This window comes from Vulpes vulpes, chromosome 10 (assembly GCF_048418805.1).
Source record: "Vulpes vulpes isolate BD-2025 chromosome 10, VulVul3, whole genome shotgun sequence".
Classification (NCBI taxonomy): domain Eukaryota; kingdom Metazoa; phylum Chordata; class Mammalia; order Carnivora; family Canidae; genus Vulpes; species Vulpes vulpes.
This window is the reverse complement of record NC_132789.1, coordinates 41,175,072-41,710,545: the sequence shown is the minus strand read 5'-3', so window position 1 is coordinate 41,710,545 and position 535,474 is coordinate 41,175,072. Positions and strand designations below refer to the sequence as shown.

The 535,474-nt window shown below is 44.7% G+C and overlaps 6 protein-coding genes, 1 long non-coding RNA gene, 2 other non-coding genes and 1 pseudogene across 49 annotated transcripts; 5 read left to right on the top strand and 5 right to left on the bottom strand.

Moving 5' to 3' along the window:
- Nucleotides 1-34,123: 34,123 nt before the first annotated feature.
- Nucleotides 34,124-44,568, top strand: AKIRIN1 (akirin 1). Its single transcript, XM_072723773.1, has 5 exons — nucleotides 34,124-34,481; nucleotides 38,346-38,486; nucleotides 40,565-40,699; nucleotides 42,333-42,404; nucleotides 43,057-44,568. Exons 1-5 carry the CDS (start codon nucleotides 34,262-34,264, stop codon nucleotides 43,065-43,067), a joined length of 579 nt encoding a protein of 192 aa, XP_072579874.1. The 5' UTR covers nucleotides 34,124-34,261; the 3' UTR covers nucleotides 43,068-44,568.
- Nucleotides 44,569-56,245: 11,677 nt separating this feature from the next.
- NDUFS5 (NADH:ubiquinone oxidoreductase subunit S5) lies at nucleotides 56,246-62,451 on the top strand. The gene is made up of 3 exons (XM_025991707.2): nucleotides 56,246-56,394; nucleotides 58,205-58,422; nucleotides 62,225-62,451. The coding sequence occupies exons 2-3, from the start codon at nucleotides 58,207-58,209 to the stop codon at nucleotides 62,327-62,329; spliced, it is 321 nt and encodes a 106-aa protein (XP_025847492.1). The 5' UTR covers nucleotides 56,246-56,394; nucleotides 58,205-58,206; the 3' UTR covers nucleotides 62,330-62,451.
- Nucleotides 62,452-94,303: 31,852 nt separating this feature from the next.
- On the top strand, nucleotides 94,304-431,925 carry MACF1 (microtubule actin crosslinking factor 1). Of its 28 annotated transcripts, none has more exons than XM_072723761.1 (102): nucleotides 94,304-94,341; nucleotides 97,408-97,679; nucleotides 222,285-222,346; nucleotides 235,279-235,368; nucleotides 239,485-239,562; nucleotides 243,263-243,355; nucleotides 265,971-266,137; nucleotides 267,145-267,257; nucleotides 267,362-267,468; nucleotides 267,881-268,000; nucleotides 268,152-268,247; nucleotides 268,889-269,016; nucleotides 269,100-269,193; nucleotides 269,411-269,565; nucleotides 270,587-270,863; nucleotides 272,018-272,146; nucleotides 272,970-273,047; nucleotides 273,660-273,821; nucleotides 275,622-275,726; nucleotides 276,604-276,699; nucleotides 277,782-277,907; nucleotides 280,414-280,566; nucleotides 282,392-282,546; nucleotides 284,285-284,411; nucleotides 284,954-285,137; nucleotides 285,567-285,736; nucleotides 289,431-289,609; nucleotides 290,248-290,386; nucleotides 291,061-291,254; nucleotides 292,248-292,410; nucleotides 293,364-293,447; nucleotides 296,507-296,614; nucleotides 296,817-296,915; nucleotides 298,512-298,664; nucleotides 299,177-299,265; nucleotides 302,054-302,189; nucleotides 305,812-311,265; nucleotides 311,789-311,938; nucleotides 313,768-313,983; nucleotides 314,071-314,220; nucleotides 317,023-317,256; nucleotides 319,721-319,870; nucleotides 321,105-321,338; nucleotides 322,837-323,040; nucleotides 324,530-325,048; nucleotides 325,835-326,011; nucleotides 326,269-326,392; nucleotides 327,200-327,408; nucleotides 327,786-328,103; nucleotides 331,332-331,498; nucleotides 332,983-333,139; nucleotides 335,188-335,305; nucleotides 339,120-339,182; nucleotides 339,844-340,085; nucleotides 341,003-341,132; nucleotides 341,792-341,991; nucleotides 345,608-346,103; nucleotides 346,761-348,232; nucleotides 377,662-377,823; nucleotides 378,015-378,185; nucleotides 378,845-379,011; nucleotides 381,737-381,896; nucleotides 382,265-382,591; nucleotides 383,565-383,649; nucleotides 384,178-384,419; nucleotides 385,503-385,709; nucleotides 387,082-387,201; nucleotides 387,636-387,743; nucleotides 388,943-389,161; nucleotides 390,065-390,268; nucleotides 391,954-392,185; nucleotides 393,126-393,352; nucleotides 394,826-394,948; nucleotides 395,035-395,136; nucleotides 395,770-395,871; nucleotides 395,962-396,135; nucleotides 396,227-396,382; nucleotides 396,527-396,724; nucleotides 397,282-397,410; nucleotides 398,105-398,278; nucleotides 401,477-401,632; nucleotides 401,741-401,947; nucleotides 402,081-402,200; nucleotides 402,605-402,774; nucleotides 403,870-404,029; nucleotides 404,839-405,033; nucleotides 405,376-405,504; nucleotides 406,372-406,515; nucleotides 407,021-407,209; nucleotides 409,798-409,918; nucleotides 410,617-410,780; nucleotides 411,291-411,302; nucleotides 412,108-412,270; nucleotides 413,958-414,112; nucleotides 414,962-415,036; nucleotides 416,218-416,235; nucleotides 419,130-419,247; nucleotides 420,049-420,117; nucleotides 426,217-426,428; nucleotides 426,936-427,046; nucleotides 429,500-429,629; nucleotides 430,461-431,925. In XM_072723761.1, the coding sequence occupies exons 2-102, from the start codon at nucleotides 97,460-97,462 to the stop codon at nucleotides 430,715-430,717; spliced, it is 22,677 nt and encodes a 7,558-aa protein (XP_072579862.1). In that variant the 5' UTR covers nucleotides 94,304-94,341; nucleotides 97,408-97,459; the 3' UTR covers nucleotides 430,718-431,925. The 28 variants fall into 28 exon arrangements, with proteins under 28 accessions (XP_072579862.1, XP_072579860.1, XP_072579861.1 ...); XM_072723759.1 differs by lacking the exon at nucleotides 94,304-94,341 and adding an exon at nucleotides 94,625-94,845; XM_072723760.1 differs by lacking the exon at nucleotides 94,304-94,341 and adding an exon at nucleotides 95,310-95,355.
- On the bottom strand, nucleotides 167,580-167,686 carry LOC112915090 (U6 spliceosomal RNA). The gene has a single exon (XR_003233989.1). It is a non-coding gene; the product is annotated as a U6 spliceosomal RNA (small nuclear RNA).
- Nucleotides 431,926-436,174: 4,249 nt separating the features above from the next.
- Nucleotides 436,175-470,982, top strand: LOC140594183 (bone morphogenetic protein 8B). The gene is made up of 7 exons (XM_072723738.1): nucleotides 436,175-436,601; nucleotides 450,583-450,772; nucleotides 451,200-451,348; nucleotides 458,353-458,547; nucleotides 459,343-459,422; nucleotides 459,899-460,009; nucleotides 468,408-470,982. Exons 1-7 carry the CDS (start codon nucleotides 436,268-436,270, stop codon nucleotides 468,555-468,557), a joined length of 1,209 nt encoding a protein of 402 aa, XP_072579839.1. The 5' UTR covers nucleotides 436,175-436,267; the 3' UTR covers nucleotides 468,558-470,982.
- LOC140594313 (succinyl-CoA:3-ketoacid coenzyme A transferase 2, mitochondrial-like) lies at nucleotides 453,592-454,415 on the top strand (annotated as a pseudogene).
- Nucleotides 470,831-479,594, bottom strand: LOC112908214 (peptidyl-prolyl cis-trans isomerase E-like). Of its 4 annotated transcripts, none has more exons than XM_072723739.1 (5): nucleotides 479,112-479,594; nucleotides 478,144-478,179; nucleotides 472,604-472,730; nucleotides 472,407-472,458; nucleotides 470,831-470,938 (listed from the first exon to the last, which is right to left on the bottom strand). In XM_072723739.1, the coding sequence occupies exons 1-4, from the start codon at nucleotides 479,189-479,191 to the stop codon at nucleotides 472,426-472,428; spliced, it is 276 nt and encodes a 91-aa protein (XP_072579840.1). In that variant the 5' UTR covers nucleotides 479,192-479,594; the 3' UTR covers nucleotides 470,831-470,938; nucleotides 472,407-472,425. The 4 variants fall into 4 exon arrangements, with proteins under 4 accessions (XP_072579840.1, XP_025839452.1, XP_072579841.1 ...); XM_025983667.2 differs by having other exon boundaries at nucleotides 472,407-472,454; XM_072723740.1 differs by lacking the exon at nucleotides 478,144-478,179 and having other exon boundaries at nucleotides 472,407-472,454.
- A 1,309-nt stretch (nucleotides 479,595-480,903) lies between these two features.
- Nucleotides 480,904-489,157, bottom strand: LOC140594184 (uncharacterized). Of its 2 annotated transcripts, XR_011994766.1 has the most exons (7): nucleotides 488,835-489,157; nucleotides 488,040-488,176; nucleotides 487,754-487,919; nucleotides 487,534-487,630; nucleotides 483,451-483,508; nucleotides 481,856-481,953; nucleotides 481,539-481,677 (listed from the first exon to the last, which is right to left on the bottom strand). It is a non-coding gene; the product is annotated as an uncharacterized lncRNA (long non-coding RNA). The 2 variants fall into 2 exon arrangements; XR_011994765.1 differs by lacking the exons at nucleotides 481,539-481,677; nucleotides 487,534-487,630 and adding an exon at nucleotides 480,904-481,236 and having other exon boundaries at nucleotides 488,835-489,145.
- A 2,052-nt stretch (nucleotides 489,158-491,209) lies between these two features.
- Nucleotides 491,210-505,838, bottom strand: PABPC4 (poly(A) binding protein cytoplasmic 4). Of its 10 annotated transcripts, none has more exons than XM_025983685.2 (16): nucleotides 505,042-505,838; nucleotides 502,094-502,287; nucleotides 501,239-501,354; nucleotides 499,823-499,962; nucleotides 499,379-499,473; nucleotides 498,583-498,720; nucleotides 497,917-498,012; nucleotides 495,521-495,793; nucleotides 495,084-495,171; nucleotides 494,835-494,954; nucleotides 494,253-494,339; nucleotides 494,032-494,159; nucleotides 493,012-493,105; nucleotides 492,768-492,898; nucleotides 492,406-492,508; nucleotides 491,210-491,516 (listed from the first exon to the last, which is right to left on the bottom strand). In XM_025983685.2, the coding sequence occupies exons 1-15, from the start codon at nucleotides 505,232-505,234 to the stop codon at nucleotides 492,419-492,421; spliced, it is 1,983 nt and encodes a 660-aa protein (XP_025839470.1). In that variant the 5' UTR covers nucleotides 505,235-505,838; the 3' UTR covers nucleotides 491,210-491,516; nucleotides 492,406-492,418. The 10 variants fall into 10 exon arrangements, with proteins under 10 accessions (XP_025839470.1, XP_025839471.1, XP_025839473.1 ...); XM_025983686.2 differs by having other exon boundaries at nucleotides 492,449-492,508; nucleotides 505,042-505,822; XM_025983688.2 differs by having other exon boundaries at nucleotides 494,883-494,954; nucleotides 505,042-505,807.
- On the bottom strand, nucleotides 497,530-497,664 carry LOC112908275 (small nucleolar RNA SNORA55). Its single transcript, XR_003232885.1, has one exon. It is a non-coding gene; the product is annotated as a small nucleolar RNA SNORA55 (small nucleolar RNA).
- Nucleotides 505,839-535,474: the final 29,636 nt, after the last annotated feature.

Below are 535,474 nucleotides of genomic sequence, written 5' to 3'. Positions count from 1 at the left end.
TGGGAGCTACAGAGAGTTCCTTGGATGGAGATGCAAAGTAAACTAACCTTCCTGCACTGTGAGCCTACCACATGGCGGGGGGCAGTCTTTCCCTCACATACAACTCTTCACTTCTGACACTTCTGGTCACCAAATGTGTGGAGGTTTATACCCATCAAGCAATCACATTCTCTGTGATATGATCAGCCGGGTGTCGTACACCTTAACTCAAATATGACGCTGCCTATGTGGAGATAGCATGGGATCCCACAGATTAAGGGCTCAGTCCCACGAGACTGTCACCCACTTGAGATGCCCATCGCCAGTAGTAAGTACCCAGGTTACCCACAACAGCTCTCTGCCATGGCTAAGACGTTCCCACATCCCTCTCCTCTGGTTTGATTGATTTAGTAGAGTGGCTCACTCAGGGAAATATCATTACTAGGTTAGTTAAGGGTATGATAAAGGATACAAATCAATACCCAGATGAAGAGATACATTGGGTAAAGTCTGGGAGAGTCTTGAGCACAGGAGCTCTGTACCCATGGAAACAGAAGGGTTGCGTTACCCTCCCAATTCATGGATGGTTTACAGACCTGGATGTTCTCTGAACCCCATACTATTGGGATTTTATGGAGGCTTCCTCACATAGGCATGATCAATTACCAACTCCATTTCTAATCCCTTCCCCTCTCTGAAGATATAGGAAGGGCCAGGGCTGAAAATTCCAAGCTTCAGATAGAGGCTTGGTCTTTCTGATGACCAGCTCCACCCAGGAGACACACAGAAGCCCACCCAGAGCCACCTCAGTAGAACAAAAGATGCTTCTAGTGCTCTTATCCCTTAGGAATTTACAAGGGTTTTAGGAGCTCTGTGCCAGGAACTTGGGAGAGCCCAGTATATATTTTTTACTATTTCACACACATCCTAACACCTACCACAAAGTATTTAAATTATCGGCGTATGTGTCTTTCTCTTGCCCCTCTAAAGGGCATGCCCTGAGATTATGAATTCTTCAAGAGCAGTAACCTACTGTGTCATCTTTGTATCCCTGTGATGATGCCAAAATTTGCACAGAAGTATGAAACAGTAAGTGTTTATTGAACTTTTGAACTCAGAAGCAGCAATTCCCACCTTTAGCAGGTGAAGGCTCCCTCAGCCACCAGCAGGTGTCAGGACATATCTCTGTAGCTTCGGGCCACCAAGCTTCTTATCTGGATTGTGATCCATAGTGGGTAGTACAACTACTGATGAGTCCCCAGAGGTGTGCAGTCTGTGGCATAGCTCGAGGCACCGGAGTGTCAGGCCACTCAACAGGAAGCAATATAATCTAGGCTGCATAAACCTACTCATTATATTTTTCCCAATTCCCTGGAATATGTTTCCCAAATGCTGAAATCTCTCCTGAAATGTGCTAAACTGCAAATGTGAGTATCCCAATAAAGTAGCTTTCCTTCTGGGATTTAGCATTATATGTCTAAAATATGTAAAATATGAATTTTTGAAAAGGTATTCCGTTTATGAAAAAAGACGTAGTAACCATTCGTAGAAAGCCCAGTACAGCAGAACCCAAAAAATAGATAAAATGTAAAAATATATATATATATATTTTTAGTGCATGACTAACTTTGGCTGATATCTAAGAGATCCCTAGGAGGAAACAGGAGGAAACTAAGGCTATATGGACAAATCTATTTAAAGAAGACATACCTCCAAATTAAGAAAGTAGGAAAGGTTGGGGTTTTTATTATTGAAATATAATTGACATATAATATTATATAAGTTTAAAGTATATAAAAGTTTTTCTTAAGTTTTTTTTAAAGATTTTGTTTTTACATAATTCTACACTCAACATGGGGCTCGAACTCACAACTTCTTTTTTTTTTTTTTTTTTTTTAATTTATGATAGTCACAGAGAGAGGGGCAGAGACACAGGCAGAGGGAGAAGCAGGCTCCATGCACCGGGAGCCTGATGTGGGATTCGATCTGGGGTCTCCAGGATCACGCCCTGGGCCAAAGGCAGGCGCTAAACCGCTGCGCCACCCAGGGATCCCTCGAACTCACAACTTCAAGATCAAGAGTCACATACATGCTCCACGAACTGAGCCAGCCCAGCGCCTCCACAAGATTTTTGTTAAAGCGTGTAAAAACACATGGTCAAACTAAGCAAAAGAAAGTTGATACAGCAGTATCACAGAAAATAGAATTTAAGTTAACAAAGTTATCAGAGATAAAAGAGGGTTACTATGAGTTGAAAAGAGCTTTGAGGTGGCTGGCTGGCTCAGTGGATAGGACATAGGACTCTTGATCTTGCGGTTGTAAGTTCAAGTCCCATGCTGGGTGTGAAGCTTATTTAAAATGAAAAAAATAATAAAATATACTTTTTTTAAAGATTTTATTTATTTATTCATGAGAGATGGAGAGGCAGAGACACAGGCAGAGGGAGAAGCAGGCTCCATGCAGGGAGCCCAATGTGGGACTCGATCCTGGAACTCTAGGATCAAGTCCTAAGCCGACGGCAGGTGCTCAACCACTGAGCCACCCAGGGGTCCCTACATATATTTTTTAAAAGAGCTTTGGTTTACCAGGAATCTACTATGATTCTAAATGTATGATTGATAGATGGATGCCTACATACATAGAAACACATACAAAAAAGCATTTTTTGGGGATCCCTGAGTGGCTCGGCAGTTTAGCACCTGCCTTCGGCCCAGGGCGTGATCCTAGAGTCCCGGGATCAAGTCCCACATCAGGGTCCCTGCATGGAGCCTGCTTCTCCCTCTGCCTGTGTCTCTCTCTGCATCTCTCTCTCTCTCTGTCTCTCATGAATAAATAAAATCTTTAAAAAAAAAAAAAGCATTTTTTAGGGGCACCTGGGTGGCTCAGTTGGTTAAGCCTCCGACTCTTGGCTTCAGCTCAGGTCATGATCTCAGGGTTGTGGGATCGGCCCTGCAATGGGCTCGGAGCTCCCTGAGGAATCTGCTTGAAGATTCTCTCCCTCTGCCCCTTCTCAACCCCCTCAAATGAATACATAAATCTATTTTTCAAAAGCTTTTTTATTGGGATCTCTCTTTTTTTAAAGATTTTTAAAGATTAAAATCTTTTTTAAAATATTTTAAAATTTATTTATTTGAGAGAGAGTGAGAGAGAGAGCTCATAAGTAGGGGGGAGGGGTTGAAGGAGAAGCAGATTCCCCGCTGAGCAAGGACAAGGGGCTTAGTCCAGGGGTTCCATCCAGAAGCTCAGTTCACAGAGGCTGGATTCTGGGACTCCAGGATCATGACCCGAACCAAAGGCAGATACTTAACCGACTGAGCCACCCAGGTGTCCTTATAAGGATCTTATAAAAGTAAAACCTAATATAGCATAGAGAATATAGTCAATGGCATTGTAATAGCGTGTGGCGGCAGATGGTAAGGATACTTGTAGTGAGCACAGCATAAGGAATAAACACAGCATAACCAATAAACTTGTCAAATCACTATGTAACTAGTGTAACATTGAAACTAATATAACAAAAAATAAATATAAAATAAAAAAGAAACTAATATAACATTGTGTCAACTCCACTTTAAAATATTTTTAACTTTTTTTAAAGTAAATAAATAATGTGTCATATTTTGTGTCGTATACATTTGAAATGTCCTAATCTTTTTTTTTTTGAAATGTCCTAATCTGATAGCACGAGTGGATCCATTTGTCACTTATTGCCATACTTCTGTCAATGCAAAGTGAGTTCCTTAAACTGAAAATCTTGCAGCAAAAGTCCTACCCAAGAGAGAGAATTAGTCTTCTTCTTTTTTTTTTTTTTTTTTTTGAAGATTTCATTTATTTATTCATGAGAGACCCAGAGAGAGAGAGGTAGAGACACAGGCAGAGGGAGAAGTAGGCTCCCTGCCATCCTGGAACCTGGCATCATGACCTGAGCCAAAGGCAGACGCTCAACCACTGAGCCACCCAGGTGCCTGGAGAACCATCAGAATTCCAAATTGCAAGCAACAAAAACCAACTCTGGGTCTTTTAAAGCAGAAAAGCAATTTATTTGAAGAAGATTCAGTAGCTAGTAGAATTAAGAGAGGGCTGAGGAGAAGAATCCCATTCTGGGTTACGCAACGAAAGCAGCCGAAATCAAGTTCTAGGACAGATCTGGTGGTAAGGACACCACTGCTGTTGCTGCGGAGCTCTGGACACGCAGCTGGGCTAAGTACTGGCTGGCCACCACCCCTATGGCCACTGCCTGTCCAGGAAACAATCTTCCTGAAGCCAGTTTCTCCAGCTAGCTTCGAGGTGGGGGTACGTGACCGGCACAGCACCATCCACGTGCCAAGGGATGTGGCAACGGGAACACCTAGCACTTTTACCTTTTGTAGAGGATGATAGGCCCTATATCTCAGATTCATAACCTGAAATAATTTCCTAAATGCAGGACAGGAGTTCCAATGCCAAGTCCCCAAAGGAAATGTAAAATGTCCACTATATACCCACTTCAAGACCACCCCTGCCAGGGAATTAAGATCAATTTAAGAATTAAGTTAATGAAATTAAGACTTCTGAATTAAACTAAGGATTAAAATCAACTTTGGACTGGTTCTAGTTCCCCCACAGAGCCTGCTGCCAATAAAGCTCACAAATTGTCATGACCTGTACTTAGAGCCAGTGATTGAATGAGGGTCTATTTAAGTCAGGTACATATTATCGCCAAGAAAATTGTTACTTCTTCCTCATGGGAAAATTAGGAAATTAGGAAGCCACTGTCCCAACTATTGGCTCCAAGAACGCACCCCTTTAGACACGATCTGGGAGAAAAGAAACCAGTGTCAGAGCTGTTGGTTCCAGAACCATGACATCCTAAATGCTCACATGCTGCCTCATTTCTCCCAGAGAGAAATTCAGTTTCAGATTCAAGCCCCGTCCCATGTATCTGACTGGGGAACTTAAAACGCATCCGGAGACTAAGCTCCAAGAAGATCTTGGAAGTGTAGTTTTAACTTCCTAGCCTCTGCAGTGTAGGCAGGCTGGATAGTGAGGCTTGGTGCAAATGCCAAGCATGCTATCCACCCCCCTGGCCTCAGATTACTATCCCTTCCCTTTTATTCAAACTCTGAATGCTTTTTTTTTTTTTTTTTTTTTTTTAGATTTTATTTATTTATTCATGAGACACAGAGAGAGAGAGAGGCAGAGACATAGGCAGAGGGAGAAGCAGGCAGGGAGCCCAATGCAGGACTAGATCCCAGGACCCTGGGATCATGTCCTGAGCCAAAGGCAGGTACTCAACTGCTGAGCCACCCAGGAGTCCCTGAATGCTTTTTTAAAAAATTATTTTAAAAAATAAAAAATAATCTTTAATAGGTAATTCATTTGCATGGTAAAAAAAAAAAATCAAACACCATCACCAGTAGACAATGAAAAGCAAATCCCGGGCAGCCCGGGTGGCTCAGTGGTTTAGCACCCCCTTCAGCCCAGGGCCTGATCCTGGAGACCCAGGGCCTGATCCTGGAGACCCAGGATCAAGTCCCACATTGGGCTCCCTGCATGGAGCCTGCTTCTCCCTCTGCCTGTGTCTGTGTCTCTCATAAATAAATAAATAAAATCTTTTTAAAAAGAAAGAAAGAAAAGAGAAAAGCAAGTCTCTTACCTGCCTTTATCTTCCAAATCTCACCCTCCCTTTCCTCCCAAGAATCATTGATTTTCACCAGCTTCCTGTTTATCATTCCAATGATAATCCGTGTGTCTGTGCCTGTATAACCCTCCCTTTTTGTTTCACATACTTGGGGCAGAAAGTGCACACTGTTTTTCTCCAGTCTACTTTAAACTTCATTTTTTAAGTGAAACATACTTGACACATAATGGCTTTATTAGTTTCAAGTGTACAATATAGTGATTCAACTTGTATAGTTATGGGATGTTTCCCACAATAAGTATAGTTACCTCCTGTTGCCATGCACAACTATTACACTGTTATTGATTACATTCCCTATGCCATACTTCATATCCCTGTGACTTACTTATTTCATACCTGGAAGTTTGTACCTCTTTATCCCCTTTATCTACTTCCTCCAACCTTCCCCCACTCTGGTAACCACCAGTTTCTTCTCTGTATTTATGAGTCTATTTCTGTTTTGTTTTGTTTGTGTGTGTGTGTGTGTGTGTGTGTGTGTTCATTTGCTTTGTTCTTTTAGTTTCCACATGTAGGTGAAATCATATGGTGTTTGTCTTTGACTTATTTTCTTTAGCAACATACCCTCTAGGGCCTTCTGTGTTCTCACAAGCGGCAAGATTTCATTATTTTTTATAGCTGAGTAATATTCCATTGTATCTATATATATGTCCCATCTTCTTTACCCATTCATCTGTGGATGGACGCTTGAGTTGCTTGCCTATCTGGGCCATTGTAAATGATGCTGTCATATATATATAGGGATATATATATCTTTTCGAATTAGTGATTTTGTTTTCTTTGGGTAAATACCCAATAGTCGAGTTGCTGGATTATATGGCACTTCTTTTTTTTTAATATTCTATTTATTTATTCATGAGAGACACACAGAGAGAGGCAGAGACACAGGCAGAGGGAGAAGCAGGCTCCATGCAGGGATCCCGACATGGGACTGGATCCCGGGTCTCCAGGATCACACCCTGGGCCGAAGGCAGTACTAAACCGCTGAGCCACCCGGGCTGCCCTGTATGGTATTTCTATATTTAATTTTTTGAGGAACCTCCATACTGTTCTCTATAGTACCTGCACCAGTTTGCATTCCCACCCACAGTGCATGAAGCTTTCTTTTTCTTTTTCTAATACTTATTTCTCCTCCAGTCTACTTTTAATAGCTGGTGAGAGAAAAAAGTCCTGGGGAACCCAACACCAGATAAGGATAGTCTGATGACAATGAGAACCCCATTTCTTTTTCACACAGATTTTGTTTTTAAAAAAATCTTTCTTTTGGGGAGCCTGGTTGGCTCAGTTGGTTGAGCATCTAACTCTTGATTTCCGCTCATGTCATGATCTCAGGGTCTCGGGGTGGAGTCCCACATCAGGCTCGGCACCTCAGCATGGAGTCTGCTTGAGATTCTCTGCCTCTCCCTCTGCCTCTCCCCCTGCTAGAACATTCTCTCTCTCTAAAATAAATAATAAATAAATAAATAAATAAATAAATAAATAAAATCTTTTAAAAAATCTTTCTTTTGTTTATTTCTTATAAAATATTGCAAAATATTTAAATGCCACAAAAATAAAAATAGTAAAAACTGAAAGTCTCCCTAAAGAGGGAATTTCCAAAAAATAATTAATGTAAATAGTTTGCATATCTATGTGTCTATCTCTATCTATCTGTCCCTGTGTGCATATATGTATATAGTGTCTATAGCTTTGAATTCCTTCCTCTACGTTTTTCCAAGCTCTTCATTGGCCAGCATGTTGGGTCTGAATTTGCCTCACAGTTCTATTAGCTATTAAGGCCACAGTTACTGCCTTTCTTTCTTTCTTTCTTTTTTTTTTTTTTTTTAAGACTTGATTGATTCGGGCAGCCCGGTGGCGCAGCGGTTTAGCGCCGCCTGCAGCCTGGGGTTTGATCCTGGGGACCTTGGATCGAGTCCCACGTCGGGCTCCCTGCATGGAGCCTGCTTCTCCCTCTGCCTGTGCCCCTGCCTCTCTCTCTCTCTCTCTCTCTCTCTCTCTCTGTGTCTCTATGAATAAATAAATAAAATCATTAAAAAAAAAAAGATTTGATTGATTCATTGGTTGACTGATTTGAGAGAGAGATAGAGAAAGGGAGAGAGGGAGGAGCAGAGGGAGAAAGTCAAGCAGGCTCCATCCTGAGTACAGAGCCCATGGTGGGGCTCCATCCCAGGATCCTGAGATCATGATCTCTGCTGAAAACAAAAGTCAGATGCTCGACCCATTGAGCCACCCAGATGCCCATACAGTTATTGCCTTAATTAATCCCCTAAATCTTGTATCTCTACTGAAACTCCTCAAAGCAAACAAAGAAGTCTGATCAAACTGTGTACTTGCTTCTTCTTGGTGGTAGACTCTTGAAATTCAAGCTCCTAGATTTCCTCTTGGATTCTGCCAAAATTCTCTAAGCAATTTCTGCAATTTACTCTGCCTATATTCTTTAAGGCAGCATAATCTTGTTTTCAGACTCCCTGTAGACTCCTCTCTCCTGATCATAGACATGTGGTCTTCCAGGGAAACAGGATGAGAGTATAACGCAAGACAGGTTAGTCAATGTTTTCCCTAAGATTTTTCAAAGCAAATTTGGGAGGAAAATGCTCTTTTCCTTTCTGGAGGAAAAAAAAATGTGACCATGTGAGTCTGGAATGGCTGGCAGGCACAGATCTACTACCTTCATGGTGAAGTCAGATTTATCTTCCATAGCAATTTTATCATGTATTAATAAAATTTTCTGACAGCTTGTTGATATACAATTGACATAACAAAGCCCACTCCATTTTTTAAATATTTTATTTATTTGTTTGAGAGAGAGAGAGAGAGCACAAGCAGGGGGAGCAGCAGGAGAGGAAGAAGCAGACTCCCCACTAAGCAGGGACCCAACAACAATGTGGGGCTCTATCCCAGGACCCTAGGATCGTGACCTGAGTTGAAGGCAGCCGCTTAACCAGCTGACCAGCCAGGCTCTCCTAATTTTTTGTTTTGTTTTGTTTTAATGTAAGCTCTACGCCCAACATGAGGCTTAAACTTACAGCCCTGAGGTACATGGTCTACTGTTTGAACCAGCTGGGAAACCCCAGTCAAATTATTCATTATACAACAAGTAATATTCACTTTTTTTTCCATACTCAAAGGTTCTGGGGATTAGGAAATGGGTATCTTTGGGGGGCATTATTTAGCCTACCACCTAGGTTAATAATGGGACATGCCTTGTAGGGCTGTTGTAAGGATTAACTGCATTAATTCACATAAAACTTGTACATACATAGCTCTCAATTAATATTGACTGTTGTCTTTATTATTATTTATTTCTGTAATATACTTTATTGTTTTTCTAGCCATCTCATACCTTCTTATTTTGAGGAGTGGTTCCATTTGTTGGTCTCAGTGGGAGAGAGAAGAGTAACTTGTGTTATAAAAATATGCGGGAAGACAAGTATTCACCTTCCCTATCCCCTACCATTATAGGTCATGGGCAATAGCCAAGGTTTGGCCAATAGATGCTCATGCCTGGGACAATGGAGTCTTGTAAAGACTCAATTTGAGATTTTTTTTTTTAAGATTTTATTTATTTATTCAGGAGAGACACAGAGGCAGAGACACAGGCGGAGGGAGAAGAAGGCTCCCTGCGGGGAGCCTGATATGGGACTCGATCCCAGGACCACAGGACCAGGACATGAGCCGAAGGCAGACACTCAACCACTGAGCCACCCAGGTGCCCTTAATTTGAGATTATTAAAGACTGCAGCAATGATGTCAAGATTCTGGAAGCAACCAATGTCCAGTGGTGAGAGAAATGGTCAATGCTGTCCAGCCTTTTTAAAGCTAGACTATTGGCTTTCTGTTCCCTTTCCCAGGCTGCTTCTCCAGTTTTCCCTTCTTATCTATAAGCTATATAATATCCTTCTGATAAATTCATTTTCTTCCTAAGTTAGCCATTTTTGGCACCTACTGTTGCAATGGACAACCCTGATTAATATCTAGTGGAATTCTCGCGTTCTGCTGTTTGTGACAATTAACCACGGTTATTAGACTTCCTGACAATACACCCTGTGAAGGTAAGACACTGAAGATTTGACTAGAACAATTTCATGAAGTCAAAAAATGTAAGAGATCATTGATTATTTTACCTACAGCAAGACAAGGAAAATTTTGGTTTACATTTCCCAGATCAGAGCAATTTTTTTTTCTAAAGATTTATGTATTCATGAGAGACACACGGAGAGAGGCAGAGACACAGGCAGAGGGAGAAGCAGGCAGGGAGCCTGATGTGGGACTCGATCCCCAGAGTCTGGGATCACGGCCTGAGCGAAGGCAGACTCTCAACTGCTGAGCCACCCAGGCGTCCCCCCAACTATTTTTTTTTTTAAAAGAGATCAGAGCAAATTTTAAAATTCAGAATCATCATGAAACGTGGCAGGAAAACCTTCTGCTTGTATCCAGCACTCTGGAACTGTTCAACACCTGGTTCAAAAACATACTAATTTTTCAAAAAGATTTTATTTATTTATTTTTGTTTGTTTGACAGAGAGAGGACAAGCAGTGGGAGCTCTACACCTAACGGGAGAAGTAGGCTTCCTGCTGAGCAGGGAGCCCCAGCAACATTGTAGGGCTCAATTCCAGGATCCTGGGATTATGATTCAAGCTGAAGGCATACACTTAACCAACTGAGCCAACCAGGCACCCCCAAAACATACTAATTTTTAACAAGTGCTCCAAACACATCTGGATACCCACATGCAAAAAAATGAAGTTGGACCTCTAGTTCACACTATCCACAAAAATGAACTCAAAATAGATCATAGACTTAAGTATAAGAACTAAAATTATAAAACTCCTTGAAGAAAAATAGGAGTAAAATCTTTGTGACCTCGGGGTAAGCAGTGATTTCCTAGATGTGATATCAAAAGTACAACTGACAAAAGAAAAAAAACAGGTAAGTTGGGCTACCTCAAAATTTAAGTGTTTGTGTTGTACACAATACCACCAAAAAAGCAAAATGAGAGAAAATCTTTTTTTTTTTTTAAGATTTTATTTATTTATTCATGAAACAGAGAGAGAGGCAGAGACACGGGCATAGGGAGAAGCAGGGAGCCCGATACGGGACTCAATCCTGAGTCCCCAGGATCACGCCCTGGGCCAAAGGCGACACTAAACCGCTGAGCCACCAGGCTGTCCGAGAGAAAATACTTATAAAAGGGGAAGAAAATATTTGCAAAATCACATATCTGATAAGGGACTTGTCCAGAATACATAAAGAACTCTTAGAACTCAATAATTAAAAAGACTTAAAGCGGGCAGCCCTGGTGGCACAGCAGTTTAGCACTGCCTGCAGCCCAGGGCGTGATCCTGGAGACCTGGGATCGAAGAGTCCCACATTGGGCTCCCTGCATGGAGCCTGCTCCTCCCTCTGCCTGTGTCTCTGCCTCTCTCTCTCGCTCTGTGTCTCTCATGAATAAATAAAATAAAATCTTTAAAAAATACAAAAATAAAAAGACATAAAGCTCAATCAAAAGTTGAGCAAATAATTTGAATGGGTATTTCTCCCAAGAATATACACAAATGACCGATAAGCACATGAAAATATGTTCAACATCATGCATCATTGGTCATTAGAGAAATACAAATCAAAACCACAATGACATACCCACATGATGTTATCCTGACCTCTAGGGAGGGAAAAGAGGAAAGGACATGGGAAGGACATTGAGTTCAATCAATGATTGGTGGTCAACCAATGGCCCATGATTTAATCAATCGTGCTTATATAACAAAGCTCCAGGAAAAACTCTGGACTCTGAAGCTTGGTAGAGCTTCCTGGCTAGCAAACATTGATATGCCAGGAGCTGATATGCCCTGATTTTGCAGGTAGAGGGCATGGAAACTCTGCATTTGAGGCCCTCCCAACTTCTGTGGCTCTTTGGCTCGTCCCGACTGGTATTATCTATGATAAAACTATAATTGTAAGTATAGAACTTTCCTGAATTATGTGAGTCATTCTACCAAAATTTCAAACCAGATGGGGGTGTGGGAACCCTCAACTTTGTAGCCAGTTGGCATAAGTGGGAGTGGCCTGGGGATGGCTGAAGTTTGGGTGGCTTCTGAAGTCAAGGAAGTTTTGTTGCGGATCATGCCTTTTAATTGTGAGTTTGTGCTAACTCCTGGTGGTCAGCCCCAGAGTTTGATTCTAGTGCACTAGTCGGTGTCAGAGTATCACCTTATACGGCACAAGATGTAACTAAATTAAGGTTATCTGAGCCACCTGGATTAGCCAGGTGAACCCTAAATTCAATCACATGTATCCTTGTAAGAGGGAGGCAGAGGGAGATTTGCCACAGGCAGAAGAAAAAAAGGGAACGTGGCCAGAGAAGCAGAGAGTAGGATGATGTAGCCACAGCTGAGAAATACTGGCAAACACCAGCAGCTGGACGAGGCGATGAACAGATTCTATCCTGGGGTATTTGGAAAGAGAAGAGCCCAGCCAATATCTTGATTCCGGATTTTGGCCCAATGAAACTGATTTTAGACATCTGACCTCTAGATTTATGTGAAAGTGAATTCCTGTTGTCTTAAGCCACCAAGTTTGTGGCAATTCGTTACAAAAGCCATAGGAAGCCAGTGTATCTCACATACAGATAGAGTTGAGGCCTAGTGGGGCACGTGGGTGGCTAAGTCGGTTAGGTGTCTGCCTTGGGCTCAGGTCATGATCCCGGAGCTCCCTGTTCAGCGTGGGGTCTGCTTCTCTCTCTCCCTCTGCCCCTCCCAGGCCTACTCCTGCTCACTTGCTCACTCTCAAATAAATAAATAAAACCTTTTTTTTTTTAATTTTATTTATTCATGAGATGCAGAGAGAGAGAGAGAGAGAGAGAGAGGCAGAGGGAGAAGCAGGCTCCATGCAGGGAGCCTGACATGGGACTTGATCCCAGGTCTCCAGGATCAGGCCCTGGGCCGAAGGCAGGCACTTAACCACTGAACCACCCAGGGATCCCTAAGTAAAACCTTTAAAAAAAAAAATTTGAGACCTAGAAATTTGCCCCAAATCCTGCAACAAGGACAAATTCACATGCAGGCTATCTGGCTCCACAGCATATACTCCCAGTCGGTAGGCTGTCCTGCAACCAAAAGGAAGAAGGTTCTCACCGGTCACCACCTTGCTGTGGTTGCCACATTCACTTCTTCACAATTCCGGAGGTCTGCTCCTTGCCACCCCCCTCCTGGTGTTGGTGCCTTCATCTTTTAGGCCAAAGGAAACAAAAGCATCCCCAACTTACCACAGGAAATAGGAATTTGGTGTTCAGAACCACAGATAAGAGGCACAAGAACAGGGGCACCCGGTGGCTCAGTCAGCTGAGTGTCCAACTCTTGATATCAGCTCAGGTCTTGATTTCACGGTCATGAGTTCAAGTCCCGTATTGGGCTTCACACTGGGCATGGAGCCTACTTAAAAAAAAAAAAAAAAAAGGCACATGAAAGCATCCTGGGCTGTATATTCAGGCTTTGTGCAACTGAACCCTGGCTCTTTGCCATTTAGAATACTGTGCCAGCTCTAGTGCACAGACCCAACTCCAGGGGTCACCCCCTCCCCCCCCCCCCCCATCCACAGGAGGCCATCTATTGCTTCCTACCCGAGTTGCTCCTCCATTCTCTGGACACAGTTCATCTCGGTCCTTGCCCCTGCTACTTCCTGCTGCTTCTACTGATGGCTCCTGTCCCTGTTCTCCTTCTGTTTCCTGCTTGGTTTCTTCTTTATTCTAGATGCTGCTGCTACCTTATTGTGAGCTTTTTCCTTCTGTGTCCCGACTACCGTTTCATGCATAGTCAGATGCCCAGAAAAGGGAAATGGTGAGGTTGGTCAAGGACTATCTGATCTAGTGTCCTTATTGGTCAGAGCTCTTTCCAGGTCACTTTATAATGATTCAATATATTTACTATATTTATAATGATTCTTGATTTTTGGCCCAGTGAAGCTGATTTCTGACATCTGACTTCTTAATATTCACTATATTCAAAAACAATTATGTAATGGTTTTTAATTTTTAAGTGTTGATATTTGCAATATGCTGGAAATCCTATCTGCAATACTCAGCTTAGAACTAAAAAATTTATTATTTTTTTAAAGACGTTATTTCTTTATTTGAGAGAGAGAGACAGAGAGAGCACAAGCAGGGTTAGGGGCAGATGGATAGAGACAAGCAGACTCCCCGCTGAGCGCAGAGCCTTGATCCCAGAACCCTGAGATCACAACCTAATCCAAAGCCAGACACTTAACTGACTGAGCTACACAGGCACCCAAGAATGAAAAAATTTAAATAACAACTAAATCTTATGCACAAGAGCACACACAATTTTTCAAAATTGTTTTAGAGGATATGTAAGCAAAACATGGTGGTTCAATGCCCAGGTTCCTTATTGGAGTCTCACAGCAAATGATGGGAAGAAAGTTCGTGGGTTGAAAAATAAAGGCAAGGTAGCTGAGTACAAGTGCCCCCATCGAAAGATACTTTCTGACTTTGTTTATTTATTTATTTATTTATTTATTTATTTATTTATTTATATTTATTTATTTATTTATATTTATTTATTTTTTTTACTTTCTGACTTTAGTAACAGGAGCTGCACTTAGCACTGGAGATGCATTCTCTCAGCTAATTCTGGTAATTCGCCTGTGATTAGGTTCATTTCACAGGTGAGCAAGACGGGTTCACAGAGATTGTGACGGGCCTAGGCTTCCACACGGAGGGCAATAACTGGGCTCGGATTTGAACCCATGTCTCCCCAGTCCCCAGATCTGTGTGGGTTTTTTTTTTCTTTCTTTTAGTTTATTTTTTTTTTTTCCAGATCTGTGTTTTAGCCACCTCATTCTGCTATTTGCCAGAGAGAAGAGGCCTCTGCTACATCTCAGCTCTACAAGCAGCAGCCAGCGGCAAGGGTAGGCAGAGCCACCCAGCAGAGAGGAGACTCGGGGTCAGCCTAGAGAGGGATGGCAAGGAGACCCAAAGCATTGCTGATACAGGCTCTGCATCTCAGCGAAGAAGCCGGGATGTCCTCTGGTGCTCTAAGAAAAGTCACTACTCATGTCACATTGTGAGTTAGGAAGGGTGGCCTCTGCTGTCCTCCTGTCTTGGGGGGTGGGAGCAAACAGTTGCTACCAGATGATTAATCCCTCTTTGTTCCACGCTCCTTTGACACTCGTGGTATTTAGCTGTATCTCTTTTTTCTCCCTGTTATTTGTCCCCCTCTACCAACTTTCTATTTACTTCCCCTCAGAAATAACCCAATACAGAGGCTAAGCTCATGGTCTCTGAACCCAAACTTTTTGGATCCTGGTCCTACTCTTTACTAGATGTGCGATCTTCAAGGAATTACATAAATTCTCCATATCTTGATTTCCTTCTTAAAATCCTACCATGTAAATTTGCATACTTCCGATCCATTCTTTTTAATAGCTGCATTAAAGGTACCATGCTTTCTTCAACCTCTGCTTGAATGATGAATATGCACTTTAATCTCAGTTGTTTGGCAACTGTGAACAATGGGGCAATAAATATCCTTGTAGATAGAGTCCTGTGCTTTTCTTTTATAGGATGTCTACCCAGAAGTGAGATTTGTAGATAAAAAGGTATGTTTTTATTTTTAATAGGTGTTGCTGGAGTGCTTTCCATAAGGCTATACCAGGAGCGCCTGGTACTCCAGGATTGTGCCCTGGGCCAAAGGCAGGCGCTAAACCGCTGAGCCACCCAGGGATCCCCTAAATCTTTATTTTAAAATACATAAATGTTAACCCTCTTTTCACTCTGTTGCATGTCCCCCCCCCCCCAAATTTTTGCATGATTCATTGAAAAGTCGTTATTTAGGGACACCTGGGTGGCTCAGTGGTTGAGCATCTGCCTTTGGCTCAGGGTGCGACCATGGAGTCCCAGGATTGAGTCCCACATCAGGCTCTCTGCGTGGAGCCTGCTTCTCCCTCTGCCTGTGTCTCTGCCTCTCTCTCTCTCTCTGTCTCTCATGAATAAATAAATAAAATATTTTTAAAAATAAAATAAAAGGCTTTATTTAGGGACAGCTGGGTGGCTCGGTGATTGAGTGTCTGCCTTTGGCTCAGGTCCTGATCCCGGGGTCCTGGGATGCAGTCCCACATCAGGCTCTTTGCAAGGAGCCTGCTTCTCCCTCTGCTTATGTCTTTGCCTGTGTCTCTCATGAATAAATAAATATAATATTTTTTTTTAAAAAAAAGCTTTATTTAGGAGCAACCCTCTCAGGTCCCCTCCTTCTTTGGGAGCTTTGTACTATCACTCAATAAAACTTACTAGTGCTTAATAAACTTTGTTTTGCTGCCCACCAAAAAAAAAAAAAAAAAAAAAAAAAAAGACATCATTTAGTCAAGTTGTTACTACCTTTTTTTTAAAGTAGGCTCTATACCCAACATGGGGCTTGAACTCATGACCAGAGATCAAGAGTTGCATGATTTGCACACTGAAACAGCCTGGCATCTCCTACCTTTCTTTTCTAACAGCTGAGTTTGCTGCCTTGGTCTACCTCATACCTAGATTGTACATATGGTCTCTTGTATTTTCTTTCTTTTTAAAAAATATATACAGGGCAGCCTGGGTGGCTCAACGGTATAGTGCTGTCTTCAGCCCGGGGTGTGGTCCTGGAGACCTGGGATCAAGTCCCACATCGGGCTTCCTGCATGGAGCCTGCTTCTCCCTCTGCCTGTGTCTCTGCCTCTCTCTCTCTCTGCGTGTCTCTCATGAATAAATAAAATCTTTAAAAAATAAAAAATATAAATAAATAAATAAATAAATAAATAAATAAATAAATAATACAGAAAAGGGGTGCCTACATGGCTCCGTTGGTTAAGCGTCTGACAATGGATTTCAGCTCAGGTCATGATCTCAGGGTGGTGAGATTGACCCCTGCATTGGGCTCCACACTGGGCATGGGGCCTGCTTAAGATTCTCTGTCTCTTTCTCCCTCTTTAAAAGAAATTCAAAAATAAAATATGTGCAAAGTTAAAATAGTTGCTTTTTAAAAAATGTTTTTCTCTTTAAATTATGTGACATATCCAAATTTTACTAAAATGTTTTGAGCATCTGCACTGTATACAGGTACTTTGCCAGGGAAGATATCTTTTTTTTCTGTTTTATTGATGTATGTGGTTGGCAAAAAAAATTTTGTATATTTAGGTTATACAACACAATTTTTAAAATGTATAAGATGAGGGGCACCTGGGTGGCTTAGTTAAGCATCTAACTCTTGACTTCAGTTCAGGTCATGATCTCAGGGTCCTGAGATTGAGCTTGTGCTCAGCAGGGAGTCTGGGTCAGATTCTCCCTCTGCCTCTGCCCCTCCCTCCACTTGTGCTTGTGCCCTCTCTCTCAAAATAAACAAATAAAATCTTTTTTTAAAAAAGTGATGGTATATGTATAGATTTTGAAATGAGTATCACCAAAGTAATTACCACACCCATCACTTCAAGAGAACCTGGGTGGCTCAGTGGGTTAAGCCTAGGTCATGATCTCTGAGTCCTGGGATGGAGCCCTGCATGGGGCTCCCTGATGGCTGGGGAGTCTGCTTCTCCCTCTCCTTCCTCCTGCTTGTGCACTTGTGTGCACTCACTTGCTCTCTCTCACTCACTGTCTCTGAAATAAATAATAAATAAAATCTTTAAGAAAAAATTTAAGAAACACATCCATCACTTTACATAGTCACCATTGTATGTAGTGAGAACACTTAAAATCTACTCTTTTAGTAAACTTCAAGTATATTAACGATAATCACCACGTTGCAATACATTAGATCCCCTCCTACAATTTCTTCTAAGGTTTTCATGTTTATTTTTTACATTTTACATGTAATTGTAAATATTTAAGCCATATATTGACATTGTGTAAGATAGGGGTCAAATTATTTTCTTCCAGGGACCCTTGGGTGGCTCAGTCGGTTAGGCCTCCAACTCTTGATTTCAAATTGAGGTCATGATCTCAGGGTCGTGAGACTGAGCCCCATGTCGGGCTGTGCACTGGATTTGGAGCCTTCTTGGGGTTCTCTCTCTCCCTCTTCTTGTTCCTCCCCACATGTAGTCTGTCTCTCTTAAAAAAAATTCCTTTCCGGCAGCCCCGGTGGCACAGCGGTTTAGCACCACCTGCAGCCCAGGGTGTGATCCTAGAGACCTGGGATTGAGTCCCACGTCAGGCTGCCTGCATGGAGCCTGCTTCTCCCTCTGCCTGTGTCTCTGCCCCCCACCCCGAATAAATCAATAAATCTTTTTTTAAAAAATTCCTTTCTTCCATATACAGAACCTGTTCAACAGCATCTTTTACTAAAGAAACCATGTTTTCCCTCTGTGACAAATGATACCATTGTCACATGCTGAACTGTCTAATACACTAAGATCTACTTTTAGATTTTTCTATTATTTTCCACTGAACTAGTCCTATGCCAACATTATGTTACTTTGATTACGGCAGTTTTATGAATATTCTGACATCTGGTTAAGCAAGTGGCCCCCCCCTTCACTATACTTAATTTTATGTTTTCTTTGGTTATTGTAAGGCATACATTCTTCCATGTGGATTTAAGATTATTTTACCAATACAATCCAACGTATTTCAAAAAAACCTGCCTGTCGGAATTTTAACTAGAATTTCATTAAATATAAATAATTTTAAAATATTTTTTGTTTTTATATTTATTTATTTATTATTATTTTTTTGTTTTTATAACATTGTTACCCCAGAACAAATAACTTCCTTTTTGTCTAGGTCCAATTTTATGTTGTTCAATAAGATTTCACTATGTTCTTCGTATATGGCCCGTGATTTTATTCAACTTATTCATCTCTTTTTTGTTGTTCTTCAACTTATTTTAAGTGTTTTTTTCATTATGACAAAACACAAACATGAAATTTACCACCTTAACTGATATAACAGCATATATTAATTATACTGGAATTTCAAAAATCAAACATTAAGAAACAAAAATTGTCACCTTAACCATTTTTTTGAGTTTATTTATTTTTGTAATCTCTTCTTTATTTACTTTTGTAATCTCCCCACATGGGGCTCAAACTTATGACCTTGAGATCAAGAGTCACACACCCAGCCTCAACTTCACCATTTTTAAGTGCGTGGTTCAATGTCATTAAGTTCACCTACAGGGCTGTGCAGCCATCACCACCATCCACTCCATAACATTTTCATCTTCCAAAACTGAAACTCTATACCTATTAAACAATAACTCCCCAATCTCTCCTCCCCTCCACCTCTGGCAACCACCTTTATACATACTGTGTTTATGACCTTGACTATTCTAAGTACCTCACAAAAGTGGACTTATACAGTATTTGTCTTTCTATGACTGGCTTATTTCACTTAGCGTAATATCCTCAAAGTTCATCCATGTTGTAACATATTGTAGAAATTCCTTCCTTTTCTAAAAAAATTTTTTTCTTGAATTTTTTATTTTTTACTTTTTAAGAATTTCCTTGCTTTTTAAGGCTGAAAATATCTCACTGCTTGTATATACCACATTTGGCTTATCCATTCATTGGTCAGTGGACACTTGAGTTGCTTCCATGTTTTGGCTATTGTGAATAATGCTGCTAAAAAGATGGGTGTATAAATATCTCTGCAAGACTCTGTTTTTGGGGTGCCTGAGTGGCTCACTCACTTGTGTCTGCTTTCAGCTCAGGTCATTCACAGGGTTCTGGGATTGAGCCCCGCGAGTCGGGCTCCCTGCTCAGTGGGGAGCCTACTTCCCCTCTCTTGTTCTCCTTGTTTGTACTCTCTCTCCCATTATTTCTCTCTGTCAAACAAATGAATAAAATCTTAAAAAAAAAAAAAAAAGACCCTGTTTTCAACTCTTTGAATATACTCAAAAGTGGAATTGCTGGATCATATGGTAATTCCATGTTTAACTTTGTGACAACTACCATACTATTTTCTTCAGTGGCTACCTTATTTTACATTATTATCAACAGCACACAAGAGTTCCAACTTCTCTACATCCTTGCCAACATTTGATATTTTCTATTTTTCTTATTAGCTGTCCTAATGGGTGTGAGGTGGTATCCCTTATAGTTTTGATTTGCATTTCCTTAATGATTAATGATGTTGAGCATCTTTTCATGTGATTATTGGCCATTCATATATCTTTTTTGGAGAAATGTCTATGCCAATCATTTGTCTATTTTTTAAAAATATTTTATTTATGTATTTGAAAGAGAGAGAGAGCATGAGTGGAAAAGAGGGGCAGAGGGAGAAGGAGAAGCAGGCACTCTGCTGAGCAGGGAGCCTGACTCAGGGCTCAATCCCAGGACTCTGGGATCATGACCAGAGTCGAAGACAGATGCCCAACCAAATGAGCCACAGATGCTGTCCCTTTGCCCATTTTTGAATCAGGTTTTTTGTTCTTGTTGAGTTTTAGAAATTCTCTATGCATTCTGGATATTAATCTCTTATCAGATGTATGATTTGCAAATATTTTCTCCCCTTTTGTGAGTTGCTTTTTTACTCTGTGGATATTGTTTTTTGATGTGCAAACTTTTAAAATTTTCACGTAGTTCTTTTCTTTTGTTATCAGTGCCTTTGGTGTCATATCTAAGAAGTCATTGCCAAATCCAAGGTTATGAAGTTTTTGTTCTATATTTTCTTCTAAGAATTTTATTATTTTATGTCTTACATTTAGGTCATGAATCCATTTTGAGTTAATTTTTATAAATGGTGTTAGGTAAAGTCCCACTCTTTAGTATCCATATGCTAAAAGTGAGCATATGGATACCCACTTTTCCCAGTACCATTTGATGAAAAGATTATTCTTGCGGGACACCTGGGTAGCTCAGCAGTTGAGTGTCTGTCTGCCTTTGGCTCAGGGCATGTTCGCCGAGTCCCAGGATCAAGTGCCACATCAGGCTTCCTGCATAGAGCCTGCTTCTCCCTCTGCCTGTGTCTCTGCCTCTCTGTGTGTCTCTCATGAATAAATAAATAAAATATTTTTTAAAAAAGATTATTCTTTCCTTCTTGAATGGTCTTGGAACCCTTTTCAAAAATCATTTTTTTTAAATAAATTTTATTCATTTATTCATGAGAGACACAGAGACATAGGCAGAGGGAGAGCTTTATGCCAATACCATACTGATCTGATTACTGTAACTTTGTAGGAATATAAGTAATGCAGTAATATAAGTAGAAGTATAAGTCTTCCAGTTTTGTTCTTTTTTAAAAAAGATTTATTTATTTATTTTCAGGAGAGAGAGAGAGAGAGAGAATGAAAGCATGAGTGGGAGGGGCAGAGAGAGAGACAGAAACCCAAGCTGATTCCATGCCAAACATAGAGCCCAACACAGGGCTCAGTCCCACAACCCAGAGTTCACAACCTGAGCCCAGACAAAGAATTGGATGCTCAAAAACTGCACCATCAGGAGCCCTTGTTCTTTTAAAGATTGTTTTGTGTTTTTTTCTTAAGATTTTATTTATTTATTCATGAGAGACACAGAGAGAAAGGCAGAGACACAGGCAGAGGGAGAAGCAGGCTCCCTGCAGGGAGCCCGATGTGGGAGTCAATCCCAGGTCTCTAGGATCACGCCCTGGGCCAAAAGCAGTGCTAAACCGCTGAGCCACCCAGGCTGCCCTGTTTTGGTTTTTGGAGTCCCCTTAGAGTCCATCTGAATTTTAGGATGGGTGTTTCTTTTTTTGTTTTTTTAAGATTTTATTTATTTATTTATTTATTTATTTATTTATTTATTTGAGACACACAGAGAGAGGCAGAAACATAGGCAGAAGGAGAAGCAGGGAGCCTGCTGCAGGACTCAACCCCAGGGTCCCGGGATCATGACCTGAGCCAAAAGCAGATGCTCAACCACTGACCTATCCAGGTGCCTTTAGGATGGGTTTTTCTATCTCAGCCAAAGAATGTTATTGGGATTTTGATAGAATTACATTTAAATTGTAGATTGTTTTGGGGTAGTATTGGTATTTTAACAATATTAGGTCTTCCAGTTTATGAACATGGAACATGTTTCCATGTATTTATGTCTTCCTTAATTTCTTTCAGCAATGTTTTGTGTAATTTGCATTGCACAAATCTTTCACCTCTTTGATTAATTCCTACTATTTTTAAAAAGATTTTAAAGAAGAAATATTTATTTATTTGAGAGAGAGAATTCAGGTGTGGGGGGGAGGGACAGAGGGAAAGAGAGAGAGAGACTCTCAAGCAGATTCCGCATTGAACTTGGAGCTCAACATTGGGCTCAATCTCATGACCCTGAGATCATGACCTGAGCCAAAATCAAGAGTGGGGCACTTAACTAACTGAGTCACCAGGTGCCCCAATCCCTAATTATTTTATTTTTCAATGCTATGTAAATGGAATTGTTTTTGTAATTTCCTTTTCAGAAACTTCACTGTCCATGTATAAATGATTTTGTGTGTTGACTTTGTATCCTGCTATTTAGCTAAATTCATTTATTTGTTCTAACATCTTTTTTTGTAGGGTCTTTAGGTTGTTCTACATATAAGATCATATCATCAGCAAACAGAAATAATTTTATCTCTTCTTTTTCATTTTGAATGCCTTTCATTTAATTTATTTTTCTTATCTAATTGTGTTGGCTAGAACTTCTGGTACTATGTTGAACAGAGGTGGTAAAAGTGAGCATCCTTGCCTGATGCTTGATCTTGGAGGAAAAAAAATTTTTTTAAAGATTTTATTTATTTATCCATGAGAGACACAGAGAGAGAGAGGCAGAGACAGAAGCAGGCTCCCTGCTGGGAGCCCAATATGGGACTCCATCTGGTGACCCTGATCATGCCCTGAGCCAAAAGCAGAGGCTCAACCACTGAGCCACCCAGGCATCCCATGAAAGAAAAATTTTATTCTTCTACTATTGGGTATGACATTTGCTGTGGGTTTGTCATATGTTCTTTTTAATATGTTGAAGTAATTTCCTTCTAATTTTGTTGAGTGTTGTTATCAGGAAAGGATGCTGAATTTTGTCAATGCTCTTCCTGCATCATTTGAGATGGTCATTTGGGTTTTTTGTTTCATTTTTTTGCTGTGGTGTATTACATTAACCAATTTTCATATGTTGAACCACCCTTGCATTCCACTTGCTCATGGGTCCTTTTAATATGCTGCTGAATTCTGTTTGCTAGTGTTTCGCTGAGAATTTTTGCATCAATGTTCCTAAAAGATTTGGTGTGTTCCTAGATATTTTATAATGCTGAGAATAAAATTTTTCTTTCTTTCTTTTTTTTAAAAGATTTTATTGGGCAGCCTGGGGGGCTCAGCGGTTTAGCGCAGCCTTTGGCCCAGGGCATGATCCTGGAGACCGGGGATCGAGTCCCACGTCAGGCTCCCTGCATGGAGCCGGCTGCTCCCTCTGCCTGTGTCTCTGCCTCTGCCTCTCTCTCTCTCTCTCTCTCTCTCTCTCTCTGTGTGTCTCATGAATAAATAAATAAAATATTTGAACATCTTTAAGAAAAAGATTTTATTTATTTATTCATGAGAGACACAGAGAGAGAGAGAGGCAGAGACATGGGCAGAGGGAGAAGCAGGATCCCTGCAGAGAGCCTGATGTGGGACTCCATCCTAGGACTCTGGGATCAAACCCTGAGCCAAAGGCAGACACTCAACTGCTGAGCCACCCAGGTGTCCCAAGAAAAAATTTTTTCCATTTTCATTTGTAGTTGTTCACCTTCTTTTTTAAAAGATTTTATTTTCAAGTGATATCTACATACAACGTGGGGCTTGAACCCACAACCCTGACATCCAGAGTTACGCTCTACCCAACTGAGACAGCCAGGTTCCCCATGCAGCTGTTTACCTTAAGTACAGAAAAAAATTACTGCTTTTTAAAAAATTATTTTTTGGGGGGATCCCTGGGTGGCGTAGCAGTTTGGCCCCTGCCTTTGGCCCAGGGCGCGATCCTGGATACCCGGGATCGAGTCCCACGTCGGGCTCCCGGTGCATGGAGCCTGCTTCTCCCTCTGCCTGTGTCTCTGCCTCTCTCTCTCTCTCTCTCTCTCTGTGACTATCATAAATAAATAAAAATTTAAAAAATTATTTTTATTTTAGAGAGAGATAACAAGAGCAAGCACAAGCAAGAGCAAAGGGCAGAGGGAGAGGGGGGAGAATCTTAAGACTCCATGCTTAGCATGAAACCCAATGTGGGACTTGATCTCATGACCCTGAAATCATGACTGAGCCAAAATCAAGAGTTGGACACCCCCACACTATTGTGTTTTTAAAAAATATTTACCTTGGGGTGCCTATGTGACTCAGTCGGTTGAATGTCCAGCTCTTGATTTTGGCTCTGGTCATGATCTCAGGGATGTGAGCTCAAGCCCTAGGTCAGTCTCTGTGCTGACAGCGGAGCCTGCTTGGGATTTTCTCTTTGTCTGCTCCTCCCCTCACTACACCACCCCCACTCATACTTACTTTCTGTCTCTCCAAAAATAAAATAGGGACTCCTGGGTGGCTCAGTGGTTGAGCATCTGCCTGTGGCACAGGTCGTGACCCTAGGGTCCTGGGATTGGGTCCTGTGTTGGGCTCCCTGCAGGAAGCCTGCTTCTCTCTCTGCCTATGTCTCTCCCTCTCTCTCTCTGTCTCTCATGAATAAATAAAATCTTAAAAAATAATAAATTAAATTAAAATTTAAAAATATATTTATATTGTAGCCACCTGCCTTATCAAATTTTCTTAATTCTAGTAGTTTTTTTGTCATTTTTGATATCAGCACAATTAGTATTTCATCTTTTTTAATGTTTATACAATGTCTTATCTTGTTTTAATCCCTATGATAGTAACTCCAAGGTAATATTTAATAACATTGGTCTTTGTGGTCGTCTCTGTCTAGTTTTAATCAAAATAGTTTGAGAATTTCACCATTTGGAATGCTACTATCTATTGGTTAAACAGTATTTTTCATGTTTAAGTAATTTCTGTCCATTTCTTAATGTTAAATATTTTTTCTTTTCATTATTTATTTTCATTAATGTGGTTCTTACGTATTTTAGAGAACTTGAATTTGCCTGTGCCCTTAAATGACAGGGCAAGCTTGCTTTTGGCATATGATTAGAGAAAACTGTACATTCTTATTAAGAATGGCTATTGAATTTTATTAAGATCCTTTTCAGCATCTACTGATATGATCTTAAGGCTTTTCTTCTTTGATTCATGAAGTTTATAAATTATATTTCCTGATATTCTAATTGCCCTTATATGTTTGAAATAACCCAGTTAGGTCACAGTGTGTTACTTTTGTGTATTGAATTTACCTTGCAAATATTTTATTTGGAATTTTTGCCTCTATTCATTAAAGGTGAGCAATAGTTCTTTTGGAACTATCTTTCTTTTTTTTTTTTTCTTTTGGAACTATCTTTATCAGACTTTGGTTTTAAAATTATGTCAGCTTCATAAAATGCATTGAGGAGTTTCCTAAATTTTGGTTGGACTAGTAGGTGAAATACCAGTGGAATCATGTGTACTTAAAAGGTTTGATAAAACTGAATTGGAAAACCATCAGGTTCTGATTCTTTTATTTTTTTGTATTTTTATTTTTTTAAAGTAATCATTCTACTCAATGTGGGGCTCACACTCACTCCTTTGAGATCAAGAGTTGCATGCTGTGCCGACTGAGCTAGCCAGGTGTCCCTGATCTTTTTATTAAATGGTAGATTTTTTAATTACCTTTCAAATCTCTTTTGTGATGAATGGTATATTATAGTTTTCCTATTTTTAAAGCTAATATGTCTAATTTATAATTTAATTAGAAATTAACTATTTCTGTTAACTTTTCAAATGTTTTGCCATCAGTTGCAAGTAGTATTCTAAATTTTTCATCTCTTCTGTATGTATGATTGTCTTCTCATTCCTAATATTTTGACTTTCTTTTCCTTAGTGAAACTTTCAAGTTTACTGGTTTTAAACAAAAAAGCTTTCACTTTATTCATCCTTTTTACTAGTTTTTGTTTTATATTATCTGAGCTTTTCTATCAATAATTTCTTCCTATTTTATTTTAGTTTATTTGTTTTTCCAATTTCTTAGGATGAATTTTAAGCTCATGTATTCTTTTTAGTATTTCATTTACTTTCTTTTTTCTTTTTTAGATTTTATTTATTTATTTGAGATAGAGAGTGAGAGAGAGAGAGAGAGCTCTCGAGCAGTGGGAAAGGGAAGAGGGAGAAGGAGACACCTAACTGACTGAGCCATCCAGGCACCCAGTATTTCATTTTCAATATTAAAGGCACCAAGGCTATAAAATTTTCTCTGACTACAAAAGGAAGTGTTTGCTGTATATAGGTTTTAATAAAATGTTCTTTTTTTGTATTGATTTCTAGTTTACAATTTCAATTTTTATTTCCTCTTTGATTTCCATGTTATCTAGGAATATGCTTATTAATTTCCAGGCATCCAAAGATTTTCCTATCACCTTTTTTTCTAATTAATTAATTTTTAAAAGATTTTATTTATTTATTCATTAAATACATGCAGAGAGAGAGAGAGTCAGGGACACAGGCAGAGGGAGAAGCAGGCTCCATCCTGGGAGCCCGATGTGGGACTCAATCCCAGTTCTCCAGGATCAGGCCCTGGGCTGAAGGCAGCACTAAACCACTGAGCCACCTGGGCTGCCCTTAATTAAATTTTTAAAAGTAATCTCTACACCCAATGTTGGGCTCTAACTCATGACCCCAAGATTAAGAGTTGGACATTCTATTGACTGAGCCAGTCAGGCACTCCCTCTATCACCTTTTTATTATGTATTTCTAATTTCGTTGGATTATAATTAAAGTGTGTTCTATAAACTTGATTTTGAAAAAAATGCATTAATGTTTTCTTTTTTTTTAAAATTTTATTTTATTTATTTATGATAGGCACACAGTGAGAGAGAGAGAGAGGCAGAGACACAGGCAGAGGGAGAAGCAGGCTCCATGCACCGGGAGCCTGACGTGGGATTCGATCCCAAGTCTCCAGGATCACGCCCTGGGCCAAAGGCAGGCACCAAACCGCTGCGCCACCCAGGGATCCCTCATTAATGTTTTCTTTGTGACACAAGTAAATGGTCTAATTTTGTAAATGATTCATGTGCATATAAAAAAAGGATATTCTCCATTCAATGGATATTAGGATCCATAAATCACTATTAAATCAAATTTGTTTAGGGGCGCCTGGGTGTCTCAGTCGGTCAAGCATCTGACTTTGGCTCTGGTCATGATTTCAGGCTCCTGGAATCAAGTCCTATGTTGGGCTCCCTGCTCAGTGGGGAGTCTACTTGTCCCTCTGACCCTCCCCCCACTTAAGCTCTTTCTCTCTCAAATAAATAAAATCTTTTTAAAAAATCAAAATTGTTTATTCAATTATTCAGTTCCTTTATGTTCTTGTCTATTATTCATACTATATCTGTTTATTTTCAATATGGTTGTATTTCTATCAAGTTCTCTTTGCCTTTCTAATAGTTTTTTTTTTTTTAAGGTGGGCTCTATGCCCAACATGGGCTTTGAACTCATGACCCAGAGACCAAGACCTGCATGCTCTACCAACTGAGCCAGCTACTCACCCTCTAGTAGTTTGTGCTTTATATAATTAGCTGCCATGTTGTTTAGTTTATAATTACTAAAAATTCTTAAATTATGGTTTTTATTGTTATATCACATTATCCCACTGAATGCTTTTTCTTTAGACTCCTCCTGATATTAACATTGCTGCTTCTGCCTTCCCCTTACTTAGCATTTGCTGGATTTGTCTCCCCCATTCCTTATTTTCATCTTTTATTACTGCATTTTTCTTTTCAAGATTTATTTATTTATTTGAGAGGGAGAAAAACAAAGAAAGTGTGCATGGAGGGGGTGGTGAGGAGCAGAGGGAGAGGGAGACTCTCCAGCAGACTCCACCTTGAGCACAGAGCCCTACTCAGGCCCCATCTCATGACCCTGAGATCACCACCTGAGCTGAAACCACAAGTCAGCTGCTTAATCAACCCTGCACCCAGGGGCCCCTATATCACTGCATTTTGTTTTCTTTCTTTATTTTTTAAGATTTTATTTATTTATTCATGAAAGACACAGAGAGAGAGGCAGAGACACAGGCAGAGGGAGAAGCAGGCTCCCCACGGGGAGCCCGATGTGGGACTTGATCCCAGGACCTCAGGATAACAATCTGAGCCCAAAGCAGACGCTCAACCGCTGAGCCCCCCTGGCACCCCTGTCACTGCATTTTTAAATCTGATTCTTACATGCAGTACAGAGTTGGGTGCATTTTTAACTCAATCCGACAATCTTTCAGTGGAAGTTCTGTTTATTTACAATTATGGCAATTGATACCACTCAGTTCTGTCAATTGATATTATATTTTTTATTTATTTTACTTTGCTGATTCCTCTGGTTTTATCAAATTACCATGTTACCCCTTTTTCCTTTTCTTGTTAATCTTTGAGTTCTGTCATACTTTCCCACTGTATTTATGATTTCTTTTCCTTTCCCTAAGTTTATTATTGAACACAAATTTTTCTACTGTCATATAAAAAAATACCAACTATTTGCCTTTCTTCCCTCAACTCTTCCATCTCTTCCACTAACTTAAGATGTGATATTTTAGAATACTTTTACTTTCCCATTCTCCACTCACATGAAACCTTTGGATGGATTTTACCACTTCTCTTCTGACTCCCCCCAATTCCTGGGTCTTGCTCAGATAATTTGATACTCTTTGTTTCAGGCTACTAGAATTTTCTGGGGTGGTTGGCTGGTTCAGTTGGTAGAGCATGTAACTCTTTATTTTGGGAGTTTGAGCCCCACCTTGAGTGTGGAGATTACTTAAAAATTTTAACAATTAAAAGAAAAAGAGGGATGCCTGGGTGGTTCAGTGGTTGAGCGTCTGCCTTTGGCTCAGGTCATGATCCTGGAGTCCTGGGATTGGGTCCCATATCGGGCTCCCCACAGGGACCCTGCTTCTCCCTCTGCCTGTGTCTGCCTCTCTCTGTGTCTCTCATATATAAATAAAATCTAAAAAAAAATAAAAAAGAAAAAGAAAAAGAACTCCCTTTGCAGTATGTTTCTTCAATCTCAAGATTTTTTTAGCCTAAAAGAAAAAAAAATTTTTTAGCCTTTATATTATATAGTTGCCAATCGTTTATTAATATCTAATGGATAAATATTATATCTTTCCAGGTAGTCTATTAGTATCCAATGTTTAGACTATTCAAAAATTAATATATATATATATATATATATATATATATACACACATTGAGAAAAATGGCTAAGAGGCTAAGAAGGGTGCCTAGCTGGCTTTGTCTGTGGAGCATGCAATGCTTGATCTTGGGGTTATAAGTTTGAGCCTCATGGTACATATAGAGATTACTTAAAATTAAAACGTTTTGGGTGCCTGGGTGGTATAATTGGTTGAGGGTCTTCCTTCAGCTCAGGTCCTGCCCCAGGGTCCCTGGGCTTCCTTCTCAGTGGGGAGCTTGCTTCTCCCTCTCCCTCTGCCGCTTCCCCTTCTTGTGCTTGCTGTCTCCCTCTCTCTCCCTGTGAATAAATAAAATCTTAAAAATAAAATAAATTTTAAAATGGCTAAGAATTCCTAGCCTAGACCATCCCAGCTGCCTCTACTATAACTTCAATTACCATTTCTACACTAATGACTCTAGGTTTTTCTCCAGCCAGACTTGTGAATTCCAGACCCATTTTTTTTTTTTAAAGATTTAATTTATTTATTCATAGAGACACACACAGAGAGAGAGAGGCAGAGACACAGGCAGAAGGAGAAGCAGGCTCCATGCAGGGAGCCAGATGTGGGACTTGATCCCGGGTCTCCAGGATCACACCCCCGGCTGCAGGCGGTGCTAAACCGCTGCACCACAGGGGCTGCCAGACCCACAGATTTACACACACACTCCCCACTTGAGAATCTCACATGACCCTTTAAAGGGACCTCTAACTCAACATCTACAAAACTATGCATATCTTTCTCCCCAGTCTGATCCTTACCTGATAAAAATGTTCTGGGACAATGACACTGGGAAAAAGGCATATCTGAGTTCTTAATCTCTCCCACCTCCAGGCCTAATCTTCACCAAATTCTGTTCATTTTATCTTTTGTTTTTTTAAACTTTATTATTTTTTAAAGTTAACATCTTTTTTAGTAACCTCTACACCCAACCTGGTACTTGAACTCACATTCCCAAGATCGAGTCACATGCTCTTCTGACTGAGCCAGCCAGGCGCCTCTGTCCACTTTATCTTCCAAACTTTGCTCATGTCAGTCTGCTTCTCTCCATAGCTTGGAGATCATTGGTGACTTTACCTGTTTTAGTGGAATGGGAGGGGCAGAAATTAGACTGATGTGGGTTAATGCTTGGTGAGTAGGAAGCATGTAGAGGAGACAGCAAATATAGACTCCTTTGAAAACTGAAGGCAAAAAAAAAAAAAAAAAGAAAAGAAAAGAAAAGAAAAAGAAAACTGTAGGCAAAGAATCCGGGAAGATTCTCGAAGATGATATCCTTCTTTCTTTTCACTCCCATCCCCATCTTTTTAGCCCTGCCATGCCCCTGGGTCAGAGAACTGCTGGTACCAGGAAACAGAGCCTGAGACTGACTTCGGAGCTTTCACAGGATGAACTAGTGTAGAAACACCCGCAGGTGGGGATATGAAAGAACTGTGTGTGCCAGGAGGTGGGAGGTTCCTTGTAATTGTATAAAACTAATACTACAAGGTATGCATCTGGACAGATCTAATAACCTCTACTGATCTTCATCCACCCCAGCTCTCCTCCAACCAGTTCTCAATACAGCAGCTAGGATTCTTTTCAAATGTAAATATAATCACACTTCAGCTCTTTCGTTCCTCTTTTTTTTTTTTTTTTTAAGATTTTATTTATTTATTCATGAGAGACACAGAGAAAGAGAGAAAGGTAGAGACACAGGTAGAGAGAGAAGCAGGCTCCATGCAAGGAGCCAGACTTGGGACTCAATCCCCTCAATCCTTCAGGATCACACCCTGGTGGAGCTAAAACACTGAGCCACCCAGGGATCCCCTTGTTCCCACCTTAACCCCTGAAGTGGTTTCTCACTATCCTTAAGAAAGAGTGGCTCAGTTGGTTCAGCATTGACTCTTGATTTTAACTCAGGTCATGATCTCAGGGTCTTGAGATCAAGCTCTGTATTGGGCGCTCTGCTGGGTGTGGAGCCTGTTTCGGATTCTCCCTATGTCCTGCCCGCGAGCTCCTGGATATGTGCTCTCTCTCTCTCTAAAAAAAAAAAAAAAAAAAGAAAAGAAAAGAAAAAAGATTCTCTTAAGAAAAAAAAGAAAGATAAAGGTAAAAAAGTTCTTGGCAGCCAACAGGGGACTAAGTCATCAGGCTCTTACCTTTCTCATCAGTTTTTTCTCTCCTGACTCTGCATTTGTGCTTTGTACCACAGCCACTTGAGACTTCCTTTGATTCTTCAAACACATTGTGGTCTTTTTTTTTTTTTTTTTATAACAAATACTGGATGCTGTCCCCTCAGATTGAGATGTTCCCAACCTGTCTTTGCTCAGTTAACACCGAACTCAAATGTCACTTCTTCAGGAGGTCTTCACTGCTCTCCAAGATCAGTTAAGATGTCTGTTGTACTCTCTCATCATCTTCTGCCCTTTTCCATACAGTCCTTGTCACAGTTTGTGATTATATATTTGTTGTTGTGATGATTTGATTAATGTCTGCCATCTCTAACACACTGGAAGCTCTAGGAGGACGGGGACCATATCTCTCTTCATACCATAGTAGCTTCAACCGTGATAGCAGAGTGCCTGGTAGTGAGTAATGTATGTATATGTGTGTGCGTGTGTCTGACTGGTCAACTGTCTGGATATGCAAAGCAATGCACACCTTTACTGTGGTAATCCCATAAGGAGACACCACACAGAGTGGTGTGCAGCCTATCTGCTTCCCTCAAGGATATCTCACTGGTTGGGCCACTGTCAACTGCAACTTATAATATAGGATATATCACCTACTTGTTTGGTTTCTGAATCATCTGAATCCACTCTCATTCAGCAATGTGGACTATCAACTTTCAGGGACAGAAAGAACAACCTCAAAATAATTACCATTTATTCATTCAACCAATATTTATCCTATGCCTACCCCCACTGTAGTCAAGCATTGTGCTGGGATGGGGAAACACAGATGAATGAAGACTGGTTATTATTCTCAAGGAACTTAAAGTTTTGATGCACAAATATGTAAACAAATTATAACTTCCTGTTTTAAAACACTATTACAAGGCACACTCAAAGTTTTAAAGGGTCATAGAGGAGAGACTGATTATCAAAGCACTTAGCAAAACCCTAGCTAGAAAAAAAAGCTGTTAATGATGACCCAGGGGACACACTTTTCAAACATTCTAAGCTCTAACTTTGGACCACTTTAGACCACAGAAACAATTTACACATTAGACAAGCCCCTTAAAAAAATCACTAGGTTGCTTTTATGTTCTTGGCTTTTATTGGGCATAACAAGACTTATCTATATGGATTTTGCTTTTGCATTTGTTGTTCAAATCTTCATTGCTTTGTTACATCCTTCACTGGTTCCTTTTTTTTTTTTTAAGATTTTATTTATTTATTCATGAGAGAGAGAGAGAGAGAGAGGCAGAGGCATAGGCAGAGGGAGAAGCAGGCTCCATGCACGGAGCCTGATGTGAGGACTCCATCCCAGGACTCCAGGATCACACCCTGAGCGAAAGGCAGGCACTGAACCGCTGAGCCACCCAGGTGTCTGCATTCACTGGTTCCTAATAAAGTCATGTGAGCAACTACCTTTAGAATTAGAATTTTTAGCTATGAAAAAAAAAAAAGTATGGTCTGTCTCCTCTGTTGCAGTAATTCCTTTTAGATGTCACATACGATGTTTCCATTTTTGCCCTGGCAGCCAGGAAGCTCAGAACTGTTTCAGATTCAGTCACAAGTATATTTAACTTTAGGGTAATTGTGATCTCTTCTTTAGTTTGGCTCTAATATTCTATTTCTAGTTTTCTAGCCCATCATAAACCTTCCTTATGTCCTTGTGAAAAAGAAACAGAACAAAATAAACTCGACGTCTGGTATGTTCAGTCATTTTTGAGTTGTTTCTGCTACTTGTCAAAGATAAATACAAAAAAAAAAAAGAAAGAAAGAAAAGAAAAGAAAAGAAAAGAAAAGAAAAGAAAAGAAAAGAAAAAAACGACCTGTGTTTGGATCTTTAGAAGAGCTGGAGAAACTGGGGGAGATCCAGACAAGAGCAATAGAAAAAGGATAAAGAATGGGACTGAGGTAGTATGACCACATTTTTCAACTCAACTGTTGGGGTACTTTGGCCTGGCATATGGCATATTAGAACAAAGTATCCGAAACTTGAACTGTACTGGGAAACCCCAGAGCTACGTCGAAGCCAACAGATCCCAGGAGAAATGGCCATTATTCAACGTATATGAGCAGTTGTAGAAAGGTTTTAACCTTCTTTGGAACCCAGATTCCTTGGTGATCATTTGAAAGCATTTGACCTGCTTCCCAGGAATCTACAGAGTGGATCCCTCCTGTTATCTATGCCTCTTTCCAGAATTTATCAAAAAAGCATTCCTTTCTTCCTTCCTTCCTTCCTTCCTTCCTTCCTTCCTTCCTTCCTTCCTTCCTTCCTTCCTTCCTTCCTTCCTTCCCTTTTTTTGAAAAAGCATTTCACAGCTGTCACGGCTGCGAAGAATTCTCATAGACCCGAGGATGCACTGAGCTGCCAGGTCGGATGCGGAGACTGGCAAATCGGTTGCCAGCTTAAGTTCTTAACACTCTGACACCATTCCAGGATGATTTAAGCCGGGTGTGTGTGTGTGTAACTATTTTGAAGAGCAGACCCCTTTGATGAGCTGCCGGAGATCTGGACCATCCGTCCCCAGATGCACCCTCACAATTCTGCACGCAGTTCCACGCGCTTGGGGGACCCCCCCTTAAAGTCCATCCTCAGATCTCAGGTTCTGCTTAAGCGCAGACTTCCGCGGACTCGGGAAGGCCCAGGAAGACCTTCAGGAACGCCCCTCTCTTCCACCTCGGGGACGAGAGCGGCCTAGATAGAAGGAGCCTTAACGGACCCCAAGCCACGACCCCGCGCCCGCGCCCACGCCTGCGCCCTCGTCAGCCGGGCCTCTCGGGGCGCCCCCCTCCCCCACGCCCCTGCCGCGCAGGTGCGAGGCACGCGGGGGCCACCCCGGCGCGGCGGCAAGAGGAGCGTGGGGCACGCGGGGCGGCGGGGGTGGGGGAAGATGGGACCCCGGTAGGGGCGGAGGCGGGGGTGGGGGCCTTCCCGCGGTTGCTTGGCGACCGAGCTCTCCGCCCAGACCGTTCCAATTCCTCAGCGGGGGCGGGGGAGGCACCGCGGGCCGGAGCGCGGCTGCCGGGCTGCCCAGCGCGGGCCTCTTCCGGCTTCTCCCCCTCCGCCGGGCGGTGGTCGGGGCCCGTGACGTCACAGGGGCGGGGCCAGCGCGGCTGCCGGGTGCTGGCGGCGCCATTGGAGCCGGCTTGGCTCGCGAGCCCCGCTGAGGAGCCGGAGGTTGGGCCGCGGCTGCCTCCGCGTCTGCTCCTGGTCCCCGGCCCGGCGGCGGCATGGCGTGCGGGGCGACGTTGAAGCGGCCCATGGAGTTCGAGGCGGCGCTGCTGAGCCCCGGTTCCCCGAAGCGGCGGCGCTGCGCCCCCCTGCCGGGCCCCACTCCGGGCCTCAGGCCCCCGGACGCCGAGCCGCCGCCGCTGCTCCAGACGCAGCCCCCGCCGCCGGCTCTGCCGCAGCCCGCCCCGCCCGGCAGCGAGCGGCGCCTTCCGACCCCGGGTAACCTGCGCTGCGGGCTTGGCAGGAAGCCAGGCACGGGCATGGGGGTGGGGTGGGTGGGGGTGGGGTGGCTCTGGGCGCCGGGCTCCTTCACCCACAGACCCCTTCTCTAGCGCCGAGAAACGGGAACTGGGGTGCGCCGGGCCTGGTCGCTTCCGGGGATGGAAGACATCCGGGGGGCGGGGGGGCGGCCCAGTGTCGGTTTTCCGTCTTCCCGGAGCTGTGGAGACCCGCGGGGCGGGCAGCGAGGGCGAGCTGGGAGCACCCCTGGGCGCTCGGGGCCCCTGCTGCCTCCGCGGCCCGGGCCTGCACGGGGCCGCCCGGCAGACCCAGTGGGCCGTGCAAAATGGGATTCTACTCACGAACCCGGCCTGCAGGGTGGGGGCTGGCGGCGGCGGCGTCCTGGGAAGGGGCCTGAGCGCGAGCCCATCGCCGATCGCCGTTCGGCGGCGCGGCCGCGAGACCCGATTTCCCCGAGTCTTGAGGGACCGCAGGCCGTCGCAGAAGTCCCCTCTCAATCTATTTCCAAGGGGCTGGCTGGCGTTCTTTTTTTTATTGTATGGCTATTGTCTTGGCACCATATATGGCTCGGAACGGGCAGGTCGTTAGCCAGAATGTATTTGAGAATCCTTCCAACAGACGCACACATTCCGGAAGCAGGAATTCAGCTCTTGGTCGCAGGGACGCTTTCAAGAAGGATCACACACGTTGGTCGAGGAAAGGGGAGAGCTAGTGTGACTGCAAAGTTAGGGCGGAACTCCCCCCCCCCCCCCCCCCATTGTGCAGGAACGGAGGGGGAAAGTGCCGCAGCGTTCATAGGTGGCGGGTTTTAAAGGGCTTCTGGAAATGGGGGAGGGTCCTCAAAAAGGGGCCTCTGCCAAGTTGTTACATTTCTTTGTGTTTTTCTGTTGCTTCAGCCTGAGGATTGCCTCAAAATCGTTCTTTCCTCAACCCTTTTCCAGTTACCTGTGTCTCGGGTTTATTCTCCTTTTTTCCTCTGCATATCCATAATGCAGGTTTCTGGCCCTCCTCCTCTCCAAGGGAGATTCCTGCAGTTGCCAGCCAAGCTCCCCCAGACACTGAATCTTTGTCATGTTCACCTCTTCTTTTATCCTGGCCTTCAAAGGATTTATCGGCTATGACCATATGTCTTACTTTAGTCTTTTGCACATTTTTCCCCCCAGCTATGCTTTTGCTGCTCTTTTTTCTCCAGATCCACCTGGGTGTGCTTGTTATCCTTGCCTTCTTCCATCATGATGTTTTCCCCTTGTATTTGCTAATCCAAATACAGTCATTTCTAAGCAAGTCTTCCATCCATTACCTGACTTAACCCTTCCTCACAAGGAACTCTGTTCTACTTTAAATTCCCCGACCACCACTTGATGTTGCAAAGCCTTATGTACTGAATGAGATGTTTGCAGCGTTTTTTTTTTTGTTTGTTTGTTTGTTTTTCTGTAAAGAGCTCTTGAAAAGCAGGGGTCAGGGGCGCTGAGGTGGCCCAGTCGGTTAAGCATCCAGGTCTTGATCCCATGGTCCTGGGTTCAAGCCCCACATTGGGCTCCACACCAAGCAAGGAGCCTACCTAGAAAAAAGAAAAGAGAAGCAGGGAACAAAAATACCCACTTGAAGCAATAATTTTTCTTCTGTTCCTACAGATTCCAAGGATAGTCATCATAATCTTTCTGGATCTCTTCTGCAAAATAGAATTAATACTTGTCCTATCTATCTTGATGGACTTTATGCATATGTTTTGTTTCTTTAGGACTACCCTGTAGACTAATTCTGTTGTAGTTCACATTACAGCAAATGTGTAATAAATGATTGTTGAATGTATTTGGAACCCTCAGTATTGTGGAGTGCAGAAACGGGAATTGCTGTTTTTTTAATCTTAAATTTTATTTTTTGCATAGATCATGCAAACTACTTTCTTGGTTGACAGCTACATTTTAAGCAGAGGAAAACTGCTTGAGCAAAGGCCCGAAAACCCACAAAATTAACGAAGGATAATGTAATATAACTGGGCTGTAGTGGGAGGTAGAACTGGAAACAATTTAGGGCCAAAACTTGGAAGGCATGGAATGCCATGTTGAAGAGTTTGGATTTTGGTTTGTAACAGCTAGGGACCATTGTAGAATTTTGAGGATAGGCTTAGTCTGATATAACCCAGAAGTACAATCCCAAGTAATCATCTGCTGTTAAAAAGAAATTTGTGCTGCTTCTTTTTTTTTTTTTTTTATAAGTGGCCTTCTTGGAGAGAGAAATTAAATCTACTTCCTTATTTTTCTCCTGAGCATGCCATACTTAGATTATTGGGCTTGCTAGTCCTTTAACTAGCCTTAAAGTTCTATCTTTCCATTTGTTCACTTCACCATACAGGAGGCAGTTAGAGGTTTATCAAAGACCTTCTGTTCTCATGAGCATTGTCCTCATACTTGTCCTTTCTTGTTTCAAGTCTTTGCAGTTCCTGACATCCTTGTATTGAATCTGGCAAGTAGATGCTTGGAGAATACTACATTTTAAAGATGAAGCAAAGACTTCATAAATTCAGGGATCTTAAAATATGAACTTCCTAGCATTTTTAAGGAAAGGCTTTGCTAATCCTACATTGTTGGTGTGTTTAGGCTGAATATTAGCAGATTTAGTTATGTGTGGAGATACTTTTGAGTTTGTGTCGATTCCTGGGCTGTATGTACTGTCCCTTGTTTTCAAAACTTAACATTTTTAGGGGATCCCTGGGTGGCTCAGCGGTTTAGCACCTGCCTTTGGCCCAGGATGCGATCTTGGAGTCCCGGGATCGAGTCCCACGTCAGGCTTCCGGCATGGAGCCTGCTTCTCCCTCCTCCTGTGTCTCTGCCTCTCTCTCTCTCTCTCTTTTTCTCTCTTTCCCTCTATCATAAAAAAAAAAAAAAAAAAAACCTTAACATTTTTATTGAAGAAGTAGGCTAAAGATCCTGAATGACTTTCCAAGGTCATAGGAGGAAGCAAAATGGCATTATTTACAGTTAAAGCCATTTAAAAAAAAAAAGATATGTATACTATGGCAAAGTATACATTAAAATAATGTGAGTGGGGTGGCGATATGATTTTCTGGGTTTTGTTTTTGATAAAGGAGGCTTTATTATCTGGAAAGTGGATACATACTCTACCACAAAAATGAAAACCTTGAAAACCACATCCTTTCAGACTCTGTGTTGTCTCTAGGAATGTACTTGAGAGTGAATTTGTGTGTCCTGGACTCCCTTCAATAGCGTTAGCAAATTTGGTTTATGATTACTTTGACTCAGAGAAGTAATCTGAGTCCTATCAAGTATAGCCTCTCGGCAGGATCAGAAAGTTCTTTTCTATGCCCTGATCATCAGTTCCAGGAAATAAATCTCCAGTCTCCCCATGGTCAGTGTCCAGGAGGTGACCATATCGTGATTTCTGCTGTCCTCTACCCTAAAGATCTTGAGTCCCAAATGGAACAAGACCTTTATTTTTAGAAAGCCTCGGGTGGTCAGAAAATTACCCCAATACACTAGTTTGTGCAATTGTGCAGCTTAACATAGATCAAAAATAGCTTCCTATTAGGTGAAGGATGTGTTTTTTGTTTTGCTGTAAATTGTGCTAATGAAGGCCAGATACACGGTTTGCTTTAGGATTGTCACAGCAAAACAAGCACGGGGAATTATCTGGAGGGTTTATGCTAAAATAGCTGCTCTTTCATGTATTGTTGAAATAGTAGTAAGGGCACACTGGGGTTTATAGGAGGAGTGCTTTACTCAGTGTAAGCATTTTTCTTGCTAATATTAATAACATGGGGGATGGGACAAGTTTGAAGACATGACACAAGTGAATGCTCAAATGTGTTTCTTTTTTTATTAGAACAAATCTTTCAGAACATAAAACAAGAATATAGTCGTTATCAGAGGTGGAGACATTTAGAAGTTGTTCTTAATCAGAGTGAAGCTTGTACTTCAGAAAGTCAGCCTCATTCCTCAGCACTCACAGCACCTAGTTCTCCAGGTAAGCAAGCATTAGTGTGGACAGACCAACCATTCAAGAGTTTCTAAATGGTACACTTGTTGTGAAGAACCCTGGGTGTTGTATGTAAGTGATGAGTCACTAAATTCTATGCTTGAAACTAATATTATACTGTACGTTACCTAACTGGAATTTAAATAAAAATTTGAAAAGGTTTCTGAATGGTTCTTAAAATGATGGTTTCCTGATCCAGAATGGATTTCATCTAAAGTAATAAAATAGGTAAAATATACACATTGTATTACTATTCATAAATACTTTTGGAACCATAGAGTCATGAAGTTGGGAAAAATTTTGATTGGCTTTGATTTGGCTTTGATTTGGCTTCCATGCACCCAGTATAGAAGTACCCTCTGTAACTAATATCTTAGCCATTAGATTAGCCACTTGTGGCTATTTAATTAAAATTTAGTAAAATTTAACATTTAGTTTCGTGGATGCAGTAGCCAAATTTCAAGTGCTTGGTAGCCACATGTAGTTCTTGTATTAGCACAGCTATGGGACAGTTCTATCATTGCCCACATTTGTGTGACAGCAGTGCTCTGTAACATTGACAGGTGGTCAGAGAGGATGTGCTCAAAAATAGAATCTCAGGGTTGGAGAGAATCTTCATGGTCACATAGTTCAGCCACCAGTCTTGCCTGCCATATCCCTGCAAATAGTCAAGAGGCCAGTGCACAAACATCTCCATTGGTGGAGAACTCTGTCCTTTATCAGTAAAGAACTTTATTTCCTCACAAAATATTCTACTTTTTAATAGTTCTGAGAGTTAAAAATTATCTTGATTAAAAATTATTGCCTTACAGAACACAGATTGTGTTGGCCAGGAGCTAGGGAGAGAAGAGAATGGGGGAAAACTGCTAAATAGTAAGGGGTGTTACTTTGGAGTGGTGGAAGTATTTTGAAATTAGATAAATGTGGTGGTACAAAATTGTGAGTATACTAAATTATACTGAATTGTTCACTTTAAAATGATTCATTTTATATGAATTTCACCTCAAATAATTAAAAATTTTTGTGACTCAAAGGTCTTGGCTCTAGGAATAGCACCCTTTAATTGTTCTTGTGTGTTCATGAGTGATAGACCTTTTAGTGGTAATAGTTAGCAAGTCTCTCCTTAATATTCTTTTTTTTTCTCCTTAATATTCTTTTGAGATTTTAGTATTAGAATTTTGAAGTAATAGAATATGATACGGGTACAAAGAAACAATACAATGATGATTGGGTAGGGATTCCTGGGTGGCGCAGCGGTTGGCGCCTGCCTTTGGCCCAGAGCGCAATCCTGGAGACCCGGGATCGAATCCCACGTCAGGCTCCCGGTGCGTGGAACCTGCTTCTCCCTCTGCCTGTGTCTCTGCCTCTCTCTCTATCTGTGTGTGACTGTCATAAAAAAAAAAAAAAAAAAAAAAAAAAAATGATGACTGGGTAGAACTAAGAAGAAGAAGAAAAGATGGCCAGGCCCTAACCTAGAATTAAATCAGAATGTGTATCATGTTTTTTGAATTCTACAGATAATTATGATGCACCTCAGTTAAACATAGGTTTACATAATCACCAAGGATTTGGGTAATTCTCTAAATCTACTTTCTCTAATCCAGAGTAGAGGCTTTATTTACTTTTTGTTCTTGTTCTTTACCAAATGACTATTGAGTATGGGCTCACATTGTTATGGCATCAGAACTGTTTTTCTGTATGCAGTTCAGCTAGCACACCTGGATACACATTGTTTCTACTTCTCAATTTACCTTTTGACCTGACTTTGTAAAATTAATGGCAGAAGTTCAGAGAATTTTGTGAAATATTCCTTGTAGAGTTGTGAAAAATGCTATTCTTCTGAGTTTTTGTATCCTAGGACTGTTTGCATAAAGTTATTAACTCTGAACCTTAGAACTATAATGTATTATTTAAACTGAATTTGTCTTGGGGTGTGTGGTTGGCTCAGTAGGTAGAAACATGTGATTCTTAATCTCGGGGTTGTGAGTTTGAGTCCCACATTGGGTGTGGAGATTACTTAAAATCTTTAAAAAACAAACAAACAACTAGATTTGTCTTTTGGCCAGGTTCCTCCTGGATGAAGAAGGACCAGCCCACCTTTACCCTCCGACAAGTTGGAATAATATGTGAGCGTCTCTTAAAAGACTATGAAGATAAAATTCGGGAGGAGTATGAGCAAATCCTCAATACCAAACTAGCAGGTAGGCTGAGGCAATAGCTGTGCCATTGATAATAGGGTTTGGTAGATAATAAGGTTCAGTCAGATGGTGACTTAGAAAAAGAGGAGGACTTCATGCAAGAAGGTTTAATGAGTTGTGAATAATAAGTTACTCTCTGGTGATTTTTTTTTTTTAATTTTTATTTATTTATGATAGTCACATAGAGAGAGAGAGAGGCAGAGACACAGGCAGAAGGAGAAGCAGGCTCCATGCACCAGAAGCCCGACGTGGGATTCGATCCCGGATCTCCAGGATCGCGCCCTGGGCCAAAGGCAGGCGCCAAACCGCTGCGCCACCCAGGGATCCCTCTCTGGTGATTCTAAACATTTTATTTATACATTATATGGAAGGATTTTTCATTTACATTTCTGAAACCAGATAAACCAAGCTTTTCTTCTGAGACTTTTCCATACGAATGAACTGCAGTGAGCAGTTAATTTGGGCTAACGAGTATATTCAACATGATCAGACTTCCTGACGGTAGTCACTTTTTGGATGTACGAAGTCCAGCATTCTGTGATTTGGAGATCATTAGTTTGGAAAGCATAGCTCAGGTTGGAACAAAGGGAGTTGACACAAGTAGAGCCTTTTGTGAAAGGAAGAGACCTGGACAGGAATAGAAAGTAGTACCCATTTAGTGAAAGTAGATAATGTTGTGATGAGAGAGAGGGGTTTTAGGCAACAACTTCCTGCAACAGTATTTTCTAATCTGGTGATCCATACCACATGATTCCTCAAATTGATAGAAAGTCTGTTCTAAATTGAGAACTATGGGCAGCCCCAGTGGTGCAGGGGTTTAGCGCTGCCTGCAGCCCGGGGCATGATCCTGGAGACCCTGGATCTCTGTGTGGAGCCTGCTTCTCCCTCTGCCTGTGTCTCTGCCTCTCTCTCTCTCTCTCTCTCTCTCTCTGTGTCTCTCTCATGAATAAATAAAATCTTAAAAAAAAAATAAATTGAGAACTATTGGTTTAACAACAGTTAAATGGGTTTCTTTATAGTCGAACTTCTTTGATCCTTTAATATACTAATAGTGGGTATTAAAACAAGAAGCTCCAGTATACCATTTCCTCTATCCTGGCTCCACCCCAAAGTTGTTCTCTTGGCTCTAAGTCACTTCTCTGTTCATGGATGTCAGACTACCTTATATCTTTTGTACTGAGTTTCCCTTTAGAAGTTAGTTCTGTGGAACTGTTTATAATTAGGGAGTATGAAATTTTCTCCACTTTCTAGCCATCCCACTTCTTTTACTCAGTGTGTCTGTTGAGATTTATATAGCAAGGATAGCAATGCAGAAAAGATCTTCAAGCTTTTATGTCCTATAGAGTTCCTAAAATTTGTTGGCTTGTAGTACTGAGCAAGTCAACCCTTAGTAGGGGATGAAATAACAGCAGGGCGAGATTAGGAAAATATAATATTATAGATCAGTGACCAATCTAGGAGCCAGGGATTTGGCTCTGGGATCTAAGAGGAAGTAACAGATCTCAGAGCGGCTGTTATAAGGAGGGTCTGAGAGTGGATCATTTAAACTGGAAAACTAGATGTGATCCTGACACTTGATTCTTGAAAAACCAGGGGAGAATTCTGGGGATAGTATATACTGTCTTTACCCTTACAGAACAATATGAATCTTTTGTGAAATTCACACATGATCAGATTATGCGACGATATGGGACAAGGCCAACAAGCTGTAAGTATTGCCAAGTTTTTCTTTGAATTTTCCAACTTCCAAGAGCAAGATGTTGACACTGAATACTTTGTCTCCTGAGAGCAAAAAACCCCTGTGAAGTAATGTTAGTAATAGCTAACATTAAAAAAAAAAAAGCATGCCCAGCATCGTGCTAAGCCTTTTAAATCCTCATGAAATTTATTTAATCTATAATAACCCTTTGAGGGAGGAAGTATTGTTGGACCCATTTTACAGGTAAGGATAGTGCTTAAGGAGGTTAAATAATTTGTCCAGCTCATAAAGCTAGTGGTTCAGCCAGGACTGAAACCTAAATAGTTTGACTGCAGTACCAGTTTGTTACGTGGCTTTTCCTCCAGGAAAGTAGTTTCAATTATTTACGAAAGTTAATTCCTTAGGGTAGGTTATCAAGTGTGTGGTCAGATTTCTTAATTCTAGACATCTTGGAACTACCAGTTACTCAAAGCATAAAATAATAAATAGCTGTTTATCTAAACTGAAGTGGAGTCAAGTTTCTTAAATTCTGGGAAACCTAAGACATTTTAAGTGTTGACTTATATTCTCCACATTTATCACATTTCCCATTGGTTAATATTTTTAAAAAGCATGGCACTGTATTTTTAGTAAACTCTTATTTTTTTTTCTTAATTTATAGACGTGTCCTGAAGCTTTCTTGCATATCTGGGTACCAGGTTTGACCTCAAGAGATGGCTGCTGTACACTTTTTGCAACTGGTTTGATATCACATTTCAGCTCCAACTTTGCATCCTGAGAACACTTAAACGTTTCTGCAGGTCCATTTTATACAACTTGAAAGACCTTAAAACTTTCTGGTTGCCACAAGCATATCTTTCTTTTCTGCTCATCCAATAAACAGCTGTGCCCTACTGTGATAGATTTTCCAAACAAAAATACCTGGAGCAGCAGTTTAGTAAAATATGCCCTCAGTGGCACTTAACAAATGGAGTTTCCCCAAGCACAGTTCTGTAAGAAGTGTGTGTGAGAGTGTGTGTATATGTGTGTGTGTGTATTTTAAGTTATTATTTGTATTGTGCAAATTTTTTTGATCTTGGGGATTCTGGCTGTGAATTTGATGCACGACAATTATGGTTAAAAACATTCGCTTGGTCTACAGAAGATCATTAATGTTTTGTGACCATATAAGTTGTAACGGTGGATTGTTTTATGTGTAGGTATTATTGTTAAATACAGGGACTGTTTCCAGGCACAGAATATGAATCATAAGTTAGGATGGACATTAGATGTGATTATGATGACATAGCAAAGGTCTGTGGTCCTAGGTCTACAAATGCGTGGTGAGGAATTAGGACAAACTGGAGACGGGCCGTTTGACAGATGGACTGCCTAGCCGTGTTGAAAAATACTTTGACTCCAAGCCTTAAAATACCCACGTGGAGTCTGTGCTCACCTCATTCACACAGAGAGCTCCCTGGACACTGAACCTCTAAAAAGAAAAAGTCTGCCCTGGAGCAGGAGCATCAGGGTTTGCTTGGGAGCACAACATAGGTGAGCAAGGGGCGGGGACAGCCCCTGGTGGCACTGCTACTTGTGAGGAGCCACTTCGCCTTTGTATCGGTTATTAAAAACAGAATTTGGATCCTTTGGTCAGGCTCCCCCAAATTCTTTTTAAAAAGTGACCATGTTCAACTGCTTGAGCTTTGTTTTGGCAACCCCCTGCCCAAAGTTGCTTACAGACTGTTCTTCACCTTGTTTCCAAGGCTGTGGAACAGAAAGTAGCCTCTGTTTTGAGGAGGTGGAAGTTTAAGTATACATTTATTTTTTACTGTGACTTGTTCAGGACCACATTTTACAAAATGCCTTGTTTCCTTTATTGTTTCTGGAAAGGAAAGTTCTATTAAAATTGTTTTAGTTTGAATATAGAATAGTTTTATTAATTAGGGCTTATTTTGAAAAATTCTGAGTTTAATTCAAATGTATGCCAGTACCTTCCAAAGTAAGGTAATATTCAGAGACAGTTCTGATCAGATGGCTTAGAGAAATTTTGGGATATTCATATTCGAAGATTCCTTATTAATGAATGTCTTTGACTTAAATCTAACCAAAAACTGCAACATTATTCTTTGTACATTTTCATTATATAGTGTTAACAAGCTTAGTTGCAAACAAATAAAATACTTAAGCTATTTGTTTACCTTGCCTTCTTAATACTGTGATAATGTTTATTTATTCAAATAATTTATGTGAGGCTGCTATAACCATTTCCCTAGCAAAACATTACACTTAAGATTTATAGACTTTAAAAAGCCCATCAGTGATCTTTAAATAATTAAAGAATTGTTTTACTTCATATTTGAAGGGCAGATTGTTTCATCTCTTCTTTTTCCAGGGTAGTCCCTTGTTCCTGGAAGGAGCAGCATAGCAGTGGCTGTCATGGGAGTGGCCTTAGAGTGAGATAGGCACACCAAAACAAGGGAAGGGCAGCTGTGGGGGCCATCATGAGTCATGAAGGATGGATCAGGAATGGGCAATGCTGTACTGACATCTTGTTACAGAATAGAATCAGTGTGATGTGGGGCAGGTGTCAGCCCCATTCTTACTAAATGGCTTCTGGCTGGGAGGTAGAGTAGGTTTCTATAAGGAAAATTATAGACACTCACTGCACCTGGTGGTGTTAGGCTATTACGATATGGTTGCCCTTTGGGGCCATAAAGTAAGACCACACCACCAGTGGCTGGGTTTTGGAATCTCCTCAAAAGGGACTAGAGATGTTTGTTTAGTGTTTTATCTAGAGAAGAGACCGTTCTTAGGACAGATAATAGGGACCTGTAATGTAGGCCTTAGACTAGCAAAAGGAGTTTTTCCCTGGACCTTGATTCCTAGAGCTTGAACTTAGGGGCATTCCCGGGGTAGGGAAGTGCCTTTGTCCCATGGAGGTAGGTCAATGCTCAGGGAAGAAGTCAACCTACAGAGACCTATAAGGATAGGCCAGGACCTGGGGTCTTAGAACAGCCACATCTACTGACCTAGTTAAAATTTTTTTGTTTTAATAATATTTGTTTGTTATCCTCTTTTGGTAAAATCTTAAGCTTAAGGAGAATAAAAGGAGTGGGTGTTCAAGCTTAGGTCAGAGGTAGATGAAGTTCCTGAGGCAGATAATTGTTAAGAGCTCCCCAAGGAGAAGAACATCTGGGAATACAAGAATTTGAGCCAACCTCTCACACGTGGTGAATCTTCTCTGCCTGCCAGGGAGGTTGGGTTGGCTGCGTAGTAGTTAAAGGAACGGCCTTTGGATGTGTGTAGCCCTAGAGTTTAGTTTGCTACGTGAGCCTTGCCAAGCTACTGAAACTTGTGAGCCATAGTTTTCTTGTCTGTAAAATGAGGGTTAATTGTATGTACATCACTGGGTTTTGTTTTCAAATGCGAGATTAAGTTCAATAGCCCATGTAAAGAAAGCACAGCCTGGGACACGAGATATGCATTTGACACTGTTACATGGGGGGGGGGGGGGGGGGGGTTCTTTACAGTGGTCTTCATTAGATCTGAAAGCCAAACATTCCTTTCTGCAGCAGCAGTTCTCAACTTTCCAGTCTGAATAGCCCTTTGTTAACATCAGAATCTCACATCCTCTAATTAGAATTTGTACTTTTCAAGTGTTTGACTAAGAAAACAATAAAAGATGAATGACCGATGAATTCAGTAATGCCTTTCGGTGAATCTGTATTTTGTTATTCACCCTAGCAGGGGTCAGAAACTAAGGCCTGGTTTTGATTTTTTTTTTTTTAATTTTTATTTATTTATGATAGTCACACAGAGAGAGAGAGAGGCAGAGACACAGGCAGAGGGAGAAGCAGGCTCCATGCACCGGGAGCCTGACGTGGGATTCGATCCCGGGTCTCCAGGATTGCGCCCTGGGCCAAAGGCAGGCGCCAAACCGCTGCGCCACCCAGGGATCCCTAAGGCCTGGTTTTGTAAATAAAGTTATATTCAAACACTGCCACACCTGTTTGCTTGCATCTGTGGCTGCTTTCACAGTCTGCAGCTCCAGAAAGGTAGTATGGGCCACGGAATTGAAGATAACTGGCCCTTCGCACAAAAGTTTGTGAGCCCTTGGCACTGTAGCATTGATACACATTTGAAAAACTCACAGGCAAACTTGGTGCATCATGGATTGGTGGACAAGCACCTTTAATTTGTCATTTCTGGGGGAGTTACACATCAGGTTGTGGCATGATTAAAAAAAAAAAATCCTGTGCTTAGAAATGAAAACTGACTGATTGTCAAAGTGAGTATCTTACAGAAAAATCCAATGAAGTTTTCAAAGCAAGGATTCTCAAGGATGGGGATAGGAAACCTGCTTGGGCAGGGGGAGGGGGTGATTAGTATGAGTTTTATTTTTGGCAAATTTATTTTGAAATTTTAGATACAAAAGTGGGTGTTAAGAATTTTATGTTATTAGAAGATCGGTTTTTTTGTTTTGTTTTTTGTTTTTTGAAGATCGTTTGTTAAGTATTACTCTTTAAGGAACAGTGATTTCAGTGCTGCTGGGGTGATTATTTCCTTGAAAATGGCCTCAGAGGTGCTATAATCCACAGCTAAACTGGACCTTGAATAATTTTGATACCTTAAGGAAGAAGCAAGTTTACCTACGGAAAAATCTCCACCTACTTACCCCAAATGATAGCTTGAAAAAGCACTTCATTATGAAGATTACCTAAATTTGCCTAAAATTTAAGCACCTGAAGTCTGGGTCTCTACTGATTGTTGCTTATAGTGTCTTGTCTCTTTATGTGCCAGGTTACTGTGAGCTGGATACTATATTTGAGCAATTGTAGGAATAAACAGGACAAGGATGAGGCATCTACCCTTAGAAAGAATTCTGGTTTCCTGTGCTGAAGATGCTACTACACCTTAGCTCAGATTGAAGGCTGGAGGTACTCTAGATCTAGATGGCACACAACCAGGTCCATGTGAAAACTGGTTTACTTGTGTTTCACTTTTATCTTGAAAGTGTAATACTTTGGAATCTCAGCTTAAAGAGTTTGTGATGGGGGTTTCCACCTTCAGCTGGCTTTAGATTTTGATTTTTGTCCCGCTCAGTCTGTGAGACTTCTGGAAAATGCACTGCAGGCATCCAGGGACTTCCAGACTGGCAAATAAATGCCTTAACAATGCAGCTTTCAGTTTGAGGTTCTCTGGGTTCTCAAACTTTGGCTCAGTAATTCCTTATCCTTTTTATGCTTTTAAGAAAAATAATTTTTCAACTGCTTTTTAGTTGACCTTAGTAATAGGCTGATCCACACTTCCCCATGCTCTATTTCTAGAAGTTCAAATCCTATGTGTTTTTGGTCTCATCAGAGCTTTGGTGAAGATGCTTAACCTGGCTTGGTACCCAACATGCCTTCATGTTAGTGGGAGACAAGTAGGGAAAGATATGTTTATATTGGATTTGAGTATTTTCCCAATCATTCGGCAAATGTTACTTGTGTCTTCTGAGTTCTTTATTGTGGAGGGCAGGTATTTGAGTTTTTAAAGCCTGACAAGCTTGTTTTATTTTTTAAAGATTTATTATTTTAGAGAGAGCGGGGGTGGCGGGCAAAGGGAGACAAGCTCTAGCCGACTCCCCAAGCAGCATGGAGCACAACACAGGGCTGGATCTCATGACCCTGAGATCATGAATCAGGCTGGAATCAAGAGTCAGAGGCTTAACCAACTTAGCCACCCAAGCGTCCCTAGCCTGAAAAATTTTGTAAGTAGCCCTAGTCTGTCTTACACCCTCAGTACCTGACTTGGAACTAACATACATAAATAAATATACTTAGGCATTGGGATCTTGACCCCTGAGATGGGGGCTCAGTCTAGTGAGGAACACAAACAGGTGAGGTAAAAGTTGCTGAGTGGTTGTGTGAATGGTACAGATAATGGTCTAAGGAACAGATGGTACTTAGTGGTGTTCCAGGAAGTTTTCATTTGGGGAGGCAGAGTTGGAGCAAAGTTTCAAAAGGATGAATAAGGTTCAGGCAAAAGTAGGAATTGGCAAGGCATCTGGGTGGCTCGGCGGGGTAAGTGTCTGCCTTCTTCTGCTCAGGTCATGATCCCAGGGTCCTGGGATGGAGCCCTGAGTTGGGAACCCTGCTCAGCAGGGAATCTGTTTCTCCCTCCCTCAGCCCTTTCCCCTGCTCATGCTTGCTTTCTCTCAAAAATCTTTAAAAAAAAAAAAAGGAATTGGGGCTTGAAATGAGCAAAGGCAGGGAGGTGGAAAGTCATGGTGGTGTGTAGGGAGGACATTCTTGTTTAGCCAGAGTAGGAAATCTTGTAGATCCTGGGAAAGAGAGCCTGAAGCTAGGTAGCAGAGGCTAGATAATGAAGGGTTTTGGCTACTAGGCATTTAGCTATTAATCTGTGGGAATCTGGAGACTTTTGGGGAAACGAATTCAGGGGTAAATACAAGAGAGAAGGAAATACCACACCATAGAACAGATTGACCAGTTAAAGAGCCTCTTTTTTGGCTCATCAGAGATAACCAAGGCCTGTACGTTGGGAAGGATGATTAAACATGGCTCTGGCTTTGCCTAGCTAAGAAGATGCTTGAAGGATCTCTGGTCTCCTTTTCCCTCTTCACACAGACACACTTTGAAAGATCCTTTTTGTTTTGGCTTGTCTTTGCCCTTCACTTAATTAATCTAGCCCAGTTCCGCTGCTGCTGCTGCTGCTGCTGCTTAGTTTTATTTGCATAGATTCTCTTTACCTGCTCTTAAAAGCACTGGTTAGTTCTTGAATGAATTACTGATTTTCCTCAAACTGTCCTCACCGCCAACTCTGTGTCATTTTTAATGGTGCTCTTGCTGTTCCTCTGCGTGGAATTAAAGCTCTTCTCACTTGACAACTGTCTGCTCAAGTGGCTCTTTGTCCTTCTCCCTTGCTCTCCCTGCTCCCTCCCTAACAGGTAAGAGTTAACCTGTTCATCTGATACATATTAATTGAGCACCTACTGTTTGCCAAGTACTGTTCTAAACACTAGCAGTGGATCACTGAGCTGGACAAAGTTCTTGCTCATATACTTCAATTCTTATGAGGCAAGACAGGCAATCTAGCAAAACAAGTTAATCCAAGATTTAAAGGTGTTTAAAGAAAATAAAATGGTAATGAGAGTAACTAGATGCCTAAATTGGACTGTAAGGAAGACCTTTCTGAGGCATACTCTTACGCAGTTCCTTGTCTTGATATAAAGTTATATAATGCATTTATGTGTCTACATCACTCTTCCACTATACTGAGCAATTAGTAGCACCTTGAGCTATTCTCTATTTTTTTTAAGATTTTTTTTAAAGGTATTTTTTATTTATTTATGATAGTCACAGAGAGAGAGAGAGAGAGAGAGAGAGAGAGAGGCAGAGACATAGGCAGAGGGAGAAGCAGGCTCCATGCACCGGGAGCCCGATGTGGGATTCAATCCCGGGTCTCCAGGATCGCGCCCTGGGCCAAAGGCAGGCGCCAAACCGCTGCACCACCCAGGGATACTCTGGTTTCTCTTCAGATCGAATAAATCTTTCGCCTTTTTTTAAGATTTAAAAAAAACGTAGGGACGCCTACCTGGGTGGTTCAGTGGTTGAGTGTCTGTCTACCTTTGCCTCAGGGCATGATCCCGGGGGTCCTGGGATTGAGTCCCACATCAGGCTCCCCGCGGGGAGCTTGCCTACCCTCTGCCTATGTTTTTGCCTCTCTCTGTATGTCTCTCATGAATAAGTAAAATCTTTAAAATAAAACTTTAAAGTCTCTACACTTAACGTGGGGCTCAAACTCACAACCCTCAGCTGAAGAGTCCATGATCCGTCCACTGAGAAAGCCAGGCCCCCCTCTATTCTTGCCTCTTAAATGAGTAACTAAATGAATTATGTGGTTACTCCCTTTTTCCCCCTCAGTGCACTACCTGAAACTCTTTTCCCTTAACTCTCAGATCAAATTATTTTTTTAGATTATTTACTTATTTATAATAGCACAAGCAGGGGGAGTGGCAGGGAGAGGGAGAAGCAGGCTCCCCACTGAGCAAGGAGCTTGATCCCAGGACCTGGGGATCATGACCTGAACCAAAGGCAGATGCCCCACCCTCTGAGCCACACAGGTGGCCCTCAGATCTGATAATTTTAACCTTCTGCAGGTTGTCTCTCTGCAGCCAGGGTTAAGAGAACTGCACTCCTTATCCTAGAAAAACTCAGTCTGTGGGCAGAAATATGAAAAACCTTGCTCTGGTAAGTGATCTGTGCATCTGGATAGAGAGATGAGGGTGTTTCCTGGGGAAGGCTACACAGCTGCCCTGGCAGATTCCCTGCAGGTAGTTTAATCACCTGACCTGTTCTCAGAAAGGCTGACTCACTAACACAGCTGTATTGGTCTATAAAACCAGACTCCACTGTGTTATTTTTTTCAATTTTAGGTAGGTTCTGTGCCCAACGTGGGGCCTGACCTCATGACCCTGAGATGGAGTTCCATGCCCTACTGAGCCAGCCAGGCACCCCTCCAGTGTGTTAATTTGAGTGCAGCAGCCTACCCCATTGGCTTTAACAGTGTGTTTTTGTCATATAATCATACCACTTGGGAAGCCTTATTAAAGTCAGAACGAGGGGAGTTAATAATAGGGATGGAATGTTTACCAACATCAGATTACCCCTGCCACGGTGAAGCAGGCACAGCCTTCCCACCTCAGTTATGCTTCTTTAGTTCCTGATCCTTCTGCATCTTCAACTTGGTATCTCCTCCACCCCAGTCAGCATTCTTTAAATGATCACTGTAGGGATCCCTGGGTGGCTCAGCGGTTTAGCCCCTGCCTTCACCCAGGGCGTGATCCTGGGGTCCTAGGATCAAGCCTGCTTCTCCCTCTGCCTGTGTCTCTGCCTCTGTAGGATTCTCATGAATAAATAAAATCCTTAAAAAAAAAATGATCACTGTAGTCTCCAGTATATTCCAAGCATTAGTGCTTTTTTTTTTTTTTTTTTTTAGTTTATTTTTTACAGTCCTCTACATCCAACATGGGCTGGAACTCAGGGGCCCCATGCTCCACGACGGAGCCAGCCAGGTGCCTTGGCCTTAGTCTCCATTACTTTAGGATCACTTTGCTTACTGGCTTTTTTTGGTATTCATCCTGTAGCTGGAGGCTTGAGGGGTGAATCTTCCCTGGATATGTTAGGGCCCTCAGGCCACCCACAGGTGTGCTCAGGTCTGCAGCAGTGGCAGCAGACGCAGGTCTGAAGCTCCCCTGTGCGAAGCCATCTGGGTGGGCCTACCGGTCAGAAGAGTTAAGGCTTTTCTCAGGATACAGCTGAGTCAGGTGTGTAAAGAGGAGGGCACCCTGGAGGTCAAGGACGGAAGTCCCCCGTGGGGAGACCGGCGGGGTCCTCTGCGAGGCCTGTGGCCACAGTCTGCGGTCACCGGGCCGTCCCCGCGCAGGACCTGGGGGCCGGGCACTGCCGCCGCACAGCCGCAGTCCACTCGGTCTCCGCGCCTCGCTTCCCAGACACCGCGTGGCAGCGCCGCCTCGCTTCTGCGTATTAAGTTCTTCCAGGTCCTTGTAAAAACCACACTTCCCCGAGGCGGAGAATCCGCCAGAGAATTTGCCAGAAAGGCAAATGTTAGGGAAACGAAGGGCGTGGGAGGGCCGCGGCCTCCGCCACCCAAGGTCGGGGGGCACGTCACCTGTCACGTGAAGCGCAAACGTCCGAACGGGAGCGCGTGCTCACCATAGCGACGGCGCAGACTCAGTTCTGGAGTGGGAATTCTGGGAGTTGTAGTTTTCCAGGATTCGCAGTAGAGGAGGACCCGCCCCCGACATCCTTATGCACCGTGTGGACACGGGGGTGTCTGCGCTGTCAAGTGGAGGGGGCCGGCGTGTCAACAGTTAACAGCATCTATAACAGAAGGCTACAGGGCTGGCGGGACTTCAAGAAAGGCCTAGGAGGGGATCCCTGGATGGCTCAGTGGTTTGGCGCCTGCCTTTGGCCCAGGGCGCGATCCTGGGGTCACAGAATCGAGTCCCACGTCGGGCTCCCGGCATGGAGCCTGCTTCTCCCTCCTCCTGTGTCTCTGCCTCTCTGTATATATACATAGATATATATCTATATCTATCATGAATAAATAAATAAATCTTTTTATAAAATCAGTTAAAAAAAAAAAAAAAAAGGTCTAGGAAAATGCCTGAGGAATTTTGGGAAGCTTTCACCAGAAAACGCTCCATAAATGGTCTGCACAGATTAGGTATCCGCCCGGGAGACAGTAGGAAGGTGGCAGCGGGCAGGCTGGGACCATTCCAGGCAGAAGCAGCTGCTCCTATAAAGTTTGAAAGAGCAGTTCTAGATGGCTGAGAACACATGGAGGCTGAGTAAGCAATTATATCCAAAGATTTAGAAATGGGAAGAAATCAGATCATGAGGAGTCTTGAATGCCAAACCCAAGAATTTGAACCTTTTCTTAAATACGCTGATACACAACCCTAGCAGTATGAATCACCCACTCCTTTGTGTCGTCCCTTGTTTTGTTCATTTTTCTGTTTTATCGCTTGCTCCGGCTTTTTGTGTCTTACTCTCAAGAGCTCAACAAGGGCCATGGCACATAAGAGCTCAGGAAGTGTTTTGGGTTCTTTTAGTTTGCTTTTTTAGGAAGTGTTTTTTTTTTTTTTTTTTTTTTTTTTTATTTACTTATTCATGAGAGAGAGAGAGAGAGAGAGAGAGAGAGAGAGAGGCAGAGACACAGGCAGAGGGAGAAGCAGGCTCCATGCTGGGAGCCCGACATGGACTCTATCCCGGGGCTCCAGGATCAGGCCTTGGGCTGAAGGCGGCGCTAAACCACTGAGCCACCGGGACTGCCCCAGGAAGTGTATTTTTGAATGATCAGTTTTGAGTTTTAGAAAAGCAACTGGCAGCAATAGAGTAAGAAGGAAGGAAAGCTGGATATAAAAAGCCATCAAAGGAAATTGCTTTCCCTACCTTCAGATTCCATCCTCTATCCAAAGTTTAAAATCTGGCTCATCAACATCCATTTCCAATGTGGGTTTTGTTAGGCCAGCAGTTAAAAAAAATATTAGTTACCCTGCTTTTTAAAAGTGGTAGGTTTCACATTTAAACAATAACAAAAGATTTCTGGCTTTTCTTGAAGAACTTGGAAGATTTGACAATTTGGGGGCCCTGATCTCCATAGCTGTAGGATGGAACTGAATAGCTGCTGCCACCTTCAGACAGGGCATACCCCCTGTACTTTGTCACATGCCACACCACTCCTTCCATCAGTCAAACTGAGGCCAAATACCAATTACTATTTATTATGGTGCTTGTTTTTATTTCCTCATAGTGAACGGTTTGGCCTTGGAGACATTTGAGTCATCCATCTTTGTACTGATCTATCCTGCCTGGTACCTGAGGAGTGATACAATTAAATCAGTATTTTAGAAACATTACTCAGTGAAAAACAGGTTGAAGTGAGGAGCTGCGGAGGCAGAAAGAAAAAATAAATAAATTAGAAACCTGTTAAAGGGATATATGAGAGAACTTGGCCAGTAATTAAAAGATTGGAGGGGCAGCCCCGGTGGCTTAGCGGTTTAGCGCCGCCTTCAGGCCAGGGCCTGATCCTGGAGACCCGGGACCGAGTCCCACGTCAGGCTCCCTGCATGGAGCCCGCTTCTCACTCTGCCTCTCTGTCTCTCTCTGTGTCTCTCATGAATAAATAAATAAAATATTAAAAAAAAAAAAAAGATTGGATGATGGGCAGCCTGGGTGGCTCATTGGTTTAGTGTCGCCTTCAGTCCAGGGCCTGATCCTGGAGTCCTAAGATCTGCCTCTCTCTGTCTCTCTCATGAATAAATTAAATCTTAAAAAAAAAAAAAGATTGGATGAAAGATGAAGGCAAAATACAACATTCCTGCCTGAATGACTGGGAAGATGATATTACCAATTTAAACAAGAAAGTGGAAGATGCGGAAAAGGTTGGCAATCATTATCTTGCTACCCCTATTTTACAGGCAAGGGCCATTAATTACTAATTCTATAATCTTCCAGTATTCTGTGTGACATGCATTAAGTGTTTAGGAAATTCTATCTGAATTGAAACTGATCTCAGTTGGGAGGTTTCTGACGGGCTGCAGGGAACAGCGGGAGAATTAGAATGTTTAAAAGAAACCAGTTAAGTTGTGGGATCTTAGGAATTCTCTCCAGGGTGGGTGATCCTAGGGCTTGGAGGCAGTTCACCCGTTCTGGGGAAAAAATTACGCAAAAGTCCTGAAGCAGAGCAAGAATTTGACCATAGAAATGTTGATGGGGTGGAAACAATGTCACTCCAGGGGAAAGGGGAGAAAAATCAGAGACTGGCTGGCAGGACTTTTCCAAGAATACAATGGAACAGCAAACTTTTGGGTGGAGGATTAAGCAGAGGATTTTGGACAATGAGGCTTGGAAGGCCTGACTTCTCTAAACGTTTCTGACAGCACACCTCCCCCCTCCCCCCGCCCCATTATTTTGGTTTTTTTAAAGATTTATTTGACAGAGCGCCAGAGGGAGCAACAACAAGCAGGGCAGGAGGCAGAGGGAGAAGCAGGCCCCCCACGGAGTAGGAAGCCCAATGCCTGGCTCGGGATCAGGACCTGAGCTGAAGGCAGACGCTTAACTAACTGAGCCACCCAGGCGCCCCAGAGAACACATCTTTTATTTTTATTTAAATTTCTTATTTACTTATTTATGAGAGACACAGACACAGGCAGAGGGAGAAGCAGGCTCCATGCAGGGAGCTCGACGTGGGACTCGATCCCAAGTCTCCAGAATCACGCCCTGGGCTGAAGGCGGCGCTAAACCGCTGAGCCACCAGGGCTGCCCATAGAATACATCTTTTAAAGGACAATAAACTTTCAGTCCAAACCCCAAGTTAAGTATTATTTTCTATAAGTTACTTATAGGTACAACTGCAGTAATATTAACATACTTTGTAAACATTTACACCAAAAAATAGACATTAAAGGGACATGTGGCTGCCTCAGTCAGGGGAGCATTGCGACTCTTGATCTCTAGGTCTTGAGTTCGAGTCCCATGTTGGGTGCAGAATTTTTACTTAATAAAAAATTGTTTTTAAAATATAAAGTTAAAAAGATTAGACTAAAAATACAAGTATTTGAGTACTTTGTTCCCTCACATCCAGTGTATACCGCATACGCCACTTCCAAGGCCCTGCTGTAGCCAAGGGGAGCCCCCAGGATGTCCTGATGACTCTCTCGAATCTTCAAATTCTAGAAGCTGAGGGCAGCCCGGGGGGCTCCAACCGCCTTCGGCCCAGGGCATGACCCTGGAGACCTGGGATCGAATCCCACGTCGGGCTCCCTGCAGGGAGCCTGCCTCTCTCTGTGTGTTCTCATGAATAAATAAAATCTTAAAAAAAAAAAAAAAAAAAAACAAAAACAACCTAGAAGCTGAGATATGCAGAGAACTGATTGCCTTGGAGAGCTTTCCACGTGCCAGGAACCTCCTCGGGGTTTCACACTTAAGTCATTTAACCCCCAAAGTAATGCGACGCTGTAGGTACCTACGACGGGAGAACGGAGGCCCTCTGCGGTTAAGACGCTCTGTCAGGTCGCACGGAGGTGGCGCAGCCCGAGTGTCACGCCCCCAGCGGAGGTCCACGGCCCAGGACCCCCACGGGCCGACGCGGAGGTGGTGAAGGCACCACTTTTTCTCTCCGTGGCCTGAGCCAAGCCCCTCACCAAGCCGAGCCGCCGTGACAGCGAGGGGCACAAGGCAAAGAGGCAGCAGGAACCCCATCGAGGCCCCCAACGCAACCGTCAGCTCATCACGAATCGGTTCCAGCTCAGCCGCGCAGGCGCAGACCGAAGGGCTTGGTTTCTATGGTTTCCGGGCGCGACGGCGGGCTTCGCTGTCGCGCTGCAAGCGTCGCGCTGTTGGGCGTCCTTTGCGGCAGGCCTCGGCGCCGCTCGTAGAGCCTGCGGGAGCGGCGGCCGGCGAGACGACAAGGGCACCGCGGCGCGACGGTAGGTCGGGGCTGCGTGTGTCCGCGGGCGGCGTAGCCTGCGGAGCTCCGCTCTGAGATTCCTTTAACGAGTTTCTTCTAGCTTCCCCGGGTGTCCGTTCTTCCAGGCCCGAGCTCTGAGCAGGGTTCCTGCGCTCCCGGGCCCCTGCGTCACTGAAGCCTGGAGCGCGCGCCTCCCTCGGCTCCTTCTGCCGGACTCATGCTTCGGCCTTCTGTTTCTTTTTTCTTTCTTTATTATTTTTTTATTTTTTGGCCTTCTGTTTTTTAATCTGAGGTCCACCCACCTCATCCTGGCTTCCGAGGCCCGGAGTGGTTGCGGCCCCGCCCGCTTCCGGCTTCTCCCGGTCTTGATCCCGGCATGCACTCTGCTCCCCGGCTACGTCTAGGTGCTCGGTGCCCCCACCCCCGCCCCCGAACCCGGGACCTCCGGCTGGAGCTTGCTGCCCACCGACCTTCCCTTGGCAGGCTCAGCCCGTCCGTCCGTCTGTCTGTCTGTCTTTATTTAGTTAGTTATTTTATTTTTTTTATTTTTTATTTTTTCCAGCCCGTCTTTAAAAGGCATTTTAAGCCTCCTGCGCCGAGTTGGTGCTTACCCTTTCGAGCTCTTACCCTCTTTTTTTTTTTTTTTAAGATTTTATTTATTTATTCATTAGAGATACACAGAGAGAGAGGCAGAGACACAGGCCGAGGGAGAAGCAGGCTCCATGCAAGGAGCCCGATGTGGGACTTAATCCCAGGTCTCCAGGATCACACCCTGGCTGCAGGCGGAGCTAAACCGCTGAGCCACCCGGGCTGCCCGAGCTCTTACCCTCTTGTCTGTTGGGTCCCCAGTTCCTTGTGTGTCTGTCTCCATTTCTAGTGCTTAACGTTGAAGCTGCTGCTTCCCCTCCCCCTACACACACACACACACACACACACACACACACACACACCATTCCAGTGCCTGTTATTATTCAGTAAACGAAGGAATCTGTAGAAAATATAAAAATTAAGTTCACGTGTAAATCTGCCCACTCGTACATGACTTTATTGACCTTTTTATTGTGCTTTCCGGTCTTCTTTTGCAATTTTTCTTTGACACTGGAGACCCTTTTTCTCATTTAATATTAAAGTGTACATCTGTATTATCTGTTTTTCCTAACGTCCAACGTATTCTCCTAGGCAGGTACCAGATTTAACTATCCGTATCCCTATTTTTGCACACTTAAGTTGTTTGAGATTCTTTTGGGGGGGGTCTCCCTCCCCCATCCCCAACAATTACTGAGCCCCTACCTCGTCCCTACCCTCGCAGCACTCATTGTTCAATAAGGGAGACATTCGGGTTAATAAACCATTACAGAGGCATGCAGAGTACTCCTGTGGGAAGTTGAGATGCTGTGTGAACACAGGACGGACACCAGATTTAGGATGACATCGCAGAGGTGTCATCTGAGTTCATATGGATAGAGAAGTGTAAAGAAATGTTTTTGTGTTTGTTTTTTTCTTTTCAGTTACTTCTTCAGATCTATGTCAAAGAATTGGAATTACTGAGTCAAAACATAAACACTGACTTTTTATTAAGATGACCTTATAAAAAAAATGACCTTATCAGTACAGACAATTTGGGGGGGGTTGCTAAAAACAAATATTGTTCATCTACCATAAACTGGAGGTACCTGTGAAATGAAAAAAATTAATGAGAATATATTGGGAGAATAGCATAAAATATCTTTCTAGAGGGATACTTTTAATTGACGATCCCATTTTTCTTAGGAATTTCTCATTTGGTTGCACTTTTATGGCATTATTTCTTTTTCTATCTTCCATTTCAGCCATGCCTTTCTTTGATGTGCAGAAAAGGCTGGGCCTAAACTTAGATCATTGGATGACAATCCAAAGTGCCGAACAGCCTCACAAGATTCCAAGTCGATGCCATGCTTTTGAAAAAGAATGGATAGAATGTGCGCATGGAATCGGTGCTACCCGTGCAGAGAAAGAGTGCAAGATAGAATTTGATGATTTCGTAGAATGTCTGCTTCGGCAGAAAACGGTGAGGAGTGATGGATACGGGAGCTGAATTATTTCCTTGCTTCACTGGGGCTGCTTTTAAGTGTTTTTAGTTGGTCATTGGCAATGGCTTGCTCAGTGCAAATTGGCCAAACGTTGGTAGTGAAACACTTTCTCTACATAGGTAGCATGTCAAGGAAGTTAAGTGCCTTCGGATCTGAGGAGGGTCTCTTATTCCTCAGTGTTCCTCCTCATCTTCTGACCGATTTTCCTTGGCGTTGTGCCCTGCTACTGCCACCGGAGTAGAAATTGCATGTGTGTGCATTCCCGTTTTTGCAGTAGGCTAAAGGCAGAAGTTACCAACCAGCTTTGGATGTTTGTCTTTGAACATTTCTGAGTGAAAGTGTTTCAAATTCATTGAACCCTCATTTGAGAAGAGATTAAAACCCTGCATACTTTTACACTGAACTTGATATAACAATCTGGGTTAATTTCTACTCTGGGGAAGATAGAGGTGTTAATGAGATTGCTTTAGGAGAGCCTGACGAAAGAGGCAGGGGAAAAAGGATATTAATAGCATAATATCTACCTCTTTAAGAGTTGAATGAGTTACATAACATATAGGGCTCTATTCTCCCTTAGAGATGAAATCTTTGGGTATGGGCTGTTATTCTGCCTATTTCTCTGCTCCAGATATAACAAATAGAAATGTTTTCTTTTTTTTAAGATTTTATTTATTGATTTGAGATAGAGTGAGAGCGAGAAAGCACAAGCAAGGGGGCACAGGGAGTAGGATAAGCAAGCTCCCCACTGAGCAGGATGCCCAGTGTGGAGTTTGATCTCAGGATCCGGGGATCCTGACCTGAGCCGAAGGCAGATGCCTAATCACCTGGGCCACCCAAGTGACCCTAGAAATGTTTTTATTCCTTCCAACTCCTTGGAGTTCAAGAAGGCAATTTAGATTTTAGTTAAATTTATCACAGTTATTTGTATCAAAAATTTTTAATTCCTTATCTTTTAACATCTGCTATTGGCATTTGGGTAAAGTGAAGCCAGACTTGGAAGGAATTAGGGGATATGATCTATACAGGAATATCAGTTATTAAGTGGGTGATATATTAGTATTACTGAGGGACATTGAGTGGGTCATGGTTAGCCACCTACCAGCATTTAGTTCACAGTAGGGTCCCAGCTTCTCTTCCTGTGGACCCTAGTTACTCATTGCTCAGATTAAGACTACTCTTCATGGAAAATTTACACCAAAGGGAGGCAGTGTGGTGAGGTGGAAAGAACATTGGATTGGGAGTTAGCAGGGCTGATTTTGTTGTTGTTCTTTTAAGATTTTATTTTAAAATAATCTGCACCCAACATGGGGCTTGAACCCACAATCTGGAGATCAAGAGCCACACACTCCACCAACTGAGCCAGCCAGGTGCCTCTGGGAGAGCTGGGTTTTGTTTTGTTTAAAGATTTTATTTATTCATTCGTGACAGACACAGAGAGAGAGAGAGGGGCACAGGCAGAGGGAGGAGCAGGCTCCATGCAGGAAGCCTAACCTGGGACTCCATCCCAGGTATCCAGGATCATACCCTGGGCTGAAGGCGGTGCTAAACTGCTGAGCCACCCGGGTTGCCTGAGAGCTGGGTTTTGACAATGGTTCTGCCACCACTGGCTTTGTGACTTTGGGCAACTCACTTCCTTTTTTTTTTTTTCTCACTTCCTTTTTTTGTCTCGATTTCTTTACCTGGAGATACTAAAGAGTTGCTCTCAGATCACTTCCTCAGCCTGTGAATTTGTAAATAGGTCCATTACTGTTTTAGGGGTCACCCTGAATGACCAGATACTAAGCCCTAGGCGAAGAAGCTAGTGAATCAGGGAATTAGAATTAAGCACTGTTCTAAGTTCATAGCTTGTAATAGTGGATTTATTTCACACAATAACCCTGGGAGATGCTTTACTGGAATTTTTCCACTATGCAATTAAAAACTTGGAGCAAGACAAAAAAAAATCAAGGCCATTGCCTGAGGTCATATTGTAGTGAGCAGGGGAACTGGGACTTGAACCTGACCATACTACCATCTTCAGAGCCTGTGCTTCTGTCTACAATGCTAAGAGGTGATTTGTTAGACCTCAGAGAAAGGTTTGACATTATGTGTTAGTGATAGCTCAATCATGACTAGTCCTGTGTTGGAGATTATTTTTTGGGGGGAGAGATTCTTTAATAGAGAAATGTTTAAGGATGCAATATTTTACGTTACCTATAATGAAATTTTAAAAATGTGATCTTTTAAAAATGGCTAACGTTCATACCATTATTTAGGACACCTAGAGTTTTTTCTTCTGAAGTTATATCCTGACTGATTATTTAAGGTTAATGGAATCTTTAACTAAATATACTAACTCTTCGTGTCTTTGTGAAAACTAAATCACCAGAAAAGTTTATTGAAGCACCTATTATGTCAGGAGCTATTGTAGAAGCTAGGAATATACAGTAAGAAAACTGCAAAAAAAAAAAAACCCTGCCCTAATAGAGCTTATGTTTGGGTAAAAGGGTGTCAAAATTAACAAGTTTTTTAAAAAAGTGTTCTGTGTTGATAAGTGCAGCAGGGAAGATAAAGATAGAAAGCATGCATGTAGGAGCTGAATGGATGCTCTTTTTTAAAAAATATTTATTTATTCATTTATTTATTTATTTTTATTTATTGGAGACAGAGAGAGAGGCAGAGACACAGGCAGAGGGGGAAGCAAGCTCCATGCAGGGAGCCCGATGTGGGACTCAATCCCGGGTCTCCAGGATCAGGCCCTGGGCTGAAGGCAGCGCCAAACCATGGAGCCACCCGGGCTGTCCTGGATGCTCTTTTAAATAGGGTTGTTGGAGAAGAGCTCAGCAACAAGGAGACGTTTGAGCAGAGACTTAAAGTGGGCCATATGGATTCGAGGGAAGAATGTTCTGGTTAGAGGAAGGAGCAAGTGCAAAGGTCCCTGCAGTGAAGCAGAGAGAATGAGAGAAAGTATTAAGACATACATAGAATCAGAAGGAAAAATAGGACATGAAGTCAGAGGTAGGCCTAGTAAGTTGTCGTAAGGAAGGATTCAGCTTTTTTTCTCGGTAAAATGGGAAGGCGTTGGGCTTTGGGCAGAGGAATAATGCAGTTAGGATGAGGGTGTGTTTTTTTTTTTTCTGTGTTGCAGAATCCCGGTGAATGACAGCTTTCCTGCAGTCTTGTATGGTGTGGCTTTTGTTAGGCACCAGCCAGTGTCCTACCTGAGAGACAGAAGCAGAGCTCAGGGCCCAGTACTGACCAGTAGCCAAGCACATATCAGGGCTTGGTTTCTGTGGTAAAGAGAACGTCATGTAAAAAAAAAAAAGAGAGAGAGAGAGAGAGCGTCATGTTAGCTCTTTCTTCCTTCTTCATACCCAGTGATCAGTCACCGGCAGCAGTGCCAACTTTACACGGAGAGGTCAGGATGTATCAGCCGTGAGATGATCTCATCTTTTAATATTTTAGATACTAGATTATTAAAGACAAGTGTGCACAGGTATGCCTCTTAAAGGTTTTTGATCTATGTTTTGTTCATGTTTATGCAAACACCTGTAATCCTGTATATAACAGGAATGTTCTAGTTACTATTTTTGAAGGAGATATTATTATACATACTAGGAATTTATTAAGAGCTTGGGAAGTGATTTCAAGTTACTTTTTTAAAGGAGGATTTCATCTCAGGCCGTCTAGGATGGAAAGCTTCCATAGTTTAAAAATGAAACCAGTTTTCGTTCTGTTTCTCTAGCCCTCCAGTTTCTGGTTCATCTTTTCCCTAGTTTAAATACTTCTCTCCTTTGACAGATGAAGCGTCTGAGTGACATCAGGAGGCAGCGGGATAAGCTAATAAAGGAAGGGAAGTACACACCTCCACCTCACCACTTGGGCAAGGAGGATCCCAGGCCCTGAGCAGAGCTGCTGCTGATGGCTGGACGCTGGTTTTCATGTTCTCTCCTCCCCGCCCCGGAAAGTTCATTTACTGAAAACTTCTGTGAAAAGTGTCTAAAAATAAAGGATTGCTCTATCCTGTTTATCCTCTTTTCTCTTGGATCATACTTCTCTATAATGAGATTGCAACCTATTTTTTAAATTTGGAAAAATGGCTTTACCAATGCCTTAAAAATTAGCATGTAGGTAATAATAAGCAGCATTTAATGACATTTACTATATATAAAGTACTTTAAACATGTTAAGTCATTTAAGAAGTTGCAGTTTCTTTACTGCTTTCATTCTGGTTTATTTTCCATAAAATATAGACTTGGGCTGGGAGGGAGAGGCAGTAGAGAGAGTGGTTGTGTTTACTGTAAAGTCTGTGAACATTAAGGCTAAGAAAATGGCAAGTTCAGATAGCTTAATTTTGTTTTTATTTCATTTAATTAATTTTCAGATAATTTTGAAGAAACAATACATTGGTTCATGCTATCTTACATGTGGCATATTAGTACTTCTCTTGACATATTTAGAAATGGTGGGGGGGGATTGTTGTTTTAAGATTATATTTACTTTTTGGGAAGAGAACACAAGTGGTGGGGCAGAGGGGCGGGACAAGCAGACTCACTACCAAGCAGGGCCCAATCCCAGGTGCCCCTAGATTTGTTTGTTTTTAAGATTTTATTTGACAGCACAAGCAGGAGGAGCGGCAGGGAGAGGGTGAAGCAGGCTCCCCAATGAGCAAGGAGCCCAATTCAGAGCTCGATCCCAGGACCCAGGAATTATGACCTGAGCCGAAGGCAGATGCTTAACTGACTGAGCCTACCTAGGCGCTCCTAGAAATGGTTTTTAAAAGAAATAGGGAAATAGGGAAGAAGGGAGGTTTGAACCGTAAAAATTAATATGTGTTGAGAATAGAATTAAAATCTCCGATATCTTTTAGAATTTTCCTAACTTTTATTTTGGTAAAATACACATAACACAAAGTTTACCATCTTAACCACTTTTTTTTTCATCTTAACCCCTTCTAAGTATACAGTTCATTGATACTAAATATATTCACATTGTACAACCATCACCACCATCCATCCGTATGGAGAACACTTTTCATCTTGCAAAACTGAAGCTCTTTAGTTCCACCTACTACTCCTCCTTTCCCCACGGCCCCTGTCAACCACTATTCTGCTTTCTTGGATTTTGGTTATTCTGCTTCACATACTATTTGTCTTTTTGTGGCTGGTTTATTTCATTTAGCATACTATTTTCAGGGGTCACCATGTAGCATATTGCAGAATATCTTTCCTTTTGAAGTCTGAATAATATTCCATTGTGTGTATACCACATTTTGTTTACCTGTTTATCCGTTGGTGGACATGTCAGTTGCTTCCATGTTTTAGCTTTTGTGAGGAATGCTGCTGTGAATATGGGTGTACAGATAATCTCTTTTAAGACCCTGTTTTCTGTTGGTTTTAATATATACCCAGGAGTGGAATTGCTAGATTATAAGGTAATTACATTTTTAATAGTTGGAGGAACTACCATACTATTGTCCATAGTGGCTGCATCATTTTTTACATTCCCACCAACAGCACACAAGTGTTCTAGTCTCTCCATATCTTCGTCAACACTTGTTATTTTCTGGGGGTGGGGGCGGGGGGGGTTGTTAGTAGCTATCTAGTAGATAAGAGGTGGTATCTCACTGTAGGTTTTTTAAATTTTTATTTAATTATTTGAGAGAGAGATAGCACATGGTAGGCGGGGAGCAGAAAGAGAAGCAGACTCCCCACCGAGCAGGAAGCCCAACTCATGGCTCCAGGACCTTGGGATCATGACCTGAGCCAAAGGCAGATGCTTAACTGAGCCACCCAGACGCCCTCTCATTGTAGTTTTGATTTTGCATTTCTGTAGTGATTAGCAATGCTGAATCTTTTCATGTGCTTATTGGTCATTTCTGTATCTTCTTTGGATAAATATTCAGGTCTTTTGCCCATTTTTTAATTGAGTTATTTTTTTGTTGCTGAGTTTTTGGAGTTCTCTTATATTTGGGATATTGATTATCAGATACATGATTTGCAAATATTTTCATTTTGGAAGTTGTCTTTTTACTCTGCCGATGATGTCTTTTGATGCACCAAATTTTAAATATTTCATCAAATCCAATTTGTTTTTCTTGCCTTTGATGTCCTATCCAAGTAATCATTTCAAATCCAGCATTGTGAAACTTTTCCCCTGTATTTTCTTTTAAATTTTATAGTTTCAGGTCCTGGATCCATTTTGAGTTTTTGTATATCTTGTTACATAAATAAAGGTCTGACTTCATTCTTTTGCATGTAGATATCCAGATTTTCCAGCATTTGTTGACTCTTTTCCTTGGTGAGTGGTCTTGAAACCCTTCTCAGAAGGCATTTGGTTATGTGTGCAAGGGTTTATTTCTGGATTCAGATCAGTACTGTCCATATATCTGTCTTTCTGCCGCTTCCACACAGTTGTGATTACTGTAGCCTTAATATGTTTTAAAATCAGGAAGTGGGGGTCTTCCAGTTTTGTTATTGTTTTTCAGGATTGTTTTGGCTCCTCAGGGTCCCTTGAGATTCTGTATGAATTGTAGGATGGGTTTTTCTTTTTTGCAAAAAATACTGGGATTTTGATAGGAATTGTATTAAATCTGTAGCTTGCTTTGGGTAATATTGACAGCAACAATAAATCTTTGAATCTATGAGCGTAGGATGTCTTTCTGTGTATTTAGGTCTTTCTTAGTTTCTTTCAGCTGTGTTATGTAATTTTCATTGTACAAGTCTTTTACCTCCTGGTAAAGTTAATTCCTAAATTTGGTGAGTTTTGTTTAATACATGCAGCTGCCAACTTAAAAAATTTTAGGGCAGCCCGGGTGGCTCAGCGGTTTAGCGCCTGCCTTCGGCCCAGGGCGTGATCCTGGAGACCTGGGATTGAGTCCCACATTGGGCTCCCTGCATGGATCCTGCTTCTCCCTCTCCCTGTGTCTCTGCCCCCCCCCCCCCCCCATGAATAAATAAATAAGATAAAAAATAAAATTAAATATTTTTAAGTTTATTTATATCTTAGTAATCTCTACACCTAAAGTGGGTTTTGAACTAATACCCTGGAGATCAAGAGTCGCATGCTCTACCAATTGAACCAGCCAGGTACCCCTGGGTTATATTTTTTGTTTTTGTTTTTAATGCTACTTTAAGTGGAATTGGTATTGTGATTTCCTTTTTGTATTGTTCATTATTAGTTTTGCAGCATTTTGAGTTAAAAATACCAGCTAAGGGGCAGCCCGGGTGGCTCCACGGTTTAGCGCTGCCTTCAGCCCAGAACATGATCCTGGAGACCCGGAATCAAGTGTCACATCGGGCTCCCCACATGGAGCCTGCTTCTCCCTCTGCCTGTGTCTCTGCCTCTCCCTGTGTGTGTGTCTCATGAATAAATAAATAAAATCTTAAAAAAAAAATACCAGCTGAATATAAGAGTCTCCTCAAAAGAGAAAGTAACATTGCAGTCTCAAAATTGGAAGGAAGGGATTTGGCACTTGAGCAAGATCCTGCTTATTCTTTGTTATAGGGCAAATCTTTATCCAAGCAGCATTTTGTTAAACTACTCACTAAAAAAATAATAAACAAACAAACAAACAAACAAACAAACTACTCACTAATCAGTCACAATGGAGAAACAAGCTGGAGACCTTCTAGCAAAGTCCCATGCGGTGCGTGTCCTATGTCAGATTGTTTCACTGTGCTCTGTGCTCATGAGCTTTTTTGAAATTTTTAAGTCCAAAGTGGGATTCCCATGTATATATAATTTTGGAAAATCAGAGACGTCAAATGGAAATGCTGGAGAGTAAAGCACAATATTAATCAAGGCTTAAAGTAGGTACATGCCCTTTCATTCAAGATCTCTTTTCATTCCTGAGCTCTTGGTTGTAGAATGAGAGGAGACCAAATTCCATTCGATTGTATTTACCTGAAGGTAAAAAAAGAGTGACAGAGAACACTTAATTCTGTTTGTTGGAAAGCATTGCCTTCACGTCTTTACAGAATATCAAAAGCCTTCATTTCTATCAGATACCCACAAATAGCTCTGGAACGAGCAACCTTGTCTTTTGCCTCTGTATGTTTAGTCAATTCTTTCCCTGTATTGCTTTTTTGAGAACTTTAATTTTTTTTTTTAATGGACTTGAAAGCAAGGAGCCAGCTCCAAGACCCCCGTTCTTTAAGCAGTTTGAATAAGAACAAATAGGACTGTATGATTTCTTTTTTTAATTAAGATTTTATTTATTAGCAAGCATGAGGGTGGGGAGGGATAGAGGGAGATAGACAAGCCGACTCCCTGCTGAGGGGGGAGGCTGGATGCAGGGTTCAACCCCAGGACCCTGAGATCATGACCTGAGTCAAAGACTGGTGCGTAAGTGGTCAAGCCACCGAGCTGCCCCAAGACTGTTGGCCAACTCTGTTGGGTTTGGGAGGAAGGAGGGATAAAGCTGTTAGGTTCTTTGCAATTGATGATTAAACAGGACAAGTTACTTTCTCTAAACACCGTTATTTGTTGCCCTTAAGTCTCTTCTTTCCCTACACTCTGTTAAATGGGACTCATAACCCCTTTGGCCTGTGCTTTTTGACCCTGACTGTTGAACTCCGTACACAAGGGAAAACACTGAGAGCTTTGGTGACTATGTTTTTTAATTTTTTTGAATAGGTAATTGATGTGGTTCAAAATTCAAAAGGTATAAAAGATAATGAAAAATCTTCCCTGGGGACACCTGGGTGGCTCTGCACTTGAGTGTCTGCCTTTGGCTCAGGTTGTGATCCCGGGGTCCTGGGATCAAGTCCCACATCAGGGTCCCTGCAAGGAGCCTGCTTCTCTCTCTGCCTGTGTCTCTGCCTCTCTGTGTGTCTCTCATGAATAAATAATTAAAATCTTAAAAAAAAAAAGGGGGGGGGATCCCTGGGTGGCTTAGTGGTTTGGCGCCTGCCTTTGGCCCACGGCACAATCCTGGGGTCCCGGAATGGAGTCCCGCGTCGGGCTCCCGGCATGGAGCCTGCTTCTCCCTCTGCCTGTGTCTCTGCCTCTCTCTCTATCATGAATGAATAAATAAATCTTTAAAAAAAAAAAAAAACCTTCCCCAGACATACAGTACCCCTACCCAGAGGCAACCATATTTTGAGTATCCTAGAGATACTCTGTGCCTGTACACATACACTCGTTTCCTTTGCCCTTTTTAAAACAAATGGTACCATATTATGCACATAATTTCCACATTTTACTTTTTTTTTTTTAATTTTTATTTATTTATGATAGTCACAGAGAGAGAGAGAGAGAGAGAGAGAGGCAGAGACATAGGCAGAGGGAGAAGCAGGCTCCATGCACCGGGAGCCTGATGTGGGATTCGATCCCGGGTCTCCAGGATCGCGCCCTGGGCCAAAGGCAAGCGCCAAACCACTGCGCCACCCAGGGATCCCCACATTTTACTTTCTTAACTGTACTTTCAGTAATCTTCCAAATCAAGCACATGGCCCAATTGGAGCCAATGAATGAAGCTTGCTTGGAATTATAGAAAGGAATGATGTTTCCTCTGGATTTAGTGCAGGGGAGGTTTAAGTGCTATAGGTGCTGTAGAAATGTTTTATTCTTGATTAAGCAACCATGTTACTAACAAATATAAATGTATATATTGAACAGATGAAGGGTGCCTGGGTCGCTCAGCTGTTGAGCCTCTGCCTTCAGCTCAGGGCGTGATCCCGGAGTCCTGGGATCAAGTCCCACATCAGGCTTCCTGCATGGAGCCTGCTTCTCTCTCTGCCTCTATCCATGCCCCTCTTTCTCTGTCTCTCATGGATGAATAAATAAAATCCTAAAAAAAAAAAAAAAAAAAGATGAAGAGGAACAGCCAATTAGAAAAACTGGTAACAAGAGCTTCCACATCAAGTCTTTTATAAAATTTGCCCTGCCCTTGGACTTTGAAGTTCTATGAGCCAATAAATTTCCTTTTCCCTAAACCAATGCCAGTTGGATTTTTGTCACTTGCAATTAAAAAAAGGCCCCACCAAAGGTACCAAGTACATCAAAGTTGCCTCATTTTACATCTTAGGAAACAGGCTTAGAAGAGTGAAGTAACTTAGCTGGTATCAAACATCTAAGTGTTAAAAGTAGGATTTGAGTCTAAAACTAGACTTCCACCTCTAAATAACCTTGATAGTCTTTTGCTAATATGATAAGAAAAATCTGGACAAAATAATTAATAGTTTTCCATGGTGCTAATAAAAAATGGTATATGCAGGAAATCTTGAACTGAACTTCAGAAAAATATCTAGGTAACAAAATTGATCAGCTTCCCATCTCAGGGCAGGGGTTGGGCTCCAGTCATGGGGTAGGCCTGTAGGGAGATACTGCAGGGTTAAGAGGAAATCAGCTGGGTCTGAGATGACTGTTGGGAAGGGGAAGACAGGTGGGAATCTAGAAGAACCTCCTAAGTGCCTGGTTCGACAATTCTGCTTTCACTCCTGCTGCTTTCCCCTGCATGTAAACACTGCACATTCTTGGGGGTGATTACGTTCTGGGACCAACCATGTCAGAGTTGGCTCCAAAGGTGAACCAAGAATATCTAGAAGTGCAGCCAACTCAGATTCTTCCGAGTTCAAATTCTGACAAGATCAAAAAGACAACATCTAGGAAAGTTTGGGGTTGGGTTAATCACAGATGAAATCAATTTAATTGAGCCACAATTCAGTCCTAATGCTACTCTAAGATGAATCTGAAGGATGAGTCCCTCTGATGGTTAGAGAACAGTTTCTACAAAACAAGTGTTTTATTTATTCTTATTCTGTTTATTTTTTATTTTTTAAAAGATTTTATGTATTCATGAGAGAGAGAGAGGCAGAGACACAGGCAGAGGGAGAAGCAGGCTCTATGCAGGGAGCCTGATGTGTGACCCAATCCCGGACCCCAGGATCACACCCCGAGCCCAAATCAGGAGCTAAACTGCTGAGCCACCCAGGGTTCCCCCTGTTTATTTATTTTTTATTGTTTCTTATACTTTCTTCCTTCTTTTTTTAAAAAAGATTTTATTTATTCATAAGAGACACAAAGAGAAAGGCAGAGACATAAGCAGAGGGAAAAGCAAGCTCCCTAGTGGGAGCCCGATGCGAGACTCGATCCCAGGACCCCAGGATCACGAACAGAGCTGAAGGCAGACACTCAACCACTGAGCCATTCAGGCTCTACTTTATTCTTTTATATACTGTATCTGAAATACGCTATCAAATTGTAAGACATGCAAATTAAGCGAGTGTGATCTGTAATCAAGGAGAAAAAGTCACAGAACTATTATAAATAAATTTTACAGGGTGCCAAGGTGGTTGGGTCTGTTGGGTGTCTGCTTTTGGCTCAGGTCATGATCCCAGTGTCCTGGGATTGACCCTCGCATCAGGCTCCCTGCTTGATGGGCAGCTTACTTCTCCCTCTCTACCGCATGTGCACTCTCATGCTCTCTTCCTCTCAAATAAATAATTTAAAATAAAGTTTTATTATTATAAACAAATGAATATTATAGAACTGAAAAATATAATGAAGTAAATGCATTGAATGGACTTAGCAGATTGGATGCTATAAAAGAAAGAATCAGTGGATGTGAATACAGATCAGTAAAAACTAAAGCATAAAGAGAAGTATCAGTTACCCATGTAATAATATGAAGCAGTCTACATATATTTGGAGTTTCAAAAGGGCAGGAGAGAATACTGCCTATGACATTCGAAAACAATCTAAAAATGTAATTAAGAGAACAATTCCACTTAACAATAGTATTGAAAAGAATAAAACACTCAGGAATAAATTTCGCAAAAGTGTAAAACTTTTAAAACTTCAAAACATTAGTGAACGAAAAGAAAGAAAATCTATAAAATGGAAAGACATCATGTTCATGGATCAGAAGATACTATTGTGAGAATGGCAATACTCCCCGATTGATCTACAAATTTAACATAATCCCTGTCAGAATTCCAGCTAGTTTCTTTGTAGAAATTGACAAACTGATCTTAAAATTCATATGGAATTATAAGGAAGGGGATCCCTGGGTGGCTCAGCGGTTTAGCACCTGGCTTCGGCCCAGGGTGTGATCCTGGAGACCTGGGATCAAGTCCCGCATCGGGCTCCCTGCATGGAGCCTGCTTCTCCCTCTGCCTGTGTCTCTGCCTTTCTCTCTCTCTCTGTCTCTCATGAATAAATAAATAAAATCTAAAAAAAAAAAAAAAAAAAAAAAAAAAAGGAATTATAAGGAAGCCAGAATAGCCAAAGCAGCCATGAAAAGGAAAAACAAAGAGGAAGGCTCTCACCTACTAGTTTCAAAATTACTACAAAGCAATAGTAATAAACATAGTGCAATACTGGCATAAAGGTAAACCTATAGATAAGTGGAACAGAATTGAGAGTCCAGAAATAAACCCATATATCTATTGGTCAATTGATTTTTGACAATTTCTGACATTGGATAAAATTACATTTCCACAAGTCCAAGGAGATCAGCCAGTAATATGACTATTTGAAAGAATAAAATCAACACACTTGAGAAGATAATAACAGAAGCCAGAGTCTCTACTACTTTTATTATTATTTTTTCTACTACTTTTATCACTCACAATATTCAACATATGGGAGACCTGTATACTGTAAGCAGGAAATATGGCCCACAGTAAAGGGAAAAAGCAGTCAACAGAAACAGACCCGAAGATGATTCAGAACTTCAGTTACCAGACAAGGACTTAAAAGCACCTGTTAAAAATATGTTCATGGGGCACCTGGATGGTGCAGTGGGGTAAGGGGCTGACTCTTGATTTTAGCTCAGATCATGATCCATGATCATGAGCTCCATGTTCAGCAGGGAGTCTGCTTTAGATTCTCTCCTCTCTGTCTCCTTCAGCCCCTCTCCCTCTTTCTCTCTCTGTCTCTCTCAAGTGAATAAATCTTAAAAAATATATATGTTCATGTATATAATACATGAAGAGGTAGGGAATCTTAGAAGAGAAATGAAAACATGGAAGAAAGCAAATGAAATTTTAGAACTGAAAATTATCATATCTAAAATGAAAAATGTGGGCAGCCTGGGTGACTCAGTGGTTTAGCGCCGCCTTCAGCCCAGGGCGTGATCCTGGAGACCCGGGATCAAGTCCCACGTCATGCTACCTGCATGGAGCCTGCTTCTCCCTCTGCCTGTGTCTGTGCCTCTCTCTCTATATGTCTCTCATGAATAAATAAATAAAATCTTACAAAATAATAATAAAATAAAATGAAAAATGCACTAGGGGTGCCTGGGTGGTTCATTTGGTTGAGCAACTGACTCTTGATTTCAGCTCAGTCACCATCTCAGGATCATGAGATCAAGCTGTGTGATGGGGTTCTGTGCTCAGTATGGAATCTGCTTGAGGTTGTCTCCCTCTCCTCTGCCCCTCCCCCTCTTCTTTCTCAATGGATAAATTTTTTAACTCTTTAGTATATGTGCTGCTGAAGTGAGCACTTTTTAAAATATTTTTAAAAATAAAATGAAAACTTCACTAGATGGGCTTAACAACAAACCAGAGACACAAGGAGAAAGGTTCAGTGACACTGAAGATCAGTCAAAGAGGTTTAATACAGAGAAAGAGCAAAAAAAAGCCAATAGAAGGAATTTCAAAAGTGGGTTACATGAAAGAAGTCAGACACAGGAGACTATATATACGGATTTCAGGAACAAAGTAATCACTGGTAATAGAAAACAAGGCAGTAATTGCCTAAGAGGGGCAATTGGATGGGGCTGGAATGGGAGAGGACATGAGAACTTTTGAGGGTGGCAGAAAGGTTCTTTATCTTGATTGTAGTGGTGATTACATGGATGTACACAGTCATCAGAACTTATAAAACTATACACTTAAGAGCTATGTATTTTGCTGTATGTACAGGATTAACCTAAAATAAGGCAAGAAAACAGTAACAGGAGCAAGAAAACCCAGGTGAAATAGATAGGAAACAAGTAGCAAAGTGGTGTATTTAAACCCCACCAAAAAGTTAAAAAATAAATAAATAAAAATAAACCCCACCAGATTAATACTTAAGAAATGGTACATATATGAGTAAATGTAAAAGGTAGCTTTTCTACTTCTCTTAATATCTTTGAAAACTATAAAATGATGAGAAAAATTAAAGATAACTGTGGTAGGCTGCTTCTAAATGACTCCCAGTGATCACCATCCCCTGATACTCATGTCCTATGTAATCCCCATTTATGGTGTGTAAGACTTTCTTCTAACGGATAGAATATGTTAAAAGTGAAAGGATGTCACTTCTGAGATTAGGTTACAAAAGACTTATTTCCACCTTGCTGGCTCGCTCGCTCCCTCACTCACTCTCCTCATGAAGAAGCAGGATGCCTTGGACTTTGACCCCTACCCCCATCACCCACCCAACAGCAGCGAGGTAACCCCTCATCCAGGCAGAGGAGGATTTTGGAGATGAGAAAACTGATGAGAAATGTCCTTTAAAACCTATATGTGAGGGAACCCTGGGTGGCGCAGCGGTTCGGCCCGTGCCTTTGGCCCAGGGCGCGATCCTGGAGACCCGGGATCGAATCCCACATCAGGCTCCCGGTGCATGGAGCCTGCTTCTCCCTCCGCCTGTGTCTCTGGCTCTCTCTCTCTCTCTCTCTCTCTGTGACTATCATAAATAAATAAAAAAATTAAAAAAAAAAAAAAACCTATATGTGAGGTCCTATGCCACCCTAGCATGACCCAAAGGTCAAAATGAATATCATTTGTATGGCAAACATTTGGGAATTGAATTGCAGTGTGGAATAGTATGCAGGTTTTCAGATGGGTCTCTGGTAGCACACAAAGGAAGCAGACCGGAATAGCACTGCAAGCACTCTGACAACTAAATTGTCTTTGGAATGACAGCTCTCAAAACTAAGCCAGCACCTGGTCACTAAACTAGTGTGACTGCTAGCTAAAAAAGATTTAAGTAGGATCCAGAGTCTCATAGCCTAATACCCAAAATGTCCAGGTTTCAATAGAAAATCATTCATCATGCCAAGAACTAGGGACTTGAATGAGAAAACAGAACCAACAGATGCCAACACAAAGATAATTCAGATGTTGGCATTGTCTGACAAAGATTTTAAAGCAGTCATCACAAAAATACTTCAGCGAGCAATTACAATCTTGAAACCAAAATCTCAGCAAGTAGAAAAATATATAAAAGAACCAATCTGAAATTATTGAGCTGAAAAGTCACTGGATGGGCTCAGTATCCCAATGACAGAAGAATCAGTGACTTTGCCAGTAGTACAGTTCTAGAAGAAAATGTAAGAGAGTGTATATATGATCTTAGGTTGGCAGAGATACCTCACAAAGAACACAGGAGCTACTAACCATTAAGAAACATTGATAAATTGGGCAGCCCAGGTGGCTCTCAGACACACACACACACACAGAGAGAGAGAGAGAGGCAGAGACACAGGCAGAGGGAGAAGCAGGCTCCATGCAGGGAGCCCGATGTGGAACTTGATCCTGGGACTCCGGGATCATGCCCTGAGCCGAAGGCACACGCTCAACTGCTGAGCCACCCAGGCATCCTCCAATTTTTTTTTAATGGCAAAAGACTTGAATACATATTTCCAAAAGGAAGATGTATTCCTTCCCTCCCCTCCCTTCCCCTCCCCTCCCCTCCCTTCTCCTCTCCTCTCCTCTCCTCTCCTCTCCTCTCCTCTCCTCTCCTCTCCTCTCCTCTCCTCTTCTTTTCTTTCCTCTCTAGAGAGCATGTGTGGGCATGAGGGGAAGGGCAGAGGAAGAGCATCTTCAAGCAGACTCCCCAGTGAGCATGGAGCCCGACCATGGGCCTCAATCTCATGATCCATGAGATCAGGACCTGAGCTTAAGCCAACAGTCAGACACTCGCTGACTGAGCCATGCAGGTGCTCCTATTTTGCAGTTTCTTAAAGTTAAATATACATTGATCACATATGATCAAGAAGTTTCACTCTGAGATGTTTTCTCAAGATAAGTGAAAATGCACATTTAATCCAGGTTGTATTGAATGTTCATAGCAACTTTATTCACAATAAAAAAATAACCAAATGGCCATCAGTATAATAAACAAATTGTGGCATATCCATATAATGAAATACTTCCCAGCAATAACAATGAATAAACTAGAAACATGCAAGCACTTGGACAAAACCTAAAGTCTTTATGTTGAGTGAGAGAAGCCAGACACTGTACAGTGTATGATTCCACTTACACAAAATTCTGAAAAAAACAAATGGAACCCGTATATAGAGGGCAGATCAGTGGTTGTGGGGAGGGAAGTGGGATGCGGGCTGACTGGGAACCAGCACAAGAAAACCTTTTGGGGTAATGGGATGGTCCATATTTTGATGGTGGTGATAAGTCACATGAGTGTTTCCAAACTAGAACTATACACTTTAAAATGTGTGCATTTTATGTATAAATTTTACCTCCATTAAGAAAAAAAAGTTCTGGTTTATTTAACTCCAAAGCTCACATTCTTGAAAGATATTGAATCTACATCCATCTCTGTATTCTCTGGTCAGAGCATTACGATTTATCAATGAAAAGAAAAAGTAAAAAAAAGAAAAAAAAAGAAAAGAAAAAGTAAATTCTGTGGAGGGGCTTACATTTTAACTATAATTCAAGGCACAATAAGATAAATACAACTGGAGGGAAACTTTAAAAGACTGAAGAGGAGCTTGTTTCTGGATTATCTCCGACTGAGCTCTATCACCTGTGTAAGTCACTAAGCCTATCTGGGTCACTGTTTCCTGAAATGAAGATTAGACCAGTTCTGTTTTCTTCCAGGGCTCAAGTTCACTGATCCATGAACTTCCGACTAATTTAGTGCAGGTTGCGGCGAGATCTTGGAAGGTGGGGCAGGATTTCCACTAGCAAACTTGTGAGCATGGCAGTGCAGGTAGTGTTACGTGGGCAAAGGTGTGATAGTTGGAAAGCACTGCCCTGCTCAGGGAAGAGAAAGTGCCCCATCTTCAGAGTGAAGGTTGGGGATGTGTTGGGTAGTCGAGGGGGGGAAACCTGAAAAGGTAGGTGAGGCCAGACTGGGGCCATGACTGCCAGGCTAGGAATCTCACCCAGCAGTACAGGATTCCAGAAGCATCTGGGAAAGAGGGGACAGCAGAAGGAAAGCAACTAGGCTCTGAATCTACTCCTTCCCTACATGTCTGTCCCTTTCCTTGGTGCTTATGTGCAGTAAAAAAGGTCCCAGACCCTAAAGATGTCGCAGTCTTACTCAGCATCGCTGCTGTATTTGACCTACCTCCTAAATATTCTCCTAGGTCACGTGAAGGAGGACTCGAGACCGAAGCTATGAAAAGGAATTTAGAACAGCTTTTCATAGTGTGTGCTGTGCAACGGTACTTCTTTTTTTAAGATTTCATTTTTTTATTCATGAGAGACACAGAGAAGCAGAGACACAGGCAGAGGGGGAAGCAGGCTCCCTGCAGGGAGCCCGAGGTGGGACTCCATCTCAGGACCCCGGGATCATGCCCTGGGCCGCAGGCAGCGGCTCAACCACTGAGTCACCCAAGTGCCCCTGCAACAGTACTGTATGAGATGGCAGTATGAACTCTTTGGGGCGGTTGGAAAAGGTCAGTACAATTCAGTAAAGCTGAGTAAACCAGTTGTTGTTGTTGTTGTTGTTGTTGTTGGTTATTTTTAACTGCAAAACTTAGAACTTTTACTATGCTAATAGAATGTGTGAATCAGGGGATCCCTGGGTGGCTCAGTGGTTTAGCGTGCCTGCCTTCAGCCCAGGGCATGACCCTGGAGATCCGGGATCGAGTCCCACATCAGGTCCCTGCATGGAGCCTGGTTTTCCCTCTGTCTGTGTCTCTGCCTCTCTCTCTGTCTTTCATGAATAAATAAAATCTTAAAAAAAAAAAAAAAAAAGAATGTGTGAATCACCAAGGAAACGATAGACTATGCAATGTTACCAACTGTGTTTGGTGCAAGAACCCACTTCGGATGAAGCATCGCATGGCCCTAGTGTCCTACGGTACCCAGTTTGGAAAATGAAGGATTAGAACTTTCTTATCCGGAAGGATAGAGAAGAAACTGGAACTGGACAACCGACTTTCATTTACCGGACATTATTTTTATTCAAGGCGTGACATTAGATGTGAGACCAAGTACAAGATCCTGTGTTGGGCCTTGAGGAAGAGTCCAGGATGAGAGAACATGGTCCCTACCGTCTTGGAGCTCACAGCACAGTGAGAGAGCAAATATGGATACAAGTCGTTCAGTGTAGAAAGTACTTGCTCAGTTCCATGGCGTATATGCTCTTTTTCTTTTCTTTTCTTTCTTTTTTTTTTTTAAGAATTTATTTATTTGAGAGAGAGAGAGAGAGTGAGAGTGCGCTCAAGCTGGGAGGAGAAGATCGAGAATCAGGCTCCCCGTGAGTAGGGTGCCCGGTGCAGGGCTCAATCCCTGGATCCTGGGACCACACATGAGCTGAAAGCAGAAGCTTAACTGGCTGAGCCACCCAGGCGCCCTGCCACAAGGCATATGCATATCTTGTGTGAGCCCGGGGAGGGGAGGAGGCCTTGCTGGCATGGCAGTAGACGTTGTGGGGTCAGGGCACTGGGATGCCACTGTGTCACTCATGTTGACCCTCGAAGAACTAATAGGATTTAGACATGGAGATGCTCCACACATGCCAGAGGGTACTCGAGCTAAAGCCTCGAGGTATTTCAGAGCAACCATGCTCAGAATCCCTGGGTTCAAGCCATGGTTTTCCAGCAGAAGGGGAGAAGGGATCATCAGGTGGTCCAGTGTCTCCTGAAGCAGAGGTCCTCATCGTGAAATAGCTTCGGTGGAGTGTTCTGGTGCAACCAAGGAATGTTTAAGAACCACAGGGCCCAAATGTGGAGTAGCCAATGGGGAGCAAAGAGAGACCTGACAGAATAGATGAGATTGATGCGGGAAACAAGGACAGAAGAAAAATTATTAAATTGCCTTACTGGGCAGCCTGGGTGGCTCAATGGTTTAGCACCACCTTCGGCCCAGGGCCTGATCCTGGAGACCCGGGATCGAGTCCCACGTCGGGCTCCCCGCATGGAGCCTGCTTCTCCCTCTGCCTGGGTCTCTGCCTCTCTCTGTCTCTCCTGAATAAATAAATAAAATCTTAAAAAAAAAAAACAAAAAATAAATAAATTGCCTTACTGTCTAGAGCCCAGTGACAAAGCCTTGAACCAGGCAGCGTGACGTTCCTCTAGAGACTCCACCGCCTCTGTGTTAATCCTTTGCTAAGGCCACAAGGCAGTCTTAGCCCGACCCCCAGGAGCTGTGAGTCTACTTTAATATATGAAAGTTCCGGGATCCCTGGGTGGCGCAGCGGTTTGGCGCCTGCCTTTGGCCCAGGGCGCGATCCTGGAGATCCAGGATCGAATCCCACATCAGGCTCCCGGTGCACGGAGCCTGCTTCTTCCTCCGCCTGTGTCTCTGCCTCTCTCTCTCTCTGTGACTATCATAAATAAAAAATATATATATATATATGAGATATATATATATATATATATATATATATATATATATATATGAAAGTTCCCTTGGAAACTTCCTTTGTCTCTACCCCGCAAGACACCTGTTGGCGATCATCCCCCAAGCATACGACCCACCGAAGTACATCTGAAGGGTCCTGGGGAAGGTTTTATTAGACAGTGATAAGTGACCCTGTACCAACAATAACGAGGCCCTCAAGGTCCTCAGAGACTTACCCTGTTCCTAACCCCCTCCCAGCTCGAAAGTATGTAAGGGGCCACTCCTCATGACCCCGGTGCAGCTCTTTCTGCCCACAGGTTGTGTCTCTGTGCTTTGATAAAACCACCTTTTTGCACCAAAGACGTCTCAAGAATTATTTCTGGGCTGTTGGCTTCCAACCCTCACGTCCTTCCTACATCAAGATGAGCCATGAACATGAGTGCAGGAGTTTAGTGACACCACCGGGGAGCCCCAGTAGGCTCAGGAGCAAAGGAGTGACATGACCGAAGCTTCAGGGGACTGACCAGGTAGCCTCTGGGAGGGCAAGGAAGGCTAGAGCTCTGTTTCTAGGAGGCACGTGTTGGCCCTCCATCTCTGGCTTGGAGGAAGCAGGGGGAGTCGTGGCGACTGCGGAAGAGCACTGACCTGGCCTAGAGTGGGGGTGAGCACGCAGAGGAGGGGACAGGGGGAGGCACGCCTGCAGGTAAAGCCCCTGCACCCCATGCGAGGGTGGCCCTGAGGTCCCTGCCTGGCATCCGTCCCACTGTCCATCCCAGGCACCTGCAGGACTCACTTGATTCCAGTGACCATTCAGAGCGACAGTGGCACCTGTCATGTGCAGGCCATAAAGACAGGAGCGGAAATGACGCAGGCCGTGGGTACTTATTATTAATCTACATAAAATTTAGAGGTGCCTGTCTGCCAGCCCTGGCTGGGCGGCCTGGGCTTTTTCTCCTCCTCCTCCTCTCGCTCATTATTACATGGCCAGCCCTCCTGAAAGGTCTCTTTGAGTTGAGTTTCCTCCCCGGTGGCACCAGTGCTTTTGCTTCCCGATGGCACAGAGGGCTGGGCCTGTGGCTCTGGCCAAGGAGAGTGATGCTGTCCCCGGCCGAACACATCCTTGTTGGCAACCCGGGTGGTTTCACCTTTGATCTCCCAAAGACTGACCACGTCAGGGAACCAGGGCTCCTCAGGGAGCTCATGCCCGCCGTCAGTTGTTGGGTTTTGCTTTTTTTTTTTTTTTTAATTTTTTAAAAAGATTTACTTATTTATTTATTTATTATAGACAGAAAGAGAGAGAGAGGCAGAGACACAGGAGGAGGGAGAAGCCGGCTCCATGCAGGGAGCCCGATGTGGGACTCGATCCCGGGACCCCAGGATCACACCCTGGGCCAAAGGCAGGTCCTAAACCGCTGAGCCACCCAGGGGTTTTGCTTTGTCCAAACAGAGCAAAGAGGTTGTTGCTCCTCATTTCCCGGCTCTGCCGGAAGCAGTGGTGGCTGTTCCTGCACACCGATGGCCCCTGACGTGATGCTCTGGGGACAAGGATGCGTGAGCATGCAGGCACAGATCAGCGGCTCCCTCTTGGTTTTTCTCTCTCAGGAAGAAGCCAAGTGCACTGGATTGAAGAGAGTAAGCGGCTCATGAGGCCTCGCGTCTCCGAAAGAGTCAGTGAAATCAACAATTTGAAAAATCTCTTCCCTGAGCCCGATTCTGCCCCCCAGCTGCGCTGATAAGTTTGGACACTGACATCACAGACCAGGCAAACAGAACCACTTGTTTGAATCTGTGATGAGAAATGGATCGTTTCTAGGCCTTTCCTTGGGCCCGCTGACACTCCCGGGGTCATCAGTCTGGCTGGAGCTCTTCCAACACAACATTCTTTGCCGTTTGAGAACACAAAGCTGCCTCCCCTCGGGGCTTTACTCTGCAGCCACCAAGAATCCAAGACTTTTGCTGACCTACGTGTTCCTGTGGCCCAACTGGCTCACTGGGTCGCGCTTCCGCAAGGATGGGCTGGGAGCTCAGCCTGGGTCAGGTCATGATTAGGAGCTGTCAAGAGGAGGCATGAGCTAGCTGTTTCCTGAGATGAGAGAGGAGAATTTCTTTTCTTTTTCTTTCTGTTTTTTTCTAAATTAATTATTATTATTATTATTTTATTTTTTTACTGTAACTGCTTAGAACAGTCTGTGCTAGAGCAGAGGGTTTTGTTTTGTGCTGGGAGAGAGAGAACATTTCCACGATGATAAAGCAGCATCCTTTAAGAATCCCCCCGGGATCCCCGGGTGGCTCAGCGGTTGGGCGCCCACCTTCAGCCCAGGGCGAGATCCTGGGATCCGGGATCGGGTCCCACATGGGGCTCCCTGCGTGGAGCCTGCTTCTCCCTCTGCCTTTCTGCTTCTCTCTCTCTCTGTGTGTGTGTGTCTCTCATGAATGAATAAATAAAACCTTAAAAAAAAAAAGATCCCGCCAGTGGCTCGTTTTCTGGTGTCCCATCCAGTCTCTGTTGTGGCCAACACTTCTTGGAGATCAAACACAAGTTCTTATACGGAGGCAGCGAGTTCACTCCTACTGCTACTGTAAAGTGAGAACCAACGATACAACCCTTTCATAGGTATAAATACATTCCCTGGGAGAGGGCAGGCCCTGTGGCAAAGTCATCACGGCCACCCACTCGGCAGTGATGTCCAGCTCCAGCCAGTTGTTACCAAGCAGAAGTGCAGGCCAAGATGACTTGTCTTCCAGTGGTTCGTGAGAAACCAGAAGCCTACTTTTTTTTTTTTTAAGATTTTATTTATTTATTCATAGAGACAGAGAGACAGACAGAGAGAGAGAGAGAGAGAGGCAGAGGGAAAAGCAGGCTCCATGCAGGGAGCCCGACGTGGGACTCGATCTTGGATCTCCAGGTTCAGGGCCTGGGCTGAAGGTGGTGCTAAAGCACTGAGCCACCCAGGCTGCCCAGAAGTCTACATTTTTATGAGAAATGTGTGATCTCTAAATGTTGGTCTTTTTTTTTTTTTTAAGATTTTATTTATTTATTCAGAGAGACACAGAGAGAGAGAGGCAGAGACACAGCAGAGGGAGAAGCAGGCTCCGTGCAGGGAGCCTGACGTGGGACTCGATCCCGGGTCTCCAGGATCACACCCCAGGCTGCAGGCGGCGCTAAACCGCTGTGCCACGGGGGCTGCCCTAAATGTTGGTCTTAATTTTATTAAAGGATGTCGAACAACTTCCACTTCTGGAACGATGGAACAGACATACTTTTCCCTATTCCTCCTGCAAAGTCTAGCGAAACAGCCGGGATTAGGTTAAGGATCTTGAGATACAATCATCCTGGATTATTTCACTGGGCCCTAAACCCAACCACACGTGTCCTGGTAAGAGATAGAAGAGAAGACACAGACTTACTGGTGAAGGCCATGTGAAGATGGAGATGGACACTGGGCTTATGCAGCCACAAGCCAGGGAATGGGGGAAGCCGGAAGACACTGGAAGACGCAAGGGAGGACCCTCCTTTCAAGTTTTAGGATTGTGAGCATGGCCCTGCTGACACCCGGTTTTAGGACTTAGAGCCTCCAGGTAGGAGAGGATAAATTTCTGTCATTAGAAGCCACCACCAAGCTCTTGATAATTTATTATCACAGCACAAGGAAATAAATATACCAGGGCATACTGTGCATCCCTGAGAGGGACCAAACCCGATACGGCAACAGCTTAGATGAATCTCAAGCTGAGTGAAAAAAAAGCCATCTCAAAAGGTCACACGCTGTATAATTCCATTTAATGTAACATTACTGAAAAAACAAAATTGTAGAGATGGAAGGACGCCTGGGTGGCTCAGTGGTTGAGCGTCTCTGCCTTTGGCCCAGGGCGTGACCCTGGGGTCCCAGGATTGAGTCCTGCATCGGGCTCCCTGCCTGGAGCCTGCTCCTCCCTCTGCCTGTGTCTCTGCCTCGCTCTCCCTGTGTCTTGTAAATAAATAAATAAATAAAATCTTTAAACAAACGAATAACACAATTGTAGAGATGGAAAAGAGGTTGCTAGCTGCCAGAGGTTAGGGATGGTGGGGCGGGGGGAGCATGACTGCAAACGGGCCACACCAGGGAGATCTCTGTGATGATGGAACACACTGTATCTTGATTGTGGCGGTGGTTACATGAATCTAAAAGTGACAAAATGACACAGCTGTCGGGGGGCCTGGGTGGGTCAGTCGGTTAAGCGTCTGACTTGTGGTTTCTGCTCAGATCGTGATCTCAGGGGTCATCAGATCACGCCCCGCATGGGGCTCCGCACCGAGAGGGAGTCTGCTTGAGATGGTCTCCCTCTGCCCCTGCCCCCCCTCGCGTGCACACCCCCGCTCTCAAATAAATAAATCCATCTTTTAAAAAAATGACAAAGAGGGATCCCTGGGTGGCGCAGCGGTTTGGTGCCTGCCTTTGGCCCAGGGCACGATCCTGGAGACCCGGGATCGAATCCCATATCAGGCTCCCGGTGCATGGAGCCTGCTTCTTCCTCCGCCTGTGTCTCTGCCTCCCTCCCTCCCTCCCTCTCTCTCACATGAATAAATAAATAAAAATAAAATCCTTTAAAAAATAAGGAAATGAGAGGCAGACCATGAAAAAGTTATATATTAATAATAAAATGCAGGGGTGCCTGGATGGCTCCATCAGTTAAGCCACCAACCCTTAGTTTTGGCTCAGGTCATGATCTCAGGGTCATGAGATTGAGCCACAAGTTGGGCTCTGTGCTCAGTGCAGAGTCTGCTTGAGATTCTCTTTCCCTTTCCCTCTGCCCCCGCCCCCCATCTCCCTCTCTCTCTAAAAACTAAATAAATAAATCTTTGGGGCACTTGAGTGGCTCAGTCAGTTGAGAATCAGAACTTTGGGTTTTGGCTCAGGTCACGATCTTGGGGTCATGAGATCACACTGGAGTTGGGCTCCGTGCTCAGCAGGGAGCCTGCCTGAGGAGTTCTCTCCCACTGCCCCACCTCCTCCCCCTCTCAAATGAATGAATAAATCTTTAAAAATAAAATGCAAGGCATCTGGGTGCCTGGCTGGCTTGATCGGTGGAGCAAGCAACTCTTGATCTCAGGGTGGTGAGTCTGAGTTCTGTGTTGGGTGTAGAGATTACTTAAAAATAAAATCTTTAGGGGATCCCTGGGTGGCTCAGTGGTTTGGCACCTACCTTTGACCCAGGGCGTGATCCCGGGGTCCCGGCATTGAGCCCCACGTTGGGCTCCCTGCATGGAGCCTGCTTCTCCCTCTGCCTGTGTCTCTGCCTCTCTCTCTCTCTGTGTCTCTCATGAATAAATAAATAGATCTTTTAAAAAAATGAAATTATATAAATATATATGAATTTAAGGAAAACCCTGGAAGTACATAATAGCACTAATTGCTTTTCTGAGATTAGAGACAGATTTTTATTTTTATTTTTTTAAGGTTTAAGGTTTAAGATCACAGTAGACGCCCAACCGCTGAGCCACCCAGGTTCCCCTATAGTAGGTTTTTAAGAAAAGCCCTCTTAGATCCATGAAAACATACGAATTCTCACTCCTCTTAAGAGCAGTGTGAGTAAGGAGGGCATGTGATCCAACAGCGCTGGGTGCTTCACGCAACTGATGAATTACTACGCCCTGCATCTGAGACTAATAATGTATGATATGTTGGCTAATTGAATCTAAATTAAAAAAAGAGCAGCGCGAGCTGACACGGCACTGACATTTCATTTTTCACCTGTCAGACTATCAAGGATAAAACATTTCAGTGATATTGTTTTGGCCGGAACGCAATAAGCAGATCTCAGACACTTCTGGAAGGAGTTTACATGGCTGCAACCTCAGGGGTGGGCAGCTTGAAATATCTATGAAAATTATAAGTACACACACCTTTCGACTCAGGGATTTCACCTCTAGAAATCCGTATTTCAGGTATGACATATGCATGAGCCTTGACACTTCCACCGTCCTGCAGCATTGTTTGTAATGACAAAAGATTCGAAATCACCTAAAAGCCCCTCATTATGGTGCCAGTGAAATTAATGTTAATACATCCATATAGTGAAATTACACACAGTCGTTTATAAAGAATACAGCAGCTTTTAAAAAATATATTTTTAAAAAAAAAATATATATTTTATTTATTCATTCATGAGAGATACAGAGAAAAGGGCAGAGACACAGGCAGAGGGAGAAGCAGGCTTCCTGCGGGGAGCCTGATGCAGGACTTGAACCCAGGACCCTGGGATCACGACCTGAGCCAAAGGCAGATGTTCAACCACTGAGCCACCCAGTGTCCTGAATAAAGCAGCTTTTTATGTGCTTTCCTCTGAATTGATTCTTGTGGCTAAGAAATGCAACGTCTCGATCAGTTTAGGCTGAATTTACAAGATCCCACTGAGTGGGTCGGGGAGTCCCGGACCTGTGACTTTCCTGTAACCAAGCTGCACCTTGGCCAGTTCCAGGCCCTTGCTCCCTGCTTTGCACTGCTTTGTACTCTTGCCTGATTTCATTTCTGGGTGGGTTTTAACCAGCCCTCTCAGCGGCTAGAGTTCATTCATTCATTCATTCATTCAGTAAATACTTATTGCACATTTTTTTAAAAAGATTTTATTTATTTGTTCATGAGAGACGCACAGAGAGAGAGGCAGAGACACAGGCCGAGGGAGATGCAGGCTCCCCGCGGGGAGCCTGATGGGGGACTTCATCCCAGGACTCCGGGATCACACCGCAAGCCATAGGCAGATGCTCAACCCTGAGCCACCCAGGCGTCCCTTGCACATTATTTTCCGCCCGATACTGTTCTGGGGGCCGGGCTGGGCTGGGCTGGAGCTGGGGGAGATGCAGCAGGGAGCGAACAGGCACTAGTCGTCGCCTTCATAGAACTTACATTCTCTGGCTCTCCTGGAACCAGTCTCCCCGTAGTTGAGCCCCGGTCTCGGCTGCTGTCGTCCGCAGCCCATCGCCCAAATGGGAACAGATCTGCAAAGCGTCAGCGCTGACACCTGACAGTGTGGCACCGAAGAACGAGGCCAGTTTTTAGAGCTCACTGACTTAGGACAAATCTTTTTTTTTTTTTTTTAAGATTTTATTTATTTATTCATAGACACAGAGAGAGAGAGGCAGAGGGAGAAGCAGGCTCCATGCAGGGAGCCCGATGCGGGACTCGATCCCGAGTCTCCAGGATCACACCCCAGGCTGCAGGTGGTGCTAAACCGCTGCACCACCGGGGCTGCCCCCCCCCCTTTTTTAAAGATTTTATTTAGGACAAATCTTCCCTCCGGCGCTGTACTGGCTACGAGACCTCGCTGAAGATGCTTCTCCATCCTGAGCCCCAGTTTCCTCATCTGTAAAATGGGATGCTGGCATCACATGGCTTGTAGCCTGGTAAGGACCGATGCACTGTTACCCAGGAAGCAAGGAGCAGAAGCGTCAACACGGAGGGGTTTGCACGTGGCACATGTGTGAGTTTCGGGTGTCAGAGCCCGGAGGCTCGTGCTCTGCTGGGGAGGTAGGTAGACTGAGGCAGCATCCAGGAGCTGGGGCAAGAGAATGGAAGAGAGGGGGCGCCCGGGTGGTTCAGAGGTTGAGCATCTGCCTTTGGCTCAGGGCGTGACCCCGGGGTCCTGGGATCGAGTCCCACGTCAGGCTCCCTGCAGGGATCCTGCTTCTCGCTCTGCCTGTGTCTCTGCCTCTGTGTCTCTCATGAATGAATAAATAAAATCTGAAAGAAAGAAGAAAGAAAGAAAGAAAGAAAGAAAGAAAGAAAGAAAGAAAGAAAGAAAGAAAGAAAGAAGAAAGAAAAAGAAAAAAGAAAAAATAGATAAATAAAAGAGAATGGAAGAGAGTAAAGGACAGGAGGCACTGAGCAGCGGTCCCTAGCCAGAGCACAGGAGCTCAGGGCAGAAGTGGCAGGTGGTGGCAGCCCTGCCAGGGTCCTCTCTGGTCCGGGGGTCTGTGAGGGACGAGCAAAGGGAAGAAAGGGCAGCAGGACAGAGGTGGCCTGCGGGTCCTGCGGTGCAGGGGGCAAAGGCACAGACGCCCGGGAAGGCTGGGGCCCAGGCAGCTGAGGCAGCCAAGGCAGCTGCCACCAAGTCCCCAGACCTACCGACACCCCCGTGGCCTCCCCCAGTACAGCAGGCCCCCCTGCCCTTCGGGAGACCCACACCCTCCGGGACCGTCCTCCCCAGCCTCTCCCTCTCTACTCCTCCTTTCACATCGGTTTTCAGGCCTGCCCAAATCTTTCCCTGCTTAAACCCAAGTGAACAAACTCCAGGTTGTTTAGGTGACACCCCTCCCCCGCCCCAGCATTTCTCCTTCCCTTCACGGCCGACTCTCCATCTGCTTTCTTTCTTTCTTTCTTTCTTTCTTTTTTAAGATTTTATTTATTTATTCATGAGAGACACAGAGAAGAGAGAGAGGCAGAGACACAGGCAGAGGGAGAAGCAGGCTCCATTGGGACTTGATCCTGGGACCCCAAGATCAGGCCTGGGGCTGAAGGCAGCGCTAAACCACTGAGCCACCCGGGCTGCCCTCCATCTCCTTTTCAGCTCTCTCTGGCCTGGGCCCTACCCTCTGCCTGGCCCTACCCTTGGCCTGGGCCCTACACTCGGCCTGGCCCCTACCCTCTGCCTGGCCCTACCCTCAGCCTGGGCCCTACCCTTTGCCTGGCCCCTACTCTCAGCCTGGCCCTACCCTCGGCCTGGGCCCTACTCTTGGAGGCCCACGGAGCATGTTCACGCCCACCCCCGGCAACAGGGGAAGACGTGCTGTGCATCGTGGTACAGGCCCTCTTTGTCTCTGGGCCTCTGGTCTGCAAGTGGGAAACTGGAGAGAGAGAGAACGAGCTGGCTTTCCTGTGCAGCAGAAGCGGGATCCAAGGCCCCACGCTGCTTCCCCTATAATTAGAAACAGTATAATGATAAGGAACATGTGCCCTGCATTTCATGTCACAAAGGGACCGCACATGTTCCCTGCTCAGAGCACTTCAGTGGTTTCCTGATCCCACTTAGAATAATTCCAGACTGCTTGGGCCCGGGTCCCCTGGGTCTAGCTCCCACCAGCCTCATCAGCATCCCGCCCACTCACCCTCGCTCCTTCCCATGCCTGCTGGCTCTCCTCAAACACACGAACTTATTCCTGCCTCAGCACTCTTGCACTTGCTGCTTCCTTTGCCTGAAACGTTCCTCCCCATCACCCAATTTGGAAACGACCAGCCACATGTGGCTGCTCCAAATTGAGACGTGCTATGACTGTAAAACGCACATGGGATTTTTGAGGACCTAGTTCACAAAAAAAGATGTTTAGGGGCGCCTGGGTGGCTCAGATGCTTAAGCATCTGCCTTCGGCTCAGGGATCACAACCTGATCCAAAGGCAGACGCTCAACCACTGAGCCACCCAGGCGCCGAGAAATCAGGAAGTTATGCTTGGCACCTCTTCCCCCCCGCCCCACTCTGCATTTAATTCATCCTTTTTTTTTTTTTTTTTTTAAATAATTTTTATTTATTTATGATAGGCACACAGTGAGAGAGAGAGAGAGGCAGAGACACAGGCAGAGGGAGAAGCAGGCTGCGGGAGCCCGACGTGGGACTCGATCCCGGTCTCCAGGATCGCGCCCTGGGCCAAAGGCAGGCGCCAAACCGCTGCGCCACCCAGGGATCCCCATTTAATTCATCCTTAAGTCCTGTTGCAGCCCTTCCCTTTTTAAGTAAACCCTACCCCCAATGTGGGGCTCAAGTTCATGACCCCAAGATCAAGAATCCGATGCTCTGAGCCAGCCACACACCCCTGTTGATGTACTTTTATTTATTTATTTATTTTCTAAAGATTTTATTTTAAGGTAATCTCTACACCCAACGTGGGGTTCGAACTCACAACCTCAAGATCAAGACTCACACGCTCCAGTGACTGAGCCAGCCAGGTGTGCCTATTGATGCCCTTTTAAAGGTCTTTGTTTGGGTGGCTCAGTTGGTTAAATGTCTGTCTTCGGCTCAGGTCATGATTCTGGGGTGCTGGGATAGAGTCCCACGTTGGGCTTTCTGCTCAGCAGGGAGTCTGCTTCTCCCTCTACCCCTCCTCCCTGCTCATGCTCTCTCTCTAGTAAATAAATAAAATCTTTATATACATATATTTTAAAAAACGGTCTTTGATTCTATGCAATTCTCTCCATCTTCACTATTGTCACTCTTGTCTAGTCTTGTCAGGACAAGTTTAAAATGTCTTTTCATTGGCACCCGTCAGTAGCTTTCTCACACTCAATTTACAAGTTTTCTTCTAGTCTATTCTCCTCCTAGCACCCAGAAATTTTTTTAAAACACCTATTGGACTAAGTCCCTGCCCTGTTGGAAATGTTAGAATGGCTATCATCAAAAAAAAAAAAAAAGAGAGAGAGAGAGAGAGAGAGAGAGAGAGATAACAAGTGTTGGTGTGGATGTGGAGAAAAGGAAAACTTTGTGCACTGTTGGTGATGATGTAAATGGGTGCAGCCACTGTGGATAAAAGTATAGAGGTTTCTTAAAATATTAAAAATAGAATTACCATATGATGCAGCAATCCCACTTCTGGATATATATCCAACAGAAATGAAAACAGAATCTCAGGGTGCCTGGGTGGCTCAGCCAGTTAAGTGTCTGCCTTTGGCTCAGGTCATGATCTTAGCAGGGAGCCTGCTTCACCCTCTACCCCTACTTGTGCTCTCTGTCAGATAAAGAAAATCTTAAAAAAAAAAGAAGAAGAAGAAAGAGAACAGAATCTCAAAGAGGTTCACTGCACATTATTCACAGTAGCCAAGATATGGAAATAACCTAAGTGTCCACCAACAGATAAATGGATAAAGAAGATGTGGTATATATGTGCAACAGAATATTATTCAGCCATGAGGAAGAAGGAAGTCCTGCCATTTGAACAACATGGATGGATCTTGAGGGCATTTTGTTAAGTGAAACAAGACAGAGAAAGACCAAGACTGCATGGTATCATTTATATATGGAATTAAAAAAAAAAAAGTCAAAGTTACAGAAACAGAGTGGAAGAGTGGTTGCCAGGGGCTGGAGGGTAGGAGATACAAGGGGAAAAAAAAAGTGTACAAACTTTCAGCTCTAAGATGAATAAGATCTGAAAAGCTAATGTAATATATGGTGACTATATTTTTTAAAAATATTTTTTATTTATTTATTCATGAGAGAGAGAGAGAGGCAGAGACACAGGCAGAGGGAGAAGCAGGCTCCATGCAGGGAGCCCGATGTGGAACTCCATCCTGGGTCTCCAGGATCACGCCCTGAGCCAAAGGCAGGCACCAAACTGCTGAGCCACTCAGGGATCCCATATATGGTGACTATAGTTGATAAATTATATTATATACTGAAATTTACTAAGAGTAGAACTTAAATGTTCTCACCCGCCCCCCAAAATTGTGTGTTTGTGTGTGTGATGATGGATGTATTAATTCACTAGATGGAGGGAATTTTTCCACGTGGATGTGATAACCAAATCATCGTGATGTACACTTTAAATATCTTACAATTTTATTGTCAATTATACCTTAATAAAGCTAAAAAAAAAAAAAAAAAAAAACCACCCAAACAACTCAACCCTCCAATTACTTCACATGGAACTTGAGAGAATCTAAAATCCAATATTCTCTATAATTTCTCCTAACTACTTCTCAAGCCTTATTTTGGGACAACTGACCCCCTAGTGCTCTTCATACCAATTATTCTGAACTTCTTTCAATTTCTTGAGCATTAGATACTCTCCCTCCACTTCAGGTCTTTGTACATACTGATCCATACTGATCTCTCTGCTGGTAAGTCTCTTCCTCTGCTGTTCTCACTTCAATGATCCACTCAGTCAAGCTCATTCATTCAGCAAGTGTCTATGCAAGCTACCATGTGCCAGGCACTGTAGGGATACAGCAGTGAACAGCACAGACAGCCTCCTCACTCTCCTAGAGCATGCTGGTGGGGGGACAGAAGAGAAACAGGTAGGACGCCTGGGTGGCTCAGTGGTTGAACATCTGCCTTTGGCTCAGGGCGTGATCCTGGGATCCTGGGATCAGGTCCCACATCAACCTCCCCGCAGGGAGCCTCTCCCTCTGCCTATGTCTCTGCCTCTCTGTGTGTCTCTCATGAATAAATAAATAAAATCTTAAAAAACAAAAGAAAGAAAGAAGTAAACAAATAGGCAAGATAATGACAAAGTGATAACTGTTACAAAGTAAATAAAAATGTTTAACGGAGGTGGTTACTTTAGATGGGTAGTCAAAAAAGGCCTTTTTTAGAGGGTGAATTTTTTTCTAAATATTTTATTTATTCATGAGAGACGCACAGAGAGAGGCAGAGACACAGGCAGAGGGAGAAGCAGGCTTCCTGAGAAGAACCCGATGTGGGACTCGATCCTAGGGCCCTGGGATCATGACCTGAGCTGAAGGCAGACTCTCAATTACTGAGGCACCCAGGTGTCCCTTTGAGGGTGTATTTTAAGCTGAGTCCTGGACAATGAAAAGGACACCAAGTATGCAACATTTTAGTTTTTTTTTTTTAATTTTATTTTAAGTAGGCCTACTCCATGCCCCACATGGGTCTTGAACTCATGACCCCAAGATCAAGAGTCCCTTGTTCTACCCACTGAGCCAGCCAGGTGCCCCAATCATGTAACATTTTAGAGAAGGGAATTCCAGGCAGCTAAGACAGCTTGGCAAAGCCCTAAAATGAGAATGAGATTAGCTTGTTAGAGCAACAGGAAGAAGGTCCGATATGTTGGAATCCAGTGAGCCAGGGGTCTTGAGATGAGGTCTAAGCCAGGACCAGATCATTATGGATCTTTATAAGGAGTTTATATTTTATTCTAAGTGCAGGTTGGAACTGCACTGTGGGGGGTGACATGACATGATTTATGGTTAAAAAGGCTCACTCTAGGCTGCTTCAAGGATTGAAGTGGGTGGGAGCAAGAGTGGAAACTGGAAAATCATTCAGAAGGCGAGTGCAGTTGTCCAGTGAATGACAGATGAAGGTGGTCACGGAGGGAGGAAGTGGATGCGTTCAGCATACATTCTGGAGGTGGCTTGTCAGCTTTTCCTGATGTGGAAGACAATGAGAGAAAAATCAATGGAAACTCCTAGATCTTTGACTTGAGTATGTATGTAGGTAGTGGGGCCATTTTTCTGCGATGGCAGAGATGGGGAGGAGCAGTGTTGCGGCTGGTAGGGGCGGATATCAAGAGCTCCATATGGGACACTGTGAGCTTGAGATATCCAGGGTGGGGGGATGTCAAGGAGGCAGTTGGATATGAATCTGGGGCTGGGAGGAGATACAGATGGGATACAAATGTGGATGTCATCAGTGTCTGGTTGTGAGGAATCACCTCGTGAATGGTGGGAGGGAATGTTCTAGGCAGAGCTTAGAAATCTTCATAGTCCCTCCTAGTTTGGGGATCCTGTGCTCTTTCCTCTGGATAGCTTTACTTCACACCTTCCATTGGACACCTGTCTGATTCCAAAGGGTCCAGAGGAATCGGCTGGGATAAAGGGTAATAGTGGAAGAAAAAGCCAGTAGGGAAGATGTAGATAGGCGACCCGAAGAGTTTCCATTTAAGCAAAGACCTAGAAAGACAAAGATGGAAGTTCTGGTAAGATTATCCGGCTTCAAGTTTCCAGGAAGTGTCCCTGTGGTGTGCTTCATCCCAGGGTACCCCGTACTTGCCCCATCTCCACACCATCAGCTGAAGCATAATTGCCCTTTTGCTTGTCTGTCCCCCCACCCAGACTGTGAGCAGCATGAGAACAGGGGCTATGCCTGTGTGATTTGGTTCTGAACCAGCAGCACAGCACAAAGCTGGGTGCTTGGCACTGATTCCATGCTTAATTAGTATTTGCTGAATGGATAGATTTGAGAGTGAGTGTCATTCTCCTGATGTGGCTGCAAAGCTAGGGGCCTGAGCCACAGTCTGAGGCCAAGTTCAGGACTCCAAATAGTCCTAGGGAATAAGTTGTTTTGGTGCCCCTCCAAGGAGAGAACTCTGCCCAGGTGTCTGGGTGTGGGGTTCCCTACTTCCAAGGCCACCGATTTCTGTGGGGGGATTAGCAGAGGCCTTCAGTTGGCGAAATGGGGGACAGTCGAGGGAGCACTTCCCAGCCCCAGAGGACATTGTAGAAGGGAAATATTCCTAAGTGCCCCTTCTACCATCCTGCAAATCCTCAAGGACAAAGACCTGATCAGATTCCCTTCCGTGTTCCCAACACGTCGCAGAACTGTCCCCAGCACATAGTATTCCTCAATAAAAGATTGCTGAAATGAATCGAAGCCTAGTAGCCCAAGGTTACTGGCCAGCTGCCAGCTGCAGAAAGCTTGGCAAATCTTACCAGCAGCTCAATCCCAGGGTAGCACTGTTGGAGCTAGAGCCCCAGGGAGACACAGCTGAATGTCCTAGGTCCTAAGTCCGGAAGCCTCTGGAAGCTCCACCTTCTCACAGCCCACAGCATGAATAATTCAGGGCAGGATTGGTGGTCAGTTTTGGGAAGGACAATGAGGTTGAGAAGAGGCAAAGCTTCCGATGCTCTCCAGTCAGAGAGGCCGGGACTGCAGGCTTCCCGGGTGGTTAGACGGCCCTGCCTCACGAGCTCTCTGCAGCTGGGCCTGTCTGTGTAGCCCCAAGCTGCAGGTCCCAGCAGACACTCAGAGTCATACCCAGCCACCGGCACTTTGGCTACATCTTCCGCTTGGCACCCATGGTTCCCCTCTCACCCCAGAAGGGTTTTTGCACTTCTGCTTCTGCCTCAGGGTTTCTCGGCCCATCCCCACAGGAACTCTGGAACTGGGCTGCAGAATTCTCCAGGGCTGAGGCCTCTGCAGGGTCCTGGGGAGAGATGTCCCAAATGGGAGCCTGCACCACCGGCCCAGCTATGCTATAGGTTACCTTTGGGGACCTCCTGACCTTTCTCTGGAAGCCTCAAAGGTACCTGTGGTCCAACGGTAAAGAACCTTTGGCTGAATCAGAGGACTTTGGTTCTTTGCCTTGGCTTCAGACAGTAGAGAGCAGTGGTTACAGCGTGAGATTTTGGAGACAGGCCTGGGCTCTAACCCAACCCCAACACAGCTTGCTTTGTGGGCACCAGCAAGTCATTTAACCTCTCAAAGTCTCTGTTTCCTTATCCTGAAATGAGAATAAAAATACCTACACGCAGCATACTGGGGAGGATTTAACAAGATCATATACACAAAATGCTTGGGGCATTGCCTAGCACTTAGTAGAAACTTGGTACTGGTGGTTCCTTTCCTTTATTTAACATAAGAATGCATGCAAACAGAGATCTAGAAGGTTTCAGTGGGTGGAAATCCCCCCTTCCCATCCCCACTGTCCCTTCTCGAGATCAGAGCCTCACTACCCTTTGCTGGGACTATTGTAAGAGTCTTCGGCATAATCATCCATGCCCATCTTGTGCCTGTCCTTGGGTCACTGTCATTCTGCTTTCCTTCCTTCCTTGGCTGCTCATAACCATTTGATTTAGACCAAAATTTCTTGGCTTGAAGTTGAAGGGCCTGTACATTGATCCCACCCACATTTTCCTAACCTTTACAGTGAAAAAGAACCCAGGATGTGGAGTCTGAGGACACGGATTCCAGTCCTGAATTGGCTACTTTCTTCCTAGATGACTGAGTGAATTATCTAGTCTCAGCTTTTCTACATCCAGAAATTAAAGATCATCATACTGCCTTGAGGGGGGGCAGTGTGATTTCTATCCTCTATCTTTACTGTTATGTCAGTGGAGTCCATGGGCAGGGACCAGGTGCATCTTGCTTATCACTGTATTCTTAGCATGGAGCCCAGGGCCTGGCACATGCTAGATGGTCACACATATTTGTTGAAAGAATGAATGAACAGGATCGTGAGGACTGGCTACGGCATGACCTGGGGAAAGCACCTTGCTGGTCCTTGCTGGTCCTTGCATGGTCCCCCCGGGGGCACACCCAAATTGTAGTGTCGCTATTGGGATTACTAGTGGAGTGACTTGGGGCAGGTGCCCTCCCGTCTCCGAAGATAGTCACTTATCTGTACCCTGACGGCACTGAAGGCATTTCTTATTTTCTGTATTACTAGGCGCGGAGCATGCAGAAGCAGCTCAATAAATGTTTTCTCAGTAGATGAATGAAGCCTCTTCCGGGGCTCTGAACGGGGCTGGTGCTCCCGGGGCCTGGATCCCCTCTGCCCTTTACCCCGCGGGGAAGATGGGGCCTCCTCCCGGGCCCTCCTACGTGCAGATCCAGGAGCCCAGCGGGGGTGCGCACGGCTTGGGCACTCTCCGGGAGCGGGAGCGGAGGCCCAGGAGCAGGGAGAGAATGTGGGTTTGGGGAAAGCGGGCGAAGGCGGGGCGGGCAGGGGAAGGGGCCCATCGAGCACCGGGTCCGGGCTGAGAGGCAGCCGGGCAGCCTGGGACGGCGACCGGGGGCCGGCGGTGAGGAGCTTCACGCGGGCGGCGGGCGGCGGGCGGGCCGGGGTCAGCGAGCGGCCGCGGGGCCCCGGGTGCAGGGGCGCGGGAGCAGCGGGGGAGGAGTTGGCCCGGGGACCTCGCGGCCGCACCCCAGGCGTTGCGGCGGGAGGGAGCCGGGCCGCGGCCGGGCAGGAGCGCGCGGGGAGCGCAGGCGGCGGCCGCGGGTGGGGTGCGGGGCGGGGCAGGGGGAGCGCGCGGCGGGGGGCGGGGGGCGGGGGGCGGGGGGCGGCGTCGGCGCCGGGGGTGGGGGAGCGGGTTGGGCGGCTGCGCCGGCTCCGCTTCAGCCGCTGCCGCTAGGGCGCGGGGGGCGGGGGGCTCGGCGCCGCGAGCTCGGCCATTGTGGGAGCCGCTCCCCTCGGCTCCGCCGCGCTCCAGCCCCGGGCGCGCCCCGCCGCCTTCGCCTTGGCGCTGCCGCCGGCCGCGTCCCCGGCTCCGGCTCCGGCTCCGGCTCCGGCTCCGGCTCCCGGGGTAAGGCGCGGCCGCGGGCGGGCGGGCTGACAGCGCGGGCATCGCGGCCGCCGGGCCTCGCACCTGCAGCCCCCGGGCCCGGGCGGGGGCGCCGAGCGCGCGGGGGCGCGGGGAAGTGGGCCAGCGGGAGGCGGCTCTCCGGGAGGAGGGGAGCCGAGCCCTCGGGGCCGGGCCCGGCAGCTGCGGGCGGGGCCGGGGGGCCGCGGAGGGCGCTGCCCGCCCGGGTCCCCGCCGCCGGCCCCCGCGGTCGCGCATCCGCAGGGCGCGGCCCCGCTCTTTGTCAGCCGCGCGCGGCGGGCACGCGGACCCACCCGGGCTCGGGCTCCGGCTCGGGCTCGGGGCGCGCCCCTCCCCCGCGGCGGCGGCGGGCGGCGGGCGGGGGCGGGGGCGGGGGCGGGGGCGGCGGCGGCGGCGGGCGAGGGGCCCGTCGGCCTCGGGGGCGGGGCGGCCGCGGGCGCCGGCGGCGACTCGGGAGCCCGAGGGCCGGGAGGGCGCCCGGAGGTCACGCAGGTGCGGGCGGGGCGCGCGGGGCGGGGAGGGACGGTCGCGGGGAGCGGGACCGGGACGCGCCGGCCTTTGTAGTAAATGGGCGTCTCGGGCAGGGACGCGGTTCGGGCGTGAAGCAGGTGGCCCGGGAGGAGGGGCGTTTTCCGGGCGGGGCCGACGCCGGGGGAGGAAGCGCGGCCCGAACCTCCCCCGACCCGGCGGTACGAGGTGGGGGGGCGGGGCGCGGGGGGCGGGCGGGGGCGCGCGCTGGGATGAAAGGCGAGGCTGCGCCCGCCCGGGGACCTTTCCCCTGCCTTCTGTGGCCGGTCCCGGCTGACGTTCCCTGGGAACAGGGCCCCGCAGGCTCCTGGCACAGGAGGTGCTCTGGCGGCCCGTTGGGTCTGCTCCAGGCTGCTCGGAGGCTTCCCGCAACCGTTTGATGTTTCTTTTGTTATCTCTTCACATTCTGTGCTTCTGGTGGGAATCTGCCCATGGCCCGGGAGCCTGTCCCTGGCTCTTGCTGCCTCCAGGCCGAGGTTCCCAGGTTCGGGGAGGAGCTGTGCCCAGAGAGCCATGGGGTCCAGGCATTTGGGCCACCCCAGGGTCTCCGCGCAGCCCTGTGTGCAGGCATTCCCCCTACGGAGAGTCGGCAGTCTGCTGCCCACCTGGCCCCCAGAGCCGGAGTGAGAGCTGGTTAGCTGAGCAGGATTTGGGGCCTGCAGGGAGGCTGGCAGATGAAGGCATGCACCATCCAGGCTCCGGTGAGGTCAGCGGGGTGGTGGGCCACGTGTAGCAGATGGTTCTGGGAAGTGAGCTGGGCCTGGCGGAGGACCGGCTGCCCAGTCTGGCTGGTGGTGGAGTCCAGCAGGCCCCAGAGTGGTTGTGTTTTCATTCAGATCTCTCCACTAGCCGAACGGACTTTCTGTACCACCCTCCCCACCCGGTGCTGTGCCACTTATTTCCACAACAGCCCCTGGAATAAGCAAATGAACCTTTTATCTCGTGCCTATTGTGTGCCCTGTGTGGGGCCAGCCAGTTTTGTATCTGCATTTCACTATGTTCTTGAGAAATCGTCGCAGGTGAGATATTAGGTCCATGTTGCAGATGAGGAAACAGAGTCCCAGAGAGGCAAATGACTTGCCCCAGAGCACACCAGTTGTAAAGTGGCCAGACCAGAGTTTATACGCGGGCTGGTCTACTTGGAGCACTTTTCCTAATAGACTGGCTGGAGATGGAATGGGAGAAATGTAAAATTTCTGTCTATTCTAGCTCATGCTTTGTTTCGTGCCTGATAGATCGTGTTTTGGCTTTTTGAAGATACTTCCCATCTGCTGCCCCATTATATCCTTACAGCATTCCTGGGAGGTGGGTCGCACAGGAATATAATAGATGCTGTTTATTAAGTACTTATTGGACACTGCGCACTGTTCAGCGCTTTCCCGGCAGGATCTCATTCGTACCTTGCATACAACCCTGTGAGGTGAAGATGCTGAGGCTCAGAGTTCAAATGGCTTCCCCAGGGGAGAACTTGAATCCATGTCCTCCAATTTGTGGGACTTGAAAGCTTCAAATGTAGCAACTAACAAGAATAGTGGTTACTAGTAATAGGAGCTTTCACAGAGCATTTGCAGCTTTATTTATTTTAAAGATTTTATCTATTTTGAGAGAGTCAGGGTGGAGGGGGAGGGGCACAGGGAGAGGGAGAGAGAACCTCCAGCAGATTTTCTGCTGAGTGCAGAGCCCAATTGGGGGGGGGGGGGCGGCAAGACACCACAACCCTGGGATCATGACCTGAGCCAAAACCAAGAGTCAATGAACTGCACCACTTAGGCGCCCTCAGAGTTTTCAGATTTATAAACACCTTCTCGTAGGTTGCCTCATGGTATTTCTCTTAAGCACCGTGAATTGGTTTTGCTGTGTATTCTCATCACCCCATTTCCCAGATGAAGAAACTGAGATTCAGAGAGGTGAAGAGGTCAAGCCAGTGGCAGAACTAGGACTAGCACCTGCTTCCCAAGTCCCTGTGTACCTTATGCGACCCCTTCGTCGGTTCACCTGCACTCCTCTCTCCTACAGATCACCTGTCCCTGGGCTCCCAGGCCTTCCCACCGCAGCTCCTGCCTGGGCGATGTCTTCCTCCGACGAAGAAACGCTCAGCGAGCGGTCCTGCCGGAGTGAGCGGTCCTGCCGGAGCGAGCGATCGTACAGGAGCGAGAGGTCAGGGAGCCTGTCCCCATGTCCCCCAGGGGACACCTTACCCTGGAACCTGCCGCTACATGAGCAGAAAAAGCGGAAGAGCCAGGACTCGGTGCTGGACCCTGCTGAGCGGGCTGTGGTCAGAGTTGCTGGTAAGAGAGGCCCGAGTGAGTGGTGGTGGGAGGCGAGGGGACAGTGGGCCAGTGTCCCCCAGCTGGGGGCCAGTAGTGGAGGGGTCCTGCTGGTGGCGGGGGGGCTCTGACAAGCCAGCTGGAATACAGTTTGGTATTATTACTATTGGAAAGATGATGGAATAACGTTAAGGGAAAGCCAGAGGGAGTAGCATCTGCTACTCGTCATCCCTGTGAGCTAGCAGGGGACCTGTTTCCATTTTTGCACCTTCTCTGTCTTGCCCTCACGCCATTGCCTTCATGGCTTACATGCCATTCTTGAATCTGACTTTTTTCGCTTACTCTTATATCCAAACGATTTTCCACATTACACCTTAGGCTTTCGAATTACCATTTATAAAGGCTGTGTTAACATTTCAGGATTTTAAAAATCCTACTCATTTCCTAGTGCCCTCCCCTTTTCTTTTCATCATAATAGATGGTGCTGCAGAGAACATCTTGATGATTAATAACACTTGACTTCTGTCGAGTTATTTCCTTGGAATAGGTCCTTGGAGAGGGCAGTTTCAGTCGCATAGCTTTCTGAAAATGTGGTGCGCGCTTACCCTTCCTGCTGTCGAGGCCTGGGGTCGCCCACTCCCGTGGGAGATGCCCGCTTCGGCTTTGCCAGTGGTTCGGAGTGCGGCCTAGGCAGTCAGAGGTGCTGGAGGGAGGCCCTGCCCTCGAATGGCTCTTGTCCTGTGTGAGAGCCTCTTTCCTCGGCTCAGGCTGCTTCCCCTTGCAGAGCTGCCTTGAGGAGGAGATGAGATGCATAGGTCAAGCTCTCAGCGGAGGGCGGTGTTGCGAAGCGCTCTGCGGCTTCCTCGGAGGCCTTCCAGAGCCGCCTGGGTGGGTTGTGCTCAGCGTCCCCGCAGCCTCCGGGCCAGAGTGCAGGGGCAAAGCCAGACAAAGCAGTGCCAGCAGCTTCGTTCGGTGACATCACCGGCTTTCATTCCATCACCAAGGCCTGTCCTGCTCCCTCTTTTGAGTCTCTCGACCCCCTGCTCGCCTCTGCTTTGCCGCTTTGCACCTGGACCCTCCAGCCTGCCTCTGGCACTTCTCCTCCTCCAGTCTCGCCCCACCTCCATGCGACTCATAAGAGTATTTTGCTCCAAAATGCGAACCTGATCCTGTTTTTACTCAGTGCTTGTAAACCTTCTTTGGCTCTTCCTTGCCTGTGGAATGGGGCCCCTGGAATCAGGCCCCTCCTGAGCTTCACCTTCTGTTATCTCTGCCTCTAAGCACCTTGCCATTCTGAGCTGTACCTTGAACCCCAGAGGTGTGCGGCTTGCAGGCTCAGACCTCCGTGCTTTAGCTTTCTTCTGTGCAAGGCACTGGGAAAGTACCTCCTCGTCTGCCCCCCGGCCCCCCAGGGGTACGCAGAGCTCCCTCCTCTGCCCTCGCTCTGCTCCCATGTTCATACTTTTCCCTCCCCTGCGTTCCCTTGTAGAGCATGGCACTTACCTCCTCAGGGAACCTGTCCCTCCCTCAGGACTGTCAGCAAGGCCTGACTGCCTCTTGCTTATGGTTTTGCCCCCAGCTACTTGCATGGGGCCTTGTGCATGTTGGAGATCAACCAGCCCTGAATGACTGAATGAATGCAGGGAGCGTTTAGAGGAGAATAGGTGACAGATTGTGCTCCAGGGACAGGCAGTGGGCTGGAGTGGAGTGCTAGGTAGGGAGAGGGTTATGTGGACTCAGGTCAGGATGGAGGGGTTTTAGTCACTTTCCAAGGAGGAGACCTGGAAGGCAGGTTGGAGACCTTGCACTCCTGTGAGTGATAGGAAGCTCTCGGACAAAGGTCTTCAGTCCTTCTCAAGACCTTTGGGCCTGTCACCTTAGCGAGTCCATGGAGTTTCACAGCTGTCTGTAGGATGCTGGAAGGGCTTTGCTTGTCTCCAGCCTGGAGGGGCCCCGACCAAGGGGTCTCAGGACCCACAAAGCTCTCGTTCTCCTGAAGGCAGCCTCCTCCTCCCTCCTTATGCCCTCTCGTCCCATCTGCCACCACATGTCCACACCTATAGGTCCCTTTGTGATGATTTCCCCTTCCATTCTGCTCTCAGGGGTCCCACAGGATGATTTGCCTACCGTTTAACATTCCCAATCTAGACCAGAAGTGGAGTGGACTTGAGGGGGCTTCAGACCCAGGCAGAGTGCCTAAAGATGCTGCTGGGTCAACCAAGCAGAGGGTTGGCGGGCGCTGGGTTGTGTTTCCAGCATCCATGCTGATCTTCTGCACCTCCTGATGCTGCCAAATGACAGTCTTGAGGAGGGGGCTGGGCCGGTGAGGCTGAAAATGTGGAGACTGTCATAGTTAAAAATAACTTGTGTGCTGCAGTTAGGCGTGTTTCGTTAGCAGGAGAGGAGCGAGGCAGCAGAGAAGAGGCGGGACTGCTGTTTCAAGGCCTGGCTGAAATCTCGCTGTGATTTTGGAATGTGGCGGGGGCTCTTCCAGGGTTATTTAAAAGGCAGCCCGACTTCTGCAGGGACTGCTTCCTGTGAGGTGCAGGAAGGGCACGCCTGGGAGCCCCCCGGGTGCTCTGAGGCTCTCTGAGGCTCTCTGAAGTTACAGCTCTCATGCTGGGAGGAAGTGAAGTCAGTCTTGCACTGGAAGCCAGCGGTGGCCCATGCAGTTTTCTCCTCCTAGGGGTCTGGGTGGGAAGCCATGAGGCAGTGTCTGAATCAGTCTCACCAAACACAGAGTCCTCCCTCCTTTCCTGGCCCCATTCAGTGTCCTGGGCTTCAGAGGCCTGATGGGGGCCCCTGCTGGCCACACGTGTCACACTGGAGAGGCCTGTGAGGGCTGAGAAATCTGCTGATCTTATTCTACAAAGTCAAAACAGGTCCTCGGGGTTCCACACAGGCCGAAACCCAATTCTTCCCATCCGCATCTTTCCCGCCTGTTTCTCTCTCTTCTTTGCCATCCCTATTCTCAACTCCTTAAGCCTGGCCACTTTCAGGAACAATAGTCCATTAGCAAGAAAGCCTGTTTCTGTGGATCAGTGTTTTGGTTTGCATAGGATTTCCTTAGCTGAGTTAGGGAGGATGCGTGTTAGGATCTGAGCCCTCCCCCCCCCCAAAAAAAAAAAAAGGATCTGAGGCTCAGAGGATTTGGACACCTGGCCTGCAGTCAGACCCAGGTAGCTACAGATCCTCTGACTCTGGGAAACACCGCTACTGCCATTTCCTTAGGCAACGTGTGGCAACTAGGCTAAGCCGAATCTTCTGCAGGTGATAATAATAAAAAGATGAGTTGGTGGTCTCCAGACTCACCTGAGAGCCCTTCTGGTCACTTCTAGGAGAGGCCTCAAGGTCCGGGCCTATAAAAAGGCAGAGACAAAGATCTCCGAAACTTTGCCTCTTTGAAGACCTCTGGCTCTCTGTTGTGGGTGAACAGCAATCGTGATACCCTTCCTCGTCGTTGGGGGGCAACAAGGAATGGGAGGGACTGGGGAAGGTATTCTAGCAAGAGCACAAGCCCACAGGAGAGGACAGAAGGGGCTTGTGGGGAGCACCCCTCCCTGGTGGGGGGCGACTATGGGTGCAGGGCAGTGTCACACCGTCTCGCACTGTACGATTCTAGGGGGCGCCATTCATGCTTTTCATCATTGTGGATTTGTATATTTATTATGACAAGTTTCCTGCAGATGGCGGTAAAGTGTCTGGGAGAAGGGGCTGGGCTGGGTGCGGGAGGAATTCACCGTCCACTTATCAGTCCACTTATCAGTCGGGTATTCATCTCTCTAACATCACAGCATCAGGGCCCTCCCTGTTCTTGGCATTCACATGCCAAGATGGCTGAGGATGTGGTCCCTTCTTCACGGAGCTCCGTGTGGTTGAAAGGATAGTGGGGAAAAAATAATTACATTCCTGTGTACGCTGTGAAAGAGAGAAGCATGGGACCCAGGGCATCCACTGGACTTGTTCCTGGGGGCCCACCAGCAGGTACTGGTGAAATCATCATCCCCAACATCTCCTCCCATGTGGCCTCCCCCAGGAAGCCTTCCCTGATCCCTCCACTCAGATAGCAATTGTATCTCCCCCCAGCCCTTGTTTCAGTTGACCTCATATTAAAGTTCATTGTTGGGGGATCCCTGGGTGGCTCAGCGGTTTGGCACCTGCCTTTGGCCCAGGGTGCGATTCTGGAGTCCCGGGATGGAGTCCCGCGTCGGGCTCCCGGCATGGAGCCTGCTTCTCCCTCTGCCTGTCTCTCTGCCTCTCTCTCTCTCTCTATGCCTATCATGAATAAATAAATACAATCTTTAAAAAAAAAAAAAGTTCTTTGTTTCTGCCACCAGAACTGGAGTTGGCTATAGTCAGGAGTACCATCTTACCCTTCCTGGTGTTGCCCCAAGATCTCACTCTGAGATCTTTAGATTCTTCTGTGATTCTTCTAGAATCCAGAAGCCCAGTGAGGGCCACAAAATGCATGCAGCTCCAGTGCTGGTGTCTGCCCCACTTTCAGAGCCTTCGCTCAGCTGCTGGAAGCTCTCAAGGGCTTACCTTTGGGGAGACAGCCTTTGAGAGCACATGCCTGGTCAGAGGAAGGTGCCTGCTTCTCTGCACCCATGCGTCTGGGATGGAAGCTCTGAGAAGGCGCCTGTTTGTTCATTCATTGGTTCGTTCAGTAAAAAAATGGATTTAGCCCCATCTAGGTGCCAGGCACTGTGGAGAGACGAGTTGGCCTGGAGTCAGAAAACTTGGCAAATGACTTCGGTGCTTAGAGCCTCAGTTTCCTTATCTGTAAAAGGGAGATGATGGTATCTGCTTTGAGTGATCATTGAATGAAAGTCGGAACGTGTTAGACAAACATGGGTTAAAATGCCCGTTACTGCATGTAACGTGTCATTCCTTGTACCTTCTCTGGGCCACTAGAAGAGGCAATGGAGTCTCTAGGAATGTGAGCAAGGAGGGGCTCCAGGCCTCTTAGTTCTGTCCCTTTCTTTTGTTCCCACTAGGGTTTTGTCAGAGGGCAGATGGAGATGGTTTTTTTATTTCTGGCCAAGCCACGGTGAGAAGAAGGGAATGCAGGCGGGAAAGGGAGCCCTAAAAACCGTTCCACTAGGAACCCTTACTCCAGAGCCACCAGCCTTGCTCGCCCCAGGCTCTTTGAACGTTGCACCTAAAGAGGCTCCTCTTCCTTCCTAGCTTCTCTACTTCTTCCTGGCAGTATCCTCAGAAGTTCCTGCTCCTGTCCTAGAGCTTGGTTTCAATAGCAGGAGAGATGATCAGGAGAGTCCCCTGAAAGTGGGACAGAATGAATTGTAGCTACACACGCCCAGCTCAGCCCCAGCTCTTTGAAAGTGAATCTGGGTCACAGTAGCTGCAGGGGTGGAAAGTGACCACGTGGGCAGAATTTTTGTGCAGGCAGCAGAAAAGACAGCCCGGCTGTCTTTTCTCTGAGGCTCAGGGTCTTTGGGGGACCCCAGCTGGTGAAGGAAGGTGGTTGCCACATTGCAAGGTGTGGGCTTTGTGCTGTTGGTTTCCCATCATGCTTTTCTCGTGACTTCCCAGGTGACATGGAGACAGGTTTAGAATGGCAGTCTGACTCATGCCTTTCTGTTCTGGAGCTGCCACAGACTGGGGTTAGGAATGCGGAAGAAGGACTGGCTCATGTGGGGGCTGCGGAAGGCTGTCATTTCTCAGTCCCACGGGGTTTGAGATGACATGCCACCAGAGGAGCTGACCGTGCAGCAGCGTCTAGGACTGTGCTTATCTTTTGCTCCGGCAGGTTTCCCCTGGGGAAGGTCTGTGAACATATCTGGGGGTGAGTGTTAATAACCCACCATCACCAACGTGCTCTCCCCAGTTTGGCCAGTTGCTGCGGCTAGGGCCTGCCGTGATTTGGCCCCGGGTCTGCCTGTTGCCACCTGTCAGGTAGAAGTAGGCCAGCTTCCCGGCTCTGCCTTGGCGCTCCTGCAGGAGCAGCCTGGTGCACCTGGCTGCAATCTCTGCTTGGACTTAGGATGCTGCCGCAGAGAAGGGCTGGAAGCCCCTGTAACTCGAAACCTGATGACGAGTGGAAGTTTGTGTCCTTAGCCGTGTCCCAACCCTACCCAAGAAAATCCTTGCCTTGTATCCAGGGGAAGGTTCAGCCTGGAGCCCCAGTGGGTGTGTCCCTGGCCAGGCCTTTCCCTCTGTATTCTCTCCTTACTCATTTCCTCCTCCCGTGCTCACTCTCCCATTCATTCACTCAAGGGCATGGGCTTTGGGAGCCAGCCAGAGTCCCAGTTCCAGTTCCATCACTTGCCAGTTGGGTGAGCCTGGGAAGTTACTAACCTCACGGAGCCTCACTTTCTCACAGTTAAAATGGGGGAGGGAGAGTGCCACCACAGAGTCTCGAGGGGTGGATTAAATGAGATAGTGGGAGTGAGGTGCTTGGCCCGATGCCTGCTTTGTAATCAGCGCTAGATACGCATTAACTATTCTCATGCATATCATACACTTGTTCACTAATTCATGAATGCGTCGATTCATTCCTTTGCTTATTCATTGATCACTCTTCCTCGTTTACCACATATTTCCAGAGCTGCTTTCTGCTAGGCACCGACTGGGCTTCAGAACCCAGCTTCCTCCCTTGCAAGGCAGCCAGCATGCAGCCTCTAGCTGTGCATATCATCGCAAGCCAGAGTTATCTGGAAGTTCTGAGAGGGAAGGCCTTCCTCCGACTTCTGCCCCTGCTGATAGCTTAGTGCTGTGATAACATTTGATCTGGGACTTGGAAAAGGAATAGGACTTAGCCAGGACAACGTGAAGAGAAAGGGCACGTCCCTGTTGTTTCTTTCTATTCCGGCTCTCCTCTCTTTGGCCTCAGTAGAAAGGAAGGAAGGGAAATGAAGAGAGAATAGCCAGTAGGAGTTGGGAATTAAAGAATTCAGAGGGTGATTTGGGGATTTGAACTCTGGACTCAGTCCAGGAGCTCCTGAGAACTGATGCCAGCTGGGATCCCCCTAGGAAATAATAGTTGTAAGAGCTACTGCGTATTGAGGCCTAGATGTGCGCCAGGCATTTTACATATATCATTCGATCCTCCCAGAACCCTGGGAACTAGTTGCTGTTCTCCCTGTTTTATAGAAGAGAGAGGCTACAGAACTTGTCTGAGGTTGTGCGGTAAGCAGGGAGTGGAGCTGGGATTCAGCATTGCTGAAATGTGTATGGCACGCCCTGGTACACCACACGTGCCGTGTGTCCTTTGGAGTTCATGGCCGTGGTTCAGGCTGGCCTGCCTCCAGACTCCCTGCGTTCTTCAGAAACAGTTCAAACTTATGCTAAAGCTGTGGGAATAGTATAATGAACCCCCATCACCCAGATTCAAGAATGATCGATTTATGGCCAATCTTATTTCATTCACGCACCTCACTCCTGCCTCCCCAGACACAGAGATGGAAGTTCTAGGAATCACATACTCTCACCTCCTATAGTAAATATAGTGATTTATCTGCTCAGTAGCCTTATCTGAGCCGGAATCGTCCCACTCCATCCATTTCCCAGAGGCATCAGCAGAATCCCAGAGGATTCTGACCTCCCAGGGCCAGGGTCTTAGGGGTAGTGTGTCCCTTCCAGAGTTGCTTCTCTGCTCCTCTGTCCCTTCCAGCTGGAGGTTCATGCCCTACTCCTAGAACATACACAGTTAGGCGAAAGCATACCTGGCTCTCTGTTTGGAAATTTGATTTTTGTGGATGGTGTCTGTCTGTTTTGCCTAAAACCCTTCAAGCCTACGGACCCTGGGTTTGAATCAGGACTCTGCTGGTGTAATTAAGGAAGGACCCTGACAGTGGATTTCGAGGATTCATCAGTCTTAAGAGACTGAACTTGAGATGTGATAGGACTGAAGTCTTTAAAATCATAAAGGGGAGGAATTCTGGTCTCGTGAGAGGGGCCTGTGCCCCCCAGACTGCCCTGATGCTGGCGAGCTGTTCCATGTGAGCAGCCACCACCCTTTAGGGCCTCTCTGGGATATATGCTCACTTTCCAGGCTGCCCATCACTGGCCCGTTAGAGGTAGTATTGTGTGGGGAGATGTGCTGTCAAATGGAGGCACTGGCCACAGCTCCTAATTTGGGGAACCTCCTAATCCCCCCCCCCCCCAAAGTGCAGAGTGCCTACAGCCCTGTTTCATAGGAACCAGAGGCCCTACGCAGGATGAGCGGGAAGGAAGGTTGGGTGTGGTTGATCAAGTGTGGCTCCCATTCCTGTTTCCTTCAAGAGAGAAAATAAAATAGTCATAGTCCCAGAAAGCCCGGGAGACAGCAGAGGGACCAATAGTTTTTCTAGCTACTGTTGACACGTCCTGAATGCCAGGGTTGTGCTTAGCAGCTCATGTGCTTTATTTGACCTCATCGTTAAAACAACTTTAGGAGGCAGATGTGCTGCAGTAGTTGGAACCAGAAACCCGGAGAGTCCCGGAACTTGGTCAAGGTCTCCTAGCCAGGAAGGGGCCAGGCCGGGGATGGCACTAGCTCTGCCTCGGGCCGCCCACTGCCTCCCCCATTACAAGGAAGGGTAGTTTAATAATAGCTAACATCTGCGCAGCGCTTCAAGGTTCACAGAGTGCCTTAACTCCCATTATGTCCACGGAGCCTGGGGAAGCCCCAGGCGGGGGAGGCATTCCACGCCCCTTCGGGACAGCTGCCTATCAGAGGTCCAGCTTCCCCCAGGAAGGACTGGAAATTCTTTGGCATTGGCTCCGGCAAGCCAGGGGAGAAGGCCTGGGGAGAGGCTGAGGTGGAGAGACTTGGCCAGTTGCTATGGTAACCCAGATGGCTGAGTAACCATTTTGAGGGTTGCTATGGTGACGGGCCGCCTGTGGCAGGGATCTTGTCTTCCTGGGTGGCTGGCACCATCCAGACCTCTGAAATGAGTGACGTTGCACCTTCTGAACAGAAGAGGGCAGCAGGATGGTGGGCATAGGCTTCCCACCCCAGAGCTGAGTAGGGGAACTGGAGGGAAAGCTTAGTTGGGTTTTGGCTGGTGATGGAAAGGCTGGTGGGGCTGGGCCTGGAGGCAGGTGTCCTGAGACTAGAACTGGGCAATTTTCTTCCAAGATCTACCTGAAGGATAGGGCATGGGGCAGCTCCTTCGCTGTCTACTTACTACTGGGGAATGCAGAGAAGGCACAGGGGACAGCTTACCCCTGCAAGGAAGAACTGCACGTGTGCGCACACACGCGCACACACTTGCTACTAGCAGAGAATTTATTTATACAGCATCCATCAACACATGTAAAATAATGCAGTAGGAGCCAAGCTGAAGAAGTGCTGGGAGTAAACCTTTTAGAGGTTGGATGAGAGCACTAGCCGAAAGAGAAATACTTTTCCACTTTCCTCTTTCTTCTCTGCACCTGAAGCCCTTGGCCACAGAGTGGACACTGAATTGGATTCTCATTGTCTTGAATCACAGCTCCAGCCCACATCCCCCACCCGCGGATGTCTTCAACTGAGGCATCTATGTCTTCCGCAAATATTTCTGCAACGTCTACTAGGTGCAAAGCACTGTGTTGGGTCCTATGATGGGGAGGATGAAAGAGGTGTGTCTACCTCAAGGAACTTCTGAACCAGGACATTAAGGAGGCAGCGATGCAGACACCCACAATGCATGTGGCCGGAGCCCTAGGAATGAGAGAGAGAAAATGTGGCTGGGGTTTTGAGAAGAGTCTCTTCTACCTAGGTTGATTAAAAATGACTCTGTGTCGTTTTGGGTGAGCTTTTGAGATGGGTGGGATTTCATTAGGTGACGTTGAGGAGTGGGGGACATTCCAGGCAAAGGCTCAGAGCTTGATTATAGGGGAAGACGCTGCACACTAGGGGATCTTGGGAGATTGGCTCCTAAAGGAAAGTAGATGTCAAAATATGGAGGACTTTGAATGCCAGGCACAGGTGAGGGATACTGTGAGAGACAAGCATATTCTCTTCTTAAATACTCTAGGGCAGCCCTGGTGGCTCAGCGGTTTAGCGCCGCCTTCAGCCCAGGGCGTGATCCTGGAGACTCGGATCGAGTCCCATATCGGGCTCCCTGCATGGAGCCTGCTTCTCCCTCTGCCTATGTCTCTGCCTCTCTTTCTCTCCTCTCTGTGCTTCTCATAAATAAATTCTTTCAAAAAATTTAAAAAAAGTACTCTAGCCTTCTAGCTAGTCAGAAGCCACAGGCAGCTGAGTGTTTTAGGATCATCTGGTTTGCTCATTCATCCGCTTAATCAAAATTTTATTGATTTATTTAAAGGTTTTATTTATTTTTTAAAAGATTTTATTTATTGATTGATGAGAGACACAGAGAGAGAAAGAGGCAGAGACACAGGCAGAGGGAGAAGCAGGCTCCATGCAGAGAGTCCGATGCGGGACTCAATCCTGGGTCTCCAGGATCACGCCCCTGGCTGAAGGTGGTGCTAAACCTCTGAGCCACCAGGGCTGCCCTAGAGATTTTATTTATTTATTCATGAGACACACACACACACACACACACACACACACACACACACACAGAGGTAGAGAGACAGGCAGAGGGAGAAGCAGGCTCCATGCAGGGAGCCCGACATGGGACTCGATCCCGGGTCTCCAGGATCATGCCCTGGGCTGAAGGCAAGCACTAAACTGCTGAGCCACCCGGGGTGCCCTTAGTCAAAATTTTAAAGATTTTATTTGAGAGAGAGAGAGAGAGAGAAACAGGGGGAGGGGTAGTAGGAGAGGGAGAAGCAGACTCCCTGCTGAGCAGGGAGTCTATGTGGCACTGGATCCCAGGACCCTGGGGTCATGACCTGAGCCCAAGGCAGCCGCTTAACCAACTGAGCCACCTAGGCACCCTTAATCAAAATTTTAAACAAATATTTAACCGAATGCCCTGCACACTTGCCAGGTCATTTGCTAGGTGCAGGTCCTGTGGTGAAGGAGGCAGACAACAGCCCCAGTCCTCAGGGAGCTATTGGTTTAGTAAGGATGAAAGCCATGGAACTGATAGCTTCAAGTGTGATGGATATTACCAAGGGGAGTAGAGGGGGAGGGAGGATCTACTAATCCTGGAGATCAAGGCAGGCTTCTCTGCAGGAGTTTCAGCAGAGGTGTGAGTAGGGATGAGCCAGACCCAAAGGGGAGCGCAGTGAAGGGTTACAGCCCGGGAGAACAGGTGGGAAGGCAGGAGGCGAGAGAGAGCACAGATTTGAGAGGCTGAAAGAAGTTGAAAGTGGCTGGACCTTAGGGAGGGGCACTTGAGGCGTCAGTAGGGGAGGACACCAAGGAAAAATGAGGCTTTATTTACGCGTATTACCCTCTGCCCCCACTAGATGTCCTCCTGAGTACATCCTGCCTCCTTGGCTTCCCCATTGCAGCCTCCTTAGAAATGCAACAGCAGTCTTGCCTTGAGAAGCAAAAGGAAAATCATAGCCCAAAAGGAGAAAGCCTCAGAGCTGTCCTGATTGTGTGGTCTGGCTATAAATTTAGACCATTGCTTGGAAAAACCCAGAAACCTCCCCTTCATAGTCTTCCTTCTTCCCATCCCCCCACCCTCCGGCAGCTGCTTTGTTTCCTCTATCCTTATAAAATTTTCTCTGTATAAAACAGAAATATCAGCCAAACATGTGGACTTCCCCTTTTCCATTCATTAGAAGAATTCATTACTTCAAAATCTCATGGGAGCATTTAAATGCAAATCTTGTCAAGAAAGCTACTTGAGTCTGAGAAGCCCTCCAGCCACAACCCAAACCAGAACTTTCCTCCTTGATTACCATGTTTCTTAATAGGAATCTCAACCTTTTGCCCTCCCCCCCCCAAGCCCCCCAAGCCTTCAACAAAGTCTGATTCCCAGAACAGATTCTCTTTCCCTTGGTGCCCTTGTCTTGCTTTACTTTTGGCAAGCCTCGGTCACAGTTCTTGAGGAACCTGCTTACAAAGTGGCATACGTAGCAATTCCAGGAGGGGATGCAGGGACTTTTCTATTTACTGTAATGAAAACGAGGCAGATGTCTGGTGGTGAGGGTGGAGGTGTGTATGTGTGTATTTGTGTCTGGGCCTTCTTAGCCCTACTGGGATAAAATAATATAGGAAATGCAGATGACTCAGCACGGAGACAGTCAAGGTCCCCAGAGTTAGCATTTCTATATTCTCTGCTGCTTACAAAAAATGTGCTTATGCCATCAATCTTCAACTCCTTCCCCCCTGCATTTTTTTCCACTATGTCTTTTATTTGTAAAATAATAAACCTCAAGCTTTATTCTTCTTAAATTGAGCTCACAAGCAGCTGACACCAAAATGTGGTGGACTAGCTTTTTTTCCGAAGCACAAAGGATTAAACTGGAAGGAAAAGAGCCTTTGTCCAAAGACCCTCTCTGTCTGCCCTCTTTTAGGCCCTTTCCTATATGATTTCCACACCTAGAACTTGGGCAGGCCTGCAGAACTTGATGGATGATGGGAGATATGATTAAGGATTTGCTCACCCTGATTTTTTGATCATGGTAGGATGGAAACAACCAGTGCATGCCTATTAGTGAAAAACATCATTTCTTCTTATCATTACTGTGCTGAGCATTGAACAAGCGCTTGGCTTGGCACTACTCAGTAGTCTATGAAGAGGCGGGCAGGCCTTGCCCCAGGGGGAAGAAGCTCCTCTTTAAAAATCTTGAGAAGAGGAACTGAAATGGAAACCCAAATCCCAATTTTGCCTGCTCAGTGTCCCATGAACTCTTTTTTTTTTTTTTTTAACTTGCTAATACGCTGCTATTGTGAGATCAGCCAGCTTAACTTTTTTTAACCACATCCACTGAAAAAAAATCAAGTGAACAGACTTGATGAGGCCTCTGGAGGATCGTGACCGGGTGAGGGAAAAGGGGGGGGCAAAAAGATCACCCACATTTACCTGAGCTGTCCCTTCCCAGCCCGGGGCCCCAGTGCGGGTCTGTGCACCGTGAAGGGACACAGGGATGAGTGAATGGAGGGTCAGATGATCCTGGGAACTCCCTTCTCTCCACGGTCCCAAGTAAATCCCCACCCATATTCCCCAGTTTCCTCCCCTCACTTTCCTTTGCCCTGACAGACAATCCTGGGCTTCCTTTTATTCCTCCCTGACCCGTTCGGGCTCCAGGATCCTTTCCTTTGTTCCAGGTCCTAACAGGTCCCCACGGTCCCCCTCGCCGGCCGAAGTGTGTCCGTCCGGAGGGCTGTCCCAGCGCCACGACCCCGCGGGGTCTGCGGCCTCCCCTCCCCCCACCCCCACCCCCCCGGCGCCCGGGATCCCGTTTCCGCCCCTCCCCCCGGTCGTCTCTCGGCCTCCGGCTCCTCATCCTTGGCCTGGTTTACTTCGCGGTGCTCGGCGTGCCCTCCCGTCTCAAGTTCAGTGTCTTCCGTTTCTGGAAGAGCCTTTGTCTCGGGGCTGCGCTGTGGCCCCCCCGCCGTCCGCGGCCGCCCGGGGTCTCGTCCCGGGTCTCGCCCGGCGCTCTCCGGGCCGTCGGCTGCCGCCCTTGCCCGGCGGGGCTCTGGGCCTCCTCCCGCGGCGGCGCAGGCCCGCTCGGCTCCTCCAGCGGCGTGGGGGGGGCTCCCTCCTTTGTCCCGGGGGCGGGTGCAGGTCAGCGCCGCGGGGTGCCCGCCCGCCCTGGGGCGTCGGCCGGGGTCCCCCCCGCCCCGCGGCCCGCCCAGCCCTGCCCTCGCACGCGCGCCCCGCCCCCCGCCCCCGCCGCCCGCAGCCCGCCGGGACCCGCGTGGGCCGCCCGGGCGGCGGGAGAGGGGCGGGAGCGGGCCGGGCCGGGCGCTCCTGACAGGAGGAGCCGCCGCCGCCGCCGCCGCCGCCGCCGGGGCGGGCCGAGGGAGGAGCGGAGCGAGGGGTGGGGAGGCGGAAACGCGAGCCGGGACCGGCGGAGCGCGAGCGGCCGGGTGCGGGCGGGCTGAGGAGCGGAGCGTCACTGCCAGGCCGGGCGAGGCGGGCGGACCGCCGACAGCAGGGCCGCCGCCGCCGAGCCGCACAAAGGGCCGACGCTGGGGCCGCCTCAGCCGCCGCCTCAGCCGCCGCCTCAGCCTCAGCGCGCGGGCCCGCAGCCGGCGCCCTCCGAGGCCCGCGGAGAGCGCGGCGCGGGCGGCCATGGCCGGGTACGTGCCGGGTCAGCAGCCGGCCAACCGCAGCCAGGAGAAGGAGTTCGTGCAGGCGTACGAGGATGTGCTGGAGCGCTACAAAGGTGCGGCGGGGCCGGGGCTCCGGGCCGGGGCTCGCGGGGCGGGGGCGGGGGCGGCCGGGCTCGGGCTCGGGCTCCGGCTCGGGCTCGCCCCGGACCTGCTCTGGCGCGGGCCGCCTTGTTTGCGGAGTGGAGATAAGCCGGCGGAGACGGCGCTCTCCCCGGCGCTGGCCACACTGGCCGCCTCATTATGTGAGGGGCGCGAGCCCGGCGCTGCTGCGGGAGCCCCGGCGCGGCGGGGAGTTGCCGGGAGGAGGAGGAGGAGTCGCGCGCCTGGAGCCTCCTCGTCCGCCCCGGGCGCCCGGCTCCCCTCGCCCCCCTTTGTCTCCCCGGGTCTCCGCGCCGTCGCGGGGCGCCCGGGGTCCCGTGAGCGGGCGCCTCTGCGGGAGAGGCCTGCTGGCTTCGCGCCGGTGAGGCGGGGGGGGCGGGGGGGGGCCGGGAGGCTCGCGGGGGTTGCAGCCGCGCGCGTCCGCGAGAAAGTTTTGACAGGCGGAGGGGCTGCGGCCTGCGGCGCCCCCGCGTGTCCCCGGCGCCCGACGTGCCCTGCGCGCGCGCTGGGGGCGCCCCCCGCCCCCCACCCCGCTCTGGTCTCGAACGTCCAGCGCCGGGCTTTTGCTTTGTGTGGCAGTCATGCCGTCCGGACCGGGCGACGTCCCCCGGCGACTCCACGGGCAGCCCTGTGACTGGGCCTCCAGCTGCTCTTCCTCGGGAGGCGAAACTTCGGCCCTTCCGACCGAGCCCTGCGTGCTTGTTTACGACCCAGTGAAGGGAAACTAATGCAGGAGCTGTAAAACGCTCCCTCTTTTTCTTCTCTTGTGGCACTAGAGCGCTGCCCCGGAATGCCGCAGAAAAGGGGGAGAGAGAGATGAAAGGCTAAAAGGGGACCTGCTGAGGAGGTCCGCTTGTTCCCTTCTGCACCAGCTCCTGTAAGCCGTCCAGGTTTCCCTGCCCGCAGCAAGTGTTCTTGTCACCGCCCCCCCACCCCCTCCCCGCCGCGGTCTTTCTTTTAAGAAATGTGGTTCGTTTCAGAGCACAAAGAGGTTGTACTGTGCTGCTGTGAACTTCTTTGAAAACCTGCTGCTAAGGAGTGGTTGGTTCCCTCAAGGTCCCTTGCGGGCTTCTGAGCAACTCTGCACTCTTTAGAGGGAGGGTACTCTGGGCCTGTCTTGGGCTGTGACAGCTTCAAAAACTAGCAGAATTATAACACAAGTTAGGTGAAGAAATCTCAGCGCCTCACTGGATCGTGTTGCTGGTGGCCTCCAGCTGAAAGGAAGTTGGATTCCTAGCAAATGAAACGCGGAAAAAGGGGGGGGGGGGCGTAGGGCTGGCTCAGGGGAGGCCTCCTGTGCTCAGCCCCTCTTTCGCTGGCTCACTTAGTTTGGTTTCCTCTGAAAGACTTTGATCAGGTGTATAGGAATTTGATCCTTTCCAGGCACAGATCTCTTTCTTGAGGGGAGGAATGAGTGGAAAATGGTTGGCCAGAATAAATCAGGTTGAGCTGTTCTTGAGTTGCTGTGCAGGCTGCTCTAGGATAGGTGCAGAAGAATTTCTCTTTCCTCCACTGCATCAGTCTTACGGAAGTCAGGGTGGATTAGCATCCAGGCCTTTGTTACTTCGCTGTATGGAATTCTTGCATTTTTCCAGACTTAGAAATCCCCTGACTGCCTTTATAGGAGAACTCTTTGCCTAAGCTGGGATCAAGAGAGAGACCAGGGGTGTAGCTTGTGAGAACAAAGACAGGAATTAGTTTTGGAGAGACTTGGGGAAATAGATATTGATGACGTTCGGATGCTAGGTCTCATTGGTAGGCCACCAGATTACTTGGATCTTTCTCTCTCCGCTGCTGTTGATTTGTAGTCACCTCGTTCTACAAATGAAACAGGATTTTTGTATTCAGAAGGAGAGCTAAAGTTTTCAGCTGAATCAGCTGTCCCTGGAAAGGGGCAGAGGCTAGAAGGGAAGTGATGCATTTGCATTGTGAAGGGTGTAGAACAGTATGTATTGCAGCTGTATTAGGAATGGTTGTCAGGCATGGATTTTCCATAATTGTGCCTGGCAACCATTTCCCTGTGTGTTGGTAGTGAGCATGGTTTTGGCAGGATTAGATGATTCAGCATGGACATAAACACTCTCTCATTTCCTAAATATCCCAAAGGCTTTTTCAGAGCCTGACCTTCCAGCAAACAGGAGGTATTAGATGATAACTTTCTATCCTAATATTTCAGAGTGGATAGCAACCAGTAGAGCCAGACCACGTTTTTATTCTTTTAATCCTCCAACAAACAATTATTAAATAGCTATTACAAGTAGCACAGTGTTAGGCACTGGAGATGCTAGAATAATGAATGAGATCTGGTTCCTGCCCTTGGTTATTCACATCTAGCAAAGGAAAAGGCATACCCGAACAAGTAATTATGATACTGTACGTGCTAGAACAGAGGTTATGTATAAAGGTATGTATAAAGAGATATGTATGAAGGAATGCTGTGGAAGCAAGAGGAAGGATGAGTATTTCCATTTGGGGTTCATTAGGAGATTTGACAAAGGAGGTGACCCTTGAGTGGGCCTTTGGGATGAATGGAATTTTAGTCAGGTGGAGGTGGATGAGGAAGAGAGAAGACAGAAATAAATACCACATGCAAAGGTTTGAAGGTAAAAGTGAATGGAAGGGTTTGAGGAACAGAATGTGAGTAGTTGGATATGACTAAAGGGCCAGAGTTTTTTGGGAGCAGATGATCCTGTAGAGGACCCGGAGTCCAACTTACGGCTTTGTTCCACGGGCAGCTGGGGCGTCATTGAAAGTTTAAAAAGAAGCAACAACGACTATGTCAATTTTATTAATTCATCATAGAGGACATACCTGTCCTTTATCATGGCATAGTTGGAATATTTACATTGCTGTCTGGGGCACCCTTTTCCCTGTACCAGAGTGATTATGAAGCTAGTAATCAGATGGTTTGCTTGGTATACATAGAAACAAAAGAGACGTGCATTGTTTTCAGGAATATTTCACCCAGATGATTCTGGCCAGTTGCAAAGTTTTCCTTTCAGTAGATTAAAGTCCTTGAGAACACCAAAGCAAACTGGGTCAGAGAGGCAGGAGAACCCGGATCTGATTCTTTTCCTGGGGTAGGCACAAACTCCACGGAAGTAGCAAGGCACACACAGGCATAGTTTTAGGTTTTAGAGAAGAAGTGTAAAAGGAAATACAATCTGGGCTCCTGGTAGTGGGTTAAGCAGAAGGGTAATGTGTAAGTTGGTTTGTGTGGAATTAGACTTTGGTTTTTCACAAAGCCCTGAAGACTAAAGGGTCTTTACATTCCAGGCTCACCTAGGAGTGAAAAACATTCACATTTCAACGTTGGTAACATGAATTATCTGGTACTTAAAAACCAGAGAGTTCTCACTAGGTGCCATGGGTTATGTGAACCTAGTTAGGACCGATTTTTGTTTATTGTATCACGAAAATAATTTAAAGAACTTACTGTGCAGAGAAGAGTGAAGAGTCTGCATATTACTTAACATTCAAAACTAGCAAGGCAACACAATATAGTAGAGATGAGGTTTTGGATTTCTTTAGTCTTGTGCTCCAGTCCTAGTTGTGCCATTTAACATCTCCTTTGGGTTAAAATGGGGATGGTAATACAAACTCCTTGGGATTCATGAGAACCCAACCCAAAAGAGCTACTGGCACATATTACGCCACTCATGTTTAGAAAGACTTCTATGTAGATAATACTTTATTTTTTACAAGGTAGTTTCATATTTATTATCTTATTTGATCTTTATACTATTTTGTAAGGAAGGTAATATATACATGGATAAAATTTAGGCATAGAGACTTAAATTATTGTCCAAGAGCCAAGATCCCAGATTTCTATATGAAGTTTTCACATTGTATCACAGGAAGAAGTTTTAAAATCAGAGCAGTAGGGCAGCCCGGGTGGCTCAGGGGTTTAGCGCTGCCTTCAGCCCAGGGTGTGGTCCTGGAGGCCCCGGGATCGAGTCCCACGTCGGGCTCCCTGCAGGGAGCCTGCTTCTCCCTCTGCCTGTGTCTGTGCCTCTCTCTCTCTCTCTCTCTCTCTCTGTGATGCTCATGAATAAATAAGTTAAATCTTAAAAAAATAAATAAAATCAGAGCAGTAACTTGGGTTAAACTAGATGATTGTGAAAATACCTTAATTGTTAATATCATTGTTAGTTTTTAGCCTCTGAACTATACTCCCAACCCTTATGTGGCATACATTTCCAGATCTCTGAACTGTGGAAAATTTCTTTTCCTTTCCTTTTAGTATGGTATGTAAATTGTTTTGATATTTAAATCTTTTTTTTTTTTTTTTTTTAATAGGCCCCACAGTGAGCCTGGAGCCCAAATTGGGGCTTGAACTCATGATCCTGAGACCAAGACCTGAGTGGAGATCAAGAGTCAGACTCTTAACCTGATTGAGCCACCCAGGTGCCACCCACCCCCCTCATATTTTTTTTAAAGTAATCTCTATACCCAAGGTGGGGCTCAAACTCAGGACCCTGAGATCAAGAGTCATGTGCTCCATCAGTTGAGCCAGCAAAGCACCTCCACTTTGAAATTTTTATGCAAAAAACAATGTAATTCAGGGCAGCGCGGGTGGCTCAGCGGTTTGGCACCGCCTTTGGCCCGGGGCCTGATTCTGGAGTCCCAGGATTGAGTTCCGCGTCGGCCTCCCTGCGTGGAGCCTGCTTCTGCCTCTGCCTGTGTCTCTATGCTCTGTCTCTCTTCCTGTCTCTCGTGAATAAATAAATAAAATCTTTAAAAAACAACAACAACAACAACAATGTAATGCAAAGTGATAAGGTTTTGTTAGCACAGTGGTTAGAAAATATAGGCTGAGGCTTTAGTATTGTTTAACTAGGTGACTTTCTGAAGCAACCTCTTGGTTAAATGTAAACTCAGTTTTTAAGTTTTTTTTAGAACACAGCCCTTGGATTGGAGTGGATTGCTTCTAGACAGAACAATAGAATAATTGCTGCTTCTGGACATGAACAGTGTTAATTCAGAAAATGAGTCAAGTCTGTCTTCTGGGAAATCACAAACTTTGGCCACATTCATACTGTTGAAATCATAAAATGTGTGCATGTGCTAACAGTGCTTATGGGAGCTGCTGCTTTCATCTTGGGCTTGCTTGGCAAGTGACATAATACACGCCAGGGAAATGCATCAGTTGAGGCCTTATTATCCTGGTATTTCTCAGTGCCAATTTCAGGTTTTAGAGATGATGGTAGAAAGAAAGCTGTTTAGATTGCACATTCTAAGATCAAAGGTCACAAGTAAACAATGGGTTGCAAAATGAACTTGTAGCATTTTCCTCAGTGGTCTGGAAAAACACCTAGGCCCTCTTTTTACTAAATAAGGTTGGCCATTTTACCTTCTGATAATTATATGTTGAGCCATGTTGTGATGAGGTTATATGGTATGCTAAAGCCTGCTTTTGCTCTTCATGGCTTTTTGTTTTTTTAAGATTTTATTTATCCATTTATTTTAAAGAGAGAGAACTCACCAGAGGAGGGAGGAGGGAGAGGGAGAAGGAGAGTATCCCAAGCAGACTACAGCTACATGCATAGTGTGGAGCCCATCATGGGGCTGGATCCCATAACCCTGAGGTCATGACCTGAGCTGAAATCAAGGGTCAGCCGCTCAACTGACTAAACCATCCAGGCACCCGACTCTTCATGGTTTTGATTGGAGTTTAAACTTCTGTTGTCTTGCTTCTACCAGGGGCATTTGCTTATTTCTGGCCTGGAGGATCCCTTTCAGGCCTGTTGGCTTGGTGCATAGTATCTAAGAATGTTTACTTCCACTTTTTTGGGATTACTACTTTTTTCCCTAAGGTTTGTTTGTTTATTTATTTATGAGAGAGAGAGAGAGAGAGAGAGAGAGAATGAATGAGTGGGATGGCCAGAGGGAGAAGGAAAGAAAAAATTTCCAGCAGATTCCACGCTGAGCATGGAGCCCAGCTTGGGGGCTTGATCTCATGATCCTGACTGGGATCATGACCTGAGCTGAAACCAAGAGTTGGATGCTCAATCAGGTGCCCCATTTTTGGTTACTTATTGTTTTTCCTTCCAGAACTTCTTAGTTCCTGGAATAAATTACAGTGAATCACTGATTCTTTGTCTCCAGCTTTTAGGGCCTTCCATTATTTGACTTATTCTGTATACCTAATTGTATCAACTGTTACTGTCCCACACAGTTCTCTGCTGCATTTGGGCAGGTCTCAGTATTCCTTCCCCTTAGGTCTTTACATCTGCTCCTGTGCCTTTATGTTTTCTCTTCCTGGAATACCCTCTGTCTTTCTGATTATTCAAATCTTATCTCTTTTTAAAAAAATTAAAACTAAGCATGGGACTTGTGTATTCCATGCAGCTTTCTCACCTTACTCTTTCAGAAATTAACCTCTCTTTCCTTATTCTTTTTTTCTTTAAAGATTTTATTTATATGCGAGAGAGAACAAGTAGGGAGGAGGGGCAGAGGGAGAGAGAGAGAAGCAGACTCCCCACTGAGTAGGGACCCTGACGCAGGGCTTGATCCCAGGAACCAGAGATCATGGTTTGAGCCAAAGGCAGATGCTTAACCGACTGAGCCACCCAGGCACTCTTCTCCTTCCTTATTCTTACAGTGTCTACCTGACAGTCTCTTACCTCTCTTCTGTTTTGTATTATTTTTGCATTGTCTTATGTCTGTTAGAATTGTTTCCCTAATGAAGTTTTATGTGCTTACAGCATAGGGACTTTTTATACTTTTGTATGTGGTTGATTGGCAGGGAGTTTCTTTCAAGAGGGAAGAGGCAATCATATGAGCACTTTCAAGTTGTATTTTAAAATAATTTTCGGGACACCTGGGTGGCTCAGCGGTTAAGCATCTGCCTTTGGCTCCAGGGCATGATCCTGGAGTCCCGGGATGGAGTCCCACATGGGGCTCCCTGCATGGAGCCTGCTTCTTCCTCTGCCTGTGTCTCTGCCTTGCTCTCTCTCTCTCTGTGTGTCTCTCATGAATAAGTAAATAAAATCTTTAATAAAAAACTAAGATGATTTTCTTCTCAAATTATAAAAGTAATATATGTTTAATGTGGAAAATTGTAAAAAAAAGTACAGGAAAGTATATAGAGTTTTAGATAATACACTTTCCTTAGTTGTGTATGTGTATAAGGAGAGAGTGAAGAGGCAGCCCGACCAGCAGATAGATGTGCTCTGCCCTGGGGCAGAATGCAATGGTCAAGGATAGGCCCTTTTTGGACATCTGGAGATCTGATGCCCTCAGCTCGCTCTGCTTCCATAAATCTATGCAACAGTGTTACGTCTATTCTCATTGGGCACAAGCATTTGTTTTTCTCTGTTCAGAATTTGCTTTCTTCTGCAAAAACCATGTGTCAGTCATCTAGGATGTGCCAGTGTTTGGGAATGATTTGGATTGTTGCCTAGGACAAGTTAATTAACTGGTCAGTCAGTATCTTTCTTTTGGGCAAGGGTTTTGCCAGCTGTACTACTGGATTCCCTCTTACCATAGCGAATTTCAATTGTGAAGTTTGTTCAGAAAGGTAAACACAATTCCTTTGTGTTGGTGAAAAGAACTTGAGCGTGCTTGAAGTGTCTTGGAGCGCAGATGGTTTCAACCCGCAGGAGCATGTTGGATTGAGACATATAGGAAAGGGTTTTTTTTTTGGCTCTCCTTTTTAGTCAACAACAGTAAATAAGCTCACATTGTACACTGCATATGCTAGTATATATAAACAGTGTGTTGGGGAAAGTGATAGTGGGGAGTTGGGGGGGGGCACTGAAAAAACATTAGAAGAGTGATATGAGGATTAGGGGTGGAGGGAGAGAAGATCCTGAATGTTAATATGAGGAACCATTAGGAAATGGACAGGATTAATGTGGCGGCTGTATAAATGATGGATGAAAGTGGAGCTTTAGTCTCTAGGAGGCCACTGTTGTAATTGTATCACGAGGTTAGATTAAAGGATTTTAAAGAGGAGAGGTGTATATTTGAGAGACATTTTGGGCAGGTACAGGGGCTTTAGATACTAACATTGATAACTCTTTTTGTAGAAGATTTACTCTTGAGAAAAAGAATGAACTACCCCTTATGTCAGGGCTGTTGCCCTGCTTTGTTGTAAAACAAAGCCCTGTTTCTTCTTGTATAAAAATCTTCTTTTAAAGATTTTACTCCATTCTGAACTTGTTAGATAGAGCTGGGCATTTGGACCTGTGACTCAAAGTTGTGTTTTTGAGTCTTATTTTTTATTTTATTTTTTTAATTTTTTAAAAAATATTTTATTTAAAAAATATTTTATTTATTCATGAGAGAGAGAGAGAGAGGCAGAGATACAAGCAGAGGGAGAAGTACGCTTCCTGCAAGGAGCCCGATATGGGACTCGATCCCAGATCCCGGGACTACCCCTGAGCTGAAGGCAGATGCCTAACCACTGAGCCACCTAGGTGTCCCATGAGTCTTATTTTTTAAAGGTTTATGTATTTATTTGAGAGAGAGAGAGAGAGAGAGAGAGTATGTGTGTGTGACTGAGGGGAGGGAGGGAAGGAGAGAGGGAGGGGGAGAGAGAGACAGAGAGAGAGAGAGAGAAAAAAAATCCTCAAGCAGATTCCCCGCTGAGTGTGGAGTCCTCTTGGGCCTTGATCCCATGACCCTGAGAACATGACCTGAGCTGAAATCAAGAGTGGGATGCTTAACTGACTGAGCTACCCAGGCACCCTTGAGCTTCTCATTTGAATTAACAATGTTGAGTGCCCCAGAACACCTAATTCTACTCATTCTCTGGACAGCCTTCATTGTATGTTTCTAGGAATACCTTCCAAGAATTGCCTAAGAAATCCTCTGAAATCCCTTCTAAAATCTGCAGTTATATCTTGAATGGCTAATCTCCTAGGGTGTCAGGGGGCTTGGAGGATCCGTTGATTCATTTAATAAACATTTATCGAATGTGTTCTCTGAACCAGGCAGTAGGCAAAGTGCTCAAGTAACAAAGATACTGTCCTTGCATCTCTATGATCTTACGGTTTAATGGGGAAAACATATTGGTACTGACAGTTACAATCCATTGTAGGGAGTGCTTTCATAGAGATAGATGCTGGTGCTGTGGAAGTGGAGTAGCCATTACGGCCAGGGTGGAAAAGGGTCAGGGAAGGCATCCAGGAGGGAATGACTGACCTGTCACCTAAAGATTTGGGATTTTGGGCCAAAAGTTCAGGTAAAGGGCATTCAGGGAAGCATGAACAGAAGCAAGTGGATGAGAGCTTGAGGAGAGAAAATAAGGGGTATTAATAAGGTCAGAATGTAGGATGTGAGGGAAGGAGAAGTGGATGGGTTTACAGTGTTGAGCGGCTTTATGTGTCATACTGGACTTGATCCTATGGGCTTTTGGGTGCCGTTGAAGGATTTGGGGCAGGGAAGAAAGACTATGATTGGATTTATGTTTTAGAAATATTTTCCCCCTGGCAGCACTGTGAAGAAGGATTGCAGAGGGGCAAGACGAGTGACAGATCAGTTAGGAGGCCGTTACAATAATTTAGGCAGGGAGTGATTAGAGTTTTAGTTTGTGGAAATACTAATACAGCCAAGTGGGCAAATCAAGAAACCAGGTTAAGGGGTAAAGTCCACGTGTTTTTGATGACTAATTGAATGCGGGTATGAGAGGAGAGGGAAGCACCTAGGATGACTTGCAGGTTTCTGGCTGGGGGTTCTGTGTGGGTGGGTGATGGTATCATTAACTAAAAGAGAGGGAATGTAAGAGGAGGAAGGTTATTTGTGGTGGCTTAGTGGCAGTGCTGGTGCAGGGGAAGATACTGAGTTATTTTGGTTGTATTGAAGTCAAGGTTTCTTTGGGATGCTGGGCAGAGGTGTCCAGCAGGTAGGTGGCTGTATAGAGTATGGCCCTCAGGAGAGCTATGGATGAGGCACTTGTTAGCTTTTGGAACCACAGGGGTGGATACAAAGAGATTGCTGGGAGTGTGTGTACCGGAAGAAGTTTGAGACAGAAACTGGGGAACTCCAAGGGGAGAGGGGTGGTTTGGGAGCAGAGGATCCCCTGAAGGAAACTGTCCACCAAAAGGGAGTGCCTAAAGATGTAGGAGGGAGAGAAGCGAGTTCAAGAAGGAGGCTGTATTGCACAGTGTCAGATTATGAAGAGGTCAAGCAAGATAAGAACTTGAGGCTCTAGAATATAAAGATCACCTCGACTGGAGTATTTCTAGTGGAGTTTTGGGAAGTGCAGTCCTGAAGGCAGTGGGTTGGGAAATGAATAAGTGCAGAGGTGGAGTCAGTGAGTTTTGAAACCTGGACTTAGAAGACACAGAGGGGAGGAAGGCATTTGAAAGAGGGGGATGTTGGGTGGAGGGAGTTTTGTTTATTTTTTTTTTTAAGATTTTATATATTCATGAGAGACACACACAGAGAGAGAGAGAGGCAGAGACACAGGCAGAGGGAGAAGCAGGCTCCATGCAGGGAGTCCAATGCGGGACTGATCCTGGGTCTCCAAGACCACACCCTGGGCTGAACGCCGTGCTAAACCTCTGAGCCACTGGCCTGCCCGAGTTTTGTTTATTTTGTAACGTAGGAGAGATGTAAACATGTTTAAGTGCTGTTTGCTGGGCAGCCCGGTTGGCTCAGTGGTTTAGCGCCGCCTTCAGCCCAGGGCCTGATCCTGGAGACCCAGGATCGAGTCCTACGTCAGGCTCCCTGCATGCAGCCTTCTTCTCTCTGCCTGTCTCTACCTCTGTGTGTGTGTGTGTGTCTCTCATGAATAAATAAATAAAATATTTAAAAAAAATGCTGTTTGGAAAGAGTCAGTAGAGAAAGATCTATAATAAAATTCCAGGGAGAGAATAATCCATGGGAGAATGGGTTCTGGAGTAAGAAGAGGAATGTGTCTGATGAAAAAGATTAGAAGGAAGGCAAGAATGTAGGTGGTTGGCTACAGGTGTAGGAACTTGAGGGAATTTTTCCTGATGGCTTTTACTCTGTCTTTGAAGTGGGGGGTGAAGTTATCTGCTAAGTGTAGGGGCTCTGTGTGTGTGCACGCACATGTATCTGCACTTGCATGCATGTGCACATTCTTTCTAGTTGCAGAGGGAAGTGACCCGGGTATAGATAGACAGACTGCAGGATTGATCCGGGATCAGTTTTCCTGCATAGGTTTTTTTTTTTTTTTTTTTAAGATTTTATTTATTTATTCATCAGAGACACAGAGAAAGGCAGAGACACAGGCAGAGGGAGAAGCAGGCTTCCTGCAGGGAGCCCGACATGGGACCCAATCTCTGGATTCCAGGATCATGCCCTGGGCCGAAGGCAGACGTTCAACCGCTGAGCCACCCAGGCATCCCTCCAGCATAGGTTTGATGGAAGAATAAGTGGTACTTGTGGAATTAAGAATCCTTCCCCCCCAAAATGTAACATCTGCTTGATTATTCATTGCATTGCTCTCTGGCTAGCTTGTGTTTTGTTCCCCCAGCAAAATTGTAAACTCTTTCAGGGGAGGAACCAAATATGTAACTTTTGCATTCCTTTCTATCATTTAGTAAAATGTAGGGCAGAAATTGTTTCTACTTTTTTTTTTTTTTAAAGATTTTATTTATTCATGAGAGATACACAGAGAGAAGCAGAGACACAGGCAGGGGGAGAAGCAGGTTCCCTCCAGGGAGCCCAATGGGGGACCCCATCCTAGGACCCTAGGACCAAGACCTGAGCCAAAGGCAGACGCTCAGCCACTGAGCCACCCAGGTGCCCCCATTCTTACATATTTTATTTCATCTGGCATTTGTGGCCAGGGGCATCTTGACTCTTGACATAGAACCTTTTCTCACCTGTGGTCTTTAATCCTCATCTTACTATCTGATATGGAGAGTGCCAGACTCATTGGTGAGAGAAGGGAGCTCCATGCTAGGCTTGGGCATAAATCTCACAGGCTAGCTTCACTTACTCTCCCAGAATAGTTGAACTTAGAAACATTTGTGCTTTCCATGAAGGCCGCGGGATTAGTATTCCCTAGTCTATTTGGGCTGGACTTGTGAAGACCAGGGTTCTTTGTAAGACTAGACAGAGTGGCTATTGTCTCCACAATATGCAGCCTCCTCCTTGTTTATTTTGGCAGGCAGGCAGTAAACGTGATGTATTTGTTCTCATGACTCAGAGTCCTCCCTGCCTTACCTTGACAGGTTCAGTATAATCACTACCTTTCAGATGGCGATAGTGTCCAACAGCGTTTATCTGACCTTTATATCTGAAAAGAGTATTGGTTACCCTTTCCTTTGTCCTCTGCTTGCTTGGGTCCTTCCCCTTTAGTCTAGGAAGGAGGATGTTTCCTAGTGTGTTAGGTTCAGCTCAGAAGTGGCTGAGGTCTTCTCCCTTTTGGCATACAGTCCATCCTTTGGTTGTTAACTGGCATGCTCCCCACAGGGTAGCTTGTTTTCTCCTCCTTGTTTTGTAAATTTGGACTGGGTATTGGATAAACTTGACATGAGTCACTCCAGGGAGTGGAAGGTGTGTCTCCACTAATTTGGAGAATCTTTGATCTTGTTTCAGTCTCTGGTTTGGCTTATCAGGTACAATTTCTGTGTCCTGCAAGGGGTGTGTGTGTACACTTGCGTCACCTGCCTCTGGTTTCATATATTGCAGTGAGCGGCCTACTCCAGGGGATGCTACTCTGCATGTGTGGATTCCCTCTACTGTCCTTGTCATCGCTGGCAGCAAAAATGCCTCTAAGAGCCTTTTTGAATGTAGTAGAGTGTCTAGCACTGAATAAATAGAGTTCATAAACCCTCTGTTCTGTAGTTTACAGTATACAATAAACATTGCAAATGACACAAGACAATAAGGAATGTGTAAGTAGTTTCATAAATAATGGAAGGCCACTCCTCCTTCAGCTATCATTTTCACACTAGAAGATATCCCAAAAAGAGACCTAATCCTGAGGGAAATGGGACCAACGGAGACAAGGTCATCTTCTGTTCTGACTCGGATGGCAGGGGAGCTGCCCTCCGTGGCTCCTTGGTACCAGGCACTTTTTCTATAATGTCCTTTCTTGTCATGCAGGACTTTATTGCTCTGTTATCTTTCTCTACAGCTAGAACAGGATCCTAACAGGGCCCTCACTCTCTAGTGACTGAAGTGGTAGGCAGGAGAACATCCAGAAGACTTGGGCCCTCTGCTACAATTATCTTTGTGTTATGAGAAAGTTCACCCCAGACTTACCTGCAAACACCCTCGTGCTCACAAATGAGCCATGAGCCCTGGGGTCAGGGTTGGGTTTGAAAGAAGCTGGTCTGGCTTGGTGTGGGACACCTCTGCAGGGCAAGAATGTAGGACCCATCCCAGCCTCTGTTGGCTAGTTTCCCAAATGGAAAACTGAGACCAGAGTGGTTTAGTTGAGGTTTTTGAGGTTCTAACATCTCTCAGAGGACTGGCTCATTGTTTTTATTATTGTTATTGTTAATTCATATAATAACAGTATTCATATAATACTGCCTTTAAAAAAAGGATTTATTTATCTTGGCGGGGGCGGGGGGAGAAAGAGCGAGGGAGCATGTGCACCTGCTGGGGGGTTGTGCAGAGGGAGAGAAGCATACTGTGCTTAGTGTGGAGCTGGTCACGGGACTCGATCCCATGACCTGGAGATCATTACCTGAGCTGAAATCAAGAATTGGATGCTCAACTGCCGGAGCCACCCAGGCGCCCCAATACTGCCTTTTTAAGGAAGAATGGGGAACTCTCCGGGGCTGCAATTTCCCTCCACCCTCATTGTGGGAGAGAGGGAGCATTAGATTTTCATCTCTTAGGCTTCCTCTCTGATCATCCTTCGGGTAGCTTTTGGGAAGGGGTGAGGGGGTGGAGGCCCCAGCATAAATATGTTGTTGAGGAGGGATAAGAGGCAGTATCCAAATAGCTGTAGCGCAGGTGTATGTTAGCAAGAGAAGATAGGTGTGGGGGCAGGATTCAGGGGGCTGGTAAAGGCAGAAAATATTTGGTGCCATCATTAGTTGCTTCTCTTTGCCTTTGCCTACATATGTTGTCTCAGAACAGAGCCAGAACTCCTGCATGATTTTGCTCTTCCTCCTCCTCCTTTTCTTGATTCTCTTTTTCTGACTTGTAAAGATGAATAACACCTTCAATAATAGACTTGTGAGAAAATGCAAAGTTAAATGAAAGTCTCAGTAAATTGAAAAGCTAAGTGGTGATTTGATTCTGGTCTTTAAGTAAAACAAGTATTTTTCTTTCAAATCGTCATAAACCAAAACTACCTGGTAGCTTTTCTTATTGTGTTTTTTGTTACTTAACTGTTTGTGTATATTTGTCCGAACTCCCCAACCTTATTGTTATCTTGTTGAAAGGATAGGTTATATTGAATGAGAAGCATGTCATGAATTGAACCACTTGGCAAATGGTGGTAGTTGTTCTAATTTTTCGTATTTCCAGCAACTTCAAGCACCCTTCACGATGGGTTTTTCCGTGTGATTGTCCTACAGACATCTCAAACTTGCTGTGTCCAAAATGGGTGCCATCCTTGCCTCCAGACCTGCTTCTTCTCCAGTGTCCCCCATCTCCATGAATGCCTTCCCCACCCATCCATTCGTTCCTGCCAGAGACCTGGGCTTTTTTTTTTTTTTTTAAAGATTTTATTTATTCATGAGAGACAGAGAGGAGAGGCAGAGACACAGGCAGAAGGAGAAGCAGGCTCCATGCAGAGAGCCTGACATGGGACTTGATCCCGGGACTCCGGAATCACACCCTGGGCCAAAGGCATATGCTCAGCAGCTGAGCCACCCAGGCATCCTGAGACCTGGGCTTTGTGCATTCCTTCTCTCTCTCCCCTGTGCTGTCCAGGCAGCCAATCTTTTAGCAGGTCCTGTGGATTCATCTCTCTCTCTCTCCTCTGTCACCTCCTACAGCCTCATTGCTAAGGCCTGAGCTCAGGGCCTTATTACTGCTGTGATTCCTCCTAACAGCTTAACTCTACTTCCCCATCAATCTTTCTTTCACACTTCTACCAGAAAAACCCCACCAAACTTCAGAAGTATAAAACTGATCATGGGGATCCCTGGGTGGCTCAGCGGTTTCGCGTCTGCTTTTGGCCCAGGGCGTGATCCTGGAGTCCTGGGATCAAGTCCCGCGTTGGGCTCCCAGCGTGGGGCCTGCTTCTCCCTCTGCCTGTGTCTCTGCCTCTCTCTCTCTTTCTCTCTCTATCATAAATAAATAAAAAATAAATCTTAAAAAAAATAAAACTGATCGTGCCTGGTGGTGCGAGTAAGAGAAGATAGGTGTGGGGTAGTATTAAGGGGGCTAATATAGACAACATATTTTTGCTCTCATGGAGCTGCTTTCCTTTGCCTTTTGTCACATATATATATTGTCTAAGCAGACTTGGATCCCCTGCATTCATTTCTTCTCTTCCTTCTCCTTTTCTTGGGTACCTTTCATATTCTGATTTGTAAAGATGTATTCTGCTTGAAACCCCTACAAGAAAGACCAAGACTTAGCAAAAAGTTAAATCCCTGCTTGCTTCTGTAACTTCATTTTCCTTGCATTTTTCACTGTGTCAGGAAGAAGCTCTGTTCAGTTGCCTTAGCCTGCCAGGCTGGAGAATGTCCCTGTGTGTCTGTGTTTTCCCCCTTGCCTGAAATTCCTCTTTCACCTGTTAACTTTACCTGCTGGTAAATTCGACTTTACCCTTTTTTTTTTTTTTTAAAGATTTTATTTATTTATTCATGAGAAACACACACACACACACACACACACAGAGAAAGAGAGAGAGAGAGAGAGAGAGGCAGAGAGACAGGCAGAGGGAGAAGCAGGCTCCATGCATGCACGGAGCCCGACATGGGACTCGATCCCGGGTCTCCAGGATCACGCCCTGGGCTGAAGGAGGCGTAAACCACTGAGCCACCCGGGCTGCCCTCGACTTTACCCTTAAACACAATTCAGACATTTGTTTTTGGGAAGCCTTTCTTTACCCTTTCTTCCCATGTGGTTAATCTCTCTCCTCCCTGCTGTAGTCCTCTGATAATGCATATCACAGTGGATTGTGGTTTGGTTGGTCTTACGATTATCTCCTCTACACACTTTAAGCTCTGGTCCTGAGCCTTAGCACAGAGCCTGGCATATAGAGGTTCTGGAGAAGTGTTTGGTGAGTGAAGACTCTGCACAGATTTTTTACAAATGTTCACTGCATGAAATCAGCCTAAATAATAAATAAGAGGCTATCGCACTGGTTACTAGTAGAAAACATTCCAGGTATTCCTGTTATTGGGGTAATAATAATAATATAATTGATGATAATAATAATAATAATATTAGATTGTGAGAATGGCATGCCAGTTTTGCTCTGGAGGAATTTCAAGAAGGAAATAGAGCGGTCTCCTGGATGGTTTAATTCTTCATTTGGGGGATGCCTGGGTGGCTCAGCTGTTGTGTGGCTGCCTTCGGCTCAGGGTGTGATCCCAGGATCTGGGATTGAGTCCCATGTTGGGTTCCCTGTGTGGAGCCTGCTGCTCCCTCTTCCTGCGTCTCTGCCTCTCTATGTCTCTCATGAATAAATAAATCTTTTTAAAAAATAATTCTTCACTTTATAGAGATAGAAAACTGAGCCAGTTGCTCTTCTGAGGACCCTTTTAGATCCCTGGCTCTCTGTCTTCTGAATGTGTGGCCAGCTTACGTATAGGGTACAGTATGAGATGCTTCTGTGCTGAGTGCTTTGTGTATGCTAAATATATAATCTATCCCTTTGAAGAGTTGAAGGCCAGTGTGTTACAGTGGATGGAGAATTCCACCCTGCAGAATATAATACCGTTCCTTTACATGATCTTCCAAGTTCCGTCTCCTGAAGTTTTAGAACTACGTATGCCCCTAACCTCTATTTCTCAAACTCCCTTTCCCTTTTGGAATGTTACAATTCTACTTCACCTTACTCCCAGAACTCCTCCTTACCATCTAACATATTCTTTTTTTTTTTTTTTCATCTAACATATTCTACTTTATTGTCTGAGTCTTCCTCTCTACTAGAATGCAGCCTCCTTTTGCAAGTAGAGATTTTTATTTGCTTATTAACTCTTGTATTCCCAGCACCCAGAAGAATGTCTGGCATGTAGTAGATAATCAAGAAATATTTGTTGAGTGAATGAACTGGAAATGATCCACTCAGCTCACCCTTCTTATTCCTTGTAGGGGAATGAAATGAGGCATGGAAAGAGTCAATAACTGGGTCAAGGTTATATAACTAGTTAGTGCTAACCCCAGATCTCACTAGGTGAGTTGTGTTTTTTTTTTTCATGAAATCATGCTTAATCATAGTTCCTTCATGTGATTTGATACTGATGTGCATTATGGACTTAACTGTATATCCCTATGACCAGAGTTCGAGGAACAAACTAATATGGACCAAGCCCTTCCTAAATGCTAGGTGCTTGATCTCATTTAATCATCACAAATAACATCTTACGATGGTCCAAAAACATTGGAAGATTTTACAGATGAGGAAACTAGAGCTTTAGGAACCGAAATAACTTCCCCGAGGGTCACATACCTAGTAAGTGACTGAACTGGGTTTTGAACTCTGGCCTGATAAACTCCACTTGGCAACAGGCCCTTTTACCTTAAGGTGTTAAAAGTTTTTTGGATTTGTGGTCTGAGTTGCTTTAAGGTTTTCAAGTCAGACTACTCTTGAAAATGGTCGGATTTGAACCGCTCAAGTAGAATTGCAGAAGACAACCCCATGTAATAGTGAGGTTTGTGGTATAGGAAGGAGTCTGTAGGGGTCTTGAGTAAAACCCCCACGACAGTCCCATGTTGTGGGTAGTGCTAAATACCTCTACTCAGTTATATCACATATAATTCAAGTTCAGGCTTCCTTTTTAACTCAGGCATCCAGAACCACTATAGGAAGATGGTTATGTCACACTCTTGTGCAGTGCAGCCACTTCTGAATGTGTTTGGTAGTGCTCTTATGCCCCCAGAGCACAAACACAGTACCTAAAATGTAGGACAGGTAAAGCATGAGAGGAGTGAACCCAATTGAAACTAGCTGTTTCTGTGGTAAGTAGGCAGACCGTAATTACCTGTGTTGCTCAGAGACCTGATCTGAGAGTGGGGGTGGGAAGAGGTCACACCCATTCTTTGGAGAAATGATGGGAGTAAATAACTCTTAGTTTCCATTTTACTCCAGAAGTGTTCGCTCACCATTCAGTGACAGTGGTGGGTGTGGACTTTTGAGTTAGCACCTTGTCACCCCAATCTTCTAAGCATAAGGTTAACATTTTCCCTCCCCATTGGAAAGGTCCCCTTGGAAACACAGCCATTCATTTTTATCTCCCTGTTAGCTTCCTCTCAGGTAGCTTTGTGTAGCTTGCCTTAGGAAGAAGAGTAGGGACTGAGAGCCCATAGGGGAAAGGAAGGGATTGCCAAGGTGGCAGAGAAACAAAAGACTTAATTAGGAGGCTTCTCTGTCCTTTGGGCCTTGGGTCCTTTCATGAGCTGATTGCTGAGATGGTGGAGACCCTGGAGAAGGAGAGGTTGTAATGGGTTGCAGAATAGTGTGGCGCTGGGTGGTGATGTGAGGACCATGATGTGAAGACTCTTAATTCTGTAGGGCTGTTGGGAAAAGTAAATGAAATATTGGTGCATTTTGCAATTGATAGTGCCTTAGATTTAATGAAATTTAGTAAAGTCTGTAACATACCAGATACTGAGCCTGGCACAAAATAAAAAATAAATGTTATAACTAATAATTAAGTTAGGCAAATTTGCAGGAGTAAAGAGCCTCTCTTTTCTCTCTTACTGAGTGTATTTGCAATTTTATGAAGTATGGTCAGTGTGTGTATATTCTCTGGTGTTTTGCTTAGCATTATGTAATAATAATAGTTGCAGCAGCAGCAGTTAACAAATGCAGCTCTTATTAATGTGCCAGGCATTATTTTAAGTACTATAAAGTACTTATAAATTCATTCAGTCCATGTGAGTTATGTATTATCATCTTTATTTGCAGATCAGGAAACAGAACAGAGAGGTTGAGTTGCCCAAGATCACACAGCCAGTAAATTGCAGAGCTAAGATGTGAATTGAGGCAGTCTGATTCTAGCATCCATGCTCTCTATTTTCATGTACTGCTACTGTAATCAAATTTATGTGGTGTAATGGAAATCAGAAGACTTGGAGGTTGGTTACCTGACTCTGCCACTAGCTTCTTTGTGACCTTTTTCAAGTCACTTTGCTTCTCTGGGCCCATTTCTGTACTGTAAAAATGGGAGAATTAGGATTTATAAGGTCTCTTCATTGATTCATTTAGCACATAGTTATTAAAATAGAAAGTTTGGAAGAAAATCATATCTAGGGAATTGGTTCAAAAGTACTTGTTCAAGCAGGTTGGTATATTTAAGAACAGGGGGTTTGAATCTTGGCTCATCTACTATGATGTTGGGCAATTTAACCTTTCAGACATCAATTTCTTCATTAGTAATGGGGAGAATAGTCCATACCTTGCAGGGATTGTGAAGTTCGAATAAGATAATGTAGGTCAGCACCTAGCATATGTGAGGCACACAGTGGGTAATCAATATACGTGAGTTCTCTTTCCTTCTTTCTGTTCATCCAAGGATGACTAGGGAAGCAGATATACCAGATTCAAACAAAGTAAGAGTCTCTTGGTCCTAATGTACTTTTTTCCATAATGATATTCTCACTGTTGGGAGATGAGAAATAGTAGAGAAAGAAGTGTACATATAGCCAGGTCCTGTCATTTTTACAATAACCCACATTTTTATTTTTTATTTATTTTTTATTTTATTTTATTTTATTTTTTGATTTTTTAAAAAAAGATTTATTTATTTATTTGAGAGAGCACGAGCACACACATGTGAGCAGGGGCAGAGGGAGAGGGAGAAGGAGAGAAGTAGACTCCTGGCTAAGTGAGGAGTCTGACTCAGGGTCGATCTCATGACCCTGAGATCATGACCTAAGCCGAAAAATCGAGATGCTGCACCAACTGAGCCACCCAAGTGCCCCACACACGTTTTGATTTTAATTTAATATTCCTTTAAAAATATATAGTTTATAATAGGATAAATACTAATTTTAAAATATATACTAATTTTATGGGGCTGCCATGACAAGGTATCACAAACTGGGTGGCTTAAACAACAGAAATGTATTGTCTTACAGTTCTGGAGGCCAGCAGTCTGATATCAAGGTGTCAGCAGGGTTAATTCCTTCTGAGGACTTTGAGGAAGAATCTGTTCAGTCCTCTCTCCTAGATTCTGGTAGCTTCAGAAGTTCCTTAGCTAGTAGATGCCATTTTCTCTCTCTGCTTTCATGTCATTTGTATTTCTCTGTGTCCAAATTTCCCCTTTTCTAAGAACACCTGTCTGATACTGGGTTGGAGTCCGTCCTAATGACCTCATTTGAGCTTGATCATTTGTAAAGGCCCTATTTCCAGATAAAGTCACATTCACAGGTACTGGGGATTAGGACTTCAACATCTCTTTGGGGGACACAATTCAACCTATAACAGAAGGTTTAGCCACTTTCTAACCTAGAGAGAGGAGCATATATGAAATTAGCTTTTGCGGGTCTCTTAAGACTTATTACTAAGATTCTATCAGTAGAGACACAGGAAGAACTCAGGTTTAACCCTGCTCCTGCTAATTCTGCTCTCAGGTTTTGGCTGCATTTAAGAAAGAGCTGAATTGGACCTGGCTTTTTAGCTTCAATGGGTGATGTTTCACTTTTATGAGCTGAATGGATTAATAATAGTAATAGCAATAATAATAAGTGGCCCAGTTGGTTAAGTGTCTGCCTTGGCTCAGGTCATGAGCTCAGGGTCCTGGGATCAAGCCTCATGTCTGGCTCCCTGCTCAGCGGAGTGTCTGCTTCTCCCTCTCCTTCTGTTCTTCCTTCCCGCAAGGCCCCCACTCCTGCTCCGCTTGTGCTCTCTCTCTCAAATAAATAAATCTTAAAAAAAGAAATAATAGTAATGATAATCGTTCCCATTAGTTGAGTTTTTACTGTGTGCCGGGGGCTGTGTTAAGCACTTTATATACATTAGCCCGTTTAATTTGCAAAACGGCCCCATGAAGTAGATATTACTATTGTTTTTTTTACAGAAGGGGAAAGTGGGGCTCAGCCAGTGAAATAACTTGCCCAAGGTAACACCTAGAAAACGATAGAGCAGGCATTTAAATCTAGCTCTTTGGGGACTACAGAGCTCCAGCTCTTAACCAGATCTTACACTTTGTCTTCATTTCCTTGAATAGAACTGTCTGGCCCCAGTCTCCTTCTTTTCTCTAAAAACTCCTGGTTCTGGAAGCATGCCTACTGAAGGGGTCAGGAAAGTGACCTTTACTTGCATTCTTGTGAGTCTTATTGTTTGCGAGGGGAAGGGGGAGTGTGACTTCAGCTTGCACTTTTTACCTAGTAGTTTAAGACTTGTCCAGGGGCCCTGGGCAGGTGAGCAGCCTTGGGAGTTACTTTAAAACAAATACCATCCGAAGACAAACACAATTTGACTATGTTTATCGAACTCTGTATTATTAGTACAGAATTACACGTGCTCATTGTAACACATTTAAGCAGTACAAAGGAAAAAGCAAAAGTTCTATTTTCTCATCTTGCTCTCTGCTTTGTCCCACTGGTTGGGGTAACCAGTGTTCAAGGTTTAGTCCATATTCTCCTGGCTTTTCCCTGACCAGGCTTATTCTGGAACTGCTGCCTGCTTTTTCTCTTTTGTATTGCTCACGTCTCTTGTCTCACAGCCTTACCTCTTATATATGTTTATTGTCATAAATCTGGCTTACTTTTGGGCCTCTGTTTGGTACTTAGGATTTATGCCATGGCCAGAGCCAACCCCTCTTCCAAAGAGCCTTTCCCCATCTCTCCCAGTGAAATCTACTTCTTTGTGGAGCTCAGCTCCAGTCCTGTCTTTCTCATTAATCTTTTGTAAACCATGCTAACCTGAGTTTGCTCATTCTGCTTCTGAACTCCTAGCACAAACTTAAGACTGTTTATTTGCCTGTTGACAGTGTAATGCTGTGTATCGTCACTGGTATTTTATTATTTGCATTTTAACTTCTCACATATTTGCCCAATTAGATGTGCTCCTGGGCTCACAGATTATGATTTGTTCTTTCTGTTCCTCATTTTGCCTTGCACAGTGCCCTGCATTTAGCAAGTATTCACCAAATGTTGATGCGATTAGATTTTCTTAATACTTAACACCCTTTTAAAGATTGGGTGCTCAGAGCCGGATGGCTGAGGGAACACTTAACTGATGACATCATCTTGCCTGCCTCTCAGGATGGGGCGTGTGCCACCGAGAGGAGTGACCAGGAGTGTCAGCAGATGAAATACTTGTGCAACAGGTTCTATTTCCTCCTCTAATGAATGGGATTAAGACTCCATAGTGGGGAAAAGAGATAGTAAGTGTAGGTAGGAGGAGGGCTGACAAGGGGATGAAAGGGAGGATGCTACATCGTTAGACAGGGATGTGGCTTTATTAAAAATATAAATAAAAGGATGGTGTAATGCAGAGAGAAACTTCTTGGAACCAGTAGGCTGATTAGACAAACCAGCTTCTCTGGTGCAAACCAGTTATTAATTGCCATTTATTTTCTTTGCAATAAAACTGTACCACCCAGCTACTTGCTTTCTCATTAGGATGAGTCTGGAGAAAGGGCTTACTTTAGGATTAGGAAATCCAAGAGAGATGCAGGGTAGTCAGAGCAGGTTAAGAGATAGCAATATTCCTTTCTCTTATTTGTCCTATCAGCCCTATACTTTACTGGTTGCCAAGATCCCTTTGCATTTGCTAGTAGGGTTTGCTACTGGAGTGGTGAAAGCCCTCTTGTTTCCACCCCTACCACTTCCTTTAGCCCCATCTTGTTTTCCTCCTTCACTTGATGCCCTCCTACCACACATGCTAGATTAGTCCTTTCCCATCTCTGAGGCCCAGGTGTGCAGGGGACTACCCTGCCATGAGCTGTCTAGACCTCAAATGTAATTTGTCTATCCTCTACTCTTCTGCCTTCTCCAAATAGTAGGAAGGTAGAGAAAAGGAAATGGAATGTGATTGTATGAAGTCTGGTTTAGAGGGCAGAATGTTTTGATTGCTGGGTTTAGGGCTTGTGGGGTCTCCTAATATGAAGATCTACTCTCTCTCCTGTTAATGGAAAGGCTTCACTCCATTCTTCCTTCTTTTATTCTGAGTAATGTGGACCCAGAGACAGATTTATATTGAAGGGTTGCTACTGTCCCCAAATGGGAAAAGATCACTCTTTGACTTGACTTTTTTTTTCCTGTTATAGAATATAGCATTATCATAAGATAAAAATTAATGATTTTGGACAGACTATGACTATAGGCAAGACACTAATACATTTGTAATGATTGAGCTTTGGGATTTTTTTTTTAAAGATTTTATTTATGTATTCATGAGATGCACTTTTCCTTCTGTCCAGCAGCAAAAAAGAAGAAGTTTGTGGAGATGTGCTTTTAGTTGGCATTTGAGAGACAGGCAGAGAAATAGGCAGAGGGAGAAGCAGGCTCCATGCAGGGAGCCCGATGTGGGATTCGATCCCGGGACTCCAGGATCACACCCTGAGCTGAAGTCAGATGCTTAACCGCTGAGCTGCCCAGGTGTCCCATAGTTTTGGGTTTTAAAAACATCATTTTAAAGTACATTGTTTTAGGTTAGATGCCACCCTGCTTTCTTTGGGGTGATTTAGCTGCAGACTAATCTAGAGGGAATAACAATGCTAAATGACTTTGTACATCAATGAACATTGTGATGTTACTTGAGACTTGGTGGGGAGAGTTTTGGTCCACGGGAATAATGTGGGCTGTGGTGTCTACTTCTTTCTCTCCCTTCAGATAAAATCCTCCCACGTGTCCCATTCTCTGGCTCTGGGAGGGATGGATGAGGTGGTGGGGGGAGATTTAATACACTCATCACATTGTTCAGGTCCTTTCCTGGGTGCGGTTCTGCAGAACTTCCTCCAAGAGCTGACTCAAGAATTCTCTTCCATTGTGATGGTGTTCTTGTTTTTACATGTTGTACCAATTTATAGCTTTGGCATCTCGGGTGGCATCATTTGGAGGTGTTAAGTTGGGAATGAGGAAAGTAGAAGTATTTTCAGAAGTTTCTTGAGAGAAAGGTAAAGGTTCCTTTCAGTGGCACTCCAAGTCCCCCTAGATGCTATGGCTCGAGAGCTAAAGAAATAAAAGCATATACTCTTCTTTTTTGTTGTTACCAATTCCTCTGAATAAGTTACTTGTTTTTCTGTCCTCTGTGAAACTGAGTATCTTGAAAGCTGGGATGGAGTCTTACTCATCTTTGTGTCCCTAGTGTTTAACACAGTGCCCAACTTGAAGTGCTTATAAATGTATGTTGATTTGGATAGTGGAGGGAAGCTTTAAATGCATTGACTACAGGCAGATGCATGCCTGGCATATTGAGTTGGGAGACATTAGTAGAGAGTGGAGATGGATAAAGGAAAGAATTTTTGTGGATAGGACACAGTTGCCTAAGAATTTCTTGAGAAATACGTGTTTTGCAGTTTTTCTTATGTGAGAAAGCATTTAGAAGTTGTGTTAGTTCATCTGACTAGCTGATGACCTTGAGCAAGGCTTCTAGTCACTGTGACCTTTGTAGCAGGGACTATAAAGATACCTACTTGCCTTTGCCTCTCAAGGGAGGGATTCAGCAAAGGGAGGGGCCCAGGATGAGATTGGGAGTGGGGAAAGAAAGCTTTGAGCCCCTTCTGGCCAGGCACGGTAGAAATACAAAGTTGTTATGATTATTGCTGTTGGCAAACAAGAAAGTCTCAGCCTCTTGTCTGGTGTGTATCAACCTCAGATTGAGTGGGTGCAGACTTGTATGTTGGGGTCACCTGTGGCTGTTGGCAAATGCCCCTGTGGTTTCTCAGAGTCCTGTGCAAGCATTACTTTCTGGCTCTTTTCCTTCTGTCCAGCAGCAAAAAAGAGGAAGTTTGTGGAGATGTGCTTTTAGTTGGCATTTGAGCATGAAGTGCCTTCATTTTCCACATATAACTAGTAAATATCTAAACTGGTAAAGGTCTATATAAGAAGATAGGCCAGGTTGGACATTCTTACCTAGGGTGTGACTGAAGCCTGAAGGGAGCTAGGCTTTGCACAACCTCCTGCCTTGAGAAGGGAGCAGTTGCTTCCCTGAGAAGACACTTGGATCCTGATCAGCTGATTTCCTGTCTCTACAGGGATGTGATTCCTCCCCCTTCCTTTTGGAAGAATGGATATTTTCTCATTTCCTGTTTGATAGCGTATTTTCTGAGTACCAGGAGACACTGGCTGACTATAAATCAGTTGGGGGGTGGGGTGGGAGGGTGGCTGCTTTTGTTTTCAGCAGAGTGGCTTTTGTTTGAGGAATTCAGAGCATATACACGAACCCAAGCTTCCTTGGGGGAGATACATACCTTAAAAGGGTTTGTTTTGAACCCCTTTCCCACCTGACCTGTAGTGGTGGAGCCTCATCTCTCACTTGGCTCAGAAAAGCTTGGTCCCTCATGCAGACCTCGCTATAGATTCCACTCTCTTCACATCCCCTGGTTAGCCCTTTTGGTGCCTGGGTCTACCGGGGAGCCACTGTTAGCCTCTGGTGGAAGTGACTCCACCCTTGGAGTGGAAGCTGGCAGGATGTGCCTCTGAGTCCTGACTGTCACGGGCTGGCCGGGGCTCTGGCTCTCCAGATTTCCTGTCATCTGTCCTTAGGAGCCGACCCTCTAGCTTCCTTTCTGGCCTGGTGGGAGCTGGTTGTTAACAAGCAGCGCCACCTGTGGACCCGCACAGCAGTTTCTGTGTTCCTAAGTGAGAGCTGCCCGTAGGTCCAGACAGGCTTGTTCCTGATCCATCTGGAGTGAGAGCAGAGTACTAGAAGAGAAGACTGGGGATGAAGGCATCACGATCTGCTTTGCTTGTAGTGGAGCTCTGCTTAGTGTTGGGGGAGCTGGAGTTCAATTTGCAACATACTAATTTCTTAGATTTCTTTTTCTTTCTTTCTTTCTTTTTTTTTTTTTGGACCTTGGAGAAGTCCTTAGAAATTCTTACAAAATAGGGGATCCCTGGGTGGCGCAGCGGTTTGGTGCCTGCCTTTGGCCCAGGGCGCGATCCTGGAGACCCGGGATCGAATCCCACGTCGGGCTCCGGGTGCATGGAGTCTGCTTCTCCCTCTGCCTGTATCTCTGCCTTGTCTCTGCCTCTCTCTCTCTGTATGACTATCATAAATAAATAATAAAAAAAAAAAAATTAAAAAAAAAAAAAGAAATTCTTACAAAATAGGACATTGCTTGGTAGGTTATAAGAAATGTCATTTTTAGGTTCTGTGGTAACACAAACAGCTTTTTCTAGTTTACCAGGGTTTTACATGGCTGGGTAATTGGTACGTTTAAAGTTCTTGGAGATCATTGGAGGTAGAACAGCCTTATAAATAGAATAAGCAAGCATGTGCCTAACTTTTAACAGTAAATTCTTCCTTTTGTTGTGGACCGTGTGCCCTTTCTCCTTGCTCCAGGGACTTTCTGGTTTGGGACTATTTTACAGTATCAGATAAATTTCTCCTTTAGGGTGGAAAGCAGCATCTTTCAGTGGAAGGGTAGTGTAGGTGTTAGAATTGTGGTTCTGCTCCATACTAGCTCTGTGACCTTGGTCAGTCACTTAACTGCTCTGAGCTGTGCCTTTTCTATTTAATTAGCAGATGTTGATGATAGTAACTACTTGCAGGGTTTTTGCAAAGGTTAAATGAATGCATATGAAGCTCATTGGTTGGTACATAGTGGGCATGTATTTGGAATTTTTAGTAGAGTCATGATAACAATGATTTTTAAAATAGTGGTAAAATGTACATAACATAAAATTTACCTCTTTAACCATTTTTTAAATAGATGTATCTATTTGAGAGAGAGAGTGGGGAGGGTGGCAGAGAGAGATGGGGAGGGAGTCCCAACTGGACTCGATGCTAAGCACAGAGCCGGACTCGGGGCTCCATCCCATGACCCTGAGATCATGACCTGAGCCAAAACCAAGAGTCAGTCGCCTAACAGAGTGAGCCACCCAGGTGGCCCCTCTTTAACCGTTTTTAAGTGTACAGTTCAGTGGCATTAAGTACGTTCACACTGTTGTGCAGCCATTACTACCATCCATCTCCAGGACTTTGTCTTCCGAACTTAAATTCTATACCCTTTAAACAGTAACTCCTCATTCCCCCTACCCTCCAGCCCCTGGCAACCATCCTTCTACTTTCTGTCTGTATGAATTTGAATACTCTAGGTACTTCATATAAGTGGAATTGTATATTATTTGTCCTCTTGTGACTGACTTATTTCAGTTAGCATAATATCTTCAAGGTTCATCTATATTATAGTCTCAGAATTTTATTCCTTTTTTTAAAAAAAGATTTTATTTATTTATGCATGAGAGACATAGAGAGAGGCAGAGACACAGAGGGAGAAGCAGCTTCACGCAGGGAGCCCAACATGGGACTCAATCCCAGGTCCCCAGGATCCCACCCTGGGCTGAAGGTGGTGCTAAACTACTGAGCCACCGGGGCTGCCCAATTTTATTCCTTTTTAAGGCTGAATAATCCTTTGTACATACCACATTTTGTTCATTCATTCATCCATTGATGGACATTTGAGTTGCTAGCAATGTGATTATTTTTAATATTAATATTGTTGGGGGGCATCTGGGCATATGCCTTCAGCTCAGGTCATGATCTCCAGCTCCTGGGATTGATTCCCAATCCTGGGATTTATACCTGTGTTGGGCTCCCTACTCAGCAGGGAGTCTGCTTCTCCCTCTCCCTTTGCCCCTCCCCCTGCTCCTGTGTGTGCATGCTCTTGCTCTTTCTCTCTCTCCCTTTCAAATAAATAAAATCTCAAAAAAAAAAAAATATTGTTGGATTGATTCTCTACAGTTAGAAGTCCAAAGCTGGGGGGAAGAGGATGAAGTGAAGGAAGATAATCATTGTTTTTGTGTTGACTTCATCTCTCTGGGTTTTGGTTACAGGACCTATTTTTTTTTATTTTTTATTTTTTATTTTTTAAATTTTTTTTTAAATTTTTATTTATTTATGATAGAGAGAGAGAGAGAGGCAGAGACACAGGCGGAGGGAGAAGTAGGCTCCACGCACCGGGAGCCTGATGTGGGATTCGATCCCGGGTCTCCAGGATCACGCCCTGGGCCAAAGGCAGGCGCCAAACCGCTGTGCCACCCAGGGATCCCTACAGGACCTATTTTGATAGGAGTCTGATGGATGATGGAACCCCATTTTGATAGGGGCTTGACATGATGGACCCACTGGAGCCCGTACGGAGGGTCCAAGCATGGTAGAAACCCAGGGGGGAAAGTTCCTAGTCTAATTTTTCCCAAGGATAGAGTACTTTGTAGCGCCTGTGACTTACCAGCCTTGCCTGCCTCCCTCCTTCCTCTGCTCTTATTATGAATGCTATTCTTGCTGTTGGAACATATCTTAGACTTAGTTTGCATTGTTGTTGTTTTTAAAGATTTTCTTTTTAAGTAATCTCTATACCCAACTTGGGGCTTGAACTTACAACCAAGATCAAGAGTCACATTTTCTTTCTTTTTTTTTTTTTTTAAGATTTTTATTTATTTATTAGAGACAGAGAGAGAGAGAGGCAGAGACTCAGGCAGAGGGAGAAGCAGGCTCCATGCAGGGAGCCTGATGTGGGACTTGATCCTGGGTCTCCAGGATCATGCCCTGGGCTGAAGGCGGCGCTAAACCACTAAGCCAACAGGGCTGCCCAAGAGTCACATGTTCTACCCACTGAGCCAGCCAGGCACCCGAGACTCTTAGTTTGTCTTACACAGGTCAGGGGCTGAGAGGAATTGCTGTACCACGGGTGTGATGAGCTCAATGAATGACTAGCCGTATCCAGCCTGGCTTGCCAGGGTGCAGGTTACAGGATATACACACATGTATGTGGGTACACAAGTATATATGCACATGACTATCCACACACATACTGTTCTTGACAGTTGATACAGCATGGAAGCTACATGTTCTCCTCTGGCGTCCCCTCAACCCAGCCCACCACCAGAATATACACATTGGCAACAGGGGGTTCCCAGGATGATGGGAGAGATTTTCTAGGGGATCGAGGCATAAAAAACCATAGCAGGAAGGTCTTGATAGTTTGGACAGGCACTTGAGGTTTCTAACAAAATTCTGAAGAGTGTTTGCGCCATACCAGGCCTGGGTTAGACCTCTACAAGTCCAAGAGCCCAGGCTTCTGTATCCTGTGCTTATGCTGAACGCAGGGGATGGAGGTTGAGGTTGAGAGGGAGAGGCAGCCCCCTCTAAACTCCTGGATAGCTATAATGTGTACTCTTCTGTTTGCTTATAGGGTAACGTGTGGTTCCTAATGATTTGTCTCCAGTCCTCTCTCTATGTGTAAGAGGACTGGAGTGTCATTGGGGTTTTTTGCTGGGTTGTATCATGGATACAGGGAAACATCCCCCTCCCAAGTTGGCCTACCTTCATATTTCCTGCTTTCCAACCTCCAGTGCCTAGAGACCAGTTATCTTTCAAAAGCTATTCAGGGTGATTTTATGTTGTCCACATAATATATTAATTCTGTATTAAGTTAATAAAGATTACATTTAGTGTTAGTATGGTTGTATAAACATACCTGACTAAGGAATTACATTTGTGCTTTGTGAAGGCCACTACAGGAGAGGATCTAAAAATGAATATACAAAAATAATCTGTTTTAGAGAAACATAGGTTAAATACAAAGGACAGTAGGGGGCACTTGTATGACAGTGGAGTAGACATGCCCAAGACTCCAGTTTGATTTTTGAGCTTTAACATGTTTCTTGGAAAGTTCATGTTTTTCCCTTATGCAGTTTTCTTTTTTTTTCCTTATGCAGTTTTCTTTATGCAAAACTGACAGTTGGATTTTAAACATAAAAATATTTGGCATATTCAACAAGGTCTGTTTGCTCTGTCGACTAAAAATGGACTTTCTTCAAATTTGTTAAATTTGGGACGCCCGGGTGGTTTGGCGTCCGCCTTCAGCCTAGGGTGTGATCCTGGAAACCCGGGATTGAGTCCCACATCAGGCTCCCTGCATGGAGCCTGCTTCTCCCTCTGCCTGTGTCTCTGCCTCTCTCTCTCTATCTCTCATTAATAAATAAAATCTTTTTTTTAAAGATTTTATTTATTATTTATTCATGATAGACATATATATATATATATATATATATAGAGAGAGAGAGAGAGAGAGAGAGAGAGAGAGAGGCAGAGACACAGGCAGAAGGAGAAGCAGGCTCCATGCAGGGAGCCCGACGTGGGACTCGATCCCGGGACTCCAGGATTGCGCCCTGGGCCAAAGGCAGGCGCCAAACCGCTGAGCCACCCAGGGATCCCCAATAAATGAAATCTTAAAAAAATTTTTTTGTTAAATTTATTTTCTTACTTTCAGGTGCTCTTTGGCAAGCCGAAATTACCAGATTAAACATTATTTCATTTAACAATATCAACATAAAAATCTTTAAAAATTTGTCTGAAACAATCTATTAGAAGCTTCAATTTCTGTTGTCGGCACATTCTTACTACTCTGTTAGTCACTCAAGGATCTTATTCAAATAGTTTCTTGTACAAAAACAAAGAGTGATAACAAAGAAAAAAACGAATGTACTTCATATTGTGTGTGCCTAGAGGTACCAACAAACACTTGAAAAATGCCTAAGAGGTTTGAACCCTTTCCACTTGCATTTTGTAGCTGATGTTAAACTAACATAGCTTTCTCTTATTTGAATAATATTGTCAAAAGGTTCTAAAGGCCAAAACAATTAGTTGTGAGCGATCCCTCTCCCGAATTCCCTGTGAGCAACTTTGATGAGGAATAACAGTATCATTTTCAAATTGGCCTGTGCACAAACTGCATAATTATAGGTATTCCGTTTTCCATACATACGATATAGTTGGCTCTTAACCCATGAAAATGGAGGAGGGCATGCTGAATACTTTAGACTCACAGATAAATCCTAAAACTAATTTTAACCAACTGTTCTATCATTACTGCTACTGGAATTACCAAAGATGTTTATAGGGGGAACAAATGAACAGATTTTCCCCGCCTTTGTTTATTCTTTACCTACTTTTTAAATGTTCTCACTCATTATTCTTTACGTTACAGCAAAATGAACTAGTGCCCTTCCTATATGTGCCCTGTGTTTTCCTGTTTTGTGCCTTTGCTTAGGCTGTTTCCTCTGCCTGGATTTTATTTTCAGTTCTACATCTTATTTGTCCTTCCACATCCATCTCAAGCATCACTGGTTTTGGTGCAACATTTTCCTAATCCCTTCAGGTAGAAGTCCTATCATCTTTCTGACCTTACATAATATTATTGAAAGAAATTCACTTAACAGGAATAGTAATCACAACTGACAACTGACATTCCTACGACCTTTTACAAAATGCTATTCATGCATATTAGCTCTTTTGAGCTTCGTGTACAGTTTTTGCCTTCTGCTTTACAGCTGAGGAAACTGAGGCTCAGGGAGGCTAAGTGACTTACCTGGGGTCACACACAGCTGGAACTGAATATAAATCTTATGACCTCAAACCCCATGTTCTTTCTACCAAACAATGCTATCTTATGATTCTTATCTTTTGCTTCTGTGTGTTACGGTTATTTATCTGGCGCACTACTTTGTGCTGTTCTTGTTCTCTGTGACCCTTATATCCCATAGCACAGAGTATTGTGTATAATAAGCCCATAGCACAGAGTATTGCATATAATAAGCCATCAGTAAACATTTGAAAGGCTGATAAGTCAGGGAGATGTAAGTGAATACATTTATGTAGCACAGATGCATAATGCATATTTGTAGGATTTAATTGTAAAATGGATCAAAGACCTTAGTATAAGCACTTATATGACATTTACTAAGTGCCAGATACTTTTATAAATATTTTGCATGATATTAACTCAGTTAATTCTCTCAACAACTACATGAGATAGGTACTGTTTCATTTGCATTTTATACTCGATGTAACTGAGCGACAGGAGAGCTAAGTGACTTGCCCAAGGCCATACAGTTAAGAAGCAGAGAGTTGGGTTTCATGCTGACAGGTGTTCCAGCCCCAGAATCCCCCTGCACTCCTAATTGTTATGCCATTATCAGTTGTTAAGAATATTTTTACACTATTCCTTATGAACTCCTCTCTGTCTCAGGTGTGGCACAACTAGAAAAAGCAGAAGCAGCGTAGTTTGTGAATGTAATGTAGAGCAGTGGTTCCATCAGAATCACCTGGAGGGCTTGTTCAAACAGACTGCTGGGCCCCACGCCCCAGTTTCTGATTTCAGTAAGTCTGGGGTGAGGCTTGAGAATTTCTAACATGTTCCCAGGAGATGCTGCTGCTGCTGCTGGTCTGGGACTACTTGCATAGAGTATGAGTTAAGAGCATGGACTCTGGAGCTAAGCTACTAGGGTTTGAATCTCAGCCCTGCCATTTACTGTGAGCCTGGGCAAGTTCTTAAGCCTTTCTGTGTTTCAGTCCTCATCTAGAAAGTGATCATATTGTTAGCACCTACATCATAGAATTCTTACGGAGATTGAATGAAATGATACATGATGGTTATTGGCTCACAATAAATATGCAGTGTTAACTACAGTAATGGTAGTAAGAGTTTACAGTCTAGTTACAAAGACTAGACTCGAATAAATAATAAAAAATAGTGTGAGATTAGATTAGTTCAAGTAGTTCTTTTTTTTAAAAATGATTTTATTTATTTATTCATGACAGACACACAGAGAGAGGCAGAGACACAGGCAGAGGGAGAAGCAGACTCCATGCAGGAAGCCTTACGTGGGACTTGATGCTGGGTCTCCAGGATCACACCTGGGGCTGAAGGCAGGCGCTAAACCACTGGGCCACCGGGGCTGCCCAGTTCATGTGGTTCTGACCCTAAAGTCCTTTAGAGATGAAGTATGTGTATGTTGGGGGTGGGAGAAGCAGTGAGGGGTCAGGAGGAGGAGAGGTACATGAGATGAGATAATAGAAAGTTCTATAATCAAAATTTGGAAAGATCGGGGTTATCAGTGGTTTTGGTTTTAAAACCAGAGAATTGAAGGAATTGAGAGAGAAAAAGGAAGCAGGAAAGAAGAGAGAAAGAGGGGGAAGAGAAGGGGATGGGGGACGAGTGAGAGATGCTGGCACTATGTTTACCAGAGATAACCCAACTCCTTTTCTCATTACTCTTTCATAGCACTGGTAGCTGGGCTGATGGTGACTTTCCTGGCAGTTTGCTCTTTGTGGGGAACAATGGTTAAGGAAGTGGTGTGCTACTGGCTTCTGAAGCTGGGCTCTGCGGCCTTGATCCTCCACAGCTGATTCACATACTTTTGATTCTTGCTGAGAAAGGCAGTTGTTAGGTTTGGAAGTTTTCAGATTCCAGAGCCAGCTGGACAGCTAACCCTCTGGTAGCTATTTCCCAAACTACCAGCCCTTTGTCGCCTCATTTCCCTGGGCCCCTTCTTTTTGACTTTGAAGCAGTATCCTATATTTAGTAAGCTAGCCAGTTAGAGCTTTGAGGGGGATGTCTCTCCCACCTTAGAATTCTGGCTGGATGGAGTATTTGGACCCAGGAACATGATGTGTCCTGTTAAAAAAACTTTAACCTCATCTTCATCATCAGCCACGTTCAAAGGTCAGCGTACAGTGCTAAGAATGTACCTCTAGCTCATGGGCAAGGAGCAGTGTTTATTTTTGGGTGTCCTGAATAAAATATTTGGTAAAGGAGTGGGGAGAAGTTCAGATAGCTCCATTTATGGTTGAGCAATGCTTGGCATTCTACAGAAGGGACCATATGGACGGTGGGGAAGAGTTTAGCATTCTGATTGTTCACCTCTTGCTCCCTCCATTCAGGGACGATTAGGGACACCTCATTAACCATTGGAGTGGGACAAGTATTTCTTGGATTCACATGAACCTCAGCCCCGCGTCTCGGGCATCTTCTGCTCTCCCAGCCTGCTGAATCACCACGTAGGAATGGCAGGAGCCAGGTTGCTGCCCGGAACACCTGGAGCGCTCTCCGCGTGATGCACTGTTGACTGCTCTTGGTCTCCTAGACACAGCTTGGGCCTCTCCAGGCCTGTTGGAGTGATAGGCTGGGTCTTAGCCGCGCCCCCCCCCCCCCCCCCCAGCTTGTTCCACAAGGCGCTGACCTACTTTTCAGAGACAATTAAGTGTCTGTGAGCAAAAGAAGGCGGTGACCCAAGTGAAGGTGAACCAGAGCTGCATTAAACAAACATTTGCAGTTACTTTTTTTGTCTCACACAGCAGGGTCCATCTCAGTACAAATGGAACGGGCCAGCCAGGCTGATGTGGGGGCCAAATTCCAGATGCTTATCCAGATAACCACCCTCGAAATCTCAATCCATCCATCAGTGAGCTTTAATATAAGAAATCACCTTCTGTGATCATTGACCCCTTTGTCTTTGGGTGAGAGGAGAAGGTTTGGAAGGAAGCTGGGGCTCTTAGAGTGAATCAGCGTTGTAAGCCAGCAGCTTTTTTGGTGGCAATGTCCTGGCTCACCCTCTGAGAGGATTCGAGTCTTTTTTTTCTAGGCTGGGCTAAGAGGCTGCATGGGAGCCTAGACGTTTAGGAAAGGAGTGAGTAGCTTGTGTAGGTTTTCCTGTCCTGTGAGACAAGGGTTAGATTCAGGCTTTACAGTGAGAGGGTGTGAACTCTTTCCCACTTCAGTCCTAGATGTCACCTACCTTGTTTAGCAAAGCCCAGTCAGTCCTGCCTCTCTGTTGAATATGCTTACGCCTGTTATCCTTTAGCACTGGAAGGATCTGGTGCCCTGAGAAGGGCTGTGACTCCTGTCCTATATCTGCCGGCTCCAGGACCCTGGGGGATTTACTAAGTCAGCAATTAGGCAGTTTCTTCAACTTTTATTTTTAGCAACTCCACACACGTGACAACTTCCATAATCTCCCAGTCAATAGAAAGAAGTTATTGATAATGCACCCAGAGATCCAGATCAGATCTTCAAGTACAGGAAAGAAGAAGTTTAGGAGGACTCAGTCCTGCTATTCTCTTGTTGGAACTCTGCCTGATAGCCTTTGAGATGAAAGCCTGTCTGAAGATCTGGGTTACATCTCAGAGCATGGGTCAGAAGTCAGCATGGCATCAATGTGGATTGTGTGAATGGCTAAATTTCTAGGGGAAGAGGATTTGAGGTGACCTGAAATTGCTCCCCTCCTCCTAGACGTCCCAGAGTCTGGTCACAAGCTTCTGTTCCTTTATGCCCCTGAAACCTGGTCTCTCAGCCTCTGAATGGTGTCATTCCTTCCCCACCTCTATCCTATATGACAACACCTGTCCTGGCATTCCAAGTCTCTGGCTGCCACACCTTACTTTCCATTCCCCAAAGCTGGACCCAGGTTCATTTTCGCCATTGAGCTACCGAGTTCTGCTGCATAGCATTGTGCTGACTGAGCCTTTATAGATTTATAAGCTCCAGCCGCAGTTTGACTCTGAGCCCGGCCCTGAAGTCTTTTTCTTCTCTCCTGGCTGACTCCTGCTCATTGCCCCTATAGCAGCTATCCCAAACTTTCCCATCTCCTCAGACTTGCTGCTCCACCCCTACCTGGTAACTCTCAATAAGTCCTGCAGCCTTGCACTCACCATGGCTCTGCCTCTCAGCGCACCTGTGATCTTCCTGTCCTCACTGTGTACAACCTGGGTCAGAGGCAGGTCTCTGGGCATGCACATGGTTTGTATTCCCAGTCTCTCCCCACCTAGTGACTTTTTTTTTTTAGTAACTCTTTATAAATATGTTTAGATTTCCTCCATCCTAGGACAGAAATTCTTTTAAGCTGGTCTCTTCTTTGTTGTCTTTTTCTGCCCCCCTCCCCCTTTTAAACCACTAGTCATCTTGACCCCTGTAGCCTGGCTGTGGTGACCACCATCCCAAGTGAAGCTGCCATCACTTGTAGTAACCTACTTGCAAAGTTTTCCCGAATCTCCTTCATTTCTCATGCTCTTTGACCTTGTCACAGCATTTGACCCTCTTTGGATCTCTTTTCCCTCCCACTCTGCCCTCTTCCTGGATGAGTTTACCTAGTTTGGTGATTTCATTTATGAATGTTGTCTATGTGTATGGTGATGACTCTCACAGCAAAATCTCTAAGGACTTTTCCCTGGATTCCAACCTTGTATTTCCAAGTAGCTATGGTCCTTTTCCACTTCAGAGTTTGCAGAAATTCTCTATAATATATCTGAAACCAAGCTCATCATCATCCCCCTTCTTCTCCTGCCCAGCCAAACCCACTTCTCTTCTAGTGTCCCCCATCTCCGATACCAGTATCACTCTCTGCCTATTTGTCCAAGCTAGGAACTTTGGATTTATTTTTTGTTGTCTTAATTCTCCATATCTGATTGAACACTGAGTTCTGTTTGTTCTAGTTCAGAAACATCTCAACATCCATCCTTTCTCATCCATCCATCCTGGCAGGACCCACTGCCCTGTTTTAGATCCTCATCATCGTTGGCTTACTGCCAGTGACTTTTGCAGGGTCCACAGTCATTGAACACCTAAAATTTTTTTCGATACATTTTACAAAAGTACTCTCCATGGAAGTTGTACCACATGGTTGAGTTTTACATTATATCTCTTGTTGAAAATTCCAATGCTCACTGCTTTCTATTCCTTCAGAGGGTGAAGTTCAGATCTCTTAGAAGGGATATGATTCTCAGTTTTATCCCATATTTATGCACTTTCCTATACTTTGGATGTTCTTTTTACTCCATCTGCTCACAAATTCCTTTCCTATTGTAAAGCAATCTTTCATGGCAGCTCAAAACTAACTAGCTGTTGATGATGTTCCAGATTATTTCCCCTTGCCCCAACCAGGAAAAATGGAATTTATCACCTCATCTGAGTTCTCATGGTACTTTATACATCCCTTTGTAATAGTACTTATCTTTATAGTTATCTGTTGAATCGTCTGGCTCCTTTACACCCTGAGTTTAATGAGGGCAGACTATACCTTTTTCATCCTTGTTTCTTTGGTGCCATGCGCTTGATCGAGTTGTTGAGTCATGTGTACAGAGTCTGTTGTCTCCACATTTTGGAAGTCTGAAAGAGCAAAGATGCTGGTGGGTATTAGTTGTGGTAGGATCTCCTGTCCTCTTTTTATTTCACAAAGTATATGTGTTTACTATGTGGAATTATAAAATAATGAAAACTGTAAAACTAGAGTCACCTAGGGGTGCTTGGCTGGTCAGTCGGTAGAGCATGGGACTCTACAATCTCAAAATCTACAATTTACAATCTCAGGGTTGTAAATTTGAGTCCCTTGTTGGGTGTAGAGATTAATTAAAAATAATTTTTAAAAAAAGATTTATCAGAGAGAGAGAGAGAGAGAGAGAGAGAGAGCATGAACAGAGGGAGAGGGAGAAGCAGATCCCCACTGAGCAGGGAGCCTGATGTGGGACTCCATCCCCAGACACTGGGATCATGACCTGAGATGAAGGCAAATGGCCAACTGACTGAGCCCTCTAGGCTCCCCTTAAAAATAAAATCTTAAAAAAAAGTTGAAGTCACCTAAAATCCCATCACTTGGATAACCACTATAAACATTTTGCTGTATTTTCTTTCAGATATTTCTTCTATGAATATATATACATGTAAATATATATTTTGCAAAATTATACTATTCCTTGTTTTCTTTATGGTAAAAGTCAGTGTCAAGAAATACGTACCCAGGGCAGCCCCGGTGGCGCAGCGGTTTAGCGCCGCCTGCAGCCCAGGGCCTGATCCTAGAGACCTAGGATTGAGTCCCACGTCAGGCTCCTGCATGGAGCCTGCTTCTCCCTCCTCCAGTGTCTCTGCCTCTCTCTCTCTCTCTCTCTCTCTCTCTATGTCTATCATAAATAAATAAATATATCTTAAAAAAATACGTACCCATATGATAATCTATTTTTTTAAATTTTTATTTATTTATTTATGATAGTCACAGAGAGAGAGAGAGAGAGGCAGAGACACAGGCAGAGGGAGAAGCAGGCTCCATGCACCGGGAGACCGATGTGGGATTCGATCCCGGGTCTCCAGGATCGCGCCCTGGGCCAAAGGCAGGCGCCAAACAGCTGCGCCACCCAGGGATCCCCCCATATGATAATCTATACTGTTGTCAATATTCCGTTGCATGGGCATTGCCCTCCGAATAAGTTGTACCATGTAGTTGAGTTTTTACACTTCCTTGAGATTTTTTCCCCTGTGGTTGTTTTTTTTATTGTTATTGGAGGTTTTACGTATTAGAATGATTTAATTAAGGCTGTGTTTTAGGAAGACTGATTTTGCACCATATGCAACATGGATTGGCCTCCCTTCTTTGGAGGCCATTTTAGCAATTCTGGTGTGATATTACTAGGATTAGGTGGGAGAAGTGACTGTTGCGTAAAGGAGATGATGGGGGGTGGGGGGCGGGGAGAACTGATAAGGACTTGATAGTGGGCCAGCTAGGTAAAGGGTGCCATTGCCTGAAGTGGGAAACTAAAAGGAGGTATCAATTTGGGGAAGGAAGCTGTGGATTCCTTTTTAAAAACTTGGGTTCTAGCTGTTGTGGCACGCTCAGATGGAAATGGCCCGCAGGCAATTGGCATGGCACAACAGCCGTCGGGAGAGGCAGGGCTCAGTCATCTCATCCTGATACTTAAACCCCTCCATAATAACCTTTCCAGCATCCTCTTCCAGCTGCCTCCTCAGATCTAAGCCAGACAAGACTGTCTTCCTGTAGGGCCTCCCCTCATTGTGTCTGTCTTGTGGAATCTTACCCATTGTTTGCGACCCACCTCAGAGTCCTCCAGGAAACCTTTGATCACCCACACTGGAAATTAGTTCCTCATTTCTTAAATGCTAATGGTCATTTTTTCCCCTTGTATCTTTTATATTGTATCTTAACATCCCATTTGTACATGTGCATTATTTTCTTCCAAAAGATTAGAAGCTCCTCGATGTTGAGGACTGTGTCATATACTCCATTTTATCTTCCACATTATTGCTGGCACATAAGTATGCAAAAATAGTTGGTGATTTATGGAGTAAATAGAACCCACTTTAATGTATTATTAATGAATTGGATTATTGTTCCCTACCTAACACCTAATAAAGTGCTAACACTATTTTATGTGCATTTTCCTACTTATTTTTCTTAAATAGGCAGATATGGGAAGTGAAGTGGAAAACAAGAGGTGTGAAATGTTTCCCCTTTCACAGCCATGTTCTTTGTTTCCTCCAAGATTCTTAAGTGTGGTATATATCCTTGCCCGCTAGCTTCCAACCCCCTCCGGTCTCCCAAAATTGCAGTTGCCAAGGTCATTAATCACCTCCTAATTGCCAAATCCAATGGGAATTTTCCAGCCCTGATCTCATGTGACCTTCTCATGTATTTGACTATGAAACACTCCGTCCTCCTTGAAAGGTTCTCCTTCCCTAACTTACTGTGACCATATCCTCTCCTGATTTCCTCCTTCATTTACAGATTTATCTTCTTTTAAATAAAGGTGCTTTCTAGGGTTTTGTCTTTGTCCCTGTATATCATTTTCTTGAGTGATCTTACTCATACCCTTAGATTCAACTGCTGGGTCAGAGCTCTCTCCTGAGCTGCGTGCATTGATCTCTGGGTATTGGGGGTATTGGAGGATTTCTTTTACATACCTTGCAGGCACCTTTTACTCAGCTCATTCCACACTGAACCCTTCATCTTCACCCTGGCAAGCCTGCTTCTTTCTCTCCTATCTGTCTTCTACCCAGTCACATTGAGTGAGATACTTGGGGAATCATTTGAGAATCTTCTCTCATTTGGTCCATCAGCTTACATCCACCCTACCTCAAATATGGCAGTGCTCAAATGCTGTATAATTCGACTGCGGATCACACATCCCTTCCTTTCTTTGCATCCCCAATGCTACTTTTTTGTTATGATTCTATTATTTCTCAGTATATAACTGGGATAGTGTTCTAACTGGTTCCCCTCCATTCTGTCTTGCTCCCCTTCCTTGCACAGCTGCTAGAATACACTTTCTGAAATTAAAATCTAATTATAAAAAAAGTCACCCCTAAGCATAAATGCTTTCAGTGACTTCCAAAGACTTCATTGTCTTCAGAGTGAAATATGGTTTCTTTAGCATGGCATGCCAAGCTTTCATGTCCTGCCATCATTCTTCCAGGGAACAGAGTACCCTACACTGTAGCCATGTCAAACTATTTTAAGTTCCTTTACTGCATTGTGTTCTCTTGTGTTTTCTACTTTGCTTTTTCCCTCCACAGCACTCCTGCCCCCATCAATCCAGTTCTTTCTGGCCCTGAAGGCGCAGTAGCACCTCCTTTGGAAAGCCTTCCCAAGGCTTCCATGTGCTGCTTTGCTTTTGTGCACGTTTACCAGCGTCGGCTGCACTGTATTGCATGTTGGTACACTTGGCTTGTCTCACTTTTGAGAGAAGAGGCTCTGAGCTCCTCACCTCCATCCTTGCTGCTATACAAATTTGGCACAGGGCAGGCTTGTTGGATGTATGAATGATTTAGTGAGGAGGTATGTGGTCAGTGGCAGTGCTGGCATTAGGATTTAGAATCTCTGGTTCTTGGCTTATAGGCTTTTCATTTACTTTTTGACTAGGTTGTTCATATAATGGACTATTTAAAAAGGTGCGAAAAGATGTACAGTAAACTCTTTCTTCCACTCCAGCCAACCTTTCCCCCTCCTTGAAGACCATGAATATTATCAGTTTTTTGTGCCTTTCAGAGATGATACACACACTTATTTATTCAACAAATAACTGTTGAGCATGCACTACGTGCCAGGTCCTAAGCTAGGCTCTGGGGATGAATAGTGAAGAAAGCAGATAAAAATCCTTGACTTTCTGGAACCTAATTTTTTTTAAAAGATTTTATTTATTTATTTGAGAAAGAGAGCAAGAGAGAGAGCGCAAGCATGAACAGGGAGAGGAGTAGACTCCTCACTGAGCAGGGATCCTGATGTGGGAGTCTGGGATCGTCACCCGAGCCGAAGGCAGATGCTTAACCCACTGAGCCATCCAGGCACCCCTGGAACCTAAATTCTATATATTTTTATTCCCTCCTTTGTAAAAAAAAAAAAAAAAAGAGAGAGAGAGAGAGGATAACATAAACTCTGTTTGACCTTACTTTGTTTTACTTACTGTATCTTGAAGATTAATCCATTTTAGCTCATAAAGACCTCTTTCTTTTCCTGCTTATTATTCCATTATATGGATATACTATCATTTATTTAGCCGGTTCCCTACTGATGGATGATCTTTTGTTATTATAAAATGCTGCAAAATGCTGCAAAAACCTGTTGTGTATTTGTCATTTTGCATGTGTATATAGGACATATATAAGTGTGCAGTTGCTGGGTAGTTTGATCCATGACTTTAATTTTCTTATTATGAATATTTCAAGCATGTAGACAAGTATAGAAAACACTATAGCAGATACATATGTACCCACTACTCCTTAAACAGTTGTTGACACCCTTACTGAGGGTCTGTCTGCCTATTAGCACCTTTTTAGCATCGTGATGTTGTCCCACTGAATATTATCTCAGACTTAAGATACTAAGTTTCTTAGAACTCATACCCTGCCATCCTGGAGTCATCACTATACAGTCTATCTTGGACTGTTTTTTGTTTGTTTGTTTGTTTGTTTTGTTTTTGGTAATGTAACCTCATTTTTAGGAAAAGAAAGCTTCGAAGGAAAATTCCATTATGCTATTTTTAGTGTCTAGCATCTGAGTTTCAAAAATGTTTATTTTGCCTCCTTCCTCTGCTCAAAAGCAACACAGGCCACTCCTGTTGTCTTGGAGACTTGTTTTAGTTGCTGTGGAGGAGCTCAGGTGAATTGAGCTGGTAAGCACTCCCTCTCCCCACTCTGGGTTTGTCAGAATAACTAAATGTGGTTCTCTTTAGTGGGCGCCTTTATCTGATATGGAGGTGCAGCTGCATCCTCTGAGTCCTGATGGGTTTAGTGAGAGAAGCTCTTCTGGAGCAAGAGGAAGCTGTTGATCTCTATTACACATGGATGCCTGTAGCTGTGTCAGGGTGCTTTTGTTGAAATAAATGTCCTTCCCTCCCATCTCTCTGCTGGAGGTCCATAACCTTGTTCCAGTAGTAGGTGACTCTGGTCTCTGGCCTTTTTCTTAGGTCCCCAGAATGCCCAAGGAAGCTTTTAGGTTATGATGTTATAAACATAGCAGGGAACTTTAGTCTCAGGTAGAACTAGAATCAGAGATCATGGCAGGTACAGATTGACCTTAAGGGCAGGTATTTTTGCCTTCCCTCCCAATTTTCACCTTATTTGGTCTTGAAGTATTATAAAACCAATGTAGGGAGGAGAGAACTCCTAGGTTTCACCCATTTTTCCATGGACCATACAGTCAGAAAGAAAAGGATCAAGGAGAGAGGACTGATTTGAGAGCACGTGGCCTAAAACACAAGGCCTTTTAAAGCTTATTGCCAGGCCCCAGAGCATAAATCTGGTCCACACAAATTTGCTTTCCAAGCCTGGGGTGAGCACAGAGTGGGCACAGCTCCTTGGACCTTTGCTGCCAGGCCCACGCTTAGTTCCCTTTAAAGCCTCCCTTGGTCTTGCCATTTCAGTTCTGTCCTTCTAAGCATGAAGTCTGACTTGCTTTGTCTTCTATTCCTCAGCCCTGCAGAGGCAACTCTGGCCCTGGGGACAACTCTTTTCTTCAGATGGCAAACTTATTTTCTCTCTAGCAGACCAGAAGGACGAGGTGTAATTCAACCCCTTTCTCCATCAGACACTGCTGCCAGGGAGAGACAATGGAGAAAGTGATCTTTGTTGCTCCCTGAATAGGACCATGAACCTGGCACCTGCTTTTGTTACTGGCTTCTTAAGTCACTGGAGACATTTTTGCTGTCTTCCTGGGTCAGCAGCTGCTTTGGAGTAACAGTAGCAACTGGCCTCAAAGAAAATGGATGTATTTATATGAGGAGAGTTACCTTTCATGTCCCTAAACCTCTTGTTAGGGCTAGTCTAAGGAGTGAGCAGTTGGAAGTCAGCTGTGCCTTCTGTTGAACCACCTATGACCCTCACCTTCTCTGAATCTGAACAGATTGATTCCTTTTTTGTCCTGTTCTGTATCTCGTTAGACTGAGTTCTATGTTCCCAGTACCTAGGTTAGTGCCTCGTGTGTGCGGAGTATGCAACAAATGTATGCATGGGTAAAGTCCTTAAACTGGCTCTCTAGGTTTAGCTTACCACACCCTGACATGGGGGTGCCTGGGGGAGAAGGTCTTTTATTTTTGTTTTATTTTTTAAAGATTATATTTTTATAGAGAGAGAGGGGGCTGAGGGAGAAGGAGAAGCTGGCTGAGCAGGGAGCTCGACTTTGGGCTCAATCCCAAGACTCTGACCTGAGCTGAAGGCAGATGCTCAACTGACTGAGCCACTGGGGGCCCCAGGACCTTTGTTTTTTGAGGAAAGATTGCTTCAAAGGAATTATGGAAATTATTGATTTGTAGTAGGGTTTGGGGGGACTGTGTGAACTCCCACGCTGGATCTTTTCTCTCTTCATCAGCCTAGAACTTTCTCCTCAATTGTAATGCTCAACTGGCAGACTTGTCCTCCTATTTTAGGGTTTATATCCTGGGCCTGACTCAGGCCTTCATTCCACCTAGGTTCTGGTGTCCCTGAGCCCACTCAGGGGCAGGACAGGTATTCCTTTTTAACTGTCATCCTGTCATTGTAGAGTGGGGAGCCCTGAGGACTACATCTATGCCCTGTCGTCTGCATTTCCTCGTCTGTCTGCATTCAATCAAGTTCCACATCACTCGGAGGTGTCTGTGCCTTTGTATGGGCTGTTGGAGACAGCAGGGCTTTCTCCCTCTGTCAGCAGCTGGCCAGAGGGTGCCTATTGGACTGCCAGATCCTGAGCCTTTCACATTGTTCTGGAACATAGGGGAGCATCTCTCCTACCCCCTGAGCTTTCACCTCACCGTTCGTCATGTGGGACCTATGAAGATGAAAGATGAACAGCCCCAAAGCATAGAGAGGTATTGGGCTACAGTGCTTTGAAATGCTCTAATTTTGAGGAAAGGTCCCTAGTCTGCAAGAATACAATTGGAGTGGAGACTGCCGTCCTCCTCTACTCTTTCCCCAAAAGCCTTAAGTCTTACGAAGCCTTCACTTCATTCATAATTCCAAACATCCTTGTTTTTGTTTAATTTTTATCTGATAAAATGTCATTAAACAATTTCAATGGTGAAACACACAGAGGAAATGACAAACTAGCATGTGTTGTCTTTTAAATGCACTTAGTTCGAGTGGCTATTTTAAAAGTCAGTTTTTCCTGCCGTTAGATTACTGTTGTCTGGGCTGCTTTGCTCCTTCAGGTGGGAGGAGTCTCTGAATAGGATGTTATGGTGGCGTTAAAGCAAGAGGACCCAGCTCTGCCCTGGCTAATTGATCTTTCTTTTACATTCTTATATTCATATTGCGCTATTAATTGCTTCCAGATCATGACACAGAACGGATCTTAGAGATCTGTGGTTCATTGACCCCCCTCCACTTGTAAACAGAAGTTTGTATGTAGGTGAGTTATGTGCCTTTTTCTAGGGAAAGTATCCTTGGTTTTCGTCAGATTGTCATTGGAGTTTGTACCTAAAAAGAAAAGAGTAACTAACATTTTATAGGAATTTGGGGGCTCCTGCTCACATAGCTAATTTGTGGTAAAGTTGGATCTTGATATAGACTCTGGAATCCAGGTATTTTGATTCTGCAACACAAATTCTTTGCACTGTACTCTATTATTCATTCTCTTCCTGGAGTAATAAGTGGAATAATGCCAGGAAACAGACACACATGATCTGAACTGATGTTTAATGTTTGCCTTTCTCTGTCCACAGCCTTATTTTACAGATAAGGAATCCAAGGACCTGGTCTTTTGGCCTAGGTGACATCAAAGATACAGTGATTCTTACAGTAATAGGTCATAGAATCTGTTTATTTATTTATTTTTTACTGTTTTCCACTGTCTAACTTATGGTCTTCAAGCAGAAGTCCTTTTTAACCATTGAATCTTGCCTATGAAATTGTTCTTTTGAAAAAAGGAAACATGTATTGTGTCCCCCTTGACTCCTGTAAATACTCAGGTCTGCACACAGTGGTTGGCTACCTTGTTAGCACTGACTAGTAGCATCAGAAGGCACAAAACCTTGGGTTGGATATTTTTATTATTTAAAAATGTTCCCCTCTCTATTATCTTAGCAGCTGTTAGTATTACTTAGCCTGATCTTTTCAAGTGGGCACAGTCTCTTTTTTGTTTTCACAGTGCTACTTATACAGTTTCTTCACTTGCATTCAACCTGCATAATTAGGAGTTTTTGTGGAACATTATGTTGGACATGCTGTGAGTTCTACCCGAATCACTGAATGGCAGCCTGCATGGCAGGTTGCTTGGAAAACCTTCAGGACTGGGAGAGGGGTGTCTCTCTTATGAGGAGTTGTTCTGTAGAGTCTGATTCGGTTGGTTGCCTGTGGGTTTCTAGGATTCCAAGGCTTTTATGGTAAGATGAGCCAGAGCACCAGAGTACAGTTCTTAGGCAGATTGCTTAGCTTATTTTCTCATATACAATTTAAAATGTACAGACACCTGGGTGGCTCAGTGGTTGGGTGCCTCCCTTCAGCCCAGGGCATGACCCTGGAGTCCCAGGATTGAGTCCTACATCGGGCTCCCTGCATGGAGCCTGCTTCTCCCTCTGCCTGTGTCTCTGCCTCTCTGTGTCTCTCATGAATAAATAAATAAAATCTTTAAAAAATAATAAAAATAAAATGTACAATTATCTTTATAAAGATATTTTGTTTTATTTATTTTTAAAAAATACTTTATTAGAGAGAGAGTGAGAGAGTGAGGGAGAGAGAGCACAGGCTTAGGGGAGTGGCAGAGGGAGGGGGAGAAGCAGGCTCCCCGGCAAGCATGGAACCCAATGCAGGGCTCAGTCCCAGGACCCTGAGACCATGACCCAAGCTGAAGACATACCCTTAACTGACTAAGCCACCCAGGCACCCTTTATAAAGACATTTTAGAAGATAAGTATAATGATGCAGATGAACTACTTTTTATTTTTATTCTTTTACTTTTTTTTTAAAAAAAGGATTATTAGAAAGAGCACACATGTTAGTGTGTGCAAGTAGAGAGGGATAGGGAGAGGGAGAGAATCTTAAGCAGACTCCCCATTTAGCATGTAGCCCACGTGGGGCTCGATCTCATGACCCTGAGATCAAGACCTGAGCAGAAATTAAGAGGCAGCTGCTGAACTGCCTGAGCCATCCAGGCACCCTGCAGATGGACCACTTTGAGTTTCTTACAATGAGATGCTGTAGAAAATTCAGAGGTTTTTTTTCCTCCTCTTATTATATAAGCTGTGTAGCTTATCGTATGAGCCTATGATTATTGGACAGGGGTCATTTTTTTGAGGCTAATGGAGTAGGAGGAAATTTTCAGTACCTTCTAATATCATTAAAGCAAACCAAAGAGATGCCTGGGTGGCTCAGTGGTGGAGCGTCTGCCTTTGGCTCAGGTCATGATCCTGGGGTCCTGGGAAAGTGTCCCGCATCGGGCTCCCTGCATGGAGCCTGCTTCTCCCTCTGCCTCTGTCTCTGCCTCTCTCTCTGTGTCTTTCATAAATAAATAAAATCTGAAAAAAAAAATAAAGCAAACCAGAAACAAGTCAGCTGAGTAGAATAGTGCCCTGGAGGGGGAAACATGAGGGGGTGTCAGAACTGCATTTTCCCCCTAGTTATCTATAGAGAAGGCCCTGCCTCCCAGAATTGTGCGTTTAGCACTTAGGGAATGGGCTTCACAGTTTCTGCTTCTGCCTTGGACTGTGTTGATCAGCAGTGTCTCGCCTGTGTGTGGCTGTGTTCCATTCTGTCAACAGGCCTGCTGTAAGCAGAGCGCAGCTTCGGTTTTTTATTTTGTAAAACCTGCTCCGTTGCTGTGTGATATTTGCCCAAGAGCTTCCGTTGTAGTGACATTCTTGTGGTGAGTGTGGCCCTTTAAAGGTTTCGTTCTCAAATGTTAGATGAACCCCTAACTGGTGTCTTGAAAAACATTAAAGCCCCTGTCCCTAGAGTTTACACCAGAGGAGCGGTAATCCCAGTGGAGCCTGGGCTGGAGTCTAGAGAGAAGGTGGCAGATGAGGTGACAGATGATAGGCAGGGGCCCGTTGTGGTCTCCTGCCTCATTTTCACACAAAGGAGGGGCTGTCCCGTCCTGGGGAGGTATTTCCGCTTGCTGCGACAAATGAGGGAGCGCAGAGGCTGTCATGAAATTAGGCTTCTCTGGTGACGTCACTTGTAAATGTGGTCAAAGTCCAGTTCTTGGGGGCTAGGAGGCTAGAAGGCGGTGGTGGAGATCAGCCGATTGGAACGCTCTCACTTCTCAGCTGTCACTGTGCCATGCTGCCTACTTCTAGCCACTGAACCAACACAGCTGGGCAGGGGCATGAATGCCTACAAGTACCAGAAGTTCCTGGAGGGACTCAACAACCTTAGAGGTATGATGGGGCTTCTGGCTCCCTGCTTTTACCCTGGCTGAATTCGCCAGCACTTCTGTGTTGGTGTCATGTGGGGGTCTTTACTTTCCATCAGTTGCCGAGGGGCTCGGAAAGAGCCCTCTTACTCCCAGCCGGCCATATGTTTGGGTGTGTTTAGGCAATGACATAGCAGGGCTAACATTGTAAATGTGATTGTGAGTGAGTGGGAGGGGATCCTCTCAGCTGCTTCAACAGCAGTCTGTTCTCTTGCTTGAATGAGCAGTGAAGACATGTGTCCTGCTCTCCTGAGTGGAGGAGAGCTCAGGGCACTCCTGGGGCAGTGTGGGTGGAGGGCTTTTGCCAATTGGGTGCTGCAGCCTCACCTAGGTGTAGCTTTTTCTTGGGCTAGGTTTTTCAGTGCCAGTGTCTACAGTGAGTCAGAGTCCCACCTGGAGAGAACAGGGAATCGGGAGTGGTTGGGGGGTGGAGGAAGGAGGAATGCAGGTGGACAGGCCAGGAAAGCCATATAAAGGGTACATCAGTGACTTTAAAGGAGGTAACTTTTTAATAAAATAGTATTAAAGGGAATAGTGTCTGCTTTACATTGTTGGCTAACTGTTCACTGAACACAGATGATAAAAATGCAGACCTCTTTGGCTCTTAAGGAGAAAGGTGAATGACATCTTGCTTCTGATTTTCTAATTAATAGGTGGTTTTATTTCCATCTGCTTAGAAAGGTGCCCGAGCCCTCCCTCTTTCATCAGCAGTCTGGATTCTGGATCCAGAGCAACCATGGTGGGGGTAGGGGCAGAGAGAGTAGGGGAGATAGAGAAAGGAACAGAGTAAGTGGGTTTCTTCAGGGAGGAGAGAATGGGGGTACTCGTTGGATTCCCATCCTGCCAGGATTTGTTGGTGTTTTCCTTTCTTCCATTATCGAAGAACTGTTTCCAAGAGAGTGTCTACATGGAGAACTTTGTATGCTCTAAAGGGATATGCAACTCTGAGTACTGTTCTAGTAATTTCTACCTTCTCATCCCTTTTGTCTCCCATCACACCACATAAATATATTTTTTTCCCAGGACTCCTGGCTCCCATTTACATTTGGGGCTCTGTAAGCTCATTGGGCATCAGGCAGGTCTTAGCAAGAATGAGTCACAGTAACTTGTTTCCCTGTCAAAGTAAGTTTTGAGAGGGCAGAAGGAGGCTGGACTTCTTCATCCAGACTCATGGGGGAGAGGTATAGATGTGGGACAGAACCAGTGGAGCTTCTCAGCAGCTCTTCCAGTTCTTGGGCTTTGTTGGGGCCTGGGTGAAGGGAGATACAGGAATGTAGCCTTGTGCCATAGAAGAGCCCCCTTTTCACTTGACGGGATGAGCACTGGGTGTTATTCTGTATGTTGGCAAATTGAACACCAATAAAAAATAAATTTATTATTAAAAAAAAAGAAGAGCCCCCTTTTCTTGCCTTATTTCCTGTCTTAGAGGGATCCTTCTATATTTCTGGGCATGATGCCCACCCAGCAGCAGGAGCCCTTTCCCTCCTCTGTTTACAAAACTCATGGAAGGATTATCAGGCTTAATTAGCTTGCATGTTCCTTCAGTAGAAGAAGAGGTTTAGAGTAGGAAGCCCAGGCCTCTCCTTAGACACTGAGCTCCTTAGTATAGATTTATTCTCTATTATCCTTGGCACCATCCTTCTGATAAAAGGCCAGAGCTTCCTGAAGATGGGCAGGTGGTGGATGGAAACTACAGATTTACTTATCTATAGAGTTGGAGAATATAACTTTTCTTTTTGGTTCTTCTTTGTGTCAGGGGTTTAGATGAACAGTTAAACCACATGAGGATGGCCGTGGCCCAAGTGAATCCAGTTTAGCAGTGACCTAAGTAGATTACTGAGGCTCTCAAGAGACCACACCACACATAATCCTGTCCTCTGCTACGTGTGCTTCAGGACCAAGTGCAGATATGACTGGTAGGGGCACTTCTTGTATTCCTCCCATAAAACATGCATGGAGGAAGGAGTCCTTTTTCACTTCCTAAGTGGGGGGGGGGGGTCACCTTGGTCCCCGGTTTCTTCTAACTCTTCTGACTTCCTCAGTGGGGCCAATGGAACAAATAGGTCTTGAATTGATCTTTGCAGGGGTATAGCGGTTAGAAATTGCACCCTAGCAAGGGTTATTTCTGCTTTTGAAAGGGGTTATAGTAAAACCAGCTTGGCAATCATTTATTTTCTTAACCTACCTATAAAGTTTTTCGCTCCCTCCCTCCTTTGCTGTCTTTTCTGGGAAGGAGTGAGTAACAGTGCTAGGAATGAACCAGTAACAGACGAGGTACACCTCTCACGGGGGTGTGTCCTGTGTGGGGCTGAAATCAGAGAAGAAAAAAGACCACAGTTGCAGGGGGAGCTCACACTCTACTCTTCCCACCCCAGATACTGGGGTTATTTTGATTCTACACTTACTGCTGTGGGCATTAAACAGGAGGATACATATACTATATACTGCTTGGTGTCTGGAATGTTGCCAGAGTTCACCAGATGTTAGTTCTATCTCTTCTCTCCCCTGTCCCTCCCAGAGACTTTGAATCATGGTGAGTTCTCGTTATTGCTTTAGTCCAGGATGAGCTGGGTCAAGCCACACTCTAGCTGGGGAGTTGTAGCTCTAGTCCCCCATCCACATGGTTGGCTCCAGGTCTTACTTGATCTCACTGTAGGACAGTTATGATGGTTGAGAGGGGAAGATAATAGCAGTAGTGATAATAGTAATGAAAGGAAGCACTCAGCAAATGTTAGTTGGGAACAAGGTCCTGTTCTAAGCACTTTACATGTATTAATCCACATAGCTCTTTAAATACTCCCATGACATAGGTAGTTTACTTTGGAAAACCCAAGGCTTGGCTGGTCTGAGAACATCTGTCCTGCTAAGGATTTCCAAGATGGCTATCTTGTGTTGCTGTCCTGTGCTGGGGACCATGTGCTGTGTAGGAGAATACCCACAACTGCCCATGTTGGAGCACCTTATTCCCTGTGGGAGAGCAGAGTATGGTGCTTTGAAGTGAAGACGAGATCTTTTTTTTCCTCTTTCCCTACACTAGCCTCTTTGAGCTGTGTCCTGTTTCCTAATCCTATCTTCATTTGTATCCACTGTGTAATAGTTTTTACAGCATAAAATGTGTAAGATACAGCAGTCTATCTTGTTCATTCACCCAGAGAAAGCATCTGATTTAATCTTCCTTCTTTTCCAGAACCTGAATCTTTTTCAGGTGGGAGAGGTACCTGGAAAGAGGGCACATAGCTGTTTTGGTTTGGTCTTTATAATAATTTCTGGAATGTTGTCATTGGCCCCCAACCCTGGGCGGCCAGGCAGACGTTTAGATACAAACCAGTGCCTTTGTCAGACTGTCCTGTGGGCCGAGTGTCACCCTCTGTGTCCTCTGATTATAGTGATTAACTACTTCCCTTTTCCTTTTCACCTGTACCTTTGTGATTCCAGAGGAGCTGATAGAAGGAGGTCCTGGGCTCCCCTTTTTGTTTAGTTGCTTACTTTGCTTTTCTTGACATGGTTCAGCTTATAGCCATTCTTCCCATCTAGCATTGAAGGGAGCCCCGTGGGAGAACAGAGACATTGTAGAAGTCCTTAAAGTTCTGGCCCCCAATTTCCTGTGACTCTTTGGTGCTCTGATACCAGTATTGGAATACAGTGTATCCTATTGCTGAGGCTTCTGGGCTTTAATTTCTACTTCTCAGGCCTGTCAAAACCCATAGTCTTTGAGCGATTTCTGCCCAGATGGACCTCTCCTGTGGGTATAACAGGTTCAAATATTGGCCCAAGTCCTGCTCTTTGACAGAGTCCAGGCCTGTGCTGTGGATTGGTAATTGGGGATTAATTAGGGAGGCAGAGAGGTAGTTGAAGTTGAATGATGAGAAAGTGGTTCTCTAGTCTTTGCTAAAAAAAATTTTGTTAAGTCTGTGAGATAATGACTGATTTTTAAAAACCAGTATACTGGGCAGCCCCAGTGGAGCAGCGGTTTAGTGCCACCTGTGGCTCGGGGTGTGATCTTGGAGACCCGGGATCCAGTCCCACGTCAGGCTCCCAGCATGGAGCCCACTTCTCCCTCTGCCTGTGTCTCTGACTCTCTCTCTCTCTGTCTCTCTCTCTCATTCTGTGTATCTCTATGAATAAATAAATTTAAAAAACCTTAAAAAAAAAAACAACCAGTATACCCACACACTTTCATCTTTCTCTTCCTTTGTATATACTGTCCTGGTGCCTTTGCCTGAAATACCATTGTCCTTCTTTCTGTCACTCTCTCTCTGGATTTTATTTATTGTTTTTTTTGTTAGAGAACTGGAGGAACAGAGAGAGGGACAAGCAGACCCCACGCTGAGCGCTGAACCCGATGGGAACTTGATCCCAGGACCCCAGGATCATGACCGTAGCTGAAACCAAGAAGCGGAGGTTTAACCACCCCTAGGCGTCCTGTCCTTCTCTTTATAAACCAAACTTCCACTCACCTTTCAGTGCTCAACCCAACCTCGCTTTCTCCCATAGTTTCCTTTTCTTTCCTTGCTGCCTCTCTCTTTCAATGAAGAGATAGAATTTTGCATTTTGAGATAGAATTCTCTTTTCTTTGTCTGTGTTGCCATAGCACTTTCAATGTACTTATTTTAGAGCATGCTTATATTTATAGATATTAACTAGTTATATTATTAAATATGTTATAGTTATGTGTTAATTATTAAACATTTGTTTTTCCTCCTAGTCTTTATTTCTTGGGCAAGTTTGCTGTAACTTCTGTAAACCTCAATATGCTCACCTGTAAATGGGGATGATAATACAATTTATCTCACAAAATGTTGTGAGGATTAAATGCAATAGTACGAGTCACATCTGGCACAGAGTTAAAGGGAAGTCTAACAGTTGCTAAAGGTGGGAACTATGACTCCCTTCTTGCATCTGTAACTGCCCAGCACATGTTAAGCATAAAAAACATTGGAAGAATTGAACTAAACTCATGTATATGTCCGTCAGTAGTCACCATAGGGGGTTCTAAAAAAGCCACCCTGACATTGGTGCCTGTTGCATATTCATAAAACCCTTGTGGTTTTTCTTTTCACCAACAGACTTAATGACTTCCATGGGAAACTATAGTCATTTTATTGTCCTACTTAATTTTTGGTCAGAAAATGGTACTATCTGAGACAGACTGTTTTGAAACATTGAATCCAATCTCAAAGAATAAAAATGGACTGCTCTTGAAAACATTGGGAAGATGGTATTACTAGTCTGCAGGCAGTTCCACATGAGGAGTTCCTGGTATGTTTTGGGCAATGGCAACATTGAACAAGTGAACAAAGTGATGACTGACAAGGTGCACACCCAGTTTGGGTTCTTAATGCTGAGGTGTTTTTAAGTCACCTTTCTTGTTATCTTTCTTATAGCTTTACTTTGGACATCCTCTTAGTTGGCCAGCCTGGAAGACTGTCCTTTATTGCCATGTCTGGGCAAGCAGGAGAAGTCCTTAAACCCCGACACTTACCCTTCAGAGATTGGCCTTTTTGGGGGGGATTTTTTCCCTCTTCAATGCAGCTAATAAAGAATCTTAGAAAAAAAAAACTTAGATTTTTTTCCCTCTGCCATTAAATAGATGCATAATTTTAGCCTTGCAGAAAGCATAGAAAAGTAAAACCCCCAAATCACGAAAATCCTACAATTCACAGATTACTGTGTTCATATCTTATTGTTTCCATTTAATCTTTTTATACCTTTATATATATAACTTTGTGCTTTCATATATTTGTTAATTATTATGATGTAGTTCTCTGTCCCGCTGTTTATTATTTTGTGAGCATTTTTGATACCTTTATCCATTTGTCTACAACATTTCTTCTTTTTTTAAAGATTTTATTCATTTATTTGAGAGAGAGAGAGAGCACAAGTTGGGGGGGAGAGGGAGAAGTAGGGAGCCCAGTGCGGGACCAAGATCATGTCCTGAGCTGAAGGCAGACACTCAACCAACTGAGCCACCCAGGTGCTCCTGTCTACAACATTTCTTAACAGCTTTATGGGATTTCCTCAAATGGAAGGATCATTTACTTAACATTTCCCAAAAAAAAAAAAAAAAAAAAAAAAAAAAAAAAAAAAAAAAAAAAACATTTCCCAGTTGTGGGGCATGTACATTTCTGCAGTTTGCTGATCAACAATTTTAATTTTTTTCTGCTAGGATATGATAATATCCTCATAGATAAAGTTTTCTGTGTGTTTCTGATTATCTTTTTAGGATAGAGCTCTAGAAGTGGAATTACTGGTCTTAAAATATATAATTTAAAGCTCTGGGTGTTGAATTTTAACTTTATTGCACTTTTAAAAGCTGCTGAAGTTACCTGTAACCCTTTGAATACCCCTCTGATAGCTCTGGGTCCTTTAACCTCTGAGGATAGCTGTGTCTTCAGGCTTAGTGACCAGCTGTTTCAGATATTTTACCATGCAGTTAATTGCACCATGGGACAGGTGCCAAGTGTCTCTTTCACTTAGTCAGCAGCTCACACATGTCATCATTTCACCACTGCATTGTTTTATTCTGAAACTTTATTTCTAGCAACTCCAGGCATTTAAATGGCTTCATTGATCCTCCCAACCCTAGTACCTTTTCCACTTGTACACAGATCCATCAGTGTTGGTCAGCAAACTGCAGTACCATGAATGACCTAATCATTGCTGTAAAGAGATTCTGCACTGGAACCCCAGATTGGTCTGAGGTTGAGATTCTCTTTTTTCTTGCTGTTACTGAGCTAGAGTTTAGCTAGTACATCAGGCCAGCTTAACCTGATAAAATTGGTTGACAAACTACTGTCATTCTCCTTGCTTGTGGTAGGTGACTGCCTCTGGAAGAAATGGAGCTGATCCTGTGTTTATTTTTATTTATTTATTTATTTAAAAATATTTTATTTATTTATTTGACAGTGAGAGAAGGCACACAAACAGAGGGAGCAGGAGTGGGAGAAGCAGGCTCCCTGCTAAGCAGGGACTTGGGACTTGGGACTCCATCATAGGAGGCAGATGCTTAACCGTCTAAGCCACCCAGGCACCCCAGTGCTGTGTTTAAAATCAACATATTGCAGTGAAGTGCAGATTGGCTTCTGTTACTTGGGACTGACAGCCTTAGGGTAGAATCATAGACTTGATGAGAGTACAGTTTTGTTGCTGACTTGGAGTTGACATCCTGGAGCCGACATTGTGGGTTTTCTAGCTGATGATACACTGGGGTGTTTGGAAATTAGCTTGAGGACTGAGAGAAGGAAGGCAGATGTGTGCGACTTTGTGTGCAGGTGGGGGGGGAGGTCAATAAAATTGCCTGTCTCTACAGTAGCCTGGATAGTGGAAAATGGCTTGAGTCACCCACAGGATTGCATCCTTCGCAGTGAGAATTGTCTGCTCCTCCCATTCCCAAGGCCCTTAAGCAAACCTATCACAATGGGGTGATTCTCTGTAGCCAAGGAATTTGGGAATCTGCATGTTTCTGGGGTGAGGCCTGTCAACATCTTTTATAGCACTAGGCACCTATTTAAACCTTTGATAAATCCTGTAGTTTTTAGATGCATGGCAGTTTTTGTACTGTTAAAGTATATCTCTTCCTTAATTGTGTGTGTGCACTGCATGTGTATTTAGCTTTTTAAAAAAAATATTTTAATACTTTTAAGTAATCTGTATATCCAGTTTGGGGTTCAGACTCACAACCCGGAGATGAAGAGTTGTATGCTCCACTGACTGCCAGGCAGATGCCCCTATATTTAGCTTTTTTTTTTTTTTTTAAGATTTTATTTATTTATTCATGATAGACACACACAGAGAGAGAGAGAGGCAGAGACACAGGCAGAGGGAGAAGCAGGCTCTGTGCAGGGAGCCTGACCTGGGACTCGATCCCGGGTCTCCAGAATCATGCCCTGGGCCGAAGGCAGGCGCTAAACCACTGAGCCACCCAGGGATCCTATATTTAGCTTTAAAAATAATTTTTATTTTTATGTGAGTATAGTTGACACATAATGTTACATTAGTCTCAGGTGTACAATTTAGTGATTTGACAGATTTACACATTATGCTGTGTTTACCACAAGTACAGCTACCATCAAAAATATGATCGCTGCTTTACGAATTTGCGAGTCATCCTTGTGCAGAGCTCATGCTAATTTTCTCTGTGTTGTTCTGATTTTAGTATATGTGCTGCCCAAGTGAGCACCTTAATTGTATTTTTTTAAGGCTTACTGTATGTCACTGGCCTGGAGAGGGTTATCAATACAAGTTCACATTGGGTTTGCCTTCTATTGCCACTGGTTTTTAAAAGTAATTAATTAATTAATATTTTATTTATTTATTCATGAGAGACACAGAGAGAGGCAGAGACATAGGCAGAGGGAGAAGCAGGTTCCCTGCGGGGAGCCTGCTGACTGGATCCCAGGACTCCCGGGTCATGCCCTGAGCCAAAGCAGATGCTCAACCACTGAGCCACCCAGGCGTCCCTATTGCCACTGGTTTTAAATGCATGGAGAATATGGGGTTCGATGGCGTTATGATTAGTATTCTGGACTTTTCAAACGTGTGGGGTAGTTCTGTGTTTTTTGTTACAACAGGAGATGAGCGTTACCCTATGCCTCTGTCTCAGTGACCCTATATGCTAACAAAGTATAAATTATTATTTTTCTCCCATCCTTGGTTTTGTGGAGTTTTTTTTTAGAGTAGATATCAGTATTGAAAGGTTACGACTGGGCAGCCTGGGTGGCTCAGGGGTTTAGTTAGCACTGCCTTCAGCCTAGGGCATGATCCTGGGGACTCCGGATCGAGTCCCATGTCAGGCTCCCTGCATGGAGCCTGCTTCTGTCTCTGCCTGTGTCTCTGCCTCTCTCGCTCTGTGTTTCTCATGAGTAAATAAATAAAATCTTAAAAAAAGAAAAAGAAAAAAAGATAGGTTACGACCATTCTGCCACAGTTTCTTTTGGCTACTTTTCTGGAGAAACACCAGGCTGGTAGCCCTAATCATATATATTTTACATTACAACAACTATGAGGATGGTCTCTCTGAATGAATACCAGTTGCTAAACAGCATGTTTTGCTCATTGTGGAGTGGTAGGAACCTTTTAGACTTCTTGGTTTGATATATCTTGAAATCCTTTGATTTGGAAGATCACTTTTTATAATTTGTTATCAACTAACTAGTTTGCTCCCTGATAATGTGCCATGCTTCCTGTCTCTTTCTCTAGGAGTCCCCATCTTTTCCCTCCCTTCCTTCCTTCCTTCCTTCCTTCCTTCCTTCCTTCCTTCCTTCCTTCCTTCCTTCCTTCTCTAAAGATTTTATTTAAGTAGTCTCTACACCCAGTGTGGGGCTTGAACTCACAACCCCAAGATGAAGAGTTGCCTGCTTCACTGACTGAACCAGCCAGGGGTCTCCCCCACTTCCTTCCTTTCATTGAGAACCTTCGGTATGCCAGACCCTGTACAAGCCACTGAGGGCTTGCCAGTCCTATGCATAGTCTAGTGGGGATATAGTTACCTATCTGCCTGTCAGGTGCTACCTGTAGAGATATGAACAAAGTGCTGTGAGAGCAGAGGTGAAGTGATTACTAGGGGCAGCACAGTGGGTGATGGGGAAGACTTGACAGTGGAATTGGCATTTGAGCTGAACCTTGAGATTAGCAAGGTAATAGTTTAGCAGTTTGTCAGTTCAGAAGGGAGAAGTAATATTCTGGAAAGACAACAGATGTGCAGAGGAATAGACTCATGGATGTTTCTGTTTCCTCTGGGGAAGAATGAGAAGTGTTATAAATTAGAAATCTGGGGAGAATGGGCAGTTGTTTAGGGTGAGAGATGAGGCTGGAATGGAAAGTTGAGCCTGTGTTCATAAAGGGCTAAGGAATAACATAGGCAGAAGAAGGCTCTAGATATTTTCAAGGCAGAGAAATGATATAAACAATCCAGAGCTTTTTGAGAGAAGTATAACAATGGCAGCAGTGTGACAGGTCATTTATAGGAAAGTAGGGTTGTAGCTGAAGTGGAGCTGTACGTACCTGATTTTAGTTTGTCTAGGATGAGAGAAGAGAGCAGGCACATGAAATTCTTCTAAAAGCAAGTTTGGTTTTAGAAGCAAACATCAGATATTGAACTATAGTTTGAGTGGAGATCCACTTCTCCCACAGCTCAAGTTGAACCTGTTGCACAACAGTCTGTGTTTGGGTCGGTATTTCCTGGGATTGGTCAGGCGCTGCACTTCACGATGAGGCCCATGGAGTATCCTGGAGACCAGCAGCCCCAGGTGCCTGCCAGTGAGAAGAGGGAGAGAAGAAGCCCATTTAGTTCTAGGTTGGGCTTCTGGTTCTTTGAAATTCTCTGTGCTGTACTACCTGGCCCATCTTTACAGAGATCGACTTGAAGTGTGGACTTCCTTCTGTGTTGGGAGGAGTGTTGGCATTTGACACTGTTGATGACTTCGCTGCCTATTTTTTTTTTTTGATTTATTTTTTAAGATTTATTTATTTATTTATGATAGACACACAGAGAGAGAAAGTGGCAGAGACACAGGCAGAGGGAGAAGCAGGCTCCACGCCGGGAGCCCGACGCAGGACTCCATCCCAGAACTCCAGGATCACATCCCCGGCCAAAGGCAGGCGCCAAACTGCTGAGCCACCTAGGGATCCCCTTTGCTGCCTATTTAAAACGTTCTCTTCTGTTATTTTCAATGAGGGCATTTCTTCGTTTTCCTTTACCCAGACTGCTGTTTGTGTGCTGGGTCTTTTCTTTTTTCTAACACTGTACCTCTGGCAGTTTCCTAAGGGATGAGGCAATGTGGTGAAGTTGGAGGAACATGGGCTTTGGATCTAGGCTAGTTTGGGTTAAAATCCAAGTTTCTACATTTACCAGCTGCGTGACTTGGGGCAGGTTACTCACTTTCTCTGCGCTTTCATTTTCTCATCTGTAAAATGGGGATAATAATATGTCCCACATGAAATGATGAGGATTAAATGGAGTGGCTTATGTAAAACTCCCAAAACAGTGCTGACACATAAACACACGATACAGACATACCTGGTATTATTATGCTGCTCCTGACCTCTTTTTTCTTTTAGCCAGTTCTTTTGACGTCTGCTTTACTTTGAAATTGCAAACTTCCCCTTCTGTCTGTCTTAAAAATTTCCCAGTGTTTTCAGGTGTTACTGTTTTTTATTGTGATACAAAAACATAAAGTACCAAATCTACCCTCTTAGCAAATTTTACATATACAGCACAGTATTGTTAGCTGTGTGCACATTTTTTGTATAGCAGATCTCTAGAACTTTTTCATCTTGCGTGACTGAAACTCTATACTGGTTGAACAGCAACTCCCCCCACTGGCAACCACCACTTTACTTTCTGCTTCCATGAGTTTAATTGCTTTAAATACCTCATATAAGTGGAATCATGCAGTCTCAGCCCTTTTATGTCTAACTTATTTCACTTAGTCTAACGTCCTCAGGTTCACCTATGTTGTAGCACATGACAGGATTTCCTTTCTTAAAGGCTGAATAATATTCCATTGTATGTATAAAAAACCCTCAATTTTTTGGTCTATTTTTCAGCTGCCTGCAGGACATCTATACTTGGATATCGCCTCTAGCTCATTGTTTTCAAAACCAAGCCTAGGCTTGGCTTTTCTCCTTGATTCCCCATTTTTGACAGTTGTGTTCACATTCTTCCAGTGTCTGAGATCAGAAACCCTGGAGACATCTTTGGCTTCTCTCCCTTCATCAACCCCCATTTTTAGTCTGTCATCAAGTCCTTTTGTTTCTTCAGAATTTCTCTTAAATTTGCCTTTTCCCCCCCACTTCGTTTGCCATGACTCTGGTCCAGTCACTCATTACCTTATGCCTGAATCACTACCACCGCCTCATATTTTGTTTCCTGTGCTTTCTGTTACCAAAAGTAGGACAGACCCTATTTAAAAAGTAATTTAAAATTATTTTTTAAATTATTTTTAAAAAGTCTAAGTAATCTCTACACCCAACATGGAGTTCGAGCCCATGACCCCAGGATCAAGAATCACACACCCCTCCGACCAAGCCAGCCGGATGCCCCATGACAGACTGTTGTGTTCTGACCCCCTCCAACTCTTCCAGGCTCATCTCATGTAATATCCTAGAACACACTTCCCAGCAGCAAACAGACTCATCTCCTCCTAGTACCTCGAAATGCCCCATTTACTCTTTCCTGTTGCTGTGTCTTCGGCAGTTCTCTTTACCCGGGACACCTTGTTCTTTATACTTCACTGAAACCTATCCATCCCTTCCATCCTCATTTCAGGCCTTTCTTCTCCCTGTGGACTTCTCAGATTATCATTGTTCACACTGATGTATCACTTTCCTACACGGTAGTTTTGTCTTCCTGTCAAAATTGTATGCTTTTTGAGAGGACCATTCTGTAGATATTCTAGCTCTGTGAATTCTCATGGTACTTAGTCCAAACCTAGCCAGGTTTAAGTGCTCATTGCTGAATGCTTACAAGGCATGGTGACCAAAGGCGAATCATTCATTCCTTCATTTGACAAATAGGTATGAGCATCCACTGTGTGTGCTGTGCTGGGCACTGGGATCTAGCAATAAACTGCTAGATCTCCAGTGAGGAGACTAGTTATCTTGTACACAAGTACACAGAATATTGGTTGGTGGAGTGGATTTGAGGAAACCAGGTCAGGCTCTAAGTGAGGACAAATGACAAGACTTGTAAAATAGGCATAAATGAAACAATAATTTATTTAGTATCCCCAGATGTTGATTTATTCTGAGTATTAAGGATATACCAGAGAATAGGGGCAAGTCTCTTCCCTTTTAAATAGCTTATGTTCTAACATTTAAAGGCATTTTAAAAATGAACACTTAATGTTGAGGGAAACCCATCTATAGGAAGTCAGCAGTGAAGGAGTTAATATGCTTGTAGGGCTCTGGGCTTTGTTGAAACAGATGGTTTCTCTGCCCTAGGGAGTGTTTTTAAGGGGGATTAGAGGACTGGGCTGTGGAGGGCCTGAGACCTCTCTCCCTCACCCTGTAACACACACACCTGCTGTTCTGGTGCCTGGTGAGCAATGTAACTTGTCCCCCACTTGGTCCGTACTTATTTGCAGGCTTGCAAGTGTGACTTTGGGGCTGGCTGTATGCTCCTGGCTTTCTTATTTTCCTTTCTCAATTTTTATTTATTGTCCAGTATCGGTGAAGTCCCATTTTATTTTAACAGATGTTGGGACTTGTCTGTGTTCCTCTAGTTCATGTCTCCTTTTATACATAATTGTAATCCTGGCCTATATATGTGTTGTTGATGTGGGTTTTTAGTTGTTGTTTTTTTCCAATCCAAGTTTTGCTTTGTTTTGTTTTTGTGATAAAATACCATTAAAATTACCATTGTAACTATTAAAACAATTTTTTTTCTATTTATTCATTTGAGAGAGAGAATGAGCAAGAGCAGAAATGGGAGGAGTGGGGAAAGGCAGAGAAGCATACTCTGAGCAGAGAGCCTGACCCAGGGCTCTATCTCAGGACCCTGGATAATGATCTGAGCTGAAGGCAGATGCCTAACTGACTAAGCTACCCAGGCACCCCTTATTGTAACTGTTTTAAAATGTACAGTTCAGGGGTGCCTGGGTGGCTCAGTCAGCTAAGCGTCTGACTCTTGATCTCAGCTCAGGCCTCCATCTCACAGTCTTGGGAAAGAAAAGAAAGAAAGAGTACATTTCATAGACATTACATAGGTCTGCAGTGTTGTGCATTAGGACTGTCTAGCCTCCAGAACCTTTTCATGACTCCAAATGGAAACCCTGTACCCATTAAGCAGTCACTCCCCACCTCCTCCCCTCCCTCAGTCCCTGGCAACCACTGATCTGCTTTCTGACTTGCCTATTCTGGATCTTTCATATAAATGTGGCATTCTGTGTCTGGCTTTTTTTCACTTAACATATACATATATATTTTTATGCCTTTTCCTGGTAACATTGTAAAGATTTTTTTTTTAAGTATTTCCCTATAGTCATTATAAGTTAAGTTATAAAGTTGATAATGGCCTCACTTAGCCATCTCTTAATTGTTGAATGCTTGAATTGTCTCCCAAGTTGTTGCTGTATAAAAACTGCTGCAAGGGACATCTCCCTGACTATGCCCTGCCATCTTTGAGAGGACTCTGTGTTGCACCCCAGCTGCAGAGGAACCATTGTCCTTGATTAGGATAGTGTGGCCTGTTATCCAACTCTGTGGGAGAACAGTCAAGTAATGAATTTTATATTGAAGGGAGCATTATACTTTGTAACGGAAGAGCTTGATCACCACCAAGGAATGGCAGGGAAAAGAAAGATTTTTTTTTTCTTCCTATTGTCTAGAATTCTCTGACACTGTCTCCACCCTCTTGGGTGTAGGAAGGAACTGATTATAGCAGTTATAGCAGTTGAAGATGAAATGTTTTATTCATTTATTCATTCAACAAAAATTTGTGTGCCTGCTATATGCCAGACTTTTGAAACTTGCCAGTGGGTTGAGCCTAGCTGAGAGGACCTTTTACTCTACCTGCCTTTGATACTGCATGGAAGCAAAATGAGGACCTGCTTCCTGGGTAATCAAGAGGATTCAGAATCGTAAACCACATGGGTCCTTATTACCTCGTGGTTTAACACCTCAAGGATTGGTGGATTATAGATAGAAGAAAACACCTTAATTTAGGCTGTTCATTCCCGGGATTTCAAAGCCAGGTTGAAACTCCTCATACCTGGCTACTCTTGTTTCCCGCTGTGACAGAGACTCAGCTGCTAGGAGGTATGCCATTTGTGCCTGTGTCTTCATAGCGGTTTTGTTCATAATATCATGAGTAAGGTAACAAGGGGAGGGTGCTGTTGAGGGTATAAAGGCTTTAGATACTTTTATTATCATAATGCTACCGTGCTCATGCTGTGGATGCAAGTTGGAAGTATTACAGACTCAGAGTTTAGCCCAGATATATCTGGAGTCAATGCTGCTAGGACCTTCCTGTCTTCTGGCGGACAGTCTCCCCTCCTTTTTTTTCCTTATCAACCTATTTTTAAAAATAGTGTTAATTTCTCTCTTCCCTGCTGGGCAAATAATGACCACTTAAGGCCATTCAGAGCCACACTATGCCTCTAAAACCCAGTGCTGAGTGGAGAAAACACTTGAAACAATCACCAGATCTTCACAGTTTACTTAAGAAAGTGCTAAAACTCTGCACTGTTGATTTGGGGTGAGAAGCATGGAGGCTAGTGAGAGCACCCGGAGTTAGGCCTCATCTCTGCCTGCTTCCACTACTACTTGTTGGTTTCCTTACACTGTCAGAATTTGACCTTTACGTGTCTGTATCTTCAGATGTATTTTTCTGCCTCGTGTACTCGGAAAACTGTGGAACACTCCTCTCTCAGGAAGGGGGTAGGGGAGAGAGGGCTTAGACCATCAGGAGTAGTAGGATCTCTGCTCTGGTCTCTCCCTGGACCCTGGAGTTAACTGAATCGGCCTAGAGTTAACTGAATCGGCCTGGAGTTACTGAGGGGCCGTGTGTTTGTGTTTCAGTGGGCTGGCTTTACTGACCGAGACACAAAAGCCTAGAGCACAAGCCATTCCCACAAGCCTAACATTTTCATATTTCTTTCTCTGCCAAAGAATCTTTGGTTAGGGTTAAGAATAACTAGTCTGTCTGTGGAAATACCAAGGCCTTTTGTTTGCCAGAAGAAAAGGGCTTTTGATGAAGGCCTTCTTCTCATTTTTTTCCTTTCCTTAAGCTGCTGTGGGAAGACTTCAGAGCCTGTGAAGGTACTGTGTTTGAGGGGCTTGGGGGAAGGAACCATAGCTAAATATAACTAGGAGAGGCTTAATCAGGTTTTACCATCCATTTTGCAGAGCTGGAAAAAAAAGGAAACAACAAAATTTGTCCAATTTTTGGTGATTGCTTTTGCTAGCCTTTCTTTCATCCTGTCTTTTCGGAAATGCATCTAAAATAGTAGTTCCCCAAGGACCTACACTGCTGATGACCCTTGAATCGCATGTTGTCACTTGGTGTGACTACAGGCAAGTTACTTCACCTTCCTCTTTAAGCCAGAATTTCTCAGCTATTACAGAAGATTATAATGGTGCCATTTTTATAGAATGGTAATGTGAATTGAGCAAGATAATTTTGTTAAAAAGTACTTAGAATAGTACCTGGCACAAAGTAAGTGTTCAGGAAATATTGACTGCTAGTTCTGTAAATATTGCTGTTACTGCCTGTTTACTATAAATGCTGGGTTTAGCTTTATTTTCCTGATTTCAAATATTGCTTTCTAATGGTGTCAGGCTTTTGTTCTTTTAGAGTGAAAAAGAGATAGACCTTCCCATTGGGCATGATCTTTTTATCAATCATAGGCAAAGGGAAAGATTTATTCTCTCTGTGGATACATCTTGGAGGTTCAGTGTCTCCATAGTTGTATATCAGCAAGGATTCCATTTCATTTTGGGGAACTTTTATTAGTACTGTTTGGCAAAAACAGTTCTTATTTGTGGAGTGGGTGTGGGTCATGACTGTAGGAGGTCATCTGCTTTCTTGGTCTTTGTCTGAGGGTAGTGAGATTTCTTGTGCTCTAGGAGAGCCTGAACTGAGCTATAGAGAAGGAGCCCTTGGTCTTCCAAATACACAGTAGTGAGAGAAGCAGGAAAAGGAAATTCAGTAAGGAAGGGGTCATCCGCAGGGCTGGTCTGGCCCTAGTGACTCTAGCACCAGGTCTGGGGAGTGTCATTAATGGTGCCTCTGAGCAAGTGCCCTGTCACTGCATCTCCCTGGCCATTGATAAGAGACCTGCTGAACCACCTGCCCCAAGCAAGCCTCTGGGCTGTTTCATGCACTTGCCACCTCCTTTCCCAAGTTGCTGGGGCTCAGGAGTGACACACAAATATAAGTCAGTTTTTTCTTTCTTGGCCTTCTCTGTATTGTCTTTAGCTTTTGAAGGATTTCCATGTCTCTCCTGTCTTCCCCTCAAGGCCAAGTCTCATCTTACATCTTGTAGGAGGCTAGATCCTAAAGTCAGCCATAAAATGAAAATCCCAAATAATCAAAATTATCTTGGGAAAATACCTTAAGTGACCCATAAATCAAAGTGTATATTGGGCAGCTTGGGTGGCTCAGCGGTTTAGTGCCGCCTTCAGCCCGGGGCCTGATCCTAGAGACCCAGGATCAAGTCCCACGACAGGCTCCCTGCATGGAGCCTGCTTCTCCCTCTGCCTGTGTCTTTGCCTCCCTCCCTCCCTCCGTCCCTCCCTCTGTCTCTCTCCGTGTGTGTCTCTCATGAATGAATGAATGAATGAATGAATGAATGAATAAATAAATAAATAAAAAATAAAAGCCCCCCAAAACAAACAAAGAAACCCAAAGTGTATAAACACGGCTTTGTATGTATACCAGGACAGAGTTAGAACACCATATGAAGTAGTTGGTTTGTAAGTAGGGGGCATTTCATATGAAAAAATAAGTATTCTCAAGCACTAGGATCATATTCAGTATTCTAGGTGCCCTCAGTGTGAGAGGCACATGGGAACCGAGACTTGCTGACGTCTCAGATCCCCATTCTCTCTCACATTCACCCTGGTGCATAACCTTACCTTGGTGTCAGACGTTGCTGAGTGGAGGCATGAGCAGACCTCTGTGTGTGTTTAAGTTATTTCTCTCTCTGGTCAAGTCTCTACAGTTAAATGTAAGTGCGTTGTGGTTCTACATTTGCGTTTTGGTTCCATCTTTTTTTGCTTTCTGTTTTTCTTATTTCTTCTGTTTTTTTATGTCCTTATTTTCTTCTCCTAAACCCATTTTATAGCTCTCAGCAATTTTTCTCTTATCCAGAATACTGATTCATATGTTTGCCTTTTGCATTTCTTAATTATTTTCAGTGTTCAGGATTCTTTAAACAGGGCTAGGAGAGAGCAAATGGCTGGGGGTCGGGGGACACCTCTAAGAGTCTTCATTTAAATTCTGTAGTCACAAATTCCACTTTCTTCCTCTTGGGGGCCTCCACTAACTTATGATTCTTATCCCTTGCATAGAAAGCCTTTTCTTTCCTTCATTTTCTTCCTTTTTAAGGCTATTTTTCTGTAGGAAATTCCTGCTTAGGTTAGGCCTTTTAGAACTGAATTCTTGTTTTACCTACTAGGCATCACTGGTTTAGCTCTAGAGGTTTAGTTGGTTCTGGGATCAACCCCAAATTTATATATCATAAAAAAATAGATGAGGAAGACCCACCCAGAGAGGTCAAAGGACACTTTGCTCAAGTCACAGAGCTGGTTATTGACAAGATGAAACCATGACCCGGTTTCTCTGAATCACATTGCTTGCCGTCGAAGTCTTGGAGAGGAGCAGTCCTTTGAAAGACCCTTTAACTGTTTTTACCTCCAGCCTTTTGGGGACTTATGACTTTGTTTAATTTTATTTTGGTTCCTTCCCTTGACAAGAATGCCAGACAGTGTGAACTTCAAGAGGGTTAAAATGAGTTCTGTTTCAAAGACGTATTTGAGAATTATGTGGCATCTTTTGAGATAGGCTAGAAACTTGGAGCTGTGGGAAACCTGGATGGCTCAACGGTTGAGCGTCTGCCTTTGGCTCAGGGTATGATCATTGAGTCCCACGTCGGGTTTCCTGCATGGAGCCTGCTTTTGCCTGTGTCTCTGCCTCTCTCTCTCTTTCTGTGTCTCTCATGAATAAATAAAATCTTAAAAAGGAAAAAAAGAAACTTGGAGCTATGTTACGATTTCCAGGACTGGGAGTTACTGTCATTGGCCTAGAGATTTGAGGGCAGGGAGATTGATGACCATAGTAGAGGACGACGAGAGTTTGTATATGGCACCACTTGGAACCTCAAAGGATAGTTGAAGTCAACAAACATTTGTTGAATTTCATTCTTTGCAAGGTATAGAACTAGGTGTTGAATATACAAGCATAGTCATGGCTTTCAGGGGGCTCAGACAGTCCCCTGGTTCAACTTGAGGAAAGATGGTAGTGTGTATATTTGGAGAGATACTTCAGCAAGGATGTAATTTCTTTTGTCCTGATTTGGTCACAGAACTGGAGAAGATGCAGTTTCTGTTCATTTGGACCTTGGAAAAATCCTAAAACACAAGGCACTGAATGCTAGGTTGGTCTCAAATAGGTTGAAGTGGGGTTTCCCTAGGGTCTCAAGGGTATTTACTCAGTGAAAAGGTCAGTTGGGGAAGAATGGAGTTCTTTATACCCCTTTTTTTTTCTTTTCTTCCTAATGTTCTTCCTTCTGGGAATTACTGCTGATAAGCAGTGAAGTTAGGTAAGTTCTCATTCTTAAAATTTTTTTAAATGTTTCTTTTGAGAATTGAGGGGCTATCAGAAATAAGTAACTGATAAAAAAAATTTGTGGGGATGCCTGGGTAGCTCAGTGGTTAAGCATCTGCCTTTGGCTCAGGGTGTGATCTCGGGGTCCTGGGATCAAGCCCCACAACAGGCTCCCTGCATGGAACCTGCTTCTCCCTCTGCATGTGTCTCTGCCTCTCTCGCTATGTCTCTCATGAATAAATAAATAAAATCTTAAAAAAAAAAAAAAGATTTGTGAAAGATAGTCCCTGCTATATGTAAATCAAACAGTTATCAGGCATAGGGGAAGTCTATGTAGTCAGTACTTTCAGACATAGAGGCAGAAGGAGCTTATGGATGGGAGGGCCCTGCAGTTGTTCTGGTCGCCTAGAACGAAAAACAGAAAAAAAAAAATAATAAAAATAAAAATAATTTTTTTTTGGGGGGGGGAACAACTTAGAACCTTCCAATAAAACAAAAACTTCAACAACCATGATTGACCTGTAGAGCCTCACAGGGTTTCTTATATGGGACTTTTCTAGATTGATAGCTAATGTACAAAGGACTATACCAGGCCCTGCTATCATCATTTTGCTGTGCAAGGAGGGTACATCAGAGAAGGGTCCAGAAACCAGTCCACATGCCATTCATAACATTTTTTTAAGGATTATTTATTTATTTATTCATAGAGACACACACACAGAGAGAGAGAGGCAGAGACACAGACAGAAGGAGAAGCAGGCTCTATGCAGAGAGCCTGACATGGGACTCTATCCTGGGTCTCCAGGATCACGCCCTGGGCTGCAGGCGGCACTAAACTGCTGCACCACCGGGCTGTCCTATTCATAACATTTTTATTGCTGAGGGGGGATGGTGGTAGTGGTGGTGGTGGTAGGAACATTTGTGTGTGTAGAGCAAGGAAGGACTGCAAATCAACCCCATGCCCAGTTTATTTGTTTGTTTCTTTTTTTAAGATTTTATTTATTCATGAGAGACACACAGAGAGAGGCAGAGACACAGGCAGAGGGTGAAATAGTTTTCCCATGGGGAGCCTGATGCAGAAGCAGACGCTCAACCACTGAGCCACCCAGATGTCCCCCATGACCAGTTTCTAACTGGCGTTGGTGATAATAACCTTTCAGAGAATCTGCTCGGTAAGGTGACTTTGTGGAAGCCTCTCAGTTTTGCTCTGAGCCCTGTTTACTTTGCTATCTTTACCAGCAGCTGTAGTGAATGGGAGAGTCTTGGCCTTCTCAAGTGCCCTTAGGCTGTTCCCAGTGACCCTCAAGTCTTAAGAATCATTTGGGTGAGAATAATGCTGAAATCCTGTAGCTATTTGGCTCAGAAGAAAAGCTGCACTGCCATGGTGATAAAGCTCCTAGTTGAATAAGGAAAATGCCAATTTCCAAGAATCTGGGTGGTAGTAATTTTAATCAAGTTGAGAAATGGGATCACTGAGAAGGGGATTTCCGCAGTATCTAGGCTGTCGGGGAAACAGTTATTCCCCACTGTCTTCTATTTACAAATTTCGGGAGAGGAACATGAGGCCTCAAGGCTGTGTCCCTATCTTCAGTATGACAAGCAGTCCACAGAGGCCTGCCAGTATTCTGCATTATAGTTACACTGTAGTTTTTCCTTTTAAAAATACATTATATACTGAACATAATCTTACTGCCTCTCACTTGCTGCATATGCATTAACATACTTCTTGAAAACTGCAAATACAAGAAATATAAAAATTCATACTTTATAAGCCCTGGCTTTTAGGGAAGCCAACTTGGAAGTTCCCTTGTTTTTTTTGTTTTTTGTTTTTTTTTTTCCCCAATCCAGCTCCTTGGGAGGGATGGTAAGAATGTCTCTCTCTTTTCCTCTCTTTGTTTCACCCAAATGGGACAAATTGTTACTGGATTCAACAACATTCTTTCCCAAATGATTCTTCAGGCATGAGGGTCATTGAAATTTATTTTTAAATTCATCATCTTGGGTTGAAGGAAAGCAGTTGTCTTTACTGAATTCCCTTGTGGGCTTTCAGCTGCCCAGACACCCCCACATCTTTACTAGGCACATTCCAGCAGTCTTGAAGCCCTGGCCCTGAGGAGTGAAATTCTGGTCTGGCGTCTCACTCCTGGAATCCTATCCTGAGCCGTAGCCATGCGTGGATTAGGTGTCAGATCGAAAAGCTGAAGGAACAGGTGGCCTGTGAGCTTAATATAAAACTTCCGGCTTGGAAAAGTGGTTTTGGAACCTCATGCTTACTGAAAGTTTCCTTCTGCTTTCTTGTTAGCTTTAGCCCTCTTTTGATGGTCTCCTTAGCTCCCTCCAGAGTATTCTAGAAGCATGCTGGAAGCCATCAGAATATAAGTAGTTAAACTGCAGTGAACTTGGAGAATAATTAAACAGTGATTAAGTGATAGTTTAACTTCTGTTTACAGAGAAGAAATGGAAATCATCAGTAAAACAAAGTTTGTAGTTTTGACTGAAATCATCTTATCTTTCTTGGCCAAGGCTGCCTGCACTTTTTCAGTTTCATTTTTAGCTACAAGGTGAACTCCCCACACACTTTACTGATGCCCATTTTTGTTTTTGGTTGTGTTTCTCTTTGTCCCTGTCCTCAGCCCCCTTTCTTCCCACCGTCACCTCTGCTTCTCTCTCCCTCTTTCATGCTGCTTTATTGGTCTCAGAAAGCCAGGTCCACTCAGCACAGAGTGGGACTTGGCTGCTCCTCTGTGTCTTCTGTTCCTTGGAGGCCTTGGGATGAAGCAGGATAGGAGATTTGGAATATTTGGAAAACCACTGGACAGGTGGAAGAATCACCAGATAAAGAATTATAGGTACCTGGGTTTGAATCCCAGCTCCGCTGCTTATTAGCTGTATGATCTTAGACAAGTTACTTAATCTCTGCAAGTCTCAGTTTCCTCTTCTGTAAAATGGGGGTGATAATTCCTACTTGAAAGAGTAGGATTTAGAGAGGATTAGAGTTGTGCATGTAAAGATCATTGCCAGGCACACCCAAGAGGCATTTAATTATGTTTGAAAGCAGGAGCTTTGCTGAGTGATAGAAGAGGTCAGGGTTGATGGTAGCTAGTGGGCTGCCGTTGGTTAGCTTTTTGCCTACTTAACTACATAATGTTAATTGTATAGTTCACATATTATTACATAAAGTTATACTATTCCTTGCCTTTATTTACTTTAGTAAGTATAGTGGCGACCCAAAGGAGGGCTAAGTGGGCCTTTAGTGTCCCCTTGTCGCCATTCCCTCCCACTCCTGTCATCATCTCCCCTTACCCCATCCACTCTAAATAAATATAAGTGCAAATTGATTGTTATATAAATACAGCATTAGGAGTTCCTATGATCGTGTTCCCTCTTCCAACCCAATTGCTACATACAAGTCTGTTTTATTAAAAATGTCTGGTTCCTTACTGTGGTACTGATGCAAAGACTTATTTCTCCCAGAAATGATTTGTCGCCGATTTATATAAAAGAAGATGTAAAATAATTTCTGAACATTTTATTTTGTCTTATTTGAGGCATTTGTAGTAGAGAAATGGGTCATGGTTATTCTACCCTTTGTGCTTTACTAAAGTGGAATGAGCCAAGGCCAGTGGGTCCTCGCAGATCACGGGGCCTTTGCTATTCCTCTCAGCCCTAGTTAAGCTTTGCTGAGTCTCTAGGTCTTAGCAGCTGTTTTGGAAACTTGATTAAAAAGCATAATGTGTTGGCAATATGAAAGATACTTTGTGGCTTTTTAATTAGTATCTTTTAGCATATTGTTTCTTTTGAGGGGGACTTAATATCGAGTATCTCCAGGGTGATCAGTATTTTTTTTTTGAGATTTTATTTATTTATTTATTTATTTATTTATTTATTTATTTATTTATTTATTTATTTATTTGAGGGTCTGGGGAGCAACAGAGGGAAAGGGGCAAGCAGAGCCCAGTGTGAGGCCTGATCTTAAAACCCTGAGATCAGGACCTGAGCTAAAATCAAGAGTTGGATGCTTAACAGCCTGAGGCACTCAGGCTCCCCAGTGTGCTAAGTATTTGATAGAGCATACGGAAATTTAAATATTTATGTCTCAAAGTATCAGAAAACAGTGGCTCAGATTGCATCTTACCTTATATATTCATGACTGTAAAAATTAATATTGTTAAGATGACAGTACCCTCCAGTTGATCTACAGATTCAATGTGGTCCCCACTACAATCGCGGCCTTTTTTTTTTTTAACCTTTTGTTGCAGAAATTGACAAGTTGACCCTAAAATTCATATGGAAATGCAAGGGATCTATAGTAGTCAAAATAATCTTGAAAAGGAAGACTCACATTCCCAATTTGAAAACTTATTAACAAGCTACAGCAATCAAGACAGTGTGGTTCTAGCATAAGAATAGATATGTAGGGCAGCCCTGGTGGCTCAGTGGTTTAGGGCCTGATCCTGGAGATTTGGGATAGAGTCCCGCATCGGGCTCCCTGCATGGAGTCTGCTTCTCCCTCTGCCTGTGTCTCTGCCTCTCTCTCTGTGTCTAATAAGTAAATAAAATCTTAAAAAAAAAAAAAGAATAAATATGTAGATTGATGGAATAGAATTGAAAGTCCAAAATTAAACCCCTGCATTTATGATCAAATGATTTTTTAAAAGATTTTATTTATTTATTCATGAGAGACAGAGAGAGGTGGAGATATAGAGATATAGAGAGGAAGAAGCAGGCTCCCCACGGAGAGCCCGATGTGGGACTCGATCTCAGGACCCCAGGAGCACACCCTGAGCCAAAGGCAGACGCTTAACCACTGAGCCACCCAGGCGTCCCTGATCAAATAATTTTTGACAAAGATACCAAGACAATTCGATGTAGAAGGGATGATCTTTTCAACAAATTATACTGGGGAACAACCAGATATCCAGATGCAAAAGAATGAAGTTAGACTCCTACCTGACACTATATGCAAAAGTTCAAAATGACTCACAGACCTATGTGTAAGAGCTAAAACTCTTAGAATATTTAGGAATAAATTTTGGCGACCTTGGATTAAGCAATGATTTCTTGAATATGACACCAAACGCATAAGCAACAAAAGAAAAAATAGGTAAATTGAACTTGATCAAAATTAAAAACTTTAGTGCTTCAAAGGACACTATTTAAAAAGTGAAGAAACACACCACAGAATGGGAGAAAATATTTATAAGTCATATATTTAATAAGAGACTTAAATGAATCTTTATATTTTAAATATAATAGTAAAAAGACAACTCAGTCAAAAATGGGCAAAAGGTTTGAATAGGCATTTTTCCAGAGAGGATACACAAATGACCAATAAGCACATGAAGAGATGCTCAACATCATTAGTCATTAAGAAAATGCAAATCAAAATCATTATGAGAATACCTTTTCATACCTACTAGAATGGCTACTGTAATAGGAAAGATATGGTGAGGATGTGGAGAAATTGGGACCATTATGCCTTGCTATTGGGAATGTAAAATGGTGCAGCTGCTTCAGAAAATAACTTAGTGGTTCCTTAAAAAGTTAAGGAGACCCAGCAATTCCACTAAGCATATATCTAAGAGAAACAAATATGTATGTCCACATAAAACTTGTACACAATTGCTCATAGCAGCACTATCCATAATAGCTCAGAAGTGGAGACAACCCAAATATCTGTCAACTGATGAGGGGATAAACAAAATGTGTCATATCCATACAATGGAATATTATTCAGCAGTTGAAAGGAATGAAGTACTAATTGATGCTAAGATGGATCAGATTAAAAAACATGCTAAGTGAAAGAAGGCTGTTAAAAAAGACCACATATGGTATGATTCCATTGTACACAATAGGCAAGTCCACAGAGACAATAAGTAGATTAGTGGTTGCTGGGGCTAGGAGAGGGTGGAATGGGACATGACTGCTAATGGATATAGGGTTTCTTTGGGGGCGGGTAATGAAATGTTCTAAGATTACATAGTGTTGATGGTGAATATATTAACATCTATTGGATTGTTCACTTGAAAAGGGTGAATTGTTTGGTGTGTGAACTAAATTCAATAAAACTGTTATAAAAAATTGAGGGTGATTTTGTATGTGTAAATAGCATTTTGTTGATTTGTGCTTGTCCCCTTCTTGCCACTGTGAATCTTAAATAGAGCATCACTGTCTTGAGCACTGGGCAGGTTACCATTGCCCTCAAAGCCTCAAGATGAGAAATTAAGGTTTGTGATCACTTCGATCACTTTGTGCAGGAGAAAAGTTGACGACAGGCACACTGTTTGAGTAACGAAACCTTTTAAGGGGAATGCCCTGAGGTTGAGTTGAAGGCGTTTCGAGTTTGTTTTTTTTGTTTTGTTTTGTTTTTTGTTTTTTTGGCGTTTCGAGTTTTAAGTGTGACTCTGTCCTTCCCGAGTTCTTATTTATTTTCCCAACTTCATCCACACACACCACATAGATAGTTTACGTTTTGGATCGCAGGCCTCGTTCCAGCTCCACCAAGAACCTCACTTTCATTTCTTATACTTTTCCTCCAGGCTTTTGATCTTGGTCTGAACAGGCTTTCCTTGGAGGTATAGAGACAGCAGCTGGAGGAGCCACTGGGGGGCGCCCTGCCCTCAGAGGACGGAAAAAAAGGAATAACTTGCCAGGAAGATGCTTAGGCCTGTGTCGGCAGGAAGAGATGACTCATTTTTCATCAAAGGCATTTCAAAGAAAATATAATGACAGGATGATGTCAGAGGAGCAGGTGGAGACAGGAACCTTGATTGAGGCTGGAGGGAGGGGTTGAATAGAACGGTTGCCTGGGCAGTCAGAACGATGGACTGGCAGAGATCACAAGAAACATCACCTGTTTTGTAGTTCCTTTCTCATGAGCTTTGGTGTGGGCAGTGCTGTTCATGTGCCTTTAGAGCATGTGGTCAAGTCTCTGCCTGTCTTGGGTGTACTGTGTTCATATCTGGATGAGACATCTCATGACACGCAGTGTGCTGTGTTCCTGCACCCTGTACATTAACTCTATGGCTGGCAGGGTCTGTGTCTTGGAATTGAACCGCACATGCTCATGGCAGCTGGAAGTGTGGCATTTCCCTTGATATATTAGATACAGGAACTTGCCTAGATATCAGAAGGTCAAATCTCAGGGACTTTACTTTATTGCCAAAAGTACTCTGGTTCCCTCCAGTGTTTTTGTTTTGTTTTGTTTCGTTTTTTCAGTTCCTTTCAGTGTTTGGCAAGAGCTGGATCCTTGCTCTAACCTCAGATAAATTTCTTTTTCCCCCCCTTTGAATTAGAGGCCCTTTGTAATGTGTATGGATAAAGCTGATAAATGGGGAAACCTTACAGTCAGGAAAAAGGATAGTAAGTTTTGGTATCCCTTCATATTTCAAATCACTAAAGTTGGTTAGGTATTCAGGCTTCCATTTGTTTTATTTTATTAATTAACTAATTTATTTTTAGTAATCTCTCCACCCAACATGGGGCTTGAACTCATGACCCCTAAGATCAAGAGTCACATGTTTCACATACCCTTGCAACCCCTGCTGAGAGAACCAAACACCCCCAGGCTTCCATTTATATTAAGATTGGAAGAGAGTGCTGCTGGTCACTATTATTCTTTAACACTTTCCAGAGTCTTTCTGATTCTTCTGTTGGATTATGGGCTAATTTGATGGCTTCACTGAATTCCTCCCCCCCAATATTTTCTTTTTCTTTTTGTTCTAATTTATGGTAAAGATCCTCAATGATATCTTTCAACTCTTTCTTGCAATGGTTTATTTTTGCTATTGTATTTTTATTTCTAAGCATGTAAGAGATTTTCTGAGTATTCTTTTATAATACTACTTGTTCTTGTTTTATGGCAATGTTGCCTTTTAGTGCTGAGGATATTAGTTACAGTGCCCCCAACCCCCTCGATGTTTTCCTTTGCTTCCAACATTGTCTCTGTTTCAAGCTCCTTTTGTTCATTTTAGTCTGTTTTTCATGTTCGAGACTCTTAAAATGTCCACTTTTCTTGGTGATCTTCATAATATAAGACTTAACCCTTTAAAAAGCTGAATGGAAGCCCAAAAAGCTGATCAGTGGTGTACTCTTAACAATAACCATGTAGGGGAAGGTCTTTTTCTCCAGAGGGGAATTGGCTAGTTTGCTACTGGGGCCTCGTAGTCCCAGAACTCTAGGGTTGCCAGTCAGGTTAGGAGTCCCGGTGGAAAGGCTTGTTCATTATGTCAAATTTCACTTGATCCCCCTATTTTTAGTGAGGCACACTTCTGACCTCATGTGGGCCTGAAGACTTCAACCGGTCTTGTTTGCACCCTCACCCTGCAGCTTCCTTCTGCTCCCCTCAAGCCTTCAGAGGCCCGCAGTACATCCAGTTCCCCAGCCTTTCTGGAGCCCTGCAGCACAGATTACCTGGTTTCTTACTGTTCCCCACTCTTCACAGGCACTTAGCAGAAAGAGTAAGCTGAAATTGAAGTTAGTGACCATTGATCTGTCCACTCTGCTATTTTTCAAACTTTTGTTGATGTTTTTTGTTCTCCTTTTCTGTGGGTTTCTGCCATTTTTATTCCTTCACTGTCATTTTCCTGAGGTCTCAAAGAATGAACATAAATATTCATGTTAAGTCTGCCACCTATAACCTGAAGTTGGCAGAAATGAATCTTCCCAACTTCTCACTTGTTCACTCTCTCCCAAATACACAAACCCTGTACTCTAGCTTTGCTTATATTTTCTTGTTTCTGTTTTCTTGCTCAGGCCATCTTTCCTCCTGGAATGTCTGTTCTTCTCATTTCAGACTGTTGACATCCTACGCATTCTCTTAGAGCAAGTTTATGTACCTCAATACATGGAAGCCTTTTTTAAAAAACATTTCTCCTACTGGAAATGACCATCCCATTGACTGAACTTCTAGATTTCTTGTGCACCAAATTCTTGTGGTCTTACCACCCTCATGACACAGCATACTGCCTTATGCTATAATTATTTATACACATACCACTTCCCCAGTTAGATTGTAAGGTTTTAAAGTGTATTGTAAGACTGCTTTGTAATTTGTTGTTGTTGTTGTCATGGGTAACAACATAGAACCTAGGCAACTAAATATTTCACAAAACCACAGTAGTTTAGGGCTAGAAAAGAATATAGAGCTCTAGAATGTCAGCTCATTTTATGAATGAATAAACAGATCCAGTGTGATTAAGTGATCCTACAGTCATATGATAAACTAGGAACAGAACTGGAACTGTCACCTCCTTCTCTAGTTCTTGAACTGCTAAATGTAGTGATAAAATCTGATATGTGCTTAATCAAATATTCTCATTAATCCAGGATTAACCAAAGGGCACTTTATGTTTCATTCTTCTTGAACATTTTTGTACATAATCTTTTTGGTCTTAGTAATTAGGAAATTTTGTCATAGGTAATTTTTTTTCTTCTTTTCTTTCTTTCTTTGTTTTGTTTTTTCGATAAATTAGGCTCTTCATTTATAGGTTTAATAAAAAAACTGAGCTGGCTAATAGTTTTATTCCAAAGTATCAGGGACCCATGGATTATAGGTAAGAGAAAAACACAAGCAACTGTACTGAAAGTGCCCTGATTACAAGGAAATCTTCAAAAATCAGTGATATTATGCATTTGGGGTGATTCTTTTTCATTTACCAGTAGAGTGCAGACCCAATTTGGATGAGTTCTAGTTAATTGGAGTTTTGCTGTTTGGTAATTCATAAGGATTATTGCTTCAAAGTTATCTTTAAGTTATGTTGAAAATTATCTAGCTCTTGACAGGCATTTCCAGAATGTTTCACAGATAAACTTCAGAGATTTAAATGCTCCGGGAATATCTACTGGGGAAAGTTAAACTAGGACTATTGGGTATTGGGACGCCTGGGTGGCTCAGCCAATGAGCGATGAGCTGAGCTAAGAGCGTCTGCCTTGGCTTAGGGTGTGATCCGGGATCTGGGGATTGAGTCCCGCATTGGGCTCCCTGTGGGGAGCCTGCTTCTCCCTCTGTCTGTGTCTCTGTCTCTCTCTCTGTGACTCTGAATAGTAAATAAAATCTTAGAAAGAAAAAACTATGATGACTATTGTCTGTTTAGGGTTTGTTGAATATCAGCTGTGCCAGTCACTGATTAATCAAAAACGTAATACCATCCTTTTCCTCATCACCCTCCTTTCGGAACTTGAGGGTAGATGGGCAGGTATTTATACCTTTCTTTGAGATTCAGTTTTCATTAGGGTTTTGCCTTACAAATGAGGCTGATGATTGTAGACAGTCTGTGGTGATGAACCATAACCATAACCATAACCACAACCTCTAGGCTAGATTGGGCTCTGCCTAATATCCACGACTTTTGGTTTTATCCAAAATAGAATCTGTTGTTCTCAGATTTGAGAGAGTAAGGGTTTATTGTTCTCATTGGTGTTTCTGCCTTTGACCGTTTCCGCATTGCCACCTGGCTGCCGTTAGAGGGAATTCACTGTAGCTTTGAGTCCCTGCAGAGGGCTGAGAGGAACTATCCCTGTCTCCAGGATGGAGTGTGTGTTCTCTTCCCTTAAAACTGTTACCCATATTTCCTTTTATGACTTGTTAAGTCAGAGGCAGCTGGGAGGATGCATTGGGGAAACATTACTCACTGGGCACACCATAGTGGCCCTGACTGCTGGTAGGGAGTCTGGGCTGAGCTGAGAGTGAGTCAGTTTTGGAAATGGAAAAATGTAGGGTAGTGGGGGGTAGGGATTGTATGCCAGTGACTGCTTCTTCACTGCCTGTTCTTTCCTCTATTTAAGAACTCATCACATGGGGTGCCTGGGTGGCTCATTCGTTTAAGCGCCTGCCTCTTGCTCAAGTTATGACCCGAGATCCTGGGATTGAGCCTCACGTAGGGCACCATGTTCAGCGGAGAGCCTACTTCTACCTTTCCCTCTGCCTACTGCTCCCCCTTTCCCCCTGCTTGTTCTCTCACTCTGTGTGTCAAATAAATAAAATCTTTAAAAAAAAATCTCACAAAGCTCTGAATACTGGGGATCCAGCTGGCGCAGCCAGTAAGCCAACCAACTTTGAGGTGAGAATATTTTCATGGAAGGAGTGAACTGACTGGACCTAGCATCTCTGCGTTTTATGTCGTGTGTGTGGGTTTTGAAGCAAGCTTGAGCTTGTGTAATGAAAATGCTATGTGTGTGAATTTCACACACATAGAATAAAAGCAGTCACAGAATCTCTTGGTTTTGGTTATAAAATTCAGTCTTCTGTGTCCATCTTTGTCCAGTAGGGGTCACTGGGGGTTTAAGCTCTAAATGAGAGAAGCTACCACTAATCTTATGATAGACCAATCAGATTTCTCATCTTTAAAAAAAAAAAAAAGATTCCTTGTCTTTATTGGCCCCTTTGTATATTGAGCACTTTTTTTATTTTTTATTTATTTATTTTTTTAATTAATTTTTATTGGTGTTCAATTTACCAACATACAGAAAAACACCCAGTGCTCATCCCGTCAAGTGTCCACCTCAGTGCCCGTCACCCATTCCCCTCCAACACCCGCCCTCCTCCCCTTCCACCACCCCTAGTTCGTTTCCCCGAGTTTGGAGTCTTTATGTTCTGTCTCCCTTCCTGATATTTCCCAACATTTCTTCTCCCTTCCTTTATATTCCCTTTCACTATTATTTATATTCCCCAAATGAATGAGAACATACACTGTTTGTCCTTCTCCGATTGACTTATTTCACTCAGCATAATACCCTCCAGTTCCATCCACGTTGAAGCAAATGGTGGGTATTTGTCGTTTCTTTTTTTTTTTTTTAATTAATTTTTATTGGTGTTCAATTTACCAACATACAGAAAAACACCCAGTGCTCATCCCGTCAAGTGTCCACCTCAGTGCCCGTCACCCATTCCCCTCCAACACCCGCCCTCCTCCCCTTCCACCACCCCTAGTTCGTTTCCCCAAATGAATGAGAACATACACTTATTCATATTCCCCAAATGAATGAGAACATACACTGTTTGTCCTTCTCCGATTGACTTATTTCACTCATCATAATACCCTCCAGTTCCATCCACGTTGAAGCAAATGGTGGGTATTTGTCGTTTCTAATTGCTGAGTAATATTCCATTGTATACATAAACCACATCTTCTTTATCCATTCATCTTTCGATGAGCACTTTTTTTAAATATTAGAGCAGAAATAAAAAATGTGGACTTTTTTTTTTTTTAAGATTTTATTTATTTATTCATGAGAGACACAGAGAAAGAGAGAGGCAGAGACACAGGCAGAGGGAGAAGCAGGCTCCATGCAGGGAGCCCCATGTGGTACTACATCCCGACACTCCGGGGACTCCAGGATCACGCCCTGGACTGAAGGCGGTGCTAAACTGCTGAGCCACCCAGGCATCCTAAAAATGTGAACTTGTATTAAGAATTTTGTGGATCCAATGACAACTGGATCTAAGAGATTTCCAGGGGCAATCCCAAGCTATAAAGAAAGAAATGGATGCCTATGGGGGGCCCTCTGTTAGGAATAGTCTCTGGTAATATTTGTAGTCAAAGAGTGCAAGGTAAAGCAATTTTTTTTTTATAAAGCTGTAACTACTTGAAGATTCCACGATGGAAAGGAACTGAAAGGGATATGAAATATTCTTTTAATTTTTTCAATTCCAGTACAGTTAGCATACAGTATTATATCAGTGTCAGGTGTACACCGATCATTTTAAGATGTCTAATTTTGAACATGAAAATAATACAAATTTGCAAAATTAGAAAAATAAAAAATCCAATAAAAAGAAAGAAAAATATCTATCTATTGAGTATTTGAAGAACAGATTATTTCAAGCACTAGGTGAAGCAAGAAACCAAGACTGAGGTGGAATTGGTTTTATAAATAAGACTGGAAGAGACTTTTCAAAAAAAATCAAAGGAGACCAGGGAAGAAAACTGTTTATTAAGCATCTGGTGTGTACCTACCTACAACCCTGAGAAACGGGTACATTTATACACATTGTACACTTTAGGAAACTGAAGTTCAGTTTAGAAGATCAGGCCTGGTGATCTGATTCTCCTGAGAGAGAGAAGGCCTGGTGTTAGAATTCTCCTGAGAAAAACCAAAATGATTCTTGTGTTGTGGATTAGGGTTCAGAGCAGGCTCTGGGGGTCCGCAGGTATAAAACTGACAAATCTTTGTCTTCAGGTGTTAAGTTTTCCCTCTTTATCATTTAGGACTACTGCTAGGATCTAGAAAACAATCTCGCAGAGATCTAAAATTAGCTGTTTGTGTGCAAAGCTTGGTTTCCATGGATAAGTAGTTTAAGTTGGTCTCACTTACCTACCTCTTATCATCGTTGCCTGGACTCTTCTTCTGAGTCTTGAATATAACTAGCAATTATCATTCTCAAGCCTGCCTGTTTACCTTATTCTAATTGTTGAGGTCCTCACCCTTTGTCAGCCACATGCCCATTCTGCCCTCTTGCGTTCCAAGGTGTTTCCGAGAAACTAAAGTGGATCACATATTTCTTAGCCAGACCACACTAAAAGATGTTTGCCATTGAAACCATTTTTATTTGGGAAAGCATTTTAAAAATGTGTTTAGGCTGGATAGGAGTCAGATGCTAACTCTCCATCATGAATTCACTTGGAATGAGGGATATTTCTGGATAAAAATAACAATCCTTAGCAAAATTCAAGAGCAATCTCCATGGACAGAGCTTCTTTCCCTTGAATTGTCTCCATTTATTTAAGATACTGGCTACCAGAGTTTCCTGGAAAAAACTCAATAGCTAGATCTCATTATTACTTTGTGGGGGGAAATAATCAGATTCTTGAAGAGAGATTATTTACAATAATAATATGGATTTTAATATGCACTAAATATTTTTGTCCTTTCCCTTTTTGAAGCAATGCCATTGAAACCTTATTTGATTTATTCATTGAGTTGGCAGCTTAGAGCTGTTAAATACCACACATTTTACGTTGACTTACCTCTTAGCATTGGCCACTGAAGTTGTCTCGATACCCTGCTGGGGTATAAAAGCTTGAGTAGAGTAACAATAACAATAGCTAACATTAATGAGATAATTTTTAATGCTTTAAAAAAAAGTCAATAGTGAATGCTATCTGGTGGGCCAGATAGTGCATGTGTTTTCTCCCTTTATCCCCACTGTAACACCACGAAGAGGTGATTTTATTATTCCCATTTTACAGATGAAGAAACTGAGAATGAAAAAGATTAAGTAATTCACTCAAAGACACACAGCTAGAAACTGTGAAGTCAGAATTTGAATCTAGGTTTCTAACAGAATGTGTTAAGTTGAGAACTCTGGGCAGAGAAAGAGGCACTTGGGTTCTAAGAATGGGTTTTCTAGGGGCGCCTGGCTGGCTTGGTCATTCGAGCATGTGCCTCTTGACCTGTTGTAAGTTTCAGTCCCACATCAGCTGTAGACATTACTTAAAATAAAAATCTTTAAAAATGGTGATCCACTGTCTTCTGTCCTCCGTTTTTAAAAAAGATTTATTTATTTGAGAGAGAGAGAGAGAGAGAGAGAGTGAGAGGGGCAGACGAGGAGAGAATGAATCTCAAGCACAGAGCTGGATGATGTTTGAACCCCGACCCACAACGTGGAGACCCACAACCTAGAGATCACGACCTCCCCAAAACAAGAGTCAGATGTTCAATTGACTGCATCCCCTGGGTGCCCTTTCTGTTCTCCATTTAAAAAATAAAATACAGAGTGTTCTAGATGTTCTTGTGAAATTGCTGGATCAGTAAATCAATTTTTTGCCAGCTTTAAGAAAAAGCAAAATTTCTACTGTGTTCTTGGAGTCATTTTTTCCCTAAAACTCCCAAGTGGATTTAGAATTCTGGTGTTAAAAGTGGTTCAGCTTCTTTGTTAGTGTGTTTTATCTGCTGGGTCATCTAGAGGAGAATAGTGAGTTATTCCTGCTGTAAGATGGATAGTTTTCCAGGCATTTGCTCTCTCTAGTATGTTTTTGCAGTCAAAATAGATGCATTCCCAAGAAATACTTATATTTTGTGACTCTTCATGGTTTATGGGACCTTGTTTAGTTCTTTTCAGTATGTTCCACCCTTATACCCTTGGCTCTCACAGTGCTCTTTTGGACTCTTCTTGTTCATTAATTAATTAATTCACTCATTACACAAATAGTTGTTTAGGGATGAGATTTCATATAGGAGAGCAGAATTCATCTAGCTTCAAAAACTTGAGTGAGAGAGTAAAAATAAGCACACAAATAAAGTATAGTATAATCTCAAGAGAGGGAGACGTTTACTTCTAACTGGGATGGAGGGAGTCACCAGGGAAAATTCTGTGGAATTGGTTTTAAGCTGGTCCATACAAATGGGATTTTGACTTGAGGGAATGAGAAGGAAATACATTCTAGAGTAAATGAGGAAAATATTGTAAAGCCGGAGATTTTTGGATTTAATTTGCTGACAGTGGGGAATTGAAAGTTTTAGAATAAAATTACAAATGGATATTTAGTAAGCATTTAAGATGTACTGGTCATTATGCATGTGTCAGGGAAATTAAACTCACAGTGAATGTGGACAGGATTGGCATGTTGGAGACTGGGATTAGGCAAATTAGAGAGATTATCAATTTATTAAGGTTTTGTGCAGTCTGCACAGTATTCAGAGGTCTTTGTGGTCAGATGTGGTTTGTATACTGCTCCTCCAAATAATAAGAATAGCCAATAATTATTTAGCACAGGTTGTTTGCCAGGCATTATCTAAGCACCATAAATATATTAACTCATTTAATACTCACTACAGCTCTATGAGATGGTTATTATTAGTAGTGTCATTTTACGGATGAGGAAATTGAGGCTGTATGAGGTTAATTAAATAATTTGCCCAAAAGTGCTAATGTGACATAAACATAGTAAAGTCTGGATTTGAACTTAGGTGATGTGACTTCAGACTGAGCTTGTAATTACCATGCTACTATAAAGCTCATGGAATCTAGGTTACTGAGCAAGAAATTTGGGAGAGTTTTCTAACATTACTATTTTCAGGGACACTCGGGTATGTAGAATATTCTTTGTAGGTATTCCTGGGCCTTTGTGTATTGATTGTTGTCAAAATCCCACATTGCTAGACATTAGAGCCAGGAGTCACAGTGTTTCCTGATTAGCTCCTGTGAAACACAAGTCCTTCTGCCTACTGGACTCATGGAAGGAGACAGATGACCAGAGCTCAGGGCCAGGCTTTGATGCCTGGATCCTGCCATTTTCAGCAGCCTGGGGTTTCCAGTGCTATTAGTCATATGCTAGTCTCTGAATTTTTTTTTTTTTTTTTTTTTAAGGAGAGAGAGAGAGAGAGAAGGTGTGTGCTTCTGCAAGTGGAGGCGGTTGGGAGGTAGAGGGAGAAGGAGAGAGAGAACTTTTAAGTAGGCTCCACAACCCTGAGATCATGACCTGAGCTGAAATCAGGAGTTGGATGTTTAACCAACTGAGACACCCAGGCACCCCCAGTCTCTACCAAATTTTTAATCTGAGGTATATTTGTTGTTTGAAAAATGCCTCCTCTTTGTAAGCATTGTTTTCCCAGATTTCAGTCTTAGAGTTTTAGTCCATATCTGCTCAAGAGGCTTGTCCACAAGCTTTTTTTTTAAAAAAAAATTTTTTTTTTTTTTATTTACTTATGATAGTCACAGAGAGAGAGAGAGAGAGAGGCAGAGACACAGGCGGAGGGAGAAGCAGGCTCCATGCACCGGGAGCCTGATGTGGGACTCGATCCTGGGTCTCCAGGATCGCGCCCTGGGCCAAAGGCAGGCGCCAAACCGCTGCGCCACCCAGGGATCCCTCCACAAGCTTTTTAAATTTTATTTTATTTTATTTATTTATTCATGAGAGACAGAGAGAGGGGCAGAGACACAGGCAGAGGGGGAACCTGGCTCCATGCAGGGAGCCTGACGTGGGACTTGATCTCAGGTCTCCAGGATCATGCACTGGGCTGAAAGCGGCACTAAACCGCTGAGCCACCCAGGCTGCCCTGTCCACAAGCTTTTTGAGATCAGGTATAACTCCATGGCAGTGTGAGTAACAGTTGTGGCGCCCCTTTTCACAGGCTTCCTTTCATCTCAGTTGCAAATGTTAGTGATTCTGAGGTGTTGCCTTGTTTTGAGATTTCTTGTGAGTAATGGTTGTGGGTGACCATCCTAAATTCTCATGAGTGAAGTAACCCTAAAGAGAGGCAGATCTAAAATCTTAATGAAGTTTAGAGTCTTGCTTTTTACAGGGCTTCCTTGTTGGTTTGGGGCCCTGCCTAATGGCTGTATGGAAGGGATATCCTGGGGGGTGCTAAATATGACTTTAAATGGCTCATTCTTTGTATAATAAATGATCTCTAAAAAAACCCCGAGTCACTCCCTCCTGCCAGCCTCTAACCACTTCCTATAAATGACAGCACACAGATCCATTTTAGTTTTGTTAAGTGAAAAATTCATTTTGTTTTCACAAAGGCAGTCCTTTCTCCCTCTAGACAAATGTACATACACACAAAGGCTGGAAACATGTAGAAAAATGGTGTATCCAAGGTATAGGGTGCCATCTTATGAAGAGCAAATGGCTTTGGATACCTTTCATTGTCTTCTCTAATAATAACAGTAGGTTCAGAATGTGTCTTGACATTCGAGTGCTTTGGATTTTTTATCTAGGTATTTTTGAATGGCACAAGCATGATATGTGATTTTCTAATTAAGATAGTTTTGCAATGGCTTCTGGTAGTAGAATAAGGTAGAGAAATGGCTTTTACTTTAGGAAATGAAAACATGGTAAAGATATTTATAAGACTGCAGAAAGACAGTTGTACAATGGTGATATAGGCAGCACTAGCACTGTGCTGTTCTATGTTGAAGTTCTTTCCTTAGAGCCGGGTGGGGCTGTGTACAAAGCCTTGTAAAGAGGAAGTATCCCAGACATATACATATCTAAGTTTAAGTTGATGTACTTAGTTTGCCAGAACATTTTAGTAAAGGAAGACAGTGTGATAAAATACATTGATTTAAAATCAGGCAGATAAAAGTTCAGATGTCAGTTCATCTTCTTACTTTGTGACTTTGGGCAAAATAACTTGACTTTTCTGAGCCCCAGTTTCTCTTTAAAAAATATTTTTTATTTATAATAAAACTTTAAAAATTTGAGTGTAGGTGACAAAATGTTGTGAGCCCCAAGTTCTTGATTTATAAAATATCCCCATTTATAATAATAATGTATAATATAACATTAATGCTAATAATATTGTCAGAGTTGAATGAAGTAACAGATGTGAAAGTGTTTTCTAGTTGCCACTCAATACATGTTAGCATATCATAGTATTAGTATAGTATATTATTATAAATGCCCTTCCAAGCAAGTACTTCTTCTTTGGCTATCAAAGCTCCGGGGCTTCTCCACAGCAAGGCGTGGGTCATTATCATCATCTTTGTGTCCACCGTGTCTAGCTTTATGCTCTGTGTTTTTAAATTGAATGAACAAAATGTTCTGTTTTGCAAGAGAGCCCTGCTCCAGAGGGAGCTCTGGTTTAGTCTCCCCTGGATTCCACTATCCATTTTCCTTCTGTTGCACTTATTCTTTTCAGCAAACACTAATACATTTCACATGTCAAGAAAAGTTCTCTTGACCCTACATCCCTCTCTTTGCTTTTGTTTTACAGCAAAGTTCTTGAGTATTTTTCACTTCATTCTCTCTTTTTTACATTTAACTTTTAAAAATTATATTTGAGGTATAATTGACACATTATATTAGTTTCAGGTGTACAACATAATACTTTGATATTTGCATATCTTGCAAAATGATTACTACAGTAAGTCTGGTTACCATCTGTCACCTTGTATAGATACCAAAAAGCTTTTTCCCCCCTTGTGATGAGCACTTTTAAGATACACTCTCTTCACAGCTTTCACATATGCAATCTATTAAAAAATTTTTAACTGTAGTCGCCATGCTGTTCGTCATAGCCCTATAAATCCCATTCTCTCATGAATCACTCCAGTCAGGTCTTTTCTGGCATCAAAACTCCCCTTATTAAAGTCACTAGCAACCTCCACATCCCTAAATTCAGTGGTCCGTTCTTTTTTTTTTTTTTTTTTTAAGATTTTATTTATTCATGAGAGACACACAAAGAGAGAGAGAGAGAGAGGCAGAGACAGAGACACAGGCAGAGGGAGAAGCAAGCTCCATCCAGGGAGCCCGATGTGGGACTTGATCCTGGGACTCAGGGTCACGCCCTGAGTCAAAGGCAGAAGCTAAACCACTGAGCCATCCAGGCGTCCCTCAGTGGTCCATTCTTGATCTTCATCATGACACATTAAGAGCTTTGGCAATGATTAATTACTACTTTCTTTTTTAAGATTTTATTTTTAGGTAATCTCTACACTCTACATGGACCTCAAACCTACAACCTTTAGCTCAAGAGTCACACACTCCCCCAACAGAGCTAGCCAGGTGCCCCTAATTACTTCTTCTTAAAACACTTCCTTCCCCTGGCTTCTGGGGCATCATGATTTTTTGGTTTTCCTAATCCACTGGTTTCTCTTTTGATGGTTCTTCCTCTTCCCTATCTAATGTTGTAGGGTTTTCCACACTTAGTCCATGAACTTCATCTCCTCTCTCTCTCTTCACTCCCCAAGTGATCTCACCTGATTTTCTGGCTTTAAAACTCATCCTGGGTCTCTCCTGGAACTCTAGATTCAGATATTCAGTTGCATATTCAAAGTTCTACTGGTATGTCTACTAGCATTTCAAATCTGCTATATCCAAAAGAGAATTTCTGCCTCCTCCTCAAAAAACCAAAAAACCAAAACAAAACAAAAACAACTACAACCACCAGTGAAGCCCAAACCCTTTGCTTCTCCAACGGTCTTTCCCATCTCAGGCAGTAGCAGTTCTGTTCATTCAGTTTCTCAGGCCTTAACTCTTAGTGCCAAGGCTCTGTCCATGGCTCTGTCCTCACCCCACATCCAGTCTATGAGCAAATTCTGATGACTCTTCCTTTATAATTTATCCAGAATATGACCACATCTTGCCAGCTCTAACACCACACTCTGGTCCCAGCTATTGTTTCTCAGCCACCAGTTTTCACTTACATTGTTGTAATGGCATTTTAACTAGTGGCCCTGCTCCCATTCTTGCCTCTTAATAGTCTCTTCTCAGTTTAGCAGCAAGGGGGGTTCTTTTTAAAATCGTGTCACACACTCACACAAAACTTTCCAAAGGTTTCCTACTTCATTTAGAATAAAAGCCAGAGTCTTTACAAGTGGCCTATACAGATGTAGGTGATCTGATAATCTCTCTTGCTTCATCTCTTGACATTCTCCCCTTTTCTCTGTGGGCTCCAATCAATATAGTTTTCCCCATGTTCCTTGAACACACCAAATCTACTTTTGCCCTTTGCACTTGCTTCTTAAAAAATTTGGCTCATCTTTTCTCTAGATAGCCATATGATTGGTTTGCTCATATTCTTTAGGTCTCTGCTTAAATGCCATCTTATTAGAGAAGCCTTCCCTGAACATCTTATATATAAAATGGGAAACTTGACCCTACTGACACTCCCTTCTCCTCTTCATCTCTTTTGGTGTTCTCCATTATATTTGTCTGACAAACTGTATATGTGCTTGTTTGTGTTTACTTTCCATCTTCTTCTACTCATATATAAGCCTCATGAAAGCAAGGTCTTTGTTTTGTTCACTACTACATTCCCAGTATCTAGAACAGAGCCTGAAACAGAGTAAACAGTAAATATTGGATAAATGAGATATGGGTTCGCACAAAATTATAGATGATCTGGATGCCAGATTAAAATATATTGCATTTGTTCACCTATCAAGGGCCCTTTATTATCCCTTTGTTTAATAGATTATTCAAATCTAAAACACTTCCTCTTTTATTTATTTTTCTTATAGCTCTAAACAAATAAAGGAATGAACCACCTGAGTGGCTCAGTTGCTTAAGTGTCTGACTTTTTTTTTAAATAATAAATTTATTTTTTATTGGTGTTCAATTTACCAACATACAGAATAACACCCAATGCTCATCCTGTCAAGTGCCCCCCTCAGTGCCCGTCACCCATTCACCCCCACCCCCCGAGCGTCTGACTCTTGATTTCAATTCAGGTCATGATCTTAGGGTTGTGAGATGGAGCCCCATGTCCAGCTCTGCACTAGGCATTGAGCCCCCCTGCCTAAGATTCTTTCTCTCTCCCTATTCCCCCCAAATAAATAAGGGTAACTTTATGGATATTAAAACAATTTGTGTTTTTAAGGCTTTTTTTGTGAGAGAATACAGCATATTTACATACCATAGTATAAAAGGCACCATAGGAATAAATAAAGAACTAGTTTGTTAGTAGGAGAAGCTATAACTCTTCCCCGAGGGAAAGGTGTCACAGAGGATGTTAGATGTGCTCCTTGCTATTGGGTCTTCTCTGTTATGTTTTGTATCCACACTTCATTTTATAAAAAATCTCTTCAGAGAAAAGTAGATGACAAGAGGAACAGTGGTACAAGGAGGCCTTTGCATATTCAACTTAGGCTGTGTGAACTTCTTTCCAGGTTTTCAGTGTGTTAGGTTTATTGAAGTATATTTTATGTACAACTAAAGTCACCATTTTGGGTGTACAATACAGTGGATTTTGACAAATGCATACAGTTTAAGGAATCATTACCACAAAAAGTTCCCTTGTGTTTTTTGTAGTTTGTTCCTTCCCTCACCCCCAGGCCTTGGCAACCAGTTACCTGCTTTCTGTCCTATGTATAGTTTTGCTTTTCTAGAATGTCACGTGGATGGAACCATACAGTATGTAGCCTTTTGTGTTTGGCTTCTTCCATGTAGCACAGTGCTCTTGAGAGTCATCCAGGCTGTGGTAGCCGTAGGTTGTTCCTTTTTTATTGCCATGTTGTAGTCCATTGTATGGACGCCCTGTGATTTGTTTATTAGTCCACCAGTTCATGGATTTTGGGCTGTTTCCAGATTTTCATTATTTTGAATAAAGCTGCTCTTAGTTTACATACAGGTTTTTCTGTGAACACAATGTTTTCACTTTTCTTGGGTAAATCCTAGGAGTGATATCGCCCGATCATTTGGTATGTGTATGCATCACTCTATAAGAAATTGCCAAACCAGAGCAGTTGTGCCGATTGACACCCTCACCAGCACTGTATGAAAGTTCCAGTTGCTTCATATCCTTGCCAAGACTTGATATAATCGATCTTTTTAATTTTAGTCCTTCTAGTAGGTATGTGGTGGTAAAGTGTTTTCAGTTGCTGCTACAGCCTCCGTATCAGGTTTTCATTTGTCAGCAGGCCTTAGTTTTGTGGAAGGCATTGTTTTCTACTGTCATTGAGCAGCTATTCCCCGTATCCCCTTGGGCAGCTAGTGGTGGATTTTCCAACTCTGAAAACACTGGTTTTTTTTGTCCTCCTCGTTCATCTTCATCACGCCGTGATGTCAGATCTATCTCCTGGAGCTTGCTGTGTATGTGATGCTCTGGCGCCTCTCCTCCTCCTCCTAGGCCGTGGGTGTGGAAGGGTTGGCCCGACTGGCCAGGGTACTACATGGACACTTGAAATACGTCCTTGTGTACTTTTAACTCCTCCCCACAAGTGATTGCCCAGTAATTCTGTGACTTTTTTCTTTTGGCTTCATCCTGAAGCCTGGCGTTCCAGCCTGGCGGGGAATGGAAAGTTAAGAGTGTGACGTCCTCTGACACCCCCCCTTCTTATAGATGGGTCTGAGGTTTGTTTGTTTAAGCTGGACAGAGGATGCCAAAGATAGAAATTTGAGTCAGCCCAGCACTAGCTTAGGCGCTCCTTTTCACTCTCCTGGTTCCTCCTTCCCCTCCCCCCTCTGGCCAGTTGTTTCCTGGGCTTTGTCTGAGAAACACTGTGCGGTGTCAGCCCCATCTAGGGCTGCCCTTCAGTCAGGGGCGAGATGGAGGAGAAGCCGCCAGGAAGTTTCTGACAACACTGTGCTGGGGGCCGCCGCCTCTGTGCTGACAGTTCGGGACAGGACAGCAGTAACCTCAGGAGAAAGGCATTCGGAGGCCTGCGCCGCAGAGCTGTGGGCTTGTGGCTCAACTCAGGGGAGGAGGAAAGCGGGCCTGGAAATGCCGCTCTTAGATTCATCTTATTTGCCATCAACCATCTTTATTTTGACTCACATTCTTGGGATTGCCGGTGTCCTGTACTGGAAGAGATGTGCCAGAGGCAGAGCAGGTAATGTGTGAACCCAGTTATTCTTTAAATCTACTGGGGGGGCGTTTGAGGGTGGGCTAAATGACGAGGGCTTCCCAGTGGCTATCCTTAAAGGGCCAGTACCTCTTCTCAGCTGGGGTGCTGTGAGACTTTATGCGTGTTTGGACCTACTGAGGAAACTGGGCCACCCTGGGACTAGTTTGAGACCTGGACTCTTCCCTGGTCTGTGCAGCTGTCTGCTGGAGGGTGCTGGTTTGATGAGGTGATGTCTGGACTCCAAGCTGAGGGAAGTGGCAACTGTGCTGACTTGGGTCCTTCCTCAGAGAGTCAAGCTCTTCCTTTCCCTACTTTCTCACAATCTCAAAGTGGCTTCTGGATCTCTGTCTTTAACCAAACACATACAGTGATTCTATCATCCTTTTAGGTAGAGATAGGACAAAACTTGTGGGATTAGAGAAGTTTCTGGATTTGGTGTATTTTCAGATAAGTAAAGACAGAGGAGGAAAGGCCAGTGAGAGGAAGGGGTGAGTGGTGTCCCCCCTACCAAGGTGCCTCTGTTCTCTTTGGTAGATTAAAATTGTTCCTTTCCCTTCAGGCAGCAGTAGAGTTTACTTGTTTATCTAAGTCATCCTGTTCTATGCAATGAAGTTAACTATTCTTTTCCCCAGGGAGTCAGGCCCTGATTTAAAAAAAAAAAAAAGCAGACCCTTCTTTCTCCTCGTATTTGGTATTAATTACATTATATGCCTTTGATTTCTAAAAGCCCAGTGCAGGAATCAGCCTCATGTTTAGCTAATTCTGAATCTCCATGGTTGAGGACTAATAAAGACTGGCTTCTCCTGGAGTCCACCCTCTAATCACAGTGCCTTCAGGACTGTCCTTGTGATCTGCCTACTACCTTCAAACCAAAGTATTCAGATACTTGTTCCTTTGTGTCTTACAAGTTAAGATGGAGATTTGATGACTTATTACTTCGCTTTCTATTAAAAGTTCATGAATGCTTGACAGAATTAGAATTAGATTCAGTCATTCCTCAGTGTCCTTTCCAGTAAGTCCCAGAAAAGCTTTTGACTAAATATTCAGATCCCAGCATGTGTCTATATCAGCAAAAACAGACATTTAGAAATATGTTTAGCTTGTGTGGTGATGTGTTTAAGGAGATAGCCCAAAGTGACTTTCCTGAAATGTAAGCCTGTACTGGATCTTAGAAAGAAAGGAGCAGACAGGCATGAATTATTTGGCCCTATATACTATTTCATATGCAATGAGAAAGTAATTGCCATCTAGAAGGAGCCTGCTCCTTTCCTTTCCCTGTGCACGGTAGTAATGACATTTTTAAACCACTAATTGATTAATATTTTAAAAGTTTATCTTCAGTATAGGATTTTCTATGATACTTAGGAGTCAGAGCCCTATCTTTCAAGTGCTTTCTTTTTTATGTTTTAGAAAATGTATTTTGTAAACATCCATAAAATGCATTGAAATAAAAAGAAAAATAAATTGTAAAAGTTTTTTATTTTTGTGAAACAACTTTGGTTCTAGTACCTAATAGTTGGGAAGGTGCCGCGTTCATTTATCTGTAAAACTGGAGCAGGGGTTTTATAATTGGAGATTACAGATACCAGAACTTCTGTAGAAGTGTTTAAGAGATTCTGTACCCAGATAAATTAAAATAAATTAAGATTTATTTTAATTTCAATTTTGGGATGTATTTTATCTATTTAAAATGTTTTTAAAAGTAACACGTATGTGGGATGCCTGGGTGGCTCAGTTGGTTAATTGTCTTTGGCTCAGGTCATCCAAGCCCTGAGCCCTGAATTAGGCTCCCTGCTTAGAGGAGAGCCTGCTTCTCCCTCTCTAACACTCTCCCTGCTTGTGCTCTCTCTCTGTCAAATAAATAAATAAAATCTTAAAAAAAAAAATAAAAGTAACACGTATGCTCTAATATACTACCTGCCAGTTGGATATCACCAATAAAGTTTCTCCACCATCTCTAAGTACATATTTAAACTCCTTATGAATGTTTATTAAAAAAGTGAAATTTGTATCTTTTTATCTGGTCTTTTTTTTTTTTTTTTTTTTTTTAAATTGGAAATGTTTCCCTATTGCAGAACATACTACAGAACATAGGTCCTGTGCCTGGTTAATTCTAGGTAAGGCTCAGGTGCTCAGTCCAAAACAGTGAATGGGTTACACATTGCTAAGTGATGACACTATAACACTGGGCCGAGTGTGTACTAAAAGATTTTGTGCTTCTTGTCCCACATTTCTAGTCATATTTACGTATTGTAAAGGATGTACACAATTTTAGATGTCCAAAGTATTTGACATTGAAACAAATATTTCTGCTATTCTTTCAGGGTCTTGTATCAATTTTTTTGAATAATATCCTGAGATTACCAGGCACACTGTGAAACTACTACTGTTTGTTGCTATTTGTATGAACGAGTTTTTAAAAAAGGATTCACTCTGATAAAGTGCAACTTAGAAATAGACTGGATACCAAAGGATATGACTGTAATTAATTAATCTCTAATTTTAATCAAAATTACTTGAGTGGTTATATCATTTAGCTTTAAAATATGCAACACAGGGGGATCCCTGGGTGGCACAGCGGTTTGGCGCCTGCCTTTGGCCCGGGGCGCGATCCTGGAGACCCGGGATCGAATCCCACGTCCGGCTCCCGGTGCATGGAGCCTGCTTCTCCCTCTGCCTATGTCTCTGCCTCTCTCTCTCTCTTTCTCTCTCTCTCACTGTGTGCTTATCATAAATAAATAAAATTTAAAAAAAAAAATAAAAAAAATAAAATATGCAACACAAATTTGAACCCATAAAATTGATTTATACTATTAAACACTGCTTTTATCTTTATTATTTATTTATTAATTATTATTTTTTAAAGATTTTATTCATTTATTCACAAGAGCCACAGAGAGAGAGGAAGAGGGAGAGAGAGAGAGAGAGAGAGAGAGAGGCAGAGACACAGGCAGAGGGAGAAGCAGGCTCCATGCAGAAGCCTGGCATGGGACTTGATACCAGGACTCCAGGATCACATCCTGGGACAAAGGCAGGCTCTAAACCGCTGAGCCACCCAGGGATCCTTTCTTTATTTTTTTAAAATACTGTTTTTATATGTTCTATATGTTGAGTTGCATATAAGATTTGTTTGAAAAAGTGATTGTAGAACATACAACCTATGGACTATTCACTGTGTTGGTAACAGGTATTCTTTTTTAAACTGGAGGTTACCTCTTTTTGTAACTTAGGCCCATTAGTCCCAATTCAGCCTGGCAAAGATCAAGTTCTTTCTCTTCTAGGTGTCAGGCTTGCTTAATTGCTTAGGTTTGAAGGCTATCTTTGCCAGTCCTTCCTTCTCCATTTACTATATATGATTCCCTAACTCCTTATTATTCCCATTGGACAGTTAAATTGATTGGTTTTGCTTTGAAAATTTGGAGGCCAGGTGTGCATGTGGAGAGGTGAAGGGAGTACAGCAGAAGTGTGGGGAAGGAGTCATGGATCACTATTCCTTCATTTTCCTAGATGTTATGGGTCCATTGGTGAGTTCTGTTTACAGAACCAGAACTTAGGACCACGTTCCTAAGTCACAGTCTCTTCAGCAGTTGTTTTTTTTTTCTTCAGCAGTTGTAAACAAGATACAGGAAGACATAGACAGTTTGTATTGAAGTCATAAAACACTCATAAGATAGAACTTTGCTTTCAATTAGTATTTAGATTTTTAAATAGTCTTCAAAATACCTTGCCCACACTTACATTCACATATATTATCTTTTATTCCAAACACTTCCTAATGTTTTAGTTTGCATCCTCATGTTTAGGGCTGTTGAAACAATCTATTTCCCCCATACTCCTTCCCACCCCCACCTGTGTTCCAGCTGTAGCCAGAGTTAACTTTCTAAAATACAGAGCTGTCTGTATCACTCTCCTGCTTAAAATCCTTCAGTGCTTCCCCTCTGCTTTTAAGAAGAAAGTTCAAACCTTTCAGGATGACATAAAAGTGTTTTTATGGGGCGCTTGTCTGATTTGGTGGGTAGAGCATGTGACTCTTGATCTCGGGGTTGTGAATTTGAACCCCATGTTGGTTGTGGCGATAACTTTAAAAAAAAAAGGTGTTTTTATGATCTGCTCCCTGCCTATTTCACTAGTTCTATTTCCTGTCTTGGCCTTACAAACACCTAGTACTCTAGCATCATTTAAAAACTTGTAGTTCTCTACCCCAAATGCCCATATCCTCTTTTCAACTGGACTAGTTGATTCCTGTCCTTCAAGGTAAGTAGTTAGAGCCTCTGGAAAGCATTCCTCCACTGAAGTAAGAGTTCCTCTTTTGTGGGTCAGTGGCACTGTGTTAGTGCTTCTTATTCAAACCTGTATTGTCATCTTGTTCTGCTTGTCTGTCTCTCTCTCTCTCCACTAATGACAGTCTATTAGTGTGTAAGATTTTTAAGAGCAGGGACACTTACTCATCTCAGTTTCTCAAGTGTCTGAGACAAAATAGCTGTCAGTAAATGTTACTTGAACAAATAAATTGAAAGGATTAAGATAGTATTCGATATAAGCTGTAGCAGGGAACTTGTCCTATTCATTTATACCTATAGGGCTTGGCTTAGCTTGACATGTGGGCCCCAAGGTAGGTGCTTCAGTATGAATGATATAGAGCTGCCCTGTGTTTTAGTTTATTAATATCTCACATCATGATAACATAAACAGGAAAAAAGCTTTATGGTTCCTTGAGAAGTACATTTTAATTTTTGTGTGTTTACCAAAGGAAAAATGTGTCCCTTTCTATGGTCTTGTTTTTTTAATCTGCAAAATAAAAAAGTTGGACAGTCCAGTTTCTTAAGGTTCTTTCCATTTTCCAACATCCCACTAGGCAGACCAGCTATAATCCCTGGATCTGGACCATATGAACATAGTGCAATCTAAGATAGCATCATCTATCTATCTATCATCTATCTATCTATCTATCTATCTATCTATCTATCTATCTTATCTATCTTTTCCTTCCTTCCTTCTTCCCTTTCCTTTCCTTCTTTCCTCTCCTGCATCTCCTTTCTTTTTTTTTTGCATCCCCTTTCTCTTTTCTTTTCTTTTTTCTTTCCTTTCCTTTTCTTTTCTTTTCTCTTTTTTCTTTTCTTTTTTCTTTTCTTTTCTCTTTTCTTTTCGTTTCGTTTCGTTTCTTTTCTTTTCCCTAAATCAGCTCCATCACACCTTTGAGTCTGTTAACCTTAAGATCAGTAATAAATGCTGATACAGTACATGAATTGCTGATATCACCCCTCTAGACACTGCTATGCCTTTAGTTTTCTTGAACTTCAGTATAAGACATAGGAGTTGTCATTACATTTTGTCCTGTGAGATTTGGTGTCACCTTTTGAGATTATTATGACATTAGCTGAGCATCCTCCATTCATCTTATCTAAAAATTTGTTAGGCATGTAACAGGTACTCGGTAAATTAGTAAACAGTCATATATCTAATATATTTTTACTCTGATAACTAAACCATTAGCTGTTTTTGTTTTTGTGTGTGTGTGTGTGTGTGTGTGTGTGTGTGTTTTTACCATTAGCTGTTTTAATCAAGGTGGAAGCCTTGCCTTTTTTCTTTCCTTAGCTATTCTTTATAGATCTGTGCAGTGTGTAGGAAGACCACTAAACTTGGTGTCAGGAGCCATGGATTCTAAGTCCTGGCTCTTCTGCTGACTACATGAGATGTTAGACAGTCAGTTACTTCCTCTGCACCTCAAATTTCCCTTTGAATGAGAAGATTAAAGACTAAGGTCTCTAATTTCCTGTGGCTTCTGGCAGTGCAATCATTTGGCCTTTACTTGGATGTGACATGGAGTTGTGGTTGAGGGTCTGGATCAGACTGCCTGTGTTATCATCCTAGCTCTGCCACTGCTGATGGATTGACGTCAGTCTGTCTGGGTTTGAGCTTCCTCCTCTGTAAGGGGGGTTAATAATACTGCATGGTTGGTTTGAGTTAGTTTTAAGAATACATTCTGCCCATAGTAAGGACTATATGATTGTGGGCTTTATGTATGTATGTATGTATGTATGTATTATTATTATTATTATTAGTAGTAGTAGTAGTAGTAGTAGTAATATCTACACCCAACGTGGGGCTTGAACTCACAACCCTGAGTTCAGGGGTCACATGCTTTTGCAGCTAAGCCAGCCAGATGCTCCAAGGACTATATAATTTGTTTACTCTACTCATGATGCTTTTTCCACAAAAGGAATCATTGAGGATATAGTAATTTCCTGTATGCTGCACGGACAAAGTATAAATATTTGTCTTTACAGTTGGGAATGAAGAAATGTGAAAAAAGCCAATGTGGGAGTATGCAAAAAGTTAGTGATATATTATGAATTATTGTCTTACATTTTAGAAGGAAAGACTCTGTGTCCACTTCAGTATCCTTAACAGTAGGTGATTCTGGCATTTAAGGAAATAAATGTATAGCTTCGATTTCCTGTGCTATTGTAAGAAAGTCAGTGCTTGTAAATTCTCCAATAACTTCTAGCCGTGTATGGAAATACTGACTTGAATTTCTTCCTTTCACTCAACGTTTTATTTTTTATTTTTTTCCCCATTCAACATTTTAAATATCTACAGGTAGCAGCCAGATTCTCTTTTTCCTGCCCCTGACATCTCTGGACACCCAATGACCTATGACATGACTAAAAGCTGGGCAAAAAAAGGGGGGATGACCTGGGTAATCACTACTCAGGCGGGTCTCCTCTGAATTAAGAGCTGACTGTCTTAATCAAGGTCTTGCTATCAGCAGTAGCTTCCCTTTTGAGGCTCAGGACCTCTTAGGAGGAAAGGCCTGCCTCCTGGCAGTCAGACTGACCTCATCCCTAAGACTCTCCACCCTAACTTCATCAGTCTGTATTGCCTTCACAGGACATAGATTCTGTTTGGGGGATCCCTGGGTGGCACAGCGGTTTGGCGCCTGCCTTTGGCCCAGGGCGCGATCCTGGAGACCCGGGATCGAATCCCATGTCGGGCTCCCGGTGCATGGAGCCTGCTTCTCCCTCTGCCTATGTCTCTGCCTCTCTCTCTTTCTCTCTCTGTGACTATCATTAAAAAAAAAAAAAAAAAAAGATTCTGTTTGGATCCCAGGGGAGTGAGGAGCAGGGAGGAGGCTTTGGTTTACATTTTTCAAACCTTTCCTGGTGATGATTATTTTGACTTTTAGAGACTCTGGAATTATTTAGTATTTCTAAAAATTATCTCACATTATTCATTTGGGATATGCCTTAAATCTCTAATTGGCTATAGTCAAATATTTCTGTTTCTTAATCTTCTGAGGAATATTCCGCCACCTTAAATATCCAGCCCCCTCATGGCAGTGTAGTTATTCTGGATTAGGTCCCTGTCAGAAACAGTAGGGTGTAATAGGAAGTGTAGCTTTGGAGCTGGACAAATGGATATGTAATATTGGTCAAGTTATTTAGCCTTTAAAATTTTTTTTTAATTACTTAGAAAGAAAGTGATAGAGAGCGAGCATGTGAATGGGGGAGAGAGGAGGTGTTGCTGAGGGAGAGAGAGTCCTAAACAGATGTGGAGCTCCATCTCACGACCCTGAGATCATGACCTGAGTTGAAACCAAGAGTCGGATGATTAACCACCAGCTGTGCCACCCAGGCACCCTCAAGTTACTTAGCCTTTTTAAAGTATTAAAAAACAGTTATGGTAGATGCTGAATTAATTTTAACTTAGGTTATTGAGCACCTTCAAAATGTGTTAGAGACCAGGATATGAAGACCGAAGATACAAGACTCAAGAAATTTAAATCAGATAAAGGAAAAGGTTACTAAGTATGAATCAGGAGACATTTATTCCTTTTTCTTCTCTCTTCCCTATTTCTTATGCATTTCTCTTCTTAGGACAAGGTAAATTCTAGGAGGACCCTTTCTGTCCAAGACTGACTAAGAAAAGTCTAATATGAAGAACAAACTGAGTAGAGTTGTCTCAGGTTATCGGGGTGACTGGGAGCTTAGTCAAGGAGGGATAAAGTCAGCTGTGAGTCCCGTTATTAGTAAGTAGTAACAGGATTATTAGCAGTTTGTAGGTGGGAGGGCTACCCGGTAGGGAGTGAAGAAAGCTGTCAGGGTACTGAGGCAGGTCTCAGGGCTTGTTTAAATTGAGTGGCCTCTAGGCAAGCTCACGTTTACTCTTTTTCACTTGCAGTCTTTGGGGCTAATCTCTTCGAACTGGCTTTCCTGGGTGTTGCCCCTCCCTCCCTGCCTTTAGGAACAGGATTGGAAGTAGCATTAGCCTGAAGAAGTCATTCTATTTAGGGAGCTGGGGCGGAGGGCCAGTGATTAGGCCCTTATCTGCAGTGGAGCCTTTCTGAGTAGTGTGGGGCCAGGATCGGCATGGCTCTCCTGCCTTCAACAGAGACTCAGCTTTTCTAACCCCTGGTTGGATCAGAAGTGTGAAGAAGCGATAGATGGGCTGGGCCATCCGAATGAAAAAGCCCTTCATTGTGTTCCTTCAACATTCCAGTGTCTGGTACAATTAGCCAGGACTCAGAAAACAAGTTGGACAAACAAGCAAGCCGCCTTCCACTGATGGATAAAGGGGTCGCTGGCACTGCTGAGTTAAGTGCACTGACTGCAGAGACAGGGTGGGAGGCTCTGGGAGGAGGAAGGGGACTTGGGGATGAGGTTCCTGGCTGGATGAGGAGAAAGAATGGAGCAACAAGCAAACAGTATTTTTGAAGTTGATGAAATCTGCCCTGCTGATCTACCTGAGAGACTGGCTGGGGCAGGGCTACTCTGAGAAGTAGGTGGGGTCATTGAGGAGAGACTGTGACTCTTCCCTTCGGGCAGCTGTAAATGTGGGGAAATGAAGCTCCATTTAGAATCTGGGAGTCTGTCGGCAGTGGACAGCGTATGGGATTCACTCCGTTATAGTCTCTCCCATTGTGGGACCTTCTCAGTTGGTTAACACTTCATATGTACTTCTGCCTGAGAAGAGGCCAGCCAGAGGAGCAGTTTGTTGGGCAACGGCTGCACTGTTCCTGACTTGGCAGTAAGCCGTCCTACCTTACCAGCTCTCCTGCAGCTGTCTAAGATTTGCCAGGTCACAAACTTCGGCTCTGCAAATGGAGGGTTACCCAAAGACCAGCCTCCTCCTACCTGTTCAGGCTTACTCAGTAACTTGGCTGGACTTTTTCACATGAATCTCCTATCTCCATCTGCTGCCTTTGGTCTGAAAACACTGAGCTGGTGCCACTTTTGAATGGGATGCTCTTTGTCTGAAGACCTGAACCCAGCTTTTGGAAGTGCTCTAGGGAGGAGCTTCCTCTCTGACCTCAAGGGGAGGAGGAGGTCATTAGGAAGTGGTGGGTGGAGCCACGTCTCTACTTCTGCTGTCTCTCTTTGCTCATCGAATAGCCCTTTGGCTAGCTGTCTCTGTTTACCTTGAAGACTTTTTGGAGGAGCTGCAGAGGGTGCACGAACCACTAGCCGGAGGTTCTTTGGAACACCCTCCTTTTGGGTGGGGTCAGCAGACACAAGAGTGCCATGTGGCCTAGTTACCAAGATGAGCACGAGTTCAACGCCCACCTGGTTTGCCGCATGTGCTGTATGGGTTAGTATGTGAAGTTTTTTCCTTGTCTGGGCCTGTGTATACCAAGTAGCTCTTGCTGTCATCAACTCATAGGAATATATGGGCTTTGAAGTCTTGCAGATGTTACAACTTCTGGGCTTGTTAAAATGTTCAGGGGAAGAGACTGGGGTGCTCTACTTCCTGGGGAACTTTTTAAGCTTGTAGACTGGCAGTTGAGAGCCTGAGCTTTGGGTGTGGGACTTTTTTATAGAGACTGAATTCATGCTCACGCTTCTTTTTGCCTGTATCAGGAAACTACTTTTAAGTTATGTTGCATAGTTCTGAAAGTCCAGGGTGTATTTTTAGCAGAAGTTGGTTGGTTACGGAGTCCACCTCTGAGTGGACTGGAAGGGGGGTGGGTGGAGAGGAGGAGTCATGGCCTGGGTTTCCTCTTTCACTTACTCTCTTCTGCCAGCTGTAGGAGGTAAGAAGGCTCCAAGGTGGTCTGGGGATGGAACCTAAAAACAAATTGTAGGCTAGGGAGGAGTGTTGTATGGGCTGTGACTTAGATCTCCCTGGATAAAGGACAAGAGTTCATTAAAATCATGTTCTGTGACCTTGAGCAAGTGGCCCAGCCTTTTTGGCCACAGGTTTCTTTGGCTTCCAAACAGCAGGGTATGTAGACTGGTACTGGAATGAGATATCAATTTATCAAGTTCTTGGTAAAATGAAAAAGGTAAGGAGAAGGTAGTGTGCTTTTCATAAAGGGGAACTCATTTAAATAACTGTCCTTTACTCTGGAATCCCTCTTCCTACTTTTCTGGTGTTAAAGTGTCCTTTATTTATGAAAGAATGGTTCTTAGGTGGTAGCTTGGTTTTAGATATCCCTACTTAGCAAAAGAAAAGGTTGACAGCTTTATGTTAGATTTTCCAATTTATTTTGGAACTTTTACTGGTTTGTAAAATCTGAGTTTGGAAGCTCCTGGATTGATCACTGACTTTGATAATCAAAGTATCTTTGATATTATACTCTCGAGTCTCCAAAGCAGAACAAAATCATGACCCAAATAGGCAGGTTTTCACTAAAATTGAAATCGTCAGCTGTTTCATCGAGAGGAGAGGGCAGAAGAAATTTCAAAAGGGGTGTAGCAGAGAGCTATGGTTCTGATCCTGTCTCCTGACCACTAGGCCAGTACTGCCAGATATTTAAGTGCTTTCTGAGAAACAAAGGTGATATTATAATATTGTTTGGGGCACACGGAGAGGCCGAGTTAGTCTGTTGTTGCCATGTAGTCTAGCCTTTTATCTTTCTGGTATCATTGAGATTTCTTCCCTGAGACTTAGAGAAAAGAATCGTCTGGATCTGAAAGTGCTTGGAGATAAAGGTTCCCTTTCCTGTAATCAACGAGAAGTATAAGAAAGTTTAGAATCTTTATTGAAAGTTTTGGGGCGGGGATGGCTGGGTGGCTCAGTGGTTGAGTGTCTGCCTTCAGCCCAGGGCATGATCCCGGGGTCCCGGGTTCGAGTCCTGCATCCAGCTCCCTGTGTGGAGCCTGCTTCTCCTTCTGCCTGTGTTTCTGCCTCTCTGTGTCTCTCATAAATAAATAAGTAAATAAACAAATTAAAAAAAAAGTTTTGGGGCAGAAACCTTATTCTGTCTCATCTTGCCCTGTTTAATCCCATGGAGGCATTGTGGTCTAGTGGTTAAGAGAATGGACTTTGGCATCACCCGTCTGCTTGGGGCCCCTGCTCTATACTAAATAGTTTAGATGAGCTGAGAGAATTGCTTTATCTTTCTATGCCGTGATTTCCCATTTTTTAGAGGGGGATTTAAATAGGCCCTAACTCAGAGTCGTTATGAGGAGTACATGATATTCAGGTGCTTAGCCAGTGTAAGCTCTGCAAGTGATTTTGATGTGGCCAGTTCACAGACTGGTATTTGGGAACCATTGACCTAGTCCAAACTCCTTATATTGCAGATGAAACTCAGATTCAGAGAGGGATGCTGAGTGTTCGATAGGGTAAGCATCATAGACTAGAGGCCAACAGATCCAAGCTACGGATCTGATTCTGCCCCTGTGTCACTTTTTCCAAGTTCTTAAACCTCTTAGGGCTTAGATTTCTTCATCTCTAAGAGGATATTTTGAGAATTCTTAAACCTCTGATCTCTTTGTATCTGTGATTTAGTTTTTCTGATAACCTAATGAAACTATTGAGCTTTTCTCCCTCTTCCCTTCTCCTTGTGTGCCTGTCCAGTCATCTCTATGGCTCATTTCTTGTCACCATTCTTATTCCCATATCTAACTTCTGTTGTTTACTCTTGAATTCCCAAAAGAGCAAAGAATTATCATTAATAAAGTTCTAATTTAAAAAAATAAAGTTCTAATTTGCCTGAGAAATAACATAAACTTTAATTTGCATTGAATTTTCTAGAATTATCACCTCCTTAAACTCCCAATTCTCAATCTTCACTGAGACATTCTAAGCCTGTGCTAACACTTGGTGATAGATGCTGGTGATGAATTCTGATTACAGTGATGGTTTGCACCTCCCTTCTTACTGTCCTTACACAGGACTGTATTGTATTGCCTTCTAATAATTTCATGGTGGCAGTAGGTGTGGAGGTTAAAAGTCCATGACAGACTTGGATTTGAATCTCAATTCTGCTACTTGCTAACTGGGTGACTTCGGAAAAATTATTAATAAGCCTTTTTGAGCCTCAATTTGCACTATAAAATTGAGGACAAATAGTGTGTACTTGATAGAGTTGTGAGGACTGAGTCAATACAATGTAAATACAATGTCTAGGTCAGTCTTATATCCCAAAGTTGACTTATGTTTGTCTGAGGATAGGAATCATTTATAATGCTGGTGCAATTATATATTTTTGGTAAGCACAATTAATTGCTTGATCTGTCTCCCCCTCCCCACTTCTTCCTCCCTCCCTCCCTCCCTTCCTCCCTCCCTCCCTCCTTCCTTCCTTCCTTCCTTCCTTCCTTCCTTCCTTCCTTCCTTCCTTCCCCTCCTTTCTTCCTTTCCTTCCTTTCCCTCCTTCCCTCTTGCTATATAGCTGACATGTAATGTTACATTAGGTTCAGGCATATGATTCAGTAAGTTTATACGTTCTGCTATCTCACCACAGGTGTATCTATCATCTGTCACCATACGCTATTACAATATTATTGACTATATTGCCTGTGCTGTACCTTTTATTCCCATGACTTACTCATTCCATAACTGGAAGCCTGTACCTTCAACTCCTCTTTGCCCATTTTGCCCCTCCCTGCACTCCCCTACCCGGTGGCAACCATCAGTTTTTCCTTTGTATTTACAGGTCTGTTTTTTTCAGCCCATTTTCTTTGAACCTACATTAAGTGGTGCAAAGTCTCCTGGATCCAGATGTGGCGGGAAGAATTTAGGAAAGCTGTAACTGTAGATGGGACACCTGAATGGAAATCCCTGTTTCCTGCTGAAAAGCAACCTTTTAATTATCATTTGGGAATACTTCTTAGTCTGACTTTGAAAATACCATCTTAACGTGTCCTTATAGGTATAACCTTGGCACATAGAGGGCTTTCAGTATATATTTGTTAAATGAGTGAGTGTTCTTGAGTACCCATTGTTGTCTTAAATGTTGAATATTTAAGGAAATTTGAAACATGATTCTTGACTCCAAAGAGCTAAAGTTGATAAATAGGATTTACATAGAGAAGTATCTAGTAATAGGTTTTATATGCTTGGTGCCAAGTCAACTGAATAAACGCAGGCATCTGCAGGCATATAGAAGTGGCTGGCATAGCTAGAAAGAGAGAGGGGAGAAATGGGACTTCATCTGGACCTTGTAAGGAGGCTCTTAGATAACCCAAAAAGAGAGGGAGAGATATTACAGTAGGGGCAACAAGGACAAGAATGTGCAAGTTATGTTGGGAAACAATGGTATCAGAATGGTTGTAGTTGAGTCATGCAGGGAAGAGCCCAAAGATAAAGTTGGAAGAGTAGATTGTAAATTTCCTCAGGTCAGAGGCCACTTCTTTATCTACTCCAACCACTTAACACACAATGAATAAAAACTAGAATTGAATTTCAAAGGGTTATAGCAAACTGTGGAAATGAAGGACCTGGACTTGGTCTTCTGGAAGCCAGTAAAGGATTTTTGAGTAGAGAGATAATATGGGCAAAGTGGTGATTTCGGAAGATTTGTTGAGATAGGCTAGTCTGCTGTACTTGCCATAGCCTCAGCTGCCAGCTGTTAGCTTCAAATTTGTAGCCTCACTTCTGACTGCTATTCTGAACTCTAGACCTAACGTTCCAACTGTCAGCAAATGAAAGTGATCAGTTACAGTTTGAAAAATGGAAGTAGATAGAATTATTCTGGGAAAATGGGGAGAACTGCTCTTTATAACGTTTTTCTTTTCTTTTTCTTTATTTTATTTTAAGCTATGGGTCTTTTTACCCCCTCCCAACATGCGCATAACACCCTAAGTTTTACATGCAATTTTAGGTGGTTCATGGCACCCCTCTCCAAATGTATGGACCCATGTACGGACCTGTGGGTCCATGGATATCTTAAGAACCTGTAATACAAAATGAAGGAAAGAGGGCTAACAATGAGTAAACATTTAAGAAGAGAAGGAATAACCAAAGATGAAGGAGGAACACAAGGGTGCAAAGGAGTTTCATATTCAAGAGGGAGAGTGAATTTAAAAGATGAAAGATGGGGGCGCCTGGGTAGCTCAGCGGTTGAGCAGTTGCCCTCAACTCAGGATGTGGTCCCAGAGTCCCAGGATCAAGTCCCACATTGGACTCCCCTCAAGGAGCCTACTTCTCCCTCTACCCGTGCCTCTCTGTGTGTCCCTCATGAATAAATAAATAAAATCTTAAAAAAAAAAAAAAAGGTGAAAGAAAGGTTAGCAGTGTCTTCTGAGTTGGCAGTTTGGTAGGTGACTATGGAGAAAGCAGTTTCGGTGAATTTGTGGGGCTCAAAGCTACTACATAGGTCACATGGGGGGAAAGAGGAGGTGAGGAAAGGAAGACAACATTGTCATCATACTTGTTCAGGAAGCCAAGGAAAAGGAAAGAGAGAAGTTAAAGATCTACAAGCTAGGGGATCATTAAATTCCCAAAGAGAAGGGAAGAGGTGGGATCCAGATTTCAGGTGGAAGGACTTGCCTAAGTTACCAAAGGATGTCTCTGCAGATGAAAATAAAACAAAGAAAATTAGGGTATTTTTGATAGCTTGGTGGACTGTAATGGTCTTTCCTTTTTTTTTTTTTTAAAGATTCTATTTATTCATTAATGAAAGAAAAAGAGAGAGGCAGAGACATAGGCAGAGGGAGAAGCAGGCCCCACACAGGGAGCCTGATGTGGGACTTGATCCCGGGACTCCAGGATCACGCCCTGGGCCGAAGGCAGGCACCAAGCCGCTGAGCCACCCAGGGATCCCCTGGACTGTAATGGTCTTATTAAAAGTCAGAAACAAGTATCAAATCCTTCTAATTAAGTAACCTCCCATGATTAACTGAACATTAATATGTTTAATCTTAGAATTTCCCAGTGGGCAGTTGGGTAATTTGTTGGGTCTTCATAGCATTTGGTTGGGCCAAGTTTCTTTTCTTTTTTTTTGGACCAAGTTTCTAAGAAGCATCAAAAAAGAATATGATCTCCGCCCCCCCCCCCCCCCCTTCTTTTTGATTGACTAGTGTGTCTTTGAAAATTCTACTTCCAGCATTAGGTAGAAAGATTCTTGCTGAGCCTGGGATTAAATTAGGGATTTATGTGTGGGGAGCCAAATGTAAAATTTATTAAAAAGTTTGAAAGTCTGAGCTGTTTGGAGCATTCTGAAAGTTTAATAATAGTTAAGTTGTTCTTTGGCTTCTGTAATGAATTTCCTTGCTGAAATATTATGATCTTAAACCTGAGGCACTCTAGTATCCTCTTGTCTCAATGCTTAAATCAGGAAAGAGCTTGCATGTAATTGGTGGGTCTGTAACACAGGATCCTAAAAAAGAATCCTTCAGCTTTGGAGCACAGTTGTTCCATAAAATCTTTTTCTGAGGAACTTATAGCTCAGCTCTAAAGAAGGCTAGCTGGTCTTGAGAAGGGCTTGTGAAATCATGTTGCCCTTAATAATTAGGCTCGGAATAAATACTTGACCTCTTGCCGGTGATTTGAAGGTCTGTTTTTTAGCTATTGAAATATGACTAGTATCAGAACATCAGGTCTCCCTAGCATATTATTCTCCTGGAGGGCTTGGTAGGTGAACGGAATTACTTATGGAAATAGTAAAATGAACCGGTGTCGCATCTTCAGGTCAAAAATAAAGGAGGCAGTGGACCAAAAAGAAATCCTGGGGATCCCTGGGTGGCTCAGCGGTTTAGTGCCTGCCTTTGGCCCAGGGCGTGATCCTGGAGACCCGGGATCGAGTCCTACATCGGTCTCCCTGTGATGGGGCCTGCTTCTCCCTCTGCCTGTGTCTCTGCCTCTGTTTTTCTTTCTGTGTCTCTCATGGATAAATAAATAAAATCTTAAAAAAAAAAAAAAAAGAAAAAGAAATCCCATGAATTCTGCCTCTTCTTCATATAGTCATACACGTAAATATATAAACATATTTGTATATACAATAAAAGAAATAATAAATATCTTTATATATATTAAGTAGGCTCCATGCCCAGCATGGTGCCCAATGTAGGGCTTGAACTCATGACCCCGAGATCAAGACCATGGATGACTTACCGACTGAGCCACCCAGGATTTCCCTGCCTCTTCTTTAAAATGTTGATTAGTTTAAAAGGAAATTTGATAACTTCCTTTTCCATCTATGTATTATTTAACCTGTCAAGACAAACATATATAACCTTTATAATAAAAGAAATTCTGAGAAGGAAAAAAAGGGTAAACTTGTGTTTCTGGAGTGAGAATTTTGTAAAAATGGAAACAGGCCGTTCTTGGTTATGAAGATATTAGTGTAGTAAAGCAGAATGGCTTTGGTAGTGGTGAAAATGTTAGGGGGGCAGAACTTTTTGTTAGCTTTAATTTTATTTTCCTGTCGTGGATGCATGTTTCAGTACAAGAGTGACACTTATTGGGGTATTGGGTTTTTTTTACATATTGGACTGTTTTCCTGTAGGTGACTTGGCTCTGATTTCATTCTGTGTGTTTCATTAACCAGTCTTCTAATCATATATTGGCCAGTGAAGAAAGTTTTTGTTTTTGTTTTAGGTCATATCTTGCAGAGTGGTAGCTGTTAGCCGCTTTAAGAGATACAAAAAAGTAAAACATGATTTCTTAAGGAGTTAGTGATCTCATTGGTGATGTAAGAATGAACATATTAAAAGTTCAGGACTCTATATAAGTGCTGATTGAGTGATTAGCATAGTAAGTACCATAAAAATGTGTAGGACAAAGAGACAGTTGGGACCTGGAGTTGTCAGGAAAGGCTGCCAGAGTAATTTTTCTTAATCACACATTTGATCATGTCATCTCCTATTTAAAATCTTTTGAAGCTTTCCCTTACCTTCTCCTATCAATTTCTTAGTGGTAAAGTTTGGACTCCTTAACTTGTAAGAAAGGTTGTGATTTGGCCCATGGCATCCTATCTAGTTTGAAGTCTCTCCACTACTTAATACACATCCTGTCTTTCAGGCATCCTTGATTCTGTGCACTTCTCTGAATATAAGCTCCTGGTTGTCTCCACGAATTTGCATTAGGTGAAGTTTACATGTAGTAGCTTTGTTCCTTCCCTTTAATTCTTGGCTAGCTTCTACTCCCCTTTTACCATTTAGTTAGGGTCTCTCCTCTGGAAACTTTCACTTACTGCCCATGTTTCCCTCTCTTGTTCAAGGGGCCTAACCATTTTCTTCTGTTCTTGGACACTCTGTGCTTAGCTCTGTTATAGTGTGTATGAAACTGCACTGAAGTTCTTTCTTTTTTTTTTTTTTTTAAGTTATTTCTTTTCTCTGCTAGACTGTCATCTATTTTATTATTTTTTAAGGTAGGCTCTACACCTAACATGGGGCTTGAACTTATGATCCCAAGATCAGGAGTTGTACACTCTACCAACTGAGCCAGCCAGGTGTCCCAAATGTCATTCTTTTAAAGATAGGGACTGTGTCATTGGTATCTATTGTCAGAGTCAAACACAGGCTCTTCCAAGCATCTAGGTCCTTAATAAAGATGTATTCAAAGAAGAAATGAGTGAATGAATGAATGAACTAGATTTTTTTTTTTTTTTTTTTTTTTATGATAGGCACACAGTGAGAGAGAGAGAGGCAGAGACACAGGCAGAGGGAGAAGCAGGCTCCATGCACCCAGAGCCCGATGTGGGACTCGATCCCGGGTCTCCAGGATCACGCCCTGGGCCAAAGGCAGGCGCTAAACCGCTGCACCACCCAGGGATCCCTGAACTAGATTTTAAAGAGTAAACAGTGTTTGGGGCACTTGGGTGGCTCAATTGGTTGGGTGTCCAATTCTTGATTTTGGCTCAGGTCATCATCTTGGGGCCATGGGATTGGGGTCATCAGGCTGTGTGCTCCACGCAGAATCTGCTTGTCCTTCTTCCTCTGTTCCTCCCCCTGTTCATGCTCTCTCTCTTTCTCAAATATATATATAGATATATATATACCTATAGATATCTATATACCTATATATATATCTATATATATATATATCTATATATATATATATATTTTAAATAGTAAATAGCATTTGGAGAGAGGTAGAAAGGGAGAGAGTAGCATGCCATAAAGAGAAAATAGTGTGAGCAGCATCAGTGATTTAGAAGAGACTGCATTTGTAAGCTGATTCTCATTCCGTCTGTAGATGACACAGACTTGGAGGTTAATGAAGATGTTGGATAACTGAATCAGCCTCTAAAAAGATAAAAATATATTGGAATGACAGTGGTCAAATCTAACAAAAATCCCAGCTTTGAGTACTTGCAGGACTCTTAAGTGAAAGGTGGCCTATACTTAAAATTCTAACAGTTCTAAATGAGAGCCAGTAGGGAGAATTTATAAGGAAGCAAATGATGACACTTTATAGAACTATTAAAGTGATACATATTGCCTTAGGAGCTAATGAATTCTCTATTAAATTTTAAGTATCAGGAATAGTATAGAGTTATGTAGGATTTGGGCAGACCTTTCAACCCTGAACAGATGATTCTTTGTTCTTGAAAGGAATCGTGTTTCAGCAGGGGATAAGAGTAGATAGCTAATTCTGATTCCCAAGTTCTGTGGTATATAATAGGAAGAGATCGCTGTTCCTTGCAAAGCAGGAAAAAATTCAAGGCTGAAAGAAGGATGTGACGTTAAGACCAGAGACAATGAAGAGATAGCATTTACCGAGTGGCTATAAATTCAGAAATGTGAGTAGGTGGTACATTGACCTGGAAGTGGAGAGCATGCTAGCATTGTTCAGAATCGCATCTATGTGGCTCTTATGAGGCAGTCAGTTAGGAGGAACTGGGCAGGAGAGACGGAAAAACCTCACTTTGTGTGGATTACTAGTGAACTAGAGTTACTTAATTCTCTGACTTGGATTAAAAATGGAAGAGTTGAGCAATGGTGGTAATTCAGTTTCGCAAATTGTCATGGTGTGCTTAGTGGTAGAAGGTTAGGCAGGTGGCAGTTCCTGGGGGATTAGTGATGGCAGCTTTGAATTGCTTGACTGTGTTTTCTAGCACAGACCAGAGTAAGTTTAGATGCTCTTAATAAAAGGAATAAAATGAGAATGGAGTGATAAAGCTTGGGAATGATTAGGATGACTGCTAAGGAGGCATATTTGGAGCAGGAAATGCAGTGTGGGAGCGTGGTGGCTGAATATGAACTGGAGATAAGGTAAGGTGAGGATGACGCCAGAGGATGCATGTGGAGGTAGTAAATGTGAACCAAGTTGTTAGGAAGCTAAGGTAGATTCACCATATGGGGGGTGGGCGGCAGTGGCAGGGAGTGGTTGATGATAGTGAGGATGATTTGAACAAGATAATAGGGGGATGGCATGGGCTTCAAGTAGGTGAAAAGGAGCAAGGCCGAAGGATCAGTGGTCTGGAGGTGCTCTGGGGAATTGGCAGGTGTGGGAGAAAGGGAGTCCTCTGCAGGATCGGGCCTCTGGAACAGCGGCAGTCATGCTTCTGTTAATGAGGTCCACAAAACTGAGGATGAAGGAGAGTGTGCCTCCAAAGAGGAGGCTCTATAAGAAGGTGGAGGTGATGGAGATGTGCAGCGCAGGTAAACTGAGCAGCTTTCCGAGGTTGCCGAGTTGGTAATGACTGGTGAGGAAACTGGAACTAGGGGTAGAAAGTGGGGTAGGAAGGGGGTGAGAGCAGAGCACTGGTCTTGCAGATGGGTTTGTGAAGAGGGAGATGTACAAGTGGCCCAAACGCCAAGGCCGCTCTGCTTCTCCTGCGGGCGTTGTTCACAGCTTTGACTTTTTGGAGGTTGCTTTGCGGGGAAGCAGAGAATCACTCACCCACCAGGTTATGGTGCGAAAGAGACTTTGTCATGGCTGTGGGTTTTGAGGCTATGCGTCTGTCTAATCTGTAAAGTAGCAAGATGGTCAGGACAGAAGATGAAGCTCAGACAGGAGAAATCTTCCCAACAACACAACATTTCTCATGGGTCTGTGGAAACCATCACCACAGTGTGTGCAGAAGCTGGGGTGTGGACAAAGCAGGGGTATGGGAACTTATCCGGGCAGTGCTGAGCCAATGCCTTCTCTGTGTTTCCTTTACAGATGAACGGGACCGTGTTCAGAAGAAGACGTTCACCAAATGGGTGAACAAGCACCTGATGAAGGTAGGACTCCATAGATGCTGCCCTAGCCCCTTGGCTACTCTTAAGCTGGATCTCTCCGAGATCCAGTCCTTTCTCACTGATAGTTCAGAGTGCTTGTCATGTGCCTCATGGAGATACACATGTGACTTTTTAAAAATAACTAACGTAGTCATAACAGTGTGGAAACTTGTACTGATCAGTTTCTTGGAAAGGAGAGTAATAGATGCCATTACCTCAGAAGATTGAGGGTGAGGATACCAGGGGGTGATTCCTGGACTCAAAAACCTTTGTTCCTAGCTTTATAGATTATTTTATAAGCTTCCTTCTTTCTTTTTATTTCTAGAGAAACAGGATGGGGCAGAGAGGGGCTTTTGTTCTCCTTCTTTCTCTTTAAGTGCATGAATCTTAAATGTTTAGTTTAAGCAATTTTTACATGTGCCTATACATTATCACCACCATGCGGTTTAAGTTGCAGAACACTTCCCAGAATGGCTTGGGTTGGGGGGAGATTGTATTATTGTTTTTAAATAGAAGAGAAACCAAGGCAGAGGTATGTTAAAAGCCCTCCTGAGGACGACCAGTATGACTAATGTGACAGTCAAGATTTGCAGACAAAGTTTTTGGATATTATATAATAACTACTCAAATAATTTACATAATTTTGAGTTATATTGATTACTGCTCAGGGAAAGGTCACCAGTGACCTCTTACTTGCCATATCCAGTAGCCTAGTTTATCTTCCTCTTATTTGGTTTCTCCATTGCATCTGATACTGTTGACTAACATTATTTCTTAAAACCCTCTTTTATGTTGGCTTCTAACACACTGCTTTTTTCCTGAATTACCTCTTTCCTCTATGAATGCCTTTTTCATGCCTCTTTGAGTGGCTTTTCTTTCTCTGACTCCTCCATGTTGCTGGTTCCTAGAGTCCTAACCATACTCATTTTCTTGTTTGGTTCTCTGTACTCTTCTTTGGCAGTCTCATGTGTGTTAGTCACAGTGATCACTGGTGGTGTAGAACATAAAGAAGCACAAGTAGAAAAAGGATATGAAGTGATCTCATAGAATCTGGTGTCTGGATGCAGCTAGACTTTATGAAAACTAAACATTATCAGGGAGCTACTCCGTCTTTTTATTGAGGCCTTGTGTTGTCTCACTTTTATTTCTTCCTACATATCTCCTACGTTAATTGCTTTTGCCATTGTTTGTGGAAACTGTGGTGGCTGTCTCTCAAATGGTGACGTAAACCCCTGTGGCTATAATTCTGAAGACACAAAACAAAATTCTGATTGGCTGGAATTTTCTTTCCCTCCCTGGGTCAGGTGTCCATCTATAGCTTAGTCATCTATGGCTAGGGAGATGGTTACATAAATCAGACGTGGCTCCTAGAGGCCACGTTTAGTTGGGACTGCAGGTGAGGACAGTTTTCAAAATAAAAGATATGGATGTGGATGTAATGAGAGAGCCATTTCCTATATTCTTTCCTAAGCCAAAGGCAGTGCACTGGACACGTTCATCTGGACGTCACCCAGACAATATCCCATATCCAACACATCCTAAATTGCTGAATATTTTCATTCACATACATAATTATCCAGGTTAGGAATCTAGAATGTTTTCTACCCATCATCTCCCTTGTTACCATCTCTAGTTAGTCACTTCCAACTCAGAAAGATGCCTGCACCTCACTTCTCCATCCCCATGACTTCTGTTCTCGTCCAGGGCCTTTTCAGCTTGCCTTGATCACTTGATAGTTCCTAATAAAGTTTTCTGTAGTAACACTGATAATGCAAATAGTAGTAATAGTTTATTGAGTGCTTACCGTAAAGCTAGCATTCTGGACTAAGTCTTCTATGTGGATTATCTTGATTACTCCTCAGTGACCTGATGTTGGAGACTCTTTCAGTTTTCCCATTTTATCAGTGAGGAAAAGGAGGTTTAGAGAGGTTAACTTAAGGTCATACCACTAGAAAGAGGCAGAACAGAAATTTTATTTTTAAGATTTTGATTTTATTTGACAGAGCATAAGCAGGGGGAGTGAGTGGCAGGCAGAGGGAGAGGGAGAAGCAGACTCCCTGCTGAGCAGGAAGCCCACTGCAGGGCTCCATCCCAGGACCCTGGGATCATGACCTGTGCTGAAGGCAGACGCTTAGCCCCCTAAGCCACCTAGGCGACCCAGAACTGAGATTTTAGAATTCAGGTAACCTAAAGTCTAGAACCTGTGCTCTTAACATCTACAGTAATGGCCCAACCTCTGCCTACCTTTCCAAGCTCATAGTGTCGAATTCCCCTTCTACCTCAGGCACTTGCTGAACTGTGTGCCATGCTATTTTATGAACCTGTATCTTAGCTCATCCTGTTCCCCGTGTGTGAAGCCTCCCCAAATCTCTGTTCTGTCTGCATAATCCCAATTCAATACCACCTCGTTAAATATGTAACTGAATCTCCCACATGGAATTGGCTACCCTTTCCTTTGTGCCCTCATTGTTTTCCCTGTGTGCTTTTGTTATAGCACTTGTGTACATTCTATATCTTTCTGTTTGATTTTAACTTGAAGGCAGACATTATGTCTTACTTGGTTAGTGCCAGGATAAAGAAGAAAGGCAGAGAGACAGGGAGAGAAAATTGCTATTCCCCTTTAATTTCTTCAATATGTACCATTTGCCTCTAGTTCGGCGACACAGAACTCCGTCATGATGCACAGTCCTTAACAACCTGCCTCCAAGCTGCCCAGCTTCATTTGCAGGCATTCTCCCCTGTGTAGCCGGAGCTGTGGCCACAGGAGATAAGTCACTGCTCTCTAAACACAGTGTGCTTTCACACCTCTTTGCTTCTTCATCTCTCCCTAGAAGGCACGTCCCAATCTCCTCTGCCTGGCCATCACCCACTTATCCTTCAAGGTCCATGTTCAGTATCACCTTCCTGAGAATCTGACCTCCAGTCCTCAGCCTAAATTAATCTCAACTCTATCTCTATTCCACACCGCTTTGAAGTGATGGCTTGTGTGTTCACACATTGGTCTCCCCCCATCAGTGTGCTCACTGAGTGCTCAGTATGCTTTCTCTGTATATGAGAGAGCTTGTATATGTACTGCTTTCTCTGCCACATACTACACTGCGGATGTAAGAGATACCCAGGACTGGTTGCCTTGAGTAAATAATATTTTAATATTTTAATAGTATTTTATAGCTTACAGACCACATTCTTACCTGGCTTGATTCTTATGATAATTCTGAAGGCAGTAAAGGTATTTTATCTTGTCTATTTTCACAATGAAGGAAAGTGAGAATTAGAAGGGCATAAAGTGACTTTCCCAAGATCATATAGCTAGTGAAAGTGGGACCTAGGGACCATTCATGAGTCTTCTGACCAAAATCATATGCTCTTTCTACTAAATATGCCCCCAACTTACTCTTTTGTGCCTCATCACTAACAATTGAAAGAACTGAATTTATCCTGACTCAGGCTTGTCTCCTAAACTTTGTAGTTGAACACAAATGCCCTGGCTCTCTGCTGTTGCCGGTTGGACCTCTGCCTCAGTGCTGCGTGATGACAGGAGGCCCAGGGAGGGAGAAATGAGATGAACACAGCAGAGCATTGTTAGAAATTGGAGGCCAGCCAGAGCCTTACTTCAGTCCCTGGCTATTTTTCCTCTCTCCTTGGACCCCCAACCCTATAAGTTCCAATGGCATTTTCTCATCTTGGGATATTTCAGAGAGAGAGAGAGAGAAAGAGATTCACTACTAATCAGAATCCTTGCTCCATGCTGTCATTCTTGAAACTTTGGGCTGAGAACTACGGATCAAGATTTTTTTTTTTGTAATTCAGACATCCCTTGCTCTGCTCCCCAAGTATACCTGGAAATGTGGCCGTTGGCAAGTAGATGGTTATAAGATCAAAGCAACCAAGTCTCTCCAAGTTGTGGATTTAGTTGACCTAGGATCTCTTGGATCCCCAGCTATCTCTGTGGATCCCCAGCTATCTCTGTGGGAAACAGTTTGTTGTGGAATAAACAATTCTTACTAGTTGAGAATACTGTTGGTCCAATCTTAAAAGATGTTTGTTAAGGTTGTTAGCATCTGTAATATATAAATAATTTAGAATGCAAACCTACAAACCCAAGAGTTCTGGGCATATGCTAGAACTGTCAAAAAGAATAATCTAGGGGTACCTGGGTGGCTCAGTCAGTTAAGCATCTGCCTTCCGCTCGGGTCATGATCGGCTCGGGTCATGATCCCGAGTTGGGCTCCCTGCTCAGCGGAGAGTCTGCTTCTCTCTCTCCCTCTGCCACTCCCCCTGCTTGTGCTCCCCCCCCCCCTTTCATGAATAAATAAATAAAATATCAAAAAAAAAATCTGGAGGGGTACCTGGCTGTCTCAGTCAGTGGAATGTGTGACTCTTGATCTCAGGGTTGTAAGTTTAGGTATTACTTAAAAAATATAAGAGAATAAAATGTTAAAAAAAAGAAAGCAAGAAAAAAGAAAAATCAGAGTTTTATTACTAAAAGAAATTTTTTTTAAAGTAGGCTCCATGCCCTACTTGGGGCTTAGACTCATAACCGCAAGATCAAGAGTTGCATGTTCTACCAACTAAGCCAGGCACCCTGAAAAATCTAGAGTTTTAAATGAGGTTTTATGTAAGTTATTTATGCTGTGTCTCAAGGTCCTGGTAGCTGGTAAAACTTATGCCCCCAGAGAGAACTCCCAGGAAGGATGAGAGAACTGAGCGCATGAGCTCCTAAGGAAGAGAAATGCTTTCTCTGATTAGTTCTTTTTTTTTTTTTTTTAACATTTTATTTATTTATTCATGAGAGAGAGACAGGCCGGCAGGCAGAGGAAGAAGCAGGCTCCATGCAGGGAGCCTGACGTGGGACCCGATCCTGGGTCTCCAGGATCAGGCCCTGGGCTGAAGGCGGTGCTAAACCGCTGAGCCACCCAGGCTGCCCCTCTCTGATCAGTTCTTGGTGACTTCAGAAGTTATAGCTAGAAGGGAGAGGCCGATATTAGCCTCACAGATGGAACAGTTCTTTCCCTTTTTATTCATGTATGCAATCTAGTAGCTATTGGCCTTCCTCGATTTTCAGTGAAGAATTCCAGTATACCAATAAAACTTTTCCAACTCTGAATTTTTACTCCAACATTCTCAACTTCTTTGTGTGAGGCTGTCTAATTGGACACTAGGTTGTAGATAGCTGTGGTGATTCTAGGCACCCTTGTTGTGCCGTAGCCGTGAGACAACTCACGGAAGCATGGCGTGGACTTTAACACGCCTTTGCTTATTCGCATCTGTGCGGACAATCAAAAGGAGACTGGCAGAAGAGTTTCATTGAAGAGATTGACAGAGCAGTGCGCTTGAGACACAGAGGGGAGGAGCACTGCCCATGTGGCCACATGTTGGTGGTTCAGGAACCATCTCTGCCCGGACCTGTGTTTTCGGGACCTGATTTCATTCCAAACACATCTCAACCCCCACTTGAAGTTTTGGTCCTACATTTGGATTGGATTTTCTACTCCTACACCTAAGTGCCTTGCCTGCCTGTTAGGTAAAGCTACCTTATGTGGATTTTAGAATCGTAGTCATCTTCAGAGAACCTTTGTGAATCAGGTGTGGCTGGTGCCACTCACTGTTAGATTCCTCAAAGCTTAAGGAATTCTCTAAACAGAGAGACAATAGAATTCTTATCAGTAAAGAGCCTCACACTCTGCTCCCCTCTCCCTCTACTTACCCCAACAGGTTTCCAGCCTCTACTCATTCCCTGCATGTTCTTTCACAAGCAAAAAGTCTAGGACAACTGCAATCTGTTTTTAAGCCTTAGCATTTAGGCTTTTCCTTGAGGATAAATTTGGCCATTGAATCAGCATGGGATCCCCCTCTTGCAGTTTAGAAATCACAAACTCAGAAACCCATTTAAAGTAACCAGGCTCACTCTAGTTTACCCTGTACCTTTTATAAGTATAGAGGAAAGTAAATAACAGACTCTTCAAAGCTTTCTCTTCTGACCTCTTTATCGTTCTTCAACATAGTTTGGGTCAAGGAAATTGAGCTGCTTGTGTTTCTTTTAAGTCTTAGAGGAAAGCTTTCCTTAGTGAGGTTTTCTGCAGGTATCAGAATACCATGTGACAGTCCTTGGTTCTTTTTGGAGGAGGGGGAGGTCCTCTTAGTATGTCCTTTCTGCCTGTCAGGCATCACGGAAGCCTTGTAAAGGGAAAGAGCACTGAACTCAGACTCAGGAGACAGTGAGGGGACACTTCCCAGCTCAGTGATCTTTCACAGGTTACTTAACTTCTCCAGGCAACACTCTTCTCATCTGGCAGCTGAGAGTGTTAAAATCCCTTTGGGCCAGATTCTGGTTCTAAGTACTTAAGTACCAGTTTATTCCCTTGCTAAAGCCACTCAGAAGCTGGGGGGAGCCGTTTGTTTTTCTCTAACTTCACATTAATCTTTTTTTTTTTTTTTAAGTAGCTGTACACCCAACATGGGGCTTGAACTCACGACCCCAAGATCAAGAGTCACATGCTCTCCTGACTGAGCCCGCCAGGCGCCCATAACTTCAAGTTAATTTTTAAAGAACTGGCAGAGCAGAGCTTTCCGTGGCTTATTAACGCCCAGGAGTTGGGGAGGATTGGTCTGGGTGGACTTGATCCCTCAAAAGTTAGTCATTTGTTAATTATTAAAAGTAGCTTTTTTTTTTTTTTGAGATTTAATGCACATATCCTACAAGTTTCCCATTTAAAGTATATGGTGGCTTATAGTATATTCAGAGTTGTGCAACCATCACCACCATCCATTCTAGAACATCTTATCATCCCCAAAGAAAACCCTGTACTGTTCAGTCTCTCCCTCAACGCCCACCCGCATACCTTTCCCCAGCCCCAGACAACCACTAATCTACTTTCTGATTCTATAGATTTGCCTATTCTAGATATCGTTTATAAATGGAATCATATAATAAGTGACCCTTTTCTTTGTAACTGGCTTCTTCTTTTTTTTTTTTTTTTCTTAAGATTTTATTTATTCATTCATGAGAGACACAGAGCGAGAGAGGGCCAGAGACATAGACAGAGGGAGAAGCAGTCTCCATGCAGGGAGCCTGATGCGGGACTCGACCCCGGGACTCCAGGATTGCGCCCTGGGCTGAAGGCAGGCACTAAACCACTGAGCCACCCAGGGATCCCTGTAACTGGCTTCTTTCACGTAGCATATTGTTTTCAAAGTTCATCTACATTATAACAAATATCAGTATTTAATTGCCAGATAATATTCCATTTTATGGATGTCCCACATTTTGTTTGTCCATTTATCAATTGATAGACATTTGAGTTGTTTTCACTTTTTGGCTATTATTATGGATAGTAAATACTATGAACATCCATTCATATATATATATTTTTCCTGGACATACATTTTTCAGTTGTCTTGGGTATACATCTGGGAGTGGAATCACTGGGTCTTATGGCAACTTGTGTTCAGCCTTTTGAGGAACCGTCAGACTGTTTTCCAAAGCAGCTGCACCATTTTACATTCTTACCAGCATTGTATGAGGGTTCCAGTCTCTCAATATCCTCATCAACAGTTGTAATCTTTTTGATTATAGTCCTCCTGTTGGATGGGGAGGATAGTTTTGATTACATTTTCCTCCTGACTTGGTAGTGATACTGAGCATCTTTTCATGAATTTGTTAGCCATTTGCATATATTCTTTGGAGACATTCACTAACGTTGACAGTGATTTTCACAGGGTGTGCAAACAGGCAAAGACCTAGGTAGTTGAAGTTCAGTCATCTTTTTGTTGACAGAATAACATGAGTCTTTGTTGAAGAGAAACATATATTGATGATTTCTGAGCAGTCTTAGCTTCGCCTGGCTGCCTCTAAAACATCTGATGCTTGGTCCACTGGACTTTTTCTTGTCTTTCCTCTCCCAGTTTTATTGAGACAGAAATGACATACATCATTGTATAAGTGTAATGTGTACAGTGCATTGGTTTGAGTTACATATATTATGAAATGATAAGCAGTAAGTTTAGTTAGCTTAGCATCCATTGTGTCATATGGATATGATCAAAAAAGGAAGCAAAAAAATTACTTTCCCCTTGTGATGGCAACTCTTAGGATTTCTTTTATTTCTTTTATTTTTATTTCTTTTAATTTTTTTTAACTCTTAGGATTTCATATGTATCATATGCAGTGTTAACTCAGAATTTTTTATTTTTTAGCTATTGGATTTTTTCTTAAGAGATTTGTGGAAAATTTTAGAGGCAATTTAGTATGTGCAGAAGAGGGTAAAGACTTTGGAATGGGACAGACCTGGACTTTATTGGCTTGGCCATTTACCAGCAGATTTTATTGACCTGGCCATTTAGTAGTATGTGATCTTGGGATGTGAATTGAGCCCTCCAAATCTCATTTCTGTATCTAAAAATTTTCTGACATAGAAGCACTAGTAAGTATTAGCTAGTACTTTATCCTTCTCTAGGCAGAGATATATCCAGTATGCTTCAGAAATAGATTGTTCTCTGTTACTGAAAATTCTCCAGGGAAAAAACCACTCCTCTCTTTGCCCCCATTACTTCTGTCTGTATCTCTGTTTTATAGTTTTTCATAGTTATTTAGTCCTAATCAGACAAAGACTGAGAGACATAATAAACTAGTCTCGCAAAATTTCTTGTAAGGTGGTTGAATTTTGCTGTTCTCAGGTATAAAACAACTGGGATTTTTAGAAGGAGATGTTGAGTCCTCGATGTGAGATTAACTTTATATTTCAAAGTACTACTTTTTCCTTTTCAGTACTCTGTGGTATTTAGTGTCCTGTTGATAATATGATCTCACTTGGTCCTCATTCCTCTTATAATTTATTTAAATAATTTTTTAGTGCCCATTCCTGATTTTAATGCCCTATGCTCAGGTCTTATCTATCAAAAGTAAGTTGCTCATTGTTATCACTTCTCTTTTTAACCCTTAATATTTAAGTATTTAATATATTCTCTGTTTATTTTTTTAACCTACCATTCATATGTAATCTGAGTTCTGTTTTACCACTCTTTAGAAAGTGAGTCTCACAAAAAACACCATTATTTGTAAAAAGACTAAAAAACCCTTTCTTGGTCCTCATGCTTGTCCTGGAGCATTTGATACTGGTGATCATCCATTCCCTCCTTGATTACCCTTTCTTGTTTTTTTCCCTACCTCTCTCACTGCCTTTTTTCCACCCCCTATCCTTTGTTGATTGCTTTTCCATCTCCTGCTTTCTAATTTTGGCTATCCCCACAGGCTTAGTCCTTAGCACTCTGCTCTTCTTTCTTGCCCCAAGCCCTAACGGCCAGCATTTCCCATGTCTTTAGCTAGCACCTCCACGCATATGACTTCTAAACTTAAGTTCTCAGCTGACTCAAATTGAATTCTGGTATTTTCAGCTGCTTCCAGAACATTACTGTTTGTAGCTCCTTTGCTGCTGTTTTAAATTCAGTATATTTAAAATTGAACTTTTCAGGGTCACTGACTGGCTCAGTTGGTAGAGTGTACAGCTTTTGATCTTGGGTTGTGAGTTCAAGCCCCACATTGGGTGTAGAGATTACTTAAAAATAAAATCTTAAAAAAATTAAATTAAAAAAACTGAATTAAAAAAAAAGATTTTGGGATCCCTGGGTGGCGCAGCGGTTTGGCGCCTGCCTTTGGCCCAGGGCGCGATCCTGGAGACCCGGGATCGAATCCCACGTCGGGCTCCCGGTGCATGGAGCCTGCTTCTCCCTCTGCCTGTGTCTCTGCCTCTCTCTCTCTGTACGACTATCATAAATAAATAAAAATTAAAAAAAGATTTTATTTATTTATTTATTCATGAGAGACACACAGAGAGAGGCAGAAACATAGGCAGAGGGAGAAGCAGGCTCCCTCCTGGGAGCTGGATGTGGGACTCCATCCCAGGACCCCAGGATCATGACTGGAGCTGAAGGCAGATGCTCAACCCCTGAGCCACCCAGGCACCCAAAATTGAACTTTTCAAATCCACTTTCTTCCCAACCCTCACGACCTGCTTGTTTCTGTTGTGCAAGTTTGAAATCTTAGACCCATTTGAGGGAGAGCTCTTAAAATCTTGGAGCCAGGTTACATGGGCTCACAAGAGCTGAATACTAATTTTGTGAGCTGATTGCTAAGCATAGCCATTATGAAAAATTAAATTATATAAACTTACAATTAAATAAATTATATTTAAAATAAATGCAATAAATGCTCAAAACACATCACCTCGTAATTATTTTACTACATGTTAATATTGTCTATGCTCTTGAGGTTAATTATGTCTGTTGTATCTCTGATGAAAAAAGTATATAGTGGTGTGCTGTTGTACATTTCTTCCCAACATTGAGTTTAGTGGTATTATATTAGTGGCTGGAATTTGGTCATGGTGGGAGTATGTACATCATGGAAATCAACAGATGCTACAAGTCTGAGCTATATGTGTTATTTTGTCTAGACTTGAAGTAGTGGAGAAAATGTTAATATTGCAAATTAAAATAAAAAGTGTTATATCTATATTCATATTATGAATAGCACAAAAATATTAAAGAAATATTCCTTCAGTGTTTGAAAGCTATTAACCAATTCATCATAACCATTTTCTCCAACTGGTGATAATCTACCCATCACCTTCTTAATCCTTCACTCACACAGGTACAAACACTTATGCCTTGCATATTTCTACCTCTGTACCTTATGTGCTGTGGTTTTATGATCTTTTGTCTTCTGTCTAAACATTTTCTAATCCTTCCAGGGGTGCCTGGGTAGCTCTGTTGGTTGAGTGTTCAACTTTTGATTTTGGCTCAGATCTTGATCTCAGGGTCATGTGATTGAGCCCTGCTTTAGTCTCTGCACTCAGCACGAAGTTGGCTTGAGATGCTCTCCTTCTGTGCCTCCCCCAGCTCTCTGTCTCTCTCAAATAGATAAAATCTTAACCGCCCCCGCCCCCCGTCCTTCTAGTTCGTTTTCTTCCAGGAAGTATCACCAGCTATTTCCAGCCTTTATCTTTTTTTTATTTTTTTTAAATAATCTCTACACTCAATGTGGGGCTTGAACTCACATCAAAATCAAGTCACATAAAAAAAAAAAAAAAATCAAGTCACATGCTCTACCCACTGAACAGTCAGACGACCCCCATAGCCATGATCTTTTCTGACTCTCATTCTGTTTGGAATGTTAGAATATTATAATTGGAAATGACTGCAGTACAGTTTTCCACTCAAATGTGGAAATCCTAGTATCCCAGGCTCTGCTTGAAAATTTCAGTGACTAGAAACCCACTGCTTCTGGAAGTAGCCCTTTTTATTGTTGTCTAGAGAATTATTTATGTTGGAAATGAATCTTCTTCCTTATTATACTTGCCACTAGTCTTCTGATTCTGTGTTGTGTCACTCAGTGAAGTTGTCACTGGACTTGGAACGAACCAGAAAACCTACTGCCACTTCCTGCAGCTGTGTGACGTTAACTTCTCAAAGTCTCAGTTCCTTCTGAGGATACATAAATAAACGTCACAGGGCAGTTTGGATTAAATAAATAAAATGAGATTCTGACTGATTATAAAGCACAGTAGTTAATGGCAAAGACTAACTTCAGAAAAGACCAAACTGAGGCCAGTTTTTCCACTTGTGACCTTGGGCAAGTTACTCAACCTCTCTTTCCCTTGTTTCTAAATGTGTAAAATAGAAGTACTACCTACTTTGTCAGTGTCAGAGAGAGCTGAGGTAATGTGTACAGTATTCAGCATGGTGTTTGACATTAACCACAGATTTTCCCAAAGTGAGATGTTTTCCCACGGTTTCAAGTTATAAAATTGCAATTGTTATTTTCACAAGGAAAATCACCCTCAAAAGTTTTTTTTATTTCTTTTGAGAGAGAATAAGCACAAGCAAGAAGGGCAGAGGCAGAGGGAGAGACAGAATCTCAAGCAGACTGAGATTCTGAGTGTGGAGCCCAACCCAGGGCTCAATCTCACGATCCTGAGATCATGACCTGAACTAAAATCAAGAGTTGGACACTTGACTGTGCCATCCAGAAGCCCCTAAATAGATAAATCTTTTTTTTTTTTTTTTGGAAAGAAATATTTGGTAGGAGAGGAGTTAACATGTAGATACATCCCATGAAACACTGGGTATCTAGCATTTTTGTTCCCTTGGCACTATGGAAGGCTTTTCTTTTCTTTTCTTTTCTTTTCTTTTCTTTTCTTTTCTTTTCTTTTCTTTTCTTTCTTTTCTTTCTTTTCTTTTCTAGGTTTTTATTAATTTAAATAATCTCTGCACCCAATTGGGGCTCAAACTCACAACTTTGAGATCAAGAGTTATATGCTCTTCCGGCTGAGCCAGCCACGCGCCCCCTGAAGGCTTTTCTGATTCTGACTGGACTCATCTGTCATTGGCCATTATATCACATTTTGGTCCAAAATAATTCTTGAGGGTTTTAGGATGATTGACTCACCATCTCCTTGTCCAGACTTTTTAGAACATTGTTTACAGTTGGTTAGAGTATGTAATAGATCTGGCTTTACATCGCACATACATTTCTGTTAAGTGTTACCATTTCATATATATTGTACTGCAAACTGAAAATTCCTGAATTTTATTATTGTTTGCTGTTTCAAATTCTTTATTTTATTTTATTTTATTTTATTTTATTTTATTATTTTTAAGATTTTATTTACTTATTCATGAGAGACACACACACACAGAGAGGCAGAGACACAGGCAGAAGGAGAAGCAGGCTCCATGCAGGGAGTCCGATGTGGGACTCAATCCCGGGTCTCCAGGATCACACCCTGGGCTGCAGGCGGTGCTAAACTGCTGCGCCAGTGGGGCTGCCCTGTTTCAAATTCTTTAATCTTTGTTTACCTAGAACCAGAAATTCTCGTGTAGATAATAAAATAATTCAAGATCAAATAAAAATCTATCTGTTTCACTCTTATACACAGGTCCGTAAACACATCAATGATCTTTATGAAGATCTGCGGGATGGCCACAACCTGATCTCTCTGCTGGAGGTCCTCTCGGGCATCAAACTGGTGAGCTTCTCCCTTTTTCTCATGAGTGACCTCACAAATGCATCCCTGCTAATGACCTGCTGGTCCGTCTTGTTGAGTGCCAGGACGGTGGCCACCACTGCCTGCTTTCTGTTATGATAGAGGAAGAAATAGAGATATTATTGGTGGACTTTGTTTCTAACTCAGACTGAGTTTTAAAATGATGTAATTTTATCTTAATGTGAATTGATGTATCATATTATTTCTTGATGGAGTTAGGTATCAGTTTTATTCCTTTCATATCTGCATTTTTTTTCTCCTTACTTGTTCTTTATCTGTTTGTAGAGATAGTATTTAGGAACAGTAGATTTCACATTTAAGAGCTATTTTCAGAGCTATTTAGAGTTATTTTCAAGGTTATGTAGAGATATTTTTTCCAGTTCACCTCATACTCTTCCTTCTTTGATTCACTGAATCTCACAGGTTTGGAAAGTACTAAAGTAAAAAAAAAAAAAGGAAAGTACTAAAGTTAGTATCTGAGCACAGCCCAAGTACATTTGAGTTCCTTGGATAATTAAATATGCCTGCCTCCTCCCAAATGTGTTAAACATTGCTTGTGGGAAACACCTACATAACCGAAGGCAAATCCTGCCCAGGCTTCTTGGCTTGTCGGATGATAGTTCTTATATTTGCTTTGAGGAATCAAAATAACCCCACTTGTTGACTCTTTGTTCGTATATTTGAGCCTAATGGAAGCAGGTGATCCTCTGCAGTTTGTGTTCTGCCTCTAGTGTCATAGACAACATATTTTTCATTTAGAAAAGTCCAGGTCTGAATACTGGAAACATCTCTGGGAAGAGAAAGAACTGAAGCCCAGCCCACTCACTGCCTTTGGTGAATTCTTAGTCATTGTTTGTTGTGTTTCAAGAAGGGAATTTGTCACATTAAATTTCGCTCCTTAAGTAATATTCAATTTCTTCAAGGATTGAGGCTTGGCTTCCCATAGCCTCTTTGTCTTGGTTTCATATCTTTTTTGTCTTACGATAGAATTACTTTTATAAATAAAATTGTTTTTTTTTTTTTTTTTAAAGATTTTATTTATTTATGAGAGACACACAAAGAGAAGCAGAGACACAGGCAGAAGGAGAAGCAGGCTCCCTGCAAGGAGCCCAATGTGGGACTTGATCCTGGATTCCGGGCATCCCAACTTTTATAAAATTTTTAATTTTAAAATTGACACTTTTTATTAGCACAGCCACTACTGGTGAATTCCATTTCTTATCTGGCCTTCATTTATAAATCTGATAAGTAATCAAAATGTCACTTTCACATTGCTGGACTTTATTCTTCAGCACTCACAAAGTTACATTTTGGGCATATCTGATGAACTCATAGTGATTTTCTATTGAAAATGATATTTTGGGGTGACATTGCTTCCAAACAGGTTGAAAACACTCTGATCTAATTTCTTTGCCTAGCTTTTGAAAACCTGGAGGTTGTTTATTTTTATGGAGATATTCATAAGATATCATCCTTTCACTGAGAACCATTCAAATTTCTCTTTCATGTTTATTCTCACAATCTCTTTCTCCTTTAGTTGACTCACAAAAACAGAGGGTAGGCGGCCATTGAGAATTAAAGATGTCTGTCTGTCTGTCTCTCTCTCTTTTTTTTTTAAAGATTTTATTTCATTTATTGGGGGGGTGGGTGGGGAGAAAGAGCAGGAGAGAGAGGAGAAGAGCAGAGGAACAGGGAGAGAAGGGACAAGTAGACTCCCCACTGAGTGCAGAGACTGAGGAGGGACTCGATCCCAGTACCTTGAGATCGTGACCTAAGCCCTGAGCTGAAATCAAGAGACAGATGCTTAACCAACTGAGCCACGCAGGCGCCCTGAAGATGTGTTGCAACATAAGTGTTCAGTATAACTGTGTGATATGGTCTTGATTTGGTTTTGCATGTTTTGGGAGGTGGGAGGGTATTTTCATATTTATTTTCACTTTTTTTTTAAATGTTGCATTCATTTCCTTTTCATCTTTGTGTTGTGAATTTTCTGTTACTCTCTCATATCTTTGTGTTGGTTGGTGGCCAAAGGAGCCAGCAGGGCTGAAGACCCTCCGCCTCGTGAGCATGCCCTCCTGGCGCCATACAAACAGCGAGGAGCAGGAGGAGGAAGATGATGATGATGTCGTAGGTCCTCCTGGGATCCCAGCTGGCACTGCAGGGCCATCAGAGAGTCTGAGGTTCTCAAGGTCTCCAAGTAGCTCAGTTACCAACTGCCTTCTTCCCTCTGCCTCTGGGAATTTGGGTCCCAAAGAAAGTGGTTAAAACTAATTGTGCCTCTTGCCACTGTTAGATGATCCTAGAGTGAGGCTTGTTTTGCTTATATGAGAGTGGTTGGCACAAGAAGAATAATGGTGTTCGGAGGTGTCACGTGCCTCTGTGACCTGGAGACCCATACTGTTCTGCTGGCCTTGCTGTGTTTTCTGAGTCTGGATTGCAGAGCTGTGGAAAGTTTAGTTGAAGGCATGACAGTTAATTGCTCATGGCTCCACACTTGAGACTAACTCTCACCCTCTCTGCACTTCTACCCTTCAGGTACTCACCACACAACATGTCATTTGTTTTCAAAGCAGCCTGTTGTTTGCAAACCACTCACTGCATGGAGATACTCTGCCTTGGTCAATAATATCTCTAGTTGCTGTAGAGGACAGTGATTTTTAACTTGCATGCTCTTTGTGGTGGGGAGTAGCAAGGAGTAAAGATAAGAGTGTGTAAGAAGGGCATTTCCTGTTTGTAGGCCCTAAATTATAGCCCATAACCTTTCTCCAGAAATAGAGATTAGGCAATATCCCTATTTCCTGTCCTCTTAAAGTCATATTTTACCTTTTCAATATCCCTGCCCATTGCCGTAGATTCTTCAGTTTCATAGGCTCTGTTGTCCTTAAAGCCATGTTAGCTGAGATGACTGATAAAGAGGTTCTTGCGAAAAAGATTTTTCCTAAATCTTTGATGTAAGAAGTTATCCTGTTGCCCAGAGAGGCCTCAACATCTCTGTAGATTATCCTCATGTGGGAGTGTTGTTTAGAAATATTGGGGGCTCCCAGAGAGATGCTACTACCCATATCTTTACACGTGTTGGGTTACTTTTTGTGCAGTTCAACCTGGGGCAATGTTCTCTCTGTGCAGGCACCTGCCACAGAACTACCTTATTATTCATCAGCCTTTAATTAGTGTACCACTTTGACATGTACAAATGAATTGGGTGTATATAATCTAGCAAGAATGTTGTCTCAGGCCCAGTTTTAGTAAAATAAAAACAACATTGGAAAATGAGCAGGAGAAAAGGTGCCAGAGGTAGATAGCCATCCCTGCATGTTCTCACTGGGCAAATGGATTCTAAACACTTTTGGAGGGATAACAGCTGGACTTTGGACAGGGCAGCAGAGGTACCAGAGGATGGATATGGCTTGTAAGACATCCAGGACTGAGCAACTAGTGGGAAATACCTTTATTTGGAGTATCACTGTTGAACAGCCCTACATCACCAAGACTTTCATTGCTCTTGTTATTTCATACTGATGTAAAAGGTGGCTTTCCTAAACAGACACCTATCTGTCTGGAAAATAGGTTTCTTCCTGATTTTTGTCTCTCGTTTTTTATTTTTTAACTTGTTTATTGAGCATATATAACTCATTCCCTGGTTTAAAATTGGCTGCCTCTGACTTCTTTTGCCAGGTTTTTAATAAGGTTGGCTTTATTACGGCACAATATGCAGTTAGGACTTTCCACCTTCCCTTAAAATAGCATTTAACTGTGATTTCAGGAGCCATACAGCCAGTCTTTGTTCCCATTACCTGCACATCTGTATTATGGCTACAGAAGAACCTGTAGAGAAGCTTCGGCATTGGTTCAGCATTATAGTCAAAATACACTGTGTGTTCACTGGAGGCACAATGGTAAACAAGCATTTTGCAGGCCTCAGCATGGCGAGACACACAGGTCCTGCCACTAAAGGATACTTTATGTGATGCTCCCATGGCTGGCTTCCACCATCAGGGATTCTTTGTGGTCTTTTAGTCCCTGAAATGAAAAAAGACTGGGGTCTGCATGGGTAGATTGGTGCAGCTAAAATTAACAACTTTTTTTGTTTGTCTGCAGCCCCGGGAGAAGGGCAGGATGCGTTTTCACAGGCTGCAGAATGTGCAGATCGCCCTGGACTTCCTAAAGCAGCGACAGGTAGGACGATTCCATGCTTTCTCTGCTCTGCCAGGGACTGTTGGCGTTGAGTCCCTCCATAGGGGGTTCTCAATGCTCCTCCTGGGCCCCTGGTAATTGCTGCATTTGACTGGCCAAGTCTGAGTCTTATTTGCTAGTGAGCAATTGCATTATGTTTGGACAAATCATTTGGTAGTCCTTGCATAGAATCCGTGGCTTTCCTCAATGGGACAGTGTTAACAGAGAAGAGCAGGACACTAAAGATCAAACCTTATGGGGATGTCTGGGTGGCTCCGCAGTGAGCCTTCGGCTTAGGGCGTGATCCCGGGGTCCTGGGATCAAGTCCCACATCTGATTCCCTACAGGGAGTCTGCTTCTCCCTTTGCCTATGTCTCTGCCTCTCTCACTGTGTCTCTCATGAATAAATAAATAAAATCTTTAAAAAAAAAAAACAAGATCAAACGTTATGGACTCACTTTAGGTGGAGGTCAAAAGGAAGATGGGAAATTAAATTGGCAAAGAAGATAGAAAAAAAGTACATTGTCCAGGAAGAGGGAAAGCCAGAAGGCTACATGATCCTGAAAAGTAGAGGAGGGGCTGGTCAGGATTGCCGTTGTGCTGGAGCCACGTCAGACCCGAGGGAAAGATCAAGCCATCAAGCATTGTTGACTTAAGAGAATGGTAGGAATAGAACAGAAACGCAGATGTAGTTTAGTGGGCCTGGATATAGGAGGGGAAGAAAGAAGTTTCCCACGTGTTTTTGGACATAGGAGGAGAAGCCAGTGAAAAGAAGCAGACAGAAATGAGAGTAAGAAGGAGTCCTGAGTGATAAAATGTTAGCCCTGGGAGATGCCATAGAGAGATACCAGCCGAGTTTCTGCATCTCCTAGATAACGAAACTGGGATCTGAACAGGTGAAATAACCTGCCCCAGAGCGCACAAGCTGGAGTGAGCTGGGACTTTGACCTGGGTCTCCTGCACTGGGATTCAGTAATCCTGCCACCACCCGTGCTGTTTCTCCCCTTTTTCCCCACTTCCTGTTGGAAGAAACGAAGTCCAGGGATTGGGGATGAGATTCTGAGCACAGCTGGCATGGTTATCTCTGAAAAAGAAAAGGAAAATCCCCCTCTCTTTAAGATACAGGGAGAAGGAAGGAGGGAGAGATAAAGATGCAGGGGTAGTATGTGGTGGAAAGGTAGATGGATGAGGGTGTCCAAGAGTCTGTCTGCTGAGAACCAGCTGTGTGGAAGAGATAGGTCTGGCTGCGGGTGCTGGGCAGTAGCTCGGGCCAAGCTGACTGACATTGAATGGTATGCATGTTTTTAGAATTAGTTCATTTTTGTCACTTTTATCAGTAGTTCTCATTAACTTGGGAAATTCTTTCTCTGTGCTCCCAGAGCAGTTTACTCCCAATATAAAATCTACTACTCTATTATTTCTCTGTTTGCTGTCATGTTATGTAGGCCCTGTGAGGACCAGGAACAGGATCTACTTAACATTTTTATCTTCATCACCTGTCATAATGAATAGCCCATAACTGACACTTAATAAATATTTGTTGAAATAAATTGACAAATGAAAAGTGGTGGGAGGATTAGAGACAGTGTTTAGGGTACAGGAGAAAGCAAGATTGGAAATGTCTGTGTGTAGAGCTGGAGGGAACCTGGGGGTTCTTAATAGCCAAGATCGATTGAGAAGGATTGATTAGCTACAAGTCTAAATAAGAACCGACGGTAGATTTGATTACTATGATCAAAGGAGAGAATGTGTGTGTGCAGATCAGAATGGTGGATGCAGAGAAGGGCGAAGTGAACTCTGGGACAGCTCTTGGTAATGGGAAGGTCCAAGTTGTAGTTGTATAGGTATCCAAATTGTAGAGTAAAAGTCCTCAGAATGGAGAAGGCACACGAATTGTGCAGATAGGGTAATATTTGGGTCCCTGAGATGAGTGCTAAGGTTGCTAGTTTAGGAGTTAGGTGCTAAATCAGGGGTTTGGAGAGATTGGAAGGTAGTTTGCCAAGGTAGATTTCAGGATGAAAGAGGAAGCTGTTGGATGTGGGACTGAGAAACCTGGACTTAGCTGATCCTGCATCCGACCGGAAGTGGGGAGAAAGGGGACCCATCTGTGGGTCAGTGATTAGTGATTAGAAAACGGTATTCTCAGTCTAGAAGGGCAGCTTTTCCTACCCTCAGTATATAGAAGAGCAGATGGAGATACTGGTGCCTTAGTCTGTTCAGGTTGCCATAACAAAAATACTATCCACTAGGTGGCCTATAAGCAGCAGAAATGTATTTCTCACAGTTCTGGAGACTGGGAAGTCCAAGAGCAAGGCACTACTGGCAGATTCAGTGTCTGGCAAGGGCCTATTTTCTGGTTCATAGTCTGCAGTCTTCTGGCTATGTCCTCACCTGGCTGAAGGACGAGAGAGCTCTCTGGGGTTTCTTTTACAGGGGCACCATTCCTACTCATGATGGCTTCAGCCTCATGACTTAATCATCTCCCAAGGCCCCACCTCCAAATACCATCACATTGAGTCTTATGATTTAACATAATGAATTTTGAAGGGACACAAGCAGTTAGCCTGTAGTATCAGGACACAGTAGGGGAGAAGTGACGCTTGTTTGAGGTCACTGGAGTTCTCTAGAGACATGCAGATTTCAGTTCAGTTGAAGAGATAAAGGCAGAGAAAACAATTGAACAGGAGCTCCGTGAAGGTAGGACAGAAGAGGCTTGCTGAGCTGGTTTTCCAGGTATCCTCAGTTTTAGCACTGAAAGTCCCACATCCCAGGAAATCTCTGCTTCCAGCACATGGGACGGTTGCTGCCCAAGCAGGGGATAGGGCCCGTGTGTCTATGCACTTTGTGTTGTTGGAATGCAATCTTCTAAGTAAACGCAGATGCTACTGGAGGCATGGCCAGGTGTGGATATCTTCAACAGAGGAGGGAAAATGGAGGTGGGAGCAGGCCAAAGACTGGCAAGGAAGGAGAGCTTGGGGAAAAAAGAAACAAAGTCAGGGCTGTGATGACTTAATAAAAAAGCAAGTCAGGATAATACCATGTGCTTATGGGGTTGCCTCACTGATGGGAATGCAAATTTGTGCAATTGTGCTGGAAAATAGTTGGCAATTTCTTTAAAGCTGAACATACACCGTATGACCCAGCAGTCCCACGCCTGCACATTTACCCTGTAGAAATGAAAGCATATGCTCATGAACCTAGGACCTTTATTCATTATTGTCCCAAACTGAAAACAACCGGAATGTTTTTCAGTGGATGAATGGGTAAACACAGTGTTGTCTGTTGATACAAGGGAATACTACCCAGCAACAAAAAGGAGCAAACTACTGGTATATGTGACAGTGTGGATGGAGATCTCAAGGGCATTATGCTGACTGGGAAAAAAAAAAAAGCCATTATCAAAGTCTTACTTATTCATACAACATTCTAGAACAAGTAAAACTGAGAACGGATCAGGGGTTGGCCGGAATTAGTGGTAGGGCCAGAGTGTTGACTACAAGGGGCAGTGTAACATCACCTTTCTTGGGATGACAGAACTGTTCTGTTTTCTATAGTGTAATTACCCACATCTCTATAGATGTGAAAACTCATAGAACTGTGTGTGCATGTGCACACAGTTTAATTGTATACAATGATGAAAATCTATAAAAATGAAATCAGAAAGTCCCCAGAGCTCTGACATCAGCTTCTGTTTCTTTTCCAGGTGAAACTAGTGAATATTCGCAATGACGACATCACGGATGGCAACCCCAAGCTGACCCTGGGCCTGATCTGGACCATTATTTTGCACTTCCAGGTAGGGCCTGTGAAGTTTGGGGCCACTGTTACTTGGCTTGAACATTGCCTAGAAAGAACTAGAAGCTGTATGGACATCCATGGGCTGAGCCCCTAGCCTTCCTTCTCTGTGTGTGGGAGTGGCTTGGGGACAGAGTAGTCTAAACCCAGGACTTCCTGCTCATTTGCATGCTAAAATGGGATTTTTTCATTTGTCTGGTCTGCGTGCTGGCAGTCAGGTAAGAAGTCTGCTCCGCTGAGTCAAAACTGGCTCTGTGGGGACTCAGAGTGTGTTGAAAGGTTTGATGCTTTAGGAGGGTGGAGTGAAGGTTATAATCCTGCTTTGATGTAGACTTTTCCTCATCTCTAATGATCTTAAAACAAGCCAGGTTAATTATAGCACTGCCTTAGTCAGTTTGGGCTTCAATAGAGAAATACAGGCGCACCTTAGAGATACTGCAGGTTTGCTTCTAGACCACCACAGGAAAGCAAGTCAGATGAAGTTTTTGGTTTCCCAGTGCATATATGTCATGTTTACACTGTACTATATAGTCCATAAGTGTGCATTAGCATCAAACCTTTAAAAAAGTATGGAGATCTTAATTAAAAAATACTTTATTGCTAAAAAACTCACCCTCTGAGTTTTCAGTGAGTCAGTAATCACTGATCGCACATCACCATAACAGATATAATGAAAAATTTTGAACTGTTGGGAGAATTACCAAAATGGGACACAGACACGAGCTGAACAAATGCTGTTGGAAACACGGCACCGACAGACCTGCTCGAGGCAGGGTTGCCCCAGACCTCAGAGTGCAATAACATGAAGTGCAATGAAGTGAGGTGCATGTATGCCATGGACCAGGTGGCTTAGCCAACAAACACTTTCTTCTTGTTCTGGAGGCTGGAAGTCTGAGATGAGGGTGCAGCACGTGCAGATTCTTGGTGCGGGCACTGTTCCTGGTTATCTCCTCACAGGAGCTTGCACGCAGAGAAAGAGATCTCCTGTCTCTTCATCCTTTCATAAGGGCCTTCATCCCATTATGGGGGCTCTGTCCTCATCACCTCATCTAAACCTAATTACCTCCCGAAGGCCCCCCCACCTCCAAATATGTTACACTGTGGGTTAGGGCTTCAACACAAATTTTGAGGGGACATGAAACATTCGGTCAGTAGCAAGCACCTCAGAGGCCGGGTTTGTATATATGTGCTTGTAAGCGCAAGCTTGTCGCTTCCATCCACTTGAGAGCAGTGACATCTTGGTAGTGTTCACATGGTCACACTGCCTTCCTCCTCCTGCACTTTCCTGAGAAAGCAAATCCTTTTCAAGTCTGGACTACTGTTGGAAAAGTACGGCCTTATTTTTATGGAAAGACGATCTTGAATCATTTTAGCCCAACCAAACAAAGCTGTTTCTCAGACAGCCCTCATACACAATTGCTGTTTATGAAGCAGACAGATTAGAGGGAGCACTTCTGGAGCAGGTAAGAAAAAGGCTAGTATAGATAACTCAGGGCTCTGGCTCCAGGGGCTGAAGCGGCAGTGGTGTCCTAGTTGGGGCACTAGTGCCACCTACTGGGTAAAAGCAGAGCAGCAGGTGTCCCAGAATTCCTAATCACCTGAGAAAATTCTGAGTTTTGGACTTATTTCTTGAGGCTCTGGTTTGGAGGCACTGCTGACAGTCTGGAAAGTGTGGAAGTAACATGCATTTTTGTGCAACCACGGGGTGTCTTCAGGCATGTATTGGATATAGGGATAACTAGGAGCATGAACTTGGCAAGTGTGCCTTAGCAGGGTGGGAACAAGAACTTTGTTGAGCTTTCATGGAGGACTAGGGTTACTCCCCAGAGGACCCTTATAAGCCCAGGAGGAGATTTTTTTTGCTTTGTTCTTGTTTTTTGTTTTTTTGTTTTGTTTTTAGAGAAACTGTTTTGGTTGTTTATATTTTTGCTGCAGACTTGTCCTGTGAGTGCCCAGTCAGTGTTGGTCTCATAGGGATGAGGTGGGAGGTCTCTATCCACTATGTCTCTATTTACCCTGACTGCAACTCAAACTCTTTTTAAAAGGAAGGTTCGTGTCCTAAGGAATAAGAACTGAATTGGTTAATCAACACTTTGCTGAGGACTGAGGAGATGGGGTAATGGAACTCTTCTTTTCCTGAAAACCTCCATCAGGAAAAAGCTTACTCTCTCTTTCTTTAAAAATTCCTTACAGAAACTTTTAAACATTTATGAAAGTAGAGAATATAATATGAAGAACTGTGATGTACCCATCACCTAGCTCAATAATTCTTAGCTCTTGGCCAGTATTATTTTACCTGTATGCTAATGCACTCCTCAAACCCCAGTAGGTTATCTTGAAAGAAATCTGAAACTTCATGTAACTTCTGTACATATGTCAGTGTGTATCTCTGAAAGATAAGAATTCTTAGTTTAAGCAAACTATTATAACACTATAAAATTCAGTAATTTCTTAAAATCATCAAATATCTGATTGGTGTTCAGATTTCCCCAATTACCTCATTAAAAAAAAAGTTGATATCTTTGAATCAGAATCCCAACAAAGTCTGCATATTGCATTAAATCCTCCCCTCCACCCCCTCCTTCATCCCTGCCCCCACCTGGCCACCTTGCGGTTCATTGAGAAAATCAAGTCTTTTGTCCTTACAGGTTTATAAAGATGCTGATAGCATGTCTCGGGTGTCTTTTGGAACAATATCCTCCATCCTTTTGTTGTCTTGCTTTAAACTGGTGGTTTAGATCTAGACCTGAGGCTCGGTCCCATTCGGGTTCCTTTCTGGGGGATGTGGAGAGCAGGGATGGTTGAGTTGCATATTCCTATTGCTGCTTGTCAGGAGGCGCAATGGGTTCAGCTGTCATCAGCCCGATCCATCAGTTCCCTATTAACTGTTCACCGAATAGTAGTTAGTTGTTCACCTAACTACTGATTATGTTGCTAGTTCCACTATTTCATTAGAAGTTATAGAATGGTGCTACTCCAGTTCTTTCATTCCATCTTCATTATTTAGCTGGAGTGCTTCTGTAAAGAATTTCACCTCATCAATCACCCTGAGAGGTCACACCTATAGACAAAGGGTGATGACAAGATCAATGCTCCCTTCTTTCCCTCTATTTATCAGTTTTCAGTATAACTAATTGGTTCCCTAATATTCTCCAAAGATGACATATGAAAATTTATTTCTTCTTTTTTTTTCTTAGTATCACTTATAACTTATGGGTTTTTAACAGACTTAAATGTATTGCAATAAAATGCAACTATCATTCTTCTTACTACTCAAATAGCTTCATCTTTGACCAATGAGAGCTTCCTAAAGTTGACTCAGTCCTTTGGCATGACTCCCATAGTCCTTTTTGATAATCTCTTTTCTTTCTTTGTGATGGGATGTTCCAGACTTTTTTTGTGTATTTCCTGTCCAAGGCTTGAAATTAGCAATTTCTCCAAGGAACTCTCATTCTTTATTGGCCACAATCTGAATGCTACTGGGTTAGTCACTTTTTCTGTGGACAGAGCTCGCCAATATGTGTATTTTTCTCTTTTAAAAAATCATGAACTTATACTGATATGTCTGAACAAAAACTTAAATTACAGTTTAAGTTTACTTATTTTTTAGTAATCTTTATACACCTCACACGGGGCTCGAACTTATGACTTTGAGATCAAGAGTCTCATGCTCTTCCAACTGAGCCAGCCAGGTGCCCCCAAATTACAGAGTTTTGTTTAACTTATTTTTACTCTATATCTCTTTTACTCATTCTAAAAAATCTTGATCCTAACAACAGTAGCTTATTACTTTTTCCCTTTTCCAGACACACACAGACCCATAGATATCTATATAATCACATGTGTATATTACATGTAATGTACTTGAACCAAAACAACAATCTCAGTGTTATTAACAATATGATTACTGAGACATTTTTGATTTCTTTGCAGTTTTCTTTGTCCTTTGTATATATCTCCTAAGGATGTACAAATAATTATAATTTAAAGTCATTTGAGGGCAGCCCTGGTGGCTCAGCGGTTTAGCAAAGCCTGCCTTCGGCCCAGGGCCTGATCCTGGGGTCCTGGGATTGAGTCCCACATCAGGCTCCCTGCATGCAGCCTGCTTCTCCCTCTGCCTATGTCTCTGCCCCTCTCTCTCCCTCTGTGTGTGTGTCTTTCATGAGTAAATATATAAAATCTTAAGAGAAAAAAATCATTTGAAAAAAATTTGTTTTGTGACACCGTTAATTCAATACACAACTAGGCTCATTTGTTTTTTATTTGCCTCCACATTTTTAGGGATTGCCTTTTCCCCCTTTTAGTTTTATTTCACATTATATAGACCATCTATGTTGTTCCAAAGGGACATTTTAAAAGTAAACATGAATGAAGTCTAGCTTCTATACCTGTTCCTTCCATCCTATTTCTTCCCCTTCCATATTAGTTTGTTAACCATTTAAAAAAAAAATATTTTATTTATTTATTCATGAAAGACAGAGAGAGGCAGAGACACAGACAGAGGGAGAAGCAGGCCCCATGCCAGGAGCCCTATGTGGGACTCAATCATGGGTCTCCAGGGTCACGCCCTGGGCTGAAGGTGGCGCTAAACTGCTGAGCCACCCAGAGATCCCCAGTTTGTTAACCATTTTAAAACCCCTTTTTGGTTGCCATTCTATTGTTTGTTTATTTTAGGAAAATATGTTCCTTTTAAAAAATGACTTTCTTGAGGTAAAATTTACATACCATAAAAATTGACCCATATTCATTATACAATTCAATGATTTTTACAGGTTTTACAGCCATCACTATAACCCACATGTTAGAACATTTTCCCCATACCAGTAACACCCTTCCTGCCTGCTTACCATCATCCTCCATTCTCCTCCCCAGCTTCAGGCAACCACCAACCTATTTCCGGTCTCTATAGATTTCCCTGTTCTGGACATTTCACATAAATGGGATTATGGAATATGTGCCCTTTTGTGTCTGGCCTCTTTTACTTAGGATTAAATTTTTGAGGTTCATCTCTGCTGTAGCATGTGTCAGTATTTTATTCCTTTTTATTGCTGCGTACTCATCTGTGGCATAGATACACCATATATTTTGTTTATCTTTTCAGCAGTTGATGGACTCTTGGGTTGTTTTCATATTTTGGCTATTACAAATAATGTTTATGAATATTTGAGTACCAGTCTTTGTGCAGATGTATTTATTTCCCTTGGATATATACTTTGGAGAGGAATTGCTGGGTTGTATGATAAGTTTATGTATAACTTTTAAGAAACTGCCTAACTGTCCTCCAGAGTGGCTATACCATTTTATCTTCTTATCAGCAATCTGTGAGGACTCTCATTTCTCCACATCCTTGTCAAGGTTTGTTATTGTCTGTCTTTTGATGATAGCCATCATAGTAAGTGTGAAATGATATCTTGTAGTTTTAGTTTACAGGAAAATGTATTCTTTAACTGAATTTCACAAACATTTACAGAGGACCATCTATGAGCAGGGTCCTAGGTAGAGTCCCTGAGAGATATAAAGTGAACTAGACACAGACTCAGTCCAAGTTCACCTAAATGATTCGGGGAAATGAGAAGAGATGCACCATAAAATAACTTGATGGAGGTTTAAAGAAGCAGGAAGGTATGAGGCAGGGAGATGGAGCATGGGATGTACTCGATAATTAACAGTTATTGGTAGCAACTTGTGATAATTATTAACAGACCTTGTATTTCCCATAGCTTTGACTTAGCTCACTGTACTCTGCCCTGTTACCAATTTCACTAGAAGATAAAATACTTCTGGCTGCATCTGTCTTCTGCACGCACGTTAGCTACCTGCTTTTCTCCGTTTGCTATTTCAGCATAGCTGAATGACTATTTTGTCTTTTTTGTAGGGGGAAGCTCTGATGCCAGAGTATATTCTCAGAGGCAACTAACTATGAATTCCAATTCCTTTTCTTTGCTGTTCTTGATGACTTGGGGTTTGTCTATATTAGCTAAATGTTTGGGAGTGTGGGGAAGGGTTCCCTGCTTGGAAAGCTTTTGGTTGGCTGACAAAGGGTTATATAGGGCCTCTACTGTCCTTGTCTTGCTTCAGAGAGAGTGTGACATGTCTCTTGCTAGTTATGGATTATGCTGTTTTCTAGTCTTTTGTTATTGAGTATCTGTTAGCTGTTCTTACCGAGGACACCAAAACTATGTAAAGCCAAATAGAAATGTAGAATAGAGCTATCAAATGCTAGGGGATCAGTAAAATAATCATTATAATCTCTATGGTTGGTGCTAATGAAACATTTCTAATACAACCGACTTTCTTGCTCCCTCTGACCCCCCCGGGTAAATACTGTCCTGAGGTTGATGTAGATCATTCCCATATATTCTTATGTACCTTTATGACAGATGAGGGATTCATAAACACCATGTACTGTTTTTATAGTTGACACAGGTCCTATCTTCTATATACCCTTTCTTTTTTAAACTAAACTTTGTTTTTGAAGTCTATTGTGTTGATAAAAGAGGATCTGATTTGTTCATCTTAACTAATTTATGTGGACTATACTGTGAGTGGAGCCCCTTGCAGCTGTGTGACACAGCTGCTATTTGCAGTTTATTTCTTACTGGTATGAAAAAGGCATTCATTGCTACAGTGAACATCTGTGTACATGTGTCCTTATGCATATAGGAAAGTGGGTTTTTGTTGTTGTTTTTTGTTTTTGTGTTTTTTGGGTAGATACCTGGACTGGAGTTGCTGCGTTATACACTTTATTTTGGCAGATTACTCTCAGAACCAGTGTGTGACACACAGTGTTGTGTTGGATAACACCTACTTCTATTTGAATGTTTGTTTATGTGTTGTCCGGATCCGTGTAGTTGGATGCCAACTTAATAATGGATTTTGTCTCTTTTGTTCTCTTCTTTGCCTGGCTTAGAACAGGTGCTTAATAAATATTTGTTAAATGAATGAATATTTTATGAATTTGATCTTCTCAAAGCTGTGGGGTGGTTAAACTAGATAAATAGACTGTGATGGCCATTTTCCAGTGCTCATTGTTCAGATGAGCAACTGAAACAGTCCAACTGACATTTTTGGGTTACACTTTCAGATCCAAATAGGGTTTCTTGTCTCTTGATTCTGTCCAAACCTGTTTTAATGTTAGGATTTATAGTTTTTCTAAAAATAAATTCTTCAAAATCAGAATCTGACAAAATTAGCTTTCCAACTCTCAAATGTTTATTAGATGCTAGGGTACATCTATCACTCTGAAATAAAAAAATTCAGAGTTAAGGTGAAAAGTGGTTTTAGCTGCTTAGATGCGAAATTTACATTTTTGTGCACTTTGTGGCACTTGTTACTTGACATATAGATGAGGCACCATTCGTGTTTGTGGAATGAATGAATAAGCTCGTTCACTCTGGCTGTATCCATGGGAGAACTGTGGGCAGTAAACAGTTAACTAAAAAAAGCTAGAGCAGAAGACCTGCAGAATGTCTGTGTCCTAGTCACCCCTGGTCGGCTGCTTTCCCAGAAGGCTGTGTGTTCAGAGTGCAGGCGAGATGAGAAAAAGGGCCAGGGGGAGGTCTTGGTGATCAGAGTTAACTTACTTAGTGGAATAGTGGAAGCGGAGCCCGTGTGAAGTCAAACAAGACTCAGGGTGCCTGGCTGGCTCAGTCTGTGGAACATGTGACTCTTGATCCCGGGGTTGTAAACTCGAGCCTCATGTTGGGTATAGAGATTGCTTAAAAATAAAAGAAGAAACAAGCAAGGGGGAAGAAAAAAGCACCTTAACTTTGGGCCCTAGAACGGATCTACTTTCCTAAAAGCCTAATCAAGAAAGAGTATATTAGGATCCTAGTGGTGGTGGTGGTTGAGTGTCTTCTGTCTTGTAGCTTAATAAATAACAAATGGGAAGCAAAGGGATTTACTATAAACCAGGCACTGAGCCTAGGACTATTTGTAGGGGTTGTCTCATTAGCCCTCTCGCGCCCCCTTACGCAGGATGTAGGATCCACATTTTACAGGTGAGGAAACTGCACCACCCAAGCAAGTTAGGTAGTTACTTAGCTATGAAGTTCCTGGAGCTGGGAATTGGCACCTACGCCTACTTTACAGAAAGCTCTGTTCCTTCCTTAGGCCAGTTTTCCTCTGGAGCAGAAAGAAATGAAGGCCTGATTTGTCCAACATACCTAAGAAGTTTAAAAAAGAAAAGGCTCATAGAAATAAATATGCTAGACTTTGTCAGGCCTCTGTGTCAGCAGCCGGCAGACTAAGCAGCTGTCTTTCTTGCCCTGGAGTCGAGCGGTTTCAGGAATTTGATTTGCTTGTATTTCACGAATAAAATTCAAGCTTGGGCCTTTGGATATGCATCTAGGAAGTTCTATAGTTGTAGTTCTCTTTGTTGGAGGAGGGAAGGGCTGGTGCCTGCCTAGAGAATTATGATGTCAGGGTCATTGTGCTGATTAAATGATTTCCTGTAGTCTGAGTGAGTTTCTCTCCCATGCTGGTCTCCTTGTCTGGTTTCTTGCTATGGTTTATGACCAACATAAGATGGTGCTGCGGCTTTGCACTCAGCTGTAGGAGAAGGCCTGGGGAGAAACACCTACCGCAGTGGAGGCAAGGTGGGTGCAGGGGCTCAGGAGCAGTTGTGAAGGAGCTGTTGCTTTAGGATCTCTTGCTGCTTTCCTTATGTGGAGGCCATTTCTCAGGACTCCAGGAGAGGCGGGCAGGACTTAAACAGAGCCAGGCTGTGGGGTCTGGATCCTGTTGGCGTAGAATAAACAGTGGCGGTCGGGAAAAAGCACATACAACCTCTTCCCTCTCCATCAGCTGCTTAGTCTGCCGGCTGCTGACACAGAGGCCTGACAAAGTCTAGCATATTTATTTCTATGAGCCTTTTCTTTTTTAAACTTCTTAGGTATGTTGGACAAATCAGGCCTTCATTTCTTTCTGCTCCAGAGGAAAACTGGCCTAAGGAAGGAACAGAGCTTTCTGTAAAGTAGGCGTAGGTGCCAATTCCCAGCTCCCAGCTCCATACAACCTCTTCCCACTCCATCCAGAGCCCCTTGGGTTGGGATGTTGTGTCATCTGTCAGACACTGTACTAAAGACTGAGGTGAGTGAATCCCATTGATGTAACGGGGATTTTTGAATCCAACTTCTAAGACTTGAGTTCAGACTTCCTGCCCCACTGCAACTTGATAAAAACCACCTGGGCCTCATTTTAGCAACTTCCTCTCTTACTCCCAACAGCTAGTGTTCTCTGTTTGAGCCCTTGGCCCATGTGAGTCTAGTTGACAATTCAGAACAGTGGGTACCTTCCTGTTTTACCTAACTGAGGACACACCTGTCCCTGCCACAGTTAGAACACAGTATAACATGAGGTTGAAATTAAAAGTCTTAAATAGGAGTTTGCCTACAGGCTTCACCAGTTACCAGCCAGGTAGCCCCGAGCAAACCTACCGAAAAGAGCAGTTTTGACCGATAATGGTTACCATCAGAATTAAATGAGGTAAAGCATAGCTTAGCACAGTGCTTGGCACCTAACAAATGCTGGGGAGAAAAATGTCAGCCAGAGACATTACTGCTGAGCACCTGTGTCAACTCTTGTGCAGCAGAGATGGAGCTTCTCTGTTGTATTTGGAAGCTATATCCTTTATCATGGAGCTTCCTTACACAATACTCAACCCATTTCTGAGTGTCCCCTCTTTGTCATTGGCTAACAGAATTGACGGATCTGTCTGCTGTCTTTCTCTCTTCTGTCTCTCTTTCTGGGAAGGCAAGGAAGAGGGCAATAAATATTCTATGAAGCTAGATCTTTAAAGTCTGTGCCTTAACTGTGAGGAGGAGGCTCAGATTATATTTTGTTTAGAATAATCTTATTATTCTGACCAGAAGAATTTGAACATGTACCTGCATGGCTTGATATTTCCTTTTGGACATCCTGGTACAACAATTGAAATCTCTTTCCATTCACAGTCTGGGGGTGGCAATAATGGCAGCGTCTCCAGCCCTGGTTCTTCTTGGCCCTTCCCTGCCCGGCTGGTAGCAGCAGGCTGGTTTGCTTGTTCTTCCTCCTCCTCGCCTCTTCCTCCTCCTCCTCTTCCTTCTCCCCCCTACCTCCTCCCCCCCTCACCGTACCCTTCTTCCGTGGCCTTCCCGCTTTGCTCTCCCTTTCCCCTTTACTCTTACATCCCACCCCCTCCTCCCCACCCTCCGGAGGTTTTCCCCTCCCCTGGTTTCTGGCTCCTTTTTGCTTTCTGTTTGTGTTTCTGAGGGCAGTGCTCCAATTACCTCATATTTGGAGAGAGGAAGCAGCAGCCAATCCGGTTTCTGTCTGCTTTTAGGTCAAGTGATTTCTGAACTGCAGTGAGATGCTTTGAATTTGTCTTGTTGCAGCTCTGAGCCTGTAAGATGGCTGTCTGAATCGGCAGCGGCTGGGAGAGACAGAGAGGCGGGGAGGGAGGGAGAAAGAATTGGAGGGATTGCCGGCATAGTGCATGTTTTTCAATGTGCATCGAATCCGATGAAGCCAAGGTTGGGATTTCTCTGGGATACCAGGACCGGCTTAGCTGCGTTTTTGATGAGATTAGGTGAGGAAGGCAATGGGAAATTCACTGGGCTGTGTTAAAGAGCCGAAAGAATCACTAGCTATTCCTGAGAAGGCTCCCATATCTCCTAAGAAAAGGGTTCGGTTTAAAAGGAAGTGGAGGGGGAAGAAAACCCCTACTCCAGAGGTGTCTCATGAGGAAGAACCCTCGGAAGGAACCAGAGTCATCGAAGAGACGGAAACCCAACTGAAGTTAACAGTGAGTCTCCAAAAGGAAGAAGGGGCAGGAGGGGTAGAGCATCCCCCCGCAGACGTTTCGCTGCCTCGGGACTCGGCCCCCAGCTCAGGGGTGGGTGATCAGGGGATGATCGTGCAGGTGAAGGAGAGATTCCAGGGGGAGATCCAGACTGCTCACCTTTTGTTAGAGAATGAGTCATCAGTTGCCGGAGGGGTCTGGGATTCCCTGGAAGAAGGGATGACTGTCATTGCTCACCTGCTTGATAACCCAGCAGAAAGGAACTGTGAGAAGTCAGTGAGCCAACTGGTGGAATTTCCAAGGACAGCATCCTGCAGCAGCAGGGCTGTGCTGCTGCCTTTGCAAGGAGAGGCTGCAGTGGGGAAAGGGGGGACTCGGTTTGGACATCGGAGCAGCACTTTCCCCAGGACAGACCACCCCACCACCAATGCAGAGACTCAAAACCACCTTTCAGAGGGCTGGTGTTGGGGGGCAGGAACCATGGCTATTTGCAGCACCCCTCACACAGGTTCCTGGATTGCAGAACCTTCTGTTCCTTCATCCCTGCTGGACCAGTCGAGGGGCCACAGATGCACAGAACCCCCCAGCGTGGGCCGAGTCCCCCCCCAGGGTTCCAGACTGCCTACTTCTCAGAGTGATTTATCCATCAGCGGCAGGACTGTGAGCGTTTTGCCCTCCTCCTCTGGTTATGGCAGTGATGGGCCACATTTACGTGGGGCTCAACCTAGAGACACAGAACCTGAAAAGACCTCTACATCCTTCTCGGAGGAGGATGGCACCCTTTCTTTGGAGGCAAGTCATGCCCCATTGTGGGGTCTGGAAGAGGTGGGTGGGCTACGTTCACATTTGGATTCCTGGCCCTCAAACTTATTAAAGTGGAGTGTGCTAAGTGACGAGGATCTTGGTGCTTCTTTGCAAGCTTACCTGCATCACGTACCAGGAGTTAGTGACTGGGTTTGGCAAACGGAGTCTATTTAAGGTCTGCCCCTTGATGCTTGAAACCAAGTCTTTTGTTGTCTCTAGGGAATCCCTGATTCCAGGTAACCACGCAACATAATTACTCGAGCTATCTGGTGGGGTTATCTTTCAACGTGCAGTGCTAGGTACCACTTAACTTTCTCAGGCAGGTCTGTTTATCGGCTTCCCTGCTACAGGAAGTTGTGGTGTAGTAGAAAGGATGAGAGGAGGCCTGGCTGCACCTGCTAAGTGAGTGTGGGAGGCGTGGAGGGTGTTGAAGGGATTCAGGGAGAGATGGCTCTCACCGACGTGATTGTTCTTCCCTGGAGAGTGATGTTCCTAGGAGCTGATTTAATCCTGCTCTTGTGGGGATGCTGCTAATGACAACACCCATCCGATATTCATACAGGTGGAGAGGGCCAATCTTCCTTTGGTTCCTAACTCCAGCATTAGGGGAGAAGCGCACAGAATTATCTGGAGATTGCTCCAGGGAGGGGAGTTAGGGTAGTTTAAAGGTTCAAGGCTAGAAAAAGTTTGTGTTCTTGTTGGACTTTTGTTTGTGAGGTATATATTGAGGCATAGGTGGCTGTGGTGATGATGGTGGGTGCTGTGAATGCTTTCAGGGTCAAGGAGCAAGTAGACATTCAAGAGATCTACTCACTGAGAGGGGAAGAAGACCCAGCAAGACACTGGGTGGCACAGGGTCTGGATGTAAGCATGTGATTGTGTGGGTGACTGAAGTTATAATTCACCAATGATTGAAAAACTTGGGGATCCCTGGATGGCTCAGTGGTTTAGCGCTTGCCTTCAGCCTGGGGCGTGATCCTGGAGTCCTGGGATCGAGTCCCACGCCAGGCTTCCTGCATGGAGCCTGCTTCTCCCTCTGCCTGTGTCTCTGCCCACTTCCTGCCCCCCCCTCTGTCTCTCATGAATAAATAAATAAAATCTTTAAAAAAAGAAAAAAGAAAAACTTTTGTTGGCATGTCAGCTTCTGCCCCAGAAGAAATAAAAGCTTTAGGATCAGAGAACAGCAAATGGTGGGAGATGAAGGAGGGCATTTCCTTGCTAAGGCTGTGGCCAGCTGCCCTGGTGTCTGCAAAGCCAGGATGTAGCCTACATAGTGATGCCCTGCTTACCACCCAACAGCATGAGGCTGAGTAGAGACACAATCTCTTATGCTTGATCTGTGTTTAAAATGTTCTCTTTGGGGATGAATTGCTCCATGGATAGGCTCATGTCAGTGCCCTTTGATATTACAGAGTTTAGAGACTCTCAACAGCTGGAGGGAAGTGTGGCCATTGAAAATACTCATTATATGGTTGGGCAAGGCCTCCACCAGTAGACTTTTCCATATAAAAATGTGTGTTGGGGGCAAGGAGGAAGGGAGAGAGAGAAGATAGGAAGGAAAGCAGTGGAGGCTGCTAGGGTGGAGTGTACGAGTATTTGAGCTCTTACCTTTGTGTGGAATGGATACAGAGCAGTTTTGCTGAGCTGATTGCTCTTTTGGTACCATTGGCATGAAAGTTGAAGTTCGGAGGCACCATAATGTTTTCGGAAACATGTTTTTAAGTGAGTGTAAGATTTTTAGAAAGTTTGGAGTGTAAAATTTGAAGGAACTCCTAGTGGAAATCAATTCTAGGTAATGGGACCATAGGGGACCAGGCACTTTTAGTCTGGGGTCTCCACTCTGAGAAGGGAAAGATCTGAATAACCCTGGGCAGAGTCTCAAGGAAAAGATTGGTGGGAGAGACATATTGGACCATGATCTGTAGTTCAGCAGTATTGGCAGCAGGGTGATTCTTTGGCTGTTCAGTATGTGAGTTAAATTGGTGTGTGGTGTTTTCTGGGCATCCCATCCCTTTTACCCTTTCAGAGCAGACATAGCCGGACTACTCAGTTACAGCCCAGGCTGAAAACCTCAGTGACAGAGTGTCTGCTCAGATGACTGATACATCTCCGAGGGTCCATGTCCGTCGTGTTAAGCAGGAACACAGATTGATCATCTTGTATCACAGATAAGGACTAACTTCTCAAGATTAAGTGTGAAGTCCCTTCAGAATGCAAGTCCTTTAGGCCAGGAGGCATGAAATCCTCACTGGCTGTCACAGGAACTGTCTTAAGGGAGCTGCTCCCTTAGCAGCAGGCTGTTCCCAGGCCTTGAGGACAGCAGTGGCCAGGGAGACAGAGGCGGTATGTCCTGATGCCACAGGCCTTCTGTAAGATGTGGGTGGAGACTCCAGGCAAGAGAACATCAGAAAGGAGAGTGTGAGAGCCCAGGGAGGACACAGGGGTCAGAAGAGCAGCTGCTGGTCATACTCCAGCTCCTTCCTAAAGAGGAGACAGTTGGCAGTTCCACGGAGTTGATTTTTTTGGTTTGCTTTTTTGTGCTTGTTTTGTTTTAAATATGTCAGAGTAGTAACCCTCCTCGGGAAAGGGTCTGTCCTTGGCATAACTCAGGCTGCATCATCTTTCCTGTTGATCCACCCAGGGCATATTGATGGCCATGGGACCAGGCTGTGGCTGGATGAACTTCGCCATGGGTTCCGTTTCTTTTTGGGATAGAGAGAAATGAATGGGAACTGATTCTGATTCTTGCTGAGTGTGGGTATTAAATAAGTGAAGACAAAAGGTCTCCTTTCCTATTCACCTGTGATAGTTGATCCTTCCCTTGTCAGGAAATAGTTAATGCAGAAATAGGATGACAGGGACCAGCTAACAAAAAATGGTTTTCAGAATGCTAAGTGGCCTAGGATTTGGAGCTGAGCAGGAGTGTCAGGCACAGACCTTCTCTCAGGAGGACTCCCTACCCCCAGCTGCCATCGATATACATGATGCCTGGCTTACTGGAACAAGGAAAATTACTGAAAATCCCTTCCCCCCTTCCCTGTCTTGGCTCCCATGCCAGTCTCCTGTCCACACTGTTGGTTGGGTTCTGTCAAATGAAGAATCTGGCTGTATACCAGTGTCCTTGCCACAAAACTTTAGAGTCCCTACAATGAATAGTAAGATAACACTGGAGGCTAGAAGTGATGAGAGGGAAATTGGTTGGTATATTAGTTTCTGGGCTCAGCCTTTTTAGTTTACAAGTATCCCTTTCCCATTTCTCCTCTTTAATTACAGGGAGTTATTTTACTAATATTGGCTTTGTATTGCAAGAAGAAAGCAAAATTAACCAGATCATCCTATTAGACGAATGTAGCAGTTAAAGTCAAGTGTTTTGTATAAGAAAGGACTTCCTTCTTTTTCAAAAATTATTACTAAAGAATCATCATGAATTTTAGATATAACATGGTGGTATGGTTATGTTAAAAAGAGTCCTCCTGATTTAGGGACGCCTGGCTGGCTCAGTCAGTAGAGCATGTGACTCCTTATCTCAGGGTTGTAAGTTCAAATCTCATGTTGGGTATAGAGATTACTTAAAAATTAAAAAAAAGAAAAAGCACCTTTCTTATTGGGGTGCCTCACTGACTCAATTGATAGAGTGAATGACTCTTGATCTTGGGGTTCCAAGTTTGAGCCCCATGTTGGGAATAGAGAGTACTTAAAAATAAAATCTTTTTTTAAGGGAAAAAACAGTCATGTTTCAGAGATGCTTACTGAAGTGTTTATGGGAGAAATGCCATGTGTGTGGGTTTGCTTCATAATAATAGGGGAGGGTGAAGTGGGAGGAGGGCAGATGAAACAAGATTAGCCTTGAGTTGAAATGGCTGGAACTGGGTGATGAGTACCTAGGAGTTCAATACAGTATTTAGTTTCTTTTTGCATGCATTTGAAATTTTCCATTTCAAATGGAAAGTTAAGAAAAATAATGGTAATTATTGTATAATACGTATTCTGAAAAAGGATGACTATTCAGGATCTGTGAACTGTACAAGTAAGGCGGTTAAGAGTGTGGAGCCAGATTGGCAGTTTGAATTCCATCTCTATACTTGCTAGCAGTGACCTTGGGGCAAGTAACTTAACTTCTCTGTGATACAGTTTCCTCATTTGTAAATTGAGGATAAGAGTAGAATATACTTTGTAAAGTTGTGAGAATTTTATGTATTAGCGCAATCAATGCTAGTTATTAGTATTATTTAAAAAGTCCCTACCAAATAAGAAAAAGGTAAACACCCTCATAGAAAAATAAGGGGAAAACCCAGGAATAAGAAACTCACACAAAAGGCAGCCCAGTTGCCTCATATTCAGGTCTTTCTCTCTAGTAATCAAAGATGTGAATATCAAAACCAGTTAGCAATTTATTCCCATCAGAAAATAAAGTCTGAAAATCCCAAGTGCAGATGAGGGTATAGAGTGATGGAAAATCTCTTTGCACCCTGTGTGTGGAGGTATAAAATAGAACTGATATTCGGAGAGCAGCTTACCAATATTTAGTAGAATTGAAGGATCCCCATATTTTATGACCTAAAATTTCCTTCAAAAGCCCTCCAAGACTCTGAATTTGAATGCTGAAAGGAACAACCCTTGACCATTACCTAACTCAGATATTGGTAATAAACACAGCTGCCGTTAGAGCCCTCTAACTAGGCAGGCATGTTGTGAACGACTGCACCGGGCCCTCACCTGCTCCTCAGGTGGAAGTTTTCAGTCCGATGCCCTCTCTGTCATGGGATGAGTTCAGCTAGAAACGTCAGGAAATGAGAATCAACTATCTGCTCACTACTTCTAGTCCCATTCTCTGAGACTTATCTAAACTTACAAGGTCCAAACTTCACAGCCTATTCTTCCAACCCTCTATAATCTATCTAATCTTCTCTCCTGTGTCAATTTTCCTCTTGAACCTACCTTTTTTTTTTTTTTGAACCTACCTATCTTAATGGATCAACCCCTCAATTGTCTATTCCAGTTTCAACTTATTTCAACTTCTAGTCTTTGTTTACATCTACTTTCTACCTATAATTTTTACCTTCTTTCTCTTTGTCTATTCTATATCCTTTAAGGATAAGTTTAAATCATACTTTTTTTTTAAATCACTCTAACCCGTACTAACTTTTCATTCTGCTGAGATCCTCTGCTGGATATCACTATTCGTAAATAGTATTATGGTTGCTTTTTTGGGGCCTTCAGCATAACCTACCACATAAGGTACATACAAGAAAAGAGGGATCCCCTTTGTATTTGACCTTTTATAAAGTTTTTCTTGTTATTGGGCTCCCAGTGAAATTATAGTCAGTTCATGAAAAATGATGAATGAATTTGTGTCACCATCTGGCTAGTTCAGTCGATATCAACTTTTATAGAGATCAACCCACATAATTGGTTAAACAAAAAAGAGAGACAAAGAAACCTAAGACAGTTTTAGTTATATTGTTTCTGAGAATATAAGCATCCTAATTTGAAGCGTTGAATGTATTGTGTATAAGTCTTAATCACATTAGAAGTTTAAAAAAATAATTCACATCGCTTATAAAAACAGCAAGTGTTCATATTATAGAAATCATAAATAAATACCAATAGGATGAATGAATGGGGAAAAAACCCCTAATCCAGTGTTATACAACTGGATTCCTGTGACTGGGGATAAAATTTCCAGTAGCAACATGGATCCAGAAAAGTACCATTGTGTCTCAGAAATCTTAATAAGAAACTATTAATCTTAATAAGAAACTAGACTATTCACTCAAAAAGTAGCTTTAGTTTATTTTTTTTAAGTAGCTTTATTGATGAAAAAACATTGATGCCAAAGAGGCATGTAAAGAGTTTGAATAACATGGTTTTATGAAATGTAAAAGTAGAAAATACGTTAATTTGAATTTTAAAAAATTTTATTTAAATTCCAGTTAGTTATCATACAATATAATATTAGTTTTGGGTGTATCATACAGTAATTCAACGCTTCATATAACACCTGTGTTCATCATAGCAAGTGACATTAATTCTAAATTAATGCATTAGATACACTGCTTAATTTTAAATATGTATATATACGTAAATAACCTTCTAAAAGTTTATATATTCAAGAGGACCAGAGAGCTTCCCTTTCTCCATTCCTCTCTCCCATCCATCTATTATCATTTGGGAAAATTGGGAAAGGCCTTATATTTGGGATAGTCTTATTTTAGCCAGATAGGGTGGCCATCACCTAAATTCTTTGAAGACAAGCATGTCTATTTTTTTTATTTCCCTCTTTTCACCTGGATAACTTCTACTTATATCTTGAAACTCAGCATAAATGTAATCCCAGAGAGGTTCCTTGGCATTGCTAGTCTGGATTGCTTGCTTACCTCTGTCCCATCATTGACCCCTCTCCTCTGTGTGGCATATTGCTAAATTGCTTGGGCTTGAGGCCTGAGGTTGTGCTTTTTATCTTGAGATACCAAGAACTTAAACATAGCTTCTAGAATATAGTGGTTGTCAAGGAACAACAGAATAAATAATTGGTGTTTGACTTTTTTTTTTTAAGATTTTATTTTTTTAAAGTAATCTCTACCCCCGACATGGGGCTCAAACTCACAATCTTGAGATCAGGAGTCCCATGCTCTAATGAGTGAGCCAGCCAGGAGCCCCAGTGTTTGACCTTTTTATTTTGAAATACCAAGAACTTAACCACAGTTCCTAGAATATAGTTGTTGTCAAAGAAATAACAGAATGAACAAATGGTGTTTGACTTTGTTCTTCTCCATGGTATCTGGAATACTGTTAGGCACAGATGATGTTGTTCAATAAATACTTACTGAATTATTAGGAACACACTAAGTTTCTAGATATACTTCAAAGAAGGAATTAATCAAGGTTTGGGAAGTGTGAGTTGAAAGACAATTCAGGTAGACATGCATAGTCTCTGGGATGGTGTTGAGGCTGTCCTCCTCTCCAGATGGCTTCTTCTTAAAAATTCAGATGAAATGGGTTGCGTGGATGGTACAGTCATTTGGGTGTCTGACTCTTGGTTTCAGCTCAGGTCATGATCTCAAGGTTGTGGGATCAAGCCCCCTGTCAGGCTACACAGGCAGGTGGAGAGTCTGTTAAAGTTTCTCTCTGCCTCTCCCTTCCCTGGCTCGCTTGGGCTTGCTCACTCTTTCTCAAATAAGTAAGTAAGTAAGTAAGTAAGTAATTAAAAAATAAAATAAAATGATAAGATAAAATAAAACCCAGATAAGGGAGAAGAAAGCTCCTTGACGCTGAAGCCAGGTTTCTGCATTTGGGAGATTAAGGTAAAAGCTTCTGTTTAGCCCCAAGGACAGCGCTGTGCACACCATGCGGGAGCATTCCATGAAGAGATGGACAAAAGCCCAATTTAATTACTGAGATGGTTGTGATGATAATTCCATTTTTTTCATCCAGTTCACAGTCTAGGAAGGGCCCTAATCCAAATAGAGTATTTTTCCTTTCCCTGAGGGATCCAGACATTTCCCTGTCTCATTATAGCTGTGTAGGGAATCTGAAGTAAAGCTGTTCATTGAACTATTTTTGGTGCAATATACAAGATACTATGATTGGCAGATAGGATGCCACCCAAGATTGACTGTAGTTGTATTGGACATACAATACTAATTAATCAAGTGGAATTTTTTTGAATAAAGAACCCAGATACTCAAATTTCCTCTTGTTTATTCAAATTCTATTCCTTTTCACTTCAACATATCCTGTTCCTGACCGTGTTTTGCCTTAATATGTATGTGAAATGGCTACAGTGGAAGTGCTAAGATCTGTCAGTGGTGGGTGGTATATAGCCACTGAAATAAGCATCTCAAAGTGTTGTTAAGGAGAACTGCAATAGAATTGATAGTAGGGAGGGACTGTTTTCATTGGAGTCACAGGATGATGGCTTGGGTACCATGATCCATTGTTTTGGGCCCTCCATTTTGCAAGTATGTACATTCCTTTTTAAGCATACTTGGAGTTGACTGGTTTTTAGGGGATTGACTTACAGTGATCATACTTGCTAGAGATTAACTGATATAAATTAATTAATTTATAATTAATTATAATTATATAATTATATAATTATCTATTATATATAAATATAATATATAATTATATAATTATATATTATATATAAATATAATGAGTTGTAACTGCCAAGTGGTACAGTATTAGACCACTCAGTGTATCTTGTTGCTTTAAGATATCTGTATCGTGAGCAAATACTAATCTAAAGGTTGTTAGGTGAACATGGATTCAGAGCAAAGACACGGTGGGTAGAGTGGATAGGTTTGTAGGGTGATCTCACTAACTGGAATCATCAAAGTTTGGCAGCCTGATTTCTCCTGTAGAAAGGCACTTATCAATGGAATGAGAGTCCTGGAATCTACTAGTTAGACCACCATTTTGCCATTACAGTTTTGGCGGCATCATGCATTGATTTCCCCTTTCTAGACTCCATGCAGACTACCCATACTCTTGTTCCCTTAGTCTTTCTTCAGACACCTTAGTGATATTTAGTTGTCTTCAGCTTTCCTAATGGAGTATTAAAGTTCCTGGCCCTGTGTTTTTCTGAATTTAGAATATCTTCACTTGATATTTAATCTTATCTACTAGGACTTGAGTTTATAAATTTAACATTCAGAGACTGGGAAGTGACCTATTGTTGATTGCCCCCTTGTACTGATCACCAGGGAGGCTACTCCTTTCACATTGCCACACCTGATGGAGATAGCTGAGAGACAGGTGTTCTACTAACATGCCTGTGCCTTCCCTGCCCAAAACACCTGGCCCCAAAATTGTGCTGGGCATGCTGTTTTCTTATGATGGGAAAGAAATGCACATACCCTAGGCATATTACCTATATCACTTTATTTCATCCTTATAATGACACTATGAGAAAGTTATTTTCTATTTTAAATATGGGGAAGATAGAGACAGCCTGAGTGGCTCAGCGGTTTAGTGCCTCCTTCAGCCCAGGGCGTAATCCTAGAGACCCGGGATCGAGTCCCACATCGGGCTTCCTGCATGGAACTTGCTTGTCCCTCTGCCTATGTCTCTGCCTCTCTCTCTCTCTCTCTCTCTCTCTCTCTCTCTGTGTGTGTCTCATGAATAAATAAATAAAATCTTAAAAAAAAATATGGGGAAGATAGGGTGCAAAAAGCTTAAGTAATTTGCCTGAGGTTACATTCCTGCTAATTACCTCCTCTCAAATGCATGTCTCTCTGACTCAAAGGCTTAGTTATTAGTTACTCTTTGTCTTATTGAGAAAGGTTATTTTGTAGCTCTCATTATAAAAGTAAAATATGTTCATTATTTAAAGTCTGAAGAAAGGTAAAAAGAAAAGAAAATTATCCATAGTCCCACTCCAGGAGAGACAACCATTGTTGATGTTCAAACTTGTTTGGTTATACTACACACTGTTTTGAATTTACTAATAAGTAAGTTTGCAGGATTCTAGGTGGGCCTTACCCCAAAATATGTTCGTTTATCTTATTTTTTTTACATTTGTTTATTGTTTTATTTTTAAACTAAGTGATTATATTAAGCATGTAAATATCCAGCATATGACCAGCACAATACTAGGTGTGTGGGTGATATATGGAAGCACTGTGATCGCTGAGTCTCAGAGTTAGAGGTTGTTTCTTCTACAATATCCCCACTTCTGCTTGAACACACCATGTTGAGGAACTCTCCCTCATAGGGGCTGCCTGGAATTTTAGATAGTTCTGACTATGAAGATGTGGTACTGGCTCCTCAGGAAACCTATAGTCTAGGGGAGATAAGATAAAATGTATGAAATAAAAGCCAATAATTAAAGATAAGATTTAATATTATGTGGGAGTAAGAGTTGAAGGAAGAGCCATCATCCATGCAAGGAAGAGCACACATAGCCCTGTGTTTGGACTAGGTCTTTACTATATAATCTTGTTGGTTATCACAGCAATCCCAAGACAGTCCTAAAACCTTGTCTCAGGTATTATTCCCACTTTATAGATGTTATGACTGAGGTGTTATGAGCTTACAGTTGGTGAAGTTGATGAAGTTGACATTTAAGCCCAGGTCTGCATGGAACCAAAGGCATGGATTTCCTTCTGTCCCACAGAATCTTCTCTCTAAAGTAGTTCCTTTGCTAGATTTGGCAGTTTCATAAAATAAAGTTTTTTTCTTGTAAAAATGCACACATATAAAAAAATTTGGAAAATATAAACATCACCTCTAATGCTACCATTTAGAGATACCTGTGATGACTGGTTTCGTGTCTTTCTCTCTTGTACTTGCCCTTATTTACTCTCATGTACACATGTGCATTTACCACATGCCCTCTGCATATGTATGTGTATTTATATACATATGACTATATACTTAGGTAGTCAATATATCTTTTATACAAACCACTATCATTGTATATTATTTTGTATTCTTTTTCTTTTCATGAAATATGGTGATCATTTTCCCGTGTCCTTAATATTGGGACAGATATATAAAAGGTAAAATACTTTTTTAACTCCTACAAAGACATCTACCATGTGTACGTGCTCTTAATTTGTAACCAATCAATCCTTTATTAGAGTTGAAGCTCTACAGTTTTTACTGTAATGTTTATCATATTTTTATAAGCATTCTGGTATAAACTTTTTTGTGTGTGTATCTCTGATGGTTTCCTGTCGTGTATGTTTATTTTAAGACTTTTGATTCAAAACTGCCATCTGGAGGAGTTCTGTTGTGTGGACTCTCTCTCACCTGTGTGGTGTGTGAGAATTGGGGTTGGGTGTTCTCTCCAGTACTGAACAGTGTCATTACAAAAAACTCTCCCTGTTTGATAGGTGAAAAATGACCTCTTTTGGGGTTTTAACTTGCATCCCTTTGACAACCAAAGAGAATGAATGTGTGTTGCAGTTGTCATCTCAAGCTCTGCCAACCTTGGATCTCCTAAGAGCCATGTGTATGAAGAAGAGAAGGCCCGAAGGCTTCATCTTATTTATACTAAAGTGCTCTGTGTCCGATTTGTTGGCAGATCTCTGACATCTACATTAGTGGAGAGTCAGGGGACATGTCAGCCAAGGAAAAGCTGCTCTTGTGGACCCAGAAGGTGACAGCTGGCTACACAGGGATCAAATGTACTAACTTTTCCTCTTGCTGGAGTGATGGGAAGATGTTCAATGCACTTATTCACCGATACAGGTAAATGCAGTAGAAGTTCACTGTTCCTAGAGGGGCTTCTCACCTTGCTTGAAATGAGTTATAATGCCGTTTTTCCCCTCAACCAAGAATCAAGACTCTGGTTCATGTTACTCATTTAGAAAAAGAATATATAAGGCAGCCCAGGTGGCTCAGCGGTTAAGAGCTGCCTTTGGCCCAGGGAATGATCCTGGAGACCTGGGATCGAGTCCCATGTCGGGCTCCCTGCATGGAGCCTGCTTTTCCTTCTGCCTGTGTCTCTGCCTCTTTCTGTCTCTCTCTGTGTCTCTCATGAATGAATGAATGAATATCTAAAAAATAAAAAATGAATATATATTGAACCCCTACTGTTCTAGCACTGGGTACAAATAACAGTAAACAAAATAGCAACAGTTCTTGCTTTCCCAGAGCTTATTTGTTTATTAGGCAACAAACACATAAATACATGGTGTTATATGACGGGGAGTACAATGGAGGAGTAGAAAGTGATGGGGTTTGTTGTATTTTGGACAGGGTAGCTGGAGATTGCCTCTCTGATTAGGGTATTGGAGCAGAGCTGTAAAGGAGCAAGCCATGCAGGCCTTCTAGGGTCAGAGCACTTCACTGGGAGGGAACAGCAAGTGCAGAGGGCCTGAAGTGGGGGCTTACGTGTAGTGGATGAGGAACAGCAGGTGGCTAGAGTGAGAGGAGTGAGGAAGATAGGAATTATGATGACAAAAATAAAAATTCTTGCACTCTTAGTGGTCATAAACACATCCCAATTTTCACTTTCTACTAGGTTATGATTCCAGTGAAATCCAGTCTACTTGCTGTCTGTGTTTAGAGTGAGCGAGCACTGAGTTCCTGGCATGTAATTAAAAATGGAGTTAGTGCTTTTCTAAACCTCTTGCTTTCTGTCTAACACAATCAGTGTAGTCCAGTTCTGGGTGCTTCTGAGAGGTTTACTTTGTGTGAACGCATATGTAATGTGTAGATGGTGGCCTTTCATTTGCCTTGGTGGACTTTTACAGACCTGATCTGGTGGATATGGAGAGGGTACAAATCCAAAGTAACCGTGAGAATTTGGAGCAGGCTTTTGAAGTGGCAGAAAGACTGGGGGTCACCCGCTTATTGGATGCAGAAGGTAAGACCTGGCCAGAGTTGAGTATGTTTGGCTTATATTCATTGTCCTTCTCCTGGCAGCTTCCTCTGTTCTGACTAAGAGATTTCTCACCCTGTCTCTCTCAGATGTGGATGTGCCATCTCCAGATGAAAAGTCTGTGATCACTTATGTGTCTTCAATTTATGATGCCTTCCCTAAAGTCCCTGAGGGTGGAGAGGGGATCAGTGCTACGGTAAATGAACACTTTCCCAAAATGCCTTCTGACTTTGATATGTTTGGGTGGAAGTATTAATTAGACCTTATTTTTCAAACACTCACTGTATGCAGAGCACTTTTATACATAGCAAACTGAATCCACAACATCTTTATACATGGTCATTGTCTTTGGTCCCCAGGAATGAGTCTAGATGCTCCTAATTTTATAGCATCCAGCATAGACTATTCTAGTGCCAGAAAATTGAATCCCATCTTGAGAGCCCTTGAGGAGCCCTGAAACTGGGACTAAAAGCATTAAGCTGAGCAGCTGTGTAGGCAATTAGAAGAAGGGGGTTTTATGTGGTTGGGGGTACCCTAAGCTGCTGTCTTCTGTGCTTGTTTTGTATACTGCTAATCAGAAGGGTATGATATCTACCTTTTGGCAATAGGAAGTAGACTCCAGGTGGCAAGAATACCAAAGCCGAGTGGACTCCCTTATTCCTTGGATCAAACAGCATACATTACTGATGTCAGATAAATCTTTCCCCCAGAACCCTGTTGAACTAAAGGTAAGGTCATGGACTTAAATTGTTTTTTATAAAATTCATTCCTGTGATTAAGTCTCAGAGCTTTTGCTGCTGGCTCCTGAGTGAGGTGGCATAAAAGGTGGGTCAGGTTGCTTATATCCATGTATTCATTTACCAAATGTTAATTTTTTAGGCACTTTATAACCAATATATACACTTCAAAGAAACAGAAATTCTGGCCAAGGAGAGAGAAAAAGGAAGAATTGAGGAATTATATAAATTATTAGAGGTAAGGAAGCTTATCCTTTGCTGATTCTTAGGGTGTGCCTGGTTTGTCTTATTGTTATTTCTTTGTCAGACTGTCTGCATCCTCTTCCCAACCTGGAATGATAACAATAGTGTCAGGGTGACAAACAAGCCTCACTTTTGGTCTCGTCTTGAAAATTTGTGGTAAAGGGGCAGGCAGTATCAACCACCTGTATTTTTAAAGCAGGCTTTTGAAAAATGGCATGCATTTTTTTCAGAAATATGAGTTTTGTGAATGAGCTTTCTGTTTTTCAAAAGGAAGTAGTTCTTTCACTAAGATGGAAAGACTCTTCCATCCACATTTTGATTCCTAGAGAATTTGAAGCTGTAGATTTGGACATTGGGCCTTTCTAGCAGGGGGTTATTGAGAGGACAGGAGGATTTATGGAAAACATAGAAGAAATGGAAAGATTTAGAACACGCAGTAGTCCCTATATTTTGGAGGTGGTTTCTCTCACCTCAAGGTGAGGTACTGCTAAATATTCAGGTTCCTCTTATTGGACAATGGAAGTAACTGCAGGTGGCGGGATGAAGAAGCTAGAAGTGAGGTAGTGAGAACGTGTAAAACTGGGCCTGAGGGTCTGTGTTTTTGGACTAAATCAGTGTCTCTGGGGGTTTTTTTAGGTGTGGATTGAATTTGGCCGAATTAAACTGCCTCAAGGTTACCACCCAAATGACGTGGAGGAAGAGTGGGGAAAGCTCATCATTGAGATGCTGGAGCGAGAGAAGTCGCTTCGCCCAGCTGTGGAGAGGTGGGCCCAGGGCCTGAAGGTGACCTGATGCTACCTCCCCACTTTGAGCCTGGCATGTGACTATGATGTTTGTCTTATTGTAGGCTGGAATTGCTGCTACAGATTGCAAACAAAATCCAGAATGGTGCTTTGAACTGTGAAGAGAAGCTGACACTAGCTAAGAATACACTGCAGGCTGTGAGTGCTGTCTCTTTGCTCATGTCACATGTTCTCCCCTTCTCACTCTCTGCTCTCATGGTCCAGATTACTGATTGGGAAATCCAGCTGTGTCACTTCCTCACTCCTGGATGTGCAGTGACCCCCCTGGCTCCTTGATCCCTTGCGGGTGGGGCCACTGGCTTTCTCCCACTTCCATTACTCCCTTTCTCTCTCTCTCTCTCTCTCTCTCTCTCAGGACGCTGCTCACCTGGAATCAGGACAGCCGGTTCAGTGTGAGTCAGATGTCATCATGTACATTCAGGAATGTGAAGGTCTCATCAGGCAGCTGCAGGTGGACCTCCAGATCCTACGGGATGAGAATTACTACCAGCTAGAAGAGCTGGTTTTTAGGTGAGGAACATGGGATTCAGACAGAGGACTTGCTTACTGCTGAGGCTCAAAGATGGAAAGTCAGGCTCTGAATCTTGTAATCTGGGTCGGAGGTCTGCATCTTGGTGGGGTTACTAGGGGTATTTGGTGCAGGCAAGTTCTCATGGTGGAGGACAACTTCCCCTTACTGCAGACTCTGTAGTACCTGTAGTACTATAGGAATCCCTAATCATTGTAGTACCTTATAATACCCAACACATATTTCAGAGTGACCTGCAGGGATACAGTACCACATCTGGGTTAGAGCTGCTGGTGAGCCAATGCATTATTGTATAGAGAAGAATACCAAGCCCCATAAAGGGGAAGAGGATCATCTAAGTCATGTAGTTGGTACAGATCCGAGACTTAGACTCACATCTTTTGACCCCTTATCCATTGTTCATTCTATTATACTATCCAAAAGTTAATAAACAGAAACTAGTTTGCCTCCTTCCAATTAATACTGCAATTTGGCATTTGCCTCATGAACGATGAAGATACTAATACCTCCTTGTGTTCATATAACACTTCTTCTTTTTCAAAACACTTTTTCCTGATATGATCTCATTTTTATTTTTACCTCATCCTTATCAAATGGATAAGGAATATTTTATCTTAAAAAGTGCATTACAGGGGTTTGGGTTGGCCCAGTCGGTGGAGCCTGTGACCTTTGATCTTAGGGTTGTGAGTTCAAGCCCCACGTTGGACATGGAGCCCACTTAAAAAAAAAAGAAAAGTAGGTTACAGATTTAAATCTCTTCCTTTTTGGGGATCCCTGGGTGACGCAGCGGTTTGGCGCCTGCCTTTGGCCCAGGGCGCGATCCTGGAGACCCGGGATCGAATCCCACGTCGGGCTCCCGGTGCATGGAGCCTGCTTGTTCCTCTGCCTGTGTCTCTGCCTCTCTGTCTCTCTCTCTCTCTCTCTCTCTGTCTATCATAAATAAATAAATAAATCTTAAAAAAAAAAATAAATCTCTTCCTTTTTTCTCTTCTTACATTTCAGGGTTATGCGCCTGCAGGATGAGCTGGTCACCTTGCGTTTAGAGTGCACAAACTTGTATCGAAAGGGCCATTTCACTTCACTTGAATTGGCTCCACCCTCTACTTTAACCACTACTCATCTTAAGGCAGAACCCTTGACCAAGGGAACCCATTCTTCCTCTACCTCCTGGTTCCGAAAGCCCATGACTCGGGCTGAACTTGTGACTATCTCCTCCTCTGAAGATGAAGGCAATCTTCGATTTGTGTATGAACTACTGTCTTGGGTAGAAGAAATGCAGGTGGGTGTATGTTCCAAGTACTTAAGCAGTGTATTGAGGTTTACTGGATCCAGCAACTTGTCCTAAGGGTGCTAGGTTCCTCTGTGCCCCTTGTGTAAACTCTTAATTGTTGACTCAAGCCCCCTTCACAAATGTTAAACGGGTGGGGTCAGCTCAAATCCTCAGAAATCCCACACCCAATAGCATAGGCTTTTCTGATTTGAAGTTCTATGGGAATCCATTCCGTTTAGCAAACCATGCTCAAAGTGGAGCTCATGGGAGAGAGTGCAGTCTGTAAATCTCAGTCACCTTTTCAGAAATTTCCTCATTGGCAGAGGAGCTTATTCTTGACTCTTTGTTGTTGGTCTTACCTCTTCAGTTTAAGCAAGGTTGCTGTGTTTCACAAATCTTAGAGGCACTGTTTACATGTTTTCTAGGTTAGTGGTTCAATTTGATATTGTCCTTATCCTTCTAATCCTTTTCTCTTTTTAAGATTTTATTTATTTATTTGAGAGAGAGAGAGAGCATGAGCAGGAGAGAAGCAGAGGGAGAGGGAGAAGCAGACTCCCCACTGAGCAGAGCCCAATGTGGGCCTTGGTCCTAGGACCCCAAGATTATGACCTGAGCTAAAGTCAGACACTTAATAGACTGAGCCACCCAGGTGCCCCATCCTTTTGTTTTCTATTAAATTCTTCCGCATGAAAAAAAAAATAAATTCTTCCCCATATACCAATAAATAAAAACATCCAAGAGAAGCTATTTGAAAATTACCTACCATTGATCAATAGTTGATGCCATGAATGAAGTTTAACATTTTCAGATACTTCTTATATCCATTCTGATTGTGAAATGAAGGGGCTCCATAAAGGAAAATGCCTAAACTATAAAGTTAATCTTCAGCCTGTGGAAAAACCTTTCTGGTTGGTAAATTCAGGAATGTATCCCAAAATGCGCCAACAGAAGGCTGCCCTTGCTGCAGTAGCTGGTGGTGGGGTCTAGTCTCCAGCCCCTTGGGGGTGACAATGGCATGTTTTCCTATGAGAGGCCATGATGGAGGTGGCCTAGGTCTCCTTTTGCCCAGTCTTCTACCTTCAACCCCCTTGCCCAACATCAATTCTGAAATTTTTCCGTGTTTGCCAATTTGGTCAATTATGTACATATTTTTCCTTTTCCAGATGAAACTAGAACGAGCAGAATGGGGCAATGACCTGCCTAGTGTGGAGTTACAGCTGGAAACACAGCAGCACATCCACACTAGTGTGGAAGAACTGGGCTCAAGTGTCAAAGAGGCCAGGCTGTATGAGGTACGTGCTATTCTGAATCCATTATAAGAAGGTGCAGTGGGGCAGGGCGGGTAATGGAATAGTGTGGACGGTGCAGCTATTTCCGAGGAGAAGTGGGTTCTGGGGCCATCTGGGTGGCTCAGTCAGTTCAGCATCCAACTCTTGATTTTAGCTCAGGTCTTGATCTTAGGGTTGTAAGTTCAAGCCCTGTTTTGGGTTCCATGCTGGGCATGGAGCCTACTTAAAAAAAAAAAAAAGGCAAGTAGGGGGCTCTGGAAAAGAATGATAACATGAGCAGCACTTTACAAACAAATTCCCTTTCCACATGAAATGTCTCTTTTGCCCTTATGAGCAAGGTATTTTTATTAACCTCTTTTTACTAAAAAAAGAATAGTGATATAGAAAGCTAAAGTCAAAATCAGTATGTAGTGGATGCAGTTTCCAAACACAGGCCCTCTCCCCTAAAACTTTCTGCTCTTTCCACTTCACCTCCTGCCTGCAAGGGAGAGCTGATTACAGGGAAACTTCTTCAGTCTCTCCCTCCCTCATTCTGTCTTCCCCATTTGTAATTTTAACTTTCCTCTTCAAAAAAGCAATCGAGTAGTTTGGGTATCATTAGGCATAAGTTTTGCTAGAAACCTCCCAGAGTTACTGGAAGTATCAGATCAGTCAGCTGTATTCACCCCACTGAATTGTCCCTCACCCAGGCTTTAAAACCTGACCCAGAGATTTGTTATCTCAACTAACCAGTTCTTATCTGTCTGCAGACATAGTTGAAACCATATTGTACATATAGTTTGCTTATTTTTTCTCTAATGTATCTATTTCATTCCTTTCTTATCAGGGAAAAATGTCCCAAAATTTTCATACCAGTTATGTCGAAACTCTTGGAAAGCTGGAGACACAATATTGTAAACTGAAGGTGAGTTTTGGCTCTTTTGTTTTCTTCATGGACAATACAGTTCTTTCCAAACAACTGTCTTCACTAATTCAGAAAGTTTATATGGTTCAGCCCTGTTTTGGTTTTCTGTTTATTAGGTTATACCACTTACTTTGTAATTGTTCATATGTATTATGGCATTTTCTGTTTTCTTAGTGGATCAGAAACTACTGCCCCAGAACGGTTTAATTAAGTAGAACCTGCCCTAGTTTCCATGTTTTACCCGGGAGTGGCTGTATGTGTCTTGAGACACCAAAACTAAAAGTTTGAGATTAGTAGGAAGGAGACTCCTCTTCTATGTCTTCTTTGTTCCTGTCTTTTGAGATTGTCCAGGGTAGGACAGGTCTAGGATCATCCTTTATTCAGGGAGCCCCACAAAAGCCTGATGAGTTCTAACTTCTTGCTAGGATTGACCAGGGCTCTGGGAGTCCTGTACGAAACTTGTACTAAATTTGAGTTCAGGTAGGCACACCCAGTGATGAAAAATCAAGGCCAAATTTATTTCTTGGGTTATTATTTGCTTTGATGCCACATGTGCTGTCTTTTACATGGGAAATCCTGGGAATCTAACTTTGTAATCCTTGCTTTGTCTAGGAAACTTCAAGCTTCCGGATGAGGCACCTCCAGAGCCTGCATAAATTTGTCTCCAGAGCTACAGCTGAGTTGATCTGGTTGAATGAGAAGGAGGAGGAGGAACTAGCATATGATTGGAGTGACAACAATCCCAACATCTCAGCCAAGAGAAATTATTTCTCTGTAAGTCTAGCACAACAGACCTGTCATTTTTATGTAATAGCAGAAGGAGACAGAGAGGCTAGTCTATTGAGAACTTGGATTTCTGGATTTGCATTCTGCTTAGGTAGAAATAGGCACCTCCCTATTTAAATGCATCTGTGCGTGTGAGAAGAATACATGGAGAGATGGGAACCTGAGCCCTGGAATGAATTTACGTAGACTGCATTTAGAAAAGAAGTGTCTTGGAGCCCCTGGGTGCCTCAGTCAGTTTAAGTGTCTGCCTTTGGCTTAGGTCATGATCCCAGGGTCCCTCTGCTCAGTGGGAGTCTGTTTCTCCCTCTCCCCTCCCCCTGCTCCTTCTCTCTCTCTCTCTCTCTCTCTCTCTCTCTCACACACACACACACACACACCCTTGCTCTTAAATAAATTTTTTAAAAAGGCAGCGTCTTGGACAAAGAGTATCAATCTGCAAGTTGAATCATTTCAGAATAGCTTTGTGTTTAAGATGATAGGCTTTGCAGTGAAAGAGACCTAGGTTCAAACTCTTACTCCTCTGCTTAACTGGCTTTTTGACCCTTAGCAAGTTATTTAATCTCAGTGGACCTCTCTGTAAAATGGGACAGTAGTACTACTTCAAAGGATTGTGTAAAAGATTGACTAACTAATAAAGGCAAAGCACTTAGTTTGGAGCTTAGAAATTGTTTAACTGACGTATACTCTTGGCTTCTCACAAATTCTGAATTCCCTTAAATCCATTTAATAATTTTTTGGTCAGAATTCTTCATTTGTAGAACGGGAAAGGAAATTCGGTATTGGACAATGGTATAATACTTTTTATTCTTTTTTTTTCAGTGAATATAGGTAGGGTCATTTTGTTGCTAAGTGCGTCTTTTTAAGGATTTTATAAACTTTATGCAAATAAGCAGCTTTTTTTTAAAGATTTATTTATTTATTCATGAGAGACACACACAGAGAGAGAGAAGAGAGAGAGAGAGGCAGAGACACAGGCAGAGGGAGAAGCAGGCTCCATGCAGGGAGCTCGATGTGGGATTCGATCTGGGATTCCAGGATCACACCCTGGACTGAAGGCGGGGCTAAACTGCTGAGCTACCAGGGCTGCCCAGCTTTTTTTTTTTTTTTTTAATTAACACTTACTTTAGATACTTTTTAATTCCATTAGGGTTTAGAAAATATAAACTTCTTCTGGTTGGAGAATGGTAATATGATTCTTCTTGTAGTAAAGGAGAAGGAATAGATGCTAGAAGACAGAAAACAATCTGAGAATGGGAAGTAGGCTATGGTAAAGATAAAAAGAAAGTGTGTAGGAAGAAGGGATTGGATCTGACAGCAGGGATCAGTACCCAGCTTCATAGAAGAGCAAGCCTTTAAACAGGGTCCCATATTGTTAACAGCATGTATAGTCAGGGGAGGGCACTGCAGGCTAATGAAACAGTCTGAGCAAAGCCAGCCAGTCAGTGATTGGGATCTTGGGGTATGTCAGGTACTGTGTTAGGCCAACGGGGACATGAACCAGCTGCTCCTGCCAAGTTACCTCCTTCCTCGGCCTTCAGTGCTCATCCAATGTTCCCCTGCTTCCTTAGGTCTGGCCTAGGTCCCATATCCTTTGTGAATCATTCTCCAGTAATTCTAGCGTTTTTGCTCTTCTCTGAAACCCTCTGGCATGTGCTGTTTACTCCTCTGATTTTGGCACCAACCCCATGTTGTAGGCTCCTTTAAAGTCAGGCAAGGAACACAGCCTTTTCTTTCTTGCTCCTCCCCCTTTAATAGCATTTATTGCATATAATGGAATTCAATTTTCAGGAGTTGACAATGCAGCTGGAGGAGAAACAGGATGTGTTTCAGTCTCTACAAGATACAGCAGAGCTGCTGTCACTTGAGAACCACCCAGCCAAGCAGACTGTGGAGGTATGTGACTTGAGAATGTGTGGGGGTCAAGTGCTCAGAGGTTGTCATTAGAGAGGCAGTCAGATCTGAGACTTTGTTCTGCTGAAACACCTGGAGGAGGAAGTGTCAGTGATCGTTTGTCTTGGATCCTCTCTCTTCATCCCAGCCCCCAAAAGAGTACAGACAAAGGAGAATATAAGATACTAGAAGAGCTATTGACTCCTATGAGCCATATTTTTTCAAATAAGTATCCAGGCAGATCCTGGTGTGGTGCCTTTGCCCATAGTAGAGAGAGAGTGGAGGAACTGGGAGAGATTTATATAGTCCAGGTTTTGCTGATCATTTACAGCTGACTCTTGAACAACCTGGGTTTGAACTGTCTGGGCCCACTTATATGCGGATTTTTTTAAAAAATAAATTCTGTATAGTACTGTAAATGTATTTTCTCTTAATGGTTTTTTTAGTAACATTGTCTTTGTTGTAGCTTACTTTCTAGCAAATATATACAGTATATGATACATATAACAGACAAAATAGGTGCTTATGGACTGTTTATGTTCTAGGTAAGTCTTCCAGACAGACTATTAGTAGTTAAGTTTCTGGGGAGTCGAGTCATGTGTGTATTTCCAGCGGTACAGGGATTCGGCACCCCTAACTCCTCCATTGTTCGAGGGTTAGTTGTAGTTGGAACTGAGCGTGGAAGAGGCCTTTTTTCTATGTTAACCGCATTGGATGAAAGGCAAGCCTCTTTCTGATGGCCAGCGCTCAGCAGGTGCCCATCAGAGATCCCCGTGTATCTTCTGTTGGCCTGTCGTTGGCAGAGGTGTGCTTAGAAGAGAGCATTGCACACATATGTTGTTAAGCCCTGCCCTTCTGTGTGTGTGCTTGGCTGCTGCAGGCTTACAGCGCTGCCGCCCAGTCCCAGCTGCAGTGGATGAAGCAGCTGTGCTTGTGTGTCGAGCAGCATGTAAAAGAGAATACTGCTTACTTTCAGGTATGTGGACTTTGTGTCTGTGTGCACATTGTGTGCATGATGAGTGTGTGATTATCAGAGAGGGTAAAGGAAGACCCTTTTCCATTCAGGTATGTGTCTGTGTGTGCGTGCACGAGAGCCTGTGCATGGAAGAGGTGGGCTGAAAAACACGTCTGTACCAGTTAACCTATACTGTGTGAGCCACCACCCTAAAGCACAGCTGCTCAAAGCAGCAGTCCTTGAGTTACCTCTTGATTCTGTGGGTTGGTAATTTGGGTTAGGCCAGCTGAAATGAGAAAAGATGATTTTCTCACCAGCTTCTGGAGGGCTGCAGGCAGGCTGGAGGCTGGCCGGTCACAAATAGCATCACTTCTGTGTCAGACAGTTGGGTTGGGTGGTGGGGTACAAGTCTGTATACAAGTCTCTAGCATCTAATAGGCTGTCCTAGGCTTCTTCACAGAGTAGCTGTGTTCCACATGTGGCCAGAGAGAGCAAGCCCTGGTGTATAAGCCCATTTTTCTGCTGTCACATTTATTAATGTGTCTTTGGCCAAAGCAAGACATGTGCTCAAAGCCAGGTTCAAAGGGAGAAGAAGACCCTCTCTCTTGATGGGAGAAGCTGTAAAATATCAGGACCATTTTTCTTCAGTCTATCACAATATCGAGAATATACTCCTTGTTTTCAACAAGGAGGGTGGCAGAAGGAAAGAAGCTGTTAACCTCTGTTTGGGTTTGCCCTACATTAAATAATCTTTTTGATCATTTTGTAACCTTGTCAGTGGATTGCAACACTTGATCCCTCAGCCTCTAAGCTCTTCATGACATTTACCTCATAGCCAGGTGTCATCACTTGCAGTGTTTCTGAGGAGGGGAAGCTGACTGACTTTCCTAGAGAGTGCCTTAAGGTCTGTGGGTGTCATCACGGATATTTCCCGGATGTGGCATTTTCAGCCCCATTTCTACTCCTGTGGACCTTCTAATGACGTATCACTAATCCAGGAGAGTAATCAGTTCTGCTCAGTTCAGCACAAGACGATTGCTCACTCGGTTAACATCCTTGTGCTGTGATGAGTTGAGCATGAGGTACCCCTCCTATCCCCACAGTTCTTCAGTGATGCGCGGGACCTGGAGTCATTCTTGAGGAACCTCCAAGACTCCATCAAACGAAAATATTCCTGTGACCACAACACCAGCTTATCTCGCCTTGAGGACCTGCTCCAGGACTCCATGGTGGGTGTTGCCTCAGCGGGGTGATTACCTCTGAGAAACAGAGTAAACCATCCCAGCTGCTGCTGTTTATATCCTTGAAAGCTCTGGGGCAATGGGTCAATACTATACAGTTTGGCTCACATTCAAATAGAGTTTAACCCCAATTTTGCTCTTTTTTCTTTTTCTTCTTTTCTTTCCTTAAAGAAGTTGCTAATTAGATTCCTTTGGGTATGCTGTTGCAGTAATGGCCTAGTCCTCTCCCCTTGAGCCAGTTAGTGTTCAGCATACTTTCTTTGCATTGTTCTTATTTTAATTCAATAGTTGGGATAAAAGATGTGTAGAGCATGAAAATATGGAGTTGAAGGGGATTAGGTGACATCAAAATCTTTTTTACTCTTTCATGCAAAACGAATTAAAACCAAACCAAACCAGTGAATTAGACCTGAGCCAAATTTTTCCTCATTGGTCATTTTGGTAAAATGAGATATTAGAATATCAATTTAACTAAGGGTGACGTTAATATCTTGTTTAGATATAATGCAATATTTGTCCAGTTAATGTAGCTATATGAACTTAAAAAAAATCTTGGCATGCAGTGTTTAATCCAATCAATTTTATATTCATTTTCTCCAGTGAATTATTCTTTCAAGAGTGCCAGTAATAAAATCAGAGCAGGATAGTTTACATGTATTGAATGTATATTACACAGAGTTGGCAAGACAAGGCTCCAGCTACATCCCAAATTAAGATAGAATAGTATGTAATAGGGAAATTATTTTTTCTATATGAGAAGCAGGGGGATCTCATTTCAGTAGAAAATGATAAGAGAACCAGAAAAACCCAAAATGTCATTTTTTTTCATAAATGAGACTTGAGTATTTGTGAACATTAGTTGATTATTTATTGATTTGTTTTTACATTTTCAGATGTTATTAACCTGTGAATGGGTTCACATTCAGTGTTTCACCTGGGCAAATAATCTGTTAATTTAATTAACTTGGAATGAAGGATAAAAACCTGACGTTTTAGATGTTGTCTCTAGAATGTCTCTCTTGGAGGTACTTCAAATATGAAGGAGGAATATAATAATCCTTGGCTATTATCTCCTCCCTTCCACAGAGTACCTTCCTGTCTTAGGGTAACTCCTCTGCAATTGTTGTCATATCTTCTCTTCTCGAGGGTCGCTGCTCTGTTCCCTCCTCTCCAGGTCAGGGGCATCGGGTTGGCGGCGTCATCTGGGCATGAAGTCACCTGGGTCTGCTCCTCAGCTTTTCCTCAGCTTGTCCGTCAGGTTCGGGAGCATCTGTCATGGCTTCTGGTTCTTTTCAGAACTTTTACCACGCTGAGCACTTGGTCTCTGGAACTTGAGATGTTTGGCTGTGGGTTAGACAGAAATTTACATCTTTATTGCAAGGAAACGGAAATGGGTAGACCAGCTCTCAAGTATGGAACAGTGTGGCTGTCTCCCTGATATATTCCATTCCTCTTTCTTAACTAATAAGTTAAAGTTGTATTTCTTCCAATCATGCTCCCGGGGACAGGCACAGGTAGTTTATTTAAGCATTTCTTTTTCTTTACTTGCATATTCTTAATTCTTTAATGGCATTTCTTAACATTATTAACTCTTTACTCTCATCACATCTACTTCCATCCTAAGAAAGCCCTCTTCTAAGGACTTTATACCTCAAAATGGGCTTGACACATCCTGGTAATACATGAAAGTTACCTTTTACTCTCTAACACAATTGGTAGTAGATTGCTACCAATTTTGTGGACAAGAAGTTATTAGTTTTTAAGATAATGGGGTTTGCAGAGACTTGAGAGCTTGAATTTTGCATGATACTTCTTTCAAACTAGTCAAAGTTACGTGACTGTGGCACAGCAAGACACTAAAAGGTAAATCCTACATTTGTCATGATGTCTTCACCAACAGCACCGGTTTATAAATTGTTGGTGGAAGAGCTAAGATCTTTCTCTACAAAGTTTGACTCAATTTAAGAAAGTGAAATTCAGTAGTGGAGCTTGGGAGGTATAATTATTTAAAAATTTCTTAAAGAGCACAATTCTGGCTTCTCCTAAGCAGAAGGCAAGAACTGGCTTCTACCAGTAAGAAACTGAATAATAATAATAATAGCAACAGCAAAGTTGTTATTATTCTTAAACTTCCACGCTTTCTGAACCTTATTTGGGGAAATCCCATGTTAGCTGTGTTTATTTGTTTTTGGCAGTTGGCAGTTCTTTTTCGTTTTATGTTTTTATTATTTTTTGCATGTGGCTTCATGATTCATTGAAAAGGGCACAGGGAGAAAGCTGAGCAATATGAGTACAAAAGCACTTGGTAGAAAACAGAAATATCCTCTCCTTGTTTCTTTTTTATCTTTGTATTTCTAAGATGGCTCCACCGTGGATCCCTACTTAATTGAGAAATGACATTCTCTGAGGGAGTGGAGCACTCAGTTTTCTTTGTTGGCTCAGTCACCCTGAGTGGCAGCATTAATGTTTCTTTGTGTTTCTTTTCACTTCTTAGGATGAAAAGGAGCAGCTTATACAGTCCAAGAGTTCTGTTGCCAGTCTTGTTGGGAGATCAAAAACCATTGTTCAGCTCAAGCCACGCAGTCCTGACCACGTGCTGAAGAGTACCATTTCTGTAAAGGCCATCTGCGACTATCGGCAGATAGAGGTGAGGGAAGTGGAAGGGGTACCTCTGGCTCCAGAGGGAAGTAAGGGGAGACGCCAAACCTTCAGTTAGGCTTATGATAGGGAGAGGTCCAATGGTTTTGTTTTGTTTTTTATTTTTTATTTTATTTTATTTTATTTTATTTATTTATTTATTTATTTATTTATTTATTTATTTATTTATTTCAGCCCTCTGAAAGAGGTGGAGGCGCAGCTTGTTTTGTTTTTTAAATTAGAAACTTAGCCATTCTTAAAAAAAAAAAAAAAGCCCAGACTCTACTGCCTTGACCTGCTTCCTGTCTCGGGGATTGGCATCATTATCCACCCTATTTCCTTAGTGATGTCAGAAATGGTACTTGGTAACACCTGAGCAACACCTTTGGCTTTTCCCCTCTTATCCCTTACAGTTAGTAGGACTACTAAATCAATACCAACCTGTAAACAAATATCCCCTAGATGTACTTTTCTCTGACCCTGCAGCTACTACCCTAAGTTCTCCCAGTTGGATCATGGCATTAGCCTCCTCCATTCAATGCATTCTTTATCTTTCCACCAGATGATATTTTTTTGTTTTTTTTCTTACGATTCATTCATTTTTTTTTTAAATTTTTATTTATTTATGATAGTCACACACAGAGAGAGAGAGAGAGAGAGGCAGAGACACAGGCAGAGGGAGAAGCAGGCTCCATGCACCGGGAGCCCAACGTGGGATTCGATCCCGGGTCTCCAGGATCGCGCCCTGGGCCAAAGGCAGGCGCCAAACCGCCGCGCCACCCAGGGATCCCGACGATTCATTCATTTATTTTAGAGAGACATGGCATGAGTGGTTAGGGGCAGAGGAAGAGGAAGAGAGAGAGAATCCTCAAGCAGACTCCCTGCTCAGCTCAGAGCCCAAAGCAAGTCTCAGTCGCAAGACCCCAAGATCATGTCCTGAGCCAAAATCAATAGTCAGTTGCCCAACTGACCAAGCCACCCAGGCGCCCCCTAGCATGCTCTCTAAAAAAGTCATTCCCCTGCTTACATCCTATAACAATTCCCCAATTCTATTTAGAAAGTCTAAGTTCCTTAATGTGGCTTTAAGTTCCCAAATAGTCTTCCTTTACCTCTCTAGGCAAGACTGGGTCATGTCCCTTCCATGCATTCCCTGGTAAATTGCATTTTTCACACAGTATTGTAACACTGTACCCCACCAGAATATGTGGGATATAGACCACATTTGTCAGTTTACCATTTTACCATTCTTACGTCCAGTGGCCCAGCAAAATTCCAGGCACATATTAGGCTCAGTTAATGTTTGTAATGCAAAGAAATGAACTTCTCTGGCACTTTTCTGTGTCTTCAGTGTTTCTGTCTATAAAATATGGATGGTAATGTTGGTTATTTCCCACGAGAAAGAATTGATGATTCCAGAATGCTTAAACCTTTTCAGGGATTTGACTGGGATGACAAGAAGGGTGGAAGAGGAAGTATCACAAAAGCAAAGTTGCAATTATTTGTGTCCCTTTTTTACCTTTGTAGACACAGAGAGATTGCTCTTGGAGGTCTTAAGACAGTCTCCTTATAACTTTCATATACTGAGTTACTTACTTGACATGTAATGAACATTTAACAAACACTTGCTTCTTTGACTTATTTGATGTCACAACCTTTCCTGTATTGTGTATTTATAAGATTATCTTTTTATCAAAATCAGGGACCCTCACTAAGTGATGACAAATCTCAAAAATGTTTTTTTTTCTTAAGAATTTCATAGCTGTGGAATCAGGCACCCTATCATAGTGGGTTGTTGGTTTATCCATTAGCAAAAACTTGTGAGTTTGTCTCTCCAGATCACCATTTGCAAGAATGATGAGTGCGTGTTGGAAGATAATTCTCAGCGGACCAAGTGGAAAGTGATCAGCCCCACAGGGAATGAGGCAATGGTGCCATCGGTCTGTTTCCTCATCCCCTCACCCAATAAGGATGCCATTGAGATGGCCAGCAGGTAACTTTGCTCAGCTACCATTCTGTACTGCAACCTGTGCTGCTTGGCCTTGAGTGAACTTGAGGGAGGGATGAATCTGCATTTGTGTTCTTAAACAGAGCAACCAAATTTTAAAGTTTCTTCTGGGAAAGACCTCCTAGATACCGAGTCTTGCACTGGCAGCTACATTGTTGGTTTTCAGTAAATGCTTATGTTCAATTAAGATATATTCAGGGGATCCCTAGGTGGCACAGCGGTTTAGCGCCTGCCTTTGGCCCAGGGCACGATCCTGGAGACCCGGGATCGAATCCCACGTCGGGCTCCCGGTGCATGGAGCCTGCTTCTCCCTCTGCCTATGTCTCTGCCTCTCTCTCTCACTGTGTGCCTATCATAAATAAATAAAAAAAAAATAAAGAAAAAAAAAAGATATATTCAGTGTTCGTTCTTGATTATAAACAGTTCACTCTCAGAAGATTGATTTTTTAGTTAATTTTATTTTCTGCATTTTATTTTTTTTTATTTTTTTTATTTATTTATGATAGTCACAGAGAGAGAGAGAGAGAGGCAGAGACACAGGCAGAGGAAGAAGCAGGCTCCATGCACCGGGAGCCTGATGTGGGATTCGATCCCGGGTCTCCAGGATCGCGCCCTGGGCCAAAGGCAGGCGCCAAACTCCTGCGCCACCCAGGGATCCCTATTTTCTGCATTTTATTAACATAATATACAAACATATTTTTAAAAGCTGAATTATACCACGAAGCTTGTAATAAAAGTCAGCAGTTACCTCCCCCACTCCAGAGTTCTGCTTTCCAGAGTCTATTTTCAACTATAGATTTTGACATCACTGAAATTTTAGTGGAATTTTTGGAGAGAAAGAAGATAAACTAGTGGGTTTAATAAGGTCACATATTTAACTGAAGTAGTGGCTTCTAGTTTTCCATCCTTTTCTTTATATCTCATATTCCTCAACTTGAAGGAATTCAAGGTATGTGTGTGTTGAATATGTCTGTGTATTTGTGAGTCTGTAGGGCCTCCAGCGGTTAAGATTGAATGAAGCATGGATACTTCAGAAAAAAATTTTCTCCAGTCCTTCATAATGTAGTCTTGTTTTTTATTTTTAACATGCCAGTTGACTTTTTAAGTTGCTTTTAACTTTCAAACATCTTAGCAGTTTTGTGACTATATGGACCATAGCAATACCCCCTCCCCCTTTAAGATTTTATCTATTTATTCATGAGAAACACAGAGATGCAAAAACATAGGCAGAGGGAGAGGTAGGCTCCCTGCAGGGAGGCCTGATGTAGAACTTGATCTCAGGACCCCGGGATCATGCCCTGAGCCAAAGGTAGACAAGACAACCACTGAGCCACCCAGGTGCCCAATAATGCACTTTTTAAGCATTGATATTGTCATTTTTTAATGATTCTAGATGGCGTTATTTATTTCTACTTTTCTCTATTTCTTCTCTTCATGGGTATATCTTCTAACTTCTCATGGTTGTATTGTATATAGGTCACATTTATAAGACTGCTAAACATATGCTGATATCAGAGACATAATACAGTAATAAATCCAGATTGTTTGAATATCTCAATTAATTTTGTTCTAAAGGTTACCTTGTTAGTATTTGATCCCTGCTTTTCTCTGCTCAGCATATAAACCCAGTTCTGCTAAGGCAATCACATTTTTTCCCTTGGAAGGTCTCTAATGTGGAGCTCAAATTTAGAAAAGCTACAGCCAGGTTCTCTGTTATTTTTAGAGTGGAGCAGTCTTATCAAAAAGTGATGGCCCTTTGGCATCAGCTACATGTTAACACCAAAAGCCTTATCTCCTGGAACTATCTGAGGAGGGACCTTGACCTTGTAAAGACCTGGAACCTGGAAAAGGTAATTGTGAAAGCCTTACCTCCAGCTCATATGCTATTGGCAAACTTTGTTCAGAAGGAACTTTTCATTGCTGTGACACTCCCACCATCCCAAAGATGTAAAGTGGAGTTGGGAATAGTATTTCAGGATTAGGGGGTCCTAGATACTAAAAACAGCAGTCTGAGTGTTTAAGGAAATTCCTCATGGAAATGAATAACATCTTTAGTCTTCTTGGCCAACCAAAGGTTGTAGGCTTCTTCTCACTCTGCAGGACAAGCAGCTCTTGTGTAAGTGTGTATGTAGTAGAGCAATAATGGTGAATTAACTATTATAAAGGGTTCTGTTCAAGAGGGCACAATGGGTGCTTTTGAGGTGCTGGTAATATTGTTCCTTGATCCGAATGCTGACTACACAGATAAGTTCTATTTCTGAAAAATCAACATATTTGCAATTATGATGTGTGCACCTGATTTGTATATATGTTAAATATAAAAAGAAGTAGATAAAGTATTATATTCCCATTCTATTGAAATTTCTTCCATTTTTCCCCCCTTTCTCTTTAGCTTCGATCCTCTGGGCCAGGGGAGTGTCACCAGGTTATGAAGAACCTCCAAGCCCACTATGAAGACTTTCTGCAGGATAGCCGTGACTCTCTGCTCTTCTCAGTGGCTGATCGTTTGCGCTTAGAAGAGGAGGTGGAGGCTTGTAAAACCCATTTCCAGCACCTGATGAAGTCCATAGAAAATGGTATGTGCTTTGGGAAGAGGGAGAGTAATGGTGATTGAGAGCCTTGAAGGGTACTGCTAGACCCTTCATGTAGACTACAAAGCACCACCTTTTTACTGTTTATTTGAGTGGCTAAAAAGTTGAGATAGGGAAACACTTAGAGATGAATTCTCAAAATCTGGTCATGGATGAAGAGGCCATATTTCAGTCATTATTGCTAATCAACCAATCACATTCTCTTGTGGAAATAACATAGTTAGATCCTTAAAGATGAGTATATAATGCAGGGAATTAGGACCAGGTAGAAGGTTCCCCCCCCCACAGAAGGCCTTAATTTCATTTGTGGAGTATCAGGTCTGCTGTATCAGGTCTGAAGGTGAATCTGTTGTTTTCAGGTTTGTTGACCTCTGTTGTGGTGCTTAATGGTAACCTGTGTTTGTGCATTCACAGAGGACAAAGAGGAAACTGTGGCTAAGATGTACATTTCAGAGCTGAAGAATATCCGACTACGCCTAGAGGAATGTGAACAGCGGCTAGTCAAACGAATTCAGTCTCCAGCCAGTTATAGGACTGACAAAGATGCCCGGCAGGACAATGCATTAAGGATTGCAGAGCAAGAGGTAAGCCTGGAGAACAAGGTGGGTGCCAGCTACAGTGTAAGTGCTTTCAGGGTAAATTGGATGGCAAGAAAATATGGAGCTGAAGAAATAAGGCAGTAGAATCATGGCCCTCCTACTGGAGAATTCTTCCCTGCAGCCTGTAAATGCCTTTTATCTATGGCAAAGCATGATTTCAGCTCCCAGTGTGTTGCTGAATGTTGATTAGTTTTCTACAGCTGGGAAGGCAAACAGATTGGCAAATTATTCCAGCACTGCATTTGGGCTACATATTTTAAGACTGCTTAGTAGAGATGCTACTATCTGCTCTATCCCTTCTGTGCATGTGTCACTTTTTATGACATGGATACCATCAGCCATAGGATGCAAAAAACATTAAGGTCTCATTCTATTCTAGGCTCTGATGCACACTTTTAGCAAGTTAACTCTCATTCTTAGTTTCCTTTCTTATAAAATGGTGGTAATACATGAGTCCAAACTGTATCACTTAACTTCCAAAAAACTTTGGATGTATACATATAATGAGTTTCTTGAAAAAGTGAAATGCCATCAAAATGTAGGGGAGTATTTTTGCTTTTGTTTTGTTTTGTTTTGTTTTGTTTTGTTTTGTTTTTAGGGGAGTATTTTTGAAGTAAAAGCAAATATTTTGGCCTTGTTATGTACTCCGCGTGTAGAGACTAAGACAAAGTCCTTAGAAATTTAGAGTAGGAGAGAGCTCTGTGACGAATAGTAGATTTGATCTGGGAACTTAAAGGAATGGAAAGGATTGGCTAAATATGAGGAATAATTTTTCTTACCTTTCTCAATTATTCCTAAGTGTGAAGAAGAGGATGAGAGGGCAGTATAATTCTCATTGGCTGAGATGGATCTAAATACCCAAATGAGGCATATCATATAAACCTGTAATTTTCATATTGAAACTTTTTAGTTTTCTGTAGTCATCAGAAATCTGTCTCAGGAAAAGTGAACATTCTAAGAAATGTTAGTATTCCTCTTCTAAATGACCTTTCTTTTTAAATTAACTTTTTATTTTGAAGTACTTTCAGTATATGGAAAAATTTTTCTTCTCATATAGCCTTCACCTAGATCCGACAAATGTTGACATTTTTTTCTCTTTGCTTTATTGTTTTTTTCTACATATGTACATCATAATAATTTTTTCTTGAGAGTAAGTTCTGTATGTGATGCTCCTTTATCCATAAATACTTTAGTGTGCATTTCCAAAAATGAAGGGTGGTCTCTTTCTTTTTTAAAAGATTTATTTACTTATTTGAGAGAAAGAGAGAGAACTTGCGTGCTTGATCTAGGGGGAGGGGCAGAGGGGAGAGAGAGAGAGAGAGAGACACACACACACAAAGAATCTCAAGCAGAGTCCCCCACAGAGTGTGGAGCTTTATGTAGAGCTCAGTATCACAACCGGGAGATCATGACCTGAGCCGAAATCAGGAGTCATTTAACTGACTGAATCACCCAGGCGCCCCAAGGGTAATCTCTTATGTAACCGAGGACAATGATTAAAATCAGGAAATGAACATTGATATAATGCTGTTACCCAAGACTTTATTAAAATTTCATCAGTTGACCTAATAATACCTTTTTTGAGTATGGTTCCCCACCAACACACACCAAAGGATATTTTTAGTACACAACTTAGTCCAGTACTTACCACACATTGCGTTTAGTTTCTGTGCCTCTTTAAATTTCCTTAACCTGAAACCTTTTCTCAATTTTTCATTATGTTTTATGCTTCTACATTTGTGAAGGGTACAAGTCATTTATTTTGTAGAGTGTTCCTTTATTAATATTTATCTGAGGCTTCTCCATGATTAGATATAGGTTACATGTTTTTGGCAGAATACCACAGGAATGATCTTGTGTCCTCAGCACTTTAGATAATCAGGATGCATGTAATGTTCTGTTCATTTGTCCCATTACTGTTAATAACTCATATCACTTGTTGCTCTTTTCCCCTTTGTAATTACTAAGCATATTGTGGAGAGATACTTTGAGACTATGTAAATATCCTGTCTTATATCACACTTTCACCAACTAGTTTTAGCATCTCCTGTTGATTCTTGACTGAATTAACTGGTATGACTGTTGCCAAAAGGTGATTTTTAAATTCTGTTATTCCTTTTACAGTTTAAAATTTCTATTCTATTTCAAAATGGAAGAGCTTGCTTCCCTCCCTCCTTTCTTTATGTCAGTATGGACTTTAGATTCTTTTTTTTTTTTCTTTTAAGATTTTATTTATTTATTCATGAGAGAGAGAGAGGGAGAGAGGCAGAGACATAGGCAGAAGGAGAAGCAGGCTCCATGCAGGGAGGCTGATGTGGGACTCAATCCCAGGACTCTGGGATCATGCCCTGAGCCAAAGGCAGGCACTCAACTGCTGAGCCACCCAGGCGTCCCTGGACTTTGGATTCTTATGTTTTGTAAGGTTGTAAGCTGTTATTGTCTTTATTTTGATGTTCAGAATTTCCCAAATTTAGCTATTGGAAGCCCCTTCAAGTGGCATCTTTATCATTTTAACATGTCCCCACCATTTTTTGAGTGCTTTCTTATTTCTCAACAAGATATTCCAAGCCCATCTTGCCTTTGCCAGCCCCACCCATGTAATCAGCCATTTCTCCAAGGAGTCCTGCTTTCTTTAGGTAGAGAATACTATTTAGAAACCAAGATCTGGGTGCGGAGTGTGCTCATTATTGTTGGCATGTCATTGTTTCTATGCCTGCTCAGCCGACAGAACTAGAAAAGTACATACTTATAACACACGTGTGTACACACATCCAAAAACACACCTATGTTATGCAAACATTTCTATACATTTCTACATGTGTGTATATGTATGTGTAATTATGTCCATAGGAATTTGTCACAAAGATGAAATACTGATATCAGTATATTTATCCAGCTCTGTCTCTTTCTCACGTGTGTGCACGCATGCACACACACACACACACACACACAGACATAACTATGAATTTATATGCAGCTGTCTTCATTTGGTTCCAAACCAGTACCACGGGGTTCATTCTAACCTTTCTTCTTTTCGTATTTGTAACTCCCTTCCCCAAGACTGAAAAACCTACTTTGTATTATCTGCAGTAAATTTACTTACCGCTCAGTTTTAGCATGTAGAGATAAGCAGTTTGAGAATTGCTGACTCATGGTATTCAAAAGAAGACAAACCTACCAAATGGGGTTCAACATTTATTTATGATTCTTTTTGTCTTTAGCCTATAGTCCAAATACTGTGTTTAAGAAATACTTGTATGTTCTTCCTGTCTTCCCCCTTTGGTGCTGTTTTGTAGTTTATTCAACTACTCTTTTATATGTGAGCATTTAGGCTGTTTACAGTATTTGCTATTATAAACAAGAACTTTGGGATGCCGGGGTGGCTCAGCAGTTGAGTGTCTGCCTTTGGCTCAAGGTGTGATCCCGGGTCCAGAGATCGAGTCCCATATTGGGCTCTCTGTGAGGAGCCTGCTTCTCCCTCTGTCTGTGTCTCTGCCTCTCTCTCTGTGTCTCAAATAAATAAATGAATGAATAAATAAATAAATAAATAAATAAGTAAGTAAGTAAGTAAAATAAATAAATAAAATCTTTTAAAAATTTTAAAAATAAACAAGAACTTCTTTCTAACTTCATTGTTCAATTCTATCTCCATCTTTGTTGTGTATCTTGTTCCTAACAGCGCACCCAAGAGGATTTGCAGCAACTGAGGTCAGAGTTTGATGCCATTTCCATGAAATGCAACAGCTTTCTTCATCAGTCTCCATCTGGTTCGAGTGTCCCAACTCTGCGCTCAGAACTCAATCTGCTGGTAGAGAAAATGGACCATGTGTATGGTCTCTCCACTGTCTATCTGAATAAGTGAGTAAGCTGAGGATTTGGATCCAAAAGGCAATATTTTCACTGGGATGAGAAAGGGGGAGTGCCTGGATTGTTTCATGAATAATCCAGAGAGGATGCAGATCTTGAAGAGCATGTACTCATGAAAAGAGATCTTGTCTTTAGTTCCAGGCAACATGGGATTCATGCGATGCAGTGAACAAATGCCAGTGATACAGAGGGGGAGTTGGATTTACAGTATTAGGACTATTTCATACCTCATTTCTGTTTGATTAGATACCTCTGGGGGGGAAAAAAAGGAATACTAAAGAATAAAAAATTTTTGTTATTGTTAAACTAAGTATAGTCTTTGAAGGCTTTCCCCCTATCCACCATGACCTTGAGGAGTCACAAATCTTGTTTCTGGCCTCATGCTGTTTTTCTCGAGAGTTCACTACATGTGTGCATGTCCCAGAATCACCAAGAACTTTATTTTGAATTGGCTTAAATTGGCAACACATATATCATAGTTTCCTGTTTTTATGAAACCCTGACATCATCTAGTAATGGGAAAACCGACTTTTAGCAGTTACATTTTGTGAACCTCTCTATTACACTCCAAGTCTGTGACTCAGCTCTTAAAAATGTGTGTATTAACGAAGGTGATTTTACCCTCATAGGCTAAAGACAATCGAAGTTATAGCGCGTAGCATCCAGGATGCTGAACTCTTGGTCAAAGGTTATGAAATCAAGCTGAGTCAAGAAGAAGCAGTACCCGCAGATCTCTCAGCTCTGGAGTCCCATCGGTCTACCTTACGGGTTGGTTGCTCTGAGTTTTACAGGAGCTTGACTTAACATGTCCATTGCTTTGGTTGGCAGAGAATAAATTTTGGATGTCATGACAGTGATTTAAATTTGCATTTGAACTAGGTGGACTATCATATCTAATATATTTTAATATGGATTCAAAGAAGTTGGGACTGAGAAGTATGTCTGGCTGGAAAGGGAAAATAAAGGGCTATACCTTTCTATTTATTTTCTCCCTTTTGTCCCCAGTAAAATAATATCTAAATCAGATATAATCAATGGTTATACTGTTAAATTTGTAAATCATTTAGCTATTATCTCATTGATTCTCACAAAATTGTGAGTGGATAGGGAAGAGATTTTCATCTCCGATTCACAGATGAGCAGACTGAGATTCAGATTGGCTAAACAACTTATCTTGGTTTCATAGCTTGTAAGTGAGAGAGCCAGGTTTCAAACACTAGTTCTTTGCACACTTCTCTGTACTCTGTACCACCTGTCCTTGGCCTTCCCATGTGCATGAACGCTGTGAAGATGTTTCTAGCACAAACATTCTAGGGTCTAGCTTGTGAATTCCAAATATAATGTGGAGTCAGCTATAGACAATGGCCTTGTTTTTCACCTTAGTCTGAATCCTTTTTAGCATGAAACATATTTAACCTGTTGCTGTACTTGTGTTTATATAGCACTGGCTTAGTGACGTGAAGGACAAGAATTCAGTGTTTTCAGTCCTGGATGAGGAAATTGCCAAGGCTAAGGTAGTGGCAGAGCAGCTGAGTCGTCTGACCCCAGAGCGAAACCTGGATTTGGAGCGCTATCAGGAAAAAGGTTCCCAGCTGCAGGAACGTTGGCATCGGGTTATTGTTCAGCTGGAGACCCGGTGAGTGGTGGCCTCCCCCTTTTTTTCCTTCCTTTTCAGGGACTAGGTTTTAAACAGAAATTGAATTATATCTATATGTTGCTTATTTAAAGGTAGGAAGTGATAGAGAAGGGTACAAATTGAATGACAGTATGCCTTCTAGATAAGACAAATGATAGAAAATTGGGACCACCAACCCCAAAGCAGATCTGAGGCTTGCTTTTCAGTCAGCAGTGATGGTTCTGTTAGGAATGCTTCTCCTGTACCAGTTTTTACCTAGTAAAGCCATTGATGACAATGAATCCAGCTATGAGCCATTTTTCATAGTGAAGTTTTGCAGAATTTCTTGCTTTCACTTTCATTTGCTAGTCAGTGGTTTTTATATTTGTTACTTGAAGTCCTTCTTCTGATGTCTGATTTGAATAGGAAAGATAAAAAATGACCTTTCTGAGGCTAGGCAAATATAGAAGGTTGCCTATATATAGTTGCCTATGTATGAGTTGCTAGAACTCATAAGTTTGGATTGATTATCTATAACTGAATTACTATCCCAAGTCTAGTTAGACTAACAAAAGTGATATAAGAAACTTGTTACTGAAATTAATAGAAAATCATTACTATTTTCACCCACCTTTCACAAAGAAATTATAGCACCTCCTCAGTCCTAATTGGGGTACTCTGTCATCAGGAAGCAGAAGGTATAGTCAGCACTGCCTTACTGGCAACCCTGGTGATCCTTGGTAAGTAAAAATTTGATAAGGATCATCATGGGATGCCAGACTCCAAGGCAGTATCCAGGGCTAGCATATACAACTGGTTTCTATTCCCTTTTACCCCACAGGGTACTGGGTACAAGCATAGTTTTCAGCATTGCACTGCTGTTCTACCAAAATAACGATGTATCCTCTGTGATCAAGCCCAATTGGAGGAAAGGGCTGAGAAAGAATGGCTCCATTTATTTTATTGTTTGTACCCAAGTATCTGATGGCAGTTTCTTTCCCTTTGCTCCTCCAGCCAGTCTGAGCTAGAAAGTATCCAGGAAGTTCTTGGAGATTATAGAGCCTGTCATGGAACTCTCATCAGATGGATTGAGGAGACCACTGCCCAGCAGGAAATGATGAAGCCAGGCCAGGCAGAGGATAGCAGAGTGCTGTCAGAGCAGCTCAGCCAACAGACGGTGGGTGTAGCACTCTTGTGGTAATAGTTGGCTGGAGGGGGTTGGGGGTAGGTGAGAGGGGAGTGGGGAGGGTTTAGTTCATCATAAAAGAAGATGATAAACTAGCTATTAAGCTTCCCCCAAGTGGTAAGACATTCTGAACCTCTTCTTCAAGCAGAATGATTTCAAGATGATGCTGGTTTTGGCTTTGCATTTAGGCCAGAAAGACTTGTAAGGTCCCTTCCAGTTCTGAGTTGTAGTGACCATCTATTGTAACCATAGACGGACAAATTAAAATTGTCTTTCTTCATTTTGTTTCTTTTTTTTTTCTTTTCCTTTTTTTTCATTTTGTTTCTTGATACTGCATTTGATCTTACTAGGATTGGAATCTGAGGCATTAAAACTGGGAAAGATGTGAACGGACAAAAATTGTTTGAAGTTTTCACTTGTTAGCATTTGGGGGATTTTTTTTTTTAGCTTGTTTTGATTAGCATTATAGTTTAGAGTATGAAATCTGGTATTGGATTGCTTAGATTCCAGTCCTGGCTCACTCACTCACTATGAGACCTTGACCAAATTACTTAGCCTCTCATTATTCTACTTCCTCATCAATAAAATGGATCTAGTCCATTATTTGCTCAACCTACCTCACTCATAAGGTTATTGTTGTCAGGGTTCAATGAAGTGACACATGTAAAATATGCAGAACAGTGGTTTCTGAAGTGTGGACTCCATACTAGTAGCATCAGCATCACCTGGGAGCATTTAGAAATGCAAGTTCTCAGACCTACCCAAACCAACCAAGTCAGAAACCCCGGAGGTGGTGTGGGGCCCAGCAATCTGTATTTTATTGAGCCTCACAGGTGATTCTGATGTAGCTAAGATTTGGAAACTGTTTAAAGTATAGTAAATGCTCGGCTGTTTCGATGACAATAGGGAGAAAGATAATGCTGTTGTGGTACTTTGTTTTCTAGGATCTGTTTGCAGAAATCGAGAAGAATCAGACAAAGCTGGACCAATGTCAAAAATTTTCCCAGCAATACTCCACTATTGTAAAGGTAGAGTTACCTTTACATATCTACCATATCCCCAGAGGAACATAAATGATCTCCAGCGTAGGAAGATCTTCCTTGTCACTGTAGGTTTTGTTTCTAGACAAATAAGCACTTCTACTAGAGGCTGGCCCCATCCTCCAATTAATGCAGATGTATACTCTTCATGGCCCTACATATGGGAATGCTCAGAGTGGTACCAGACATCAGCTCTGATTCAAGGAGTTACCCCTTTGGGTGATTCATAGGTTTTTAAAATTTGCCATGTCAGAATGTTTTGGATTTCTTCTCAAATATACTTCTCATTGTCTTGCCTATTTCAGGAAATCGTGTCCTATTTTCCTACTTGCTGAAGCAAAAAACCCGAGAGTCATCCTTACCTCTTCTCCTTGCCTAAGCTTTATGTTCAGTCTGTGAACAACATGTCTCCAATGTCTCCATCTTCCAGTATATCATTGACCTATATTTCGTTACCCACTCACCTGCCCCTCCATTTCTCTGCTTTGCATCTAAGTAAGGAATCTTCCTTAGACTATTCTGATAACCTCTGAGCTGACCTTTTGCTTTTACTCCTGCCCCACAGACTATTGTCCCACACGGTAGCCAGGTTCACCTTTTTAGAATGTACTAGGTGTCACTGAATCACAGATGTCACCAATTATAAACCATACCGTTATTTTATACACTACCAAGAAAGAGGAAACTCTGCCAGTTATGCAAATACCATTTGACTGTAAAACTTATTCTAGTTTTAGAGATACTAAAATATGGGGGAAATGTGTACCTTACAACAGCTGAAATATGGTAAATTGGATCATGTCACTCTTCCTGCTAAAAACTGTCCAAAATTTCATATCCTACTCATAATAAAATCCTAAAGCTATATATGGCTTTATGAGGCCCTGCATAATCTGGTCCCCCCTCCCTATTTCTCTGATAACATCTTTAAATAAAAATGACCTGAGATTATTATATATTTATTATGTTCCTTCCCATGAGAATATAAGTTCCAAGGGAACAAGGTGTTTTTTTTTTTTTTTTTTTAAGATTTATTTATTTATTCAGAGACGGGGTGGGGCAGAGACACAGACAGAGGGAGAAGCAGGCTCCATGCAGGAAGCCTGACGTGGGACTCGATTCCGGGTCTCCAGGAACATGCCCTAGGCTGCAGGCAGCGCTAAACTGCTGTGCCACCATGGCTGCCAGAATAAGGTTTTTTCTAACTTGTTCTCCACTCTATGTATAGCACTCAGAACAATGACAGGTACATAGTAGATGCTCAACAAATATTTTTTGAATGAATACATTTCTTTAGTTAATAACAGAAGACTTGATAACATGAAGAATTAATTAATTAATTAATTAATTTATTTATTTATTTAACATAAATTGAATTTATTTATTTAGTTCAAATCCTAGCTTCACCGTTTTCCAGGCTAAAGACTTTGAGCAACTGTCTTAGCCTCTCAGGGTATCTATTGCTCTGTCTACAAAATGGGAACAGTAACTACCTCACTGAATGATTATAAAGATTATGTGGGATAATGTATACATAGGACATTTCCTCAAACTTAAAATACATTTAGTAAACGGTAGCATCTGCTTTGATTAGTAGTACCATTTTATTACATCTACTGTTTTTTAAATTTTATTTTTTTAAAGATTCCATTTATTTGAGAGAGGGAACGAGGGAGAGAGAAAGCACGAGCAGGGGGAGGGGCAAATGGAGAGGGAGAAGCAGACTCCCTTGCTGAGCAACAGGAAGGAGCCCAAGGCAGGGCTCCATCCCAGGACTGTGGGATCATGACCTGAGCCAAAAGTAGACACTTAACCAACTGAGCCACCCAGGTGCCCCACTACTACTGTTTTTTTTAATAGACTACTTAAGGAACTCATTGTGTGTTTTCCTTCTGCCTAGAGTTTTCTAAGTAGACAACAGAAAACAAGACATTCTAGGCAAAAGGAACTGCATAATCAAAGGCACAGAAGAATGGAAATATAACGACTGTATGAGGAAATAGCAAAAATGCTGGCATAACTAGAAAGTGTATGATACATAAGAAGCAGTGACTATGAAAAAGAAGAGGAGGTTGAGTTCAATCTATGAAAGACTATGTCCAATTCTCTTCGCTTTACCTTCTGTTCTTATTTCTCACCATGAGATGTTAGAACCAGGAACATCAGGATCATTTTGGAGCTTGTCAGAAATACAGAATCTTCAGCCTGCCATATCAGAATCTCAATTTCAATAAGATCCCCGGATGATTTGTGTACATATTGATATTTGAGAAGCTCTAATCTTTGTAAAGCTTTCAAACAGAGGAATGAAGTGGTCATCTTTGTGTTTTAGAAAAGTTATTCCGGTGGCAGGATAGAAAATAAATTGTGAAGAGAGCACAGTAGGAGAGTAGTAAGAGGCTCTTGTGCCCATCCATGAGATATGAAGAGGGCCTGGCCAGTGGCAACACTCAGAATTGCAGAGGGAGTGTCAGCATAGTACAGGGACAAGAGAAGAGCATTGGTTTAGGATTACTCTGTGGCTCACGCACTGAGTAATCAGGGGAACTCACTTCCTGTCTCTGAGCTTCAGTTTCCCAGTGGATGAGATGAAAAGGATGGTCAGCAAACAACAAACCGCTAACTCAAGACTCACCAAACTGTGACCCACAGGCTAAACTGAGCCTGGATATCTGTTTTTGCATGGCCCATGAGAAATGGCTAAAAAAATTTTTTTGAAGGAAGAATAGTACTTCATGACACATGAAAATTCTATAAACTTCAACCTTTAGTGTCCACACATACATGACATTTTATCATAACACAGCACACCCTTTCATTTACTGATTGTCTACAGCTTCTTTTAATTACAATGGCAGAGTTGATCAGCTATGACAGATCATATGGGCTGATAGTTTCCATCTGGCCCTTTAGGGGAAAAGTTTGCTAACCACTGGTTTAAATGATCACCAAAATGCTTCCAGCAATGAAATGCTATGATTTTGTTGTATGAATTATGTGAGCTGTAAAGCCCTATGTAAATGTAGTGAAATTTCTTCCTCTCCAAGGACTATGAATTGCAACTGATGACATACAAGGCCTTTGTGGAATCACAGCAGAAATCCCCTGGCAAGCGCCGTCGAATGCTTTCCTCCTCAGATGCAATCACGCAAGAGGTGAAAGGGTGGGGAAAGGACATGCCACTATTTTCCCTTAAGGAAAGATTTGTTGTCAGGGCCCTGACAGTTTGATTTAGAGCTCATCTTTCTGTTGAGCATGTGATTTCATGAAAACTTCCTCTTATTTTCACTATTTAAATATATCTTTCTGGCAGATAATTTATCTAAACTTTTTTTTTTTCTTTTTTTTGAACCATAGTTCATGGACTTAAGGACTCGCTATACAGCACTGGTGACCTTAACCACTCAGCATGTAAAATATATCAGTGATGCACTCCGGCGACTGGAGGAGGAAGAGGTGAGGACAGTTGGGTCCTAAATCATTTTGAAAATAGAATTAAAAATCCTGTGTCTCATCTATCAAAATTTAAAGTGCACACACAGCCAGTTCTCATTATTCACAGTAGCCATGTTCTGTGACGTTACTATGCATACTACATTAGGGAATACTGGACTCTTGCACTTAGTGGGAAATACAGAGTTAGATTCCTGTAAGCCTCTGGTCACACCTTTTAGAGCACAAATAATATATAATCTTGTTTTACGTGTGTTTTTGTGTAAAAACACTTTATTTAATATATACTGTTGATTCAGGCCAAGTGCACTATAATTCACACCTGAATGAAGTTTATTTAATATACATTTTCTCTGTAAGGCACATCATAGCCTTCATGTGCTTAGGAACACAAGACAACACTTCAGAACTATGCTTGGGTCCCTTTTAAATGGCAAAATCACCAACAAAAATTGTGGGAAAAAATGGCACTAAGTAGATTGTGAAAAGGACACTTGTTGAGAGCTGTATCAGAGCTGAAACAAGAAGATAGAGTGTCCCCTTGTTCTATCTCAACTGGGAATGTTGAGTATATCTGAGAATGTGCTTATGGCACAGGTATTGATTTTGGGGTTAAAAATAAAATCTAGTGAGTACACAAATTCACAAATAGGGAATTTGTGAATAATGAGGATTAACTGTCTTATGTCCAACACTCCCACTTCTAAGTATCTTCATTATAGAAATATTGTGTGAAAAAAGGAGATGTGAGCAAAGATCCTTAATAAAGTATAATCTGTTAAAGGGAAATATTAGAAACATTCAAATTCTATATAATGGAATGCTATGAAACTGTTAAAAATAATGTAATAGGTTTATTATATATTGTATTCTTATAATAAGATAAAGTGTTAAGAATTTCATGAGGAAAATACATTTATAATCCTATACTGTATTTCTCGAAAAAAATTGTTGTGTAAGTGGAGCTGGGCAATTCAAACCCATGCTGTTCAAAGGTCAATTGTACACTAAATTTCTGTGAAATGAGATTAAAGGGACATATATTACACATTTCAGATTATTTGCATTTGTTATAATGTGTATGTAATCTTTTTGTAATTCTAAAAAACTGTGTCTTTCCAAAGTAAGTTTCTGCATGTTCACCCACTTGTATAAAAGAAATATTGTTGGAAATATTAACTCACATCAATTTTTGTCTATGTGAATTAGCAAAAAACTTCTTTATGTCAAAAACTACCTCGTTTAATCTCTGTAGACTTCACTCTCTTTACCTATAAATCTAGGAATCATGAAAATAAGATGTTATGTGTAAAGGATTTTTAAAAATCAGTAAATAATTATTGAACGTCCTTCATATATTAAAAAAATGTGCTTTTTTAAGGAAATGTGCCAACTTAGATATGATGAATTTAGCTACTAGTATCACGTAGTTTTACACCTGTGAACAATGCTTTGGCTGGGTAAATTATATTTATCTTGGGGTTATTTTAGCTTCCTACTGATTTAGGTGACTTTTGTGTCTCTATTTTAGGAAATCAGATGTTAGGTCAGTTTAATAAGACATTGACCAAGATACTGATTTTCTAATTCCTATTTTAGAAAGTTGTTGAAGAGGAAAAACAGGAGCATGTGGAGAAAGTTAAAGAACTTTTGGGCTGGGTGTCTACCCTAGCAAGGAATACACAAAGCAAAGCTACCTCATCCCAGACCAAAGAATCAACAGACATTGAAAAAGCTATTTTAGATCAGCAGGTGAGTAGAAGATCTGTCTGTCTCTTGTTGGTTAGAATAATATATAATAACACATTAGGTGGGAATAAAACAAATCACATATGGGCCACCCCAGGAATGATTATCTCAACAAATGTTAACTGCCAGGACTTAAATAAACTTAAGAAATCATCTTATTTGTACTTCTACCTTCTTAGTCAACTTTCGTTAGTTCATTGGTAATAATAATCTGAACTGGGCAGCCCCGGTGGCTCAGCGGTTTAGCGCCACCTTCAGCTCAGGGCGTGATCCTGGAGACCTGGGATCACGTCCCAAGTCGGGCTCCCTGCATGGAGCCTGCTTCTCCCTCTGCCTGTGTCTCTGCCTCTCTCTCTCTCTCTGTCATCCATGAATAAAGAAATAAAATATTTAAAAATAATAGTAACTGAACTAAGATAGGGTTTTCCCTAGGATTTTTTTAAGCATTATTTCAAATAATTTTGATCCTTTAATTTCTTGGGTTCTGAAGCTATACTCTTATTTCTGTCATGTAGGTTCTGGCAGAGGAGCTGACAACCAAGAGGGAACAAGTCTCTGAGGCAATTAAAACTTCCCAGATCTTCTTGGCCAAGCATGGTCATAAGTGAGTATTAGATGAGAGATTATGGCACATCTAGGGGACTGAATCTATCTGACTAAAATTTAGGATTATGGTGAGATTTCAGGCTGGAGAGTTCAGAGCTTTAAGAGCCAGGTTATGAAAAGCCTTATAGTTCATGAGAAGAGTTAACATTTTACCTTATTGGCTATGGGGAGATGCCTTATACTTGATTGGATTTTGTTGATGAAGGTTTCTAGGACAGTTTTACAGAGAGTAGATTAACATAGGCCGGACTGGAGGCCTGAGAGACCAGTAAAGAGGCTGTTGCGATGATACAGGTGAGAAATGATGAAGGTAGAGAAGGGCACAGGTTCAAAAGATACTAAAGATGATGAATTTACAGTGTTAGTGACAAATGAAAATTGTCAACTACAACTTCCAAGTTTCTGGCTTAGGCCCCTGAGTGTATGGTGATGCCACTAATCAAGATAGAGAATACAAAAGCAGGTATGGATTGAGGGAGAAGAAGGCAGCTTTGGTTTTAGATATTATGAATGTGAAGAGCTCAGAGGGCATCAGAGTGGAAATACTTAGCATGTATTAGGAAGTACCTAATACATTAATTTATGCCTTACATAGTTCCACTAAAGTTGTCCAATGGGTAACTGTGTTTGTAAATTTAGGATTAATGAGAGAAATCTAACGTGATATAGATCTGAGTCATCAGCATAGTAGAAAGAAAGCATGAGTGGATTACCTTACAAGGGTTCAAGGGCTTCCTGGTTGGTGCTCCTCAGCCTGTAAAGGAAGTTTTACACAAGCATGGGGAAAACTATGAGTGATACCTTAGAACCCAAGAGAGAACAGAATTCTAGAAAAAGAAAGTGGTCAAAAGTCAAGAAAGATTGAGACTTGAGAAGTTTCTGAATTGGGCAAGTTGGAAGTTTTTGGTGACTGGTATAAAGTTAGGGCATGATGTCAGATTGAGTTTGGTCTGGAGTAGGGAGCACAGGAGGGGAAGAAGGTAGTGATGGGAAAAAGAGACTACTCTTTCAAGAAGCCTGGCTATAGGAAAGGACAAATAATACAGTATACAATGAAAGTAGAATATATAATCAAGAAAGACTTGTTTTGGGGCTCCTTAATTAACTCAGTTAATCATCTGACTCTTGATCTCAACTGAGGTCTTGATCTCAGGATTGAGTTCAAGCCCCTCATTGGCCTCTGCAAGGGTGTGGAATCCTCTAAAGAAAAAAAAAATGACTTGTTTTCTTAAAAGATCAGAGAGATGTAGCTGTGTTTATGGCCTGGATCTCAAGGACCAAAAGGGAGAAAGAGATTGAAGTAATCCAAAAGAGGTTCTGGAACATGCAGGAAAGGAAAATTCATTAATGAGTGGAAAGTACAACCCTAGACTAGAGTTGAGACAACTTTTCCTCTGAGGTTTGAGGAAAAGGAGATTAGGAAAGGTGTGGATGGAGGTATATATGCCAGAAGTAAAGACAAAAGGTGAGAGAATTCACGCACAGTGGTCTGTCTGCATTTTCTCCTTGAAATAGGCAGATTGGTTATTTGCTGTGAGTTAGGGGAGCTGAGGGCAAGGGAATTAGGATTGAGAGGGTTGTCAAGAAGCTCTGAGATCTAGTAGAGTCTGGGAACCAGTAGGATCTCCTCCACAGGGACCCCCAGCACACACATACAATGTACTTCCCCTGTAGGCAGGAGTAGAGAAGTCCAGTGGTTCAATTGATCTGGGCAGGAGTTTCATAAGTTAGCAAGGATAGAGTTCAAGGATAATAGCAGGGACCTGATTGTGCTGATGGACTGTGGTGTTTGAACTCCAAAAAGAAGATGTGTAGATAATAGAGAGGACTGATAGATTAAGAAAAAATGAGGAGTGGAGGTAAGGAAGGCTTTGGAAATCTCAGTAAATTGATGGATAGTTGTAATATGTATCACAGGATTCATTCTCAGAAACAGTATTGAATGAGATAAAGAAGTCATTAAAAAAAAAAAAAGTCATGAAATTCACCAGGTTCAAGATCATGGTCACCTCTAGGGAGAAGGGTAAAAGAATGGGGTTGGTGACACATGTACATTGGACTTTAGATATATCTGTAATATCTTATTTCTATGGAAAAGATCTAAAATTGGGGCACTTGGTTGGCTCAGTTGGTTGAGAGTCCAACTCTTGGTTTTGGCTCAGGGTCATCAGACAGAGCCCTGCATCAGGGTCCATGCTTAGTAGTGGGTCTGGTCTGCTTGAGATTCTCCCTCTCCCTCTGCCCACCCCCCCCTGCTCTCTCTCAAATAAGTAAATCTTTTTTAAAATAAGAAAAAGATCTAAAGCAAATCTGGTATAATGTCAAAATTTAGTAAAACTGGATAGTTGAGTAGTAGGTAAATAAGACTTCATTTATTTTCTTTTTTGTTTGTTTAAAATATTTTATTTTGAAATGAGAAACGGCATAAGAGTAAAGAAAGACAATTGGAAAGGTAGGGTTATAATCAGCAGTTATTAACAGATAGTAGATTCTTGAAGCTTAAAAGTTTAGAATTAGAATAATTTTAGATGATGGCAAGATCTGAGTTTGCTATGTGTGGATTCAATTAAAGTGGAGTATAGGCTCTTTGGATTGGAGACATCACCAAGAATCATGACTTGATTTGAGATAAATAGGAATATGAGCCAGATGAATATGGAAGAGTGATCAGATCATCCATAGTTAACAGTGACAAAGAAGAATACCATCCAAGGTGGAGAAGTCATGATTTTGAAGCAAAAGATAAAAATTTCTCTCTGAAAGAGCTTCAATGCTTCATCTTCCAGGCTCTCAGAAAAAGAGAAGGAACAAATATCTGAGCAATTGAATGCCCTGAATAAGACTTACCATGACCTTTGTGATGGTTCAGCAAACCAGCTTCAGCAACTTCAGAGCCAGTTGGCCCAGCAGACAGAACAAAAGGTACTTTTACTTTCTTTCTCCAAATGGGAAGGGTACCTTTTGAATGGTATGAAAGCAGCTTTGCTGTTTGAGAATCGTGTTCACTAGCTTTCCATGACCAATGTGACTTAATTTTTAACCTCACCATAGCAGCCATTTGTCTTGTGTTTCTTTACTGGGGTTCCATGATGTATTGGTCAGTCAAGAATACTAGAAGGCACTCATGACCAACACTGTAGATCCTGGTTCACCGTTTCTGTTGTCTGCCATTTTGTGGCAGACCACAGTTGAGAACATAAATCCTATATTATATGTGATCACAAGGCAGTGGGATTATTCCTTCTTGGCATTGTCTCCCAGAAGTTGATAGCCAGGAGTTCTGAATATTGGGAAGAAAAAGGCATGTCCTCTTCCCCCATACTTTTTTCATATCTACTAAATAAATGAGAAATGTTCATTTTCCAAGCAAACTGGTAGATTAGCTGCACTGACTGAGACGCTGGTTCCCCTTACCCATAATCATCCCATCATGTGACTTCTTTACCAGTTCCCACTCATATTCACTTCCTGGACCATATGAAATTGTCAAATTCCTCCTGGTTGTCCTGAGTTCTTCCTGGATACTTGTGTGTATGTAAACTTACCATATTATATACATGTGTCTCTGGGATATATATGTGTGTTTGCCTGCTTATTTCCTATGTTGTGAAGCAATGGCCATCCTGTGTGGGGCAGGTCAAAATTTAATGTCTTGTGGTTAATCAGATTTGGTCTAGATGATGCTCAAAATGATATTCACACAAAACATGCTTTGACTCTGGTCCTTGGATATGAAATTGGTACATCGGGAGCTAGAGTTGTAAAGACCACAAGACAGAACCAGCCATGATTTATTTGAGAGTAGATTTCCAAAAAGAACTTGCTGATTTAGCATTCTCTGTGTCAGGTGGCCCACTTCTTAGTGGCTTATTGCTTCACCATATAAGGGAGTATGTGAAAAGTTTTAACAATTGCTTGCTGAGAACACCCAGTTCTCATTTTGAAAGGTTAAAAAGGGGGAGAAAACAAAAGGAAAGACAAGCTGCTGAGCACCACTACATTGAGCATGATGTGTCCCCGTTACTGTATGTGCGTTTCATGTGAAGTATTGTTCCAATTAACTGACATCCTTGCTTACAAGTTTCACTAACCCTTTGGAGTTTAAGCACAAATGCACAAAAGGGAAAAGAGGACGACCTGTTTGGGGTTCTTTTTTGCAAAAAAAAAAACAAAAACAAAAAACAAAAAACAGTCGCATGCTGGACGCTAACCCCAAGCTTACACTGTGTGTGCGATGCGGCTGAGCTGCTCCGTAAGGCTCTCTCTCTGTCTGCCCGAGGCGTGCTGCGACTCTGGTAAGTAGAAGCCTTTTATGTTTCCCTTCCTACTCTCCCTCTGTCTTGCTGTGCTTGTTTAGGTCAGAATCCCCATGTTTGGTGGGACTGAACTGGATTTCTCTGGATTACTTCCCAGCTCAGTGCTTCTTGCCTGTCCTTCAATTAAAAGAAACTGGAAGGAACAGCTTGTAGTCTTTTCTCTGTCTAGCAATTGGCTGGACTCCAGGTCTGTCTTCAATATCAGCATCTCTGGGACTCTAGGAATCTTATAGAAGAAATTAGAAGTTCTCAGAAGAGTCTTTTTCCTTTGTCATCTTATCTGCTTCTGAACAGTCTTGTCCTGGATTTTGTTAAATAAAGGGATTATTCATGTATCTCAAAGTGTCATATGCCAATACGATTTTCCCTTCAGTCTCCGTAGAACTGATACCTGGTAGGTTCTTAGAACTTGGTAGGTTCTTAGTACAAGTTGAACTACTTTCTAGATCAGAACACAGAAGGGGGATGGGGAACAACACATAATATTTTAAGTAGTGTGCAAAATTCTGTTGTTCCATTATTTAAACAAATATAGTGAGAAAGGGGATGTGAACCAAACGTGTCCTCTCATTTGCTCTGAATTCTTTGTCTCTTAGAGCATGTGACTAACTGAATTTGAAATCCTTGGTGCATGTCTTTAAAATTGAGGGGCACATAGGTTGAGGATTTTAAGGATTTCCTTACTATTTACCAATTTATTTATTAATTCAGCAAATGTTTATTGAACTGCCGCAACTGTTACTAGACACTGAATGGGTGAAGTACCTGCTTTTGCAGAGCTTTCTCTCACTGAGACAGAATAAAATGCATTATTTAGGAGGCAGGGAAGTGATTGGCAGTTGCTTCAACAACATCCTCCATGGATAAGCTCAAGAAATAAATAAGGATCAGAAAGTAATACTGACTCAAGAGGGACAGACAAAATCATTTATAGAAAATAAAGATAATGAACATGAACAAGGAGAGGTAGAAAGTTGACAATAATAGAAGTATTTTAAATGGCAAAACACTTGAATGATTTAATTTCAGAATACCATCATTCTGTGATTAAAGGCTTCAAAAAAGGAATTCTTTTAGGAGCTCTTTTTAGGGTTTTTTTTTTTGCAAGGGTCACTTCGGCAGTGTGTAAGATTTGCCTTATTTCCTAGACTTTGGACATTATAACTCCTGTGTATGATGCAGCTCAACTGTATCATCTATCCTTCATGCTCTTCTGGATCTGATGGTGGAGGCAGTAGTAATAGCACAAGACTTAGATTCAGAACTTGATTTGATTCTGAACTCACTTGTATTGTGATCTTGGACAAGTTATCTAATAACCTTGCAGTGCCTCATTTTCTTATCTGCAAACTAAAGATTAAAATAATTGCTTTCATAGGATTGTTGTGAGGATTAAATATCTGCCTTCAGTAAATTTATTAAGTGCCCAAAAAACAGTATCTGGAAGCATGGTACTTGTAACTGCCCATGATAGCCTGGACCAGAAGAAAAGTTGCTAGTGGTTCCAGATGCAAAGGTCCCCAGTCTGTTCCTTCCTTGATTTGCTACTTCCAGTTCCCAGAACTAATTTAACTCAGGGTCATTGCCTTGGGAGGTTCTAGCAATGGCCATCAACTATGACTGCCCCAATTGTAAAGCAGCTGCTTGAGTACTACACACTAGGCTGTTTACAGAGATGCACACCTGTTGTATGGCTACTGGCCTGCTTGAATCTTTCTTCTAATCCTGTGGGCTAGTCCTGCCAAACTCATTATTAGCAGGGAAGTACTATTTCAAGAGTCTTCTGCGTGGGTTGCAACATTGAGAAGTTGTTATATAGAGTTGACTTCTCACTTCTGGGGAACTGGTGTATTTCTAGAGGAACCTTTGTGTAGTGAGTCTTAGAAGTAGTTGATCTTTCACTTTCACTGCTTGCTACTTTGTAGAGCTTGTCACTCAGATATGCTTAATGCTACCATCAGTCAAGTAATCTGTGATTTTCTGGCCATGTTCAACATTCTGTGGTTTTGACAAATTCTGTTTTAGTATTAATGCGGCCAGGCTTTAGAGTGTTTCCTACACATTGGGGCTCATCCCACGCTGGGTTCTTCTTGTGGTCAGAATTTGATAAACTGTTGTTCTTTAAATGAATCCTTTAAGCAGTTGGGCTTCTCTGATTCAGTTTTCTTTTTCTTTTCTTTTCTTTTCTTTTCTTTTCTTTTTTCTTTCTTTTTTTTTTTTTTTTTTAGGGTTGCAGAGCAATTGCTGGGGTGATTGACCTAGGCACAGTGGAGATATTTCCCATCTTCAAAGCCATGCAAAAGGGCCTCATTGACCAAGACACAGGCCTTGTGCTCCTGGAATCCCAGGTTATCATGTCTGGCCTCATTGCCCCTGAGACCAGTGAGAAGCTCTCTCTGGAGGAGGGTCTAGCCAGAAACCTCATTAATCCCCAGATGTACCAGCAGTTCCAAGAGCTACAGGATGTCCTGTCCTTAATAAGCAGGCTTACTGAGAGCAAAGGCCTTCTTTCTGTGGTGGAAGCAATTGAGAAGAAAATAATCAGTGAGAGAGTTGGGCTGAAAGTTTTAGAAGCTCACCTGGCAGCTGGAGGTTTCCATCTCTCCCCTAATAAGAGCTGCATTAACCTAGAGGAGGCTTTTCACCAAGGCCTCATCTCTGCAAGGCTTCACTCAGTGTTAGAGTCTTCCCTGAAATCATCCAAGAATTTGATAGACCCCAACACAGCTGAGAAAGTCAGTTTGCTGGATCTGATGCAGAGATGTATTGTTCACCAGGACTCAGGGTTGAAACTGCTGCCTGTCAAGCAATTGGCAGGGGGAATGGTGAGCTTGAAATCAGGCCGGAAGGTTAGCATCTTCCGTGCAGTTCAGGAAGGCCTAATAGATAGGCAGGTCACTGTCCGGCTGCTGGAAGCTCAGCTTTTTGCTGGTGGCATAGTAGATCCAAGAACAGGACACAGACTTACCGTGGAAGAGGCTGTAAGACATAATTTGATTGACCAAGACATGGCCTGTGCTCTTCTCATAAGGCAGCTTCAGACAGGAGGCATCATAGACACGGTCACTGGGCATAGGCTGACCATAGATGAAGCCGTGAACAATGATCTAGTAGCTGCTAAGATTGCCCTTGTGATTCTGGAATCCCTTTGGTCGTTCATGGGGTTGCTGTGGCCTGAATCTGGAGAGATCCTCCCAATCACAGATGCCTTGGAACAAGGTCTTGTGTCTACTGAACTAGCTCATAAAATCCTTAGTGGCCGACAGCATATTAAAGGTCTATTTCTACCAGCAAGCACAGAGGTTTGGTCCTGGAAAAAAGTAGTAGAAGATGGTATGTTGGACAAAGATCTTGTTGATAACTTAAGATCAGTTTGCATACCTGATGTGATGCCCCACATGCAATTAGCAGATTCTTCAGAACGAAGCAAATTGAACATTAATCCTGGAGCAGTAGGTCTGCCACGCAGCCAGAGCCAGACAGAGGGCATGGTAAGCCCGAGTGAAAAGCTGTTGTTTCAGCTGATGACTCACAGCTATATCAATGTGAGGGATGGTCAGAGGCTGCTCCTGTTAGACAACAAACTGATAGAGACACTGACAGCAAGAGATGAACATCAGGCAGGTCCTCCAGAAATGTTTGAAGTTGGACATCAGAGACTAGAAACTCCTGAGGGATTACAAGAATCGGTAAATGTCAAAACCACAGAAACTTTCTGTGATGGGCCGAGTAGGCAGCCACGTGAGTTCCAGGCTTCCTTTCAGAATGAAGAATATCCTAAGAAGGCAGATTGTGCTGAAGCAAAGGGCAAAACGACCACTGTAGAAATTGAAGCTTCCCCAATAGAGAACTTTCAAAGAGACCTATTTGTGGGGGAACAAAAAGTGAGAAATCCAAATGTTGGTACTTTGATGGTCTTAGATAAAGGCAAATCAGAGTTAAAAAGACAATTGCTAGATACCAAAAAGGAAGAACTAATAGGAATGTCTACCAGGGAAAATGTTAGCAGGAGATTTCTCCATATAGTACCCACTGAGGAAGCTGAAGATGTGACCTTGGCGGCAGGCAGAGATCCTTTTTCTGTTGAGAAACTGAATGAAGAATGGCAGACTCCCGGAAAGACTTCCTTTCTGTGTTGGACAGAACAAGCAAACACACTTGACATTGAAATTCCAGGTGAAAGTGAAAGGCCACTCCTAAAACCCCAAAGCAAAAAGTCACAATTTCAGGGAAAGAAAATGCTAAATTTAGAATCAAAATTAGAGTCTGAAAATAACATGAATATTCCTACTCTAGACAAAAAGAAAAACTTAAGTAAAACATTTTCGGGTAGAGATGACCATAAACAAAATCCAGAAGGACATGACATTGTAGGTGGTAGGATGATGACATTAGAAAAGACAGATGCAGAAGATAATGGTCATGAACCCTCTCTGTTATGCAGTCATCCTTCAGAAATGCTCCAGGAAGCTACCTTAAATACATTATCTGCACAATTACTAGATAGTGGTATCATTCACGAAAAAACAGGTCAGAAGCTCTTACTAAATGAAGCAATAGCCCGAGGTATTGTGCCCAGTCACACTGCTGTGAAACTTATGGGAAAACTGAACATGTTTCGGGGCTTTTTTGACTCTCAGACCTGCGAGTCTTTGACCACTGAAGAAGTCATTGATGAAGGTCTGATGGATGAGAAACTGTTACATAATGTCCTCATGGCAGAGAAAGCTATTAGTGGAGTCTTAGACCCCCGTACCTGCACACTCTGCTCTGTGAAGGAAGCAGTTGCATTTGGACTTCTTGACACACAAACAGCCTCCAGAATTTTAGAGGGGCAGGTGGTGACTGGTGGAATTGTTGACCTGAAACGAGGCAAAAAGGTTTCGGTGACTTTGGCCTCAAATCTTGGCTTGGTAGACTGTGCTGACCAGACAGAGCTTATAAATCTGGAGAAAGCTTCCAAAGGCAGAGATGCTGAGAAAGCAGTGAGGGAGAGATTTATTAGCTTGCAAATGGAGACAACTGGAATCATGGACCCTGAGAGCAAAGCTCCTTTAACAATCATGCAGTCCATTGACAGAGGACTTCTGGAGAGAGAGGAGGCTATTCGGTTGTTGACAAAGCAGGTGGTAGATGGAGGTATCATTCACCATATATCTGGGATGAGACTTTCTGTTGATAATGCCTTTGAACATGGCATCATTGATGAAGATTTAGCTAAGCAACTCAAAAAAGCTGAGAACTTAAGCGTCTGTCAGTTTTTTCATCCTGAAACGAAGGAAACTGTTTCCCTTCTGGAAGCCATAAAATTAGATCTTGTTACCCCAGACTTGAAAAGAGAAATCCAAGAAATTCAGGCTTTGACTGGAAGCTTTGTGGATCTCATTTCTAGCCAGAGATTGACCTTGGCAGAAGCTGAAAAAGAAGGACTGTTAAGTAATAAAGCAATATTGTCTTCAGGAATGGTGCATGGGATTGTAGATCCTGAGAATTGCAGAATAGTTCCTTATTCAGAATTAGTAAAGAAATGTAAGATTGATATTGAATCTGGTCAGAGATATCTAGAAGTAATTCCCTTCTCAGGCATTAAAGATGAGGCTAGTGACAAAGTGCTAACACTGTCTCAAGCAACTCAGCTTGGAAAAGTGGACTTTTTATCTACACTGAAGGTTCTGGAAGCTCAGGCAAATACTGGGGGAATCATAGATACTACCACAGGGAAAAGACTGACTTTAGCATCAGCTTTGGAAAAGGAATTAGTGGATGAAAACATGGTCAGAATTATTGCGTCTCATCAGGTAGTAAATGGAGGAATTGTTGACATATTTAATGATCAGAGAGTGACTCTAAAGGAAGCTGTTGAGAAAAGACTTATTAGTCCTGAGCTGGCAACTATGATCCAGATAGATACTTTAGAGTCCTGTGATCACAGGGCTCAGATTGAAAAGCAAGATGGAATTGAAGTATGTGAAATAGAAAAGGAATTTCTAAGAAAGGAAATGTTAATTGATTGTAATCAGACTGCTGGAATGAATAATGGTAAAGGAGCAAGTGAGAAATTATTTCAGATTGGAAGTCAGTCTGCACAAGGAAAGGTTAAAACAAGAGTTTCTGACAGGGGGCAGGCCAAAAAGAGCAGAGATATTTCATTAAAGGAATTAGAATGCAAGGCTCAAGATAAAAGGAGAGCTTCTCCAGATGCTGAAGAATCTGTCAGTATCATAATTCCTGGTCATCATAAAGGTACACCGTTGGGCCAAGGTTTGGTGACACTCTCTCACTCGGAAGTTTGTAATTTTAAACTCAAAGAGGTGGCTAGTGATGACATGGAAAAAAACACAAATGAAGAGCAGGAAAACATGGGGGCCCACAGAGAAATTACTTCTCATATGAAACATTCTATATCAGGTCCAGTTCCTAAAGAAATAGGAGAAAACCAGGAAAGAATTATTTCAGAAGTACAAGAATCAGATTATGAAACTTCAGGCAAATTGCCGAGTGAGCAGGTTATGCAGAAACCAATGAATACCAGCGAGAAAAGTAAGAGGGGGAAGAGGGAGATGATAATAGAAGAAAGTGTCAAAACATGCAAACCAATTCTTTCTGAAGAAAAGTTGAATCAAGAAACCATCATTAGAGCTGACCAGGGATCCAATGTAGAGAGTCCACCTGTGGAAATAACCATAAATGAAAAAGGAGAAGAAGCTGGTAGAAAGCTGGGATTTTCTATTATTTGTAAAACTGAAAACTCTTCCCCAATGATACCCAAAGGGATTTCTATAAATCAGGATGCTTTAACATTCTCCAAATCTTATCAGGTCAGTGAAGGAGAAGCAAAAAATCTAAGCCTCTCCTTAGCCTTAAAACAAGAAGAAAATTTATCCCAAATTACTGGTGGGGCCCAGAGTGAACCATCCTCTTCTACGATCCCAAGACCTGAAGGATTACATTCCCAGGAATCAGTTAGAAAGGCTCAAGTTGCAGGCAGATCCCAAATTTCTGAAACAAACAAGCCTTTCCAAGGAACCATCAGACTGGAGACCAACTCTTTTCAAGATTCTTGTGTTACTTTTAAGACCAAAGAAACCAAAGATCTGATTTGCTCCTCTGATGGATGTAAAGAAAGGTCATACCAGGAGCTACATTTTGACTCAACAAGAACTCTTAAGTTAGAAGAAATTACAGTTTCTACAGTAGACCCAAAAGAAATCAATTATCTGGAATTCTCAGACAGAAAGGACTTTCATCATCAGGACAACAGAAGTGATGGTGAAATTTGTGGAGTTCTTGCATCTAACATAGTAACAACTCAGGAAATGACGGGAGAGAAATTTCTAGAAAGGTCAAACTCTACAGTTACAGGTGTAGAAGCAGCATCTTTTGAAGGCATAGCAGCTCAGGGTGTTCCCAGAGACTTAGTGTCCGTTCTTCCAGAGAAACTGTTCAAAGATGTGTCTCAAAAAGAGAGTTCAGGGCAACAAGATGCCACCATTAGTCCCACTATCCCAGAGACCAGTGAAGAAAAGCCAGTACCACACATACACCCTACATTGAAGATGGCTGAGAAGACACCACTGGAAAAGCTCAGAGAAAGCCCTGGTGGTGAACAGACTCCCTTCACGACTACAGCTGGGGGAAGGGGAAATGAAGGTGTAAACCTAGAGCCCTCCAGAACAACTAAAGTAAGTTTCCCATTTGGCGTGTTTGTATACATATTTTTTAAGATCTAACTAGTTTAATGCTAAAACTCTTGACTGGATATTGAGTTTACAGTATGTACAATTGTGTGCATACACACAGTTTCGGGAGACTAGAGGGTTCTCTAAGGTATAACTTAGTTTACTACCATCTGTTACACTGTTGTTAGAAAATTAGGTAGAATGTCTTTCTGAAACGTGCAAGGTTTTTAAATTAGAAAATAGCATTGGAGCTAGTATGAACTACCAGAGTGATGCTACCTGTGGTTGAAATAGCTTTTGGAAGTTTTGCTAAAACGGTGCTTATGGATTGGTAATTATGAGCCTCTCCGGGAAAGTTAATAAAATCACTTTTTTTTTTGGACTATTGATTTGGGACAACATGTTTCATTTCATTCCACCTGTGTGTAGTAAAAATTTCTATTTGTGAATAAGACCTGGCCTACTTTTAAAGGCAGAATTAAAGGAGAATGTCTAATCTGAGTGAGTTTTCTTTTTGATTCCACAGAATGTATTTAACCGGCAACTCTGTCTAGAACATGATGAGAAGCTGGTATCCTACCTCTCTCTATTACGAGACATCGAAATGAGGACCAAACAGATTCAGCCTCTTGACCGAAACCTGGCAGAGCTACAGGATCTGCTGTGTCAGGGCAAGGTGGGTTCCCAGAGACTTCCTGCAGGCCCACCAGCTTGAAGGAAACAGAGACTATTTAAGGAAGAAAAACATGTTTAGGGGCATCTGGGTGGTGCAGTTAGTTAAGCCATCTGACTCTTGATCTCAGCTCAGGTCTTGATCTTGAGGTTCTTGAGTTCAAGCCCCATGTTGGGATATACCCTGGGCATGGAGCCTACTTAAAAAAAGAAAAATTATTAAAAAGAAAAAAAGAAAGAAAGGAAATACCACCATTTAAAGGACAAAAAAAAGAAATATATTTGAAAAACTAGAAATCTCTGAAGAACATCAGGACACACTGGTGTCACCAAAACCAAAGCAGAAGAGACTCAAGGGGGAAGTTACAGCAGGAGTAAATCCAATTGGGAGACTGAGTGAGGGCTGAGGGGGATTTAGTGCCGAGAGTCAGTGGTAACCTTAATAAGAACAGTTTCAGTGGAATTGTAGGTTATAAACACAGTTGCAGTGAAAATGAATGGGAGGTTGGAAGATCGGAGCAATGAATGTAAATCATTCTTTCCAGAAGCTTGGTGGTACAGGCGAGGAGAGAGGTAGGATACTAGCTGGAGGAGATGCATTCATTGAAAGAGGAATATTTTTAGTGGATTTTGGGGCCAATAAGGAGGAACCAATAGAAAAGGAGAACTTGAAGTTTGGGGAGAGAAGAAATGATAATGGATGGCATGAGGTTCCCAAGGACATAAAATCAGACAGCTTGAGGGGGAGGAAGAGGAGCCCTTTCTGTCAACCGAGATTAAGACTTGTCACCAGATTGGAGTCACAATGAGAACAGCCTGTAGAAGTTAAGTAGTCTCTCAATATCCAATACCCTACGGCCTTGGGTAGGGCGGCTGAAGGGCAGGTGAGGATGATGCCCAGAACCGCCATAGCATATTTCTGGCTTCTTTGCCGAGGATCAGAATATCATAGACTGGTTGAGTGGGAAGGCTGAGTTGGGATATTTTTATATTTTTTGGTTCTGCCCCCTTGGAATTTGGAGTAGAAGAGTTCTTTTTTTTTTTTTTTTTTTTTGAATGTTTTATTTGTTTATTTGAGAGTGAGAGTACACACGGGGGGTGGGGGTGGGGGACAGAGCAGGAGAGAGAGAGAGAGCAGATAGTAGGGAAGCCAACGTAGGGCTCGATCCCTGAACCCTGAAATCATGACCTGAGCCGAAGTCAGACACGCTTAACTGACTGAACCACCCAAGTGCCCCAGAAGAGTCGTTCTTTTGTTTGACTTGTTTTGTGTCATATTGGATATGGCATAATGACACTCTTAAAGAGGCAGCAGGTTGTAGTGGAAAGTGCACTAGATTGAATCAGGAAACCTGAATCCCAGTCCTGGCTCCACTGCTGAAGTGGGTGACCTCAGACTAAAATAAAATAAAATTAAAAATAACATTTTCGAATGCTGAGGCATGTCTTCTGTAAATCTGAAATAATATCTATTCTGCCTACCTCAAGAACTAGTGATGGTAAGAACCAAACAAACAATCGAACGTACATAAAAACATAAGTTGAAAAGCAGCTGTAGGCATGGGGTGATAGAATATTGTTTGCAGCTGATTCCTTTATTTATTTATTTATTTACTTATTTATTTATTCATGAGAGACACAGAAAGAGGCAGAGACACAGGCAGAGGGAGAAGCAGGCTCCATGCAGGGAGCCTGACATGGGACTTGATCCTGGGTCTCCAGGATCACGCAGTGGGCTGCAGGCGGCACTAAACCGCTGCACATTGCAGCTGATTCCTAACTAGCAAGAGTTCTGATCTTGATTTTGAAGGTAACTCCACTTTGTCCTCTCAGGTATTAGACAGGGAGCTAAAAGATCTGTCCACTTTGGTGAATCAGGAATTAGAGTGTGTGAATCAGATTATCATCAGCCAGCCTCAAGAAGTCCCTGCTCAACTGTTGAAGGCTCTAGAGAAAGATGCCAAGAATCTTCAGAAGTCCCTCAGCTCTGTGAGTGACACCTGGAGTTCCAGACTACTACACCTCCAGAGTGCCATGGAAGTAAAAAAGGTTGCTTCTTGTTTTTATTCACAAAGGCTCACAAAGTCTGGGGAGGCTTGAAGATTTTCATAATCTAATTTGCCATTTATTTCTTAGACTAAAGTGTTAAGTCAGTATGAACAGCTAGAAGGCAGACTTCAAGATCTGAGAATCTGGGTTGGCGATACCAATCTTCTTCTGAACAGCAAGGAATATAACGATGAAACCGACACTGACAGCCTGAGACACTGTCTCCAGCAGTATGAGGTAGGCTCTCCACCGATCCTCAAGTGCATTTTTATTGTCCTTGGTGTTACATCAATTTTATTTTCCTGCGAGGCAAACCAGTATCTGTACCTGTCTTTCTAAGAAAGACTGATTTTGGGCAGCCTGGGTGGCTCAGCAGTTTAGCACCACCTTCAGCCCAGGGCGAGATCCAGGAGACGTGGAGATCCCACGTCAGGCTCCCTGCTCCTCCTAGGAGCCTGCTTCTCCCTCTGCCTGTGTCTCTGCCTCTTTCTTTCTTTTTTTTTTTTTTTTTAAACTTTTTTTTTAAATTTTTTTTAAATTTATTTATGGTAGTCACACACACAGAGAGAGAGAGAGAGGCAGAGACATAGGCAGAGGGAGAAGCAGGCTCCATGCACCGGGAGCCCGACGTGGGATTCGATCCTGGGTCTCCAGGATTGCGCCCTGGGCCAAAGGCAGGCGCTAAACCACTGTGCCACCCGGGATCCCGTCTCTGCCTCTTTCTCTGTCTCTTTCTCTGTGTCTCTCGTGAATAAATATAAAATCTTTAAGAAAAAAAAAAAAAAAGACCGATTTTTCCATTTTATTTTATTTTTTATTTTTCCATTTTAGAAATAAAGTCTGCTGTGTTTAGTTTTTTAGGTTATCATGCCCTTGGAGCTTCAGTGATTATGGTTATTTCTCCTTTCAGCTATTCTCTGACGGAGAGTCTGCATAAAGGCCTATTATTATAACTTCATCTTGTCTTTATAGCTGAGCACCTAGTATCCATCCTTTGTTTCTAATTTTACACATGCCAATTTCAGGAGACTTTGTTGATCCATGATTGAGAGCATGGCTTGGCAAACTTTCTGTAAAGGGCCAGATAGTAAATATTTTAGGCCTTGCAGGTCATACACAAATGGACCATTTTTGTAGCTGCCAGTTACCTTTGCTGTTGAAACATGAAAGCAGCTATAGATAGTACATAAATGAATGTTCATGGATGTGTTATAATAAAACTTTATTTACAAAAACAAGTGGCAGGCTGATTTGGCTTAGGGACTGTTGATTGCCAACCCCTGATCTAGAGAGAGGCTCTTCTTCTTTCTTCTTCTTCTTCTTCCTTCTTCCTTCTTCCTTTTCCTTCTTCCTTCTTCTTCTTCCTTCTTCTTCCTCCTTTCTTCCTTCTTCCTTCTTCCTTTTTTTTTTCCCTTTTCTTCTTCTTAAGCTTTAAATTAATTGATTCTTTTCATAAGTCAGTGAGAAAAGAATAAACCATGAGATACTTTTTTTTTCCCCTCCCAACATTGTTCTTTGTTTTGGTTATACTTAAGATAATATCAGACATTACTCACACTGGTTAATCCACCTCCTGCTATAGATAGTACACTCCTTAAATTCCTTCTAAAGTCAGAGTAGAACTGAAGATGTCCTCTCCTTCTGTTCTATCCTGTACTTTTCCCCCCCATCTTAAGAGAAGCAGACACGGTTTGTCCATGGTTAGGCTTCTTGTATGCCACCCATCCCTTTTTGTCTTGAAAGAGTTGACCTGCCATCTTCGTTCATGCCTTTTCCTCCAAATCTGTCATTAGGCAAGTGAATTGCAGACTTGATCTGTTCACTAACAGAGTATTAAAAAAAAAGCAAGAGTGAAAAAAATTTCTGTGATGTAGCATATGATATAAAAACAGAGAGCATGTCATACATACACGGTTTCCTCCCCTAGTTATTTTTTTTCTCTCCTAGTTATGAATGCCCTTATGGGAAGACAGCCACAGTCCAAGTCTTGTTTTTTTCTTTTTTCTTTCTTTCTTTCTTTCTTTCTTTCTTTCTTTCTTTCTTTCTTTCTTTCTTTTTCTTTTCTTTCTTTCTCTGTTTTTCTTTCTTTCTTTCTTTCTCTCTTTCTTTCTTTCTTTCTTTCTTTCTCTTTTTTTTTTAAGATTTATTTATTTATTCATGAGAGACAAAGGCAGAGACATAGGCAGAGAGAGAAGCAGGCTCCCTGCAGGGAGCCCAATGTGGGACTCAATCCTGGGTCTCCAGAAACATGCCCTGAGCCAAAGGCATCTATAAGTCTTGTTTTCCTAATGACAGTTTCCCAAGTCCATTAGTCACAGATGAAGAAAGACACTTAGCTTGATGATAAATACCCAAGAAGACCTTTCAGTCAGCTCTGCAGGATTGCTGACCATCTCAGTTTCAAAGCGATAGAGATGTAGATACCTTAATTGTTTTTGTTGTATCCAGTGTTACATAGCTGATGATCTCTAAATGTTTATGGGAAAGTTGCGTGCTTTTAATTGTCTGAAAACAGATAAAGTCTAGTGCTTAGGTGGGTATGTATATATAACTATTATGTAAGAAAGTCTGACTGGAATCTTTTCACCCTTAAATTGTATAAGCAACATTATTTACTCTAAAAGTCACATCTTAGTGAACTACAAATAAATGAAATACTTCCCCACTTCTGGCCTACCAGTAACTCACTGCTGGACAAAACCAAATAGATATTTGAACCTAAGAAAACACAATTAAGCAGATCCATCTCAGACCTTAAAAGTTTACTGCATTTGGAGATCAGGGTCCAGTAAAGTAGACCAAATGGTAATATATGAAGAGTTTGGAGAGACCAGAAGTGAGAGAGCTTTCCTGTGCTGGTTTGGCTCTAGAAATGATCAATATCCATAAAAATACAGCAAATTAACCCCTCTTTATTTATGTTGACTGTTTGATTAAAGCCAACAGCTTCTGCTTTAATAGAGAATTAGAAGGTTTTTATTTTATTTATTTATTTATTTATTTATTTATTTATTTATTTATTTTCATTTCCTTACTTAGGATTTGAAGCAGCCCATGGCTGAAAGGAAATCTCAGCTAGATGCTCTTGCTTTTGACACTCAGTTCTTTATCTCTGAGCATGCCCAGGACATGTCCCCTCAGCAGAACTGGCAGATGCTGAGGCTTCTGAATGAACTGCAGGGGTCCTTCCAGGACCTGGTGGAGCAGACTGCAGCTCGGATGGATGCCTTGCAGGGCCATTTTCAACAAATGGAGCAGGCAGCCTGGGTCAAGGTCAGACTGAACCAGCGGCTGGGCTCACTTTGTCTCTTGGGGTATCTTCTCTATCCTTGAGATTTCTTGCCAGACTCCATCTGTCATGATTCTAGGAGCCTGCATTGACCAATTTTTGAGATTTCATGTGTTCCAGGCCAGTTTGGTTCTGGTCTAGGAGGCAGCTATTCTGGCTATGTTTTTGGTTTTATGTGTGTGTGTGTGTGTGTGTGTGTGTGTGTGCGAGAGAGAGAGAGAGAGAGAGAGAGAGAGAATGTGTGTGTTTACGTGTGTTTGCATGTGCAAGTATTTTCCTTTTAGTGAGACTCGACCCTCACTGTGTCTCATTGAATCTGACTTCCAAATGAAAGTCACATCCCTCGCCCTTATTTCTCCTCCTTTCTCCCTCAGCATTCTTTTGAGGGCTATTAGGAACAGTAAGGTACTCTGAGCTCTTGAGAAGAATGGTTCTGACGTGAGTTTTATTCTGGGGCTTTTCACATGATGAACAGTAATATTCTTTGACTGCCTTCTAATAGCCGACAACAACATTTTTATCAGAGTCCTGTTAATTTTTTAGTACTTTTAAAATCATTATTAGCTTCTAGCACCTTTCTTCACACTGATGCCCAGTGCTCATTCAATTATGGAAGACAGTGTGTTGAACCTGGTGTTAACATTTTGAAAACAGGGCAGCCTGGGTGGCTCAGGGGTTTAGCGCTGTCTTCAGCCCAGGGCATGATCCTGGAGACCTGGGATCAAGTCCCATGTTGGGCTCACTGCATGGAACCTGCTTCTCCCTCTGCCTGTGTCTCTCATGAATAAATAAATAAAATCTTTAAAAAAAATTAACCAAAACATTTTGAAAACAAACTGTCGTACCATCATCCATCACAATCCTCTTCTTACAGAACTCAACATAATTTTATTAGTGGTAACATCATAACCTAAGAATACCAAGAATGATGCTTAGGCCATTTTTGCTGTAAGTTGGAGTTCAACAAGATGATATGAGAATGTCATTATCACCAGCCATCTGTCTCAGAGTCGGCTTTATTAAATATTGTGCAGAGTCGAATGAAGCTTTTGAGTTAGGCTTAGTGGAAATTAAGTTGGTCAACTCCATGTACCCCCCATTACTGCTTGTTGTTCCAACTGTATTGAAATTGAAATAAAATACTGATGAAACCCTTTGGGTTACTTTCCAAATCTCAAAATTTGCAATGTCCTCACCTGGGAATGTATATAATGTGTTGTAGTTTGTGGATAATTAATGAAATAGCATTGGTCTCAGCCGCTTTAAGGCACAGCCCAGATCCAGGGTAGGCCCCTGAGCTGCAGCAGGTGGTAGAGCTGCATGTGAACACTCTCTGAGCACATAATTAATTCCACAATGTTTATTAACCTTGTTATTGTCAGAAATGCTCTTCTTCTCTCTATATTTGCCCTGAATGCATGTGTATGTCTGTGTGTTAACTTGTTTGCTTTGCTTTTTTCAGATTCAGTCTGCACACATCCTAACCCATGAAGATCCTGTTTTACAGCTGAAGAGCTCTTAGGAGTTCTCTTCCAGATCCCTTCTATTTGTCCTAAAGAGGGGGAGAGAGGGCCAATTTGAGCACCTGTTTGTAAGTGCAGGTGACTAACACACCCATCAGAAGGTAGAACTGATGGACAGTGGTTCTAGAAGGATGATCAGGAGAAAAACATCATGCTCAATGGCTCAATTAGGTGCTTCAGTATCATGCAGCTGAGATGAGATTTGGAGAAAGGATCAGGCACAGAAACATATTCTCTCCCTCTCCATGGGCCTGGCTTTTCTCTTTGATACCAATTGTAGACACCTGAAGGACTAAACCAGTTGCCATTCTTGGGCAGTTTCCTTCTCAAAATAGCCAAGCCCCTCATGCCTGGCATATAATCATTCTATTTAATGGGTATCTGCATTTGTGAGACATTTGATTTATAAAATCAGCTCAATTATTAAGAAGCTCGATTAGCTTATGAATTATCCAGATTCTTGATTTTTTTCCTCCTAATCCAGTCCTTCTAATTTTCTGTATTTTAACTTAATATGCAGCATATCTTCCAGTTCTGGTGGAGGAATTGATCATAACCACTAATTTATTATTATCACTGTTATCACTTAATGGATTTGGAGCATCTGGACTCTCTGTTCCATTTCCAGGGCTAATAACAGCAGTCTGGCAAAGGAACTCCCACCCCAAACCTGGGAGCATTCTCATCTGAAATTACTCCTGAATATAATCCAAATTATTGACCCAGATCAACAGACAATCCAAATGAGGGGAGCTTTCTGAATATGACTTCTGTGCTTTTTCCTGTTCTAGTCTCTCACCAACTCTTCCATCCTTAAGTTCCATCCTTAAGATATAACCTTTCTGTTTTATGTTTCAGGGAGTTATTTTGTATTTGTAAAATAAGAATTATTAACCATCTCTTGGCCCCTTTGCATTTTAATTAGACCCTGCAGAAACAACAAAATACCTGTCACCAGAAACTGGAGGATCTTTGCAATTGGCTAGGACAGGCAGAAAGCACATTGGCAGGCCACCAAGGTAGAGCCACCCAGCAGGATCTCTCTACTTTGCAGAAGAACCAGAGTGACTTGAAGGTCAGTATGAGTTAGTCTACTTTTCTCATTCCTTCAGCAAATCTTTATAAAGGCTTACTATGTGCCAGGCACAGTGCTTCGTGCTGGCAACATAACAGTAAACATCCTTGTTCTCAGAGTCTTAGAGTCTAGTGGGAGAGACAAACATTACACAGATAAGCACAAAAATGAACATGTAATTTTTAACTGTTATATGTATAGGGGCACCTGGGTGGCTCAGTTGGTTAAGCAGCTGACTCTTAATTCAGTCTCAGGTCATGATCTCAGGGTCGTTAGATCCAGCTCCGTGTTGGGCTCCCTGCACAGCAGGGAATCAGCTTCAGGATTCTCTCTCTCCCTCTGCCCCTCGCTCTGCTCACTTGCTCACGCGTGTGCGCTCTCTTTCTCTTGATCAAATAAATCTTTAACTCTTACATGTATAAAGGGAAGGTTACCCAAGAATATTTAGCAGTCAGGCCCAATCTTGTTTAGGATGTTCGAAAAGATTACTTTGAAGAAGTGTCATTTAAACTGAAAAATGAAGAACATGTAGGGGTTAATGCATGAAGGGGTGGAGGAAGGAGGAGAATATTCCAGTCAGAGGCCTGAGCATCCATCTTGAGGTAGGGATAAGATCAAGTACAACATATTCAAGAACTGAAAGAAAGCTAGTTTGGTTGGATTGCAAGGAACAGAAGGAAGGTTAGTTGAATGATAAGATGGGACCCATCATACTGGGCCTCCTGGGCTGCATTAAAGATAAGGAGTGGTGGGCACCTGGCTGGCGCAGTTAGCGGAACATGGGACTCTTGATCTTAGAGTTACAAGTTCCAGCCTCACGCTGGGTATAGAGTTAAGTTAAAAAAAAAAAAAAAAGAAAGAATAAGGAGTGATAACCAAGAGTATAAAGGACCAACCAAGGCTTGACTCAGCTAGAATCCTATTGTCAGCTCCTCTGTATAGAAAAATGATCTCTTTGGGGATAACTCATTACAAAATAAGCATCATGTTTGTGGGCAATCTCCTTTCTATCTTCATTAAATATTTACTTAGAAATTTAAATTTTGCTTAGGAGATGAAGTATTAGAAAATTTCTTAAGTAAAGTAATATCTTAGAAGTTTTTATTTGTATTGGTTTAGGCCTAAACCTTAAGCAGATTATAGTCAGGGACACACGTTTGGTGCAGGTGTTCCATCTGTGTGCTTTGGCAGTCTTAGAAGAAGTAACATTGAAATCTCTGTGTTCATGTGTTAGGATTTACAGGATGACATTCAGAATCGGGCCGCCTCGTTTGCCAGTGTTGTCAAAGACATTGAAGGGTTTCTGGAAGAGAACCGGGCCAAGCTGAGCCCCCACAAGTTGACAGCACTCCGGGAGAGGCTTCATCAGGCCAAGGAGCAGTATGAGGCTCTCCAGGAACGGACGCGGGTCGCCCGGAAGGAGCTGGAGGAAGTTGTGACCTCAGCTGTACAGCAGGAGACTGCAAAGGTAACTCAACAGCTTTCATACTTGGTATTTTTCCAAAAAGAAAATGTTGGTACTGGCAAATAAAGAAAAGGTAATGCAGGGAAACTGCCTTGTAGAGAGCATAGAATCATGAAAAGGGGCTAGTTAGGGAGCTGGTCTGTGAGTCAGTATTAATCCTATCCTGTAGGACTTTAAGTCAGGAATAGTTGGTAGGAAGTTCATTTCACTACCCCCATCCTCCAAAGAAAAAGTATGTATGTATGTATGTATTTTATTTATTTTAAGATTTTATTTATTTATTCCTGAGAGACACACACAGAGAGAGGCAGAGACACAGGCAGAGGGAGAAGCAGGCTCCATGCAGGGAGCCTGACATGGGACTCCATCCTGGGTCTCCAGGATCAGGCTCTGGGCTGAAGGTGGCGCTAAACCGCTGAGCACCTGGGCTGCCCAGAAAAAGTCTTTCTTGCTGTGTGTGTACCCAGTACTCTAATTGAAAAATCTTGGAAAGAACTTAGTGAAGAAGGGTAATACCCTGGGGAGGAAAAAGCAAATGACATATTTCAAACATGAGTCTAGATTGATAATCCAAGAGCACAAGGGGGAAATATCTGCGGTGTCTTAGTGTTCCACACACTATCCCCAGGCCACCCCTGTAGATCCATGCAACTGTGGCACTGGGATAAACCTAGAAGGTAAAGTCTCCAATGGTTTTCTGTACCTCACTTGCACTGGGAGATTAAATTATGGCCGTGGACTCTGACACAAATGGGGGAAGTAGAAAATGTGAAAAAGTGAAAAAAGTTACCTGAAGGAGAATTCTGAAATACATAAAGTTTTATCACCTGGCATAACCTGTTTTAAAAATTACAATACTTGGGGCACCTGGGTGACTCAGGGGTCTGCCTTTGGCTCAGGGAGTAATCTCGGAATCTGAAGATCAAGTCCTACATCAGGCTTCTTGTAGGGAGCCTGCTTCTCCCTCTGCCTGCATCTCTGTCTCTCTGTGTTTCTCATGAATGAATAAATAAAAACTTTAAAAAAATTAATTACAATACTTGAACAGTCAGAACTCGAGAGGTAAGTTTTAGAACTCAGTACTCTGGCAGAAAAAAGGATGGGAGAAGCCTGTGTTTCCCTTAGAGAAAGACAGCTGGTAATCAAGTGTGACTGCTGTTTCTGACCCTGCCAAGCCAGGGCATCACTTCTGCACACCTACAAAGGATCCCATGATCCTTTGCTGGGCTGCCAGGACTAAATCATCTCTTAAAGCCCCTTTAAATCTTGAGTTTTGCCACCCCCACCCCTCCCACACACTTTTCTTTTTGAGCAGTGAAATATAGACAAAAATCTAGAAATGTTTTAGAAGATGCTTGGGTGTTTTTATGCATGTAAAGACTGTTTCTACACTCTTAAAGCTTTTCTTCTTTAGCATCAAAGTCTCACCTTTTTCCTTAACCTTTCCTTGTATATCTGAGTGTCTAAGGCCTTCTTACTAGACTCTTTCTGTGGCTTTCAGAGTAAAGCAGCAAAAGAGCTGGCAGAGAACAGGAGTAAGATTGATGCTCTCCTGGATTGGGTGACTGCGTTGGAATCCTCCGGAGGACAGATGGAGCAGCTGTCAGGAGCTGGCCTGAGGAAAGGAGCCTTTGATACCACTGATGGCCACCAGGGGTCAAGCCAGGCCCCAAAAGAACTAGACCAGCAGTATGAGAAGATGAAGGTGAGAATGTTAGCTTGTCCTCACTATGCTGGAGGGCCTCTCTGCTGCACTGGGCAAGTCACCATAACCTCCTGGCCCCTATATCCAGTAAGCACAGTGAGTGCTTCTCGGTTCATGCCCTCTTTGATACCTCAGTGTCTTGGATACTATTGAAATACTCTGTCCTTTGGTTTCCAAAGTGCTACTCTACCCTCATAACCCTTTTTCCTTTCCTCTGGCCAGTTCGTGAGATGCCGATGTGCTTCCAAGTGACAGCCCTAGCCTCTTCTCATCTTTCAGAATATACTTCCCTTGGGTAGTTTTATCCACTTATGCCACTTCAGTTATTGCTTGTACTAGCGAATTCCATGTGTGAGTCTCCCTCCTAAATCCCCATGCAGAGCATCAAACTAGTACATAAATCCATGCTGTTTTCCTCATCTAGGTAGTTGCCTTAAACAGTATGGATAGATAAGGCAAGAACACTGACTGATCTCCCACTGTTGTCTGTTAGACTCAGGAAGAACATTTTATGTTATTATTTTTTTTATTATGTTATTTTTAAAATCTATTTATTTGAGAGAGAGCTTGCAAGTGAGCAGGGGGAGGGGCAAAGAGAGAGGGAGAAAGAATCTCTCGCAGACTCCCTGCTGAGCATGGAGTCCAATGTAGGACTCAATCCCACGACCCTGAGATCATGACCTGAGCCAAAATCAAGAGTCAGATGCTTAACTGACTGACCCACTCAGGCGCCCCAACACCCAGGAAGAACATTTTAAAAAACAAAACAACCACAACTCCCTAAAATAACTTACATTCCATTGAAATAGAAAAAAAGTCCATGTGTAAGCACATAAACATAGCACATACAAATAAAAAACACAAATTACCTATGCTGCAGAAATATATTTTAACTCCCACTAGAATACAAATTGTTTATTTAATGAATTAATTTTCCAATAGCTTTCCCAGTTGGGATAGTCTTTGTGGATATGTAAGTGACATATTTCACAGGCAAATATTTGTAATTTTTACATTGTCGTATGTTTGGCTTATCCACCTCACTCTCTCCTTCCATTAATGTGGGTAGTTATTAGCTGGCCATTTGTGTCTTCTCTTAGACTTAGGATATTTTAGTGAAGAAAGCCAGATTCTAGTCTCAGTTTGTCCCTTAACTGTCTACATAACCTTAGGCAAGACACGTAACATCTTTTTGATATCACTTACCCTATCTTTAGTATAGATATTATCTGCTTACATTACAGACTATGCCGCAAATCAGTTGATATATTACATGTGAAGTCTCTTTGAAAACCATAAGATCCTATATGTGTCAGTTCAGCTGGAACTAGCATATGGCATAATGCTTGGAGAGTGAGAGAGATTGGTGATTTTTGAACAGCTAGAAAAGTGGCCTGTGGAGATCACTCTCCACTTCTAGCCATAGACATAACTGAATTTCTGTGGTATCCCTTCTGATTGTCCTGTGTTTGGGGGAATTTTTTGCCAGGCCCGTCACCAAGAATTGCTGTCTCAGCAGCAAAATTTCATCCTGGCCACCCAGTCAGCTCAGGCCTTCCTGGACCAGCATGGCCACAACCTCACACCTGAGGAACGCCAGGTGCTACAGGACAAGCTAGGAGAGCTGAAGGGGCAGTATGCAGCTTCCCTGGCCCGGTCGGAGGCAGAGCTGAAGCAGGTGCAGACACTACGGGACGAGCTGCAGAAGTTTCTGCAGGACCATCAAGAGTTTGAGAACTGGCTGGAACGGTCTGAGAGGGAACTGGAGAACATGCACAAGGGAGTCAGCAGCCCTGAAACCCTTCCCTCCCTGCTAAAGCGGCAGGGGAGCTTCTCAGAGGATGTGATTTCCCACAAAGGAGACTTGCGATTTGTGACTATCTCAGGACAGAAAGTCTTGGACACAGAAAACAGTTTTGAGGAAGGCAGAGAACCATTAGCCACTGGAAATTTAGTGAAGGGCAAGCTGAAGGATGCAACAGAAAGATACACTGCTCTCCATTCAAAGGTACCAAGAGGGTCCTGACAGCCTCTGGGGGAATGATTGTAGGAGCCGTCCTGCAACTGCGGGCAGTTTCTGGGGCTCAGGATAAGAATCTTAAGACACAGTGAGTGAGCTGAATTCTGTATTGACCACAGGCAGAGTGTCTTCATGAGCTCTGCAAAAAATGCAAAAGGGGGAGGCCCATGGGCTTGTTAGTGTCTGATCCCAGCAGTATTGGGATATGTCTTGCTCTGGTAGGGAAGGTGGAGGTGCTCGCCTTCCTGAATCCTGACCAGCAGACATAGGCTCCCGGGAGAGATAGTACAGGGGAAACAGAAACCCTGTACACAGTCTTATTCCCGGACAGAGCATCTAGGGTACATCCTTACCTACCTCCCTACCAACTCCTATTAGCTCTGGAACTGTAGAATCTAGTCAGTTCCTCTTACCTGTCTCATGCATTTTGGCAACATCTCTAACCCAGCCACAAGGAACACTGTCTGTACCTCCCAGTCCCTCCCTTAACCTGCAACCTGATGTGTACTTCTTTGGCATCTTGTCATCCAATTCACCCCATCTTCGCAGGTATATAATAAAGTTGGGATGAATAGTATGGATCAAACAACAAGGCCCCACTTGTAGAAGATGGTTGCTACTCATCTGTCCCTAGAGGCCTCAGCACTACCCTTCAGTTTAATTAGAGTGAGATACCTATAATAAAGCCAGGCTTTTCTTTGGACTATGCTTGGGAAGCCGCTGCCTTTAGCCTGACCTTGCATAAGCCTACTCTCCCTTTTTCCTCTGACACAGTGTACACGTTTGGGCTCTCACCTGAACATGCTCCTAGGCCAGTACCAGCAGTTCCAGAGCAGTGCCGACAGCCTGCAGACCTGGATGCAGGCTTGTGAGGCCAATGTGGAGAAGCTCCTTTCAGATACTATTGCCTCGGACCCTGGGGTCCTACAACAGCAGCTTGCAACAACAAAGGTAAGCAGGGACATAGGCTATTCTATTGCATAGGATAGAGTACCCCAAAATAAAGCAAATACATAGCTTAAAGGCAGTGATTGGGATGCCTGGGACAAGATCTGATTCCGAAACACTTATTTCTAACATCTGTGGGTATGGATAAATAGAAGTATTCTTTGTAGCTCTAGTAACATTATGCTAAGTAGATTTTGGTTCCTAGAACCAGCTTTGATTACTCAGAGATTTTACTCTTGGCCTTTTTCATGCACAAGCAGCAGTTGCAGGAGGAATTAGCTGAGCACCAAGTACCTGTAGAAAAACTCCAAAAAGTAGCTCATGACCTCATGGAAATTGAAGGAGAGCCAGCCCCAGATCGCAAGCATGTTCAAGAAACTACAGGTATGAAGCAGCAATAACAAGGATGCACCCTTAATTCTTAGTGTGTACCACTATTCTGTAACACGTCACACTATATCGTACAGGTATCTATGGTGCTGGCTAGGGGTTGAGGATACAAACAGCAAGAGCTCACCTTCTAATGAACTTTGTTCTTGCACCATTGAAGGCCTTTGCAATCTGATTTCAACCCTTTTCCCCCACGTATTCTGCTTTGTAGCCACACCTACATCTTTCCTTTCTCAAGTAAACTAGTTATTATTTCTTCATTACTTTACCCCTGAAGTTTTCCCTATGGCTTAGCTGCTAACATTTATTGACTGCCTAGCATGTGTGATAAAATCTTGCTCCAGCTTCTAGGTGTACCTGAGATGTTATTTCCTTTGTAAAATCCTGACCACCACCTCCAACCCTCAAAAGAAATAAAAGATAAGAAGTAATCATTCTTCTTTCAGGCTCCTCTAGTACATTACTCTTAGCATCAATATAGCACTTAGGATTTTATTTTTATGCTTAGTTGTGACGTGCCCTTTTCTGCCTATGCTTGCTTTTACAGTCTGAAGTTTGTAGAAGCCAGGGACTTACCTTAATTATCTTCAGTCCTCAGCACCCAGCACAATTTCTGGCACTTAGTAGGTGCTAAATAAATAATGCTTTGTGAAATTGGTTCAAGTACAAATGCATTTTAAGCTTATTCCTTCTATTTGCCTTCATGTCTGTTGTTATCATTAGCACGTGTGATTTAAATGCATTGTTTTTAAAAGCACAACAAAAATACTCTTCACTCTTCTCGTGGCCTTGATTTTCCAGATTCCATACTCCGCCATTTCCAGAGCCTCTCCAGTAGCCTGGCTGAGCGCTCTGCTCTGCTGCAGAAGGCCATTGCCCAATCTCAGAGTGTCCAGGAAAGCCTGGACAGCTTGTTGCAGTCCATTGGGGAAGTTGAACAAAACCTGGAGGAGGAGCAGGTGGCATCACTGTCATTGGGAGTCATCCAGGAAGCCCTGGCCACTAACATGGTGAGACCTATGCCCCAAGGGTTAGCAGAGATGGTGTATTTGCTGTGTTCCAGAATTACATCATTTTGAAAAAGTATCAGGAGAAGACTTTATTTCTGTGAATCTTATAATAAGATTAGAGATGATGACGAATCCATGTAAAGATATTTCTACCCAATTTCCAAACCATTGTTAAGCTTGAGGAAAAGTAGCACTGCACAATCATTAATGGAATGGGGTGGATTAAGGGGATGGGATGTTTGGTATTCCAGAGGCTCGATGCAATCCAGCCTTCCTTGAGGAGGTTAGCATGTACTTATTAGAAGTTTCTTAGTTCATGGCTCAGATATCCTGGAATAAGTGAGCCAGGAGCTGACAGACACAATTTTTGGTGACAGAAATTGAAGCAGGACATTGCTCGGCAAAAGAGCAGCTTGGAGGCCACCCGTGAGATGGTGACAGGATTCATGGAGACAGCAGATAGCTCCACAGCTGCAGTGCTGCAGGGCAAACTGGCGGAGGTGAGCCAGCGCTTTGAACAGCTCTGTCTACAGCAGCAAGAAAAGGAGAGCTCCCTAAAGAAGCTTCTGCCCCAGGCAGAGATGTTTGAACATCTCTCTGATAAGCTGCAGCAGTTCATGGAAAACAAAAGCCGGATGCTAGCCTCTGGAAATCAGCCAGATCAAGATATTGCACATTTCTTCCAGCAGATCCAGGTGAGAATCTATCTGCCACATTGGCAGAACAAAGAGAAAAGAAGGGCAAGGAGGGGACCAACATTCAGTGAGTCCATAGTATGTCAGTCAGCGTACTAGAACTCTACCTGCATTATCTTAAAGAATTATCACACCCAGGGGCACCTGGGTAGCTCAGTTGGTTAAGCATCTGCCTTCGGCTAAGGTCATGATCCTGGAGTCCTGGGATCAAGCCCTGCATCAGGCTCCCTGCTTAGCGAGGAGTCTGCTTCTCCTTCTCTCTCTCTCTCTGCCCCTCCTCCTGCTTGTGTGCATGTTCTCTCTCAAGTAAATAATTAAAATCTTTAAAAAAAAAAAAAAAAGAATTACCACAACCATCGTGTAAACTGGATATTGTTTGTCCTTTTTTTTTTTAAGATTTTGTTTATTTATTCATGAGACACACAGAGCGAGAGGCTGAGAAACAGGCAGAGGGAAAAGCAAGCTCCTTACAGGGAACTCAGTGTGGGACTCCATCCCCAGACCCTGGCTCCGGGATCACGCCCTGAGCCAAAGGCAGATGCTCAACCACTGGCCACCCAGACATCCCAGTTTGTCCATTTTTTGAAAACACAGCTTAGATTTATTTTTCACTCATTCTGCATGTTCAACCCGGATCAGCTGGGCTACTTAGGTCATCATGGTCACTCAGGGATTCAAGTCAGTGGGAGCTTCATTCTGCCCTACCTTCATGACTACTGCTGCAGCAGGGAGAGGGCATATCAAATCCATTTTCATTTCGTTAGTTAAAGCAACTTTCACACCTGGCTTTCAAGGAAGCAGAGAGATGTATTCCTACCATATACCCAGTAGGCGCAGAGTTAGAAATATCTAATGAAGAGTCTTACAAACCACAGATCTAGATATGTATGCAGGAGTAGGATTGCTAGGTCATAGTATATGCATGTATTTAATTTGACCAAAAAGTGGCCATCTTGGCTCCAGAATGGCTGCAGGTGCCCCCACATTTCCACCTATAGTATCTCAACATTTCTGTATCCCTATATTGATGCATTGAGGTTATCTGACTCTAACTTTTTCCATATTGAAGTAGGGTCTTATGGTCCTCTTCGGTTTGCTGTCCTTTTTGGGTTTTGCTTTGAATAATTTCAAACTTACAGAAAAGTAGAAGGAATGGCACAATAAACACCAGGATCCTTTTCACCTAGATCCCAGTCTGTCAGAATTGCACCATTTTGCATTCCCACCAGCAGTGCACATGGAAGTACCTGTTCCCCTACAGCCTCACCAGGAGAATGTGTTGTCAGCATTCAAGTTTCTGTTAATCTGATTGATAAAACATATTTCAGTGTGGCTTTAATTTTTATTTCTTCTCTGATGAAATTGAGTATATTTTTATACACATAAGGGACATTTATTGTAAACTCTTGATTCATAGCCTTTTACTGTTTTCTGTCAGAACTTTGTTTTTGGGTTTTTTTCCCCCTTCTTTCAACTTACAAGAGTTCTGTATTAGGGAGATTAGTTCTTTATATGTAGTATGTTGAAAATCTTTTTTCACAGTTTGTCCTTTGTCCTTGCTTATAGTGTTTTGGGCCATGTAAAAGGTTTTTAAATTTTTACACAGTAGATTTTATTACTTCTTATTGAACATGTCTTTTTGGTCATGATTTGAAAGCCTTTTGCCACACCCATGCTTGAATTCACCCATGCGTGCTTCTAGAACTTGAATGGTTTTTTTCTTTTATTCTTTCTTTTACATTTGAATCTTTTAACATTTTAAGTTCATTCTGGGATACAGTGCACAATATGAATCCATGTTTATCTTTTCTGAAGTCTATCTAGTTGTTCCCAGTATCATTTCTTTGAAAACTCCTTTTCTCCAGTGATTTGAGAAGTCCTCTTTATCAGATATACAATGTCCATGTGGACTCAGATCTATTTCTGGATTTTCTGTTCTTTGCTGTTCTATCTGTTCACGAACCATAGCATACTATTTTTTATTCTAGAGACTTCATGGTGTGTTTTACTATCTAGGAGGGCTAGTCTTCACTTTCTCCCTCCCTGCCACTCTTCCTTCCTTCCTTCCTTCCTTCCTTCCTTCCTTCCTTCCTTCCTTCCTTCCTTCCTTCATCTTTCTTTTTCTTTTTCTTTTTTTTTTTAAAGATTTTATTTATTTATTTATGAGAGACACAGAGAGAGAAGCAGGCCTCCCACAAGGAGCCCGTTACGGGACTCGGTCCCGGATCCCAGGATCGTGCCCTGAGCCAAAGGCAGATGCTCAACCACTGAGCCACCCAGGCGTCTCCCAGGGTTTTTCATACATTAATTTTTCTGTGTGAACTTTAAAGTCAACTTTATTAGCCATAGGGGGAAAATATTGGTATTTTTATTTGGATCACATTGAATTTATTTATTCACGTGTGCCTATACGCACACATACATACACATATCTTTATGGATGTCTTTCCATTTACTGAGGTCTGCTTCTGTGTCTGTCAGAAATATCTTAATGTTTTATTCATAAGGGTTTTGTATGTTTCTTGTTAGTTGGTTCTTAAAATTGTACCTTTTATGCTGCTATTATAAATGAAGTTTTCATTCTTGATTTTTATATATTGGTTTTATATCCTGCCACCTTATTGGATTACTTCATTGTTTGATTAATTGTATTATTGATTCTCTCGGGTTTTACAAGTATACTTTCATATAATCTGCAAATATGCTTTTACTTCCTCTTTTCTACTTTGTGTATGCCACAGATTGTTTTCTCTTACCTAATTGCATTGGCTAATATCTTGAATACAGTGTTAAATTATAGTGAAGAGAGTATGTTTGCTATGTTTTACAGAAGAGATAAGCTTAGGGAAATTGAATAGCTTGAGATTGCAAACCTAGTAAGTAGCAAAGCCATGATTGATTTTCTGGAGTCTTTTTGACTCCAGAAACCTCCATTCTTTTCATTCTGTCATGCTGCCTCCCAAGTCTTTGAACATTTGTTTAAAGGAGACAAGACTTATTTTCAATTCTTAGCCACTCTCAGATGGATTGGAAAAATCCTCCCTATTTATTGCTTTGATTTTGCAGTTGACCAGCAAGCATGCCACTTTTCTTATTCCCTTTTTCCACAGATTAGGGGGAACTTGCCCCAGATTTAATGTTGATATCTTTTTTTTTTTTTTTTTTTTTTTTAGTATATTTGTTTATAATGATAAGAGGATTTAGTACATTTCCCATTTTGCTTGACAGGAGCTCAATTCGGAAATGGAAGATCAACAGGAGAACCTCGAGACTCTTGAGAATCTAGTCACTGAACTGGGCTCCTGTGGCTTTGCCCTGGACCTATCCCAGCATCAGGACAGGGTACAGAACCTCAGAAAGGACTTCACAGAGTTACAGAAGACAGTTAAAGAAAGGTGAGTTTTCGTATGTGTTGGTCAATTTGGAGAGCTAAGTTTTTTCTTGCTGTTAAATGATTTTCTCTTCCTCCTTCAGTAGAAAAGATGGCATCAAAAAGTCTGCTATTTTAGGAGATTGGAAAATGCCTCTTTGAGGCAAAGCTGTCCAGTGTACTTGGTGCTTAGTGATTTTCTAATACTAAATAATGAATTCCCTTTCGCTAATGGGGCTATTTCCCTCTGCGCAATCAAAAGCCTGGGTCACCTGGACCAAACAATAAATTTGGGGCAGCAAGTAGGATTGTGGCAGGATTTTGAAATAAAGAGAAAAATTGGAGGAGACTTGCAGGCGTAATTTTTTTTTTTAAGATTTTTTTTTTTTTAAGATTTTATTTATTTATTCATGAGAGACATACAGAGACACAGGCAGAGGGAGAAGCAGGCTCCATGCAGGGAGCCCGATGTGGGACTCAGTCCTGGGTTTCCAGGATCACGCCCTGGGCTGAAGGTGGTGTTAAACCGCTGAGCCACCAGGGGTGCCCTGTAGGCATAATTAATGGTTATATTGGCTCTGGCTCTCTCTCTGCTTGTTTTGACCACATTTAAGTTGTTGTTTTGGAAGAGTGTCTGGATTCTTCTTTCAAGCTTAACATGGGAATATTTGACAGGAGTGGTTGATTTCATATTATCCGCTGTTGAAAAGCCATGATTCCATTCAAAAACCTCATGTGGATTTGTTTAGGAGCTTGAGAAGACTTCTCTTGGTTTAGCCATATATATAATCTTGATTTGGCAGATGACTGCCTTATGGAAAGTAAGCTTGTTTAAGCAGTGTTGCTTAAGGCAACACTGTCAGCCTCAGGTTATTTTGTGGAGAGAAGGGGGACAGAGGTCAGGAAGGCTTGTTCATCCTCTATGCTGCGGGGCGGGGCCGTTTAGCAGGAGGAAGAACCAGGTTCTCTGCCTAAAAGAGCTTAAAGTCTGATAGATGTGGCCACTTCCAAAACTTAATTTTGAAATTGAATTCTCCTTTGTCCTTGGCTTGTTTTACCCATTTGTGTGCTTGACCTAACTTCTGTGAGCCTCTGTTACAATGTCTTCCTTGCTAAGGGGATTAGCATTTGAATTAGGCCTTGAAAAAGTCAGCTACCTAAAAAGTGACATAGCTGGATTTGGGATCCAAAGCTTACATTCTTTCCATTGTATCATTGCACCTAAATAGCAGGCTCCTTTTAGTTTCTCTCACTTTCACTTTAGCCTGGAGTAAGATTGAAGACTCCTCTCCCCAGAAATGTCCAAACAAGGGCAACAGATTCCTTAGTTTGATGCTCTCCTACATTTGTATGTTGTGGTTTAGCCAAAGCTGCAGTGAAAAAAGTTATGGGAGGGAAAGGCCCTGTAAGGAAAAGATGCCTAGAGTCCCCAAATGAGTATAGTTTTAGTTCAAGTTGACTTCCTTACAAAGCTTGGTCTGGCAAGTAACAGAATGTCTTCGTTGACAGAGAGGAAGATGCATCATCTTGTCAGGAGCAATTGGATGAATTTCGGAAGCTGGTTAGGACCTTCCAGAAATGGCTGAAGGAAACTGAAGGGGATCTTCCACCTACAGAGACTTTCATGAGTACTAAAGAGCTGGAAAAGCAGATTGAACACCTGAAGGTAGGTGAACAAAAGGAGCTCCAGGAACCAGGTTAGACAACAGTTTGGAAGCTTATGTGGACTGAGCTTCAACTGGTGGGACAAGTCCAAGTTATCCTTCTGCGTCAGAATAGAAATCCCTCCATTTTCTTCATGTGATTCCCACCTACCCCTATCCAAGTATTGAGCACCAAAATGTCTCCCTTTTTTTTTTTTTTTTTAAATTTTATTTACTTATGATAGTCATACAGAGAGAGAGGCAGAGACATAGGCAGAGGGAGAAGCAGGCTCCATGCACCAGGAGCCCGATGTGGGATTTGATCCCGGGTCTCAAGGATCGCGCCCTGGGCCAAAGGCAGGCGCCAAACCGCTGCACCACCCAGGGATCCCACCAAAATGTCTCCTATTTCAAAACCAAAATCAAAAAGTAACCTGGGAATAACATCTATAAAGTTTCAGCTATTTCTCGGATGCCTCTCGTGCCAAGGGGTGTTAGAAAAAAGATAGTCATTATAGTCCTGTCCTTGAGAAGTTTATAATCTCACTGTGTGTTTGAGAATTAGAGAGTTATCCGTGAGCAAGTGACCAGATATATGATCAGGAGATTAAGGAAAGATTATCACCTCTACAGCTAAAAAAGGAAAAGTTAGAATCAGATAGTTGGAAGGTACCTTCCAGAGTAGGATCAATATTTCTCCCATCCCCTGTAGGATCTCTTCTTTGATTCAGTCATTCAGCCTCTACTTGCATTTTTAACACATCTCTTCCTTTTGTTGAAATCAAGCTGTATCTACCTTCAACTAGTTCTCATGCATTCTCCTTATTTGCTTAGTAAAGCAGGATTTACCAGATGACAGGGAAGAGTTTGTTGATTTCACAGGGAGAGTTCCCAGAACATTTGGTGTGGGGAATCCCCTAGGGCAGAGGCTTTCTGATTTTTTAGTTCACAGTGCCCTTACTATTTCAATAAATTTTTCGTGGTACCTCAGGGCCAAAAAAAAGAAGAAAGGAAAAAAAGAAAAACCTAAAAAGCCTCACATGCTACACATGCTGTGTAGCTAGGTCTAAACTTTCATAGTAGTCGTTCACATGGTGTCCAATAGATGTCACTGTATTTCCCTCAAAAATTTAAAATATCCTGTGAGTTTGATGCATGATTTGGGAACTATGGCTCTTTGGAATCTAGAGTGATTGATAAAGGAATTGACAGCTGTGAATTGACAAGGCTCAGTTTGCAGTTAGGCAGCAAGGACTTGCTGTATAGTCATGGCTCTGTCTTTCTCTGCTGCTGGGCAGCTTAAAGTCAAAAGCAAACTAAGTTGATTGTCAGGGAAATTCAGTGTGGAGGAAGGGACTCAAGGCTAAGAAGGTTTCCCTGCTTTGGAAGAAGTAGAAATCTACTTTTGTGGTGGGGATCCACAGCTAGAGAAAACATGACCTAGTTAGAGCAGGGTGCCTTTGTTTCTTAATGGTTTTCTTTGGTAGTTAGAGCTCTGGCTTCAAGCCCAATATAAAGTTCCCTTGAAAATGCAAAGTGTAGCCTATGATTCTATGTATTTTTCTACATTTCAATATCTAGCTCCTCATTTTACCGCCCATTTGTCATTTCCTTTTTATTCTTTACACACATGCTGTTCCCTTTTACTACCTTTTGTTTTCACTAAAAGCTTTCGCCCTCAAGGCAGAGTTAGGTGTGTCTCCTCTGTGCTCTGAGTTTACTGTCTGTATTTTTGTAGTAGCATTTATCACATTATAATGCAGTTGATAATCTGAGCTCTTGGTTTTAGGAACTATATCATAATCCTATTTTGTATCCTCAGTGTTAGGCATGATGTCTGGCCTATAGTAATGCTCAATAAATAATTGATGAATAAATGAGACGTTCCTGAATATTCTAGGATGTCATTCTCCTGTATCATGGCTGGTTAAACCAAGATCTTCAAGTGACTAAATATATGAGGATGATCACTTAATGCTTATCAAAACTTTAAGGAGGAAATATAGAATAGGTGTCCTTACTGATGAGGAGAATGCCCCTAGATGTTAACATTTAGCTGTTCTGTCAACAGGGTCTTCTAGATGACTGGGCAAGTAAGGGAAGTTTGGTGGAAGAAATCAATTGCAAAGGCACTTCTTTAGAAAATCTCATCATGGAGATCACAGCACCTGATTCCCAAGCCAAGACAGGTGAGTACAGGCTTTTAAAAATGTAGTGAGTAAACAACATTCTTCACTTTGGCCTTTGGTCTTTGGTTATGACCCCTTAATTAATAAAAGTCAGAATCAGCATTGAGTATGAGAACAAAGGGCAATGGTCCACAAAGCCGTCTTCCCCTTCAAACTGACCTGTCTCCCATTTGTTATATGACATTGCTCCATTTTGCAGAACCTCTTCCTGTGATGGGAAAGAGTAAAGGGACTAGTTGGCCTAAATGAACAGAGAAGAATTAAAATAGGATTCTGTTGCTTTCTTTTAAACATTTGCATGAATAGCTATGCATCATCTTTAAATTGGAGTCAGCCCTTGAGAGTTTAAGCATGATATCTTGAGAGAGAATAGGTATTCAGGAGTTGGTGTTGGTCTACCAAGGACAGCCACACTTCTTGGAAGGAGATACAAAGATTGTGCCCAGATATGTGAATAATCCCTGGCTGCAGATTAAGTCTTCCAAACAAAATCCATATGAGCTCACAGTCACTTTCTGGTTTTAAATTGGGATCTCAGAGGTTTTATTGCCAGACTGTGTTAGTGCACTCCTACAATCAGTTAAATCATAAGAGAAAAGTTTATTTTTTTCTCCTGAGAACAGACAGTCACTTTTCTGTCAAAGCTTAAAGATCTCTTAGAATTACCCAGAAATGACGTTTCAGGGAATTGGTGTTTCTTATATTGCAATACATAAAACCTCTTAAGTTCAGGGACTTATTGGTGTGTGACTACATCAGGAGTCAGCAAGCTCTTTCTATAAAGGGCCATGTATTAAATACTTTATAGGCTTGTGAGCCACATGGTCTCTGTCATACTATACATCTCTACCGTGGTGACACAAAACAGTCATAGATGATATACAAGTGAACGGATGTGGCTGTGTTCAAATAAAACTTTATAAACAGAAATAGGCAGAGGGCCAGATTTGACCACTACAGTTTTTTGACTTCTAGAGTAGATCCGTGGTTTTTCAAACATTTTAAAACGCTAAAATCTTTTTTTAAAAAATCTCAAATAAAGCTCTACTACATAAAACAGATACAAATGATACTTTGTTGGCATAAATTTCCCTGATAAGTGGATTTTAGCATTTTATCTATTATAAAATCAGGATATTGAGACTATCTAAGGGAATATAAAGATTTGACAAAGGATTTTTGGATGACAGCTTTATAATCTGATTTATTTCTCCATTTTGTTTGGTTACATCATATTCAGAAAATACAGGTCACACAGATAAGTAGTTGTAAAGGATAACAAATGTCTTTAAAAGTTCACTTTACAGTCCACCTGTGTCAGAAAGAATTGTCAAAGTCTTGGAAATGGACAACATAGAAGTATTGGGTGTCCTTTCAATGAAGTGTTGGACATTGTCTGATAGGCTTTTGGAAATTATTTGGTCCTGAGTGTGTACCTTTAACTGAATTTTTGTTTATTGAACTGTTCTAGAATTTTGTATGATGAAAGTTGACTTGTAGATAATTGATAGTAATGCAAATGATACTTGTCCATAGCAATTCAAGTAAATTTTGCCCCACAGGAAAGACAATCTCAAGTATTAACTTTAACCACTTTCTAACCACTTTCCCCTTAATTGCCCATTTATTAATGTCCTCAAGAGTCATGGGGTAGAACAGGTGAAGGGAGGGGACCAGTGGGAGGGGGAGCACAGTAGCTGAAGATGTCACCCACTATGTAAGTGATGCAGCCTAAATTCAAACACAAATATACTTGATTCAAGGTGGAAAAAAAAGTTCACTTTAGAGTCTCAGAGCACTCCTCGGTTAAACTGAACTAGGAGCTTGAAAGTGATGTAATAAGGAATTCTTGTTTCAAAGTTAAAACACCAAGAATTTTAATGAAGGATCACCTTCTTTTCTTAAACATAGAAAACACCTAAAACTGGCATTGAGGACAACAGTTAGCCTGTAATCTGACATCACCAGGACCTGGCGTGTTAAGAATTCTGTTACCACCTGGTTCTGCCCTAATGAGAGCCTGCTCTGAGCAGATGCACCTTAGCCTTTTTTGTCATTTTCTTTAATATAGTAACCACATGTTGCAAATGTTTTTCTTTGTACAAGTGGACATGTGTAAAGTGCTAATGAAGAGCTGTGGCTTTTCCAATCAGTCACATTCAAAAAGTAACACTTTTAAATGTCAGCAGTGGGTGTATGGGAGCTACTTCATTCTATCCCCAAACCAGCATAAATTGGTTGTATCGAATGGTTTAGGTGTGGTGTTCAACATAACTGAACACGCATGTTTTATTGCCATTTCTAAGTAGTTACAAATATATTCTGAAGATTAAATTTAAACCATTTATAGAGTCCCTAAAGCACCTCCTTAGGTGCTTTGAAAGTCACTAGCCTGAGTGCTCTCAAAGTTATCTTCTACCTCTGAAAAATCATGAATATTGCAGTTCTTAACATTCGTGTAGTTCTTGTTTCATAAAGTGCTTACGGTATACAGTACCTCATTACCTCTCTCAGGTAACTTCATGAGAGCTGACAAGATAGCTAGTATTATCTTTATATCCTGGAGAAGAAACTGAGGTCTGTCTGCAGATTAAGGCTCACATACCGAGTTAGTGACAGTCTTAGCCAGGACCACCTTCTCCTAATTACTAGTCCAGTTTCTTTTTTGGTCATCACCCTACTACAATGGAATATGATCTTTTTGTTTGATCCATTTTTTCATTGAAAATACAATAATGTTGGGGTGCCTGGTGGTTTGTTCGGTTAAGCATCCAACTCTTGATCTTAGCTCAGGTCTTGATCTCAGGGTCCTGAGTTCAGGCCTCGAGTTGAGCTTCACACTGGGGGTGGAGCCTACTTAAGGAAAAAAAGAACAGGAAGGAAGGAAGGAAGGAAGGAAGGAAGGAAGGGAGGGAGGAAGGAAGGAAATGTTAACATTTAAAAGTTTCACAATTACTATCTTTTAATATAACCTTAATGTAAAACATTTTTCTATGAAATCAGTGTGCATGAGAGTTTAATCTCTTCTTGTAATGTAACATTATATCATGAATATTCTTCATATTTCTGTATAATTTCTATAATTACATGATCTGATTTTTATTTAACTTGGGACACTCCTGAAATACAAAGAATCAACCTGAGGAGAATATAGGTAAAATCATGGTAATTAGAAACAGAACCAAAGGCCCAAAGCAGAATTTCTGGGAATATTTACGAGCCAGATATATTGGTGCTCAGTATTTCCGTTTTCTGGTAGGGAAGGAAAGCAGAAAGTCACAGAAGAATAAAGATTCTTCCTTTTGAAGTAATATAAGAAGGACTCGTCTTAATGTCTTTATTAAAAGAATACTGCTTTTTATGTCCTCAATTACATTTACTGTTCATTTTTATTATGTTGAAGGACATTGATGTTAACGTTGAGCCTTTTGGCTTTATTGTAAATCCTCATTCTAAAGTGTGGCAGACAGCACAGATATTCTAAAGACTTAATTATTTTACCAATACTTGCTTCACAAAGTCATGACAGGATCCAAAGAATTCAAGTTGGAGATCAAGGAAGGAAATAAATTAGAGTTTTCCTAAAGAAAGGGTTGGTTAAGAATCACTACTGCTAAGAACCCAAAACACCCAAGTGATGCTTGGTTGCCTGGCAGCTAAAATGATTTGTCTCTTTCCATGAGTATGTTGTCCTGTGCTGTGTTAACCTCCTGATACCTGAGCTTAAAGTGAGTGCCAGAGAACAAATTCAGTGCCTGTATGTATTCCTAACACGTTTGTCTTGCCCTGCTTGTCTCCCTGTCCTTCTGCTCAGGTTCCATACTGCCCTCTGTAGGAAGCTCTATAGGCAGTGTAAACGGATACCACACCTGCAAAGGTGAGAATGCCATCTCACAGTGCCTCTTTGTTGGATGTGTTAGAATAGTATTCACATTGGCATCTGTGTATGTTTCTGTATGTGTGAAAGAACTGCTGCCAGGATGGGTATGAGGGTAAAAATCTGGGGCAGAAGCCACTGTTGATGCTTCTTTGCTGGCTTGGTAAAGGCTAAACGGGTTGGCAGCCAGGGAGATAAAAGTACTAGGAAATAAATTGGACCGCTAGATAAGACCAGTAAGGAAAGACCTTGCAGAAAATACATGTGAATCTTTTGAGTCATAAAGAAGCCACATTAGAGGCAGTCTGTTCTAACCCTCAGCCTCCCAGCCCCATGGTTTCTCTGTTATTTGGAGAAGAGGGAGCAGAAGAATGCCCCAGATCCTTCACTCCCTTCACTCCTGCAATTCCCAAGTTTATTTAGCATTTTATTTGTACATCTATGTAGCTAATGTCAAAATCCGAAAGCCAGATTAATGAAAGCTCTTTTGCTTTGTATATATATAAACAAGGACTTTTATGTGATTTACCAGGAACAGACTCTCTAGTTCACTAGAAGGAGTAGGAGAGACACTTAATCCTGATGAGTAATTTAGCATGAGGAACCCTTGGGGAGGCTTGGAGAGCTATTCCCGATCTGATTTTTGTTTCTATGATACTAGATCTGACGGAGATCCAGTGTGACATGTCAGATGTAAACTTGAAATATGAGAAACTGGGGGGAGTGCTTCGGGAACGCCAGGAAAGCCTTCAGGCTGTCCTCAGCAGAATGCAGGAAGTTCAGAAGGAGGCAGGCTCAGTGTTGCAGTGGCTGGAATCAAAAGAGGAAGTCCTCAAAGCCATGGATGCCTCTTCATCTCCAACCAAGCCAGAAACAGTGAGAGCCCAAGCTGAATCTAACAAGGTACTGTGTTTACATTAGCTGCGTCCCAAACAGTAAGAGGAAGGGGCTGTTGTACCAGTGTTCCTGCCTAAGCCCAGGACTCAGCCACACACCCATGCCATGAGGAGCCCTTTCAAATGAAGACTATGTCTAAAGTCTCCTAGAGAATTTTCTTACCTATGAAATGAGAAATTATTATAAATAATACTCAGAAATAAAACCGGGCACACCTGGATGGTTCAGCTGGAAGAGCATGCAACTCTTGATCTTGGGGTCATGAGTTCGAGCCCCACATTGGACATAGAGATTACTTAAATAAATAAAACTTAAAAAAAGGAAAAAAAAAAAAAACCAGATCTGTTTACAGAAAGAGAATATCCCTCCTCTGAAATATCAGCTCACTGAGAGTGGGATCTTGTTTCCCATATGATGCTTTAAGTCAAACCATTGTCATCAAAGCCTCTTTCCAACTCTTGGGGGATTTCAGTATGGCTGTTATTACAGTTCATTCTTAAGGTTGACATGTAAGACAAGGAAGAATAGCAGGAGGAATAAGATCATATAGAAAATCGTATAAAACCTTTTTTTTGCCAAAATTTTTTCTATTCTAACTGGACATACCATGCCATCTTCTCCAGCTATATAAATGTTCTTGACATCACCATCATCGTCATCATTGTGTATGGGGATTAGTAATTTCTTCTTATTGGGTTCTACCAATACGTTGTACATGAAAAAATTTAGATCCTGCCACTTAGATTTTCATTTTAAAGTAAAAATTGAAGCAAAAATGTGTCTTAAAATCATGAAACAAGTCACTAATAGAATCAGAAGTGGAGCCTGTAATTGCAGGCCAGTCTTCCGGTACTTTCCTCTACACACATAGCTTTGTTTCCTGTGCAGAAATCTTGTGGCATCCCTGATATTCTCTCTCCTAGGCCTTCCTGGCTGAATTGGAACAGAATTCTCCAAAAATCCAAAAAGTAAAGGAAGCCCTGGCTGGATTACTGATGACATATCCCAACTCACAAGAAGCAGAAAGCTGGAAGGAAATGCAAGAGGAACTCAGTAAGTTATCAGAGGAATGTTGCAAATTCACTAAATTGCTTATCCTCAAAACAAAATATCCTATAAAGCAGGACTTATTTTTAATTTTCGTAAGCAGTCAAGAGGAATAGGGTTAGAGAGTGAGTCTGATTAACGGAAAAAATCTAGAGATTCCGCTCAAAAGTGTCAGAAATTTGGCTTTTATGGGCAAGTCAGTCTGACAATCTGCTATGGGGATGCTATGGAGAATATTGGGGATGAAAATGAAAAATAGGAAATAATCTATTCACTGGAAGGATTAGATGAATTATTCTGCATTCATATTGACCTAAATATAAATGATATAGGTGAATGTTTATTAGCCTGAAAAAAACATTGGCATGAAAGATGTTTTTATAATTTAGTAAGAGTTTAAAAACAGTCATAAAATATTATTAGACATGCATGCGTGTGTGTGTGTGTGTGTGTGTGTAGTTCTGTGCAGTTTCATTATCACCACCACCACAATCAAGTACAGAACTGTGCTACTTTAGTTAAAATTAAATAAAGATTATTTTTAACTTAAAATTTTTTAACTAATTCTGGGGTCATTTCCTGTGGTATATTAGGAACATAACTTAGGGATCAGGCCAGTGGCTGGTGAGAGTAAAGGAACACATTCTCTCATTTCCCTTCCGCAGATTCCCGATGGGAAAGGGCCACCGAAGTGACCATGGCCCGGCAAAAGCAGCTGGAGGAATCCGCAAGTCATCTGGCCAGCTTCCAGGCTGCAGAATCCCAGCTCCGGCCCTGGCTGATGGAGAAGGAACTGATGATGGGGGTGCTGGGGCCCCTTTCTATCGACCCCAACATGCTGACTGCACAAAAGCAGCAGGTCCAGGTGAGCCACAAAGCTTACGGCTCTCAGCAAAGAAATTGGAGTCACACATACCTAGATTTGAATGCTGCTGTCAGCAAGTAGATTTCAAATGACCCTGGACAAGTCCCTTAACCTTCTAGGGTTCTGTTTCCTCGGCATAAATAAGGTGTTTGTAAGGGTTTTATCACAGTGCCTGTCAAATAGTAAATAGCCGATAACTATAATATTAATATCATTAACAGAGGTAGTAAGATGAATGGTTGTGAGAATGGGGAATTTCTGACTACTTTGTAGAATCGTATTTTACTTTTAATCCCCCATTGTAGTGATATAACTTAATGTAGTGTCTTATATCTGCTGATGTCACTTAAAGATTTTCTATTGCTCAAACCTCAAGAAAATTTTTTTTTTTTTTTTAAGAAAAATTGATCTAGGGATCCCTGGGTGGTGCAGCGGTTTGGCGCCTGCCTTTGGCCCAGGGCACGATCCTGGAGACCCGAGATCGAATCCCACGTCGGGCTCCCTGCATGGAGCCTGCTTCTCCCTCTGCCTGTGTCTCTGCCTCTCTGTCTCTCTCTGTGTGACTATCATGAATAAATAAATAAAATCTTTTTTTAAAAAAAAAAAAGAAAGAAAATGAAATGTTTAAAAAAAAAAAGAAAAATTGATCTAAGTGCCTACTGTCATAGAAATCTAGGTTGGTCAAATTATGTCATTTCTGATGAATTTCTGCTGAGAACCTTTTCTTCTTCCTCCTCCTCTTTTTTTTTTTTTTTTTTTTTTGGTAAGCACTGTAGTATCTTGTTCTACAAACTCTTCCAAAATACTTTCAGACTTGTTCCATTTCTTCTCACCATCCACCAGGTTTCCTAAATTAAGACCTAAGAGTGGTTTTTAAAGGAACCCTTTCTTTTAGCCCCTGCATATAATTATCAAGTCCTATTTGGTTCACTTACAAATATTTTTTTTTAATGTTTTCTTTTTTTTTTAATTTTTATTTATTTATGATAGTCACAGAGAGAGAGAGAGAGGCAGAGACACAGGCAGAGGGAGAAGCAGGCTCCATGCACCGGGAGCCCGACGTGGGATTCGATCCCGGGTCTCCAGGATCACGCCCTGGGCCAAAGGCAGGCGCCAAACCGCTGCGCCACCCAGGGATCCTGGTTCACTTACAAATATTTTTCTATTCCAGTGGTTTTCAGACTCTTTGGTCTCAAAACATATTCATGCTCTTAAAAATTATTGAGGACCCCAGGGGCACCTGGGTGGCTCAGTTGGGTAAGCGTCCGACTCATGATTTTTGGCTCAGATATTAAACTCAGCGTCGTGAAATCAAGCCCCACATTGGGCTCCGTGCTTAGCACAAAGCTGCTTGAGATTCTCTTTCTTCCTTTCCCTCTGCATCTCTGTCTGTCTGTTTCTCTCTGAAGTAAACAAATAAATTAAATATATTTTTAAAAAGTTATTGAGGACCCCAAAGAGCTTATGTTTATTGATATCTATTAATATTTGCTGTATTAAAACTGAGGGGTTGCTTGGTTTAATTGGTTGAGCGTCTGACTCTTGATCTCAGCTTGGGTATTGATTCCAGGGTTGTGAGTTCAGGCTCCACACTGGGTATGGAGCCTACTTAAAAACAAAAACAGAAAAACAATGAGGAGTTTTAAAAATATATATTTATTAATTAATTTAAAAATCACTTTGGTAAAACTAACATTAACATAAGTTACATATTTATTTTTTATTAAAAAGTAACATTTTCCAAACATAGTAGCTTATTTTTTTTTATTTTTTTAAAGATTTTAAAAAATTTATTTATGAGAGACACATAGAGAGAGGCAGAGACACAGGCAGAGGGAGAAGCAGACTCCCTGCGGGGAGCCCGACGTGGGACTTGATCCTGGAACTCCAGGATCACGACCTGAGCTGAAGGCAAACTCTCAACCACTAAGCCACCCAGGCGCCCCCAAACACAGAAACTTTAATAAGAGTAGTATTGTTTTATGAGTTTGCAAACCTCTTTGATGTCTGACTTAATAGAATATTCTCATACGTTTTCGTATCTGCTTCTGTACTCAGTCTATTGCAATACTAGATGTCATGTAGCCTCTGGAAAACTCCACTGAACATTCTTGAGAGAAAAATTATAAAAGGCAAATAATCTTAGTATTATTATGAAAATAGTTTGACCTCATGGACCCTCTGAAAGGGCCTAGAGACTCCTGAGGATCCCTGGAGCATACTTTGAGAACTACTGTTTAATTCTTCTCCATTCTAAATGCTCCTCCCTTAGGTAGGTTTGATCTTAGGGCTATACCATTGCAACAGCCTCCCAATGGGCTGCTTTGTATAGTGCATCCTCCACACAATTATCAAATTATCTCTGTAACTCATGCATCTGAATACATGAAAATGCTTTGCTGGCTCTTGGCTGCTGATTGAACAAAGTCCAAGTACCTGGCTGGTGTTAGATCGAAGGCTTTCCACAGTCTCATCCCAGTGTGTCTTGCCAGCCTCATTCCCCACTCTCCTCCCATATACCCAGGTTTCTGCTCGCACCAGGTAATGCATCCTTTCCTTGAACACACCATGCTCCTACCATTCCATGCCCTTGCTAATCCCTAGGCATCTGCCTGAAATGCCCCTCCTCAGTCTGTCTGCTTATTGGGAGATATCCTTTGTTGTGTCCTCTGTGAAGGCTTTCCTTACTTGCCTCATCCACTTTGTCATCCTCCCACAGAATTAATCATCCCTACTTTTTGCTTTCACAGTGCCATGTTCACATCGGTGTTTATCATTCGTCCTTTTTTTTACATTCTGTATTAGTTTATCGTTTATACATCTGTAACTCCTTAAAGTCATGTCTTTCTTACTTATGTACAGTGTGAGTGATGAATACTTTCCATAAATTTTCTTATTTAATCCTTAAGACAGCCAAGATAAGTACTTTCTATTCTCATTTTATAGATGAGGAAGCTGAGATTTGGAGAACTTTAAAAACTCACCTAAGCTTATTTATACAGTTTATGAGTGATAGAGTCAGGATTTGAATCCAAGCAGTCCAACTCCAGAGCCTGTAACCCTAACTGCTTTGCTGAGTGAAATAGTGGCTAGAAAAGTGTAAAAAGACATGCTACATGCTTTAAAGAAGCTCATTGTCTAATTGTGCTGTGTTGTAATATATAGATTGTATGTGCTGTTGGAATTCCAAGAAAGCAACTAAGAAAGACAGAAGTATAGAGAGTTGAAATGGCAAGCCCAGCCAGGATTATAGCTAGCTCTGGGACCCAGGGTTCCAGGCTTGCAGTTCAGAGGCCTGGGTTTTATCTGGCAAAGCTGATGAGTGCCAATCCAGAAAACAAGGCCAACCTTAGTAACTGATATTGAAACAGAGTAGGACAAATAAGGAAAAGAAATAGAATAGGCACAATCAATGGCCCTTTCAGAACAAATTTTTATTAAGTGGTTGTTAAAAGTGATACTGTTATTTTCCCAGTAGCCCAGTCCTTGGAGTTTTCTGGTTTATTTTCAAAAGGAGTTGGCACTACTTGGCACGATCCAAAATCAGTTTTTGTTTTGACATTCTTTTTAGATCTGTCTTTTCTCTCTAAGCATCTTGATGTCATTTCTATTACAGTTTATGCTGAAGGAATTTGAAGCCCGCAGGCAACAGCACGAGCAGCTGAATGAGGCAGCTCAGGGCATCCTAACAGGCCCTGGAGATGTTTCGCCATCCACCAGCCAAGTACAGAAAGAACTTCAGAGTATCAATCAGAAGTGGATTGAGCTGACTGACAAACTCAATTCCCGTTCCAGCCAAATTGACCAAGCTATTGTCAAAAGCACCCAGTACCAAGAATTGCTCCAGGACTTATCAGAGAAGGTCAAGGCAGTTGGACAGAGACTAAGTGGCCAGTCAGCCATCAGCACCCAACCTGAGGCTGTGAAGCAGCAATTGGAGGAGACCAGTGAGATTCGATCTGATGTGGAGCAGTTGGATCATGAGATTCAGGAGGCACAGGCACTTTGCGATGAGCTCTCAGTACTCATTGGGGAGCAGTACCTCAAGGATGAGCTGAAGAAGCGTTTGGAGACAGTTGCCCTACCTCTCCAAGGTTTAGAAGACCTTGCAGGTAAGTTAGGGTGAGGAACACACTGCTGATGTTAGTGGCAAGCCAGAAGATGGGCTTCGTGATAGTCCCAAGTATCTAGTGTGACCTGTAAGCAGCTTTTGGACTCAGACTAGTGTCACCCTATCCCTTTGTCCAGCTACAGTGAGAACCTCTGTGGTTATCAGATGTTGACTGAGTGCTAACAGTACTTGGAGCTTTATGTAGCTTAATCCCAGAGATAAAAGCACTCATCCTAATTTTGTCAGCAGGTAGACGTTCATGCTCTTAGATGTATTTATAGGTGGAGTTACACAGATACTTTCACTCACCCTCGTTTATACCATACACACACATATACCATATTATAGAATTAGATGTTTATGATGGCCTCATACAAGAAGAATTTTGTCATCAATTTATTGCCTTCCTCTAGAAACTTTCATGGCTTTTTACCAACTAAGAAGTAAAAGTTTACTTGTTACTTAGACCATCTTATAAGGTTGGTATAAGGATTAAGTAAGATCTAGTATATAAAGGAGACTAGCTTTGTGCTGCTTTTATGGAAGGCCCTCGGGTGACATTAGTTTCCATCCCCTAAGATGAGACCATATACTCCCAGCAAACATGTTAATGCCCAGTTCAGATTTGATTGGTTTAAATTTGATTTTCTCATTTCAGCTGATCGCATGAACAGACTCCAGGCAGCTCTTGCCAGCACCCAGCAGTTCCAGCAAATGTTTGATGAGTTAAGAACCTGGTTGGATGACAAACAAAGCCAGCAAGCGAAAAACTACCCAATTTCTGCAAAATTGGAGCAGCTGCAGTCTCAACTACAGGAGAATGAAGAGTTTCAGAAGAGCCTTAATCAACACAGTGGTTCCTATGAGGTGATTGTGGCTGAAGGAGAATCTTTGCTTCTTTCTGTACCTCCTGGAGAAGAGAAAAAGACTTTACAAAACCAGTTGGTTGAGCTCAAAAGCCACTGGGAAGAGCTTAGTAAAAAAACTGCAGACAGACAATCCAGGCTCAGGGACTGTATGCAAAAAGCTCAGAAATATCAGTGGCATGTGCAAGACCTCGTGCCATGGATAGAAGATTGTAAGGCCAAGATGTCTGACTTGCAGGTCACCCTGGATCCAGTGCAGCTAGAGTCCAGCCTCCTGAGATCAAAGGCTATGCTGAGTGAGGTGGAAAAGCGCCGCTCCCTGCTAGAAATACTGAACGGTGCTGCTGACATTCTGATCAATTCCTCTGAGACAGATGAAGATGATATCCGGGATGAGAAGGCTGGGATCAACCAGAACATGGATTCCATTACAGAAGAACTACAGGCCAAAACAGGGTCTCTCGAAGAAATGACTCAGAGACTCAAGGAGTTCCAGGAAAGCTTTAAAAATATTGAAAAGAAAGTCGAAGGGGCCAAACACCAACTTGAGATCTTTGATGCTCTAGGCTCCCAAGCCTGTAGCAACAAGAACTTGGAGAAGCTAAGAGCTCAGCAGGAAGTGCTGCAGACTCTGGAGCCCCAGGTAGACTATCTCAGGAACTTCACTCAGGGCCTGGTGGAAGATGCCCCAGATGGATCTGATGCTTCCCAACTTCTTCGTCAAGCCGAGGTCACCCAGCAAGAGTTCCTGGAAGTGAAGCAAAGAGTGAACAGTGGTTGCATGATGATGGAAAACAAGCTGGAAGGGATTGGCCAGTTTCACTGCCGTGTCCGAGAGATGTTCTCTCAGCTGGCGGACCTGGACGATGAGCTTGATGGCATGGGTGCCATCGGCAGAGACACCGATAGCCTCCAGTCCCAAATCGAGGATGTACGGCTATTTCTCAACAAAATCCAAGCCCTCAGGTTAGACATAGAGGCCTCTGAAGCAGAGTGTCGGCAGATGCTGGAGGAAGAGGGGACTCTGGATTTGTTAGGTCTCAAGAGGGAGCTCGAAGCCCTGAATAAGCAGTGTGGTAAACTGACAGAGAGGAGCAGAGCTCGCCAGGAGCAGCTGGAACTGACTCTGGGCCGCGTAGAGGATTTCTACAGGAAGCTGAAAGCCCTCAATGACATGACCACGGCAGCAGAGGAGGGGGAGGCCCTCCAGTGGGTCGTGGGGACCGAAGTGGATCTCATCAACCAACAGTTAGCAGATTTTAAAGTAAGTCTTGCCCTTGTTTTCTCATCTTTTGCCATCTGATAGGTATTTCTTTTCATGTAGCTTGGAAACCTGGTGTATATACATCTTAACTTCTGCCCTTGAGGCTGCTATGCTCGCTTCCAACCCCGTCAAAGCACACTATCTGAAGACTAAACAGTCTCTTGGATTCTGGGCAACTGGTTTGAACATTTTTCTATCGTAATTTATTTCAGTGTTGATAACCAACTAAGGATATAGAAAGAAATGTCCAAATGTTACTGCTTACTCTGAGAATCTCCTCTTGTGATTTGTAACAGCAGAGAGAGTTTTTCCAGGTCCCTGTTTTTCAACTGAGGTGTAAGAAGTCATAAGATAAACAAGGGTCATCTTCCTAAAGTGTTGGCTTTCTTTTTCTCATACTTCAGGGGAAAGTTACTGATGTATTATGAAATAAAATAAAAATTCTCATGAGTTATTAAGATAAAATGTGACACTTTAAAGAAATTTCCCACTTAACAGCAGGCAGTGCCTAAGACTATACCCCAGACCCCCAGGAGTACAAGTACTTGGCCTGTAGGAGAGTTTGAAAAGCACTGCCCTAACTGCAAAAATGTTTTAATTCTTTGCCTGAGTCAGGATTTCCAGTCCGGTGATTTTGTGAGTCCAAATTAAAACAACAGGGGAAGACTGGAGGAGTTGACTTGAAAATGTGATTTTGCCAGGTTAGGGGCTTGGAACTCTCAGGACTGCCTGGTGGGTCATGGCTCTCAGGATGGGAGCCTTTCATCCTGCGTTTCTTCTGTTGTCGATGCCAAAAAGGGCCTCAGCCCACTGCTGGAGGCCCCTCAGCTGCTTTTCCTTCTTGGTGCATGGAGTAGATGTGGAAAGGCTACTTCCAGCACTGTTTCCAGCACTGGTGTTAATTATTCCCACGTACCAGTCATACTCCTGCCGTCAGAGTTCGTTTGTTCTCTAAGGCCCCTGCCTGTCAGGATTCTTTTGAGTACAGATACGGATGGAGAGGTGGTGACACCAGGACAGAGTCCCACACGGTCCTGAGGAAAGTTACAAGATCCACATGCAGACGGGTGGCTATTTCAGGAAGGCCTTCTGCTTAGGGGATTTTTTTTTTTTTAAGATTTTATTTATTTATTCATGAGAGATACACACAGAGAGGCAGAGACACAGGCAGAGGGAGAAGCAGGCTCCATGCAGTAAGCCCGATGCGGGACTCGATCCCAGGACCCTGGGATCATGCCCTGAGCCAAAGGCAGACTCTCAACTGCTGAGCCACCCAGGCCTCCCTGCTTAGGGGATGTTTAGCTCTGAAGCGGGACATTGGGTGAAGGCCCCCTAACAGTGTTTGGATATGCTATATCTGGGAGCAGCAAATCATCATTTTGGGGATTCTTGAGGCCCCAAATAAGGAGAGGGTAGGGAGGGAAAATTCAGACCCATGAGCCCACATGTTTTCCTCTAAGAAACTCCCACACCTCCATTGCAGTGGTGGGGTGGCCTTTCTTGCTTCATCATGTGTGGCGTTCTGGCCTCTTCCACTGTAAGTGCCTCAAAGGAGAAACTGTCTTCTACAGGCTCTGGGTTACCTAGAATTAACTGTCTAACCAACTAAATGAATGACTTAGAAAACTGAAGCCGATCCCTTTGGGCTTTGATATTTTGTTTTATCAAACTAGAATCTGATTTACATGGGAATTATTTGGGGTTTTTTTGTTTTTTATTTTTATTTACTTATTTATTCATGATAGACATAGAGAGAGAGAGGCAGAGACACAGGCAGAGGGAGAAGCAGGCCCCATGCAGGGAGCCCGAAGCGGGACTTGATCCCAGGACTCCAGGGTCGCGCCCTGGGCCAAAGGCAGGTGCTTAACCACTGAGCCACCCAGGGATCCCCTACATGGGAATTATTTTAAATGTTATTTGCCTAATCTTCTAAACGCTATGTTGTGCCTGTTTTTCTTTATAAGTATGGTTTAACATTATTAAAAAGATGGTACTGTTCTCTCTGATGGTGATATCCTCAAGGATATTAGAGACATTCAGGGATGCTTTGTATTGAATATTCTTAAGTGACTATGCAGTTTGATTTGGGTACGGAGGTTCTTGTCTAGTGCCTCTCAAGTGTGTGTGCAATTTCTGTTCTTCACCCTTCCCCAGGCAGCAGGTATTCTTTCCTACCGCGGTTACTTCTCACAGCCTTTAGCAGTCTGTCCCTTGCTTCTCATCTTCAGTGAGCTAGAAAATGAAGTAAACAAGCCTGTTAAAATTGCATTAAATACAAGCTAGAATATAAAAAAGAGTCCATAGGCAGGCACACAGAGTGTTTGGATCTGAGGACAACTAATCATTTCCTTTTCATTTCATCCTTCATTGCTAGAAACATTCTGAATTTTGATGCAGCTGAAAGATTTTCAGAAATTACTGGACAGTCCCGTATTTTATTTGTAGCCTAGTATGTAACCTAAAACTACTCAGAGTTCGGTCACTGCATAGTTGTTTGTTATATCATACTTGTTTCACTGGTTTCCAAAACTCAGCCTCTCACTACCATACCCTGGATGTGGAGGGTGGGACCAGACACTGATGAGCTGGCCACCTGCAGAGTATGCTTCTCTGCAGGGCACTGGTGTGGAAATGCAAGACTGGAAGAAAGGAGAAAGAGGGTGGTGGAGTTGTGTTCCCTGTGTGTGTCCTCAAGTTGGGGGTGCAAGTCAGAAGCCTGGTTCCACAGGCTTCTTGACTTTATAAAGTCAAAGTCTTCGGGTAGAGTTTTTGCCTCCTCCCAGCATTTGGTCAGGAGGGGAGGAGCACACTCCTGGCTCAGCTCCCACTGAGCTCATGGGAAGTGAAAACAATGGGAGGGGGAAAAGCTCTGTGTGTGTCAGTCCCACAGTCCTCTGGAGGCTGAGTGAAGGGAAGGTCTTTTTGGGCCCATCCTGAGGACTGAGTCATTTTCGTGGTTTGGGTGTTGAGTTCCGGGTGAATGTGCTCTGCATCCAGCAACAGATTCATCTCTCCTCACTAAAGCAGCAGACCAGATGCATAAAGCATGACTCTGCTTTCAGATTCAGAGGAAAAGCCAGAGGTGTGCCTGGGTAGCTCAGTCGGTTAAGCTCTGCCTTCGCTCAAGACATGATCTTGGGGTCCTGGGATCCAGCCCCCAGACTCACTGGGAATCCCTGCTCAGCTGGGAGTCTGCTTGTTGCTTCTCCCCTCCTCCCACTCGTGTGTGCACTCACACTCACTCTCCCTCTCTCTCAAATAAATCATTTTTAAAAATAAGGAAAAACCAGAGGTGAAGATGAACATTATAGAACAGCATTAGCTTTAAGATTTCAGCTCTTTTTTTTTAATGGGATCACACTCTCAGCACAGAATCTGCTGAAGAGAGAAGGATGTGAGTCTATAGACAGAAGCATGGGCTCTGCTCTGACCTGGCTAACTCCACTGCGGATGGTGGAATAGACGGATGAGTCAGGCCTGGGGACTACCCCGGGCTTACTTCAGCCTCTGCGCAGTAGTGCTGAGAAATGCGTGGAGAGGCAGCTTATGGGAAAAGTTATTTCCTCCTTAAATGACATGAAAACCTGAAAGTCATTATTCCTTGGAAAGGCTTTTCTGTCAATTGCTTCTGAATAAATTATAGAATATGGTCACCTAGGGTGGCAGGCACTGAGGGGGGCACTTGATGGGATGAGCACTGGGTGTTATTCTGTATGTTGGCAAATTGAACACCAATAAAAAATAAATTTATTATTAAAAATAACAATAAAAAATAAAACAAGAAATCAGTGAAAAAAAAAAAGAATATGGTCAGCTAGTGGGGATCTATCAAGTGGGAAGAGAGTCCTCTCCCACTCTAAATAGGCAAAGACCTCAAACCTTCCAGAGTTAGGCACTTTACTGGGTTCAGCCATTCCAGGAATCTCAAATGAGAATATTGAGCATATTTTCAGAAGACTGGAAGGAAAAGACTGGCTAATCTCTTCAGGAAATTTTGTTTTCCTGAACAAGAGAGTCCATGATTATTGAGGAAAAGGAATTGTATGTGCATAACAGGACACTAACAAGAAAGGAGGGACCTTTATTTCACTGAAACATAAGCCAAAGAAATCTGTTAACTGATAATAACAAGAGGCTTTTCCTCATTTTGAAATTCCCTGTGCTAGTTTTATAGTCAGGAATTGGGATCATTCTGAGTCTCAGACCAGCCCTTTCCTGTATACACACACATACCCTTGCCCAAGAACCACAGTGGCTTCTCAGTCAGAAAGTAGGTGGTGGTTTAGGCATCAAGAGCAATATCAAGAAACCTGGATGCCCTTCGCACTCTGAATGTCATGTATATTTACATTTACTGCATATTCGGGCCAGGCCTCAGACTCAGCACTGTACCACTCAGTGACAAGAAAGAGTAAGTGGGAAAAAATGGAGACCTTTTTAAGGTCTGTAGGTTTCTCACAAAGGTTCACTTCACCTAATGATGCATTGGAAGCACCCAAGCCTGTTGGTCTTTTCCTTCCTTGCCTTTGAGGCTGGACTGACTTGAGGCTGGACCATTCTCAGTTCTAATTCTGGCCGAACAGAGCCCTGGGTCGGGGATTGTGCATGCTTGCAGCCTTTGTCTGGAGACTCAGTATCCCACCATAAGGGCAGAATAAGAAAGCCCAGTAAACCTCTTCATTTGATCCCCACCCCCCAGCTTCATAGAAGGCGAGTTTAGGCTTCCCTCTGAGCACACGTGAAAACCCTTAGAAGACAGGGCCTGATGTGAAGCTGAAAGGCTGCCAATTTGCACAAAGATACTTTCCTTCCTTTCAAACAATTACAAAGACAGTATCAGCCCATCTATGGTTTTGCCAGTTAGATTCACTAGAGAATAGAGCAAATGAAATCAGTATTATCTACCTGCCCTTGGAGAGAAAGGAAACCACACTTGGAATGACCTGTCTATCACCTAGAGGTTTCAGTATTTCTAGCTCTACAACAGCAAGGTAAGCTGAGTAGGCACCCCTTGCCCTGCCTCGTGCTGACCCTTGGCCTGTCTTGGTTTTGCCTTACCCTCTCTCCCACCCACCCTCTCTTTTTTTTTAAAGATTTTATTTATTTATTCATGAGAGAGAGAGAGAGAGAAAATAAGGCAGAGACACAGGCAGAGGTTAGAAGCAGGCTCCATGCAGGGAGCCTGACATGGGATCTCCAGGATAATGCCCTGGGCTGAAGCAGGCGCTAAACTGCTGAGCCACCCAGGCTGCTCTCTCTTTTTCTCTTTCTCCCTTCCTTCTTTCCTTTCTTCCACAAGGCTACCCCAATAGGAACTACTAGAGTGGGCAACCCCAGTGGCTCAGCAGTTTAGCGTCGCCTTCAGCCCGGGGCAGGATCCTGGAGATCCAGGATCGAGTCCCATGTCGGGTTCCCTGCATGGAGCCTGCTTCTCCCTCAGCTTGTGTCTCTGCCTCTCTATGTCTCTCATGAATAAATAAATAAAAATCTAAAAAAAAAAAAAAAAAAGGAACTACTAGAGTCCAGGGAAGTGAAGAGAATGCCCTAGAACAAGGTTTCTCCGCCTCGGCGTTCTTGACATTTGGGGCTGGATAATTCTTTGTTGTGGGGGGCTGTTCTGTCCATAGCAGGATGTTCAACAGCATCCCTGATCTCTACCCACTAGATGCCAGTAGCAACCCTTCCCCTGTGTGACAACCAAAAACGTCTGTCTAGACATTGCCAAAGTCCCCTCAAAGGCAAAAATCTTTCTCCATTGAGAACCACTGATTTAGAAGAAAATTGCCACCTACATGTGGGAAATTTAGAAATCAGCTGGAAAAGGTGCTGGTTGATTAAGTTAAATATTTATGTACCAGACGCCCTCTCATAATCTGATTAAGACTGTGTGGTAGCAGCAACTCTCTTTAAGTCAGCCTCTAGGCCAGGCCCCAGATTCTTGATTTTTGCTGGTACTAATCCATGTCTGGCTTAAAATTTCCTAGGCACTTTTCCTGGTGTCAGCAGTTTATTTTTTGTAGAGCTGTTGATGCAGGTGTTTGGTTGATGATGCATTTCTAAAGAGAAGAGGAACTTCCTGTGTGGAAATACTTCAGGAAGCTTCCTTGTTCCCTGCCTCTAAGGGGAGACTGTGGTCTGTCAGTTGCTCTCCTCAGCCCAGAAACTCACAGTTTGGCTGCTGATATTTATAACCCTTCAGAGATCACTCCTCCCCAACCTCCCAACCAAAGAATCCCAGTGCTCTGTAATAATCCTCTCCGCCCCCACTGGGTGGGGAGAAGGTGAAGAAGGTGCCTTTAAGACTTTAGGTTTGCTTCGTGTTGAACTTTTTCCAGCCCCATTTTACAGTATCCCCATTAGTATTTTAAATATCAGCAGCATCACAAAGCAAAATCCCAAGATTACAGCCTTGGGATTTTTAAGATTACATCATCTTAAAGGAGCCTCATGCCTTAGTGAAGGTAGTAAAACCAAATGGAAGATTGTCCAGGAAGCGTTGACGGATTTCACACACACACACACACACACACACACACACACAAAAACACCTCTGTCTGGAAGTTTTGATAGCAAGGGAAGATTTTAAAGCAACAAAAGAAAGGACTGAGCAGTTTGAGTTTACTGAAATTCTTCATGTATCGTGTCGGCACGTAGCATTTGCAACTAAGGTTCACCATGTGATTTTGTATACAAAGGAAGAAAAACATGTTTCCAGAAAAACTAGAATTTACCCCATGCAGAACTTACATTCATTGTTTGATTAGTGAACATGGTTGAGATAAGCACAGACTTGCAAAACAGGACTGTTTCTTGTGTCTGGAAATGAATGGTAAACAATTTTAAGCCTTAGCCTAGTCCTCAGTCTTAGCTTCAGAAAAATCGTAGGCACTTTGAAGCTAGCTAGCTGGCCCACGAGCCATAGCATAAGCAGGAAGCTTCTAGGAAGTGTGATGAGTTGCCCTGAAGGGCACTTTATTGTCAGGGTTGGTTGGTTCACCAAGAATGAAATGCGCCCCACAGGGAGTCGTTTCAGGTCACTACACCAAATCCTAGCTGCACCAAAGGGTTGTCTCCTGCCAAACAGATTCTTCCCAAGTCTCAGCTGTCCTGGTTGGGAAAACATAGCTATGGGAAGAATGTGTTCCCTCCCTACCTTCCTTAATACTTTGCCACTACCACTACCAAGTGCTTTTCTTTTTTTTTTTTTAAGATTTATTTATTATTTATTTATTTATTTATGATAGACATAGAGAGAGGCAGAGACACAGGCAGAGGGAGAAGTAGGCTCCATGCCGGGAGCCCGATGCGGGACTGGATCCCAGGGCTCCAGGATCCTGCCCTGGGCCAAAGACAGGTGCCATACCGCTGAGCCACCCAGGGATTTCCCCCCACCAAGTGCTTTTCAAATACCAGTCTCTGGTCTTGGTTATCAAAGATTAATGGGGTACACTTATTCCTAAGGCCTTCACACACTGTTTTCCTACTACCAGCACTATGATTTGAGATGTGGAGCTTTCAGAACCTTGGCCAATCAGGCATAAGAGTACATGCTACATGGTAGTGGTCTATGGATCCCTTGGTGGGGGTTAGGAGCAGGGGGCTCCTTACTCCTTCCAGTCCACCCTTTCTGAGCCCTTGCTCTTGCCAAACCTTGTGGTGGGACAGTGTGTTATGGGAAGCAGGCATGAGGGAGTGCAGTGGCAGTGATGTGTGGTGGCGAGTACAGTGAGAGCCACCTAAGTCTAAGTGAGCTCTAACCCTAACCCCCCATCAACCAGACATTGAAAATTCCAGTTGCAGACAAGGGAACTGCGATTTGAAGGTGTTATAGCATCTTGTTGAAGCCATACAGCAAGTGACTGTTAGAGCCAGGATTGGAAAGGTTTGTTTGGCCTCAAAAGCTATGCTTGACCAATAGTTCTTAACTGGGGGGCAGTTTTGCCCCCTAGGGGATATTAGGCAATATCCAGAGACATTTTTGATTGTCACAACTGGAGAGGCTGCTACTAGCATCTAGTGGGTGCTGTTAAACATCCTTTAATACAGAGGAGAGCCTCTCTGTACACAGAATTATTCAGCCCACTTCTGAATAAGGTGGGAGTTTGATGGTTTTTTCCCCCACTTCAGATGCCATGACAAGTAAAAGTTAACCAACAAAAGAATTCCACTGCCTGGGAAAGCTTCATGGTTTTCCTCCCTTTTTAAAAAAAAATTAGTTAGGAAATAGTGTTAGTGGGGCAGCCCCGGTGGCTCAGCGGTTTAGCACCACCTTCAGTCCAGGGCGTGATCCTGGAGGCCTAGGGTCGAGTCCCGTATCAGGCTCCTTGCATGGATCCTGCTCCTCCCTCTGCCTGTGTCTCAGCCTTTCTCTCTCTGTGTATGTCTCTCATGAATAAATAAATAAAATCTTAAAAAAAAAAATAGTGTTCTAAGAGTGACTTATTCAGATCTGTTGGATAAAGTCAGGATCCTGGTGAACTAATTTGAGTCAATGGCTAAGGAATTCTCTTAATGCTTGACCAGTCCCCACCCCACCCTGCCACAAGGCTCCTGCTGTGGAAATCAATCAGCTGTGTATCTCAAGCTGCTTCCTGTAGGGTGTGTTATGGAATGGCATCAGGCCCTGCACCAGCTGGGAGTCCTGGTCTCAGTGTGATTTTATCAGACTCTGTCTCTTTTGAGCCTTGCTGTTTGGAACAAAGGATCCTCTGTCAGGAATGCAGAGAGCTCCTCTGATTGGACAGCAAGCGTGTACGCACATGGTTCCCACGGAAAAAAAACAGACAAATTATGTGGTAGCCTTCTAGAACTTGGGCTTCCTAGGTGCTTTTTTCCCTTAGCTTCTATCTTTATTCACCTTTCTTTCTGTGAGTGCCTACCCTTCACCCAGATCAGTGTAGGAGCCATCTGATCTGATAGGTCAACTGATGGCATCCTTCAGAACTGGTCTATATCTGTGCTTCTAGTCTTTTCCTTCTCTGGCCTTGGAAACTACATATTTGATCCCCGCTTATTAGTCTTATTTCCTATACAGACCATCTACTACATCCACTCATCCCAAACACTCCTTATACATTTTACCTATTTCTACCCAAACCTGAAGCCTTGGTTCAAGTCCCATTGTCTCCACAAAGCCTCCTTGGTTTACCTAGCTCACTACTTCTTCTGTTCTAAACGACTTAAGATGTGTAACTCATTTGGCCTTTATCATAGACTACCAAACTTGGACGTTTTCTGATTCTGTGCATTTGTCCTATCTCTAATCTCAATAAGTTCATTTTTGTGTCCCTCAAAGTAGTTAACTTATGGGTATGCGTGTAGTTGGAAATTAGTGAATATTTAACTGATGGGACAAGTGCTCTTTATTTCTCATAAGCCATGTGAGCTGTGGGATTCAAAATGCTGTCTACTTTGTAAGACTTGAGGCAAATCTTTGTGAATCCTGAGAAATGCTGATCCTAGCCTGGATTCCTCAACTCTCCTTGCCTCTGGATTCCCTTCCTTCTCTATGAGTTAGTTTATGTTAAAGGAACGCAGTTTCATTTCAGTATTAGCCTGAACAAAACAAAGAAAGAAACCTGCGATTTGAAATGGACTTAATGAAAGCCAGATCCTGAAATACTGTCTTATAGTTGTCCATCACTTTAGAGTCATTGTCACTGACCCAATTAGTTCACAGTTAGGCAGAGTCTTCATATTTCACTCAACTTAGTGTAGTGAGAAAAATTGAATATGAGTTTGAGTCCGAAGTATCCAGCTTTGAATTCCGGCTCTATCATTTGCTAGCTGTATGACCTTGGGGGAAATTACTTAACCTCTCTGTATAGTTACTTTAACTATAAAATGTGAACAGTGGTAAATCATACCTTTGGAGTTTTTATGAGAGTTAAGTGATGTAGATGAAAGCAGTAGGCATATATTAAGTGCTCAATAAATGATAATTTTTATTTTTTTTAAATGTATCCAGGCATACAAATTGGAATATTATGAAATCTTTTGAATAAAAAAATTATGCCCTTTGTGCCTAGAGATAATTATTCTCCAGAAGATTTGCTCTAAGGCCCAGTACCCGATTAGATTAGCTCATTCTCTTCATGGAAAAATGGCAGTTATGAGGATAAAGTTAGTTCAGTGGCAGCAGTGAAACAAATGGATGGACAAACAGCTTTCCCGAGCAATTTTATGAGGAACAAGTTTAGAGCTGGTTTCTAACCTTAGAGTAGCAGTACATAGTGTAGTTCATGACTTGTAACACAACTTTAAATAGACTTTATGTACATGTATATACATATACATATTTGCTTATTCATTAACTTGTTAATTTATTCATTTATATCAAAATCCCACAGCCAGCATGTTTTTCTAAGACCATTTTGACCTTGGCTTATGTGCTCTACAAATCAGTGTTATTTTCATATCATTAACCAGAATTAACCAGAAGCCATTACTAGCTCAGTGACTTCCCCAGTAACTCAGTTACCCATCAGATAGCTTTAATGATCTCAGGGTCCTTGGCCTAATTAGCTTTTAACATAGACCATGTTATCTTCCCCTGTTGCCATACAATGGCAACTACCAAGTCAGCATCTTTGGGAGAGACACTTCTTAATATTAATCAAACTTTTAACTAAAGCATGGAGGAGGGCAGCCCCCGTGGCACAGCGGTTTGGCGCCGCCTACAGCCTGGGGTGTGATCCTGGAAGACCTGGGATCGAGTCCCACGTCGGGCTCCCTGCATGGAGCCTGCTTCTCCCTCTGCCTGTGTCTCTGCCTCTCTCTGTGTCTATGAATAAGTAAATAAAATCTTTAAAAAAAAAAAATAAAGCATGGAGGAATGAGGAGAAAAGGTATCAGCTTAGTAGCTTCAGAGGAAAGCAGCTTAAAAAAACACAGATATAATTAATCTCTCTGCCAAGCATACATACCGGATCCAGATAGTTTTATAGAAAAGCTTTAATTCTTCAGCTTCAGCAGACATGTTTTTAATGTTCAATTAGATGTATGTATGTATGAGTCAAGGGAAGAAGATGCTAAGCATTCAAAGAAATTGAACTTCTCTGAGGCCTCCTCCAGCTTGAATTTATTGCAACTAACTAAATGACCCATTTAATATCTCTGTCATCTTGCAGTTGATTCCAAAGGAAAAGCTCTGATGGGGGTCCAGTTCTTTACATTCAAACCTAAGTTGGTTGGTTGTTGATCAATGGTAAGAATTGCTTTAGTAACAAAATGAAACAGACAGTCTTCATAAATCTCTTCCCTCTGACTTATTTATCCTACCTCCTTTTCTAATATTAGAGAAAGGACCCCTATAGCAAGATTTCTTGGCAACTCACTCCAAGGACCTGTTTTATAAAGATAGCTGAGCAATTTCGTTGTTGTAGCAACGAATTGTTGTAGCAATTTCGTTGTTGTAGTTGTTAACGTGCAAAAGTTGTGAAGTCCTGCAAACCTGGAGCGGGAAGACTGCTCTCAGTCCCTAATGAAAGCCTACATGGTCACCTACTCCGGAAAGTCTTTCCTGGACCTGCGGGCCCGAGCAGACCCCCTTGACTGATACTCTCCCAGTACCGTTTGCTATCCTTTCTGAGTACTCCTTGCAAGTGAATTAAAGTGAAGGTCTGCCACTCCTACCGGAACATAGGCTCCTAACCACATGTTGCTCATCCCTCTCCCTTGGTTCCTGGCATAATTTAGAGCACATAGTAGACTCCAGTAAATACTGAACCAATTGAAAAGAATCAAGGCTACATCTTATGAAATTACTTGCCTTAAGAGGCCAAAAAGGAACCCAAAGGACAAAGAAGTGCTGGCTAAAAAGAATCAGAATAGCGCCGTGTTGTGGAAGCCAAGGAACAGAGTCTCAGGAAGAAGGGGGGATCAGTACTTTCTCACCACTGCTTATCCTTAACCCCCTAATGTGATCCTAACCCCTATCACTGCACTGAAACTGTTGTCTTCCAAATATTCACTCATGTCCTAGTTGCCAAGTCTAGTGGCCTTGTCTAACTCATAGTCCTCCTCATCTGTTACGCAGCATTTAACATCATAGCTTCTTTCTTAAAACCCTCCTGTGCATTTACTTTCCTGACATGGTATTCTCTCCATTCTTTTCTCTGGCTGCTATTCTGCTTTCTTTTTTGGTTTGTCCTCCTACTTCCCAAATATGTGGTTCTAAAATTCTGAACATCTATCCTCTTCCCTTTTCTCTCCACAGTTAACCCCTGGATGTCCACCTCCTCACTCTTCTCTGGAGGAAGGCTTCCAAACCTGTATCTCTATCCCAAACCTCAGTCTTTTGTGTGAGGGGCCTTTCTGGACACCTCCACCTGAGTTGCCTTTGCGTACTTCACACTCAGTATCCTCTAAATTGAATGTTAACTTCTTCAAATAGTTTCTTCCTCTCTGCTACTGTTTTATAGGACAATTATGCCCCCAGGAATTTAAGAGTAATGCTACAGCATTCTTTTAAGTTTATTTTCCCCTTAACCTCTACTTTCTATCTGTTCAGTTGTGAAGTCCAAGTATTCGGTCTCTCTGATTTCTTTCACAGCTCCCTTCCTCATTTCCATGAGTTCAAATAGCTATGCTACTTTGGACAAGTAAGTTTACCACCTCAAGCTAATTTAAGAATTTGGATTTTTAAAATGAGATCGTGTATATTAAATGGCAGTTTAATGAGCACCCAGTCCCAAATTATTAAGAAACTTTCCACAGACCACTTAGTAACTCTCATGAGCTGCTGAGAAGTTGAAATAAGTAAATCTCAATAACATAATGGTTTTCTGAATAAAGCACAAATTCGTGCTTGGCATTCAAGGGCTTTGGTGAACCGGCCTTGAGTGCTTACCATTCTGACCTCTCATTTTTCCCTTTCATACAGCCTGTACTTAAGCCATGCTTACTTTGAATTTGCTTCTTTAGGATCCTTGCCTCTAGCCTTTCGCTTAGAAATCTTGTCTTCACCATCTCTGCATATCCACATCCTAGTGAGTAAATGTGATTCCCTCCATAAAGCCTTCCTTCCATGATTCCCCCTGCCTTCCTTCCCTATGTTCTTCTGTCCAGTCTTTTCTAATTCGCAGAGCCCCATGCTTTTGTCATTACTATCTTGGTGAGTGGCTAAAAGAGGGATTAATACACTGTCTTTTAGAAAGTCTGTAAGCAGGAAAGGGCTTACAGGGGTCATGAGAGTTCCTGCAGAGCGTGTGGAAAGTTTTCTCATGGGTTTGGAAATACATGCGAGCTCACAGAGCATCAAAATCCTCAGTATCCCATTTAAAACAAATTTCATATCATGTTGTATTGCCTAATGAGCCACTCTGTAGCCATCTTTCTATAATAAAAACACCTTAGGATGGTAGTTACTGATGCCCAACAGGTACAGACTAATACTGTGGAGTTTCCACTTGCCACTAAATAAGTGCTTGTAAAGTCTAGCAAGCCTAAGATGAAAGGCATTTTGTAGATTTAAAATGTGCAAGATGTAACGAGTTCTCTAAAACCGTCTCTAATCAGAACTAATCTTCTGAGAGAGAGGGGTGCATGAAAAGGCATTAAACAATCTGAGGAAGTATGGATCTGGGGTCTCCAGATTGTCCTAGGGGGCTCGTGGTTTAAGACTGGAGCAAAGGCAAAATGCTGGGTTCAAAACTTGGAGAGGGGGGATCCCTGGGTGGCGCAGCAGTTTGGCGCCTGCCTTTGGCCCAGGGTGCGATCCTGGAGACCCGGGATCGAATCCCACGTCGGGCTCCCGGTGCATGGAGCCTGCTTCTCCCTCTGCCTGTGTCTCTGCTTCTCTCTCTCTCACTGTGTGCCTATCGTAAATAAATAAAAAAATTAAAAAAAAAAAAAAAAAAAAAAACTTGGAGAGGGAGCTGTGTTAGGGTGTGAGGAGACTCCACCCAGCTGTCTTTAATTAAGAAGACAGCAGGAAGGGCCAGGATTGTTCTTTCTTCTAAGTTCACTGAAAGAAAATCCAACACCAAATTTCGTTCTTAGGAATTTCAAAATAAGTACAGAATTCTTTGAACTCTGTAATCAACTAACTGGAAACTAATTTGAAATTTGGCTTCAGCCCTTATATTTGTGGTTACAGGGAGTGGGGGAAGCATCCAAAGAGGTTCTTTGGAGCTCCCTGTACTTGTCTTTTAAAAAGTTTACACACAGCATGTGAAATGAACAGATGCTTTTTTTGTTGGAGCTATCAGGGTAACAAGAGGCTGAAAGCTATATCAGGTATTTATTTCAGTCACTGAGATGGCTATTGGCAGAGTTCCACATACCAAAACTAAAGAGAAACTCATGAACAGATTAAAAAGAAAATAAGATATAAAAGAAAGAGCCCTGTGCTTCCTCTCCTGATTTCTTCCTAAACACATACTGATGATAAAAAGAGAGCAGTGGACTCACCACTCTCTGGCTTCTTTTTTGTGGTGGGGGAAAGAATTGGGTAACTTTATGTAATCCTTTCTATAAGACTGTAACTTTGGGGAAAGATTTCTCTATAATAATCTCTCAACACTTTTAGTCAGAGTATAACTTAAGTCAATAAATACTTCAGATTTTAACTTCAGAGTTGTTAAAATGCTCTGCTTATTTATATTATAATGTGGAGCATTCATTGAGAGTAGTGACAATAAGGTAGATAGCTAGGTGTGGGGAGGGATTAAGAAGACTGAATTGGTTGGCACCTGACTTGGTGAGGAAACAGGAAAGGAATTTCTGGCCATGAAGTTTGTGATTCCACATCAAGATCATTCTTTATAATGGAATAACCACCCACCCTAGTTGAGAGCCAGAATTCCTCAGATTCTTCCAACCAGAGGGGCCCTGGCACACTAAACAGTCTGTTATGATATCTGAACACTTAAGTGAGTGTATTTGGCCAGGAGACTTGCTAGTGAAATTGATCTTGCTTTCTCTGGGTTTCTCCAGTTGTGCTGAATAATTAAAGGAAAATTAAGACCCAGATTTCCTGAAATGTTAAGTATCAGATCTGTAAGCTGATCATACCTTAGGATCACAGTGTGTCAGAGTTAGAAGGGACTTTAAAATTCATCCTGAACAAACTGATAGAGGATTTGTTTCCCCAAATCCTTGCCAAATGATTCCTTGAATTTCTGCTCAAACACCTCCAGGGTCAGGGAAGTCATCCCTTTAGGGGACACTCTATTATTTGAATAGCTGTGAGAAAGTTTTTTGTTGGTTCCAAATCTGCCCTTGGATCTTAGTGTGCCAGCTTAAGGAGACATCCAGAACAAACCTCCTTCCTCCCACATCCCAGCCCTTCAGATCCGTCACATTGATTGCATTGCCTGGAACCTTCTCTGGGTCAAGCATTCTTGGTTCTTTCTACTGTTTGTTCCTCAGGGGACAAGGTTTCTAGTGTCTTGTAGTATAGCACTAGGAAGACTCAGGATTTTGGGGTGGCTTCTTTAAAACTTCTAGAACTAAAGAATAAGTTAGAAAGGCTGTCAAGATACAGTCCAGCCCAACCCCTCCCAGCAGTTTCCAGATGGGGAGATAGTCTTTTGGGTTTGAGAGGGCAGAATTGATCACAGCTTCTTTTGAAGTTAGAAATGAAGTGTGGGGATCCCTGGGTGGCGCAGCGGTTTGGCGCCTGCCTTTGGCCCAGGGCGCGATCCTGGAGACTCGGGATGGAATCCCACATCAGGCTCCCGGTGCATGGAGCCTGCTTCTCCCTCTGCCTGTGTCTCTGCCTCTCTCTCTCTCTCTCTGTATGGCTATCATAAATAAATAAAAATTAAAAAAAAAAAAAGAAAAAGAAATGAAGTGTGACGTATTTTGCCAGTAAGTGGTCTTTTTTAAGTTGCCTTTTTTTATTTTTTATTTTTTGGTAGATGCACTCCTAACATGGGGTTTGAACTCACAGCCCTGAGATAGAGAGTGGCATGCATGCTCTACGACCAAAGCCAGGCGGGTGCCCCTTTAGTTGCTTAATTCTGATCACAGGCTTCAGCCCACACCTCATTTTGCCAGGGACCTCTCTGGCTCTCTAAGTTAAGCCGAAGGCTCAGCTCAGGGGTTCAGTGCCAGATACTCCATATGCCAACTATTGGCTTCACTTACTGTTTGTGTAAAGGACAGAAATAACTTTTCCATAAGTTTTACCATCTATATTGACCACATGGTTCAAAAGAGAGGCAGAAATTGTTAGTAGACTTTGTTGCTTTTCCTTCACAAAATTAGAAAATGACCATCACAAGGGGAGCAGAGTGTTGCCCCCCTTCAGAAATGCAGCTGCCTCTGTGGGCAGTTGCCTGGGTTGCCCGTTGTACTTTCCCGGTTTAACAGTCACCAGGTGATTGGATGGCGTTTCCAAAAGCCAGAAATCTGTGCACAGGATTGTGGGCCACCTTTCTCTCGTATTTTCCGTTTTGAGACTTGAAATACAGACGCATGCTTTTGAGCCGCCCCAGGGAGGCTCGGGTTTCCTTGGATGTGCGCGGCAATAAAGCAGCCCAGGTGTTAGGGCGTGGGTCTCTGCCGCCGGCGTCTCCACCGCCCCGCACCCCTTCCTCCGGCCTTGCCACCTCTCCCGTCTGGGGGCAGAGAAATTTCTGGTGGGAGGATGGACGGGAGAAGGGAAAGAGAGAAGGTGCCCAGAGTTCATCTAGTACCTTGACCTCTGGCCGTTCGTTAACAGGACGCCTTCGGACCCCGGGAAAGTGCCGCGTTTAAGGCTAGCGTGTTCTTGGGCCCGGCGGGGGCGCGCTAAAGGTGACATTGGAGGGACCGGGGCAGCCTTCGGCGGTGGAGCTGGAGCCGAGCACCACGCGCGCGGCCCGCCGCAGCCGCCGCGACCCCGCCGGCAGAGGGGCCCCGGGAGGCCGTGGGGGAGGAGGCGGGGGGCGCCCCTCTGGGTTCGCCCGCCCTTGGGCTGGGCTCGGAGCCCGGCGGGTCGGGACGCGGCGGGGGCGGCAGGGGGTCGGGCCGGCGGGGGAGGGCGGGGCTTTCCTTTGTCAGGGGATTTGCGCGGCGCGGCCGGGCCTCGCGCGGGGACCGCCCCCCTCCGCTCTCCCTCCCGGGGGCGGGGCTCTCCCCGGTGCCCCGGGGCGCGGTGGGCGTGGACTCGCGGAGCCGAGCGGCTGGCGCCGGGCTCCCTGGCCCCGAACCGCGCCGAAGCGCCGCCCCCGCCGCCTCGGCCTCCAATCCTCTCCGCCGCCCCCTCCCTGGCGGCTCGGGTCGCTCCTCTTCCCTGCCCCCGCCGCGGCTCCGCCTCCGTCCTCCTCCCCTCGGCCCTCCGCGTCGCGCTCCCGGGCTTCCAGGGGGGCTGCCCGAGCGGGGCGGCGCGGCGCGGCGGCGCGGGGAAGTGGGAGCAGAGCTGCCCGCCGGCCCAGCACTTGGCGGCGAGTGGCGGGCGAGCGGGCCGCTCCGTGCGAGAGAGGAGGGCTCGCCCCCGCCCGGCCCGAGCGGAGCCTTTTGTTCCCAGCCAGAAGTTTGCATGCCGGGACCGTGACAGCTGCGGGCGGGGAGGACGGCGGGGCCGCGGGGCCGGCGGTGGCGGAGAATAGAGGCGTCTGCTTGACATGCAGCCCACGGCGCGGCGGCTGCGGGCCGGGGACTGGCAGCGGCGGGGGAGGCGGCGCCCACAGCACGCGGGACTCAGCTGCCGGAGGGACAAACTAACTTCCTGAGCGCGGGACTGGAGGCCGGCGCGGCCCGGAGCCACCTGCCAGCCTGCGGTGAGGCATCCCTGGCCCTCGGGGCGCGCGGCACGGCGCGGGGGAGTGGGCCGCGCGGAGCGAGCCCTGGGACCGGCCCTCGGCCGCGGCTGCAGCCTGCCGGCCTCTCCAAGGCCCGGCGCCCGGCTCCGCTCGCCTTGTTCTGCGGCCACAGCGCTGGGCTGTTCTGGGAGCCACAACAATGCCATGATGTTTTGGAGACAGGAAGCCCCAAGCTGGCCCCGAATGAAGGACTTCCTGTGTTTAAAGTTGCAGGAATATCCGCCGACCAGCCCAGTTCAAATGCAAACACCCGAACTAGGGAGGACGGATGGCTAATTCAGACCAGCTGGACTCTCCAGGACTGGAACTGAGGATAAAATGAAAGGAATTCTTAGGAGCTTGGGCCATACTTGAAGACTGGGGAGGCTGTGCCATTGTTATTAAAGGACACAATTGGTATAAAGCTTCTTTCCAACTCTGGGTGAGAAGTGAGTGGAACTAGATACTGAGTAAGACTTGTCAATATCAGATGTTTTGTTTGTTTTGTTTTGTTTTTACTGACTGAACTAGAGCTGTGCTCTTAAAAGACCCACAAAAGAAGCCATACAAGGAATTATTTTATGTTTATTGACTAGATTATACCACTTAACTGGCTGCAGCTATGAGGCTGTTAGCCTGTGAGGAAAAAGCTATTTCTCTTAGAGCTTTTCCCAGAATGACTTCAGAGTTGGACTTGCAGGCCTTTCTGGAGGGCAGATCTGATTGGTGGTTCCAGGTTGTGAACATGTAAAAGGATTTTTAACCTATGCAGAATGCATTTTTGGGTAACCGGTGAAAAACTTTTAAAAGGTTGATGTTTCATCTTGACTGAAAAAGTATGGGTAAGCCACTCAGCAGGCCGGACTGTTTAAGGCAGAACCCCACCTGCCTGGGGAAAGGAGAGGAAGAGGATGGCTATATAGAGGATTGTTATGTTCCACAGCGATCTATATATGATACAATGAGGATAAATGAACAAATTGACCAGGGGTCAAAGCTTAATCAGACATCAAAAAGCACCATGGAAAAGATGGAAGGAAGTACTATATCCAGTAATGGTACGTTAGGAGCAGCATCTAATGTTTTTGAATCTAGAGCACCAGAAGGCAAAAAGCTGGATGAGAGAATAATATTTGATGCACTAAAGTTAAGCAGCGATGTGCAGAAGTCAGCACCCGTGCCACCCAGAAGGCGGCCAAATGCAGAACGCAAAGACAACATTAACAGGAGATCATGGAAGTCCTTCATGCCACCCAATTTCCCAGAATTTGCAGAAAGGATTGAAGCTTCTCTCAGTGAGGTTTCAGAAGCTGGTGTTTCAAACCCTTCCCTGCAAGAGAAGAAGGAATCCAATTCTGCATTAACAGAGAGTTCTGGTCATTTGGACCACAGGGAGCCTCAGTCAGAGTCTGTGACTCTGGAACATGTGTCTAAATCCATAGATGTTCCAGAAGGGCAGGATGTGAAAAATTTAAGTGGAGAGTGCCAAGATTTCGGATTGCAGCCGCACAGTGAGCGCTCTCCCCATGAATTCCAGCCTCTAGAATCAGAAGCAGCAGCAGCAAGTGGTAACACAGATGTAATGCAGGAGCACAGATTCTCAAGTGCAACCTGGCCCAGAGCCATGAAAAGTTTAGCTAAGGGAGGCTTCAGCGAGAAGCAGCACCCCCTTGGGGACACAGCCTGCACTGTGGAAATGCCACCTCTCTCCCCTTGCCTGAGTGAAGAGCTGTTGGATCCAGAATTGCATGTTCTCATAACTCCCAGCCTGAGAGAGAAAACAGAGTCTGAGCTCAAGTTTGAGGAGGATGAGCGATGGATCATGATGGAGGCTGAGGAGGAGTGGGAGGAAGAGAAACTGTCAGAGAGAGGAAAGATTTTTCTAATGGCAGATGAGAAAAAGAACAGCTTGGCAGATATTTTTGAAGAAAGAGAACAAGCAAACGCTGTAGCAGTGGCAGAGGATGGTGCCGACTGCTCGGCCACTGTCTTGAGAACTTTTGACGACCTAACTCTTGGTCAGATTTGTTGCTCTGATGGCCTACAGTCAGCTAAGAACCATTTGGCTTCTGTTCTTGAGGATGCACCTCTTGATTACAGCTCTGTACTCACAGGTGAGAGTGCTGTAGGTGAGCTAACAAACAGAACTGCTCAGGGGCTGGAGGGTCTCGTTTCCGACTTAGAATGTATTGTTGGTCCTATTGATTCAGAACAGCTCTCCGACACAGATTCAGTGCAGATGTTTCTTGAACTTGAAAAGGAGTGTTTATGTGAAGAAGGAATAACTCCTCTAGTTGAGCTGGAGAATCAAGCCTCTTCTGAAGGGCTGGCCCCATCCCAGGATGCAGAAAATGCACTTGTAATTGGTCATGTTCCAGGGGCTGCCTTAGAAGAGGAACACATAGGCCTTTTAAATATAAGGGTGAAAGACTCTGATACTGGATTGGATTGTGAATATTTTAATGCCCTGGATTCTTCTCAGGTGCCTAATGCTATGGAACTTACAGTCCACTCCTATTCCATGAGAGACACTTCCACTGTTAGTGAGGAGGAGCGTGAAAAAGTGCCTTCTAGCGCCGAGACTGCAGGGGAATTTCAGTTCACACACCCAGCTGATCTGGAGTCACTGGGCCTAGGAGGACTGCCCAATACTGATCACAGGGCTTCCCAGGAAGAAGACTTATCAGGCTTTGTAGCTGAGCTGGCCAAAGAAAATGGCAGTTTGTCCCAGGTGGACTGCAGTCACTCTGAGGGGAATGTTAGGGAGTGTGTTGAGAGGGTCCCCCTCAGTCGTGCTTTTAGCTATGAACTAACAGATGTTACCTCAGGACCTGAAGTAGAGGTGTTCTCATATGATTCACATTTACTAACAGATGAAATGCATTTGGAAAGTGAGAAAGGAGCTATTAATCAAGAAAATAGCAGTCTGACTTCCTTGGGGAACGTGGACCCTTGTGAATTGTCTAAAGAGAAGATCTGCAATGAGGATGGTGGGGGACAAGAGCTGGGTTATGAAGCCAAGCTTTTGGAGGACCAAGCCCTAGCACATCTTCACAGAGCCTCACCAGAGCAGATCTTCCGGGATCTCCAGAGCAAATCCGCAGAGTCAGGTTTTCTGAATCTGCCCCAGCTGGTTGGAGGACTGAGACATAGCAGAGATGGAGTAGAAACTGTAAATGATACAAAGCCCAAGCTGAATGTGGCATCATCAGAGAACGGGGAGACAGAAATGAGAGATTCAGAATTGTTGCTGAGTATCTTTGTGGAAGAACAAGTTACCAAGGCTAGTAGTACTGAACCAGTTTTGGAGGGATGGATACCCATCCCCCAGAAGCCTGCCCCAACTGCTGCAGTGCCCACTACAGAAGATGCCCTAGATGCTGCAGTGCTCGTCCCAGAGGAGGATGCCCCAGTTGCTGTGGTGCCTGCCCCAGAGGGAATGGCTGTAACTGCTACAGTGCCTTTCCCAGCAGCAGACATACTAGTGGCTTCAGTGGCCACCATAGAGGCATATGTCCCAGTTGCTTCAGTGGTCACTGTAGAGAAGGATGTCCTGGCTGCTGCTCCAGCTGTTGCAGTGTCTGCCTATGAGGAGACTGCTCCAGTTGCTGCAGTGGCCATCACCGAGGAGGATGCACCAACTGTTGCAGAGCCCTCCCCAGGAGGGACTGCTCCAGCTGCTGCAGTGCCCACCACAAGGGATGACATCCCAGAGGGATCTGTCAGTCCAGCTGCTGCAGTGCCCACTCCAGGTGAGCCTGTTACCCCAGCTGCTGCAGTGCTCACCCTGGAGGAGTCTACAATCCCAGCTGCTGCAGTGCTCACTCTGGAGGAGTCTGCGATCCCAGCTGCTGCAGTGCTCACCCTGGAGGAGTCTGTGATCTCAGCTGCTGCAGTGCCCACCCTAGAGGAGTCTGCAGCCCCAGCTGCTGCAGAGCCTACCCTGGAGGAACCTGCAGCACCAGCTGCTGCAGTGCCCACCCTAGAGGAGCCTGTTAGTCCAGCTGCTGCAGTGCCCACCCTGGAGGAGCCTGTTAGCCCAGCTGTTGCAGTGCCCACCCTGGAGGAGCCTGTTAGCCCAGCTGCTGCAATGCCCACCCTGGAGGAGCCTATTAGCCCAGCTGCTGCAGTGCCCACCCTGGAGGAGCCTGTTAGCCCAGCTGCTGCAGTGCCCACCCTGGAGGAGCCTGTTAACCCAGCTGCTGCAGTGTCCACCCCAGAGGAGCCTATTAGCCCAACTGCTGCAGTGCCCTCCCCAGAGGAGCCTGCAGCCTCAGCTGCTGCAGCGCCCACCCCGGAGGAGCCTGCAGCCCAAGCTGCTTCAGTGCCCACCCTGGAGGAGCCTCCTACCCTAGCTGATAGAATGCTCATCCTGGCGGAGCCTGCAGCCCCAGCTGCTGCAGTGTCTGCTATGGAAGAAGTGTTCCCTACTGGTGTACCCTTCCTGGGAGATTTTGCCCACACTGATTCAGTGCCTGTCTCAGAAGAAGGAACTCCTGTTCTAGAGGAGGCTTCCCCTGCTAGAATATGGATCAAGGAGGACCTCGATTCCCCAGGATTTGGAATAAAAGAGGTGGCTGGCACAGTACTGCATGGGAAAGTACCCCTGGCTGCAACTGATGGATTAAATTCAAATGAGGTAATTGTTGCTCATTTTGTTGGGAAAGGATCTGGGGAGTAAAGTGAGATTTGCAAGCTCTCCGAGTTAATGATTATAAAGGGCACAGCTAGTCCTTTGGTTCTCTTTGGGGCCCTGGGCTTTTCTGGTCCTTCTATTGCATTTATGGGGGAAATAGGTCTTACTTTGATTTAGTGAAAAACTTGACAATTCGTACTCTTGTTTTTTTTATTCAGTGATAAGCCAAGGCCAAGGAAAACAGGATTGTAAACCGTCGTTGGTTTACATTTTGGAAAAGATTATTAGCAGGAAAGGGTGATTCTGCTTTTGAAAATGGCAGGAAGCATGTTCTGTCCTAAATCAAGTGGCTGCTCTTTAATCGGCGATGTCAGCAGTGAGGTTGGAGCTGGAGTATGAGCTTCGGAGAGAGAACTGGGATACTTAGCACTTGGCAAGTTAGTTTGATGTCCTGAGTCTCCAGCTGGATTATTTATTAAGGCAGAACCTTGTGAGGATAATGAGATAACCCATGGGAAACACACGTATGTAAGATTTCAATCACTGTCAGTATCCTCCTCCTTACTCTTCCACAGATCTGTGTTGGTTAGTTGAAAGAATTCACCAGAACAAGTTGGGTGAAAGCAATATCTGGAAGTATGAATAATTGCTTTTTAATACAAATATATGTTTCTTAAAGCCAGGATAAGGTGTAATAGTGTTTACAAAAAGAGGTATTTTAGCCGTCTTGTCAAACATTGTGTCCTGAAGCAAGTCACTTACTTTTTTTCCTGGGCCTCTTGTTTCCTAATCCATAAAATAAGGGAATTGGGCCAAGTGTCCTGAGGTTCTGAGATTCTTAATGTTAGAGAACAGAATGTGTTAGGAAACTAATGGGAACACTGTTCACACATCCTTGAGCACTCCTAGTCAAAGACATTTAAGATTGGCTGCTTTCACTGTCCCAGTGTCATTTGGTCAGTGGTAGAGAATGAAGGAGGTAGAAGTTTCGTCTAATCTAATGCAATCGGGGATTATGGTGTACAGAGGTGGTTTTGAGTTTATATCATCCCCATGGCCCAAAACAGTGCCTTCCTTGTAGTAGGTATTTACTGTTGACTGTGTTGACTAATGGACCGAATGTCAGTCTCCAGAATATTATTCACTGTGGTTGCTGCGAGAAAGATGGGTTTCACATCCACCCCATGGCAGAGCCTTTCCAGGCAGCCTTGTTGCTAGAGCACCAATTAAATCAAAAAGTTATTTTGATTGCAGGCCACTAGTTGACAACTTTGCTACAGATTCATTTAGTTTAGTGGTGGTGGTGTCACCTTGGGCTTCTCCAAATATTTTGTAATATAGCATCCCATCAAGCTATAATGCATCACTTTCAGACTGCTGCATTGATTCCGTTTTCTGAATTTTACTGGATTTGAGAGTGACATCGGGATCCCAGTAACCTGTCCAAAGTCACGGGCATTCTTTTTTTTTTTTTCGGGGGCATTCTTGATTATACAGAATATTTTTAGTATAAAGTCTACAGCAATAATCCATGAAATACAGGGATTAAGTTTGTAAGGAGCTGGTCAAAACTGTATAAAGGAAAAACTCAGAGGAACCCTTAATATCAGTCTCAGATCTCTGTTTCCTCATCTACAAAATGAGTAAATGGGACTAGGTAATTTTTGAGGATCCCTTCAGTTGCAAGAGGTAAACATTTTATGAAATATTGCCTGATACAAATGGGAGAAGGCAGTGGTGGGTTGCAAGCAAGGTTGGTCCATCATCTTTGAAGTATGGTTACTTTATGGAATATCTGGAAGCAAGCAGATGTCTGCATTTGTGTACAAAAGAAGAAATCTAAGCTCTCACCCCAGCCAGGACATTAACCAATAAGAATTTAGAGAGGCTATTCTGAATATACTTAATGAAACAAAACAAATATCATTATAGAGGTGACACGAGTATACAAATTTTGCAAAACTGGTGAAATATTATTGAGAGAAAAAGTTTTTCCAAGATGAGAGATGTATGGATTTCATGTCTTCCCAAAGGGTTCCTAGGGGCAACTGATCCTGTCATTTTAATACATAAACACTTAGAACTCGGCAAGTGATCACACTCAAAATGTGGTTTAGATTCTGTGTGTATACACAAATGCACACATGACTAAGATAGGTATGAATTTTGTAATAGCATTAACGAGAGATTGGTAGAAGAAGCAAAATGCTAGAACTTGTTTGCTCTCTCTTTAGTGGGCTCCTAGCCCCACTGAGAGCAATCTGTGGCTATTTAAACCCTCTTCTCTTTTGCAGACTTCCTTAGTCTTATTTCCAGACAGCTGTTAAATGGAAGACAAAAAATCTTTTATATAAAATTAGGGATTCTATAAAATTCAGAATTGTCAGGGAGGTCTTTTAAAGAAAAAATTGCAAGCCCCACAATCTTAGCTCAGTGTTTGAACGCTCAACTGATCAGAACTTTCCTAATTTGTCTTCTCTAATACCATTTCTATACAAGTATTCATTCATTCACGGGACAAATACTTATTGCATACCTACTCTGTGCCAGGTATCAGGGCTCCCACAGTGAATAGGATAGGCATAGTCCTTGCCCTTGTGGGACTTATACTGTATTATTAGGGCTGACAGATATTAACCAAAAAGGACACAAATATATAGGAGTGCCTGGCTGGCTCAGTCAGAAGAGCATGTGACCTTTTTTTTTTTTTTTTTTTTTCCAAAGATTTACTTACTTATTTTGGAGGAAATGAGAATCTCAAGCAGACTCCCATGCTGACCACAGAGCCCCACACCGAGCTCAATCCCACAACCATGAGATCACGACTTGAGCCGAAACTAAGAGTCAGATGTTCCAACTGATTACACCACATAGGCGCTCCAGAAGAGCTTGTGACCTCAGGGTCATGGGTTTGAGCCCCACATTGGGTGTAGAGATTACTAAAATAAATAATAAACTAACTTTAAAAATAAGACACAAGTATATAGCTGCAAATCACAGCAAATATTTTGAATAAAAAAAAAGGCTTAAATAAATAAGAGGGGTATTTAATTGTGTCAGGTAAAGGATGGTGGAAGTTATTTAGAGAGTCAGAGGGAAGAATACCCCAGGCAGAGGAAATGGAAGGTGGGAAGAGCTTGGGATCTTAGGAAGGCCATGTGGTTAGCCCACGGTGAGTGAGGTTCTGGAAGAGGGCCCTGAAGTAAATCAGGAAAGGTAGGAAGAGGCCAGATGATGCAGGGACTAAGACATTTTCAAAAGAATCTATACTTTAAAAGCCATGATAAGCTATTGAAGGATTTTAAGTAGGGGAGTGAAATGATTTATTTACAATTTTTAAAACATTACTCTCAGCTTAAAGATAGAGAAAACCAGTCTACATGGGCAGTAACATTTTCACCATTGGCTGGGGTTTATGAATTTCACATCTCTTTGGTCTTATCCTTTATTTGTTTGTCTAAGGATGATTGGCATGAAATACAAGAAACACTGAATGGTTTGAAAAAACAAACCAGGAATCCCTGGGTGGCTCAGCGATTTAGCGCCTGCCTTTCGCCCAGGGTGTGATCCTGGAGACCTGGGATCGAGTCCCACATCAGACTCCCTGAATGGAGCCTGCTTCTTCCTCTGCCTGTGTCTCTGGTGCGCACGCTCTCTCTCTCTCTCGCTCTCTCTCTCATGAATAAATAAATAAAATCTTTAAAAAAAAAAAAAAGGAAAAGAAAAAACAAAAGAATCACACTGCTGTGTGTAGAGTGCATTATAGGGGATCAAGGATAGTAGAGAGGTCTGCTAGGTTACTGCAGTTGTCTGGATGGCTTGGACTAGCGAGATGTCAGTGGATTTAAAGGCAGTTGATTGGATTCAAGATACATTTTGGAAGTAGAATCAACAAGACCTGACAATGGCTTCTATGTCGGGAGGGAGGGAGAAAGAAAAGGGAGTTATCAAGTTTGGCTTCTAGGTCCTAGTTTGTACAACTGAACAGATGGAAGCAGTAATAAATTGGTGATTTAGGGAAGAACAGATTTGGGAGAAGAGGAAAATAGGAAGTACTATTCAATTTTGGAACGGCTAGGTTCTTGAGGTACCAATGATTGATTTGTATGGCAATATTAAAGTATTTGGATTTATGGATATACATATAAATTTTAGCCGTAAGCATCATAGTGAATATTTAAAGCCATGGGAGTAGATGGAATTGCCAAGAAGAGAGCATAGAACATCCTCCCCTGATCTTCACCCCCCAAAGATGAACATTTGGAGGTCTAGGAGAGAAGGAGGAAGAGAACAAAGGAGATAAAAAATGGATCAGGCGAGATGAAAACTGGGAGAATGTGGTATTACCAAAGATAAGTGTTTTAAGAAGTTCTTTGGGAAATTTTCTGTTTTATGTCCCAGTTGCATCTTACACTCTTACAATAATTTTTACTAGTGTTCTGCTCTGGGAAATGTCTGCCAGCTCTGGTTGGTTAATAACATGGCACAACCCCATTGAAATACTGAGGAGTAGGAATTTTAATGTATCTAAAAGCACTGATTTTGCAGAACAGCTTTATTTGGGAGTTGAGAGAAGGGAGCAAGTGTTTTCAAATGTACTTTATATAACATTCTGTTCACTTGTGTTCAAAATAAATATTTAGATAGTATTTATTTTGAAGTACTTTCATAGATTTTCAGACTTCTGGAAAAAAGATGAAATACCCATTCCCTGTCAACTTAATCCATAGAGTGGAGATTGAGAAATGAAGGAAGAAATCTCTAATGCTTCTATAGAAGATGTTCATTGACAAAGTAAATGCAAATTTTTTAAAAAGAATTAGCTCTATATTATGAAAGAGATTACTAGGCTATTTAAATATATTTTACTTTTCTGTGTCATTTATATCACTACCCAGTAGAGCCTCTTGCCAACATGGAGATATTCTCTCTATCTGTACTGCCCAGTACAGTAGGCACTTAGCCACAGGTGGCTGTTGACCACATGAAATGTGTCAGTGTGGGTGAGGAACTGAATTTTTAGTGAAATGGCCTCATATTGGACGCACAAAAGGAATTTATTTATTTATTTTTAAGATTTTATTAATTTATGATAGACAGAGAGAGAGAGGCAGAGACACAGGCAGAGGGAGAGGCAGGCTCCATGCCGGAAGCCCGACGTGGGACTCCATCCCGGGGCTCCAGGATCGCGCCCTGGGCCAAAAGCAGGCGCTACACTGTTGAGCCACCCACAGATCCCCTATTTATTTATTTTTAAGATTTCATTTATTTATTCATGAAAGACACAGGAGAGAGAGAGGCAGAGACACAGGCAGAGGGAAAAGCAGGCTCCATGCAGGAAGCCCGATGTGGGACTCGATCCTGGGTCTCCAGGATCACACCCTGGGCCAAAGGCAGGCGCTAAACCATGGAGCCCCTCAGGGATTCCCCACAAAAGGAATTTAAATGTCATAGTAGGAGTCAAGATTTGCTTACTGGATAAAAGGGGCTCTTCGGTGTGGACTTGACATTTTCCCTCCTTACCTTTGGCTTTCATTCTTAGCCTTTCCAACCCCCCACACCCTACCACCACCACCATTTTGTTGCACTCAAGCAACTTAAAACACGGGAGTTGGTTTTTTCCCTTTTGCTTTGATTTTTCCCCAAAGAAAACATCTTTAGTAGAAAATGGAATCATAGCACTTGCTTTTTCTGGGAATCATGTTGTTGGGGAAACAGTAATTTTTAGCTGAACCGCCTTGTAGTGTTGCCTAACAAAATATGGTGTAATCAAATTATAGTATAAAATGAAGCTCACTGGTAATTACCTTTGTAACCTTCCTTTTTTTAGTGTTCCCTAGGGCTTGTCCTCCCTGATGACTCACTTATCCAGCCATAGCCCATTCTTTCAAGGATCATTTTCCTAATCCAAGTGTGATCTGTAGTCTCATATGGGCCAAAATTAATCTTAACCCAAACTTATATTTTTCCTTTATATTTTTGTTCTCTTCCATTTTCTGTCATTCTTTGGCTTTAATCAACTCACCTGTATCACTGAAACTGAAGGGACAATTTATGGGAGAAAAAAGAGTGGAAATAGATCCAGAATGGATCTATAAAATGTATGGAAGGTGGCTGATTTTATCCTCTTATAATTGAGGAAACTCTGATCTTAGAGACAATTACTTATTTCGTTCTTTTCCTTAATACCATTTGAGTGTCAAAGTATTATTTTCTTCTCTTTGTTTCCTTTAAGAAACTTCTAAATCATAATAGAGCTTATTAGCTGCAGTAAAAAGAAACACACTTTTTTGGTTACAGTCCTTCACATTGTTTTAAAATTCCATTGTTTAATGATAAACATTGATATGCAGTATTATAATTTTTAAAATACTTTATGTATATCTGCATTTCAGAGTATGTGTCTGAAGTTGGTAAGGGCATTTCCCAGTATTAGTGACACATTTCCCTTTGTAATCTCAGGAATACTGCTCCAAAATTATTAGCGGTGTGTGGTCTGTGGCTCTGGTGCAGAATGGACTTAAATGATCACAGGGGAATTAAGCTATGAGGTTGGCGTTTTTCACAACATTAATAATGTTTTTGGCTAATTGAGTTATTAGCCCTACTCAAAGAAGAGCATCGCATGTATCGGTGGTCAGTTAAAAACTATTCCCCAAGGTATTTTTAATCTTCAATACTGGTCATTTGGTATTATTCTTCCTTTTTAGGATTGATATATATCACACTTTTATGATACCTTGAGGCTGATGCTTCTGTGTTCTCTATAGCTTTTTGCATTAAAAATTAAGCAAGCAGAAACCAACCAACCAACCATGAATCATTGAGTTAAAGACCTAAGTAGTGCCATAACTCTCTGTAATTACTTGTCCATAGGAGGATCTATTGAAATATGAAATCACGTTTTTTCCTTGATAGTTTCCTGTACAAATGGCTTGTTTTCTCTTTTTATTCCTGCTGCTCCTTTGTTAAATCTGAAATCTCCCAAGAATGACCAGTCATTATGTGGTATAAAGGGTCTGAATGCTGCCTTTAGATTAAATCTTTGCCTTGCAATTATCTAGATGTTTCAGAAAGAACAGGTGGATCCCCTTCAAATGAAGCTACAGCAGGTGAATGGACTCGGCCAGGGGTTGATTCAGAGTGCCGGAAAAAACTGTGACGTGCAGGGTTTGGAACATGACATGGAAGAGATCAATGCTCGATGGAACACACTGAACAAAAAGGTGAGTGACCAGGGGGTAGCTAGTGCCCCAGGAATGGATAATTTAGAAAAGACACATCTCAATCTGAGGTTTCCCTGCAATCTGAATGCAAATATAAATTTAGCAGTTGTAATCTGTAGTTACGAAAGGGACGTCAGTGATTTTAAAAGCTCCCTCCTTTCTCATAATGAGCCTCTGCATCTATGATACAGGTCGCACAAAGGATTGCGCAACTGCAGGAGGCTTTGTTGCATTGTGGGAAGTTTCAAGATGCCTTGGAGCCGTTGCTCAGCTGGTTGGCAGACACTGAGGAGCTCATAGCCAATCAGAAACCTCCATCTGCCGAGTATAAAGTGGTGAAAGCACAGATCCAAGAACAGAAGGTAAGCGAGAATGTTGGGACAGTGAACTGGAACAGCCGTAGGGAGTGGCAGACAACACATGTGTTTAGAGTTCGGGAGCATATTCCGGAGTTTTAGGAGACTCCTGACCTAGTTTGTATGATCATGAAAAGAAAGGTGGAAGCTGATTTCAGCCTCCTTTTGAATCTACCAGCTGCCTGTGGCACGTATTAGACCCAACAATTGTATTTGTTTGTGTCCCGCTTCGGTGTTTCATACACAGCTCTATCTTATGAGGTTTTTGGTGTTTTCAGGGTCAGCAATGGTCTGAATAAGGTTGTATATCATGTATAAGGTTCCATCTATATTTTTTGTTGGTTTAATTCCCATTTCAGCTCATTTTCCTCCTGGTTCAAAGTAAGTTCCCTGTTGGCCACATAATGACCATCACTCCTTCATCTAAAGACTGTGTATCTAAAGTCAGTGTATGAGAAGTTTACGTGGGTGGTAGGACCTATACTGTAGCCCATGCTTTTGCCTCAGGACAGGGGAAAAAGCCACCATTATTTGATTCACTTTAGGATTTGGTGGGGTGGGGTTTGGGGATCTTTTGTTTATTTGTATTTTCTTTCTCTGAATTCAGATTTTAAAGTGACCTTGTGTTACTGCTTTTCATTCTCCTTAAACATTATATGCACTAGTTGCTCCAGCGGCTCCTCGATGATCGAAAGGCCACAGTAGATATGCTTCAAGCAGAAGGAGGTAGAATAGCCCAGTCAGCTGAGCTGGCTGATAGAGAGAAAATCACTGGTCAGTTGGAAGGTCTTGAAAGTAGATGGACTGGACTGCTCAGCAAGGCAGCAGCCAGGTAAGGCCAAAGAGGTTTGGAGGAATGGGTCAGAAAAGGTTTCTTTTGTTCAGTTTTTGACTTCCTATTGTTAGGGTGCTCTAAAAGGTCCTGGGTGAGTCATAGAGCACTCTAGAAGGTGTATAATGGCTTCTGTCTTAAAGAGGAATAAGTTTTTGGAGATGATCCTCATAATCACAGTCACTCTCAGGAAGTAAGCCTCAGCTACTCCATGAATTTCTGAGAACTGGAAGACTCATTGCTCTGTGTTGTTTTTCTGCTGAGATATAATCATGGTTCCAAACCGACAGACACCAACGCCTGCAATCCAGCCAAGTTATTTTCTGAGTTTTTGAGACAGATTTTTTCCTCTTCATATTTATAAATAATACTTTTGATACTTGGAATTGAAATCTATCATATTTTTTTTCTGATAGCTTATTCCAATATTAGATGTTTTTGCATCCCAGAGCTAGTCTGTGATTCTGTTAAATATATGGACATTTAAGGGATGCATAAGTAGTCTTCAATAAGTGGCCAAAAGATAGGCAGTATGCTTTTCTCCTCCGAGGAAGTACTTTCTCCTTCCATAGCTATACCCCAGCATTGCCTGAATGTCTTTTGGCTTCTATTGTTTGCAGCTTATTTGGTTTCTAAAGATTTTACTTATTTTTCTGGCACAGAGAACATAAGCAGGGGGAGTAGCAGAGGGATAGGGAGGAGCAGGGAGCTCAATGCAGGGCTTGATCCCAGGACCCTAGAATCATGACCTGAGCTGAAGCCCAGTTTAAATGACTGAGCCACCCAGGCATCCCGTACTGTCCCCAATTTTAAAAATAAATGCTAGCTAGTTAGAAATCCATATGAGAGTAGTATAGGCAATCATTTATGATTGTATGCTTTCAGTTTTCTAGGTAGCCACTGTCAGTTGTCAGCTATCTAGCTTTTCAGGCTCCTTATTTCCACTGGCCTGTGATGTGCTTAATTCTGAGTTGCAAAGTATTGTTCCATATTAGAGGGAGAAACAAAAATGAGAGAACTCACCTTATTTTATTTCCAGATTGCACTGCTTTTTTCCTTCTCTTTGTCCATTTCCATTAATAGCGCCATTTGCAGTTATCTAGGCTTCAAACCTTAACCTCATTTTTAGCCTTTTCCGTACTCTTTTATGTCTTATGTCTATTAGGATGCTAAATTCTGTCCATTTTACTTCTGTAATGTCTTCCCGATTCATCCATTTCTCTAATTCCTGCTCACCTACCTCAGTTCCTGTCTTGCACTAGTCCACTTGAAGTAGCTCACCTGAGGTAGCTAGTTCTCTAACTCATTGTTCCATTGCTGCTTACTCTCCAGCTTCCCTTTTGCCTTGCTCAGAAATTTAATGACTCCCTATTGCTTATGAAATAAAATCTAAACTCTTTAACCCAACACGGGAAGCCCTCAGCTTTTGGCCCTAATCCACATTTCTTAGTTTCTGCTCTTCTTCTCACTCCTTATGTTGTAGGTGAAGTACACCATATTCTTCAGTATCTTCTGTCACTTTGTAATTCCATGTCTTTACTGACAATATTGCCTCCTCCATGAAATACCTATGTTTACTTCTTCCTGCGAAGTTTTTCTTTGTTCCCTCCCCTTCCTCTTAACTACTGTAATTCTTTATTTGTATCTTTATCATTATTTTATGTACTTTTGCATGCGTGCTTTTTTCCTCTTGAATGAGTGAATGATTATATATAAAATTATTTATATATAAAATATAATTTGTCCAGGACACACAGCATAGGACCCAGCACAGGTCCTGTTTAGTAAAGGTTTGTTGAACTAAAGTGCGCCATATACTTCCAGGCCTTTTAAATGACATAGCATTTACTCTTTTCTTAATGATTCAGAGACATAATTGTGGCCTTTTATTATTAATCTGTGTGTTAACAGAGGTCTGTGGAGGTTTTTCTTTTTCCTATCAGGCTTCCTCTCCCCTTTGTAATTTGCTGCTTTTAATATACAGTATAGTTGAAATCTAAGCTTAGTATGAATGTTATATTAAATAAGATTCCAAGTGAGCTGTGAAGTCTATAGTTCTTTTGACTGCCACGTGTGTTGGCAAATTCAGCTATTCCGAGGTCATTTTTTTTTTTTTTTCTTTTTTGCCTTAGATCTGGATTCAAAGTTATGTTCTGGTGCTTGATATCACTGGAACCAGGGAGATGATGGATTTCTAGTTCATAGTCTGCCTTTGCTCCTCACATGCTCATTTCTCTGAACTCACAAGTGAAGGTAGCAATGACAGGGAGAGAAATGAAAACTGATTATTTATTTTGACTCCTTTAAACTTTATTTTGGTCTCATGTTTAGATGATACATGTGCTACATCCCATAGGAGAAAGAGTATTAGTCTGATTCTAATCCTCATTGCACTGTTAACACTCACTGGGTGAAATGGACAGATCTTTTTTTAAGCCTTCAGGGTCAGTTTTCTCTTTTGTAATAATGGAATATGCTTTGGACCCAAGTCCAAAACATTTCCAGACACACCCTCCTCCCCCCTACCTTACAGGGTTATGACAATCAAAATAAGGCAATGCTTATGGGAAGCCTTTAAAACCACAGAGTGCTATGTATATGTGTTCTGTTTACTATTGATGCTTAAAATGTACCTGGTAAAGATTGATCTTTCACTGAATATAATACTATTATCAGTCGTTATGTAAATTTTTGCCTGAGCAGTTTGTTCTGTATATTTGTGTAGGCAAAAACAGCTGGAAGATATCCTGGTTCTGGCCAAACAATTCCATGAGACAGCTGAGCCTATTTCTGACTTCTTATCTGTCACAGAGAAAAAGCTTGCTAACTCAGAACCTGTTGGCACTCAGACTGCCAAAATACAGCAGCAGATCATCCGGCACAAGGTAGGGAGAGGCTGTTGGTAAGTGAAAACATAGCACTGCAGTCAGAAATCCTAGAAATTAACTGCCAGTAACAGTTGAGAAGATATGTTTGGCGAGATGGGGGGAAGGTGATTTTTAAAAGTTGAATTTGAAATATGGTCAAATTATCCATTAGAATAATCACATCCTTGAAGGAAAAACAGCAATAGACTAATAGGCTACCATCAGGAAAAACAAGCTTTTGTTCTCACTTTTAATATTATTTTTGCCTTTCAGTAGGTGAGCTTTTTATATTATTTAATTTATTATATCATTTATTATTCATTGTTTCATGTTTACTTTTCATTTATTCTGTTTCTGTTATTCGTTTTTTCCATCTGGATTTCTAGGCTCTGGAGGAAGAAATAGAAAGCCATGCAACAGATGTACACCAGGCAGTCAAAATTGGGCAGTCCCTCTCCTCCCTGACATGCTCTGCAGAACAGGGTGTGCTGTCAGAAAAGCTAGACTCCTTGCAGGCCCGATACAGTGAGATTCAAGACCGGGGCTCTCGGAAAGCAGCCCTGCTTGAACAGGCACTGTCTAACGCTAGACTGTTCGGGGAGGATGAGGTGGAGGTGCTCAACTGGCTGGCTGAGGTTGAGGACAAGCTCAGTTCAGTGTTCGTAAAGGATTACAGACAGGATGTCCTGCAGAAACAGCATGCTGATCACCTGGTATTCATGTTTTCCATTTTTATTGGTCAAGTTACTAAGTTGTTTTGTCATTTTGATTCATGTTTCTCTTCATTTCTTTCTCTTTTTAATTCCAAACATTTCAGCTTAATTTTATACATAAAGCACAGAGTTATAGACTTGTTGCTAAGGACTAACCTATTCTTAGATGAGTCCATGGAAATACTTGTACTTACCAGACTGAATCAATAACTATAGAAGATGATCCAGAGTACAGTCAGGGACCATCTCGATTCCAACTCATGTTTTACATCATTAGGTAAATGTATCACTCAGTTTCCATCTGAGCAGTTTTATGAAAGAAAATGTAATTTAACAGAACCAGAATACCTAAGTACTGCCCAGGGTTTGACCATATAGCTATAACTTCTAAAATATTTCTAGAATTTATATGCTGAAATTCCAGGGATTATTTGTCATCTTAATAGAAATAACAGTTTGCTCTCTTTTCATCTCATTTTGATGACATTTCTTTGGGGATAGTAAAAATAGGCAAAGCAGTTGTTTTGTCATTGTTGTTGTTTTAAATAACCCAAGATTCTTCTGCTTTGTTGACTTCAAATACTGAGAATTTTTAAGCAGGGTCCTGATTGAGGTCATCCTGTTCTTACTGACTTTCTTCTCTTGAACTTTCTATCTGAGTCTTGGTTTTGGACATAGTAGACATTTCTGCTGCATTCTATTTCTGCCTTTCTTGAGCTCGGGTTTGGTACCAGTAGATTAGTAAAACCGATTTGATCCTAAATCTCTTCTTAGCCAATACAAGGAAGAACTTGCCTATAAGTATCAGATTTAATTATTTTGAGTAATTAATGAAGTAACCAAAGAGATAAGGAATCAAATATCTGATGTGTAAACTGACCTGGTGTTTGTCTCCTTACTTTAAACGTGGTCTCACCTTTCTTCCCCTTTGTCATGCCATAGCTTTAAGATTAATGCTATTCTTCCCTTTCAGGCTTTAAATGAAGAAATCATTAATAGAAAGAAGAATGTAGATCAAGCTATTAAAAATGGTCAGGCTCTTCTAAAACAAACCACAGGTACTTCGAAAAGTATATCTCTTAGCAGCTCTACAGTCATACAATCACATATCCCTGAAATAAGCATCTTGCACTAGCCACTTCTCTTTGTATATAGGAGAAGCTTAGTGTTCACTGGTGGTATTACCATGTGCTCCTAGAGACTGGCAGCCTAGAGTCCTATTTTCTGCTAAATCTTTTGAAAACTAAAAGACCTTGTCTCACATTTGGTTGTAGATGGTGGCTCCCCCTGCCCTCTAGTGTGTCCAAGGCCAGCATCATGGAATGGGGCTGGGAACATCTAGAAACACCTGCAATTGAGTTCAGATCTTAATAGACTCAGAAGTGGCTTCTTTTATTAATTAGAAGTATTATTTCCCACCTCCCTTTGTGTGGGATAGTAGGTGAAATTGCTGCCATAGGGAGAGAGCATCTATAAGATTTAAGCTCTGACTTAAAGAAAGGGGGATTAAAGAGACTTCCTCATCCCCAGAAGGAGACTCCTTCATATTCTCTGAAATATAAATAATCGTATGCTGTTCCCCACAGGTGAAGAGGTATTGCTTATCCAAGAGAAACTGGATGGAATAAAGACTCGCTATGCAGACATCACGGTCACCAGCTCCAAGGCCCTCAGAACTTTAGAGCAAGCCCGACAACTGGCCACCAAGTTCCAGTCTACTTACGAGGAACTGACCGGGTGGCTAAGGGAGGTGGAGGAGGAGCTGGCAGCCAGTGGAGGACAGTCTCCCACAGGGGAGCAGATACCCCAGTTTCAGCAAAGACAGAAGGTAAGCTGTCATTTTTTTTTCCCCAAGGGAAAAAAAGGTTTTTTTTCCTCTTAAAATCCTGAAGTTCGGGCAGCCCAGATGGCTCAGTGGTTTAGCGCTGCCTTCAGCCCATGGCGTGATCCTGGAGACCCAGGATCAAGTCCCACATTGGGGTTCCTGCATGGAGCCTGCTTCTCCCTCTGCCTGTGTCTCTGCCTCTCTGCCTCTCTCTCTCTTTCTCTCTCTCTCATGAATAAATAAAATCTTTAAAAAAAAAAATCCTGAAGTTCAAATTTTTAAGTTTCATCACTAACTCTCTCTACCTTAAAAAAAGTTGTGCCTTGTTTCTTGTTTACTTATGGACAATAAGATTTAATATAAAGGCAGACTTACATAAGACCACTTGATATGGTCTGAAGGGGGAAAAAGATTGAATCACAGGTCCCTGGGAAGTTTGCTTCACAGGTAACATTTTAAAAGGTACTTCTGGGGATCCCTGGGTGGCGCAGCGGTTTGGCGCCTGCCTTTGGCCCAGGGCGCGATCCTGGAGACCCGGGATCGAATCCCACGTCGGGCTCCACGTGCATGGAGCCTGCTTCTCCCTCTGCCTGTGTCTCTGCCTCTCTCTCTCTCTGACTATCATAAATAAATAAAAAAAAAAAATTAAAAATAAATAAAATAAAAAAATAAAAGGTACTTCTGTAACTCATTCTCTAGAGTGTTTCATGATTATGTTTGACTCTCCTGCAGGATCTAGTGCAGTTCTAGATATGCAGAAATCCTTTGTAGGTACTTACCGAGTTAAATGTGGTTAAAGAATTATTTTATTACTTTTGAAGTAAGGAGGAAAAAAGAAAGGCACTAATTATTTTACCCAGAGCGAGTCTGGCCCAAGAAGTGTTGCAGACAGTTCTAAGCAGCAGCTAAGCCTACAGTCAGGCAGTGGAATGATTGAAAAATCTGAGACAAGAAAAAAAAAAATTGGAGGAAGGAGGTCAGAGCCCTGCTGGGATGTGTGGTAGAGATAGCACTTTCCATCCAGCACAGCTGCTAATGTGCTTAATTTAGCAAGGAATGGCCTGAAAACTTTTTTTCCCTCCTTAGGAATTAAAGAAGGAGGTCATGGAGCACAGGCTGGTGTTGGACACAGTGAATGAAGTTAGCCGTGCTCTCTTAGAGCTGGTGCCCTGGAGAGCCAGAGAAGGGCTGGATAAACTTGTATCTGATGCCAACGAACAGTACAAGTTGGTCAGTGACACTGTGGGACAAAGGGTGGATGAAATTGATGCTGCTATTCAGAGATCGCAACAGGTAATGTTTATAGACAACTCTGCATTAATATTTTAGGCAGCCAGGGGTGTGTGTATAAAGTACAAAACTATGACCCACATAAATACCAGCTCAGGAATAGGAATGATGAGATTAAGCTAAATCTGATGCAACAAATTATTTCAGTGATGGGAAGTGATTGGGTAAAGGTATGTGAGGATGGATCTTAGTTTGACCCAAAATATCTGACCTTTTTTTGAGAAGACAGGAATTTGTGGTAGAGTCTGTGCAAGCCCTCTTCTCAGCTATTGCACCATTAAAATTCTGATAGAAGTAGATAATATCTAGGACCAAAAGGTCCAAATGCATCCCAGTCTTACTTTGACATAATCAACTGTTTTAGCATTAGGTGGTGGAAGAGGGGAAGGAACCAAGAACTATAATTACTATCAAATATGCTAACCAAAATAGCAGAGCCATCCAAAATAGAACCTTCCCAGTAAACACAGGTGTCATATTTCCCTTGATGTTTTTTCCTTCCTGCTTTCTGGAAAAAGTCATTTGCTTTCCTTTGTAGCTAGATAGGCACCTATTAATGTGTCATGGTGCAAAGTAAATATAACATGACTTCTTGGGTTCATAGTGATGAGCAAAATCTTTGTGAACCATGTAGAAGTTTGCTCTGACTTCAAGTGCATCCCCAACGTGTCTTTATTGATATCCCTAATTTTGGCCAGATATTTAAGATATCAAGTATGATTAAGAAATCAATCATACTTGAAGGAGCTTATTTTCCTCTTTAAAAAGATACTAGTGTAGGTTGGTAAAGTTGAAGAGAAAAAAAATTGGGAGACCCTCATTAAACTGCAGTCACATAGAACATGTTATTCATTTTTCTTTGTTTCTGCATGACCCTTTAAAAGTTGAGTGTTCTCCTGGGTTTTTAGGCTTCTTCAGCTGAGCAAGTACTTCCAAGTTAATTTGATTTAACTGCCTGCTGCCATGTTTAACCATATATTTAATCATGTAACTAAAACTACTGTTCGGTGTATGGGTAGGAAAAGAACTAGCAGAAAGAGCACAGTCTCATCAAAGCATTGTGATTAGAAGTATATTTTTAAGAGTGTCAAGTTCCATTGTTGTTTCTAGCTCTAGGACCACTAATGGGGTTTCGTAACTTCTTTTTAAAGAAGTTGAAATAGTATCAACTCATATTTGTTGAAGTATAATCCATTCCAAATTGTCTGCATCTTGATTTATGATTTTATGAAATTCTCCCATTTTGGCTTTACTTTGTAAATAGAAACCATACTAGTGAAAATCCAGACCTTTCTGTGTTGAAGAAATTATAATTCTAAGGACAAGGACCTTTGTTATACGTAACTTACTCATTTTCCTTTAATATATCTATTAGTATGAGCAAGCTGCTGATGCAGAACTAGCTTGGGTTGCTGAAACAAAACGAAAGCTGATGGCCTTGGGTCCAATTCGCCTGGAACAGGACCAGACCACAGCTCAGCTGCAGGTACAGAAGGTAAGTGTAACACTGATGTATCCACTGTGCCCTGAGCTAGTAGAATCTTTACCAGCTTAGAGCACCATAGAGTTTCTGACTATCCCAGGTGGAATAATGCAATTTGATGATGATGGATAGATATTAAAAATATTTGTTAAGATGAGGAAGAGATTTTTGGCTTTGTGAAAAGGGAGCAATAGGTTCTTTAATTTAGTAAAGAATAGTTAGCAGTTTTCTGGATGATTTTTAGGAGAGATGATACTTTTGTAAGCTAGTAAAAGATAAGCACTGAAGATGTAGGGATAGGCAGAGTGTCAGACTTCATAGAATAGTTTTGATGTGGCTTTATCAGAGCAAGGAGTAAGGAGTTTTTCATAGATTGTGTCTAACATTTCAGTAACACGGCTTGGTGTCCTTTTACTTCGTGACCTAACTCTAGTTCATTTTCAAAGGCTTTCTCCATTGACATCATTCGACACAAAGATTCAATGGACGAGCTCTTCAGTCATCGTGGTGAAATCTTTGGCACGTGTGGGGAGGAGCAAAAAGCTGTATTACAGGTGAATTGCATTTATTTATTCACCGTGTTTCTCTTGTCTTGACCATGGTGAATCAGTACAATTGTGAAATGATAAAGATTTTTCCCCCCACTATTACTGGTAATGGTATTAAAGTGCAGTTTGGGGCAGCCCAGGTGGGGCAGCCCAGGTGGCGCAGTGGTTTAGCACCGCCTACAGCCCAGGGCGTGATCCTGGAGACCCTGGATTGAGTCCCACGTCAGGCTCTCTGCATGGAGCCTGCTTCTCAACCTCTGCCTGTGTCTCTGCCTCTCTCTCTCTCTCTCTCTCTCTCTCTCTCTCTCTGCATCTCTATGAATAAATAAATAAAATCTTTAAAGTACAGCTTGATGTTCTGGGGGATTCACACCCTAACTCTTTGTGTGCAAATATCCAAACAGTCCTACTGTATGATGGGAAATATAGTACAAATCTGTTTTCTGTATAATAGAGGAATTGCTTCTTATCTTCAGTCCATAAGGATCTTCAAGTTACCTTTCAAAATATCTATGATAGATTTTTTCAGAACCATATGCAGATATTCTTTCTTCGGGTCCTTTTATTTTACTTTATTTTATTTTATCTATCTATCTATCTATCTATCTATCTATCTTTCTTTCTTCAGGTCCTTTTAAATGATCGTACCCATTTCTAAAGGGATTGGCCAAGAGAGTTGGTTTTATTTTGTTTTTTGTAGACCAGTTTTGTTTGTTTATATAAAGGTTATGGTTAACCACTGTTTCCTCAGAAATATTCACAAATTGAGCTACTCACTTTAAACCTATGAAGCATAAGTGTTGGGTTTGTGGAGACATTTTTATCAGAAGAGTCAAGTAAAATTTGATGGCCAAAGGGTCCATCATGGGCCCTGAGATGTTCTGTCTTGAACTGATTTGTGGTAATAATGCTGTGTCTGAAGTTATGTGTCATCATTAAAAGGTTAATGCTGTGTTCTGCTTTCTTTGTCTTTGAAACTACTTTCATTTGTTAAAAAGGCTAGAAACAACGCATGTATATGATAGGAAAAAATAGAAAATTTGGATAAGTATAAGGAAAATATATCGATCACTTGTAATTTTGCCCAGTTAATAAGTTTCTGCATTAAAGACTAAAATTCTTTAGTTTTTAATGTATATGCATCTACATTTTTCCTTAAAAAAAGGTTCATAATAGTAATAAATTTTATACTTTGTTGTTCATAGGAAAAGACAGAGTCTCTAATACAGCAATATGAAGCCATTAGTCTGCTCAATTCAGAGCGTTACACCCGCCTCGAGCGGGCTCAGGTCTTGGTGAACCAGTTTTGGGAAACTTACGAGGAGCTCAGCCCCTGGATTGAGGAAACCCGGGCGCTGATAGCGCAGTTACCTCCTCCAGCCATTGATCATGAGCAGCTCAGGCAGCAACAAGAGGAAATGAGGGTAAGGAGCATGCTGGCTTTTATTTCATTGCAGAATTGAACGTGGGCTCCACGATTTATTTTAAAACAAGATATTTATTAGTGCCTACCAGGTGTAAGTTCGGTGTTATGAAGCTATTTTTTAGTCAGCTAGAATTTCTTTGCACAATACAAACACATAACTGAATTATTTCCCTTGTCCTCAATACAAATGCATTCAAGTAGAGGAGCATGGAGATGTCAGAGATCTGGTGCTGCAGAAGTAAAGAACTAAGTAAACATCAGGGAATTTTTCATCTTTCCAGCTACAGCATTGTGTTGTGAGATGTGGAGTGTGGTTGGTTGGCTTTTTGCATTTGGTTAGACCCTAGCTGGAGTGAGATCCGTGAAGAAAGGCAGAGAGCATTATGTTTCTTTAATTTGTGGTTGATGGCTTGCACTTATTCCTTTCTCTGTGTTCCTATATGTTGAAGGATATAAACTGGACGGAACTGGCAGTAGAGTCCAGGAGTGGTTGGATTACTATAAATGTGTGATTTGTGCCTTGTCCTGCTTCGTGTCTGTCAGTTGGGGGAGGGAGTCAGACAATTAGCCATGTAAATTATAATAGAGTACACAAATATTTATATGTACAGAGGAGGGAAATTAAACTTGTATCAGTGGGGAGGGATGAGGGTAGTGAGAGAGTATGTGTCTGGGAGGGTTCCCGAGTGATGGGATATCTGATGGCTTTTGAAAATTAAAGAGAATTAAGTAGCATTAGAACCTAAGACTTAGGTGGGGTTTTTTTCTTTCATAAATGGTGAGATGCTGGGATTTGCTGGTTTTTAACAATTCAGTTTGTTCCTCTCAAAGTTGATACGAGCTCTGATCAAAGTATTTAGGCAAACTGGTATAAAAGCCTTCACTTTATTTTTTTGCATAGCAACTCAGGGAATCCATTGCCGAGCACAAACCTCATATTGATAAGCTGCTAAAGATAGGACCACAACTAAAGGAGTTAAACCCAGAGGAGGGGGAAATGGTGGAGGAAAAATACCAGAAAGCAGAAAACCTGTATGCTCAAATAAAAGAGGAGGTGCGCCAGCGGGCACTGGCTCTGGACGAGGCTGTTTCCCAGTCGGCTCAGGTACATGTGTATGTCTTCAACTGTCCTGTATTCTAAGCAGGAGGTCTCTGTATCAGGTGTGCCCTTGCGGTGTCTAGACCAAGTGATGGTGATAGATCATCAATAGACCAGGAACTTTTGCCTCTCTACATTTTTTAATCAAGGGAACATTGATATACTGACATGGGGGGGGGGGTGTGGTAAACTCATCTTGGCCACTATATTCTGTCTGTGGACAGTTTCCTTGAAAACTTTATATTGTGATGAGTCTTTAGCAGGGATGATTCTGAATGAATTCACCTTGAAGCAACAAATGTGTCATGTCAGATTCCTATTTGGCTTATTACTTTTGAAATTTAGAGGACAGCACATTAGCTTTCTTACTCAAGAGGCCACCAGCTAGCCCCTGGTTCAGAGAAAGATGCTTGCGTAGGGAGAAGTAAGAGCCAAAGAGAAACCTAAACCACCAGCAGAGGAGTTTAAAGCATGTAACTACATACTTTTCAACTAATATATTACTGTTAGTGGTATTTTTGTCATGTCTGGGTATTTTATTCCTATGTTTAGTCTCAATATTCTTGGTTAATATTTGTACTTACTCAAGTTTTTCCCCCCACCTTCCGTCCCATCTCTCACTCACATTGTGGAATGTGTTACTTTGTGTTGTTGCTGCCTGCTCCTGTCTTCCCCACATCGTCACATTTCATTGTTGTGTTGACCGCGCCCACCATTACAGATTGCAGAGGTAAGGTGCCCACCCCCACTGGGATAAGGGGGTTCTTATGAAGCTGAGAATTGAGAGAGTTTACCTAGAAGGAAATGTCCTTAACTGTAGTGAAATAAGTTTTATTAGTGTAGTTTATTACGCCAGTCTTACTTGGGGTGAAACCTAGAAGTGAGGGAGTGGTGGGGAGTGATTTTGTTGAGGAAGACCCATGTGTCTTTCACATAAGACGCTTAGAGGTGATAAGCCTTATTCCAGTGAATCCAGAGTTGGATTTAGAGAGCTTTTTAAGGAGGCAGGCTTATCTGCATTGCCTGCTTTTCCCCCTTCTCTGCTTCAGATTATAAATGAAAATTTTATTATTATAGTCTTGTTATTCAAAGTACCAGAAAAGTGGGAAGGTAAATTGTTCTTTGAGAATAAAGATAGATTTGACCTTCCTTAATTACCTTTCATCATGCCAGCATTTTCCCTTCTCACTATTACATATGGTGGGTTATTAAGCTGCATGCCATGTTACTTTTAATCTTCAAATCATGTGGCATATTGAGTTCCCCATTCATTTACACAGTTGGTGGAGGGCCTCTAACTTGTTGGTCTAATCTGTTGCATGCAACTGTCATCTGAGATGTTGACACACTGACACTCACCAGTTTCATGGTCTTGTCCCTTGTCCCACTAGTTGGAAAGGGGGGGGGGAGTATTGTGACGGCACTAATGACTTGAATTGACTTTTGGCATATTAATATCTTTTTTTGTTTGGAAAATAAACATTTAATTTCTTTTTTTGATCGGCCAGCACTGGTATGCTATGCCCAAAACAGTTTCTTAGGCAAACCTAATGCTTGACAGCCATCGGGCTAGGCCGAATGCAAGTTATCCTAAGCAGTAGTAGATTATACCCTAGCTTTATTCCCTAACATTTCCCCTAGAAGTGAGATGAAGTATTGCTGTGATGGCTAACGGTCCAACATCTGTTTAGTTCCATGATAAAATTGAGCCCATGTTGGAGACTCTGGAGAATCTCTCCTCTCGCCTGCGTATGCCACCGCTGATCCCTGCTGAGGTAGACAAGATCAGAGAGTGCATCAGTGACAATAAGAGTGCTGCTGTGGAGCTGGAAAAGCTGCAGCCTGCTTTTGAGGCGCTGAAGCGCCGTGGAGAAGAGCTCATTGGGCGATCTCAGGGAGCTGACAAGGATCTGGCTGCAAAAGGTACCTAATCTAATGTGTCTAATTTATTATTTTTTTAAAGTAGCCTCCAGGGCCAAGATGAGGCTTGAACTCAGGATCCTGAGATCCAAGACCTGAGCTGAGATCAAGAGTCAGCTGCTTAACCTACAGAGCCACCCAGGTGCCCCTCAATCAAATTAATATTTAAAGAAAATCAGTAGAATAAATTCTAGGCTGTGGTTACTCCAGCACACCACCAGATATATTTCACTGAATGTGAAGGCAGTTCTCAAGTAATGAGTATTCCACAAAGCCTTTTGGAAGTCATTTAGAATTCAGAACACATCTCCACATTGAAACAAGATTACAATTGGTAGTTAGATTCCCAGGCCAGGAAACAAATGTTCTTTTAACCCCTAATATGAGAAAGCTGCAGTATCCATAGCAGGTGGAACATAACCAGCTTTTGTAACACTTTATATGGGAAACATTGCGAGTTCAACACAATGCTGGAAACAGAGTACTCATCTCAGCCCCTTTAGAAGTTAGGTCTTTTGTTTTTTTAAAGATTGTATTTATTTATTTCAGAGAAAGGTGGGGGGAATCCCAAGCAGACGGCCTGCTGAGCACAGAGTCCAACATGGGGCTCCATCTCAACAACCCTGAGGTCATGACCTGAGCCGAAATCAAGAGTCGGACACTCAACTGACAGAGCCACCCAGGATCCCCTAGATCTTTTACATCTTAGCAGTACCTTTAGGTTAGATGATAACTCATTTCCACGTTACCTCGGTGATCTCTTTCTGAGAGACCAGCATAAGTGGAAAATACAGATGTCCAAATGATAAGGCAAAGATAAAAAACTATCCTTCGGTTTAAATTTATAGAGCTTTTTCAAGGATAATAACTAGGCAAAATTTCTGATAAAGCAGATTCAAGTACTTAAGAGAGTCTCATTCATATCTATTCTTTATTCCCTCAGAAATCCAGGACAAATTGGATCAAATGGTATTCTTCTGGGAGGACATCAAAGCTCGGGCCGAAGAGCGAGAAATTAAGTTCCTTGATGTCCTTGAACTCGCAGAGAAGTTCTGGTATGACATGGCTGCACTCCTGACCACTGTCAGAGACACCCAGGACATCGTCCATGACTTGGAAAGCCCAGGCATCGACCCGTCTATAATCAAACAGCAGGTGGAAGCTGCTGAGGTGAGACAGAAATGAAGCCCCGTCTCTTGTGTGTCTGTCCTCTAGAAAAATCACTTTTATCCCAGCACTAACTGCTTTCCTGGGCCTAGTGCCTTGAAAGGTGAGTGGTGGTGGTGGTGGTGGTGATGGTGGTGGTAGTGTCTATTTAATAGGACTTTTTTCCACTTGAAGAAATAATGTGCTTATTATAGTAGAGATTGCATCCTTTTTCCTATATACGAGTTTTACCGCTTATACGGACTCACACACCTCCACAATTATTATATAGGACAGTCTCATCACTCAAAAGTAATTCTCCCATCAGTTTTAAATTCAATTCAAATTAGTAGAATGTGCTTCTGATTTTAGTCCTCTCTAGTGTACATTATTTCCCAGGTAAATTTCTTTTTTAGTTTTGTTTTGTTTTTCAAGTAAATTTCTTCATTGTAGAAAAAGAGCAGATAAAAAGAAAATAAATTCAGGATTCATCATCATCCAGAGCTAACTAATGGTTACTTTGACATACCTTTTTCTAGTCTTTTTGGAGAGCCTATTACTAAATATATTTTTTGCCTCATTTTGTCTCTTTTGTATAAGCCATAGTCTGGCTTGGTATTTTGTCTTGCTTTTATTTCAGCCCCTCTTCCCTCTCCCTGTCCCTGTCATTGCCAGTACATGAACCAGTTTTTAGGATCTGGCACAGAACTGACTTTCTCCAAGATTATATAGCCTATCATTTCTATGATGTTAGTCTCTCAGCTTTTGCTTTTTTTTTTTTTTTTTTTTGAAGATTTTATTTATTCATGAGATACACAGAGACAGAGACAGGCAGAGAGAAGGAGGCTCCATGCAGGGAGCCCAATGTGGGGCTTGATCCCAGGACTCCATGATCACAGCCTGGGCCGAAGGCAGACGCTCAACCCCTGAGCCACCCAAGCGTCCCAGTCTCTCAGCTCTTAAATGGGAAATACCATATTATTTTGTCTTATTGATATACTCCCCTATGATAGATTTCTTTTTTCTTTTCTTTTAAGATTTTATTTATTTGAGAGAGAGAAAGAAAAAGCGTGAACAGGAGGGGGAGAAAATCTGAGGCAGACTCCATGCTGAGCACAGAGTCCGACAAGGGGCTCAATCCCACAATCCCCATGATAGATTTTTGGCTGTAGAATATAATCTCTTGGAGGCTAGAAAGGTAAACCTTTGGTAAATTATTGAAGCCCACTACACCTTTCCGAAACTATTTTATATATATTGTTAAATAGAGAAATACCTTTCACACATCTATATTGTGTGTGTGAGAAAGAGAAATGAACTGAGCCTGAAGCTTCACTGTTTGGGTAAGTGAAATATTAAGGACATTGAAAGGCTTTTGTGAAATTGACAGTTCTGTTCAACATCTGCTATTGATGGGGATATAAATTACATTTGCAAAGTTTGGGAAGTTCTGTTCTACTTTCTGTTTTGGCTTATGTTCTGTTCATTTACATGTAGACTATTAAGGAAGAGACAGATGGTCTGCATGAGGAATTGGAGTTTATTCGAATCCTTGGAGCAGATTTGATTTTTGCCTGTGGAGAAACGGAGAAGCCCGAAGTGAAGAAGAGCATTGATGAGGTGTGGAAAAAATGGAGATGGCATTCAGATGAAACATGAGTGGACTCACACCAAAGATTAACTAAAGAGTCTGTTTTTCCCCCTAGCTGAATAATGCCTGGGAGAGCTTAAACAAAACCTGGAAAGAGAGGCTAGAAAAGCTTGAGGATGCCATGCAAGCCGCTGTACAGTATCAGGACACTCTTCAGGTGAGAGGCCCCAGGGCGACCACCGCAGAATCAAGGTGCTGTATTTTTTTTGTTCCGTTCTGAATCCAGCACCAGAGGGGTCACCCACTTTTACAGGACTGGAGCATTCTCAGACCTAAGACAGGGCTGTTTCAGTATTTCTAGCCGAAGTTTCCCATTCCTACTGAGAAAAGTAATGATCTCCAAATTTCTACTCTTCTTGCCATGTTTTTCATCATCATATTTATCCTCAGGGTGGCTATGCAGAGAAGCTGGCCGTACTCTGTAAGTCCTTGCTTGCCAGAGGCTCCAAACCCAGGTTACCTGGAAACAGCTTGGCACACGACTTTGACCACATCCTGGGCTTGCTAGGTGGCTGTGACAAATACTAACTTTTATTCACATTTAGTTTCTCCAGACTGTAGTATACTTTGGACATTATCCTAATAACACTGGCTCTGTCCTTAAATCTCCATATTATTGGAATACAGCTCATTTTCCCTTATGTCTACCCCCCACCTACAAATGCAAACAGCGCAAGGTACTTTGATTTTTGTCTGCTTACATCAGCAGAGATAATGCTAAATCTTTCCCAACAGCTGGTGGGTTTGGATTTTTTTGGTTTTTGACTATTTGTTTGTATTTTTATTTTAGGCTATGTTTGACTGGCTAGATAACACTGTGATTAAGCTCTGCACCATGCCCCCTGTCGGCACCGACCTCAACACTGTTAAAGATCAGTTAAATGAAATGAAGGTTTGTAACCAGATATGGCTTTTGAAGAAAAGTTGCTTTTTCATTTTTAAAGACTTGGTTTGGTGTTAACATGAAGTATGTCTCTGGTAGGAGTTCAAAGTGGAAGTTTACCAACAGCAAATTGAGATGGAAAAGCTCAACCACCAGGGTGAACTGATGTTAAAGAAGGCTATGGATGAGACAGACAGAGACATCATCCGAGAACCATTGACAGAACTCAAGCACCTCTGGGAGAACCTGGGTGAAAAAATTGCCCACAGACAGGTGAGGCAGATGGCAGGGTCTGTCAGTGGACAACTAGCTACTGTTTTCTAATCTCCTGACAAATGTTCCTTCTATATCTTTTTCTGAATAGCACAAACTAGAAGGTGCCCTCCTGGCCCTTGGCCAGTTCCAGCATGCCTTAGAGGAACTGATGAGCTGGCTGACTCACACTGAGGAATTGTTAGATGCTCAGAGACCAGTAAGCGGAGACCCAAAAGTCATTGAAGTTGAACTCGCAAAGCACCACGTAAGTGCTCTCAATTTTCATCTCTAGGCCTGTCAGTTTGAGACCAAATATTGTCACCAGAAGCCTTCGGATACTGTGTGCACTGTAGAGAACCAGGCCTGATGATATCCGTGGAAATAAATTGTGTCATTCGACATTTTTTAGGTTCTAAAAAATGATGTTTTAGCCCACCAAGCCACAGTGGAAACCGTCAACAAAGCTGGCAACGAGCTGCTTGAATCTAGTGCTGGAGACGACGCCAGCAGCCTAAGGAGCCGCTTGGAAACCATGAACCAGTGCTGGGAATCCGTGTTACAAAAAACAGAAGAGAGGGAGCAGCAGCTTCAGTTGACACTGCAGCAGGTATGCATGTTGTCCAGGCTAGGTAGGTGGGGTTGTGCCTGTCATAGCACTCGGAATGCCTAAGTCCGTCAGAGGAAAGCAGTTTGCAGCAGAATCCCCTCCACCTCCAACACTCTATGTCTTAAGAGGAAGGTCAGTTCCGTGCTGGAACTTGTCTGGAAAGTATCACTTTTGATTGAGTGGTTTTTCATGGATTTGTAGCCTAGTCTCTTTTTTTATGATTCAAAGTTAGTAAGTCTTTGCTATGGCAAACCTTGCTCACAGATTCAGTTATTTCTTGCATCAAGTCAGTAGCCCCCCACTATCCATATACAGTAGTACCTTAATCAATTCATCAAGTTGTATCAGGCATCAGTGATAGGTTACAGTGAACTCCAAAGGATTCTGTTTTCTAGAAATAAATAGCTATTGACCCCATGTTAATCCAGCAAGAGAACAACCCTGAGAATAGCTCAGAATTCCTCCCTCAGTATAGGTTCCTCATATAGTCATTTAGGAAGTTTAGTTTTGAAGCTGAGAATTGACTACTAACCTTGCTGATATGTCTTTTCTCAAAGGCCCAGGGTTTCCACAGTGAAATTGAAGATTTCCTCTTGGAACTGACTAGAATGGAGACCCAACTCTCTGCATCTAAGCCCACAGGAGGGCTTCCTGAAACTGCTAGGGAACAGCTTGATACACATATGGTAATAGACGTTTCTTGAAGTTGAACATAACCCCCTATTCCGCAGCTCCTTACTGAATTCACAGACCTGTACGTATCTGGGAGTCTACAAAGTACTGGTTTTTACCGACAGTACAGTACAATCTTATTAAGGATTGCTGCTTTTACATGGGCTTTAATACCCCCTACTTACAAGCAGCAGTGGTGACGGGGAAGCTTGACTGGAAATATATTGGTTAGCTTGTAAATTGAGTTGGTCAGTTGGTTGGCACAAGAGTATTGATTTGAAGGTAAGAGCATCAAGAAGACAAATGCATAACACAAATTTGTCTCTACTTAAGAGTCTTTGGTGGGGGGGGGGGGCGTAGGGAAATCATATCTTTAGAAAGGGGCTGAGAACAAAAGCCCACATAATTTCTAGGCAAATGTTTCAGGAAAAGAAATAAATTATTGAGGTCTATTTTTGTGATCTCTGATCCTTAAAAAAATTTTCCTCTTTACTTGATAACAAAATTATTTTAATTTTAATGAAGAATGGTGGGATTCATTGCTCAGTAGTTGAACTGAATCCAAAAAAAAAAAAGGGTTTTAATCAAGAATGAGACCTTCTTGGACTTTTCCAACTATGCTCATAAATCTGTGTGTGGGTGTCTCTCAAGGAATTGGCATTACCAGTTTCTTTCTTGCCCCCCCCCCCCCTTTTTTTTTATTTGCAGGAACTCTATTCCCAGCTCAAAGCCAAGGAAGAGACTTATAATCAATTGCTTGACAAGGGCAGGCTCATGCTTCTAAGCCGTGATGACTCTGGGTCTGGCTCAAAGACAGAACAGAGTGTAGCTCTCTTGGAACAGAAGTGGCATGTGGTCAGCAGTAAGATGGAAGAAAGAAAGGTATCACCACAAAATACAGTGTGTGATTACTAGGCTTGAGTAGTTTGCTTGGGGATTGCATGTAATTAATTACCTTCTAGTTTCTGTAAGGATTTTTCAAAGACCAGTATATGGTACCAGAAGTTGCAGAACTGGATCCTCAGGACCACTTTTGTGCTAATCAAGCTATTTTTTTTGCTGTTAAATATCTATTTCTGTGTCAGGTTGCACTGACAATATTAGTTTCTGCTGGTATTTGCTTTTATTATTCATTCTTTTTCTGCCTTTACCAGTTACGACATTACTGGCTGTTACTGCTCAGTGATGGTCTTATAGCTCATATTAATCATAGATTTGTGTTCCTGCTGAAAAACAAGGTTATATTGGGGTCACTGTCTTAGGATCGGGAGGGTGGGAACAGAGCATGTAGGAAGTTGGGCTAATATTCTCCACGAGGAATTTGTACTCTAGTATAAATGCAATATGTAAAGAATTTTACTAAAATTCAAGACACAGGCAAATTATGTGACCTCTTCCCACTCTTTTGCACAAATTCTCTTCAAAAGAAAAGTGACCGGGGATCCCTGGGTGGCGCAGCGGTTTGGCGCCTGCCTTTGGCCCAGGGCGCGATCCTGGAGACCCGGGATTGAATCCCACGTCGGGCTCCCGGTGCATGGAGCCTGCTTCTCCCTCTGCCTGTGTCTCTGCCTCTCTCTCTGTGTGTCTATCATAAATAAATAAAAATTAAAAAAAAAAAAAGTGACCAGGAATCAAGGCCTCAAAACATTGTTTTTTATGAAAACCAAGTTTCAGAGTATCACTCAGCACAGAGTTTCTGTACGGGGCAGATCAAATGTAAAATATGTGTTCACATCTATTGGCCACACCCATTCAATAATTATCAAGCCTGGATGTACCAGACACTATGCTGCTAGGTGTATTGTGGAAGCAAAGTTATGGACCCTTATCATTGTGAAAATTTAAGAGCAGAAGGACATAAAACAAATATTCACCCATCTAAATGAGCATTTTGAGAGAAGCATTAGTTTCTTAGAATTCTTTTAATGGGGCAGCCCTGGTGGCTCAGCGGTTTAGGGCCACCTTCAGCCCAGGGCATGATCCTGGAGACTCGGGATCAAGTCCCACATCGGCCTCCCTGCATGGAGCCTGCTTCTCCCTCTGCCTGTGTCTCTATCTCTCTCTCTGTGTATCTCTCATAAATAAAAAATAAAATAAATAAGTAAATAAATAAACACCCTGGATGTTCTAAGACCACATTTAAAAAAAAAGAAAAAAGAATTCTTTTAATGTGGGGTCCAGAAATATGAAGAGTGACTAGAGGAGCTGAGTGTAAATCTTTGTTCTAATTTTTAGACAGACTATCATCTGTAATTCTTGCATAACACAGAACTAAGACTAATTGAAGAAACTGAGGCAGATTCTGGCTCATAATTAAGAATTTTCTAGAAAGTTTTCCCATCAGTGGAGCAGGTTGCCTCAAGGTTTCCATCACTGGTGGAACGGGTCAGACAAGCACCAGGGTATCAAGAACAGTTATTTCTGATTTTGTAAGAACATTACATTTCAGTATCACTAATCATTTATTAAACGTGTGTGGTGCTTTATTAAAGAAAATATAGGGGCAGCCCAGGTGGCTCAGCGGTTTAGCGCCGCCTTCAGCCCAGGGCCTGAACCTGGAGACCTGGAATCGAGTCCCATGTCAGGCTCCCTGCATGGAGCGTGCTTCTCCCTCTGCCTGTGTCTCTGCGTGTGTGTGTGTGTGTGTGTGTGTGTGTGTGTGTGTGTGTGTGGTGAGTAAATAGAATCTTAAAAAATAGATAGATAGATAGATAGATAAAATGATGTGGAGAGATTTCCTGTCATCTAGGAACTTATATTAATTTCCAAGCATTTCTATGATAAATTTGAGGGAGATTTTCTTTTTCCTCTTGATTTATTTAGACTGGGTCCTTATTTTTGTGACATTTATTATAGTATTTTTCTAGGTTACAAAAGTAACCTGAAAAAACAAAGAAAAACCTCTACAGTGTGACTCAGTTAACAACAGTTAACATTTGTAGTATACATCTTGGGTTTCTTTCTATGAATATTTTAGGTATATTCATTTTTAATAACCTGTCATCATTCCATTATGCCTGCCAGGGGACAGGGGACGTCACCTAGGTGTGTGGGTAGAGCTTATCTCTGAGGCTGGAGGTTAGAGACTCTAGAATTGGAGTGTGTCCTTGGGCAGTGGCACATGCCCCCCAAATGAGCCATTGTTTTTGCCATTCTGATTTAGATCAAAGTATCTAAAAATTTATATCTAGTGTTGTCAGGTTTTTGCTTAGAATATTATGGCTTTTATTACCTTTTCTTTTTGTAGCTTAAAAATGAGTTTAAGGGGCTCCTAGCTGGTGTAGTCAGTAGAGCATGGGACTTTTTTTTTTTTTTTAAGATGTTATTTATTTGAGAGAGACTGCATATATACAAGTGAGGAGAGGCACAAAGAGAAGGAGAAACAGACTCCCACTCAGCAGGAAGCCTGATGCAGGGCTTGATGCCAGAACCCTGAGATCATGACCTGAGCCACAGGCAAACGCTTAACCGACTGAGCCACCAGGTGCCCCAGGAGCTTGCGACTCTTGATCTCAGGGTTGTGAGTTCAAGCCCTGCATTGGCCCCAGAGCTTACTTAAAAAATAAAAGTTAAAAAAAAAAAAATAAGCTTCAGCCTCACACATTTTCAGGTGCCATATTTTCTGAAAACACATTTAAACAGAGAGCGCTGCGTGAATATAATCTTTACAGTAAACTGCATTTCATTTAGTTGTTTTTACACCCCAAAAGTACAGCAAAGGGAAGTGAGGCTTTGCCCCAAACAGGTTACAGACCCTGCAGCTGTCACCACGGAAGGATCTGTTCACTTATATTTACTGAATAGTTTCATCCCTGTTCTTTAATGTCCCAGGAAGTGGGGAATGGCAGAGAAAGCAACATAGCTGCAAGTTGTCCTCGTTCCCTTTCATACATAGTTTTAGTTTCAGACACTAAATTGCCCCCTTTTTTGTAAACAAGGCATGTTTGGAGGTTCATTAAATGAGGCTTCCTTTTTAGAGGTCATTTCATTTGGTGTACAATTCATGCCTTTGTCCCTAAAGCTACAATTCCTGAATTTGGCACTTTTTCTTTTTGTGTGTGTGTTTTAATTAAAATTCAGTCAAAGCTGGAAGAGGCCCTCAACCTGGCAACAGAATTCCAGAATTCCCTGCAAGAGTTTATCAACTGGCTCACTCTAGCAGAGCAGAATCTCAACATCGCCTGTCCTCCCAGCCTGATTCTAAACACTGTCCTTTCCCAGATAGAGGAGCACAAGGTAACTCTGATGTTATGGTGTTGCTTTCCCTTTGAGAGGACGACTAGTTAAAAGAGAAACTTCTCCATCTTATCTTTAGTTTTAAGAAGAGCAATATTTTCCCCTCAGGTATTTGCTAATGAAGTCAATGCTCATCGAGACCAGATCATTGAACTGGATCAAACTGGAAATCAGTTAAAGTTTCTTAGCCAAAAACAGGACGTTGTTCTGATCAAGAATTTGCTGGTCAGCGTCCAGTCTCGATGGGAGAAGGTTGTCCAGCGGTCTATTGAAAGAGGGAGATCTCTGGATGATGCTAGGAAGCGGGCAAAACAAGTGAGTTATGAAAGAAAGATACTAATTTATTGAACAACCCTTGGGCTGCATGTGTGGCAGCTCTGAATAATTTGCATTAAAGTGTAGTTTGCATATTTATTCCTGTTATAAGTTACTTTTTATATGATTATAGTTCCATGAAGCTTGGAAAAAACTGATTGACTGGCTAGAAGATGCAGAGAGTCACCTGGACTCAGAGCTGGAGATATCCAATGACCCAGACAAAATTAAACTCCAGCTCTCTAAGCATAAGGTAAAGTAGTTTGTGGCTCTTCAGTCCTGATCTTGGTGTTCACTGAAGATTGCTAAAAATGGAGGTCAGAGCTAGTCAAAAGAAAATCGGGTGAGAAAACCAGCATTCCGTTTTATATCTAGGCCATGTCCAACCGTAAGAGTCGGTCATTTAAGTAACAATTCAAGCAAAGTGATTGAGGCAGTAACCAATAAAAACCACAGACTTTTAGAAATTGCCATGCCCTACTGTGTGTGGTATAAACAAAAATTTAGAAATTTCTTAAGGATAAGCTATTGTTAGTTCAAGAGGTAGTGACGTTCATACTCTGATTCCCAACCCAAATACTGAAAATTTTTCTTTGTTCCAAATCAAAACGTCATCTGACTCTTAGCATCAGTTTTTTCTTTCCCTTTTGGAAACAGGAGTTTCAGAAAACTCTTGGCGGTAAACAACCTGTGTATGATACCACAATTCGAACTGGCAGGGCCCTGAAAGAGAAGACTTTGCTTCCTGATGACACTCAGAAACTTGACAATTTACTAGGAGAAGTCAGAGATAAATGGGATACTGTTTGTGGCAAGTCTGTGGAGAGGTGAGTATGAATATTTGCTTCGTGTATCATCCCCAAATTGACGAAGACCAATATTAGATTCCATAAAATGGCAATAAAGGTAATGCACCAATAACAGGTTTAAGCATCTCGATACTTCTAGTTCATTGAATCAGAGTTATGAAATAAGTTGAATAGTAAAATATTAAAATTCTCATTTTAAGCTTCAATCTTACTGTATCAGAGAGAAGCCCATAAACTGAACCCAACAGCCACAGAAGTTTAGTAATTCCAAATATTTGTCAGTGACCAGTTTGTGATCCTAAAGCCATCTCCGTGAGCACTCTCACTCTGTGTCAGCGAGCAAAACCTCCGCACACATCACCTCATATAACTGTCATAATGCCTGACCTTTACTGGGTGGTTACTACTGAGCATGTGCCAGACAGAGGCTACTAATCATTTAATCCTTGTAACAACCACTGAGGGGAAATACTGTTATTCCCATTTTCCAGAAAAATGATCCTAAAGAGGTTTTAGTAACTCCCCCAAGGTCACTCAGCTACTAAGCAGCAGAGCTGGGATTTGAAGCTGTTTGATTTGGTTCTATAAGTTGTCCTTTTTTCCACTTGTACCCATTCTGCTATGCTAAGAATTACGATATCTTTGTATTATTTGTACTTCTATTTTTTGGATGAAGTGACTGAGGTTCCAAGAGGTAAAGAGAAAGCCCAGGATCATGCAACTGGCATAGAGCTAGGAGTTGAACTCCTGACTGAGACCATGACCAAAACCATCATCCTCTACCTGAGTGGTATAAGGTGATTAACACAGACCTTGGATCATTAGGGTGTATCCATGCGGACTCTTAGGGTGCTAGGAGGGCAGCTGTACCTATCTCCTATGCTACACTTACTCCATTCTAGAGAGATTTGATTAAAAATGTCTAAGCAAAAAACAAACAAAAAAATGTCTAAGCATATCTCTTAGTTACTTTCTACTCTATCTTAAACCAGTCTGGCATGGAGGGCCCTCTGTCTGTAGAGTTCTAGCAGTATTCCATTCTGCAGTCAGAATTGTGAGCCAGCCAAAGAAAAGGGATCTCTAAACACAGTGAGGTTTGTGTGCTTTTCTCAGGCAGCACAAGTTGGAGGAGGCCCTGCTGTTTTCTGGCCAGTTCATGGATGCTTTGCAGGCCTTGGTCGACTGGCTGTACAAGGTGGAGCCACAGCTGGCCGAGGACCAGCCTGTGCATGGGGACCTCGACCTTGTCATGAACCTCATGGACGCCCATAAGGTGAGAGGCAGGAGCTGTGCTGCATGGAGGCAGCCATTGGGTCGGTCCCCTGCCTCTGCCGGCCTTCTGCTTGTGCTCACCATCCAGGAGAGAAAGGAAATCTGAATGAGCCTGTGTCTGCTCATTAGACCCAGAGAGACCACTCCTTGCTCTGTGTGCTTAAACTGTTACTGGGGTTCCGTGTCTGCCACCAAGACTTGACAAAATTCCTTTGATTCAGATTTGGCAATGTGTAAATTTTATCTTGGGGTTCCCCCCTTTCTGTTTGCATCTCTCCATTGAGTCACACAATGAATTTAAATTCAGGAGCCCCTCAAGATACCCATTTCCACTGACTCCTAAAATGAAAATGAGTTCTATTCTTTAGCTGATTTTGACCCAAGCAAGCCCAGCACCATTCACAGTAATATCAATGTATAACCTACACCTGTCATGTTCACCTCCTTAAGGTCCTCTTGTTTTAGCAAAAGCATTCAGCTTTACTTGAAATTACATCAAACTCTTATGCACATGGCCGATAATGTTCTTACTTCCACAATTCTGGAGATTCTGTTCTAATATCATTCATATTTTATGTTAGGAAACGGGGACTCCAGCTAAGCAACTTACCCAAGGCCATGCCACTCATCTTTAGAGCCACTTCTTCTGGTGGTTCTTTCTTAAACATTGTCCTGCCTCCCTCTGCATAAAAGACATGTGACTGGAACTTACTGAGGAGAGCGCAACTAAGCGATGACTTTTCTCTCGAGTTTTGCTTCCTGGTTCAGAACATTTCTCAGCAAACTAATTTCTCTGTTTTTCTGTTCTAGGTTTTCCAGAAGGAACTGGGAAAGCGAACAGGCACCGTTCAGGTACTGAAGCGGTCAGGCCGAGAGCTGATTGAGAACAGTCGTGATGACACCACGTGGGTGAAAGGACAGCTCCAGGAACTGAGCACTCGCTGGGACACTGTGTGTAAACTCTCTGTCTCCAAACAAAGCCGACTGGAGCAGGCCTTAAAACAGGTCAGAGACTTTTGTGGGGGCAACCTGTGGGGGAGGATCTGAGCAGATTCATTCTTGTTTCTTTATCAGGATCAGTTCCAACCAGTCTCAAAATGAACATAAGGTCAAACATTGATATTCAGAAAGTTCTACAAGATTTTAATGTTCATTTGTATTAGAGAAAAAACTGAATTCAATTGGTTTTCAAACGTCCACAAGTGAAAGAGAACTTTTATGGGGCCTTGATAGGATCATCAGCACTTGTGATGCACTGAGTTCAGGTGCAGCCCTTTCCGTGGTGCACCCCAGTGCTCAAGGCCTTGGCTGCAGAGAGGTTCAATCTGCTCTGCTTGGTTCTTGCAGGCGGAAGAGTTTCGGGACACCGTCCACATGCTATTGGAGTGGCTCTCTGAAGCAGAGCAAACGCTCCGCTTTCGGGGAGCACTTCCCGATGACACGGAGGCCTTACAGTCTCTCATTGACACCCATAAGGTAATCCAGCCCCAGCGTGCAGTGACCCATGCCACCACAGGGTGAGGGCTGTCTGCCCAGCTCTAAAGGAGAGCAGCTTTTGCTTGGGAATTTCCAACCTTATATGTAAAAGACTGGAACTGGAATGGGCCCAGCTTTTACTGGTTTAGCAAGAATGAGAGTCATTCCTACTTTTTCCAAAAGTAACGCATGTTGGTTGTAAACAAGTGAAACAGCATGGTATCATATAAAGAACAATGTGGACTCTAGAACCATCACCCGCACACGGCTTGGTTTGGCTTTCCTTATGTTACCAGCTTCAGACCCTGAGCCTCCTACCAAGCTGCAGCATAGGATTCAGTATCTGAGACCACAATCTGTCCTAATAAGATGGGAAATATTTCCTTTTTTAATTTTTGTGTTAGCCACCAAGAGATTTTAATCTTGATTTTGTCATTTGGTATTCTCTTGCTGGTATTTTTTAAATATTTTAAGTATTTTATAGTTGTCATTTGTCCAAGACAATATTGTTTGTTTATTCACATGGAAGTGAATTAAAACAGGATTTCTTAAAGAGAGAAATGAACCCAGATATTAGGACGAGGATCATGCCCAGCCTGGAAAGGGAGTGCCCCTCTGTGTCCCTCATCCTTGTCATCTGTAGCAGAAACAGTCCATTTTGTGTAACCCTATACTTCTGACATCTTTTAGAGCTGGAAAGAAAGTACCAGAGACACCAGGATGCAGGCTTGTAGGGGCCTGTGTGAACACACACAGAGGAAAAAAAATACATAGAAATCTTCTCCATTCCCCCCTCCCCACAGTGTAAACTAACAGTGCTGCTGAGTAGGTTTCCTCAGTTTTTGTTTTCAAACCTTTTTTGTTTAGGAGTTCATGAAGAAAGTGGAAGAAAAGCGAGCGGATGTTAGCACAGCGGTAGCAATGGGAGAGGCCATCCTGGCTGTCTGCCACCCCGATTGCATCACCACCATCAAGCACTGGATCACCATCATCCGGGCTCGCTTTGAGGAGGTGAGTTCCCGGTTTGAGAGGAAGGTGGCACACACCCCATACAGTGAGTTTATAGGAAGAAAATGCTACTGAGCTTTCTCCACCCACCGCCCCTGTTCCCCCCACACCCCAGATAAGGAATCTCACTCACTGTGAATGTCTCATTAAGAGTTAAGGTAGTGTTTTAGTAATGACTGTTTTCTTGGCAATGAGCTGCAGTCTGGAAGAATAGTGCTGGCATAGTGCTAGCACTATGGTAATTGATAAAGCACAGTGGTAATTGATAAAGTCCAGCCGACTCAGTTCTATATTTTTCCCTCCTTCCAGAGAAGTCCTGTGTTTAATAGGCTGTACGTTCTAGATTTGCCTCCAGGGGGTGCTGATTTCAGCTCTGTCACTGGAGTAAAAGTGAGGCCTCTTGAGTGGTCTTCCTCCTAAAGGCCATTAGTAGGATCAGACGACAAAATGGACTTTGGAGACAAAGGAGGTGCTCAACTGAGAGAGGCGATGGTTTCTCTCTCCCCAGGTCCTGACCTGGGCTCAGCAGCACCAGCAGCGTCTCGAAACAGCCCTGTCAGAACTGGTGGCTAATGCTGAGCTCTTGGAAGAACTTCTGGCATGGATCCAGTGGGCTGAGACCACCCTCATTCAGCGGGACCAGGAGCCGATCCCTCAGAACATTGACCGAGTGAAAGCCCTTATTGCCGAGCATCAGGTAGCCTAGCTGTGTCGTGTGGCTGCAGGTGTTCCCTGCGTGGCTCTGGAGCCCGTTTCCTTTGCCCTGTGTATTTTTGTTTTTTAATGGCTGCTTATGTTTATGCACACAGACTTAGCAGCTGAAAACAAGCTGTTTTCGTGGGGCAGGAGTCTGGGCACAAGTCAGCTGGCTTCTCCCCCTTAGAGTCTTACTGGGCCAAAATCAAGGTGCTGCAGATCTCACCCAGGCTCCCTCAGGTTGTTGGGAGAATCTGACTCCTTGTGGTTGTGGGACCTGGGGCTCTGTTTTCTTGCTGGCCATCACCCAGGAGTCTGTTAGCTCCTAGAGGCCACCTCAGGTCTCAGCCACCCAGTACACTCACAGTGTGGCAACGTCAGTCTTCAGCACCAGCAGGAGAGGCTTTCCAGTTAGCTCAGATCTTATATGGTAAAATACAATCAAGGGAGTGAGTCTCCCCTTCTTTCCACGGGTGTGACCCACCCTCAAGGGAAGGGATTATACAGAGCATGGACACCAGGAGTGGGAATCCTGTGGGCCATCTTGGAAGTCTGCCTGCCACATCCTATTCCTCTGAGCCAAGGTTTCACACCTGGGTGCAGAAAGATCTCTTGCATGAGCCCAGAGATGGGCCGAGACAGCACATCAAACTAAACAGAATGAAGGAAAGCTCAGTTGAGCTGTCTCCATAATGTATCCTTTGGAAGCAGAGATGGCTTTTTTTTTTCAAAGATGGTTTTTAACCATGATCATTACACTGAATGCAGCATGGATCTTGCTTAGTTATACTGCAGGCGTACAGTCTTTAGTGACTGTAAATAATCAGCCTCACCATTGAGAACCCCCTGTACTTCCAGTCGAGGTTGCCTGCATTGACACCTTCTCTCCTGACTGAGAAATTATCTTCTTATTCAAGGCCACCCCTCTCCTTTCTGTGATCCCCTCGTTTCCTGTGTCTTCAAGCTCTCCCATTTTGTTTGCTCGCTCTTCCAGGTCTTCTAGACATGTCCTTTCCACTCTGTGTTCCCTTCCTCTTCTTTCAAACAAGCCTGTTGTCCGTCCCCGCACCCCCCCCCCCCCCCCGTCTTTTCTCCTTGTTTCCCACTCCCTCCCCAGGCCCCTGTGGTTTGGCTCCCATCCCCATCAGACCACTAATACTGTCCCAGTCACATCCCACTGGCTAAATCCAGCCCATGCTTCCAGTCTTTGTCTTATTTGACATGTAACAGAGTTGCCTCTTCCTTCTGAAAACTCTTCTTTTGACTTCTGTCCTTTTGTCTTGTTTTTCTCCCACCTCTCTGATTGTTCCTTCTCAGTCTTAGCTGATTCCTCTTCCTCTCTCCACTTGTTAGTGTTGTGTTTGCTGAAATTGCATTCTTTTTTTTTTTTTTTTTAATTTTATTTATTCATGAAAGACACACAGAGACAGTAACGTGGGACTCGCAGGGAGCCCGATGTGGGACTCGATCCAAGGATCCTGGGATCAGGACCTGAGCCAAAGGCAGCCACTCAACCGCTGAGCCACCCAGGCATCCCTGAAATTGCATTCTTGACCCTCTTCTCACAGTGCTGACGTCTTACCTAGTCCAACAGCTTCAGCCACCACCTAGAATCCAAAATTTTCACATCTCTTTCAGTAGTACTGTCTCCCTGAAGTCTAGACCTATGGCAAATCAGAGGCAGCACAGAAACTCCACTTTATCTGTGCCGACCCCACCCTCTCTTCCAGGCCTGCTGCCTGGAATGTGTGATGCATCTGGGATGCCTGCCTTTCCTATGCCCCCTATGTCTAACCAACCTCCGGGTTCTAGCTGTCCTATTTCCAGAATACCTCTTGGTTCTGTCTCTCCTGCCCTGGCTCAGGCCTTCCCCATGTTTTGCCTCAGTTACAGCAGTGGTTTCCTGACTCATCCCCCACTATGTTCTTCCTTCTACACTGAAGCCAGAACCATAGCTCTAAAATAAGGATCTTATCAGGTCTCTTCTCTGGATCAAAATCGTTCAGTTGCCCACCATTGCTCTCCAAATAAAATCCCAATACCTTAGCCTAACACAAAGCCTTAATGGATCTTTCTCCTACCTACCCCTCCTGCTGCTCTTCGAATTGCATCTTGGGCTCGGCCAGCTATCCCCAGAGCCCTAGCTCACTACACTGTCAAGCTCCCTGGATCTCTGTGCCATGCCTTCTCCTGGGACTGCCTTCCACCCAGTCTTTGTCCAGTTCTTCCTCCCTCACTACTCCACTCAGGCCCCAGTCTCCAGGCAGCTGTCCTTGGAACCCTCGTCTGCCTTTGGAATCCTGGGTGGCATTCATTGCACTGACTTCCTGGTTTTCCTCACTCAGCTGTGAGCTCCTTGGAATCAGAAGCCCTGTTTGATCCCTTCAGGTTTCTAGCACCTGATGAAGTGCCTTGCTTAACTGTTTTTCTTTTTTTTTTTTTTTTTTTTGCTTAACTGTTTTTCTTAAAAGGTGTGAGACAGTGTTCAAAGGCATCTGTTCTGTCATGAGCTTGGGCTTTGTAAGAAGTTGCCTGATGCTTAGTCCAAGAAAACACTTAACTCTGTTCCCTGTTGTTTGTGTTTGGCAGACATTTATGGAGGAGATGACTCGCAAACAGCCTGACGTAGACCGGGTCACGAAGACATACAAAAGGAAAAATATAGAGCCTGCTCACACACCTTTCATCGAGAAATCTCGCAGTGGCAGCAGTATGTTTCTAGCCTCCTGTGTTCGGGTGTTTCATTCCTGTTATTTGAAGATGAGCACTTTCCAAATCCCTGTCAAAAAACTTCTTTTGGGGGTGCCTGGCTGGCTCAGTCGGTAGAGCTTGCAGCCCTTAATCTCAGAGTTGTAAATTCAAGCCCCGTGTTGGTTGTGGACCCTACTTCAAAACAAAAACCTTCTTTTCAGTTTTCAAAAACTATATTGGATTTGAACTAAAATATTTTTTTGAAACTCACTTTTATTACACGGACACATAGTAAAACTATATTCCATTTTCTTGGGATTGCATAAAATTTTGAAGTGGTCAAGCAGATTGTTTTGCAGTGGCCTTTCTATTGTTTTGGTCATCAGCTAGCTGTTTACATTTGGTTTGCACTAATTTAATTATGACATAAATCAGCTCTTGTAGAGCCATTGCTGTTCTGGTTGAGTTGACATTTCCTCAGTTCGCTAAGGACAAAATGAATTGAAGATAAGAGATGAATACCAGTTGGCTGGGAGGAGGAGCAGTATTTTGACATTAGTATGCTGAATACCTAAATATTATCACATCCCATGTTTCTTTTCACATTTACTGCTTGGATACCATTTTAAAGGTGTCCTGAGTTAACACATATGGCACTTTCTCTTTGTGAAGTGACAAAACCAGCTTTTCTAATCTCGTAGTTATTTTTCTTTTTAGGGAAGTCCTTGAGTCAGCCCACGCCACCTCCTATGCCAATCCTTTCACAGTCCGAAGCAAAAAACCCACGGATCAACCAGCTGTCTGCCCGCTGGCAGCAGGTGTGGCTCTTAGCACTGGAGCGACAGCGGAAGCTGAATGACGCCTTGGATCGACTCGAAGAGGTGAGGCCCTCTTATTATGACCTGTGCGTCTTGACCTACTTCTCTAGAAGTAGAAACAGACCAGGGTGAGCCAGTACTCTATCCCTCAGGCCCCCTAGGAGAAAAGCACAAGGGCAAGGAGACCATTTACAACAGGTTAGGCCATAGCACCTAGTTGTGGAAAGCAAGCAGACAACCAGCCAGTGTATTTGAGGGTCTGGCCTGTGACCCGACCCTCCTTAGCACCTGGCTGTGGTCAAAAGTCCAGAGCATGACTTGGCAAAGTTACCTCCCAAGCACATAGCTAATCATAGTAATGGCCATTATTGGGCCCTCTATGTAAAGATAATAAGCTACACAATTATGTAATATTTATGGCCTTGGTATTCCACTAGTTTTTACTAAGAATGAAATCAAATTCTACTTTGAAGTATCATTAACCAACCTAAAAAATGTAGTACTACCCTTCCTAGTTTCTAAAACAAACCTCTAATACCATTTATATTTTTTTATTTGTGCGTATCAAAGCAGCTATGCCCGGAAGTGAGTGTTCTGTGTTTTTTGTTGTTATCTCTGTAGGTCAGTTGAGTTTTAAGCATTTTGGGGTTTTGGCTTTTTCTTTTTTTTCCCTATTCCTTCCAACTTTGGAGTTTGAAAGACCAGGGGGAAAACTGCTATGCTATCTCAGTCATCCTGAGTCTCTCTCACTAACATAGTCCAAGCGGCTAAACATCGCCTTGCCCACTGCACAGGCCTGCTGTTGTCTGCCAGAATCACATACTTCACATGCAAGTCAGATGGGCACTTTGCCCCCTCTGGTGCCATTCCAAAGAAACATGCTTGCGTGCAGGGTTGGATCCTTAATGCTTCCAGCCAGAACTCAAGTTATCTCATCTCAGAAAATGATGGAAAACATGAGTCTTCCAACACAGGCCTGTGTGATCATAGTTCTTTTCAAAATCACATCAGTGAGGAGTGCTCAGGACTTCTCTTCTGGGATAGAATCCATTCCCTTACGTCTAAGAAGGTGGTCCTTTGAAAAAGTGCAAAGGGAAAGCAAGGCTGGCTCTATCCATTCTTGTTCTGCGTGCTCCGTATTTTCCATGGTGGTCATTCAGTTACTGTTTCTCTCACTGCTTCATTACACCACAGCTCATGTAAATAATCATGGCTTTAAGTGAAGGATCCAGATTGTGCCTTCACCAAAGAGGCAACACATGGATATCATTGTTGGTGCCCTCCAGAAGGCCTGCATGGCTTTACTGAATGTCTGAAAGTTTTGGTATGCTCTGGGCACACTTGAGGGCCAAAACAATAAGTCTTGTTGACACCTACAATTTCTGTCTAGTTGAAGGAATTTGCCAACTTTGACTTTGATGTCTGGAGGAAAAAGTATATGCGATGGATGAATCACAAAAAATCTCGGGTGATGGATTTCTTCCGGCGAATTGACAAGGACCAGGATGGGAAGATAACACGTCAGGAGTTTATTGATGGCATTCTGGCATCCAGTGAGTTCACTCATAGTTCCAAACATGGATCACACCTAGATTCCTTGCACTTGGTGGAAGCCCATGATACTCTGGTTAAATAATCTTTCTGAAATCAAAGCAATAGTCTTTTCTTTTTTTTTAGGATTTATTTTTTATTTATTTATGATAGAGAGAGAGAGAGGCAGAGACACAGGCAGAGGGAGAAGCAGGCTCCATGCCAGGAGCCCAATGCGGGACTCGATCCCGGGACTCCAGGATCGTGCCCTGGGCCAAAGGCAGGCGCGAAACCTTTGAGCCACCCAGGGATCCCCCAAAGCAATAGTCTTAAAGGAGAAGTAATGTAACTGCTTATTACTAAAATTGGTCCATCATTTTGATGGAAAGAAGAACCTCATTTTGCTGGGAATTAAGAAACAAAACAGGTCTTTGGCAAGTAAAACATGTTTGAAGTATAGATTAAGGAACCAAGGCGATCCCTGGGTGGCGCAGCGGTTTGGCGCCTGCCTTCGGCCCAGGGCGCAATCCTGGAGACCCGGGATCGAGTCCCACATCGGGCTCCCGGTGCATGGAGCCTGCTTCTCCCTCTGCCTGTGTCTCTGCCTCTCTCTCTCTCTTTCTCTCTCTCTCTACCATAAATAAATAAAAAAATTTAAAAAATATTAAAAAAAAAAAAAGATTAAGGAACCAAACTTTATGAATGATGAGGTTCTAAGTAAAATGTTTAAAAAAAAAATAAAGTTTTCATAATAGTTTCTGACATCTGTATAGCAGCTTAAAAAATACACGATCTCATTTATTTTTAGCAGGAAAAATAATTGAGGCATAAAGTAGTTAAGTGAATTGCCAGGATCACAAAGCACATCTCAGCTGTGCTGCTTTACATGAGTGGCCAGGGAAGGCCTGTCTGCAGAGCTGATATTTGAGGGAAGAGTTAGAGGCCAAGGGAATAGCAGGTACAAAGCACTTAGGTGGGCACGGGCATGTTCTAGGAATTGAAGATGGTTGGGGGCATCATGACCTGGGGGAGTGGTGAGAGGTGAAGTTGGAAGGATCAGCAGTAGCCAGTCTGGCAGGGCCTGGGAGAGTTAGCATATCTGACCTCTTATTCTAGAGGCAGTGGGACAGTAGGAGACTACCTGAGAGATCTGATCTACATTTTAATAAATCACCCAGGCTGCTGTAGATATTCACAATTCCTTTGGGAAGCAGTTTGTTAAGAACCTTTAACCTTAATTGTTAAGGCAATTATCTAAACATAGGGAAAACTGCAACCACTCCACATTGTCACTATTCTGAAATCATCGAAGTATCCAGCGATAGAGTGGATAAGTACATGCTTAGGGTGGATGGTAGGTCTATGGGTAGTTGTAATTTTACATCTTTTGGTATATCTGAAATACTGTTTTATTTATTTATTTATTTATTTATTTATTTATTTATTTATTTATTTTTTAATTGCATGGGGAAGGAGGGAGTCTAAAGCAAAAACACCAAAAAACTTAACAGTGAGTGGTCTTTAGGTACTGTATCTTTGGGTATTAAAAAAAAAAAAAATCTTTATAACATTACATCTTCTAAACAGGCATGTATTACTTTTCAGAAAAAAAGCAAGATATAAATATTTCTACTTTCAAGAAATTTTTGTATACCCTCCAACAACCCAAGTAAGCCCTTTAATGTTCCAAATACAATTACTTTTCTCCAGAATTCCCTACCACCAAGTTGGAGATGACTGCTGTGGCTGACATTTTTGACCGAGATGGAGATGGCTACATTGATTACTATGAATTCGTGGCTGCTCTCCATCCCAACAAGGATGCTTATCGCCCAACAACCGACGCAGATAAAATTGAAGATGAGGTATGGGAAATTACTGTTTTGTTTTGTTTTGTTTTGTTTTTTGAAATTACTGTTTTTTGAGCATACTTTTGGCTGTAGTGGTTGGGCATAGTGGCCATATCAGCACTATGACTTATCTGTTAGAAGAGTATTATCTGGAGTCCCATTTGGGGATCCCTACTTGGAGGATGACACCGCAGAAGATCTCTGACTGTTGAGCTCTCTCTGTCTAGATGACTTCTTACTCAAATGAGTCACATCTATAAGGTTCCTCCAGAGTTCACAAACCACGCTCATCCTGGTTCATAGGCACCATGTTACTTAGAAAGGACTCTTCTCTCAATCCTGGGCATCCCACATCAGCATTTAAGGGGTAAAATGTGAAGTACTGCTTGAGTTGGTGTGTGTACCAACCAAGCTTTCTGCCTAGTTAAGGACTTTTTCACACTGGAAATTGCACCCATCACCTTGAAAATAGCAAATTCATTAGTAACACTCGGAGATCCCAGGATCTGTTGATCCTGTATAGGGAGAGATTAGCAGGGTATGTCTTGGGTATGGCCGGGAACACCCCAGACTGACTTCTGGAGACGCAAAGGTTCCTGGGTTGAAATTTATAATTCTATTCATAATTTGCTTTATTTGATTTTATTTTGATGCATAATAGCACATTTCTCTGAAGGAACTTGGAAGTAAATGTGTAATGTATTAATTTGGAGTAAAGAATAAATGCACATATCAAAAGCCTAATATACTTCAAAGAGATGTAATGAATAGCTTTCTGCTTACATATAAAAATCTTTGTTTCTCTGAAGAGAAAATCTTGTTTTATCCTTCACACTTTTCTTTTTTGTTGTTTACAACCAATAGGTCACAAGACAAGTGGCTCAGTGCAAATGTGCAAAAAGGTTTCAGGTGGAGCAGATTGGAGAGAATAAATACCGGGTAAGGAAGAGAAAACCGGTCCTTTGTGGTGGTGGTGGTGGTGGTTCTTCCTATGTGGCCCTTACAGGTGAAAGCAACCTGATACACAGAAGACCAGATGATCCCACCTTCCCACTACCAGTGCTTGGAGGAGCAGACCAGAGCCAGTGGAACTTAAGATGTAGTCACTCTCTGGCCCTCATGTCTGTAGATTCCAAATGTCAGGTGTCCTGTTAGGCTAAGCTTAGTGCCCTGCATAGTTCCATCTGAAAAATAGTGCCATATTTAGCTAGTAGTAGCTTGTCCTTGAGTTCCAATATTGGAGACATTTCAAAGTCCTCTCTTTTGCTGACCAAAGTCTTAAGGGAAATGGTGACAACTGTGCCAATTATCTGAAAACGAACCCATACCCCCCAGAGTGCTGGTCATTGTGAGCCTGAGTGGCTGGCTCCCAGGGCAGAGAGGGCTGGAGGAACTCTGTCAAGGTCCCAAGGGATACCCTGTCTGCTCTGAGCTGAGCTACAAAACAGCCAACATGCACCAGATGCACCAAGGGGACACCAGGCTCAATAGTCTTCCCTGGAAAGCTATGCTATGGACATAATTCAACCACGAATTATGCTGTGTTTTAGCTTCTTTTAGGACTAAGGTTAAGGCATAGAAGGAATCTGAAACAGCACTTCAAAAAATATTCAGCAGTGTATCTGGATTCTCTAAAGTCCTAAGGAAAACCTAGGATTGGTAAAGGGGGCTCAGATTGTACAAGGAAGTTGTACAAGTTAGAAACAGGAAAATCCAGGTTCCATTAGTACATCAAAATGTCTTCAAAGTACACCAAAACCACCCTGGGCTGCTCATAGCTGAGGAGTTTGGGTGAGTCTGCCTTGGATCCAGCCCAGGGCATTTAGTTAATAAAACTAAGCAATCTTGTGCTTGCTTGTTGCTTTTTATTTTCTTGTTTGTGTGTGTGTTTTTTTTTAAATTGTGAGAGAAATGAATTAACAAAAGCAATCAGTAGAGTGGAAGAGTTAGGTCTTATTAATTTGTAAAACCACGCCCCTGTGGCAGGAGCTCTCGAAGAATATGCTTGAAGACTGGTAACGTCATTGCATGATTTTCATTCCTTAGTGTTAATTTGACAAAATGTTCTCTTTTTTTTTTTTTCTTCCATTTCCTTCGTCCTTTACTCTTTTTGTTTGTAGTTCTTCCTCGGCAATCAGGTACAGTGTGCCTTGCAATATCCTTCTTGGTGGAAATGGTCTGTGTAGCTCATGCTGCCTGTTCTTTGCTGTGGGGAGAGGACACAATCTGAAGCATGCCTGGGTCACATCTGGTTGTCTTACCAAGTGGAGAAACTGCTAACAGAGCTAATCTTGTAAAGCTGTCACAGCAGCAGCAGCAGGATAGAAGAGTGTGTATGTGTTTTTAAAAAGATGAAATTTTCTATTTGAACTTAGATTGGCTGAAGACAGTCTCCCTTTGGGGGACTTTGAAGTTATGGTATCAATCCATCCCACTTCTAAAAAGAACCTGGTCTGTTACTTCTGTGCTAGAAGTCAGAATACCGACAGCACAGTTCTGATTTATACACGAGTCTTTTGACAGTTAACATGAATTCTATAGCATACACGAAATCAAAAAGTCTTGTGGGGTACTTAAGTACTCAATCTGTTCAAATACCTCATGTATTTATTTATATCATATTTTATAATTATAAGGTGCCTGAGAACCACAGCGTAATAATCATGATTTGGTCATAGCCTGAAGTTTGCTGATTATGTCCAGCCAGCCAAAAATCTAAGGGATCAAATTAGACTTGCAAGAAGAGATTGAATGCTTTTGACTCCACTTGGTAATTCTAACCTAATAGATCTTTTTGAGGGCTCTGGGGTCCTGTGTCTTCAAATGGAAGGAAGTTGCATGGGTAAAGTCTGTCTTGGGATGTGAAATCAGAAACACTAACAGTTGATTTGAGGTCCTCAATCAATGTTAAGTTCCAGGCACTGCAATAATCCTTCACTCTAGTAACATTCTGGGCCAGTGGGCAGAACAGAGGATAGAAAAAGACAAAAGACAAGAACAGCCAGACTGGTTTAAAATATCATTGCATCAGTATGCCAAGGCATACCTCAAAGCTGTGCCTGTTTCCTAATAACTGCATGTGGGGCCCAGGGGTCCTCTGAAGTGGCACCTGCATCCTCGTCCGCCACTCCACTGACTGGCAGAGGGCCAGACGAGTTAGTTCCAGTGTTGGAACAGAATCATGAAGTCCATTTTGTGCACGAGGCACCTGAGACCTGAAGGCGCCCATGCTGACACTAGTGTCAGAGCCCAGGTCACCATAAGGGAATTTCCAGTTAAGAGAAGGAAACCAAAGTCCCTGGTCCCCCAAGACACTTCTGGGGTCAGTGCCTCACTGATGGCCCACCTCTGTCAGATTTGCACAGTCCCTCCCTGGTATTAGTTAGAGCTGCCGTGGCCCCTTCTCCCATTCGTCACTCTGGCTGCTGGCTTGGCTTACACCTCCTTTTCCCTATAGCAGAAACAAGTTAGAATCCTTCAGAAAGAGCCTTCGTAAGAAGTGAAGGAGAAAAAAAGAATGAGTTAAGTGGGGTAATCCTAAAAGCTGACATAAACTACAGGACACAGTAACATAAGGGTAAAGTACTTCTTGGAGTCGTGGCCTGATGCACTGGGGAGGATGTAGAGGCCCTTATTTCCTCCCTCTTCTCACTGATCCAGAGAGAACCCTGGCTAGTGACTAAGGCCGTCACTGTTCTTGGAGGGGCCCTCAGGGGCCAAAGGGGCAGCTTCCTTCCCGGGACAGGACGTTTATTCCCTCTCATCTCTGGGCACCCACTCCAGTGCTTTTTATACTACACCATGCTGTTGCTGTGGTCACCCTCTATAAAATCTTAACAACAGTGGGAGATAAGAGATGTAAGACTATTTTCATTTTCTAAGTAAAGGATTGGGGGAGGGGGCTGGTGTTATTTTCAGTCACCTTGCTGCCTATATAAATAGTGCACTTGAGCCAATGCAGGGTAATACAGAGAATTAACCATAGACACACTAATTTTGAGGGAGGTTGGTTATATGTCCTTCTTAAATATCTTTTCTGGCATTTTCAATTTTTGTGCCTTGTTTCAAAGTTATGGTTCTCCTTTATAACTTTAGAAATCTTAATGAACTAATAAGTCCCTTTACTCCTCTCCCCAACTGCAATTTTCTCCTTGAATTAAATAATTTTAGGGATGCTACTTTTCCAACCAAATGTTTGATTTTGTGTTCTGGGATCTCCACATGATTCCCTTTTGTTGCCTCTTGACCTTATTTTAGGGAGAGGGTAATTTATGCAATAGGAAACTCCAGATGTGAACAGGGCTGAGAAGTAGGGATGTTAAGGAAAAAGGAAAAAATAAATATCAGAAAGTCATGCTTGTCTTAATATCCCAAAATGATTGTTGAATACTATTTATAATCAGCATTGTAGATTAAATTTTAATTTTTTCAACTAAATTTTAGTCTAAATGCCATAGTCATTTGTTCAGCTGAAGAAACTTTTCTGCTTGGTGACATCACAATTAGAGAATATCAAGGGCTTATTTCTGAAAACCTTGTGTGGAAAATCAAATTTCCTTCTAAGCTTTTAATAATAATAATGATGCTTGCAAGGGTTTAAGACTTGAAATAGTATTTGCTGTTCTCCATTTACCTTTTGAGCACACTGTATTCAGAAGTTCACATCTACCTTTTATGAAAGCTAATGTAACAATTGTACTACTAGGTTTTAATTTGGGCAGAATATTTAAAAGAATTAAGGTGAGCTAACATTTGTCCTCTGCCCTCCCCACTTTGGTGCAGGGGCAGGGGCGTGACCACCAAAAGTTAATTTTGTCCCAGTGGAAAGACTATTGACACTGGTCTTTACCTCAATATCCCAGCTTTTACATATTTTAAATTCTTTTTTGAAAAAATGTATAAGTTGGGGAGTTAAAATTCTTCCCAAACTGTCAGATTGTCATTTGTCTTGTCTGAATACAGTCTGCTCTGGGAAGAAGGCCTTGGCCTGCTTTAAGGCACACTTGCTCATCACTCTCCCTTGGACCCACAGTTCGGGGACTCCCAGCAGCTGCGGCTGGTCCGCATCCTGCGCAGCACCGTGATGGTCCGAGTTGGTGGAGGATGGATGGCCCTGGATGAATTTTTAGTGAAAAATGACCCCTGCCGAGGTAAGGAACCTTCCTGAGCATGAATTGCGCCCTTGCCACTGACCTTTCATGCTTTCACAAAGTGTCAGTAGTGGCTCCGTTTGGGTTTTATTGTGTTAAGCTGCCTAGATAGTGCTCTGCCAGCACAGATTGGAACTTGGGGGTGCCTGAGTCAACCAGGAAGAGAAAGCAGGAGGGCTTGATGCTGTAGAGGGAGACAGGTTTAGAGGGATATAGTAACAAGAGTTAGGATGTATTGGTGTCTTCAGATGTTTCAGGTTGAAAGGTGTTCAGTTAACAGTAGCCTGGAAAGGAGCCTAATGAAGTCTTTGCGGTTCCTGGTTAGTGTGCTCCAGGAACACAGTGTCCCTCTGCCTGTAACTCCTATGTCAGAAACTCGGGAGGGTGTTGGGCCCGTCCCATGCAGGGAAGGACGGTGGGGGGGAATCTCCCTTGGCTGGGAGAGGGGATAAAGAATATCTAGCAGTGAGCCCAGACACTTCTAAGATAGTTGATCACCGAAGCAAGATGGTGCTAAACATGAAAGGGCAGGCATGCCAGCCCAAAGGCAGAAGAAGAGAGGGAATTGAATATGAAGACTGGCAACTACAGCTACAGGTATGTGAGGGCTGCTGCAAGGCAAGGTGGTCAAGTTCTGGTGGCTAAATCCTCTTCAACTGCGTCCTTTCCTTTTTCCTGTTAGCCAAGCTGCATGTGGGTTCATAGGAGGTTCCTCCACTGTCTGCCAGTTTGTCTTTCTTGACCAGTTTCTGCGTTTCCTGCTGTCTCTTTGTGTTTCTTTATTTTTTTTTTTTATTCTAGTTCACCATCCTGGGAGTAAAATAAAGCGCTCTGATTCCAGCTCTTCGATTTCCAGTCAGTCTCCCATAGGTTGGCTTTTAAGCTTTGTCCCCCTTACCCACACCCCAGCCCGTTGAGAATGGCTTTGCTTCTTCACCTGTAGCACCTCTTGGCTCTGTGGGATCTGCTGCCTTTATGAATGCTTTGAAATAGCCAGGCCATAGCTTTTCTGACTATTACAAGGTGACAGCATAGAACACTTCTGTTGGAACCATACCGGTGGAATTCGTCAGAGTTTCTATGTATTTAACAAATACTTAGATAGCTTTTTAGGCGTCACAGGCTGTTACAAGCAATTTATGAATAAGAACACATTTACACTTCTGCGAGGTATAGATTCTGTCATTGCCTCCATTTTACAGAATAGGAGATAAAGTATAGAAAAGTTCAACTACCTACCTAAGACAACTCATAAATAGCAGAGATAGGATTCCAATCCAAGACAGTGTGGCTCTAAAGTATGTGCTCCTGATCAAGGTGCTGTGTGTCTCCGAGGCTGACATATGTGCCACACCCCTTTCTGTGTGTGGACCGCTGGTTCAGCCACCATAATTAAGTTGGTAAGGCATATTTATAAACCTAGCAGAAATGTTTACAGTACAGTTATATAACTTCTTTGGAAGTGATTTATAGTCCTATTTTGAAGTGTTTAGAGCTAAAGGGTGTGGTTCACATATGAATTCAGATATGCCCATGAATAGCTTCTATTTTGAATGTCATTCTGCATTTACTCCAGTACACAAGAGTAATTTTCATTAGTTTATAATAGTAAATTTTAAAAGCACCTGTTCTGATCAAAACTTGAAAGGGTTTAATCAGTTTTAGAAGTTACTATATTGCAAACTAATTTCCTTGATATAAAAGTCTTCTACTGTTTTACATCAGAAGCAGGAGCAATAGATAAGATTTTAACCATAACTCAGTAAAACAACATTATTCCTTTGCAAATTTATTAGTAAGGTTTTATTTTTTTCTGTCCTGTATGATTGGACTAAACAAATAAACAGAAGAGATACTGCATGTGACATTTTGGAATCTGGATGCCTGTTTGCTGCCTGCTGTACTTGCTCTATTTACAGTAACTTTATGCTGATGGCCAAGGGGAACACTGCTTGCTTTGTCCTTATGTTAAAAGCTTAAAACTGGAACCCCCAGAAAGTTTGGGAGGGCCATCTAGTAACCTACTTTCTATGGAACATAGTAGCCTTTTCGGCAGCCCTGGGAGCAAACAAGGTAAGGCTTGCCTCTGTGCCCTCCTAGCACTCAGCAATCCTCTTGATTGCTCTAATGGCAAAGTCCAGTACTTCCCAGCAGTCTTAGATATCATACCTCTACCAGTGACAGGATGAGTATTTCTAATCAAGTAAGTTGTGCTAGGAGTTGAACCTTTAAGAGCTAGGGCAGAGGTAAGAAGTGACTGGGGAGGGCGTGAACATCACAAAAAGAAAGGTTCCCTGAAGCTATCTAGGATTCTGAGAGGATTCATGTGGCTTCTAGAAGCACCACTTGGGGTAGATTCTGTATTCGTTTATATTGCATTTCCTTGGCTCTCTGGACCATAGAGAACATAATCGATGACAGTATAATCTGATGTGCACGATCATTTGTTGCCTCCTTCCACATGGCTATTTAAAAAGGTGAGAGGTAGCTCAAACTGCACATTGCTCTAGCCACATGCGTAAAGTGAAAATATTCAACTCAGTAGGTTCATGACACTGCCAAAATTGGAGATTTCAGTTTATGAATCCATCCATGGCAAAGGAGATCATGATGTTTTGGATGTTGATGAAAATAATGCCTAAGGAATAGGTCTACCTTTACCTGAGCGTAGTTTTTGAGCGTTAGACAAATTAGTGAAGATCTAGAAATACGTGAAGATATATTTTGAGCGTTAGACAAATTAGTGAAGATCTAGAAAACTTCCATTTGTGAAGATTTGAAAGACTATCTATCTGGCTGAGAACTGATTCTTTTTCTTTTTTCTTATTGTAAAATACACATAAAAGTTACCATCTTAACCATTTTGAAGTGTTCAGTTAAGTGGTTGTGCTACCGTCACACATCCACAGAGCTCTTTTCATCTTATAAAATTGAAACTCTGTGCCCATTAAACAGTGGCTTAGAAACTCAGTTGTAACTAGGTGTCCTGTTCCAGCCAACATCACTGTGGCCAACCTGAGTCCCTTAGAAAATGGTGGCCTCTGGTGTTGAAAAACAAATGGTTGCCTTCAGAGCCTGGCCTCTAAGATGTGATCCTCAAAAAATCATGGCCAAATGTTTTTGGAAGACACTGGGTTAAAACTAAGCAGGTTTCTTTACTGTAGGATGTCCCAGAGCTTACAAAATGCTGATTGCATTGGGGCTCTCCCAAAAGGGGAAAGTGTTCCTACAAAAAGAACTCTTTATGTAGGAACCCCCTCAGAAACCTTAGTTTGGGAAACTGCTATAAAAAGTGGAAAACGATGGCAGGATTTGGAGCCATTCAGAGTTCTCAGGTTTTTATTTAGAAATTCCATTTTGGGGGATCCCTGGGTGGCTCAGCGGTTTGGCACCTGCCTTCGGCCCAGGGCATGATCCTGGAGTCCCAGGATTGAGGCCCACATCGGGCTCCCTGCATGGAGCCTGCTTTTCCCTTTGCCTGTGTCTCTGCCTCTCTATGTCTCTCATGAATAAATAAATAAAATCTTAAAAAAAAAATTCCATTTTTGGGGATGGGATGAGAAATGAGACCAGTTAGAAGCCTATTACAGCCATCCAGGGTGGAGGAGATGCTCCATGAATCACATAAGGGTAAGGGAGTACAGGGGGTGTAGAAATACACTGAGGGTTCGAGAAGCTTTAGAAGATACAATCAGTAGAAAAAACTCTAACTCTAGAACTCCTGTCATCGGGAGGAAGGGACCTGTGTTGATTTCCCAGTTTCTGGCTCTGATCATGTCTAATCAGTCGTTGGTTATAAGATTCTGACATGCAGGCACGGGTCTGCAGGGGGGATACATTTGGAATCAGGCATGACTGTATGACAGCAATGAAGTCAGGTGGGTGAACGTATCACCACATGGTTCAAAGTCTAAAAGAACAGGACTGCAGACAGAGGAACATCAATGTCTAAGAATGGGCCGGAAGGAGGAGAAGCAGAAAACCAGGTGTCCTGGGAGTCCAGGGAAGAGAGTGTTTCAAGAAGAGAACAGTTATCCCCCCATGTGCAAATTACAGCAGCAGAGAGGTATATTTACTTGTCAAATCACTAGATTTTTACCTGTACATATAAGTATGTGCACACATACTCTTTTTTTTTTTTTTTAATTTCTATTTATTTATTAGTCACACACACACACAGAGAGAGAGAGAGAGGCAGAGACACAGGCAGAGGGAGAAGCAGGCTCCATGCACTGGGAGCCCGATGTGGGATTCGATCCCGGGTCTCCAGGATCGCGCCCTGGCCCAAAGGCAGGCGCTAAACCGCTGCGCCACCCAGGGATCCCCCACATACTCTTAATAATACAGAGAGCATTAACAAAAGTGAAGTAAATTCAGTATACTCCTACGTTATTTTGGACACTGTTCATTGGTATAAAATTTGGGGGATCAGTTGATAAATATCAGACATCTTGTGTGCATCCTTTTTTCCCAGAAAATCCACTTACAGAAATTTATTTTAAGGAAATCATCGCTGATATGCATAAAAACCTTTTTTCTTTTAAGATTTATTTATTTATGATAGAGAGAGAGATTGAGGGGCAGAGACACAGGAGGAGGGAGAAGCAGGCTCCATGCCGGGAGCCCAATGTGGGACTCGATCCCAGGACTCCAGGATCGTGCCCTGGGCCAAAGGCAGGTGCTAAACCGCTGAGCCACCCAGGGATCCACTGCATAAAAACCTTTTACAAGTAGTTTGTCACAGCATCGTATGTCCCTTAGGTTGTCAGATTAAGGAATTTTTACTCTTTGTATTTTTCCATATATTTCAACCTTTGTACAGTTCAAAGTTACCAGTAAGAACTTGCCAGAGTGATTTAGGTAGTGTAGTGGGGATGAGAGCCTGAGTAGGGTGGGGAACGGGCAGAGAACCGGTAGTGTAGGTGAGACTAAGAAGAGCTGGGGCTGGGATAGAGAGCCCAGGTGGGAGCTGTCACTTCCAGTCCCAGCCCGTACTCAGTTCTCCTCGACCTCAACCTCCGCCTCTGTGAGTGCTTTAGTTCCTTTGTCTATGACTGACAGGTGCCCTACCGCACGTGATCACACTATAAATGGTGCGGTGCTTGGGGAACGTGATGTCAGTATGTCATTTTAAATGCCATGGCCCTCATCTGAGATGGCATTTCAGAGTCTTCCTCTTGTATCACTCTGTTGTTGTTTGGGAGAGTTGGTGCAGAGGTAAACTGTTAAATGTTTACTAGGTTTAAACCACATGTCTGAAGTTTTGTATGGCTCAGGGTCACAGGCAGTTCTCAGCTGAGCCATGATTTCCATTCATCACTGTTAACTTAGCGCTTTTCCTGTGTGCCCACTGTTATCCTGGGCACGTTAGCAAACACAACACGTAAGTCCTGAATCCACAGTTACTAGTGACAGAAAGTATTATTGAAAGTACCTGTGTTAGGGCTGAAGGAAATTCTCTTGGAGTATCATTAGTGTAGACACAGAAGAAAGCACTGACGTCCAGAAACTGGATGAGTAGAGAATCCAGGGCCAAGGAATGAGCCTTAAGGGGTGCATTCTGTTGGGGCCTGAGAAGGAAGGAAACAGCTTAGCATTCACAGACTATTTGGGATCAGCCTGAGGAAACTGAGGCCCAGAGCAGGAAGACCTGGTTGGTAGCTGACCCTGGATTGTCACTCAGGTTGTGATATCCACATCAGCCCTTTTAACCTGATCCTTGGGTATGTTATGTCAGCATAGTATACTGAGAAGAATTTGATTTAGGAATTTGGAACAACACTGCTTGGATAGACACCTGTGCAACCTGATTTAAAATCTGAGTCTACCAAGAGTACTCAGCTAGCTCCCTTGAGGACATGCAGGGTTGGGCAGAAGCGGGGGTGGGCACAGAAACCCCAGACCTGCTGAAGTCGTGGTTCTTCTCCAGAGTAAGAAAAATCTTACATAGAAAAGGATGACAAACATTTTGTATATAATGATTCCCTTTTCCCAAGTTTCACCAGCAATCCTGCGTGTTCAGGTCTATCTAGCATGGTCTAAAAAGTAAACAGTGTAGGATGGATGAGGAGGTAGGAACTTATTGCAGAAGAACACCTTTTGGTGAGAGGTAATCTAAGGACATATTCCAGAGGAATGGTTTCTTTTAAATTTGTAGTGTCTTTCACATATAACATTTATGCTGGCCATCCTTAGAATCTTCTGACCAAATCCAGATTTTAAGTTCTGGTCTCCCAGCTCCAGAAAGCCATGGGACAACACCTATTGCCTTCAGAGCAGTTTCCAGATTGCTTCCACCCCTACGTTCCTCCCACTTTCCATTGTCCCTTCAGCATCTTGTTGCTTTCAGTTTTTGACTTAACCATTTCTCACTGGCAAGGTTTGTGCATGGTCTTGATCTTTCTCTCTCTCCTCCCACATGTTTACTTCTCAATGATTTTATTCTGATCTTTTGACTATACTGAGCTCCTGGACCCCTTCCCTTAGGATTATTATGAACTGAACTCAAATAGAAAGAAGAGTCTGGATAATGTTGATTCTGGTGATCTGTTTTTCTCCACTAATTAGTTACCATGTATCCTGCAAAACCTGAGCAAAAAGTACACATGTACTATGAGAGAGAAAAGAGGGGTTTTGATTTACGGTCAGAAGTTTGTGCACTGCTGCATCGGCTTTCTGTGACTGGTTACGGTGTGCTTACCCCAGTGGATGGTGGGAGGGCATTCTGTATATAAAGTTCTTTATCGTGGCAAACCAAGGGGCCAATGAGTTCCTTGTCAGCCATGGATAAGAGTCATGACAGACTGACATCATGAATTTACCTCGACTTCAACAGAATCCACAGATGGCACTAAACCTGTAGCCTATCCAGCTGTTATCATGGGGTCAAGCAGCTGTGTGACCATCGAAGATACACTTTTTTTTTTAAGATTAACTGACATTGCATGTTGTGTGTTTGTTCCTGTTTAGCACGAGGTAGAACCAACATTGAACTTAGAGAGAAATTCATCCTACCTGAGGGAGCATCCCAGGGAATGACTCCTTTCCGATCGCGGGGTCGAAGGTCCAAACCATCTTCCCGGGCTGCTTCCCCTACCCGCTCCAGCTCCAGTGCTAGTCAGAGCAATCACAGCTGTACGTCCATGCCGTCGTCTCCAGCCACCCCAGCCAGTGGAACCAAGGTACGCACCGACCTCTCTTCGTGGCCTTCTTCCTCATTCCCGTATTTTCAGATGGTTGTTGTTGAGCGTAGCCTCTGAACACCTCCAGCGAGGAGAGGAACGTGAGGACCTACAGACCAAGCTTTACTTAGACCAGCCTTTCTAGGCCCCATTAGAAAACAGGACCTTTAAGACATTTATTAAAATATGAACTCAGGTCATTAAGTCAGAAACCCTTTTTTTCCACTATTTTACATCCAGAGTTTACTAATTTTGGAAATCCAGGCGTTATCTGTGCAGCTGAAGCTAATGGATATACTTTGTTGATTTTGATGAGTTACTTATGAGGAATGCTGTTGCCTTTCTGCCTGGTCCCTTGTATCCTGTTGAACTGATGCACGTTTTGTTTTGTTTTCTGTTTCTTTAAAATTCAGTGTCTTCTATTTATTTTTTCGTGTTCCCAATTTGCTTCCTTTCTGTTCCATTTTCAATTGTTCCCATCCTTCCCTTTGGATTTCCGTTTCACAGACTCCACTTCAGTCCTCTCGCTGTTATGACAAACCCTGGTTGGTAAACAGTAAAGCGGGCACCCCTGTCAGGGACAGCCATTATCCTGACTTCCAGCTGCCCAGCCCCGAGGTAGAGTATGGTTTTGCTGACTAAGGGCACAGTCAAGACGAGGCCCTCGCTAATGCCCGGACCTTGATCAGCTACTCTTCCTGACACGAGTCCATGCTCTTTTTCCATCTCTGGTGCTTGCTCTCACAGCTGATTCGTCTAGCCAAGTGTTTTTCAGGGGTTTCTAACTCGGGCTCACCAAAATTGGAGATGAATAAGAGATGCCTAAAACCGTATTGTTTAACAACTTGCTGACAGTCTTTAAAACAATGTGTTTTCCAGGGTGATAAACAGTGGTCATTCCTGGTGATCTGTTGTTTATGGATATTTCTAAAATTCGGGCCTCTTGGAGTCTCCAAACATGAGATACACAGACGAGTTATGAACACTTGAAATTCAACTGTGGTGCATGTTCAGCAGTGTTCTATCTTTGCTTAGAACAGAAGAGTGGCTGGCGTCCCCTGCCCTGAGCCACATCCCCAGGGTAGTTGGTATCGCCAGATTGGTCTGAGGCATGGGTGCTGCCTACTTCAGCCAAGCCCAGTATCAGTGGACATTGCTCTGAGGCTCCGATTTTAACTTCTGAATTTCTTGGCCTAGTCACTCAGGTGTCTGAAGCCTTGATCCAGATACACTCCCTGGCAGTTAAGCATGTTGGATGCAGCCATTAAGATGCCCCAAAACATTTTTGGAAGAGCAGTGTTTCAGACACAAAACATGGGCCAGTGGCTTGTCTGAAAATATGCATTCTAGCTCCAGCTGGGACATACTGATTCTTGTGCCTCAAAAGATAGCATTGCCTTCAATCATGCAAAGCTTCAGCCCGAGAAATCGGGAAATGTAGGAAGCCAATGCGTGTGAATGGGCTGCTGCTTTGGGATTCATCCGCTTCAAGCTAAACCTCCAGTTCAGAAATCTGTCTGGTTTAGAACATGATCTGGGGACCCACTTCCACCAAAACCCCAAGATTCAACCTGCTTATCTTGCTCTTCTTCTTCTTTAATGGCTCAAGTTTCATTAAAGTCTCAAAAGTTCCAAAATTTTAAATGTTTTAATTATGAAGTACAAAACACTCACAGGATTCTAATAGACCAGCCTTTTTGCTTTATCTTTTGTTTTGTTCATTTCGAGGTTTCATCTTTCCTTGCCTGTGGGTGTTGCACAGGCTGTGCCCTGACATGGACTCCCGGCCCAGGGTCTTGGGGCTGTGGTCCTCCTGGCGGCAGCACTCACAAGCGGTAGCTTCTGAAACTGGTGCTCTTCCTCCAGTGTGGGCCGGGAGGCTTTGTGCGTGAATGTTAATCACTTTCTGCCGCTTCTGCTTTTCCTTTCTAAATTAAAGAAGTACAGGAAACACAGTGAAATAGGTTGCTTTACTCTTTGCATTTGTATGAACATCTTAAAGGTCCTGGAAAACAGTTTACACAATTGATATCAAAAGAAGATTAGAACAGCATCTTGGGATATGGGTATTTAGAACAGACTTAAAATATTCTTTCTCCAAATTAAGTCTGCTACTATTTAAAAATAAAATACACTCAAAAGGGAAATGTTGCTCTTCCCGGTAGCAGTAATAACATGTATCTCCTTCCATTCGGAAATAATTTTTCCATTAGGAAGTGCTTCTACACAGGATTTATTCATTCAGCAAGTTTTTATTGAGCCCCTCCTCTGTGCCAGACACTCCCTTAGGTGCTGAGGATGGGACAGCGAACAAAACAAAGTCCCTGTTCTTACAGAGCTTACACTTGAGCAGGCAAGACCTCAGAACGAGGGTAGCTGCCCTCTGTCGGGTGCTGACACTTGCTGTGCCAAAACCTGAAGCAGAGGAGAAGATGAGGTAGTACTTGAGTACTAAGGCAGGACCTCTCTGATAGGCCACTCCAGCGACGTGGCCTGAAGGAAAGAAGGGAGTGGGCTGTGCAGATAAGATACAGGATGGGGGGAACAGGGAGAAGGAGGCCAGGGTTCCCGGTGGGCTGAACAGAGGGAGTGTGGTTATCTGCATTTTTTCCAGGGAGGAAAACAGACGGAAAAATCTTGGCTTGACTGAAGTTCCTACATGCATCTAGTAAGAGAGGTTGGAGTGATCTTTGCATCTCCATACTAAATATTTAGGGCTAGAAACCCATCTTTCAAATTTTTAACCCCATCACTTTGACACTTGGGATTATTGGGATTTTTTTTTTCCATTTCTTGTAGATTTGTCAGTAACATAGAATTTGTCAGTAAATTTCTAGTTAGAAGTTTAGAAGACAATGTGAAATTTTAAATTGGAACATAAGCCTCTTACGGGGTAAAATTATTAAAATATGTGACCTAGGACACTTTCAAAATACATCTTTGTTTTCCTGGACTTTTAATTTGCTTTTCAATCGATTAGATATAAGGAGGCTTAAGTAGACCTTTTAAAATTGAATTTCAAAAATTATACCTAGTAAATATGACCTTTTTAAACTTTTTTTTTTTTTAAGGTTATTCCATCAACAGGCAGCAAATTGAAACGACCAACACCAACTTTTCACTCTAGTCGAACATCCCTTGCTGGTGATACTAGCAATAGCTCTTCCCCAGCCTCCACAGGTGCCAAAACGAATCGGGCAGGTAAGTACCTGCCCCCATCGCATGTGCATGCGCGTTGGGGTGAAGAGGAGGGGGCTTGGCCAGGCTGAGAATTGGGGAACTACAGCCTCTGGGCAATACTTCCCTGCTCTTCACAGAGCAAATAAGGAGAGCAGCACGTAGGTGTGATGTCCAGAGAGACCCGTAGACTTTCTGCTGTTCTTTCTTTCCCTCCTGCTGCTATAGCTACTAACTGCAGCCATGACTTCTAAGAGTAGATACTTCCACGGCTAAAGCCAGGCCCCCTGTTCTTGATCAGAAATGATCACATTTGAGAGAATGTAAAAGGCAGGAGGGGCTTCCTGAAGTGGGCCTTCCTCAATGTTGGGACTGGCAGTTTGCTAGTAATTTTTGCAACACACTCTATTTATCATAGCTGCTGGCAAGCTGAGAGAAAGTCAGGGGAAGATCACATCTGTTCACCCGTTGATGTTCCTCATGGGAGCCTAGGAATTAGCCTCCTTTCTGGCACTCTTTTTGCCTGTCCTCGACCCCTACTCCCTCTAGCAGGCTCTCTCTGTGCCCAGGTGACTGAGCAGCCCTGCTTGGCACCATTCTGTGGGCACAAGAGGTCACTGAGCTGCTGAACGAAGCTTCTAATCCTCAGGAGGCAAGCTTCTCACAGAGGCAGGAAAGGTTTCAAGCCACTGCTGTGTAGATGAGATACAAGTGGTCCAGAAAGGCTCTGATTTGCCCAGGGCCACACAGCGTATCGGGTGGTATTAGAATCAGATCCCTGACCTCTGATCACTTGTTCTTGCTGCCCCGCCATGTTGTCTCTATTAAGTCTGCTGCTTTATTCTCGAATTCCAGACCCTAAAAAGTCAGCCAGTCGACCTGGGAGTCAGGCCGGGAGTCGGGCCGGGAGTCGGGCCAGTAGCCGGCGAGGAAGCGATGCCTCTGACTTTGACCTTTTAGAGACACAGTCTGCTTGTTCAGACACTTCGGAGAGCAGTGCCGCAGGGGGCCAGGGCAACTCCAGGAGAGGGCTAAACAAGCCTTCCAAAATCCCGACCATGTCTAAGAAGACCACCACTGCCTCCCCCAGGACTCCGGGTCCCAAGCGATAACACTGTACACGCACCCCCAAGCCTCTATCCACTTTGAAGCCTGCTCCGTACATTGGGTGTATATTTATTCTGAACAGGAGAAGTTATATTGTTAAAAGTGTAAAAGAATAATTGTGTTATGAAGCTGCCTTATTTTTTTTTCTTTTTGTAAGTTACTATTTTCATGTGAATATTTATGTAGATAAAATTTGCCTCCTGGTAACCCTGTAATGGATGGGGCCCAGAAATGAAATATTTGGAGAAAAAAAAAAAAAACAAATGAGAAGGTCAAGATGAGAATGTGTATTAAAAAAAAAAAAAGCCTCTAAATAGGGTTTCTGCGCGGTGCAGGGTTGTAAACCTGCTTTATCTTTTAGGATTATTCCTAAATGCATCTTCTTTATAAACTCGACTTGCTGTCTCAGCAAGATAAATTATATTAAAAAAAATAATAAGAATCCTGCAGTGTTTAAGGAACTCTTTTTTTGTAAATCACAGACACCTCAACTAGCAAGAACTGAGGGGAGGGCACTTCTAATTGCTTTTTCCAATGTTTTTAATGCTGTGTGATTTTAGCTGAAGAGAGAGAACCTCCTCTAGGTAATGTTTGCACATGATCAGCAAAAGGAGTTCATTGCAATACTTTAAATACTGTCTCAGTACTGGGTGTTTAAAGGACAAATAGCTGCTAGAATTCAGGGGTAAATGACTGTTGAGAAGACGTCAGAACATTGGGGTTTTTAAGAGTCCTGGTTTGTAACTTCCTATCCAGCCCTGCCACCAATAACTCCTGTGCTCACCAGGACCCAGCCCTTGGCAAGGGGAGACTCCTTGGTGGCACTGTGAATTACAGATTTGTTTATCTGCATTTTTGCTATTTATTTAAATGGTTGATCAACTTCCCACAAACTGAGGAATGAATTCCACGAGCCTATTCTGAAAATATGGACATAAACACTTGCTCGTCCTTTAAAGGAGTTCACCAGCACACCTGTTAACAAGTCCCGTTTGCTTCCGTCTTTTTTTGTGAGTAATAAAGACAACTGACCAAGTGACCATGAAGAGGGGCTATCTGGGGCTCCTGTTTTTTAGCTGCTGTTCTTCAGCTCCGACCATGTTGCTGTGTGATTATCTCAATTGGTTTTAATTGAGGCAGAAACTGAAGCTCTACCAATGAACTGTTTAAAAACAAGACACACTTTTGTATTAAAATTGCTTGCAGTAACAAATTCGTATTTCCTGATTTTCTTCTCAACTATTACCTTATATATAACATGTTACCCTGGGTATGATTGTGTTTTGGGTACTTAAATGCATTATTCAAATCAAAATATCTTGGTGGATAAATTATGGAGCTCACTAGTAGATTTTTTTTTTCTCGTTTCATCCTTTTTAATTTTAACAAAGCAACAAAAATAATCAGGCTATTGTTAATGTAAATCTGTAGGGTATCTGCTTCACTTAGGTGATTACACAAATAGCAATATATAAGATTTCTGTACTAGAAACCACAAAGATCCCAGGTTTCAGAGAATGGGGCCAATTTCCCACAGTAGGCTGGTTAAATGACAGAATTTCAAAAGTGAAAGCAAAAGTTGGTCATCAAATCTGGCTCTTTTCTCCTTTGCAGATGGAGACACAGCAATGGGAAAGTGGGAGAGAGGGTTATTTGCCTCAGATCACAGAATTAATAAATGGCAAAAATGGACCTTAAAGCAAATCACTGATTCCCTATTGAAGTCTGGCATTTGTTTCCTCCAGACCCTAGTCGGCTTTATAGTAATTAGAACAGCCAAATACGAAGTAATTCTAACAGCAGGAATTAGGCTAGGAGTAACAAGAGAACCTGAGGTGTAGGTAAGAGGGGTTCAAATTCCGGCCACCTGTGTTTCTGATCATTAGGCCATACTCCTTAGCTGATCAGGATTGAGTGAGATGGATACATGTTTGCCAAAGCTATTGGAACCTGACTATCCAGATTAAAAGAAATCCAGCTTGATGTACTGACTCTGAAGAAAGTGCTTACTCTATTCCTCCTGGGATTAGGTAACTTCAAATTGCCAGAACTGTGCAGGATAGTGTTTTCACCCAAATTTGCTTCTCTAGGCTTCCTGGCAGCAGAAGCATACTTCAAACTGCTTGACCTCCTCCATCCTTTCAGATTCTGGACTGTGATCACTTTTTTAAAAACCAAGTAATTCAGGTTTTCCATTTGCAACAAAGGTCGGCTAGTGGAATCTTCACAAAGTTTATTTTCCATTCAACAAATACCTACATGTAAGGCCATATAGAGAATATAGGGATGACAGAAAAAAAAGCTTAAAATTACACTTCTGGGATACTAGTGCTAAACGTGTGATACTAATTTGGTGTTTGCTGGGTAGAGATGGATGAGTCCCTGGGGTTTTGAATGATACAGTAACAACAGCTAACATTTACTGACTGCTTGCCATAGGCCAGTGACTGCTAAATGCTCTCTATCCAGCCCTACCATCGTGACCCCATTCACAGATAAGAAACAGTCTGAGAGGTTCAGAAACGGCCCAAAGTCACAGCACGACGGGCGCAGCTGGGGAAAGCCCTTGTTTGATGCTACATTCTCCAAGAAACCACCTCAGTTCCTGAAGATTCCACTCACGTCCCCACCCCCATATCCCAGCTCCTTGTTCTCTGCCCTTCCAGGCAGTTTGCAGGCCTGGGATCTTGGAACACAGCCTTGGTTCTGCCTTCTGTAGAGACTATGTTCACCTGGCTATTACCCTTATTTGGGGGTGCTGATCCACTGGGGGACAGGGACTGGTCAGCTTCATCTCTGGTGGAGCATGAAGAAGCAGCCCATGGTGGTTGCTATTGAACTGAGTTGTGGGGTGACAACCTTCGGAATGGCTCAAACCTGATGTTTAGGTTTATGGGAATGTGAGGCCCATTATTATTCTTAAAAAGTCTTATGTATTTATTCATGAGAGAGAGAAGCAGAGACCTAGGCTGAGGGAGAAGCAGGCTCCCTGCAGGGAGCCCTTTACAGAACTCCATCCCAGGACCCGGGGGATCACGACCTGAGACAAAGGCAGACGCTCAACCACTGAGCCACCCAGGTGCCCCGAGGCCCATTATTTAAAGAACACCACTGTCTCCGCTAACCCTATATTGAGATAAATGATTTCTGTTCTAAGTATGAGCCCTGCACTGGGCTGCTGACAGTCTAGCTGGGAGCCCAGTGTTGCACCATACACAACCGGAGGGTTACAGGCTAGACGTGAGGCCCCCGATGATGTGGTGTGGACTCCGTGGGGAGCGCCGAGGGATGCCCAGAGGACAGTGAAGAGGACCTGAGATTGAGACCCTGAACGAGCCTGACACGGGGATGCCCCCTTGACTCTGCCCCTGCCTCTGTCCGCAGTCACCAAGCCCTGGGGATGCAGCCTCCTCAACCGCTTTCTCCTCTGCCCTCCACCCTGTCACCAAAACGGTTCAGTCATTGTCCCCTCCCCCCCCCCGCCCTATTGTACCTGCCTCCACTGTGGGCGCTGACTCTAATCTTGTTCCTCCAATCCACACTCGCCCCTGCAGCAGACTCTGCCTTGGGCACTTTCGGTGGCTAAGCTGCAGCATCCTTAAGAGGCTTATAAGCAGCGTGGGAATGCACCCGTTGGATAAAAGGCAGACTGAGCCCGAGCCTAAGGCACCAACAAATGATTGTTTATGTACAGTAGCCTTTAGCTTCCACGCCCAATGTGGGGCTTGAACTCACAACCTGAGATCAGGAGTCCCATGCTCCACTGAGCGAGCCAGCCAAGCAGCCCAGTTTCAGTATTTTTTAAAAGTTCGAAGTGATCATGAGAAAATCTTAATTTTGGTGGACTTCTTAATGTATTTTGAAGTCTAATACTGAATCCACACTGGGGCCCCATAACCATCTGTTGTCCAGGGCCCTCCTCTAGTCTCCCTGCGAGGCCCTTGGATCCATCCTTGGCCAGCCCCTGGGCCTCAGCCTCACCCTCGCGGTCTGCTGGCTCTCTGGGCTCCACTGAACAGCTCACCTGCGAGCGCCCACCTGCCCAGCCCAGCTCCGCTGTCGTGTGACAGGGAAAGTCCCTTAACCTCTGCGTGCCTCAGCGTCCTCGTCTGTTAAAAAGGGGGTGAAATGGCATCAAGCCGGTGTGTGCTAGCATTAAAGAAGCGAGGCAGAGCACTGCCGGCACATGCTAAGTGCCAAGCGGTGCCTGCACTATGCTCCCCGGAGTCAGTCGCTGTTCCCTCTGCCTGGAGCACTCTTCTCCCCCTGCCCTTTGCTGTCACCGGGCCCAGTCCTTCAGCCTTCCCAGCGCAGTCGAGGGGCCACTTCCTTCCAGCGTGAGTTAGCGCAGCGAGGGAGCGCCCAGGAAGACCAGAGCGTGCAGAGGGGGCTGAAGCGACGGGGGCTTCCGTGCAGAGCTGCTCTCCCGAGCCGCCAGGGCCCTGGCCACGGGGCGAGCAAAGCCCGTCCCAGGCGCTCTGCAGGGCCCGGAGCTGCCCGGCCCAGCGGGACGCCGGGCGCGTCTCCCAAGCCCGCTGGATCGGCCCTGGGGCCCGCAGGGCGCGGGCACAGCGCGGGGTGTGGGGCGCCCGCCTGGGGCACCGGCCGGGAGCACGGGGAGCCAGGCGGGGGCGCGCGGGGAGCAGAGGCTGAGCAGGGGTCGCGCAAGGAGAAGCGCCCACCGCGCGTGCAAGGCGACGGCGGGGAGGGCCCGGGTGCGGAGGCGGCCGCGGGCAGAGGAAGCGCCCCACCTCCGGGCGCGGCGGGCACCTGCGGGGCCCTGTACCTCCGCACCCGCCCGAGGCGTTTCGGGTCCCCAGCGACGGTCTGCGCACCGGGCGGGGCTGCGGGTCCCTGCGCGGGCGGGACGGAGACTCCGGGTCCCCGGGGGGCCCGGGGCCGGGACCTCGCGCTCGCCCGACGGCGCCACCAGCGGCCGGAGAGGAGCCCAGCGCGGCGCAGACGCCCCGACGGCGGGCAGGGGCCCCTCGCCCAGGGGCCACTCGCCCCCTCGCCCCCTCACCCCCTCGCCCCCTCGCGCAGGCGGCGCAGCAGCCTCCCGGCGTCGCGGCCGCGGCCTTGGCCCCGCCCCCGCCCCCGCCCCGCGCCCCCGCCCCGCGCCCCCATTGGTCGGGGCCGGAGGGGGCGGGGCCGGGGCGGGGCCGAGCGGCGCGCGGGCCCCACGGGCGGCGGGGGCGGGGCGCGCGGCGCAGACGGCGGGGCCCGCTGCGGAGGCGCCGCTCGGTCCGCGCCGCTCGGCCCCGACGGCCGCTCGCCGCCGCCCCCGCCGCCCCTGCCGCCCCGCGGGCCTCGGCGGAGCCTTTGCCGGCGCGGCGGCCGCACGCGCGTGGGCCCCGGGGGAGCGCTCGCCTGCCGCGGGGCGGCGGACCCGGCAGGTGCGGCGCGGGGGGCGCGCGGGGACAGCGCCGCGGCCGCCCGCCAGCCCCCCCCGCGGCGCCGGCCCCGCGCTCGCCCGCCGCCCGCCGTCGGGGCGGCCCCGGCTCCCGCCCGGCCGCGGGGCGGATGCGCGCCCGCTGAGGCCCGCCCGGCCCGCCATGGCCGCGCGCCCCGGGCCGCTGTGGCTCGTGGGCCTGGCGCTGTGCGCGCTGAGCGGCGGCGGCCCCGGCCCGCGCCCCCCGGCCGGCTGCCCGGCCCGCCGCCTGGGCCCGCGCGAGCGCCGCGACATGCAGCGCGAGATCCTGGCGGTGCTCGGGCTGCCCGGGCGGCCCCGGCCCCGCGCCCCGCCCGCCGCCGCCCGGCTGCCGGCGTCGGCGCCGCTCTTCATGCTGGGCCTGTACCGCGCCATGGCCCGCGACGACCACGAGGACGGCGGCCCCCCCGCGCGGCGCCCGGGCCGCGCCGACCTGGTCATGAGCTTCGTCAACGTGGGTGAGTGCGGCGGCCGGGCCCGGGCGGCGGGGCCGGGGCGGGGCAGGGCTGGGGCCTGGGGCCGTGGGCCCCGCGGCGGCGGCGGCGGCGGCGGAGCGGAGGCGCGACCGGGAGCGCTGCGGCGCGCGTCCACCTCCCGCAGCCGCGCAGCCGCCCGGGGTCGGAGTCCTCTCCTGCCGGCGGGCGGCGGGCCCCGCGGGGATGCGGCGCAGCGATAAGGCGGGGCCGGGCCGGGCCGGGGACGAAGGTGAGCGCGGGCCGCCCCGCCCCGTCCCGTCCGCGGAGGGAGCTGCCCGGGAGCCCAGACGCCGAGCCGCCGCCGGTGCCGGTGCCGGTGCCGGCCGAGCCCCAGCTCCTGGGGAGGGCGTGGCCGTCGGGGCCGCGGGCGGGAAGGGCGACTCCGAGCTCGGCCGTGCGGTCGCCTGGGCCCAGCCCCGCAGCCGGCTCGGCGCGCTGCCGTCCAGACCAGTGGCGGAGCGGCCGGCGGGCCCTCCCGCTGCCCGCTCGGAGCCCAGCCTGCGCTCCGCACAAGTTTTCTTCAAGTCCCGGGGCCGTTTGTGGTGAGAGGACTCCGACGTCTCTGGGTGACTACACACACGCTCTTGAACCTGAAGTCACCAGCGTCCCCTCTCCGCTCTGCACCTGTCCGCGGCCAGAGAGGCCAGGGCTCTGGGCCGGAGCCCACACCAGACTGGGTCTGGGGGTTCAGGGACCCCAGCTCGGGCTGAGGTGGGGACGGACCCTCGCCAAGGCCACCAGCATCCCTTCACCGGCAGCGTCGCGCCTAACCCTCCGCGCAACCTGGGAACAGACGTGGTGTCATGCCCGTCTCCCAGATGAGGATGAGGATGAGGACACAGGCTGAGAGAGGCGGCGTCCGCCCAGGACAGCGCAGCCTGGCGGTGGCCCAGTCAGGACAGGCCCGGGGTGTTGGCCCTACATCCAGCCCTCGAGGAGGTGACATTTCTACCGTCAGGAGGGCAGACTTGCGGGGTGGAGAGAGCTTCCAGGGAGGTTGAGGCAGAGAAACCCAGGGGATGGAGCAGCAGCAGGCTTTGTGGGGTCTTCAGCCATTTGCTTCCTCTACTAGGGCAGGCAGAGGGCTCGGCCAAGGGGACCTCTGTCCCCACAGCCCAGAGGGTGGCCGAGGGGGGAGTGAGCAGCAGGAGGTGGCTGCTAACCTCTGCTGAGAGCCAGGTGCCAGGCACAGGACTTGGGTCGGGGGTTCTGAACGCTGCCTTCCTGGTGAAGGGCAGGTGGGGGCTCAGGACAAAAGAGACCATGTGTGGAACTGAGGCTAGAGCCCTGTCCTCTGGACTAGCTGACCTGGGGCTCAGAACCAAGAGGGTTGTGGGTACTGTCATCCTGACACCATCCCTAAGGGAAACGTCCACTAGAGTGAGTCACCGCCCGGCCAGTGTCCTGCTTCCCAGCATCCCCTGGTGAAGGCGTGCACAGCCTCGGTGGGAGCTGTCGTTGTGAATCAAGCAGCACCCGGAGCTCACGCAGATCGGCCTCCTCTCCTGCCTCTGCTGGGTGGCCTCCAGCAAGTCCCTTGCCCTCTTAGAGCCCCAGATCCCTCCTTGTAAAATGGGGCTGCTTGAGATCAGTGTGTCGACAGGTTACCGAGTGATTGGTTGATGGATGGGAGGAGCAGAACATCAGCCCTGACACAGGTGCACCTGCGCCTGGTCCCTGCTGCCCCCCCCTCCCTCCCCGCTGCTGCCCAGCCTTGGGGGGATGTCCTGGGAATGTCCCAGGCATCTTATGTGCAACCGAAATGGGTTTTAAAAGCCAACCCAAAGGTGTCTCTACCTATTTTTAGAATACAAACTAGCGCTTGAAGTTCTGTAGCCGGAAAAGTCCACGTTCCATCCATGTGGTAACATGTAAGCTGTTGTACCAGCCCCTTTTCATGGGCTCCGAGAGGTAAAGTGGCCAGCCCAGGGCCACACAGCACGTCCATGACATCATCCGGGGCTGTGGATTCCAGATGCCGGCTTCTTCCCACGCCGTCTGTGCGTGTTTCATTAAGATCTAGGGCCTCTGACGCTGTGGGATTAACAAGCAGATCTTTGTTCCGGGGAGGCCCAGGCTGTGGGCGGGCCCAGCAGCTGTCAGAAGGGCCTTCTTTATTCTGATGTACTAATTGCACTAGTAGAACTCTTGCAGTTTGAGTGGTTTTACCTGGTAATTACCTAGGCTGTTGGGCTGGGATGGGGGGAGGGGTTAGACACCTGGCAGGATTCTTTCCTTGTTTGGAGGCCCAGGCCCCAGGCCCTTGAACCACCGAGCCTCATGGCAGAGTCACCGTGGTATTGGTGCCCACGCCCGGGCTCCCATACCTGAGCCTCCAGCTCCACCTCTCCTGTGGGCCTCATGTGGCTCCTGAGAAGCCAGACCTGGTGTCTGCCAGGCCCCTGAGCATCCACGGCAGCCTGTGGGACCCAGAGGCCAGGGACCTGTCACAAGCAGATGCTTTCGGAAGCCGCGTCGTGGCTGATGGTGTCTCTCTAGGGAGGCCGGCGCTGTGGTCAGAGCTGGGGCCCCTGGCGGCCTGTGAGTCAGTCTCAGACTGTACACCCTTGGCTCCCCTTGGTCAGGACACGGTCATGGGGGCGGATACCCACATGGAGCAGTCAGGGTCTGTCCTGGGTGTCCCCGTGCTCAGGGAGAGGAGAGCTCCGAGCTGGGAGGCAGCGCCCACGTTCTGGTATCCCCTGGGCCCATCACTGATTCCTTCCTGTCCCGAGTCACCTCCCTTCCTTCTCTGAGCCTCTGTTTTCTCGTCCGCCTCTGTTTTCTCGTCCAGTCCAGCGATGGTGCCGGAAAACTGGGGGCCTCCCATCGCTGACCCTGTGGCCCTGTTTTGGAGGCAGCTCCTCATGGCACCACCCTGTCCCCTGGGCAGGAGCGTGGGTCTGACTGGAGCATGGCCCAGCCCACGGGGAGGGAGGCATGAGGCAGGAAGGACCGACTCTGCAAGTCTCTCCTGGTCCTTCTGCACCTGAGGCAGAGGAGCAGCAGCTGCCGTGTTCTAGGTAGAGAAACTGAGGCACAGACAGCCCTCCAGGCAGAGGTCCAGCCAGAGATGCATGGAGCCGTCTTCACTGTTGTCCCAACCCTTCTCTGACCAGACTTACTCCTGAGCCTCAGGCGGCGAGGACGGGGGAGTTGACCTGAGGTGTTGGATTTGGGGGCGGCAGGCCTGAGTGGGAGCGAGGGACCTGGCCCAAGTCCTCCTCAGTCCTGTGACCTTGAAGGGGCAATGCTTGGTGTCCACGAGCCCCAGGGTCACTTTCTTTGGTTCTTTACCAAGGAATTATTTCATTTTTATGAATTCACTCAGCAGATAGTCCTGTGGCACCTGCTCCGTGCCAGGCACATTTCTAGTTCCTGGGATGTGACGGTGCACCTAACAAAGTCCCTGCCCTGGGGGAGCTGGCCTTCTGGGGGGAGCAGATAATAAATACATAAGCCACAAAGATGGTCATCAAGTGGTCTAGACAGTGACACTCCCCATCTGGAAACCAGGAGCAGATGGACAATGCGGGGGCAGACGGACCTGGGAGGGGGGTTCTAACCTGGACTCAGATTCTGCATCTTGGTGCCACCACCTGCTGCGCATGTGATCTGGGCTTTCCAGTCCACCTGTGGGAGCCTCAGTTCCTTCCTCTGTAACATGCAGGCCCTTGTCGTACCCACCCTGCAGGGCTGTTCAGGGACCACGTGAGATCGCACCTGTGAGGACCACATGCCCAGGGCCCTCAGGTCTGTCCCTTCATTTGCATCACAGTTTTGGTCACAATTTTGTTTTGAAAAGAGGAGAGTGAGAGGAGTTAGGTGATTTTCCCAAGGCCACCCAGCAGGTGATTGCTGTGTCCTCTACCCTTCTCCTCTAGAGAAGCTGCCTCTCCACCCAGGGGGAGGCCTGGCCCACCACTAGGTGTGTTAGTGTCGCCCAATTGGACTGGCTTGAATGTATGTTGTAAACTGAGTAGCTCATTTCAAAAATACCTTTCTTTTGGGATTTTATATAATTAATGGATATTCATTATAAAAAATTTATACCATTAGGCTCATTATAGAATTTCATTATAGAAAATCAGACCATATGTTCAGAAACATGATATGAAAGCCCCTTGTAATCCTCTCTCCACTTCAGAGAAAACCAGCATTTCATTCCTTTGTTGTAGTCTCCTCAACCACCCCTGACATTATATCAATACAGAAACTAATATTTTATTTTTTAATAAAATGGGGCACAAATACATACCATCTTGCTACTTTATCTTTCATTTAACAGTAAATCCTTTGTCCATCTTAAAAGCTATTAATGTGACCGTATGCCCAAAGTGGCATCCCATATTAAAAATTAATTTAGCTTTATTGGTATGTAATTGACATATAAAATTATAAGATATCTAAAGCGTGCTGTGTGGTGACTTGATACACATGTGCATTGTTACAGGATTCTTCCCAGTTATTATTTACCACATCCATCACCTCACACATTTAATCATGCGCTATTGTTTTACCAGCTTTAGTCCTCATATTTTACATTAGGTCCTCAGACCTTATTTATTTGATAGCTGAAAGTTTGTACCCTTTTATCAGTCTCTTCCTATATCCCCCACCCCTCCTCCAGCCCCTGGCATCCACTTTTCTACTCTCTGTTTCTATGATTTTGACTTTTTTTTTTTTTAATTTTTATTTATTTATGATAGTCACACACACACAGAGAAGGAGAGAGAGAGGCAGAGACACAGGCAGAGGGAGAAGCAGGCTCCATGCACCGGGAGCCCGACGTGGGATTCGATCCCGGGTCTCCAGGATCGCGCCCTGGGCCAAAGGCAGGCGCCAAACCGCTGCGCCACTCAGGGATCCCTGATTTTGACTTTTTAAAAAAAATTTTAAAGATTTCACTTAGCATGCAGTATTTGTCTTTCTCTGTCTGGCTTATTTTCACTTCGCATAATGCCCTCAAAGTGCAGCCTGTTGTCACAAATGACAGGACCTCCTTTTTTGCATGACTGAATATTCCATGATACGTGCATACTACATCTTTTTTGTCTATCTGTTGATGAACACTTAGGTTGTTTCCATGTCCCGGCTGTTGTGAATAATGTGCAGTGAATATGGGAGTGCAGAGATCTCTTTGGGATCCTGTTTTCATTTCCTTTGCATAGATTCTCAGAAGTACACTTGCTGGGTCAGTTTTTCAAGGAACCTCCATAATGATTTCCACAGTGGCTGTAACCAAATTACATCCCGCCAGCAGTGCACGAGGGCTCCCTTTTCTCCACATCCTCACCAACACTTGTTATCACTTGTCTTCTTGATGACAGCCATTCCTTCTAACAGGTGTGAGGTATACCTTATTGTGGTTTTGATTTTCATTTCTCTGATGATGAGTGATGGTGAGCACCTTTTCATGTGTCTGTTGGCCATTTGTATGTCGTCTTTGGAAAATGTTTAGTTCCCCTGCCCATTAAAAAAAAAATTTTTTTTTGCTGTTGTATGAATTTTTTTTAAGATTTTATTTATTTATTCATGATATACAGAGAGAGAGAGAGAGAGAGGCAGAGACACAGGCAGAGGGAGAAGCAGGCCCCACGCTGGGAGCCCGATGTGGGACTCGATCCCGGGACCCCAGGATCATGCTCTGGGCCAAAGGCAGGCGCTAAACCGCCGAGCCACCCAGGGATCCCCATGTATGAATTTTTTTAAAAAAAGACTTTACTTATTCATGAGAGAAAAAGAGAGGCAACGGGAGAAGCAGGCTCCCTGTGGGGGTCCCAATGTGAACCTCGGTCCTGGGACCCCAGAATCACACCCTGAGTCAAAGGCAGATGCTCAACTGCTGAGCCACCCAGGCATCCCTAGGGCCATGTCTTATCCCTCTTTAATCCCTGGGGAATCATGAACAACCTGAGAACAGGGACCAGATCTTCTGACTCCTCATGGCACTCACCCCAGCCCCTGCGTGGCAGGTGCGCAGGGCAGACCACAGAGTGACCACATCACTCACAGGATGAGCCAGATGGACCAGGCAAGGTTAAGGGAGGAGGAACACGGCAGGAGGCAGGGGCTGAGAGCAGGGGCAGGAGCCTGGGCCTGGTTGGGTGGGCCATAGCAGGGCCGCCCTCCCTGTCTTTGTGGAGGCCGACCATGGGTGCAGCATCTCCCTGGGCACTTCCCTGGGACCTCCAGTCCTCCCAGGGTCCTGCCTGGAGAAAGGTGGCTTCAGCAGGCATTCTGGGAGGGGATGGGCATTGACAGGAGAACCTCATTGACAGGTGACCCCCCCCCCCATCCCAGTATCGACCCCTGGAGGGAATCTAGGGCCACTTGTTTTACATCATCTTTAAATCTGAGAGAATGTGCCCGCCCCTGCCCACTGAGGGGGGGTCCCTCCAACAGTGAGGCCCAGGGCAAGGAGGTATACCCAGTCCACCTCCTCATGGGAACCCATTCCCCAAGGGAGAGAGGGCTGTGTCACTGTGACCACATCTTTCTGGAAAACTCCCACAGTTCGGTCCTCTCCCTGGGTTTGCACCAGGTAATCATATCCTTGCTCAGTCTCCTTGGATCTATTTCTGGCCTTGAGAGACTTGATGTGGCCGAGTGTGCGGGTGTTCCCTTTTAATTTGGGGTCTAAAGCCATCTGAGGCCTGGACGGCAATCACGCGTGTGGAGCCATTTATGGAATGGCTCTTGAGAAAGTCAGTAATGAAAAGTGACTAAAAATACGTTAGAAATGCAGCCCTGGCCTCCTCTGGGCAGCACTGAGATTTGTGGGTGGGAGGAAGCAGACCTGGTTCAGATGCAGACCTGGTGGGTGATCAGTTCTGCAGCTCGTCCACGGGCCTGCACCAGCCATGGAGGCCTGGGGGTTGATCCAGGTTGAAGGGGGCCCCTCAGCCCTGTCACTCGCAGGATGAGCCAGACGGACCCGCGCCTCTGCCTCTGGGAGCCTGGGGAGCCTGCCCTCCGCCTCGGCAGCCCGGCTGGGCCGGGAACGGGGGCCGGTCCCACAGCAAAGTGGAAACACGGGTGGCTTCTGATGGAGACACACCGTAGCATGGAAGCCATTCCCAGGCCAGCAGGCTGCCCCGTGTCCCGGAGAACGCGGCACACACGTCTCCCTCTGGGCCCCCAGGGCACAAGGAGCTCGGGAAGGTCCACTGAGAGCCTCCTGTCTCCGGCCCACGTTGTGTGGTCAGAAGATTCTGTTCTCTTAACAGCCACTCCGGGCTAAAAGAAGAGGATGACTTTTTGAAGTGTTACTTTTTGGTCAAAAACAAGACAGATTTAGATCATCCAGATACCTTTCAATTTTGTCCAAGTCACAAAAATATCTGAAATCGTTATTGGTGTTGGGCTGGTAGACTTAGGGTGCGGCATCTGGAGATCTTTCCCGAGTGGTGGGTGCAGATCCTCCGAGGAAGAAAGGCAGGATGTAGTTGGCGGCGTGGTGGTCAGAGACATCTCTGCACACGGCATCCTGACCCGCCTAGAGTCCTAGGATCCTTTATTTCCTGGAGTTTCAGTAATGGAGAAAGTAAACTAACTGCTTCCCCACATGGAACTTTGAGAATAAGGTACCTTTGGGAAACAGTGGTCACATCGTCTGTCCCTGATAGTGGGCCCATGCCCTGCCAACCCCAGGCGTCTCGATGGAGCTGGCTGTCAAGAGCCTCTGTTGGCTGCTAAAAACCCCAGGTGGCTTCCAACCCACCTCTCAGGGCATAGACTACCATAACATCAACAACTGTTGAGTTTTATCAGATTCTTCCCAGGTCACAGAGCCTCTTTGAATCCCTGGACAGCAGCTTAATCAGAGTCCATTAATATCACTAGGAATAATACTAACGTGTTGTCCAATTTGATAAGCACAGACGTGGACATCACTTCCGTATTTCAGCTAATAGAAAAACATCAGATAAACTGAAGTTGAAAGGCATGCCACAAAATAACTGGCCAACACTCTAAAAATGTCAATGTTAGAGGGTGGCGCCTGGGTGGCTCAGTCATTAGGCATCCGACTCTTGATCTCAGCTCAGGTCTTGATGTCAGGGTTGTAAGTTCAAGTCCCACACTGGGCATGGAGCCTACTTATAGTAAAATAAATAAGTAAAAGTGTCAGTGTCATGAAAGAAAAGGAAAGACCTAGCAATTGTTACAGATCGGAGGAGACACGGGGTGCCTTACAACTAAATGCGATCTGGGACCCTGGACTGAAGTCAGGAACATTCAAGAGATGAATAGTGGAAAACCTGGCAAAATTCTAGAAATTTAATAGCATTGTATCAATACCAGTTTTGTGGTTTTGAAGTTACGCTATGGTTTGATTATATATGGTATTATCATTAGGGGAGGCTGGGTAACAAGCATAGGGGCACTCTCTGGACTATTCTTGCAAAGAAAAGTTCTGTCTAAATCACTTTTTTTTTTTTTTTTTTTTGTGATTTCAAACTATTTAATTGGAAACAAGGGAGATACAAATAACAATTTTCCCTTTTGCTTGTTCATTTCTCTTAAAAGATTTCACTAATTTCGCTATATCCCTGAAGGCCTTTGTGTCCTCCAAAGACTGAATCTGGAGATGAGCATCTTCTGGGTCCTATTTATCAGGAGTCCTTTGCCTGTCCAGGGAGGGAAGCACATCCTTTCAAGGCGCCCATCCCTTACCAGAGGTGGGTTCTAGCAGCCACAGAACCCATCCCCCCCACACACACCCGTTGCCCTAGGGAGGGTGTAACCCTCACTCAGAGTTCCCCCCGGGCATGCCGGATGTAGTGTTGATGCAGCCCAGCTTCTTGGGCAAAGTCCTGACCACACTCAGTGCAGGCAAAGGGGCCTGGAGGGGTGCGGGTCTCATGTGCCTGGCGGTGCCGCCTCAGAGAAGCAGCCTGCCCAAAGGTCTTGCCACAGTCAGGGCAGGGGTTAAGCAGTGACCCTGTCTTCTTCACAGGCAGCCTGAACGCATGGGCAGAGCCTGTGTCAGTCCCCAACCCAGCAGGCCTGGGCAGCCACCATCTGATCTCAAGGAGGGAGACCACAGGTCCTGCCCTACCTCTGACACAGCCTCCCAGCTGGGGCAAGGCCCCAGGGCACCTAGGAAAGCTCAGGTTTGGCCAAGTTGTGGGGAGGGACTTTGCTCTCCCCCTCCCAGCCCAGGGTCTGACATTGACCCTGTGGTATTTTGTAGCCATTCTCTGTGTGATACACATGCAAACACCCCTTTCTCTCCTCCCGTAGCTTAGCATCAATCTCGTTTTCCTGATTTGTCAATCTTTAATTTTATTTGGAGGCTGGCTGAGCCAGAGGGTCAGAATTCTGCCTTTTGTCCTCACTACTTAACAGTCTGGTTACAGTGTATGTGTGATTTTGGGGTTTTTCTCTGCTGTTTGTATTTATATTAAACCCCTGGTTGGTGTAAAAAAAAAAAAAAAAAATCTAAAAAATCTAAAAAATCTAAATCACCTAAAATTATTTCAAAATAAAGTTAAAAGCACAAAGTGACTCACACGTACCCTCCCTGCATTATCCCCAGTCCTGCCCCTCCCTTGACCTCCTTCATAGCTGCTTCCCCTTGTTTGATACCTGACTTCCCCATGCACCGTAAACTCCATAACGTCCCTGGGGCTGGGGGGCCACTCCGTGTCCTCAGCTGTGTTCTCACCCGTGCCTCCATCATGACCTGCCTACAAGGAGCACTGCATTCAAATGTGTATGAGTAAACAAACTAATTTTCCTGGATGTCACAAGGAAAAATGAATGCTAAAAAAAAAAAAAATGTTTTTAGAAAGCCTGCTGAGCATATATAATCAGGATCTTTTCCCCCGTGCCCAAAGGAGGTGAAATTTTTTTTTGAAGGAGGTGAAATTATGGGAACACCCCCCCCCACCCGCTCCAGATTACAAATCCTTGGCCCAGATATTGAAGATGGGGGGAATAATTCACTTCCAAGAAATCTTCCTCCAGGCATCAGTGGTCCCCCACAGAGCTACCACAGAGGATTCCCGGCAGGACATATCTCAGAAGGCCAGGATCCAGAACATACCACGCAGGGAGCACCCATTGCTCCTTCATCCTGGCCATATCTACCCGCGGGCTGGGAAATGAACTTCCCAACCCCACAAGTGGTAGCCAAAAAAATTTACTGGGAAAACCCAAGAAATCACATTGTACGGACCTTGGCCTTTCCCATAAATTCCCTCTGCAGACCATCAGCAATAGCGGGGGCGGGGGGGGGGGGAGCAGCAACAGGCCACTTCCAACTGGATTTTTATGCTGTTCTTTCAACATCAGATGGTGGAGGTCTGCCCTGATGTGGTGGAAGCAGCCTAGACAGGAGTCAGGACCCCTGGGTTCCATCTCTGGGTGTATAGAAAAGGGGAAGGGGATTGTGTGTGACGACCTGTGTCCCTGGGGCTCTGATGTTCTGGAATCTTAAGCGCTTTCGTAAAGGGTCACTATCTGCTTTGTGCCTGAGCCAGAACGGCCTCGGTGGTGATTCTGAAGGGCTACTCTCTGAGCCTGGGCATCTTTGGGAGATTCCAGACCTTGGGGAAGTGCAAGCTCGGCAGGAGGGTGCACCAAGAGGGAAATGCTCCTGTGAAATATGGTAGAAGCATTTCTGGACCAGAACCAAGTACCTACTATGGTAGCAACCATGGCCTTTTGCAGTTCCACTTGACCCTGTATCAAAATGGTCATTCTGCAGATGTGGATACTGAAGCCCAGAGGATCAAGTGCCTGGACAGGGGTCAGGAGGTGAATAGGAGGGAGCTTGAGACCATCCAAATGCCTTTCACTTGAATTAATGTATTTTTATGTTACAGAACCTTCTATTCCGTACTCTTATTTGGAAAAAGAAAATTGAAAGTCTCCCTTTTCTCCCCCATGGCTCTCGAGATTCACACATGAAGGAATTCCTGGTACTGGCAGGATGTTGTCACTTTGATACAGGGATGAAGTGAGGAGATCAGGGGCCAGCACCCCTTCCCCACTCCTGTGGAAGTTCCTACCTACTTGATAGTGCCTGCCCCTCCCAAAGCCCTTTCAGGGCCCTTTGTGGAAAGACTGCTAGTATCCCCACTAGATGAAGAGCGTGAAGCCAGGGAAAGTACCTGGTCACCGGTAGGGTCAGAAGCCCTAGCTACAGGCCAGAGCACCTATACTTCTCAACCCTCTGGTAGTGGGCGAGAACAGGGGCTGCCCATCCAGCAACTACTGTAGGGGCAAATCCAGATCCTAATAGCTGCTGCTCCTCAACACCAGCTTATTCTGGGACACCTAGGGGGTTCAGTCAATTAAGTATATTAAGACGCTAGACTTCAGCTCAGGTCATGATCTCAGGGTTGCAAGATCCAGCATGGAGCCTGCTTAGGATTTCCTCTCCCTCTGCTCTTCCCACAAAAAAAAAAAAAAAAAAAAAAAAATAGGGCAGCCAGGGTGGCTCAGTGGTTTAGCGCCGCCTTCAGCCCAGGGCCTGACCCTGGAGACCCAGGATCAAGTCCCACGTGGGGCCCCCTGCATGGAGCCTGCTTCTCCCTCTCCCTGTGTCTCTGCTGCTGGCTTGCACGTGCACGCTCTCTCTCTCATTAATAAATAAATAACTCTTTTAAAAATAAAAAAATAAAAACTTTTACTAAATGCACAGAAGCAGCTGCTAGAAAGCTGGGCATATGCACTGTTCCAGCAGAGACGGGGCGCTCCCCTTTGGCCAGCTAGTCATGTCCAATGTATTGCTGCATCCCAGCAACTTTATCAGCTTCTGATGAAAGCATGACTTCCTGAGACTGTCCCTCCTCCCAGTGCTCGTCTGGGACAGCCAGGGTGGCAGTCTCCTGGCTGAACTGCTGGCCGGTTCATCAGTTTCACAAACCCACAGGGTGGAAGCTTGGAACTGGGTGCACCAGGCTCCCTTGACCCAGCGCACGTGGGCCCCCGGGTCAGCCAAGGAGGGAGGCCGCAGAGCGCGGTCCCCCTGTGGAGCTGGCAGGCTCAGGGTCATTCTCTCAGACCCCAGATCCAGCAGGATGTCCGCGTTGGGCCTACAGACTGAGCTTGCCCAGGATTCGGGGACCCACCTGTCAGCCCCCAGCCCGGGGAGCAGGTCCCTGCTGGCTGCTCTGGGAGGAGTCGGGAGGCCGCCCCCCAGCCACCCTCCTTCACTCTCTGTGCCACACCCTGTCACGGCCTATGGCCTCCACCTGTGTCGTCCTGCACATCCGGGAGCCTCACACAGCCAGGTGACAGAGGTGCTCCATGTGGACCCTGAGTCCGCAAAATGTCACCAAAGCTCTGCAAGTGTGGGCGTGAGTGTGTCTGTAGGGCGGAGGGGACACGTGTGTCCATATTCGTGGCACACGTCCTCGGTGAGGGTCCAGAGCCCTGCCCTCCACGCTCTCTGCCCGCGTGGGAGGACCCGGATCCCACCCTGGGTCACACTGCCCCTGGGCAGCCTGGCTCCCGGTTGGGCACGTGCTGTGCGCCCCCCACCCTGTCAGAGGCTGGACATCCCGTTCCTTCTGCTCCCGGGGCCGGGAGCCCATCTCCTCCTGTCATCGTGTGTGTCACTGGCCCGCCCTGCCCAGCTGCCTGCCTGTCCATCCCTGGACCCGGTCCCCACCGCGAGGCCAGGAAGTGCTCCCACATCCGCCTCCACCACCAGCCTGGTGACTTATGGTCACTGAGCCCAGTAGCCAGAGAGACAGTTTTTAAAAAGACTCACAGACATGTAATTAAAATCTCAGCGTCGGGGTTGGGGAAGGTGCTGGGCGGCTCCCGCCCCTGCTTTCCGGAAACACAGATTTGTGGCCTTTGAAAGTGGCAGGAGGCTAAAGTAAGACGCTGCTAAATATACCGTCCTGGGCATTTCCGGGCAGCGGGGACATGTGGGCTTCAGTCGCCCCCCCCCCCCAGCCTCCTGTCCAGACACGCCAGGCCGGCCACCGGGCCCGCCTCGGCCCCCTCCAGCCTGTGCCTCACCTTCCCCTCCTCATCTGTCTTCCACTCCCCGCCTCCCAACCCACGTCGCACCCCTGCTGCCCAGAACCCTGAACCCCAGTGGCCAGAGGCACAGCCCGGGCCCCTAGGGCTCGGAGCCAGAGCACAGCCAGGCTCACCGCCCAGCCCCACCACTGATCTGCGGGCGCCCCTGCACCCACACCTGCGCCCACCAGGTGCCCTCTGCCTGGAATACCATCCCGCCACCTGCTCCACCTGACAAGACTCTGTCCCGTCCTTCAAGGCCAGGGCAGGTGGCAGCTCCCCTGGGAAGCCTGCTCAGATCCCACCATGTCATGGCACCGTCCAGCCTCCCCAGGACCTGACCAGGTGTCCCCAGGGGCGGTCGCTCGTCCCTCACTCGTCCTTGCTCCTGCCAAGTCTCCCCCTGGCCCTCCTTCCTCCTCCGCATTCTCCCCAGGCAGGACCTCCATCCTTTGGCCCTTTGCTGTGTCTCCAGGCTGTTGTTTGCCCTGCCTGTGCCGTCTGTGCCTCAGCCCTGTGTGCAGGCTGGCCTTTCCTTCTGCGGTGTCCTCCTCCCGGGACGCTGTGGCCCATGTGCCATCACCCCACGGGGCCCAGCCCCAGTGTCAGCTGCAAATGCTCCCCTCCCCAGGCTCCCATGTGCACACACTGGCCTCAGAAATGCACTCGGTTCTGTGCCTGCTCCTCTTCCCTGAGGAGGGATGTGGCCTCTGTTCACCCTGGGGTCCCAGAGCCAGCGGGGATGGGGCAGGGCCGGCTGGGTTTGGGGTTGGGGGCCAGAGGCGGAGGCTGCTCTTGCGGCACCACTGTGTGCGGGGCCCTGTGCGGAGCCTTCTCAGCCCCAGGAGGCGGGGCCTGGGAGCAGGCCCCTCTGCAGAGGAGGAGGGAGCCGTCCCCACCCAGGCCGCCAGGCCCCCAGCGCCCTCCCGGCTCTGCCCAGAACACAGGTGACCCGCAGCCCCGCTCTGTCTTACAGTGGAGCGTGACCGCACCCTGGGCCACCAGGAGCCCCACTGGAAGGAGTTCCACTTTGACCTGACCCAGATCCCGGAGGGGGAGGCGGTCACGGCCGCTGAGTTCCGGATTTACAAGCTGGCCAGCACCCACCTGCTCAACAGGACTCTGCACATCAGCACGTTCGAGGTGGTCAGGGAGCAGTCCAACAGGTGCCTACCCTGCACCCGCCTCCCGATGAGCCTCTGTGGGTGTGTCTGGCCTGGCCGTGGAGGGGACGTTCCCCAGAGGACGGATGAGAGCTTCCCAGGGGACACACCCTCAGAGACAGAAGGGCAAGTGGCCGGAGGCCTCACGTCACCGCGGGGAGAGGCCCAGCATTGTCCTGCTGCAAATCCCTCCCCTGCTGTCCTGGCTGTGGGACCGTGGGCGGTTTCACTGAGCTCCCGAGCCTCAGTTTCCACGTCCCTACTGGGCACAGCAACACCTTCCCACGGTAGATACGGTGAGATGAGGCAGGCGAGGGGCCCAGCCCGAGCCACGCGGGGTAGGTGCCCCACGAGTGGGCCCCAAGGTGGGGGCTGGAAACACAAGGGCAGCTGTGCCGGCCCTCAGTTAATTGTTTTTTCGTGTCCACAGGGAGTCTGACTTGTTCTTTTTGGATCTTCAGACGCTCCAAGCTGGGGACGAGGGCTGGCTGGTGTTGGACGTGACAGCAGCCAGTGGCCGCTGGTTGTTGGGCCGGAACAAGGACCTGGGGCTCCGCCTCTATGTGGAAATGGAAGATGGTAAGGCTCAGGCCCGGCAGCAGACCTCCTCCTGGGGGCTCCTCCGAAGCTGCTGGCGGGAGGTGGCTGTGGCCCCCCACCCCCCCCCGCATCTGGCCCCAGAGGCCTGGCCCTTCTCAGCCCGGTGGCTGGGTGATAATCTCCTACCCCCTCTGGGGCCTTAGCAGGGCACAGAGGGTGAGGTTCCCATGGTGGGAGGCCCCCACCACCACGGTCTCCCTCCTCTCCTTTTGCAGAACCATTTGAGTTGCTAAGAGAGAGTCCATGTTGTCCCTGCCAGGAGCGGTGTGAGCAGTGGGGAGTGTCCATAGTGGCAGGGCCTCAGGGAAGGGATCACACCCTCAGACTCGGATCAGAGGGGCCTGGCTTTAAGTCCCAGCGCTGTAGCGCTCTCCCCCGGTGACCTCGGCAGGATGCTTCTCTGCCCAGTCTGTTTCCTCCTCTGTAGAACGAGGTTTCACGCCTGCGCTCATTCCCCAGGTAGCCAGGGAGAGCCTCCTTCGTGGGCAGCAGTGCAGAGGGAGAGGCCGAAGGCGGGTGCAGGATGGGTGTTTCTGGGCCACACACGGGACTGCCGTGGCTGGAGCGGGCAGGTCAAGGCGAGGTGGGACGGAGACTGACCGCTGGCAGGGCACGCTGAGTGCGGGTGACGCGGGGCCCGGTGTTGGAGCCTTGACAGCTCGCTGTATTCCATAGCAGCGGAGGATGACAGGATCTGATTCCGGTTTTTAGAAAAGAGGCGTCTGAGACAGCCCCTCGAGGAGGGGTCCCTCCACCCCAGTAGGACTCCGCTTAGTGACTCGCTTTCCCGAAGTCCAGGAGGGCCGGGGCGGGGGGGAAGTAGAGGAGAAAGCTGACCGCACAACCCCAGCAGGTGATCAACACTCACAGGAATGTCACGTCCATCCTGTGTCCCCTTGACATGATGGCATGAGAAGGGCCCTCATCTCCTGGTCTTCCTCCCAAACCCAGAACCCCCTCTCACTGTGAGAGAGACGTCAGACAAACCCAAGTTGCGGGACACGCTACAGAACGTCTGACAAGTACTTCGCAACGTGTCGAGGTCATCACATACAGAGACGGTCTGAGATACTGTAACAGCCCACGGGGCCTGAGCAGTGGTAACAAGTGGATGGGACCCTGGAGGAGAAGAGGACATTGAGGAAGACGGATGAGGTCCGAACCCATCATGTTTAGCGCAGCATCAGACAGCAACATCGGTTCATTAGTCGTGACAAATGCACCGTGCTGACAAATGCCAACATTTCCTGGGGAAACTGGCCCTGGGCACCTGGGACTCTGCAGGGTCTTCGCAGTTTCTCTGTAAACGTCAGCTGTTGTAGAACAAGACCTTGACCACATGTATGCGACAGGCCCCGTCCCCGACATCAGCAGGGGGAGTAGTCTATGCGGGACAAGAGCCAAGTCAGAGGCCCTGAGCCACACGTGTGCGGCAGGAGCAGACGGGCTTGTTGGCAGCGGCAGAAATGGAGAAAAGCGGGTGGAGGAGGAATCGGGGAAAGTGTGGATCCAGCCAGGGGCCATTTTAATCGAATCTTTTTTCTCCTGCCTGAGTAACAGTAGAGGAGGGGCGGGCTTGAGGGAGCAAACCAATAGTGCTCTTTGGGTGATGTTATTGAGAGCCCTGGGGAACGTCAGATGGACCGTCATCTAGGACGGGTGAGTGCTGGAGGCACCCGTGTGGGAAGCACTGACGTCTACGTGGGTTGAGAGCCATGGGCCTGGAGCAGGTCCTGGGAAGGGGATGGCCATGGAGAAGGAAGGAGACTGCCCAGGAGGGACCACGTGATGCGTCTCCCATCCCGCAGGGTGGTAGGCTGAAGAGGGCGGTCTTCCCACCAACCCCCAGACCCAGGGTCTGTCTGCCCCTCAGTGACCTGGTCGAGGCCTCCACAGGCACCACTCCCTCCCTGTGGGGCTGCAGGGTCCAGGGTCTGGGTCCCGCATGCCTGGAAGCACGTGGCTTCCAGAGCCCTCTGAGCATGAGGGGCTGGGACATGGGGGGAACCTGGTCCTGTGTCACTGCCCTGCCTGCCCTCCCTGCTCCGTGATGGGTGCTGGCGGTCTGTCCCTGACCTGGACCCGAGCCCGGAGGTGGAGCCCACGATGGCAGCCTTCTGGAGGCCCGTGGTGGCCCTGGGGTGCTGTGTCCCCGCCGGCCGCTTAGGGCCTGTGCTGGCCAAGACCAAGGGCGCCGTGTGCAGCCTGGTCACTAGCGATGATTCTCCTACACGGATCCCACGGAGCTGGTGAGAGACACGACGCACAGGGCCAGGACCATGGTCGGCGGCTTAGGGCTCTGTGGGATTCCAGAACCTGGCAAGGCGCTGCTCAAGATGCGGGTCAGGGACTTGCGTGTGGTCAGCAGCGACATGAGGTGGACGACTTCGGGCCGGGCCTCTTACTGGGACTGAGCGGATCACCCGCAGCATCTGCTGCTACGTGGGGGAGAACTCGCTGTGCCAGAGCCAGTCCCTGTCGGGCGAGCGGGAGCTGGAGCTGCCAGCCCAGGGGTCCCTGGCCGAGCGCATCCGTGCGGGGGTGGCGGGTGCTGGGGTGCCCGCGTTCTACACGGCCTCCGGGACTGTGGTGCAGGAGGAGGCCCCCCACATCAGGTACGCGCCCTTCGGCAGCATCTCGATCACGAGCCAGCCCCGAGAGGTGAGGGAGTGTCACGGGAGCCACTGTCCTCTGCAGCGAGCCATCGCGGCCGGTTCTGCGGGCAGAAGGGTGGAAGGCCAACCCCGCAGGAAACATCATCTTCGGAAGAAGTGCCAGGAATTCCAACGTGTCCATGTGCAAAGCTGCAGAAACCTCAGTGGTGGAGGTGGAAGAAATCGTGGGTATGGGGACGTTTGCCCCAGAAGCCATCCACATTCCTAACGTTTATGTGGACCCAGAACACGGGGCGGGCAGGGGGGGGGGGAATATGAGAAAGGCAGTGAGCGGTGAAGCTGCAGACGGAGGAGGGTGAAGAGGCCGAGTCTGTCGGTGACCCCCAGGCCTGAATCCCACACGGGCAGCTCCGGAATTTGAGAAGGTGCGCACGCCGGTTTGGGCGTAGGAATCCCCCTCTGGCCAGCAGCTGCGTCAGCCTGGCTCGGACTGTCCTCTGCACGTCTCCATTCAAAGATGAGGTGGGTGCAGATCCTGTCGCTGTGGGCAAGCGGACAGTCCATGTTGTCCCCGGGGGCTGTTTTTCTCCAGCGATGACTGGTTTGCCATGATTCGAGGGGACACGTCCACCTCAGTGTCCCAGGAGCCACGTGGGATTCCTGGCGACTGGACGATACCCGGAAAGAAGGTGAGAGACAAGGGGGTGCCGTGGATTTGGTGTCCAGGCTCAGGACCGGAGTGGTGGCCCCGTGGACCACTGCACCAAGGACAGCAAACCCCAACTCTGGGACAGGTGCACCTGCCACCGCCCGGGATGCGCCGTGTGGACCGGCTCACCGCCGGGAGGGCCGGGTGCGACGTGCACTGGACGTCCTGATGCTGATCGAGCTCTGGAACGGCCTGACGGTGGACGAGGCAGCGGGCGGCCCCCCACGTGTCACCACCTCGGACCCTCGCAGCACTGGCAGCCTCGCCCAGGAAGGAAGCCCTGCTCACAGAGGACGCGTCTCGTCTGAGCCCGTTGGGGTTTCACCCAGAGGAGGTGAGCACAGCTGTGGGGCCAGGCGGCCCGACCGGTTATCCCGGCGTCTCAGACTTGCTACTGCCGCCCAGACTCTTCTCTCACGAGGGCTGTGGCTTCAGTTAAAAACAAGAGGAGGGATCCTTGGGTGGCGCAGCGGTTTGGCGCCTGCCTTTGGCCCAGGGCGCGATCCTGGAGACCCGGGATCGAATCCCACGTCGGGCTCCCGGTGCATGGAGCCTGCTTCTCCCTCTGCCTGTGTCTCTGCCTCTCTCTCTATCTCTCTGTGACTATCATAAATAAATAAAAATTTAAAAAAAAAAAAAAAAAAAAAAACAAGAGGAGAGCGCAGCCGATTGTCCTGTATGTTCTGTGGGTCCTGAGGAGGACTTGCTCGTCCCGGGGCCCCCGGGGGCCTTCCTCCCTGTGATACTCCATGAAGTTCCCTGCAGCTCGGAGGAGCCCGCAGCAAGGCTTTCTGGGAAGGTCCTTCCCTGGCGACTGGGCCCCGAGATGTGGGGGGTGATGAGGAAGGAGCCACCACCCCCGTGCCCAGGGCCCCACTTCACCAGCACCGTGAAAAATCCACAAGCGTCAATGTGCGTCATGAGCAGGGCGTGCTGTTGGCGTGAGCTCGTCTTCCCGCGGCCCCTCTGACTGTTCCTCTGGGGCCTTTCATCTCGCTGCCAAATTCTGTTTCCCGGTAGGTAGCCTCCCTTCTTCCTCCCTGCTCGTTCTCCTCACGGCTAAATAGATGTTTCTGGAAGGACAGCGAGGCTGTGGAGCTGGGCCGGAGCCCTGGGGGTGCAGGGACAGGGCGGGGAGCAAGGTGCCTCCGTGGATGAACAGTCCAGCCTGTGCTGTCAGAGGCGGCGGCCTGTGGTAGGAGGGCTTCTAGAAGCAACCCTAGGCCCCTTCCGGGAGTCCTCATGTCCAGTCACAGGCTTCCTGTGTCACCCCGGGCACTCAGACCCCTGTGTCTGTCCTGGAGCACTACACCTGCTGGTGTCGCTGCTCCCTTAGAACCAGGAGAGGCTGTGGAACAAAGTGAGTTCATCTGCAGGCGTGTGTGCGTGCAAATGTGTGTGCGTGATGATGAGACCACAGCCTGGCGTGGAGCGCGGCACCCTCCCTCACGTCGCTGTGAGGTGCACACAGCCCTCAGGAGCATGTGGGCCAGGCCTGGGGAGTCTTGCGGGTGAAGGAAGGCCTGTGAACGGCCTCCCTGGGGCCTCACCCTGAGGGAAGGCAGCCCCTGGAATGGAGGGGGGCCCTGCGCCCTGATGGGGCCGCCTGGGGGCGGGATGGATGGTGGGGCACCATCTGGGGCGTCGGGGAGGGTACCTGACGGTTGTCCAGCCGCCCCGTGGGGCAGGCCGGGCTTCCCGGGCGCAGCCGGCTAGAGGAGAGTAGGGCGCCGGAAGGGAAGAGGAGGGATGAGCCCCTCGTCCCCCCAGGACGGAGAAACCTAAGCAGAGGGACAGAAGCGGACCTGGGCCAGGGCTGGGACTGTCCAGCTTTCAGCCCGGCGCCCTGAAGGTCCCTCAGCGAGGCCCCCAGGTCACACCCCCCCACCCCGCAGGCTGAGGTGGGCCGGAGGGTGCGGAAGGGCCTGCGCCCAGAGCAGGGGCCTCGATCCGGCAGGATTCGTCCCGAGTGGAGCCTCTAACGGGTCCAGCGCACCTGTTTGTGGCGGTGAGGTCAGAGGTCAGTGTCCGGGTTGACTGGTTGTTGGAGCATCTTGGCCCGAGGACACGGCCCGAAGCTCGGCCGTCTAGGGGCTCCCGTCGCCAGCAGAGCAGGACCGCAGTGGGGCCGGCGATGCCCTTGACCTGCGCTGTGTCACGGCGAGTCGCGGGAGGGCCGCCGATGGAACAACGTGTGTGCTTGTGCGTGTGCACGTCTGCGTACTGTGTGCTCAACGCGTGTGTTTCTCTGCATACGTGGGGAGGGGGGTCAGGGTGGCCACCCCGAGGTGACGTGTCCCCGGAATGGAGCCGTTGGCTCTGCGTTACACGAAACATAAAATGGACTTAGTGTTCAGCTCCTGTCGTTTAACGAAATTCCTCAGGAAGAGAAAATGAAGGGGCCTGTGGCCACTCGTCTTTATCGCGAAAGCCACCACGTACCCCACGTGCCTGGAGTGGAGCTAATATCCAAATATTATGTATATTTTCTCAAAGGAGTTTTATAGGCTTGAAATGCTCGGAGTGGAGACATCTTAATTGCAGTGACCATGGTTGGGTGAAAAAGTTGGAAAAAATAGAGACTATTACGGTGACTGTTGTGTAAAGCTTTGATTGACACGATAACATTCCAGAAAAATGAAAATGCCGAGTTGGAGTGGGGAGAGATTTCCGAGTGGTATTTTCCCTCTGAGGCCACTTTGCATTGCTGTTGTGTCACTTTGACAATTAAAAACCCAGGAGGCGAGTGGCCCAGTCGGTGGAGCGGCCAACTCTTGGGTTTGGCTCAACTCGTGATCTCAGGGTCCTGGGCCCGCTTCCCGCACGGCCCTGCGCCAGTGGGGAGTCTGCTTGAGAGGCTCCCTCCGTCTCCGCCTGCCCCTCCCCCCGCAAATAAATAAAAGATCTTTAAGAAGTCAGGAGGACATTTGGAAAGACAAGGGGCCCAGGGAGTCTTGCTGGTGGAGGGGACGTTCCCAGGGTCGTGTTTCTCACGGCATCCTCGTCTCTAAGCAGCTACGGGATCAAGTCCCATTTTCCCGGGTGTCCCTCTTCTTAGCCCGAGGCCCCCGTGTCCCTGCCCACAGCCTTTCCTCTCTTGTGACCCACAGACCTGGGGTTAACCCTGTAAGTGAGTAAGGACTGGGTTCAGACCGACGTGGGCTGGACCCTGGCCCTGGGCCTCTGGCCAGATGTCTCTGCCCCGCTGCCCTGTGTCCCGCCTGTGGGCCTCAGGGGACACTCAGCGCCCTGCTCTTGGCCGTGCCAGGCAGAGCAAGCCGTGGCTCCCACCTGGCGGCCGCCCCAGTCCCCTGGGTTATAGATCCATCGATCCCCCGAAAGCCTCGGGGCCCTCGGACGGAGGTGGGACCCGGGGTGCTATGCGCCCCTGGCAGCCTGGCTCTGAGGCGTCCTGGGAAGCACGTGGTCCAGGGACCGTGGAGAGGCCTGAGGTCACCAGTGGGAGGTGCTCGAACGTGTAGAGGGTTCACCGGTGTCACAAACAGCGACCCTGTGGTGGCGAGGCCCCTCCCCCCCCCCGTGCCCCTGGGACCGTGTCCCTCCAGGTGGGGACACCGTGCAGGCCGTGGTGGAGGGTCCCCGCCGTCCCCGTGCACCCCCACCCGCGAGTGACTGCCTTTCTCCTCTCTCCGTCCCAGGGCACAGCGTGGATCCTGGCCTGGCCGGTCTGCTGGGGCGACGGGCGCCGCGCTCCAAGCAGCCTTTCCTGGTCACTTTTTTCAGGGCGAGCCCCGGTCCCGTCCGCACCCCTCGGGCAGCGAGGCCCCTGAAGAGGAGGCCGCCAAAGAAAAGCAACGAGCTGCCGCACCCGAACCGCCTCCCAGGGATCTTCGGTGAGGTCCGGGGCGGGCCTGGGCCTGGGCCGGGCCGAGGACGGCGGCGGGGACCGAACCCTCGGGGCCTCAGCGGCTTCGAGCCTGTGGTCACCCTCCATCACTTGTCTGACACCTGCTTACCTCGTGGGCCCCGAGGACCGGCCACCATCCTCTGTCCCCGCCTCCCAGGGGCGCCTTCTCTGCCCTCCCCTGGCACCAGGGCTTTTTCCAGAAGTCTCCCTTAGCTTCAGGTGCCCCTTCCTCCAGGCACTGGTGGCTGTCAGGTCACCCCTGGGTCCCCCGAGGATCCACAGTTGTTTGTGTCCCACCAGGCTGAGCCGCTCAGGATCAGGGATGGGCCTGCTCTGCCCCTGCCCTCCTGCCCCCTTCCCTCCACGGGGGGTCACCCTTTGGCCTCCGGGAGCCCCTCCATCTGGTGGAATGGGTGTGGCGGGAGAGGTGTGGTGAGGTCAGGAGGGGTCTCTGCAGAAAAGGAGGAGCCACCTGTGGCCCAGGGTCCCCTGGCTGTTCACGGGAGCATCGCGGGGCCGCAGTTGGAAGTCAGGGGAGGCTCTGAGCAAGTGCAGGGTTGCCCTGCAGCGATCGGGAGCCACCTGGAGCCGGCGAAGGCTCTCGAGCTGGGTCATGGCACCAGCACTGCTGCAGGATGGGCTTCAGGACACCAGGGCATTAGTTTCACTTCATTCGTTTATTCAACAAATGTGCCCGGTAGGGTGTCCCCGCCCTGGGAGCTCCCTGTGGTGGCTGCCTGGAGCAGGAACCCCAGAAAAGCCCCTGCTTCTGTCCCTGCAGATGACGTTCACGGCGCCGATGGCCGGCAGGTGTGCCGGCGGCACGAGCTCTACGTCAGCTTCCAGGACCTGGGCTGGCTGGTAAGTTCCGATTCGCCTCCTTTGCTTAAATGACCGTCCCCACCCGAAGATCCTAAGTGTGTCCCCGGGGGGAGGTCCCATTACGGTGACTTTAATTTTCTTGTGCGTTAGGTTCTGATGTGTTTTCTGAAGGGAGAATGTCTTAGTGTGAGGAGGTGCTTTGGGGTAAAACCGGGGAAACGGGGACAGTCTGAATCCTCAGCCATGACACGTCAGCTCTGCAACAGGGAAACAGAGGCTGGGGCTGCAGCTGCAGGAGGCGTGGGCATGGGGGGGACAGAGCTGTGCCCGCCCCCTGCCGGGCCTGCTGGGGGAGCCTCCTGGGGGAGCCTGCCTGGAGGGAGCCGAGAGTCGGCAGCCTGGCCTGGGGCTGCGGGAGGGGAAGGGGCGGCCCCGAATCATGCCGCACGGGGTGCTAGATTCGGGGCTCAGGAGGGGGCATCCGCCGGGACTCACCCTCTCCCATTACCCGCCAGGATTGGGTCATCGCCCCCCAGGGCTACTCAGCCTATTACTGTGAGGGCGAGTGCTCCTTCCCGCTGGACTCGTGCATGAACGCCACCAACCACGCCATCCTGCAGTCCCTGGTCAGTACCGCGTCCGTCCTGCCCGGACCCACGGGGCGGGGGCTCGCAGCGCCGGGTGGGTGGCAGCCCCGGGTGTCGGGGAGGCTCTGTGCACAGGAGCTTCCCTGCGTGCACGAGCAGTTCCGGGCTCACGCCTGTCCAGGAGCCAGTGCCCGGGTGGCCGAGCTGTGTGTGCACCTGCACCCGCACACACCCAACCTACCCTGACTGCTGGCGCGCCCCCACCTCTGTGCGCTACACACGCGACTTACACGACCTGCTCGCTTGTGGTCAGACGCACGGCACACACAGCAGACATGTGTCCCGCCTGGGTCCCTGTGTGCTCTGAGCACACGCACCACCGTGTCGCCGGCGTGCTCAGTCTCCTGTGGCACAGACGTACACGGAGTGAGCGACGGGCGTGTGCATTGGGCCTCCCGCCGCATGTGTACGGGGCCGGGTGACGGGTGCCCCGCTGAGCTGCTGGGCCTCGGCCCCCTTCTGTTACCTCCCCGTCGGCTCTTTGTCCTGCTCCTTTGGCGCTTGGTGTTTCCCACAGGTGCTGTGGCTCCCGTGCTGGGGGCGGGGGCAGCCTCAGTGCTGGAAGATCGCCCCTGGCAGGGGCGTTGTCGCTGCCGCTTGTCGCTAAGGGTTTTCCTACCGCTTTGCAGTGTAGCTTGGAATCTGGGATTGTCAGACTTCCAGTTTCGTTTTTCTCTTTCGCGATGCTTTGGCTCCTAGGGGGGTTTTGTGGTTCCATATAAATTCTGGGATTGTTCTAGTTCTGTCACAAGTGCTCCGGGTGTAATGATAGGGATTGAGTTAAGGCCGTGTGTACCCTGGGAGGCGCGGGGGCTCTAACAGTGCTGCTTCTCTCAGCCACTGAGCCTGGGGATCTGCCCGTTTGTGTCATCTCCACTTTCTTTCATGATTGTTTTATAGTTTTCGGAGTATTGGTCTTTCACCTCCTCGGTTAAGCTTAGTCTTTGGTGTTTTATTATTTTTGGTGCAAGTGTAAATGGGTGTAAACTGGTGTAAACTGTAAAAGAAACTCTTTGTTTTCTTATTTTCTCTTTCTGCTGCTTCTATTTAGTGTATACAAATCCCACATTTCTGTATATTGATTTTGTAGCCTGTGACATTACTGGGTTCATTTATCAATTCTAGCAGGTTTTTTGGTGGCGTCTCTAACGTTTTCTACATATGGTATCATGTTATCTGCAAACAGTGAAAATTTTTCTTCTTTCTCACTGATCTGGTTGCCTTTGTTTCCCTTTTTCTTGTCTGATTGCTGTGGTTATGACTTCCGGTGTTACGTCGAATAAAAGTGGCGCAGGGGCATCCTTCCCTTGTTCCTGACCTTACGAAAATCTCTGGTTTTCAGCATTGAGTATGATGTTCACTCTGGGTTTTTCATATACGGCTTTTATTTTTGAGGTATGTTAAACCTACTTTCCTGAGTTTTTCTTTTTTTTTTTTTTTTTCCATGAATGGATGTTGTACTTTGTCAAATGTGTTTTCTGCAACCTTTGAAACGGTTATATGGTTTTAGTTCTTTCTCTTATTCATGTATCAGATTGACTTATTTGTAAATATTGAACAACCATTGCATCCCAGGAATAAATCGACTTGATCATCGTGAATAATTTTTTAATGTATTGTTGGATTCCGTTTGCTAGTATTTCGTTGAGGACTTTGCATGTGTATTCATCAGCAATGTTGGCCTCAGTTCTCTTTACTTGTAGTGTCTTTAGTTATGGTATCGGTGCAATGCTGGCCTTGTAGAATGAATTGGGAAGTTTTCCTTCCACTCTTGTTTTAGGAACAGTTTGAGAATAGGTGTAACTCCTTTTTTTAATGTTTGGTAGAATTCGCCTGTGAAGCCACCCGGGCCTGGACTTTGTTTCTTGGGAGCTTTTGATACTGATACCATTTCTTTGCTGGTAATTGATCTGTTCAAATTTTCTTTCTTCCCTCTTCTAGTTTTGGTAGATTATGTTTCTAGGAATGTATTCATTTCTTGTTGCCCAGTTTGCTGCCGTATAATTTTCATAATACTCTTCTATTATAATCTTTTATATTTCTGCAGTGCTATTTCTCCTCTTCACTTCTGATTTTGAGTCCTCTCTCTCTTGCTCTTTTTTTTTTGAGCCTGACTAAATGTTCATCAATTTTATTGATCTTTTCAAAGAACTAGTTCCTGGTTTCCTGATTTCATCGATGCGATCTATTATTGGTTTTGCTTGTTTTTTTTTTTTTAATTTTTATTTATTTATGATAGTCACACACAGAGAGAGAGAGAGAGGCAGAGACACAGGCAGAGGGAGAAGCAGGCTCCATGCACCGGAAGCGCGACGTGGGATTCGATCCTGGGTCTCCAGGATCGCGCCCTGGGCCAAGGGCAGGCACCAAACCGCTGCGCCACCCAGGAATCCCGGTTTTGTTTTTTAAGTAATCTCTGCACCCAAAATGGAGTTCAAACTCATGACCCCAGGATCCAGAGTCCCATGTTCCACCAACTGAGCCATCCAGGTGCCTTGGTCTCTTTTTATATTTTTTGTTTCTGTTTCATTTATTTCTGTTCTCATCTTTATTATTTCTGTCCTCCTGCTGATTTTGTTCTTTTTCTAGCTCCTTTAGCTGTGAGATAAGGTTATTTCAGATTTTTTTGCTTTTTGAGGTAGGCCTGTGTTGCTATAAAATTCCTTCTTAGGACAGCTTTTGCTGCATCCCAAGGATTTGGGACAATTGTGCTTTCATTTTCATTAGTTTTTTTTTCCATGTATTTTTAAATTTTACTCTTTGATTTCTTGGTTGACCTATTCATTTTTTGACAGTATGTTATTTAACCTCCATGTATTCGTGCTCTTTCCAGACTCTTTCTTGTGTTGGGTTTCTAGTTCTGTAATATTATGGTTAGAAAAGATGCATGGTATGACTTTAATCTTTTGTAATTTATTGAGACTAGTTTTGTGGACTCATATGTGATCTGTTCTGGAAGGTGTTCCATAGGCACTTGTAAAGTGTATATTCTTTTTTTTTTTTTAACGATTTTATTCATTATTCATGAGAGATACACAGGGAGAGGCAGAGACACAGGCAGAGGGAGAAGCAGGCTCCATGCAGGGAGCCCGATGTGGGCCTCAATCCTGGGACTCCAGGATCATGCTCTGGGCCGAAGTCAGGTGCCAAACCACTGAGCCACCCAGGGATCCCATAAAGTGTATGTTCTTAAGATGGAATGTTCTGAATATATGTTAAAATCATCTGGTCAAATGTGTCATTCAAAGACACCGTTTTCTTGTTGATTTTGTTTAGATGATCTATCTGTTGATGTAACGAGGGTGTTAAAGTCCCCTGTTATTACTGTATTACTGTCAGTTTACTGCATGTTTGTTGTTACTGTTTTATGTATATGAGTGCTCCCATATTGGGTGTATAAATATTTACAATTGTTACAGCTTCTTGTTGGATTGTTCCCTTTATATATAGTGTTTTATATAGTGTCATTCTCTGTCTCTTATAGTCTTTAACGTCTGTTTTGTCCCATGTCCTGGCTTCATTATCGTGTCTGTCTGCACGATAAATGCTTCTCCACCCTTTCACCTTCAGTCTGCAGGTGTCTCACCATCTGAAATGGGTGTTTTACGTAGGCAGCGTACAGATGGGTCTTTTTTTGTTTTGTATCCGTTCTATTACCCAGTGTTTTTGATTGGGGCATTTAGTCCGTTTACATTCAAAGTAATTATTGATAGGGATGTACATGTTGCCATTTTGTTTTATTTGCCATTCCATTGTGGTTGTTTTTGTATGTCTTCTGTTCCTTTCCTCTCTTGCTCTCTACTCTCATGTCTGGTGCAGACTTTTTTTAGTAATATATGTGGTTACCTTGCCCTTTCATTTTTGCACACCTATTCCTGGCTTTTGATTTGTGGTTACCGTTGGGTTTGTACATAACATTTTCTGCTTAGAGCAGTCTATATTAAGTTGATGGTTGTTTCATATGAACCCATTCTTTACTCCTCTCCCCCCACCTCATCATTTAGGTATATGGTGTCGTGCTTTACATCCTTTTATTTTGTGAGTCCTTTGGCTGAGTTTTATAAACATACTTATTTTTACTGCTGTTGTGCTTCCTAGTTTTCTTAATCTTACTTATGATCTTTTCTTTCCACTAGAAAAATCTCCTTTAACACTTCTCGTAGGGCTGATTAGTGGTCATGAATTCCTTTAACTTTTGTTTTCTGGGAAGCACTTTATCTGTCCTTCTGTTCTGAGTGGTAGCCTTGTTGGACAGAGTTGTCCTGGCTACAGCTTTTTTCCTTTCAGCACTTTGAATATATCATACCACTCCCTTCTGGCCTGCAGTGTTTCTGCTGAAAACTCAGCTGATTGCCTTCTAGGGTTCCCCTGTATGCGCTGTTGGGTGTTTTTTTGTTGTTGTTGTTTTAAATCCCCTCTTGGTGCTTTAAACATTCTCTGTAGCACTCCTTTTTGCCATTTTGATTACTGTGTGTCTTGGAGCAGATCTCCTTGGGTTGATCTGGTTCCAGGATCTACCTCTTGAATCTGGATTTCTGTTTCCTTCCTCCTATTTCTTCAGCTGTTATTTCCTCAAATAAATATTCTGCCCCCTTTTCCCTCTCTTTTCGTTCTGGGATCCCTGTGATGCGGATGTTAAATGCTTCATGGTGTTGCTGAGTTCCTTAAATTTATTCTCATTCTGCGTAATTTTCCCCTCTCTCATCTGGTGACCTTGATTACTTTCCTTTTTTTTTTTTTTAAGATTTTATTTATTTATTTATTTATTTATTTATTTATGAGAGACACAGAGAGAACAGCAGAGACATAGGCAGAGGGAGAAGCAGGCTCCCTACAGGGAGCCTGATGTGGGATTTGATCCTGGACCCCGAGATAATGACCTGAGCCAAAGGCAGATGCTCAATCACTGAGCCACCCAGGTGCCCCCCTGATTACTTTCCATTACTCTGTCTTCCAGGTCACTGATTTGTTCTCTGATTCCTCTAGCCTACTCTTTATTCTATCATGTGTGTGTGTTAAGATTTATTTATTTGACAGAGAGATGAAGAGCATGAAGGGGACAGAGGGAGAGAATCTCCAGCAGACTGCACACCAAGCAGGAGTCCGATGCAGGACTCGATCCCATGACTCACCTGAGCCAAAACCAAGAATCAGACACTTAAGCCCCTGAGCTACCCAGGCGCCCCTCCAGTGTGTTTTAAATCGCATTTATGGTGTTCCTCATCTCTGACTGGTCGTTTTTTATCTCATTAATGGTCTCACCGACGTCCTCCACTCTTTTCACGTACTGTATCATTGTGGTCATTCCTTTGAAATCTCTAGCAGGTATATTGCTGACATTTCTCTTAGGTGTCTTGCTGTGATTGTGTCTCGTTCTTTCATCTGGAATGTACTGTCTCCTGATTCTAACTCTCCATGTCTGTTTCTGTGTGTGAGGAAGGTCAGCTACGTCTCCGGCTCTTAAAGGCAGCGGCCTCCTGAAGCCGAGGTCCTGTAGTGCCCTGCAGCGGTGCCCCGTTCACCGGAACCGGTCTTCAGGGGCGTCTCTTCTGTGTGCGTGTAGTCGTCCTTCCCTCTCCCCTGGGCAGGAGTCCCAAGGAGCCGCCGGCCCTGGTGGGGCTGCTTGCTGCTGCTGGGCTAGCGTGCCACCTCGAAGGGGCTCAGCCCACCGTGTAGTGGGGGGGGGGGCACGCAGTGTTTGCAGGTGTGTGCGCTGCTCCCCTGCTGGAGGGCAGCCACTGCTGCAGGGCCCGAGCCGGGCGTGGCCGGAGCAGCTTGGGTCGTGGGGAGCTGCTCGGGGAGCTGCTGGCAGCAAGGCCTTCTTCGGGAGGGGCCCCTGGAGGGGGGCAGGTTGCAGGGAGGGGTGGAGAGGTGGGCGGGGCCTCGGGGGCGCTGGTTCCCACGGGGTGCTGGTGGGGGGGAGGCTCCGCGGCCCCTGGGTGCCCCGGGGTCTCTGGGCTGTGCTCTGGGAGGGTGAGCAGCTCCCGACTCAGGTGGGGCCCCAGGCGGGGTGGCTTCTCCCGCCATCCCCCCACCCCCACCCCCACCCCCCGCCCAGCCAGGCTGCTGCTGGCCCAGGGGCCGCTGGAAGTGCTCAGGTCCTAGGACCCTGAAATCCAGCCCCTCTGGGTTTCAACACTGGCCGCCAGGGGCTGTGCCTTCCCGGGGCTCCTGGTGAGGGTCCGCCCCCTTCCGGGCCCTCTCTCTGCCTTGGGCCGTGGAGTCGTCTGGGGTCAGCCTGTGCGTCCCTCACCCTCGGGGGGTGCCCGGCTGTGTGCGGGGACCAGGAGCTGGGGGGCTGTCTGCTACCAACGCAGCACCCCAAGGCTTACGTGTTACTGACTCGGGGTGGACACCTCCTAGAAGGTGGACCTGGACTCCTAGCTCCTGTGTCCCCAAGCCTGTCTGGGAGCTCCAGGGGCGAGGAGACGCAGCACCGCGGAGGCTTTGGCTCCGTGGTAACCGCCTTTCCCACGTCAGGTGGGGTCTGCCCTCCCCCCGCCCCCCAGGAGCCGCCTTCAGCCTGGAGCTCAGTGGGATGAGGCACGTGAGCCCCAGCTGCCCTTTACGCACCTGCTTCCTGCTCCTCCCGGGGCTCAAGGGCGTGCGGGCCGAGGGGCCCCTGCAGCTCCCAAGTCCAGCTGGCTGGGTGGGCTCGGGCGGCAGGTGACGTCGGGGGTCAGGGGCCGCTCATGGGGCCTTGGGTCCCGCCTGAAGGGCCAGGTGGGTGGACTTAATCTCTTGTCCAGGGACAAGCAGGTGCAAAGTGCCACCACCTTCCTTGCTCTCTGGAAGTGCTGCTCCGGCTGCAGCACAGAAGGATGAGGGCGGGGCAGGCAGGGTGCCAGCGGGGGGCTGCGGTGGCCCCCCCGACAGGGTGTCCGCGAGCTGGTACAGGGCAGAGGCAGGGCGGCCCTCGGGAGGGGCAGGGAGTGGGGCACCTGGGGTCTGTAGGTGAGCCGTTCGGCTGGAGGGCTGTGCCTACCCCGAGGTCCTGGGTGCCAACTGGAATATTCCCCGTGTCCCCTTCCCTCCCCACGGAATCCATGAGAGCGGGGACCAGGTTGGGACATCTCTGTGCCCCGATCCCGGTGGGGCCGGCACGAGGCCCTTGTCCTGGATACGCTGGTGTGGGGATCGAGCAGAGAGCCATTGTACCCCCTTGGCAGGGGCGTGACTTGTACCCAGAGCGGCCCAGCCAGTGACAGACCCTGTGACCTGCTCGCCCAGGGCCCACACCAAGCTAAGGGGGCTGGCACCGTGGCCTCCACAGCCCCTGGTCTGGGCCCAGATGGGACAAAGGCCTGTCTTTCTGTCTGTCGTCTGCGGGGAGTCTCAGGCCGCGCCCGGCGGCGCCAGACTTTCCCCCAGCTCCAGGTCAGGAGCGGCCCTCGTGGGTTTCCAGCCCGCAGAGCCCCAAGGCTGCTGCAGGGGGGCCGTGTCCCCTGGTTTCTGTCCCGTGGGCCTACGGACACCAAGCCCAGCCATGGCGCGTGGAGGTGGGGATGTTGGGGGCAGTGGCAGCCGCATCCCCGCCGGGCTGGGCCTCCGCGAGGCTGCTGGGCCCTGAGCAACCAGTGTCCTTCTGCAGGCGGCTCCGCGCTGGGCCTACGGGGCCAAGGCTGGGCCTGGGGGGGCGGGGGCCAGGCTGCCGGCGGGCCCCCCACCAGATGGCTTCGTCTGGGTCCCACTCAGTGCCCCTGCCAGGGCTGGAGGCCGGGGTTGTGGGGAGGCCACCTCACCTGTGCAGCCCCCCGGCCAGGCCCCCTGCATGTGGCCCCTGCCCAGCCGCTGGCGCTGCAGGCACGTATTTTTTGGATGCTGAAGGCAGGCCGCTCCCTCGGGCCCGTTCCTGGCAGCAGAGCTGTGGGGGGCAAGAGATCAGTGCGCTAGGCCCAGGTCCCACTGCCACGCGGGGAGCCTCGTGCCGCCCCCAGGCCCCGGGCCTCAGTCCTGGTCTGTCCAAAAACAGTCGTGGCCTTAGAGGTGGGCTCCAGTGTGGGAAGCGCTTTGTGGGAAAAGCGCGTTGCACACCCCAGGGGCGGGCCTAGGCTGCTGGGCCATCTCCAGGCCTGTGACCATCACCGGCTCGCACGTGGGAGGGAGACAGACCACGAACGGCTGGGGGGGGGGGGCACATCACAGAGGCACAGAGAGGGGCGCGGAGGGCACCCGGAGGGGCACCGTGTGCTGGGCTGTCCCGTCTGAGGGGATCCAGCTGGGGCTCAGGGGGTGCCCTGAGGACAGTGGGGCGGGGAAGGGGTGGGGCACATCTCCATGTCAGCACCCACCTCAGCTGCAGGTGGGGAGGGCGCAGGGGGTGAAGGCTCGGGGAAGCCCCGTGTTCATGCCTCTGCCCGCCGCCCCGTCTGGCCAGGTGCACCTGATGAAGCCGGATGCCGTCCCCAAGGCGTGCTGCGCCCCCACCAAGCTGAGCGCCACCTCCGTGCTCTACTACGACAGCAGCAACAACGTCATCCTGCGCAAGCACCGCAACATGGTGGTCAGGGCGTGCGGCTGCCACTGAGGCCCTGCCCCCCTCTCCTGCAGGCAGGGAACACTCACAAAGCCACCATTGCTGTGGGGGGGGGGGCAGGGAGGGCCACATATGCCTGCCGGGGTGCCCTGCCCCAGCCCTGGGGTTTCTGGTAGACTGGCCGGCCCAGCCTCACAGGCCTGAAGGACGCAGCACTGCTGCCCGCGCGGTGCCACTTTGACGTCCCGTCTTAGGACGTGTCCTTGGCCATCCCCAGCCTGCGCTGCAGGTGACCCCGGCCCGAGGGTGACCAGCTGGATTCTGAGCAGGGCTCCTGCCCTCAGCACAGCGAGTACTGGGCTCCTAACGTGGCACATTCATTGGCCACCCACCAGGCCACTGCAGCACCTACTTGCGTTCCCTCCTTAGGGAAGAGGTGTGAGCACCCCCCACCCCACAACAACCTTGGGGCGCCCAGTTCCCGCCAGCTTCTCCACCCTGAGAGACGCCACTCTTAGAGCCAAGGCAGTGGCTGCAGCGGCCCCAACCAGCGCCATCAGTACCCAGCCCGGTGTGCCTCCCACTGACCCCAGATGGGCCCTCAGAACCGTCAGCACACGACCCCACACACCCACCGGCCGCTCAGAGTTAAGATGAAGCCCGTTTCTCGGGGCCCCTGCAGGCTGGGCAGGGGGAGCCGCGGGGGAGCCCCCAGAGGTAGAACAGGCCGCTGCTGCTGTGCCCCGCTGTGCCCAGGAGCCCAGACCTGCAAGCGAGAGCGGCCTGTGTCCCAGGGCGCGACAGGCAGTAATTAGGGGCCCGGGCAGGGCACTCCCTGAAATTGCTGCTCTCCTCAGAGCCGCCGCCAAGCCTGGACTGCCCCCCAGGCCCGGCAGAGGTGGGAGCACCATGCCCCGGGGCACATCCCTGCAGTCACCTTGCCCCCCGAAGAGGGGACCCGGGTATGGAGGCCGGGCCCTGTTGGGGGACAGCCGGTGCCGAGGATCGCAGAGGGTGGGCCGGACTGGGTGCAGGGGGCCTGGACCGCGGCCAGGCAGCGACCCGAGCACAGTGCACCTGGACTCCGGAGACCCGGGTTCTGTCTGGTTCCCCCGCAGCCTCTGACCCGTGTGCTGCCCGAGTCCTGCTCGGGTCAAGCTTCAGTCTCCCCTGCTCCCGGCAGAGCCGACACCCAGCCTGGGTGCTCAGCTGCCGCTTCGGGACCTTAGTGACCAGCGGTCGCCTCCCAACACCAAGGGCAGCGAAGGCCTGGGAACCTCTGACCTGCACTTGGGCTCTTGGACGCCCAGCGTGTAGCCCGCACGCCGGGGCTGGGGGCCCTGCCCGGTGTGCCCTGGGATGCATGAGGATGGCCATCTGGATCCCCTGCCACACCGTAGCTGACTTCTGGAGCCTGCGGCCGTGCAGGCGACCACCAGACCAAACCCCAACCGAGAAGGCCGTGGCGTCAGTGCAGGGACAGCCCACTCATTCCTGTGGCTCACCTGCCGCCCAGGTTGCGGTCAAGGTGGGGGCGGGGGCAGGGGTGGGGGGGGGTTGGCCTCGGAGGAACAGCCATGTCCGGGGTGCTGACCCGGCACCGCCCCATGCGCCCCTAGCCTGCGGCCCCGCCCACCCGCCGGCTCACCGGGCCTTCCGTCCGTGAGTCGCTGTGGAGGACGGTGGGTAACGTGCTTCAAGAAACGCCCAAAATGCCACAGGACCAGAGGCTGTGGGTCAGGGAGCAGACCCAGCCTGGACTCCCGGCTCTGCGGCTGGTTCCAGTGACGTAGGAGGTCCCCCGCAGGTTCAAGGGCTTTCCTCGGGGCGTTGGCTCTGTCCTGGCGAGGCCGCCGGGGTCAGCGGGTGTTGCTTTACGGGAATGTGCCCGTCTGGGCCTCCCCAGCAGCCTTGCACTCGAGGCCACTCCTCCCAGAGCACATCCAGCAGGTGCCCCTGTGTTGGAACCGACACTGGTCCCGCCTCAGGCTGAGGTGGGCCTGGTGCGCTCCAGGCCCGGGGACCTCGGGTGGCACGGGGCACGCCCCTGCCGGGGCTGCTGTGTCCCCGCGCCGTCCCCAGGCCTCCGGAATGCTGAGCTGGAGCTCTGCAGACGGTCTCTTCTCACCCAGAGCTGCGAGTCCGTTTGGCCCTAAAAAAAACAAAAAACAAAATAAACTTTTCCTCACTGAGAATATCAGGGGTGTGGGCACCAGGGAAATTTTTGAAAATAAAAAGTATCAAAAAGAAAAAAAAAAAAAAAGAAAAGAAAAAGTATCATACAAATATACACAGTCCCAGCACAGAGCTCAGCATCCGCTGTACCTCCTTCTGGTCTCCTCGCGCACACGTCTGTCTCCAGGTAGACACTACGGGTAGTTTACAGGTAGGATCGTGCTCTGCGCGCTGCTTGGTGATCTGATTTACTCAACCTGATGTATTTTGAAAATGTGTTATTAAATCTTTGAAAGCATGACTTGTGCCATTCCATCCGTGAGCCGCACCCTGGTTCTGTCCCCATTCCTTCCCCGCAGCCAGGCATGGGGTCCCCATGGAGCCCGGCCCAGCGGAGGCAGGCAGCAGATGCTCGATCGTCAGCCCGGATATCGGGACCTGTCCACTCCCCCGAGGCTTGGTCACCACCCCGGGAGGGTTGGGGTGACCCCATGACAGATTCTGGGGAGGCTCTTACACTTCACACCCGCCACCCCAGGGCTCCTGGTCCCCGGCTTCCCAGCCAGTGTGCCCAGCCCGCCCACCCGGGGCAGCCACGGAACCACAGCGACGAACTGTGTTCCCTCCATGGACGTCCTGTTCTCCTTCCTGGGGCTCAGGCCAGCCCATGCCCCTCCCCATGTCATCCCTAGAGCCAGCCTGTCAAGTACCCCGCACACCTTTTCTCCCACGCCAGCCATGGCCTCATCGCTGCCAGTCCCCACACCGTGACAAGGCCCCCGAAGGCAGAGACCAAGGTTGGCCAGGGATGCTCGCGACCTGCCGGGGTCACAGGCCTGCTCCCCTCCCCTCCTGGCTCAACCCAACCTCAACCCAAAACAAGAAGCCGCTGCACCCAGTGGCTGGAGTGTAGACCCTGATCAGAGCCACTGGCAGGCAGTAGGTGAGCCAGTGGCTGCCCGGGAGTCGTTTCTGGTGACTGATGGCTTCTGGGGCTCGGCCTCCGCACACGGGTCATGCCGAAGGGTGACCAGCAGCAAAGCCTCGAACTGGCACAGACTTGGACTTGCTCTGGGTCTAGGGGAGGGGCCAGGAACCATCTGTGCCTCAGTCTCCCCAGCACCAAGCGCAGGGCCCGGCAGGACTCTACTGACCACTGGTGCAGCGACCGAGTAACAGGCGACTGGGTGCCCGTCTGACTCTGGACCAGGTGTGAGGGCAGGACGGAGGCAGGGACAGCAGGATGGAGGCACCTGCACCAGCTCAGCCTCCGCGGCCCTGCGGCCGCCTGACAAGGGTGCGCGCTCAGGGCCTCGGCCCGGGCGGGAGGCACACGGCAGCGCGGTGCTCTGCTCTGTCGCAGGAGGAGGTCCAGGCACAGCCGCAACCTTTGTAAACACCTGGACCTGGCTGACAGGCAGCAGGACAAGAACTAGGATTTATTTTAGCAGAAGCGATGTCCAGGAGCCACACGGGTGGGCCCAGGAGCAGCCGCGGCAGCAGAGGCCTGGAAGACGCGGCGCCTCTGCCCTCCCGGCCCACGGCCACCCCGGGGAGAGAGCCAGAGGAAGCCCGGGCCACCTCTGCACAAGAGCTACTCCAAGCAGACTCCAGGAGCCGGGACACAAAGCCCTGCTTGCCCAGAGGGGACTGATGCCCTGAGACGGTGTGACCGCTCCGGGACGCAGGGCAGTGCAGACACGGGGGGTGCAGACTCATACGTACTCCCCGCAGTCGGCGATGATCACCTTCTGCTGCGGCTTCCCGTCCTTGCTGCCTTGTGGGGGCAGAAACCGGGGAGGGTGGAGGGTGACGGGTGGCTTGGGGCCCCTCCCCACGTGCCCCCCACTCTCCCCTGAGTGGAGCAGCGCTCCCCCAGCTCCCCCATGGGGCCATGCACCTGGAGCTGGGCAGCCCCCCACCTCGATCTGCCGCAGGACATCCAGGCCTTCCGTGACCTCCCCGAACACCACGTGCTTGCCATCTAGCCAATCCGTCTTGTCACACGTCAGGAAGAACTGGGGCCGTAGCTGGCCATGGAGAGCAGGCCTGGGGGCGAGAGGGGCGGCTCAGCCCATACCCCGGGGCCCGGCCCTCAGAGGGACATCTGTGCCCACGTGTGTGGACAGCCCTTCAGGCAGCTCAGGCCCAGGAGGATACCGTGTGGACGCCTCATCTTCCGCTCAGGTGAAGTCAATGAAGTGGTGAGCAGAGTTGTTTAAACTACTTTAGATTGGTTTAGCCTTTCATTCATTCATTCAATACTGTCTACTTCATAGCCAGGCTCCTCCTGGTAAGCCCTGGGGACACTGGCCCCAGCCCTGGTGTAGTCACACTCTAGTCACTCAAAAGATAAATGTGGATTCATCTCAGGGACACAAGGCTGGTTTAACATCCAAAAAGCAATATGACGTAGCACATTAACAGGATCAAGTACAAAAAAACACAGAATCATCTCGATAGAATGGAAAAGGCATCTTACAAAACTAGGAAGAGAACCTGCTCAGTTTGATAAAGAGCCCCTACAAAAGTCCCCACATGGTGAAGACTAGGGATTTTTGCCCGAAGCTCAGGAATAAGACCAAGACATCTGCCCTCACTGCTTCTATTTGACATTGTACTAGAGGTTCTAGTCAGGGCAAATTGCAAAAAAAAAAAAAAAAAAAAAAGTGAAGTTCGCTGATGACATGATCTCGTTATACACAAAATCCTAAGGAACCTATTGGAAAACTATAGGACTAATAAACTCAGCAAAGTTGCAGAATATAAGATCAATACACAAAAATCAACTTCTCTCTAGACTGGAGCAATGAACAATCTGAAAATGAAATAAAATGAAATCAAGAGGGGAGGCTCAGTCAGCTGGGCATCTGCCTTCGGCTTGGGTCATGATCTCAGAGTCCTGGGATCAAGCCCTGCATCTGGCTCCCTGCTTAGTGAGCATCAGCTTCTCCTCTTGTTCCCTCTCCTCATGCTTGTTTCCTCAGTCTCTGTCAAAGAAATAAATAAAATCTTAAAAAAAAATCAAGAAAACAATTTCATTGACAATAACATCGAAAGAATAAAATACTTAGGAATAAATTTAAAAAGTAGAAGCTTATACTTTGATAAATATAAAATATTACTGAAAGAAAGTAAAGACCTAAACAAATGGAAAGAAAGCCATGTTCATGGGTTGGAAAACTTAATTCTGTTAAGATCACGACACTTCCCAAACTCATCTACAGATTCAGCGCAATCTCCATCAAAATCCTAGCTGGCTTTTTTTTTTGCAGAAGTTGAAAACGTATTCCCAAAATTCATATGGAAATGCTAGAGACCTAGAGCAGCCAAAACAATCTGGAAAAAAAAAAAGAACAAAACTGGAAGATCCACACTTGTCAAATTCAAAATGTACCATGGAGCTGTCATAGGACAGATTTACAGATCAGTGAGGCAGAGCAGAAAGGCCAGAAATAAGCCCTTACATCTATGGTCAATTGATTTTCAACAGAGATGCCAAGACAAGGAAAAGAACAGCCTTTTCAACAAATGCCTGGGACAATTGGACATCCACAAAGGAAGGAAATTAAACCTCTTTTCTCATACTATACACAAAAATTAACTCAAAATGGGTCAGAGCCCTATTTAAGAGTGAAGCCATAAAACTTAAAATACAAGAATAAATCTTCATGACCTTAGTTTAGGCAGAGCCTTCTTAGTTATGACATCAAAAACACACTGATAGAAGAAAAAATATATTGGACTTCAACAGAATTAAAACTTTTCTGCTTCAAAGTAAACCATAAAGAAAGTGAAAAGACAACCCACAGAATGGCCAGAAACACTCGCAAATCATGTATCTGATAAGAGATCTATACCTAGAATATTGAAAGAACTCTTGCAATTCAATAATAAAAAGACAACTCCATTAAAAAATGGGCAAAGGGGGGATCCCTGGGTGGCTCAGCAGTATGGCACCTGCCTTTGGCCCAGGGCATGACTCTGGAGTCCCGGGATTGAGTCCCATATCAGGCTGCCTGCATGGAGCCTGCTTCTCCCTCTGCCTGTGTCTCTGCCTCTCTCTGTGTGTCTCTCTCATGAATGAATAAATAAAATTTTTAAGAAATAAAATACGGGATCCCTGGGTGGCGCAGCGGTTTGGCGCCTGCCTTTGGCCCAGGGCGCGATCCTGGACTCCCGGATCGAATCCCACATCAGGCTCCCGGTGCATGGAGCCTGCCTTCTCCCTCTGCCTGTGTCTCTGCCCCCCTCTCTCTCTCTCTGTGACTATCATAAATAAATAAAAATTAAAAAAAAATTAGAAAAAAAAGATAAAATAAAGCTGTTAAAAAAAATCCTACTACAGAAGAGCACAGCCTAGTGGCACAGACATTTGCTCAGTCAGTGGAAGCACATCCCACAGTCACATGTGGGCATGTCTCTGTCTGTCTGTCTGTCTGTCTCTCACACACCCAGAGGTAACAGGACCACGTAAGATTCTGGAGGAGGTAACACCTGAGCTTAAAAAGCCCAGGTCTGGCAGGGCTGAGAGGTAGCACAGGCTGTGTGCTGGCGGTGTAAATGCCAAAGCCTGGGGCCTGCGTGCTGCCCTCGACGGGGCCACGGCCCCGCTGCACCCTCGGTGCTGGGGGTAATGGGAGCGGTGGGAGTGGTCGGGGTGGCGGGGGTGATGGGGGTGATGGCGGTGGGGATGATGGGGTGCTCGGGGCGGTGGGGCGCCTGCCGCAGTACAAACCAGCCCGGTGAACGTCAGCCTCAACTACCCCAATACTCAGTCACACCTTCTAGAATCCCGCAGAGATCAGGGAAGCCTGGGTGCCGCCCCCGAAGCGGCTACTAACCGCGAGGCCGACAGAGCAGGAGGCACTTCGTGGCCGGGGCGCGGGCACCTGCGGAATCCGGGCGCCCCGCAGATGCTGGAGGAACCTCCCAGGAAAGGCGACCTCACGACCGGGGCGACCTCAGGACCGGGGCGGGGGCGGGTGGGGGAGCCGTGGCTCCCGAGGGGGGGGGGGGGGCTCTCGGCCTTCCCCGCGGATTGGACGACGACGAGGTGGGAGCAGGGAGACGAGCGCGAGCCCCGCTGCCAGAGACGGACCGGAGTCCGGGGACAGGACGGGGCGCTGAGCAGGGGGGCGGGGGGGGGGGGGAGCAGGGCCCCGAGGGAAGCCCCAGGGGGAGCCCAGCACCGAGGCGGATTGGCCTGCGGACGCTGGACGGGCCGCCGCTGCCCCCTGGAGGCAGCTGGAGACCTCAAGGTGCGGTCTCGCCGTCGGGACTGCTGGGGGTCCCGGGGCTGCCGGGGAGGGGCGCGCCCGCTTTAGTGCGAAGGGAGCAGGGACCCAGACGCCCCGCAGCGCCCCCGTAACAAGAATCCCCCCGTTGTTAAAGGAGGCCCCTCACCCAGCCTGGAGCCCAACAGGGGGCTTGAGCTCTCTACCCTGAGATCAAGGCCTGAGCGGAAATCAGGGGTTCGTGCTTCATGGACTGACACCCCCACCCCCAACCCCGCGCCCTAAGAAACAATTATTCTTCATTCTCTCAGACTTTCCAATGCCCTGAGAAAGTTATGTAGCACAGAAAAATCTCTTCATAATGATCTCAGCTAAGAACCTAACTCCATTTTACACATAAATCCAAAGACTCCTGGGGGTCCCTGGGTGACTCAGTCGGTTAAGCACCCAAGTCTTGATTTCAGCTGGGGTCATGACCTCAGGGTCCCAGGATGGAGCCTCCTGTTGGGCTCAGCACTCAGCAGAGGGTCTGCTTAAGATTCTCTCTCCCTATGCCCCTACCCACCTCCCTCTCTAAAATAAATCTTTTTAAAAATCCAAAACTTATTTTCTGCGTTGAATTTTTCCAGAAATAGACCTACCACATAAACTGAGGGAACAGTGAAGTTTCCTTTTGTTCAGAATTCTACCGAGGGATTTTCAGTTTCAGAAAATATTACCGTGATCCTGGCAACAAAACACACCTGTAGCAGTCAGCACTGCAGTTAGGGCTAACGGTGGCTCGGGGCAGAAGAGCCGGTTAAAGTATTTCACATACTTGGCTGTGGCCAAGCATTTAAATACCAAAATACATACTATTTTATTGTAAATCACTTTCATTTTCTTTTATAATTATGACATAACACTATTCTTTATTTTTTTTTAATTTTTTTTTTTTTTTGTATTTATTTATGATAGTCACACAGAGAGAGAGAGAGGCAGAGACACAGGCAGAGGGAGAAGCAGGCTCCATGCACCGGGAGGCCGACGTGGGATTCGATCCCAGGTCTCCAGGATCGCACCCTGGGCCAAAGGCAGGCGCTAAACCGCTGCGCCACCCAGGGATCCCTATTCTTTAAAAACACTATGTGATGGGGCGCCTGGGTGGCTCAGAGGCTGAGCGGCTGCTTTGGCTTGAGTTGTGATCCCAGGGTCCCCCCACGGGGAGCCTGCTTCTCCCTCTGCCTGTGTCTCTGCCTCTCTGTGTGTGTCTCGTGAATAAATAAGTAAAATCTTTAAAAAAAAAAAAAAACAAAGAAAAGAAAAACTATGTGATGGAAAGATATGTGAGCCAGGATTTTCATTTCCACTTAAAGAATCAGGTCTAAGAGGCAGGCACTGGGCTAACAGGTTCAGAACCATGAAGGGAAGAGGGAGGGAAGAGAGGCAAAACAAGGGTTGAGCTCTGGGTCCCTGCAACACTTCAGAGGTTGGGGGAGGAAAGAGGAGACCGAGGTGCAGTAGCAGCCGAGGAGAATGGGAGTGGTGGGTAAGGCAGATGGCAGTGGACGCCTGGGGAAGCCACTTCCATCCCCTTCGAAACCAACACCCTTACTCTCTCACCTCCCAGGAGCGTGAGACGCTCACAGACCCTGGAGAAGTTCCGTGCCAGGAGATGCCCTCAGTGGAAGGGAGCTGCTCACTCCTCCTGGGCCTCAGCCAGAACTCACGCCTGGGCCCCAGGCCTCAGTATGGAACAAGCCAGGGGCCCCAAGCCTGGCACCCTGGGACCAGCTGAGGCCTGTGTGACTGCACCGTGGCTCAACTCCACTCTGCACAATCTGCTCCCCTTGCTCCCTTGCAAGAGTTGTCCCCGAGATTACCCCCTGACAAACTTTCCACAGGTGACCCTCCAGGAGTCTGCTTCCCAGAAAAATTTGACCTAAAACAGCCCAAAAGTGAAAAACAATCTAGTGGTGGTAACGTATCCATGTTTTTCAGACATATAATAAAAGCCAAATCATCACCTGAAAGAAATGAATGTTGCTTTGGCAGGCAGAAAAACTGACGCTGGGAGAGGGGTGGGGAGGAGAACATCATGTTGTAACAAACGTCACAGAAGGATTTTCTTGAAACTATGTGCAATTATGACTTTGGTAAACCCCCCCACCCCGAAAAAAAAAAAGAGGATTATGGATAAAAAACAATCATTATGAATAATCAAGAAAATAGGAAACACACAATACCTGTGAATGGTAGTCACCTCAAAGGCAAGGCAAGAGCTGGAGGTAGTGAGGAGAAAATAAATGTTAGCTTTTAATTTAGAGCTCTAAAAATAGTCACCTTCCAGTGGAGAAAGCTGGCAGCCCTCTCCTCAAGCAAGTGACCTAAATTGACCTCACGAATGCTAGAAGTATCGTCGTCGTGCGCTTCCTCACACGAGGTGTTCCTACCAGAACGTTCACGTGGGGAAGCACCAGGCAGAGACTAAGAAACCCTCTGCAGAGCAGGCCTGTTCTCTTCAAATCCTCGAGATCAAGAAAGACACCGAGACTCTGTTCCAAACAGAGGGAGGCTACAGACTCGACTGTGCCCGTGCAGCGGGAGTCCTCGCCAGGGAAGGACCACGACAGTCCCCAGAAAGGGCGATGCTAGGGAAGTGCTGAAACCTGAACTCGGCCCAAAGATCAGGAAATAGCGTGCAGATTCAGCGGGCATGCTGTGATCACGTAAGGAAGCAGTCTTGTTCTTAGCAAATATATACTTAACTATTTAGGGGTCAAGAGGCACGATGTCTTCAACTTCCTCTCAATTGGCACAGCCGGGGTGGGGGTGGGGGTGGGGGTGAGGAAGAAATATATCCGAGTGTGTAAATTAAATGGAAAAGTGTACAGAGGGCAAAAAAGTAACGTAGTGAGTGGATAAAGCATATGTAAGAGATCCTCGTACTATCCCTACAGAATATTCCACGCATCTGTGTCTGCAAAATATCAAAACAAAACTACCAAAAAAAAATACAATTTATAACTTGCAACTGCCTATCTTTCTAATGGTCCTAAGCCTTCAAGAATGCCTGTGCAGGCTCATGTGACAAGAGGCTGGGGTCCCAGATGTCTCAGAAGGGCTCAGATAAAAGGTGTTGAAGTCTCAAGATTCCAGGCAGCTTCCTCCCCAGCCGGCTTGGCCACCAGCCTCGGGCCAGAGTCCTGCTCACCTGCTGTCACGGGAAACAACGTCTAAACACAGCAGCATCTGGATGCGGCTGGCCGGCTTGTTCCCGATCTTGATGTCCATGTACACCTGAGGATTTGACCGGGCCTTTTTGGCAGCGGGCTCTCCCTGGGTGCAGAAATCATTAGTTTGGAGAGCACTCTGACTCCCCAGGTAGGAGAGCGAGCATTTTTTTTTTTTTTAAGTTTTATTTTTATTTAAGTGACCTCTATACCCAACATGGGGCTTGAACTCCCAAAGCCGAGATCGAGAGTTGTAGGCTCTACTAACGGAGCCTGCCAGGCGACCCAGGAGACCGAGTTCTCTGAACACACACCAAGGACCTAAATGCAGCAAGCGGGCTGTGGCAGGTGCTGATGGGGAAGGCTCCGGGCCGTGGAAGGGCAGGCGGAAGGCAGAGGCCAGGGCCCTGGTCCCTGGCCCGACCCCCAGTGACCGGAACCCCCAGCACCGGCTACCTGAGCCCTATTCCACAGGCTCAGGGCCTCATCACACTCGCCCTGAGACGCACCAGCACGCTGCACCCTGGCCTGCAGTGTGCAGCGCTCCACACCTGCAGACCCCAGTTCAGAAACATCTGGTGGCTTAGTCGGTTAAGCTTCTGCCTTCAGCTCAGGTCATGATCCCACATCCTGGGATAGAGCCCCGTGTCAGGCTCCCTGCTCAAAAGGCAGTCTGCTTCTCCCTCTCCCTTTGCTGTTCCTCATGCTTATATGCTCTGTCAAAGAAGTAAATAAATAAGATTAAAAAAAAAAAAAAAAAAAACCCAACAAACAACCCCAGTTCAAGCCCACCCACCTTACTCATGTCACAGGGACCCATAACCTTCTCCATCTATGCCACCCCCTACAGATCCATAGCCGGGCTGCAGTGAAAGCAGAAACGGCTGCCTTCTGACTCAGGCCAAGTGCCCAGAATACAGTGAGGGGGTCGGACCTTGCTTTGTGCTCCACGCAGACTAGGGTGACTAGCTGATACATACACATTCAGGACAAACCCATTTGTTTGCTAAAGAAAACTACTGTCTCTGACCTACCTGTGGTGTGGATTAATCGGTCAATGTGTGCACACTGAGCTTTCAGGCCAAGTGCTGGAGATGTTAAGGTCCCTGAGGAGCTGGCAATCCAGCGGCAAAGGTGGGGGAGGGGAGGAGGGAGGTCGGCCACCAATGCGAGAGGCACACGGACCCCAGTGCCAGGCACACAGCCTTCGTTCCAATCTTGGCTCCACCCTTCTGAGCCGCATGATGTTGGACAGGTTACTTGATCGCCCGGTGCTCAGTTTTGTCACCTCGAGTTGGAGACAGTTATTAGTACTTAGCTCAAAGGGTTATTGTTAGGATTCAGTATTTGTAAAGCACTTAAGAGTCAGCAACATGTAAACATTTTTAAATAAATAATGTCAAAATAATGCCATAAAATGCGAGGACTGAGGTTGCCACAGGAGCCCAGAGGCCACAGAAGCCCAGAAGGGACCCTTATCTCACTTCACTGGAGGAGTCAGAAAAGTTCCCTGCAGAAGGCAGCAGCTGAGCTCAGCTATAAAAGCTGAGTAGGAGTTAGCGAGAGAAAGTCAGTTGGAAAGGGAATTTAGGCAAAGGGACTGCATGTGTGAAATCACAGAGATTTATACCTACAAACTTTATTCTAGAATGCAAACTAGGGATACAGTGTGGAGAGAGGAGTGGGGTCCAAACATGGAAAGCCCCTCTGTCCCCCACTACAGATGAGGCACCCCTAGGCTGCTTGAGGAGAGCCACGTGGTCAACTCTGTACCTTAGAAAGCTCCCTCCGGCTGCTTGGGATAGGAGGAAGTAGGTCCAGGGCAGGGAGACCAGCTATTTGTAGGAGAGACGACAGAGGCTACGCCAAGCTACTGTGGCGGAAGCAATCAGGAGAGCAGAGATTCAGGCAAATGTAAAGGAGAACACTGCAGGATATGGCAATGCAGTAGGTGTGGGTTGTGATGAGGACCGGAGAGGTCATGAAAGTCCCTGGGTTGGGTGACTGCGGAAGATGGCAAAGTTCACTAAGATCGGGTCCTCAGGATGACCAGAGCGGAAGGAGAGAGGAAATCCACTTGGGATGTGCTATGTCGATTTATGGTGCCTGGAAGACATGCAGGCAGGAACACATGAAATTCAGGAGAGAGGTCAAGGCTGGCCCTAGAGATCCGGAAGTCAGCACAAGGCTGAGTGGCTGTGATAAGCTCAGACACTGGCCAAGTGGCCAAAACTGCAAGGACAGCGTGCAGAGACAAGCAAAGGGCTAAGGGAGGAACTCAGAGAAACACTGTTGTTCTAAAGGTGGACAGACGAGCAGCTTGGCTAACCCCAGAAGCAACATCACTGTGGGGTATGGAGAAGCAGGAGAAAGTGCTGGCACCTGGGTCCATCTGAGGGGCTGGGGCTCCCCGGAATCAGGCCAGGAACAGGAAGAGTGTGAGCCTGATACCAAAGTCTTCACAGTGAGAGTGCAGGAAAGGTCAGGAGGATGTGGGATGCCGGTGAGGGGGCGTCCTCACTGTTCCTTCTCATCTCAGACCCCTGCCTAGTTTAAGCAATCTCAAGTTGGGACCCAAGCATGCTGGAGGATACTTCTCATTTCAAGCCTCACACGGAGAGAGAAGCAGGCTTCTCCGTTCACCTCACCCATTGCCACCCACATCTAAGTGCCCTGCGGGGAAAGTACCCGCCCCTCCTGGGGAAGTGCAGGCCTTGGATCTCACCCACTGGGTTTCCACTTTGGGAGGCTCCATTCCTTCCTCCTCTTTATTCTTTTCAAAGAGTCTTCCCAGAAATCTTCACCAGTCATCATCTGACCACACTGAAAGGCAGAGAATTGAACAAATGCTAAGAAATTCAAGCTACCGGCCACCTGCCCCCTGACTGTACTTAGTTCTTTGCGGCTGTCAGTCACGTGGACGCCCCATTGTCTCTGAGGACAAGGGACGCTGCCACCGGGAAACGTTAGGCCTCAGGTCCAGCTCTTGGCAGACACAGATGGCAAAAACAGAGGAGGACCAAGCCGAGCCAAAAGGGAAGTCCCAGCCACTGTCGGAGCTGGACAGGCCCAGTCTGCGTCTACGGCCCAGAGCAAGACTTTATGGGGACAGTGGCTCTAGCTTTGCGGAGGATCTCAAACTCTCTTTCCACGGAGGTGCTGCACTCTCTTCCCTACTCTACAGCTCTCTAACTGTGAACACCACTGCAGCAGAAGTGAGACAGGGATAAAAAAGCAAGAGGCCAAAGTTGAGGATGTGATGAGGCATCTGCGGTGCCCCCACTCACCTGGTCTGGATGAGCCTCCCTCAGTTCTCACTGGGTTGGCTAAACGGACAAGAACTGTCCGCCCAGAGTTCAGAGCCATCCTGCAATACAACTTAGCTGCTTAAACCTCATTTAGGTTAAAAAAAAAAAAGATTTTTACTTCTAAGAAGTCTGAGCCCTGCTCATGATTAAGTCTGTGCCAGGAGCCCACACCCCCCAATAGCCAGCTAAGCACAAAGCTAATCATAAAATGTCCCTGAGCCACCTCACACTTCTTTCAACACCAACAGGAAATTCTGTGCTGGCATGATCTTCGGATCTGAGCTCAGAACTCTGAAATAATAAGTATAAATGCAGTGACCGTGTATTGAGTCCACTTTAAAAAATCAAGACCAACACTAAATGAGAGAGAGAGAGAGTATTGCTGGCTGGTGGGACCATGTTTGCTGAAAAAGTAATAAAGGACTATTATCCAAGAATAACTGATCTAGCGAAAGGGAAGTAGATTTTTTTAAAAAGGTTTCTTTGGGACCTTTTCATGAAAACTAAAAAAATATGAAAGATGATTTCTTAATTTAGTAAGTTATAGGTTATAATTATAGCTATGCTCTTGTTCTTAGAAACAGATGGCTAAAATACTAATTTTACTGCTAGCAATTAAGAAAAAAAATTGAACCATAGCACGAAATATCCTTATTTCACATTTAGTCATAAAGATTGATCATAAGGAAAAAAAAAGATTGATCATGAAGATTTAAAAAGAAAAGTGGGGGGGGAGAGAGTGGAAACAAATTTAAGAGTTCTGTTGCAGGCAAAATGATGGCCCCCTCAAAGATGTTCATATCCCATTCCCCAGAACCTATGAATATGAAGAATTACACAGCAAGAAGGAAGGAAAGTTGCAGATGGAATTAAGGTCACTGGTCTGCTGACCTTAAAATAAAGATGTCGTACTGGATTATTCAGATGTGCCCAGTGTAATCACAAGGGTCCTCTAAATGTGCAGAGAGTAGGAGAGTCGGGTTCAGAGTGATACCGTGTGAGAAAGACTCACCTGGCCATGGCTGGCTTGAAGATAGAAGGGATCGGAAGCCGAGGAATGAGGTCAATCTCTACGAGTTGGAAAACACAAAGAAACAGACTCTCCCTTAGAGCCTCCACGAGGAATGGAGCCTTGCTCACACAGCGAGAACCCACTTTGGACTTCTGACCTCTAGAGCTGCAAGATAACGCGTTTGTGGTGTTTTTAAAGCCACTGACTTGGGGGCACCTGGGTGGGTCAGTGGTTGAGCATCTGCCTTCAGCCCAGGGCGTGACCCGAGGGTCCCAGGATCAAGTCCCACATCAGGCTCCCTGCATGGAGCCTGCTTCTCTGCCTCTCTCTCTCTGCGTCTCTCATGGATAAATAAAATCTTTAAAAATAATAAGAAATAAAGCCACTGACTTGGTGGTCATTTGTTATAGCAGCAGTAGGAATTTAAATCGTTTTCTTTTGAAGCCTATCATAATCCTTGCAGGTTTTCTCTGGTTTAACTTCACACGAGTGCCAGTTTGCAATGGCTCAAAAGTCTGCACTTTGTTGACAAGAGCCGACCACAGCAGTTTTCCATGATTGCTTTCACACGCGTCGTGAAACCCTGCCTCTTATGCCAGATTCAGTTTTACCTTGCAATTCATTTACACTCTATTTGTGGTACGCTGCCCTAGACTAGAGGGTGGCAAACTTTCCATCAAGGGCTAGACAGTAAATATTTTTTTGTGGGTCATACACAGTCTCTGCTGCATATTCTCCACCCCCCCCCCGCCCACAACCCATTAAACATATAAAAAATGATTCAGCTCACAGACCATACAAAAGTAGGCCGCAGGCTGGATGTGGCCTGTAGTCCGGAGCTGGCTGACCCCTAATGTAGACACACAAATGTCGGAGACACTGGCTGACAAAGATGATTGGCATTTATGCAAACATTCACTGGGAAGACGTTCGGGGTAAGAACTCGTTTTATAAGTAGCCAGTTCACCATGAATACTTTTCAAATAATGACAACTTTTGCTTCCTGGATAACTCTGCAAGTCTAGAAACTGGAAACACAATATGCACCTGAGGGTCCCACGTGCTATAAAGCAGCATCAAACAGCTTTAGTAAAAAAAAAAAAAAAAAAAAAAAAAAAAAAAAAAAAAGGCAGTCTCAGCCAGACCACGTTGTCGATTGCTGCTGCAGCTTCCTGCTAAGAAAATATGGGAGTTCATGCTTGCAGTCCCACTCTTCCTGTGGTGGCACTCAAATGAAAGCTCAGTAGCACAAGCACAGGAAAAAAAGACATTTTGCCTTCCTACCCACCTCGACTATACACATCTAACAAAGGGCACGTAGTAACTGCTGGTGAGAGCTGGTGATGCAAGGATATGTGCTCAGGTTATGGGAACAGAATACACACAGGAAATAGGAACTAGCAACGCCAGGCCCCGGAAGGCTTGGGGCTCTCAGGATCTGTCTTCCATGTTCTGACTTCATGAGGGGAACCATGAGCTGGGCCTGGTGGGCCTTCCTTCAACCAGAACTTCCTGTCCCTTGGCAACTGTCACCATCAAACCGGGGTTTTGGGGATTGAAGTGTCCCCCAAAATTTCATGCCTACCCAAATTTAAGAACGTGACCCTATTTAGAAATAGGGTCTTTGCAGACATAATTAGTCAAGATGAGGTCATACTGGATTACACTGGGCCCTAAGTCCCATGACTGGAATGGGGTTTTTAAAGATTTTATTTATTTTTATTTAATTTTTAAAGATATTTATTTATTTTTTATGTTTGTTTGTTTATTTATTTATTTATTATTTATTTATAGACATAGAGAGAGGCGTCGTCAGAGACATAGGCAGAGGAAGAAGCAGGCTCCATGCTGGCAGCCTGACGCAGGACTCGATACCGGGACTCCAGGATCGCGCCCCGGGCCAAAGGCAGATGCTAAACTGCTGGGCCACCCAGGGATCCCCAGATTTTATTTATTTATTCATGAGAGACACACAGAGACAGAGGCAGAGACACAGGCAGGGGAGAAGCAGGCTCCATGCAAGGAGCCTGAAGCGGGACTTGATCCCGGGTCTCCAGGATCACGACCTGGGCTGAAGGCAGGTGCCAAACTGCTTAGCCACCCAGGGATCCCCACCATGACTGGAATCCTTAAAAGTAGAGGAGACACATGCAGGGAACAAGGCCATATGAAGACAGGACAAAGAGGGGGCTGATGCAGTTACAGGCCAGAGAATGCCAAGGATTGCCAGGAGCCAGGAAGAGCTGGGAGGAAAGGATTCTTCCCTAGGGCCTTCAGAGGGAGCGTGGACCTGCCATGTTCTTGATTTAGGACTTCTAGCCTCCAGAGCTAGAAGAGCTACGGGAATGAATTTCTGTTGTGCTAAGCCACCAAGTTTGTGGTGATTTGTTAGGGCAGCCCCAGGAATCCACTGCACCTATCCAAATGGAGAATAGCACCTTTGGTACCCAACGACAATAGTGACACTTGTCAAGGGTGGCTCAGTCAGTTAAGCATCTGCCTTCAGCTCATGATCCTGGGGTCCTTGGAATGAGCACCCAAGTCAGGCTCCCTGCCTCTCCTCCCTGGTTATGCACTCTCTCACTATCTCTGTTTGCTATCTTGGTCTCAAATAAAATCTTAAAAAAAAAAAAAAAAGGCAACACTAGTCAAATACTAAACAAGGAAAATTTCTTACATCTGCCAACTCAAATACAACAAAAGCAAATCATCGGTGCTTTTCTACAATAGAAGTAGGTCACCAGTGTGTGAGCAATAGTTAGAGACCATATCCAGATGCCCTTTAAAGAATGAAAATCTAATTTTTAGAGGCTTCCACTTTGTCACTTTGTTTTAAATAAACATAACTAAACAATGAAGTGAATTTTTAAACTTTGTAGTATCCAAGTCTACCACCACAGAATCTAAGCCTTAAGTTACTTTCCGAGCATGTGAATAACTTTTGTTTATAAGACGAAGAGTAGACAACGTTGTTTATCAATTATTCACTCCAACTGAGTACCAGATGAGTACAGAGCACTGACCCCACTGAGTTAGGTGACTCGTAGGGAAGGCAGCCTGGTGCTTGTCCTCAGGAAAACACGTTAGCTGGCAGGGAGCGAGAAAAACAGGAGGTAATAATTTTTAGAATTCAGGGATAGTAGAGGCCCCCAAAGCCAGTCTTCCTGTTTTATTTAAGAAACGAAGCACTGGGGCAGCCCGGGTGGCTCAGCGGTGTAGCGCCGCCTTCAGCCCAGGGTGTGATTCTGGGGACCCAGGATCAAGCCCCATGTCAGGCTCCCTGCATGGAGCCCGCTTCTCCCTCTGCCTGTATCTCTGCCTCTCTCTCTCTCTCTGTGTCTCTCATGAAAAAATAAATAAAATCGGAAATAGACTAATAAAAAACCTCAAATAAATAAAATCTTTAAAAAAAAAAAAAAACGAAAGAAACGAAGCATTAGGGCAGCCCGGGGGAGCTCGGTGGTTTAGATTTAGCGCTGCCTTCGGCCCAGGGCGTGATCCCTGGATCCTGGGATCGAGTTCCGAGTCAGCCTCCCTGCATGGAGCCTGCTTCTCCATCTGCCCGTGTCTCTGCCCCCACCCCCATCTCTCTTTCTGTGTCTCTCATGAATAAATAAAATCATCTTTTAAAAAAAAGTCTGTTCAAAAAAAAAGAAACGAAGGATCAGAGAGGTTAAGTATCACCCCTGAGTCAGTGGCACAGCTGGGTTTAAAACTCCTATCTTGGAGAATAACAACCAAGGATCAAATAGAGACGCGCCCTGTAACTGTGAAACCAATTTCAGGGAAACTCCTCTCCCCACCCGCATCAGCAGAGGCCAAGGCTCCCACTGTTGCAGCTGAGCTGCCGGGCTGCCCTCTGCTATTTAAAAGCACAGCTGCCAATTGGGAGGTCTGGTCAGCAGGTGTGGTGGGGGTACGGCTATCCAGCAGGTGGTGTGAAACAACACGCAGACCTTTCAAGGTTTTTCTAAACTATCTTCCTGCTGAATCTTGCTACAAAGTTTTTATGTTAAATGATCAGAAATCAAATGCCCCAAATGGTTCCAATGTGGAGAAAGCCTTTCCTCAAATCCAACAAACCTTCAATCTCAATGTCAGCCCATAGTCACAGCACCATCCTGAACCTGTTGTCCTCAGAACGTTCCTCTTCCATCACCAAGATCATAGCCCTGTTGACCTAGAGAGACATCCTGCTGAACTTCATTACACACCAACCATACCCAGAATGCATAGGACTTAAAATTCTTGAGTTCTTTTCTTGATGTTAGGAATCTGAAAAAGAGACATTGAAAGGTCTCACCTGTTTCGCCGGAGGGAATTAAGTGTCTGCGATGCGGGCAGCCTGGGTGGCTCAGCAGTTTAGCGCCGCCTTCCGCCCGGAGCTGATCCTGGAGACCCGGAATCGAGTCCCACGTCGGGCTCCCTGTGTGGAGCCTGCTTCTCCGCCTCCCTCTCTCTCTCTGTGTCTCTCATGAATAAATAAAAGAAATCTTAAGAAAAAAAAAAAAAAAGTGCGATGTCCCCGGAAAGGAATAAAAGCAGCACGAGGCGGGATGCCTGGGGGGCTTCGCGGTGGAGCATCTCACCGCGTCTGCCTTCGTTCTTCCGCCCAGGGTGTGATCCTGCAATCGAGTCCCACGTCGGGCTCCCTGCATGGAGCCTGCTTCTCCCTCTGTGTCTCTGCCTCTCCCTCTGGGTCTCTCATTTACAAATAAATAAAAATCTTAAAAAAAAAAAAAAAAAGGCAGCATGAGGAACTTTGTCCTCCACCTCCTCTCCCAGCTCACCTGCAAACACCAAGTGCCCTCTGAACCAATGCCCTCCACGCCTTTGGTACAAGCTGCTGCAACACCCAGCAAAACAGCAACAGGGAAGGGCAGAAGGAATCCCTCATGCTGTGGGTGTGCAAAACGCCTCGTGCGGGCCGCCCCGCCCCATCCCCCCGTCAGGCCTCCGTCCAGCGTCCGGTTGCTGGGATACCTTGCCTGCTTCCACGCCTCTATACAGTCACTGGAATGAATCCAAGAGCGCAAATCGGATCACATCACTCTCCTGCTCCATATTCTCCCGAAGCCCGTTAATGCCCCCCGACAGAATCCAAATTCCTCCGCGCGGCAGGCGAGGCCCCCGCGCTCCCTCGACGCAAACGCTTCGCTCCCGGACGTCAGGCTGCTTCAGCCCTCGGCGGGCTTGCTGCTCTCCTCGCAGGCAACAGCCTCACTCCTGATGTTGCAAACCCAGCTCGGGGCTCCGTGCCTCGGGGAGGTTTACCCTGCCCTCCCCTCCCGCCCGCCGTCCCCCCCACTCAGCGCTCGTTCCCGAAACCCTGCGCCAGACCCCCATCGACCCGGTCCATCACACGCAGGCACCGCGGCGCTCACCAGCCCCTGCAGGAAAGATGCTTCCAGAACTCCCCCGCGAGCCTGTGAACTCCTTCCTCTAAGGCGCCGGGGCCGCGGGAGTTTGCAGTGCGGCCCCAAGTCACAAGAACAGCTCTCACCAACCCTCCGAGACCGGGGTCCGGGGGGAAGGGGTTCTGGGCAGCGCCAGGCCCAGCAAGGCCCTCAGGTGGCGGGTGCCGTTCACAGGCTGGGAGAGCAGAGCCACCAGAGACGCCCCCCGCCTCGCCTCAACGGAGCCCCCACCTGCCTCCACAGCGCACGGTACGGCCTCGGCGGCAGCCATCTTGCCCCCAGGCGCTTCCGCCGGAAGCTGTAGCGCAGGCCCCGCCCCCTCGCCGCTGCGCCCCGCGCGGTGCACCTGTAGCGGAGGGGCAGGTGGATCCGGGGCTGGGGACACAGGCACATAGGTAGCTGCATTAACCGCCAAAGGCGGGGGACGCGGGAATCCACTCCGAGACTGGAGCTTTGTTTTATTTCCATTTATTTTAATATCAGTGTGATTAATATAATTAACGTTAGGTGTACTTGTTTCAGGTGTACAATATCGCGGGATTCGGGATTCCACACGCTGCTCTGGGCTCACGATAAATGTAATCCCCATGCCCCCCACCCACCTCCCCTCTAGTAACCGCAGGTTTGTTCTCTGTACTGGGAGTCTGTTTTGGTTTGCTTTTTTCTTTGTTCCTGTTCTTAAATCCCACGTGAGTGAAATATTGTGGGTCTTTCCCTGGCTTATTTCGCTTAGCATTACACTCTTTACCTCTATCCACCTATGTTGTTGCAAACGGCAAGATTTCATTTTTATGGCTGAAGGATACTCGTGTGTGTGTACACTTCTTTATGCATTCGCTCATCTGAGAGCACTTGGGTTGCTCCCATAGTTTGGCTATTGTAAATAATGCTGCAATAAACATAGGGACGGCACGTATCCCTTTGAATTACTATTTCCGTGTTCTTTAGGTAAATACCCAATAGTGTGAATACTGGATTATAGGGTAGTTCTATTTGTATTTTCTGAGGGAACTTAATACTGTTTTTCATAGTGGCTGCACCAGTTTGCATTACCACTCACAGCACACAAGGGTCCCTAGTTTTCCAGATCCTTGACCATGTGTGTTGATTTTAGCCATTTTGGCAGGTGTGAAGTGCTATCTTATTGTTTTGATTTGCATTTCCCTGATGAGTGATGGGTGAGCATTTTCTCACGTCTGTTGGCCATTCCTTGGAGAAATCTGTTCACATCTGCTGCCCATGTTTTAGATTATGTGGGTTTTTTTTTTTTTTTAAGATGTAATTATTTGTGAGACACAGAGACATAGAGAGAGGGAGAAGCAGGCACCTGATGTAGGACCTGATCCCAGGAACCCGGGATCATGACCCGAGCTGCAGGAAGAGGCTCAACCACTGAACCCCCGAGGTGCCCCTGGTTTGTTTTTTGAGTAGGCTCTCTGTCCAAATATGGGGCACAAACTCACGAGTCTGAGACCAAGATTTGCATGCTATACCGACGGAGCTAGCCAGATGTGCTGAGTTATGACAGTTCTTTATACATGTTGGATACTAACCCTTTATTGGATGTGACTTACAATTATCTTCTCCCATTCAGCAGGTTGTCCTAGTTTTGTTTCCTTTGCTGTGCAAATCAGACCTTTATTTAAGGGGAGACCAAACATTTTTTAAAAATGGAGAGCCTGCGAAGGAGGAAAGATTTATTCCATATTCCCAGGAAAATAACCCCCTGGGTAAGGCCCCAAGGAAGGACAGCCTGCCAAGTTTCAAGGGAGAAAAAAAGTCTGTTGTTCCTGGAGGATGGGGAAAGCAAGACTGGTTAAAACCTTGGCCAGGTGAGGGTCCTTCTGAAGACTAAAGGAAAACCACACTTAGGACTCCAGCATTGTTTGCCGTTGCCACTCCCACCTAGCCCCCAAGCCTTTGCCCACTGCCAGAAGAAACCTTAGTTACACAATCAACTGACTGCAGAAGAGGAGACCCACAAATCCAGCTAACACATCCAAGGAGGGAGGGCCTGGGTTCCGCCTATCTCACTGTACATCCTTCAGACATGTGCCAACCCCACCCTGCACTCAATTCTCCTGTGCCAGGTGCCAGGTCTGCAATGATCAGACTCCTATCTCCTATAAGTTAAATGGGGGTCCATCCTAAAGGTCCTCCCACGACAGAATGCAATGGGACAGCTCCACATACCTTGCTGATCCAGAATAGTGTATTTATAACCATCAGGAAAGGATAAGCTTTACAGAACTTCACTGGAGTCTAAATACATCCTAAAATTACTTCCAGTGAAACTGAACTTATTAACAATAGAACTGGTCTGGTTGAAACAGGACAGGCAGTTTTATGGAGATTTTTTTCTTTATTGAGAAACTTAAGACTTGGGTACATCAAATAAAACCAATTTCTGGGGGAAAAAATCAAAACCCACAATAGAAAAAAAAAGTTAACACTGTCTGGGCCAAAGCAGAACCCAGAGAATATATTCTTTAAATTGAAAAATTCTAGGTGCTTCATAATTGACCTTTTGATACAAAATGACCTATTAAATTTCCAATTTGTGGTTCCTGGTGTTGAGGTCCATAGGACACGCTAGAAATCTTCAAACCTTGAGCTGAATTCCAGGAGGGGTTATTTGGCTTTTGAATCCTGAAAAGAAAAGCACCAGCATAAATAAATAATAGAAAAACTTTAGAGATGCACTGAAATCTCTGGCTTTTAAAAGGAAGTACTGCAGAGAGCAGTGCGTATGGACATTTGGCAGGATCCCAAGCCTCTACCCACTAGATACCAGTGACCGATCTCCAGTTGACAACCAAAATTAGGTCTCTGTTGGCAAATGTCCTGTGAGGGGCACCCCTGTCTGAGAAGCACCCACTCTGAGGCTAGCTAGGTCCCATAAAGCCCCGGGCCCTTCCTGGCCACCCTGTACTCAAAGCTACCATTCTCTTTGTTTAAATTCCAAATGAAGGGTCTGGGCCCTTACCACGTGTCCTTTTCCCTGGCTTCTGCCTCTGGTTCATCTGGTTCTCTCCTCCCTCCATCAGAAGGCACCCACCAGTCCTTCTCAGAGGTCCCAGATAGGCTTCACTCACCCCCACCCCTGCAGACGGGGGGCCATAGGCCCCAGGGTCAGAAGTCGACTAGAACACATCCTGTAACTGTTGTCAGGTGTGTCTGCCTGTCCCACTCCGACACCAGGGCTTCTGTGCCTTGTGTTCCCAGAGCCAAGCCATGGCTGCACATACAGCTGACCTCACCAACCTCAAGCCAAACCAAGAAGTACATAGAAATGACGCTGTGGGATCTGATTACGACACCACCTTGTGTATCTGTCATTACTCTAAACCAAAAAGGTCTTTCTTGAGAAAGATCTAACCAGGTGCTCCTTCTGGAGAAAACCCAGGTGACAGCCTGCCCAAAAGTTATCAGGTTATGATGGCAAAAAACATGGCTCTCTATATGCGCTGCCCCTCATCTTTTAGAAAGATAGTCACAAGTCAAAGCCACTGCAGAAAACAAAAACAGCCAAACATACGGTTTTTCCTTGTCTAAGAGGTAGCAGCAGCAACAGCGCCCACCTTCTGGGCAGCTTCTTTCTTGGCATGATGAGCCTGTAGAACCGCCACAGCTTCATCCACCTGTGAGGAATCTCCAGGTGGTTAGTGACATTGGACAAGAGGTCCTCGGCCCCTCCCAGGTGCCCGGGCCCAGCAGTGGTGTCTCCTGGTGCAGCCCGCTTGCTTTTTCTAATTTCCACCCTACAGTAGCCCTCACATCACAGGTGAGGAGACGGTCAGGAGATGGCCGATCCTCTCTCCGCCACACCCAGTGCTGAGGCCACCCCTTGTCGTCCCAGGTGGAGCAAGCAAAAGCTGCAGCATCTCAGGGCCAGCTCACCTTGGAGCGGAGAGACTCGGGGGACTCCAGCATGTGCAGCAGCTCAGAGTTGTCAATCTCCAGCAGCATGCCTGTGATTTTTCCAGCCAGGTTTGAATGCATGGTTTGGATGAGTGGGAACAAACGTTCTCCTAGGGGAAGATGTTTAATTGAAAACTGGTTGAATCCCAGTGCGGAATGGGTGCTGGTGTTCAGCTCAACACCAGGCTCTGGCCTCCTCTTCTGCAAATACGTGGTCACTCACCCAGCATCTGCTTCTGCTCCTGGGGGGGTGCTGCAGCCAGCATGGAGGCGGTCAGGGGCTCCTGCCCCTGTACATGGACGGCAGGCTGGGGGGCCTAGGAACCAGGAGAGGCAGCAGGTTAGCAACAAGGAAAGGATACTTGATGGTCCTCCGTCCGGGCAATGTGAAAGCCTACTAATGTGACAGAGATGAAGGTGGCTGTCCTTGCTGCCAAGGAACTAACTGTAAGCTTGGGGGATGAGGGTGCTACATGGGCAAGAGTGGTACAGGCATGAACACAAAACCAAATACAATAAAAACAGCATGCTATTAGGAGAGAAAGGAAAATGAGTAAGAAAATAAACCTACAAGGCTCAGCAATCATCAAATTTGTACCCAGTGTTTTTATTCTATCAAATGCTTGAGGACTGTCAACATGCATGGCCAAGGCCAGTCGCAGCCCTAAAATTACAAGTAAGGCTCTGAAAGTACAAATGACTTCACAAGAGCAATGTTCTGAGGCATCTCTTACTTAGAGTGTGAAGCAGGAGCAAGCAAGCTCAGAGGCCACAAGTCAGTGTGGCTCCTTTAAGCAAATTACTGCTGGGCTCTGGGGCCAGTCCCCCGACCCCGACCCACGATCTCTGAAGCTGAACTTCTCACATGTCACATGAAGCTGTTTCCTGCCTTCATGTCCCAATCTTGCCGAGCAGCTAAGGATCAACTTGGCAGTGGACGTAAGAAGCTCAACAAGCTAAGCAAGCACACACAGGTTGTTTTAAAAAAAAAAAAAAAAAGAGGGCAGAAACACCAGCTGTTTATGCCGGGGCATTCCTGAGTGGACTATTACAAGAGAAGAATACTTTCCAGCCCTTTCTCTCCCAGTACAGAGAGCCCCTCAAAGGCAGTGTCATCCCAGAAAACACAGCACCCTGACACGGAGCAGACATTTATACCTGTTGGAGGAATCAAAGCAAGGCATCTTTTCAACCAAGAGCAAACACGGGAAATCCTTTTAGCATTCTTTTTGGCAGGCCTCACCTGCAAAGGCTGGATGGCGGGGTGAGGGCTGCGGACACTGGAGGCATATTTGTAAGGTGCGACAGCCCGAGGGGCAGCAGCGGCGACAGCAGCACGAGGTGCTAAGGTCTGCACGGCTGTGGGCACACCTTCGGAGAAGAACAAACAAAATTAAAGCTCATCAGTCTGGGCAAAGGCCCGTCAATCCCATCTTTCCCCATTCCGTGTGCATCCAATACCACCTCCAGACTGGCAGCCGTCAGTCAGCCCTTGCTGGGCGGCGCCAGCCCCACCAAAGTCCATAGCCAAGCGGTCCGGGCACTCAGACCCTACAACAGACCAGCAAATGCACATCAGTGTCGGCGCAGATGTCCAACTGGCCACGTCCCACGGAAGGAGCACTTCCAAAGCATATTCACACAACACATCGCACACAGGGCCGCTGCCGCTCCTTTCAAGGAGCAGCCAAGAGAGAGCACACAACTCTTTCCGCCTCTTGGAATACAGGACATATTCTGTGAAGAACAGTTTCCTTCCATCTCCCAACCCCGCCCAAAAGAAGAGGCTGCCTCCGTAGTCATCCAGCTAACAAGCTTCTATAATTAACCTCTTTTCACGTGAGTCCAATGAGCAAAAAATCTTAAGTCACCGACACTCCTAGAACTCCCGTTGTTTCTCTGCTCAAGTGCCAACCAGAGCACACGGCCAAGATTATGGAACCAGAACTGGAACATGAGCCCAACAAACTGACCAACCCTGGGCAGAGCCTAGCCAACCTGACTCCCTCCTCCCCAGGCCGCACTCCTCAAGGCCAGTTTGCTCACCGACTCTCTGAGCAGTAGTAGGGAGGCCACGAGAGGCCGGAGCATTACCAGTTGGAGCCAGATGGCGAAGAGCTGGACGAGGCCCAGACTGGCGTATAGCACTTGGCATTCCTTGGAAGCCTGGTGAAGACAAAAATTGTGCATCACCTATGAAGCATGGGGACTGGAGCCTCCGCTGCGCCTCAGAGGGGGTGGGGAGACCAGGACAGGCATATCCGGGGTGATCAAATCAATTTCCCCACCACCTACCTTGAGGTCTCCCACCTTGCTGCCAGCGTGGATTTGGCCTCATCTGTGCTAACTGGTTAGGGGTGTAGTATGGAGGTCTTCCCTGAGCCTGCAGGAAAGAGCATCCAGGCCCTTTTATTTGAAGGACCTTATGTCACAGGAGAGAAGTAGCTCATCTCATCTCACTGCCAGGCCTGAGGCTAATTATTTGAGCAGAAGCTCTCTCAATCCTCAAAGGCCCCAGGGAGGGAAGGCAGGTTACTGGGGATTCTTTCATTCTAACTCACTACTGCCTGCAAGTAAGTGAGAGGGAATGAATAGATCTTCATTTTCATGGGTCCTCTGACAATCTGAACTCCAAGATCCAACCCCCCCACCCCCACCCCCAACCACCACAGGCTACAGGAACAGCCGTCAGGGGGCAGGTTCCAAAGATCCCTGAGCACAAGCAGACCCACCTGTGGAACTGCTGGCACAAAGTAACCACCAGCTGCAGGCTGGAACTGATTTAAGATGGCATTGGCAGGGAGCGCTCTCATTCCAGCCACCCGCTGCATATACTGGTTGGTCAGATGAGCTTTTCTCTCTTCCTTCCTCTGCGCCAGGGCGACATACAGTGGCTTGGAGCCCACGATGCGTCCATTCATCTCAGTGACTGCTTTGGTCGCCTCTTCAGGAGATGAGAAGCAGACAAAGCCAAACCCTTTGCTTCTCCCATCCTCCAACATTACCTACAAAGGGACCGGCTACTTAAGGAAAAGATGTTCTATGTTAGGGGACAGCTATTAAGAGCCAAAAAACCTGGTTTCTGCCGCAATAGTTCCAAAGTCTAGCGCAAGGGTACTCCAGACCAAGTAAGTCACAACTTCTAAGGACAGGGCCTAGGCACTTTCTTTGTTAGATAGATCCCCAGGTGATCTCAAGTTTCTAAACACTATGATATGGCTAATGGGTAAACCCGGAACCCAAAAGCTGTTTCCTGGTACCCACCAGAGATCTGAACAGTGTTCAGCTGTTTACCTGTAGATCTCATCTGAACCAAGATCTTGGTGAACAAAACTTTTACCATCTCTTAGCAGAGTTAGGACATGCTTTTGAAATACCACACGAGGGTAGCAGGAGTTACAAAACCAATGACTGCCACCATTAATTCGATGGGAATTAACAGCAGAAAGAGGACCAGCTAGGAGAGACAGCTGGATTCTAGGCCCAGTTCAGCCAATTCCTGAGTTGTGTGATCTTTTTTCAAAAAAAAAATTTGAGTCCATGAACACATGGGAGTGGGTATGGGCACAGTTATGGGGGCGGTGGGCAGAGGGAGAGGGAGAGAATCTTAAAAGCAGGCTCTACACTCAGCTCAGAGCCCACACATAAGGCTTGATCTCAAGACCCTGAAATCATGACCTGAGCCAAAATCAAGATGCTTAATCAACAGAGCCACCTAGGCGCCCCTACGCTGTATGATCTTAATAAACACTTGCCCTCTCTGAGCCTCAAAGCCCATGGTATCCTCTAAGGCAAATTGCCACAAAGCCACAGGTTCCCACATACAGCTTGTCATTTAGATAGTTCTTTTCCTTATCTGAAAAGGTGACTTTGTGGCTTTCCCCTGGCCTATCTCCTCGGAAACATTGGTAGCAACAGGACATTGTGTGCTTGGCCCCATTTTGTGTCTAGCTTGGTGCCTCAACAGCCTCCTGACATGGAAGGATGTGTATCAACGCAACAGCTCTCTACCAATGAGGTGGGCCAAAGTATGTATGAAAACACGGCACCCTCATCTTGAACATGGGGCCTGGGAAACTTAAAGACACAGCTCTTTTGTTCTCTTCCTACAAATGCCAACCCGAACATTGTGCTGATAAGCAAGGAAAGCATCATTCCTCACACTGATGAAGGCCAGTCAAGGAGGTGATAAGAGGGAAGCGAGGGGCGAGGAACAAGGAACTCCGATAGGGTGGCCTCTGATCAACTTCCTGCTACAACTAATGCGCCTTTTGTGACATTCTCAGGTTGTGTAGGACTTAAGGTTCGGGCCAACGCATGGTCACCAAGTCTTAACCAGCCCACTCGGCCTCCATTCTCGTCCATGGCAAGACTCTGACATGTGCTATAGCTCTAGGGAACAGCAACAGTGTCTGCATCGGGCTAGGACCCCAGACTTCCACACACCATCACTTCCCAACACATCCCCCACGGACCAAGGCCATGCGGCCGATAATCCTCACGTAACCAGTGTTCTCAAGCTCAAGGACTTCAATTCCTTATCTTTAGAAGGGGATTCAGCCAAGCTCACCCTGCTGCATCAGTTGATAGGATTATCAGAGAAAACCAAGCAAATAATGCACATTGCAAAACGTGCAAGAGCCATCTTTCCACTCCCTTTCCTTGCCTTTTGTTCCCTAAGGCCAGGATGGAAGTTCTTAACCCTGGCTCCCAAGTCCTCAGAGTACCTTTGTCCACGACAAGGTGTGGCAGAGTCGTAGAGACAGGCCCCAAGACAAATGGAAAACAACCTGTCTGGATTTCCTCTGCTTGTACTGTTGCACCGTCTGTCCCCACACCAGCACAGAGCAGCAAAGAATGGGAAAGATTCAGGTGCTTAGGGGTGGGCAGGAGGGGCTGCTCAGATTCACCCCACACCTCCATGCCTGGGGGACAGCGCAGTGTTCACCTAACTGGAGCACATGCCTGGATGTGTAATGAAGGCCTGGAGGAATTTGCCAGATAAACATAGTATCTATTCTCCAAAATGAACACAATTTAGATTCTACTCCTTCAATGAAACAAATGCCAATAAACCTCTAAAAAATGGTCATTTCTACTTTTGATCCCAGATCTCAGAATAAAATACCTTTGCACTGGTGATTGATCCAAAAGGAGAAAACTCTTTCCTTAACTTCTCATCATCAATGGTGTCATCCAAGTTCTTAATGTAGAGATTCACCCCCTGAAGCAGAAGGATCACTGTTAACGCAGGTCTGTACCGCCCAGATGCCCCAAGACACAGGTTCTTAAAATGCAGTCCCCTAGACCAGCGGCAGCCCCCTCCTCGGGTACTACTTAGAAAAGCAGATTCTCAGGCCAAAACCCCAATCCACTGAATCAGAAATTGGGGGGGGGGGTGGTCTTGAAGCCATGTTTTCCCAAGCCCCAAAGGGGATTCTGGTGCAGGCTCAGGGTTGAGACTCCCGCCACAGACTGACAAGACCCATAGGCTTGGCCTTCTGCACAGCTGCTCTGGCCGACCACCGGCCCCTGCAGGCCTCTTGCCACCACTTCCACAAATGGCAATCATTTAAGAACACACTGAAGCTTCCGGAATGAGTCTCTAAATGAGTAAGTCCATTTTCTGCCCTTGTTCTAAAACTGCTGTTCTATCTGGTAGGCATTTCCTTTTAAACCTGAGGATCTTGGGAGAAAGGAGAGGAAGAGACAGATTCCTAGGCCCAAAGAGAAAGCCTGCCAGTGTTTGCTAGGAAAGCCCTGGACAGGAGGCTGGGCCAGGACCACCTCTCACCTGATACCGACTAATTCTCTCTTGTTTCAACTGTTCAAATTTCCGCTTTAACTCTGCCTGCCGCTCCACTTTCTTCTGTGCACGGCCTACAAAAATGACTTTCCCACTGATTTCTTTTCCATTCATCTCTTCCACGGCCTAAAAAGGAAACACAGGTCTTAAAACCCCCACGTACAGGCAGGGGTCTTGCTCTGGGGGCCTAATGTCCCACCAAAAATTCAGAGAGAAGGAACTCTTTCCTACAGGGCTAAAAACTAATTTCATTCCATCTCTGAAGTCAGCTGAGCAAATCCAAACTTCCTCATGAGTAAAATGGGGTTACTACTTAAATGGGTTATTGGTCCAGAGGATACAGAAAAAAATGGTAATTTTATAAATACAGGCATGGCAGACATGAGCCGAAGCTGCTAATCTGGCTGTCACTAAGTCTCTCAGGCTCTCCTGTGGGGAGTGAGTGATGGACACCACAAGCCCAGCATCACGCTTTACCTAGAAGCAGCTGCTGCTACCGTCAGTACGTCAGCACTCCTGGGGCTTGAGTCCCCTCGCTATGAAGGGGAGCAAACACCCATCCTGTTCTTTCAACCTACAGTGCTGAACAGCTGAGGGGACAGGAAGGTGCCAAGCGCTTTGGGAACGTAAAGGTGGGTTACCATGCAAAATCCCTCAGGCCAGAACTACATCACTACGAACGCGTGGGCAATGCCAGCTCCATTCTACTGTGTGCCAGCCAGGCCCTGCCCACACTCGGGGCCATTTCCTGCAAATGGTTCCCCAACCCCTGTGGTACTCTCACCTTATTGGCATCCTCGTGCTTTTCGTAACTCACAAAGCCAAAGCCTTTGGATTTCCCACTGGGATCTCTCATCACCTTCACACTTAGGGTCTTACCTATTACCAAAGGACAGAACTATTAGTAACACCATCTCTGTTACAGCTCAAGGAGAGAAGGCTTCTCTAGGAGCCCAAATGAAGCCAACTCTTGCTAAACCCAGACGGGCTCTACAAAGAGGCACGTGCCTGGCTTTCTACTTCTGACCAAACTACTGAGACGGCCCTGGGGCTAGGAATGAGGTAGGATGAAGCCAAGTGTCTATTTCTATCTAACCTGTGATCCTGTCACACATAGTAGTTTATTTCTGGACCTAGGCGCCCTCACCTCTTAAACAACTAAGATATAGGACTTCTAGGTCTGGTGCATTGAGGAAGGGGGCACATGAGGCAGAGAAGCCCAACTTACCAAACTGGCTAAAGAGCTCTTTCAGACTCTCATCATCCACCTCTTCCCCAAAGTTTTTGATATAGACATTGGTGAACTCCTTGGCTTTGGCTCCAAGCTCAGCTTCCCGCTCTTTTCGAGACTTGAATCTGCCCACAAACCTAAAAAGAAACCATGGAGAACAGTGAACACCCAGAGGAACAAATCATGATTTCCAGGGGCCCAGAGGAATATAGGTTAAAGGCTGACAGGAGAGGTTAAAACACATGAGTCCCCATCCAACCACCGAGAGCAAGCTCAGAGATGTCCCAACTCCCCAGCAGAAAGAGAGAGGCAGGACTGTCCTACAAGGACCAGCCCCAGGACTCCTGGCTCAGACCAGGGCTACTCCTACCACATCACACTGCCTTCGTGAAGAAACCTGATGACCATGTTTTTAAAACGTTCATTTCTGTGCATCTATGTAAATGCATAGAAAATGTCTGGAAGAATACAAACCAAACTGTTAACAGTGGTTAGTGCTAGGGGGTGAGACTGCTAGAGTGAATGAACTATGAGGTAGCCTTGGCTTTGGCACGTGATTCATCCAGGTATTGTTTATACTCAGTGGGAAAATGTATCCATACGCTGAAATCTTCAGATCTCTTTTCAGTGGTACCTCTGGAAGACCTGACCACTGGCCACGTACACACATTATCAGTGCAATCCATCCCCTGGTCTGTTCAAGACAACAAGGTGCCCCACAAAGAACAGACATGATTTTTGCTTGTTATAGCCAAGACTTACGGTCCCTTCTCTCCCTGCATGGCTTAGCTAGGATCCACCCCGCCCCTCATTCTGCAATAACCACACCAGAGCGACAAGGTCTATTATGAACAGTGTCTTCTGCCATCAGATGAGATTTTTTTCGTTATAACCAAATTAAGTATTACTGTAAAGCCAGCCTTCTAGAAGGCCACCGAGTTATAAGTTAGCCAAGTGGAGATCTGGGGACAATTTGGCATCAACCCCTAGCAAATAACCCTATAGACAGACCTGAGTCACGGTAAGGCCACGGTCATATGGCTAGTACACAGCTCCTGGTCAGTCCAGGGCCCTCTCCACTCTGCCGCTGGCCAAGACCCCTGATCAAAGAGGGCTCAGAGCTGCCATCCAGCAAGTCCCAGTTTGCCGGTGCTCACAAAACCCAAGGACAGATGATGCTTTTAAGGGAGAGGCGGCAGGCAGGCCATGGCTTGGGCAGGAAGCCCACCTTGGCGAGTCAAAAGGGCTGCCACGGCTCGGGCAGGGAGACTCACCAGCCCTGGAGTGGAGAGGTAGGAGCAGGCCACACTTGGGCCGAGAGAACCAGTAGCCGCCTTGTGTGTGCCAGTTAATACCGAGGTGGGGCCACGGCTGGCTCATGCGATGGCTGTTGCTCCGGACTGGGACACTCACACTTTGCGGTCATTGAGGAGCATGCCGTTCATCTTCTCGATGGCCTTGTCAGCAGCCTCTTGGGTCTCGAAGTGGACAAAGGCATAACCCTTAGAGCCGTTCTCATCACACACCACCTGTCGAAGACAAAGCAGACCACTTTAGCACCGCAGGGATCTCCAGATATTTAAGAACCACATGGTCATCTACTGTCTACTCAGAGTTTCCTGTGTCTAAGAGGCCCCGAAGCCCATCCACGGTCCAGAGAAGAGACTACTGCAGGTAAAGTTTTCCAGACACTTGAAAGCACCACCAGGCACCTAGTGATGTTCCATTTATAAGTGGCAGCCACTATTAGGCTGCTTCTATTTCCAATGTTTTATTTCATTAAAAGACATTGAGATTTAGGAACAAAGCCACCATGCTGCAGAGAGAGAGACCATTTTCCAAGCCTGCAGCAGAATTGCAGTCTAACGTGGAGTCAGACATGTAAACAACCACGCCAGTTGCACAAAATTCTCCACATAAACAGGTGCATGGAGAAGGAAGAGGATGAATTTATGCTTCTGAAATGACTAAGTACAGCTGCCTGGAGACCAGAGGCACTGCTCTGGTTCTCCCCCCAGAAAAGAGAAACCCTTTGATGCCCTCCAAAGGTAGGAAACAGGAAGGATATTTTAGGCAGAGGGAAGAATAAACAAAGACACAAAAGCACCTGCTGGTCCCGCTGGGCTGTGGTACAAGACTATGAACAGGGAACTTTTAGGCTTCAGAGCCATTTCCAGCATTTCGAAAAGGACCATATCCTATCGCCCAATTCCAAGCCTTTTCCCCCTTTGCTATTTTTTTTGTTTTTCATGAGTCCATAATGCTTACCTTACAAGACAGAATGTTTCCAAAAGCAGAAAAAGTATCATAAAGTGCCTTGTTATCTATAGATTTGTCCAGATTCTTGATGAAGACGTTTCCCACACCAGATTTTCTCAAAGAGGGATCCCTCTGAGACCACATGATACGTATTGGCTTTCCCTTAATCACATCAAAGTTCATGGTATCCAAGGCCCGCTCAGCTACAAGAGAGAAACACGTTTCAGTCAAGGATATAAAACGTCACCTCATGTAGATGATTGCCACCAGCCCAGGAACAGATGACTCTAGGACTTTTCACTCTGGTGGTAATCACTCTGATAAAAGGCAACGCTATTAAAATCAAAGGGCATCAGATCCCTCTAGCCTGTGTTGCCACAGGGGGTTAGATGTTCTGGGCAAGGGCTCCAGGAGCCCTCTGGGCCTCACCCTTGGTGGGGAAGGGGGTTGGGTGAAATCATCTGAATGGCCTTCTGGCACCAAGATCAAATCCTCACACCACACACTTCACTTAAACTGTATTAGTTATGAAGACTTCGCTGCTTACCACCCATCATGACGTAGGTGGGAGAGGGGACACTAGCTACTTCATAAAGTGAGCGAACTTACATCCAGGATGGCTAAGCCACGAAGCTAAACTAGAGATTAAGAAACTAATCTAGACTTTCTATTTTTCAGTAAGGTATTGTGTCAAATTACCAACTAGCTGCCATTCACTCTACAACCCCTCTGAAAAACAAATGACAGGACAAAACCTAGGAGCAACTCACCAGGGAAAATGTGCTATCCCTGAATTCAGTCTAGTTTTAGATTTCTGAGAACAGAAATGGATTCAAAAAGCCTCAAAATGATAGACACTATTGGTCACACGTGGAAACATTCTTTTTATTATCAGGATGATAAGGATGAAACCACATCTTTCTGCCTAAGCACACAGTGCAGTTAGTTCCGCACGCAGTGGTTTCCAGGCCTACTTAAGTCTTAATCTGAGTTCTGTGTTAGTCTTAATATGAGTTCTCTTAATCTGAATTCAGTTCTCCATCCAGTGCCCTGGGACGCTTCCTTAGCTGCCCGACCAATCCACGTGTGTACCACTCATCACTTCAAGGACCAGAAGCTCTGATGGACCATCACCTGTCAGCAGGAATGCTTCTCTTACCAGGAGGAACAAGTTCCCAGAGCTGGGGGCCACTTTTTCTGATGTGATGACCAGCCTCCCACCACAATGTCCTCCGTGAGGGAATGGGGTGGGGGTTCTCCTGTCCCAAGTTACCACCTCACTTAAGACAGAGGCCAAATTCCTTAATTCCACCCCTCCACAAGCTCCGCTGTCCAATTAGCCAAGGGAGGGTCTCCTTTTCACTCATTTCCAACCACCTTTCCCACTTTCTGAGGTGGGCTCGTGGGGTATGGAGTTGGTGGCAGGAGGTCAGGGAAAGCAGAGACCGTGTCAATCCAACTCGGGAAAAGTCCAGGGACAAAGTGGTCACTTGCAATGGTTGCCTGTGACCCACAGCCTGGATGGGACCCCGGCGTCTCGCTAATTAGCAGCAAGGAGCCATTTCAACAGGGCTCCTCGTGTCTTTCCACACAGCGCTGCAGAAGGCGAGTCGGTTATCCTAACAAATCTGGCTGCACTTATTTATAGCAGGGAGAGGTCCTGCACAGGCATGTGCTGGCAGGCGCACTGACCAACAGCTTCTGCTACTATCACTAAGTGACAGGACTTTTGTTCAGAAAGTGTCAAAAAAGCAGGCAACAGCCAATGTACCCACTACTCCCACGCCCCCCCCCCCCCCCCCGGGCCATACTGGGCCACCTTGGTGCCCTCTGGCCAGACACAGCTCGCAGCATGCAGAGTTGATGGTAGCAGTGCCTCGGGTCTCTCGACAAGTCCGACTCTCTGGTCTCAGCTGCGGCCTGGGCAAGTGACATTCTCTGTGCTTCACGGACACTGAACGAAGTGTGGACAAAAATAGGGACCCAGAGATCCTTTGCCACAGAATGGCTGGTTTCTCCCTGTAATGGTCTCTACAGTTGTTCCTTTAATCTGAAGTCACGTGCAGTCCCTGATTAGGTTTCCTCGGGCCTGGCTCGGCCGCGCCTGCAGCATACCTCTCCCCGCTTCCAGGCAGCGAGGGCCCCGGTGTGGGCTAGCAGGCCCCGCTGAGCCTCCAGCCTTCGGGGGTTCCCCTTCCCTCTCTGGAGTCCCACTTTCTTTGCAGGGGATGAAGGAAAAGTGTTCTGACAGGGGTAAAGCTCTGTCCACAGGTGAGGCCGTAATCCCCAGGAGCCTGGCCCGTTCCCACATGGCGTTTCCCCCAGACTACCCCAGGGGGGTATCCCTTCTTCTCCACAGCTCGGGGCTTCGTCCAGAGGGTAAGGGGCTCCTCCACCCCAGGAGCTGGCCTGGCACATGCAGTGCCAGTGGTGCCAACACAAGTCCCCACTCAAGCAAAACGAACAGGATCCTTCCCACTGCCTCCCACTTGCCCTGAAAGACCCCTTACCAGTACAAAAGCAAAGAGGCTCAGTCCGGGGTGGAGGGAGGGGAGGGGGGCAGCAGCTTTAGAATCCAAAAATTTTTTTACGGGAATTGTTGTTTCCATTGTTCTGCCTTTTTTGGCAGGTCTGTGGAGGGGGACCGACCGACCGGTGCTGACAAGGGTCCCGCCGAAGCAGGACCATGTACGCGATGGAGGTTGACATGGACTTTCTCCAAATCCCATTTTCCGCTCTCCTTGAGTTCCGACCCCACCGCCACCACTGATTAGCCCAAGGTCACCCAGTTAGCAAGTGGTGGAAGAAGCAAGACTGGAACTCCCTGTCACCTGACGCCAGGATCCTCATTCTGAACCCCGGCATCCTGTGTGTGTCCCCTGCCCCCTCGGTGGGGTAGTCCCCCAGGGCTCCCTAGGATCCCACGATTCTGTGGATAGAGCATCTTATCTACTCACCGTCGGCCGGCTGCTGGAAGTTGACGTAGGCATAGCCCAGGGAGCGGCGGGTGATCATATCGCGGCAGACCCGGATGGACAGCACAGGCCCCGCAGGACTGAACTTTTCATACAGCATGGCCTCGGTGACGTCCGAGTGCAGGTCACCCACGTAGAGGGAGGCCATGGGGTAGCTGCTGGCCGCAGCGTTCATCTCCCCAGCCCCCACCACCCCGAGCCCCGCCAGGAGAACTTCTTATAGGGACCACACAGGACAAAAGGGGCTCTTCTCGGAGCCGTGGCCCGCGCCGCGGCTCACAGGTGGCAGAGGGAAGCTTAGGGACGCCGGGGCAGGCTCGGGGAGCCGCAGGACCGGAAGGAGGAGTTCAGGGACAGCTCGTTCGAGACTGCAAAACCGCAGACAAAAGGCTCTCAAAAAACAATATGGCCCTCCCTGGGAGTTTGTTAATTTGCAGGCTGTCCAAAAAAAAAAAAACAAAACAAAAAAAAGAGCTAATAATAGTAACGTATTAAAACGGGGACTCCGCTCCGAATTATTAAAAAAAAAAAAAAATTTCTCCAAGAGAATTTTTGGAGAAAAATTCTCCAGGAGGGCAACCCGATGGTGCCCACGGCGGGCCTCCGGGACACGCGTTTCTCTATAAATATAGGCCTCGGGCTCCCGGCGGTTTAAGATTACAGCAGCCAGGGGAAGAGGGAAACCGAATCTCGGGCGGCGCCGACTCGGCAAGCCCCGGGGGCCGGGCGCGCAGCCGCCTCCCACGCCGGGCCGGCGAAGGGCAGCGCGGACACGTGGTGCGCCCCGGGCCGGCGCGCGGGGGGCGAGGGCGGCGGGCGCGGGGCTGCCACGCGGCGCGGGGGCGGCCGGGGCGGAGGCGCGTGGGCGCGGGCGGGCGGCTCACCACCGGACCGACGGGCGCGGGCAGGCCGGAAGCGTGCGCGAGTGACTTCCCCGCGGCTTCTCTGAGGAGGATGCGCTTTTTCTTTCTCTCTCTCGCTCTTTTTTTTTTTTAAGATTTTAAAGCGTTTTCGGGTTTTGGTTTTTGTTTCTTTCTTTTCTTTTCCTTTTTCTTTTTTTTTTTTTTAATCTTTTCCTGTTTTTCCTTCAGGCTGCGGGGCCTGAAAACGACGAAGGCGGCGGCGACCCGGGGCGGAGAGAGGCGGCCGGGGGAGCCACCGTTCCATTTATACCCGCCCGCCCCGGGCGCTGCTGGTCGAAGGGCGCCTCGCGACCTGGGCGCAGTCGTGCCCGCCCACTCGGCCCCGGGGGCCCGAGGCGGGGCGGCCACGCGAGAGCGACCCGGCGCGGCCGCGCGGCGCCACAGCGACCCCTGGCGCGCGGAGGACCGCTCGGCTGGGGTCCGGAGGAGACCCCGGGGCGCCCCCGCCCCGCCCCGCCCCGCCCCGCCCCGCCCCGCCCCGCCCCGCCCCGCCCCGCCCCTCCCCGCGGACTGCGCACCGCCGCGTCCTCCGCCTCAGGAGAGCGCCTTTATTTCACCCACCCGCGGGCTCCGCGCTTGGAACCCATGTGTTGCTTATTGTAAAATAAAGACGACATAAAACAACTTCTGCAGGGAGTGGCTCAGCGTGTCAGTGGGCGCCAACGCAGAAGACACTCGCGACTTTCCAGAATTCTAGGACGCGGAGTTAGAGTCCCCCCCCCCGCGCCACCCCCCGCCACCCCGAGAAAGCGGACAGCCGCATCTGCAGTAGCATCCGCGGGCGACGGCATTCAATGCTGGGAAAGCTCGAAAAGAACGAAATGCAGCCGTCCTTCTGTTTACATGGTGGTAGCGTGCCTGGAAATTTCGTTGACAGGGGAGCAAAAATATTTCTGGTGTGTGTGTGGGGGGGGTGGAGGTGGAGGGGATGAAGAGGTACAGACCTCCAGTGATGAAATAAATAAGTCACCGGGATGGAAAGTACTCCCTGGGAGTTTGTTTGTTTTTTAATCTTTTTTATTTTTTTTTTAATTTTTATTTATTTATGATAGTCACACAGAGAGAGAGAGAGAGAGAGGCAGAGACACAGGCGGAGGGAGAAGCAGGCTCCATGCACCGGGAGCCTGATGTGGGATTCGATCCCCGGTCTCCAGGATCGCGCCCTGGGCCAAAGGCAGGCGCCAAACCGCTGCGCCACCCAGGGATCCCCTCCCTGGGAGTTTGTAATTTGCATGCTGTCCTGGTCTAGAAGCTCCAAATATCAAAAAGGAAAATGGTAATAATAATGTATTAAAACGGGGACTCCCCTCCGAATTTTATATATATAATAAAAAATATATTTTATGTATGTATTTTTATTATGTATATTTTTTTAAGATTTTATTTATTCATGAAAGACACAGAGGAGAGAGAGGCAGAGGGAGAAGCAGGCTCCATGCAGGGAGCCTGATGTGGGACTCGAACCCAGGACTCTGGGGTCATGCCCTGGGCTGAAGGTATGCACTAAACCACTGAGCCACCCAGGGATTCCCTACTCTCTGAATTATAAAGAAAGTAGTCAATATAGTCAATAATATTGTAAGAACTTTGTACAGTGACAGAGGGTAACTACACCTACTGTGGTGTGAGCATTTCCTAACATATAGCGCAGGTAACTGTTGAAGCACTAGGTTGTGCATCTGAAACATGTATGTCAACTATACCTCAGTAAAGATTTTAAAAATAAAAAATAAATGGAAAATAGTTTGTTTCTACAAAAAAAAAAAAGAAAAGAAAAGAAGAAGCCATCAGTGTGTAGGCTTCAACAGTTATGAAAACTTTGTTCAACTACCTAAGGATCCAACAGGTCATTTGAAAGTCATGTGGTATATGGGACAAGTCTTCATTATGTGGGCCTGTCTCTACGTGTTGCAAGATATACAGCATCCCTTCTTCCATAAATGCCAGGAGTCACCCTCCTCATCATCGTGACACACACGAATCTAGAAATTACCAAAAGACACCCAGGACACTCCCATTGAAAATCACTGTGAGTAAAGGAATGAAGAAACACACATATTTATAGATTAGTTTTTTCAAAGAAATAGTTAATTGGGGCTCATTCTGTGCCGATGCCAGAGAGAAGTGCTAGAGGATACCATGGCAGACAAGGTGGAGAAGTCCCTCTCAGCCTCAGGCAGTGTATAGTCCAGCTGGTATGTTGCATCAAGAAACACCTTTATGGACTATTCCTTCTGTGGTTAGATCCCCTCCTCAGGGAAGACTTCCCAGACTACCCTGTGGCCTAAAGTAGCCTGCCAACACTGTTTATTGTTACCATCTTGTTTTCTTGTTTTCAAGGCTCTTATTAACCTAAAATCACCTTGCTCAAACATGTTTACACATTAGGTATCTGTCTTTTCCTCCCCATATATAAGCTTCATGAAAGCAGGGATGTAGAACAGTGCCTAACATGGCATACTCTAAATGTTCAATAAATATGTGTTAAGTAAACAAATGAATACTAGGCACCCGTGAGCAAAGCCCACACAATCCCTGTCCTCACGCAGCTGTCTAGTTGGAGGTGGGGGAGCGCAGGGGGGGTTGCTAACTATATGACCTCGAGCAAGCAAGTTCATATTTGACTTCCTTTTTTTTTTTTTTTAAGATTTATTTATTTATTCAGAGAGAGCAAAAGAGAGGCAGAGGCACAGGCAGAGAGAGAAGCAGGCTCCATGCAGGGAGCCCAACGTGGGACTGGATCCCGGGTCTCCAGGATCACACCCCGGACTGCAGGCGGTGCTAAACCGCTGCACCATCGGGGCCGCCCTCATATCTGACTTCCAATCTGTAAGCAAACTAATAAAGGTACTCACTTAGTAGGAGTTTTGTGAGAATAAGCTAATTCACATAACACACACGAGTCACTGCTGTAAATGTTAATTGAGATTATTCTCAAGCTACACTGAGAAGAGAAGGTTACCCACAGGAAGGCAGGGAGAACAGCATGTGTAAAGTTCCTGAGGGGGAGTGGGCCAGAGCTGAGCCTGCAGGACTGGGCACAGTGGGTGGTGGAAAAGACCTCCTGCTCTTGGAGACTTGAAACACTTTGGACTTTATCCTGAGATCAAAGGGTAGGACCGAAGGATTTTAACAGAGAAGTGCCTTGGCTTAAATTACACTTTTTAAAAAGATTGTATTTATTTATTGGAGAAAGAGGGACAGAGCGTGAGCTGGGGTGGGGGACAGGGGCAGAGGGAGAGGGTGAAGCAGGCTCTCTGCTGAGTGGGGAGCCCGACTTGGGGCTTGATCCCAGGACCCTAGGACCATGCCCTGAGCTGAAGGCAGTCTCTCAACTCACTGAGCCTCCCAATTTGGGTGCCCCCCAAATTGCATTTTTAAAAACACCTCTCTGGCCACACAGAGGAAAAGGATTAGAGGGTGGGGACAGGGAGACCTGGAAGTGATCGCCACTGAGGTAGTGGCTGTGGAGATGGAGGAACTGACATGACTTATAAAAAAAAATTAGTGTGATTTGTGATTAATTAGTTATGGGAAGCGAAAGGACAGGCATCACAGATGGTTGCCAAGGTTCTGGGAAATCAAAAAAATTAGGATTCCCTACATCTAAACACGGGACTATCACTTAATTCATCGTAGGGGGAGAGATATACAAAGTCACTGGAAAAAGCCACCTGGACTCCAGGCCTGCAAAATTCAAACAGAACTTGATCTGAGTTAAAAGCAGGCTGGGAAGAGGCTGCACAAATTACCAGGCCAGTCAACCTGCTGAATGGGAGAAGATATTTGCAACTAATATATCTGATAAGGGGTTAATATCCAAAATTTCCAAAGACTTAGACCACTCAACACCAAAAACAAAATAAAACAAAAAAACCAGATGATCTGATTAAAAAGGGACAGAAAACTTATACAGACAATTTTCAAAAAAAGACCTCCAGATGGCCAACAGACACATGGAAAGGTGCCCAACATCACTCATCATCAGGGAAATGCAAATTAAAACTGCAATGAGACGTCGCCTCACACCTGTTAGAGGGGTTAGAATCAAAAAGATAAGAAATAACAAGTGTTGGTGAGGGTTTGAAGAAAAAGGAACCTCAATGCACTGGTGGTGGGAATGTACATTGGTGTACAGCCCCTGTGGAAAACAGTATGGTTCCTCAAAAAATTAAAAATAGGAAAACCAAATAATCCAGTAATTCCCCTACTGTGAATTTACCCAAAGAAAATGAAAATACTAATTCAAAAAGACATATGCACCCCTATGTTTATCATAGCATTATTTACCATAGCCAAGATGTGGAAGCAACTCAGGTGTCCCTTGACAGATGAAGAGATAAAGAAAATGTGTCTATATATACATATATTTATATATTTATTTATATATCATTATATATATATATATATATATATATATATATATATATATGACTATTATCAGCCAGAAAAAAGAACGAGATCTTGCCATAACATGGATGGACCAAGAGGGTATTATACTAAGTGAAGTAAGTCGGACAGAGAAAGACCAATGTCACATGAATTCACTTATATGTGGAATCTAAAAAACAGAACAAACAAATAAACAAAAAGTAGAAACAGACCCATAAATACAGAGAACAAACTGACAGTTGCCAGAGGGGAGGGAGGTGGGCAGTTGGGCAAAGTGGGTGAAAGTGAGTGGGAGACCCCGGGCTTCCAGCTCTGGAATGAATGAGTCACAAGGTATAGCACAGGGAATATAGTCAATGGTGTTATGACAGCATTCTGGTAGATGGTACCAGATGGTAGTGATGCTTGTGGTGAGCGTAGCACGAGGTGCAGACTTGTATCACTGTGTTGTCCACCTGAATCTAATGTCACATCGTGTATCAACTATACTTCAATTCAAAAACAAAATAAAACAAACCAACAAAAACTTACTAGGCCAGTGATCTAGAAGGAAGCCAGAGCATATGAGTTCAAATCTGCCTTCGCTGAGGTGGGAAGGAATGCATGCAGCTGTGTCGTCGTGCGCCCCCCCCCCCCTCCGCCACTGGGGCAGGCGCTACTCTTTACTTGGTCTGTACTGGATAGATGGTATAATGGGTCAAGAGGAAGAGTGTGTCTGGGGTTGGGAAGAGGAAGGATGACAAACGTCAAAGCACAGAGATGGACACAGGTGTAGGTCTCTGCGGCTGAGGATTTTGCAGTATAGCTGAAATACAAAAGCTTTGCCTTCCTGATTTATTCATTTGTCATTCAACAAACTTTATGAGGCATTCCTCAGAGCCAGGCTCTCTCTGCTCTGGGGACAGAACTAGGAAGGAAACATTCACAAACCAACCTGTCCTTCTTGGGGACAGAGATAAAGAACAAGTAAGTGTGTGCATGAGTGTGTGTGTGTGTGTGTGTGTGTGTGTGTGTGTTAAACTTGTGAAAAAGTGCTTTGAATCTAGAGACTTTTTGAAGGTAAGAACAGGGGAAACCCAGCCCCATCCTCTCAGCAGGAGGCCGACTCTACCTACAAAAGCTCCCTTCCCTATAAGCAACAATGGTTCTGCTCCTCAGGAAGGAAGAACTTTCCTTGTGCACAGACAGGGTCTTTGAGATCTTAGAGGTTTGGTTCAGACACCAAGACAAGCCGCGACCTCTGGACAGCGGTTGTCACACCTCTGGGCCTCCCCATCTGTGTGATGGGATCAGTAAGCCCTTTAATGAAGAAGGGCCTAGTATCTGACCACCGCAGAAAAGATAGTTTTCCTTTCCCATCCTCCCCACATTGAGAGCTGGGAATCGGCATGACCCCTTGCTGGCCTTTCTGGTTAGCCAGAAAATGCCAAGAAGAAACCACCATTGACTGACTGAGCACTGACTATGTGTAAGGCATCATCCTCAACCCTCAAACCAGGATGAAAAGGGTGTGGCATGGTCAAAGACCAGGGTGTAAAAAGCTGGAACTGACCTAAAAAAAGCCATCATCTGTGGAGGTCAAGGGTATAAATGCAGAGATTCATAACTGCTGTCTTCCTGTTCAGGGCCCCAGGTTGGATGCCCACAAAGATGGACAAGATGTTATCCTTTTCCTGGAAATGGTCACAATCCTGTGGGCACAAACCGACTTCCAGATCAATTATTACAACCCCATGCCTCTGGAGTTATGTGCCACCAACAGGAGCCTCAGGCACTAAGCAAGTGATTATCTATACCGAGGCTGAAGATCAAGGAAGGCTCCTTGGAGGAGGTGGAAATGGAGCCGGGCCTTTCAAGGAAAATAGTATTTTGGAAGGCAAAAGCGGAATGGAGGCAAGGAGAACATTCTACACACTCGTTCAGAGATGGACAGGCCATCTATTAGCTTGGATAAGTCACTTCACATTCCTGGGCTTCAGTCTCCTCTTTGGTAGAACAGAAGTGATGTAATATATGTAAATGTTCACACAGTGCCAGGTATAAAATAAGTACTTGGCAGACAGTGGGTTATACAACACTGTGTTATGACAGTATGACATTTTCAAGGTTCCTGTGAGTGGCCCAATGAGGCTAGAGCTTAGGGGTGTGTGTGTGTGTGTGTGTGTGTGTGTGTGTTTGCGTGTGTGCGTGTGCGCGTGCAGTGAGGAAAGAAACTGCAAAGTCGAGTTGAGAGTTTGCAGAGGTCCTTGAACGCCACTCTAGAATGTGGCATTTCCCAGAAGTAATTGACCCAATGCTATGACTTGGGAATAATGACATTAACAGCTAACACTGCTGCACAGCTTCCTACATGCCAGGCGCTGTTTCAAGCCCTGTACGGTAACTGGCCAAGATCACAAAGTTGGCAAGAGTGGGTTGAGACTCGAGTTTTTCTTGCTCGAAATCGCATGCTGTCAAAAATAATTCTAATAACAGTGATAACTACCATTTACCGAGACTTACACATACCATTTTGATCAAGCCTCACGATGGTCATGGAAAGTTGGGGCTCTCACAGATTACTGAGCTGAGGCTCCCAAGGTTGGGATGTTCGTGGCCTTACCACTGGTAACTGATAGAAAACTGGGAGCCATGGAAGCTAGACTCCCAACTCCTTCAAAAGAACCTACTGTTGGGTAGGGGGCTACTTGATTGACAGCTATTGCCCCTTTGGCTCCTCCATCATGTTCAAGCAGAGGCCACAGCCAATGATGAGCATGTGAGGTACATACGAGTGCCAGCCTTTTCCCGTCTGACATTGGGCTCTATGAGTGGATATCCTCGGCTCAGGGACTCCCTATCTGCCTGGCCAAGATTTCCTCAAAACTGCTTTGCAGTCTGGGGGTGCCTGGGTGGCCCATTGGGTTGGCTGTCCCACCCTTGATTTCGGCTCAGGTTGTGATCTCGGGGCCGTGAGATTGAGCCCTTTGTCAGGCTCCATGCTGAGCATGGGACCTGCTTAAGATTCTCTCGCTCTCCCTCTCCCCTTCCTCCCCACCCTGCCTGCTTGCTGTCTCTCTCTCTCTCTCAAAAACCAAACCAAACCAAATTGTGCTGCAGTCTGAAGCTCTTCGTTTCCACTCATCTAGCAGGTATCAGTCTTAAGTCACAGTCTGTAGGCCCTCCCTGACTACTGCTCCCATCCCTTTCATAGTTCACAGGCATTTATTTCCCCAATAAATGGCTCATGCACCTAATCCTATCTTGGCGTTTGCTTCTTGGAGGACCCAAACTAAAACATCAGCCATGTACTCTCAAGAATCCTGCCTCTTGCAGCTGGCCCTCAAGGTTGACAAATCAGTTCATAGCCACAAATTCATTTCACGATGACAGAAAGCATTTTCAGTAACCTAGTGTCTGAACATGTGGGAGCCTGTCATGATAGCCTGGTGGCCATAAGCAGAAGAGGGGCACCCAGGAGGGATGGGGATGTACCTGCTGCCCCAGGTTGCTCTGCAAGCTGGCAGCTTGGCTCCTGATCCATGATCTGGTTCTGACACAGAAATAGACTCAGGGAAAAGAGGAGGCTTCAACAGGCTCCACTCAGTGATGGATCAAACCATCTCTCAAAAATAGCCACCCACCTTGCTCTAATTCATACTTCCTATGCTGACTTCTCACTTGAGATTTGTTGTCTGGAAAGAACTCACTCGCCAGGAGAAGGTGACTTTGGCAGCCAGTAGAGTCAAAGCCACATGGATACCTTCTATGAGAAAAAGTCCCAAATTCCCTGACCTTTAGGTGGGAACCTTCTATGTTGCTCAATATTGCTTGGGAGCTTCTTAGGAAAGCAGTATTTCAGGTCCCACCCCTCACCTGCTGAATTAGGATCCCAATAACATTTGAGAAGCTCCGTTCTATTGTGCTCTGCCCCTCCCTGCTCCTTGGTGATTGTGATATCCATGCAAGGCTATATTATTCAGCAATTAAAAAAAAAAAGGACTAGCACATGCTGCAAAATAAATCAACCTTGAAAACATCATGCTAAGTGAAAGAAGTTAGTTACAAAAGATAGCAAGCACACTGTAGGATTCCATTTACATAAAATGTGCAGGAGGGGCAAATCCATAGGGATGGAAAATAGGATGATGGTTCCTAGGAGTGGGGGTGGGGAAAAGCGGAGGGAAATGGGGAGTGACTGATGATGGGTAGGGGGTTTCATCTGGGGAAGATCAAAATGTTCTGAAATTGGTTGTGATGATAGCTGTATGACTCTGTGAACATACTATGAACAATTGAATCATGTGCTGGAGATGGGTAGGTTGTATGGTTTGTGAATTACATCTCCGCGAAGCTAGTATATGTGTAAGAGAGGGTCTGGCTCACAGAATTGTTGTGAGGACTCAATAAAACCACGTGTGTAAAGCTAGAGTAGCTACCGTGGAGCAGACATAGACCCTGCCCTTCAGTAGCTCAAATTTATTGAAAGAAATGACAAAGGCATAAGGAACAATACATCCAAAAATGAATGAACAGTGATTTCTGAATGAGGCAACAGATAACCTATTTGGCAGACCGTAAGAGAGAGAAGTAACTTGCCTCCCCATCCACCCATCCATCCACCCATCCATCCATCCATCCATCCATCCATCCATCCATTTATCTTTCTGTTGATGCACGCAATATTACCTGGCACCTATCATATGTAGGTCATCCACCCACCCATCCATCCATCCACCTGTCCATCCACCTGTCCATCCATCCACCAGCCAGCCAAACAGCCAGCCATCCCTCTGTCCACCCAATAATTACTTGACACCTATTATATGCTGGATAAGGGGAGCTGAGATGAATTGCATGGGAGACAGGCATGCAAACAAATAGGTTCCATTGCAGCATGACAAATGCCTTGGAGGGGATGCAGCGTGAGTCCAAGGGAAGGGATGGTAATTAACTGCAAAGGCCAGAAAGGGTCTCTCCAAAAGTGGATATCCGGGTCCTTCTCTTTTTCCTAATGTAACTCATTTTCTCGGGATCCCTGGGTGGTGCAGCCGTTTGGCGCCTGCCTTTGGCCCAGGGCGGGATTCTGGAGACCCGGGATCAAATCCCACGCTGGGCTCCCGGTGCATGGAGCCTGCTTCTCCCTCTGCCTATATCTCTGCCTCTCTCTCTCTCTCTCTGTGACTATCATAAATAAATAAAAAAATTTAAAAAAGATAACTCATTTTCTCTTTCAAGCTAAAAGGCAATCCTTGCCGACTGAAACAAGCCAAACTCTAAGAAAGAGAAGAAAGATTGCTATCCTTAAAAATAAAACTGTCAGTTATTTTACCAGCAAAAAAAAAGGTGGGGAGGGGCTTATTCAGAAATAACAGAAAATTACTATTTTGAACTCTTGAAAAACAGCAAAAGCAGGGAGAGGTTTTCTGTGAACTCCCCTTATCTGTCAAAAGACAGACTCTCCAAAAGGACTCATGGTAAGCAGTCCTCTCCCATGGAATTTTGTCACCCAAGGAGGACTGACTCTTATCACGGAAGAAGAGACTAGAAGTCAACACCACACCCAGACAAACTTTGTCACAAGGGATTGTATCTCTCATCCATTCTTCATCTTTCCTAAAACTCGTTTGTTCTCCCCTAAGAGACCTATATCCTCCTTTCCTTTCCCCTATCAAAATGGGTATTTAAACCTGAATTCGAAGCAAACTCAGAGAGTCACTTGTGTTTTCCTGAATATCTGCCCTGTATGCCCAAGGTATACACGGTAACAAACCCACACTTTCCCCTTGTTAATCTGCCTGTTTATAGCAGGGTCTTGGACAAGAACTCAGAAGAGTAGGGAGAAAATTATTTTGCCTCTCCCCCAAAAGCGGTGGAGGGTGAGGGGAAATAAAAGACACTTCCAGGTTTCTAGTGCAGGCTACTGGATAGATGGCAATGGCCCTGTGAAAGATGGGGACAGAGGGGGGAACGTCCAGGGATGAGCTGGGAGTACAAGCCCAGGTGGCCCTCAGAAGAGAGGTGGCAGGCCGATATTTGTCACCTGGACCAATGCAATAGCTCCTTCGTGCCTACCTGCTTTAGCTCTTGGTGACTTGCAGTCCACTTTTCACACAGCAGCAGGAATAGACCTTTGAAAATCCTTTCCCCTGTGTAAAAACCCTTTAAGGTTTTTCACTGCTGTTAAAATAACATCTAGACAGAGGGCACCTGGCTGGCTCAGTCGGGAGAATGTGTGACTCTTGATCTTGGGGTTGTGAGTTTGAGCCCCACGTAGCGCATGGAGCCTACTTAAAAAGAATAAACAAATAATTTTCAAAAATAAATTTTTAGCCTCTTTACTGTGGCTTCAAGGCCCCGTACAAGCTCACTAATGCCTTTCTCTCTAATCCGGTGCCACTTTATGCCCTGCCTCCCCTGTTCCAGCCCCACTGCCTTTCTTTCTAGTCCTTGAACTCTTCTCATCTCAGGGCCTTTGCACTTGCCCTCAGCTCTGCTCTGCTGGGCAGGGTCTTCCCCCAGTGCCCCACTGCCTGGCTCATTCTCACTGTTTCGGTGCTCCCTGAAGTATCACCTCCCACCTAAGGCCTTTCATGACCATCCTACCTAAGGCAGCACTGCAGCAACTTTGCCCACTCCCGTCATAGTCATCACATTGTCTGCCCTTCTGATGAAGGACAGTTGGAAGAAAGGCAGGCAGGGACAAGGGGCGCCGGCCCTGAGAGGAAACCACCCTTAAAAAGGATTTTACACCACCCTGGAAGGAGACCCCCATCCTTTCCCTTGTGATAGATAGATGACAGAAACCTGATTGAATGACAGGTGCAGGGAGGGTTCCATCAGAATAACAGCCCTCCAACAAGCCCATAAGAACCCCCTAGATTTAGAAACTCCGATGGCAACCTCCTTGGGCAACCCCCATCGGGAGCTTTGTAACTATTACTTTACTATCGCTCAATAAGCTTTGCTTTGCTGCCCACCACTCTTCGTCTGGTCTACCCTCCTCGTTCTTTGACGTGGTGTGACCAAGAACAGCAGGTCCCAAAGGAGGAGGAAACCCTGTAACAATTCTAGCCTGCCCATCTTACCAGACCATAAACTGCGCCAAGTCAAGGGCCCACGTGTGTCCTGCTCACCGTCGCCTGGCACAATGTCTGCCTCAGTTAGAGTAGGTGTGCCGTACATTTTGTTTGAATGAACAAATGGCCATATGTTTGTGAGCCATCAACATGCGTATGACAGAAGGAGTTGGTGGAGGGGGGAAGAGAGAACATCAAAACCCCAGGGAAGACCCACATGGTAGGGACAGTGAGGGAGACTGAGCAGTACCTGGACAGGTGGAAACAGTGACAGCGATGCTGGCTGGCTGGCATCTGTAAATCCATCCAGGCAGGCTTTGTAAGACAAGGATGACTAGAGGCGTTCACTCCTGAAGGAGATGAGCCCATAGGAGAGACAAGATCCCAGAGGGGGTGAAGAATCAGGAGACAGGGTCCCCAAGGAATGAGGAAGGGGTGGAGGACTTAGGCTGGGCTAGAAGACTGTGGTTCCCTCCATTGTCCCTCCTTAGGAGGAGAGGAAAGGGTTCCAAGGCAGTGTCTCCAGGCTCATCCTGAATTACTCCTCCCCGGCTTCTTCCATATACTCCAGCCACACTGGCCCTTTCACCCTGTAGGACCTTTGTATTAGCTGGGGCCTCTCGAGGACTCACTTTCCCTGGCTAGCACCTTTCTCATTCACCAGGTCTCAGCTCAATCCTCTCCACCTTCCTCAGTGGGTGCCTCTTTGATCCCCTTTCATTGCACTCTGCTTAATACCTTCCCAGAACGCATGAAAGGCTAGAATGTATTTGCATCTGTGGGGACAGGGGCCTGGTAGGTCTTATTCATGCTTATGTCTTCAGTTCCTAGCCCCCAATAGGTGCCACCACCCTTCCTACTCACCCAGCTGCCCGAACCAGAAGGACCCAGACATAGTGCGTTGCTCCTCTCACCCCATTCCCCCACCACGTCCAGCCAATTGGGAAATCCTAGATCCCGATCCCAGACTGACCCAGCTCTACCTTCCATGCCAGCTGGTCTCAGCCTGGGTCTCCTCTCCAGCCCCTTCTGCTCTGTGTAGCAGCCAGAGTTATCTTGCTAAAGTGCCAATCCCGACCCGCCACTCCCCTGCTCCATTCATCCCTTCAGCATCTGGTCATTGCTTTCAGAACCAATTTCCAATGTATTGATAAGGGCCTCCCAAACTGGCCTCTGCCCCTCCTGCTCTCCTTACACATGGGTGCTCCTTCTGACTGCGCCGGGATGCTGGTGGGGGTGGTCTTGCTCACCATGCCATCCCAGCTGTTTAGCCCAGGATAGCACCTGGAGCAGCCCTCCTCCCCAGCTCCCTTAACCAAAAGTTGATGGAACTGGAGGAGCAGAGGGCAGTTTTGCAGGAGTTGTAAAAGTGGAGAGGTTTTGTTGTTTTGCAGAATCGGGGAGTAATGGTTTGGAAGCAGCAACAGAGAAGGCCACTTCTGGGAGGGGGTGGGAGTGTGGGCAGACAGGTCCTCAGGGAAGCAATGCCAGGATGTACAAGGTTTGGGAGTGAGCCAGGCCCTGGAGGTGGGTCCAGGGGTGAAGGGTGCAGACTTTGGGTCCTATAGGTTTACAAGCCATCAACATACAGGTGATAGAAACCATATAACCCACTTAGTTCCTGAACCCCGGGCAGAGCAGTGAGTCGTGGGAGCCCTTATTGTCAGACTGGAGACCGCAGGGCCTGATTGGATGTGACCCAGAAGTCCCAACTGCGGTCAGCCTGAACTGGCTGGTGAAGCTGGGCTCTCATGGGTGCTTTGGACACACTGTCCAAATTCCCAGCAATGCTGGCGCTGATACTGAGGTAGGAGGATCACAGAAGAATCCACTTATCTGGGGAGGCCTTGAATCAGCACTGGGACATAAAATAAAGGAGATTTGGGTTTGGGTGGAGGGCAGGGCTTGTGTGGGCGCTGGCGGGAAGGCCAAGTCGCCCCTCCCACAGATCCCCCGGCTCAACCCGAATGCTGGCAACAGCCTCCGCATCTGTCTCTCTCCCCGGCTCCCTGACATCTCTTCTGCACACAGCAGCTAGAATCATTTTTCAAAAATGTAAATGAGACCGTGTCACTGGCTTCACACAGCTGAAATCCTGTTATAGGCTCCCCAGGACTCTTTATTTTTTATTTTTTTTATTTTTTTATTTATTTATGATAGTCACAGAGAGAGAGAGAGAGAGAGAGAGAGAGAGAGAGAGGCAGAGACACAGGCAGAGGGAGAAGCAGGCTCCATGCACCAGGAGCCTGATGTGGGATTCGATCCCGGGTCTCCAGGATGACGCCCTGGGCCAAAGGCAAGCGCCAAACCACTGCGCCACCCAGGGATCCCCTCCCCAGGACTCTTGAGACAGGAACTGGTCATGGTATTTTCCAAACTGCAGGGGTAAGGGAGATGATTTTAGGTGGGACGTGGAGGAATGTAACCATTTTTTTTAAGTTTCAGCTGTGGATTAGAAAAAATGTAAGTGGTATGTCGATCCTTTGATTTGATGAGGATTCTTGCTAAGGGTAAGGATACAAAGGGAGCCAATTGAAAGACAATGTTGAAGGAAATAGTACAAATGGAGTCCCATGAATAAGGTACTTGAATGATAGAGGCTCCTTCTTGGTCTCATCTGGGCCTCCCTGGCTCTTGCTGTATGGCCTGCAAGTCCTTGAAGATGTCACCCACTAGTCCCAGGTCTCCAGGATCATGCCCTGGGCTGAAGGCAGCGCTAAACTGCTGAGCCACCCAGGGATCCCATAGTTTTTTAATTCTTAAATATATATTTTTTGAGCCTGGAGAATAACGTAGCAAGCACCCATGTGCTCATCACCCAGAATAATCAACTGTTAACATTCTTGTACCGGATACATTTTTTATGTAAAATAAAGAGGACACCACAGATAAAGCTGAAGGCCTCTTTGTACTGCTCCTGGGTTCAATTCCTCCCCCTCCCTTGATTTCCAGGAACTGCTGTTATTATTAATCTGATTTGTATTCTTCTAATCTAGTTCTATGAACAAAACAGTGTGTTCCTAGTAGCATTATTTGTAATGGCCAAAATGTGGAAACAACCCAAATGCTCATCAGCCAATGAACAGATCAACAAAATGTGATGTATCCACATAATGGAATATTATTAAGCAATAAAAAGAAATTTGGACGGGCACCTGGGTGGCTTAGTGGTTGAGTGATCCTGGGGTCCTGGGATTGAGTCCCACATCAGGCTCCCTGCATGGAGCCTGCTTCTCCCTCTGCCTGTGTCTCTGCCTTTCCCTCTCTCTCTGTGTCTCTCATGAATAAATAAATAAAATCCTAAAAGAAATTTTGGATGGCCACTACATGCTAACTTGGATCAGCCTTAAAAAACATTATAAAGAAAAAAAAACATTATAAAGAAAAATATCAGACACAAAAGGCTATATATTATAGGATTCCATATCCACAGAGTAGGCAAATCCACAGAGACAGAAATGAGATTCGTAGGTGCCAAAGTTGTCGCTAGGTGGGGAAGAAGGAGAAGTAATACGTGACTGCCCAGTAGGCATGACGCTCCGTTTTTGGGTGATAAACATGTTCTGGAATTAGATGGTGGCGATGGTTGCACAACTCTGTAAATATACTAAAAACCACTGGAAAAGGGGGTGCCTGGTTGGCTCAGCCAGAAAAGCATGCACCTCTTGATCTCAGGGTCATGGGTCAAGCCCCACAGTAGGTGTAGAGATTATTTCAAAATAAATAAAACTTAAAAAAAAAAAGCCACACTGAAATGTGCATTTCAAAGTGGCTAAAATACGAATTTTGTTATGTGAACTTTATCTCAATAATAAAAACCAGAATGTGATTTTTAAATATTTTCCTAAATTCTTCCATACTATGGATCATTTCCACACCTCGTTGACTCACTCAACATTATACTGATACATGTAGGTCTGTCTGGTTCATTTATTTTGCTGCTCAGTTGTTTTTTATTTCTTAGTTTTTCCTACCAGTGGACATTACAGTTGATGCAATTTTTCTCTTCTAGCAGTGCTGCCGTGAACAGACTTAACAATGTCTCCTGGGGCACATTTGGGAGAATTTCTCTAGGGATATATAATTGCTGGACTATGGGGAATACAAATTTTCAAAATATTGTCAAATTGTTCTCTAAGTGGTGGTGTCGATTACACTTCCATCAGCAGCCTGTGAGTTTCTGGGAGTTCCTACGCCTGAAGCCTATTATTATTAGACTTTGATTTTACCTACCTGAAGGCTGCGCTGTCTCAATTTACAGTGGTACTCCCTTTATTTCCAGTTATATTTTTTCATTTCTTTTTCCTTTTTCCTCCTTTCTTTCCTTCCGTCCACTTCCCCCTTCCTTCCTTCCTTCCTTCTCTTCCTTTCATCGTATTTTCCAGGCTCTTTGGACCTTTTACACTTCCATATGGGTCTAGAATGAGTTTGTCCAGACCATAAAAAACTGTTTTGAATAGTTTTGAAATCATTGATTTATTTGTAAGTTACCTTGCATCATTACCTTATTGAACCCATCCATGAGCAGATTATACATTTCCATTTATTTAGGTCTTCTTTTACTTCTTAAAATAGACTTTTTTTTTAAGATTTTATTTACTTATTCATGAGAGACAGAGAGAGAGACAGAGAGAGAGAGAGAGAGAGAGAGAGAGAGAGACAGAGGGAGAAGAGGTTCCCCACAAGGAGCCCTATGTGGGACTCAATCCTGGACCCCAGGATCATGCCCTGAGCAGAAGGTAGACGCTCAACCGCTGAGCCACCGAGGCGTCCCTAGACTTTCTTTTCTTTTCTTTTTTTTAAAGATTTATTTATTTACTTATTTATGAGAGAGAGAGAGAGAGAGAGAGAGAGGCAGAGACACAGGAGGAGGGAGAAGCAGGCTGCATGCCAGGAGCCTGATGTGGGACTCGATCCCGGGACTCCAGGATTGTGCCCTGGGCCAAAGGCAGGTGCTAAACCGCTGAACCAGCCAGGGATCCCCTAGACTTTTTTTTTTTTTTAAGATTTTATTTATTTACTCATAGACACACAGAGAGAGAGAGAGGCAGAGACACAGACAGAGGGAGAAGCAGGCTCCATGCAGGGAGCCCGACGTGGGACTCGATCCCGGGACTCCAGGATCATACCCCAGGCTGCAGGCGGCGCCAAACCGCTGCGCCACCGGGGCTGCCCTAGACTTTATTTTCTAAAGCAGTTTTAGGCTCATGGCAAAATTGAGCAGAAAGTACAGAACTCCCATATACTTCTTGCTTCCCACACCCATAGCTTCTCCACTGTCCATGTCACCCACATCTGCACATCCCACACCAGAGCACTACATTTGTTACACCTGATGATCCTATATTGACACATCATTGTCACCCGAAGTCCATAATTTACATTAGGGTTCACTCTTGGTGTTGTAAATCTTCTGTGTTTTTTTAAATATTTTATTTATTTTTTCATGGGAGACACAGAGAGGCAGAGACACAGGCAGAGGGAGAAGCAGCCTCCCTGCAGGGAGCCGAATGTGGGACTCGATCCCAGGACCCCAGGATCAAGACCTGAGCCAAAGGCAGATGCTCAACCACTGAACCATCCAGGCGTCCCAATCTTCTGTTTTTTTTTTTTTTTTTAAGATTTATTTTTATTTATTTATGATAGAGAGAGAGAGAGAGAGAGAGAGAGGCAGAGACACAGGCAGAGGGAGGAGCAGGCTCCATGCCGGGAGCCCGACGCAGGACTCGATCCCGGGACTCCAGGATCGCGCCCTGGGCCAAAGTCAGGCGTGAAACCGCTGAGCCACCCAGGGATTCCCAATCTTCTGGATTTTGACAAATGTACGATGGCATATATCCACCATCATACTATCATGAGGAATAATTTCACTGCAGTAAAAATCGTCTATGCTCTGTGTATCCCTGTCCTCTCTTCTCCCACAACCCCTGCAACCACTGATCTTCTATCATAGTTTTGTCTTTTCCAGAATGTCCTATAGTTGGGAATCATACAGCATGTAGCCTTTTCACATTGCCTTCTTTCACTTAGTGATATGCATTGAAGTTTCCTCCATGTCTTTTTGTGGCTTGAGAGCTTAATTTCTTAAGAACTCAATACTATCCCATTGTCTGGATGTGCCACAATTTTCCATTCATCTACCAAAGGAGATCCTGGTTTGTTTCCAGTTTGGGCAATTATAAATAAAGCTACTATAAATATCTGTGTGCAGGTTTTGGCATGGACATAAAATTTCAGCTCATTAGGGTAAGTGTCAAGAAGCATGATTGCTAGGGCGCCTGGGTGCCTCAGTTGTTAAGCGGCTTCCTTGAGCTCAGGTCATGATGCCAGGTTCTGGAATTGAGCCCTGTATTGGGCTCCCTGCTCAGTGAGGAGTCTGCTTCTCTTGCTCCCTATGCTGCCCCCCCCCCCCCTTGTGCTCTCTGGTTCTCTCTGTCAAATAAATAAATAAAATCTAAAAAAAAAAAAAGGAGAAGCAGCATGATTGCTGAATTGTATGGTAAGAATATGTTTAGGTTTGAATTCCTTTACATAAAAAAAGTTGTATAATTTTCTGAGAAAACATCTAGCAATTTTTTTTTATATATATTCCTAGGTCTTTTAAAAATTTTGTTGCTATTGGCATCCTTCTGATTATGTTTTGTTTCCTGTTGCTAAATCCAATAAGCATTCAATAAGAATGCTACTGATTTATGTAGGATCAGCTAGTATTCAGCAATACTAATTCTAGTATTCTTATTCTTATAAGAATTCTATATTCTTATAATTTAGTATTAAACTAAATACTTTGAATGTAGATTCATTTATTTTCTAAATATAAAATAAATCGTATTCAGGTAAGGATGAGGTTAACTCTTCCTATTTCTTAAGCTTTAATTTTTTTTTTACTATTAGCTAGAAATTTTTTTATTTTTAGAAATTTTTTATGGGAATTCTAGAATTTCACCCTAAACTATGATGCCTAGACATTTGGCAAATACCCTTATCAAGTTGATGTATTACCCTACTCATCTTAATTTTCTAAGATTAAGAAAAAATGTGTTTAATTTCATCAAATGATTTTTTCACACTTATTAAAGGGATCATACACTTCTATTCTTTTAATGTATTAAGGTTCCGAATATGGGAATTGTTTTCTTGGTGTTAAACAATCCTTGCATTTTTGGCTAAACTCTGTTCTATACTTCTATAAAATATGGATTCCATTTTATTTTTTAGGATATTGCATCTATAATCATAACTAAGGTTGCTCTATAATGTTCTCACTTTGGATTGTCTTTGCCTGAACTTGATGTCAAGGCTATACTAGTATTAGAAAAATGAGTTAGGTGGCTTTCCCTTTTTTCCACCCTCTAAAACAATGTGCATAAAACAGGGTGTATGATTCAGGATTCCAAAGAGAAATAGAACCAATAGAATGTATGTGCATATTTAAACACACACAGACACATAGGCAGAGAGAGGAGAAATTTATTAGAAAGAATTGGCTCACACTTACATAGACTGAAAAGTCCCAAGATCTGTGTCAGCAAGCTCAAGACCCCGGAGAGCTGATGTGTGTCTGGTTCCACCCTGAGTCTGAAGGTCTGAAGACCTGGGAGCCAGAAGAACTGATGGTGTAAGTATTAGTCCCAAAGCCAGCAGCCTTGAGACCCAGAAAGATGTGATGCTTCCGTTTGAGTCAGAAAGCCAGAAAAGATTAGTGTGCCAGCCCACAGAGCAGCAGGCCAATTCCTTCTTACTCAGTCTTTTTTTGGGTTCAGGTCTTCAACTAATTGGATGAGGCTCACTCATAACATAGAGGGCAATTTGTTTATCTGGTCAACCAATTTCTTTTTTATTTTTTACCTTATAGCTGTATATCAATTCAAGATTGATGTTGCCATCAGAACAACATTTTGGTTTGCACGAAGACCCTTCACCTGATCAGAAATAATTGCTACTCTTATTTATTTACCATTCCATGTGTGGCAGGCAATCAGGTGTCATACATGTCATCTCACTGGTCAACAAATTCCAATGTTAAAATCATCCAAAAAATACTCTGAGAGACATACCCAGAACAACATCTGACCGAATATCTGGGCACCCCATGGCCCAATCCAGTTGACACATGAAATCAACCATCATATGGAGAGAATGTGTTCTTTGAAGGTGCGGAAAACACAACTCTAACCTCTTGAGCCTGTTTACCTTTTTACTGTGTTTGTTTGCGTCTGGAGGTTGGGTAACTTACTTTTCATGAGGATAATTTCTTTGGAACCATTCCGCCCTATGTGGGCTAGTCTTTACTGTGTCCCTTGATGAAGCCTGATTGTCACTTGGTCCCCAAAAGTAATAGGATCCAAGAGACAAAAGAAACCAAGAACAATGGACTAGTTTATTTTTTAGAAACTACTGGCTTTGGGGGTATTCCTATTTAGGCATTTTGTATTTAGCATAGCAGTTATGAAGGTTTCTTTTTTTAAATGAGTGTTCTTTTTAACTGACCACGAGAGGGCAGTAATGGATCAAGAACCGGTACAGGATAATAAAACCACTGACATTTGGTAGATAAAAAGGTCCATGTTTCCTTTTCTGTTTGCAAGGACCTGAGACTTCAGGAAACTAAGAAACTTGTCTGAATCATATATTCCGATATATATAGAAAATCTGGAATTTTAACTTAGCTCTGACTCCAAAATTCATTGTTTCTGGGATGGGCACAGTAAATAATGACTCTTAGTCCTTCATATTTTCATTCCTTTCAGAGCAAGATAGTAGAGTGGCTAAGAGTTGAAGTCTTCGGAGTCAGATGCTCTGGATTAAAATTCTGTGTGTTCCATCACATATTAGCTAGTACTGTGAGGGTGCTTTCTCATGTCTGTGGGGATATTAGGATTGGGGTCATAAAACTTGCAAAAATGAAATGAGATGAACACAAGAAGTGTTTAAAACAGCGCTGGGCACTTAGTAAGTACTTAATGAATTTGAGCTACTGTTATAATTAACTTAACCAATATTTATTTATTTATTTTTTAGATCTTATTTATTTACTCATGAGAGACACACAGAGAGAGGCAGAGACACAGGCAGAGGGAGAAGCAGGCTCCATGCAGGGAACCTGATGCAGGACTCGAACCAGGACCCCAGGATCACAACCTGAGCCCAAAGCAGACGCTCAGCCACTGAGCCACCCAGGCGTCCCTGAACCAATATTTATTAAATGACTCCTGTTCTGATGCCACCGGTGGAGGTACTCAGGATGGAGCAACTGGCACCCCTCCCTCCTGCAGCTTACATTCTAGGGAGGGAAATCCACAATTAGCAAAACTTTAAAACTTTTCTATTTTTTCAGCATGAGCCATGAAGGTGGTCAAAAATAGACTGTGGGGGATCCCTGGGTGGCGCAGCGGTTTAGCGCCTGCCTTTGGCCCAGGGCGCGATCCTGGAGACCCGGGATCGAATCCCACATCGGGCTCCCGGTGCATGGAGCCTGCTTCTCCCTCTGCCTATGTCTCTGCCTCTCTCTCTCACTGTGTGCCTATCATAAATAAATAAAATAAAATAAAATAAAATAAAATAAATAGACTGTGGAAGGGGTGGGGGTAAGAAGCACCAGGCCTAGAGGGGGCTCAAAATTGAAAATGGGATGTCAGGGAAGGTGTCACCAAGTGACATCCAGCCAAGCCCACGGGGAGTGAGGGGGAACTTCTGGCTGTCCAGGTGGACACCCAGAAGCAGAACCTTGGCAGAGGGAGGAGGAGGGGTGAAGGCCCTGAGGCAGGATGAGGCCTGCCTCCTAGGAACCCCAAGAGAGGCCGCCTGGTGTCAGCTTTACCGTCAACGTGGCTAGGCCATGGTGCCCAGGGCTCTGGTCCCCGTCTCTGTGGCTCTGAAGGCACTTCTTGGAGGGGACGGATGTTTCCATCGCAGACTCTGAGCGAGGCAGGCCGCCCTCCAGGCCCCGGGGCCCGGGCCACAGCTGAAGGCCTTGGGAGCAGAGACTGAAGTCCCCGAGGAGGAAGGAAATCCTGACCCCGGGGCAGCCCGGAGCCCCCGCTTGACCTCTCGGCTCCCAGCCCCAAGGCCCAGCAGCACCTGCCGCATTCCCAGGCCGCCCGCAAGTTGGGACTCGCTGCCTCCGCACCTGAGCCGCGGCCGCCAGGAAACCTGCCTCCGCGCGACGGCAGCAGCGGCCTGGTCCTGCTTCTCTGCAACAGTCCGGACCGCGGGCGGCGCGGGGGGCAGGAGGGAGCGGCCCGGGCCCGGGTGGGCGTGGGCGGGAGCCGAGGGTGCGGGGCCTCGCAGCCCGGGGAGGGCAGGGGAGTCGGCGCAGGTGCTGGGGGGTGCTCACGTGACCTGCGTGTGCGAGGCCGCTCTGGCTGCCGCGAGGACAAGGACGGGGGTGGGGGGTGGGGGAGGGCGGAGCAGGGGGCGCAGAGGAGGCCACGCGGGCCCGGCCCGGCGCATCCACCTGCCGGCCGGGACCGGGCACAGGCGGGGGGACAGGTGCGCGGATTCCGGGCGTGGGGTGACGACGCGGCCGCGCCCACGGGGTCTGCTGACGGATGGGTGCCGCTGCGAGGGCGGAGGGGTGCGGGGCGCCCTCGGGGACCGGGTGCTGGGAGGCCGGAGGGGTGCGGGGCGCCCTCGGGGACCGGGTGCTGGGAGGCCGGAGGGGTGCGGGGCGCCCTCTGGCGCAGAGCCGGACAGGAGGACAGAGCCGGCCTTTGCTGAGACCAGGAGGGTCTGGGGAGGAGGGTCGGGGGGCTGGGAGTCAGGAGTTTGCTGTGAGGCCTGCTGGTCCGGGCCCCTCGGGGATGTGGCCGTGGGGGCGCCCCCATCCGGACTTCGCGGGGCTTGGGCCGAGAGGGACCCTCGGCAGCTCGGAGCCGCCTGGCCCGCGACCACCGGGGGGGCGCCGTGCTCGGCCTGGGACTCGGGGCTGTGTGCTCCCCTGGGCACCCCGGGGCGGGCTGAGCCCTGGACCCCGCACCCCCGCGGCCCCCCTGCACCGCCCCCCGCGGGCTCTCCCTGCAGAGGCACCGAGCTCCGGGCGGAGGCGGGGCGCGGGCTCCCCCACTCCTCCGCAGAGAACAGCGAGGGGAGGGGGGGGTCACCACCCCGAGGGGCCCGGGGTTTCACCCAAAACAGGAACAAACCCCAAACCCGGTTACTCATTAACCCGGCCCGGAGTGAGGGCCACGTGGACAGGCCTGGTTTTCTCTCCAGAGCTGGCTCTAGTTAGTCCAGGGAAGGGCCTCGGGTTTTAGCTCCTGTTAGGTTTGGGGGGGGGGGGTGCTGTCTTAACAAGAGGGAAGGGATGCAGCAATTGATGAACCGTGTCCACTCTGGGGACAGGATCCGACAGTGGCCACCGTGTGCCAAATATTTGTCATTCCTCATCCACCTGCACATACATGCTCATGGGTCTTTACTTAAAAGGGCCTGTGGCAGCAGCGTGGGTCACCCAGCCAGCTTCCCGAGACTCTCTGGACTTGTGGGATGCTTTCACTCCTGCCTGAGCCCAACGGGAGAGCCCCCAAAGCCAACACCTGTCACCGTTTCTCCCACCGCACCAGCTAGATAAAGAGGGCCTCTCAGCAGCCCTTTGGATCAGAGGTTCAACTACACAAACAGAATTTGAAGCCCTGGTGAGGCCCTGATGGGCAACCACAGCCCACTGTTGTCTTCCTGAGTGGGCGGCTGACCTCCACCCACTGGGAAGTCTGTGGGGGGGGGTTTTGGTTTGTCTGTTTGTTTGTTTGGCTGGTTTTTTAGCTGGAACACATCTTTCAATCTCAGGAAGGCAATGATTAATGAACCTCTGCTACCTGATTGAAACTTTCTTCCCTAGATGGCCCCTGATGTGAGCACACACGGTAACCCGAGGCAGATTTAGAGCGAAGTATAGAGAACACTAACCCAAGAACTAAAACTTTAGCATTACTCTGTTTAAAGAAGAAATCTATGTACATTAAGTTTATATATATATATACTTTTCAAAGAACCTGAGCTTTCCTATATTTACAGGTTGGGTTTATTAGATTCATAAGAATGATCCACATCCTCGGGAAAGTTTTGTTTGTATCAGATAAGTGAGGTACCGAAAAGGAAACAAAATCTATTCATCTATAAACGCGTTTTAAAATATTTGAAGACACAGCTTTGTTAGAGGCCCATTTGGAACATTTGCTAAAATCCGTTAGATCTTCAAACAAGATTTCTTAGCTGAGTTTTAAAGATTAAGAAAGAACTAGTGTTTGTTTGGGGGTTTTTTTGTTTTTTTTTTTCTTCTAGTGTTTGGTTTTTTAAAGATTTATTTATGCATAACAGACACAGAGAGAGAGAGAGAGAGAGGCAGAGACACAGGCAGAGGGAGAAGCAGGCTCTGTGCAGGGAGCCCAATGTGGGACTCGATCCCAGGTCTCCATGATCACGCCCCGGGCTGAAGGCAGTGCTAAACCGCTGAGCCACCCGGGCTGCCCCAAGAGAACCTAGTGTTTTGATTTAATCATTTAACGATAGAAACGAATTGCGGGCACTAAAACTTCTGAATAGCCTTTCTGTGTTCCAAAACCACTCTCAGAAAGGGCACGCAGGTGGCTCGGTTGGTTAAACTTCTGACTCTTGGTTTCAGCTCGAGTCATGATCTCAGGGTTGTGAGATCGAGCCCCATATTGGGCTCTGCACTCAGCATGGAGCCTGATGGAGATTCTCTACCTTTCTCTCTGCCCCTCCCCCCACACTCACTCAAATAAATAAATCTTTTTTTAAAATTATTATTATTATTATTATTTATTTATGATAGTCACAGAGAGAGAGAGAGAGAAGCAGAGACATAGGCAGAGGGAGAAGCAGGCTCCATGCGCCGGGAGCCCGATGTGGGATTCGATCCGGGGTCTCCAGGATCGCGCCCTGGGCCAAAGGCAGGCGCCGAACCGCTGCGCCACCCAGGGATCCCCTCAAATAAATAAATCTAAAAAAAAAAAAGACTCACCCTCAAGAAACCACCCAAATGACCATCAACAGATGGATGGATCAACAAACTGCATATGGCCATGCAGTGGAATACTACTCAGCAGTGCAAAGGGAGGCACAACTTATTCCCAGAACTCGAAAGATCTCCAAATCATTATGCAAAGTGAAGGAAGCCATATTCCAACAGAGAGCAGATCAATGTCTGCCAGGGGTTGGGGTAGCACAAGGCATTGATTGCCAAGGAGTGGGAGGGAACTTATTAGGTGACAGACAGGTGTATTCTATATCACAATCATTATGACTGAGTGTGTACATTGTCCAGATGCATCACATTGTACATTTAAAATTGATGAACTTCATTGCATGTAAATGAGACCTTGATATTGTTGCTTTTTAGAAAATAATACTATTCTCGGGGCACCTGAGTGGCTCAGTGGTTGTGCGTCTGCCTTGGGCTGAGGTCATGATGATCTTGGGGTCCTGGGCTCGAGTCCCGCATTGGGCTTCTCCCTCTGCCTGTGTCTCTGCCTCTCTTTCTCTCTGTGTCTCTCCTGAATAAATAAATAAAATCTTTTTTTAAATTTTTTTTAATTTTTATTTATTTATGATAGTCACACAGAGAGAGAGAGAGAGGCAGAGACATAGGCAGAGGGAGAAGCAGGCTCCATGCACCGGGAGCCTGATGTGGGATTCGATCCCGGGTCTCCAGGATCGCGCCCTGGGCCAAAGGCAAGCGCCAAACCACTGCACCACCCAGGGATCCCAATAAATAAAATCTTAAAAAAAAAAAAAAGAAAACAAAAGCATATATTCTCAAGGTCACCAAAACCTTCATGTTCAACATGAGGAATAAAGCAGGATCACCTTCTGAGAATGGACTGGGAAGGGGAGCAGGTGGGGAGGAGAGAGCCAAGTAGTCATGTGGTTATTGGTGGAGAAGCAGAATGGGCTCCCGTTTGAAATTTCTCATTATGAATAAATCAGACCCATGACTTTTCTAGTCAGTTGAATGACACTTTTCCAGCCAGGTTAGAACAGGCTAGAAGCAGGTTGTAACCAAGATTCAGGTTTTGCCTGGTATATTATCTACTGTTGTGTAACAATTACCACAAGCCGAGTGTGTTAACACACATTCATTACCTGACAGTTTCTGTGGGTCAGGAGGCCTGGCACGGCTTGGATGCGTCCTCTGCTCAGGGTCTCACAAGATGGTGATCCTGGTGCTGGCCAGGCTCATCTGGAGGCTTGGCTGGGGGAACATTCACTCAGACTCATTTGGGTCATTGGTGGAATTCACCCCCTTGTGGGACCATGGCTTTTTGCCAGCTGCCAGTGGAAGCCTGCCCCTGAGGCCCCTGAGGCCTCTCACAGCACCTTGCCCCATGGGCTTCTTCTCCAATGTGGCCACTGACCTCATCAGACCTGCCCCTGCAGGTCCTTTCTCCAGATGGCTAAGACAGAGTCTTACACAAGGTAAGGTTATCATGTGGGGGGACATCCCATCACCTTTGCCATATGATGTAGCTTAACTATGAGGGTGACATCCCTCCCATTTGCATATTCTATTGATTAGAACCAAGTCACAGGTTCTGCTTGCACATAGTGGAGGGTATTATACAAGGATACAGACACCAGAAGGTGGGGGTCATGGGGGCCCCCACACCTGGTGACTGCAGTGGAGGAAGGGATGGGACAGGACCAAAGTTATTTGAAGGGGTGGTTATAGATATGAGGGCCGTTGGGTCCTTAGCAAGGTAGGGAAAGAAGTGCAACCAGGAAGTAACCCATGGTGGGGAGAGGGTGGTGGGAGTCAGCGACTTGAAGAACTCTGTGAGGTTGAAGAATTTTTGCCATGGGAAGGCCGAGCAGAAGGAGCTTGAAGGAGAGCACGTGGTGGCTGGAGATGAAATCAGAATTCTCTAGAGGAGCATGTGGTGGCTAGAGAATGGGAAGTTCAAAATCAGGATTCTCTAGAGGAGCCGGTTTTGGTGGATGGTAGGTTCTGTGGGAGAGGGCAGTTGAGGTGGTGTGAAGGTGATCACTGGAACTAGGGAGGTCTACGTGGGCTCTCTGCTCCCACCCTTGTCCCCTCTCTGTCTACTCTCCACACCAGGCTTCCTCATATATATGCCAGATCATGGACACTTAACCCTCCCATGTCTTCCTGCCTCACTCAGAGTAAAATCCAGCATCATCTCATGGCCTGTCCCCCACCCCTCTCAGACTTTCTCTCCTGCCACTCTCCCCGTGCTGTCTACACCCCTGCTACACTGGCCTCTGGGACTAGCCCTTGACCCTTCCTGCCTAGAACACCCTCCGCTCTAATGGTTGCATGGCTCCCCACCCTCCCCTCTCTCCCCTTCCCTCCTTCCTCCCTCTAGTGTCAATTCAGACTGCTACCTCGGGCCTGTCCACCCTGTGTAAAAGAGCACCTTTCCACCATCACTCTCTGTTCCTTTATCCACCTTATCCTCCTTCCCCATCAAGCATCCTGTGTATTTATGTGTTTGTCTAGGTGTTGGTCATCTGTCTCCCTCTGTGAATCTGGGGCTTTGTTTTATTTACTGCTGTATCCCAGCACCGAGATGAGCACCCGGCACGTGGCCAGCACTCTCTACGTGCTGTTAAGAAGGTAGAGCTGCTTTCTATGTCCTGAGGGGTAGCTGAGTTGACACTGATGGGTCTGAGGCAGTCAGTAGCTTCCAATGGCCCTGATTCTTTTTTGTTTTTCCAAAGGTTTTATTTATTTATTTGAAAGAGAGAGAGAACATAAGCAGGGAGAGTGGCAGAGAGAGAGGGAGAAGTAGGCTCCCCACTAAGCAGGGATCCCAAAGTGGGGCTCAATCTTAGGACCCTGAGTTCATGACCTGAACGGAAGGCAGATGCTAAACCAACTCAGCCACTGAGGCACCACCACCCACCCCCATGGCCCTTATTCTCCAGCCTGGGAGGTAAGGTCCAGGTGATAGAGACTGTCTGTCAGCATCCAATCAGCCCTATTGCAGAAAACAGGGCTAAAATGCATTTCCCAGCCTCCTTTGCAGTTTGATGTGGCCAACCATCAAAGTTCTCACCAACAGAAAGTAGATGGATGTACACATGCTACTCCTGGGTCTAGGTTTTGAGACTGGTCATGCCTATACCAGGCTCTTGTTCCCTTCCTCCTGGCTTGAACCCATGGAGACCTAGCTTCAACTGTGTAGGCATAGTGCCCTAGGGAATGGTGGAGAATCAAGATGGAAGGAATCTGGTTTCTAGAATGTCTGCATTGAGCAGAGCTTCTGGCTCACTTGGAATATTCACCAGGCAGTTACACAAGAAATAAATAAGCTTCTATCGTCTTTCATCCACTGAGTTATTGCTGGGCCTCTTTGTTACAGCCTCCAATCCTTACTCTCACTAGCACAGGGGAGAAAAGCCTGGTGGGGTGAAGGCTTCCCAGGCTAATATAATAGTCCACCCCCCAGTCCTTAAGGCCGATCACTGAATGTTTGGCTCTGTAACAGGAGGCAGCTTGGGAAGGGAGCAGTGTGCTATACCGGTGAAGGCTGACTAGATAGCTCTTCCTTTTCATTTTGACTAGAACATTGATTTGTATTATAAATTTTGGGGCCTTTCACTAACAAATTGAGTCTCAATTTCCTCTTCTGCAAAATGAGGATAATAAGAGTACTTACTCCCAGGGCTCCAGGGGAGATTCTATGAGATAATGTAAGTCAAGGGCTCAGAAATGTTTACTGTTATTAATGGAATCAGCTGATAACCAAGTGTGATTTTTTCCTACCTTCTTTCCCCAGCAAGAAGGGGAGAAAACTAATATCTTGAAAAATAAAAACTAATAACTTTCCACAAAGTTAAAAAATACTCTGACTCTTGAATGCATTGCAAAACCTAAAGCTATCTGCACAAATGTTTCTTATGCATCTACCATGGGCCAGAGACTAGGAGGGGGCTGGAGGACAGAGACACCCTTGTGGAAATTAATTTTTGCTTTGCTTCTCGGAAAGTAGAAGTCCTTTTCAGGCTCACAAACTGGAGTCCAATTCACCTACTGAATGGAAATTTATGTCGACTAGGAAAGAAATCCCAAGTCGTCTTCACACCTCCTTATGGGATGTCTGGGCCCTGGTGCACACAGGTTGGATCATCATCTCTGGGACCTGGGCGCTGATATTTGTAAAAAGCATCTAAGTGTTTCCAATGAATAGGTAGACTTGAGTCTGGAAACTCCTTTTCCTAGTCACTACCCCAAGCAAGACTTGACTTTCTTAAATGGGTCTGACCTTGGTATTTACCTTGGCATTCACCTGGCAAAACCTTCCATGGCTTCCATTGCCTGTAAGCTCAATAAAGCCCTATCTCCGCAAGGCACCCACAGGTTTTCCCCATTTGGGATCTGGTCTCTTTCCATTAACAACGCTAATGGCTATCATTGACGGAGTGTTTCACATGACCCAAGCTCTGGGCTGAGTGAGGGCTTTACATGGGCTGTCCCATTTGAGTTCTTTAGGGTACAGGGTCTTAGCTTAGTTGTCTCATCTGTAAAATGAGAACATTCCAGGAAAAGCATTACCACTGTGCCTGATACATAGTTACCCCTCAGTTAATAGCATTACTGTGCCATCCCTAGGTTGTGGATGAAGAAGTTTAGGTTTAGGGGTGTTAGGTAACTTGCCCCAGAGCACAACCCTGATAAGTGACAGAGGTGTAGGCTGAACCCAGGAAGTCTGGCTTCAGTGCTCAGGCTAGCCTGCCTCCCCTTTGTCGCTGGAGGCCTGTGCTCAACTCAGAACCAACTCATGCCCTGTGACATCTCCAGGCCTTTACACAGATGTTCCCTGTGCCAGTAGATTGCCTCCTCTGGTCTTCCTTCAGGAAGTCTTCCTCCCAGTTGTCCCTACCCCTTTGGCCACCCTGGGCAGAAGCAGACATCCCCTCTGTGTCGCCTCAACCTCCTCAACAGGCCCCACTCCATTCTCACCTCACCAAACTGTCACTAGACAGAGGGCACAGGGCCTTGGGGCGCCAGTGTCCTCATCACCTCTGCCCCACCATGCGTGGCACAGAGCAGACCTCTGC

Excerpts from the sequence above, each read along its gene's own strand:
- AKIRIN1 (XM_072723773.1), top strand. The coding sequence starts at position 34,262 with ATGGCGTGCGGGGCGACGTTGAAGCGGCCCATGGAGTTCGAGGCGGCG. Across the intron at positions 34,482-38,345 it reads GCGGCGCCTTCCGACCCCGG|AACAAATCTTTCAGAACATA; the intron begins GTAACCTGCGCT and ends TTTTTTTATTAG. Across the intron at positions 40,700-42,332 it reads CCTCAATACCAAACTAGCAG|AACAATATGAATCTTTTGTG; the intron begins GTAGGCTGAGGC and ends TTACCCTTACAG.
- NDUFS5 (XM_025991707.2), top strand. The coding sequence starts at position 58,207 with ATGCCTTTCTTTGATGTGCAGAAAAGGCTGGGCCTAAACTTAGATCAT. Across the intron at positions 58,423-62,224 it reads GTCTGCTTCGGCAGAAAACG|ATGAAGCGTCTGAGTGACAT; the intron begins GTGAGGAGTGAT and ends CTCCTTTGACAG.
- MACF1 (XM_072723771.1), top strand. The coding sequence starts at position 201,503 with ATGGGTCTGAGGTTTGTTTGTTTAAGCTGGACAGAGGATGCCAAAGAT. Across the intron at positions 201,993-222,284 it reads ATGTGCCAGAGGCAGAGCAG|ATGAACGGGACCGTGTTCAG; the intron begins GTAATGTGTGAA and ends TTTCCTTTACAG. Across the intron at positions 393,353-394,825 it reads AGCAGGTGGAAGCTGCTGAG|ACTATTAAGGAAGAGACAGA; the intron begins GTGAGACAGAAA and ends ATTTACATGTAG.
- LOC140594183 (XM_072723738.1), top strand. The coding sequence starts at position 436,268 with ATGGCCGCGCGCCCCGGGCCGCTGTGGCTCGTGGGCCTGGCGCTGTGC. Across the intron at positions 436,602-450,582 it reads CATGAGCTTCGTCAACGTGG|TGGAGCGTGACCGCACCCTG; the intron begins GTGAGTGCGGCG and ends TCTGTCTTACAG. Across the intron at positions 458,548-459,342 it reads CCGCCTCCCAGGGATCTTCG|ATGACGTTCACGGCGCCGAT; the intron begins GTGAGGTCCGGG and ends CTGTCCCTGCAG.
- LOC112908214 (XM_025983667.2), bottom strand. The coding sequence starts at position 479,191 with ATGGACATCAAGATCGGGAACAAGCCGGCCAGCCGCATCCAGATGCTG. Across the intron at positions 478,180-479,111 it reads GTTGTTTCCCGTGACAGCAG|CTCTTGCCTTGCCTTTGAGG; the intron begins GTGAGCAGGACT and ends CACTACCTCCAG. Across the intron at positions 472,455-472,603 it reads ATGTCCTGCGGCAGATCGAG|CAAGGACGGGAAGCCGCAGC; the intron begins GTGGGGGGCTGC and ends CCCACAAGGCAG.
- PABPC4 (XM_025983685.2), bottom strand. The coding sequence starts at position 505,234 with ATGAACGCTGCGGCCAGCAGCTACCCCATGGCCTCCCTCTACGTGGGT. Across the intron at positions 494,955-495,083 it reads GCAAGGTGGGAGACCTCAAG|GCTTCCAAGGAATGCCAAGT; the intron begins GTAGGTGGTGGG and ends TGTCTTCACCAG. Across the intron at positions 492,899-493,011 it reads GGAGCAGAAGCAGATGCTGG|GAGAACGTTTGTTCCCACTC; the intron begins GTGAGTGACCAC and ends ATCTTCCCCTAG.